Genomic DNA, 576,716 nt, shown 5'->3' with positions numbered 1-576,716 from the left:
TTTGTTTGTTTGTTTTTGTTTTGTTCTGGTTTTTTTTGGTATGGGAGAACTTTTTCATAATTCAAATTTTTCTCTCTAGTTGAAGCTTCCAGTAGGTCTTAGATGGGAGATTGCAAACACAACATAGTGAAAATTACTTCTAAAATTAGAAAGAATAATGTGAAATCTTAGTTATATAGAATGTTGTAGATTTTTCCAAAATAGAAATTTTTTTTCTTCAGCTTAATATTGCATGTTTATTCAGAAAAAGAGGACATTTTTATTTAGAAGGTAAGTCCCTGTACACTCTTATTCTGTAGAGAAAAGGAATGGAAACAGATATATGTTTTACTTACAGTGCAGTTCAAATATTTAAATGAGGTCCAGCCTTTTAAACTATGTGTCACATCATATGTACACATGTATTACTACATGTGAATACATGAAAAAGTCCACAGTTAGATCAAGGAGATGGCTCAGTGGTTAATAATATGTACTTCTGTTACAAAAACATAAGTTCGATTCCCAGAACTCACATTAGGTGACACACAACTGCTTGTAACTCCAGTTCCAGGGAATAAAACATTTTTTTTTGCCTCCATGCGTGCCTGCACAGGTGACGTGCACATAAACTCATGCAGATCCACAGATATTCACAAATAAAATATGCATTTTTGGATTTCTTTTGGTTTTGTTTTCACTGTTTTTTTTTCACTCTTACAATTCATCCGGACAGTAACCTCCCCTCCCTGAACTCAGTCACCCCCTCACCTCTCCCCACATTTACACAATGGAGCATTATTCAAATCTTAGAAAATTCACACCCTAAAATTTGGAGACAAATGGATAGAACTAGAAAAAATCGTCCTGAGTGAGGCAATCCATACTCAAAAAGACAAACATGATATGTACTCACTTATAAATGTTCAGATTATCTCTCCCCACCTTTAATTATTCCTTCAGAGCCAGTACAAAATGGGAGCACATCTTGTATTCATAGACATCAATTAAGTGTTTGGTGATATATGTACATAAACCCCGCAGAAGAGTTCACTCATTAAATTAGCAAAGATTATCTGTTTTTCTTGTTTGATTTTCACAGTGTTGAGGGATGAACTTGAGGCTTGTACCCATTAGGCAAATGCACTATTACTGAGCTATATCTCTAGTTATAAATTATAAAAGATATGACTAGAATATCATGTGAAAAAAGACACGATACACACTAACAGCAGGAACTAAAATTACATGAATCTTCCACAGAGAATGCATCCATAAATAATGTTTGAAAGACCCACATGTTAATACTTATAGATTTCTTTTCAGTATACCTTAAGGAAATAATGATGTGATGGGCAAAACTTGAAATGTAAGGATATTCAAAAAAGACCTGAAAGGCATCATAACATGAAAAAAGAATATTCACCTCCAGAATATTAAAAAGAAGAAAATTGGGAACAAAAATGCCAAATTGTAAAAAAAAAATCTTGTTTATATAACAAGTATTCAATATAATTCTATGTAAAGAAAGCATTCCTTTTAATCAGTGAAAACTACTCTATTAATACAACTTAAACTATATTAAAGGCTAAATGTTTTAAATTTAATAAATATCCTTTCAGTTTAAAATGTTACATGTTTTAAAAATATAGAATTTAAAAATATGTGTAGAATTGTTTCTATTGTGGGGGAGTGTTGTGGATGAAATGTAATGTGATAGCACAAATCAAATGGACTGTTTAAGTAATGTCTTCTCCCATCCCGTTCTTAACCCACCTTCTGTCTGGACTGAACCAAATCCTTCTAAGAAAAAGGCTTTCTAGAGTTAACAAAGAGTAGCTTGAATTCCTAGCATCCCTGTATGTGCTCCGGGATGCATCTGAACAGCAACAGGTGTTAGCAAGGTAATGGGTGATGAAGAAGATCCTGTGAAAGGATTTGATGGGCATCTGACTGCACTGCAAAGACACAAAAGACAGAAGATAATGACATACCAGAACATAAATAGGCTCTGTCCCTATGTTGCTATATCAAGGGAAATAACAAAACGAAATGTAATTAAAATGAAGTTTTCATTTTACTGTTACTATATACTGCTTCCCCTTCTGAGTGCTCTGCCTAAGAAGGTTCTGAAGGGTAAATGATGAATTGTACAGTCATGTGGCATTTAATGACAGGTGTGGTCTGAGAAATCTACATTAGATGGTTCTGTCTTTGTGTGAGCACCACTGAGTGTATGCATCACAGAATAAGATGAAATGACCTCACTAAAAGAGATGACCTTATGGGACCACACCTATATGGAATCACTACATGGTACATGGCTACACTCAAGGCATATGTGGCCATTGTACAACCCCAAAGTGTTATTTAAGTCATGGCCAAATTGTGTACTGGGTATTGATGAAAAAGAATACAGAACTCAAAATAAAGCAGCAAACACTAAAGATCGGAACAAATAAGCCCCAAATGCTGCTGATGAAGAAAGTATAAAGTTTTCAATAACCTACAACATTGAGGTTATTCATACATGGGTACAAAGCATGTGAGCAGCTGAGTGGTCTAGGAGCAAGGTACATGAAGAGCAGAGAGATTTGACCACATCAACACTGTACACAGTAGATGGGAAGCCACTCCCGGGAAATACAGTGAAAATTCCTACTCCATTTTGTCAAGACTGTCTCTCTTCAAACCATGAGGGTGCTCAAGACTGTCCTACTGAAAGGGAACCAGAAAATGTGAATTCTCTAAAACAATGTATGTGTGCATATTTTGAAAGTGAATCCTCTTACATAGAACATACTAAAACACATTGTGCTGTGGTAACATTTATTTTATATACGGATATGGAAAGGTATATACTTAGCTTCTTAAACAGTTACTTATTTATGCATTTGTTTATTTATTTGTTTATTGTGGCATGGATGTGTGTGCATGCATGTGGATCTGTCCCCAGAGTATATGTGGAAGTCAAAGGACAACTTGTACAGTAGATTTTGTGGTCTGGGGACTGAAATAGGTTTTCAGGCTTGACAGCAAGCACTTTTACCCACTGAACCATATCGTCCACATTTTCCATTAATATCCGAAGCACATAGCAGGACATTCATTCTCTCAAGACATTAGCTCTCTCTCTCTCTCTCTCTCTCTCTCTCTCTCTCTCTCTCTCTCTCTCTCTCTCTCAGTTTTTTTTGGGGGGTGTAGCCCTGGCTATCCTAAATCTCAACTCTGTAGATCAGGCTACCTTGAACTCACAGAGATCTGCCTGTCTCCGCCTGCCTCCCCAAATGCTGGACTTAAAGGCATGAGCCACCATGCATGCCCCAGCCATTTTCCTCATTTTTATTACTATAGTAAAGTGAATTTTGTAACACATCTGAAAACAAAAACCAAGACTTCACCCTAAGTGATGCATTACAAAATGTTTTCTCTGTCATATCATTAAATACTTTCTATCTTTGATTGCCCCACAGGTCTGAGCTTTTGGTTCTGAACAAAGCCTTTGCATAGGAAAATGAGAAGCAACAAGACATGGGTCACAGAGGTCACTCTACTGGGCTTCCAAGCCGATCCAGCTGTGAACTGTTTCCTCTTTGTGCTGTTCTCTCTCTTTTATTCCTTTACCCTTCTTGGGAATGGGGTCATCCTTGGAATAATATGCCTGGACCACAGACTGCACACACCTATGTACTTCTTCCTCTCACATCTGGCCATTGTTGACATGTCTTATGCTTCCAACAATGTCCCCAAGATGCTGGCAAATCTTGTGACTCAAAGAAAAACTATCTCTTTCATTCCATGCATAATGCAAATATTCTTGTATCTGGCTTTTGCACACATAGAGTGCCTGATTTTAGTGGTGATGTCCTATGATAGATTTGTGGCCATCTGTCACCCCCTACACTACACTGTCATCATGAGCTGGAGACTGTGTACCATTCTGGCTGCTATTTGCTGGATATTTAGCTTTCTTCTGGCTCTGGTCCATTTAGTCCTCATCCTGAGGCTGCCATTCTGTGGGCCTCATGAAGTCAATCACTTCTTCTGTGAAATCCTGTCTGTCCTAAAGCTGGCTTGTGCCGACACAACACTCAATCAAGTCGTCATCTTTGCAGCCTGTGTGTTTATATTAGTGGGGCCGCTCTGCTTGGTGCTGGTCTCCTATACACGCATTCTGGTGGCCATCCTGAAGATCCAGTCAGGGGAGGGCCGCCGAAAGGCCTTCTCCACCTGCTCCTCCCACCTCTGTGTGGTTGGGCTCTTCTTTGGCAGCGCCATCGTCATGTACATGGCCCCCAAGTCACAGCACCCTGAAACACAGCAGAAGATCCTTTCCCTGTTTTACAGCCTTTTCAACCCCATGCTGAACCCGCTGATCTACAGCCTGAGGAACGCTGAGGTCAAGGGTGCCATGAGAAGAGCACTATGGAAGCAGAGAGCAGCATGAGAGATATCAAAGAACAATCTAGATGGATGATTTTGCTTTCTGTCAATTATAACCATTGGCATTCTTTTGCCCTTTCTATTATAAACACCCCCAAAACCACAATATTATAGACTAATAGACATAGACCAAAAAAAAAACCATGTCTACCTAGAGTCCTGAGTCCCTTGCTTCTGAAGTCCATGGTAATAGGCCCAACCTCATATTTAGGTACCAGAAATAGCTGGATACATACTATAGGTCTTAAACACGCGAGGGTTAAGACTGGGATATTGGGGGAGTCCCTTTATTCCTACCCACAATTCTTATCTGAGTGGAGGCAGTTGATTAATAACTGAAGTGCTATGAGATGAAATGGAACTGTGAATAGGACATAAAATGAACTCCTTTAGAAACAACAGTAAAGCCAGGCATGGTGGTACACACCTCAAATCCCAGCACTGGAGGTGGGGTAGAGGCAGGTGGATCTCTGTGAGTTCAAGGCCAGCCTGGTCTACAAAGTGGGTCCATGGCAGCTGAGGCTACACAGAGAAACCCTGTCTCAAAAAAAAAAAGTAAAATTATAAAGCCAGCACATTTTTCTATAATTAGCAAAGTGGCTACATGGCCATTTGCACCAAAACAAAAATGAAAACAAAAAAATCTATACATAACAGATAAACAAGCAAAGTTCTATATGATAAGTCATAGGTCAACAAGAAATGGGATATTACTGAAATGACTAAAAAATATAAGAAATAATCACTGGAATCTGGCGACATCTAATAAAAATCATTGGAAAACAGCCAAAGTTGGCAAAGTTTGAATGCAGCCTAGCCAAGTCGGGTTGAGCTAATAAATGCATGCCAGACACCCACTAGATGAATTATTAGTGGCTTTTTCTTTGACAAGGATGGAATAAGGGACTTATGACTTCAAAGCCATCTTTTCTGTCCTAATAACTCAATTCGGAGAGAAGTGACTATAAGTGACACATGGTTATAATCCAGTAAAGCTTTCTTTACAAAAACAAGTCACTGGTCAAATAGTTCCCAGGTACTTGAATACCTTTGCCATAGAGATGTATAGCTGGTCCGGTTCCTTGGGATTCAGTCAGAAGCCCTCACTATGGATTAGGGAACCAGATTGTAAGAAAAAATTTAAAGCAAGACTGTGTAGCATCTACCTTGGCTGGGGCCTTTGCTCCTTTAACAGTTTGTAAAAAACTAATATCGCTATCACTTAGCAGCCAGTGGACCATAAATACCTGTGACTTCTCTGATATATTTTGAAACTCAGAAAGATCCTCATGTTGTCAGTTACAAATTTGAACCCAAAAGCAAGGCATAATAGCTTAAGAGTCACATCAGTTATTTCAAGTTATGACCAAAATATCTAACTGAAACAAGGAAGGAAAGGTTATTTATTTTTATTTGTATATGTATGTATGTATGTATGTATGTGTGGGTATGTGCGCATATGTGCAATCCTCCAGCATATATGTGGAAGCCAGAAGACAACTTGCAATCATCAGTACTCTCCTTCTACCAAGTGGGTCCCAGGAATCAAGGCGTCAGTCTTAGCAACAACTACCTTTATCCAGTAATCTGTCCTGACAGCTTGAAAAAGCTTACTTGGGCTTATAGGTTCAGAGAGTCTCAGTCCATCTCGGCAGGAAGGGCATGGCAGATGCAACTCAGTTCACAGTAAGGGCACTGTGTGGTGGAAGACAGCTGTTCACATTATGGTGGACCTAGAAGCAGAGAGAACAGAACTAAGGGTCAAGCTATAACCTTCTAAACCCTGGTGACCTGCTTCTACCAGTTAGGTGCCTTCCACAGCCTCCAAGTTACCTCAAAACAGCACAGCCTGTTGGGGACTAAGTGCTCAGAACATGAGACTCTTATGATACTTCAAACTCAAAGGACAATACAACTGATGAACCGTAGCACAGAAATCCAACAACAACTACAGCAGCAACAACAACAGTAAGTACAGTAAAACTGGCTGCTTAATCAAAAGTGGAATTAGTGGGACTTAGTTTTTTTTTAACCTGTTTTCCTTTAAATTTTAGACATTTTGGGCAAAAAGGGGCACTTCAAATCTTTGTTGTTGTTGTTCCCTTTTTCACGCGTGAGAGATGCCTTTGATTTTTGTTCAGGTTGTTTTCCTTTCATTTATTTGAGTATGATTTTTTTAAATTATAATTTATTCACATTACATCCCAAATGTAATCCTTTCACTCTTACCTTCCTGTTCACACCCTCCTCCCTATTCCCCTCCTCTAGACCACTGACAGGTAGACCTCCTCCTCCCCCACCATCTGACCACAGCCTATCAGGTCTCATCTGAATAGCCTCCATCCCCTTCCTCCGTGTTCCCACAAGGCCTCTTCATCAAGGGCAGTGATCTAATCACGGGCACCGGAGTTCATGCCAGAGGAAGTGCTCCACTCTCCCTGGCCCCTTCCCCATGTGGAGAATGAACTGCCCATCAGCTACATCTGAACAGGGTGTCTAGGTTTTCTGCTTGCAATGTCCTTGGTGCATCAGTTGTGCAGGCCCCCTCCAGGTCCACTGGCTTGGATAGTCCCCTTGTGGAGCCCCTGACAACCCACACACACACAGTACTTCTGTCCCCCAACTCTTCCATACAGCTCGCAGTGCTTTGCCCAGAGTCTAGCTGCAAGTCCCAGGAGCACTTCAGATCTTTAGGTTAAGATAGTCTTAGTTGTTGTTATAGATTCTGAGAGTTGCTCGTATTCTAACCTTGATTACAGGATGTATAAATTTTGGCTTTTATCTTTTATATCATAAACTTTTTTCATGAATGAAAGCAGGAGCCTGAAAATGAGTAGGAGGAAAACCAGAAGCAATTAAATTCTTACAGTAATTAAGTGGAAACTGCTTTGGACAGGGGACTCTTTATCATTATTATTATTGTTGTGATTATTATTATTATTGTTGTTGTTGTTATTATTATTAATTTAATTTATGTATTTATTCAGATTACAACTCAATTGTTTCCACTCACGTGTATCCTCCCTTTCCTCCCTCCCCCATCCATCCTTTACCCTATTCCCCTCCCCTAGGTCTGTGACAGAAGGGGACCTCCTCCCCCACTATATGGTCACAGCCTATCAAGTCTCATCCTGGTTGCCTGCTTATCCTTTCTCTGAGTGCCACCAGACCTCCCCACCAAGGGGAAGTGGTCAAATACAGGGCACCAGAGTTCATGTCAGAGTTAGTCCCCTCATTCCACACAACTGTGGAGAATGTCCTGTCCATTGACTAGATCTGAATAGGGGTTCAATGTTTACTGCATGTATTGTCCTTGGTTGGTGCAGTAGTTTGAGCAGAGCCCCCTGGGTTGGACAGGGGCTTCTAGGTGTGAGGATTATTATGACATTCATGCCCTTAGTTATCTTTCTTTAAATGTTTTAGAGCATTTTAAGTCTATCTGGTTTTGTTTTGTTTTGAAGTGTGTGTGTGTGTGTGTGTGTGTGTGTGTGTGTGTGTGTGTGTGTGTGTGTACACATGCATGTGTGTGAGAGAGAGAAAGAGAGAGAGAGAGAGAGAGAGAGAGAGAGAGAGAGAGAGAGAGAGAAGAAGAAGAAGAAGAAGAAGGAGGAGGAGGAGGAAGAGGAGGAGCGAGAGGGAGAGAGAAGGAATGGGGACATAGAAACAGAGGCAGAGAGATAGAGAAGAGTAGAGGGAGAGCAGGACTGAGGGAGGAAGGAGGGAGGGAAGGAAGCAACTCTTTAGTTGCTGAATTAAATGCCCTGAGGAAACAAACAATGGATGGAATAAAAAGAGTATTTGGACCTATACTAGAGAGATATACTCCTTCATGGAAGAGAAGAGAGACAGAGGTTTATGACAACAAAAAGACCGTGCTTGGTCACACTGCATCCACATTTGAAACAGAATGTGAACAGGAAGTGTGGCCAGGCTATAAAGCCTCAAGGCCTATGTCAATCAACCATTTCCTCCAGCAAGGCTTCACCTCCTAAATATTCTTCAGCTTTCTTAAACAGCAGTACTGACTGTACACCAAGTATTCAAACATGTGACCCTTGGAAAGACAATCACGTTTATACCACAACAATATGTGTTACGGCATTCTTCCTTCTTTGGGCTCTGTGACCAATGTTCAAGTCAATGTGCCAATTTCTAGACTTTGTATGACTGCACACAAGTTTTCTTCTCACTATTCACCATTTTGGAAGCAATGCCTTCCGTGATAAATTGTACGATAACATTTACTTTGAAATATCTTTTTTTGCTATCTTCTCAAAATAGCAAGTCATTTCTAACTACCGTCCATCTTGTTCAAAACATGCATTTAAGAAGAAACATAAGGACCAGGAGTACAGCTCAGTTAAAATATTTTTTCGAGTAGATTCTTCATTTTAATCATATTGATCTTTATGTATATGTTGAACTCTTTCAATACCTCTGTGAACTGAGCCTGACTTAGAAAGGTTTATGATGGAAGCAGACCATTACGTGTCTCTTAGCCACTTCTAAAAATTTTACTTCATTTGTTGGACATCCTGAAAACTTTCAAGCCAAGTGATGGCACAAAATAGAGGTGACTACAAAAGAGAGGTAGGGAAAGTTTAGTACATCAACTGGGAAGGCAGGCTGAGCGGTAGGTTGGCTACTTTGGAAGAACAAACTAGAGAAATAAACAGCTTGGAGGACCCTTGAATCAAACACCCCAAACACTGAATTAGGCCTTCAATGGAGCCCAATTTGACTGGTCCATGCCCTAAAACACTGTAGCATGCCATAAGTCAATCAGCCCACAGCTAGTGGAGTTCACTAATAGAATGCAGTGGGGGAAAGTAGCTGGCTAAGATCCCTGCTTCATCTTCCCATCCATGACAACTGGTGTGCACCCTGAAGAGCAAAGTCCTTGGAGGCCAAGACTGAAATAGTAGGAGAGGAGGTTATAGATCACCTAAATAATCCCATGACTAAATAAATGTACAAGTCCCCAATTAACAAAGCCTTAGATCAACAGCCAGAAGATCAATATGCAGAGTTTTACCTAGAGTAGTTGTTCTCAACCTTCCTGATACTGCAGCCTTTTAACACAGTTCCTCATGCTGTGGTGACCCCCAACCATAAAATCATTTCATTGCTACTTCATAACTGTAATTTTGTTACTGTTATGAATTGTAATATAAATATATGATATTCAGAATATCTGATAGGCAATCACCAAAGGGCTCACTACCAACAAGTTGGAAGCCACTGTTCTAAGGCATTCAGTTTCAAAAGAAAGAAAGATGCTTGCAAAGTATGCTCCCTATTCTCATAGATGAAACTACAAAGCAGTCCCTACAAAGATGTTTAAAACTAAACAATGCTATGATTAAAGAAGTAAAGATCTTCTTGAAAAAACCCATTGCATTTCTTCAGACCAAAAAAAAATTAACTTCACATCAACAATAAACAGTGACACCAAATATCAATGTTATATGTCACATACCATGCTCAGAGGAATGGTTTGAGGGAAATTATTTATCACCCAACACAGCAGGCATGAAGGGCTAGTTTGTCTGTTTTCGCTACCACAGTCATCACAGAAGGGCCATGAGAGACCCTCCACTCAAGCTCCTCCATTTTGTAAAGGGACTTGGGAAATGGGTTAGGCAGGTATCCTGACCTTCAAGCAATACAGTGAAAAAGAAATTCCAGGGGCTGTGGGAAGAGGAATTTGGGGTCTGGTTTGCATTTCTTACAGGTGTAATCAAGAAACAATTTAAACATCCTCTAGAATGAACCAACTAACCACCACGAAGACTACTGAAAGAGACCCATTTTCTTAGAGAGATCTCAGCCAGAGTATTAACACAGAAAATAGATTTTGCTTTGAGCCAAAACACCTTTGAGTTTAACATTACTGGCCCTCTTTTTCAACCTATAAACCTACACCGTACACCTCGTAAACCGTCTTATAAAAAGCAATAAGTAAAACAATGAATATTTAAAACTTTATTTTAAAATTTGCCTCATCTCCAAACTTGATTGCAAATTATCTGAACAATGTAACTCCCAGTCATAAAATCAAATATGTAGCTGTTATTTAATATGTACAATATATAATGTCTATACTCGAGTCTAAGTGTGCGCTACCTCTTTCCCTCATATTTATTTAATAACCCAACTTTGGTTTATACTAACACAGCATGACATTCTTTTCTGTGGTGTTAGTCAATATTCCAGACACACCTCAGTGAAGGTCATTAGTTGGGAGTCCCTTGGAGTATATCCAGAAGCTTCAGGCTACATTTCCCTCCAACTATGAGTGGGAGTCTCTCTCTCTCTCTCTCTCTCTCTCTCTCTCTCTCTCTCTCTCTCTCTCTCTCTCTCTCTCTCTCTCTCTCTCTCCCCTGTGGATTTTTGAGACAAGGTTTCTCTGTGTAACAGCTTTGGCTGTCCTGGAACTCGCTGTAGGCCAAGCTGGCTTCGAACTCACAGAGATCCACCTGCCTCTGCCTCCAGAGTGTTGGGATTAAAGGCATGTGCTACAGTGCCCAACTTGGAGTTTCGTTGTATAATTCTTCCTCAATTATCTCAACTTTCCTTTTACCTTAGACAGTTGTCCCAGGGTTAACATTGGAGCAGGGATAATCTGTATCTTTCAGGATGGCATCAGGATTCTCATAAAATACTGAGTGGTTTTGGCCCCTCTGGCAAAACTGTGTTGATGGAGGATGTCACAATGTGACATAAAAATAACCATGAGGATAACTACATCCTTATGGTTGAGAGGAGAGCCCAGTGACTTTGGACTTGTGTCCCTGTGCTCAATGAATGGGAAAGCCACATTCTCAAATGACATTACTGCCAGTATTTTAACCTAGCATGCCTCCCAAGTGTGGAAAACTGAGTTTAAATATACAAAATAATGTAATAAGTAAAAGTAAACTAACTAAACCACACATTGCTTCTTAGAGAAATATTTGCATGTATGCTATGATAATAAAACAGGCCAGATATTAATAACTGAACAGGAGAAAACTAATGGATCTGTAACTGTGATTCCTGTTCTTTAAGGGACATATATTATAAAGACTGCCATTTAGGAAAAACTTTCATAGAATTTGGCCACACCAGGTAATATATATACAGTTCTCAGTTGACTCATCACTCTCTATGCCTATGCTTAATGATAAGATGTTCAATGTTCAGAAAAGTCCTTGATTATAAATAAAGAAAATATTTTAAAGGTGGGGTGGTGGGGCACACCTTTAATCCTAGTACTCAGGAGGCAGAGGCAGGCAGATCATTGTGAGTTCAAGGCCAGCTTGGTCTACAAAGTGAGTCCAGGACAGCCAAGGTTATACAGAGAGACCCTGTCTTGAAAAAAGAAAATATTTCAGCTGTTACAATACACCATCAAATACTGTACAGTTACAGTTATCCTTGTTGAGTCATGCAATATGGTAAAGAGCGGGTACCATCTGGTGGCCATGAATACCATAGAAATAACCTCACACAGACTTACAGGGAGTACTATCTCATAAACTGAGTTATATCTTGGCAGGCTGCCACTTATCAAACCTTAATACAAAGTATCACAGTATTTTCTGGCAGCTAACTTACATCCTAATTGTACTAGTGCCATTAGTTTACAATAACAACAAAAAGAAAGTGATTGTCCCTTAAGACAAATAAAAAGGGGCTGGGAAAAACAGTTACCTATTGAGGCATCATGAGACAAGCTGAATTTACTTTTAATGAAGAGTGAGACTCAAAGGAAAAAGTGTCAATTAAAATTAGCAAATTATAATAATTGTCTCCTGAGATGGGGAGAATGAGACCTAGTCTAAAAATATGATGACACTTTAGTGAAATGTGCCCTGCAACTCAAGACAGGATTTTATTTAGTGATGGGGCTTAGAGACCCAGAGCTTTTACCCTAACCCAACAGGACTGCTTGGCAGCCTTGACTCAGGTGGAAGACAAAGTTACCTCATGCAATTTGTTCATTCTATGTCAGTAAGCAAAAGAGAAACACTTGGGGGATCTTGCAGTGGATTGGAGTTTTCCAGGCCCTGGTAATCCTCACCGATGAACTGTGATGCCCACATCCTAAGAATATGTCAGAATAAAATGTAACACAGCTGGGGAACCATTCTGAATTACACCATACCCCTACCACAGGACAAATGCTGTGGAAGACGCTATTATCATTTCATTATACTGAGGCAGGATGATTGGCTTTGTTCCGAACCGATGTAGAATGCAGAGGGAAAAAATGTCATCCCAAACTCTAATGATTTCTGTAATAACATCAACTTGACCTATGTTAAATCATATTTAATGGGAAGTCAAAGCTGATATTTCTCTGATTCTATATATTTTCTAATGAAACTGATTGTGTTCTAGTCATACTATAAAAATGATGTGATACTGGTATTGTTGGAAATATTAATCTACACTGTGCCTGCAAGTCATGTGATACTATTGAAAGTTAGAATCTAGTTCACTGTGAGGGCTAGCAGAGTTTTCCAAGAATGTAATACCCACAGGAAATGTCTAGTCTATAGAAGAACTTGATTTAGCCATAAAGTAATTTGTATGCTAAACTATTTATTATGAGAGAAAAATTAAATACAAAGGAGTATAGAATCAACTAACAAGATTAATGCAAAAATATGAAAATGTATCATGACCTTATAGGAGAGATTAATGGCTTCCTCAGATCTAGCCTTGACCTACATTTAATTTTTCGTCTTTGGGGCATGGCATGCTGACATGACTGCTGCATTGTTCCATAAGCATGCCTCTAAATTATGATACTATTTTGATACTCAAAAGGGAGCCAGGGTCAAAGGGTAGTAAACAGAATGCCCAATAAATGTTAACTCAGTTAAAGTTATATAAATATGGAATCCAAAGAAATTTTGCTATATTCTAAGTATCACACCATAGAGTAAAACACGGAAATGTATGATTATCTTCTGGACTGAATGTTTAATCATTGCTGTTATATTGTTGCTGCTTTCATAACATCAGGACCTCAATAGCACAGACAGCTTGAGCATGGTGGTGTCCACTGCACTAATCAGGATAGTGGATAGGTAACTTGGCAAATCGGTTGCTGTTATTATGTGGAGGTTGTCTAGTAATAAGCAGATGAGCCTTGTAACTTCCAGATGTTTTTTATTTTATTTTATTTTTACTTATTTTTATTTTTATTTATTTATTTAGGTTTTTTGATGCAGGGTTCCTCTGTGTAGCCTTGGCTGTCCTGGACTCACTTTGTAGAGCAGGCCGGCTTCAGACTCACAGCAATCCACTTGCCAGGGTCCAGCCCTGGGGTGAGAGGGTCAGGGCCTGAAGAAGGGTAGATGTAGAGGGTCAAGGGAGGAAAGGAAGGAAAGGGAATAGAGGGAGGAATGAGTCAGGCATGGGGATCAGGTGGAGTTTTACAGCCTGACTGATCGACGATAGAGTGCTTCTTTATTTATACAGAACTCAGGAGGTGGGGATACACGCGTGTTGTTCCACAACAGAGATCAGATCATTTTTGTGCCCAGACATGTGTTTTAACTTCCACTTGGTCATAAGTCTAGTCATCACTGATAAACCATGGCAGAACAGAATTATCTTTTACAATCATTTTTTCTCATCAACCCCATAACCCAACTTTTAACAATATTCAAGTTTCAAGGGCATATTTTGCCAAAGCATGACAGCCTATTCTCAGGCTGGTAACTCTTACGGTTTCAAGAGCACTAGACAGAAAGCAAATCTCCAAGCCAGCCTGGGCAGATTGCTATGTCTCATGCAGTATATTATCAACTTCTAATACTCAGAGTGCTAATTGGGCCCTCGAAAAAAAATCTTCAGGCCAAAGTCGCTGCAGGTATTATTAAATTTCTGCCATAACACATTGTTTATATTTTATATATTTGTAGAATTTATTTATATGTCTAATCTTGGTTTTTTGTTTTTTGGTGGGATTTTTTTGTTCCTCGGACATACAACACCATAGTGGTCCTGTACGAGTTTACTTTTTCTAAGAAAGGGAGATTTTAATATTTTATCCTTTTATCATTTATCCGCACCATTCTTTGTCCATTAGTATGAAGAGGAGGCTTTTAATTTGATCTGCTGCCAACTTCTCAAAACTTTGTTCTGATTATCTTGTTCCTGAGTAAGGAACATCCAGGGGCAGATGTGCCAAGAGTATCTTTGAGTCAGAGCCTCATTAGGAAGTCTCTGGCATGACTATTGGAGTCACAACTTGCAGGGCATAAAGAAGACTTTCCAGTGGGGCCAGGTAAGGATATCTCCCTGAAAGTGGGAGATAGTATGGTCAGGACATTCCTGAGGAAGCTTAGAAGTATTGTTCCTAGAAAAGGATGTAAATGAATCATAAGAAAATTTCCATCAATCCAACATGCCCAAGTTGTACAAATAATAAAAGCCACCCCCCCTCGAGCGTGCAACACCTAGAGATCAAGGCCAAAAAGTAGGGGACCATACCACAGCTGATCACTCAGCTCAGCTTTGCTGGAGCTTTGTCAACGTCTGTGCTGGCTTTATGACTTTCACTTCTCACTAGATATGGCTCTGCCAGCTTTGGAAATGACCACCCTTCTTATTTCTAGCCTAGTTCCTTCTTCTTCCTCTACTGCACACTCATGAACTCAGCCATGACTTCCTTCCCTGCCATAACAGAGTGCGTCTTCTCAAATCATGGGCCAAAATAAATCTTTTGTCTCTTAAGTTGTCTATGTCTGGTGTTTGGTCACAGCAACACAAAAGTACTTAGCGCAAGTGGAGTGATATGTAAGGAAAGAGTGGCTACAAAGAGCTTGGAGTGATCTCAGACTGACTTCAACCCTATAACCACAAGGCTCCATTACATTTGGAGTTAAACCTCAGACCTCCAATGAATACATAAGCCTAACGTGATTCTGAGTTAGTCTTGAAGGTTTGAGGGTAGGATCCATCGAGCTAATGTCACGGCTTGTGACCAATAAGACTGTGGGATAAAAGGTGTGGTTTTGTCTATTGTTTATAGCAGCAATACAAAAGGAATGCAGGGGTGTGTGTCATACTTTCTTTTCCTCTGCTTTCTTTTATTTTGTTGAGATGGGATTTCATGTATTCCAGTCCGGCCTCAAGCTCTCTTTGTAGATGAAGATGACTTCTGACCCTCCTGCCTCCACCTCCTGAGGGCTGTAATTACAAGCCTGTGTCAACACTTCAGGTTTTATGTGGTACTGGGAATTCAGCACAGAGCTTTATGACTGATAAGCAATCATTCTGCCAGCTGGGCCATAACCCTAGCCTTGTATCTAGTAATAACTGAAGATCCTATGTTTCTAACTCTAATCCTTACAAAAGTGGGGATTTATCATTTGCCGCAATTATGTTCCAATGCTTTGATCTTAGAAAATCTTTATACTCTTAAAAGTTACCAAGGAGCTAATTTTTAAAAACGGTATAGGTATTGATATTTATGATAGAAATTGAAACTGTGTTTATTGGGAAAATTACATTTAATTCATCTTTACTTAGACATTGCATAAACATATATTGAATGTGTTTGGACCCAGCAGCTGATAGTACGTGTTTCATGTTAAATACAGGGTGTTGAAAGTTTCTTTTATTTTTAAAAGACTTCTATAATAGCTCAACAGAAATGTCTTCTATGACATTTTTATTTTATTAAAAGTTAAATTTTAAAGTTTGGCTTTAGCAATTGACGACCCTGATTCATGCCTTCTGCCTCCCATGTGTTGTAGTAGCACATACAGATAACTTCCACAAAATATCAATGTGCACACATGAAAGAATGACACAAGAAAACCAAAGCTTGTCAAAACATCACTATGGAAGTGTTTTAATTGTGTTGATCTTTTGGAGCTTCTCAGATGTTCTCAGAGTCCTGAAATCACACTGAGAAATAGTTGTGAGTGTCAGTTCTCATGGCTACAAATACAATGGGAACTCGGTGCTGCAAAAGAGATAAACTTGGCATCTTCATATCAGGAAGAACAGGTTCTAGCAGTGCATAAAGCCATAAAACCATAACAACCGCAAAAGAGTGGATATTGTAGTTTGCTTTTCCTCAGCTTCACTGCTCTCTAAAGACATGAAGGTTTGTGCCAAAGTAACTGGCTGGCCTAAAAGTTTGCCTTCAAGCTCACCTGGTACTAAATGTTTTGTCTTCTAAACAAAATCTGCTGGCCTGCCCAGGACCTCAGGGAGAAGGCACATCTGTGTGATGTTGCACAGTCCCTCTGAGAATTTGAACTCTCGCTAGAGACTGAAAAGTGTTTTGTCCTCTGATAGTGAAATAAAAAAACTATGCTCCTGGGGTTCTTTGGAGCCATTTCAGTGAGTCCTTTGAAGTCCCCAAATCTGATTTCATCTGATGAAGGCTGTCAGGAGAAGTAGGATTCTACACATTTTTTAGAGGTATGGGTCTATCTGTAGGGTTTATTCTAACTCAAAGGATCTGCCTCAGAGAAAATCCAACACTGACATCTTTTTACCTAAAGAGATTCATTTGAACTGGAAAGTGGCTTTTGGTGTGGGTAGTTGAAACAGAACAGTACAGCAGTAGAAATCACCTTAACAGTGTCAAAAAAGATGCCATTCCGGGGTGATCGTGTGCCCTGGCTCAGAATGCATTGCAAGAAGTTAGGAAAGATGCCAGTTCCCATTGCTGTCATGCAGAGCTGTAGATAGACAGTGATCCCCAAAACTCCCTGGCATCTTATCCCCATTTCCATCTACTATGATGTGATGGTAGCAGCCAGACCAATGCAGGTGTCTTAAAAAGAGGAAGCCTGAGAAGGGGGCACCTCCATACCCTGAAATAGTCAGACTAATTACAACTTTATTTTTAACTGTCTAAAAGAAGATATTAATGTCTTGGAAAAGGAACATTGAATATATGTTGTAGTCATTTGTTTTCTGAATCAGTTTGATAAATGAATTTGTCATGTGATTACTTAATTTTTAAGTATTTCAATTTATCATATTATACTAAGTATTACTCTTAAATTGGTTTTTAAAAACCTTCTATGGGTGAGAGAGAGAGACAGAGACACACACACACACACACAGAGAGAGAGAGAGAGAGAGAGAGAGAGAGAGAGAGAGAGAGAGAGAGAGAGAATGAGCCATCAACCCACTCTAGATAAAGAAAACTCAAACTCTAAGGTGGATAAACACTCTTGGTGTCAGGTCTGTCTAAGACAGTGGTTCTCAGCCTTCCTAATTCTGGGACCCTTTAATATACCTCTTCATGTTGTGGTGACCCCCAACCATAAAATTATTTTGCTGCTACTTCATAACTGTAAAATTGCTACTGTTATGAATAATAATGTAAACTATCTGTGTTTTCTGATGGTCTCTGGTGGGGGAGGTGGGTGTCTCAAGGCACCAGTTGAGAACCGTTGGTGTCGAGGAAAAGCTACTCAAAACAACCATGAAAACCGTTTCTTTTGTGAGCTGCTGTGGTTTTATTGTGAATATAAAAATTTAGGCATCAACATTGTAATAGTTTCCTTTCCATTCCCATCATGAGACTTTCCTTTTATTTAAGGTTAACTTTATTTTATATTGTCTTCAGTTTATGTTTTAAAAGCAAGCTAGAAATGATAGTTAAGATTTGAAAAGTTATTAATCCAGGCACAAAACTATAGAGACTAAATCATCAGAACATAAATATTTCTATGAAATAGCAATAACTTAAATAATTTTCAATATTATTGTTTTCCTTTATGCTGAGAAAGTAAATTTAAGTCAGTAATTATAAGTAAAATCTTCAGTGCAGATGTTACTATTCCTTACTTAGCATATTATAAGATTTTTTCACGTGTCCCAAAAATAATTTTACACATATTTAAATATTTTCATTTACGGTAAATTCAATATACTTATAGAAATTTTTTAAATCTCTTTTATCTTTCTGCCTCATTGAGATTGTGTTTCTCAAAGAAATTCATGCAACTGATTCCTTTTCTGAATTCAGCAGTTGAAAAAGTCTGTAAATCTACAATACATGTATCCTTAAATCTACCGCTCATGGAGTTACAAAGTACTTCCTCCGAAAGCTCCAAAATTCTTCCTATGAAACCATCTTCTGAAAGCATCAATTCAAAGCCAATATAAGATGTTATTTAACCTCTTTAAAATTCATATTTTTTAAAAGTACAAGAAATCATATCTGCAAAGATAGTCTACTGTAATAGGGTGTGAAATTGAATATCTAATCCATAACAGATCTCAGTGTGTTTAAATATGACCCTTAGTTGATGTGTGTAATATAATATACTTCATTGACATATGTAATACACTTCATACTAGATTTAATTCATAACTGGAAATGCATTGTCTGCTTTATGATAAAAAAAACTTGATGAAACTACATATGATAGAATAAAATCATATCCATTCAGTGTTTCAAATGCTATGGAATTGATTGTTCAAAAATATTGTTAATTTGTAGTTTCTGTACTGGTACAGACTCTCTATTTAATGTGAATGGTGAGTCTAATTGTTCTAAATATTATTCATTCTTGAAGCAGAATTTCCTCCAAAACCAGAAGCTGCAATTGAAAAGAAAACGTTAGACTAGAGTTGGCACGACAATCTGTATCTCTTGTTCTTACTAATCAAGGTAGAATGACATCTAGGAAGGAAATGTAAAGAGTGGCATTGAGACAGTTCTTTCACATGTAACCACGTGGGCCTAAAGAGTAAGAAGCTCAGAGGTGGCATAAAACTTGTCACTTCCCATGACTTAGAGGATAAGTTAAAGTTAGAGCAGGAGAGAATGTTATTCTAGTAACCAATGACTACACATCACAAACCAGGTTGCATTCCAACTTTGCAAAGAATGGTGTTTCAGGAAAAAAAAATTTTTTTTTTCTTAGCATCTAGTATCATGACAATGTAAGAATCATTCTGAGGTTGATTTTAGGTGTGTTTCATCAAAGTATGAAGATCTATTGGCTCCCTGAGATTCACTATGAAAATTAGACAACAAGCTCTCATTATAAGACAATGAATGCTAGATTAAACACCCTTCTGCCTGGCCAGCTCCTTATTGTAATAATTCTTAAATATGCCTAGATATTTTCAGCTGTCCTGATTTTTATATGACTTGAGATAGATGCTTTCATATAGAGAGAAAGAGACTGAGTTGATTGAGGGCTTAATATTCTCTAAATTTACAATAAGATTTCATGAAAGAAGGCAACCCCTCTATCATAGATGTGTATGTATATGTGTGTATATATGTACATATATATATATACATTTTTAATTACTGAGGCACTAAATTGCACAATCTAGTGATTAGATAATATATGATATAAGTAACAACTTTTTTATGTTGTAAAGGAGTTTATTAAATGAGGTTGGGGAGAGAAGGAAAGGGGGCAGGGGATACCCTAGAGAGAGGCAGAGACAGAGACAGGAAGAGTGAGGAGAGAGAGAGAGAGAGAGAGAGAGAGAGAGAGAGAGAGAGAGAGGGCATAAGCAACAACTTTTAAAGAATAATGATTCAGTTCAATTCGTATTACAGGCAAATATTTTTTATGTAGGAAATGTTTCATCATATATCTACAAATAATAGGATTGAGCAATATTGTGTTACGATTTTAAAATCCATAGTATAAGTATACAATAGAAAGTAAGAATTACCAAAGGTTATCACTTTTGTTTGTTAAAACTAACTTTTTGATCTAAATTATTCAAGAGTATATAACTTTAGAGTACTGACTGAAAGGTAGATGGTAAGGAAAACACAATTATTAATGTTTCTAGAATTACAAACATGTATTTTCATTAAAAAAATAAAATAGCAAATCACATCACAAACTTTTTTAACGCTAAGGTTAATTTATTAAGGAGATTTGACTTTGTGAATAAAAACAGTTCTTCACACAGAGCTTTCAAAGGTAATCTTGAGAATGTATATTTCTGTTATCCTTTCATCTATTTATATAGATGGACACTAAAAACAGATACTACACTCGATATAAAACTGAAATTACTGGTCTAAGAGTATAGTTTCAGAGAACAGAACTTCCATAGATACAGAAGCTCTGCGTTCATCTTCAGTACCAAACAGAAAAGAATTAAGAGTTCAGTTAAAGTGGCTAAAGAGGTGGCTCGGTGGGTACAAGCATTTGCTGCTCCTGCAGAGGACTTGGGCTTGATTCTCAACACACATATCAGCTCACAACCATCTGTAACTGTAGATTCTGGCGATCTGATACTTTCCTTTGCACACCTAGGCACCAGGCCTCCATTTGATGAACATACATGTATGTAAGCAAACATTCATGTGTGTAAAATAATAAAAAATTAATCATTTAAAAAAGAGTTTAACGATATCTAGATGTTGGTTGATTAAGTGAATTATGAACTATGAATAATTGAGCCTGAAACTCGTGTTCTTGTCAAAAGTAATAGAGAGTTCAAAACAAAAGCAGGCTAAAGAGACAACAGAACAAGCCTTGAGAGTTCACATGCAGAAAAAAAAAACATAAAACATGATAATAATAAAATATCACCCATTGGCTAACAAAGTCCAGGCAGAAAGAGATGGATCAAAAGAACATTTTTCTACATAATTGCCAACTAATCATGATGCAATAGCCACATATTTTCATCACTATTACCAATAATTGAGTCAGAAAGATAATACATGGTAGTTAAAAAAGAAATTGAAAGATCTATATGTATAGATACATAAATATAGATATAGATAGATAGATAGACATATAAAGTTATAATATATATATATGTGTATGATATCCTGGAAATTGATTGGAAAAAATAATAGGCATGCAATGAAAATATCAGAGAATGACAGTATTTATTAAGTGATCCAACTTAACTTTGTCCCAACAAGGGAGCATATTAGCATCCTGCATCCTAACATAATGAATAATCTGAATCAGAACATAAGAAATAAAAATTAAAAAATAAATTTTTTTAAAAACATGAGAAATATATTTTCAACTTGAAGGACATACTACTAAAAATCTACTATTTACTCTTTAAAATGTCAAATTTTAAAAACACATAAATGCCAAGGATGCATTTGAATTACAAAGATACTAAGAAGAGATTATATTAAGCATAATATGAAATCTTAGATTAGATCTTGTGTGAGTAGAGATAGAGAAAACAAACATGTAAGCATTCCTTTTCTTATCCTTTATAATTATAATGTGGCAGTAACTTCAAATGTTTCAAAACCAAATGTATAGACGAAGAATGTAAAATACCCAACAAAGCCATCAATGTATACTGAATCTGAGTAAAAGTGTAGAATTTGCATAATTCTTAATATACTATTTACCAATTGAACTTAAGTGTGAAATAAGAGGAGGCATTGAACTCTTCTCTGCACTTGTGTTGTGATGAATAAATCCAGTTTTCACTGATTGTCCAGCTCTGGGCTTTTCATCTCACACCACTGCTGTACCAGCTGTCATAAAGGAATGAAAGGCAACCACACATGGGTCACAGACTTCATCCTGGTGGGACTCCGGCTCGGTGCGGGCATGGAGATGTTGCTCTTCTGGATCTTCTCCCTGTTGTACATCCTTAGCATGCTGGCCAACAGCATAATCTTGGGGCTCATCTGCGTGGACCAGAGGCTACACACCCCGATGTACTTCTTTCTTTCACACCTGGCCATCCTTGACATGTCTTATGCTTCCAACAACGTCCCCAAGATGCTGGCCAACTTGGTCAACCAGAAAAAAACCATCTCGTTTGGTCCATGCATCACACAGACATTCCTGTACTTGGCCTTTGCTGCTTCAGAGTGCTTGATTTTGGCAGCCATGTCCTATGATAGGTTCGTGGCCATCTGCCACCCCTTACACTATACTGTCATCATGAGTTGGAAAGTTTGCGTGGCTCTGGCTGCCACTTCCTGGTCATGTGGATTTATCCTCTCTCTGGTTCACACAGTTCTTCTGCTAAGGCTGCCCTTCTGTGGGCCCTGGGAGGTGAACCACCTCTTTTGTGAAATCCTAGCTGTTCTCAAGCTGGCTTGTGCTGACACCTTGATCAACCAACTTGTCATCCTTGCTGCATGCATGTTTGTCTTAGTTGGACCCCTTTGCTCAATGCTTGTCTCTTACACACACATCCTCCGGGCAGTCCTAAGGATGCAGTCAAAGGAGGGCCGCAGGAAGGCCTTCTCTACCTGCTCTTCCCATCTCTGTGTGGTGGGGCTCTTCTTTGGAATAGCCATGTTGGTTTATATGGTCCCTGATTCTGATCAGCGAGAGGAGCAGGAGAAAATTTTGTCACTGTTCCACAGTCTGTTTAACCCACTGCTGAATCCGCTCATCTACAGCCTGAGGAATGCCCAGATGAAAGAAGCCTTCCACAGAGCACTGCAGAAGAAGAGATCTGTTTGACGGGCACAGAAAATGTGAGTTAGGTAGGGCTATGCTCCTGAAACTTGTGGTGAGCTGAAGCAAAATTCAAGGAAATTTTATTGGTTACTATTTACTTGTTGCTTTGTTTGTTTAGTTTTGAGATAGTGATCACTATGTGGCTCTGTCTTCCCTGGAACTCACTATGTAGATCAGGCTGGACTCGGACTCACAGAGATACATATGCTTCTATTGCCCAAGTGCTTGGATTAAAGGTGTACACCACCAACCATGTCTGGCTAGAAGTCTGATTTTAAAATAGTGTAATCGCTCAAATTTTGGCTCTGAACATGGGACATAATAACATGGAAAGTGATGTACTCATAATTGGCTCAATGTTGAAAGCCATTTCCTTTTTGTTGAGCAAGAGAGAATAGAACACTATTTCTCACTCTTATTTGCATCAATAATTCAAATTTTATCTCCGAACACTTACTTTAAAGTAAAGCTAATGAAGCAACAGAGAAAACAGAATAAGATAATATAGATCAGAACATATATTAAATGAAATAAAAAATAGAAAAAAACTGTAGAATTAATGGTCACTAGTGTTACTATTTTTCTTTTTTTGTGTGTGTAATCAACAAAATTACCACACTTTAGTATGCTTGACCAGCAGCAGGTGTTCAGAAGAGATCATGGTGAAGGCCTGGACAAGCATGAGGACCAGTGTTTGAACTCTCATGACACATGTGAGCAGCTGGATATAGCTGCATATACTCTTGTACCCCAGGGATGTAGGTGTCAGAAACAGGAGATCTGCTGAAGTTTGATGGCTGACAGTGAACCTCCTGTTTCAATAAAGGACTCTGTCTTAGCGGAATAAAGCAGAGAATGATAAAGCAGGACACCTGATATTCACTTCTACAGATACTACACACACTCACACACAAGCTTATAAACACATACACAAGGGAGGAAATACTCCAATAACTAAAATTATCACTGGAAAGGAATATCATCACCAATTTATCAGATATGTAAAGAACTGAGAGAGAATTCTATAGGCAACTGTATTACAACTAGGGAAATTTTTTTCGATGAATACTGAATCTACCAACACATTAAAATGATCTAAATGGATTTACAGCACATAAAAATAAATTAGTATATTTAAATCTTATTAAAGATATCTACAGACCACATTGTAATTTTAGTACACTATACCAGAGTTTTAAAAGAAGAATTAATATTATTTCTTCATAGGAAATTTTAAAAATAGAAACAAAGAAAAAAGTTCCTAGGTCCTTCTATGAGGTCAGTATCATTAATGTAAAAGACATCACAGGAACTACAAATTATAGGCCATTTTATCCTTCTGTACAAAAGTGTACAATCTCAACAAATATCAAAAATCAGAACCTGAAAATAGGCAGCATCAAATACTATGACCAAGTGAGATTTATTCCAGGGGAACAGTAGTTCAAACATAGAAAACTCAATCAATGTACTACAGTATATTAAATAAATAAAGGAAAATATAAACTCTTTTTACATTAATCTAAAGCAAGTGAAAAGTCTAATACTTTATCATCAGAAACACACAGTCAACAATCTAGAAACACAAGGTAACTTTGATCTGAAGAGGAATACATAGGAACGCATAGCTAAAATAGTAACTGTTAAAGATCAGACGCTTTCCCTTCCTCTTCTTTTATTCATCACATGAAAAGAAAGGCAATTAAATGATGGCATGAAAACCAAACTACATTAAGGTTCCATCTCACAGGGGCTACAGAAATGGTTCAGTGGTTAAGAACACTGTCTGATCCTCCAGGGGAGCTGGGTTCAGTTCCCCGTACCACATGGCAGCTCACAACTGTGTAACTCCAGTTCCAGGGAATATGACACCCTCACAGAGACATACATGCAGGCAAATGACTGAAGAACATGAAATAATAATAAATTAATAATTTTTAAAAAGATTCCATCTCACTCAACATAGAATGTCAGTGATTACAAATATCATTGGCATGACATCTCAAAAAGAACTATGACAGCCAAGCAGCTTTGGGCTTGGCTCTCTCTGCCCACTGATTAGCGGCCTCACCCATCTGGGACACAGGAAGCAAACAAGCAGAGCTGACTTGGGTGCTAGCCACAACCTACTTTAGCTGCCATCCTCAAGAGGCCTGTGGAACACCTTAGCAACTTTGGGACTGAATCTCATTGTGGCCGCTCCTCTCTGGCCTGACCCATCCAGGACACAGCCAGAAAACCAGCTTAGGAGGCCTGTGGGATACCCAAGCAGCTTTGGGCTTGGATCTCTCTCCTCCTACTCCTTTCTGGAATTGCCCATCTGGGTCTCAGACAGCAGAGTCTGATTAACAGAGGTGAGTCTGGCACAGGCCCTAACCCACATTGTCCACCATACCAAGAAGACCTGAGGGGCACCTATGCAGCTTTTGGCTTGTCTCTCTCTCTCAGCCTGTTCCTTTCCTGCCTGACCCAACTAGGACACAGACAGAAAACCCAGCAGAACTGAGCAGGACACAGGCTCCAACAAACACTGTCCACCATTCTGAGTAGGCCTCACAGCAGCCCTAGCAAACAGCCTTTCCATGGGAGCTCTCTTTGCATGATCCTGACTGACTTGGACAACCTAGGACACAGGCAGCAACCCTATCAGAAGAATATCCAGGCCTGCTGACACCAAAGACAACCAAATAGATAGAGGCCAGTGCAAGAACACAAGCAACAAAACTTAGAGCCATATGACACCACTGGAAACCAGTGGCCTTACCACAGCAAGCCCTGGAGATACTAACACCCCTGAAGAGCAAGAAGAATATATTAAATCTGAGGTGATGAAAATGATAGAAGCCTTAAAGGAGGAAAATAAATATCTCAAAGAAAGACAGGAAAATACACTCTAACAGATGAGGGAACTGAATAAATCCTATAAAGAATTACAGGGAAATACAATCAAATGAGAGAAAAAAATGAGTAAAGTTATTCAAGACCTAAGAAGGGAATTAGAAGCAACAAACAAAACACAACCTGAGACAACCTTGGAGTTGGAAAAACCTAAGGAAGAGAACAGGAACTGAAGACACAAACAACACCATCAGAATACAAGAGATGGAAGAGAGAAGCTCAAGTGTAGAAGATATGTTTGAAGTTATCGACACATCAATCAAAGAAAATGTTAAACTGAGAAAGTTCCTGACATAAAACATCCATGAAATCTGGGATACTATAAAAAAGACCAAACCTAAGAATAATGTGAATACAAGAAGGAAAAGACTTCAAACTCCACTGCCTAGAAAAAAAATCAAAATAATCATAGAAGAAAACTTCCCCAACCCAAAGAAAGAAATGTCCATAAACATACAGGAGCCTTACCTGAACTCCAAATACATTGGACCAGTAAAGAAAATCTTCCTGCCACATAATAACCAAAACACTAATGTACAGAACAAAGAAAGAGTATTGAAAGCTGAAAGAGGAAAAGACTAAGTCAATATAAAGGCAAACCCATGAGATTTACACCTGACTTCTCAACAGAGACTATGAAAGCCAGAAGGCCCTAGACAGATGTCATGCAGACATTAAGAGATCACAGATGCCAACCCAGACTACTATATCAAGCAAAATTTTCAATCACCATACATGAAGAAAACAAGACATTATACTACAAAACCAAGTTTAAACAGTACCTAGCCACAAATCCAGTCCTATGGAATATACTAGATGGAAAACTCCAACCCAAAGAGACTAACTACACCCAAGAAAACACACAGAATAAGGAACCACACATCCAAAAAACCAAAACAGAGAAATACACATACTCTCTACCACCTCAAACATCAAAAACAAAAAGCAAAAGAAACAAACAAAAAAACAGGAACAACCACTGGTCATTAATATCTCTCAACATCAATGGCCTCAACTCCCAAATAAAAAAGCATAGGCTGACAGAATGGGTGCTCAAATAGGACCCATCATTCTGCTGCATACAAGAAACACACCTCAGCAAAAAAGAGACATTACCTTAGAGTAAAGGGCTGGAAAAAGGTTTTCCAAACAAATGGACCTAAGAAAAAAGTTGGAGTAGACATTGTAGTATCTAATAAAATATACTTTCAACCAAATTTAATCAAATAAGATGGGAAAGCACACTTCATACTCATAAAAGGAAAAATACACCAAGAGAATGTCCTAATTCTGAACATCTATGCCCCAATACCAGGAACACCCATGTTCCTAAAAGAAACATTACTAAAGCTTAAATCACACATCGAACCACACACAAAAATAGGAGGAGACTTCAACACCCCACTATCCCCAATATATAGATCATGGAGACAGAAACTAAGTGGATAAATAATGAAACTAATAGACATCATGACCTAACAGATGAACCTAACAGATATCTACAGAACATTCCACCCAAACACAAAAGAATATACATTATTTTTAGCACCTCATGGAACCTTCTCCAAAATTGACCATATACATAGTCACAAAGCAAACTTCAAAAGATACAAGAAGATCAAAATAATCCCTTGCATTTTATCAGACCACCATGCATTAAATCTGGAACTCAAAAACAACAGAAAGCCTACAAACTCATGGAAAATGAACAGCTCTATACTCAATGGTCTTTGAATGAAAAAAAAAAGAATTAAAGCCTTCCTAGAATTCAGTGAAAATGAAGGCACAACATATCCAAACTTATAAGATACAATGAAAGCTGCTAAGAGGAAGTTCATAGCACTAAGCACCTTCATAAAGAAATTGGAGAGATGAGATCCCATACTAGCAACTTAACAGCACACCTGAAAGCTCCAAGACAAAAAGAAGCAGACACATCCAAGAGGAGTAGACAGCTCGAAATCATCAAACTCGGGGCAGAAATCAATAAATTAGAAACAAAGAGAACAGTTCAAAAAAATCAACAAAACCAAGCACTGGTTCTTTGAGAAAATAAATGAGACAGACAAACCCTTAGCCAAACTAACTAAAAGTCAGAGAGAGAGTATTCATATCAACAAAATCAGAGAGGAAAAAGGAAACATAACAACAGACACCAAGGAAATCCAAAGAATCATTAGGTCTTCCTTCAAAAGCCTATATGCCACAAAATTTGAAAACCTAGATGAAATGGACAATTTTTTGATAGCTACCAATTACCAAATTGAATCAAGATAGGTAAACAAATTAAATAGTGCAAACTGAATCCAAGAACACATCAAAAATATCTTCCACTATAACCAATTAGGCTTCAGCCCAGGCATACAGACATGGTTCAATATATGGAAATCCATTATATAAGTAAACTGAAAGAAAAAAACACGTGTTCATCTCCTTAGATTCTGAAAAAATCATTAGACAAAATCCAACACCCATCCATGTTAAAAGTCTTGGAGAGATTGGAGGTACAAGGCACTCACCTAAACATAATAAAGACAATATACAGTAAGCCGATAGCCAACATCAAACTAAATGGAGAGAAACTTAAATCAATTCCACTGAAATCAGAGACAAGACAAGACTATCCACTCTCTCCAAATCTCCTCAAAGATGTGGATGCAGAGAATTCTATACTCGGCTGGTGGAAACATAAACAAGACCAGGCACTGTGGAAGTCATTAAGGAAGTTTATCAAAAACTCTAACAGTATAGATGGCCCATTGACAGCTCAGCACTCGTCTGTACTAACCCTTCCTAGCCCCAAGGCTCAGGGAACACTTCAGAAGAGGGGCAGAAGAATGTGAGGGCTGATGAACGGGGAGGAGTACTAGAAGATGCTGTCCGCTAAACACAACACACTCATTGCACACATGAGCACACAAAAGCTATGGCTACCTATACAGGATCAAGCCACTTAAAAATCCCTGCATACTGTGTGTGGTGGTGCATGCCTTTAATTCAAGCCCTAGAGGCAGAGGCAGAGGCATCTCTATGAGTTTGAGGTCAGTCTGGTCTACAAAGCAAGTCCAGGACAGCCAGGGCTCTGTTATACAGAGAAATTCTGTCTCAAAAAAAAATCCCAGCATAATTTTGTAAAGCTATGACAGAGTCTGAAAACCATAAAAGATCTGTAATCGGAAGAGTAACAGTAGCTCCCATAATTCAACAGGGTCACCTAAGATCCTAAACTGAGTTAAACTGAAGAGGCTCTTGAAAAGGCACCGATGATGGAAGAAGGTGACAGTGACAGTGGTAGCAATAATAGGGACTAGAAATAGTCAGATTCTAAATCATTTGAAAAGCAGAGCCAATCTGCTGATGAACTGGGTAGATGTAAATTAGTCCAGATACTACATATATATTTTTAAAATATCTACCATATGGGTGTTTGTCTGAAAGACATTAGTACATCACAGAGCCACTTGCACATTAATGACATCAATGTTTATTACAACACTGTTCATGATAGCTAAGTAATAGAACCAATTAAGGTCTCCAATAGCAGAGAAATGGACAAGAAAGGACTGTCCAGGTAAAAAGAGATTTTTTTTTCCAAACAAAAAGAACAAAGTTGTCATCTGTAAGGAAATATATGTAACTGGAGACACTTATATTATGTAGCTTTAGGAAGTTTCAAAAAGGCTTTTCTCTCATTTGTGGTTCTTAGGTTCTCTTTAGTCACATAAAAATCATGAATGTGTCTACAAAATGGCATTAGGAGTGAACAAAAGGGAATAAATGAATGGAAATAAAGAAAGCGAACGGGAAAGGGGAAATGGTAAAAGGTGGGAAGGAGGGGAAGGACCAGGGAGGCAGGGCATATGTTTAGTATGCAAAGCATACCTGTAAAAATGACATTAAACGGATACATAAATAAAATATTTAAAAAATCCAGCATAAAGAGTTAAGGGATCCCAAGGCCTCACTTTTACCTGAGGAGATTTGGACATAGCTGCTGAGGACCTGAGACTCCTTCTCTTCCCATGCTCTGGGGGATGAGCCCATCCCCATGCACATCCAGGCAGCACTAACTGGATTAGGTGTGTAGAGAAAAAAAAAAGAAAGACATGAAAGTGGGAGGAAGATGTGATAGAGAGTCCTGGGGAGAGTTAAATGAAAGAGCAGAAGGTGTATATAATTGAGATTATATTGTATACACATATGAAATTGTAAAATATAAAAGAAGAAACATTATTTTTTAAAATAAGAATAGAAGAAGTAGAATATTAACTTTCTGGCTGTGTTTTATTATTTCCTAAATAAGTGGTAAGCAAGTCCTCAATAGCTCCTGCCCTGAGAACAAGTCTGGCAGAGATATTGGGCCAGAAAGCTGAAGTTGAGGCTCCAACGCTATAAAGTGTTTTGGGTGACTGGTGTCTTAAGCCAATTTATGCATTTTGGAAGCTGCTAACCCACACTGCTGGTTCACTCAGGAATTTAAGTTTTATTCCTTCTCAAGTCTCTGAGGGGCATTGAAGAGAAGATAGTATAGTTTTACAACCAAGCTTAGTTGGTTAGGGGACAAGATCGTTTCAGATCAAGATAAAGAAGTTAAGCTATTAGAGTTGAGATAGGATAAATATTGAATCTCATTCGGAAATTTAGACCCAACAAGACAGGAAAAACACTTGCTTTAAACAAGACAAATGCAGATGGCCAAGTCACTATGAATATAACATGTATAGAACTCGTTATTCTCATGATTGTCACATGGTTCTCCCTGCTGTGTGTAGTTTGTCTTATACATGTGTAATAAAATTTTAAAAATCAAAACAAACAAAAGAAGGGACTCATTAACTTAAAAAAAACATTTATTGCAGTACTGTTCACAGTGATAATTAAGTTAGTGGACCAACCTGGTGTCCAAGAACATATGGATCAATACGTTCCAGGGCCTCTACATCCCTAAGATGATGTCTGAACATCTCTACATCTGTGATTAGGCGTAAAAGGTCTAGGTTTCTAGATAATATCCTAGAATTTAGACCTTGACATTCAAGTTTGTTTGTTTGTTTTTAAGATTTGTTTATTTATTGTTACATATGCAGTACTCTGCCAGCATGTACACCTGAAGGTCAGAAGAGGACATCAGATCACATTATAAATGATTGTGAGTCACCATGGGGTTGTTCACCATGTGGTGAATTCAGGTCCTCTGGAAGAGCAGTCAGTGCTCTTAACCTCTGAGGCATCTCTCCAGCCCTCATGTTCATTCTCCTGTTACGTTTTGAGTAGCTGGGATATCAGGGCTGATTTGTGGCTGAAGGGTTTAAGGTCAAGATTGTACCCACAAACAATAACTGGGAACAATCTTTTCATCTTGAATGTTTGAAGACTGAAGCAAAAATGAAAATTTATAAAGCAATCACAATCTAGGTATTGATGTAGCTGTGGTCCTGGGTATTACTTTATATAAGCATATCTTATTACTTATGAAAGTACTACCTATTCTTCCTTAACATCTGAAGTTCTTATTATGATTATTATTATGTATATGACTTCCTCAGGCACAGAAATAGAAAGAAAGTCAAATCTCTGTGGGCTAAAAATCACAGTGGGTGGATTCTTCCTGTCTCTATTGGAACCATTATTTTTTTCAGGCACTGCACAAGGTTCTCATGACAATTGAAAAGGTGGCCTGTGGAGGTGATGAATCTATAAAGCCTTCTCTTCTAAATGACAAACTGAAGAGCTGTGCCCTTCCTTGTCAGCTCCAAGAGGAGCAACAGGGCTTCCAATGTAATCTCAGAACTGCAGAAAGGTTTGCATTTTTCTGAATGAAAGTTTACCAGACTCTTTGTACAATAGCCTTCTCTAAATACCCGGGCTTCCTCAATATTTTGGTAAGTTCTGATGAACTATAATGCTATTTCCATCATCTGTTTGCTTTTACTGTCACAAAGTTTCAGTTCTCCTTTCTTAATATTTAAATTCTTCCCATTGTGAATTACAATAATAAGATAAACTGAGTAAGACATACAGATGTTTATTCATATATTACACATTTATATGCTAATGTAGTAGTATAATCAGTGTGTCAGTGGTTAATTTTGTCTCGTAGGTTTTTTTTTATGAAAAAGAGGCATGTACGTGCTAGTAATTTCCTGAAAATATTATGAACAAATTAAGTTTATACTTTTTAATGGGCTTAAAGTGCCATTTATATGAACTTGTCAAATAAGTATACAAATATATGTTTATTATGTATAACCTTACTATGATATCATACAAAGTCTGAGCAATGAGGAGGTAATTGTTTAATTATTGATACCTCTATACCAAGAATAAAGTTATACAAATAGTGATAAATCAATAGGTCCCATGTGTATGATTTTATTTTCACCTGCCTAAGCATGCTATTTACCTCTCTGATAGTAGTAATATATATACATCCAATATAAATATATATTTATAGTACACAAAATATTATATATAATATATATCCAATATAAATATTTATATAAAATATCCAATGTAAATTGGATATTTTCATGATGAGATCTTCCAAGCTTAGATATAGAATTTCATGGTTATTTAAATGAAGGCTTATTGCTCATTCCTGTAAGCCACGATAAATGAAATTCACATAAAATAAGAGAATAAAATACATGCAGCAGGGAGGAAAATTATGTTTGTATTCACATTTTTACTATGGCGTTATAGAGTTAGAGAAGTGATGTGGTTTCTTCAGGCAATAGCAACCGTTTATGAAACATTTTCCAGAGAAAGTGGGTCACTGCAAGCCACCCACCAATATGACACCTAGACTATGTTTAGAGGGTCTGTCAATATAGAGCCAAAAGAGAAAGTTACTAATCCTGTTGTCATGCCTGAAGAACAGCACAGTACAAATCTGATCAGTCACAAAAAAATTGCTCATCTAAATGTTAGTCATGAAGCACTAAATGGCAAAGGTTTCTGGCTGAATCTAAGCCTTTCCATGTAAATAGAAAAACACTTTGTGAGGTATTTGTTGTAGAGTGGGAAATGCCTACGGGGATGATGGTGAATGACACTTTTTGTATAAATATAAACATTGGAATGCTCCACCCTACTGAATCTTTTCAAAATGCAATATGGGCTTGAAACCTTGATCCATCGTTGTTTCTGAGTACAAGTAATTAGACAATAACTGAATAATGTGAGGCAGGACAAGTAGAATTTATTTGAAAATTATGGTGTAGCCCATAGTATCCAACAAAACTTTGACTAACATTCAAATGGGTATAGCATTAAGAAATTTTAGATCCATCAAAAATGTTACAATCATGCAGCAAGATGGCTTGGTGCCCTGAGTTAGAGTTGCAGAAGGGAACTGAGGAGTTAGTTAATCAGCTCCACGAAGTTCTCCATCTGTGTGTAATGACAAGCTCACCCTCACTAGCATACCATATAGACCCACACAATAATGATGGTTTCAAATGTCTAAATGTTAAGGAAAATATGCATGCGCACATATCAAACTGAATCTTTCAAATTCCATTTAAAACAAAAGTGTATTTCAGCTATCCTTACTTAACTAAGCTACAAAGAGCACTGAGTTAAGTTAGCACAAATCTATACATGAGTCTCCTCTTAAACCAGTCATTAACTCGGTTTCCTCTGCCATAAGGAATATGGGAAACAATATGACACTGATCACGGAGTTCATCCTCCAGGGATTTCCGCTCAGCCCAAGGATGCAGATGCTCCTCTTTGTCCTCTTCTCTCTGTTCTATGCCTTCACCTTGTTGGGGAATGGGACCATCGTGGGGCTTATCTGCTTGGACTCCAGGCTCCACACTCCCATGTACTTCTTTCTCTCCCACCTGGCCATTGTTGACATTGCCTATGCCTGCACCACAGTGCCCCAGATGCTGATGAACCTGCTATCTCCGGCCATGCCTATCTCCTTTGGTGGTTGCATGGCACAGACCTTTCTCTTTTTGACATTTGCTATCACAGAATGCCTCGTCCTGGTGGTGATGTCCTATGATCGATATGTGGCCATCTGCCACCCACTCCGATACTCTGCCATCATGAGCTGGAGGGTGTGCAGCACCGTGGCAATGATGTCCTGGATCATTGGGGTTCTCCTGTCCTTGATTCATCTGTCATTACTTCTACCTCTACCCTTCTGTGTGTCTCAGAAAGTGAACCACTTTTTCTGTGAAATTACAGCTATTCTCAAGCTTGCCTGTGCAGACACACACCTCAATGAGACTATGGTCCTAGCTGGAGCCGTGTCTGTGCTTGTAGGACCGTTCTCCTCAATTGTGGTGTCTTATGCGTGTATTCTTGGTGCTATCATGAAGATCCAGTCAGGGGAAGGTCAAAGAAAAGCCTTTTCCACCTGCTCCTCACACCTCTGTGTGGTTGGATTGTTTTATGGTACCGCCATTGTCATGTACGTTGGACCCAGACAAGGGAGCCCGAAGGAGCAGAAAAAATATCTCTTGCTATTTCACAGCCTTTTCAACCCCATGCTCAACCCTCTTATCTATAGTCTCAGGAATTCTGATGTGAAGAATAGTTTGAAGAGAATTTTGGGACTAGAGAGAGCTTTGTGACAAGTTCACAGCATCGGGTTTAACAGGGACAAATTATCCAGAGTACGTGCATTCTCTTTATTTATCGTTGAACTGTTTCATGCCCTCCGTTGGATGACTGATTCAGTAGTTGTGGGAGGAACTGTAGAAATCTATAATTTCAAATGCTGACAAGAACAGACAGTTTCAATAGAATTCCTTTCAGGGGCCCTGCCAGTCACGATGCAGGGGTTTATCTCCCCAAAATACTCACGACTGCAACAAGAAGCCTTTCAGAGACTGAAATGCCTTCTGTGATGGAAGAGTGTGAATGCTGAATCTAGTGTTTCTCTTTAAAGTTCACATCTCTATTCATATAGCGAAGGCTATAAGATTTATTTCAACTGAGGAAAAAAAAAAGGAATCCTACTGCACTTTTTAAAGCCTTGACTTCAGCCAAAATTGATTGTTGTTATGCCACTTTTTTCAGACACTTACGTTTTTGGGAACAGGGAAGCTTGCTTGGCTACTGTGGATGCTTTTCAAAATACCTTCTAGGATAAATAAGTTTATTTCCCCTTCCTCTTTTTCCTGCAAGGAAGCTTCATAAGAGGATATAAGTTTGAGCACAGTAGCTCACATCAGTGCATGTCAGAATCTATTTGGTTATGGAAAGTGGAGCCACTGACTGTCTCTATTGTTCAGTGTGAACCTTTGGAGATAATGACTCCAAGCATCTCCTGTTTCTTTGTCCAGGATGCCATAATAAACCTTGCAGAATAAGCCTATTCAATTTCACAATCTTCTAAATTTGTGATGCAACCTACAGGTGAGATGAAACAAACTATATATATGTATCCACACACACGTGTGTGTGTATGTGTGTGTGTGTGTGTGTGTAGTGTGTGTATGCTGGGGTATGTGGTTTAATAGAAGGTGTTTGCTTAGTATGTATGAATCTCTAGCTTCAATTTCTACCTTCTCAAAAAGAAAAAGTGTGTGTGTGTGTGAGAAAGAGAGAGAGAGAGAGAAAGAGAAAGAGAGAGAGACAGACAGACAGACAGACAGACAGACAGACAGAGACAGAGACTGAAATTTATATTCTGAGTGAAATAAAAATAAAATTTGGCTTCAAGTTTTAAAATACAATTGATTTTCTTACAGAAACCTGAGAAACGTCAAAACCCACAGTTAAAACCAATGCCACTTGCTATGCTGTAGGTAACATACGTTTTAAATGATTCATTTTTGGGCTTAAATTTCATGACACATGCATCTATATTTAATTTCTTAACATATTCAAACATTTTACTCTTATACCTTAAGATAACTTTACAGTGACCAAGCAGTGTTGGATATTGAACCAATGTCCTAAAATAATTGCTTCCACAAATATGCCTTTTCTCTTAAATGTTAATTGCTTGATTCCCACAGTTTGCAGATGCCATGAAACATAACAAGAGAAAGTTGCATTATGTATGAATGACCTGTAAAGCACAAAGATTTTTATGTAACCCAAAGCTAGTATTTGTCATCTTTGTGTATGCTTGCTATCACAGAAGAGAGCAAAATTGGAACTTGAACTGGCATGCCCTCAAAACTGGAGAATTGTGATAAATTTCCCTGCACAGTCACGTTATAAGGAGCTAGTTTGTAAATTTCATAATTGGCTGACATAAATTTTTAAGATAACGCTGACACTTCTATATCCAATAAAAATAATAAAATGTGACTGATATGGCAGTATCTTAGATAGTATCTTATGCAAGAGCCTTCCATAGATAAAAGGTACTTTTCCAGGGGAAAGTACCACAGAGAGAGTCTTTTCCTCCCTCCTTTGAGGGCCCCAACTCAGAATCTCTTCAGTTCTCAGCAAACTATCTCTATGGGAGGTTTGTGCCCTAGAAGAAAGTCCCTAAAGTCAGGTCCCCAAAGGCCCTTCTGGTATACCTTCGCTCCTTCGCAGGCTCCCCACTCCCCCCATGCCTTCCTTACAAGCTCCTGCAGCACCTCTTCACCTTGAAAGGTAACCTGGATCTTATCTTCTCACTTTTCCTCTACTCCAAGGAACCCAGGCACCAACAAAAAGAAGCAAAACTGCACAGTGGATTCAACGAACTCAGCAGCTGGCCCTGCCTCCTGACCGGTTTCCCAGAACCATCTGAAGATTGGGAACAGTGCAATTCTGAGAACCTTTAGGACCGTAATAAGATTTAGAATTTCAAGTGTGTGCTGGACAGCAGTCTATGTGTCCTGCTGGGGATGAGAACAGAGATAGAAATAACACAATGGTTTGTTTCAGAAAGGGACAATAGTGAGGATTCTGTAGCTAGACAGGAGCTCTGAGGAGACAGGACGTGCGTCAGCCTTCTGCAGCTTCGCCTTCTGAAATTCTTGGGTCCTAATGTGTAAGATATTAAGGTTACCTGAGTTTACTCTCCCTTTAATTCCTCCCAGACAAGGTGCAGCATTGAGCCTTCACTCAACTGTCACTAATGCTGTCACTCTTTATCCAAAAGAGATACAATTTCATTGCATGTGGTGTGTGTGTGTGTATGTGTGTGTGTGTGTGTTGTATAGCAGAGTACAATGTGTGCACACACATACTCATCATTCACATTCTATGAATAATTAGGAATTTTCACTTTATGGGTTGAAATGAAATATGTGGAATAATGATCTCATTTAAAAATTATACTAGACTGCCATATGGAATGATGCTCTCCTCCTGTGAAGTTAATATGTGGTGGTTGTTTTTAAATGTTGCATCTAATTCTTGTCAACACTGTCAAAGCATGTGCTTATATTTATAATGATACATTTACTGCAATGGAATATAAAGCCAAATGATTATTAATTATATGTATGTTTTATACTAACCTTCCATTGAATATAGCTTTATATGCATACTCAGACACCTAGAATGTACTTAGTAAATAAATAGATTTTCTGTAGTGCTGAGGAAGAGTCTTTGAGGCAGGGATAGAAAAAGGTGCAAAAGTTACTGTGTGTCCATGGTAACTCAATAGAGTGAGAGAAAGATAAGGTACCCAGCTACACCTGAGTTTTCTTCTCAGAAGAATTTTATATCTAATGTTTGTATCTAAAGTTTCTTGTTTTTCTTTCCCCCTTCTCCTCTTCCTATTTTCATGATAAAATCTTCACAATCTCAGACTTATTAATATCTTGGACTTCGTACTCCTATAGTACTTGGCACATAGGAGGCACTCAACAGATAATACCAGCCTTCAACAAATTATGGAATGCACTGTAATTACATGAGAGTGGTTTTCTAGTTCTTGCTTATCCTTGAGACTCTCTGACCCTAGAAAAACTATTTGAAGCAAGTGGTACACTCATAATTCCATCACTTGGGGAGGCCGAGGCAGGCATGTCTCTGTGAGTTCCAGGCCAGCCTAGTATACAAAGAGCATCAGGACAGCCAAGGCTATACAGAGAAACCTTATCTTGGAAAAGAAATTTGCTGCATCAGTTCTCACTTCCTAAGATAACCTATTAAAGTCTATGTAGTTAATTATTCAAGAAAGTCTTCACTTACCAGGAAACTGGGACAGAGGGGAGGACATCCTATTGGGACTCTAGATGAGAGAAGCATGGGAGAATAGCAAAGTAGAAGGATCCAGAGTGTCCTAGAAACCTACAAGAAGAACATTATGATAGGCAGAGTTGGGTCCAGGGGTCCTGCTCAAACTATGGCACCAGCCAAGGACAATACAGGCCATAAACTTCAAACCCCTACCCAGATCTAGCCAATGGACAGGACATTCTCCACAATTGAGTGGAGAGTGGGGTATGACTTTCAAACGTACTCTGGTGCTTCATATTTGACCATGTCCTCTGGAGGGGGAGACCTGGTGGCACTCAGAGGAAGGACAGCAGGCTACGAAGAAGAGACTTGATACCCTATGAGCATATAAAGGTGGAGGAAGTCCCTCTCAGGAACAGTCATAGGGGAGGGGAATAAGGGGAAAATGGGAGGGAGGGAGAAATGGGAGGATACAAGGGATGGGATAACCACTGAGATGTAACAAGAATAAATTAATAAAATAAAATTAAAAATAAAAGAAATCTATTTTTCAGTTCTTCCTTATTACTTGCAAATAAGAAGCCTTCATCTGATCTGAACAATTGATTAGCTGTGTGGGCCTGTTTTATGAATTCTGCTATCCCCGTGCATAGTACTGTGGAAAAGACTGATAATTCAATAAACTTAGAGATTTAATTATGTATTAATTAAGCTTGATTTTTGACAACATTGTTTATGTACCTGACACATTCCGGTTACTCTTTCCTTCTCTACTCTCCTACTCCCCTTTCACCTCTGTTGAACCCCTTCCTCCTCCCTATTCATCCCAATCCCAGATTCCTGAATTTGCGTTTGTCTAGTGGCCAATTTGATTTGAGAAGGACCATGTTGTGAGCACTAGATGGTCACTAACCATGGGAGCCTGCAGCTCCCAGCAGATTCACAAATCAAAGTACGGCCTCTCCCTATCCCTGAATCTAGCAATGACCCAGCAGTGAAGAGCAGGGGCCTCTGAGCTCCTCAACTCATGCCTGACTGCTAACACTCCCACAGTTTGGAGTCCCTGCAGGCTGTATGAAAAATAATCGGAGTCTGGGTTACCTCACTCAGGATGATTGTCTCTAGTTCCATCCATTTGCCTACAAATTTGAAGATTTCCTTTTTTTTTTTTTTTGATAGCTGAGTATTATTCCATCATATAAATGTACCAGAGTTTCTTTATCCATTCTTCAGTTGAGGACCATCTAGGTTGTTTTCAGATTCTGGCTATTACAAATAAGGCTGTTTGGATATTAATATTTTAAAGATTCTTTGACAACAAGACAGGTTAACTCCTGGCAATACCGAGCCTGCCTCAAGAAGATGATAAGCATGGAGCCAGGATGCACTGTGCTTGCTGCAGGTCCTCGTCATGGATACAAAATGTCTGGAGATTCCCGGCAGTGTCCTGGATGATCTCTGCAGCCGATGTATTTTGCATATTCCCAGCAAGGAGAGAGACAAGGCCATCCGCATTTGCCTCCAGATGAACTGGCTCACTGATCTTACTTGGATTTCTACATGCAACACACACCAGGACTACCTCAGTGCGGCATAAGAGACTGCCAAAGCCGGTTTCAGTCATTGTCCATTCCTGCTGCCAAAAGGTGAAGATGTGGAAAAATTTTTGGATGGATGGATGGAGTATAAAATGAGAGTACCAACAAATGATGTGATTACTCTTCATGAGACACTTGAGAATGTACCACTGGTTCAAGGTTACCTGGCAAAGTCAGGCTAGGGGGTTCCAAAAGGAAAGGTAAATAAAGAAGTGCCCCACAACTATGCTGCCAGAGAGGTCTTCGAGGAAACTGGTTTTGATATAAAAGACTATATTTGTAAGGATGATTTCATTGAACTTCGAATCAATGACCAACTCCCTTGCTTGTACATCATTCCAGGAAGTTCCAAAAGACACAAAACCAGAAGAGAAATTAGGAATACTAAGTGGCTCTCCATTGAGAAATTGCCCTGTCATAGAAATGATGTGACTCCCAAGTCCAAGCTTGGCCTGGCACCTAATAAGTTTTTCATGGCCTTTCCCTTTATCAGGCCATTAAGGGACTGGCTGTCTCAAAGATTTGGAGATTCCTCAGACACTGACAATGGTTTTTCCTCAGCTATTATCACAACAGCTAAACCCAAGGTAGAAAAATTGATCTGGACAAAATTCCACCACAGCCAGCAGCTGTTTCCTGAGGGTTCTTCTAGTGACCAGTGCTTAAAGCACGGGCAGCTGCTGCAGCAGAAGCCACAGTAACCATACGGAAGTGTCCAAACTTTTCAAAGCAAAGAATCAAAACCCAAGAGGGAATGGCAGGAAACAGTACCAAGACTCACCTAATCAGAAGAACTGAACAAACAGAGTTCACAGCCAGCCAGCAAAGCTGCAGAGTCCCTTGATGAAATGTGAAAAGAAGCTCCATCCACAAAAGCTTCATGACAACTTTGAGACAGATGCCGCCTATGATGACTTGTCTTGTTCTGGTGAAGAGTCATTGGTAGAACATGCTGAGGGACATGCTGTGGTAATGGACATTGCAAGGTCCCATTTTCATCTAGAACATTTCTGAGTTTCAAGTTTGACCAAAATGCTATAATGAAAACCTTGAGCCTTTGATAACAGTGAGTATACTGCAGAAGGCCAGGGACTGTGCATTTGAGTGGGCACCTCCTCAAGCCTTACCTCTCTCAGCACCAACTGCTTCAATTGCAGTTCCTCATCAGAACAAGACAGCTCCCAGGACACTTTCACAGAAAGTTTCCAATCCCAATTGGTCCAGCATTTCAGACTGTCCCACGCAGGTCTCTAATTAAGCCTGGAATTTCTCAACATTCAGAAACTGGACCGCAAATGCTATTCTTAGCTTATTTAACCATTTCCCCAATTTTATTTGGGCCCCTACAAAGGTATTATTCATCCCAAATCAGCCACAAAAAAACCATAGGAGAACAATGCCCCTTTTCCTTTAAGAGGGGTCAGAATAGAAACCTCGTTTTTTGGATACTATTACCCTGGACATTGTAAAGGTTTCAAGCCCTTATGAGATAGGTGTCAAATATGAGGAGTAAAAACAAAACCAAACCTAGGTCAAATATAAGAGGTCACCACTAAGCACTAAGAAAAGAGAGAAGTGAGTCAAGAGGAAACAGAAGAATCAACATTTACAAGTGAACCTTGAAACCTAGATACAAAGTAGTAAGCCAAGACAGGCAGCCACAGAGATGCAATGGCTATTGTCCTGAACAACAGTTTTCACAATCAAAATTGCATACTCAACTTATTCATTAAATGTTGACATAAAGAATATGACAGTGGCTTTGAGTGACAAAAAAGAAATCAATATGAACATAGCACAGGACAGCCATTGCAGTATACTGAGATCCATAGAGACAACTGGGGCAAGAGAAAGCCAGATGGGCACTGGGTGACCGGGTGGCAAAGGAGATCCAAATAAGCCAAGAGGCAAAATGTCTTCATCTGCATTCTTTGTGCAAACTTGCCAGGAGGAGCACAAGAAGAAGCACTTGGATGCTTCTTTCAACTTCTCAGGTTTCTCCAATAAGTGCTCAGGGTGGTGGAAGACCATGTCTGCTAAAGAAAAGGGGAAATCTGAAGACATGACAAAGACTGACAAGGCTCCTTATGAAAGAGAAATGAAAACTTACATCCTCCTAAGAGGGAGACCAAAAAGAAGTTCAAGGACCCCAATGCACCCAAGAGGCCCTCATCAGCCTCCTTATTCTGTTCTGAGTACTGCCCCAAAATCAAAGGAAAATAACCTGGTCTATCCATTGGTGATGTTGAAGAAAAAACACTAGGAGTATTGTGGAACACCACTGCTGCAGATGACAAGCAGCCTTATGAGAAGAAGGCTGTCAAACTGAAGGAGAAGCACAAAAGGGATATTGCTGCCTACAGAGCTAAAGGAAAGCCCTGTGCGAGGGTGGCCAAGGATGACAAGAACAAGGAAAAGAACAATGAGGAGGAGGAGGAAGAGAAGGGGGAAGAGGAGGAGAAGGAGGAGGAGGAGAAGAAGAAGAAGGTGGTGGTGGTAGTGGTTCTAGAGCAGTTTTTTCTTGTTTCTAAAGCAGTTAACCACCTCTACACAACCCTGTTGCCTCCAATTCCTTAACAATTCTATTTTATTAGGGATCTTTTAAAGTCATGTACCTCCCTTACAACCCAGCTACCTTAAATAGGAGCGAAAGGAGATTAAGGAGAACAAGAATGAAACCTTCCAGGTGTTAGGAGTCTAGGAGATCATCTTTGCAACAGAAGAAGCCACATTATCCGTGGACCAAACCTGGAGGTCTCCACTGAGCTCATTGCTGCTGCTAAATGCTCCAACCCCTGCGCCATGGACTGTAATCTTATCTCCTCTCCTCCTCCTCTTCCTCCTCCTCCTCCTCTTCCTCCTCCTCCTCCTCCTACTCCACCTTCTCCTCCTCCTCCTCCTCCTTCTCTTCTTCTTCTTCTTCTTCTTCTTTCTCTCTCTCTCTCTCTCTCTCTCTCTCTCTCTCTCTCTCTCTCTCTCTCTCTCTCTCTCTCTCTCTCCCTCCTCCCAGCTTCCTCCTCCTAATCAATGATCCTTTTGGTAATACAATATCCTGCCCAGAATCGCCTGTCTTTTGTCTTGGGCTGATCCTTCCTCTTTCTCTGAGTCTAAGATCTTTATCAGTTTGTAGAGACAAAGTCTCAGTGGTATTAAGCATCCCAAGACTGTTTTCACCTTGGGCCTAGACTAAGGCAAGGTTACGTTCTCTTCACACAACTCATTCCTTTTAAAGAGAAATATTAAAATGTATGGCTGTGTAAGATTTGTTTATTTGTTTTTAAAGCTGCTATTTCATAATTTCCTTTGGGTAGAGTTACAAAATCAGTCTTTAGTTAGTTAGGATAAATATTCATAGTAATAACTGTAACTTTTACCAAAGCAATTCAAGTTCGGGTTTTTTCCTCATGTTATTCTCATTTTGAGAACTCTATTTGAGATTCAGCAATTCCCCAGCAGCTTTGTAAATATAAAGGTCTGAAATGATCAGAGCTTCCTGGTTACTTTATTTGTGTGAATTTGCTCGTTCCTGACCACCTCAGGATCAATGGTTCCAAGTAAACAATCATTGGTGGCACGTTTCTCCTCTAAAAGTAGAGTATCAGACTAGTTATTTTGTTTGTGGGTAGTTTGGTTTTTTATAAGTATGTATTTATTTACTCTTAATTAGTTAAGTTTCTATGAGAGAATAATAATAGTATTCCAAGCCTTAGGCAAGTAAACAATAGCTGTTTCCAAATACATCTGTGGATGACAGAGTCATGTTACTACGTCAAAAAATTGACACCTTTCTTAGAAATAGTTGTGTCACAGTTCTCTGCATCTCTGTGTCATAGTGAAATGGAGAAAAATCAAACAATGGTCACAGAGTTTGTCCTGCTTGGATTCTGCCTTGGCCCAAGGATTCACCAAGCTCTCTTTGCATCTATTCCTCTGTTATGCCTTCATCTTGCTGATGGATGGGGTCATCCTTGGAATAATCTGTCAAGACTCCAGACTCCACAACACATGTAGTCTGTCCTCTCCCACCTGGCCATCACTGACATCGCCTATACCTGCAACACATTGTGCCAGATGCTAGTCAAGCTCCTACATGCATCTACTGCCAGATGCATGACACACAACTTTCTCTCTCTCTCTCTCTTTTTTTTTTTTTTTTGACATTCATGCACAAACTGCCCCTCCTAGTGGTGATGTCCTATGACAAGTATGTAGCCATCTACCACCCACTCCGATATTCTTTTATCATGGGCTAAAGAGACTGTGCTGCTCTTATTGTCACATCCTGGGCATGTGGCTCACTCCTTGGCATGGTTCATCTGAGCCTCGTGCTGAGGCTGCTCTTCTAGCGATCAAATGAAACCAATCAATTCTCCTGTGAAATCCTGTTTGTCCTTAGGCTGGCCTCTGTTGATACTACACTCCACCATACTCTACATCATCTTTGATGCTTCAATGTTCATCTTAGACCTTATGCTTTGGCGCTGGTCTCCCACAGACACATCCTGGTGTCTGCTTTGAGGATGCAGTCATGGGAGGGTCTCAGAAAGGCCTTCTCTACCTGCTCTACCCATCTGTGTGTAGCTGGGCTCTTCTTTAGCAACACCATCTTTATGTACTTGGCCCCCAAGTCCCAGCACCCTGAGGAGTAGCAGAAGATCTGGTTCATGTTTTACAGTTTAATTAACCTCATGCTGAACCCCCTGATCTACAGTCTGAGATGCTGAGGTCAAGGATGCTCTCAAGAGGTCACTGTGCAAAGAAAGTCATCCTCAGTTGGTGTGGTGTTTGAAACACAAGCCTCAGTAGTTTCCTCTGATCTTAGCCTCCAGTTGTGACCTAAATACGGAAACATTCACCCGGTCTTTATCTGATGATAACAACACAGCCACACATTCTTGTGCTCACACAGCCAACATTTCACCACCCATACTGGATATGTAAGGACTTTTCCTCAAATCAAGCAATCTGTTCTCTGGTGAGCACTAGCTGCATGTCCTCCAACTGAACCCTAGCAACTATCTCACACTGTATAGTGTCAGATCTCATGAGTTAGGGGCTCTTTCTCACAAGACTAGCCCACTTCAGATGGCAGTAGCATGCTCCATTTATGAGCTATGCTTCTGATTGATTAGCACTAATCCAGGATTCCAATTTCACCTCCACTACACCCTCAGGAGTTTCTCAAAGTTGTTCCGATTATATCCCTGTTGGGAAAACAAGACCCATACTAAATGTAAAAGGGCAGGGTAATGTAGCCCCGCGTGGGTAGTTATGAGCAACCGCAGCTGCATGTCGTGCAGAGGGGCACTTATCTTTGCCCTGTGTCTCAGTTAAAGTGACACTGGCAGCCGAGAAAAAGGAACCCTAACGTAAACACTGCCTCCTATGTTCCCAGGGCCTATGCATACCAAATAAACGCCTGCAGTTAGAAACCAACATCAGTCAGGAAACACACCAGCAGAACACTAGTTTCAGAACTGCACCAGCACTCTTTGCCCAGGCGCTTCTGCCATGCTACCCTGGAGATACAGCCTCCCATATCTTAGTCCTTCCCCCCATACTAGTGAGATGCCCCTTTACAAATCTCCCTGATGATGTTTTACCTGGAGCACTGATCACATTCTCCTGCTTCAGTCAGGTTGTATGTGTATTACTCTCAGTTAAATACTATGATTAAATTCTAGAAGTACTTTAAGCATAAGGTCTTTGAATGTCCGTAAAAAACAAATAGTGTTAGCATATAATACAACGTTTTTATTATTTTTCAATGATTTATTTATTTAATCAATTTACAGCCTGATCACAGCCCCCTCCCTCCTCTTTTCCCACTCCCCCCATCACAATCAATCCCCCAACGCTCCCTCCCCTTCTTCTCAGAGAAGCGGAGCCCCCCCCCCCCCCCCCGATACGTACCAACCCACCACGGTAAATCAAGTCATAGCTGGACTAAGTGTTTCCTCTCCCACTGAGGCCAGACAAGGTAGTCCATCTATGGGAAAGGGATCCAAAGGAAGGCAACAGAGGCAGAGACAGCCCCTGCTACAACTGTTAGGGGACCTACATGAAGACTGCCACATATGTGTAGGAGGCTTGAGTCCAGTGCATGTATGCTTTTAGTTGATGGTTCAATCTCTGTGAGCTCCTATGGATCCAGGTTAGTTGATTATGTAGATCTTCTAGGAGTGTCCTTGACCCCACTAGCTCCCTCAATCCTTCATCTCACTTTTTGACAAGAATCCTCAAGCTCAGCCTATTGTTTGACTGTGGGGCTCTACATCTGTTTTCATTAGCTTCTAGATGAAGCCTTTCAGAAGATAGTTTATTCTAGGCTGCTTTCTGCATGCATAGTGGAATATCATTAATAGCATTATGGGTTGGCTATTCCCTTGAATTCTGCTCCATCTTTATCCCTATACATTTTGTAGGCAAGACAAGCTCTGGGTTGAAAGTTTTATGGGTGTCTTGGTGTCCCCCCTTCCTCCACTGGAAATCTCATGTAGCTACAGGAAGTGGTGACTTTAGGCTACTTGTCCCCTCTTGCAAGGAGTCTCATCTAGGATCACCCCTATGACTCATGGAAGCCTCCCTCACCCAGAGATGCCACACACACCAATTTCTATGCTGTCTTCCAGTCCTCACCACCTGTCTGCTCTCCCCATTCATGATCCCCAATTCTGTTCCCCTCTTACACCCAGATCCCTCCCTCCATCTACTTCAGATGTCTATTTTATTTTCCCTTATGAGTGAGAGTCAAGAATCCTCCCTTGGACCCTCCTTGTTACTTAGCTTCTTTGGGTCTATGAATTATAGTATAATTATTCTCTACCACACAGCTAATATCCACTTATGAGTGATTACGTATGGTGTGTGTCTTTCTGGGTCTTGGTTACCTCACTCCGGATGATATTTTCTAGTTTCATCTATTTACCTGCAAATTTCATGATATCCTTGTTTTTAATAGATATGGAATATTCCATTGTGTAAATTCACCACATTTTCTTTATCCACTCTTTGGTTGAGGGACATTAAAGTTGTTTTTAGTTTCTGGCTACTACAAATAAAGCTTCTATGAACATAACTGAGCAAATGTTCTTGTGATATGATGGAGCATCTTTTAGGTATATGCCCAGGAATGATATAGCTGGGTCTTGAGGTATCACTCTTCCCAATTTTCAGAGAAACCAACAGATTGATTTCCAAAGTGGTTGTACAAGTTTGCACTCCTACCAGCAATGGAGAAGTGTTCCTCTTTCTCCACATTCTCACCAGCATATGCTGTCACTTGAATTTTTTATCTTAGCCATTCGAACAGGAGTAAGATGGAATCTCGGAGTCTTTTTGATTTACATTTTCCTGATGACTAAGGATGTTGAACATTTTTTACATGCTTCTTGGCCATTATATATTGTTCTATTGAGAATTCTCTGTTTAGCTCTGTACCACATTTTTTAAATTGGGTTATTTGGTTTGTTGGTGATTAATTTCTTGAATTCTTTATATATTTTGGATATCAGGCCTCTGTCAGATATAGGGTTGGTAAAGATATTTTTTCATTCTGTAGGCTGCCATTTTGTCCTATTGACAGTATCCTTTGCCTTACAGAAGCGTTTCAGTTTCAAGAGGTCCCATTTATTAATTGTTGATCTTAGTACCTAAGCTGTTGGTGTTCTGTTCAGAAAGTTGTCTCCTTTACCAGTGACTTCAAGGCTACTCCCCACTTTCTCTTCTGATAGATTTAGTGTATGCGGTTTTATGTTGAGGTCTTTGATACATTTGGGCTTGAGTTTTGTTCAGAGTGATAAATACTGATCTATTTGCATTCTTCTACATGCAGACCTTCTCTTAGACCAGCAGCATTTGTTGAAGATGTTTTCTTTTTTTTCCACTGTATGGTTTTGGCTTCTTTGTCAAAAATCAAGTGTTCATATGTATGTGGGTTTATTTCTGAGTCTTCAATTTGATTCTATTGATCAACTTATTTGGTTTGATTGTTAATTGTTTGTTTTTAGTTTTCTTTTAGCTTTTTCAGAATGATTTCTCTGTGTTATCTTGGCTGTCCTGGACTCACTTTGTAGACCAGGCTGGCACTGAACTCACTGTTATAGGCTTGCCTTTGCCTCATAAGTGCTAGGATTACAGGAGTGTGCCACCATGCCTAGCTTCAATGTGTTTTAATGGCAATACCATGTAATTTTTAACTACTGTTGCTCTGTAGTACAGCTTGAAATCAGGGATGGTGATACCTCCAGATGTTCTTTTATTCTACAGCATTGTTTGTTTGTTTGTTTGTTTTTTCAAGACAGGGTTTCTCTGTGTAGCCTTGGTTGTCCTGGGCTCACTTTGTAGACCAGGCTGGCCTTGAACTCACATCGATCCACCTGCCTCTGCCTCCCAAGTGAGGATTGTTTTTATCTATCCTGGGTTTTTTATTTTTCCATATGAAGTTGAGAATTGCTCTTTCAAGATCTGTTTTTTAAGTGTTATAATTTTGATGGGAATTGCACTGAATCTGGAGATTGCCTTTGGTAAAATGGCCATTTTTTTCTATGTTAATCCTACTAATCCATGAGCATAGAAGATCTTCCCATTATCTGATATCTTCTTCAATTTCTTTCTTCAGACACTTGAAGTTCTTGTCATACAGTTTTTTCACTTGCTTGGTTAGAGTTACACCAAGATACTTTATATTATTTGTGGCTATTGTGAGAGGTGTTGTTTCCATTATTTCTTTCTCTTCCCAATTATCACTTGTGTAAAAAGGTGGGCTACTTTTTTAAATTAAGTTTGCATCCAGCTACTTTGCTGAAGGTGTTTATCAGCTCTAGGAGTTCTCTGGTAGAATATTGAGGGTCATTTATGTATACTATCATATCTTCTGCAAATAGTGATATTTTTGCCTTCTTCCTTTCTGATTTGTATCACCTTGATCTCCTTTAGCTGTCTTACTGCTCTAGCTAGAACTGAAAGTACTGTAGTGAGGAGATATGAAGAGTGTAGACAGACTTGTCTTGTCCCTGATTTTAGAGGGATTATTTTACTTTTCTCTCCATCTAATTTATTATTGGCTATAGGCTTGCTGTATATTGCCTTTATTTTGTTCAGATATGTGGCTTGTATCCCTGATATATCCAAGACTTTGAAGATGAAGGAGTGTTGGATTTTGTCAAAGGCTTTTTCAGCATCTAATGATATGATCATGTGGTATTTTTTTTCTCTTTGAGTTATTTTATAGGGTAGATTACATTTCTGGACTTTCATATATTGAATCACATCTGCAACTCTGGGATGAAGCCTACAGGATCACAGTGGGTGATGATATTGATGTGTTCTTGGATTCGGTTTGCAAGCATTTTATTGAGTATTTTTGCACCAATGTTCACAGGGGAAATCGGTCTAAAATTCTCTTTTTTTTTTTTGTTGGATCTTTGTGTGGTTTAGGTATCAGGGTGACTGTGGGCTCATAGAATGAGTTTGTCAATGTTCCTTCTGTTTCTATTTGTGGAAAACTTTGACGAGCGTTGGTATTAACTCTTCTTTAAAAGTCTGGTAGAACTGTGAACTAAAACTATCTGGGTGAGAGTGGTATGAAAGAATGAGGAGGACTGAAAGACCCAGAGGGTTCAGGAGCCCCACACAGAGACCATCAAGATGAGCAGATTGGACCCAGGGGTCCTTCACAATCTGTTGCACCAATAAAGACAACGCATGCAGTAAACCTAGAACTCTGTCCAGATCTAGTCAATGGATAGCTCATTCTCCATAGTTGTGGGGAGAGGAGGGACTGCCTCTGACATGAACTCTGGTGCCCTCAGTTTGATCTCTTTCCCTTGGTGGGGAGACAGGGCGGCATACAGAGGAAGGGAAAAGACTTGATAGGCTATTGTCATATGGTGGGGGAAGAGATCCCCTTCTGTCAGAGGTCTAGGAGAGAGGAACATGGCAGAAGACGGAAGGAAGGTGGGAATGGGAAGATACAAGTGAAGGAATAACAATTGGGATATAATCTGAATAAATTACCATAAATTAAATTTTTTTTAAGTATCTGGCTTTTTTTTTTCTTTTTTGGTAAGGAGACTTTTAATGACTGCTTCTATTCCCTTAGGGATTATATGTCTATTTAAATTGTTTATCTGATCTTGATTTAACTTTGGTAAATGCTATCTATCAAGATAATTGTCCAGGGCTGGAGAGATGCTTCAGTGGTTAAAGAGCCCTTGTTCTTCTTGCAGAAGACCTGAGTTCAATTCCCAGTGCTCACATTGGTGGCTCACACCCACCTAGCTCCCAGGCACTCCTATGTTGTCCATTGATATCAAATAAATATAAAGAAACCTAATTATTTAAAAATTTGTCCATTTATTTTAGATTTTTCAATTTTGTGGTGTACAAGGTTTTGAAGTAAGACCTAATGACTCTTTGGATGTCCTTGGTATCTGTTGTCATGCCCCCCCCTTTTCATTTCTGATTTTGTTAATTTTAATACTGTATCTGTGCCTTTTAGTTAGATCGGCCAAGGGTTTGTCTATCTTAATGGTTTTCTCAAAGAACCAGCGCTTGGTTTTGTTGATTCTTTGTATTGTTCTCCTTGTTTCTAACTATTGACTTCATCCCTGAGTTTGATTATTTTCTGCTGTCTACTCCTCTTGGGTGTGTTGACTTCTTTTTGTTCTAGCGCTTTCAGGTATGTCTTTACATTGCTAGTATGAGATCTCTCCAATTTCTTTATGAAGTGCTGTGAACTTTCCTCTCTTAACACTGCCTTCATTGCATCACATGAGTTTGGGTATGTTGTGACTTCATTTTCATTGTATTATAGAAAGTCTTTAATTTTTTTTTTTATTTCTTCCATTGCCCAGTGGTCATTGAGTAGAGAGTTATTCAGTTTCCATAAGATTGTAGGCTTTCTGCTGTTTCCATTGTTATTGAGTGCCAGCTTTAATCCATGGTGGTCTGGTAAGATACAAGTAGTTATTTCCATTTTTGTATCTGTTTTTTTTTTACTTTTTTTTCCTCCTTTATTAATTTATTCTTGTTACATCTCAATGGTTATCCCATCCCTTGTATCCTCCCATTCTTCCCTCCCTCCCATTTTCCCCTTATTCCCCTCCCCTATGACTGTTCCTGAGGGGGATTACCTCCCCCTGTATATGTTCATCTGTTAAGGCTTGCTTTGTGACTGACTGCACGGTTAGTTTTGGAGAATATTGCAAGAGATGCTAAGGAGAAGGTACATTCTTTTCTTTTTGGGTGAAATGTTCTTGTTCTGTATTTGTCTTTTAGGACAATTTGATTCAAAATGTTGGTTGGTTTCATTACTTATCTGGTTAGTTTCTGCCTGGGTGGCCTGTCTATTGGTGAGAGTGGGCTGTTGAAGTCTCCCAGTAGTAATGTGTGGGGTTCAATGTGTGATTTATGCTTTAGTGGTGTTTCTTTTACAAATGTGTGTGCCCTTGAATTGGAATCATAGATGTTCAAAACTGAAACATCATCTTGATAGGTTTTTTTCCTTTGACGAATATGAAGTGTCCTTCTTCATCTCTTTTAATTAATTTGGTTGAAAGTCTATTGTATTAGATATTAGAATGGGTACTCCAGCTTGCTTCTTGGGCCCATTTGCTGGGCAAACCTTTTCCCAACAGTTTCTTCTCAGGTAATGTCTATCATTGTTGCTGAGGTATGTTTCTTTTTTATTTTTTCTTTTAGATTTTTTTAAAATTATGTATATGCTAGTCTGCCTACATGTGCACCTGCACACCAGAAGAGGGCATCAGATAACATTATAGATGGTTCTGAGCCACCATGTGGTTGCTGAGAATTGAACCTAGGACCTCTGGAAAAGCAGTCCATGCTCTTAATCACTGAGCCATATCTCCATCCCCTGCGGTGTGTTTCTTCTATGCAGAAGAATGATGGATCTTGTTTTCACATGCATTCTGTCAGCCTGTGTCTTCTTATTGGGAATTGAATCTATTGATGTTGAGAGATACTAATGACCAATAATTTTATATTCCTGTTATTTTGATGCTGCTGGTGGTGGTGGTGGTGGTGGTGGTGGTGGTGGTGGTGTGTGTGCGTGTGTGTGTGTGTGTGTGTGTGTTTCTCTTCTTTTAGTTTTGCTTGTGTGGGGTTTTATATTTCAGGTGTTTTCTTATGTGTAGTTAGCTTCCTTGGGTTGAAATTTTCTTGCTAATATCTTCTATTGGGCTGGATTTATGGATTGATATTGCTTTAGTTGGTTTGTTTGTTTTTTTCATGGAACATCTTGTTTTCTCCTTCTAAGGTGATTAAATTTTGCTGGGTATAGTAGTCTGGGCTTAAATCTGTAGTCTTTTAGAGTATGCAATATGTTGGCCCAGGCCCCTCTGGTCTCTGTTGAGTCTCTATTGAAAAGTCAGGTGTAATTCTGATAGTTCTGCCCTTATATTTTACTTGACATTTTTCTCTTACATCTTTTAATATTCTTTCTTTGTTCTGTACATTTAATGTTCTGATTATTATGTTCCAGGAGTAATTGTTTTCTGAGCCAATCTATTTGGTGTTCTGTAAGCTTCTTATATGTTTGTAGGCATATCTTTCTTTAGGTTGGAGAAGTTTTCTGCTATGATTTTGTTGAAAATATTTTCTGCGTATTTAACTGAGGGTCTTTCCTTCTATTCCTTTTATTTTTAGGTTTGTTTTTTCCATAGTGTCTGAAATTTCTTGGATGTTTTGTGTCAAGAAATTTTTTGATTTAACATATTTTTTTTTAACCAATGTATGGATTTCTTCAATTGTATCTTCTATACCTATGATTCTCTCTTACACCTTATATTCTGTTGGTGATGCCTGCATCTGTGGTTCCTGTTCTCCTCCATAGGTTTTTCCATCTCCAGAATTCCCTCAGTTGTGGGTTTTTTATTATTGCTTCTTTTTCCACTTTCATGTCTTAAACAATTTTATTCCTTTCCTTCACCTGTTAAATTGTATCTTCCTGTATTTCTTCAAAGGATTTATTCATTTCCCCTTTAAAGGCCTCTGTCATCTTGATAAGATTGGATTTAAGGTCATCTTCTTGTTCTTCAGCCATGTTAGAATGTCCAGTGCATGCTGTACCCAGGATAACTGGGTAATAGCAGTGCCATATTGCCTTGTCTTTTGTTGATTGTGTTCTTAGGCTGACCTTTAGCCATCTGGTGTTAGCCGGATGTTCCTGATGCCAGCAAGACTCTTCAGGGAGGCAGGCTGAGCTCAAAAACAGCCTGCTACTCACCTCTGCTGGCTGTGCCCAGGTAGACCAGGTCGCTAAATGCTTTTACTTCAATTAATATTCACTGTGCTGTCAGCTTAGTCCATCCCTACGCTTATGTGGCATTTTTATTCTTTAAAATAAGAAATACTAGCCAGAAGTTGAATTGCTCCTTTTTTTAAAATTTAAATATTTTCTCCTGGAATGAGTGACCTTAAGTCTTAGGAAGCGCATTAAACTTATGAAGCTCTGGAAGAAAACACAGTTCACAAGTCTCAAAATGGTCCTGAAATTTACAAAATGCAAAAAAAAAAATCGCTCTCCAGAATTGCATAAGTAGTGACAACTGCTATAAAGAAAGACCTACTGTCCACTCATTCTGCCTGCAAGTTGTGTAGGCAATTTCAGAAATGCAGCCTTCACCTATATTTAAGTAGGCTCTTCAGACATGGGAAATCTGCACTCAGGTAAGAAACTCTCCAAAGTTCACTGGTTCATTAAGCTAGACTTGGGTGGGTCTGTCTTGTTGGCCTGTTATCTGTGCCTTATCTGGCATAAATGCTTGTTTGTCTCCATCTTCCTGGGAAAGTCCACACAAGCTAAAAGCTATCTCAGTTTACTATCAGTACTCCACAGGAAATTTGAATGACAGTGATAGCTGTTGCTGTTACGTTTTTGAAGAAAAATTTTAAGTTTTAGTTTTTGTTGGAGTCCCAAATGTAAAGCTTAATTACTATCCCCTAATTTTCTAGGTTTATATCATCAAATGTGTGTTGATCATACAGAAATGTTTTCAATAAGACTCTGTCCATCAATATTTTCAGACTACTACTCCATAGAAGCAATTTTCTGATTTCTCTAGTTAAAAATAATGCAAACATTTGTAAGCATTTTTTTCAGTTTTACTTTGTTTCCTGTGTTATTCTCATCTACATATGTTTTCCATGTGTCTATGTTTCACAGTGACAGCTTGTGGAAACAGAGACTATCCTGTCTTGCTTATACACTAGAAGATGTGACTGGGGTAATGTGTTTCCTAAATTTCTATTTGTTTACGATTATGAAATGTTATGTTTCACTTGACCCGACTCAAACTTTCAGTCTGTTGGACTAGAATGACTCCTTGCAGCTGGTGTTTACATTGTGATGATTTCTGATGGTTGCCATGGGAATTTTATTGACATTAGTTGCAGTTCTCCTGGATGCAAAAAAAGAGAAGATAAATATTTATGTCAGGTCTTCCATGCATAAGGCTTTTTATATAAGAAAGTGTTTGTTTGGTTTCCCTGAAGACAGTATCGTTTTTTTTCTCATCATGGCTGCATACTCATAATTGTGGGAAAGATCCGAGAATCTCCCTTTAATCCCCAAAGATTGGGTCACAAGGTAAAAGACTCACTGCCATATAAAATTCAGTGTGGCTTCAACTACAATTATAATTTTTTCCCAATGTCCAATATCAGAAAGAAATGAAAATGCCTTTAGCATCTCCAGCTGCCTGGGAGACACAGTAACTCGTAAGGGAATCCACCTCGTAGAGTCTCCCATCTTGCCGGGAAGTCTCAGTCTCTGAAGCAGGGCAGCCCCACCTTTCAGTAGGTGATGCATAAGCACTGACAAGTGGTGAGCTACATTTGTGATTCCTACCTTAGAAAGCGCTGCCTTAAAAGCAAGTCCCCCAAAGCCTCTCTAGAATACTTTAGCCTCTCCTTGGACTCCCCAATCTTCTTATGACTCTCAAGCAGCTTTCACAATACTGCCCCACCTTAGAATGCAGCGTGCAAATCAGATGAGTTTGAGTCTTTTGTTGTTGTTGTTGTTCTCTCCTGGTGTGATTCAGCCCAAGGCACCCAAGGTCCATCTAAAGCAGGATGATTTGCAGACTGGATTCCAGGAGCACCTCCAGTAGTTCAGCTTGCTGGAATCCTCCAGAGACTGGGGGACAATACTATTTGGGAAATTGTGAGCTTGAATAATGAGAAGAATTTAGAGACTCTAATAATAGTTGTAGTCTCAGAGGTCTGCTCAGTAGTTATGTTTCCTAATTGTGTGCTGGGGATAATAACAGAGACACAAAAGCAGAATTGCCTCATCACTGCTTCCACCAGAGGTAGGCATGCAGGGTATTTTATTGCACAGTCCTTCCTGCGACCCTGCTCAAGAGCTGCCAACTAGACTGGGGCCTGAGAGAATGCTACCACCTGTCCTGAGTATGCAGCTGCATTTCAGTCAGGAAGGTTTCTGAAGCTCCATGAAAGATCTGAGGTGACGGGATCTGTACCAACCTCCAGTTGTTTCCTCTTCTGAAACCCTTGGGTTTGATGTTCAGATAAGAAGGTTGCCTGGCTTTCCTTAACTACCTAAGTCCTCCCGGCATTGTTAAAGCATCTAGGTTTTGGTCAGCTATTTCTATTTTTAGCATGCTTTATTAATCAGGAAGAGAAATTATTGTCTTTATGGACGCCGAATTTACATGCTCATTATTCTATATAAATAGTAAGTAATTTCTACACTGTGAGTTTGCATGAAGTAAATGAATCATTTTTCTACTTAACAAAACTATAGAAAAGTAAAATACGTTAAAGAATGATGTTCCATTTCAGTCAATAAATATATATGTGAGTGTGTGTGTGTGTGTGTGTGTGTGTGTGTGTGTGTGTGTGTGGTGTTGGCTATTTCATAAGGGTTACATTTAATTCTTGTCAACACTACCAAAATACATTGCTAAAATTATGAAAAAAATTATTTCAATGGAATATGAAGCCAAATAAATGTCAAGTCTATGTCCTATACATACCTTTTTTTGAACACAACTTTGAAATTGTATTCAGACAACTAGAATATGATGAGAAAACTAAGTACATGTTAGATTTTCCGTAGCCTGGAGGGTGCATTTTTGGTGTAGGTATGGAAAAGGACACAGGAGTCTGTGATCATGTGGCAAAGGAAGAAAAGGACGAAATATCAAAAAACTAAGTTTTCTGCTTAGAAGGTTTTTTCTTTTTCTTTCTTTCTTTCTTTCTTTCTTTTTTGTTTTGTTTTTGTTTTTGTTTTTGTTTTTGTTTTTTTGAGACAGGGTTTCTCTGTGTTATCTTGGCAGTGCTAGACTAGCTTTGTAGACCAGGCTGGCCTGGAACTCACAGCCATCCGCCAGCCTCTGCCTCCCAAGTGCTGGGATTGAAGGCGTTGTGCAACCAGGCCCAGCTAAGACTGGGAACTGAACTCAGGATGTCTGGAAAAATAGACAGTTTTGCTAACCATTGAGCCATCTCTCCACTTAGAGGGCTGTGATGTTTAAAGTTCATCTTTATATGAATCACTTCATCCCGAAGATATTTTTACAATAAATTCTTCATAATACTGGGTTCATCAACCTGGCCTACTTTGTATTCTCACATTGCTTGGTGCATAAGATGCCACTTAATAGACACATTAGCCGGTGGTGGTGGCAGCACACGACTTTAATTCCAGCACTTGGGAGGCAGGGGCAGGCAGGTCTCTGTGAGTTTAAGGCCAGCCTGGTGTACAAAGTGAGTCCAGGACAGTCAAGGCTACTCAGAGAGACTCGATCTCAAAAAACAAACAAACAAACAACAACAACAACAACAACAACAACAACAACAACAACAAAATAGAGCCATCAGTAAGATGACCTGGAAAAGCCTCTCTTTACAGCTGGATGGTTCTTGCTCTTTCATACATGTAATCAGGATTCTATTCAAGTTGCATAACTGGTCAACAGCAGGGAGTTATATTCTAATTCTGTCTGGTCCATGTCTTCTTCTACAGACGGCCATTGAACTTTGAGATTTGCTTCTCTAAATATGGAGTGTTGAAGTGTTGAGGTTTTGTATATACAGAAAAAAAAACCATCTTTCTTACTTAGATATTTATTCTAGAAAGTTAAAGCCAACAGAAGACTTTTTATCTGGATAAAAGTTTGTACACTCATAAATTTTGAATCCCACATTTTTACATCAATGTACATCACAATACCTGAATTTTATAGTTGCGACTGAAATATATATCAGTGGGAAGTCCTTGTAGACATCTTGGTAATTAGCTTCCATTGGTTGTTTTAATCAGTACTAGATATGTCAAAAAAGTTATCAATTAAAGATGTAAGAGAAATAAATATTAAATTTGCATGCTTAACATATTGCAAACTCTTTAGTTGGTCTCATCAAATGTCGAAGATCTTACTTAAACACACTTCACAAGAAAGAAGTTCTTGTGGGTTTTAGGGATTGTTTCCTATAAAAAGAAAGAGCTGATTTAGCATAATTGTTAGAGACTGTATCTTTAAGAAACTATATCTCAGCTGGGCATATTGACTCATGCCTTTAATCCCAGCACTTGGGAGGCAGAGGCAGGCAGATCACTGTGAGTTCGAGGCCAGCCAGGCTACAAAGTGAAGTCCAGGACAGCTAAGGCTACATAGAAAGACTCTGTCTCAAAAAAACAAAAAACAAACAAAAAACAAAAGAAGAAGAAGAAGAAGAAGAAGAAGAAGAAGAAGAAGAAGAAGAAGAAGAAGAAGAAGAAGAAGAAGAAGAAGAAGAAAAAGAAAGAAAGAAACTATATCTTATAAGATGACAAAAGTTAGCTGGTTTCTATGTACTTATGTATTTGTCACACAACAAACATCTGGGATACAAAACATTTGCCCCCACTGGTGTAGAATGAATCAAAACCGAAACAATACTTCTAATAGAATGCTCTAAGTTTTTTGTTTTTTCAAGACAGGATTTCTATATGTAACCTTGGCTATCCAGCCTTGTAGATCAGGCTGGCCTCAAACTCAATAGAGACCCATCTGCCTCTGTCTCTGCCTCTCTGAGTGCTGGCATTACAGGCATATGCCACCAATCCCAGCTCCAGAATCCTAATAAATCTGGATATACAATCTAATATTTTTCTATACCTTATGTACTTAATAATTAAATTTAGACAGCATTTCAGTCTAAAAATTTTAACATTAACCTAATGATAAATAGGCCTGCCATGCATGGAGTTTATTATATTTACCTTAGATTGTTAGATTATATGTATATATTAGATTATTATATATAAATTAGATAATTTTCAGTCAATGTAAGTTTCCCATGTATCGGTAATGCTTCTTTAAAGGTAGGGACAGCATCTGTCGTCATTAAAGGAACTATTTCTTTGCAAGGTATGGTATTGAAAGAGTTATATTGGTCTAAAGTCTGTTCCATGTTTTCTAGATCTACCTTTATGAATTTACATCAGGAAATTTTTTTCATGCTACATCAAAGTACAAGTACATAAAGCATGAGCTATAGAATCTAAATATTCTTTATTTCAAATTCAAGATGTAACTGAAACACAAGCAGAGAATTTTGTCAATCGTGTTCCTTCTTTGTAGGGTCACTTGCTCAAGTAAAGGGATCATTACCCAAACGCTAAATATAATGTGAAATGACAACATGAAGAACTAGTCAGAAATCCTTCTTATGATAGTTTATGTAAGAACGGTGTCTTTATTGTGTAAAAAAGAGCATTGCTTTTCCAAGGTTACCCAGTAATAAAAACGTAGAACTGAAAAAAAAGAAAAAAAGAAATCCTTCAAGGTACGGTGGTAAATGACCAGTCACCAACCCATCCATGTGGAACGCAGACGTCTCATCTTCTTGCTGCACTAGCCTGAAGGTCTTTTTGTATGAACCGTCAAATGCTGCTTTATAGGCATGGAGGTATCCACTCCACACCCATCTCCTCCCTTATTTTTACCCTTTCTCCAGGCAAGTATTTCATGAAAGTAACTACATTTGAACTCACTGGTTGGTCAAATCCTCCAGCTCAGCCTCTAAGAGATTACATCCAATAATTGGAATGACCTTTCCACTTCCAGGTCATTGTTCTCATCACTTGTATGTGACTTTACAATTGTTTCTTTAAGGACTCAATTCTTTCTTGTATGCCAATTCCTCAGGAAACACTTCTTAAACTATCCCTTGTTACAGACTACACTTAAAGTAGGAATGAGCCAAACTCAGTGTCATTCCTATCATTGATTGTTTGAAAATTAGCTCAGCTTCGCATTATTTTGCCCAGGTAATGGAGCGGACAAAGTTCTCACTAGAAACCATGTAGAATTTCAATAAGGCTTAGTGAAGAAAACGTGGTCCAAAACCAAAATTAAAAAAAAAAGTTTTGTAGCCTATTTTATCCCTAATTTGTTCATTCAGATTTCTGTAAAGTGATAAACTGCCTTATTTTCATTTTAGGCTTTTTTTTATAAAACAAAGAAAGGGAGGTCAAAACAGTGCAAGGAAAATTCCAAATCATGGCCACTGTCCAAGTCCCCAGAAGTTTATAGGAACATAAATCAGGGCTACTTCCCAGTGTCAACACTTGTAAGACTGTTCCACCCAACACTAGCTGCTCTACTTTGTAAGTGTAGAACAGAGTATATGGTGGGTTAATAATTTTTTCGTGACCCAGTTGCCAAATTATCAAATATTGATTTGTGCTTATTTATCAAAATGATACACAATTTAGATTCATTTATACATATGTATACTCTATGTTTTAGAAAAATAAAAATATAGAGATACATAACTCCATATAAAACTATCATTAGATATTATTTATACTACCTACTTATGTTTCATAGCATCACAAGTTCTGTGCATGTGTTAAACTTTACTATCTAATCCAAAAAGTACGAAATTATTTTTCCCTTCAAAAAACAGCCTCTGTAGCTCAGTTACAATTTACATATTTGTAAATAACTATTTAAAATTTGTAACAACAATCTGATTTCTACCAAAGCAATCTACATTCTCTATTTTCTTTCCTGACACTGTTCTTCTAAAAGTTCCAATATTCTTTCTATGATCCAGTTACTCAGTAACAGATCAGCACACATGAAACTCTGAACACTCTATTCTGGGATACTTTAGTTCATATAGGTTCAGGAGTCCTTAATTATATAATTGCCAATAGTTTCAGGTTAGTAACTGCTGACATGTTTCCCTTCTGAAAACTGGATGCCAACATTAAAACAAAAGCTATTTGATAGCTGAAATTTAATTAATTAATTTACTTGAATTTTTTTTCTGAGAGTATATTTGAAAAGTATTCTGCACCAAAAAATACTGATTAAAAATTTTAAACTAAGACATATGTTGTAATATAATTACATCTTCTAGTACTTTCTATCTCTCCTTCATAGAGAAATGGAAGAAAATCAGACAACGGTCACAGAGTTCATCCTGCTGGGATTCTGTCTTGGCCCAAAGATTCATCTAGTACTTTTTGCATTGTTCTCTTTCTGTTATACCTTTACCCTGTTGGGGAATGGGTTTACCCTTGGATTAATCTGCCTGGAGACCAAGCTCCACACTCCTATGTACTTTTTCCTGTCCAATCTGTCCATTGTTGACATCGCCTATGCTTGCAACACAGTGCCCCAGACACTCGTTAACCTCTTGCATCCAGCCAAACCCATTTCCTTTGCCGACTGCATGATGCAGACATATCTCTTTTTGACATTTGCTGCCACAGAATGTCTCCTCCTTGTGATGATGTCCTATGATCGATATGTTGCCATCTGCCACCCTCTACTCTACACTGTCATCATGAACTGGAGAGTATGTACCATCCTGGCTTCCGTTTCCTGGATATTGAGCTTCCTCCTGGCTCTGGTCCATTTAGTCCTCATCCTGAGGCTGCCCTTCTGTGGGCCTCATGAAGTCAACCACTTCTTCTGTGAAATACTGTCTGTCCTCAAGCTGGCCTGCGCCGACACAACACTCAATCAAGTCGTCATCTTCACAGGTTCTGTGTTCTTCTTAGTGGGGCCCCTGAGCTTGGTGCTGGTCTCCTATACATGCATCCTGGCGGCCATCCTGAGGATCCAGTCAGGGGAGGGCCGCAGAAAGGCCTTCTCCACCTGCTCCTCCCACCTCTGTGTGGTTGGGCTCTTCTTTGGCAGCGCCATCGTCATGTATGTAGCCCCCAAGTCCCAGCACCCTGAGGAGCAGCAGAAGATCCTGTCTCTGTTTTACAGCCTTTTCAACCCCATGCTGAACCCCCTGATCTACAGCCTGAGGAACGCTGAGGTCAAGGGTGCTCTCAGGAGGGCCCTGTGCAAAGAAAGTCATTCGCAGTTGCTGTGATGTTTGGACGCAAGCCTCAGTAGTTTCCGCTAATCTTGATCCCCAATTATTTCCTACATCTAAGAATGTTCACTCTTGTCTTCTTATCTGTGACTAATAGCATAAGACTGCCCTTTCTCTTAACTTGTAGAAAAAAATACTGCATGTGGTGCATCCATTGGCTTTCTATAAAAAGAGGTTTATCAGACATAACTGTTTTTATTTTCTTGAATTTATTACCTATGAAATTAAGTACTATTTTAATTCATTTTCTGGGTCCCAAGTTTGAATAAATTCAATCAAAATTCTAAGTATATACCTCACAAATTACAAATATCATAATATTAAGAAGAAACAAGCTACATCCCAAGGCAGCATCCTCCCAAAAAAACCCATACAGAACTCTCCCTCTCAGCCTCTTACAGTTGCCATTGTCCAGTCTAAGAATTACTTGGAAGTTTCTTCAGCCCTGCAGCTGAAGAGTGTTTATAGATTTGATACTCCATGGTCCATCAGTAGCTACTAAATAGGTAGGCATGAGGACTGCCTTTTGCAGTGAGCTGAAAGTGGAAATCAGATGAGACAATGCAGGTAGCTTAAGGATTCTGTGGGTGATGAGCTATGATTTATACATATGTACAGACCTTCTCTACTTATGGTTTCCCGGCATCTTTCCATCACCATTTCTATCCCTACCGGTCCAGATGCATATCACCTTCTTCTAAGGCATCTCTCGCCCCTGACAGTAAGCTTTACAGGGAGGTGCCAGTATCTAGCTAGCTCTGCAGCCTGGTAGTGGGTAGAGGTTTGCTATTTGACCTAGTTAACCAATGTCAGGAGACTAGAAATCGGCCCCAAGAACTCAAGTGTATTCTCAAGGAGCTTCCTACAATTTACTTGTCTATAGACTTGATGTGGAATAGATTTTCATGTCTAGAGTCTTTCCTGATGTCACCATGAGGGCAAATGTCTAATGTGTTCAAACGACTGTGTCTTCTTTTTTTTTTATATAGTCAAGTAATACTTCACCCACTTTTAATAAAGGTGTATAAATGGAGACTCACAGAGTCAATCACTCATTAAGTGGCAAATGCTACTCATTGATATAATTTTACATAGACTATTTCATTAACCCATCATAAAAAACTGATGAGAGAGATAATATCATCACTGTTCTTGGATGGATACATTCCACACAGTGGCACAGATTTGACTCTTCCTTGACTTGTAGGCCCTCTCTACTTAACCACACATATCCATCAGTGTATCAGTAGCGGTACATTCAAACATAGAAGGCTAGATATCCAAAGATAGGATATTGTGAGTAAAGCCAGATTCTCCACAGTTGGTTATGTTTCATGGTGAGCTTACCTGAGCTCCCAAGTCGGCTACACTAAGAGTCAGGCACAAGGGGCTGGATGCCCTGCATAACAACAGTGGTAGTCACAGAATCACCACACTTCTAGAGAAAGATGCAACACCAACAAGTTGAGGATTCTCATTGAACATGGAGATTTAGGCCAGCTATGGCCAGGAATTAGGATACCAAGATATCATGTTGTGTCATCCGCCCCCCTCTCTCCCTCCCTCCCTCCCCCTCCTTCCCTCCTTCTACCCCTTTCTCTTTCCTCTTCTTTCCTCCCACTTCCCTCTCCCCTTTTGACTTAAATCTGTTCATGAAAGCATTTTGGCTCCACACTGAAATGTGAACAGAATCACTCTAAGAACGAGGAAGCACTGTCAGAAGACAGCAGCAGTGAGCTGTACAGTGACACAGAACACAGTGGAAGGAAGGAGAGATGATGTAATTTCTTACCAAACCTAATAGCAGAGTGGAATGAGATGGATGATTCGTAGACTTTTTCTGAAAGTAGCCCTAATCAAGACAAAGGAATTCAGACTTAATTTTTGTCTTCAAAATTATCATCCCCCAGGTAGTTTTTCCAGTATAAATAACACCTGAAAGACTGGTGGCCTCTGCTCAGCCTAAGCATAGAGGTACTTAGACATCTTCCTATCCACTAGTCACATCCAAGTCTAGGTTTATTAGTCCTTGGAATGTTTATTGTGGATGTTAATATTACTGATTAGTCCCATTTCCCAGAGTGGTTACAGAGAAATTGCAAAACTATTGGGAAAGTAGATTGTTATTTTAAGGTTATTAATTATTACAAATTATTATGTATATTACTATTACTCATGTGGAAGGCAGAAGTTATGAGTATTTCAAATGGAGTGTCCCCAGTAGCAAGGCCCTGTACTATGAAGTACCATAAATAATGTTGAGATGTTACTTTTCATATCTAAAAATGATCAAATGCGGTCTCTAGATAAAGTCAATTCCTGAACCATGTGCCATTGGCCCCCAGGATGTCACTAGCATATGGACTTGATGCTCTGGTGATAGATGACTTGTAAGACTGTTGCTTGTTATTTGCTAGGGACTATCATCCAGTATTTTTCATTGCATGATGTTTTGTGCCTTCAGATCACCTGGCACAAGTATAGATTCAGATTTGGTGTATCTGAATAATATGGGCAGATTTTTTAATCATCTCTTCTGCCCTGCTGATGGGCGGACCCAGAGACCACACCTTGACTATTTCTACTGTAGACTATTTACACTTGACTTGCTATTATGCTTGGGAGAAGTGGGAGGAAAATGAGAGTTCACATGTGTTCTCACTGGGCTTACCAGCTGAGCTGTGTCACAAGACCACAGAAGCCTTGCTGCCTTGCTTCTCTGTGAGTGTTGATATCAATAGCTCTGTTTAATTTACCATTTTCTTTGTTTTATGTGGGCTGTTTTGTTTTCATGAGGAGTTGTTTGTTTCATCTGTTGTCTCTGTGTAGTGGCAGTACACCAGAAGAACACTGATGAGTGCAATCTGTTTGGACCTCAGAACAATCTGAGAGCTAGATGCTGAGGTCTTATCGAACAATAAAGAAAATCAGATGATATTTTTCACTTTTATGTTATTATGCTCAATACTTCATACCGAAACACAGGGAGTTGAAGAGATCCCCAGAAATTTATCAATCTGTTCTTCAGTGGACACCCAAAAGGTGTTCTCTGACATAATTCTGACTTTATCTATTGGGAGTGTCTGATTGCACAAGTTGAATGCTCAGTCCCACAAGATGCTTCCACTTTGTGGGACAATACTTAGTCACCATTGTGGGACCTATGCTGCATACTGACCAACTACAATTCAGGATTTAGATCTCATATCTACATTCAGCCTTAAGCCAATGCCCACATTTCTTCTGCCTTTAGGGTAAAAGCATTAACCCTGATAAAGGAAAGAAGGCTGGGTACCTCATATCACCTACTGTACCCATCCATATTCAGCACTAATGGAAGAGGCTCTTTGGCCTGTGTCTTGGTTAAAGCAACACTAACAGGTGAAATAAATATACCTTATCACAAACACTGCCTTCTTTATTCTCCGATTCTATACATTTCAAACAAACACCTTCCCTTTGAAACCAAAAGCATTCAGGATATACAGTGAAGAACTCTACTACCATTCTGCACCCAGAATACTTCTCTCATGCTGTCCTGAAGATACACCCTCAACATCTTAGGTGTTCCTCCCTCAGTGAGGAGAGTTTCCTTTACAAATCCCCTGGTGGGAGACCATGACATTGGATGGATAGAGGTGAGGGAAGGTCTGGGAGGAGGTGAGAGAGGGGAAAGAATGTTATCAAAATAATTGAGGGAAATTCTAAAAAAAATATTTCAAAAAATCTCTTTAGTGATAATTTATTTTGTGGTCACAAGTGGTCACACCCCCTCTTATGTTTTCATATTATGCATTATTATTTTATATTATTGTACACTGTCACTCTCAATAAAATACTAGGTTCACGTCTAGATGCATAAAAGTTTTAAATATTTACAAAAATAAAATAAGCAGTGTTCTCAAATAATATAAATATTTTACTTAAACTAATGCTGACTGCACTGTTGGCTCTGTACGTTCAAATATTTATGTGCCACCTTACCTCTATTCCAATAATAAACACCATTAAGATGTGTATAGCTACTTTCTCACAGTTGAAATTCTCCCTTCTATAAGGAGACTCAGAAAGTAAATGAAACTGAAAGGACTCGGGAAGTACATAAAACTCACAAGTCTCAGGAAGTTCCTGACACTTAAGAGATTCACAGGGCCTCTCCTAAGGTTTTATAAATATTAAGGATTGCTGCTTATACATTCCAACTGCTCAAACTCCCAACACATTGTCTAGAGAGCTTAGGGAAACAACATGACCCATGCTGATGTGTGCTTTGGGGGAAGGAGCTGCATTTGAATAATCCAGGTTCTTGTAAGTAACCCTCACCTATATTCATGTAGGCAATTTCAACAATTCATTGGTTCTCTAAGGCAGACTTCGATACAATCATTTGTTTGGTCTGTCACCAATGCCCTATTTGGGGTGAAGCAACATTGTTCTTGTCCCCTTAGGAAAAGTCACACATCACAGCGGTACTTGCCTAGGGGCCAACAGTTCAAAGAGAGTTGGGCAAGAGGAATTGCGTGGTTGCTACAGTGAGTATGAAACTTGTAACTACTTGCTTGTGTACTGTAAAACAAATAGTTGAAGTTCTGCATTTCTTGAAACTGTTTAGAATTATGAAATTTTTAATGTGCCTTACTTTGCCTCAAATATTTTTTGTCTTTCTGGGTAAAATAACTTTCGTGTAACTGATGCATAACTAGTGCGGAACTTTTTTCCTTTTTTATTTTATTGAAACTGATTTTTTTTCATATACAATATTCTAACTAAAGTTTCCTCTTCGTCTGCTTCTCCAAGTTTCTCTCCACCTTCCCTCCCATCTGAATCCACTCCTTTTGTGCCTTTCATCAGAAAACAAACAGGCAGCTGGGAGGCGGTGGTGCACACCTTTAATCTCAGAGCTGGGGAAGCAGAGGCAGGCAGAGCTCTGTGAGTTTGAGGCCAGCCTAGTCTACAGAATGACCTCCTGGATAGCCAAGGCTACACCAAGAAACCCTGTCTTGAAAAAAGAAATGAAGACACAAACAAACAAACAAACAGACAAACAGAACCAAGAGGATGAAGGAGAAAAAAATAAAAACAAAGATATAAAATAAAAAAGGATGGAGCTGGAGAGATGGCTCAGAGGTTAAGAGCACCAGTTGCTCTCCCTAGTGGTCCTGAATTTAATTCCCAGCAACCTCGTGGTGGCTTATAACCATCTGGTATGAGATCTGGTGCCCTCTCTTGGCATGCAGGCATACATGCAAACAGAATACTGTATACATAATAAATTTAAAAAATTTTAAAGTCTTATTTAAAAAGATTAAATTTAGAAGAGAGAAAGCCTGCTGGGAGGTGGTGGCACAAGGCTTTAATCCCAGCACTCGGGAGGCAGAAGCAGGTGGATCGCTGTGAGTTCCAGGCCAGCCTGGTCTACAAAGGGAGTTCAGGACAGCCAAGGCTACACAGAGAACCCCTGTCTCAAAAAACAAAACAAAACAAAACAAAAAAGAAAAAGCCCTAACCATGACATTACGAGACAAGAACTTTCAAATATGCTGTTGGGTTCATCTTTTGTTGGCTATCTACTGCTGGACATATGATCTATGCTTATGAGTACTTTGTTCCACCAGTGAAAGTTCCTTGGAGAGAATTAAGTTTTTCTTTGCAAGTGTTTGTTAACTGGAGATAGCTTCTGGGTTAGAAGCATCTCCTTTAAGCTCTAGGCCCCCATCTTGTGTGTGCTTCCTCTGACTGTGTGAGTTCATATGTGCATCTGTTCTGTATGTTTATAGGGCAGTGTCTTCTTGGTGCCCTCCATTCCCACTGGGTCTTGTACTCTTTCCAATTCCTCTTTTGCAGATTTCCCTAAACCCTAAGGAGAGAGCTTTCATGGATGTCATTTATGGATTAGTGTTTCAGGGTCTTTTGTTCTCTGTATAGTATCTGGCTGTGGGTCTCTGTGTTTGTTCACATCTGCTGCAGGATAAAGCTCCTCTGATGATAGTTGAGCAAAGCACTGATCTATGAGTAGAGCAGAACGTCATTAGGAGTCATTTATTGCTACATATACACATAAAACAGCTACATTCACAAAAAAAAGCAAATATATTCTAGTAACATTTACATTTATGGGTCGGTGATACCTCACTCAGGAAGATTTTTTTTTCTAGTTCCGTCCTTTGACCTATGAATTTCATGATTTCATTTTTTTTAAAAAATGTGTAAATGTATCACATTTTTCTCTATCCATTTATCTGTTGAGGAACATCTAGGTTGTTTCCAGTTTTGGGCTATGAGGGACATCTAGGTTGTTTCCAATTCCTAGTTATTTTGAATAGAGCAGCAATCAATACAGTTGAGGGAGTGTTCCTGTGGTGTGATGAAACACATTTGGGGCACATCATAAAGAGTGGTATAGCTGAATGTTGAGGTAGTTCTATTCCCAGCTTCCTCAGGAACTGCCACACTGAATTCCTTTTTTTTTTTTTTTTTTTTTGAGACAGCGATTCTCTGTGTAGCCTTGGCTGCCCTGGTACTAGCTCCCTGGATCAGGCTGGCCTCGAACTCACAGAGATTCATCTGCCTCTGTCTCTCCAGTACTAAGACCACCACCTAGCTGATTCTTTTCTTTTCTTTTTTTTTAACATTGAGACAGGTGTCTCTCTCTCTCTCTCTCTCTTTTTAACTTTTTTAAATTTTATTTTAGCCATTTTCAGGGTTTGCATCCATTTTTAAAATCATGCATATACTTGTTTTTCATTTAAATTCTTTTATATATATTTTTTCCTTTATTAATTTATTCTTATTACATCTCAATGGTTATCCCATCCCTTGTATCTTCCCATTCTTCCCTCCCTCCCATTTTCCCCTTACTCCCCTCCCCTATGACTGTTCCTGAGGGGAATTACCTCCCCCTGTATATGTTCATAGTGTATCAAGTCTCTTCTTGGTAACCTGCTGTCCTTCCTCTGAGTGCCACCAGGTCTCCCCCTCCAGGGGACATGGTCAAAGGTGAGGCACCAGAGTATGTGAGAAAGTAATATCACACTCTCCACTCTACTATGGAGAGTGTTCTGTCCATTGTCTAGATCTGGGTAGGGGGTTAAGGTTTACCGCCTGTATTGTCCTTGGCTGGTGCCTTAGTTTGAGCGGGACCCCTGTGCCCAAATCTGCCTATCATAATGATCTACTTGTAGGCTTCTAGGACCCTCTGGATCCTTCTACTTTGCTATTCTCCCATGATTCTCTCATCTATAGTCCCACTAGAATGTCCTCCCCTCTGTCTCAGTTTCCCGGTAAGTGAAAGCTTTCGTGGGACATGCCCCTTGGGCTAATATGCAGATATAAGTGAGTATATACCATTTGAGTCTTTCCGCTTCTGGGTTAACTCACTCATTATGATCATTTCTAGCTCAATCCATATTTATTATTATATATACAGTGCTTTGCATATACACCTGCAGGCCAGAAGAGGGCATCAGATCACATTATAAATGGTTGTGAGCCACCGTGTGGTTGCTGGGAATTGGACTCAGGACCTCTGGATGAGGAGCAGTCAGTGCCCTTAACCTCTGAGCCATCTCTCCAATCCCTAATTTCCAATTTTTCCAAGTGCTCTAAAATTTATAATTTTCAATGTTTTGTTTACATTAATTGTAGTTAATATGGACACAAAAGCAGAAAAAAAGTTACAGAGACTGTATCTTACACACATATGTTTTACAAAAAGAACAGTACTTTGGGCTTCCTCTTTAAAATATGTTTATTTTCAGAGGTGCAGTGGTGGTATATGCCTTTAATACCAACACTTAGGAGGCAGAGACAGATGTGTTTCTGAGCTCAAAGCTAGCGTAGTCTACAGAGTGAGTTCCAGGACAACCAAGGCTACACAGAGAAATCTTGTCTTGGAAAACAAACAAAAAATTATGTTTATTTTTATCACAAATGCATACTCATAGCAGATGTGAACATGTCTGGCAAATGTGGGAAACACAAAAATTATCCCTTGGATTTATGCTTTTACTCTAGACAATCAGTATTATAATGTAATAAATTCATTGATTTATACATTTTGGAATGGCTTCAAATGACTCTCTCTCTCTCTCTCTCTCTCTCTCTCTCTCTCTCTCTCTCTCTCTCTCTCCTCTCCTCTCCTCTCCTCTCCTCTCCTCTCCAGTGTCTAGTATAAGAAGAAATATAAATAAAAGTGAGAATTATTTTATATAATAACTCATAAGGAAAGCCACCTTGTAGATACTACAGTATTCCCAGGCAGTCTCTGAATCCATGTGCAGCCCTGGCTTCCTAGAACTTACTCTGTAACTGGGTGTGGTGGCACACAGCTTTAATCCCAGCACTTGGGAGGCGGAGGCAGCCAGATTGCTGTGAGTTCAAGGCCAGCCTGGTCCACAAAGTGAGTCCAGGATAGCCAAGACTACACAGAGAAACACTGTCTCGAAAAGCCAAAAAAGAAAAAAGAAAAAAAGAACTCACTCTGTAGATCATGGCCTCAAACTCAGAGATGCTCCTGGCTCTACTTCCCACTTCCCACATGCTGGAACTAAAGGCATGCCCTGCAGCGGGAGTACCTCTAATTATTGACCTTCATTGGTTTGTACCCTAGAAGACACTGCCTAGAGTTCCAACCTTGGCCTCTCCTTGAACTCTGCAGTCCTCTCTCTGCCTTCCTCTGCAGTACCCACAATGTATCTACAACTTGGAGTGTGACCTTTAATCACAAGAGTCTTTAGGATCCTAACTTCTCATTTCTACTACAGAGCCAGGAATCCAGAACCATCCAGGAGAGGCTGAGCTTCAGAGTAGATCCCAAGAGAGTTCACTCACTGATTCTACTTCTGGGCAAACTCCCCCAGAACCATCCTAGAATAAGACTATGCAACGGGGATTATGACATAAAATAATGTCGGTCAGTATTCAGGGATTCTGACGGTAGTTGTCTCAGAATTGTTCTCTCTGTCTGTGAGTCTAAATTGCTTGCCCCGTTGAGGATGAGACGAGCAATAATAAGAGGTAATTTCTTTGTCTCTGCTTCTCACAGAAGTGGGCATGCATGATGTCTCATGGTCCTGCCCCTCCTTGGAGACTTACGAGCAGCCAACTAGGCTAAGCCCTCAGAGAATACGGTCTCCTTTCCTGAGAATTCTTCTACGTTTCAAGAAGGAGCAAGCTCGAGTGTTCTACGGTTCCCCAGAAACTCTGCAGAAAGACGAGCCTGTGCCAGCCTACAGCTGCCTCCTCTTCTGATATCCCTGGGTGTTAATGTATGAGTCAGCAAGGTTGTATAAATTTACTACAGTAGTTATTTTATGTCGTCTGTTTAGTAAATTCCTTCTAGACAGCTGGAAGCATCCTGTCTTTGCTTTACCCTCTGTTATTGTCGCTCTTTATTTACGTACCATGATGAGAAGTAGATTGTCTCTGTGAATGTTAAATATGCACGCTCATTCACGTTCTATGCAAATAGCGAGTAATTTCCCAATCGTGGGTTTAGATGAAACATGTGGAATAATTTTCCTACTTAACAAGAATTATACTAGGATGTGTCACATGATGTTGTTCCATTTCATTAAAATTAACACATATTGGTCGTCTTACGAAGGTTTCATTTAATTCCTGTCAGTACTGCCAAAATATGAAAATTTGTTTATTGTATTAAACTATAAAGTCAGATGCATATTAAGTTTATGGCTCATACTTATCTCTCATATAACTTTAGAGATATACCCAGGTACCTAGAATGTAGTCAATAAGCGAGCATGTATGTCATATTTTTCTGGAGCCCAGAGGATAAATTTTGGGGAGTGAAGGGTCAGTGGTGTTGGTAGTGTGTAGGAAAACAGGAGAAGGATGAGATCCTCAATAATTTTTAAGTCTTCTGTTTAACAAATTGTTACATTTTTAATTTTTAATTTTTAATTTTAATTGTTACATATTTAATTTTTATGGAACTCTTGGCTCAGAGGCACATTTTTAAAAATAATTTATTTATTTTAATTTATTCATTTTATATTCTTATTATAGGCCCTCCCTTGTCTCTTCCCATTCTCACCCTCTCTCCCCTTCCTCTAGTCCTGAGAAATGGGGAGCCCTCCTTACATACCATCTGACCGCAGCCTATCAAGTCTCATCAGGACTGCCTGCATCCTCTTCCTCTTTGGCCTGGCAAGGCCGTCCCATCAGGCAGAAATGAACAATAAGTGGGCAACAGAGTCCACATCAGAGGCATCCTGTGCTCCCATATTATGGGACCCACAAGGAGATTTTTCTGCCTATTGACTACAATTGAACAGGGAGGGAGTCTATGTCCTTTCCATGCATGGTCCTTGGTTGGTGCATCAGTCTCCACCAGCCCCCCTGAGCCCAGATTTGTTGGCACTGTTGGTCCTCTTGTGGAGCTCCTGTCTCCCGTGGGCCTTTCTATCCCCCAACTCTTTTATAAGGCTCCCTGTGCTCTGCACCAAAGTTTGGCTGTGATTCTCAGCATCTCCTTCGATCCCCTGCTGGGTGGAGTCTTTCAGAGGACATCTGTGGTGGGTACCAGAGGCACATTTTTACAACAACATCTTTTTAGCATTACTATCACCAGTCTGCGGTACTGTGTACTCCTACAGTGCTGGGCACACACAATGCATGAACCAGATGATTAACTAGTATTCAAAGATTAATGAAAAGATGATCCTGAAAGACTGACTTTCAGTACTTTCTGGCCCGTAATAGTCTCTGTACTTAGAAAAAAATCATTTACCTCATCAATCGTCATCCCATAACATAACTTGGCAAAGTCTCTACCTTATTAATATTTCAGAAAGAAAAGTAATTACTTTTTTAGTAATTAAAAGTAAGCAGCCTTCACTTAAGATGAGCAACTAACTAACAATGGGAATGGTGTGGTTTTCTAGCTGTTGCTTGATCCATGCCTGTGACTATAGAAAAGAAATAGTTCATCAAACTTGAGATTTACTTTTAAAAATATTATATATACCAAGTTATAATATTTTGTTTATATATAAGGTAATGCCTTCCTTCTAAGATATTTCCTTTAGTGCTTTAGAAAACTGTATCATTTATTAACCATAGTAGTTTGACAATTTTTAATTTCTGAAGTTACACATACATAGATTAATGTATATTATAATAATAACTCCTTAATTTACAATGGTAACTGTGACATATTTCAAAGTGAAGCCTCTGAAGCCCCTGACATTTTAATGTCTTGTTTCTACTTGATTGTTCTAATTAACTTTAGATACATTCTATATCTATCAAATGAAAAGGATTATAATGATTAGCATATACTAAATTCACGTGCTTAACACTTTGTAAACCCTTCACATGATCTTATCCTATTTTAAAGAGTTTAATATAGATCACAGCAATGATTTTTTTCTGCACTGTAGGAGTCATTTCCTGTGGGAGGAGCACTGAACTTAGAATAACTAGAGGAGACTAGTGGTTTATTCATTTGGTTGCAAATAAACATTTATTTGTCAAGCAAATAAATGAATAAACTTAACAAATATATCAATTGCAAGATATAGAAAACAAGCAAACTTGCTTCCCAGCTTTATACACATCATCTGTTTAGTATTTGCTATAAAAATTACAACCTACTGTTTTTCTATGCCTCGTGTATAAAATTTATTTATATGCCGCATGTGTTAAAATTTAATCCAGATATTTGTCAACTACAGACAAATGCACTATCATAATATTAAATCATTGTGTGCAGTTTTAAACATATAATATTTAGATTACTTTTCTGTCAAAATGATTTGACCATTTGATTATAAGAAAATAGATGAGTCATCTATTGCCATCACCAAATCATATCTTTCCAGAGGTCTTGCGTAAATGGTTTTCATTGGTCCAGTGTCTCGTCCCCAGATTCAACTGTGGAAATTTCTGTCAACAACAACATCATGCTATGCCAAACCACAAGAGGACAAGGCATAAACCATAATGTTTAAATCCTACGTAACTGAAATGTCTGCAAGGAATTTTGCTAATTGTATATTCCATCTTTACAGAGATACCTGCTCAAAGAAAGGAGTTATTACTTGACAATTGAAGAAGAACATGAAATGAGAGTAGATAGAGTAAGGCTAGCTAATCAGAGATCATTTTTAGTAAAGTTATCAATAAGCAGTCACTCAAAGCCATCCTTGTGAACTACAGACATCCATCAAGTGGCTAGGTTCTTTCTTCCAACTGGCTCCCTTCCCCAGGCATCACTTCTCGTGCACTGACAAATTTTGCCTCTCTACATTCCAAATACATTTTCTGCTTTCATTTTATACTCTGAGTCCACAAAGTATCTCCTGAAACTGACTACCTATGAATCCTGGTTGTTTAAATCCACCTTCCACACTGCTAGGAGAACACATGAAACAGGCTTTCTGACGGCCCCTCTCTACCTTGTTACTCTCATCAGCTGCATGTCTATTTTATGAATGTCTTTCTCAAAATTAAATTCTGTCTGTCATGCTAGTCTCCTTGGGAAACACTCAACATCTCCCTTAGTATCTGTGTTAATTAAACTATAAATTACCTCAAAGCAATATCCTTCCTCTTGCTATTTATGTAAAAGTTGCAACATGTATAATTATTGATGCCAAGATCAGTCAATGTTTTCCCAGTTTAATTGCAAGTCTTTGTGCTTTGATTTTCAAATATAGTATGTGTTACAAAAACGAGGGATTGGGTTAACAACAAAACCCACTTATCTCTTCCTTATTTTTATTCTACGCCAATTTTCTTCAGGAAAAACCTAGAAAGAGTGGTATGAATAAATAATAGATGGGAAATTTACCTGCAAGAGCATTCATATAAATGCTCACCAAGCCACCTTCCAAATCCTTGAATGATCATAAGAACCCACATACACTGTGTCTGGGTGCGAATAGCCACATTTTTCTGTAATATATTGATAATTGTGTGAATGCCCCACATGAGTAGCCACCAAACTATCAAACATTGGTTCTTGTCTAATTTTCAAGGAAATGATACATATTTTGGATGGATACACACAAATAAATATGTAGGTATGCAACATTATATATTACTGTTATTAGATATAATTTCCACCACCTTTGTCCTCATGACTAACAATATTTCAATTCTTATTTATGCATCCAAACATCACGTTGTATTCCACAAAGACCCTGGATTTTCTTACCCATCAAATGTATACTTTCTGATCATACAACCGAATCATTTTCAAGTTATTTTATTATTTTCTTTGAGTGAAGTTATATAAGCACCCTGTAGATTTTAGCTATGACTTAGACACTTAGAGTAACAAATATAAAGTTTTTCAAAATAATTATTTTGTCTTTTATGTTATTAGTGCCATTTTTAAAACTTTTGTACTATTTCCTTTGGGTTCACTCCAAGTTGGTATGACGCTTCAAACACAAGCATCAATAAGTCTTCTGTATCCTTACACATATAGAACTCTGAGACAAACTATGTTTCACAATTGCTTTCTGTGGAGGGTTTACTAGTACTTAATTGCTTCAATGCCAATGGTTCTAAAGAAGTAAATGTTGGTGACATATTTCTTTTCCAAAAGTTGGGTGTCAGTTAAAACTTTAGTTTATGCACAACTTTTTAATAATACATCATCAATTTAATGAACTGAATGTGTCCTGTTTATGTTTACTAATAGTTTTTCCATTTTGGTAAAAATCTAAGAGATAATTGATTTTTTAAAAAAACACACATTTGAAAGGAATTGAGTCTCAGTTCTCTGCATCCTCTTTCATAGTAAAATGGAGAAAAATCAGACAATGGTCACAGAGTTCATCCTGCTGGGATTCTGTCTTGGTCCAAGGATTCAACTAGTTCTTTTTCTACTTTTCTCTCTCTTCTATACTCTCACCATGCTGGGGAATGGAACTATCCTTGGAATAATCTTTTTGGACTCCAGACTCCACACTCCCATGTATTTCTTCCTTTCCCACCTGGCCATTGTCGATATGGCCTATGCCTGCAACACGGTGCCCCAGACACTGGTGAACCTCTTGGATGAGACCAAACCCATCTCTTTTGCTGGATGCATGACACAGACCTTTTTCTTCTTGGCTTTTGCACTCACAGAATGTCTCCTCCTTGTGATGATGTCCTATGATCGATATGTTGCCATCTGCCACCCCCTACTCTACACTGTCATCATGAACTGGAGAGTGTGTGCCATCCTGGCTTCTGTTTCCTGGATACTTAGCTTCCTCCTGGCTCTGGTCCATTTAGTGCTCATCCTGAGGCTACCCTTCTGTGGGCCTCATGAAATCAATCACTTCTTCTGTGAAATCCTGTCTGTCCTCAAGCTGGCCTGCGCCGACACAACACTCAATCTAGTTGTCATCTTTGCAGCTTGTGTGTTCATATTAGTGGGGCCACTCTGCTTTGTACTAGTCTCTTATATACGCATCCTGGCAGCCATCCTGAGGATCCAGTCAGGGGAGGGCCGCAGAAAGGCCTTCTCCACCTGCTCCTCCCACCTCTGTGTGGTTGGGCTCTTCTTTGGCAGCGCCATCGTCATGTACATGGCCCCCAAATCCCAGCACCCTGAGGAGCAGCAGAAGATCCTTTCCCTGTTTTACAGTTTTTTCAACCCTATGCTGAACCCCCTAATCTACAGCCTGAGGAACGCTGAGGTCAAGGGTGCTCTCAGGAGGGCACTGTGCAAAGAAAGTCATTCGCAGTTGGTGTGATGTTTAGATTTAATCCTTAGTAGTTTTTTCTAATCTTGATCCCCAATTACTTCCTACATCCAGGAATGTTCACTGTCATTTGTTATCTGAGTCTAATGTAGCATAAGATCATAACCTCCCCCTAACGTGCAGCATTAATAATATCATATTCCTTGGCTTTTTAAGAAATGAGGTTGTGTCAGACATAATTCTCCTTTCTAGTTGAACTGATTAGATACAAAATTAAATAATAGTTTAATTCATTCTCTGGGTCTCTTTAGTTGAATCTATTCATCAATCTCTTTAATATAATTAAATGACTTGACAAACTGCATACGATTCAGAAGAAAAACAAACTATATCCAAAAACAACGACTACTCTCCCACCCCCATCCCATCATACACCTTGTGGTTCCCCCAGTTACATTCAACTAATCCCAGAATTATTTGGAGGTTTCTATCTATTATCTATGGCCCGTATTACTTTCAAATGAGAATTATAGACATAATATAGAGTTAATTTGTTGGGCTGAATGAGAAACAGATTTAAAATAAGAATTATAAGAATAAGGAATGAGGAGAATTTTTAAATCCCATAGACATCTGGAACATGCCTTTAATCCCAAAATTTGGGAAGCAAAGGCAAGGGGATATCGGTGAGTTCAAGGCCAACCTGAGTTATATAGTAAGTTCCAAAAAGTCAAGATTTCAGTGAGACCATAGAATGAAAAACAAAAAAAACAAAAACAGCCAAACAAACAAACAAAAACCAGAAGACACCGAAAATGCCATAACATCACTTATAAATTAAGAGTTTCACCTGATTATTTTTGTAACTAGTGTATAACAGAGCATCAGTCTCTTTAACGAGCTGAAAATGAACAACCAATAAAGGTTTAGAAAGATTTAGAATTATGAGCTATTACATATTTTTAATCTGCCTACAGATAGAATAGATTCTCCTGTCTAGAGCATTTCTAAGCACCACCATTTTGGTGAACATAAGACTTGTTCAAAAAAAAATGTGTGTGTTCTTCATTTTTATGTTAACAGATAATAATTACTATGTATAAAAAAGATGTGGAAACATAATAATCGACCATCTTTATTGCTTAGTAAGTGGCTTTTGTTACATATTGGTAGAACTTTATATGGATCATTTTGCTTAGTCATCAATAAAAAATACATGAAGGTCATTTTACTGTTAGTCTTTCTTAGAAATGTACACTCTAGAAAGCAGTACATTCTTGACCCGTCCTCCGTTTGTCTCCAAAGCCCTCTCTTCTCAACCGTAACATAGTAGTACAATCTTATAGTGCTATATCAGTATCGCTGCTATCCAATAAACTAGTTCTCCTAAGGAAGGACCTGCTAAGTGAAGGGCAATATCTTTGTAGTTTAGTGTGTGTGATGCTGAGCTGATTTGTGCTACAGGGTCTGGGGGAAAGGGGATGCTTTCCCTAAGTGATGACTCCTATGCACAGTTTAAAAAAAATAAAAGCATTGGACTTTTAGAGGAATGTGGGCATCTTTAAATAAAATATAAAGGCGTTTCTCTTGCAATACGTAAGAACTAAGATACCTCTTACCAATCCTATCTCTCTCTTCAGAGTTAAAAAGACCTCCGCTGAGCCGGGCGTGGTGGCATGCGTTTTTAATCCCAGCACTCGGGAGGCTGAGGCAGGTGAATCTCTGTGAGTTCAAGGCCAGCCTGGTCTATAAAGCCAGTCGAGGACAGCCAAGGCTACACAGAGAAACCCTGTCTCATAAAAAAAAACAAACAAAAAAATATATATAAAGACCTCCACTGGCTGCTCTATATATTTTGTCTCTAGCCAAACTGTGAAAATGAGGCTGTGCTAATAAGGAAGAACCGCAGTGACACAGGAAGCGCTGTCAGAGGACAGTAGCAATGAGCAGACAGTAGAAACAGATTATGAGCAGCGTTGAGAGATGGTACCACTCATCACTGTATCTTACCTCTGAGTTCACTGAGAATCTCATAGAGCCTTTGGGAACGCAGTCCACTACCATGGCAAAGGCATTCATTCCGCATTGCATATTCAAAATTATTATAACCTGCCAGGTGATAATCGCAGAACAAACACCACCTGACCGGTGGCTTTCATCCAATTTAAACACAGCAGCACCTAAACACTCTGTTGTATGGTACTCATTTCTACTTCTAAATGTAATTAGTTCTTGAAAAAATTTTCTTCCTATGTGAATGTTGTGGTTTATTGCACCTCACTTAAAGTGACTGCAGAGCAACGTAAAACTTTTGGCGAAAGATATTTAGTCCTTGATAGAATCAACGTACAGCTGTGTGAAATGCTGCAATGGTTTTTCTGTTCACAAGGTGGCCCTGTGGAGGTGTGGGTTCTGCTATCTCCTGCAAGAGGCTGGGAATATTAGAGGCTGTAATTACTGAAAATGATAGGTGTGGCACTCCGTGGGTGAAGTTGGTTCTTGAGCCACATGACAATTGCCCCTTGGTATCTCTGGCATGTGGGATGGACACTCCATCACTGAATTATAGGACTATTGTTTACTCTTTGCTAGGGACTGTAGAGTCCAATGTTTCTCAGTGAGTGATGTTTTGTGCCTTCCAATCACCCGAGGAACTTGCAAAACTATAGTTCCTGATTTGGAAGATCTGAAAGAGATGGACAGGCACTCAAATTTTTAATTATGCTCCTTCTCTTCTTGATTGGCTGTTCCACAGAAGGGGCTATAGTGAGCACTGTTAAATCTGTAGTGCATGGAAAAGCGGAAGACAAGTGAGAACTGTCATGTGTTACCACAGGACCTGACAGACATCATGTCTTATCAGACCACAGGGTAGCCTCATTTCCTTTGCCTTCTGGGTAAATTTTGATAGCAATGGCTCAGTTTGATTTATGATTGACTGTAGTTTGTTGGTGGTCATTTATTTCATTCATTCATTCATTCATTCATTCATCCAGCCACCCATTTGTTTGATTCTTTCTGTTGTCTTGGTATGTTTTCTTTGTTTTTGTTTTTAGTACTATGAGGCCAGGAAGAAAAAAAAAAACAAACACTACTGTGCACAATTTGCTTTGTTCCTTCCAGAAATGTCTGAGAGATACATGGTCAGATTTACTCAGCCTTTAACCATGGATGCTGAATGTGTGATGGTTTCTCCAATAAATCAAGCAAGCCAATCTTCAGAGGACACCAGGTGGATGAGCTTCGGTTCATTCTAACGCTTTCTACCAGGAGGTGGAGTCTGACTACATGGGTTAGAGGATCAGTTCACAGACTGGGCAGCTGCAGTGTGCAGTGACAAAGCCCAAGTTGTGGTCTGGGCTTCTGATTGGCCACCAATGATTCAAGATTCTAATCTCAACATCCATGTCTCGGCTTTCTTCGTCACTCATATTTCTTTGGCTCACAACTTCTCAATGAAAATGTCATCTCTGTTAAATGACAGAGGGATGAGAATATCTTCATGTTGGCCTCAGTGGGGACCTGCACTCAGGTTCACATCCCCGAACACAGACATCTATGCATCCACACGACTGAAGGTAATTGAATTTTTCAAGGCAGTATCTGGATTTCCGCATTCTGACTTGTACTCATTTGGAAACACACTAATCTCAGTTAAGATTGCTTGTTTTTTGTTTTACTCCTTTTTTACATGTTTATATTTTGTATAGTTTTATGGCTTTCTCTGATAACTTTTATAAACTTACATTGCTTCATTTTGCTTACATAGCAGAAAACATGTAATTTAGATGACATACTTTGTAAATTTTAATTTATTATGACATCCTATACTTTATACCTTGATTTTTATCCAAACATTTTATGCTTTCCCTAAAAAAAAAATAAAAATCTTTTGCAGAGCATGGTGACACACGTCTTTAATCCCAGCCCTCAGGAGGCAGAGGCTGGTGGATCACTGTGAGTTCGAGGTCAGCCTGGTCTACAAAGTGAGTCCAAGACAGAAAAAGCTACAAAGTGAAACTCTGTCTAAAAAAACAAACAAACAAACAAACAAAAACTTTTATGCATATGTTATAAATGTGAAACATCTTTCCTGCCCCCAAATCACAGATTTCATATAATTTCACAGGAGTTTTGCCTACATTAGCAGTATCACACGTGACCTTGAAAAGAGATGAAGTGTTTATTAACTGCCTTCTATGCACTATTTCTGGTGGGGGATGGGGGGCTGGAGAGATGGTCCAAAGGTTAAGAGCACTGTCTGTTTTTCCAGAGATCCTGAGTTCAATTCCCGGCAACTGCATGGCGGCTCACAACCATCTATAACGTGATCTAATCCCCTCTTCTGGCATGCAGGTGTACATACAGATAGAACACTCATATACATTAAATAAATAAATTTTTAAAAAAAAAAAGACTATTTTTGGCTTCCCTAAAATACTGTGTCTCTTGTTATAAAGACAGAGATGAACATGTTCTTCACATCTGATGTGAAATTATGAGCTTCCTTCAGGGTTAGCCAATGACCCCAGAAGCCTAGAATCACAGTGTAATAAACATATTAGCTTACAAATCATACTGTGGCTAGATGTGGACTTTCTAACCCTCTCGTGTCTGATATAAAAAGTAAATATAATTGAAAATGAGACTATCTTTAACACCAGGCATCTCCATCGTCCTTGGGTGTGGGGGGATAGCAACTGTAAGGACAGCCACCTTGCAGAAGCTCCCATTTTTCCAGAAAAGAATGGTCTCTGAACTCAGCAGTAATTGCCTTCCAGAGTGAAGGCTAGAGAGCATTTCTAACAGAAGACCTACATAAGTGGTTTCTGCTCTGGAAGATTCTCTCCTAGGAAAGATACTTCTCCAAACACCCACTCTGAAATGTTCTGGCCTCCTTTTTTGTGGTCCCAGGATCATTCTTACTCATCCTTAGCCAACATCCACAATTTCTCTACACCTTGAAATATCACACACATTGTCTGTCTGTGGATATTAGCTGTGTATCCTACTGGGAATGAGAAAAGAAATAGAAATAGATAATGATGGGTTGGTTTTATTTTTCCTGCTTCTCTACAAAAGTAGAGAAGTGTATATCATAGTCCAGCCCTTCCATTAAGCCCTCAGTAGCTGCCAGCTATGCTGAGCCCTTTGAGAATATTGCTTCCTTTTTTGAAGATGCTGCTATGTATTAGGCAAGCCACAGAAGCTAAAAGGAAACAAGATCAGTGTCGGCATCCCAGTTTCTTCCCTCTGAGATCCTTCCGCCTTAATATGGAAGCCAACAAGATTGCCTGGCTATAATTTGTCACTACTCCTCCCAGACAACTTGTAGCTTTTAGTCTACGTTAATACTCTTACAACACTTGTGTTGAACTACGTGAGGAAAGTTAATGCTAACTTGCGTAAACATATGATTCACAATAGCATAAGTGTTTGCTTCACTTCTTTTCCTCCTTCTTTCCTTCCTTCCTTCCTTCCTTCCTTTCTCTTTTTTTGTTCTTTGAGACAGACAGGGTCTCTTTGTATATCCCTGGATGTCCTGGAACTTGCTCTTTAGACCAGGCTGGCTTCAAGCTCAGAGATCTGCTTGTCTCTGCCTCCCAAGTGCTGGAATTAAAGCTGAGTGTCTCCACTCCATGGCAATGTGTACTTCTTTTCCTGAAATCCACATGGTCTGATTCCAGAGTTCTATGGAAACATCAAAATCCATGGATGATCTAGCACTATATAAAATTGTTGTTTACTTGCATACAACCTGTATAAATCCTCTTGTATATTTGAAATAAGTACTAGATACTCATAACACCTAATATGTTATAAATGATATGTACAATCATTAAGGCACAAGATATATATATTATGCTATATAAATAGCCTATTTCCATGTCTTATTCATATAGATGTATATAAATATACATATATGTACATACATGTAGAGAAATTTTAATTCAGAGTGTGGATTTTCTGGCAAGAAATCGCACCCAAAGACCTTCTATATCTGTACAATCCAGATGGAATACAGACCTGCCTTTAATCCCATGAACTCAAGGCCATCCTGGTACAGAGCAATTCCAGGTAACGCAGATCTCTGAATTCTAGTTAGTTCTGTTCAGGAAGTTTGGTTGAGTCAGTGAGAAGAGAGTCACTACAGGGGAGCTGAGTTCACGGCAGTTCAGTTCATGGAATTTAAAGGCAGTTTTACTGAGAGAGGTTTACAGAGACAGATTGAAGAGAGAACAAGCCAGACACAGGTAAAGACTGAATGAGCCAGAGGATAAGAAGGAGCCAAAAGATTAAAACATATTGCTAGAGTTAATTTGATGTCAAGCAGAGTAATTCAATCAGAAGCTTAGAGAAGCTTGTTGGAACAAATCAGCTTGGTGAGGAGTTTGAGCCACAACAGCTGGGTTGAACCAGTCAAATAAAATTCAGAAAGAACTAGAAAGGGTGAGCTTATTCAGCAGTAATTTTCATAGGCTGAAAACATTCTAGGCATAGATTAGATCGTAGAGAGGCTAGAAGCTGTTTAATTTTTTTTTTTTCCGTAAAAGGAGGAAACTGAGGCTTGAAAGGCTAAGAAATACATTCAAGGTCATAGAAACAGTAACTGCATGTCTTAACCTTAGTCTATTCTTTTTCTTTACTGTTCTGTGATGTTTTATTTTAAAAGAAAATCCTAATCATTCTATTTTACCATTAAAGACTCAGCATGAAAACCTGGTAGCTCAGAGAGGCAGAGAAAGCACTTACCCAGCCTTCCTACTCAGCTCACATCCCAATGGAAGGGGTCCAAAAGGCTCACTAAGTCAGCTGACAGCCCAGGAGGAAAAGGTAAAAACAAAACAAAACAAAACAAAACAAAACAAAACAAAAACCAAGGCCAAAGTCTTGCTAGCTCAAAGTTCAAAAATCCAAATGGCAAGGAGCTCAAGAGCTAAAAGCTAAAAACCCCTTCTACTTCTACACCTGTCTTAAATCATGCTCAATTCAAAGTCCCTCCCCCTCTTTAATCCCTGTCAGCTGGTTTCTTGCTCCACCTCTTGACCTAGGGTTAACTTTATTAAATCCTGAATACAGAAAGCTCTTGGATTAAAGATGAATGCTAGGGCTGGCTAAGCCACACAGTAATCACCTGTTTATTGATTAAAGGTCTTAGGGCTTCACCACAAGAAACACGGATTTACAGCTCAATCTCAGAGATCATAATGGGACAAAATATCCTGCAACAGTAATGCATTTCAGTCCTCTGCTTGAGAATTTGACATGAGGCAGGGGGAAGAATGTGGATAGCTTCATGTTTTATTTTCTCATATTTGATCAAATTCAGATAATATGAAATCAGCTGCCATGTTCTAGGCACAATGAGTGACCAAATATAATCATTATTTCATCATATTAGGTCAAAAATATTTCTTCAGTGCAAGGACATCTTTTTTTTTTTACATTTTAAAAATATTTTATTCATTTGTATTTTATGTGTATGAGTATTTTCCCTGCTGTTAAGGGCATCATATGTATGTAGTGCCCTGGGAGGCCAGAAGAGGGCAGTGGATCACTCGAAGCTGAAGTTAGGTCTGTTTGTGAGCTGCCATGTGGGTGCTGGGGACCAAACCCAGATGCTGTGCACAAGCTGCAAGTGCTCTTCGCAGCTGAGCTATGCAGACACCTCAAGGATATCTTTTAAGTGCAAATTCTGAAGAAATTAATTTTGGGGCATATGCAGTCCTTATTTATATTAGAGAACTGAGGGGAAAAATGCATTAACATGGACACGTGGAATGTCAGAGTGTTGCTATTATAAATTATAGCACTTCTAAGGTTGTTTAAGACATTTAATAATATGTGTAGACTTCCTAAGTAGTTGAAGCCCTCTATGTGACCACATAAATAGTGTAACTATTGGCAGTTCTTAGGCATACTGTGCAGATGCATTCTGGGGAACATAAGAAAGACTATTTGAGGATGAGAGGTTGTAAGAAAAATATATGGAAAAATGAGAAATGGGAAAGTCATAAAAAATAAAAACAGTTTCCGAAGATCCATCTAGATCAGTGATTCTCAACCTGTGGATCTCGAGCCCCTTGGCAAACCTCTATCCCCAAAAACATTTACATAAGAGTAGCAAAAGTACAGTTATGAAGTAGCAATAAAAACAATTTTATAGGCAGGAGGATCTCTGCGAGTTCTAGGCCAGTCTGGTCTACAGAGAGATTTCCAGGACAGCTAGAGCTGTTAGACAGAGAAACACTGTCTCGGAAATTATTATTATTATCATTATTATTATATTATTATTATTTATCATTGAGGATTGCCATAATATGAGGACCTATATTAAAGGTTCTCTGCATTAGGGAGGCTGAGAAGCACTGATCTAGATACAGACAACAATAGAGGGGCACTAAAGAGGGACACAAAACGGGCATTGGTAGAGATGGAGAGCTTATATCAAGGGCATTAGTTGTAACGAATATTTATTACTTTGTGGAAGTGAATCATTCCATACTTCAGCTGAACAAAAGACTTAAAAATAGATGTTATTCTAGTAACACTGCATGACTCACTTCCCAAATATTAAAACTGAGTTCATCAGCCCATCGCACTCAAGCTTACTCCTTAAAACAGGCTTCATCTAGTACTGACAAGTTTGTTTAGGCATTAAAAAAAAAGAATTTTTTTCCAGTCTCAGATATTTAGTTAGGAACCATGGAGACGCTGCATTGCCTATTAGTCATCCGGTGCCCAGGATTTTAAGCATGCAACTTGAACAAAAATATGACATGTATAATTTCAAGCATAAAAGAAGGTCTGTATGTTGCATTTTGGAAATAGTTATACATTTTATTCTTTAGGTTCCCCTATTGCTTTTTAATTTCTGTCAAGTCCTTGGAAATCTTGATTACTTTGCATTCAGGTAAGATAGTTTCTGTATCATGGAAAATGAAATAAAAATGAGTAAAAATTAATTGTCTTGGTTAAATGCTTTCTTGGAGCCCTCTATTGTCATTAATATAGAACTTCAGAAAATCCATCCCTTTTCATTTAAGAGGAATGGCTTGGGTCTGATATAATTATAGCAAGCAAGGTATAAGCACCACTGCCACTTCAGATTCGATCCAAGCATGACCATTTCAATGCTGTGAAATAATTCTTTATCTACAGTGACTATTCTATAGAGTGGGTTTGTTTGGTTGTTTGTATAATCACGTGTTCTGAGATTCATTCCTCCATATCATCACAGCCACTTTCCTCGTTGATGCTGGTAAGTTGCCATCACCAGGTTCCTCTGATGCATTTCTGTCTCTGGAACAGCAACTGCATCAACGCTCCCACGACCAGTGGCAACTTCTACAACTCTGTCGACAATTGATCACTAGCAGAGTTGCCAGAGTTGTCGAAGCTCATTTGGTTGAATGCGCATGTTCATTTTTATAAGCCGATTCTTTTCAGTGATCACTTATGAAAAAAATTATACAGTTGACAGGGGAATCGCAGATCATATAAGTGAATTAAATAGTAAATAGTGGATTAAATAGTAAACGTACAGAGATCAATAATTGACAGAATGTAAAAGAGGCTAAGGTGACTGGTACAGGGGCTATTTTCCTCTACCACTTTGTTGTGGTTGATAACCATCCATGCCTGAGTGGAAATGCTTCACTCAACCAACAGGCTACAGTTCCAGGTTTTTTCAGCATCTGAAAGCAGGAAGCGGGTCAACAGCAGCTCACTGGGGGGTGTTGATGCCTTTGGTCTCCAACTGATTTGTCCAGGTCTACGTTATCAACCTCCTGTTCTGAGGCTTTTAGCTTCTCACCCTGAGTAGCTACCAACTCATCTTGCTCTCTGTCCAGCTCGTTAAGAGTCATGGGATAGAATTCAGACTTGGACTATCTCAGTCAATCTAATAAAGCTTCTCTTATAATATTATATCTTTTATTAGATTTTCTTCTCTGGAGAAATCTGACAACTATGTAGGGTAAAGATTGAAAGGCCCAAGCAGAGGTAATTAGATGAATAAGGTGTCTTAATAAAAATACTAGTAGATAGAATTATTATTAAATACACTGTACCTTCTATTGCATGTTTCTGGGTGCTTTATAGAACAAATTCATTTACCATCCTAACAAGTTTACTTTTTTTGTTGTTCTTTTGTTTTGTTTTTAAGACAGGATTTTTCTTATAGTCCTGGCTGTCCTGGACTGGCTTTGTAGATCAGGCTGTCCTCGAACTCACAGAGATCCGCCTGCCTCTACCTCCCAAGTACTTGGATTAAAGGTTTGCGCCACCACATCCGGCTATAAATTCACTTCTTATTACCATCTCCCTTTATTAAAGAAAAATCAGGAAAATAGGAGGCACTTGCCCTCATATATAATCTGATTACAAGTGCTCTTTACTTACTAGGATGATGTAATGCATTATTATGAGGATGATTAAATTAACAATAAGTCTACATTAACTGAATGTAGAGCATGTAAACGAATATGGGTTTCTTTTCACTTTAATTCAGGACATGATACCCAAGACTCAGGGATTATGGATGAAGGCTCCTTCCTTGTACTGGTCCTTAAGTTAGATTGCCAAGGAATTCAGAGATTTGGAGAGGCAGAAAACACTCAAAACATAGAAATAAACCATGTTCTCAGTGTCAGTAGAGACTATTTAAAACAAAGCATCATGATAAAATGTTGAACCAAGACACATCTATTTTCAATTTTCAAGTACACTGCTTACATGTCACACGCACGTGTATACACACACACACACACACACACACACACACACAGAGAGAGAGAGAGAGAGAGAGAGAGAGAGAGAGAGAGAGAGAGAGCGAGCTCTACTGAGTAACTGTTATAAGTATTTGACAGCATTAGCTATTCAAATTCTCATAATAACCTTCCAAATTAGGGACTAACATTAATCACGTTTATATCCACAAATAGATGAACACAGACAGGAAGCAATGTAAAGGATGCCTCTAGCTAACTGGCCTAGTCTCAGATCAAATTTAAGTGGGAAACAATAAAAGAGACCATCCAGCCAACATGCCCCGGGACTTGGGATATTCTTTCTCTAATAGTTAGCACTCTCTGCTCTCTCCTCCTCTCTGGTTTTTCAAGACAGGGTTTCTCTGTGTAACCCTGGTTGTCTTGAAACTTGAACTACAGACAAAGCTGGCCTTGAACCTGCCTGCCATTGCCTCCAAAGTGCTGAGATTAAAGGCATGCACCACCATGCCTGGCCTTAGATTTTTTCTTTTAATTAAAAAAAAAAAAAACAATTTGTTTTACTTCACCTTTAATTTTGTGTGCATGCGTGTGTTTGTGTGTGCATATGCCAACATGGGTGCTGGGATTTGAACCAGATGGACTTTCTACTTCTCAGCCATCTCTCCAGCCTCAAAAGCAGTACCAAAGTTCTCCTCCTCCTCCTCCTCCTCCTCCTCCTCCTCCTCCTCTTCCTCCTCCTCCTCCTCTTCTTCCTCCTCCTCCTCCTCCTCCTCCTTCTTTTAGCAAAAAGAAAATTTGATTTGGGCAATCATGAATATTTTTATTTGGTTTTAAAACAGAAACCCACTCGTTCATAGATAAATAAAAAAATACAACTAAAATTCAAGATTATATTCTCAGTGTAACAAATTTTGATCAGGTAGATGAGAGGGAGGGGGGAGGGGAGGGAATTATGCGTCAGAAGAAAAAGGAGAGAAGAAAATAAATGGTTTTTTTTTTATTTTTACTTTTAGGCAAAAATTGCCACTGTGTTCTAGAAAGAAACACAGATTGCTTTTTTTAAAAATCTAGCATGATGTTAAATTAGTAGGGAGAACTAAGGATAAGGTAGTTTAAAAAAAAAAGTTGTCTCTAAGACTTTCCTGAATGACAGGACAGTGAAACAGAAAGCAATAAAAGACACTGATATCACAATTTAAACCAATGATCTGCTAACTGAAATGTACTCATTAAAAGTCATCCTGTAATTCATCAAAATTGGGAATGTAGTTTATGATTCCTGTATCTTCTAACAGTCTCTGAATGAGGGTTTGTTTCCTGGCAGATGCTGCGTGTGACTGCAGCACTAGTAGAGATGTGTCTAAACGGCCAACAAGAAGGAAGAATTGTAATTCCAGGGATCGGCCACTAGGGGAGTTAGCTCCCCTGTCACAATGAGAGTAGATAACATTCTGATGTAATCAAACTATGCTGCCAGTACCATCTGTGTTCTCTGTTATGGCTGCCCTGGGTACCAAGAAGCCACGAGGCTGCACAGTCCACAAGCATCAGAGATTTGCTGGCCTTGCCCTTCTCCCCCATTGCTGGCACCTTGCTAAAAAAAAAAAAAAAAAAAAAAAAAAATTTACATTCCTAAAGCTACCCACAAAGATCCATTCCCTTATTTGGCCACATCCTCTTCTGAGGCTGACTACCAAGGTCTCCATATAAAGGTATCAAATAAATTCCACCAATCAAAAGTCCCCTTTGGCTCACCTAATTAACATGCCCAATCAAAATATACCACTGCATTATAAGACAGAGATTCCCCCTTTTCTGTTCTTTAAAATTACACCTGCATGGCCATTTGCTGCTGTTTTTCTGCCTGAGTCAGAAAGCAGCCACTTTAGCCCCCATCCCACCCCCAGTAAATGATCTCTCTGTGGAAACAGGTTTTTGGGTGTGGCTGGTGCCTATTCCAGGGTCTGGGAGGAAACACCCTATATGCAGCGGTGGGATATCTGCTTCATTGTATATCAGTTCTATTTTTGTTTTGTTCTGTTTTGTTTTTTTGAGACAGGGTTTCTCTATGGTAGCCCTGGTTGTCCTGGACTCCTTTGCAGACCAGGCTGGCCTCGAACTTCCAGAGATCTGCCTGCCTCTGCCTCTGCCTCCCGAATGCTGGGATTAAAGGCGTGCACCACAACCACTAGGGTTGTATGTCAATTCTAAATGAGATATTTTCATTAAACTCCTTCCTGAGGGCTCAGGGATCTTTGTAGAAGAGGAAGACGAAATTTGTAAGAACCAGAGAGGATGGATGAAAACAATGTCTTCCAGACGCATAGGCAATGTGACCTTCCAGATGCACATCTGAACTCAGAAGTAACAAGATCCTCACAAGTTTCAGTCACATGGGCAGGGCTCCATTGCTAGGAGGGGAAAGTGCATATCCTGCCCTCAACCAAACAACTATCTGCCATTAATACTGGCTAGCAAAAAGAAAATCAGTTTTCTCTAATGGAATTTCACCGGTTTACCAACCAGGGCAGGCTCCATGCCCAGGAGTAGTTGGTCAACACAAAATGAACTTATTGGTATTTTGTGTGCACTTTTTGTTTCATTTTGCTTTGTTTGAACTTTTTTTTTTGTCTTATTGGTCTTTTGTTTGTTTTGGTTTTCATTTTTGTGGGCATCTTTATTACATTTCTTGCCATTTTGTTTGTTGTTTCTTTTGTTTGTTTGCTTTCTTGTTTTTTTAAGACAGAGGAAAAACACAAAGTTGGGTGGGTAGGGAGGACCCATGAGGAATAGGAGGAGGGGAAAAACATGAAGACAATATATTGTATAAAAGAATTTCAATTAAAAAAATATTTTAAGCACAATGCCATAGGAGGAGGAGGAGGAAAAGGAGCTGCTTAGGCTGCTTCAGGAAGCAATTGGAAACCTCAGTCATATGAGAAAGAAGCAGACACCACTGGGCAAGATAAAACACCATGCAAACATAGGTATTGATGTTATTACCACTATGTGAGAAGTTATCTTAATCCTGCCAAGCTAGACCTTTTGAGCTTGGACCACAGTTGCCCATGAAGCAGAAACAGTATCCGCACCAAAAGATTGCTTTATCCTGTGCCATGTGGCTTCAACATGTCCGCAGGAAAGATGTAGAGGTCATGGAGCCTCTGAGAAGCAGCCCAGCCAGGAGCCAGAGTTGTGCCCAGACTCATTACCCCACAGTGAGTCACCTAGGCATGGCCCCTGGGGAATTCCTTCCCCTTACAAGCTTTCCCAGCCCAACCACCAGGAAAACATAGGGGATTCCTCCAGGAGGCAAAAGATTCTGAGTTCCAATCTTTCATAATCCTTAACCTAGGATTCACAGTACATTCCTTAATTGTGTGTCAAACATCCACAGAGAGGAAAACAAATTAGTTCATTTTTTTATTCCAATCCTAAGACATTCCTAGGACACAGTGAAAGCTCTTCAGAAGCATCTTGAGTAGGGTTAGGGGGCTGTCTTCATTGATAAATTGTTTGCCATGTATCTGTGGGAGAGGAAGTTCACACATCCAGCATCTAAAGTCTCAAAAAGCAAAAGTGTTTGTTTGCTTGTTTCAATTTAAATGCAGGTGAGAATGGCAGCACATCCATAACCCAGCACTCAAAAGGTAGAGACAGGGTGTGGAAACTGGGATTCAGGAGGGGAAGAGGAAGATAGAGGCACCAACCTGGGAAACAGACTTCAGAAGCTAACATCAAGTGCAGATCTATCTTTATTGTGCAGCAGCAAGCATTTGTATACAGCCTTTGGACCACTGGGGAGTCAACACGAATTCCGTATGTGGCATCCAACCATCCCACTGTTACTATGGGAAGGTTCCAGGTCTGCCAGCACCTAAGGGAACTTGCATGCAGATAGGAAAAGCAGCCACTATCCTGTTCCGGACCCATTCTGTGGCTCTACCAGTTTGCTGGGATCCTCTGTTGTGTGATCCTCTGCTTTGCCATCAGATATGGCCACTGGTACCACAGAGCAGTATTGAAGCCTCCTTTACCATCCGCCAGGCCCTATCTGGGGGGCCATAGCACCCACAATAAGGGCTCCTTCTTGCAAGATGGTTGGCTAACAGGATCACTGAGCTCTGTATTCAGGTGAAAGACCCTGCCTCAACATGTAGGTTGGATAGCAATGGAGAAAGACATCAAATGCTCACCTGTGACCTCCACATACACATGCATATATGCACCCACATACATGCAAGCATGTATACATGCATGCAATTCCACACATGTGCACACACACACATACATACACACATGTAAACAAAAACAGGAAAAAATAAGAACCTTCTAACTATCCATTGAGCCAATATCTAAGTTTTCAGTGTTATGCTTTCATCTAACATCTAGTTAACATCAATTTTCAACCTGTACAATATAGTACATAAATTATAGTTGGTCATAATGGAGCTTTTCTGTGTGCTAAGCACTGAATAAAATGTTTACTATGGCTGGGCAAGTTGGCGCACGCCTTTAATCCCAGCACTCGTCAGGCAGAGGCAGGTAGATCTCTATGAGTTCAAAGCCAGCCAGGTCTACAAAGCGAGTCCAGGACATCCAGGACTACAAGAGAAACCCTATCTCAGAAAACAAACAACAACAACAAAAAGTTTAATATCATGCTTGCATCAAGTTTCTAGAAGAGGTACCAATATTATTCTTACAAAAAGATGTTGAGAAAATAATTAGTTTATCCAAGGATTAACTAAAAACTCTACAATGGTAGCAAGATACTTCAAGTCCAAGCACTCTAGCCTTAGATGAACTCGTCCTGAAACTTCCGTAAAGGATCTATGTACACTCATATCCTGATGGCTGGCAGCTGCCCTGTCTCTGGTAGACACTGAAAACAAAACAAAGCAAAACAAACCAAACAAACAAAAAACATTGCCTAAGTGTACAGAGAATAAGAGACTGTCTAATGCTCAGCCCTCAATGGAACATCCCTGGCACACTCTTCCTCCCAAAGCTCAGGGACCTTAGCAGAAGATTGGAAGAAGCAGACCTGGTAGACAACTTCAAGACAAACTGTTTTCTGGCACAACAGGACAATTGAAAATAGGAATGGAAAAGATTGTGTGGCAGCGTACACAAGACCTGTGCAAGCAGGAGACGTCCAAATTCCAGCATGATGTCAAGCAGGTGGGCATGGAATCCCACCACTAGCTGAAGAGATATTGGCACTTAAGAGTTGCTGAAAGGCCAGGCATGGTGGTGCACGCCTTTAGTGCCAGCACTCAGGAGGCAGAGGCAGAGGCAGAGGCAGGTGGATCGCTGAGAGATTAAGTCTAGGACAGCCAAGGCTACACAGAGAAACCCTGTCTCAAAAAAAAAAAAGTTGCTGAAAGAGGTGATGTACACCTTTAATCCCAGCACTCAGGAGGCAGAAGCAGGTAGATTGCTGTGAGTTCGAGGCCAGCCTGGTCTACAAAGTGAGTCTAGGATAGCCAAGGCTAAACAGAGATCCTGTCTCAAACAAACAAACAAACAAACAAAGCGATTTGTGTTCAGGAGATAGCTCACCTGCAGCCTGAAATAGGCACCTGCTGTGTCTGTGGTATGCAGAAACCTGCTTGGTGGCTCTCCATGCTTAAAGGAAGGGCATGGTCTTACAAATCAGCAAACAAAGAAGGGGAGGGTGGTATGTCTCCCACCCAACAGCAAAATGATTCAGAGCTTTCTTTCCGCACTTTGCAGAGCTGGGCTCATTTTTGTCTAGTTTTTTGTTGTTGTTAATTCTGGATTTCTGTTTCTGCCTTTACACTCATATTGTGTAAAAAGAACATTTAAATTTTTACCATATGTTTATAAAATGTCTTTATTAATATATGATCTTGATAAATAAAGAATATTCTTTCTATGTATTTATTTGTCTTCATTTTCAGATTATAACTGTGAGATCATACAGTATTTTTTGTGTGACATGTCCATTTCTTTACTTCAGAAAGTTTATGTTTCTCATCATTGTCAACTTAAAACATCTATCTAGACCTAAAAACATCTTAACCCCTAAACAACTAAGCTTAATTGTAAAACTAAACTATCTGGTCTTCAATCCCATCAGAGACTTGAGAAGGAATAAAATTAATTACCTGAGTCTACAGGGAGTGCAGGTTAGCATTAAGTTGATAATGATGAGATATGATAGATATTGATTGGCATTCAGAATTTTAGACTCAGCAGAATAGAAATGATGTTTTTCTTCAAGGCTGTCAAATACAAATAGCCAAAATACTGTGAATATAACATTAATATAATTCCTGGTTGTTCATGGTTCTTCTTGCTGAAGGTAGTTTATTGTATATATGTATAATAATGTAAATGTATATGTAAAATATTTAATAAAAAAGAAAATTTATGCTTTATTTATTTGCTTTAAGGCCTTTTAGACTCATTCATGTTGTTATAAATGATAACATTTCCTCATTGGTTTTTTTTGTTTTGTTTTGTGTTGTTTTTGTTTTTTCAGCAGGGCATGGTGGCGCATGTCTTTAATCCCAGCACTTCGAAGGCAGAGGCAAGTGGATCACTGTGAGTTTGAGGCCAGCCTGGTCTACAATGTGAGTCCAGGACAGCCAAGGCTACACAGAGAAACCTTGTCTTGAAAAACTTAAAAAAAAAAAAAACAGACAAGGTTTCAGGGTTTCTCTGTTATACAGAGCCCTGGTAGTTCCTGGACTCTCTTTGTAGACCAGGCTGGACTTGAACTCACAGACATCTGCCTGCCTCTGCCTCCAAGTTCTGAGATCACAGGCGTGGGCCACCACTTTCCAACTCCGTCATTGTTTTGATACTAAGTAACATTCCATTGTAAAAGTGCACCACATTTTTATTCCTTCATCCATTGATTGATATTTAGATTATTCCTATATTTTTCCTACTGTAAATAGTGATGTGATGAATTTGGGAGTAAAGTATCTTTATGACACAGTGGGTAGACTCCATTTCCTTCAAGTGTATGCAAGGAAAGGACTTTAAAGTTATGTTGCGGATACCACATAAAAATTTTTCATGGATAGCATTAATTAAGAACTAACTATGTGCCAGATGTGTTGGCACATGTCTTTAATCCCAGCAGAGGCAGAGACAGACAGGTCTCTGTGAGTTCCAGGCCAGCCTGGTCTACAGTGGGAGTCCAGGACAGCCAAGGCTACAGGGAGAAACCTTGTCTCAACAAAACAAAACAAACAAACAAACAAAAAGAAGTAACTATGCAACTGGGCATAGAACCTGTAATCCCAGCACTCTGGGCAGGCAGATCTTTGTGAGTTCAAGGCCAGCCTAGTCTACAAATGAGTCCAGGACAGCCAAGGCTACACAGAGAAACCCTGTCTCAAACAACCAAAATCAAACAAACGTAAAAATAACTATCTATTGACCAGGTGCTCTTAATCCCAACACTTGGGAGGCAGAGGCAGGCAGATCTTTATGAGTTTTAGGCCAGCCTGGTCTACAAACTGAGTTCCAAAACAACCAAGGCAGTTTTACAGAGAAACTCTATCGGAGAAGAAGAAGAAGAAGCAGAAGAAGAGGAGGAGGAGGAGGAGGAGGAGGAGAAAGAAGAGGAGGAGAAGGAAGAGGAGAAGGAGGAGGAGAAGGAAGAGCAAGAGGAAGAACTAACTACACATCATGCATTATGTTGAGTTACACACATTGCTATCCTTTCTAAACTTCCTGGGACTGGAGAGATGGTTCAGTCATTAAAAGGACTAGCTGCTCTTACAGAGACCCTATGTTCAGCTCTCAGCACCCACATGTGGCTGACAACTTCCTGCAACTCCAGTTCCATAGGCTCTGGATGATGTCAAGATACTGTTTAATTTCGGGAGTCTTTTCTATTCACCCAAAATATGAGACAGAGACCTATTAGATTTATTAATAAACTTTAGGCTCTATAATTGGGCAGACGTTGATCTAGTCTAACCCTCTATGCTAGAGTCTGGCTACTTCTCAGCCACATGCCCTGAGTTACTTGCCATATTGGTCCTGCCTTGGCAGCTTCCGCTCCATCAGGTCAGGCCTCATGGCCATGTCCTCTCTCTACCTCTTCTTTCTTCATGACCACCTTGTGGTCCCTACCTAAGACCCAAAGACGGGGAATGGGAGTCCTGCCTGTTCTCCTCTCTCTCCCAGCTATAGGTTCTCCAGCTTCCTTATTAACAGATCAGAGATAACTGGGGAACAAAGTTTATACAACATTGATATAAGAGATTCTTCATAGACATGACAATGCCCTTGTCTGCACTGTAATCAGATCTCCGGGCACAGAAATCAGCATCTGAACACACAGTGCACACCAGACCAACCCCAAAGATCTGACACCTTTTTCTGACCTCCACAGTCCTTTGCACAAGCTTGGTGCACAGGCACGCACTCAGCTACAGAAAAATACACACAAAATTTAAAAAATAATGAATACTTAAACTTTCTGATAACTCTATGAGTGTACTACTTTTTGCCACACTCATTTTATAAAAGAAGCTAGAAGCAGGGAGAATGTGGAAGCTTTTCTGTTGTCACACAGCAACTGTGTGACGTGACTGGGGTTAGCCTGACTCTCTCTCTAACCCTTGGCCACAAACCCCATACACAAAGCCCCCTGATGGCTTGTCGCTGGACAATCTTCCTCTATCAGTTGTAAGAATCAAGACTATCAATCCAGGGATCTATTGTACAACATGGTGACATAGTAAAAACAGCATATTGCATTCCCTAAACTCCAAAGCGATTACAGAGAGAGTTCTCACTGCAAACTAGTTAAACCCGCAGAGGCCGTTCAAATGCTAATCAGCTCAATTTAGCCATCCCACAATATGATTTCTTTTTTTTTTTTTTTAATCACACTGACACACAGTGGTTTCTCACATCTTAAATCCCAGCACTCAAGAGGCAGAGGAAGGTGGATTTGTATAAATCCAAGGCCAGCCTGGTCTACAGGACAGCCAGACCAGAGAGGTCAGGAAAGCAACATAGAGAAACATTGTCTCAAAAAACTAGCAAACTAACTAACTAAATAGATAAATAAATAAATCATACTGCACATAATAAATATGTACAATTTTATGTGTTAACTAAACAAAAACATTTTTTAAATGTTCAAAGTCTTTGTTAAATATAAACACAAAAATACCAACAACCTTACATCTGTTTTCTGGGCTGTTCAACCCTCCCCCATCAGATACAGCACCCTAAAATGTTAGTTAGCATATGCACAGTGGCATAACCACCACACTGTGTTATAAGCCTCACAATTAAGGCCTTCCAAACATCAGAAATCCTTCAGCAAGGTAAGCCTTTGCTTCCCAATTCCAGATAACCTTAACTTGGCTGCTGTATCTACATATTGATGCTAGACTCAGACAGCAGGTCTTCAGGACCTGTTTTGATAAGAGCCCTAGATACCTGAGGAGGGTGGGGAGCAAGCCAGGCTGGGATTCCCCCAAGCCAGTTTCACCTATTTTAATCTTCACCTTTTGAAACCAGTGGCTTCCCTGGGTCCAGAGAGGTCAGTAGGTCTATGGAAACTGCTGAGATTCTTAGCAAAATGGGGAAAATGAAGCAAAAATACACTAGGTTCCCCCAATAGGGAGCTGATAGAATAAAGGCGTATATCATCAGACAATGCTTAGCCATGCAAATATTGTTAAAGGCATAATAAAAACAAGACTGTGCCTTTCAAGCTTACACAGGGAAGAATCCGTGATACGTGGAGAAAAGCAAGCATACGGGGAAGAAGAACATTATTCTACACCTGCATGTGCTCATCTCGGCATAAAAATCGTGTATATGAGAAGCTAGAAACTAAAGAGACAGGGACAGGCCTGGCACGTGTGCTACCACTGGCAAGTGCTGGGGATGGAACTCACACTTGCTAGGCACGTGTTGTACCACTGAGCTGCCGAGAAGCCAGGTTCTTAGCCTCTGTGACAACTTCATTAAGAAGAGTGGGAATTTACTAATTTAGTTCAAGAAATAGAAGAGACTCTGAAGTTTGTGTGTCTCTTATTCATGGGAAATTCAAGACCAGAGATAAACAGAGAAACAACAGCAGTGACTGAGTGTTTTGGAAATTGATTTGAAGTTCAATCCATTTTTCAAAAAATGTATTTATCTATTATCTATACAGTGTTCTGCCTGCAGGCCAGAAGAGGGCATCTGATCTTGTTATAGATGGTTGTGAGCCACCATGGGGTTGCTAGGAATTGAACTCAGGACCTTTGGAAGAGCAGCCAAAGCTCTTAACCCCTGAGCCATTGCTCCAGCCCTTGATATTTAATCCATTTTTAAAGCTATTTTAAAAAGGCTAATTTACAAATCATCAGCCATCAATCTCCCAAAGTAGCTTTAGAGAGAAAGAATTACCTTGGGTATCCAAGCCTCATGAACAATTTTATGTTCATATAAACAAATTTATAACAGTAAATTACGTTGAAATACACTTCATCTGTCACATCAGCAAAGAAATGAAGATCTTTTGAAAGTACAGCTAGCGGGCTGGGGAGACGGCTCATGAGCAAGCAGATCCCCAAATAGTCCCATAGGAATGTGGAGCACAGCATTACACACTGGGGGAGTCAGGGACAGGTTAACATCGAGCTGAATTGGTGAGCGCCATGTTCAATGAGAGACCCTGTCTTACAAAATCAGTTGGACAGTAATTGCAGATACCTGGAACCACCTTCTGGGCACATGCCTATGAACATGCATGTACACGCACCTAAACATATATGTGCACACATTCACAAGCACACACACACAGAGTTAATGATGATTTATGGAGTGCCATACATTGCTGAAACTTGGTCGAAAACTGCATGGAAAATGGTCTGCCCGTGTCAACATTCCAAATGTATGTGTCATTTGACCTAGAAATTCCGCCTCCAGGAACGTATCTTACAGGTGGACTAGCATGTACAGGATACTCATTAAAGCACTGTTTGTATATCAAACTATTGGAAACAACAACTACAGGAGAGTGGGTACGTACTTCATTGCTAAAAAATAAGCCAGGGAGTGCTTGGTACAATGATAAACATCAATCTACATTTCCAAGCAAATAGCTATGAACTCACAATACTTGTCGGACTGTCTTTGATGCAAGCATGTCCTAAAAGCACAGAATAGTTTCCAAAATATTCTACAAGCGGCTTGCAGGGGCCAGGGAAAGAAACAACCTGCGCTGTGAGGAATGTATTTCCACAAGATGGTGCTATAGCTCCCCCCCAAGCAGAAAACCCATATTTTCTTCAGAATATGTTTATGATTGAAGACACAGTGTGTTTGGTAAGCCCATCAGTGGGCCAACACAGCCTTATGGAGGTTGCCATCAGCCTGAGGAGTGAAGGCTGTCTCTGGTAAATGCTTTCCACCACCCCCATGCATACTTGCACTATTGTAGAGGCTTCATTGTGTGAGGTAACCCCAGGCTTCTGTATGCTCCTCTTCCAATTGCTGCCCTCACAGGCCAGGGCTTATGTGAGGCAGGGTGGGACCCGTACAGAGGAGTGGATGGAGTGAGTGCTCCTGGAAATGCAAGCAATGGAAACACAGCCCCCATACACACCCACACTATGCACCCAGCACAGCCCAAGAACCTCTAATAAAGTATTTCCTTGCCATCCCAGCCCATGCTCATCATACTTTACTCAGACGTTCTGGGGGCTTTAAAGGTTTTGCCCTCTTTGGGTTCATTAAGTGTTGCTTTAGCATATTTCAACATTTCCATTTAAATGTTCCAAGTTCTTTTCAGACAAGGACCCTATGATAATGATCTATTATACATGCTACAGCAACAAGCATCCTAGCACCAATTTATGCATAGTAATGAGACCAGCAATGCCCACAGTCTGAAATAGGAGTTTCTTATTCTGTGGTAGCGGGGTGACTGGGAAGATGCTAGCCCCAGTTGGTCACTTTCTAGGCCTGGGAACGTGATCTTATAGATCATAGCCTCTTTGGACTGTTTGGTTATCTCTAGACAACCAAAATTGAACTGTCTTGATTTTGTGGTTATTGAATTTGCTTTCGCATTTTGATAGCTTGCCTCTATCAGTATCTTTTGGAATTTCTTCTTTGAGAGAGCCCTGAAGGCAAGACTATTTGTATCATAGGGGAGACTGGAGAATGTTTCCTTTGAAGAATACGGGATCATCCTCTCTGGTCTTCTTCATTCTTGGCTCTACTTTTCTCTCCTCTGTCTCATGCCTAGACAGTCATCACCATTGACATAGATGCCTGTGGCTAACAGCCTTTCCACATCTTCCCTACTCCCCCAGGGCAGGAAAAAACAAAGAGCAAAGAGGCCCCAGGGTACAGTGACTACAGGCTATTCTGGGCTCAGTCCCAGGCATAGTAGAACCTACAATGTTTTGGAAAAAAGAGTAGAAGAACAGGAATTGGTGTGAAAAAGAGGTCTTTTGTACCAAGGTGCAAGCCCTGGGGCTTTGGCAGAGAAAGTCCTCCAGGTATAGACAGCAGGCCCTGGAGATAAGAAATAAAGCAAGCAATTTTTGTACAGGTAAAAGGGCAAGGCCAGTTTAGAACAATAGGAAAAGAAACCAAGATTGTCTTTATTTACAAAATAAAGAGCATCTAATTAACAATATGTGTTCCATATTACATCCTAAGGGAAGAAGGGACAGAAAGCGGACCCAATTTATTCTTTAAGTGATACGATGAGATGGATAAAACAAAAGACGGAGGGGCTGGAGAGATGGCTCGGCGGTTAAGAGCACTGCCTGCTCTTCCAGAGGTCCTGAGTTCAATTCCCAGCAACTCCATGATGGCTCACAACCATTTATAATGAAATCTGGTGCCCTCTTTTGGTCTGCAGGTGTACATGCAAGCAGAACACTCTATACATAATAATAAACAAATAAATCTTAACAAAAACAAAAGACAGGATTCCAGCTTATCCCAACTAGAAGGAAAAGGAGAATCATATATAAAAATGGCATTTGACTTTATATCACTACAAATAAAACTTCTGGAACCCTCCCCCTTCTATCAGTTTAAGTTACTATAAATCTCTCTCTCTCTCTCTCTCTCTCTCTCTCTCTATATATATATATATATATATATATATATATACATATATATATATGTATGTATGTATATGTATATCCTTCTACTTATGACTCACAAAAATATATACAAAACTACATATACATTTGATAAGATAAAATTAAAGGCAAATAATAGGGGAAGGGGGAAATAAGACTTGAAACTAGTTCACAAAACACGTGACAGGCCCCTTGGGAGATGAAATCCAGGAACCTCTGGATACCAAGTTCCTCAGACCCTTAAATCCTTTATACACACAGTATTACTTAGTTACATATAACCTACAGACATCTTTTTAATACTTTGAATCATCTTCAGATTACCTGTTATACTAACTACAATGTAGTGTGTGATACTAAATACAATGCCTTATACTCTGTGGAATACAAATTCTTAAGGGTTTTGGGTTTTTTTGTTTGTTTGTTTGTTGAGGTGGGGTCTCACTACGTTCCTCCCTGGTCTCCTGCTTCTTCCCTTTCCCTTCTCTGTCTTCTATTTTCATGTCATATATGTACACATACGTACATAAGAACAGACAATGCTTTGTGTAACACAATTCTCCTTAAGTGCACAAGTGAAGGCTCCCCACCTCCCCGAACAGATGTTGAGCTTAGTGGTTGAGAGCATTGGCTGTTCTTCCAGATGACCCAATATTCGATTCTCAGCACCCACGTGGCAGCTCATGACTGTCCGTAACCCCTGCACCTGCAACAGGGTTTCTCTGTGTAGCTCTGGCTCTCCTGTAACTAGGTCTGTAGATCAGGCTGGCCTCAACTGCAGAGATCCACCTGCCTCTGCCTCCGAGTGCTGGGATTAAAAGTGTATGCCCCTCCCCGACCAGGCTCAAATAAAGTCTTAAAGTCAGTGCGAAGGCTTTAGGTGGGGTACTGAGGAAATAAGTGAATTTCGGTGATGTCATGAGAGTGGGGCCTTCATGAGGGGAAGAGAGAGACAAAAGAGCCTGTTCTCTACAGAATATAAGAAGCTAGCCAACTGCTAGCTGGAAGAAAGTCCTCACATGACCCAAATCTTTTGCACCTGATCTTGGACATACTAGAATCCAGAACTGTGAAAAGTAAACATCAGCTGTTGTATTCTTTATTTTATATTTTATGTATATTGTGGTTTTCCCTGCATATATATATGCATACATATATATATATGTAGCAGAGTGTTGGATCCCCTGGTGCGTGGCAGTTGTGAGCTGCCATGTGGGTGCTGAGAATCGAATTGTGGGTCATCTGGAAGAACAGCCAATACTGTCAACCACTAAGCTCAATATTTGTTATTTAAATTATCTCATTTGTTACAGTAGCCAAGGGTGACTAACTGAGATGAATTTTCAAAGCACTATGATAACTAAATAAGTATAGATATATATTGCTTAGGTTTTTTTTATATATACATGAACAGAAGTATCAGTGCCTCATCTAGAATCACGTGATCAATAATAGATCAAAACTTAATTCTTTCTATGGTGAATTTACTCATTTATTTATCAGGCATTAATTGATCATCTACTTTAATACTGAATTCACACTGAACTTTTATGTCATGAAGTCAGAGAAAACATGATTGCATTTTAAAAAATTTTTGAGATTATAACTACATTATTTCCCCCTCATTTCCTCCCTTTAATCCCTCGCATGTACCATGTTCCTTGTTCTATTTTAAATTCAAAATCTTTTTCTTTAATTGTTGGCACATATATTTATGTGTGTGTGTGTGTGTGTGTTTATTCCTATATATACAAATACAACCTGCTTAGTTCATATAAATATGTGTGTGTGTGTGTGTGTGTGTGTGTGTGTGTGTGTGTGTGTGTGTTTTATTTTTATTTTTCAGGGATCACCACTTAATATTGGATAAATAATTGGTGTGCTCTTCCCTAGGGAAGACTATTTCTGCTGTTCTCAGCATTCCTTCATTGCCTGTACTTCTTTTTCTAGGGTTGGAGCCACCTGAATTTCCTTCCTTCCACATTAGCATGTCTATTCATGTCTTTGTTCAGGTCACTTTTAGGCGGCCATGTTGATGAGGTTTCATGGGTGGAGCTTCTGACATTAACAGAAGACACAATCTCATAGCAAACTCCCTGATCCTCCAGCTCCTACATAATCTTCTTGCCCCCTCTTCCTCAATGCTTCCTGGGACTTAGGTACAACAATTATGTGTTAGATACATCACCTGAGACTGGGCCCCACACCTCTGCATTTTGACCTGATGGATCTAATGTATTGTTCTGCAAAGGTCTCAGTCTGTTGCAAAGAGAAGTCTCCTTGATGAGGAGTGAGAAATGTGCTTCTCTGTGGGTCTAAGGATAAATGTGTTAAATGTAGATAGGGATTATGCTGGTTTAGTAAAGTCAGGTTGTAAGTTCTCCTTGAAGATCCAAGGCTTGACTAGCCCTGGGTAGTTGGCTAGGTTTCCAGTGCCAGGTATGACTTCCCCTTTTGGGGGTTGGTCTTAAGACCCAATTAGAGAGTTGTTGGTTACTGCCAAGATATGTGTGCCCTTACTGAACCATTGGGTTATCTTGCCATGTTGGTCATTGTGGTTTTGGGGCACTATATCTGGCTAGGACTGTTGACTGCTTCCCTCCTTTGGAAGCTTGCAAGGTGTTTCTGGGTACCATAAAAGCTAGTTCTTTAAGAGGAAGCATTCAGGTAAGTTCTGGCCCTCAGATCCTGTGTCTAAGTGCATGGCGTGGTGCATTTAGAAATAGGGACTTACAGCTGGGCACAGTGGTGCACTCCTTTAATCCCAGCACTTGGGAGGCAGAGGCAGGCAGATGCTTTTGAGTTTGAGGCCAGCCTGGTCTGCAAAGCGAGTCCAGGATAGCTAAGATGACACAGAGAAACCCTTTCTCAAAGAAAGAAAGAAAGAAAGAAAGAAAGAAAGAAAGAAAGAAAGAAAGAAAGAAAGAAAGAAAACAAAGAAAACAGAAATAGGGACTTATTTTACATCCCTGGGGGCTACTAAGGGCAATAACATAACCACAGCCTATAATGTTTGAGGAGTCTCTTGGACAACCCTGACCAACAACTCAAAAAAAGGGCTTCTTATACTTGGTGTTGGGGTCTTTGTTAGACAGTGTATAGCTCATGGGAGGAACACTGTTAAAACTATATGAGAGCCAGGCGTGTTGGAGTATGCCTTTAATCCCAGCACTTGGGAGGCAGAGGCAGACAGATCGCTGGGAGTTTGAGGCCAGCCTGCTCTATGAAGGGAATCTGGGACAGTCAAGGCACAGAGAAACTCTGTCCCAAATCAAAACAAATAAACAAAGACTATATGAGAAGATTTTACTTATCTATGCATATATATTTACATATATGTATATTTCTATATCAATTTACATAGACTATAGGCATTTTTAGGTAGACAGTCAATTACATAGTTCTATATGACTTTTTCTTTTCTTTTTTGTTTTTGTTTTGAGACAGGGTTTCTCTGTGTAGCCTTGGCTGTCTTAGACTCGCTTAGTAGACCAGGCTGGCCTCGAACTCACAGAGACCTGCCTGCCTTTGCATCCCAAGTGCTGGGATAAAGGGCATGTGCCACCACCGCCTGGCCTGTATAACTTTTTCAAACTCTCCTCCCTCCTGTATTTATCTCCCCTCCCCTTCCTGAATTAAAGCTGTTCTCCATTGGTCATATATCTTCACCATAACTATGACATTTAAAGAAGTTAGGAAAGGTTTCAAAGAAATACACGTTACTTCATCCTGCAAATTACTAAGAGCCTGACAGATAGAAAGAGGCAGGAAGAATAGTTCAGGCATCACCATTACTGCCTTGGAAGGTCATGGAGTGGAAATACTGCACAGCATTGATGGTTTGGCCAACATATGGCTAGGACTGAGAGCACGTGGAGCCATAGAAAAGACAATCTCAGAGGGAGACTGGGAATAAAGTCAGGAGCTAGGCTGAGGAAGCTTCTACCACGTACTCGGCACCATTTCTCATAGGTAGATGATCGTGTATTCACACGAGCTTGCCCTTCTGTGCTGTCTCTGAATTTGTCTAAGGCTGATAAAAATACCTCCCGCTACACCCAACCCCACTCCAGTCCTAAATGTAGCTAGGATTCCAATTCCCCTTTCACTCTTAGTGATTCAAAGCTGGCCCATCATCAGGTAATAACACTAAAGATTTGCTCCACTGTTAGGGGAAAGTGGAGCTCATGACAACAAGCAATCCAACAGTCACGTCAGGAGGCTCTGCACTGTGAGGACAAGCTTTCAGTGTCCGACACTATTCTAATAGCAAGGCACTCCAAAATGCGTGTGTGTGTGTGTGTGCGCGTGTATGTGTATGTGTGTGCGCGCGCGCGCGCGTGTGCCAGAGATGTGTTCCTGGAGAAGTCAACAGTGATTAGTAAACAGCTGTATTCAAGAGAATTGCTAAAGGAACCCAGGCAGAGGTGCCAGCTTAAGACTATTGAACCATCTGGAAGAATTAAATATACCCAAGAAGACCATTATGTGAAGGAGTAGGCGGCCCCTTTGATTTTGTGTTTCTGCAACTGCTGAATGTGGTCATGAAGCTCTTGTGGACCAAAGGAGACACTGTAGTCTATGCACCTAATTATTTTGTGTATTCATTCAACAAACATTCACTAGTTGACTTCCTATGTGATTCTTTTCAGACACTGGAAACATGGAGCTACAAGATACAGCGCCTGCTCTTCAGAACCTTAATTCCTCGGTGCAGCAGTGTGGGGGATGCAGCCTAAGGCATGTTTGATTTCTGAAGACAGGGCCCTTCTGCATATATCAAGACCTTTCTTGCTTGTCACGAAGGCACCTGAGTCTCCACTCCTTTCCACGTACGGACACAGCATAAGGCCCTTCGTTGGTTTTGACACCTGGGATGCCTCTGGGTTTGGAAGCCAAATTAAACCTCTTTTCTTTACAACTCAGCAGAGGGAAACAGAGCAAGACATATTTCCCAGAGCATATTACAAGAAGCACAGGCCTCTCCAGACAAAGGGAGCATGGCAGTTAATTTCCTTACCACCCTAGCAATGTCACAGGAAGACACCGTCAGTTGGAGCTTGCTTTGCAAACACATTTAGAGTGAGCCATCTCCATACCTTCTCTAAGTTCTCTGTACACACCTCTGCCACAAACTATATTGTTGTCCCCCTCGGTGTCTGAGCGAGTGGGCTCCAGGGTCCTTCATGGGGACCACATCTGCCGATGCTCAAGGATCTTATATAAAACAGTCTTGGTTCTTCATATTATCTAGGCAACCTTCCAAAAGACTTGAAACCATCTTTAAAAAAAAAAAAGAAAGGAAGGAAGACAGAAAAGAAAAAGAAAAAAGGCTGGGTGTGGTGGCACACACCTTTAATCCCAGCACTCAGGAGGCAAAGGCTGGCAGATCGCTGTGAGTTTGAGGCCAGCCTGTCCTAAAAAGTGAGTCCAGGACAGCCAGTCTTGAAAGAAAAAAAGAAAAGAAAAGAGAGAGAGAGAGAGAGAGAGAGAGAGAGAGAGAGAGAGAGAGAAAGCAACCATCTCTAGATCACCTCTATTACCAAGCACCATGAAAGCGTTAGGCAAATAGCATCACACTGTATTGTTTAGGAAATATTGATTTTTAAAAATCAGTATATGTGGAATATAAATACAGGATTTTGCCAAATGTTTCATCCTTGGTTGCTTACAACCTCCAGTATGGATCCCCTGAACAGACGGAGTCAAATGCATACATGCCTCCATGCCTCCGTTGTTCATGTGTTCCCTCCATTAGACATCAGGGCCAGCGGCCTGGTTAACTCCCAGGGCCAGGACAGGTAGGAAAATACTGCTTATTTTTAAGGTAAAGGCACCTTTCTCTTTCTGTCTTCTGTCTAGTCCATCTACACCTCTGATAGACACAAACAATGAACAAAATCAATTGCTTTCATTTTGGCTAAATTGGTTCTTTCAAATGAGAAGTCCATTAAAGAATCTGAACAAATACTTTAGATAGAGTCTTTATTGACACCATATTAGACTCTTTATCTCTTGGGAAAGCATCAAACTATAAGACTATACAAGATAAGGAATACACAAGATAAAAATATCTTTATGAAAAGAAAGACCCCAGATGACTTCTGTGTGAGCTAATACTCTCTCTTTTAATTCAGCTCTGAAGGGAGTGAATAGATCCCAGCCGGAGAAATTAGCTCCATGTAGCAACTGAATTCTATGTACCAGGCTTTATCAATCATTCATGATATGCCTGAAACAAAAGACAGCATATGGCTTCATAACCTTAAAACTGACTTCACACATGCAGTCAGTGAGCATGGCCGCAAGTGACCACATTTATGTCCAAACACAACTTTGAAAGATGTCTCTGTCCCATTGCTCCCCCTCCCAGTTAGTCTGAAATTCCCTGATATCATCCTAACCTCACACTTCAGCATAAGAAAGCCTCTCTTGGGCTGAGAGGTGTCTCCGTGTTTAAGGGTGTTTACTGCTATTGCAGAGGACCCAGGTTTAGTTTCCAGCACACATATCAGACATCTCACAACCGCATGTAACTACAGCTCCAGGGGATTCAATGCTGTCTTCTGGCCTTCACAGGTGCCTGCATGCAAGTGGGACACATAAACTCATGTAAACACATACACACACACACACATTTTTGTTGTTGTTTGGTTTGGTTTTGGGTTTGGGTTTTTGTTGTTGTTGTTGTTGTTGTTGTTTTTGTTCTTTTAGACAGGGTTTCTCTGTGTATCCTTGGCTGTCCTGGACTCTTCTATAGACCCAGATTGACCTTGAACTCACATTGATCTACCTGCCTCTACCTCCCAAATGCTGGGATTAAAGGCATGTGCCACCACACCTGGCACATTTTTTTAAAAGTACATCATTTTTCAAAGTCTCTTTTCCCTGATACTCGTAATATTCTTAGAACAGATGTTGCAATCAACCCTATTTCCTCCCTCTTTCTCTATACACTTGAAGTCCATGAATCCCACACTTTAAACCTTTAAAAATGACCCACAAATCTCAGTAAAAGGACTCTGGTACAGGCATCCTGCAAAGTGCACTTTGAGACACTCTGCACAGCTGGTTAGTATGAACATTATTAGCAATTCACAAATTGACACGATGTCAGTGTGTGTGTAAGTTTGTGGTGGTGGTCTATTTAGCTTTCTTAACACATAAAATTACTTATTTCTACTTATTTAGCTGACTTGGAATTTCCAAGACTGCCTGTGTTAAAACATTTGAACTAGTACACATATTTCTTTCGTAGAAAGCACACCATTTCCTTCAGTAACTCCCTAAAGTACTGCCCATTTTTTTTTATCAGTAATGAATAAAGTAATATATGATGTCAACTACCTCAGGCAAACTAAAGCTCTGGCTCTAGCACACAAATGACAAGAGGAGCTGAGCTCCAGGGAAGGCTTGTTAGTGTGTCAGTGGCTTCTAAAGCCTGAATCAAAGTATCCACCTGGAGGAAAAAAAAAAAAAACCAGCCCCATGAATGAAAATCCAAAGTAAGCAGCAAGTTAGCTTGTCTTCCTGTGAGTAGAATATAGTCTTGGATGTCATCACTGCAGAAGCAAGACTCCGGCACTCTGGCACAGTCTATGGAGCATCATGGAGAGGTTGTCTCCCACAGTCAGAGCAAATACTCCAGAAAGAAAAAAAAATCTTTTTTTTTTTAAATTTTGTAAACATATTTATAACAGCTTCCACTGTGCTGGTTTCATGCACGTATCCCATTATGCTCTGTTCTTTCTCTGTCCCCCTTGGCTACCAGCCTCCCTATTCCTTGCCCTCTGGCTGATTTCTTCTCCACCTAAATTGCAACCCCCCCCCATCTGCTTTCATGTCACATGTTGCCTTCTCTTTTTACACCTTCTTCCCTTCCTTAAGATGCCCTCCTCCCCTGTCATGTGCCCTAACCCTCACCCCAACACACAAATGTACATCTGGATTCCGCATATGAAAAAAAAAATGCCTTTCTAGGTCTGACTTATCTTACTTAACATGATCTGCAGTTCTATCTATTTTCCTGCAAACGCCATCCTTTCATTTTTTTAATGACAGTATAACTCTAGTATGTATATGTACATTTTCTCTATCCATCCATCCTTTTAAAAAATTTTTATTTTTACTTATTTTTATGTGTATATGTGTTTTGCCTGCATGTATGTCTTAGAAGCAGCACATGCATGCCTGGAATATGTGGAGGCCAGAAAGTATCTAATTCACTGGAACTGGAGTTCCAGGATTAAACTCAGACCCTCTGGAAAAGAATCCCGTGTTCTTAAACACCTAGCCATCTCCCCAAGGATTTCTTGATGGGCATCTAGGCTAGCTCTATTTTTAGCAACTGTGATTAGTGCAGAAGAAAACATGAGTATGTAAATCTGTCTGTGGTATATTGCCCTTTAGTCCTGCAGGTGTATGTCTGGAAGTATGCAGTCATACAGATATGTACAGCTAGGTCATAGGGTAGTTTCGCTTTTAGTTTTATAAGACGTCTCCATGCTGATATCCATAGCAGCTGTACTAACACTATATAAGGGTTCCATAGTTCCCACATCCTTGCCAGCACTGTTGTCCTTTCTTGTCTCGATGACAGCCATTCCTGGAAGTCACTTGGAATCTCAAAGCAGTCTTAACTAGCATTTCTCTGAGGGTAAAGGATGACCAACACTTTTTCAAATATTTACCAGATATTTGTGTGTAATCCTTTTGAGAATGTCCTATTCAGTTAAACAGCCCATTTACTGATAGGATGATTTGGCATATGAGAGCTTAATCTTTGCAGTTCATTACATATTCTTGATATTAATTCTTTGTCTGGCCAAGAATCTTTGCAGTTCAATAGTTCTCTCTTTGATTTGGTGACCATTTCCCTTGCAGTGCAAACCCTTTTTAACGTCTTGTCGGCCCATGTGTAAATTCTGAGAAGGACTTCCTGTGCTACCAGTCATTTGTAGAAAGTCCACTCTGACCATATCTTCATTTGCTTCATCTTGGTTTTCTCCAGCAAGATTCAGTTTGGGGTCTCACACTGAGGCCTTTGATCCCATGTTGAATTAGCTTTTGTACAAGATGAGGGGACGAGACCTACTTGCACTCTTCCACATGTGGCTATCCAGTTTGCCCAACCTTATATGTTGAACAGGCTCTCTCTGTCTCTGTCTTCAATCTACTTCTGACAATTTTTATAAAACACTAACTGGCTGTAATTGGTGTGGGTTTCCTTTGGAGTCTTCCATTTTAATCCCATCCATTTACAAGTGAGCAAGCTATTTTATTTCCCCCCTAGTCAGTTTTTCAGTTCTGAATTTATTACTTACCTTCAAGAAGCAGTCATCCTGACTCTTAACTCCACTGCCTCCCTGGCTTGCCCCTCCCTCGAGCCATTGGCTGAGTGTGTCATCTGCCTTCCCTGCAGAGTATAGTGTGCAACACGTTACCAACCACACCCACAAAACAGGCTTCCTCCCTGTGCCTACACTTCACTACCTACTTCAGGCTAGTCCCCACATTCCAACAGGAGTGGCTTTCTCTTGACCTCTCATCTGATCACATCATGGCCTTTCTCACAGTCCTCAGAGGCCCATCTCCAGAGATTACGATCTAAACTCAGTAGAATTGCATGGCCACAGGCGTTCCTTAATATGGTTGTCTGACCATCATTCCCAAACATTCTCTGTTATTTCACCGCTCCTTTAGCAAGACCTACACTGTGTGCACTTCCCTGATGAGAAGACACTCAGACTTCTCTAGGTATATGTCTTATTTCCAATGCCCATCTGCCTTTGCTGTATCTTCCTTTACAAATGAATCACTTTCCATAACACCTATTATAAAATATCCTTTCTCACTAGGTCACCTCTGCTCCCAAAACAGTGACCGTTGCTCTCTTTTATGCACCCATTGTGATCCTTGCAGCACAACACTTGCTACACCTGCCTATGGTCTGTTACTTTGAGGTACTGCTCTTTGTATCCTTGTTGTCTATGGATATATATGAAGCAAAGGATGATGGGAAAATGGGAAGGTGTTAATTTGTACACATGCCTTGGACAGCAGGAAGTTGAGTAAGTGCCAGTAGGGAGAGGTTGAGAAAACAAATATGTGGAAACCGAAATGTAGAAAAGAATGCCAGCCAGATGCAGTGGCACACCTGTAATCCCAGCACTCGGGGAGGCAGAGGCAGGCGGATCTCTGTGAGTTCGAGGCCAGCTTCGTTTGTTTTCCGAGACACGGTTTCTCTGAGTAGTCCTGCCTGTCCTTGACTCGCTTTGTAGACCAGGCTAGTCTCAAACTCACAGCAAATTACCTGCCTCTGCCTCTCAAGTGCTGGAATTAAAGGCTTGCGCCACCACCACCACCGCCCCCCCATCCCCCCCACCCCCCCCACCCCCCCACCCCCCTACCCCCCACCCCCCACCCCCCGGTGAAACCGTGTCTCTTAAAAAAAATAAAAGTCAATTAAGTTATTAAAAAAATAGTTAAGAACCATAGTGGCCAAATCAGAGTGGATTTAAAGGACAGAGAGATGAAGAGAGCACAGACACCCAAGTTAAAAAAAAGAAGTCCAAAGAAAAGACTTGATACCCTATGAGCATATACAAGGGGAGGAGGTCCCCCTCAGTCACAGTCATAGGGGAAGGGAGTAAGGGGAAAGCAGGAGGGAGGGAGAAATGGGAGGATACAAGGGAGGGGATAACAATTGAGATGTGATATGAATAAATTAATAAAATATATTTTAAAAAAAAGAAGTCCACTCAAACTCAAGTCCAAGATGTTTAAGGTTGGGACACTAGAGCAGGCAAGAAGCAGAGGCAGGAAGGTCTAAGCAGTATTCAAACAAGTGGCATAGCTTTGGCAGGAGTCATAGTTGCACAAGTGGGAGCAGCGACCAGGACACCAGGTGAATGTCTTCAAGACAGTGGCAGCTGCAGGCCTAAGGCTAGCGCATTCCTATTGCCAAACAATTTAGTCTTAGTATCTAGAACTACTCGGGGACTTTTCTTGTTCCTCCGGTCACTCCTAGGTGCATTTCAGGGCCACTTTTGTCTGACTGAAGTGACCTCAAACTCCAGAGCCTGTGTTTATTCCTCTTCAACCACATACAGCTCTCATTTAAAAATAACTTTATTCTGAACCTATTTTCCTCTTATGTTGTTATTATAAACTCATTTCACATGCATAACTGTCAGGCCCTCTTAGAAAAGGAAAATAGCCCATATTCAGCACCTTCTGAGTATAGTATGCTTACGTAAACAATTTCTTTATACGCCCCCTCTGGAGTCTCTGGAGCAACCCAGTGAGGTGCGACCGTTAAGGACAGCAGGAAACAATGCATAGAAACATTGAAGTAAAGCATCAGAAAGTTAACACCAATCATTTTTTTTCTCTTATCAGGAGTTTAAAAGAAATATGGGCCCAAATAAAGTTTCTTAATCTCAGGATAACAACCCTGTCATTCTTGGCACCGAAGTCTAGGTGCCAAGAGATGTTGACAGAAATGATGAATTAACTAATGAGACTCAGTCTGCAAGGTGAGGGGCTAGACTGGTCTCATACCCACGAATACTCTGAAGACGGGAGCAGGCTCAAGGAGAAGTAAACTCCCTAAGGGGTCAGTTCAACCACATCTCATCACCAGTTGGAAAGCCAGGTAGACATTCCCCTGCGGAACCTGGGACAGCAGCAGATCAGGAAAAAAAAAAATGAGAGAAGCAAGCTGCTTAAAGAGCTACAATGCTGCCAGCTCAGAATCAGCTGATTCTGAACTGGCGCTTCAGGCTGTGAGAGTCAGGCGAAGAGAGAAAAAACTGGGGAAAGTGATCTGATGTTAAAGAGAGCCAAAGGCAGGAAAATGAATGACCAGCTCCCTGTCCACACTGGCTGTACCCAAGATGCAGTGCAGAAGCTGTCCTGAGACCAGCAACCTCTGGATCAGAAGTTGAGGAAAGACATGAGAGAGCCGGACCTTCTGATTCCTTGTGGTTTCTTTGCCAGTTTAGGAAGAGTTCTAACTTTTGAGCAGCTTTAACCTTCTGATTCGCTTCCCTCCTTGTCCTTGTGCCTTAGCTGGGTCTATGAAGCATGCCGGCCTGGCCTTATATGGCTCGGTCCTAGTTTTGGCATTTCCCATTCTTTCCTGTATATTTCATGGCAATTGAGAGTGTGTCTAATCTAGCTAAACTGTTTAAAGTTTAATCCTTCAAAGGAGCATGATGGAACTAGGGCATCTTTTTTTTTTTTTAACACAGCATTGCTTCAAGACTACCAGAAGAGGAGGCCGTTCTTCCTCAGTCACGTTTTAGTCCACAGGGCCTTCCAAACAACTGCATGGCCTCTTCTCTCAGGATCAGTACAGCAGCCCGGGGTCACAGAGATGAGGAACAGTCTACCCACGAAGCTGTTTGGAGTGTCGAGCCACAGCATTCCTGAAAGAAAAATAGCCAAAGAGACTGTTAAGATTCTCCTGGACACATGTTACTATGGAACCTCCCAGAGCAAGGAGTGAGTTTGGGGAGGAAGCCTATGGGCAGAACATCCAAAGTTCCTGTCCCTATGTAAGGGTGGTGGTGGTGGTGGTGGTGGTGGTGGTGGTTGCAGTGCGTGCGTGCGTGTGTGTGTGTGTGTGTGTGTGTGTGTGTGTGTGTGTGCGCGCGCGCGCGCGGGGGTGGGGGGCGCTAATGAATTAAGCATAAACAAACACACTCAGAATACTGGAAAGAATAGAGAAGTATAAAAACTAAGACATAAGCTTTTAAAATGAACTCAGGAATATGGACTCAAACAGGCTATCTACAGAAAAGACATAGGCAAGTTTAGGCACTCAATGAAGAGAGCAAGGGAGGGAGAGAAGGAGGGGGGAGGGAAGGAAGGAAGGAGGGAGGGAGGGAGAGAGAGACAGAGACAGAGACACAGAGAGAGACAGAGACACAGAGAAAGAGAGAGAGAGAGAGAGAGAGAGAGAGAGAGAGAGAGAGAGAGAGAGAGAGAGAGAGAGAGAGAAGCAGAGAGGGAAAGGCAGAGATAGACAGAGCTGCACAGAACCTGAGTAAGAGACACCCTTTACCCTATGGCAAACACCAAGAAAGAGAAAACTGCATTGCGCCCAGAAGGGAAAGACACACTCAAGCAATCACAAATCTCAGACGTTCCGCAAAACACTAGCAAGCCAAAGACAAACTCGAAGGGCAGAAAGTCAGCCAGGTCGGATGAGACCCGCAGGGGCGTCCAGGGGAACGCCGACACCGGGGAGTCCCGAGGCCGGTTCTCTCCTGCGGCTCCCCAGCGTTGGGTTGCTCCTACCGGGGATCTGGCCCTGGACGGCCGAGGCCTGTGGGTGCCGTCTGCACAGCCTAACCCCAGAGAGCTCGCACTTCCCAGCTCTGCCCTGAGCTGCCCCTCCCCCGGGAAGGTGTGTCCCTGTTTCCTCACCTGAAACTTCCTTAGGAGAAGCCGGTCCCTCCCTCCCGTCCGGCGGCAGGGGCGGGCCGCGGGTGGGGCGCCGGGCGGCCTGGCCTGGCTGGGGACCGCGGCGGGCTCCGGGACCTGGAGGGGGACTCTTGGGCCGGCCCGGGGCAGCATGTGACTCCGACCAGGTAGGTGCTCTCCTCCCTACTCAGTCCCGGGCTCTGGGTGGCCGTGGCGCCGGGAGGAGGGAAAGGCAGGGGCGGGAAAGAAGAGAGAACTAGGCCTCCCCGGGGACCTGGTCTCGGGGCGCAGGCTCCGGAAATGGGGGGCTGGGCCAGTGGGCCGGGCTCGGAGTGAGGGGCTGAGTACCTGGTCGGGAAGAGGAAGGGAGCCGGAAGGAATGGCCTCTTGGAAAAAAGTTTGCTTTCCAGCCAAGTCTGAGCTTTGGAAATGGGCACCCTGCCCCGCGATGTGCCCGGGCCAATAATCAGAACTTTTTTTTCCACGCCCAAAGTCGGGGCCCTGGGGAAAGCTAACTCCTATGATATGGAATTTTCGAGATTCAAGTTCTAGGCTGCTCCTTACCTGGACGTATCTCCTTTTGTAAACAGGCCTGGGCCTTGCTTCGTTATCTTCACTGCATTTACATGCGTACGTTTGTGTGAATCTGTACACACCTCTCTCCGCTGTTAACTAAGGCTCCGGAATATGAAACAGGGATCCTTGCCCTGAGTCCCCTCTCTCCCATTTACCTGTATATAGGGAGCTTCTTGTTGGCCTCGGCACAAGATTCTTAGCAAAGCGTAAAAGATTCTTAGCAAAGCTGGCTGTTTGGAGCAGCCAGCCAGAGAACGCGGGTGCAGGAGCCCATTTTCAAAGCCCTAGTTCTGAGCATCTTTTCCAAGTGCCTTTCAGCAGAAATGGTCCGGGAGAGCTAATTCTGGGGCCTCAGTTTTCAAGTCTTAGTCCCCTCCCCCCCTTCCTGGATCTTGGGTTCCCAGGACGGTCTTGCCCTCCTGTCGCTATAGCAGTGAACTCTGGCCAGCACTCTGTCCGACTGAAGGGGAAGGGCACACCAAACACAGGGAGGATGAGATAGGGTGGTTTTCCTTTCAACTTCCTTCCTCCCTTGCTCCCCCACTGTGCGCTCAGCTTTACTTCAAAAAAAGCATCAAGTCCCAGAGAAACAGCCCCCAATGTGGCCTCTTCCCAGACTTCCTGCTTTATCTGCACCTGGGTAGGGAAGGTCCGGGTTCTTATCAAAACAGTCATCATTTTTTTAACCAATCCTCAGGCCGAAGACTGAAACCATAAACATTGAAAGAACATGCGGGTCCGGGGGGGGGGGGGCGGCGGGAAGGGGGCTGCGGCACGCGGGGGGGGGGCGGGGAGCTGGGGACAGACTTGTAAATTCTAAGTCTGTGTTAAAAGGAATGTAAGCATTGGGAGGGAAGTCAGAAGGAACGAAAAGGTATCCCTCTTTTCAAAAGAATACAGAAATTGCCGATATCTTTAAAGTTCAAATATCGGTCTTCCTAGGCGATATGGCTGCCCATAATATGATCTGTCTGAGGTCGTTTGTGGTCACATAATGCACTTGGCTGTCTTTGGGGTCGGCAAGAAGACGTCACTTGTGGTGTCTGGACTAGTCACTTACTCTGGTGTGGACAGGAATGGAATCTCTCACGGGATGGTGTTGAACACAATGGTATTGACACAAGCCGGTTTTGAACAGCCTCTCATGTAAACAGGACCCTCTACTCTCAGTGCATGGTAGAGTGAGCTGGCCGCTTAGAGCGCCTGTAAAGGACACAGAAACAATGTGATCTTGTATGCCAATGACAAGCATGACACGCCTTAGCTGAGTGGATGGCCCCATGGCCACAGGTGGGCCTGAGACATAAGCATCCTCACTTTGAATGTTCTTACAGAAGACCATCTGGTCTCTAAGGCAATCGATATTTAAGGCATTAGAGAGTAGATAAAAGTTTTTTATTCCAATTGTCACTGGTTTAGTCGGACAGGCCATAGTAGTGATGTCATCCTACCCTTATTTGGTTTCTTTGCAATACTGAGGGGTCAAATACTGAAGGTATTATCTGTGTAGTGATCGTCTAAGCTAAACAAAACTAAGAGGGTATCTTTTGGATTGATGGTGGAAGATTTGCTTTCCTACTGTAGGCAGGAGTATAGATACCATTTGTTGTAAATGCAGAAGCAATCCCAAGAGGTAAGGGTATCTTTGAAATAATTTTCTACCTGGTGATTAGAAATGGACATGAGCTAAAGTGTTGATTGGGGAGTGTCACTGTGGTAGTTGGCTGTGTTCTGTACTGTTCTGTTAATGTGCTAACTTGGAGCTTTGTCTCCTAAAAAATTAGACACTGTGGGGTCCTAGAGACGAGATATGTCTCTGCTCTGGAGAGAAGCCAGTTTCCTGTGATGCTGTGCCCTGTCTCTGCCCGTGTGCAGATAAATAGTGATTAGTCACCCCAGTTGAGAAGGATCTGAAGATGTTTCAACTCTTAACGGAACGGGTAGTTTAAAAAAAAAAAATTCCATTCTAATGCCTTTATATGAGTAAGACCAGGCTTTACAGATTTCCTTTAGTTTTCTCCACATTCTAGCCTGGTCATGTCTGTCTGCATATGATTATTAAGATAAAATTAAGTATAGGAACAAAGGGTATATGCCATCTTTGGGATGAATGGTATATAAAGAGGTGACTTCCTTCCTTCCTTCCTTCCTTCCTTCCTTCCTTCCTTCCTCTTTTGCGTTTTCAAGACAGAGTTTCTCTGTGTAGCCCTCAGTGTCCTGGAACTCTTTGTAGACCAAGCTAGCTTCAAACTTAATGATTCCCCCTGCCTCTGCCTCCACAGTGCTGAGATTAAAGGGGTAAGCGACCACCTCCCAGCCACTGCTATATTTCTAAATAGATAAAGATGTAGTTGTAAGATTGCAGAAACATCCATGCATTGGGTCCCTAGGTCAGAATTGGAAATATCCACACAGCATATAGTGTGTGTAGATGAAGTCTAGCTATGGCAGAAGCTCGTGTACAAATCCAGGGAGTTGTGTGTGGTGAGAGGGGAACCAGACAATAAGATACTGGTGAGAAGAGATAACAGGGTTTGTCACATAGTTTTCTGAGGCAGGTAGGAGCAAGTTTCTGAAGGTATCAGTGAACAAATGTTATTTAATGTGTGGCTGAGAGAATAAGGACACATTATACATCATTTGTATTTAAGGGCTGGATAGAGCATCTCACACACTGCTAGTAAACTGGAAAAGGACCTGAAAGTTTTTCAACCCAGGTGCATTTATGTTAATCACATCTACTTGTCCTATATAGATAATATCTGCATCTGTGAGGTGACCAGGAACTTGTCACATACCACATCTGCAAGGTGCCTAGGGACCTGCCTGTTTAGTTATGTCAGATTCTATTGCATAGAGACTACAAGGGTAGGTACGTGGCTGTGGTGCGTATGTGTGTGTTTGTGTGTGTGTGTGTGATGTGTATGATGTGTGTGGTGTGTGTGTGTATGATATATGTGGGGTGTGTGTGTGTGTTTGTGTGTGTGAAGTATATGGTGTGTGTATGGAGTGTGTGTGTGATGTGTATGTGTGTGTGGTGTGTGTTTTTGTGTGTGTGTGTGTATGTATGTGTGTGTATACATAGCAACTCAGTGTGACAACAAAAGGCATTCTTACAGATGGGTTTCCATGTTAAACCTGGAGTAGACCAGAGAGTTGCACAGCGGGGTGCAGTGAGGGCCCACAGGCCCGTAGGTCCTGTCTTGTGTTCTATGTGGATGACTGGGTGCTAACAATAGGCACACATCAGGAATCTTTGTTTCAGGTCTACGTGTATCATTTGCTCAGGAAATGGGAGTCTTTGAGCGTTAGTTTTGCTGTCTGTCTGAAAACTGGGCAACGTTTTGTGTTTCTAGAAAGCTCTCTACAGCTTGCCATCTTCTATTTCTTTCCTACATATGTTCAGTCTCTCAGATCAGCAGTATCTGCAGTTTCTATGACTTTTAAGGATAACAGTGAGCTTTTTGTATTGTAATAGTTAGTCTTCATTAGAACTGTGAAGGCAACGATTTCCCCATCTCTTACAGATAAGAAACAGGGTACTCAAATAGATTAAATGATTCCTAGAGTTGACTTAAACAGTAGCAAGGAATCAAAAAGGCAGAACTGAACCTTGAAACTTACTCTTTTCATTGTACATCTTTCTCAGGAACCATACACGTTTAGGTAGAGAGGACCGCACCATTAACACGGCAGAGAGAGTGTGCTCACGGAGGTCCTGAGGTAGTTGGAAAATGCTACCATACCCTATGAGCATATACAGGGAGAGGAAGTCCCCCTCAGTCACAGTCATAGGGGAGGGGAGTAAGGGGAAAATGGGAGGGAGGAAGGAATGGGAGGATACAAACGGGGGGATAACCATTGAGATGTAATATGAATAAATTAATAAAAAAAATAAAATAAAACATTGGGTAGTGAGGACTGCACCGTTAACACCATTAACAGCTGGGAGATTCCAGGCATGTTCTAGGTGTGTTTGAGGAGAGGCAGAGACTCCTACCAGTGGGCTACCACATACGAAGGCCTATACCTGAGAGAGAAGGGTAGATAGCTGAGGGCAGAGGCAGGTGCTGGAAAAGGAAGGCAAAGGCCACATTGCACGGTGTGCATGGCCTTTGCTGAATGTTTCGGATTTATCTCAAGGCTAGTCAGAGGATACCAGGGAATTTAAAGTGCAAGTGGTATTTTGTGTGGAGACTGAACTGTCTGTGTGGCGGCTGAGGCTAGGCTGTGCTCCAGGTACAAAGAAATGTGAGCATGATAATGGAAAATCTTGGCCAGGAAGGAAAAAAGAGATTATTCTTTATGTTTAAAATAATTATTGAGCAATTATTATGGGTCTAGTGTTTGGCTCAGTGTAGGGAATTGAACAAAACACGTCTCACACAGTTTGTCAGTTTTGCTTGCAATTGAGGTTCAATCAGAACGCATAATTTATAACTGAACTGGTATAAAAATGCAAGGGAGGAGTGAAGTGAGTTATGATTTTTTTTTTTAAATTACTAGAAGTAGAAATGTAGTTTAAACCCTTTGAGGAATTAGAAACTCAGAGCATAAGTCAAAACTGCACCGTGGCGTAAATACGAAGAAGGAAAGGCCTGGTGTTAGTAGTGCTAGTCACAACCGGCACCGACTGTGATGTAGGGGAGTCTGGCAGAATGTCCCCTCCTGAGCTGCTGGAGCGGGTGCGAAGTGCGGCTGTGAGGACAGCACATAGGCAGAACTTGTTTTAGGTCTCCAGAGAATAAATGGTGCTGGGGATGCTTAAACACTGTTTGCTTAGAACAGCCGTCCTCCACCTGTGGGTTGCAACCCCTTTGGTGGGGGCAGGTCGATCGACCCTATCTCCGACCATTGGAAAATACTGATATTATGTCTCATAACAGTAGCAAAATTACAGTTATGAACTAGCAATAAAAACAATGGTGTGGTTTGGGGGTCAGTGTGAGGTATTGCATTCAAAAGTCTCAGCATTAGGAAGGTTGAGAACCGAGAGATAATCATGGCCTAGAGGACACAGGGTAGCAAGGATGAACGTGGAAAAGAAGAAGGTCCAGGAGTGGACATTGCAGGCTGCTTTGAATTGTAATAAACTGAAGCAGCATCCTCCATTGTTTTCTGAAAAAAAAAATTTTTTTTTTTCTCAAAATAGGATAAGAGGTGTTCTGTTGGAAGAGGGGAGGCAGGGTAAAAGGTCACAGTTTTGGGAAGTAGTGAGAACGGTTAGCCAGGGGAGAAGGTGGGTGTCATCATGAAGGTGTCACAGCTTTACGGGCCATGTTGAATAGAGTAAGTGGGGTTATCTTTCTGTCTTACAACAGCCGTGTCTATAATTTAAGACAACATTGTTCAGTAGTTATGGAGCACAGCTAGACTCTGTAAAATCATAGGAAGATGAGTAAAATCCGGACTCGGTGTAAAGGACTCATCTGTTACACGTTGGCTGTAATGTAGCTTGACCTACTTTAGTCCCATGCCAGCAGCTCGGGAGGACAGTTCCACTCCTGACACTAGTCCTCTGGGCTGTTAGGTATAGGGTGTGTCAGCCATCATGTCTGGAAGTTATTTGAGGCTGAGTCACACGAGAGTCCAGGGAGTTGAGGGGGAGACGTAGACAATGGCATAATAGAATTTAGAGGCCAGTGACCACTGGCAGTTCCTGGAACCCTTTGAAAATGGCCTTTAATGCTAACCAAATTGTTTATATTCAGTTTCTCCCACAAAACGACTATATCCACCAGGAGCTTTGTCTTGGTCACTGCTTATTGTCCTATATATATATTTTTTTTATTTTTAAAGATTTATTTTTTTATTATGTATACAGTGCTCTGCCTGCATGTACACCTGCATGACAGGAGAGGACATCAGATCACATTATAGATGGCTGTGAGCCACCATGTGGTTGCTGGGAATTGAACTCAGGACCTCTGGAAGAGCAGTCAGTGCTCTTAACTGCTGAGCCATCTCTCCAGCCCTGTCTTATACTTAAAGGGTCCCTAGGTAAATGTGTGTGTGTGTGTGTGTGTGTGTGTTGCAAAGGCATATATTTTTTGTGTATGTTGTAGAGGCCAGAAGTTGACATAAAATATCTTCCTTGAAAGTTCTCATTATTATTATTATTATTATTATTATTATTATTATTATTATTATTATCACTATTTTTTTTTGTTTTTTTGAGACAGGGTTTCTCTGTGTAGCCTTGGCTGTCCTGGACTCATTTTGTAGACCAGGCTGGCCTCGAACTCACAGCAATCCGCCTGTCTCTGCCTCCTGAGTGCTGGGATTAAAGGCATGCGCCACCATGCCTGGCATCCATCTTACTTTTTGAGACTAGCTCTCACTGAACTGGTGCTCATTGGCTGACTAGACTGGCTGATGAAGATGCTCTGGAGATCCACCTGTCCCTGACCACCCCCATACAGGTTAGGGTTATAGACGCACATGACTATTCCTGGAATTTGATTGATTGATTAGTTGATTTTATTTATTTATTTATTTATTTATTTATTTATTTTTTGAGATAGGATTTCTCTGTGTAGCCTTGTCTGTCCTGGACTTGCTTTATAGACCAGGCTGGCCTCGAACTCACAGAGATCCACTTGCCTCTGCCTCCTGTATTCCTGGAATTTTCATGTGTATGCTAGGGTCCATACACATGTACACCAGGCCACCCAAACCATCCTCCATTCCCTCTAGGTAAATCTTTATTACACTTGCCAACTGAACCATCTTCCCAGTCCCTCTAAGTAAGTCCATAACGACTGCAGAGATGGCTTAGCAGCTAAGAACACTTGCTGCTCTTTCAGAGAACTAGCGTTCAGTCCCTAGCACCTCTATAACTCCAGTGCCAGGGGATCTGTTGCCCTTTTCTGCATTCTTCAGGTGCTGCAAGCACATACAGATGATGTATAAAGAAAAATACATTTTAACAAACTTTAAGAAGAAAAGAGAATCTATAGCTCAGTTTGATTTAAAAAAAATAACGATAAATAAAACATAATAAAGCTGGTGTTTATTTCATTGAATACCTATCTTGTAGCATAGAACCCAAGGCGCTTCCTATTCGTCTTCTTCATGATCTCTCCCTGTGTACACAGACACAGAAGAGGCATTAGAAACTCTTGTTTTTTATTCCTTAGGATTCAGCCCTAATGGAGGCTGAGGAGCCTGAACATGAAGCATCTACACCCATTCTTGCCGTAGAACAGTTTAGAGCTATCCCTGAAGCTGTCATGAGGAGCAGTCAGATCCCTGCCTTGAATCCTGAAGCTCAAGAAGGCCAAGACCCAGCCTACAAGTGGACTGATGGACACAGACCCTTGATGAAGCAACCAAGCACGTTAAGGGACATGAGTGACCATGCATCTGGTAGTCTGACACTTTTCTTCCATAAAGGTTCTTCAGATGTGGAGACAAGCCAGGAAAACCTTACATCTAAGGCCTGTGACATTCCAGACCAGCAGGGAGTGATACCCCAGAGCCATAAGGACGGAGTGTCAAGAGCTGCCCCTGAGCTCTTGGCCTGTGATGTCCAGGAAGAATGGCAAGACAGCAGAGTGGCGGTAGAAGTGCAGCCAGAACTCATGGCTTTGACTAACAAAGGCAAAGACGAGGAAGAAACCTTCCCAGACACCTCAACCTGCAGAGGACGTTGGCCTCTCTGTGAAAAGCACTCTGGTGACACCCACCAGTCGGAGGGCCATGGAAGCGAACTCCCCATGCAGGGGAAACAGCTGCGGTTGGAGGACACACAAGAACACCAAGGGCAAGAAAGCCTCCTCCAACCTCGAGAGGCCCTGGGACTGGAGGAGCAGGAAAGACAGGAAGTAGAAATTCAGGAGGAAGTAACTCTGAGGGAAGACGCGTGTTTTGATGGGCGTCTGGGGGAGCAGGAGGAAGCAGGGGAGGAAGTTAATGGTGAGGAGGAAGAAGGGAAGCAGGAACAGGTCCAAAACCAGGTGCTGCTTGGAGGACAAAGGGAAAGTGAGGGGCTCAGTGGGGCCTTAGGAGGCCTGGATGGTGGGGAGTGGGATCAAGCAGACAGGGAAAGGAGGAGTCGCGCTCAGAGAGATTCTGAAGAGGAAGGGCAGGACTGGGAATTAAGGAAGATGGAAGAGAGCAGGGTAGACTGTCAGTATGCAGAAAATCAGAGGTCAGTGGAGACATCGGAGGATGAAAGTAGAAAGCAGGAAGATCATGACCAAACAGGGAAAGTGATGCCACCAGAGGACCAGCAGGGGGTTGTAGACTCAGGTGATGGGGAGCAGGGGACCGGGTATAGGGGTAGGCAGGCAACAGAGGAAGGGAGGAAGACAGGAGAGGACAGCAAGCTTTGTCCTCCAATGGCTCTAGTGGCCCCTGAGGTTCACTCTTTAGGTACATTGTTTCCAGGGTCCTCTCACTCTATGGCTGATGCTATTCCTGGGATTCAGCGGGAGCCTGCGCCTGAGGAACCGACCCCCCCAGCTCTGCCTCCTGCCCTGGAGTCAAGAGAGTGCTCCCCCCAACCCGTTTCTTCACCTGCCTCTTTTGCTACTGAAGAATCCCTTGGTAATCGGACTCACAGCAGCCAGCAAGAAGGATTCAGGCCGAGGAAGGGGACATTGTCTACCCAGGAGACTGAGGTTGTCTCTGCTGGAACATCAGTGAGTCCTCCAGGGACACCATGTTCACCCCCTCTCATCCCTGCCAGGGACTTCCTTATCACTGACACCTTGTCACCTGTTAGCTCTCCAGTTGTCCTTCCTGGGAAGGACACCCTAGCAGCCTCCCTCTCAACTGACACTCCACCTCATTGCGGGGCGTGTGAGACTCCTCCAGTACCTGCCACACTCACCAAGGACCCCCGCTTCACCTCTGACAAGGCCAACCCCCTCAGCCCTCTCAGCAGCTCCAATGCAGTGAGCCAACATCTAAGAAGCAACTCATTACCAGGCTCTCACAGGACAGAGCAGACTCCAGACTTTGAGTGCATGCCACTTGCTCTCTCCCATTCGGAACTACCGCAGCGGCCCCCCAAACCCGCCATCTATGCCTCTGTGATTCCAAGAAGGGACAGAAGAAGTCGGGATGGCATCGTCTTTTCAGAATCCTCCACTGCTTTTTCCCCTTGGAGGCGGCAAGACTCTGAAGAGTTCACTCCAGATACAGAGCGGTCCAGCAGTCCTCATGGTAGTCAGCCACAGGGCTCCCCACAGAACTCAGCCTTTGCTGTAGGCTCTTCTGTGAATGTTTCCTCTCCACACACTGTCTCCATGGACACGAGGGTACATGAAGCTTCTCCTCCTCCTCCCCCACAAAAGAGACATAGCTACAGTTCCACAGGAGAGAGAGACGGCCTTCTTCATGCCGAAGCCCCCACGCTGAAGCGGCATAGTCATCCTCCATTGGCCCCAAGTTCAGGGGGCCATGGATCTGCTACAGGCACACTTCCCGTAGTTCTTGACTCTGTTGTGGCAAGGCAGCACCGCCCTCTGCCATCCACCCCAGAAAGCCCCCACCATGCACAGACCTACACCCTTTCCAGGCTGAGATACAACAAACCGTTACCCCCAACTCCTGATACGCCTGAGCCCGGGCCATCTCCCATCCCTTCCGCTAATATCTCAAGGATGTACAGGCCTCTACCCCCAGTCCCTATCTTAGACCCCTCCTCTGAACCACCCCCATTACCCCCAAAGTCCAGGGGGAGAAGCCGGAGTATCCAGGGAGGAATAATACATTCAAGGGGTCAGGGCACTCTGAGACCCACTGGCCAAGAATGGATAGCCTCCACTCTCTCTGCTGGACGGACCTCCTGGCCTCCAGCCACAAGCAGATCAACAGAATCTTTGGCTTCCACCAGTAAGAGTAATAGTGAAGGGTCCCCTGGCCTGGCTTTCAGCAACATGACAAACCTTCTAAGTCCCTCATCTCCGACCACTCCCTGGATCCCGGAACTTCAGAGACCCATCAGTAAGGATGAGTCAGGGCTCACTGAAGTGTCTGAGACTCCAATGAGAGGATCGTTTAGAAGAGCAGCCCCTCAGGAGGGATGTAATGACCCAAGGAGGTCAGCTCTAGGACCAGGAAAGCAGTCAGAAAAGCCTATCCATCACCAACTCGAGAAGGCATCCAGCTGGCCCCACAGACGGGACCCAGCGAGAACATCAGAGAATAGCAGTGCACAGATTGTCCTGGGCCAGCCACCCAACAAGCACAAAGGCTGGAGCCGGCAAGGCCTGCGTAGACCTTCTATTCTGCCTGAGAGCTCTTCAGGTAAGTACGGAACAGAGACTACAGAACCAGCTTTGTTAAGCAAAGCTGCTGCTTGTGCTTCTTCTTCTTCTTCTTCTTCTTCTTCTTCTTCTTCTTCTTCTTCTTCTTCTTCTTCTTCTTCTTCTTCTTCTTCTTCTTCTTCTTTTCTAGTTCTTCTGCCTCAGGGTCTCTATTGCTGTCTCTGCAGCTCCACTCACCTGCACACTTACCATCGACTCAGAAACTCATGCCCCTGTGATCCCACGAGACTATTCCTCTTTTTTCCTCTCTATCTCTTACTTCCCCCAAAGCCCACCTCTTCCGGACGTTGCCAGACTCCCTCCATTGAGACTTCTTCTTGCTCTCCCCTTGAAACACTTAAGGGGCCCTCCTTTCTTTGTGCATTTCCCGCCTTGCACGAAGCCGGGGCACATAGCTGATCTGTCCCCAGGAATTCCTACCCTGACATGAGGCCCAGGATACAGTGGGTACCAGGCTTCAGTGTATGGCTGGCTTTGCTCCTGCTTTCTCTTTCGGATCCCAGAACAGTCTTCCTTCTGCCTGCCTGTGCTTCGTGCTCATCCCTTCCCTTCTCTAAATGTTACTGTTGTGTCACCCGCTTCACTTTTCAGATTTAAGAAGTCCAGGTGTGGGAAGACCTTCAGATTCTGTTGTTTTCCGGTGAGTTGCCCTGTCTCTTCACGAGCTCAATGGTACTGCCTTCACTTAAGACACTAAGATTTCCTTAGTAGGACTTCAGTTGGATAAGGGTCTTGGGACACAGAATTGCTGGTGTTTCTATGTCCAGAACGTAAGGAGAGAAAGAGAAAGGCATCAGGACTGCAGAGAAGGCAGGTATTTGTACGTACCTAGTTCTGCCTGCTGTGTCTGAGTCACCTGTCCTCCTAAGGCACATGGCTGCCAACCAATCTCCTTCCACATGATACCCAAAAGATGTGCGTTACAAAGTCGGGCTGTTGTTTGACACACCCCACTGACCTCACTACGTCCTCAGGATCTTCCCTGGTCTGTGAGATAAGGGAGAGAGGCTGACATGGAGGGACCCATGAGGAGGCAGGCTGAAGCAACTGTTGCCTTGGTCCTGACATCCCGGCATGTGTAGGAAAGTTAGAGATTCTTCATCTAACCTCACCTAAGGGTCTGCTGTCTCGTAGTCAGTAAGCAGCACCTCAAAGCCTGCCCGCCTACTCCACAGGGAGAAGAAACTAAAGGACGGAATGGGAGGTTTTTCAAGACGTGGCTCCAAGCTCATCTACCACTGTGAGTACTTTGAACCAGACCTCTAGGCTCAGGTGTGCTCTCTGCCTAAAGTGTGAGAGGGAGGACTCACGACTGCCAACAATAGAGCGGTCCAGAAGAAAGGGTTGCCAGAGGTCAACTGGGATGGCAGTTTCTGGCTGGGAGGTTCCACTCACCTCATTCTCTCAGGATTTTCTCTTTCTCCCGTGCATCCTCATCCACAGGCCAGGTACTATATCAGGAGTACAGCGATGACGTGCTCAACAAGGAGATCCAGAGCCAGCAGCGCCTAGACAGCCTGCCTGAGGCACCTGGGATCTTTTCCCCGCAGCAGCGTCGAAAGGCACTGGTGTCTTCAGACTCCTACCTCCAGCGCCTCTCCATGGCCTCCAGCAGCTCCCTCTGGCAAGAAATCCCCGTGGTGCGCAATAGCACGGTGCTGCTCTCCATGACCCACGAAGATCAAAAACTGCAAGAGGTACCCACCCAGGACGGGGCAGGGGACCGGAGGGGGCACAAAGTTGTGTTTGCTAATGTTTTGTCTCCTCGCCTCTGCCACCAAGAGCGGGCGGTCCCCACCCCTCACTCACCTGTAAACACAGTGACTGCGAACTGCCGTGCTGAAGGGTGCGAACTGTTCTCAGAGTTTCAGCACCTTTCCTGAGTTCCATCATTCATGAGTGTGCATGTATTTTTTTTTTTTTTTTTTTTTTTTTTTTTTTTTTTTTGGTGCTACTGGCTTGGGCTCAGAGTGGCCACGCCTCTGAGTCTATTGAGACGTTACCTTCATCCTGACCCTTCAGTGTGAACTCTGAACTCCTCTTCTACCTCCACAGGTGTTTCAGACACGTCACATGCTCAGTGAGTGTGTCCTTTGGTTCTTTGATCTCACTGAGACTTTACTATGTCCCTGCTTGGTCATCACCCTCACTATCAATACTGCTAGAGACACTGCTTGTCTGGGTCTATGCCGCTGTGACCGTTAGTACGTTTTCCATGGGCAGTTTCTGCTCTCAGGTCTGTCTGAAATAGGAGGCGGAACATTTCTTCCCATGGAGAACAGACTGCACAGTGGGATAGAGTAATATCTAAATCTATAGGCTCTATAAGAAATGTTTTAGATATGATGCCTTCTTTAATATGAGGTCCCAAAGCCATTGTTTCCCATTTGTAGAACGGATACAAAGACTTACTGGGAGAACAAGAACGATAGATGGTTACTACAGAAATGTCAGTCACAAAGTGTCAAGTATTTGAATTTAGATGATGCAGGCCTGGCTTCGACTAGTGGGATAATCTTGGACGAGTCATACAGTTTCAATGCAAGCTTTATTTTTATTTTTTTATTTTTTTTATTTTTTTGGTTTTTCGAGACAGGGTTTCTCTGTGTAGCCTTGACCATCCTGGACTCACTTTGTAGACCAGGCTGGCCTCGAACTCACAGAGATCCTCCTGTCTCTGCCTCCCGAGTGCTGGGATTAAAGGCGTGCGCCACCACCGCCCGGCTATCAATGCAAGTTTTAAAACGAGGACATTTAGAAAGTCACTAACCTGTCCTGTTTTTATGGATCAAATAATGGGAAGATGAAGTGAACTCTCCAAGTCTTCAGCCAGCTTGGAAGCCACAGGGACCTGATTCCAGCCCTGATCCCCTTTAACTGTGCCAAGAGAAAAACCTCTGCATCACTACCCCATACATACATATTCCTGTCCTAAAATAACATCTCGGAAGTCTGCAGAGTTCCTTCACAGGTTAAGCCGTGTGGTCTTTGAACTTAGGTTGAGAGTAAATCTGCAGTGTCAGGGTTCGGTTGGGTGACTGGCTATCTCAGTGATAAGAGGCCTTACTGAAGGCCCATGCTGAGAAGGGAAAAGGAGTCCACAGGTTGCCTATGGTCATCGCGCCCCCTGCTGGAGCTCCCAAGCATAGTCTTAAGTGCTGGGTTTCCCTCTTAAACTGCACCATCTTTTCTTACACACCCTGCTTTCTTTTACTCCCATTTTCCCCTCGGGCCTCAAATTGAGTTTGTCTCTTTCCTCCCTAAGTCGGTTCCTAGTTCAGAGCCCTCAGTGATTCCATCATCCAGCCCGTTACCCAACTCAAAAGCAGGGTGTTGGCTTGGTCTCTTCCTCTGGATGCTGCCCCACCCCCACCCCCAGGAGAGTCCTCTGACACTGCTCTCTTGGTGATTAGAGCAGATAACTTTCTCCCCATGCCCATGCCAGACAGGCCTTAACCTCCCTTCGGGGGATGCTACCCCATTTCCCAACATGGCTCTTACCTCTTCTAGTCTTTTCCACACTTTGCTAAAAGTTGCACTCATTTAAAAAAAAAATGCTCCGTTAATTCCTGTACTTAGGACCTTTGTACCGTTTCACATCTCTTTAAGGTCATGATACATTGTTTGCATAACCCGCCAGGCCTCATGTCTCATTCCTGCTTGTCCTTCTGGCTTCATTTCTTTCTTTTTAAATAAAAGTCTGAGAAATGCTCAACTTATCTATTTCTTTTCTTTTCTTTGACAATTTTTTTAAAAAGATTTATTTATTATTATTTTGTACATGTACACCCGCAAGCCAGGAGACGGCATCAGATCACATTATAGATGGTTGTGAGCCACCATGTGGTTGCTGGGAATTGAACCCAGGATCTCTGGAAGAGCAGTCAGTGCTCTTAACCACTGAGCCACATCTCCAGCCCTCTGTTTCTTTTCTAAAAGTAAATTTCATTGTATTTAAAGAATTAACCACCTTATTATGACATACATCACAGTTTACTTTGTTGGTAAAATTGCTACTAACATGTAGGAAATTACCATACCTGTTGTATACCAGAGTTATTTGTGTATGTGTGTGAAAGTCTCTTTAAGTTTCTTGAAAACGTAGAGGCCCTGTTCACACGTTATTCAGTGAATCGTGCACACTCCCCGAATACTCCTCACGCCCTGCTAGGCTGAGTTAGGTTTTATGACTGTGCATGATGGGAAGATACGCCTAGTTCAGTGCTCAACGCCAAAACTCCATTCAGCCACTTAATAAAAGCGTTCGCTACTCTTCCCCTTTCCAACCCTCTAGGCCAAGTTCGAGCTGATTGTGTCCGAGGCATCTTACCTGCGCAGCCTAAACATAGCTGTGGATCATTTCCAGCACTCAGGCCAACTGCGGGCTACCATGTCTGCCCAGGATCACCAGTGGCTCTTCTCTCGTTTGCAGGATGTACGAGATGTCAGCACCACGTGAGACTTCTTCCAAACTCCATTCTCTCAACCTTGCTGTTCTTAGCCATTGAGGAATCAGCAGCTTTTTCTCCCTCTTAGAAGCCCTCTCTGTGTCAGAGTCTCTGGATAAAAGTGGGCCTGGGCACCCTCCATGATTGCCTCAGGGTTCGGAAGGGACATAGGAAGAGCGAAGAAGAGAAAAGAGCGTGGGATTTCACAGGTCTATTACTATAGATGAGTGAGCAGTGCTTCCTGGATTGAGATTTTTGTGTATATCCTGGGTGTGCACTGCGGTGGCCATCAGGCATAAGAATCCCTGAAAGACTGGCAAACAGGGATAGAATACAAAAAGAATAAGAACCAGAATATTAGAGTTCTATTTACGTCAAATCAGAAGCTAGCAACAGCCTTGGGGAGTCCGCTATTGCATAGCAAGGGCACAGAGCTAAGGAGGGTCAGTAGAAATTAGGAAATCATGGGGGAAAAAAAATTATATGCTCAGAACACGCAGGGCTGAGACAGATTGGGGACTGAGGGCCCAGTACCTGATGAGACTGTTTAAATACTACACAGGTTCCTTTCAGACCTAGAAGAAAACTTTGAGAACAACATCTTCTCCTTCCAAGTGTGTGATGTTGTCTCGAGTCATGCCCCGGCCTTCCGCCGCGTCTACCTGCCTTACGTCACCAACCAGACCTATCAGGAGCGCACCTTCCAAAGCCTAATGTGAGAATGGTCCCTCTCCGTCCCCTCAGTGAACATTGCAGTGACCTCGACTCAATCCGCAGGCTCAGAGCTCTCTCCCATGAGTATATGTCATCTGAAGTCTCAGCCCACTCCCCGGATCAGATCCTCTCTGCAGTTGTATCTGGGCCATGCACATGGGCTCTTAACCGTTCTTTTAGTCCCACATCGTCCACTCAACTCCCCTTCCCCATGGCTTCACTGAGCCTGCTTTACTCCCCGGCTCCCTCCTTACCCAAGGCTTGCTACTCATATAGGAATAGCAACAGCAGTTTCCGTGATGTCTTGGAGAAGCTGGAGAGTGACCCCATCTGCCAGCGCCTCTCTCTCAAGTCCTTCCTGATACTGCCCTTCCAGCGCATCACCCGTCTCAAGCTGCTGCTCCAGGTACGGCAGGTATTTCTTTGGTCCCATCCTCTTGACTCAAAGACACGATCTTGAAAAGTTTGGAGACAAGAGATCATCCATTCTTCTGTAACGGTTTCCACATCCTGAGGGGGAATGTGAGCCGTTTCCAAACTGCCCATGTCTTTCTTTCTCAGAAATCTTTGCTTTTGGAACTATGTCCCTGACTTCTGCATCAAATATTCCCTAGGCATCTTTTCCCTTTTTATCCATCATTCCTCCCATCTGGCTCTTGTCCTCTATTTGTTCTACAGAACATTCTGAAGAGAACCCAGCCTGGCTCCTCAGAAGAGGCAGAGGCCACAAAGGCACACCATGCCCTGGAGAAGGTAGGCAGCCATCGTATCCAATAACCCATGCTACTCATTCAGGGCTAAGCCTTCCGCATCCCCTGATACTCATAACTAAAGACAGCAAGGGAGCTGGGACCCTGTTTACATGAGAGCTCAGCCACCTCCTTGCATCAACCAAACTTATTTCTAAACATTAAACATCTAGCAACTATGTTTCCAGTACCGTAGTCCCTCATCCCAATATGTTCTCTCAGGTCACGTAAAGGACCCGGCATCTTTGCACATGACTTTGATGCTGCCTCAGTCATCTCCAGCCTTGTAGAGAAGACTGATATTTGCAGGCATCTTTCCAGATTGCCTTTAAGGATATGTAAAGCTCAAGACTCTAACACAGTCATCTTCCCTTCCTTTATCCTGCTCCATCCTCAGCTGATCCGAGACTGCAACAGCAATGTGCAGAGCATGCGGCGGACAGAGGAGCTCATTTATTTGAGCCAGAAGATCGAGTTTGAGTGCAAAGTGAGCTGTCCCTGGCACACCTTCCTGCCTAGGAATCTCTTTAGCATGTCCCACAGACCATCCTCTGACCTTGCTTACATCATCTCCAGCCTCTAAGGGCTCTAGCTGTCCTTCTGTCCATTTCTGGAATATGCAAATGATAATTTCAGCCTATAAGATACATTGATGGGTGGTGGCATAGAACTCTTTGTGGATTTTATTATGTTGGTGTAAAAGCAGAGGATGCAAATCTATACATACATAAGGAAACAGCATAATCAGAAAAGGGGGAGGAGCAGAACTTAATGGAGGAGAGAGAGCACCCAGTAAATGGGCAGAAGGAATTTTCCAGAATGAGGCTATTTAAGAGCTTAGGGGTGAGGAATGCTTGACTCACTTATCAGATCACCTTTGCCTTAACCAAAGCGACATACCAAAACCCTCAAAATCGCTTGTCCAAACAAATATAAAATTGATGTTCAGCAATGAAATCCCAATGCATTACAAGTACCTAAAAGAGAAGGGAAGTCCTCCTCCAAGTTCTACTGGAGCTCTTTATCGAGGCCCCAACTCCGGGCAGAGCCCATCTTTATCTCCTTATCCTCAATTCCATTCTAATTCTGACTCTGCCTTTGTTGGCTCTGATCATCATCAAGGATAGAGCAGATAGTATAACTCCTTTATCTTTTGGCTTTTATGATGCTGTGTTGTGCCCTGCCTGTTCATTGGCATGTTCTGCTCGGGCTCACAGACTTCTGCTCCCACGTCATCACTTGTTAAGTCACAGTTACCTTCCTTTGAGCATGCAAACACAGGGTCCACACCAGTGCAGTGAAGTTAGTGGGTTCCGAGAGAAACAGAACCTGGAAGGGTTGGTTTGCAGTGGTTCTCAACCTGTGGGTTGCAGCCCTTCTGAGGTCACAGATCAGATAGCCTGCATATCAGATGCTTATAATTCATAACAGTAGGCAAATTATAGTATGAAGTAGCAAGAAATTCACTTTATAGCTGGGGTTCACCACAGCACGAGAAACTGTATTAAAGGTCCGCAGCATTAACAGGGTTGAGAACCACTACTTTAAGGTAAGAAGGAAGATGTAGAATTGGAGATCGGTTGGTTGGGCAGAACTAAGAGGAAGTCCCTGACCTGCCTTTTCTCGATTCCTACTCTAGATTTTCCCACTTATTTCACAATCTCGATGGCTGGTGAAGAGTGGGGAGCTGACGGCCCTTGAGTTCAGTGTCTCCCCAGGGCTGAGAAGGAAGCTGACCACTCGTCCCGTCCACCTTCATCTCTTCAATGACTGCCTCTTGCTGTCCCGGCCCCGAGAGTCAGTGGCTGGGATGGGAAGCCGGGGCATACAAAAGAATGGGATAGAGCTAGGAAGCCATTAAATAACTTGCTGCCAATGAATCCCTTTTCAGTTAGACAATTCACAGTCTAGAGTCATGAATCAGCTTAGCGAACAGAAGTGGGGGTTAGGGTTAACAAACCCATTCTATGTTATATATGAGTAAACTACAGCAAAGAAACACCATCTTCTTAAATAAGTTTATTTGTGGCTTCTTTGGGTAGCACCCAGCATATTAGCCAATATTGCCACTTGGCGAATTTCAGAGCTGAAATTCTGGTCATTAGGACCTTAATATTGGCTCTTATCTCTTTGAGTCCTTAAAGTAGTGAATATCACTCCTGCAGTAAATAGTTGAGTGAGACACGAGATTATTGTATCGGGAGCAAGTTGAAGCCCTCGTGTTATTTTTGTATGGATACAGTCCGTAAAAGCTAAGGGCAGGGCTGGGTGTGGTGGCGCATGCCTTTAATCCCAGCACTTGGGAAGCAGAGGCAGCCAGATCTCTGAGTTCAAGGCCAGCCTTGTCTAGAAAGTGAGTCCAGGATAGCCAGGACTACAAGGGAAAAAAAAAACCCCCTGGCTCAACCAAAACAAACAAACAAACTAAGGGCAGGGAGTTAGAATCCAAGAGTAGAGGCTGAGGGTGGATGAAGTACAAACACCATAGCATCAGATTTAAAAGACCTGTATCTTGCAGGGGCAGCCGGTTCCTGGTATTTGACCATGCTCCATTCTCCTCCATCCGAGGGGAAAAGTGTGAAATGAAGCTGCACGGACCTCACAAAAACCTCTTCCGTCTCTTTCTCCTGCACAACGCACAGGGCACCCAAGCTGAGTTCCTCTTCAGCACCGAGACTCAGTGAGATGGGGCTGGGCGCAAGAGAGGGGAATGGATGTCCCTGGGCGGAAACACTTCTGGAGTGGGGATCATTGATAGAGAAACGCAAGGCCCTGGCACTTAGTGATAACTTAAAAAAGATTCAGTGTAGGGTGACGATGTGCAGTTGCCACCGGGGCTGAACAACCTGTACTCAAAAAGCACAAGATTTGAAGCATCATCAGGGAGATGGGTTGGCATGGGATGGACAGCCAATTGGATTGCTGGATCTATTAGTGGTCCAGCTCACCTGTCCGGCCTAGCATCTAGGCCGGCGGGCATTTATACGAACCACAACCAGCTTGTATGTGTTCTGCTTTTTCCCCTCAGTCTCCTAGCTTCATCCTCTATTGAGCAGAAATCTATAGTGTTTAAGTTGTAATCTTTCCAGTGATAATAACAAATGAACACATTCATATATACATACAGTTTTGAGAGTTGAAACGATAACTGTAGAATGTGGAATTCAATACAGCAAGCTAAAGAGCACGCAGTAGCTCTCCTGGTGCTATACGAGACACAGGAAGAGCCTCCCTGTAAGATTATTAAGCACATCTGTGGCTCAAGGCTGCATGTGGTATGGATGCTTCTCAGATTGATCCCTTGGAAGACATTTTGAGTGGGATCAATAGTTCCTGTCTCCAACCTTGGAACACAGAAGTCAGTACATGGGTCTATATGGTGGATTTTGCCCAAGACAACTAACAAGAAGTAGATTTGTGTTCTTTAGAGCATTGGGAAGCATCCTTTTGGAAAAATGAAAATGTCATTCTCAATAACCTAGGTGCATTGGGCAACAAAGAATAATATACAGACCTTCAGATGATCTCACATTAGCCTGAGATTACATTCTACAACAACAATGAAATGGATATTAGCTCCTTGGCTGCTTTGTCACTAAATAGTAATTTTCAGCTTAGATATTTAATTGAAGGGAGGTGAGTGAGGATCAAGAGTCATGCAACGTGATCATGTGTACAGATGAGTGTTTTGCCTGGCGTGATTTCCCGACTGGAAAATGTTCGTGTGTATGATTGACAGGTCACCTTATGACTCTTTTTGAAAGGTATGCCTGGGCGGAGAAAGGAAGGATAAACAAGATTGGCCAACATACAATGCAAAGGCATACGGTGGTGTTTGCAACCAGGCAAGATGTGTTGGACTAGACAAATCTTTCCCATCGCCACTTGCCTTCCCCACCGTTGGCCCTCATCCTATGTGGCCCTGGACTCTTAACTGATGCTATGGCTTTCCTTTGTCTTTTCAGAAGTGAAAAGCTTCGGTGGATCTCAGCTTTGGCCATGCCGAGAGAAGAGCTGGACCTGCTTGAGTGTTACGGTGAGTAAGGGTATGACAGAGAAAGTGACGGTGTCTGTTTGTGGTCTCCTTTGGGTGAAGTGTTCAGTGTGCTGGGGTGCTCTCTCAAGGCTTCTGTTTATTGCTTTCCTTCAGAGTTCCATGGTAGATTGGTGGAGGAAGGAGCTTAAACACTTGCAATACATGTACTTAAAATCTCATTCTCTGTGGCACTGCCTTTCCCCCTGCATTCACTGCCTTAGGCAAATGTTTGTTCTTTGTAAAACACATATTCCTTTAAGTCTTACCTGCTAGGATTTTGACTTAATTTTCGGAAACAAGGGGAGATAGTGTAGCTATGCAGGGGACGACAGGGGACGATGACAAGAGGGGAGCATCGCAGATTTGGTCTGACTGCAGCTGCATAGCTGAGTCCGCTTAGCTTAGCCAGAGCACATGGGAGTAGCCGGAGTGAGAGCATATCAAAGGATCACCAGATGTCTACAACCGGCCAGAGATGGTTCCTCTGTGCTATAACTGCCTGCCTGAGGACCCCACTAGTGCACTGACACACACACTGATTCATGGCTGGCTTTCGTTCTGCGCCATAGGAGTAACCTCTTCCACAGTGGAGTGCGTCGTTCATGGCAACTTGAGCCTGTGATTACATGACATGGGCAATTGTATTTGGCTCAGAACTTACTGTCTCTTGCTCCCTTTGAAAGACAATCTGTGCTTTGTATTAGCAAAGTAAAATGTGCATAAAACAGTTTGCTATGGGACACATGCATGGTTCATCTCCAACAGTCGGTTCTAAGGAGGTCAAACTCCACTGAAGACTGCAGGGTCAGGGGACACTCAGAGGGAAGTTGGCTCTTCAGCAGAGCCTCAAGTATTTGTCATGATGACTAATTCCATGTGGTCACAAGGTATTTTCCAGTCATCTTCCCCAGAGAAGTAGAAGTTTTAAAAATCAGATCCCATACTCATATTTCTATTTCTTTATTGACTTGTTTGATCTCTGGTAGATGATGAAGATTTTTCCAATTGCCTCGTTTTTTGTTTGTATGTTTGTTTGTTTGGTTTTTGTTTTGTTTTGTTTTTTTTGGCTTTAATTTTGTTTGTTTATTTGCTTGTTTGTTTGGTAGACAATATCTCACACAAAATCCCCTAAGTCTTCCTCCTGAGTGTTGGGATTAAAGGTGTGCACCAATGGCTTCTTTTGTCTATAATCCCACACTTGTGTCTATCTCAAGTCCTCCACACTTGGATCACAGCTCCTCCCCTGTGTCCTCATCTGTGTCACTGCTCCTAACCTTCACTCTTCTCTTCTGAAGACTCCGCACAGGTTCAGTGCCTGCGCGCCTACAAGCCCCGGGAGAACGATGAGTTGGCATTGGAGAAGGCGGATGTGGTGATGGTGACTCAGCAAAGCAGTGATGGTGAGAGGGCGAATCCATGTGCAGGAGGTTGGCCAGCAGAGGCAGGACAGAGGGGGCCCAGGTTTCTAGGGCTGCCGTAACAGAGTATTAAGAGCTTAGCGATGAGTAACAACCATAATGTATTCTCTCGTGGTTCTGGAGGTGAGACGTCTCAAATCAAGGTTTTAGCTGGCTCCTCTGAAGCTTCTAAGAAGGGTCTTCTTTACCTTGTCCCAATGAGACAGGCTCCAGTCTCTGCACACACATCCTTGTGCCTCTCTTCTTTTGTGTGCATCTAAATTACCCTTTCCATAAGGAGACCAATTCTGATTGATTGACGGACTCCAGGGTGGCCTCAGTGTAACTTTAGTGATGTATTTGCAGCAGTTTCATTCCTAAGGGTGTTTTTAGTTTTTTGGTTTTTTGTTTGTTTTTTTCTGCTGTGAAGACACCATGACCACATCGACTCTGATAAAGCAAAGCATTTAATTGGGACTGGCTTACAGTTCCAAAGATTTAGGTCACTATCATGGCAGAAAACATGATGCCATTGCAGGCAGACATGGTGCTGGAGAAGGAGCTTAGGGTTCTACATCTGCATCCACAGGCAGCAGGAGAAAATGCCACACTAGGCCTAGCTTGAGCTTCTACCCACTAGTGACATACTTCTTCCAACAGAGCTGCGCTTGCTAACAGTGCTACTCCCTATGGACCTATGGGGACCATTATGTTCAAACCACCACACCAAATAAGAGCAGATTTTGAGGTACAGGGACTAGGTTATAAGTAAGTACTTTGACAGACCCAGCTCAGCCGATAGCAGTGGAGAAGACGGCAGACGGCAGCAGACCTCAGGCAGCCGTTTCCATACTGTGCAAAGCGAGGCTTCTCATGCTCGAGGATCCTAGTTCGCTCAGCCTCGGGACATAGATTAGTAATCACCCAGAAGGTCCAAGAAGTTGGCATGGGGCCCTCAGCGGCTAATTCTTTCCTCTTCCTGTGTACTGCAGGCTGGCTGGAGGGTGTGAGACTCTCAGACGGGGAGCAGGGCTGGTTCCCTGTGCAACAAGTAGAGTTCATTTCAAACCCAGAGGTCCGTGCTCAGAACCTCAAGGAAGCCCATCGAGTCAAGACTGCCAAACTACAGCTGGTAGAACAGCCAGTCTAAGTGTCCTTGGTGAGGAGTCTTCTGAGCTCATGAGCAGGCATTCCTGGAGACAGCTGGCCCCAGAAACCTGCTGCAGAGGCCTGTGGACCAGGAACGCTATCTTCTGAAAGCCCTGGACCAGCTCGGGCACTTGTTCCAGAACTTCTGCGCATTTTGTGTTCGGTAGGGAATATGGGGTGACTTCACACTGGATTCTGGGATCTTTTCTTCATAGGAAAAGGGACTGTGGGGCTTGAGCCTAGGCGCTGTTCTTCCCACCACCAGATGGGACTTGTGCATCGTCTGCTGCTGCAGTGCACAGTGCACAGTGCAGATTCAGAGCTGGCCGGATGTGAGGCTGCGGACACGTGTTACCAGATAGACCTCAACCCACTCACTGGAGGGAGGTGTTTAGCGGGGATTAGTGCATCAGGTGGAAAGGTGACCCTGATGCCCTCCTAGGGTGTCTTCCAGTCTAGAGAGTCTCCTCGGTGCATGCGCCCCTGAGGTCTTTGTCTCTTGGTGGCAATGTGAGGGTGGTGTTCTCTCACTCTAATAAACTTGGCACTTCTCTGAGTGTTTTCTTCTCAGACTATTTCAGCACTCAACTGAACAAGATTCACAATGCACAATCTCACAGGAACTCCACCCTATTTTACGTGTCATGGAAGACCAAACTGGTGCATACAGTTTATCAGCAACCGGAGTCTTCTAATAGGCGTGGAGCTTGGGCAGTGGCTCTGCTTGTAGTGGCTTCAGATCTTATAGAAGGAACGAGAAGGCTGTGGTGGGTAATGAGAGCCCGTTCAAATAATTCGCCACATCCATAGGCACAAATAGGCTAATGTGGGAGGATCGGGCAGGTTCTATTCAGACCACTTATGACTTTCTGTTGTGGCTTGAATTGCAATGAGGTTGTCACCCTAGGTGTTCTGTCTTCTTTGTGAAAGTGAGTGGAAAGAGTCCTAAAATCCAGTTACCATGATGCCATGAGTCAATCAGGCCAAATCCTTAAGCAGTACCCACTCAACATGCTGCAGAGTCCAAGCCAAAAAAATGATGGATCATGCTACGTGTCCTTTCACATTGCCTATCTCAGTTGAAAGAGTGTCATCATCATTGTTTTTCTTGTTAGCATCCTCACGTGACAATTGTTAATGATAATATAACATAGTAATATTAACTCTTGGCAACACACTGCCTTTTTAATCCATTCTAAAGTACAAGGAAGCTTGCCTACCTTTAACGAATAAACTAATATTTAATTTGAGGCAGAATGAGTACTAAATCTAAAATAGTGATAGTTTTATGGGAGGCCACTTGATAGTTCACAATTTCATAGTCTATTCTATAAAAATGACTTTTAATATGTGATATATTTTGCATATGTGTGCTAATTTGTAATTTAATGACAGATTCCTATTAATGTCTGTGGTAATTACATTCTGAACTATTTTTTGTTTGGTTTTGTTTTTTGTTTGTTTGTTTGCTTGCTTGCTTGATTTTTGAGACATGGCTTCTCTGTGTAGTCATGGCTGCCCTGGAACTTACTCTATAGACCAGGCTGGCCTGGAACTCAGAGACCCTCCTGTCTCTGCCTCCTGAGTGCTGGGACTACAGGTGTATACCACCACTACCACCACCACCACTGCCAGGCTACATTCCAAACCATTTGTGTAAGTAACATTTGAGTACTGGCCATACAACACAAAGAGTTATATGCAACCTTGCCATTTTCAGGCAAGTTCTCTAGTAATTTTTCAGTGGTAAAAATCACCCATTTCTTTATGGTAGATGTGCAGGTAGCTGTTGCATTATTGACTGTTTCATTGGTTGAAGTTACTGAGGGCTGTGGATACTGTTTGTGAGTACTTAATACATTTCTTTAGATATTCAATATGTATGCTTTGGATTATTCTAATAGAATATGAAAAACAAAAAGACATTTGGCTTCTGCATATTAGATGGCCCCTCCTTTTTTTAAAGATTTATTTATTTATCATGTTCACAGTGTTCTGCTTGCATGGATGCTTGCCCACCAGAAGAGGGCACCAGATCTTAATTTAAATGGTTGTGAGCCACCATGTGGTGGCTGGGAATTGAACTCAGGACCTCTGGAAGAGCAACCAGTGCTCCTAACCTCTGAGCTATCTCTCTACCCCAAAGATCCTTAATTTTAAAAAGAGGAAAAATATAAATATTTGGTTAAAAAAGAAAAGAAAACCTAGACATGGATAATCTCTCTTCAGTTGAGTTACTAAATTTACTTTGGGTTTGGCAAAATAATGTATGTGTAACCTTCTCCAGATTTCAAGAATTTATATCAAAGTATGTTTTGGCCCCCCACTGATGTCAGCGGCTTTGAAACCCTGCAGTTGCTCATGAGAAAGTGTGAAATAACCACACTGAAACATCTACGCCATTCAGCTTTTTGTTGCTTTTCTAAGTAGAGCAATGCACAGGAGACATCATCATCAATAGGCCTGTTTACAGATCTGAACTGGAATGTGCATGGAGCCTGGAATCAAGTAAACGTATACAGAATTGGTTCTTTTATGTAGCTGTGCACACTGAACTGGGTCTTTTTTTTTTTTTTTTTAAACTGATTCCTGTTGTGTAGTGAGCTGTATGGTAAACGTTTATGTTCACCACCCACTTTTTTCTTAAGGTTAATTGAGCTTAGGAATTTTATTGCGTATTGCTTAGTGACTTAGTACCTATCCCGCCCTTTTTTTTCTTTCATTTCTGGGGTGTAAATTCACAGCATTGATTGATAGGACAATCTTCTTTTTTTTTAAATTTTATTTAATTAATTTATTCAGACTACAACTCAATTGTTACCCCATCACTTGTATCTTCCCATTCCTCCCTCCCTCCCGCTTTTACCCTATTCCCCTCCCCTAGGTCCATGACTAAGGGGAACCTCCTCCCCCACTATATGGTCATAGGCTATCAAGTCTCATCTTGGTAGCCTGCTTATTCTTTCTTTGAGTGCCACCAGGCCTCCCCACCAAGGGGAGGTGGTCACGTATGGAGCACCAGAGTTCATGTCAGAGTCAGGGTAGGACAATCTTCTACTACTGAGCTCCTCCCCATGGTATTTTTTTTTAAATTAACCTTTGGGATAGATATTATTTAAAAGACTTCAAAAATCTAAATAGATTACATGTACTGACTTCCTATGACACTTATCGCCTAGAAGTAAACTTGATTGCAGTTTGAATACTTTTGAGATACCCACATAGTTTGTGGTTTTTTTGTTTTCGTTTTTTAGTGGTATTTCCTTATTATGTATTTAATTATGTAAGTAACTATGTAGCAGTATTTCCCTTATTATGAATTGTTTTGTGGATCAAATTGTAAAAATCCAGTGTTTTGGTGTAGTAGAATCTTTCAGACAGCTGTTCCTTGCTTAAATCATTTCCACACGATGCAGCTAACACACTTGCTCATGTTTGGACTTGGCTTTGAGACCTCAGTGTGAATATCTAATGTGGTGATGACTTGGCTTTATCACTAGCACAGACCAGTGACCCTAAAGCCACATTAGCTGTAAACATGACTCAGGAGCTGCATGACTGTAGGGACTGGAGCCAGCAACTTCGTGTAATCTTCTCACTCTGAAACTAGGTGTGTGGAAAGGCCGAAGGTTCCAAGAAAATGAGCAGGATGGATGGGCCAGACTCAGCTGGGATTCAAATAAACGTCTTGCTTAGCTTTAGAACATTCTCTATGCTCTATAGCCTTTGACCCATTTTCCCAAACCCGCCCATTTTTAAAATGACAGTCAGGAGTGGAAATTTCCCTAGCTCCTTCCTTGTGAGAGTGCTCAGCCTGCAGTTGCCACAGAATGTTACAAAAAGAGTGCTCAGGGAATGCTGATGCTGGGTGGGCAGTGGGTAGTGAACTGAGAATTTGGAGGAGGAAAGGAGATATAAGCTGTTTTTCCCAGCTGGTGAGGGTGGAGGTGACTACTGCTCCCTGCTGCCTGGTGAGTGAGTCACCCGCCTGAGGGCAGAACTTGCAAAAGGGAAGGGCCAAGTCTGGCCACAAATGAGGCACCAATGAGCAGATAAATATTTTCCTGGCGCTTCACCTGAGCCTTTCAGAGAGGCAGCTATCCCTGAACAATGCAAATGGAAACTCAGGGGTAAGAGCCAGTTTGTGTGTGTGTGTGCACTAATATGGAAATTCTAAATCTGCTCACAGACCCGAGGGGCTCCCAAACACTGAAGAGAAAGTTCAGACTGTTGGGGGGCAGGGGGGGCGGGGGGAAGGTAGCCAAAGTCAACAGACCATCAGCTATGGCAGAGCAGAGTCACAGAGAAACTTTAGAACACCATAGGAGTAAGCAGTCCTGGGAGACAAGGAAAATAAGATGGGACTCATCCAGCCAGTTCTTGGGTGTTTTCTTAAGATCAAATTGTGATGGGAGTGAGATTATTCTCTGCTGGTACTGAAAGACTGCTGAAGACCTTTGTATTTTAATACCCTTAGTCCTGCCCTTAGACACTTAGTGGAAGTGGAGGCGGAAAGTGACTTGCTGAATGTCACATAGCCAATTAATTAGGAGATACAGGTGCAAACAGCTCCCTGCTCTCATTGAGATTTCAGCAAGCAGCCAGTGGAGTTTGCTGTTTTCAGAAAGGGTTGAAGGTGATTCGCCTTAAGATAGAAAGGCCGAACAGACAAATGAGCAGCCAGGGTGTTTCTGAGAGAGCAGGAAGAGTTGGCACTTACCTGTAAGGTGTTAATAAGCAGGTGCGGGGGATGGTGTTTAACTGGGTTGGGCAACAGATTGGAAACAAGGGTCAAGGTGTGGTCTCCAAGTAATTTACTATCCTTGCACAGTGGGCCTTAAGATACTGGAGAGAGCCAAGCGTGGTGGCACACGCCTTTAATCACAGTGCTCAGAGGACAGAGGCAGGTGGATCACTGTGAGTTCGAGGCCAGCCTAGTCTACAAAGTGAGTCCAGGACAGGCAAGGCTACACAGAAAAACCCTGTCTCAAAAACAAAAACAAAAACAAAAACAAACAACAACAACAACAAAAAAGATACTAGAGAGAACTTTGATGTGACGTGTGTGTGTGTGTGTGTGTGTGTGTGTGTGTGTGTGTGTGTATGTGTGTGTGTGTGTCTGTTTGTCTGTCTGTCTGTCTGTGTCTGTGTATGTGTTTAAATTTGGAGGACGACATGAAAAAAATCTTTGGGGCTGGAGAGATGGCCCAGCGGTTAAGAGCACTGACTACTCTTCCAGAGGTCATGAGTTCAATTCCCAGCAACCACATGGTGGCTCACAACCATCTATAATGTGATCTGATGCATACTGTATACATAATAAATAAATCTTTTTTTAAAAAAAAGAAAGAAAGAATCTTTGGACAAGATGGATTTGATGCAGAAGACTGGGTTTCCTCTCTGGAATAAATACTGTTGGAATTAACTAACAAAAGTCGTCCATTTGAGAATTAGAAAGCAAACTGCAGGTGTTTTTAGACATTTGGCAGTTGGACAGGTGCTCCTGTGAGTACATGGAGGCCGGAGGTTAACAGCAGCTGCCTCCTCACTTTCTCTCCACCCAATTCTTTGAGGCAGGGTCTCTCATCAAGCGTGGAGCTTGCTGATTGGCTGGACTGGCTGGCCAGTGAGCCGCAGGTGTTCTTCTGTCTCTGCCCTCCCACCGCGGGGGTCAGGGTCCACAACACCGTGCCCAGGTTTTGATATGGGATCAAATCCAGGGAGTTGTTTTTTTTGTTTGTTTGTTTTGTTTTGTTTTGTTTTAATCTGTTAGGAGGTGTCTCCCGCACCAAAACAAACATGATGTCATGGTAATTAATTGTGGGACACCAGAATGACGTCACTGCTCAGTGGACTGTCAGTCCTGTCACGCATCGTTCTTCTGGAGTGTGTTCTAGATTGATGTCACATTTGAAGTGTTCTCCCATACCCTCTCCTAGTGCTACGAAGGCTTGCCGCTGATGGGCCCAGACAAGTGTCACCCATTCCACAAGGGCCCCCTAGATCTCTCTGCTTCTCCCCAGTCCCCACACCTTGCATCTGTGCTCACTTTCTTCTCTGCCTGTGATTTTCTTCTGGTTTGGAAGTGTGCAGCCTTCCTACCCCCTGGTAGCTCCCTCTTCTTTATCCAAACAGTCTTGTTTCTTATTGAAGACAAGTGCAGCAGTAACTGAGTGTTTACATTCTCTTAGAGACACGATATGAGCCTTACTGAAAGACTTGATTCTCCTTCTGGTGTAGGCCTCTCATTTTTACATTCCCCACCTAAGCTCTGAGGAGGCTTGTTTATTGACGTGCGTATCTCGTGATGTGGAAATCCTGTCTGAAGCCTTTTTTTTTTTTCTCTCTCTCAACTTTGGGCAAGTACTTCACTCTGTCTAAGTTTCGTGTTTTCGCATGTCACATACATATTTCTTTATAAGGTTGCTTTACAATGAAGCTACTCATCAGAGAGCTACTTACGCAATGAATACAAAATGCACTGTTATCATTACCATTAATATTTCATTTGAGAACCAATTTCTGGTTAAAGAAAGAGAGCCATTTCAGCTCTCCACAGTCTCATAAAACACAGAAACACACAAAGCAGGGCAGGTTGTGATTGATGGTCTTTTATCTAAGAAAGCCCTCTCAGAGCCTAAAAGTGCTTGGCATACGTGAAGCAAGACCCTGCTATCTGCGTTTGGAGATAAAAACAAAATGAACTGATATTCATGCAGGTTTGGCTAAGGACATGTTTGGAAATAACTTAGATGTCATGATTTTTCTTCTGTAAAATGGGATACTTACATCATTTTTTTGTGTATTTACGCATCTGGCTTCTCTGTGAACTACAGCATTCACTGCACTCTAGGTCATTTTCTTTTTTTAAAATGTAATTTACTTATTTTTATTTTATGTGCATTGGTGATTTGCCTTCATGAATGTCTGTGAGAGGATGTTGGATCCCCTGGACCTGGAGTTACAGACAGTTGTGAGCTGCCTGGTGGGTGCAGGGTATTGAACCAGGGTCCTCTGCCAGCGCAGCAAGTGCTCCCAACCTCTGAGCCATCCATCTCTCCAGCCCCTTCTAGATCATCTCTTTCAGCTCTTTCCACCTCTGCCTCTGAACTGCCTGTTACTAAACAATCACAGTACAGTCCACTTCCCCACTCTCCTCCGGTGTGTTTCCAGAGTAAGCAGTATGTCCATCCTAGGATGGACTTTTCTTCTCACTACGTGCTATGATGGACAGTTTTATGTGGTATCCTGACCTCAACACCACACACACACACACACACACACACACACACACACACACACACACGCCCACAAACTGTCTTTGGTTTTCATCTCTCTACTACATCCCATAGCCTTAGCAAACACAAAGTATCTTCATTCATGCAAACTTGTTGTATCTCCATTCCCCCCTTTTATTACAGCATTTATTACTTATAAAGCTATTTAGGTTTTCCCTTTCTTCTCACTCCTTTTCGTTCATTTCCTACCATGTTGCAATGATGCTAACCTTAGCGTTCCCCAGGTCTGCTCCCTCTTTAGCCTCTCGCCTCGCCTGCCCTGGGTATCTCTGACGCTAGTTCAATCACTGTGAATCGAATCCTTATATCTCCTCATTTAAACATTTCTTTTTTTCTTTTTTAGTTTTTGGTTTTTGAGACAGGGTTCCTCTGAGCAGTCCTGGCTGTCCTGGACTCACCTTCTTGACCAGGCAGGCCTTGAACTCAAAAAGATCTGCCTGCCTCTGCCTCCCGAGTGCTGGGACTAAAGGCGTGCACCACCACACCCAGTCATAGCTCCCCTTTTTAAAACCGTCCGTCTCACTGTCTCTTTCTCTTTTGAAGTCACAGATCTGAGACTGGCATCCCACAAGTTAAAACAGCTGGTGCCTGTGTTTGTGCAAAGAGCACAGTCTGAATGCCTAGGTTGTTGCCTCTTCCTATTCCCCCCTGACCAGCTTCAACTTTCTTCACAGCCTCCCACCAGCGGTTCCAACACATAGCAGCACCCTGAGCTCCCTAGCCATCGCCCAGTCTCCGTGGTCTCGCACTTGCTTGTGCTGAGACAACTGCACTTCCTTGCTTGCTTATCTAAAGCCTGCCTTTCCTGCTGTGGCCAGTTCTATAAGTAGGCTCAAAGCTTCCTCAAGGGCTGCCCCAGCAGACAGACAGAACTGCTCATCATCTGTGCTTCTGCTTCCTTTGTTCTCATGGCCAGCTCCACACAGCCCTGCTCAGCGTGGCCCCCAGCCTTGTAACTGGTCCTTTGTGTTGCCCAGTGAGACTAGCAGTTCCCAGAAAGCTAGGAATCATTTTAGTCATCTTTGTATCCATCAAGTACATTTGGTGCCCATAAATCTCTCTTAACTGCTGGAACAAATGCCTGCCCTTATTTCTCAGGGCTTTGCTATGAAATCCAAATGGAAAGGTATTTATGACAGCAGTGCACAGTGAGCTTCAAATGTAAGAACTAAATCTCCTTCCATGTCCCCCTAGAGTCAAGCAAGCACTACTTCTGGATATGCAGAGAAAAGCTTCCCTTCAGAGGAATCAAATTTATCCCTAAGTAACCATAACCATTTAGGGCTCCAGCTAAATTGTCTTGTGTAGACTCTTTCCATCCTATGTTCCATTGATGCACATGATATTTAAGTAGACATTTAGATTCCGTTCTGTGTCATAAAGTTACATAAGCAACATAAACTATTTAGCTGACAATAAAAGGTAGGAGCCAAATGACTTTAAAACTTCCAGAAGAACACACACACACACACACACACACACACACACACACACACACACACACACATGAAAACAGGAGCCTGGATGGAGGTGATCCAAGGCTACAAAACCCTGTAGGAGGAGAGCTCAGGGAGGAGCAGAGAGCTGGCTGGGACAGGTTAGCAGTAGACATGGGACTGCTTAGAAGCCTGGCATGCAAGAGACCAGGGAGATACAGAGGCAGACTGTGGTCTCTGAATCACAGGGTTTTCCTGGGCTCACATATCCTTAGCTAAGTGCTATGGGGCTGCCAGGCTGAGTAGATAGATAAAAAATACCGGAGACGCTAAAATACAGCTTGTCTTTACTTAAACAACAACAAAATCAGTTGTTGCTTATCTGTATTTGCCTGAAAATTTATTTACCTGAAAATACAAACTGAAACCCAACTACCTTTAATAACTAAATCTTTGATAGGATGGGGTCCTGGGGCATTGAGGAGAAAAGGACTGACTGAGCAATGATCCCCCACAGCTTCTGACTAAACAACAAAAATTTCTAGGATTACAAAGAAACTGGTGGTACATTGCCATCTAGTGGGGAAAAGCTGTAAGGAAATTAAACAACTGGCTTACTCGCTTGCTTACTTAATTTATTTATTTAAAATTTTCTAACCTTTGCAAGGAAAGGTGATTCCCTGGATAGCAGCAAAGTACTGAGGAGCCGAAATCGCACTGCTAGAAGGTGATGTCAATCAGGGAATGATTGGTCAGATGGTGTTGAAGTGAAGCTGGGATGTGTTTACCTAGAGGTCTAGGTGAGGGAGCAGTGAACTCTCAGGCAACCAGAAACTAAGCTTCCACCCATGAAAAAACACAGCAAAGCAAAGACAAGAGTTACCTAGAAGTGCAAGAACCTCCCAAAGGAGGATGTTCAGGGGTCTAACTACAGGAGATAGGGAAAACAAAAACAAAAACAAAAAACCCAGGGTTGAGATAAATGTAGCTCTTGAGGTGGTCACCATGGCAACCAATGACGGCTAAAAGCCTTGGTTTGGATTTCATCCTTTTTACTCTAGGAAAGTGGTCTAGAAGTTAGGTTTAAGCCAGTAGTTCTCAACCTGTAAGTTGTGACCACTTTGGCAAACCTCTGTTTCAAAAAAAATATTTACATTATGATTCATAACAGTAGCAAAATAGTGATTATGAAGTAACAACAGAAATAATTGTACGGTTGGAGTCACCACAGAAGGAGGAACTGTATTAACAGGCCACAGCATTAGGGAGGTTGAAAACCACCAGTTTACGTGAAATGTATAATGAATAAAAGGTGACTTTGGAACCCAAACCAGAGCATCACAGTTGCTTTCATTGATTCCATCATTTCTCTAGCACAGAACAGGAGAGGGTCTCTGGCTTAATAAAGCCATAGGCACTAATTTCTACAGAGCTGATATCCAAGAGCTTCTTGCAAGTAAATTTAATGTAAAGTTATTATAGACTTCTATATGAGACTTTTGAAATGTAATTCATAAATGGTTTTTAAAAATTCTAAAGCCAAGCCATCAGATAACCACAAATGATAGTGAGGGCGTGAAGAAAGACAGATCCCTATCCACCGCCGATGGGAGTGTCAACTAGTGCAGCCATCGTGGAAATCAGCATGGAAATTTCTAAAAAAAAAATCACAAAATAAATATCGCTCCCATAATCTCAACTGTAATACTTTCAGCTCATAGCCTAAAGATTCTCTATATTACCACAGAGACACCAATACATCCATGCTTATCGCTACATTGTTCCCAACAACAAGGAAATGGTTGTCCATCGACTGAGGAAGGGAGAATGAAGACGTGGTATGTATACATAATGGCATTTTTTCATGTGTAAAACAAAATTGAAACTTACATTAAAAAATTTTTTTAAATGACTAGAACTAGAAAGTACCCTATTATGTGAGGTAATACAACCTCAAATGACAAAAATGACTTCTCCTTCATATAAAAATCCTAGCTAAGAATGTTGCATACATATATCTGAATATGTAAGTGTGTGTGTGTGTGTGTGTGTGTAAGTGGTTGAAACTTGGGTAAAAGCTATGGCACTGAAAAAGAAACCCTGAGAGGGAAAAACAAGATGTTGAGGGAGTGGGGAAGGCAATAGGATACATGAGTCAAGAAAAAAGAAACAAGGTTATGGAGTTAGAGAGGTAGGAGGGGGTCAAGGAAATGAGACAGAGGAGGGAGTAAAAATAAGTAAAATTGTGTTTCAAAATGCCACAATGAAACATAATACTCTGTATGTCAATTAAAATAATAATGTATTTGTCTTAGTTACTTTGTATTGTTATGATAAGACACCATGGCCAAGGAAACTTGTAAAAGAAAATATTTATTGAGGTTTACAGTTTCAGAGGGTGAGTCTATGACCTCCATAATGGGGAGCATGGCAGCAGCCAGGTAGGCATGGTGCTGGAGCAGTAGCTGAGAGCTCACATCTTGATCCACAAGCATGAGGCAGATAGAGCTAAATGGATACAGCAGGGACACACCTCTACCAACAAAGCCACACCTCATAATCCTTCCCAAGTTGTTCCATCAACTGGGAACAAAACATACAAATATATGAACCTATGAGATCCATTCAAACTACCACAGTCTTCTTATGAGGCATAAAAGACAGTAGTGTCTGCTCAGTATAGAGCACTCGTTATGTAGTTAGGTTGACTGGAGTAATTACTTATCTGGAGAAAATATGTTGATTTTATTGGATCATAAAAGCAGGTTCTCCCTCACCCCCAATTTTTTTTCTCAGGAGATGGCAAAGGATAGATTTTGATGACAGTACAGTTGAGGATTCATGGCTAGCTTAACTATCAACTACATGCCATTAAAAGATTGTTTTTCAGGGAGTGCAAAAAAAAAAAAAACTTACACACCCCTATTGTCCTGCTTACTAATGTAGCAATAGTTGAAATGTAAAATACCCAAAACATACTGATCCAATTTTCAAATAGAAATAATATCTCCAAGATAGGTAATATTCTGTAAGGGCTCCAAAACATTTTAACAAGGCCATAAAGAACTAAAACTAACCAAATGAAGTTGAACAGGTGACATAAATTTCCACATATTTAGATTTAAAATGTTATTTCTCCAAGTACAAACTGAGAGTGAATTGGACTCAAAGCATCATTTCCTCCCTTCACTTAATTATTTATTTAGTCCATTTACATCCTATCCCAGCCCCCATACTCCCTGTCCTACCCCCACCCCTCCTTCCTCCCAGAGAAAGGGACGCCCCCAATTGGTACCAATGCACCCTGGTATCTCAAGTCACTGCAGGTGTAAGCACACCCTCTCCCACCAGAGAATGACAAGGCAGCCCAGCTATGGGAAAGTGGCCCAGCTGTAGGTAGCAGATTCAGAGACAACCCCTACTCCTATGTTAGGGGACCCATGTGATGACCAAGTTGCACATTTGCTACCTATGTATAGGAGGTCTAGGTTCTGCCTATGCAAGCTCTTTGGCTGGTGGTTCAGCTTCTATGTGCCCCCGTGGGCCCAGGTTAGATTACTCAGTAGGTCTTCTTGTGGTGTCCTTGACCCCTCTGGCCCTCCTATTCTTCATCCCATGCCTCCACAGCACTCCCTGAGCTTGCCCCATTGCTTGGGCCTTGGGTCTCTGCATCTGTCTCCTGATGGACAAAGCCTCTCAGAAGACAGTTATGCTAGACTCCTGGCTGCAAGCTTAGCCGAGTATCATTAGTAGTGACTCTCCAGTGGGGTGGGTCTCAAGCTGGGCCAGTCACTGGTTTGCCTTTTTTTTTTTTTTTTCAATCTCTGTTCCATCTTTGCCTCTGTGGGAAATGCAAATCAAAACAACTCTGAGATTCCATTTTACACCCATCAGAATGGCTAAGATAAAAACAAAACAAAACAAAACAAAAAACTCCAGTGACAACATATGTTGTCAAGGATGTGGAGAAAGGGGAACACTCCTCTATTGCTGGTGGGGGTGCACAATTGTACAACCACTGTGGAAATCAGTCTGGAGGTTTCTCAGAAAATTGAAAATAGATCTACCTTAAGACCCAACTATACCACTCCTGGGTATGTATGTACCCAAAAGTTGCTCTACCTTACCATAAGGATACTTGCTCAACTATGTTCATTGTAGCCCTACTCATAATAGCCAGAAATTGGAAACACCCTAGGTGTCCCTCAACCAAAGACTGGATAAAGAAAATGTGGTTCATTTACACAACAGAATACTACTGAGCCTCCAGTGCAATTTAATAAAAGGAAATTATGAAATTTTCAGGCAAATGAATGGACTAGAAAAGATCACCCTGAGTGAGGTAAGCCAGACTGAGAAAGACATATTTGGTGTGTGCTTACTTATAAGCAGATATTAGCCATATAGTACAGGATAACCATACTACAATCCACAGACCCAAAGAAGCCAAGGAGGGACCAAGGGAAGATGCTTGAATCTCACTCAGAACAGAAAATACAATATATATTCAAAGTAGATAGAGGGAGGAAAGTGGGTAGGAGATGGCGTGTCCAGGATAATGGGGGTAGGGATCAGGTGGACAGAAAGAAAAGAAGGGGGTGAGAACTGAGAGAGAGAAACTGGGGACCATCTCTGGGACAGAGGAGGCTCCTGGGAATTTATGGGGGTGAACCTAGCTGAGACTCCAAGCAACGGATGTTAAGGAACATAATGTAGACACCTTCTGTAACCAGGTGGGACTCCCAGCAGAGGATCGGGGACACCAACTCACAATAAACCCTTTAACCCAAGTGTCTTGTCTACAAGAAGTGTAGGGGCAAGGATGGATCAAAGCATCTTTTATTAAAATGCACTGGAGGCTGTAGTTTACAAAAATAAAAATGTGCTACGGGGCCAAAGAAAACACCACACTAATGTTTTGTTGTTTGGGGTGGGGGGAGGTGGTTTTTTGTTTTCCTAGAGAGTCCATTGGCAGGGATCCTGTTAGATGGAGGTGTTAGTCTTCAATAAGCACCGCTGGTCCAGACCTGGTATCACTATCATTCCTCAGGAATGTTAGGAACTCTGTCACCTGACAAGAGACAAGGAATCTGGAGCCCTAGCCATGTGAGGGCTGAGCAATGTGGGTCCTGCGTACCTGCAGGATGCAGGGCTCTCTGGGATGACACACAGTCCCCAGTGCTCACAGCTTTAGTATCTTCTCTGTGGTACCCTGCTTGGAAAACAAAACTCCACTCTATCCAGGGAGACTAGATAATTGTTTTCTCCCAGAGTCAAGAACTTGAGAGGAAATCTCTTCAAACCATTTGTGGAATAGAACTGACCAGGGCCCAGACTATTAGAACACCGCAGAGCCACTGATGACGGGGTGGGAGTGCTTCTAGAGTGTCGGCAGCTCGGGCTTGACAGCCTGTGAAGTTTCTTTAGTTTCTTGGTTCTAAGGCTGTAAAATATGCCCATCAAGGTTTCAGGCCACCTTTCAGCTTTCATTCTCAATACCCAAGTTTCCTTTGGGTAAAAGGACGTATGCTTAGATTGTCTAGTGGGTTGTCTAAGAGTTGCAGGTAAGGACACATCTAGATGCTCAGCACATTTTTAACCTGCACACACACACACACACACACACACACACACACACACACACACACACACACATATGTATGTATGTTCACACACTCACATTTGCTATATACACAGTCCTACCAATCATTGGGTGTTGGGATCCCAAACCAACTCTAAGCTGTAGAAAAACACCCAGAGTTGGATGCTAAATATAGCTTCAGTTTACAGGGAGGCCAAGCCATGGCTGGAAAACAGTAGGAAGAAAAAAAGAAACCAGACTAAAATTCGTCACGTGCTTCCTGGGTATCAGATACCTCCTTAAAAGCTTTCCAGAGTCTCAGCTGTTTTAATCTGATAGCAACTCAGCCCTGAGGAATAGCAAATACAGACGATCTTAACAGAATCACTGAAGTTTCCCTATCCTTAGACTACTATAGATCTGTCACTGACTAGACAAATGCCTGGTCATATGCTAGCACACAGCACTGCCTCCCGAACAGCCAGCTCTTTTCTGTTTCCCCTTCCCATCCCATAAAGTCTCGGCCTTCTTTGAATAACATTTGAACCACCCGCACCCTAGTTCCTCACGAGGGATGCCCTTCACATTTCAGGGGCACAATCTACCATCTGCTACAGCCATAGCAACCCTTTCGTTGTCATTAGAGCCACCTGCTTCTTGCTTGGGTGGCATTCATAGCCCACCTCCCACAACGTAGACTTGACAGTGCCCATCCATCTCCATATGGTCACAGATGTCACTATGCTCCTTACAGGCCAGAGCCTCCCTCTTCATCCTGCCTGTGACCTTTTCCCCAGAGGTCCTTGGTGCTTTCTCTTGATTCATTATCCTGAAAGCCCTCTCATGAGTTCTTCCTGAATTCGTTCTCTCTCCTTTCCAGTATGTCCCTCACTTAGCCAGTATCCACACAAATCCTTCCCACACATTTCTTTCACTCTCTTTATAAGCTTTCCTACCACATACAAGTCAGATCATCCGCCTTGTTTCTTCATTTGTCCCCATCGAGTGCATTCCTCCTGTTCATTCGCATTTCTCCCCATCCTCTGTATTTCTCTGGTGGATTTCTGCATCCTTTGAATGACAACTTTGCACTCATCTTCCCTAACTCATTTTCTTTTTCTTGAAGCTTCCTCCTGTGTGACAATATTGATCTTTAGATTGCCTTCCGTTTCCCCTTTTTAGATAGTGAAGCCCCAGTTTTATCTGCACATTTCCACTTTGACTACTTTTCACGTGGAATCTCTGTGCTCTACCCCACTGTTTTCTCTTGGGTCTCCTTGTGACTTAGTCTTTCTTGCCTTGGACCTTTAGGTCCGTTTACTGCACTGTCTCTATATCTGGGCTTTACTCTTCTTCTTTGATAAAGCTTATTTGAGGACGGAAGAGAAAAGTTCCAGAATGAAAGTTCTCAGTCACTCCCCGTCTTGTTATTTCCTACAGTCTCTACTCTCCTTGTCTTTCTCACTTGGGGCCAGCAGAGAAAGAAGCTATTTAGGATTCATGCAGATATGAAGCTTGTCTGCCATAGGCTGGAGGCTGTGCTGCCCATGCTCTCTCCACCCCTTCCTGAGCTCTTGCCTATTGTTTAGGCTTTGAGAGAACATTTCTTTTTCTTTTATCAACCTGTTATTTTTCTTCCTCTTCCCATACCTCAAACCATCACCGCAGCTGACTAGACTATCTCCCAACCCCAAATAGTAGCCATAAATAAACAAAGCCTTCAAAACTTCAGCTCATGGCTATGTAAGAAATGATAGTCACTTTAGCACAGGTATTCTCTCTAGGGACCTAGTAATATGACTTTTTGTTCCTTTTCCATCTACTGTGTAAGAGACAGATCACCGGATCCTTTCTCCCAACCCAGTGAGAGGTCTATTCCTTTAGAGATTAGAGGTACCATGACATCATCCTAACCAAGGAAGAACAGCCATTCTGTTTTGGTTCCTATCACTCCTTATTCTTCCTATTATCCCCACCTTTCACATACACACACATACACACACATACACACACACACACACACACACACACACAAAATAATTTTGGGAAAGATAAGTTAGGATTTGCAGTAATAGATAGCTGGCCTCTAATAGTGTCCCTGCCACTCACATTTCTCTCATGGTACTATCTATACAAGGCTCAAATTTGAGAGAGGGGTCCAAACTCACTTTCACTGCTGGGTTTGGGAATGGATTACTTTAGTGAAAGAACTAAAGGAAAAGCATAAGGTGCCCAAATCCCCCTTTAGTGGAGAAATAGTCCCAAGAAAATGCCAGGCTAAATATAGGGATGCCCAGTGGGGTCTTCCCTTGAGGGTTACATCAACAAGTGCAGTAAGTAAGCCCAGTAAACAGGAACACAGTTATTCATTCACAAAAAAACACCCAATAGTTGCTGTTTTATTGCACACAGTGGACACCAACTCAGTGTCTAGGAAGGAAATAAACTGATGTAACATTTGGAGTAACATGGTCCTTCTCTCTTCAGAACTCCCAAGGGGTAAAAGGGGGAAAATGTGGTGCTAGCTCCCTTCCTTTTCTAAGCCCGGGCTACAAAGACCTTGGATGCCCACTCCAGGCCAGGCCACAGCCTTTCAAATCTTTCAGTCTTGCTTTTTGCATGAGTGCCTCAATCCTGTTCTTCCCCTGCCAGCCTGTTTTCTCTTCACTCTTTGGCCCCAGTGGCATGGTTATTCTCGTTGTTGTCTCTGACCTCCTCTGGTATGGGTTGCTCAAGGGAAAAGGTTGTCTGCTCCTCTGGCCCTTTGCTTAGTGAGGACCCTGACTCTGGTCTAGTGCCTTCAAGAAGCCCATTGAGGCCTAAGGAAGGCTGTTTGCTCATAGTGTGAGCACTTGGAGCCAGAAGCAGGTCAGGAAAGTAGCCCTCTGACTCTAGGGGGTGCCCCAGAGCCTGTGGGCAGAGTGGATAAGGGAAGGGAGGTTCTGGTAAACAATGGCCATTCCAAGGTCCTGGACCTGTGGAGTCAAAGAACAAGGAAATTATTAGACATGACTAAGAGCATCGAATGCCACTGAATAAATTACAGAAGAATCCCTTTGTCCTTCATTGGGACCATGGCTGAGGTCCCTAGTGCAACATTAATATCAGCTTTCCTCCCAGGATCAGAAAGGCTCCTGGACTCCGGCTCCTATGGTTTAGCAACTGTGACTTAGTAGGTCAAGGCCAAGTGCTGACTTATATAGGCACCAAGGAGACAGGAGCCACTTGGGCATCTCTTTATAGAACTCTTGTCATGCACAAGATGGAGGGCTTTAGGGTTCTGGAAGTCCAAGTAAGTTAGTCATAATAGCTGCTACCAATTCTGTACCAGGGCATTTTGTTCATTATTTCTAATGGTCACCAAATCCCTCTGCAAGATAAAACTAGTGCTCTAATAACAGGCCAACAGAACAGGGGCAAGCAAAAGGTTTGCTCACCACCCATGATCTACCTCAGCCTCATTCTGCCTTCCAGATAAAGAGGGATTTTGGTCTTTCTCACGTTCAAACAAAAGGAGAGACTTTCCTTTCCAGCCCAACCAAACTCACCCATATTTCCAGCAGGTGGCTGTAGCAAGAACTGTCCTGGTGGGGGTCCTGGGCAATAATCCTGTGAGAAGTCCCCACCAAGGCCAAAAGGAAATGAAAAAAGAGAGTCTTCTGGTGGTAGAAATGTCAGCGAGCTTGGAATGGGGAAAGAAAAAGGGGGCAGATATGGAAACTGGGGCTGAAGGGATGTGAAAGGAGGGGTCTCCGGAGCCTGGGAGAACCGGAATGAACCCAACTGGCTGCTTGCTTGGTAATCCTGAGGCCCCAGGTCTTCCAAATGTGAGTAGGTAGGTGGTGAGGTGACACTGTGGAGGACAGAGGAGCAGTTAATGAGGTGTCCTAGAGACCTCCTCATTTCCACACACACAGTAAAGAGACCACTTTCTCCATCTCTGTGGCAACAGCAAACTTTGGACACCACTCTTCTGCCTCCTCATCTTCACAGCCTCTGTTCACTGCTTCCTCTTGTTTCTCTTTTATTGCTACAAAAAATACTAGATCATTTCTTTTCCAAACACTCACATCTTTTTACTCCCCATGACAGAAGCCATTCATTGACCCACTCCGTCCTTTCCTCTCCCTACTACCTTTTTCTTTCCTTTCCTTTCCTTTCCTTTCCTTTCCTTTTCTACAAATGGACTCAGGCTCCATACCTGGTACCCCACGACCCATAGGGGATGTCCTTGTATGTGCTGTCACTCCCGGGAGCATCCCACAGTGGAGGCATCACTTGAGGAGTCTGGGTAGGACCCAGAGGGAGAGGAAGGTTGCTCCTCCGAATAGGTGGGGGGCTGAGGAGTGGTGGAGTCATTGCTACCCTCTGAGAACCCTCACTGTGCTCAGAGGGTGTCAGAATCGGGTCAGAATTCAGCAGCTTGGGGGGCTCTAGGGAAAGAGGACAAATAGGAGCATTAGAAAATTAGAAGATGGGGATAGGGAGGTAGGTTTGTTATTTTTGTTTTTGTTTTGTTCTGGTTTTTCGAGACAGGGTTTCTCCGTGTAGCCTTGGCTGTCCTGGACTCACTTTGTAGACCAGGCTGACCTTGAACTCACAACCATTCATCTGCCTCTGCCTCCTGAGTGCTGGAATTAAAGGCGTGCGCCACCACGCCTGGCTCAGGGAGGTAGTTTTGACATGGCTGAACAGTGGATATTGCCACTTGCACAGAGCAAAGGCTTTGGGTTTCAGTTTTCTTCTTAGCTTCCATTCCTACCCACCCCCCAAAAAAAACTTTCTGAAGGTGGGTGCTCACCAGTAAAGGCATCCAGAATATGCTCTGGAGGAACAGGGCCAGGTTCTAGGTCTGTAGGCATAGGAGCTAGGAGCTCAGGCACAGATCTGGAGGCAGAGAGAAGGAAGACTAGCTCTTATGGCTTCCAAATTTAGAACTCAGATTTGGGGCAAGGCACCACTCACTGCTTGTCTCCAGCCCAGCCCAGCCCAGCCCAATTCCCTTGAAGGATTAGCCAGTACCCCCCCAGCACTCACTCCCAACTTCCAACATTCTCCTTGAAGACCCCATGACTCCTGCGTGGACTCCACTTCTGCTTGGTGTGGACAACCAAAGACCGGGCACCATGCTCACCTGCACTGGCTGCTGTCCACACTGGGGACTGCAGGACCGTTCTTATTTTCCTTCTCGCTCAGTTTCTCCACTTTTCGCCACTTTGCCCTGCGATTCTGAAACCACACCTATGGATAGGGGAAGGGGCACCTGAACTTGAGAATGCTGGCAGAGAGACAAAGGCTTGGGCATGACTATGGACTACACTTTACTGGGTTTCAGCTGCCTATTAGCTTAGATGTATAAAAAGATCTCCGTAGTGCCTTCCTTCCTCTTTTAATTGGTTAAAGCTGTGGCCCGTGGAAGAGTTGGGGCACCCTCGCATCTGAGCCTGACGTCAGTCTCTATCCCAGCTGATGCTGAGCACATGCCCTTTCCTACATAGTTCTAACCAGAAGCTTCCACAGTATTCAATCCCCTTTACCATGATGCGTTGGGGGGTGACCCCCACCATCTGGGCAATCTCATGACGCTTGTCACTGTCAGGATAGTGGTCTTCCTGGAATATCCGCTCCAGGTCCTCCAGCTGGTCTGTAGAAAGGGGACATGTAAAGGGGAGGCTAGACACCATAGCAGGAGAGACAAAAAAAGAAGATGCTCGCTTCCGAGCGGTGGTGGCACACGCCTTTAATCCCGGCACTTGGGAGGCAGAGGCAAGCAAATCGCTGTGAGTTCAAGGCCGGCCTGGTCTACAAAGTGAGTCCAGGACAGCCAAGGCTACATGGAGAAACCCTGTTTTGAAAAACCAAAATAAATAAATAAAGATAAAAAAAGAAGATGCTCGCCGTGCACCCATAGCCGATAAGGCCATTGTCCCCAAGCCTCGAGCCAAGCCTCTTCTCATGCAGTGTGATTTATCCATTTCTGATCAGGTTTAAGAAGACAAGCCCGCCTGTCTGGCCTTCCCCTCAGGGGTCAAAAGTGTTGGCACAGTCACAGACAAAAGAGAAACACGCAGGACAAAGTGACTAGCCATACCCCAACATCTCCTGAGGCCGTATTCTTTGCACAGATCATCTAGTTTCCTCCATCTTCAGAGACTAACCTGAGCGGTACAGGGTTCGAGTCTTTTTCCGCAATGGACAGGTCACTTCTAGAGATTTTTTCTTCAGGTCCTCCTCTTGACTCTTCCGGGCCAATGTGTTGTGGCTGGGGGCTTGGCCTGACTCAGAAAGCACAGGATTTTGAGTAGCCCGTGGTGAGGAACATCTTAAAAGATGATGCTAGCACGAAAAGCATGCTTTCCCACTCTGTGGGCTTACCAGGGACTGCAGAAATAGATGGCTTCACTTTCTTCGCCTTCTTTTCTGGGAGAGGAGAGGAAACTTCTTCTGGGGGTTGGGGACTATCTGAGGCTGACGCTGGGTCTTTGTACACTCCGCACACGTCAGTGCCCGTCAACTCCCCAGAGGTCTTTGACAGCGGCCTCTTTCCTGAGCTGGCTCTGGGGAGTCCGGACTGCTTGCTTTGGTCATCATCAGTAGGTAGGGCAGAGTCCTGCATTGGTCCCTCTGTCTCCTGCTCAGCAGTCCTGAGCTTGCCACCAGCTTCCTGGCCTGTGGAGAACACCGGCCACTGGGCTTGTCACTAAGGGTTAAAGGCCCCTTTACTTTGCCTGTCTTACCAAATGAGGCCTGGATGCCAGGCTTACTTTCCTAATTGGACAGTCAGGGGGATGGGTCAGATCAGTGGCTCTCAACCTTCCTCCTAATGATGTGACATTTTAACACAGTCCCTCATGCTGTGGTGACCCCCCCCCAACATAAAATTATTCTGGTTGCTACTTCATACCTATAATTTTGCTATAGTTACGAGTTGTAATATAAATATCTAAATTTTCCCGTAGTGGTCATTCAACACCCCCAAAGGGGTCACAAGCCACTGGTTGTGAACCACTGGGTTAGATGATCCCACGGCAACTCTAGGTGGTCTTAATGTGAGAAAAGTGGAAATCTGGGTACACCTTTTCTCAATCTTCCTCAGACATCAGGGGTGCAAGCTCAGGGAGACAGGCACCAGTTTGATCTGCCTAATGGACAGCTGTTGTGTGTGTGTGTTGTGGGGGGAGGGTGGGGAGGATGAGTAGGAGGTGAGAAGCAGGCAAGCAGCTATTTTAGCTTTCCTCAGACTAGCCCCTGGCCCAGAAGGGAAGCCAGGCACTGTGGCCTGCAGAGAAAACACAGCAGGCTCCTTGGGTCTCCACAGCACAGGCACAGGAAGAGGCCATCACAGGGGACCACAGGAAAGATACCTTTACCTTCCCTACTCCCTCTCTCCTGCTAACTCTCCTCAATCTATGTGTTCTGGTTCCTTTCCTTTTTTTTTTTTTTTTTTTTTAAAGATGTTTCTAGGCCTCCTTTCCTTCTACGCCATGCTGACTCTTCTACAGGTGAGGGAAAGTACCTATCTGGAAGGAAACCCAGTCACACAGCGGTAAGCTCACCCTCCCAACTCTGAGGCAACCCTTACAGACGGGGCTCCCTGTGGGTGTTAAAACTGAGCACAGCACCCACTTGATCACTCCACCCAAAGGCAGGCGCACACACCCCCACCCCCACCCCGGGGAGAAATGAGGGCGAGCTTGCTGAATAATCAAGCCAAGATCACACAGGGATGGGGAACAGGAGCACAGGCAGTCCTCAGCCACCGCCTGGAACTTTTCCCAGGATGCCAAACACTTCCCTTCCTTTTTTTCATGGACTCATAATGAAAGAAAATGCACCTCAGGGAGTGGCTATCATTTCCAATGGAACCAGGAAACGTGTAAATAAATGCTTACTAAAGCCTTTGATGTTGCCTCCAATGAAAACCTTTTTTTAACAATATATAAAGCTAGGGGCAAGGCTGGGCTCAGGAGTCTCTTCCAGCTGATTCTAAATGCATCCTGGAACCACTTCTGAGAGGGAGAGGGGGCGCCATCCAGGGGTGAGGGGCTAATGTCCCTGGATCAAGGGACAATGGGACAAATATGCTTTACAACCCTTTAGGAGAGCTTGTATCACAGTAATAAACACGGTACAGAGTAGGTGCTCAAAAAGCGAGGACCTCGTTGGACCAATGTACTGTAATGAGAAAGGTGAAGGGTGTCAGAACCTAGATTAGAGCTGTGCTGGAGACAGAGGACCAACTTTATCCCCAACACTTCGGGATGATCCCTAAATGGAAGGATGTGGTGAGGTCGCCTCCCTTTCCCGCTACCACCCAGAGCCCTAAGTAGGCTCCTAAGACTGGCGGAGTGGCCAGAAGACTCACGGAGAGGCTCCGCAAGCCTTCACCAAGGCAGACGCCGATGTGTGCTTACCCCGTATTTTCCTGCAGAGCTTCTCCGTGGGTTCCATGGCCCAGACTCCCACTGCTCAGCCCTCCCTGGCATCACAGGCGCAGACTTAATGAAATCCGTGGGGTGGCCAGGTGTGTGGAGTCTGCACAGGCCAGGGAGCTTGCGCCCCCAACCCCACCCCCAGGGCGAGGCACCGCACACCTGGGGTGGGGGTGGGGGACTGAGAGGTCCATCCTCCAGCTCCCTGGGTGCCTCTACGCAGTCCCAAGGGTACCAGATGCAGCAGCAGTGTTGTGCGTGCTTGTGTGGCTGTGAAGGTGAGGTTCCCAGGCTCACCTGCTCACCTACTTCCTAGCACTCAGTGAGTGGGCATGGCTGTGGCTCCCTCTTGACCTTTGTGGAAAGCGACCTCTAGAACCACTCTTGAAGAGAGCCCCTGAATACAAGGCTGCCCTATCTACTGCTTGCCCCAAAGTTCGAACTGACTTGAGTATTCTTTTGTTTTGTTTTGTTTTGTTTTGTTTTGTTTTGTTTTGTTTGAGATAGGGTTTCTCTGTGTATATCCTTGGCTGTCCTGGACTCGCTTGTAGACCAGGCTGGCCTTGAACTCTCAGCGATCCGCCTGCCTCTGCCTACTGAGTGCTAAGATCCAGGGGCAAAGACAGGAAAGGAGCTGAAAGCACCTCAGGCGGGGAGGAGCTTATAGGTCTTGGAACCGGCACAACTTGGCGAGTACAGACGATGTACAAGCTGGTCCAGGTTTTCTTATTCGGATGGTCCATTTAATATCAGCTTCCTAACCTAAGAAAGAGACTCTTGGTTCAGTGAATGTTTCTTATTTCTTTAGGAAAAAGATATCAAAATTAGAAAATTCTTATTGCTTATCACAGGAGCGGGAGGGAGTGAGGAATGTAAGAGCTGGTCAGATTGAAACAGCTGATGGGAGCTGGGGGAGGAAGAGCGCCTGCGGACCAGAGCACAGGTGTTTTGATTTTAGTATTTCAAAGCCTCTGGACGCCAGGCGGTTTCCTGTAGTACTAAACAATCAGCTACCGGGACGTTTTCCTGCGCCCTAAGATCGTCGTCTTTGAGAGGTTTCCGAGTACGCCCATATGGACCCCGAAAGGCTGAGGGCGTCTTTGTTTTTTCTGCAAGATAAAAATGTAAATTAATTAAGGGTAAAGGTGCCTGTTTCACAAACCTGATAACCTGAGTTCAGACCCAAATGAAAAGCAGGAGGAGGGAACCAATTCCTAAAAGTGCCCTCTGACCTCCGTAGTCTTGCGTTGTTGACATGAGCCCTGACACATCACACACAAATGAAAGCGGGAGAGAGAAAGAATTTGAAAGATTAAAATGCAAACTAGATAACTTCATAGTAACATACCCGAACTTCATTCCTATTCCCCCATGCAATGGACAACTCAGCTGAAAGAGAATTTTAGACCCCTCATCCAGCTTCTATTCTAGAACATCTGCAGCATTCTAGGTCAGGCAAGCAAGAAATGGGTGCAGTGAATGCGCGCTCTCTAGGAACGTTCAGCATCATTTTGTGGTGTGGTCGTAGCTGGAACACTATGGGTTGCTTGACTATACATTTAAAGTTAGGGACTGTGGGGAAATGTCTGCCTTGCCCACAGAGGCTTATTGGTAGACACAGATGAAGAGAGCAGCTCAGTGAATGGGTCATGTCATTACTCCATGGTCCCTATCCATTGAGTAGAAGGCAGACTAGGGAACCCTCAACAGCAGAGTCTCCCTTGGACCAGGAACCACTTCTTAGAAGCACTGACCACATGGCTGTGAGTTGTGTGGCTCACCATGTCACAGCCTATGAGTCCACATAGCAAGCAAGCCCTCTGCTACAGTGTAAGGGCCATCCAAAGGATGAGTGCCCCTCATCCAGGTGTTCCGAGCAGTTTTTAAATTACTCTGGAAGCCAGCCGTAAACCAGGATTTCTTAATGAATTTGGTTAAAATGTGCCTCGCAGGCCCCATCCTCTGAAATCTTAATTATTACAAGGTCCAAGGAGGGACCCTCAAACATGTGCTTTAACAAGAACCTTGGGGTATTTTTCACTGCCTCGTCATTTGAGACACTTTTAGATTTTTTGAAAAGTAAAGTCAATTAAAACCTCCCCGAAAGGCCTTGAGGTACAGCTCCGCAGTACAGTGTTGAGCACGTTCAAGGCTCTGGGGTGAGTTTCTTATTACTGTGCAGCAAAACAAAACCATACTTCTGGGGAGGAAATGTGTAGGCTCTAGGTGACAGTGGCCCATATGATGAAAGGAAACGACCTTTTCCCCTCCCCAAGGATGCCTCCTTGCAGTGAGAAGCAGGATACAATTTCTGAAATCGATAAACCTTATCACATTAAACAAACAATACGTCATCCTTCTGAGGCCTTGTTGCTGGTTTTGTCTTTTTCTCCTGGACTGCCCACCACCAGGGTGAAGGGAAGAAAAACAAGGCCTAATTATGTTTCCTGGAAATGACACAGTTCAACATTCTCTTTAGTTACGTGAAGGATGGCTTGTGCCTGGTGGCTACGGGTGGGTTTTGTGTTGGTTGTACAACACGGCCCGCTTGATGGGACGGTATGGTGCTGACAATATGTACCATTAAGTCCTACTTCTGATGGAACAACTGGAAGTGAAAGGATTGTGTCATAGCAGTTAGCACTCCTCCCAGACAAGAAAGACATCTTTATGACATGGGAGACCACAAGATGTTGTTTTAGGGGCCTCTCAAGGATGTTTATTTCCAAGGCTTGTTAGGCTACATTTCATCTTCGTAATTTCTGACTACTTGATATACTCAACTGTGTTTGGAAGGAAGGCACGTGCTTTTTATGTTTTTATTATTTGCTTTCTTAGTTTTCAGATCCACACCATAAACCACACTACCACCCACCATGCAAGACCTGTTTGTTTCAAGATCTTTTTTTTTTCTTTCTTTCTTTCTTTTTTATGGATATATCACAAAGGAGCAAATGAAATGTGTCAGCTGCTACTAGAAAATATAATTTCTTCCCCCCTCAGCCTGTGTAGAGCTAACCTTATAACTGGGGTGAGCGAATGTGATAAGCTCTCTTTGTCCTTCCCCTTTCTTTCTTTCTTTCTTTTTTTTAATCTAATGAGAACCACAAATGATCGATGGCGGAAAACATGTTTCAAAGCAGTTGTGTCTTGGTGCCACACTCAAGGTCACTTGGAGGCCTGAGACCAGAAATGCAGGAGTCAGTTGTAAAAGGCAGCTGGAGGTCCACCCAGGCCTAGGCTAGTGAGGCCAAAGTCTCAGCAAACATGGGGGTGGGGTGTGGCGCAAGAAGAAGCACTTTGGAGTGAAGCAGGAAAACTGAGAAAGCGTGAGGTAGGCTGAAGGTTAGAGATGACCACTTCAGAGCCAAGAAGGCAAGTAGCCAGGTGACCCAGGTGACAGGCAGAGAAAGGAGGAATCAGCTATCTCTAGCCAGAGGCTGCTTTGGAAAGCCCAGGACAGGATGGTTTCAGATGTTGGTGAAAGGGATTGAGGACACCTGGCTGAAGTGGGAACTGGCCTGGGAGGGCCAGATTAGATGGGGGTGTGTGAAACCACAAAGCAAACTTGTCATTCCTTTGCTTAGTATGCTCCAGATTGGGATGTCTGCCATAAGAATGTGAAGTGTGTGTGACATGTGACTGCTTTTGTTTGTATCTGACCGCCACTGTCTGCGAAAATGCTTCTACGTCTACTCTATTATCATGGGTCTGTTTGCGGGCTTTCTCCTTTCTGTTATCTTCTAGGCTTCACCAGGATTGCAAAGCTGGGGTGCCCATTACAGCACAGCCTGCAAGTTACCACTCCGCCTCCACCCCCCCCACCCCCCCACCCCTTGACCTCCTATCCCCCACCCCCCTACCCCCCCACCCCCTGACCCCCTACCCCCCTAAGCCCCCACCCCCGCAATCCCCCCCACCCCCCACCCCCACCCCCACCCCCGGCAGCCTTTGTTGTTGCTTTTCAGTTGCCTTTCAGTCTTCAGCGTAGCTGTAGCTGTAGCTGTGCTCTCTCATGCCTCAGGTCACAAAAAAGGCGGTTATCAGCCTGGAACATCTTTCCTTCCCTTCTATTTCAGTCAAAGCCTTACTCATACTTCAAAGCCCAGCACAAGTATTCAGTTTTCTGAGTGGGGCCTGACTCAGCTGGAGTTCATTGCTCCTCCTTTGTACTGTCCTTGAATTATACTGTGTATATTTACATAGCATTATTTCACCCAGGCTAACCTAATTAGAATTTTGCCCATCTTCCACAAGATTGGGCTCTCCGATGGAAACGTCCATCGATTGTATGACAGATATTTCCACTCGCATAAAAAAAATCACCCTCATATTTATTTACAATTCTATTATTAGCGCCGTGTTATTGAAGAACTAACTGTGTTGTGATGCGTTTAAATATTTTCCCAAAGTCACAGTGGCCAGTCAAGAATTGGAACCCGGTCAGTCAGGTTCCCTCCTAAGCTCCTAAGCGTCAGGTTATACTGTTTACCCTACTATCAGTCATCGGGATTGGTAGATTGATTTGCATATGGCAGAATAATAACTAGCCATCGGATCAAAAGGTGGTGACCGGTGCAAGGAGTCAGGCTGTAGGACAGGAAAGATGGCTGTGGCTATAAAAGGGTCCCACGGCTCCGTCGCATACGGTGAAGGGTGAATGAGGCCTCTATATTGCTTCTGACAACCACATGTGAGTCTAACCATCTCTGAATAAAAAGCAGGAGAAAAATCCCTCATTTTTGACCATAAGTTCAGACCATTTGAGCTTATGCAAGTTTAATTCATAAAATAATTAAACACTGTATTTCATAGGTAGTAATATTGCCAACTTTGTTGACAATTTAAAGTAATTTATTATTGCTCATTTTTAAAGGATTTGCTTATTTATTCTTTCTGTCTCTCTATCTCTCTCTGTCTCTCGGTCTCTGTCTCTGTCTCTCTCTAACTCTCTCTCTATCTATCTCTCTCTCTCTCCCTGAGTGTGTGTGTGTGTGTGTGTGTGTGTGTGTGTGTGTGTGTGTGTGTGTATGCATGCTTGTGTGGGTGTGGACTGCCACAGCTCACTTAGAGGGAAGGTCAGAGGACAACCTGAAGGAGGGAGCTGGCTCTATTCTTCTGCCATGTATGTGCCAGGGATTGAATTCAAGCCATCAGGTTTGGTGACAAGTGCTTCTTCCAACTGAGCCATCTTCCTGGTCCCATTTTTTTGCTTTCTGTGTATAGTTTGAGTATCATGGTGCTGTGTGGAGGTAAAAGGACAACAGTATGGAATTAATTCTATCCCTACACCGATACAAGGATTAAAGGAACAAATTCTAGCTCTCAAGCTTATGTAGCAGGTGTCTTGATCTGCTTGCCCATTTCACTTGCCCTATTGACAATAATTCCTAAATAGAAATTTAAATTATATTCATTTCCTTAACAGGGTTGTGGACAGCCAACCATAAATATTTATATCTCATCCATTTTAAAAGTAAAACAAAGAATACATCTTGCAGTGGGAATTTATTAGGAAAATATGGTAAACATATATCAAACTGACATGGAAACATATTTCTGTTAGAACAACAGTATCAGTTATTAACATGTTGATGTGTTTCCTTGCTTGTCTTCCCTTTGTGATACCTTTTAGTATTCTTCCATATTGTAATTACTGTCTTTGTGTAATTTCAGGCTTTTCTCTTTGGAAAGACACCATGGAAACCACACTTCTGTAACACAGCGGAGCCCGCAGACACTAGAGTGGCAGCACAGCAATGCAACTGCTCTGCAAATATTAGGAGAAAAATACTCTAACTCAATACCTACATTTTAAAATGTATTTACTACAAAATCATTTATTCATTTAATTATTTAATGTCTTATAGTGTTTTGTTAGCATTTATGTCGGAGACTCATGTGTTTACAGTGCCCATGGAGGCCAGAGAGAGTATTGGATCTCGTAGGCTTTTGAGCCCTGACATGGGTTCTGAGACTTGAACCCAGGCCTTCTGGAAAAGCAGTCAGTGCTCTTAACTGCTGAGCCATCCAGGTCTTACTTTTTTTTTTTTTTTTTAGAAAGGCAGATTTGCAATAAAGCTTCTGTTTCTTTTTTCTTTCTTTCTGTCTTTCTTTCTTTCTTTCTTTTTTTTTTTTTTTTTTTGAGGGCTTCCCACCCATGGCCTTGCAATGCTATTGATCTCTATCGCTTTGTTTCTTATTCTCAAGTCCACGGGGATTTTGAATTTGTCAGAATGGTCTGGCTGGTTGGCAGGGGTAGTCCCAGAATGCAGCGTCTGAGAGGGATCACGGAACCGCGGCCATGTGCTTTGCAGTCTAGTGGGGCAGAGGTGAGCAGGGGTGTCTCTGAGTGGGTCTTTGGTCTTCCTTTGGCATGCTGGGGATGCTCTCTGCTGGGGGCTGCAGAGACCTTTCTCCAGGCCAGGCCTAGTGGTTCCCATCAGGGTGTGCTTTGTGAGATCTCAACGCCTAGGAGGAAACATCCCTCTCCCCAGAGCACTCCCACCCCAGTTCTGCTGGTGGTCTTTACACCTGAGCCCCTACACCTCTATATTTGACACCTCTCTTGTCCCTGTGCCCCAGGTACCTGTATAAAAGGTAAGGCCATGTCACAGGCTCCTCTGGCTTTTCACAGCAACAAACATTAGCCTTGGAGTATTTTATTTATTTTAAAGATTTATTTATTTCATTTATCGCATATGAGTGCTTTATCTGCAGAAGAGGGTATCAGGTCACATTATAGATGGTTGTGAGCCACCATGTGGTTGCTGGGAATTGGACTCCGGATCTCTGGAAGAGCAGGCGGTGCTCTTAACCACTGAGCCACCTCTCCAGCCCAAGCCTATGAGTATTATGTGAACTATTCTAGCCACTTCCAGTTGACGGTGCCCAGACTATGTCTTTAAATGTATACTTTGCTTGCTATTGATCAAGGACAAGATCACTAATATGGGTTAGAAGTGAGGAGTAACTTCCTTTGCTGCGTAGAGTGATGGTGAAATGAGAGGCTTGCCTTTGGTGGGGGAGGAAAATTAAACAATAGCAGACTAGATTGATTACCTGGGAAACAAGTCAGCCTGCCAAACCTGTCATTCAGTTTGTTAGCAGGAAGTAATAGGACTGGATAGGCTGCTAGACCTGGTCTTAATTTTGCAAAAGGCTTCTGCTTGACTGTTTTTCCAGCTAGGCTGCTGAAGGTGTTAGTATTAATTGGTGCAGGGCTGGGTGGGGATTTGCCTGGCCACTCTGGAATTTAGCCATGGGGTCATTCAGAGCAGGCCTTGTGGTGGGAAAAGAGATCGTGAGAGACAGATAAAAAGACACATTTGGAATTTCTACTTTACTTACTTGGTTTTTTATTTTATCGTTTAAAGAAGTCTCACTCTACATTCCAGGTCGGCCTGGAAGTCACAATTGCCCTGCTGCATCCTCACGAGGGCTGGGATGACAAGGCATGAGCCAGCAGCCAGGCTCACACACAGACCTTCTAACCTGAGTCGGGAAGGCTGGTTTGCTCATTTATTTGGTTAGTTGGGCTTAATAGGGGTATTTTGCCAAGAAGGCAGTGGGCTGAGCAGTGACTAGAGGGCCAACTGCCAGCTTCCTTTTGGACTCTTGAGATACCGGATTCACTCTGGAGTCCGGGATGGGCTTGAACTCTAACTCTGGCAGTGTCCTTCCAATGGCAGGTTTGAGCCAAACCTCCCAGTTAATTTGTTAGCTTCTCTGTTGATTTTGTTGAACAAAGATAGTTCTCCAACTTTGATGCCCCACTCCAAATCTTTTCTGTGTCATCGAACCTGCTGGGTTACCTTCGATTCTGTCTTCCCCACAGTGTACGAACACGCTGTTGTAACAGTCTTAAATCTTGCTCTCCTTCCATCCCATGTGCCATTCCCCTCTGTATATCATTTAATTAGGTCTCATTGTGCTTAGAGGAAAATGGAAACCTTTCCCCATCTGCTGCCTGGCCTTCCGCAGCTGATCTCTGCTACGCCATCTCTGCTCATTAATGGTCAAGTCCTCAGATAGCCACAGATTTTTGCCTTGAGGCCTTTACATAGAGCCTTCCTGTGCTGAGAAGCTTCTCCCTGATCTCTTGGTGGGCTTGCTTGTGCTCAAGCATCCTCCTCTTCCTCCTCATTAATTAACAACAACAATAATAACAACAATAATAAAACCATTACTCTGCAGTGAGGACCCCTTTGGCTGGATTAGGCTAGTTAAAACTGCTGCCTAATATTTTCTTTTTGTTCATATTATAACACTTTACACAAGATATACTTAGAGTTTTATTTACCCCTCTCTCATATACTATTTTAAGTCTCATTTCTATAAAAATGATGCATTTTATTGATGCAAATCCATGTGTGTCATAGTGGCTGGAACACAGTGTTATCTACTTGTTGAATGGATTCATGAATGAATACGAAAATGGCTTCTTAGTTGGGAGAAAGCGTGGCCACATCTGTAGCACAATTTGCAGTTTCTAATGATTCACAGATATGTTAGAGATACTCAACAATCTCCCTTTTATGGCTTATTTTGTGTAATTGAAATTGCATTTTCTGTTTTATTAAGTACACTATCATTTGTTTAACTTATCACAGTCCACCCCCAAATAACATTGTACTGCCTTTAATAAGCATAGGAACCTCCCTGGAACCTCTCAGCACACATACCTATGTGCATATATATTCCAGCACACATACTTATGTACATATGTACTCCAGCACACACACCTATGTATGTATGTATGTATGTATGTATGTATGTATATATATGTGCATATATATATTGGAGCACATATATACTCCAGCAGGATATACCTATACACATATATACTCCAGCAGGATATACCTATGCGCATATATACTCCAGCAGGATATACCTATGCACATATATACTCCAGCAGGATATACCTATGTGCATATATACTCCAGCAGGATATATCTTTGTGCATATATACTCCAGCAGGATATACCTATGTGCATATATACTCCAGCAGGATATACCTATGTGCATATATACTCCCGCAGGATATACCTATGTGCATATATACTCCAACAGGATATATCTTTGTGCATATATACTCCAGCAGGATATACCTATGTGCATATATACTCTAGCAGGATATACCTATGTGCGTAAATACTCCAGCAGGATATACCTATGTGCATATATACTCCAGCAGGATATACCTATGTGCATATATACTCCAGCAGGATATACCTATGTGCATATATACTCCCGCAGGATATACCTATGTGCATATATACTCCAACAGGATATATCTTTGTGCATATATACTCCAGCAGGATATACCTATGTGCATATATACTCTAGCAGGATATAACTATGTGCGTATATACTCCAGCAGGATATAACTATGTGCATATATACTCTAGCAGGATATACCTATGTGCGTATATACTCCAGCAGGATATACCTATGCGCATATATACTCCAACAGGATATACCTATGTGGCCCACTCCACTCTAGTACTCTGGGATGTTGCTGGAATACACGTTCCTTTTGCACCTGTCACAATCATCACACTGCAATGTTATTATTTTGGCTTTCAAAAGTCTATTACCTTATAAGATATTTTCAGAATGAGAAACATCAGTATTAAATTTTCTCATCACATGTTTAGAATTTTTCAGTTCTCAACAGTCCTGAAGGTGGATCCAGATTTCCAGGAAGCACAATTTTCCACATAAAAGGAAACATTTTTGACTTTTCTTTCAGTAAAAATTTTGTAATGGATTCATCCAGCACTTATGTGTCAGCATAGCTCTAAAGCTATAGACACTTTGTTCCTTGGATTTTTTTTTAATGTCAGTCTCCTGTCTTCTACCCACATTGTTCCTGAAGAAAAATCTGCCATTCTTACCTCTGTTGGCCTGTCCATATGTTGTTTGTCTTTAGTCTGTTTTCAGACTTTTTTCTTTCATTTGTCTTAAGTGGTTTGATTACATTGTTTCTTAATGCGGCCCTTTTTGTTCACCTCCTGGAGTTTATTAGTACCTTGACTTTATAACCTTTAATCCTCATCAGATTGGAAGATGTTGTGAGCTATTTTTCTTTAAATGTTTTTATTGCCTCCCCCTTCTTCCTATTCTTCAAGGACTCCAATATTATATAAACCTTCCAAAATTGTCTCACTTTTTTTTTTTTCATGTGTTACTTTCAGGGCTTTTATCTCTATGTGTTCCATTTGGAGATCATCTATCTTATATTTTAAGTTTTATAATCTTTTTTTTTCTTAAGCACTGAAGTTAGTTGTATCTAATTATTTGTAATCTCAGTCATTGATTTTTTTAATCAATAGAAGTTTGATTTTCATCTTCTATATAGTAAAACTATATGATTCTAATGATATTATTTCCTTTGAGTGTACTTCCATCAATGTATTTTCATCTTTTTTTTATTTTTGGTTTTTCAAGATAGGGTTTCTTTGTGTATGTAACCTTGGCTGTCCTAGACTCAGTTTGTATACCGGGCTGACCTTGAACTCTGCCTCCCGAGTGCTAGGATTAAAGGTGTGTGCCACCATGCCTGGCATATTTTCATCTTAGTTGTGAATCAACATTCTCTGCTTCTTTAATTTTGCTTTGTTCAACATAGTGATTTACGTGCAGGCTCATGTACGTGTGTGTGTGCGCACAGACACTTTTGTTGGTCTCTTATTTCAAGTTTAACTTAAGATTTCCAACTTTATGATGGTATGAAAGTAGCTCATATTAAGTATAAGCTATGCATTTAATTTTGATCTTTTCATAGGCCAGCAATACAAGATTGTTTATAGTTGTTGGTGACTCATTATCACCTGGTACTCTATAGTTTACTGTGTTGCTAAGCATGTATGTATGTATGTATGTATGTATGTATGTATGTTTCTTTTATATCAATGAATTCTTTAGCAACAGGTTTTACAGATTTCAATAAAATTATTTTTAATATGCAATGATTTCTGTACTGTTTATGTACAGAGAAACATTCTATTATTTCCAAAACAATATAGGGTAACAACAACTTACATACATCCATCATATTTGGTGTTATAGCAACATAGAAGTGGTTTAAAGCATACATGTGTGAGAGGAGGTGTGGGGGTAACATGGAGACACTGTGCTGTTATATCTAGTAGCCTTGAGTATGTACAGACTTTAGGATATAGGCTACTAGAAGCCAGCTCCCATTGATACTGAGGGACAAATCTGTACATGTATGTGTGTTGAGTTTTATTTCTGAAAGTACTTTCATTGTTTTGAAGCTCATTTTAAGCTTATTAAAACCAAAGATACTCCAAGTATGAGGTAATTTTTACCTATTATGAGATATTATCTCGATGAATAGACTATGTGATGCCAATGAATGGTACAGTACATCTTCTCCAGTTGATAGGAATCCAAATTATTCTTAACCTCAAGTGCCCTTTACTTGTAATTTTATGTTTTCTTTTCCATGGTTCTTTTACTGGCCAAAGTAATTCACTCGCGAATTACACACACACACACACACACACACACACACACACACACACACACACACAGAGGCATTTTCAGAGCAAGCTGCTCCTTGAAAACAAAGGCTCACATGTTTTTTTTCTAAAGTGTAAAGACTATTAAAGGGTTTATTTGATGGGGAGAAGACAGGTACATATGTGACTCTTAGGGCAGAGCAAGCAGAGAAATATCCCAATGAGGAAGAGACTGTGGTAGGGAACCTAGGCTCTGGAAACTTCCCAGGGAGATGAGTGAACCACACAGACACTGGTATCAGGAAGTTCATGAAAACCACTGTTGCATTCCCGCCTCTTCAGGGACCAGTTTTCCATGCCTCTTACTGCCTTTCTCACACATTTATGAGGAATCCATCTTTGATGCACTTGGATGAGCCCTTTGGAAAAAAAGATACTCCTTTTCCCTGCATCATGGTCTACTGGGGAAACATGCATGGTTAGTGCACAAGGGGTGTCTCCATGGCTCTGAAGGCAAAGTGCTTCTAATGCAAATGTGGGTTCAATCTCCAGAACCCACATAAAGGTGGAAGAAGAGAACTGACTCCACAGAGTTTGTCTCTGGCCTACATCCTCCCTGCCAGCCCCACCACACACACACTGTTTGATCCACATACCTGCATTTACGCATCATATACACATATACTAATGATAATAAATGCATTTTAATTGTCACACAAAGTAATGGTTTTGTTATTGCATTTTTACACATATTTTTTGTTGATTCTGCTCTCTACTCTCATCTCCTCCCTGCAGCCTACTAGGCTTTTTGTTCTTCTTAGTAGCACCCCTTCAGTAGCCTATTCTATTCTGTAGAACTTTAATTCAGAAACATGGTTGATGTGGCAAGGGAAAACATCGAAGACCTAGGTCTACGTGATCCAGATAGAACGCAGACATCCTACATACCTTTTGTCCCTCTGGCAGGAATACAGACACACCCTTAGTATACACCTCTAATCCAAAAACAATGAAGGTAAAGCTAGTTTGTAGAAAGTGTTTGAAAATGATGTCCAATTGAGGGGCAGACAAAATGACAAATCAAAGAAAGATTTGACAGAATGAGCCAGGGATAAGAGACACCGAACTCTCACTAGAAGAGACAGGAAAAACAGGATTTAGGAAAGCAGCATAGAGGAAGAAAGGGAGGAGGCCATTTTACCAGGACATTTGTACAGTAACAGTTTGAGGAGCGAGGGGGGCGGGGAGAGAGAGAGAGACAGAAAGAGAGACAGAGAGAGAGAGAGAGAGAGAGAGAGAGAGAGAGGAGAGAGAGAGAGAGAGAGAGAGAGAGAGAGAGAGAGAGAGAGAGAGACACCTTTAAGGGATATTCTGAGAGAAAGAGATGCTTTATTTTTTTATTTTAATTTTATTTATTTATTTATTTATTTATTTATTTATTTATTGAGACAGGGTTTTTCTGTGTAGCCTTGGTTGTCCTGGACTAACTTTGTAGACCAGGCTGGCCTCTAACTCAGAGCGATCTGCCTGCCTCTGTATCCCGAATACTGGGATTAAAGGCGTGCACCACCACACCTGGTTGAAAGAGATGCTTTGAGGAGACAGATGGAGAAAGAAGAAGGCTGCTGGTTCTGCTGGTTCTGCTGGTTCTGCTGGTTCTGCTGGATATTCCTTTGACCAAGATTGGTATTTTCCGAAAGAATCGACAGCACTATCAGCCGGAAGTAGCTAAAGAGAACTCCACCCCCTCTGCCCACTAACCATCTTTCTCTCCTACCTAGGGTTGGGGGGAGGGGGAGGGGTTGTAGGAAGGGAGATAGAGGCATTGAGAAACCCATTTAAAATAGGTTAAAAGGGCATCACACGCCCCAATCTATAGTTCCAGTTTTGATCTTAAGACTACTTGCAGGCTGGGTGTGGTGGCACACACCTTTAATCCCAGCCCTCAGGAGCCAGAGGCAGGTGGATCACTGTGAGTTCGAGGCCAGCCTGGTTTACAAAAAGAATCCAGGACAGCCAAGGCTACACAGAGAAACCCTGTCTCAAAATAAAACAAACAAACAAACAACAACAACAACCCCCAAAAAAAACAAAACCAAAACAAAACAAAAAAACCACTGCTTGTAAGCTTTGTTACATTGTGTTCCTCATGCTCATAGGATAAAGACTGGGCACATTATCTTCCGTTCTCTCCCGAAAGCATTTCTTTATTAATGACTAGAGGAGCTGAGTGTACTGGGTCTTGCTTGTGATTACAACACTTCGAAGGTTAAACACACTTTGGCCAAACAGTGAGTTCCAGGCTAGTCTGTGCTTTAATGTGAGACATTGTATATAAAAAAAAATCTAAACAACAACAATCCAAAACTGCCCCAGAACTAGTTAAAATGCAGCTTCATTCTGTCTCTAAGTTGAGACTTTTGGGCTGGAGCCGAGCCTAGGAATCTTCCATCTTTGCTGGTGGTCCAGGAGCATCTCTAAAAATAATTCTGTTTGAGAAACAAGCTTTCCATCTACTGTGAATGCCTGCCAAATCTTCTCTGCTACATCCTCAAGTTTTTCCTTTCTCTTCCATAAAGCAAGGTGCCTCCATTATCACAAAGGCTGTTTTCAAGCTGGCTTTGTCCATTGTTGGTTTTTATAGTTTATGTGTTACGTTTTATCATTTAATCTGTCATGGGTACAGAATCTCCCACCAGCATCCCTGCTTAGTCTATGGAGATAACATGAGAGAGAGAGAGAGAGAGAGAGAGAGAGAGAGAGAGAGAGAGAGAGAGAGAGAGAGAGAGCAGGGAAACTGCCTGCTGTGTTCTGCTTCCTTTGAGGCCTGGCTGTACTTTCAGAAACTGGGCTTTCTGTGGCTGTCCCTGGGTGGTGGGGTTTGAGATCACTGCCAATTAGAGTGGACACTAACTGTGACTAACAGGTGCCTCATGCAGAATTGGCCTGAATCCTGGTCACAGAGAATGGTGACTGTTTAGACTTCCATTTCTGTCGCCTCACAGGCTTTTCCACAGGCGGCTCAGATGGCTGAGGTCATGCTACAAGCCAATCCAATCAGCAGTGGCATCCTGCCTCAGTTTAGGAGCTATTGTACAGAAGTGAGTAGGACTGACACTCAGCACAGGCTCATGAAGGCTTTATGATCCTTCTTCTAGGGTCTCCCCACACACACACCAAATTTAATTTCACAAATGGTTGCTTAGCGCCTGGAGTCTTTCTATAAAAATGATTCTTCCACTCTTCCTTTCTCTGGTTCACACCAGGCAGTTGCATTTTCTGTCTGGTAAATAGGATTAAGGGGGCTGGCTTTCCACATGGGGGCTGCCTTCCTCCACAGGGACAGATTTTTTTTTTAAAAGAGTACAGTAGCACATTATTGTCTTATATTTTATATGTTGGTGTAGTTTTATGTCTTTTCTCACCTTGAAATTTTCTTTGTAGATTTTCATTTAAGAACCAAGGTGGGAGGCCCAGTTTTCCTTGCCTTTCTGACCTCTGGGTTAGTCAGAAGCATCGGAGGCTCAGGGGTGAGAACACACCATTCAGTCTGGGAGAAATCTCCATCGTGAATCTGTCGCTAGATGTACAAGAATGTTAAAGACCAAAAAAGAAGCCACTGGAGCTTTACTTCTGAAATAGCCATCTGCAGGGCACATGCAATGCCCAGTCCCCTTGAGGCTGGCTGGCTAACTAGCTCAGTGCAAATGCTTAAGAAAAATGAGGATTTACTCTGAGTGCCTCCCATTATTCAACCGCTATGGCAGACATCCATCTAGACCCACACACTCAGGGAATGTGAGAGACACCTTCACGTTCACTGAGCCACTCTACTCTGGACTCTGGTCTGTATCGTCCTAGGCTGGCTGAACATTCCACAAGCTATTCTGAGAGCTGCTCTGTGTAGTAGGTTTACAATTTTGTGTTGAACTGTGTTTATACATAGCTGTTCTGGGGTTATGTAGCCTGTGGCCACAGGATAGACTCCCCGAGCTGCCATTGCCTTTTTGTATTGTTTGCTGTTTTACACCTTTCTTCATGGCCGAGAGAATATTGTAACAAGCAGCATTTCAACTCATCTAGTTTATTTGTGACTGTGTCCCCCATCTGTTCATATCAGCTGTGTTATGGAGAAATCTATTCTCACTGTCCATTAAAGGTGGGGATAATGCATTCCCATGAATCAACATACTCAGTCACATGTACACTACAGTACAGCTGACAGCAAACTTACCTCTTCTGTTGTTGTTTACAGGCTAACTGACCAATGGAGAACATTGAAAAAGACAAAAAAAAAAAAAAAAAAAAAAAAAAGCATGGAGCATGGTAGCACACGCCTTTAATCCCAGCACTACTCGGGAGGCAGGCAGATCGCTGTGAGTTCGAGGCCAGCCTGGTCTATAAAGTGAGTCTAGGACAGCCAAGATAGCACAGAGAAACCCTGTCTCAAACAAACAAATAAACAAACAAACAAAAGCATGGGGCCTGGGGGCTGGAGAGATGGCTCAATGGTTAAGAGCACTGGCTGCTCTTCCTGCAGATCTAGTTCAATTCCCAGCACCACATCGCACCTCACAACTATCTGTAACTCCAGTTCCAGGGTATCTGACACCCTCAAACCAATGCACATAAAATAAAACTAAATAAAGTATATAAAAAAAGAAAGAAAGCATACTGTTCTTACAGAGGCCGGGTTTAGTTCCCAGCACCCATGTTGGGCAGCTCCCAATAACATTAGCTCCCAGGGACTCTGATGCTAACTTCTGGACTCTGTGGGCATCTTTGCTCACATGTGTACAAACCTATATGCAGATTCACAAACATACATATAATTAAAAAGTGAACTAAATCTTAAAAAAAAAAGATAGTAAACAGGGAAGCAAAGAGCTTCCTTTCTTTCCTTTTTGTTCTTTCAGATTTTCTTTGCTTCCCCAACTAGGAGCAAGGCTACCAGCTCATGTAGAATTATGACCCACTGATTGATTATCCTCCTAAATTTGCTTTTATTGGGTCCATGAGATGGCTCATCTAGATATCATATACTATGGCTTTTAGAAAGATTAAATATGCCGGCCTCATGCTATTTCTATTTCTTTTGCTCACTCAAGGACTTTGTCTGGGGAAGGAGAGAAGAGATGTCCATAGGGACAGTTTCTTTTGCTTTATTTTCATATTGTGTCTGAGTCTATCTTTTTCCATTATTTATGGGAGCTCACAGCCAAGGACAGTGTTTTGTATGTGTGTAGTATATAGTGGCAGGGAAAGCCCAGATGCCACGTATGATTTATTGCTCTGAGGTTCCTGGAGTATAGCTGGACCAGTTGTATTCAGGGCCGCCTCAGTGCTCCACTCTTGGAGTTTCCAAACACCAGCACTGCAGTGAGCATCATCTGGCAAGGCAGCTTGATCCGGGCTGACTGTCCGCAGCTACCCTGTCACCCTGTCAAAGCCGCTTGCTCCAATTTCCATTTTCTCATTACACCATTCTGAACCGAGTTTGAACGGAGTGGACAATATGGTAGCAATTTTTACTGTTAGCTGGTCAGGTGACAAGTGTAGTATGTGTATTTTTTTGGTAAGGTTTCGCTGCCACCTGGTGGAAGAAATTCTATGTGTGTCTTAGTTTTAACTATTAGTTAACTCTGGGTTTGAATGTCTGAGAATATCCTGAAATGGTTTTGTTGCCTTAGGCTGATTTAAATGTGATGTTTTTATTTTGTTTTGTTTTGTTTTGCATGTAAAGCCTTGATACTTATAAATTGATTTCAAATTAACAAAAGACTTAAGCACTGGAGTCATGGCCTTTTTGGCTTGCTCCCAGCTCTGTGTACATCTGTATGTAGTTCAGGAGAACAACTCTAGGACAGAGTGACAAGGATCCTTACTGTTAGTGGGACCTAGAATGCAGATGTAGAGCCTTAATAAACATCCCACTCTTGGGACAGATTTGCTGGGACTAACTCAGATGCGATGGGATCCTCATTCTCCACCATCAACTGTGAGAAGCATGTGATAAAAGTAGAGCAGAAGGCTAGACGTCAGCAATGCAAAGCTCCTAAGTTCTGTGGAATCAGATATATAACTGTCCTCCTTCTTTGTCTTTAGTTGCTCAGTAAAGTCCATGATCTTTCTGTCACCAGATCACCTTCTGTGAGAGAGTCTCACCACTCAGAATCCTCACCAATACTGCTATCCACTTGTGAAGACTGGCTTCATGGATATAGGTAGGTCAGTGGTCAGTGCCACTGCAGACTGCACTCTAGAGGCACAGTCAGGGCCATAGTGGCATACTCTTTCTCCCAGGGAGAAGTCAAAGGAGACATCAGGGAAGTCCCTGAGACTCAATTTTCTCATTAGCTGCCTTGAAACGCCAGTAACAACCCCAGTGAAACTGCCAAGGGATTAGCATGAGGAAAGACTCAGAGAAGCAATTAAAAAACCCAGAGGGTATCCCAGTAGCCTGACACATGGTGCAGGACCTAGTAGGACAGCTGTGCCTCTGAGCCCAAGTGAGGCAGAGAGAGGTGAGAGAGATGAAGCAAGGAAGGAGATAGTATTTGGAAACAGTGATGGCAGCAGAGGTGTAGGAGGTAGGTTAGGGTCAGGTGTCACAGCAGCCTGTTCTGGCTCTGTCACTAACTTGATGTCATTTATTAAAGCCTCTCTGTGTTCTGTATTCATAACTATAAGGCAGAGTTAAAACTATCTGGCTCCTAGTCTTAATTAGAGTTGTAAAGAAGGTCATACAAACATGCTTGCTAAGTGGTGGTGGCTTCACAAATTCTATTTGGGTGTGAAGGGCACGAGGAGGTATGCAGCTTCCCATGAACCAGCACAGCTGTCATGTTAATTAAGCATGGCAACCAGAGCTCTTCTCCTGTCCATTGGCACAGGGGACCAGTCTGCATGGAAGGACGCTTATCATTAATTACTATCTCCCCTGGGTAAACAATGGAGGCAGTGCAGTACTGTTTCTGGCTATAGAAATGTCAACACCCCATGGCTTGCAGGCCACTTCAAACAGTAGGGTAGAGGCATGCCACCTGGCACAGGTTGCCCACTGTGCCACGTACGTAAGAAAACACAGGCAGATAAACACTGTAATTAACAGTCCTGGAGTGATGGTATGTTCGTACAGTAAAAACAGGTGATGGATTTGAAATGCAATCTGAACTTAATCGTTTGGGTGAGGTGATTTCATAGTTTACTAATTTAGCAAACCATCTTTAACAGGCAGCTAATTAAAAAAATGCCTGAGGTTATCAATTTGTTGCCAGAACTATAGAAAAACCGGGCACGGAAAGATTTTAGTCCAGATAATTATTGAATAAGGACTTGATTCCCATGTTAGGGGAATGAACTAAATGGAGGTCCTTTTAGTTGGAACTTCTATTGATGTAGAGGAGGGACTGTTGAGGGACCATGGAGTGTCACCGTATCATATTTAATTTATTTTGTTAATCATAAATTATGTTTTTTTTCATGCTAGTTTAAGAATGCTTGCGATCCTTAACTTGTGGCCGAAGCCCTTAGGAAGAGTGACAATGGGTAACAGGATGAGCGAAGAGGCTGGGGAATCTTTAACACAGTGTGCAGGGGAGAATAGAAAATGAGGTTAGGGAAGGACAGACACAGTTTAGTTGATGGTCGACACTTGTATTGACATCGCTGAGTTTCAAGCGGAGAAATGGCTTGATTGGACATGATTGAAGTTGTGGAAGAAAGCAAGGTAGAAGCCAAGGCCACTGAGAAGTGATGGGAGACCACGTTGGCGTGGGACATGGGAAAGTGGAGCAGACGAAGGTAGTTGGTAAGAGTCCAAGCATACTTTGAATATGAGAGAAAGAGTGCACAGTATGTTTGAACGATTTAGGCTAGAAAAGGTGGAAGGATGCTTACAGATCGGGATGTGAACCCTCTGCTCCTGCTTCCCACCATGCCGGTCACGGAACCCTCTGAAACTGTGAGCAAGCGCTCCACTGAATGCTTTCTTTTAAAGGCTGCCTTGTTCATGGTGTCACCCCATAACAATAAAGCAGAATTGACTAAAAAATGGGTTCTTAAAGCAGCTTAGAGACTGGACAAAAAGAATAGCTAAGTTGGATGGTAGTTGAGAATGTAAGGATGCACTTTAGAAAGTATTTGTATGCTAATGAAAATGATTTGGACTAATGATGTAGGAACGTCGGCCTGCAGGAGGACCTTTCTAGGGTAGCATGGTGGAGAGGCCAGTTTGATGAGGATGCGGATAGTTCTTCTCTAGTCACAGGAAGGAAGGATGGGGTGCGTAGGAGGAGGAGCCAGGTGTTAGTGGGTGGGAAGGCATGGGATCTCTATAGAGTTCATTTCGGCAGCCATGATTTTTCATGGCGAAGCTAGGCTATAAACTGAAAATGGGGAACATCAGGGGAGGAGTCGGAGTAACCAGAAGACAGGCAGCCCTTTCTGATCTGTTTTCCACTCACTGTCTGTCAGCTAAGCCACGCAAAGGCATTGTTTACCCCAGTGTCTGCCTTACAGCTTGGCACTCAACCTTGTATTTAAGAACTGGATGTCAATCTGGACATTTGCATTTTACTGTATTTTCTCCCTTATTAAAAGTGAACTCATTGTTACAATGAAATGACACAGGATTAGTGTCTGTGGAATTTGTGTGTAATGAGGGAAGTTTATTTTAGCTATATTCCTTCATAGCCAAATATCAAATCAAGTCCATCATCACATAAGAGACCGGACTAGAATATGAAACATCAGTAATATTTTAACTTGGCCATAAGAAAATAACTGCAAAGGATATAAGGTTAAAATGACTCTTGATGATTTTAATGAAAGCAACACACACACTAGAAAGTGGAGTACATAGGTGTCTTTTCACTCAGACTTCATATTGGTAAAGAAAAAAAAATCATATATTTCCTGGGGAGTCAATCACCGTAGGTCCATGTAGATGCTCTAGGCTACATCCTCATCTAGAGAGTTGGTCCAGGAGCAGACTAGAGACTGCTAGTTCAGGGGATGTGTCCTGCTTCCTGCCCTCCCCCACCCCCCCTACCCCCCCACCCCCCGTGGAGTAACTTCTTCCTGTCATAGGTAGATAGCGATCAGAACACACCTCCTGAGAGTCTGCAAAGGCCCTGCTGCTCTGGGGATATTTTTTGAGTCACTAGAACATGAATTGGATCTTTCTAGTCACTTGAGGCCTCTGTAGCTTTTAATTCACTACAGTCAACTCACTTATTCATTGCCCCACGAATAAGAGAATCAAGATTTTAGTACTGTTGGAGCTCAGCACTTATGATATCAGCCCAAGGAGAAGGCAGAGCCTTAAAGCTACTAACCCCTGAACTGCGAGTGTGTAACGGCAGCACCTATATAAATAGCATTTATACACTTACAGTAGCATGTACCACTCCTATACATGCTGTAGACAAGAAGTTAGAAGAACAATTTACATAAAATTTTTTTCATATTTATGGCAATTTTTCCAAAGGGCATTTTGTATGTGTGTGTGTGTGTGTGTGTGTGTGATGTAAAAAAAGCTTAGCTTCTTTGTTTAAAAAATCCTGCTTTTCTACTTGCTGTTAAAAAAAAAAAAGAATCTATTGGCTTTTTACCAATTTAATTATTTTTTTAAATTCATGAATCTTTGTTCATTGCCACTGGCATACAAATATTCACAGTGACCTTGCTGCTAAATTTCTTGCATTGGAATTGAATAAAAACTTGGACTAAAAGGTCAATTTAAAAATATGCATAATAAATTCCCTGACTAAAAGTGATTCCAGCAACTTTCTGCACCATTTCTCTTTGCCTCATTATTCATATAGGTTTCCCTGAATTTTAAGGAGTAAAAATAAAAGATCATTCTGTGGACCATTGGGACCAAGGAAAGTTTTTCATGAATAGGAAACTAGTGGCAGAATGAATGGGATTTCGAAAATAGGGTAGCTGTGGTGGAGAATGTCATTGGGTACTTAAGTCTTTCCTATAGAGTGAAAAATGGAAGCTTTTTATATTATTCTAAGAAATTCCTCATTTTTAGGCTTTTTCCTATGTTTGATCATAAAGACAGTACTGAAAGTCCCATTTTGTTGGAGATAACTGGCTTTTAAATTTCATAAGATGACACTAAAATTATTAGGTCTCTCTAGTAAGATGTGGTGGAACAAGAAGGGAAAATTGGCCAAAAAGGGCAGGTGAAAGGATGGCTACAAATACAGAAGTCTGCATACATTTTGAATATATTTACTATTATTATTATTATTATTATTATTATTATTATTATTATTATTATTATTATAAGTATACTGATTTTTTTAATAAGACAGGCTTTTTGTTGTTGTTACTTTTTTGTTTTGTTTTGTTTTTTGAAAATAGAGCCTCATGTAGCTCCGTTTTCCTTGATCTGGCCATATAGCTGAGGATGACTTTGAATTTCTGATGCTGCTGTCTCCATTCTCAAGTAGGGAGACAGGTGTACACCTAGCTTCAATAAAGTAGGAGTTTTCTTTGTAAGTAGATTAATCATTGGAGAACTATGAATCAAAATCACAAATAATGAATTCAAGACAATATATACTGTTTGATGATCTTAGAATGCTCAAACTAATTTCATAGGCTTAATTTGGGGGAACAAGTAGATTTAAATACAAAAAAATATAAGAGAATCAAACGGCATATCTGTAAGTTGTTAGGAGCAGCATGCGCTCTTGTCTTAGTCTACCTTAGCTGATGACAGCCACCATTCTGCCTTGAACTTCAACCTTAGCTGATGACAGCCACCATCCTGTCTTGAGCCTCTGACTGAGAACTGTTTCTGCTTCAAGATTTCTAACTCAGAGCAATTTCTCTTTTAATTTCCCTGTTGTTCTGCTTTGCTTTCCCACCATCAGGGACAGTCTTAACCCTTATGTCCTCGGTTCTTCAAACCACTTGTCCCAAGCTCTCGTCATATTGTGCTTTGTGTCTCTTCCTGTTCTTTATTCACACGGTTCAGGCAACCTCGTAGTCCTTGGTTGCCCCCTCTTCTTTTCCCCCCCCTTTTTTTGATCAAAATATTTGCCCTGAATTAGTGCTTGGAGCCTGGCCTTGGCCTTGTTGAAATTCCTATCTGGAGAAGATAGGAAAATGAACAGTGATTTTTACCAGATCTGTCTAATGCATAATTAAGACATGAGTCTTTAGGACTGAGAAATGTATGCAAGAGAAATGTTAGCATATCTGAAATGTAGACAGCTCCGGGGCCTGGAAGAAAAATAACAATAGTTGCTAGAGGCTGGGGAATGCATGTGTTCTCCCAGTGTGGTGCAGGGGGAGGCTTGCTAGCACAGCAGCAGGTGCCATGCCTCCCTGGAACTCCTGCAGCACACACGTCCTATTCTAGGAGTAGGAGATGGCAGATGACAAGGGAGACTGATGTGCATGTCCTCAGGGGTTTACAGTCTAGGAAGGATTCATAATGTTCCACAACTTGAAATGAAATTAACCATTCCAGTGGAACAATGTTTGATTACAGAAATTTATACTTATAATTTTTCATTTTTGTCCCCTCCCACAAGCCCTGTCTAGTAAATATTCACCCAGTCTTTAGATTTTGACATTTCTAAAACAAATAGTTGCTAAGGCAAGAGTTATAGTTCTTTTTAGCTCTTTAACTATTAAACTCCTTTTCAATATCTGGACTTAGTATCATATCTTAGAGGTTTGGTTCTCAAGGAGAAGCTATGGGTCTCTTCTGAAGACTCCTCCTTCTCAACTGTGAATAAGCTGAGGCTTCAGTTTATGTTTTCAAAGTTACTTTCAGGAGCGGACCTGGTTTTGATTTTTGCTGTGCACAAAGCCCTTGCTGTGTGCACACAGGGAACACGTCCTTGGATGTGTTTATTTACCCATTAGCTCTGAGCAAGAGGGATGCTTGCACGGGCTCTTTCCTGGGCTGTCAGCAGAGTAGTTTTGTATACAGTGGGAAAATAACACATTAGCTCTGAGCCAGTGGAGCGTCGTCCATCACATCTGCTTGAATAACTGTTTTGAGATGGATTTTGAGGCTTTGGCTGGGGCTCACCAGAAAAGAAAATTATGACTGATGAGTGAAGTCTGCTATGGGCAAGAAAGGGCAAACTGTGCTATGTACACATGGCAGAAACTATCCAGCCCTTATACAGGAACTTCCTAGGAAGGAACTGGCTTGTGGCTTAAATTTTAGTCTGTATGCAGAAATATATTTTTAAAATGACATCATTATCATAAATTAAATAAGTTAGTTTATCCTCAGTATAGGACTCCTATATTCTTTATGGATTATTGTTTGTTTCCGAGGTATGCTTTTTCTATGTACTTCAGAGTGCCTTTTAACCTCAGGTAAAGCTAAAACATACTGCAGGGTTCAGTGTGTGTGTTTCCCTACAGACTAGGCTAGAAGGTAAATATATTCTTTGTGGGTCATAGTAGACACAGTTTGAAAGTCACCATTGAGATCATAATAACCACAGAGCCTTTGGGGAGTGAAGAGTCTCTTCCCCTTCACTGACTTGGCACACGGTATCAGTCTCAATCACATCCAATCTCTGGTTGGGTTGCTGCATGTCAACACTCCAGATCCTTCTCAGACAGGCATGACTGTGAGCAGGAGTAGTCTGCAAGGCTGGCTCCACACATGGGCAGGCGATGAGAGGTGCATGGCATTCATACAGAAGCATGAGGTAGAGCTAGCATTATAGCTTCACAGACACCCAAGCAACGTCCACCTTTTCTTGGTTGTCTGAGCAAAAGTGCAAGTTTTCAACCCCAGTGAAAACTGTTCTGCCTTTCCCCCCAGAAACTAAGGATCAAACCATATTCCTGTTGGACCCACATCTGATTCCATCCCAACCCCCTATAACACTTCTCATGGTCACGTGCGACTCTGGTTGTTGAAAAGGTGATCGCTGTCAGCTTATACCAAGCTGGTGCTTTGGGCATCTCAATGCCACTTTAGGGAACAGTCACTAGATGACAGAAGCTACAAGCTGATCAAGGAAGGAAAGAACTGATCTAAGTCAAGGTTCACCCTGAGTTAGGTAATCCAGACTCAGAAAGACACTCACTTTTAAGTGGATATTAGCCCAACATAGATGTCCTCTAAGAGACTCCACCCAACAGGGAATCAGGACAGATGGGACTTGTAGCCAGATTCTGGGTGGAGCTCTGAGAGTGGTATGGAAGAGTGGGGGGGATGGAAGGACCCATAGGTTCAGGAGCTCCATAGGGAGATCATCAAGGCCAGTGGATCTGGACCCAGGGTGGCCTGCACAAACTGACGCATCAACCAAGGACAATGCATGCAGAGAACCTAGACCCCCTATCCAGATCTAGCCAATGGATAACTCATTCTTCACAGTTGTGTGGGGGGGGACCAGGGACTGCCTCTGACATGAACTCTGGTCTCCTCCTCTCCCCATATGATCACTTTTCCTTGGTGGGCAGGCCCGGCTGCACACAGAGAAAGGGGAAGCAGGTTATCTGGATGAGACCTGATAGGCTGTGGTCAGATGGTGGGGGAGCAGCCCCCACATCAGAAGAAGTCTAGGGAAGGCTACGGGAGGGGAATAGGGTAGAAGTGGGATGGAGAGTGGGAAGGGGAAGATAAAAGGGAGGGGATAGCAATCAGGATGTAATCTGAATAAATTATAATAAATAAATAAATAAATAAATAAGTTAATTTCAAAAAGCATAAGTGGTTTTCCTAGCAGGCCCAGTTTGCATTTTCCCATTATAGCTACAGGGACTAAGGGACTTTCTTGGAAGGTTGACTTTCCCCCATGCTCCTGAGCCCTCACGATTTGCAGGCTCATATTGTTGCTGTTAAAAAAAAAAATAGGTGAGAATTTGTTCAGATGGCAGAGCCAGACAGCACACAGAAAGGGGAACTACCCTTCTGCAGTTTCAAGGACAGGCGCAGGTGGTTATACCACTAGCAGACGGTTCTTCAGCTGTCAGCAGGGACTGGGAATGGTGGCCTTTGCTTTGAGATAATCCCTGAGGTGGTCACCCAATGTTTCTAGCATGATTCACAGGTGATGGTCTAGGATAAGTATTATCCAAACCCACCCATGTCAGCATTTACATGTTTACCAAGCTTCATGAAAACACAGACAGCAGACACCCCCCCCCCATGCCTCCCCACAGATGCTTTCAGGTTAAATAACACATGCATTTTTTTATAGTACATTTTAAAATGATGAACATATGTCTTTTGCATGTAATGAATATACTTTTACTTACGAGCGTATCGGCAGTCTAGAAACTGGAAGTCAGAGACATGGCTGAGCCTCTATTTGCAAAGTATAGAGTGGCCGGAAAAGAAGAGGCTGCTCAGCCCAGCTTCGGCCCTGTCTCCTCCTTTCCCCTTCTAATTCCATTTGTGGCATGCCTTGTTTGAGGCAGCAACTGGTGGTATTGCTCAAGCTTCCCTGCTGGAGGTTCTGAGTTAAATGAACCAGTGAAAGAGCTTGGCTGCTCCCCTGTACCAGCAGACTAGCCTCTGTCTGCTGAGCATCGAAGGGGCGCACCGAGCCTCTGCACTCTGCATTCGTACTGAGAAGATGCGGAACGTCCTAGTCAAGGGCCTGTCACCTTCGCATCAGTGTGATCCTCAACTGTCTGATCCCATCTCTTCCTGCTCCTCAGAGGTCATCCTCTACCAGTCCTCTTTAGTTTCTCTATCACAGAAGATATGGAGCTCTCTACTGGCTCTTTGTCTCCAGCAACTAGATACTCAGGATGCAAATTATCCTTAATTTTGCCTTTTCTAATTCCTACAAAGTGAGGAATGGTAAGGGAAGACATGCAGTTCTTATTTTTATAGATAGAGCAAGAAGAGTCCAAAACAATGAAATATAAATCATTGGTCCAGGATGCCTAGAGAGTAACGTCCACGGGAAAAGATTAGAGAAAGAACTTAATACTAAGTCAGACATGGTGGCGCACGCCTGTAATGACAGTATTCAGGAAGGCAGAGGTAGGTGGATCTCTGTGAGTTCGAGGCCAGTCTGGTCTACAAAGAGTCCACGACAGCCAAGGCTACACAGTGAAACTCTGCCTTAAACAAACAAACAAACAAACAATCAAACAAACAAACAAGCGAACAAGCAAACAAAAAAACTTAATACTGCAACATTGTTAAAGTCAGATGTGAGATTTTAATTATGAATTACCCATCTTTAGTCACCCTTCGAGCAGAAACACTGATTCTAAGAGATTAGTCATAATGACCACATAAGTCAAGTGATAACATCGAACATTTTCCTAGAAGCTCATTATAGACATGCGCATTAATAACTGCTTTTTATTTCACACCCAGATTTCAGTATATTTGCATAAAATAATAACAATGATTCTAACGATTTCTATTCAGAACTTGGTGTTGGTTCAATTGATCCCCTTTCATCCTCTATTTATGCCTTAAGCTTCCTAACTGTTGTAGCACCAAGGAGACAGCGACACAGTCATTGGATACATGTAACATGGTGGGCAGGTTGCCCTTAAGTCATGGTCCGTTTGGCAAGATGTGGTTTAACAGTGGGGTAGGAGAGGGCAGGAAGATGAATAGCGGAGCTCATTGACAGATGCATGAATACATTTTAATGCCCCAGCAAGCTTCTGCCCGGTCAGCAGCTGTATCGTTATGTTGCAGCGGCTGCAACATGTTAGCATTCAGAGTTGCATCTGTTCCTTCACACTCAAGGATTATAGCCCCTTCCACTGCCCAGGTAGGAGCAGGGGCCCAGCACCCAGGCACATGGTGGACATGGCTTCAGGTGTCCATTCCTCTCTATTGGCACTCGACTTTTCTGGTGATGTCAGTGAATATGACCCAGGAATTAATATTTCATTTTTTTTAGTGTGAGGTATGTTAAAACTGACTAACATTTTAGGCTTAAGATTCCTTTGCACAAAACTTTTGGGTTTGTCATGATTTTCATAAGGGCCTCTGCATTTCTTTGTTTGTTTGTTTGTTTTTTCTTTTTCGAGACAGGGTTTCTCTGTGTAGCCCTGTCTGTCCTGGAACTCACTCTGTAGACCATGCTGGCCTCAAACTTAGAGATCCACCTGTCTTTGCTTCCCGAGTGCTAGGATTATAGACAGGTCATGGCCAGGCAGATCTCTGCATTTCTAAGGCTCAGAGTATTCCCTGTCAGATTCTGAAGGGTTAAAATATGAGCGAATCCTGAATCACCATTTCTCATTTACCCACTGCCTATGAACCTGCTTGCTTTCAAATCTAATGATTATGTCAATGGTTCTTATCTTTTAAAAGATGATATCAAAGTGAAATGGAGCCATTCTCTCACAGCGCTCTGGAAGATAATATACATTATAGAGATGAATCCGATGTTGGTGGATTCTCAGAGCTAGGGAGCTCTTGTTGTCAGGCACTCAAGGAAGTGCTGGACTCCAAGGCAACATTGATAGAAGTTTTTGGTGCTTCAAGATTAAAAAGGAATTTTTAGGTAAATAGACTGATTAATCAAATAAAAATGATCAAAACCAAATTATATAATGTAATGATCACCATTAGCTTTTTCAAAAGAGTATAATAAAGCTTATCAATTGTGAGAGAACATAATTTTCTCCTTAGTATAACACTGAGACACCATTTATGCATAACCTGGAATCTTGAAACACCAACATTTTTTATTTTTTGGTGTTGAGGGTTGAACCCAAGGCCTTCACATGTGTGACAAGCACTGTGCTGCTCAGGTATACCTTAATCCCTAACATCCTGAAAGCCCATGGTTTCCTATGGCAAAGTATAGGTCTCTGCCCTCCTAGGTGAGTGTTCATGTTGAGCAATGAAGCACTGGGCAGATAAGGGAAGGCATAGGCACAAGATGTGTCCACACTGCAGGTTAGCTCCTGATGGCCATGGTCCAGAGGAGCGGGTGGTCAGTTTCCACAGTGACGAGGCCAGACCCATCGTAGGTGTTAGAAGTACTGACCAGTGTTCCAAAGCCAAGCACATCATTTGCTGTGGGAAAAAGAGAAACAAATCAGTGAAAAGAGACTTTTCTCAGCATAGACCAGGTCTGTAAACAGCTACAATAACATATACTTTGAGAGAAGTTATTCAAAAGTGGAATGGAGGAAACACATACTACAGGGTTTTAAAGCCAATAATTTCTACAGTGTTCTCTACTCATTCTTCTCAGAACTTGACATTGTATTATTCAAATTTTGGACTATGCATTATTATTATTATTATTATTATTATTATTATTATTATTAATAAATTTCATTCAGTCTCCCCTACCCTTTATTTTCTTTACTAAATTCTAAGCTCACATCTCTCTCATGTGCCATTTACTTTCTTGCTTGCCTGGGTAAGTTTTATTTATTTTTTGATGGTGCCAAAATAACATTTTATAAAACCATTAAACTCTATAAGGCACAGTACAAGTCATGGGGGACAGAAAACTAGATACCTAAAAAAGCATGGAGTTTGGGTCATTATTTTCGTCTCATAAAGGAATGCCACGGTGAGCATGGCTTATGTTCTGGAAAGTTAATGGGAACACAACGGTCAAAGCTGACTTTCAGATGTGCGGTAGTGTACAAGTTACAGACTCAGCTCAAGACAAAGGCAAGAGATCAGACTGTCCTTCAAGCTACTTAGCTACGGGAGGGAAGGTGTAGGCTTGAGTCATGCAATGAGCGTTTGCACATTTTCCAACATCACAGACACACACATGTCAGCATGTCTTTTATTTCCTAACAAGTCAGCACCTTCTGCCTTGCTTATTCACAGCACTTCATCTCACCACTGGGACTTCAAACAGGTCTGTTGCAAATATCCCTGATTAACGGGATTTTCTTGGTTAAAATGTGAAGAGAAACATGACCAGAAACAGAAACTGCCTTTTTCTTCAAAATATAACTATGCAGTTCTGTGCTTGAAGGGAATGGTCCAGCCACAAGGCTCACTCTCCACTAGAGGGGGCCTGCTGTCTTCCTAAGGACACCTTGGAAATGCAGTTTACATCTCCTGTAACAGCACTGCAAGTCATCATGTAGTCAGCATTACCACTGCACTTGACTTTTTTAAGATTAAAGTTTGTTATTTGGTTTTTTTTTTTTTTTGGTAGATGTCAATGTCTCTCCTAATGCAAATGAAAAGCCACAAAGTAGAACTCTGCAGGAATGCAGAGCGACCTTTCTGTGACCACTACAGTAACATGCAATGCCTTGTGGGAAGCTCTCATCTCCTGAACTGGAGCTTTATAGTTTCTAAATGGTGGGGACACACGAGCGTTTGCAGATCCAGACACCGTTACTGCGTGTGGAATGGGGTTTGCGCGGAGGTCGTGCTGGGGCTGCGAGAGTCAACTTGCTAAATCTCAATGGTAATCAGACTTGCTTTCTCTCAAACTGCTCTGTTAGACTCCTCCCAGGACCAGTGATACACGTTTTCACAAACTGTTTTGGGGCAGTGTGAACTTTTGATATCATTTAATTAATCACAAGGGCAAAAGAGAGTGTTTTAGAAGCCCTGCTAATTTCAAAGAGGAATCTCTATGGTGAAGAATCAAGTACACACAGTCACCTGAAATTGGTAAAATGTGTTTTAACTTTAGAAACCAATTAGATGAAAATCCTAGTTTTAACTGAGCTTAAAGGATGACAGCTTACAATTGTTGCTACAGTTGACAGCTATGTAGTAACTCCTGTCTGGTTTTCTCCTCTCCTCCCCTCCCCTCTCCTCTTCTCTCCTCCCCTCTCCTTCTCCTCTCTTCTCTCTCCTTCCTTCTTCCCTTCCTTCCTTCCTTTCTTTCTTTCAAGATTTATTTATTTATTATGTATACACTGCTCTGCCTGCACATGATCCTGTGTGCCAGAAGAGGTCATCAGATCTCATTACAGACGGCTGTGAGCAACCATGTGGTTGCTGGGAATTGAACTCAGGATCTCTGGAAGAGCGGATAGTGTTCTTAACCTTTAAAATATCTCTCCAGCCCTCCTGTCTGGCTTTCTGACAGCTAAGAATTCCAGGCTTTCAGAGGTAGGAAACCATATCATGTACCTTTACTTTTCTAAGACATGATGCATCCTAATTCATTTTCAAATGAGGAAAGAATTGAAATGGCTGTGTTAGGAATGAGGTCTTTTCAGAAGACAGGATAGTGAGCAAGGCAGCCATTCAGAAGTTAGGTTTCACTCTATAACATTTGTGGTTCCTCCAACAGCTAACTAATGACAGCAAGTGTGTGTAATACCATCCCAGTTTACAGAAGGTGACCTGAAAGCAGCATCAATGAATAAGCCAAAATGAATAAGCTGAAACAGGACAATCCATTTAAACTTACGGTGTCGCAGGCCTGAGTGGGAGCTACTGCTGTTATCTTGCTAAATGGACATGCTCTGTATGTCAACTTGCCTTCCTAATACTGAGTCTGAGCCATGGATTAGTGTTGCTGTCTTTTTTTTTTGGTTACAGAAGCTTTCTTCTGTAATGGGTGGTAGTTACTGTAGTGGCTCATAATTGGTCCAAGTGCTGAGAATGAGTCACTGGTTGAATGCTCAGCCCACAACAGGGCACCTGTGTTAGCGCCCCGTCAGACTTCCTGGAGGAAGGGGTAGAAAAAAAGGAGGAGCTGGAGGAACAGGGGGGCTGTGGGACTGTCTTTTGGGCATGATGTGGCCACTGCTCTCTTGAACACATTACTTGCAAAGACTGCATTATTTTGGATCCATCAACAATTACAACATGGACAGGGAGGGGCTCATGAGGCCCTGCCTCTTCCTGATGATTTATCCTTGGTAAGGGAGAGGGATACATTTTTTTCAATAGCACAGTTTTGGAGCCTAGCCTTCTATCTTATCATGCTTATGAAAGCAACCTAATTAAACTCAGACACACACACACACACACACACACACACACACACACACACACACACACACATTTCAGAATATTTGAATATATGTTACCTTGAGCATAGAGTGTAAGTCATTAACACCGTGTACACAAAAAACTAATGTTAACGTTATTTAGTGAGTGCATTTTGACTGTTGCCTGTCACGCGTGGGCAGTTGTGGGACTGTCCACTGGTGATGTCCTGTGTGTATACAAGTTTTATGTTATTGAGCAATTTGGACTTTGAGATTAGGAACGCTCATCCTGAAAAAAAAAAAAACTGTCAGGGGTGAGTGGGCTCCATGTATACTGGGGAAAAGCCACCTTCTTATTTTGACATTAGACAATTTGCTTAGAACAGGGCTGAGTTTTTAGACAGTAGAGATACTCTTCTCTCTGGACTGCAGAGCACAGTGAGGCACACACACTGCTGTAATCAACCAGTCATTCAGATGAAGTCCTGCTTCCAAGAAAGGACAGGAAACACACAACGAGGTTACAAGCAACCACAGGACCTGGGCTCGATCTTTCTCCTGCACCTCCTTTATTCCTTTTAAGCCATCTTCCTCATTGTGAGTGCTCAATTAGGTTGTTGGGCAGGCCTGACGGTTGCAAGGACTGGCTGAGCTCCCCTTCTAATAAAAATTCACAGGCTACATAGAGTTGGGTGTTGGCAGAGGCTCAACTTAACTTTTGGGTTTCGAATTGTAGAGAGCTGGACCTCAGAAATATAAGAGACATTTTCATAGACATTTCACTTTTCACCTTCTGTCCCAGGTTCTCCCAGGGGTAAGGGAGAGAACCAGGGGATTGTAGAAAAAAAATCATCTCTCTGTCAAAACAGTGCAGACCCCTTCATGGGGAGGGCAGAAGTGTAGACCCAAGTTCAAAGCCCAGCTCTTCCATTCACTAACTCAATGAGTTATTTACTGCGCTCCCAGTTTCCTTAAAGGCTGAACATGATTAAATAATCCCTGCTTCCCAGGTGTGGTATATAAAATACAGCATCAGATTTCTAACATAAAGTAAATACTCAAGAAATTTTCATCTCATTTTAATTTCTCTAGCTACTCTGCTGAAAGAAAAGTTTAGAGTTGCCTCTTACAATGAGAGGAGAGAGACGCAAATGCCTTCATGCAAATCATTAGCATACAGCTGGCTGCTGCGTAGGGGGGGGGGGAGTAAACTCACACCTTTTCTGTGTGTGGCTTCTGTGAAACACTGAAATCATTTTGGGTGACTCCTCCCTCATGTATGTGTATGCCTTTGTGTGTTTTCCAGATTCAGCTGGCCCTCTTAGTATGTGAGGTCTACATCTATGGATTCAAGCAACCATGGTTTGAATATTTGGGGAAAGACATCTGTGCTATTCTAACACACACACACACACACACACACACACACACACACACACACACACACTGTTTTTCTTGGAATCATTTCTTGAACAGTACAATCCAGAAACTACTTACATTGTATTTATATTATAAAAGATACAACAAGCAATCTATACCTTGTTGTGAAGACCCTTAGCTTATTTAATGTATATGAAGGGTATTTATGGATTGTGTGCAAATGCTGTGCAGTTTTATAGAAGAGGCTTGAGAACCTTTACCTTATGGTACTCATAAGTGTCCTGGGACCAGCCAGCATGGATATGGAGGGATCATGACATTTATTAGAACTTGAATGCAGCAGGGAGCAGAGATAAAAGGTGAGTGTCTCTGCTCCTAATGGTCTCATGCTTTAGTGAAAGTGACAAGATAGGACAGACTCTGTCAGCTGTCATTCCAGGAGAATAGTGTCTCTTGGTTTGATTACGCAGAATCTGCTTACGTTCTACACATGGGGTATTTTATGAAAGACATGTGGCAAGTGATGTAAGTTATTTCAGATGATTAAGCCTTATGAGTAGGTCAACAGATGCTTGTGTTCTCACCATGCTCATTCCAAGGGTTGAGCTCACTGCCCTTTAGGCAGAGGAATACCTAGAAGAAGCCGTGGGAAGACTTCAGAAGAGGAAAATTTAAAACAGACCAAACTTAAAAGTATCAAGAAAACATAGCCTGCATCTGATAAGGCTAAGAAAAGAGTAGAGTACTGCCTGAGCTTTGGGCAGGTAATCCACCTGTGCTCCTTTTAAGGCACCACCTTTTCCCTACTCGTGCCTGATCATGCCATTCCTGTTGGAAAGAATAGCTGAGGATGGACCCTAATTGCAAGTGAGATAACTGTCAAATGAAAAAAAAAAAAAGCCAAATGCCTCCCTTGACCTATCCATACATCCTGGCCCAGCAGTCAGGACCCCTGCGACCTGCCTAACCTCACCTACCTGCCAGCCATTCCCTGATCAGTTCCTTGAATAAGTCACGAATTTCCCATTTTCATGGAAAATTTTGTGTCCCTTCCAGGAACTCTGCAAACTGAATCCACACAGTCTAAATTCACAGGATAGCTTGTATCACACTTCCATTTTTCACTTTCCAGCGACTGAGTTAATATAGTTCTTTGTCTGGTTTGAACATGATGTGGTTCCCTCTCTAAACACTCTTGGCATTAGATGGTGAGTGTTTAGCATTCTTGTTTAGGGCAGAAAAAGTACCTGGTGAGCCCGAAACATCCTGTTCCAAAAAAAGGAAAATGATCCAAAAACATGTTTAGACATGTCAAAAGGACACAGCAACTGGGAAAATAAATACCGAGGGAAATGCATTACAACGCATTTAACAACAACAACAACAACAAGAACAACAACAACAACAACAACAACAACAAAAAAAACAACACCCAAAGACAGAAGGAGTGAAGAAAACCAACTCTAAGGAAGGAATGACAGAAAGTCACGATTTTTTGCAGCAAGCAGTGTAATAACTGGGTCAGGCAGAAGCCATTAGTGCTAAATCACCAGCTGAAATGATGCTGGGAAGCGGGGATCGCACAGCATCAAAGTGCCACTCCCATGTTGTTTTCAATTTCAGAAGAGCAAAGGGAACAGCCAGATCCCGGCAACTTCAGATCTTAGCCCGATGATTAATGATCAAGCAGCATCAGTAATAAGAGGACAAACAGTGATCACGTGCCTCCTGAGCGGATGCTAAGGAGGATGCAGTACCATGCAGGTATTAGTTTTTGCTCCAAACTGCTTGACCTGAATCTAGAATCAGATAACGAAACATATACATATTGATGGTGAGGGTGGTGAAGAAATTAGCTGTCAGGATGCCTCAAATTAGTCAGTGTCCTGAACCCCCAAATTAGTGGAGAGACTTCTTTGCTTTGACAGAGTAAATAGGCACATCAATTAAAGACAATGCATGGCTTTTTACAAGTAGGTCTAGTGTTTCAAAAACTTGAAGAAAAGCAATTGGACAACTTTGATAATGTATGCAGATCATCTGAGTACCATTGCCTTCTCGGGGCTATACTTTTTAGTAGTGGGTGATGGAACTTTAGTCATGTGGGAAGATGTGCTGGTCCTCAGGAGAAGGCTAGAGAGAAGGTCAGTGGGATCCAAGGGAAGCCTTGCCCTCCCGGCATCTGTTTCCTCATAAGCTCAGTCAGCGCCGTGGCTAGGAAATGCAGACTGATTTACATTTAGACCACTCTGAACTGAGGAAAATTTGTCACATCCAGGAGAGGTTGTGCACCTGGGATTCAGCTTCCGAGAGAAGAGCGAGCACACAGCCTGCGAAGAGGCAGAAAATCCTGTTGTCGGCACACTGCAGCTGTCCAAGGACAGCCTTCCCTTTCTCTTTGATATAAAAGAGCCTGGACATTAAGGCACATTGTCCAAGAGAATGCCCAACTGGGACAGTGGCGAATGACACTTGCTCTTATGCTTGCCTCTGATAATAGTCACACTGGACTTATCCTCTGAAGTTTATCTCCCCAAACCCTGCGCACTGGACACTCCTTGAGGTGAGCACTTAGCCACTTGGTAGCCTAACAAGAAATCATCAAATGAAAGCAAGGAAGACACTTCCTGCATTCATGGATGCACTCAGCAGTCACACATGCGTGTGCCCTTGGCTGAAGCTTGGAAGATGCTCATTAATTGATTAATTTGTATTTTTACGTCAACTCAGCCTGCTATCCGAAACCAAAATTTGACCAGCAGAGTTCTGTGACTTGGAGGAATCAGAACTAATCATTCCAGTTTGAGACTGTTTTCCAAGATTAGTACTTTCAAATTCAAACATTTAGGTCTGACTGAAATAAGCAAAACCCACATTTCTTTATTAAAACACATTCTCCATTGTCACCTCAATAGTGTATTTTACTCAGGGCAGGCTCTCTGGAAGTTAAAGAGACAATCAGAACTCCTTGAAGAAATAAAGAAAAGACCATTGGGTTTATGGGACAAAAAGGGCCATGTTCATGTCCATTAAAAAAAGGCAAACAGTTTGTATTAGTTATTTGGGCTAAATTGTATAAAACTGGCTGGGATGTTTCATTGTGGACAGGTAGTCTGAGATCTACATGTGTGCGCCCATACTGCACTGATGGATTATACAAGGGCTGCTCTCCTGCACTTGGTATGTGGACACTGGCCTGCTGGAAACTACCCACACAGCTATGAGAAGAATGACAGCATGCACTGAAGATGACATCCGGGGCCAGAGCCAGGGCCAGGGCCAGGGCCAGGTTCTCATCTCGGGATGCCCGGCTGGAGAACAGCACAAGTCATTCACTGCAGCTGGGCCTTTGTACCACCCTGGAGAACAGTTGCCTGAACTTTCCCTACTACCAATCTAATATCCCATGATTTTGAGGAAAATATTTCTCCGGCGCCCTCAGCATCCATTTAGAAGATGCCAATATTGCCTGTCGCAGTTATTGCTCATACTGGTAAGGTGAAAATGAAAGTGTCAGTGCCTGCAAAGAGCTCGGACTTCTCCAGAAAAGCAACGAAAGTCTGTATTATATCGTCATTTCATTTGCACCGTAGAGGCTTCGAAGTCACATTTGCTTCCATCCTTCAAATGTCAACTGAGATTATTGTGAGTATATCAAAAAATGCAAATGGCATAGAAAAGTGAAGAAAGATGAAAGGTGTGGGGGGAGTACAGGATTAATGCATAATGTCAAGTCTGCAACTGCTACCTAACACCAATAAGCGAAAGAGACATAATCCTTGCCTTTAGAACTCAATAACCAAGCTAACTAACCACAAACAGGCAAACAAAAAACAACCAGCATCAATATGTGGGTGAAGAAAGAATTTCAGAGGGCTATTAGTGCAAGATGCTAAACTCCCTCAGATGAGAGCAGTGAGAGAAAAGCAAGAAGGGAAAAACTGAGACTTTCTTGTGAAAAACCAACACAGAACTGTCGGGAAATAGCTGACTATGATTCCATTGAGCCAGTCTGTTTCCCTGGCTCCACAGCGGCCTCTTTATGCCTCATGCTGTGATGACTTGCCTCCATCAGAAGGCTCAGGTGCTGATAGCACCTGCTACCAATTGCTACTCATGGGTAATCAGGGTATTTTATGTTGTGGGCAGAATTTGGATTAAGTTTTCCTGTGGGGAGCAGATATGATGAAAACATGGAAGCTATGAAAGCCACTGCTCTAGTCTGGCTCGAGACATGGCAAGAAGTGAACAATGTCCTGTGGTCTTAGGAAGACAGGGAGGGAGATCTTGTAAGCCTACTCTCTAGCCAGAGTTGCCACCCTTGGAGGTCATATAAAGATAGACTGTCTCACACACTTAAAATTTTATTTCCTGGAGCTTCTAACTCTCCATGTGGCTGGCATTCATGACCTCATAGTGACACTAGCATGCAAAATACTACCACCTGCATTCACTGCTCACTTATCCTAGTCTTCCAATTAGGTTATAACCTCCTGTGGGCATACGATGTGACATGTTCTACATTACCATAGGGTGTGTGATCTGGAAGGACATTATCTATTAGCTTCATGGGTACCGAATGCAAAGATATGGCTGCTCCTACTTGCACCCATCGCAGTAGCTGGCTCAAGTCTGTACTTACCTCCTAAATCTAATGGATCTTAGGCAACATCCAGGACTTCAAGGAATGAAGTTTGAGAGCTATTTGTCTAAACCCATATACTTTATATCAAGGCGAGGAAATAACTCCAGAGACCTAACTGATTTTGGACACAGCTCTGGAATTCACGCCCCCAGATTCTGATGTCATGCACTTTTTACCATGGCACAGTCTGTCCTCAACACACCAGGAGGACCTGGGGATATGCTCATTAAAATTAAATGGCTGGTGCTACTTATTTAGTATTTAAATTAGTTGAAAATATAACTGTGTTCTTTTCTTCTTTCTTTCTTTCTTCTTCTTCTTTTTTTTTTTTCAGTGCTTGTAGGTTGACTTAACTTCGTAGGTTTGATGCCTGGACAAACTCTGATTCATGGGTGTCCCATCCCTGACTTATTAATAAGGTAGAGACTGTGTGATTTACAGAAAGATCTGAACTAACGGACTTTATACTGAATATCTTGTTTTGTTTAAAGGCTCAGTTCTGCTGTAAAATGCTGTAGGAGTGTCTTATTTCAGTGCTAGCCAAAGTTGAATAAAGCAGTCTTAGTCACTGTCGTAAGTGAGAAAGAACAGATAATCACATGGGCATAGCTGCTTCATTTAGGCTCAATATTCAGATTTAAGTAAATGTACTTTGCTACATATGTCATATATGCATGGCATAAGAATTAAAGGGACTAGAGATGGCTCTGCAGTTAAGAGCACTGGCTGTTATTCCAGAGGACATGGGTTCAATTCCAAGCACCCACAACGCAGCCCATAATTGTGTGTTACTCAAGTACTAAGGGTATCCAATACCGTCACAGGCAAAACACCAATGCACATAAAATAAAAATAAATAAGTTATCAAAAAGAATAAAAGGTGAAATTCAGTAATTTATCTTCACTTTTCAATATGGGAAAAGCATTTCACGGCATAAAAAGATTAAAACGTCTGCATGCTAGGGACATAGATGTTGTTATTAGAAAAGGTGTACAAAAATCATTGAAACTGAAAGAATGAGAATTAAGGTTTTTCAAGAAATTTCTCACTAATAACAACAAAATAAATCAGAATTTGGAGAAAGAAATGAAGAAAGACAATTTTAATATTGAAAAAAATTCCATAAAAGCTGTCATGGTGATCAACCATCAGAGCCGAGGCTCAGGGGTGCTGCTGATTGCATTTGATAGCTCCTGCCCTGTATGTCTGTCAAGGGGAACATATGTCTGCAGGATTAACACATTCCTTTTCATCTAAGAGCCTAGATAACGCGCCTGGGAACAGATGAGGGCCCCGCAGATGCTACTCCCGCGTTCAGGCATCTGACACACCGTGCTTCCGCTGTGCCTTGCTATACTTTCTTCCTGCAGTCCCTTCTCACTCTGCCGCATGGCCAGAGGGGGTGGGTCTAATCTTGCTTCAATATTTTATTTATTTATTTTGTTCAGTATTTACATACACATCAACAGAGTCAGGAAGGTTTATTTACTATATTTGTCATTTCAGTGGGTCATTATTTTCTGAATAGTTTAAATTTCTGGACCATAAAAATATTTCCCAGAAATTCAGACTTCTTTTCTAAATAGTAATTATCCTTGTGTTTATAAAGATTTGCCTGCCTTTGCCTCCCAAGTGTGTGCCACTACTGCCCAGGTAACCTAGTGATTTCACATGTCACAAAAAAGCACAAAGTCAAGGTGAAAAGCACTTTTCTTTTTTAAGTGTTAGCTATTAAACATATTGAACCCTATCAGATACTCATCAGGCTTGAGGACTCTTGCGCAGTCTCATGACCCTCACATGCAGAACTTTAGTGCATTGGATCAGCACTGCCAAGCTTTGCAGCTAACGACGAGTTTATAGCGGCGCAGTTGGCTGCACTTAGTCCAACCACTAGTAAGTGGGTTGTGAAAACTGCCAGCCTTGCTGTGGTAAGTGATATATACTGCTGGCTCCTAAGGTGCAAAAGAGAAGGATGGATCTTCTGTTTTGGTTTTGCCACAAATCTAGTGAACAGAAGGATGTATTCAGTTCCCAGTTAAGAGGCCACTGCAATTAACAGGAAAATATGAAAGTAACCAATTAACTTCTGTCCAATCTCATTCACCTTAGTTAGTTTTATGGCATTTCAGGGTTAAGAGATGACAACTAAGCCAGGCGCACACCTGCAATTCCAACATTCTGGAGGCAGGGGCAGGTAGAATCTCTGTGAACTCTGTGAAGGCCAGCCGGGTCTACAAAGCTGGTCCAGGAAAGCCAAGGCTAGACAGATATACCCTGTCTCGAAAAACAGAGAGAGAGAGAGAGAGAGAGAGAGAGAGAGAGAGAGAGAGAGAGAGAAAGACAGAGAGAGACAGAGAGAGACAGAGAGAGAGAGACAGAGAGAGAGAGAGAGAGACAGAGAGAGAGAGAGAGAGAGAGAGAGAGAGAGAGAGAGAGAGAGAGAGAGAGAGAGAGAGAGAGCGAGCGCAACTACAATGAGGAAGAAAATACTCCACCTTGGCATGCTGTCCCTCCTTAAAAAGAGTAAAGAACATTCTCATTGGGTGCATTCATTTGTCATTTAGGATTTTTTTTCCTAGTCCTTCTACTTTCTTGAAACACATTTTGTGACAATATTAACATTGTCCACACAGATTGTCATATAGTTTCTTATATATGAGAATAACCCATAAGGACAGAGTAGGGAATTGTATATATACTTGCAAAGGGTTTTAAATTATAAGTGTGTTCATCTTCTTCAAGTGCAAAGTTTATGGTGAAAATTTTCACAGTACTGTGCTGAATTTTGTTATATTCATTAATAAAAGAATGCACTGATTGCTTAAAACTGCAGTGCCGTGGAGAGGTTGCCATGGCACAGGTCTAGAGGCTGCTTACCTAATCTCAGGTTAGCTTTAGCCCCTAAATAGTCAGTTTCTGCCCAACATCCTGTGACTAAGATAGAAATAACCTTTTGGAATTTGTTTACCTAGCAGACCACTAGCTTCTACCAGCCCCAAAGCAAACAGTGCCACCAGAGAGCATCTGAGATCTACAGAAAGGCTTCCTGCATCTCGCTGTAACTGCCTCTTTGATGTTCCTATGAGTGCATTTTAAACTTTCCTTGATTTATGACTTCCTTTGCTCTGTAAAAACATAAAACTTCATGAAACTGCTCTCATGTGGTCTCATGGAACTTGAGGTAAGCTACATCTTTGTTCCCAGGCCATAGTCACTCAAAATGGATCCAGAATGACCTCTTATCCCCTCTAAGATGAGTGCTGTGCTTTTCGCATCACTGACTGTTTTATGCTCACACTGGAGCTGTTCTTGATCACTGTAATCTGACAGCTCTAGAAATCCCACTTCATCGGGAACTCCCCAAAGTCTCTCTTTCTCTGGGTCACATTCGTACAAAGTATGAACATGATCAGATACTTCTTCATCCACTCACTCCTGCGAAACACGAACCCAGGCAGCCAGCTGGCATCCCTGGGTACCCGCGTAATTAACAACGGGCTTAATATCAACTACACTTGGCATATTTATTGAATGGATAACTGATTGGTAAGACCAAGACTGATTGGTGTCTGTAATAAATTGAACTTGAACTTTCAAGTCTGTTTACTCAGAAATCCAATGGCCTTGATCATACCACACTCCTTTGGTATTAATTTGCTCTGGGCTTTCAGGCCAATGGTTTTTAACTGATGCCACAGGTTTCCTTCTCAGAGCTTTGCATTTCCTTTAAAGTCCTGGGTTTTCCTGAGTTTATTTAAAGTTGCATCCAAGCCAGGTGAGGTGGCGCATTGCCTTTAATCCCAGCATTTGGGAGGCAGAGGCAGGTGGATCGCCGTGAGTTCAAAGCCAGCCTAGTCTATAAAGTGAGTCCAGGACAGATAGCCAAAGCCACACAGAGAAACCCTGTCTTGAAAAACAAAACAAAACAAAACAAAAACAATAACAACAAAAAGTTGCATCCAGGTTATCTTACACGGACATGGCCAGGGCACAGGGGAAAAAAGAACCACAGAGTGTCTTCCTGGAAGGCCAGGCTTGCTTTGCATCCTGGGCTGTGCATGCTGCATTTGTTGTGTGAACCGCTTTAGATCTTTCCCCACCAGCTGGCTTCTTTTGTATGTTAATCTCGATGGTGGTTTTCTTTAGCTTTTACTCTCCTACCACACTGCAGGCCTTCAATTTAGCATAACATTAATGGCGAAGTCACAACTCTCCCAGTTGACAAAAGGTGCCTTCTCTCTTTAGATATAAAAAGCATTTTCTACATGGTTCAGTGGATTTACCACTGGTGGAAACACCCCATTAAAATTTCTCATCAGGCTGAGATGAAAAGAGAAATGTATTATGTGAAGAGAGACAGAGTGAAGGTTTACCATATGATCAATCAATGGTAATACACCCTTGTTTCTCTTATCTGCTAGGAGCAAGGGAATTTCAGAAATAGTAACCATCCCCAAATATGCACCCTCTGACAAACCATTAATCATAACATTTATCATGCCGTAGAGTATACATTTATACGGTGAAATTCTTCAACTCCATGAAGCTGAAATAACTAGTATGAATAAAAGGTAGGTTCTTGACAGTTCTGAAGGATAATTCATTTTAATACTCAGTTTAATATGCCATTATTTGAACTCTGCAATTCCAGATGTGAGAAAGAAATTTGCAGCAGGACTGATATAGTGGCCATGAGATCCATGAAAGCGAAAGAGCAGTGGATTCACTACATATATAAGCAGAGTTGTCAAATGAGGTTAACCAGCGATAAAGAGAAACACATTAAAAAAAAAATCTAGCCCTGAGTAGCTGTGAAGGCTTAGATAAAAACTGTTAGAATCCACTGACTTGGCAGGACCTCTAGCTTCTTCTTAGAGTGTCTGGGCCGAGCTAAAACTATATAGATATAAAAACAAAATAAGGTGATTTTCAAGTTTCCCTCCTTTAGTCACTGGTCTGAAGGAGAGACTGGCTTGAAGCCAGAGTTTGTCTCTTCTAAGGCTCAGAAGAACACTGTAGCTATGTCTTCTTCAGAGCTCTGGTGGGAATCCGTGCGACATACACTACCGCTGAAGTAGATGCTCAGTGTTGTGATGCATGCATTACCATTTCTCTTTTACCTCCTGATACCTCTTTTGCTGCAACAGTAAAGCCAATACCCCGTCTCTGTGCCCTGGATGTCTGTTGGTCCAGCCTCCTTGTGACTTTGATTGTTGGTACCTCTTTGTTATACCTCAGGTCTACTCCTCTTTCACTGCATTCTATGAGCAGTTAGATAGATTTAGCTTAATTTTATTTTATTTTATTTTTTATTTTTTTTATTTTTTGGCTTTTCAAGACAGGGTTTCTCTGTATAGCCTTGGCTGTCCTGGACTCACTTTGTAGACCAAGCTGGCCTCAAACTCACAGAGATCCACCTGCCTCTGCCTGCCGAGTGCTGGGATTAAAGGCGTGCACCACCACCGCCCAGCTGTTTAGCTTAATTTTAATATCTTATATTATTTACATAAATCTCTTATCTCTGTAGCATTATTAGTGACTGCTGAGTCCCTTCTGTATCCCAGGTTCCACATTCCTTTGACTAAATTAGCAACATTGGATTCTGGATGTAAAATCACTACATGTTTCAATCAGAGCAAGGTGTGAGCACTGAGCATGTGCACAGACAAAGCTTGGATCATACGACTGGAGGACTATCACTCATAGTCTGCAGAAACAAATGCCCTCTAGCCTACCAGAGCTAGCCCAGGAAGTTAGGCTTCCGTCAGTCAGGCAGTCAGGCATGTTGAAGGTTAGACCACTATATCTATTAATACTCCAGGAAGCAAAACAATAATTTCTCTCTTCATCAGCTTCAACTGGCTAGGGCTTGATTAATGAATCCTAATTTTTGCCCTGGCTTCCTACTTTACAATACTATTCTACTTCTATCAACAGTAGAAGTGCAATGTGCTCCCGGGACCCAGCACGGCCTGCTCTCCACCTAAAGAGCCTCTGCCTGTCAGCAGATTTCCCATTAGAAGGCTCTCCCACTCCTCTTTCTCCTTTGAGTCTGCGAAAGTGGCTCTGAATATGGCCTCTGACTGTTTTGATGGTTGTGGTGGTGATCTTTATGTATCTCTGCAGGAGCAGTAAATGAGAAAAAGAGAAAGCGTTCAATTTCAATCACTATGCTTGTTTATTTTTAAGTTCCCGGTGGTAGCTATTTCAAAGCTTCCAACAGGCCTCCTAGGCTTCGACATGCCTGATACCTCTTTACAACAGCAGTGTAGACACCTCTTCTCTTCGATGCTCTGGGTGCCTGCTCCCCAGTCTTCATGTCCCCATGATTACTGCTCACTCTATGCTTTAAGCTTCATGTCTGCTCTCTCTCTCTGCTTTCTGCGAGCAGTTAGATGTGCTCCTAGCTCTCACAGCCTAAACTCTTTAACGCAGTGCCCTGCACCAAGGCCTCTGCTATCAGTCCGTCCCTTCCTCATTTCAGAAACTAGCTACTAGAATTCCTTCTCTACTCTTCACTCCCCACCACTATTCCCAGTCTGCTGTAATGCAAGTCCTACCTTTATTACTCAATTAAACTGTACTAAGATCACCAAGGGTTTTGTTTTCCCCAGATATCATGTGTGAATTCTAAGTGTCCAATATTGTGACTGAGCATGTAGGAGAATCTGGTATGTCTGGGCTTCTTTTTTTATTTTTAATTTTTGTTATTTTATTTTATTAAGAAGTTGGACTTCTTAATCTCAGAAATGGCTGAGCTAAGAACTGGCTTGTAGCTTTACTAGAATTACCCACACTGCAAGCTGGTGAAACAGTGATGCAGAGTCATTCCTGTTTTGCAAACCCACAGTCACAGAGGGTCTCTTGAAAAACACACAGCTGTTCTTCCTCCTCCCTCTGAGACAGCATCAGTGCCCTGCAGCAAAATACCCTGATTGTCCGTCCATTCTTAGCATGAATCCCCAAGTATAAACAACTGTGTTGTATGCTGGGTACCACTATTTGCTACCTCCTAAAGCAGGGCCTGACACATGGAATAAAACCTAATGAGTAAGATAATAAAAACACTCATCTCTTTCTGTTGGGAGATGGGGTCTGCTTTAAAAGCAAGCAGGGCCTTTAAAAGTGTTCTGGCCTTCAAGGCCTCCAGAGGATTTTACTTGGTTACACTGAATTCAGTGAGGAATGAGACAAGCTTCATCTCCCGCTTTTCCACCAAGGCCACTCATCTATTTGAGAAGGAAGACTTCCAGTGTTACTTGGTAACCTTTATCCTTTGCCTTTATCAGAGTTGGATGGTATCAGTCTGTGGTATGAATTAAGGGGCAGAGCAGTTAAGTCCTCTGTTTCCTATTATTTATGTATATAAGTATTGAAATTCCTGGCACTTAAATTTGAAATCTGCTACTCTGGGAAAGTAAAGTATAATTACAGAGTTGAACAAAACAACGAGGGAAATAGGAATGCAGATTTACTGTAGTGTTTTCCTCTCACTGAGTCTATTTATGTTGGACAGAGACATCTGGAGGAACAACAGGTGTGAACACAAATGATAAGGAGAGCAACTCCTCAAATTCCAGCAACCGAGCCAGAGGAGAGGACCACAGTGAAAGCCGGAGTTCATTCTCGGCCCCAACAGAGCACCTAAGAAATGCCTACTACACTAGGAGCCCGAGCGTCTCTTTATCATTCCACTTATTGTTAAGTACATATAGGAAGCAGCCCAGAAACGAGTCACTATCAGGCCAAGACATCCTATTAAAACTTGCTTAGCAATAAGAAGACGTTTCTCCTGAATGGAAGGGTAACAGGATGGGACAGTAGTCCACATTGTCTTAGTGGCATGAAGGATTTCTACAGAAGTCCAATAAGGAAGCAAACACACTCAGTCAAATATCTGGTTTAAAATGCAATATAGGCAAAATACATAGTATTAAAACTATAATTTAGGTAAAGAAGATTTAAATTTAGGTTTTGAGGGGGGAAGATAAAGTACCAAAAGTTGTTCATACAGACGAGTGGTTCTTAGCCTGTGTGTTCAACCCCTTTGCCGGTCAAATGACCCCTTTCACAGGGGTCATCTAAGACTATCTACATATAAGATATTTACACTATGATTAAGAACAACAGCAAAAACCACAGTTGTGAAGTAGCAGAGGAGCTAATTTTATGACTCGGCGGGGGGGTCACCAGAACATGAAGAACTGTGGTAAAGGTTCACAGCATTAGGAAGGTTGAGAGCCCTTCACATAGAAGGAAGTTGCACACTTCTGGGTGCCATACTGAGAGAGGTCAGGAGTGTGCTGAAGCTTACCTGACAGCTCACTGGGCACTCTTTCCAGTTGAGGTCCTACATACAAATGCACAGGGAACATGTTCACAAGTCTACAGAGCAGAGGAAAGTACCAAAACATAGAAGTGGAAGTGTGGGCACTTTCAAAGAAGGGAAAATGGAAATGCTGAAGTTTGGGAAGTTCACATCAACAGAAAATGCTAAATTCAATAATCACAAGGACTTACCGGCTCTATATGAGGCAAAAAGGGCAGAGTTATTTCTGCCTGGAGAATATGCTTTGATATCTGTGACCTGAGTCCAGCCTGGCTTCCACAGTTTCCAAAAAGGAAAGAGTGGTATTGCATGTTACAAAAACAAGGAAACAGCTCCAGGCGCAGATAACACTGAAGTCCTTTGCTGGACTAACTTAACAAGAGAATGTCCAGCCAATTATCCTCAAGAGGCAAGGCCTTCTTTTCAAAGACGAGAGCTTTACTCTGTATGTTAACTTGGTGACGTGTGTACTATACAGTGAACCATGAGCTGTTGAATATTTTTCCCAATGGATATCAGTCAGCACATCCTTGAGACAGCCTGGAGTGATGTGAGATTTTGTCCTTGGGCAGTTTCATTCAACTTCATTCATCTTATCTGTACACAACAAAATACTAGGGGAGGAAAATGAAAGAAACAAGAGCAAGACTCAAAAGGATCTTCAAGTGAATCAGTTATAAGCCACAGGACTGTACAAGGTGAGCTTTATGCTGTGTTAGTTATACTATCATAAAGCTGTATGTATGCACACACAAAAATACATTAAGACAAATACAAATACGTAAGATAAAAGTAACATGAGAATGTTTAATTCAAAATTGTAAATAAAGTCATATGTGAGGGTGAAAAGCTCACACCTGGTCCGAGAACAGCTTAATTAGTGACATCATTAGCACAGGCGTAGGTGAGTTCGACACACGCCAACAGCACAGTCCATGGGTTGCAGTTTCCTAAGTCCTTCACCCTCCACATCTAATGTAAAAGTTGCTACAGAGCAGGTACATAAAAGTAGTCCAATACATTACATCAGGTAACATGACAGAAAAGCCCCAGATCTCATGATCTTCAAGTAGATGGTACTGAATATAGGAGCTTCTTTTCCAATTTCAGAACCCAGTCTATCTACCAACAGACCAACCAACCAACCAACCAACCGACCAGCCAACCAATTAAAAAGCCAAAATAAGCAACATTAAAAGTCAGCAATTGTCTTTGGGTTAGTGAATTATGTGGAAATTGTGATCCTTTTACTTTATTAATTTTCTGAATAATATCCTTGTCCTTCATTGTTGTAGGTTGGAGGGAAAAAAAAAACCACCAAAACCCAAAAACCAAACCCATGCTGTTCCCTTTCTACTCCAAGGCAGTTTGAAAGACACAAAGTATGTTCAAACACACCCATTTGGTATGTACATTTTAAATATGCTATTCTCAATAATTTGTATTGGTACATATTTTTAAATACATGCCCTTTCTGTCCACATAGATTACTTTAGACATCCAGATTAGATGAATGGTGTTTTATTAGCCTGTCATAGTCTGACACTCAGAACAGCAGAAAATCCAGCCACTGTCTCTCTAGGACAATTGAACCAAAGGAAATTGAATTGTAATCTACACAGCTACTCTAGCAATGTTCTGACATGATAAAAGTCTATGAAAAGATGCCTTACACGACTAAAAACAAGTTATCAGTGTTACTCGGTGTTTAGATTAGACACCAATTTTGGAGGTCCCTCCTTTATTATTTCTTTGGTGGTGGTAAACGAAAAGAAATCTCAGGGGAGTAGCTTTTCTTAGAGTGCATGTCGTTGGTAATATGTCTGACATGACCCCAATACTGCTACTTCTCCAATTTCTATTTCACAGAAAGATTTCATCACTCTCTCAGTCAATTACAAGATGCTTTAGAGCCATGCAGAGAAGAAAACAAGGGCCTTTCCCACAAGAGAGTGGAGGCCTTTATTTATGGGCAACTCAGAAGGGAGTCGGCTGCCTTCATTACCTTTGGGGGCTTGACCCTGGGCCGAAGGCTATCTTGGCAAAGCATGTTTCCTGGGACTCAGGAATTAGGACTGTGCAGGGTTGTATTCTATCAGTGGTTCTGAAAGGAACTCGGAACTAGCAATGACTGTCTCTAGCCACGAACACCTCATTTAGACTATCACTAACACACTGTCACAAATTAGAGCAAGTACATAGCCAACCGACCAAGCAAACACCATTTTCCAAGCCACCATGTACCTCTCGTTTTCTTTCCTTCTATGACTACCCTGACCTAGGAAGAATATGCTACCCCCAGTCCAAGAGAGATCCTAGCAGCATGGCCAGCGTGGATGCCTACCACACTGTGTTAGGTGGCACAGCAGCCGCACACCAGGTGCTGAGGAAACAGGTCCAGCTTCAGATCAGCCAAATCGTCCCTCAGCTGTAACTCTACAGGGGATGTTTTATAGCACCAAGTTAGCACCTTTGATATTTATGAAATACATGCAATGTGATACTTAGATACATATTTACATTGTAGACTAAAGCAAACTAAAAACAAATCAACTGCCTCACATATTTTCTTGTGAAAATATAAAGCTCTTGGCAATTCTGAAATGTACAGCATTAGCAATTGTTATAGGCCCTGTTCTGTGTGAACACATCAAGGTGCAGCCCAAATACAACTCTGTACCCCTGAATTGGTATTTTCCCTTTGTCTGTGCACCCCTTCCCCCAGCCAGCAGGGCTAATCACCACTGCCCATTCGTCTTCTATGGCCTCAACTCTGTCAATTCTATACAGTTATTGTTTACTACTCTGCAGGTATGATAAAATACCATGACCAAAAGAAGCTTACAGGAAGGGTTTATTGTAGCTTGGAGTTACGGAGGGAGCCATGACAGGAGATGACCAGGACAGACGGTTGAGCTATTATATTTGGACCACATACAGGACAGGACTCAGAGAACTGGAAGCGGATGACACTATTAACGCTCAAGTCAACCCTTTCCAGCAAAGGTCCCATAGTAACAGTTCACATTTCCATGAACAGCACCACCAACTGGAAACCAAGTGCCTAAATTCATGAGCCAAAGGGGGAAACATTTCTCATCCAAAGCACCATACACACAGCTGTTTTACATAGCATTCTTCCCATCTTCTACCAAGATTGAGTTATATTTATAGTCCCTGAAATATTAAAATAAATGTGTGTGGGATTAATAAAAAGAAGAGTTACATTTTGGTCTAACACGATCTGTCTAAAAAAAAAAAGTTCTGTATATGTTTCAGAGCAACATGTGTTCTACATTGTTGGCTGGTATGGTCCATGCATGTCTCTTAGGTCCTTTGGCTTAATGTTCAAATTCACTGTTTCCATTTTGATGTTCTCCTCTCTGCTGTATTTATAGAAAATATGACAATACATCTGTTACCACCTTATTCCGGTCTATATGTCTTGAGACCTAAGAAATGCTGCAATTTGTTTTAAATCTTTCAGCCACTCTGCCATCATTTCAAGTAACTACTGACAGGTAGGACTTAACTATAGATGTTTTATTTTTTTTTAACTGATTGTTTTACAACCTGTTGTACTTTTCTTCCAGTTATATCAGTTTCTTTGTGAAACTGTATTCATAAAATACTATGCTTCAATTCTTTTGTCCATTTGCCTTTTACATATCTACCAGAGTGTTTTTTTGCTTTTGTTTTTTGTTCCTTTGTTTGTTTTTGAGACAGGGTTTCTCTGTGTAGCCTTGGCTGTCCTGGACTTGCTTTGTAGACCAGGCTAGCCTTGAACTCACAGAGACCCACCTGCCTCTGCCTCCCAAGTGCTGGGATTAAAGGTGTGCGCCACCATGCCTGGCTACCAGAATGCTTTTATCTTTGGGTAACTCACTGAATCTTGAAGCAAAATTCCTTGTGGGAATAGCAGATGTGTAGAGAAGGAAACTAAGAGTTAGAGCCAGTGTTTGTAGGCTGTGGACATAGTTTTACCCGTTACTTTTTGTTATGCTAGTCATGCTACTGTCCAGTGCATGACCCAGTCCTTGTGACTGTGTGGCTACTCCACTGTAGTGTTCCATATACTGCAGTTATGAGTGTTAACACCATGTTTTCACACCACTTTCCCACACTTTTGCTAATATGTACTTTCTTATGCTTTGGAACTCCTTTTTCATTTTTGCTATTAAAAAAAAACTTAGTTTGTTAAAATAATGGTGTATTTTTCTCACATTTTGTTCTACCTAAGACTGATAGAGATGATTTAGTGTAGAAGCATAAAGCCACAGTATCATCATTCAGGAGGTTGAGGCAGGAAGATGCTAAGTTTGAGGACAGCCTGAGCTACATGGTGATAACCTGTCTAAAAAAGCAAAACAAAACAAAAGCTGCATATACATTTGGGGGGAAAAGTTAAACATGTAGGAGTAGCTACAATCTTATTTTCATCCTTGATTTGGTTTAACATTACTCAGGCTAAGCTGTAGCAATTTAGGGAACATCTCCAAATACTTGGTGCTTTTTTTTTTCAAACAGAAGTTCACACATGAACACACACAAGTGAGAAATGCAAAGTTAGTGACATATCCCAAGAAGTGCAGTGGACACCCTGACAGCTGCAATTTATCAACATAAATTTTTTGCTTAGCTGCAAAGCTTTTGTCACAGGGAGATAGGGCACTTCTCAAATTGCCTCCTGCCTTCTTGAATAGTAATCTTAGTTTTTTACAATCCAGATCTCTCAGAACAAAAAAGACACCTTAGTGCACAAAGAGAGAGAAAAAAACTCAGATTCAAGTGGATTAGCAGGAGTGGCAGTGTGGTACGGTATTTATCTCACATTAGAGCCCTTCCCCCTCTGTCAGGTGTGTCAGTGGATCACCTTTGCACGAAAAGAGAAGAAGAAGAGGATGCTTAGCATCAGGCAAGCCAGCCTGTGAGCCATTTCACTCTCCTTTGTTCCCAAGAGAAGACATAACTGAATTCACTGCCATTAACTTTGTGGTGGTTTCTAACAGCACTAAGTATGGAGAACAACCTTATTGCTAGCATCACACCAACAAATTGATTGAAAGTGCAGGCATTTAACATGTTCCCAAAACTGTTATCACTCGGCAAACCATACATATATACTTGTCTCTTTAAGCAACTTTGGGCACATTAAGCACCATTTTCTCACTTAAACTATAGTATTTATTTGCATTGTAGGTATAGTTGAGATATTCTATCACACAGTTTTTTAAAACTACTCACAGAAATCTAATTTGGGGATGTAGGTGAATTCCAGCGCATAATAAAGTAGATCAGCTGAAACCTGGGCTTAGATCCCCTTAATATTAGAGCCCAAGCTTGCCTTCCTGCCAACTGGCTATCCTCACTGAAATTACCTGCCTACAACTCTTATTTTTAGAAAGCCAGTTTTGAGACTGCTATTCATGATGCCCAAGTCCTGAGTTATTTTCCTCTACTATTATAAGCAATATTGGCTTAGCTGTCATAGAACTGAGTCAATAAGAATCAATGATCTGCAATTTTGTTAAGCTCCCTGTGATTATCAGCTGGACTTCCACTATCCAAAGACATGGAGATAAGACCAAAGTTGTCTAATAATTTTTCCTAATATTTGCAAATTTATCTGTCAGTAAATGTGTAGCTGTAGTAAACATGCTGCTACTATGGTCACCTCTGCTGTAAAGACCAGTAGCTGCCTATAGAAGTCACCTTCTGGTTCCCAGAACTAGGACACATGGAGAATTAATGTAGCAAATGAAGTTAATTTTCTAAACAACTGACCTGAAAATAGTGGGACTAACTTGTGTTATGTGAGTGGACTCAAGATGGTCAGATATGTCCTTGCAAAGGAAGCAGAAAAGGTCAAAATGATGACAAAGAAGGAAGTGACCCGATGCTGCTGGCTGGTTTGGAAGGCAGAGAAGAGAAGCCACCATACCACCTTAAATTTGAAGGAGAGCTTCCAAAGCAACATTCAAAACAAGATTTCACTTCTTTCTCATAGCAACTATAGGAAGTGAGAAGAAAATGTTACTGTCACTGTGTCATAAACAAGGAAACCGAGGCAGAGAAAGTCTAACTGATTTACTATTGGCTAGGAGCCAAGAGCAGATCTGTGTCCAGAATTCAGGACATCTTACTAAATCAACATGTATTTACTTAATGTCTATTGCCTAAAAACCACTGCACTGCAACTTATATCGTAGTGCGCTAGTACTAGAAAAGATTGCACAGGAAGATGTAGAATGCGTAACTGTCATGTGGGGGCGGGTTTCCAAAGCAAACGATGCACGACGGAACGGCAAAATCCAGGAGATTACTATCCGACTGGAGCTAGAATATCTGCAATATATTCCCTCCCCATCTTAAGGTCTTTCTTCTTTTTTATCTAGAGCTGGTACTAGAAGGTAAGAGTATCGCCTTTCTGTCCTTTACATCCTTCACAAATTTCTGTCTTTTAACCTTGCAGACACAGCAGGATGACATACCAGGTTCTTGACCAGAGCATCAGCCTCTTTCCATGTTACGGTTCTCTTTGTCCTTTAACTCTGGGCCTCGCTACCCACACTATGTCAGTGGACCAACAGCTTTAGCAACTGAGGGAGCCTACTAGGAAGGCAGGGTCCCAAGTCTCACCCCACTTCTCAACCAGAACCTGTGTTTTTAACGAGACACATTAAGATGTGAGAACTACTGTGCTAGGCCATTGCTTCATGAATTAAATCTTCCATTCTCCACCATTTTTTTTACAGCCTTTCTTCTTTCCTTTTCTTCTTCAAACAACCCAGATCCACTATTAGGAAACAGGTAAGAAAACACACTGACTCCTTTAATGCCTAGTATCTTTTTAGCTCAGATCACCACACTTGGTTCCCTGCTTACCATGTTCTTGAAATTAATGCTATGTCCCTGGTCTCGTAACTCTTTATTCGCTTGTTTCTTTATTAAAACTCTGAAGCTCCACTTACATGCCAATGTAATGGGACCACATGAACAGTATATACATGCACCTGTGTGTATTTATGTATACTCTCACTCACAAGTGAAGATACCAGTAGTTTACTTTGGCGAGGTTGGATCAACTCTTGAGAATTCCAGTCCCTACACTGACTGGAAATGATTGCTCTTTGCAGGCATGTGGTGCCTGACCATTTCTGAGTGCCCACTATTATCACATACTTAGTTGTTGGATAACCCTGCTGTTTGAGGCTGCAGTCCTCCCCGCCGGCATAGCCACTCTGAGCTCAGCTTTAGGTGCAGGACTCCCTCTCCCCAGCAGGGCCTCCTTGAAGGCATCCACCCACTCCCCAAAGGGTACATAGCCTTTGTTCTCCCTGGTTGAAGTTGAATTATCTCCTGAAATGGTTCCCAGAATGTTCAATCTCCATCGCGGTTATGGCCTTCCAGGCCCAGTGTCTCATCTTCTGCTACTGTTGCCTTGGTAGGCTGGTGGCCAACAGCTCCCAAGGAAAGAGGAGAACCACACCTATTCAAGGTCACTCACACGTGTATGTTCCTGCTTAATGGCTGAGTTGACCTTTTCCAGGCCAAAGCACAGAGTGCCTCCCAGGCATTGCACTTACCTTGAAAGATAGAACCATTGCATAAGTGCACAGACACAAAATTCATAAGAAAGATGGTACCTAAATCCTTCAGTCAACTGAATCTCAAAATGTCTATCCCATGTTCGGTGGTATAGTAAAAGTGAAGAAAAGGACCAAATAGTCAATAGAAGCCAAGGGATTCATCACCATCCAATGTCACAAATAAGCTTGTGACAGAGAGAAGCCAGAAGTCAAAATAGAACCAGATCCTTCTCTTTGCACAATGACTCCCTGAGGACATTTTGTACAGCAAGGCATGAGGACAGTGATGCTTTGAAATTCACTGGGCATCCCAGCCCGCTCACCTCTACAGCATCTGAGCAACCCGCTCACTTGTGATTGGATGCTGTGCTACTCATCAGGTCTGCCTCTTATGAAGAAAAATGGTGAGCATAAAAGAAAAGAAAAGAACCTCGGTGCAAATGGGTGTGTACCAAAAGGTTAATGTGCTCTTCAGCCCACTTCTGACAGATCATCCAGCGGCCATACAATCTGTTTATCTGATGCATGCTGAAAGAACTGTCATGCTTCACCTTTGGAAACGCACCATTACTCCTGGTGACATGTTATGAATTGTGGAATATGGCCGGCACCTGGCCAGACAAGGAAGAGTTCATAAATCAGACACAAAAAGAAATACCTTACTGACATCCTTTCCTTGAGTTCTATGGTGTGTGTGTGTGTGTGTGTGTGTGTGTGTGTGTGTGTGTGTGTGTGTGTGTGTGTAAGACATGTAAGTAGGGAATTGGTTTAGTCCATATGAGTGAGAATATGTATATTGATATATTGATGTGTTGGACATGATGTGAAGGCTACTGGTTTTCAAAATATCTTTGTTAAAGTTCTACAAAAGAACTACTTATTTTGTTTAATTTTTAAAAATCTTGCTAAGGAGTATTATTTTCCCATATATCTCTCTGAGCCTTCTAATGAAAATGAGGTTAGATAAACAATTCAACAAAAAGTGTAAATGTTTAATTCTCTGGAATTGGTTTTTATTTTACAAATAGTCAAGGAAACAACTTCAGCATGGCAGATAATACTACATAAATTGCTCAATGGGTAGGAATCAGTGAACATAAGTATTTAGGAGCACGTGAAAATAGCCAGACAAAAGTCCACTAAAGTGAAATAGTGACATATAAGTATCCACAAATAATCAGAACCCTTCAGAAGACAATGGGCTCTAAATTTTTGCTTTGTGAAGTTGGCATGAAACACTCAAATGCTATTTTAAAAATTATTATCCAAAAATACGTTCCAGCGCACACAAAAGGCCAGAAAATGGTATTTTGTAGAGAGATAATAGTAACGAAGAAAAGACTGTTCTTTTCCCAGTTCTGCCCAGGACCATCACATACACATTGCAAAAGAGCTGTGAGTTCCATTCTAACCTTTCCACGCCCAGCATTACTCTGCAGAGTGGACATCGTGCCGTTAGCACTTTTCCCCCAGAGCAGCAGGGAAGATTCTATATGGCTCAGAAATGATAAATAAGACTAAATAAATGTATAAATCATTATTGTGGTGATTATTGCTATCATAAATCCATTATATTGTTAAAATATCTGTCTAGCTATGTTTTGATTATAACATAAGGCACAGAAAGCAGAGAAAGCTTTTATAATAATAAAAGATATGCCAGAAGATTGTCTTTCTGATGAAGTCTTATTTCTAATAATATAGTCTGTTTATCCAATGGCTGCCTCAGGGCTTTCTGGAGAATAGGAAATACTGTATTCTTCCTATTAATTATGAATATTAATGACTTAAGCTATCAAGACAAATCAGGTTCTCCTGTTCAGTGGTACAAAATACTGTAGAAATCTTTTTTATTTTAGTGCATTTGTGGCCTTCACCAGCCTCTTATCCACTAGTGGGCAAAGATATCCCTGGACTCTGAGTCTCCCATTTCAGGCTAAGAAGTACATCTTCTCAGGGCTGGCTCTGACTATCCAAGTAAGGGTTTACAGTCTAACTGGCCCAGAAAGATGCTCTTACTGAGTCCGGCAAGGACAGGAAGCTCCTGTGGAGATGGTCCATTACATCCCCAATTACCTCTACTTTCTCTTGCCTCAGTCTCTCCTTCAGATGAGTTCTTCAGTGTGGACATTTATTGGTAAGGCCACAAACCTCAACTGTGTGCTTTCTGACCCCTCTGTATTTTTGTATCTAGATCCAGACCTGCACAACCCATGCATCTGCAGGTGTGCGTTGCAGTCCAGCATGTCCCTGGGGATGCTCCAGCCACCCAGCCACCATGCTCACTTTTAAGTCCTTAGGCTAAATGCCCCATTCCATGAGATTATTTTTAATGGTGCGATTTATATTTGTTAAGATATTTTCTCTAGGTCTATTTTGTTTTTGCTTTTATATTCTTTTAGAACAGAGTTTTGGCATCTAATCCTCTCAGTAGTAATATCCATTCCAGTATAAAACACACCCAAACTAATTGTGTGGGCCAACTTTCTCGCACATAGATCATCTACGTGAAGTTAATAATACAAATATGCTTTATTTAATCAGACGTGGCGCAAGGTTAGTATTTGAAAGTAAGCTCAAAGCAACTTTAAACAAGATACTACTGTGTGGTGCTCTTTCTGGAAGTTGCAGACCTTTAGGAGGACACAGCCTGGGTAGAGAAAGTCCACTACTGGAGGCGGGTAGGGTTATGGTGTCACATCATTTCCTGCTTGCTCTCTCTTGCTTCCTGTGTATGGATAAAGTATGATCAGCCAGTGTCCTGCACCTGCCACCTGCTGCCATGCCTTCTGCATTACTATGAGCTGTGACCCTCTGGAATATAAGACAAAATAAACCATCTTCTATAACTTGCTTTTGGTCATGCTGTTTACACAGCAACAGAAACCAAAGGAATACACATGTATACAACAAAACAATCCCCCCCCCCCCAGTGATTCAATAGTTCAGTGAGTTTTCAGATTCTTAAGCTAGTCAGGACTATAGCTATAAGCAATGTTTATTATGAAAACTAATTTCTCTACCTCAGGAAAAATAACTTAAGGCTGATTATAAACACCATTTTTAGTCAGGTATTCTTTACCGAATTATTTATTTATTTATTTTTATTTTGGTTTTTTCGAGACAGGGTTTTTCTGTGTAGTCATGGCTATCCTAGACTAACTTTGTAGACCAGGCTGGCCTCGAATTCACAGCAATCCGCCTGCCTCTGCCTCCCAAGTGCTGGGATTAAAGGTGTGCGCCACCACCGCCTGGCTCTTGACTGAATTCTTTACCCCACATATAAAGCATGTTGAATTCTATACAAACAACTTCAAGATGTAAGATATGTGAAAAGTGAGATATACTTAAGTTCACAGTAAGCTTAACAACTTTTAATAAATAATGATATTTAATAAATAGATGTTAGAAGTCTGTATGTTTGTCAAATTAATTGTATGGAAGTAACTGCTTCATAATTCCCTACACTAGAACTGCATAGAAAAGTTCATATAGAAAGACAGAGACAAGCTGCCTATCAAATGGTGAGCAGAATTTGATTAGGAAGTCAATAGAGAGTATTAGCAGCACAATGGCTCCACTTATTAATTTCTGTACATCTTCAACAAACAGAAGAATGGAAGAAAACACTCACTAATTACACTATATATGTGATATAGTATTAACAACAAAACTTGAGGAATTAATTTGCGATAACATGATTAGTCATGTGCCAGGCACAGTGCTGGTTCCATGCCTGTAAAGCTAGCACCCAGGAGGAAGGTGACAAAGCATTACTGAATGTGAGGTTCTCATGGGTTCCATGCCAAGTTCAAGGTCATTCTGGGGTACAGAGTGAGACTCTATGTGAAAAACACAAAGTGAGCCAGGGAGTGGTGGCATACATCTTTAATCCAGCATTCGGGTGGCAGAGGTAGGCGGATCTCTAAGTTTGAGGCCAGCCTGGTCTACAAAAAGAGAGTTCCAGGACAACTGAGGCTACACAGAGAAACTGTGTCTTAAAAAAATCCACAACCAAACCAAACCAAACACCCCACCATCCCAAGTTCTGGGGATGTAGTTTAGTCAGAGCTAGAGTACTTGTCTATGGAAGCCAAAAACAAACAAACAAAAAAACAAACAAAAAACACCACATACATTTGATAGATATGCAAGAACCATAAAGTAAAGGTGATAAAAGTGACAGAACCCTGAGGAAAGAAGTTAAGTAATTCCCAGCAAAAAAAAAGAGACAAGTGCTCATGGGTCACAGGGTACAGTATAGTTAGAAGATCACTGGGTTTTGCATTTTCTGATTTCTAAGCTTACAAGGCTACAGTAACTCGGACATGTGGTACAGGAGTAGAGACAGGCATTGAGAACAGTGAATCACAATAGAAAATTCAGAAATAGACATAGGAATAAGTGGATGACTGATTTCAACCAGGACTGTTAGGAAGCCATAGGCTAGTCATATGGAAAACATACATATTTCAACCTTTGAATGCATCATTTATAAAATCCAAATGAAATATACCATAGATTTAAGTATAATAGCAAAACCTGTAAAACTTCTAGAATGTAAGAAAGTAAAAGAGCTCCTGGGTTAGACAAACATTCCTCAATCAGACAATTGGCACGAATAAGGAAAACTTCAATAACTCAAACTTCATTAGGCTGTTTGCTCCTTAAAAGAAAACATTAAGCACATGAAAAAGAAGTCATAGACTGGGGAGTGTAAAGAATCCTTTCTTCTAAAAAGATCTTATATACAGAAAGCACAGCTCATTAATAAGAAGGCACACAATTCAATTAAAAATTGGGCAAAACATTTGGACCATGTTTTTCAAGTACAGTATGGCTGAGAGTCAGGGCAACATGTACATTTCTGTCACTGTAGACGACACTCCTGTGTGGAAACAGCAGCTGTACATCTATGGGCACATGGAGACAGAATGACATCCAAGGATGTCCTCCAGGCATTGGGAAAGGTCCCACAGGATGGAGTTATAGCTCATTATGCTAAGGCAGATTCAGTAACGCAGGGATTGTATGTTCTGTCTTATGTCTTCTCCCTCTGATCTTCCCTTCCCCATCTTCTTTTTCTTTCTTTACACACACACACACACACACACACACACACACACACACACACACACACAAAATCACACATGAATGTTGAATGGAAACTTTGAGAGGAAAGGAAAAGTAATAAAGGGCTAAAGGTGGAATAAGAGAGGAGACTAGAATATGTGTGGGGGGAAAGCAAGAGGAAGTAACTGGGGGAAAGAAGGGGGTGGGTGGAAGGGAAGGACATGAATAAGAACTAGAACGACATTTATGGATGACAAATGCTACACTGAAACTTTCTAGGATGTCTAGAAAATTAATATAAAATGATAAGACCGTGCACATTATCAGTACATTGTATTGGAACTAGTTAACTCTCATTGGTTGGCTGTCTATAACACAGTTCGCTCTGTGAGAGCTGTGTATTTGAGATAAGGTAATATTTTTAATGATGCCAGTAAAATATCTTTTTTCAAATTTTTATTATATTCATTTTTTTACATATCCATTTATATTATTACACATAAATAAAATAAACTACATACAGCAAGAAGAACATGAAGAACCATGAAACAATCAGGAATTATATTAATGTTACATTCATAGTGTTTTGGCTATTAGTATTTGTCAATGTTGAAGAAAACATCTTTTCTATCTTGATGAATCTAAAAATCTTAGTGCAAACCAATATCTATCATATCATATATCAACTTAAAACATCTACCTAGACCTAAAAACATCTTAACTCCTAAAGAACTAAGCTTAATTGTAAGACTAAACTATCTGTTCTAGAAAAATATCTCTGAGTAGAAAAAGTAACTGTAGAAAAAGCATTCATTACTGTCACTTTTTGGCTAAAAATACATATACAGAGACATGCAAAACGACAGAAGATGTTTTAAAGAGATAAATACCGTAATTCTAGAAATAGTTATACATAAAAGATTGATTGTAATGAGATGTCAATGTTTGTTCTGTTTTAGTTCTTCTATTTAAAGGTAGTGAGAAAGTAATAGAATAGTATCAGTGCTTCTTTAGGTGGCCAACTATAGCACTTCCACCTGACAGCAACTCTGTAGTGATTACTAATATGAAGTAGAACAGAGTTAGTTACCTCCTACTGGAGCTAGGTCTTCTACGAAGGGACTACAAAGACACAAGAGAAACAGTTCCTGTACTTTTTACTTAAATAAATTATTTTAAATATTTGTATATATGTTGAGATCATATTTTATCAAATTCTCATCAATTCATTGAATCCTTGACATGATAAATAGTTTTTAATGATGTGCAAAAACATTCTGGAAGGATTCTTTTCAAAATATTCTAAGCATTACCAAAACTCAGAGTTAGAATGGACATGAAATATAACTAAAAGCTGGGAAAACTTTTCCCCCTTCGTATCTTAACACAGATAGCAGTAGCTTACACAATACAGTATGGAAAGCAACTGAGAATTTTTCATGATATCTCTTGATATATGGTACCACTGCCAACATCAATAAATTTCTAAGTCATCTGAAGATGGCAATTTGTTTGCCTGTTTCAAAACAAATAGATCTATTTATGCAAAGGCACAGTCTCAGTATGTGATAGAAAGTTTCCTCGCTTTCTCTCTGTTCCGGAGTGGCAAGCATCTCAAGCCATCCATCCCTCTTGGACATCCAAGGTCAGAGTCACTCCAGCATCTATGTCTCTAGCATAGTAGCTGCAGTGCTATTGGTCTGCTCTATTTAAATGAATTCAAGGGACCTGGTTGGGACCTCCCAACCCCAGTTGGTTTTGGTTCTGTCAATTAACCAGTAAATGTCTGACAGAACCTGTAAACTCATTTTGAGCGGCAGGTTTCTCAATGGGTTTCCTTTCTGTGAAGGCAACCACAGAGTGTATGATTCACAAAGGAAAACAGGCCACTTTAGGTAGGAAATGAAAAAATACGTTCATCACAGTTGACATTTCACACCTGGCAGGAATTGGTAGGATTAGTTCTTTCTATCAGTTATACCCATTACTGAGCCCCTTCACTGAAAGGAAACAAGACTTTAGAACTGTTGACATTTTGGCTCCCAAGCAGGGAACAATATGTAGATGATTTGAATGAGAACGGCCTCAGAGACTCATATGTTTAGATATTTGGTCCCTAGTTGGCAGAGCTGTTTGGGAAGGATGAGGAAGTGTGGCCTTGTTGGGTGAGCTGTGTCACTAGATGTGGGATTTGAGGTTAAAGAAAGCCTACACTATGCACAGTCTGTGTCTTCAACTTGTCCATCAGGACACAAACTCTTAACTACTGCTCCAGCAGCATGCCTGCCTGCCTGCCATGTGGCTTCCAGCCATGACGGTCACGAATTCAGCCTCTGAGACTGCAAGCAAGCCTCCCATTAGATGCTTTCTTTTGTAAGTTGTCCTGGTCATGGTGTCCCTTCACAGCAACAGAAAAGTAACAGAGACAAGTATTTTCTACATTCTATTATCATACAAATACAATTCTAGTCAGATGGAAAGTAAGAAAACCTACCCACAATCTTATTACTTAAATATATTTTCCTATACTCATTTTTCTTGCATATAATTGATTTTTTTTGGTATATTCAACCAAAGCAATACACTTTTATATCTGGTTTTTAGGTCCATTTTTCAAATTTTTAAGGACATATCCCTGAGAAGCTTTCTTTCTCAATGTGGCAATGGGCTATTTTATGAGGGCCTGGGCAGAGAGACCGTATAGCTCTGTGTTTTTAACATTCTTTCCTGATTCTGTTATCGAGTGACTGAGTCAAATGGTCAGGTCAGCATCTATTCCATGTTGAGACATTCCTGCCAAAGTGCTTACAGCCGCAGAGCTGTGCCAGGCAACTGAAAATGACTACGGCCAGCCGCTGCCTCTAACAGGACCGTGCTGCTTGCCTTTTTCATGTTTAATTCTGTCTTCATGCATTTCTCCTTTTCTGCTTCTGATGGGAAAGACTGCTGATTTCTCTCTTTTCTTAGGAAGGAGATTTTTCTCACAGAATGAATTAACACAAAGCAGAGTGAATTCTAAGGCTGGCTGTAGTTGGTAAGTGAGGAAGGTGTGCTAGCCTGTTTAATTTACCTGCTATAGATGTACAGCTCTTGTGAGGACACTGACAGTTGGTGACCTAGATAGGGGTGGTATATGGGAACTCTCTGTCTTGTTTTGTTTGTTTAAGTTTTCTTTCTTCCTTTTTTTTTTTTTTTTTTGAGACAGGGTTTCTCTGTGTAGCCTTGGCTGTCCTGGACTCACATTGTAGACCAGGCTGGCCTCGAACTCACAGGGATCCACCTGCCTCTGCCTCCTGAGTACTGGGATTAAAGGTATGCGCCAATACTGCCTAGTTTGTTTAAGTTTTCAATCACTTTACTGGCAATTCTTTTTATTTTTTAAGTAACTGATTTTTTTGTTTGTTTGTTTTTTGACTGATTAGTGAGTCCGTAGTTTTAAGTTCTCCTTGGATCTTTACTCTTTGACATTCTATGCTTACTATCTAACTCCTTTTTTCTCTTCTTGTGTTATAACTTTATTCAGAAAGGGGCTGGGAAGATTGTTCAGTTTGTAAAGTGTACAAGTCTTAGGATTTGAGTTAGGGTTTTTTTTTTTTTTTTTTTGGTTTTTCAAGGGTCTCTGTGTAGCCTTGGCTGTCCTGGACTCACTTTGTAGACCAGGCTGGCCTCGAACTCACAGCAATCCGCCTGCCTCTGCCTCCCGAGTGCTGGGATTAAAGGCATGCGCCACCACGCCCGGCTTTGAGTTAGGTTTTAATTTGACCATTTAGGAAGCTTTGATCTAGGTTGTAGTGGACACATTTTGTGTGTAAAAGATGTGTACTGTGTTTTTCTTCAAACAAGAAAGAACTAAAAACAAGTACATGTATAAAGCAAAACTAATTTAAAAATAAAAAATCAGGCAAAAATACCTCTGTCAAGTCCACAAGAGATACATTTGGAGAGAAGTGATACTGGAAGGCTACATAGTACTGAGAATTTTATGCTATGAGTTTAAGTTACAGTATTCATAGGAAAAGCCACAGTGCTTGCTTGAGTGTGTACGCCTAGTGCCAGGGAGAAAGAGACGGAAAGAGCTGCTCTAAGAGAATAGGTGAGTTCTAGGCCACAGTGAGAGAGCCTGTCTCAAAACCGAGGCGAATGATGTCTAACTACAGAAGGCCTAGAACTGACCATTGATCTCCACACATAGAGAGATATATCTGCATTGGTGCCCCCAACCCACATCACACACACACACACACACACACACACACACACACACACACACGCACACACGCACACACACACACACATACACACACACATACACACACACACATATACACACACACACACACACACACGCACACGCACACACACACACACATACACACACACACACACACACACACACACACACACACGCACACACACACACACAGGAATGCACACACGGGTGTGTTTGGGAGGGATGGAGAGGGAGAGATAAGCATAAAACAATGTGGGTGAACAAGACTCTCTAGCAACTGTGTCCCCATGTAAATATCTACTGCTACAACCAGGACACTCTTTAGTATCCATTTCTAATTTTTTTTTGGATGAAGTTTATCAGGAATTTAGCACTGCATAATAAAGATCACAACAGATAGCTTTGTTCATATGTTTTTATTATGTAACCTTCTGGTATCAATTCTCTTCAAGTGTATCTCTTGTGGACTTGACATAGATGTTTTCACCCAGTGGTTTATTTTTAAATTAGTTTTCTTTTATTCATATGTTTGTTTTTTTAGTTATTTCTTGCTTGAAGAATAACTTACAATACATATCTTTTACGCACAAAATACGCCCACCACAATCTAGATCAAAAGTTTCTAAATATTCCTCTATTTATTAATCTTGCATTCCCTTCCAATTCCTGGAGCTGTGCACAAGGACTGGCTTCCTGATTTGAGTGGAAATGTGGGGATAGTTAATGTCTAGAGCCCAGGAATCAGTCAGAAGTCAGTGGTGATAATCTGGGGTAGGAGTCTCCCTGGCTCCATAGAAGCACAAAGCGTCCGTTGTTACACTGCTCAGCAATGTGCACCTGCTGTCCCTGTACTCAGCATAGACTAATTGGACAAACACACTCCTGGTCAATAAGAAATAAACAGAGTCTCTTCCTCTTCGGCCATCTTGCCATTACTACCAATCAATCCAGAGGTCGTTCCAATTTGGGATGGGATTTTAACTGCCCCATTTGCTTTTCTTAGATCAATGTGATGGCTGCAAACAGCAATAAAGGAATAACTCAAAGAAGTTTAACATCCAAAGGAACACAGACAATGCATTCAGTGTTAGATTTTCAACCCCTTCATCCTTCGTTTGCAGTTTCTTATATCTGCTTCCTTTCCAAGGCATTCTTTATTTGCTTTACATTATGTTAGCCTTCTAAGTATCTGTTGATTTGTTGGCCTCTTCCTGCCCTCAGGGGACAGAATTTTCCATTAAGTATCCTGAATGTAGTATGGCAAGGAAATGCAGGTAGGTGGTTTAAAAGTAATATTGAAGCAGAAAGGAGTTATATGTCTTTACAGGCAGGTGTGCTTACAAACTAATTCATGAGATGATATATTATGATGCAGAATTCCTGAGGACAGTCACTAAGGGGTAAACTTCCTGTACTACAGGGGAAAGCTGTATGAAATGTAGGTGGAACAAGAGAGGGAGAGGCGGATATGTGACTAAATATATGAAAGAGAAACAATCTAGGACAGTGGCTCTCTCTTTCCCCTCCTTATGTGGAAAGTGAATTCTGAAAGGTCATGGAAATTGGATTTAGTGAAGATCATCTATAATAGTTTTCAGGATAATGGGCAAATTTGTTGACAGAAGATTAAACCAATGACATTGTTTGTGATGTTCTGCTGGTTAGGTCGAAGTCTACCACCTCCAGATAGCCCCGAGCTTGGTAAAGGGCAAAGACTCCCTTTCTCAGAAGGCTCCCCTCTCTGAACCCTAGAAACTCTAAGAAGCATCACGTAGCCAGCATGGAAGATTACAGGTCTTCCCTTTTCCCATAGAACTTGTTCAGCAAGCACCTGAGGATTCCTGGAAATACCCCACCCTATGCTAAGGAGAACCTAGCCTTCATCAAATGACCTGGAAGCTCTTCCCCCACCCACAGGTTAATTAAGTACAGTGTTCTCCTTCTTATGATAGGACCCCATTATACTCCATGTAAATCAAGTGTCCTGGCACCCCTACCCTAGCAAATCAGACAAATTCACCCTCAAACTCTTTCCGACTGCCCAAGGTTTATAAATCCCTGATTCACAAATAAAGGTTTGCTTGCTAAAGAGTGGCTTGCTCTCTCACTCTGCCACAACCATCTGGGGTTTGTTTTTTATTATGAGGAAGGAAGGGCTGCCTGTTCCATCTCGGCAATATCTGTGCTGATTTGCATATTTCTGGTGACTAAGGACTTTGAGCATTTCTTTCAGTGCTTCTTGGCCATTTGCAAATCAAAACAGCTCTGAGATTCCATCTTACATCTTTCAGAATGGCTAAGACCAAAAACTAAAGCGACCGCACATGTTGGGGAGGATGTGGAGAAAAGGGACCACTCCTCCATTGCTGGTGTGAGTGCAAACTTGGACAACCACTTTGGAAATCAATCTGTCATTTTCTTATAAAATTGGGAATAGTGCTACTTCAAGACCCAGCCATACCACTCCTGGACATACACCCAAAAGATACTCCTTCATACAACAAGGAAAGTTGCTCAACTATGTTCATAGCAGCCTTATTCGTGATAGCCAGAATCTGGAGACAACCTAAATGCCCTTTAACTGAAGAATGAATAAAGAAATTGTGGTAAATTTACACAATGGAATATTACTCAGGTATTAAAAAGATGGAAATCATGAAATTTGCAGACAAATGGATGGAAATAGAGAAGATCATTGCGAGTGAGGTAACCCAGACCCAGGAAGACACACATTGTATATACTCACTTATAAGCGGATAAATATTAGCCATATAACACAGGATAACCATACTACATTCCACAGACAAAAAGAAGCTAAATAACAAGGAAGACCCTAGGCAGGATGCTTAATTCTCTTTCAGAAGGGCAAATACATTAGACACCAGAAGAGGTTGAAGAGAGGGAACAGGACTGGAGCTTACTATAGATGTCCTCTGAAAGACTCCACCCAGCAGAGGATCCAAGCAGATGCTGAGACACACAGCCAAACGCTGGGCAGAATGCAGGAAGTCTCATGGAAGAGTTGGGGGATAGAAGGACCTGGAGGGGACAGCAGTGCCACAAGGAGACCAACAGAGCCAACAAATCTGGGCCCGGGGTGGGTGGTGGTGGTGCAGAGATTTTGATGCACCAACCAAGGACCATGCATGGAAAGGACCTAGACCCCCTGCTCAGATGTAGTCCATAGGCAGCTCAGTCTCCATATGGGTCCCCTAAAATTGGGAGCAGGGGCTGTCTCTAACATGGACTCTGTTGCCCACTAACTGATCACTTCCCCCTGGCAAGGCAGCCTTACCAGGCTGCAGAGGAAGAGGATGCAGGCAGTCCTGATGAGATTTTATAGGTTGGGGTCAGATGGTAGAGGAAGCGGGCTCCCTCTGAGGACTTAAAGGAGGGGTGTTGGGGAGAAGAGGGATTGAGGGTGGGATTGGAAGGAGATGAGGGAGGTGGCTACAGTCAGGATATAAAGTGAATAAATTAAAAGAAAACAATGAAGATTGGTGCTGACTGCCCTGAGTCTCACCTGACCTGTCTTCTAGGGGCTTCTGCCACATCCCCTGCCAAGCTTACCATAGCAGCTTAACCAAAGAGCTGAAACACTTTTGGTATCATCACAGCCTTTGGAATGCCACTGCCATCGGATACAGGCAATTTCATTCTAAAAGAGCCCTAAGGTGTTCCTGAGAGAGAAGCAGGACCTTGACCTTAAGGGCCATCTGTTCTTGTCTGGAAGCAAGCAGAGCCTGGACCGGCCTCTCTGAAGCGGAACCCAGGCCACCGCCACCCATATGACGGTGAAGCGATACATAATACCGCACCACGTAATTATGATAATAAGGCAAAACATAAGAGTGAAAACCACAGTAAAGAGGGGGAAACAGAAAAACTATTGGTGGGAGCCAAGTAAACCATAAAACAGGCAAGCCCACAATCTCTTAACTCTCCGACTCCACGGCTTTATCAATGACAAGCAGAGGAGAACGTATCTCTGGACCCTGATTAGGATCCTCGGTTTTGCTGGAAAAGCTTTCAAATAAATTCTTTGAAGGAACTGAGCAGGGTGGAGCTCAGACAAGGGAGCCATGAAGGGGAATGAACAGCTGAGAAGGAGCGAAGCAGGCTGGTCTCTGAATTCTTTATTCATATCTTCCTAGGATGAAACTGACTTTGACACACCCAGGGCCCTGGATGCATATGGTGAAACTGAGAGCGTTCACATTTCTGAGAAACTGACATTTTGATTCAAAGGAGAAGAGGCTCCTAACTACTGTCTTCTCTTCAGATGATAAGGGAGGGGCACACCTGCTCTTTGGAATGTCAGAACTGGCATCTGACAAAGACTCCTGTCTCTAAGTAATGAACAGTTGATTTAAAATGCCTACCTGGATTATTAGCTCTGTTATTTTGAATGAATCAACTTCATCTTACCCTTTGTTTGAAAAACCATGAATTTAAAGGGTGGATTTGTAAATAAATGGTCCAAGCAGAACAATAAAAGATGTGACCTGTAGAAAAATTACTTCCTCTGTAGGCAGGCAAATCTGCCAGAGAAAGGTCAAGAAAAAAATGTGTATGAGCAGAAGTTGTTTAGTTCCTTTAGACACACAGCTGACAGGGTCCTATCCCACCTGCTCCCAGGGTTCCTGGAGGGCTGCACCTCCAGCTGTTGCCTCTGAGCAGAGGCCATGCAGGAACTGGAGCAACAAGGAGAAGCAGCAGGTCTCTTAAGCTCAGCCCATCCCTTGACTGAGTCCAGTGCACATTCCTTTGTGAAAGAAACTTTTCCTGCACCAGAGCTGCTGCTCTTCTGGGCCAGCTTCCAGTGGAATGAATTCTGGTGGATATGCTCCTAGGGAAGGCATCTTCAAGGAAGTAATTACATGTGTAATGAAAAGAGACTTAAAGAGTGTTACAGGAGCCTGGGGGCCGGGATATTGCCTATCCATTGTCTTTTTGTCTCTGCACTTATTTTCTAATTAAATGGTGAAAATCACATCTGCAGAATTCATTATCTTTGGCTCAGTAGTTTCTCTTCTGAAGATTTATCTTAAAATAAAAACACACGAGATCAAACATCATGCACATGTGTCTGTCACACCATTATTCATAACAGCAAAAGCATCTAGGTGTCTAAGAGACATAAATGTGAGCTCATACTCCACTGAATATTACTCAGGGAATATTACTGAGCACCACTGACCAGTATATGGTATGTGTGCCTTATATCCACTTAAGGACAGTATGGAAATGCTGTGTACACAGCATCATTATGCACACTGGAAGCATGAGAAGAAATTCATGAAACTTGCTGTTACGTGCAGGTGGTATATGACATTATATTGTAATTCTGAATACAGGATTTCTCTCATTTTTTCTGGCTATCTCAAATTTTCTCTAATGACCATGTACTAATTATCATAAACACTCACACACACAGACATACGCACACACATGCACACAGACACACAGACACACACACAGACACAGAGACATGGAGACACAGACACACACACACAGACACACACAGACACACACACATAGACACACACACAGACACACACACACACCAAAACCAACAACCAAAAATAACAAAAACAAAACAAAAAGCAAATGCCAACAAAACAAAACTTCACGATTTTCTCTCAGTCTAGGACACCTGACCAGGATGAAATGAAATAAAGGCCGAGTGAATTAAAAAGATCAATAACATGACTTCAGAGTTACAGAGGCCTGTTTAGTATCTCACTGGAAACAAAAAAAGTTTTAGTTTAATGTGAGTTCAGTAAAATTGTTTCTTATGTGGCTGTTGAAGGAGAATCTACGCTGAGTTCCATATAATTACTGTATTCTAAAAAGGGCAGCAGCAAACCACGTACATATGAGCCATTCAGTCCAGTTTAGAGTACCTTGTCTAGCTCTTGGCTGGATATTTTAAGATGGTCATTGCTGACCTATGACACCTGTACGGAACATGCATTGTCAGGAAATAGTATGTTGGGGTCACTAATGGAATAGGGGAAGCTATTTTATAAGATAAGAACATCACTGAAGCAATTTGTTCAGCACCCTCCATGAATGAATAACACTTCTCTCAGAAGCCAGAGGTTACCAGATGGAATCTGAGCATCAGAAGGGCTGTATTTCTTTAACAATGTTGGTAAGGGAGTCCCAGAGGTCCCCAGAACAGCACAGGCTACTGACATCGTGCTTAGCTGACTACCAGAATTTGGGGATAAGACCTTTTACTGAAGATAGCACATACTTTGGTCATATGACATGAAAAATAAAGCTAGAATTGAGCTGGAAGCTTCTTTGCTGGCTATCCTTCATAGTGTGAGAGGAGGCCACAGGCTGCTAGGGAAGGAAGGTCAATATTTCTACCAGTCTGTGAATTCTGTGAGTTACAGTAATAACCTGCCAAGCAAGCAAGGAGTGCCCTCTGGTGCAACAGTGGTGTGAACATTTCTGTGGCAAACCATCACTTTCTTTTGAATTGGATTTGGGGTCAGCTCTGCAGGAAGAAACAAATGCCTGGTTCCATAAACCTGGACAAAAGCTCCTGGCTATAGAAGTCATGACCCTAGAGGGAAACCTACTATTGATGGGCATTAGGAAAACTGCCTTCTACACACTCATGTGCACATCCTTATCTTAGTGCTGTGCTTTGCTTTGTTCAGAGGAGCTTCTTATTAAACCAGATTTGTGGTAATGCAGAGACTTAGAAGTGATCCAAGTGCCAAAAAGGAGACAGTAGAGAGTTTTGTCCCAAAATGGAAGAACAAAATAACCTCCTCCAACACTCAAGGATCATGGGGGAGAGGAGCCAGAAAGAATATAAAATCCAGAAATGGTAAGATGCCCACTAGATGTGACACAGCCATTGAGCTCCTGAACTCACTGCAATTGTAGTTACCTGAGTTCAAGAGACAATAAGGGTTTTCTGTCCTGGTCTTGCCATTCTGTCATTTTTTTTTTTTTTGACAATCTTTTGGGCATGTGTTCACTACTTCCCTACTTCCCTATTAAGGAGCACTTTTATTTATTCTAAAATCAAATAAATAAAATAGACAATAAATAAAATTTAAAATTGCTATCTTAAAAGCATTAAAAAAAAACAAAGTTTTTAATAGTAACTACTCGAAGTTTTGCCAGTGGATCTGTGATTATCTGCAATTCTGTCCACTTAAAGTAGAAAGTACTATCAATATATCATCTGTTATTAAATTTTATAATTCTGTACTTTAAAAATTACCTACTTTACTGGGTGTGGTGGCACACTGTAATCCAAGCACTTGAGGAGGCAGAGGCAGGAGGATCTCTGTGATTTTGAGGCCAGCCTGGTCTACAAAGCGAGTCCAGGACAGTTAAGGCTAAAACAGAGAAACCCTGTCTTGAAAAAAAAAAAAAAAACCCAAATCAAGCCAAAGTTACCTGGTTCTTGTCCTAAATGTTTGTGGTTAATTTCTTCCGTGATTGTTTTGTTTTGTTTTTCTATTTGGTTGCTTTATTTTGATGGCCTATTACAAGTGCCACCAGACTTATATTAGTGAATCAGGTAACGTAATTTACCTACAGGAGGAGGTGTGACTAGATCTCAGGTCCACATCTGCTGTGCCTCACTGCTTCTTCTGGCTGTTTCCTTCTACTAGGACGGCACAGCACACACGTCAGGATCTCATTTAGCAATTCATGTTCTCAGCACTGAGTTCATATTTCCTTATGTGCATGTTTAGCATATGGATGTGATGCTCTCAGATGACCTGCAAAGTGGGAACAGTGTGAAGAAGATGTTCCACACAGTATTATGTGCTTTGGGATCAAAAGGAAACGGAAGTGCCAGATACTGGCCATGAAACTCTGTTCTACCACCTGCATATCAGAAGCTTAAAAGTTTTTTTTTCTTTTTATGTTTCAGTTTTTTCCCACTGTGGTACAGATGTTGCTTATGTCCTAAAGTTAAAAATATTTTATGGGTATAAGTGTTTCTTGCATGTATGCCAATATGCCATGTATATGAAGTATCCACAAAGGTCAGCAGAGGGCACTGGATCACCTGGAACTTGAGTTGTAGCCGGCTGTCAGCTGCCCTGTGGGTGTGGGAAGCAAATCCAGGTTTTCTGTAAGAACAGTCATTGCTCTTAGCTGCGGAGCCACTTCTCCAGCCCTTGTTGTTTATGTGTTTTAATCAGAAAGTCAGACAACTTACAGAACCAAAGTACACGATGCCCAAACCTACATGCACACATGTGTCACTTTATAGAAATGCCTAGAAAGCATATTAATTGCCGCACTTTGGATAATCTGGTGCATCAGTTGTAACCTTTAAGAAATATATAATACCACTATAGTTTTTAAATATGAGTGTTCAGGCTAAAGCAAAGGCTCCACATGCGTCCCTTGGTGGCCTCCCCTTAGAGCACGGTCCTTTTACTTGTGACATCAATTATCAGTCCTGAAGTATCATTTGTTTAGCTTCTCTAATTTACCATTGAATGAAAAAAATAATAAAATAAAATAAAGAGGAAGGCATGACTACCCCTAATATATGGAGAAGGTTTTTTATAGATATGTGGGAAAGCCTAAGAGGAAGAGGTGTCTGGAAAAGTCTGGCCTTGACCTTGCCAGCAGACTGTGCAGGCAGGGCAGGTGAGGAGGGTTGGGAGGTGAAAGGGAGGAGGATGAGAGAAGAACCAGGAGCAGGCAGCAGCCAAGAGGGCAAGAAGCACAAAAGGCCACCAAGGACCAGCATAGCCAAAATGGCTGGATTATGTAGGGAAGAGCAGCTGGGGGAAGGGCAAGCCCAGCCTGGTCCCTGAACTGGAGAAGTTTAGGGTAGGGGGCAAGGTATGCCAGCCAAAAGGACCCTGTATCAGCTAGGGAGTGAGAGATGCTGAGAGAAACTGGTGGCCAGAGTATCAAAGCCAGCACTGACATTACAGGGTAAACTGAGGCATGGCACAGAGTTGGTGACTGATCACAAAGCGGACTTTGCTCTGAGGGTAAAGCATGATTCTCTAGGCCAGAAGTGCTTGCTCTGGGGGCGGGGGTGTGTGGTGTGTGTGCTGGCTTGTGGCCTTCAAAGGGCTTCTCTGGGCTGGAAGTGCTTGTACCAGGTGTCTGGGAGCCTTGTGGCCCCCAAAGGGAAAAAGGAAAGAAAGAGTGGTGGGGCTCGCCTTTAATCTCAGCACAGGGGAGCAGATGCAGGTGGATCTCTGTGAGTTTGAGGCCAGGCAGGGCTACACAGAGAAACACTATCTTGAAAAACAAATCAAAACAAAAGAAACACAGACACACACAGACACAGACACACACACACACACACACACACACACACACACACACACACACACACACACACACACACTGGGTGGCTGGAGCAAACTCCAGAGAGCTCCAGCCATTTCCAAACATACACATATACACACATACATATTTTTTTTCTCCCACAGCTTATATATCCCAGAAATATCTTTCAATCAGTACAAAAATCACAATGTTGTTTCATTCTATTTTTCATTAAGTGAATGATTACAAGGAATATGTGTAGAAAAAATATTCCCTAATACCCTCTTGATCAAATATTTTACATGTTATGGTTAAAAAACCAAATTATTTCTAAGAACCCACATACATTTGTAACTAAGCAACTTGGTATAGATAAACAAAGTGTAAGCAAGCAAGGTAATTTTTTCAGCCAGTTTCTTATTGGCAGGGTGCAATCTGCAGTTAAAAAAAAGTCAATCATTTTATTATTTATCTTAAAAAGTAATCATAAAAATCTTAAAACAATCTAAACTTTTATATGAAAATGATCAATCATTTCTACTTTAAATCCTCAAGGTGCACAGCTACTCATTAAAATTTTTTATTAAATGATATCAGGAAGCTGAAAGCAAAAATGGGTACAAGAAATTAATCACCTTGTGATCACCAGCCAAGCTTCAGCAAGAGAGTCACATCAGCCATTGCTAATTTGGGCTATTCTTTCTTCCTAACCTCAAAGAGCCCCTTGCTCAACTATTAAGAGTGTGTCTTTCTGAACTTTTAATTGTTCCTCAAGATTTTCTACATCAGAGACACTGACAGAAACATCTTAACTTTCTAAAACTATCTAAATCAAATCAGGAATTCTGTAAAATCACTAATTCATCTAAAATATTATTTTATGAGTGTCCATCTTTATATTGATCTGCAGGAAATTTGCCCAATAGAGCAGGCTTTCTTCTAAGAGGCAATCATATCAGACTACAGGCAGTGGGGGTCTCCCAACGTCCAGTCACACCACGCAGATATATGAGGAATGTAGCAATGACAATCATGAAAAGACACCGCAGCAGCAAGGAGCTGGAGATGAAGCCCACAGGGCTGTGCCATGCCGAGCTACAGCCACAGCAGTGCTGCAAAATGGTGGATGGTCTCCAGACAGCTCACTTGGCCACTGCTGCTCTTCCTGCATGGTGTCTGACACCAGAGTCTTCTTTGGTATGTTAACAGACACCCCAATTAACCATCTGTCCAGGGTTTGAGTCCTAACAATCATGCTGCAGGATTTTTTTTTTTTACTTGTATTTGTTTTTAAACTTTAGCAATACTTGTCTTCCTCAGAGTGAAAAACAAAACAAAAGAGCAATAACAAAAAGCAAACAAGCAAACAATCAAACAGACCAGCTGGGAAAAGAAGAGGCCAGAAAGGCTGGACTATTCAGAACATGTTGTCTTTCTCATCCCATCCAGTCACTCCAAGAAAGTGGGTAGGCACCCCACTTTTAAACTGACCCTAATTCATTGCTTAGCAGTTCCATTTCCGGCTGGCCACAGGCTGTTTCCCAGGGTGCAGAGTGAAGCCATCATCAATCATTCATCAGTTACAATCACCATTTGCATCTGTTTATCTAATCACAGCCCGAAGAAACTACCACTAACTAACAGTTCAAAATCAGTTTAACACAGACACATCGGGGTGATCAGAACACCCTGCCATTATCTAATACCCATGGCCGCCCTGTTCATGAACAATGCATGCTCTGTCTTGCTCACATCACATATACTGAGGGAAACGAGCGCAGAATATTCTACGGAAACAGGACTGCTATGCTTCTTCAAACCATCAAAGGCATAACGCCCCTGAGCTTCTAATGTCAGGACTGCAGTTTAACAAATCTTCCTTCCTCCCTCCCTCCCTTTCTTTTTTGGTAAATAACCACAGAAATTGCATCCTTAAAGCGACACTGTTAGCATGGCTAGTCTACGTGTATCTCTCCAGCCAGGTTTTTACTTCTGTTTGTTGCTTTTCTTCGTTCATAGTTTCTATGTCTGGTTCTTTTCATATTTAGAAATTACTTTGACTGTTTTACATTTTTTTTGTATTTATTAACTCTTTTAGAATTCCATACATTGTACTTTGATAATATTTATCCTCCTCCCCCCATGTCCTTCCAGAGCTGACCTACTCAATTTTGTGTCGTTGTGCTGCATAGTTTTATGTGCACTTGACACAAGCTACAGTCATCTGAGAGGAGGGTGTGGTTCTGCACTCTACTTCCTCTCCTGGGGTGTCCAGGCTCTGCCACACACCAGCAGGGAAGACTGAAGCCATCAGAGTCCTGTAGGATCATGGTCTAGCTGGGAGTGGGGAGGGGAGGGAGAAGACTTTCTCCCCAGTTTTTAGAGTTACAGCTCTTCTTTGACAAGAGGGATGAGAAGAAAAAGGAGGAGTGAAGTAGTGTGTGTGTGTGTGTGTGTGTGTGTGTGTGTGTGTGTGTGTGTGTGTGTATAGGGGGAGCCATATTTTGGCAAGCAGTGAAGGCAGGAAGGAGCAGCTGCCAAGCAAGGCTACAGCGGGAGCTCGGCCCTGGCAGCAAGGCCACTGGGCAGTTAGGTCCAAAGGTCCATCCATGAATGTATGGGCAGACAAAGCTCATTCTGAAACAGTTCTTAAAGTGTGACAGTCCAGTGAAACAGACACTCTTAGATGAGCTTTGGTGAAACAGCTTGTGCCCCTTTATTAACAGCTTATATGCATTTATTTGAGATGGACAAGACCTGTATAACCTTGGAGAGTAGAAAGGATTCCAGGGTGGGTGCAAATCTTTGGTAGCAGCTGGGTTGCTGGTGAAGCTCTATTTGCATCCAGGAGCCAGGTTACATGGGTACCTGTGACTACCTTGAGAATTGTGGGGTGGGGGATCATCAGGCTACAGGCCCTGGGGCATGCAGGCACAGAAGCAGGGATGGAGTGGTCCTACCCTTACTGGTCTTACATTTGAGATTTTCAAGGTTTGGTTAGGTCTCTGACCTCACTCTAGCCCCATGCCTGTATTCCCCAGTCACCCAGCCAATGTGCCCCACAGGAGGGAACCTCAATTAAGAAAATGTCTTCATAAGATTGGGGTTGTGGACAAGCTTGTAAGGCATTTTTTTCAATTAATGATTAATGGGGAGGGCCAGCCCATGGTGGGTGGTTCCTTTCTTGGGATGATGGTCCTGAGTCTTAAAAGAAAGCAGGCTGAGCAAGCACTTAGGAGCAAGTCAGTAGGCAGCACTCCTCCATTGTCTTTGCATCAGCTTCTGCCTTCAAGTTCTGGCTTTGCTCCTGTCCTGATTTCCTTCAATGATGGGCTCTCATTATTACACAATGTGGAAGTGTATGCCAAATAAACCCTTCTCTCCCCAACTTGCTTTTTTTTGGTCATGGTGTTCCATCACAGCAATAGAAACCCTAACTAAGACAGTCTTTATTCTTTTCTTTTAAACCCACCGAACGCCATTAGTGTTGCTTATGTGCCCCAGGTGTATAGTCATCTACTGGAACATGTTAGAGCTACCAGGGGTGAAAAGAACACTAACCCTCCTTGTTCAGGAAAGCTCTCAACTACTAGTAGCTTCCCAGCCAGTGCTGAGACTTTGCTCTGTGCTCATTTCCTGTCTTCCATGCTGGGGTACTGTCTGTCTGAGCTTGTGCAGGTTCTGTGCACGCTGTCACAATCACTGTGAATCTATATGTGCAACTGCTCTATTGCGTTCAGAAGAGACTGTGTCCTCATGTCATTCATCACCCGTGGGTCTTATAGACTTTCTGCTCTACTCTTCCGCAATGATCCTTGAGTCTTAGGAGATGGTGATGCTGCAATAGATTTCCCATTTAGGACCGAACACATCACACTCTCTTATTCTTTGCACCTCGACCAGTTAGTTGTGCATCTTTGTTAGTAGCTATTTGCTTCAAGAAGAAGTTTCTCTGAGTTTCGTGACATGGAACCCACACCCGGTACCATTCTCAAAGCCACAAACTCGAGGCTAGATAACGTATAGGCCCTAGGGGAGAAGCTATTACTACCACTCCGGTCACAGCATTAAACAGACTACAAATGACTACTCATTACACCCATAGATTAATGCATCTTTCAAACCTCATACATATTCACTTATAATCGCCGCTCGCTGAGGATTATACCCACCACCAAAAGCAGCTCCCAACAGAGGACTAACAACCTTCCATTTTGCTACTCTTTGGGAGTGCCTGATGCCCCCCCCACCTTTTCACACTGTTCAACATGCAGACTCACACTTCACACTGGCCATGCACTGAGCTGGTTTCCTTTTATCTCTCATCATATATTTAACCTGCTCACTTGCCTTCTAGTCTACATAACATGGCTTACAGTACTTAAAGTCTCTATGTTTCTTCTCCCATCTTTAATGTGAAGATGTTGTTATGTATTTCATGTGGGTTTTTTTATGTCCCGTGGAAGCAAGTAGAATAGTTCACCAATGCCAAGGTCATTTACGTTAGCCTGATTATTATTATTGGATTGTATTACATAGAATTACAGGTTTTGTGGAGGAATTTAGCATTTTGTTGTTGTGTGTGCTGGCAAGTTTATAATTTTATAGGCTTAACTAAGCTCATGAAGCTGAAGGACAGCATGAGGAAGAGAACGGGAATGCGAGCCTGCTAGCTGCCAGGTTACACTGAATGAAACAACTGCATTCTTTTTGTTCTTGAGGTAAATGTATAGTTGCTATTTCCAGTCCACTGTTTCCTCACTAGTTTGTACTCACACCTGATCCTCTCTGTGAGGGATGCTGAGACCTCTGTCCTCCTCAGGACTGTGGCATAGAAACACCAGCAAGATGGCCGCTGCCGGAATGTCTGCGAGGGTTGTCCTTAACCTGATAGTGTGATAATTAGGTTCCAAGATGTTTCATGGAAAAGGAGAAGGCGAGCTGCAATAAGCTCCCATGCTCATGCCGACATACCCTGCCAGGGGTTCCCGTTTTCTCTTTCTTGCATTCGTCTACTGATACAGTCCTGCTCATCTCAAACTGGAACCATGACATCCTCTCAAATGACAGTGATTTCCCCGATACATACACCATGCTGCGTATTTCCTTGACTATTCACGTCCTCTTCCTCACAAACGGAAAGAATCTCACTTCTTCCAAGGGGCTTTGGTGCTCTTCAGATGAAACAGCACGCACAAGCACTGTGACTGTTCATCCAAACAAACACTACGAAACATGGTTCTTGAGCTTGGATTTAAAGAAGTTCCTTGTCTGGAAGGAGTTGCTCCTTATAATTTGAATATTTGGCAAGTGGATTTTTTTTAGATGGTTGGCAGACCACACAGTGACCATTAATGCTCAAGGCAATTTGCAAAGAACTGCGATGTCTATGTACAAAGTCCAACTTGAACGGATTTTACAATTGTATAATTTAAAATAATTTTTGTAAACATTATGTTTATAGGTTGTCAAATGCTTTTACCATAGATTTATTTTGAAAGTGGACTCCATTTCAAAATATTTTACAGCAATGAAAATGGGTTAATACTTTCATCTACAATTAAGCATTATTATATAAAGAGATAATAAGATTTATGGAATATCAATTAATCTATATTTATATCTATATCTATAATTTCTTGGAGGTAGTATAGAAAATGAAGCATGTAGAAGAAATTAAAAAGCATTTTTTGTTCACACATTTTTGAATGTGACATTCAAGTTATTTATTCATGAGAATTTCCTAATACATTAGTAAGCATGCTGCAGGATATTTTGGAAAAGTAATGAAGGCTTAGTAATGCAAAATATTTTTTCCAGTCTTTTCTCCTCTAAGAAACAAATGAGGCGAGACTTTCTTTTCAGCTGATGACTTCAGCGCTTCCTCTTCATCACCTCATTTATCACTCTACTCTGTGTATTCATAATGTTGCCTACACTGCTATGAACTGGCCCCAGCTCCTCGGACTAGATGCTAGGACCTCTAGAGGCAGATCTGCGATTTGCCATATTTTATTTTTATTTTATTTAAGTAATTTATTCAGATTACATCTAAACTGTTATCCCTTCACTTGTATCCTCCCATTCCATCCCCCTCCCCTCTTTCACCCTATTTTCTTTCTCTAGGTCTGTGACAGAAGGGGACTTTTGTACAACCCAAGAGCAGTATTTCCATTTTATAGTATGTGGACATGATGAACATGTAAGAGTTTTCCAAAGAGAAATGAAGAAGGAAGAGAAACAAGAATGTGACTGACAGCCCAGTTACCATCTACGGACTGCTCAAACCACTATGCTAACTTGGCACTCAACTCACGAGACTGCAATCATCCATACAACTAGCTTTATCCAAAATATTCATCCATTGCAGTTTAAAAGTTTCTTGGCTCTGAGGTACTTTTTTATCCAAGTCCTCAGAGAGACTCACAAACATAAAAGAACATTAAATATACATGATAGTATGTGTTCGGAATTGTTGGAGTTGGTAGTGAGAAGCACTCTTAGGAAATGTGACGTTGTTCTAAAGCGGGAGAGCACACTGGCAGCCTGGGCAGCAGTCTTATGCTGTCTCTTTGAAGGACCCAGGCAGTTAAATGCTATGCCTCAAAAGGGCTATCAAAGGAAGCCATGAAAAAGTAGGTAATTATCCTAATACAGAATAAAATGTAATGCAATACTCATTCCTTTAGCAGTCTTATTAACAGAGAGATGTTTAACTATGAAAACCCAACAGTTTGCAAGCATGCACATATTTAAAAGTAACAAAGTCTTACTGCATGCACAAGGAACTCTAAACGCATACACATCTCAATTCTTTGGAGCAATGGCGCTTGGAGAGCACATGAGAGCTGGAGTCTACAGTATTCTGTGGATTCTGTAGATGGCACTACAGGTCCAGCAATGATCCCCTGCTCGTAGGTTGTGCCTTCACTGTCTAGCTCAGTTAAGCATCATGCTGTACTTCATGAAAGCCGCATCTGCTCTGAGAGCAGAAATCACTTGCAGTGGTAGCCTTCCCCCCCCCCACAAGTGCAGGACTCAACTCTAGTCTGCAATGTAATTAAACATTTCCTGAGAATGTGTTGTGGCCCACAAAGGCTGGGCTGCCGGAATGATTCCATTTATTCTGCGGTATCTCTTTCAGTCTCTTTTAAAGTGTAGTTTGATGCTGGTTCCCAAGGTGGAAAAAAGTTTCATTGATAGAATAAAAGATAATGAAGCATCACTGTGGGTACTTGATATCACTGTGCCAAATAAACAATTTTTATCGGTATTTAAATTGCACTTTCTGGCCCACAAAGGTAAGCAACACTCTACAGGGAGGCAAGTGTCATGTCTGCTGGAGGTGACGGATGAGGGGTAAAGATAGAGTTGTTTTGCATCAGGCCGCGATGCCAAGGGAGGATGGGGAACTGGCTACAGAGCAGCAGCATGCTCACACAAGCACTGAGGAAAAAAAAAAAGGTCAATACTTCCAGTCTCAGAACCTGTATTTTTTATTTCATTTCATATTGATGATTATTTAACATTTCTGCAGAGGTCACTAATAGTTACATAAGAAGAAAAACATCACACAAGCAGTCCCATAGAACCAGTGTGTTACCTTTCCCCACATTCTTGATGTTTTCTTTCTCTAGCGAAACTCGAGTGAAGAAAATATGTCACTGTTGAGTAGCATTATGTTCTTTGACTAGCTTTTCTTTGTAGGGAAACCATTTACATACAGTTGGGGTGGCCAGACTAATAGTTACTCATAATGACCATCAAGCAAGGGTTGCTCAATGAAGGGCATTCTTATCCTAGGTGCAACTGCCAAAAGGAGACAGTTCATACAGCGCTTGCACTCTCTTTGTACTCTGCACTGAACATGAGGCTTTGTTGAACTTTTGTAGCTGACAGCCATCCAGACCGTGGGAGACAGTTAATTTCTCCTGACCTTTGTCTGAGCCACTTACTAGAAGAAGCCGACTGGGAAGTGATGAGATGCCCTCTTTCTAACACCTCCTTAGAGCTTATTGCTTCAAGCTGCCTCTCATGCTCACTGCCCATGTGGCCCAGAGAGGCACAGTGCAGAAATCAAGAGTGGGGGACAAGGCAGAGTCAGATGTTTCTTATCCAGAAGCACCGAGGGGCTAGCATGATGAGAAAGCAGAGTGGTGCTTTCGACAAAAATACTGGGAGGCTGTAATGTATCAGTTCTGACCCTCAATACCTCAAGCTGACTGCTGACTTTCTACTTTTCAATTACCTAGAGGTTGAGATGCTGAAAGGAATACAACAAGAGCCTCAGAGCTTTCAATGACCAAGCATATAATAGCAAGAATCAGAAAACTCACAATCAAGTTGTCAACAAAATGCAGTTTCTCTCCTCCTTGTCTCCGGTTTGAGTGTGCATCTTAAAACTATCTGCAGATGGGGATAGTGAATCATCCAACAATCTGACTATAGATCATCCTTGCCACATTTCAACTAAGAAATTTCCAATTAACTCTTTAAATGCAAACTGTCCTATCAGTTCCTAGCCAGCAGTTCTGGGGTGAGGGTGTTGTGGTTGTTTAAGGAGGAAGGCTCCCATAGACTCATGTGTTAGAATGCTTGGTAAAAAGGAGCAGCACCAATAGGAGATGTGCTCTTGTTGGAGGAGGTGTGTCACTGTGGGTGGGGTCTTTAAGGACTCTTATGCTTAAGCTCAACTCAAGTGTGGCATACAGTCTCCTTCTGTTGCCTTCGGATCAAGAACTTTCAGTTCCTTCTCCAGCGCCCGTCTGCCCATATGCTGCCATGCTTCTCACCCTGACAATAATAGACCAAATCCCTGAAACTGTATGTCAGCCCCAATGCTTTTCTGTGGTCATGGTGTCTACTCACAGCAATGCAATCCTAAGACAGGTATAGAACTTCTGACCAAGAAACACTTCTACCGTCTGCCTTCTAGCTAGAATAGGCTTGTTGTAGACTACCCACGGAAGCAAACAGTTATGACTTTCCTCCATTTGTGACCCTGTAGGCATTATTTGTCCTCATGAGCACAGAGATTCTGTCAGTCTACGCTCTAACACTAGGGCCAGGGTAGATGACATTTCTATAGGATAAGTATAATTATGTGAAAAAAAGTCATAATTGCATTCTGGATGTAGAAAGGGGGAAATATCGAGTTAGCAACCACATAAATTTTAATTTGCAACATAGAAATGAATTTATCAGAACAAAACAATCCTGATTCTTAAAACAACATAAGCTATCAAAATTTGGGGAGGAGGAATTTAAGTATAAGTCTGTGTGTGTGTGTGTGTGTGTGTGTGTGTGTGTGTGTGTGTGTGTGTTTGTGAGCACATGCAGATTTACGCCCCTAAATGGTCACTTCTTTTCTAAAATGAAAAATTGCTTGATGACATAATCTGTTTTGTTTTCTAGAAAACAAGTGAACACATTTAATTATTGTAGATGGAAACATAATTGCACCTGCATGTAATCACAGAAAAGAGCTAATCAACTTGTCCACTCCTTGGCAAGTAATAACCAGTGATGGGCACGGAAATCATTACCATGTTTACTTGCTTATGTTTGCCAGGGCTGAGTTCCTCCATGGACACTCACCACTTAGCTCTGTCAAAGTCTACAGAGGGGCTGCATGTGACATAGGTGCAACAGCTGGCTAGTACAGAAATGGGAGGGCCGTTCCTTCAGCTCGTGGGCTCAATAACATAAGCAGATGCTTTCCTCTCTAATGGAGACTTCAGTTCCAGGCTTGCAGCTAAGCAGTGGCTTCCCAAACATACAGCCCTTACCATTTTTCACATCATCAGCAAGGCAGTAAGCTAGGGGTCAGGTGCAGTGCATGAGATACCCTAGGCCGATTTACAAGGATCCATCTGAAACATTTTGGTGCCTTATTTCGTTTCGGAAAGTATATGCGATGAAGATATTAAAGGCTCAAGATTACTCAGTGATCCCATTACTGGAAGGCTTAGGGTGCTTTTATGTTAGTGGCCTGTCCCACGTATCCAGTGCTCCTGTGTCCCCTGTGTGAACATACAGGCAAGCACAGGACAGTTTGGCTTTTGCTGCAGTGCCCCTCACCTCAGCAGCAAAGGAAGCTCCCAAACAGCTCTGAAAATCAAGACAGCACTGAGATCACTAATTAAGCTGTTCTGTGCATGTGACAGCAGGATCTGTTACATATTCCAAGTGACTGTACTTTGCACCTAGGTTTGAGAACCATGTTCTAGTAGCTGACTTTACTTTAAAAATACTTCTTCAAGAGGCAGGGAAAGAAGAAGGGTAAGTAACAAAAAGTATTAATTTGTTAGAAAGTCAGAGCTAGTTCTTTGGCAAATTTTCTTCATGTACATTTAAAAAAAGAAAATCTCAGGTGGGTTTTCTTTACTGTAGACAGGCAACGACGTACCTAGTAAGTACATGGGGTTTGGAGTCAAATGGCCAGGAAAACAAAATACCAGCTCCATTGTAACACTGAAAGTCTTTGTGGACCGGGATATATTAATTAAAATTTTGGTACAGTGACAAATTACTTGAGAAAAACAACTTGAAGGGGTAAAAGTTGACTGTTGGCTCCTGAGTTTAAAGATTTTAGTTCACAGTGAATGGGTTTATTGCTGTGAGCCTGAGATGAGGCAGAATTTCATGATGGAACGTTTGACAAAGGAGGTTTATCTTATGGCAATAATGAAGGAAGAAAAGAGTAAGGGAGAAAGAGAGATGAAGACAGAGAAGTTTGTGGATTTAGTTATTAGCTCTATTGTAATTCAGTCACCTCCTTACAGTGTCATCAACTGGGGACTAAACCTTCAACAGAAGCTTTTGGTGCCATTTTATATCCAAACCATAACATCAGGTAATAAGTCATCTCAACACCTCATTTCTACCCATGCAAAGCAGGATGTGACATTGTGGAATGCAGGAGACATTTCACAGAAAATGCCTAGAGAGTGTCTGAACTAATAGTACTGACCTCTCACTGTGTGTACTTTTGTAATACTTATTAGTTATTACTTCCTGAAGAAAAATGCAGAAGCTCATATAGTTAGAAATATATGGACGGTGTCAGGAACTCACTGTGGTAGCTGATATCAGTGTACCAGCACTTGCGTTGACTTACTTTAAACAACCCTTAGTTACCTTTATGCTGGAAGGCTCCAGAAATGTTTGCTGAGGAAAGTGTTTTACAACTTAAGAAAATGTGAAAAAACTTTTGCTAAGCTTGCTATTTACTCCTGCTACACATATTTGAAAAACATCAGTGGAGATATACTAGGGCACTGGAATCTTCTCTTGGAGGCCTCTTTGGTCATGTAGGTAGTAGATGGGTACTGTAAATGTGGGGAAATATATCTAGCCAAGTTGTGGGCTTTTCTGTTTGTTTGTCTCTCAAGAACCTTTGCTGGCAGTAGTGATGCCACTGATGAGGGTCCCACAGACAGAGGGGGGAACTTGAGTAAAAACACCAACGCTCATGAATAGGCCTTGACTAGCACAGTGCTAAGCATGGCAACGAATCTTCAGAAACTTCAACGACTTTGATACTCAGGGGAAAGTTTGATATTCTATTCTTCAGCTGTCTATCACAATCTCAGTGAGGATAGGAGTGTAATTTATTATTGTTGTTACATTGCCTGGTGATTGAAAACACATTACTAATGTACAAATTAGAGCCTCTAATTCTGCAGTAATTATCAGCCAATTTTGAAGTTGTTAACAGGATTAAAAGTATGAATTTATTAGCTGATTCACTGTCACAAATCAAACTTTGATTAGATAATACTACGTACTAATATGTATACTATTCAAATTTCTTAAAAGGATAATTTTTAGTACAAAAACTTTGATCAAAAATTTCAATAATATATGCAGAGCTAGGGTGAGAGACGAATGATTGATGGTTTTTCCTTATAATAACCTTATTAAAGGTCCTGATTTGCTTGGTCTCCAACTGTTTTGGCTCAGAATTAGGAATTCTACTTTTGATGACAGCTCATGTACATTGATTAGAGAAACATTTCACAGAGTTAAGAAAGCAAATAACCAGAAATGTCGCAATGGTTGTGACAATATTTCATCCCAGAAGTTCTTAAAGATCCAGATTTTCAATTTGTGATAAATACACTCTTTAAGGAAGTAGCCATATTTAGTAATCCTGTAAGGAAATATAAATTATCCATTCCTGAGGCCACACTTGAATAGTATCTGTACTCCTTCCATCAATGGTGCTAAGTACAGCAGCTGGGTATGGTGGTGGCGCATGCCTTTAATCCCAGCACTTGGGAGGCAGAGGAAGGTGGATCGCTGTGAGTTCGAGGCCAGCTTGGTCTACAGAAGGAGTCCAGGACAATCAAGGCTACACAGAGAAGCCCTGTCTTGAAAAACAAAACTTAAGAATGGTTGGGGTGGGGTGGGGGTGGAGGGTTGGAGAGATGGATCAGTGGTTAAAACCACTGATTTCTCTTCCAGAGGTCCTAATTCAATCCACAGCAACCACATGGTGACTCACAACCATCTATGATGTGATCTGATGCCCTCTTCTGGCCTGCAAGTGTACATGCAGGCAGAGCATTGTATATAATAAAACAAACAAACAAAGAAATCCTTTAACAAAGAGCCTATAGGCAAAAAAAAAAAAAATAGTTCTAAGTGCTATGACATACACAGAGATAAGGGAAGGGGGTGGGGAGGCAGCAGGATGTCTAAAGAACTAACTGTAATAGTACTTTAAGTCATACCACTTCTTAACAAAGGTGGTTGGCGTTACACTGAGTCATCAGGTTTGGACCTAAGAGGATAAATTAGATTACAGAACGGAATGTTTGAGGCCATGAATAGCTTAGACCTATAACCCTGGCCCTTTGGAGGCTGAAGTGGGAGGCTCTCTGCTAGTCTGAGGATGGCCTGGACTAAACAGTGAGAAAGGAATAGTGACACTTTTAGTGCTGTGCTGGTGGCGATAGGTCGGATCAAATAATACTCTAAATAAGAACTGAAGCAGAAATACTCTTTACATATACAGAGACACAGAGGATGAAGGTATATGTTGAAGGCAAAACACATAGTAAAAAGAATGATTTGTAAAAGTGATTGAGAGATGCTCTTTAAAAAAAATCTTCCAAACATATCATTCTGTTTTGATAATGAGTGATAATCACTTCTTCTGAGGCTTTATTCAAGTAGTAGGCAGCACTGAGAATGAGTGTTACTCAGATAAATGCAGAACTGAGCTGGAAAAATATGGACTCTACCTCTTTCTCGAATCTAGCACATACCATCGATCCAGAGTCAGATTTGTTAAAGTACAAATCTGATCACCTCACCTTAGAAATTCCTTCCACTGCCTGTGGAGCCAACCGTGACTTCTGTCACAAAAAAGCCTCCATGAGTGGATCCCACCTATGGTTCTAGCAGCTTTCTCCTTTACCCCCTCCTCTACTGCAGGAGTCAGCCATGCAAATACCTGAGACCATTTCAAATGATGTCCCTGGCTCGGGGAATGGGCTTCAGTTTCTGTCTACAGCTGCTCAAAGTGGGTCATCTCTGTAGGCTGTCTGTGTACAGGATAGGCAAGATCTCTACAAAGGAAAAAGCTACAGAGCTTACAAATGAATCTTTTGCATTAGAGGAAATATTTGACTATAGAAACACACCTACACACACACAGATACACACCTACACACACACACACACACACATTACACGTTATTTAGACTTCACGTGAGTATTCACATGAGTAGCTATATCTTAAAACACAATAAGAAAATTTGCCCAACTTGATCCTCATCACAGAATCAAGGCAAAAATAGAAATTATTAAAATAATAGAGACCAAAAGCATCACAACAGACAGAACAGATTTATTTATTTTTCCATGTTCAAAGCAAATCAAGTTTATATTTTTGCTCTCCTCGTTTGATGGCTCTTGGCAATCGCTCTGGCTATTTTTGTGCTCAGGTTGCCAATTTCTTTCCTAAGCCTTATCCGCCCATAGTGTATGTGTCCTTAGTTCCAGCCCTGGCTCTGCTGCCAAGCTCTCCTTCACTGCTTTGGCATCAAAATGAAATGCTGCCATAAAGGAAAGTGACCCCAAGAATCAGTGTGTGCCATGCAGAAGCCATTTCCTTGAATTGCTCTTCTCTAAGCACGTACACAGAGCACAGCTTGGAGTCGCATCATCCTTTTTGTTGACAATTTGCTCCTGATTCTGCTTCTTGTATCTCTGCCTCCTCCCCTTGGCCCCTTTCTCTTTATTTATTCAATTACATAGCCATAAAATTTGCTTTTAAGATGCAAGGGCATAAAATACCAAGATTTTACTGTCTGTGGTTCCCATAACGAAAATTAAAAGATCTGACGAGGACTGGAAATAATTGAGTAATAATTCTGATAAACATTCTAAACACACCCTGTAGTCTAAGCTGGAGCACAAGGAATCTTAGACCTTAAACTGCTGTTCTACACTGCATGAGAGAACTTGGCAAAATCATATTTCGAGGAAAATTGATGCTAAGTTTCTAACTTGGAAGAAGTTTCTGCAAAGTTATGTCAGCCGCTGCGAAACTCTACTCTAACAATGTAATCAGAGCCGTTTTCCATTCCCCCAGGATCCTAACTATGATAAACCCACTCTCTACATTTTCAAATCAATGAGACCAATGTGTTCTTTCAGTAGAATTTCCCAAGTTATAATGTAAGTTACTTGAGAAACAATTTAAGAAGCCAAAAGACTCTGGGATTTGTTATACTCAAAAGTATACAGCAGAAATGGGAATATTCTTAATACCTCTGAATACACATAACAAAAGAAACCACTCAGCGCCATTTCAGTACCTTCTCTACTTAGGAGCTTCATGCATATTTAAGAGAATTAATTTATTTTCTGCAATTTGCTCTTAAGAGCTTAAGTGGCCATTTGCTGTTGCTTATTTCAGGATTGTATGCCCTTGTTCTCTGAGTCACCGACTTACAGCTCAAGTGCTCCAGGTGTATTTATGCTCCCAAAGTATTTTAAATTACCCATCAGGAAATCCAATTTCCCATGTATAAGACTCAGAAGTGATTTTCCACTGTTAACTTTTCTTAATTAAGGATATAGGACTGAATTCACCGCAGACTTCTAGGTACTACATTTATTCATTGGCTCCTGACAGTCCATGCTTAAGAAATGTCATCAACATTAGAATATTAGATAGTCATTTAGATTAAGCCACTCTTAGATTAGCTGCAGAATGACATTTTGAGTAACCAAGTAGTCATCACCATAACAATATGTACTTTTCACTCTCTGCATCATGCACACAGAAACCAGCTCACTGAACTCTTGCAAAGTCCTGCCATACTAACTTCCCTTTCATTTCGATTCCGGAGATGTGAGAATTTCAGCTGAAGGGAAGTGAATGAATGCCTACCAATTAATAAAACATGGAAACCACCTACTTCTCCCTTCAAAACTTGGCACGTAGTGAGAAAAAAGGGACTAAGGCAACTAGACAGAATAGTACAATTTAAAGATGCATGACCCATAAAGAGACTTAAGATGTACTTGAAAAGTCAGAGAAATGAAAGTTTATATTTTGTTGGAGGAACAAAGGAAAACTTTAAGACTCAAAGAGCTCAGAAAACGTGGCATGTAGACTTTAAGACATGAGACAGACTCCTTATTCCTCGGCACTGGCCATGACACTGGATGACTCAAGACAATGAATCTAAGAGCATGAAGGATATGACTTTATTGAACTAAGGAACTAATGCTATCTCCTGATGATAGACTTTTTAGATATGTGAAGGTCTTAGATTTAAAGGAAAATATTTTAGGACATATAGAATTGTGCTACCATGATGAACAGATTGCTCTCAAGACATTTGCTGTGTCAGCTCTCTGAGGAACATAACACTAGTCACTATTCCATAGGAAGGATATCATTTCTGTCTGATTCCATGCCAGGAGCTCCCTGCTTGCAGCCTCTCTGGGTTGGGTCTAAGTTCCCCAGTGATGCCTTGGTACCATTCCTCCCCAACTCTCGTGAAGCAGAGGGCTTTGGTTTCTGTTTCTCGGCAGGATAATGTAGTTGAGCCTTTTATTCTCCTTGCATGTTTCTAGCAAGGCATTCATTCATTCACAAGGCCATGCTTTGAATGATTCCTCCTTTCCTGCTAATGTCTGGCTTAGGAATAGTCTTTGCCATCAGGCCCAAATCTCGAATATTAAGTTATCTCTTAGGATGGGCTCTTCTAGAGCTCACATCTTTTCCCGATGAGGGATTCTTTGTAGGTGATTCCTTTACTACTCAGAAGACATTTTCTCAGTGCTTACACATTCAGGTTCTACATGCCCAGCTCCTGCTACTGTAGACCACCAAGTGCTGCTGCTCTAGTAAACTTTACCTTTTGGTAGGAGGGGAAGACAAGACACTCCTCTGTAATTTCATATGATACTTTCAAATATGAATGATTAAAGCAATGAAAACAGACCAAGGAGATGGGATGGAGAGTACTCTACAGGGAAGGGCTCCATGCCAAATCAGACTTAAGGTAGACAGGCTCTCACAGCCCTTGAAGCAGTATCAACTAGAACATGTAATAGTATAAACCAGAGGACTCTAGGCATAGGATTCTAGACAGAGTCTAAGGTCTTAGGCAGGGCCTGAAAGGTGGGTAAGACCAGAGTTCAGAAACTGATGGGGGTTTGCAACCAGTGTGGATGAGTGAGACATAGACAACAGTGTGCCTCTGCTTCTAAGTATGAGGGAATACACTGGAGGGCTTCAAACTGGGAATGGTCTGCCATTCCTTTAGGTTTAGAACGAGTTGTACTGCTTTATAAAGCATGACTAAACAAGTATTTGAGGAGAAACTTGGATCAGGCTAAGGTCATGAAAGAGGAGAGAGGGAGAAGAAATTTGAAGCTCTTGACATTAACAATTATCTTGAACAGTGGTTCTCAATCTGTGGGCTGTGACCACATATCTATGTACATGGGAGCAGTTAAGAGGGCAAAGATGGGAAGGTATGCTTGACAATCGGTGATATTCATACATTCTTAAAGGTATAATGAGTTGCAAGAACACAGAAGAAAAGAAAAGAAAAGAAAAAAAAATAGGCTCAGACAAGGCCAAGTGAAGATGGACATTTTCTTGTTGACAAGAATGTGGGAAAATATATATTTGTTTTCAACTTGCTAGAGAATACTGACTAATATGGCAAAGTTATCCCACTCTATTTACTGATAAATATTCATTCCATTTACTGAGTTATCATCTATGCCTTTAAAAACGAAATTAAATATATATGTATAAACATGTCTGTGTGTGTGTGTGTGTATGTGTGTATGTGTGTATGTGTGTGTAGGCACACCGCATTGCTGCACACATGTGTAGGCCAGAGAACAACTTCGGCTGTTGGTCCTCATCTTCCACCTTGCATATGTCAGGATATTTGTGCCCATGAGCTTTGGGGGACTGCCGTGGATCTACCTCTTGTTGTGTTGTAGAAATGCTGGGATTACAGACTCGTGCTCCCATCAGATTTATGTGGGCTCTAGGATCCAAGTTCACATCCTCATGCTTCTGTTGCCTTTGTTACCCACAGAAGCACAGCTCTAGGTCTCAACAGCCCTCCCCATGTGCATACATCTTATAGCCAAGATGGCTCTATTAAAAGGCTTAATATTACTGTCAGTGTGCCCTCAGCCTCTGTGAAACACACGTCAACCGTTCTAAGTGATAGAAACTGGATCTGTGCCTTTTACAAAAGAATATTTTTATTTCTTCTTTGAAAATACCATGCTTGCATGCAATGCGCTTTGATCATTTCATCTCCCAGCTTTTTTATTTTTAAACAACCCACTGAATGCAATTACAGATGCCCCTGTACACGTGGTTGCAGTGCCACCCACTAGAGCATGCAACCTACTAGTGGCTGTATCCCCAAAAGATTAAAAAAAAAAAAAGATTCTCTCTCTTCAGCCATTATCAACTGCCAATAGCTCCTCAGCCAGCACTGCTGGGACTCTGACTGGCTTGCTCTTATGTGCACACTGCCTTCTGTTCTTAAATGCCACTACTTCTCTGTGCTATCAAGAGTGACTAAAATACCTCTTTAGTAAAAACCACTTCCTCTAATCTCTTGCTCATCTCATTTAAATCCTAAGCCCCTCCCCCTGTGATGGCTTCCTCCTAGGAAACCTGTGTGCTTTCCCTGTTTCTGCCCAGATTCATATCCGTCTTTTCTTTTACCCGAGATCTACTCTTTCTTATTTACCCGTCAATCTGACAGTTTCCCAAGGATAAATACCACATCATTAGGTATTTTCCTCTAGATGACTGACTGTGCTAGGAAAATGGGTAAGGTGCAAATATGAAAAGCAAGGGCAACTTTGATAAGCAGCGCCACTATCAATCACTGTCAGCTAGGGATCAGTACTAGGGGATTTTGTTAAGTAGGACTGAGAGCAAAGTCTAAAGGTCTGTAAACAATGTAAACCAGCCTTGTCTGCTGGACAAATAAACACAATGATGGGAATGAAGGTAAAGCCAATGTGTACACTGATGATGCAGCTAATAAGATGAGGGGATAAAAACAGGGCAGCAAGGGCCAGAACCCCAACTAGCAGTTCTGAGCTCTGTTCCCTTGTTACCTCTTACCCCAAATAAGCACCTCTGCCTTGAGCTGAATGTGAGGACCCAACTGGAACGGAGAGTGGGCAGCTAGACACGTCCTTGCTGGGTGCAGTGTGTAGACCAACTCACCCCTACCTGTGAATCACCAGTCTCCAGCTAAGTGCCGTAAAAAGGCCCTAGACTAGCAGCTCCATGGCTCCCCGTGTCCTTGGTACAAGCCATGACCAGCAACAGAGAAGTTCCGACTGACCTCTGCCTGCTTCCATCTTTCTTAGCTTCTTACCTATGGATCTGTAGAAATTGTCTCTCTAAAACTCACCAGTTGTGTTCCATTCATTTCATTCTGCAAATACAAGAGACAAGAACATGAAAGCCACTGGCTCAGGGATCTTTTGGTGGATGAATTTTCTATGACCACAGCCCTGTGAACCAAGCTCACCAAGAGCTGAGAAATCCTCCCTTACTCTCAAACACACTTCAATATCTCCATGTCATTAACATAACAACAGTAAAGTATGTTGAAAGAACCACTAATGAAAAAATTGATTCCATTGTCCTTTATTTTATGATGATACATGCTCTCCTCTGTGTGTGTGTGTGTGTGTGTGTGTGTGTGTGTGTGTGTGTGTGTGTGTGTGTGTATGTATGTATGTATGTGTGTGTGTGTTATTTTTAACATCTGAAAGTGGAAGTTAATGGACACACACACACACACACACACACACACACACACACACACACACACACACACGTGCGCACATATGCACCTTACTTTAAACTCTATCACCTCCTGGCCGGGTATGTTAGCATTTTAAATTCAACATATCCCTCATTATCCTAATTGCTTTCGTGGTTTTTGGTAATGAATTCCTGCTTCATTACCTTTTGCCATAGTGCCATTGCCTCTGTCTCATTACAGAATTCATGTAGGTAAAATGCACTTGCTCATTTAAAAATGTTGTTAATTACTTAAGTTACACATGGCACTAATGTAGAAAACTAGGAGATGTCAATACTGGCATCTGCTCCAAGGAAAATGCACTGCAGTAAAGGAATAGGAAGGATGCAAGGAGGACGACGCTCACAGATTCTGAAAAGTTTCATGGACTGAAAAGTCAAAGGAAAGAACATGTTTCATTTGATAAGGAGCAGCATGATTTGTGCACAGTGTGATTTTAAATGGCCTTTGAACCTGGTGGAGATGTTAAAGGGAAAACATATTCTAGCAACACCAGGGTCTGAGTCATGTGATATGGGATGTGTGTGTGTGTGTGTGTGTGTGTGTATGTGTGTGTGTGTATGTATGTGTGTGTGTGTGACATAATGCTGAATCTCAAATGCTATAACAGGCTCTTGAGAGAACAGACTAAAATAGTGTAATTATACCATTAGGATAAAATACAAGGAATAGTGTGAGAGAAAAAAAAAAACGATTTTGAAATGACTCAGTCAGTCTACTTACTCATTTCAGACAGCAGTAGATGGTGAGGAAGGTGATGAGGGCTTATATTCACATTATAATTACGGTGGCATCAAATAAGGATGAGATAGATGGCTGCCAGTGCCAGCTCAGTCTTTATTTTCTTAGCCCTAAAGCAAAAAGCCAAACCTCCTACCATATAAGTTTGGTAGTGTGTTTGTCCTTAGAGATAAGCTCTATGCACTCAATTCCCATTGTAATCAATGCAGTTGAAACACAAACACCTTTGTCCTTACAGAGGATCTGCCTTTGGTAAGATACAAGTCAGTGTAGCTAGGATAGGTTTCATATTTTACTTTTCTTAATTATATGACAAATTTAAATTGCCCACAACACAGTTCTCTTTCCAAGAAGATGTGCCACGTATACTCTGTAAGTTAGTAATTTTTCAAATAGGTAAAGTAAAATTGCTTATCTGATTAAAACAAAACAAAATAAAACAAAACAACTAAACCCCAGGAAGTCAGTTAGATGGCTTAGGGGATAAAGGCTCTTGGCTGTATTTGAGTTCCGTTCCCCAAATCCACACCGTGGAAGGTGAGAATGCTACCACAAGATTGTCCTTGGACCTTTACATAAACACACAAAATTAAAAAAAAAAATCACAATGCCTCTTGCTTTGTTAATTTTGTATAAGTATATTCCTTAAGATCAACCAATCAATCTATCTATCATTTCTCTATCTACTTCTCTTTCTATTTATCATTTATCTATTTATCTACTTACCCATCTATCTGTCTATCTATCTATCTATCTATCTATCTTACCTAAATTACACATGGCATTAATGTAGATAACTAGGAGATGCGAATATAGGCATATCACACACACACACACACACACACACACACACAAAACACAAATGTTAGGGATGGCTAAAGAGACAATTTATGACTTCAAGATGAATAGTCAGATGTAAGGATAATTAGGGCATCCTAGACTGCAGTGTTCAAAGCATCACCATGCAATGAATTAAATCACAAACAATTTACATGGAAAAGAAAAAGACAGGGCAGTGTGAACCCCCAGTAGCTCCCACAGAGCTGCCTAACTCTTATCTTGTCTCGGGTTCTTTGCAACTCTTCACTGCTACTACCCAGGGCACTGGAGAGACAGGTGTCTTCTTAGAAAATCAAGGACAGGCCAAGTGGATTAAAGACCTAAACATAAAACCAGAGACATTAAATCTGTTTAGAGGAAAAAGTAGGGAAGAGTCTGGGACTCATTGGCACAGGAGAGAACTTCCTGAATAGAGAACTCCAACAGCCCAGGCCTTAAGGTCAACAATTAATAAATGGGACCTCATGAGGAAGAGAAGCTTCTGTAAGGCAGGAGACACTGTCAACAGAACAAAGTGACAGCCTACAGACTAGGAAAAGATCTTCACCAACCCTACATCTGACAAAGGTCTAATATCCAAAATATATAAAGAGCTCAAGAAATTAAACACCACCAAACCAAAGAACCCAATCCGGAAATGGGGCTCAGAACTAAAAAGAGAATTCTCCATAGAGGAATACTGAATGGCTGAGAAACACTTAAAGAAATGCTCAACGCTCTTAATCATCAGAGAAATGCAAATCAAGACGACTCTGAGATTCCATCTTACACTCATCAGAATGGCCAAGATAAAAAACTCATGTGACAGCACATGCTGGCGAGGATGTGGAGAAAGGGAAACAATCCTTCATTACTGGTGGGAGTGCAAACTTGTACAACCACTTTGGAAATCTATCTGGTGTTTTCTCAGAATACTGGGAATAGGGCTACCTCAAGACGCAACTATACCACTCCTTGGAATATACCCAGAATGTGCTCCACCACACAACAAGGAAATATGCTCAACCATGTTTACAGCAGCCTTATTCGTAATAGCCAGGACCTGGTAACAACCTAAATGTCCTTCAGTCGAAGAATGGATAAAGAAACTGTGGTACATTTACACTATAGAATACTACTCAGCTATTAAAAACAAGGAAATCCTTAAATTTGTGGGCGAATGGATGGAATTAGAAATGATCATATTGAGTGAGTTAACTCAGACTCAGAAAGACTCACATAGTATATCCTCATTTATAATTGGACACTAGGCCAACAGAGATGTCCCCTGAAAGTCTTCACTTACCAGGAGATTGGGATAGATGTGGGGACCTCCTGTTGGGACTCTAGGTGAGAGAAGTACAGGAGTAGGGAAATAGAAAGATCCAAAGGGTCCTAGAAACCTACAAGAAAAACATGATAGGTGGATCTGGACTCAGGGGGGCTCTGCTCAAGCTTCTGCACCAACCGAAGGCAATACATGCAGTAAATATTGAACCCCTACTCAGATCTAGCCAAGGCACAGGACATTATCCACAGTCATGTGGAGAGCAGGGACTGACTCTGACATAAACTGTGGTCCCCCATATTTGACCACTTCCCCTTGGTGGGGAGGCCTGGTAGCACTCAAAGAATAGGAAGGTTACCAAGACGAAACTTGATAGGCTGTGACCATATAGTGGGGGAAGAGGTCCCCTTCTGCCACAGAGCTACGGGATGGGAATAGGGTGAAAGATGAAGGGAAGGAGGAATGGGAGGAGACAAGCAAGGGGATAATAATTTAGATGTAATCTGAATAAATTAATAAAAAAAGAAAAAAAAAAGAAAATCAATTACATGGCTTTTATTATCTGGGTGTATCCCTTCTCTGTGGGTTCACCAGTTCTCAAAATGAAGGAAGCCCCGGTCATCCACTGGTTCTCTGTGTGATTAGAATCCATGTGACTTCCTGGTATTGTCCAACTCACTGGTCAGAATGCGAGCCCTGTTGCCATCTTCATTCATATCAGTAACTGAAGAAACAGCTATGTATTTCCTTTCTTTCTGTTCATTTCAAGGAAAACTCAAGGCAGGAATAACAGAGATGGCAAGTCATTTTAAACACTGATCTCTAGACATGTATTTTGTCAGCATGTTTGAAGCATTGAAACCTGCCATTTTGCCTGCTTTACAATCTCAAAGTCAGAGATCGTCACCTTCTGTAGGTGGTTTAATAGACTCTTGCCTGGAGAGGGAAGAGAGCTCTGTGCAATTTTTTGCTCTTTTCCATTAGCTTGGGAATTTATCTGCTTTGTATGTAATCATTCATTACCTTGATTACTCTTTGAAATACAGCAAAATACATTTTATAATTATAAAAATGTTTACTTCCTAACAAACCTTAGGAGCATGCATGCACACACATTTTTTCTCTTTTATAAGATTTTATTTATTTTATGTATACGAGCGTTCTATCTGTATACATGCCAGAGGAGAGCATTATAGGGTACAGATGGTTGTGAGCCACCATGTGGTTGCTGCGAATTGAACTCAGGACCTCTGGAAGAGCAGACGGTATTGCTCACTTTTCTTTTCTTTCTTTCTTTCTTTCTTTCTTTCTTTCTTTCTTTCTTTCTTTCTTTCTTTCTTTCTCTTTTTTTGTAAAGAAGCTTCTACTTGGGCTTGCAGGGCTGGCAAGCACCGCCACTTTAGATCTTTTATTTGAGCCTAGTGTTCTCCAAATGTCTTCAGATATCCATTTTAAAGCAACTTGACCTGCAAACAATATAGATAACCTAGTAGCAGCTCCCTGCTGAGACAGCCACCTGCAGAAGACTACACAGCCAAACCATCCTAGCTACCAACCCCTCTTTGAACAGGAGAGTTTCCATCATGAATGCTGGATTCATCTTTTTCCCCTTGGATTCTTGCTGCAGTTTCCTTGAGAAGCATGATAAATGACAACATTTGGTTCATAATCATTCCATGAATGAGCTGTCACAGTGAGCTTAAGTTACATGTAAATTAGAGTGTAACCCACCAAATGACGGCTGATGTGTTAGTAGTTCAGCCAGTACAATGAATACCCTAGGTGATGCTTACATGGTTTTAATTACTAAAGTGTTTGTTCTTGATCTTCTTTGCTTTGAGTATCCTAATGTGGGGGAAAACTCATCTTGAGAAAGGACCTTGAGGTAGGTTCTTTCATATGTTCAAAACTTAAGGAAACAGGCAAGCTAACGACGTGATTAATTAGTTTTATGTATACAAAGGATAAAGTTAGGAAATATGAACTTGAACAATCCATTCAGTATTGTCTGTCTTAATTTTTCATCTATAAAATGGTGATAATGATATTCTTCCCACATTAATATGAGGTTTGACTTAAGTGATTGAGTTTAGAGAAAGTATGAGCTGGGACATATGAAAGAGCTATTCAGAATATAAAGTATTATTATTTGGGCCCAGAAGAAAATTATACCCACCGTGCTGTTCCACAGTAAGAGTTTATTCACAACACTTCTTGATTCTTTCTCTACAATTCCTGTAATCACCAAAGTTATTGCTTTCTTGTCTGGATATATTAACTTGACGGCTGAGTGCACAAGGCCCACATCTGAATCAGTGCAAAAATGAAACGTGGAGGAGGGAAAATGGAAAGGGACTCTTGAGCTTCTACCGAAGCCATACCCATCAGTCAACCTGCCCACATAAATACCGGGGAATCAACTCAGTTAAACAAGAGGGGAGGCGAACTTGAGTTATAACACTGTTCCTGAACACAGGTCAATGAAAACCTGGCACACACACAAACGCCCATCTATCATACTCTCTACAAATGCCCACTAATTGTTTTCATATTTAAATGGCTAGAATCAACCACAGCAAATGTTGTCAGACCACTGGGTATTTTCTAAATATAAAACAGGATGGCTATGGCATATAGTAAATTATTGTTGGTTCTTTGTGATTTCAGCAGAATCAGAAAAAGGTAAGCTCTTAAAAAAGAAAAATCATTCATGTCTGGTTCAAATTCTAAAACACAGAAGACAGTACTGGAACCAAGTCAGTGAAGTGTGTGTGTGTGTGTGTGTGTGTGTGTGTGTGTGTGTGTGTGTGTACATGTGCATATCTTTGTATACTTAGTTTGATTTGTCGTATTTTGTATTATTTTGCATATTACAAAGATATTTATAATATATTGCATGTTATTAATCTTATGTGCTTGAAAAGGTAATTTGGTTATAAACACAGTATTGTAGAACTTTTCAGAATGATTCAGTTTAAAAACTAACAGAATTTGTAAAATTTGTAAAATCAATTATATTAATTTATTTTTGACAATAGTATACAAAGTATACAAAAATGGTTATTTCCATGAGTATAATCCTCCTACAATGCCAATTACAGAGCTCATCAAAAGTGGACATTTTATTATCTATAGCCCCTGGCAGACAAAAATCTGTGTACTTAATAAGAAAATCCAAACTTGTATCGTGGCACAAGCACATCCATGTGGAGGTGGCAGAAATCAAGTGACATTTGCATAGGCAGCTCACAGGTAGTCTCATGATGTGCACGGAATTCATGAAGCAAACGACAGCTGGTGGACTGGTATTCAAACATCTTCTATTTCCTGAGATTCTAGAGATATGTGTCTATCAGATTAACACAGAAAGTCAAGCCTTCTGCTTTTTTGTCTAATCACCCATCACTTGGTTGCCCATCTGAGTAGGCAGCACCAGCCTCTCCCATAACACACGTGGGTGGAGCTTTAGTTTTGGTCTAAGGGATTTCTTATTCAGTTCAAGAATTAGACTATACATTTAGCTAAACCTGAATATAGATGTTACGTTAGAGCACTGTAAAGTCTACTGATTATAAACCTAATACTGCAGGTATGTTTAGGTAAATGTATAGTCTAATTCTTGAACTGAAGTGTCACATGTTCATTTAGGCCTATGCTACTTGTATGATAAAAGTGCGATTGAGGTAACAGCTTCGAGGTGATATTCACCTGGGTTACCTAGGTGAGTCTCCTATCATCAAAGATCCCTGAGGAGACGGAGACGGAAGAGTCAGCGTCAGAGGAAAAATGACCTGAGCACCATGTTGTCCACACCTCTAGACTGTCTCTATCATCTCTGCAGGGCTGAAGGGAAACTTTTCCTTTTCAGTGGACAGTTGTGCTGCTAAGGGTAAGTGGCTGTTGCTTAGTGGCCCATTGTCCAGCCACAAATACGAGAAAATAATTAGATAGCCACACCACTTTCTCTAAGGCCCAGGGAACACCATACGGGAGAAGCAGAATGCCTCCTAAGGAACGAATCAAGGGGTGAAATATAGTGTAGCTATTTCTTTCAAAATGAAATGTTCTCCCCTGAAGTGGGTTGGAAAGTACCTAATGTTCAAGGTGCGCAGCAAACAGGAAGATCAGGAAACTCACAAAACACAAGTTATGAGGTTCTCTCTGCCCACTTGACAGGAGTAGGCCTGATAGCTAAGAGCCCTCTAGTGATACAGCTTCTGTGAGTTATCATCCACCGTGGGGGTTGGCTCTTTAGTGAGGCAGCTGCCCTTGAGCTAACTGTGCTCCTCTAATAACCCCTCACTCCTATCCCTATGCACAACCCTCGCTAAGCTCATTGGCTTGCCATCTTAGAATTGGAGTCGTTTCTCTGGTCGGCTGTCACCGTACTATCAGGAATAAGCACACATTCATGCAAACCTGTGACACTGGATGCTTTTTCTCCAAAGACTGGGACCAAGCCAATGATGTCCATTTGTACGTGTGTTCAAAATTGTACTGGTGTTCTAGCCTTCATGTTTGGGAAGTCAAATAGATCAGATACTTCCAGGTTTCAAGAAAATAAGTGAAACCATATTTCCAGAAATATTCTTATATGATGAAAATGCTAACGAACCCACTGAAAAGCCCCCACAGGCACTGCTCAGCAAGGCCACTGGGAAGGCAATTTTGGTTCTCAACTTGACTACATCTGGAGTTAACTAGAACCCCAAAACAGCTGGACACACCTGTGAGAGATTTTGCTTAATTAAACCATTTGAAGTGGGAAGTTCCACTTTCTAATCTGGATCTAATCTGGAAGACCTCCACCTCTACTCTGGGCTAAACTTGCTGGAAGCCTATATAAAAGATATAGAAGAAGGAATCAGGCTCTTTGCCTGGTTGCTCTTGCCCCAGCTGGCAAGCCCCATTCCTTCACTGGTGTTCGAACCTACTTCTTTGAGATTCTAACACATACTGAAAACCAGCTGAGACATCCAGCCTCATGGACCGAATGACCACTGCATCCTTGGATCTTCTACTCATAGGTAGCTATTACTGAGCTAGGTGGGCCACAGCCTGTAAGCCACTCTAATAAATCTCATACAGAGAAGTATGAATAAATAGAGAGGTTCATTCTATAAGTTCTGTTATAGAGAACCCTGACTAACACAGCCGAGGAACGTGAAATCTACTGATATACGTTTGATACATGGGAAAATGAAATCAGAATAATTCTGTCATAACAGCGTAAAAACACAGTACTTAGGAACTAATGGGAAAAAAAGGGCTGCAAAACTAATGCAGTGATGTCATCAGAGTGTGGACCAAAACGTTAGAAGGCTTGAATAAATGAAAAGGAGTCTGTGTTCACAGATCGGAAAAGTCAACCCTGTTGAGATGGTGACCCGCAACAGTGTGATTTACAGGGCCCAGACAATCTATATGGGAACCCCAGCTGAGTTTGTTTTTTAAAGTAGGAACCAACATACTGTCTTTGTTACCTCATATCATTTCAAAAAATTAATATAAAGTTGACATCCAGAACCCAAAGATAAGATCAATAACCTGTAAACACCAATATAGGAATGAATACTCATGACACCGGGCTTAGCACAAATATTCTTCCACAGACTGTGCGCAGTTTCTACTTGTGTGCAGGGGTCATCCATATGTGTAGTTACATGGATGTATGAGCATATTTGCGTGTGCACAGGTGGATAGATATGTGAGCATGTATTTGGAGGCCTGCAGTCAAACTCACGTCTTGTTTTTCAGCCTTGTTCACTGGCTTGTCAATTAGACGAGGCAGGCTGGCTGGTCAACCCAGGATCTGGCTGCCATCACCTCTGCCAAACTGTTACAAGCAGGAACCACCACACTTGGCTTTTTACCTGGGTTCTGGCGCCATGCCTGTGTGGCACTTTTCTAAATGAGGTAACTCCCCAGTCCTAGCATGAAATTGTTTGTTTGTTTTTGTTTTTAAATAAGAGACCATAACAGCTTCTGATGCTTTAAATATCATAACTGGTAATGGTTATATCCTGTACTATGGAATAATTTTAGGAGTGAAAAAAATAAAATAGGAAACAGATACATGAAGTGTTTTAGTTCTGTTATTAATGAGCAAACTAGTAAATAAAACCACTAGTCCAATATATCCATGGTCAGGGCTGCTGAAATAAATCTGCTAACAGACAGAACACTGTCCAGTTCCATCCAGGGATAACCCATTTTGTGTGCACAGAACGAGAAGATATGTGGTTTGTCTGAATAGGGACCATATGCAATCCAACCAGCAGTTAAAACACAAGGTTCCCAGTGCTGCGAAACAACCAAATGAGGAACAGGCTCAATGTGCTACAGAGTCAGGCCATTGTGCTACAGAGTCAGGCCATGCAGACCAGGCTCCGTCATCCACTGAGGGAGGGCTACCCAGGCATGTTTCTGTCTCTTTCAAAGACTTGGGAAAGGTTTCATGCCAGTGAGTGCTATGCCTGCATGAGGTTTGCTAAGTGAAATTTCTGTTTTTTGATCTAACTTTGACCCATTCTAACATGTATAATTTCATCACAATTTCTTTTCTTTTCTTTTTAAGTTGTTCCTTCATTTATTAAAATTAGATTTTCATACAATATCATCTGATTATGGTCCCCTTCCTCCAACTCCTCTGAGTGGTTCCCCGTAAGAGTTCACACCCTTTCTGTCTCTCCTTAGAAAATAAATGGAATCTAAGAATTAACAACAACAAACAAAAAACAGAAGAAAAAGGTCCAAAGAAAAAGCAAGATATACACATCTAGGTGCAGACTCACAGTGTTGGAACACAGGCCAAGAATGGAGTGTGTGAGATTGGTCAGTGTTTGTGAGAAACCTCAAAGAAGACAAGAGTCTTGCGACCTTGGTTTCTTCAAAATGCAGAATTGTTCTTGGAATGTGTTTATTTTTATTTTTATTATTTTATTATTTTATTTATTTATTTATTTTGCTCCTCCAGGTGGAGTGGATGTCTCTGTAGAAAAACATGTTTTTGCCATGTGGGGCTTGTCCTAACTCAGGGGATGAGTCTTAATCCTCTGAGTACATACTATCCGATGCTCTGGATAAAGAGGCCCCACTCTCCCAGGATCATGCCAGCAACTAGAGTGGCAACAGCTTATATTTTCCAAACACACAGTGACCCTTAAAAATACAAATCTTGAATTATGTATGTGTGTGTGTGTGTACGTGTGCGTGCGTGTGTGTGTGTGCGCACTCACTCATGCAAAGGACCTATAAGGTTAAAAAAAAATAAGCCCTTTCAAACCCTTATGAGATAAAAACCTCCAAGGATGCCACTGAGTTTGATTTGTCTTGGTCATCTACTACTGAGCATAAGGACTGGCATTAGGAGTAGTTGGTATCCCCAGTGAGACTCCACTGGAGAGAACTGACTTTTCGTTTGTGAGTGTTTATTAACTGGACATATCTACTAGGTTAGCGATGGGGCAGCTGTGTTCCTTTCAGTGCTGGGACTCCATCTGGGGCAGGGCCCTGCAGGCTCTCTGCATGCTGCCACAGTCCCTGAGACACAGTGTCGGTGTCAGTCCTGCTGTGCTTGCAGGGCCTTGTTTCCTGATTGTCCTCCATCCCTTCTGGATCTTAAATATTCTACTTTATCTTCTGCAGGGTTCCCTGAGCCCTGAGGGAGGGATTTGATGGAGACATCCACTGAGGACTGAGTGTTCCCAGCACCCCCACCACACTTTCTGGCTGTGGGTCTCTGTCTTTCTTCTCATTTACTGCAGGAGGAAGCTTCTCTGATGCTGGCTGAGCAAAAATTGCTCTATGAGTACAGTAGCATGCCATTAGGAGTCATGCTCCTGTAGTAGAACAGTTGTATTGGGTTTTCTCCTAATTCCATGCCCTAATAGGTCTCTGGTTCTTGCCTACTCATGCATTGTTGGGGACATGTCTTAAATCCAATCAATTAATGGTGGGTTACTCCCGCAAGCTTTATGCCATTATTGTAATAATACATCTTGCGGGAAGCCCATCATTGTTCATCTAAGGGTTTGTAGGTGGGTTGGTGTTTACTGTTCTACTTTGGTGGTGTGCAGAGCACCGTCAAGATCACAAACACTAGTCCATAGGGATAAAGGCTAGAGGTAGGCACTAGCTTGACTTCTTCAGTGTTCAGTGAGTTGTACGGGTATTGTCTTTAGCAACAAGGCATTGCTGTCATTGTGTGTGTGTGTGTGTGTGTGTGTGTGTGTGTGTGTGTGTGTGTGTGTACAACTAATATTCTTGGCAACAGCCTGGGTTGTTTGGGGGTTCCCATGAGGTCCCTTTGGACAATAGTTCTATTGGACAGAGCCCATATCTGGCACTGGAAGCTTCATTTGGTAATAATGAGAGATGTCCAGTTGGGCTCCATCTCTTCCATCATTTGGCAATTTCACTTAAATCCCTTTCATACATTTCTAGATTTTAGGGAGCTTGGATTTTGTTTTCCATACAGCCCTTCAAATGGCCCTTAGTACTAGCTACCTCTCTCTGTATTCGGTCCCTCTCCCCAGTCTTCCCTCTCCCTCCACATTGGATCCTCCTGTTCCTATTCCCACCTTGTCTATCCATAACTATCTATTCTATTTCCCTTTGCTAGGGAGATATTTGTCACCTCCTATTCCTGTACTCTACACGTAATATCTGTGGTGCTATAGATTGTAGTGTGGTTATCGCTGACTTAACAGCTAATAATCACATATGAGTGAATAAAACTGTGTTTGTCATTCTGTGTCTGGGTTACCTCATTCAGGATTTTTTTTCTAGTTCTATCCATTTACGTACAGATTTCATGATTTCATTTTTCTTCAATGGCTGAGCAATACTCTTTTGTTTAAATGTACCACATTCTTCTTAATCCACTCAACTACTAATCTATGGTGTTTCCAATATCTGGATATTTTGATGAGAGTACTGATGAACATGGTTAAAGAAATGTTTCTGTGGTGGGATTAGACATCCTTTAGGCATATGCCCAAGAATGATATAGGTAGATCTTGAGGTAAATTGATTTCCAGCATCCTGAAGAAATGCCACACTGATTTCCATACTGGCTGTACAAGTTTGTAGTCCCACTAGCAATGAACAAGTGTTCCCCTTACCTTACGTCCTTGCCAGCATAAGCTGTCATTTGTTTTATAGGTCTTGGGCATTCTGATAGGTGTAATATAAAATCTTAAAGTAGTTTTGATTCGCATTTCCCTGAATTATAGATGTGCCCCATCATTCATTTTTTATTTATTATCATAAAGATGTAGAGAAAAACAATTATTTTAAAACTCAAAGCAACATGTAACCACACAAATGAATATTGACATATTGCATTTAGGCAAGAGCCAACATTATATCCTTTGTAGAGGATACTGTCCTTCAAAGTCAGGATGTGCACAGTGCAGTGGGAACTGGAGGATGAAGAGTGCTTTAAAGAGCCCAGGGGACTATACTTGGATTCGTGGTTCCCATTGCCATCAGGACTCGGATGCTGGGCCACAGACTCTGTCCCCATCTATCTTCTGGCCTGGTACTTTATCCTTCCTGGCATCAATGCTGAAAAATGTGGTCACCACTAGATCTAGGAGACAGTCTACTGCTGTGTACCTTGGATCCTTGTAAGCAATGAGGAATGTGGTACTTAAGACAGTTGACTTAGGTTGCAATGTTTTCAAAACACTTCTAATGGGAGCTCATGTCAGCTTCAACTGAACAGCTTCAAAGCCCATCACACACTTATGTGTGGGGAGGAGACCTTTGAAACTGACAAGTGTCTAGACGTGTTTCAAAGGAGTTCCAGTTTTCCTAATTGTTTCAGCACTGACTCATAGAAAGGACTTAAAAATAATCTTTTTATCTTCAGACTATTTCAATGGTGAGCATGTTGGAAAAGAATGACATGGTTGTACAATGTCTCATACAGCCTCTGACAGATCATGGCTAATCATGGCTTACTGATTCCATGTTGGAAAGTTTTTCTTTTCTCTTTGAAGGCTACATCAATATTTATTTAATAAACCGATCCCACATTCTTCTTTTATCAAGTCATGAAGTTTTGCATAGCTTAGTTCAGCTCATAATTTTTGGAAAACATTTTAATATTTAATAACAGAAGCTAATCTGTGAGAGCTCAAAGGTTTGACTATGAAAGACTCTTGCAAGTTCAGAACTTCTGCTACTTCTGAAAAGTAAAGCGTGGCTCTTGTACACAAGTCAAGAGAGAAGTTGGACAACATAGACATGGGATCAAGAAGCATAAAAAAGAAGACAAACTGACTTTATCAGAATGAATTTCATTAATTAAGTTTTAGGAAATAAAAAAACAAGCAAAGCATTTTAAGAAAATACCTGTAAGCCATATACCTAATAAAGGTATAACTAGAACTTGTAAAGGACTTACACCATAGGCCAAAGGAGAAAATTCAATTAGAAGATGAGCAAAGACTCTGATGCTTTTTATGGCTCCAAGTAACATAACAGAACAGAAAAGGACAAGCGCAACTGAGGGTGTAGAAATTTAAACACTCAGACGGTGGTGGCAGGAATTTGCAATAGTGCAAGGACTACAGAATTCAGCCTCTTAGTCCATCCTTAGATTAGCCATGTAAACCCCAAAGACATTAAGGACGATAATTTCTAGGTGTGGTACACCTGCCTGTGAAAAGGAGGTTTACCCAGAGGCTCATGTTTTCAAAGCATCTCTGATCAAAACAAATAAACATCCTCTCCCCAACACGAAGACAAAACCTTCCCTTTGTAAAAGGGTTTCACTCACAGAGGTTCCATTTCAGGCCCGTTGTCGTCACATGGTTACAATGCTGTCCAACAGGAATAAGGCCACACCAGCTGCCTTCCATCCCAGTGTCTACATGGAGCCTGTGCTTTCCCTGAAGAAGAAGAGAGAGTATAAAGAAGGGGAAGAAAGGACAACCTGCAGCATGCTGGCACCACTCAGTGTGGCTCTTCATAATGCTAACCACAAATTAACTTAACACATTCTTTCAGCCAATTTAGACCTTCTTTTCTATATCAGCTTATTATTAATTATAATTTTTACATTTAATAAATTGATTAAATATGTCCAGAATCACATAGGGTATTATTCTTGATACTTGCCAATTTTAAAGAGACCATCCATCGCACTTGCTGGAGATGCAACCTTTTGTGATACTTAATTTTAAGCTCACAACCAAATATAGATAATTATATAAAAAAGACTGTTTCTCAAGTAAAATCTTTACTTATCTGAGAGTCAGGTTTCTAATTTTAGAAATTAACAGAAGCACTATAAATAGTTAGCGTGTCTCCTGTGGCCATTGCTGAGATACTCACAATGTATACATAGGTGTACTGGTTATTTACTGTCAACTTGACACAAACTAGAGTCACTTGGGAAAAGGAACATCAACTGATTAACTATCTCCACTAGATTTCCCTGTGGGCACATTTCTGTGGGCATTGTCTTGATTAATGAATAAGTGGGAGGGCTCAGCCAACTATGGGCAGTGCCATCCCTGGGCAAGTGATTCTTGGTTGTATGAGAACTAAGCTGAGCAAGCAAGGAGAGCAAGCTATTAGCAGCTTTCTCTGATGGCCTCTGCTTCAGTTCCTCCCTTCAGGTTCCTGCCTTGGCTTCCCCTCAATAATGTTCTGTAAACTGTAAGCTAAACAAACCCTTTCTGTCCCACGTTGGCTTAGTTTAGTGTTCTATCACATGCACAGAAAGCATGAAAACAATAGGAAACATTTTATTTGAATATTCAATCAGAAAAGGTCTAAATATAATGAAACAAAAAAATTTTTTAAAAATCAATACAGTTTGTACTTGGTCTTGAGAGAGAATATGGGCAACCAGGGTAGCTATGCCATGCAGGAGATAATATGTATACAGAAACATGGGCAAATTGTGGTACAGATAATATACCTGAGTGGCAGAAATGAGTCTGCAGGATGAGACGTAAAGAACCCTTGTATCAATGATTAAGTGGAAGGGCTCAGCCTGCTTGGGTAGTGCCACCCCTGGGCAGGTGGTCCTGGGTGGTATAAGAGCACAATTTGTTCACTCATGGACCTGCATGTAGATAGCATCAGACATGTCTCCACATTAACAGGTCAAATAACAACAATGAGACAACACTTGTTCCTCACTCATTGAAAATGAACCATATCAAGGCATGGTACAGAGCATACTGCAGGCTGTATAGGTGTGTGCATGGGGCCTAGGGACTGCATGTAATCTGCTTAATGTGCTTAAGTGGACGTCCTCTCTAAAACTAAGACTGTGTAAGTTTTAAAAATGCCTCACAGCTAACTCTTATTCAGAAGGCCAAATAGAATAGACACTGGAAGCTGATGAAGAGAGGGAACAGGACGGGAGCCTACCATAGAGGTCCTTTGAAAGACTCCACCCAGCAGGGGATCAAAGCAGAGGCTGAACTTTGTGCAGATGCAGTTTAGGCAGATGGCAGGAAATCTTATGGAAGTGTGGGGGAATAGAAGGACCTGGAGGTGACAGGAGTGCCACAGGAAGACCAACAGAGCCAACAAATCTGGGCTGAGAGGGGCCAGCAGGGACTGATGCACCAAATAAGGACCATGCATTCAGAGGACCCAGGCTCCCTGCTCAGAGGTAGTCCATAGGCAGCTCAGTCTCGGTAGGGGTCCCCTAGTAAGGGAAACAGGGGCTGCCCCTGCCTTGGACTCTGTTGCTTTCTCTCTGGTCACTTCCCCCTGGCGAGCTGCCTTGCCAGGCCACAGAGGAAGAGAAGGCGGGCAGTCCAGATGAGAATTGGTAGGCTGGAATCAGTAGGTAGAGGGGAAGGGCTCCCCCTTTCTGAGGGCTAGGGGGGAGTGGCATGGGGGGGGGGGAGAGGGAGGGTGAGGCTGGGAGGGGATGAGGGAGGGGGTTACAATTGGGATGTAAAGTGAATAAATTAAAAAATTAAAAACAAAAATCTTCATAGCAAGCCTTCAGTTTTCCCCTCACAGGGCTGATGGCAGTAAGAGTGTGTGTGTGTGTGTGTGTGTGGCTGGGGGGCGGGGGGGGGGCGGGGAGTGGTGTGTGTGTCTGAAACTTTCCTAGATGAGCAGGGTTTCCCAAAAGGAACAGGAGTCACTTCTCAGCAGCCAGTACAACTGGTCTGACTTTCCCTCTAAAAGTCATTAGTTTTCTTCAAGGCAGGTATGTCTTTATTGCTCTGTATTCTTTTTCCTCAAAGGGACTGAGATTGGCTGGTTTACCACACACTCGTTTTTTTCCCCCCCTCCCACCTATTCTCCAAAGCAAAGTAATTCTCTCTGAAGAGAGATATTCAGAATGCAATACAAACAGACATCATGAATGCTGCACACTGCACATTTCAACAAATCCTGAAAGAGGTGAAGTTGTTTCACTTGTAATAGTAGTCATTGTTGGCAGAAGGGGTGGCGGAAACTCTCAGTTCTTTACAAATATTTTGGCTTCTGAAGGAACGATGCAATAGCATTTCATGAAGGTAGAGCCTGGCCCAGTTTCCTGTTTCAGGCTGCATTTCTAGGGCCCTTGGGAGAAATGACACACTACTGGAGGGGGTGACATCTACGTTGCAACCTTCTGGCATGGATGCAGGCTCAAGAGGGCTGGAAGAGGGAGGGTTGGAGGCTGCTCAGAGGCCCAGACCTTTGCTCCTCTGGTGTTTCTGACAGTGAGGGTGACTTCCTACTGCTTATCAAGGAGGGCTCTCCATGTTATGGGTGTATCTTATTTTCACTGTGTTCATATTCACCCTTGCTTTTAAATGAATCTTCTTTCTTGCACCATTTTATGTTTTGGTAGAAGCCAGCTCCATACACGGTATGTTTGGTGTTCTAGAGAACTCTGGTGAAGAATGATGAGCAAAAGACAACACTTTTTCAACTGGTGGATATTAACTCCCTGTGAGAAGATTCTTCAGCTTCCCGCATAACGCTAAGGAAGCAGCATGTATCCATGGTGAGCTTTATTGTGCTGGAGAGAGCAGCAGCGTGGTGAAATCACCTATTTCAGCAGCACAGCGGGAAGCCTCCTTACTCAGCTTTGCTAACTTATTCATGGCCTTTCTCGTTATTCTAAGAACACACCTTAACATTTTCATTCTGGGAATAAACTAGTTTGGAGACTTGAGAAGTCACAGATAGGCCTTAGACTCTCACCGATTAGCATTTTGTCTCTTGCTTTAAATGTGTGTTTTTGCCGTATGTGAAGGGGTCTCTGTTTATAAATATGCAAATTTAGCTTTTATGGCTAAAAGAGAGCAGTATTATGCTTTTATCCTCTATCGGCATGTCAGTGTGACATCTTTAAAAAAATGAATGACTGGGTGAAGGAATTTTTGTTCATTCCCTAGATTTCTCAATTTATAATATATGCTAGTCTATATGAGATTTGACAGGAGCAGGCATCCAGCCTGACGTTAAAGAACTCCTGCAGGATTTATGGCATCACTGAAGACCAGAGGCACATGAGCTAATCATTCACTTCCATATTCTCCCATGAATCACTGCACAGGTTCCTGCTCCATCCTCTGTTCTCAGCTGAGATAACTCTTTGAAGTGAAAAGCAGTTTTATACAGGAAAGAAAGAACAAGACTCAATCAGGGTTTGCCTCTTTGGCTGTGGTTATTGGAACATAGGCAGCAACCTAAATGTGCTAGGATGCTACAGTCCAGGGAAAAGGCAGCAAAGGTGTAGCACGGTCTGTGTACTGGAAATCCCACTCAAGAGCACACTAAGGCCAGAGGTATCATGCAGTCAGTTCCCTAGAACTATAGTTCTAAACTAGAGCAAAACATATACACATAGATATGTATTTAGGGTGAAGAGGTCATTCCCATCACATTTTTTACTGTACTTCTTTACTGCAAGGGATGAAGACATATTTGAAAAAAAAATGTCATTTAAAAATACAAACTATGAAGACATCATAATTCAGTTTATATTACTAAGTCCTTAAATTTAGCAACTATGCCAATATTTGCACAAAAGTGTTTTACAGTGCTTTGGAATGATTCTCACAAAATGCACACCAAACACAGAACACGGGAAGAGCATAATGACCTTTCTACTTTATATAAAAGATTCAAGATACTGCAGGTTCACAAGGCAGTCTGTCATTAAATTGCCATGTTAACTTCTATATACCATGCAAGTACACAACTTGACCTAGTACGAATGGAACACTCTTTCACCCTTATTCAACACAAGGCCAATCTCTAGCACATCATCCTTTGCCACTCAGTCCAGGTAACTTTAAAATGCATTTAGCAAATGCTGTAAGAAAGTAAACAGCCTGTGGGAAAAAATTAGATGAAGGAGATAAAAGGATCCATGCTATGTGCAGCAGACGAAGCTGTTAGTTTTGCACACAGAGGCTCGGCTTGGTAAATGTGCATGCTGGTACTGATCACACAATGGAAAACAGCCACACAACAAATGGTCTCCCCAAAGAACTTGCATTTGCAAAATTTCACAGCTGGAAGACTCATGAGACTGTTTGATTTTCCTTAATAGGTAGAGAATTCAAAACATAAGAGTAGTAGGTTAGATTAAATGGCTTGCATTAAATCAGTGTTCAAATGTTACACATACACTCTCAAGTCAAATAAGATTGGAAAAAAGGCTTCATAGATTATCCTCTTAGAAGTCACAATACCTCCATATTCCAGAATCTAGTCTTGCAGAAAAAAAAAGAAGAAAAGAAAAACAACAACAAAAACCATAGACAGAAGAATAGTTTTTCTGAATGATTTGAAAATTATTATGAATAATAATGTAATCTCTCTTTTTCATTGAAGTAATACCCCATTTCATATGGAAGCTTTATTTTTGGAAAGCTTAGTGTCAGGAAATACACATAATAATGATGACTTGAGAAGTCACAGACAGACAGAAAGACACACACACACACACACACACACACACACACACACACACACAGAGCCAAGTACACTGTATATAACTTTGACATTTTGGTTTATTATTTCCACAGCCAGAACATTTCAGAGATATGTTTCAAAACTGACAAATTACAGTTGACTTTTGTTCTAGGTATTATTTGGTAAAGTCATGCTTAAATCAAATGCCCTCTGACATGGGTTAACCTTATTCTCTAGTAGAAAAGTTAATATTAAATTATTAACAAGAGAGAACCTTCTTACTGCTAATAAGCTACTTTGCTTATTCAAGATTTTAAAATATTTTGAAATTATTTTTATAATAATTAGAATTCTACAAGGATAGGCTTCTTCTACTAGCCTCCTAAATCTAGACTATCTCAAAATTCAAACTGATGAATTCACCATGCCTTTAGTTTTCCCCTCACACCTGCATTTATTCATATAAAACATTATTTTTTACATGCCCTACCTTATCTTTATGTTTTGTTCTTATTGGAATTAGAGGAAAGAATCTGCTAAATGCTGCCACACTAAAGTGTTGAAAGCTTATTTTTCACGATTCCAATGGTGCTGTGTTTTCAGCAATGACTTCTAAGAATACTTATTCTAGGAGTAGTCCATGCTCACAGTGGAGACAGGATGAGCTACAGAGAAGGGCATTATAAGACAGAGTGATGGCTAAGTTTCAAAATGGTCCTCATCCTGTGGTCAGGACACCCTCTTTCTTCTGCTCTTCCACTATTCCCCAAACCTTAATAGGAGAAGCCAGAAAGGAAGGATGCTTTGTAAGTGGTCTCCTTATGTCTCTTATTTAGCACAGACAGATGATTTCCTTTCAGCTGCTACAAACTTTATCTGTGTCACAAAACGCAGCATTTTGCATCTGGCAAATATTGTTGCTCTAAAAATGACAAAGAGCTTGCTTTTATTTTGCTGGCTGAATTAGCAGCACAGGGGGAGAATGTCTTTATGTTTAATAAATATCTGACTGGGAAATTCTTTAGAGTAAACAGAAATTATTGATGAAAATGTCAATCATTTTGAAAAAATACTTAAAATTTGAGTAGAATAGATGGGTGGGGAACATCTTAAAGCATAAGGAGGGAGGTCCAGTTGAACATAAAGGGCTCAAAAGAGGCTCAGCAGTACTTAGACATGTGCATTTAACTAAATACTAGGACAAAACTGCACTCACTAATATTTATGAATACGTAGTCAAGAGTGTTCAAACCACACTTTAAAATATATGCCACGTAGACATCTGTTATGTAAAATGGAAACTACATGGCTCCCTTATTACATCATTTCAGTACTTAATTATGGCATAATGAGTGTTCCAAGAGCAGATTTAGGCATTTAAATAATGAATACTGATTTATCTATTCTCTTTTGTTTGAGGTTCATTTCATGCATAGGTTTACATTCAGTAGTAAGTTTTAAAAGAAAGTACGTGATTACTCCTCATGAGATTAATGAAAACTATTAGCAAAGGAAAATACTCAAAACATTTGTGTTCGAGTGCTTCCATTACGGTATCTAAAGAAGATCACTTGGCCACTCTGTAGAGCATCCAGATACTTAGTAAATTACTGTTTTGTACATTATTCTTTGCTCATCATTTAGAAAAGTCCCAAGAATTGGTGATATTTCATAACTGATACCATGCCAGCAATACCTCTTCTTTTCTGCAATTCTCAATATGAGCTGAGTCTAGGACTATTTTATACAAAAAAAATCTGATCACACTCACTTCCCAGTCCTTCCAAGGTCTGCCTCAGACCTCTGGGACCTTCTCCAGAAGGAGGAGGAGAAGGAGAAGAAGGAGGAGGAGGAGGAGAAGAAGGAGGAGGAGGAGGAGGAGGAAGAGGAGGAGGAGGAGGAGGAGACAATAAAACAAAACAAAGCATAAGTCCAATTTATTTTGTCCATACACTCACTGGAGCATGGCCAAGCTCCTAGTAGCCAGCCCCTAACAGAATTCCAAGTCCTGACCCACCTGCACCCTGGCCGGAAGCCATCAGCTGTGGAGAGCTATAATTTAGCATCCTTATCACATATTTTTTTTTTTAAGGAGGAAAGGTTTTATTTCACTTGCAGCTTATACTCCATCATGAATGGAATTGAGAGCAGGAAACTGGAAGCGGGAACTGAAGCAAACGCTATGGAATAACACTGTTTACTGATTGCTTTCCATGGCTCACTCAATTTGCTTTTTTAAATATACCCAGAAGCATCCCACCCAAGGGAGCCACCACCCTTGAGGAGGCCCTCCCAAATCAACTGTGAATTATGAAAATGTTTCTGTTTTTGGTTAATTTTTGTATGTGCTAGTTTTATATTTGCAATATGTTTTACTGATAAAATTTAAAATTAAGAAAGTTAAGCCGGGCGTAGTGGTGCACGTCTTTAATCCCAGCACTCGGGAGGCAGAGGCAGGCGAATCGCTATGAGTTAGAGGCCAGCCTGGTCTACAAAGTGAGTCCAGGACAGTCAAGGCTACACAGAGAAACCCTGTCTTGAAAAAAAAACCAAACCAACCAAACAAACAAACAAACAAAACTCAAAAAAACAAAAACAAAAAAAATTAAGAAAGTGAGTATATACCATATGTGTCGTTCTGAGTCTGGGTTATGTCACTCAGGATGATCATTTATTCTCACACAGACGCAGATATTAGCCACATAATATAGGATAACTACAATACAGAGACTGATGCACCAACAAAGGACCATGTATGATGTGGACCTAGCCCCTCTTCTCAGATGTAGTAGATAGGCAGGCAGCACAGTCTCCTTGTGGGTCCCACAATATGGGGAGTAGGGACTACTTCTAACATGGACTCTACACCCCCCACCCCCCTTGGTCACTTCCCCCTGGCAAGGTAACCCTGTCAGACCACAGAGGAAGAGGATACAGGTAGTACACATGAGACTGAGGTCAGATGTTAGGGAGGAGGGCTGCCTTTTCTGAGGAATAGGGGAGCAGGGGAGAGGGTACGAGGGAGGGAGGATGGGATCGGGAGGCGGTGAGGGAGGGGGCTACAATCGGGATATAAAATGAACAAATTAAAAATGGAAAAATTTTAAAAAGAGAGAGAAAATGCCTCCATACACTTGCTTCTAGGCTAATTTATTAGAGGTATTTTCTTAATCATGGTTTCCTCTACTCAGATAACTGGCTCTTGTTGACAAAATTTACTAGTACAGTTACTCTCTAGACATTAACAGTAAGACCCTATTGCTGAAGACACCAAATACTTGAGTCATAGAACGTGGAGAAATCAGACATGACATGAAAATATCATCCCTACCTGTTCATTGGCTTTCATATATCTCAAAGGTGCTATGCAATCATCAGCTAGCAAGTGGGTCACATGACAACATCCATTTCTTTCTTCTCTTGACTGTGTATTTAGCATGACAAGTTGCCTCAGGTTTTTGCATCTGCTTATCACAATTTTTAAGAGTCCTCTTCAATGGCTTCCTGTCTTAGCTGTTACTTTTGGGGGAGGGGTAGGGTATAGGTTGTCATCCATTCTATGTCTCTCTGTTTCCACTGTAGCATCCTTGTCCTTTACAGTTAGCTGGAACATGGATCATGTGCTTTCACACAGTGTCTGGCGACAGCACATACCATGAACACCCACATGGTCTCTGGAGCGAGCACATACATGGTCTCTTGTAGCAGTACAGATGATGCACATCAACGTGGTCCTCTGCCACATCATAGGCCATGGACACCAATATGGTCCCCAGTGATAGCCTGGCACATGGACATCAACATGGCTTCGGGTGGCAGCACAGACCATGAATGGTCATACACATGGCCTTTGCTGGTAACACGAGCCATCAACACCAAAGCCACCTGCTGCAGTAGGAGTAACATGACTGCAGCATGTACCAGAGACATTAACATGGCTTCAAGTGGCAGTATAGGCCACTCACATCAAAATGGCTTCAGGTGGCAACTAGGACCACAGACACTAAAATGGCCTCCTCTGAAAGCACAGACTACAGATATCCACATGAACTCAGGATTCAACACGGCCTGGGGCAGCAACAAGGACCATGGGATTCCAACATGGCATCTAGGGGCAGCTAGAGTTGTGGAGGTCTTCAAGGAGGTCCAATTCAGGAAGTGAGCCATTTTGCATCTCAAACACCCTGCTGTTGCCCATGCTTGTGGGATGAGTAGACACAGGCTTCAGGTTACTGCGTACCACTCTGCCATCCCTACTCAGTGGCGATGGCATGTTATCCCGTCCTCCACAGCCCACTCTCACACCTGTCACCACAGTCACATCTCTAGTTCCACTTCTCTCCAGCAAGCACTCACTGCTTCATTCCTCCACCTTTCTTATAGTGGCATTGCATATTTGCTTGTCGTAGTAGCATTGGAAACTGCAGTGTGGCACACAGTGCATCCTTTTGTCCTAACAGCCTTACATGCAAATGTTCATTGCAGTGAGTCAAGGTCTGGTTTAAGGTTTCTGGGTTTTGAAGCACCATAAATATGGACCATTGTTGAGAATCATCTTGGATATCCTGCTGTTGCCAGGAGTCAGAGTGACCTTGGGCTAGGTAGGGTTTCCCAGGGTAAGTTCTATGCCAGCTCCAGGCTGCACCTATCTCTCCACCCCTGAGGCTTGCTAAGCGCGACCTCTGTGCTTGTAGCCTGCAGGCAGCATCGCTGTCCTCATGCTCCCCATCTCTCAGCAAGGCAAGCATAGCAGGTTGCAGCTACAGCAGTGGCTCCATGCTGGGGCCTGGCCCTAAATGACCTCTGCACATCTCCCTGCCACTGAGCTTTCTCTCCAGTCCTTCACTGCATCTTACTAAACATGAGACTGAACTACCAAGTTGTTTTTTTTCAGTTTCCCTTGAGTAGCTGGACATCTGAGGTAGAACTGTTTATTAGGCATGTATCTTCTACAACGGCCTCTACTGAAAGAATTACAGAGTGGGCCAGGATGGTGGCTTAGTCATAGAGATCTGCTGTCCAGGCATACACTGCAAGGATGGCACTGGGTAGAGGCAGGGGGTCAGCCCAGTAGGTCTGGTGAGCTCCAGGTTCAGTGAGACATTGTCTCAACAAACAGGGTACACAGTGATGGAAGAAGATACCTGATGTCTGCTGTTAGTGTGTACACACCTACACTTACGTTTATACATACCCGCATGAGTAAATACATACTGGCCACACTCATATACAAAATGTAATTTAAGAAAAAGAGTTGAAGGATGAATTATTTTCTATAAAGTATTGAGCCCTATTATCTTTAAAAAACCATATATTTAACCTATCTTTTTGCCTGTCTTTCTACATGCCTGCCTGTCTATGTCTGTCTGTCTGTATTGCCAGGCTGTACTCCAGGGTCTAGCACAGGCTAGGGAAGAGCCGCCTCACATCTCTTCAGGTACAACTTTTGTGCTTGCAGCCTTCGGTCTGAGATGCAGTGGTGAAGCATATGGTGTTGCCATTCACTGCTGTAAGAGGCCCAGTTCTGTCATCTTTCTTTGCAGTTTTGGGAGTCCACTTTTTAAAAGCAACTTCCCATAAGACCCCCTCTTATTTATTTATTTATTTATTTATTTCTGGAGATACTGTGGGCTCTGCAGATTCCTTTTCCACTACCATGTTGCCCTTCAGAGCCTCCATGGGTCTCTCCTGATATAGGCAGCTGCTGACATCTTTGTTTTTCCTTCACTCACTTGCTCACTCTATCTATCTATCTATCTATCTATCTATCTATCTATTATCCATCCATCTATTTGGATTTTCAAGACAAGATTTCTCTGTGTGGCATTGGCTGTCCTGGAACTCACACTGTAGATGAGGCTGGCCACAAACTCACAAAGATCTGCCTGCTTCTGCCTCCCGAGTACTGAGATTAAGGGGTGTGCCACCACCTGGCTGGCTCTTTTTGTTTTTTGAAATTTATTTTTAAATATATCTCTGGAAGAGCAGTCAGTGTTCTTAACTGCTGATCCATCTTTCCAGCCACCAAGTCTCTTTTCTTTTTAATGGCAGCAATAATTTAGCCCATTCTCAGCTGTTAAAACACACTGAATCTGTTTCTCAACTTTTATAACAATAAAAACGGCAGTGATAGGATGTCAGCACTGAGTTCTGCATTTCCATTTTCCTCCTCATGCTCACTGTCCCACCTTTCTCACTATTCAGGGTATACGAGGTCTTCCCACAATGACTCTAAAAACAAACATGCTCCCTTGGAATCTTCCTTTTCATCAATCTGTATTTACCAGCACTCCACAGCACTATATATACATATACATATACATATACATATACATATACATACATACATACATACATACATACATACATACATACATATCCTTAACACTAGAAGGGGATGGAGAATAAGGACAACAGAAGGTGATAGTGAAGGGAACTGTTTTCACATATGAAAATTCCCAGGCAGTGTCTTTTCTAGATGAGGACAAAGTAGGACTGATGTTCAACATGTCTAATCCAACTTGCTCTTTTAATGTTTTCTTTTCATGTATGTTAGTAATACCCACGGTTATTGTTAGTACCATTGAAGAGTAATAAAAAGAAAACTTTATTAAAAAATTAGCATACCTACCAAACATACTTGGGAAGCACAAGAATGCTCTAATTAAAGAAAAAGAATGACCTGTCCTAGTTTCCAGAGTAAAACAGTCTAAGCTTGTGATTTACTGCTAGTAATAAGATAATTTTCATGGCTGACGCAGGCTGCTGGGACTCACTATCTAGCTCACATGTGGCAGCTTCTCAGTGTCCTCAGGTGTAGAAGGAGCAAGGAGTGTTTCAGGACTCTCCTTATAAAACCCTAATTCTATTCATGAAGCCTCTGTTCTTATGACCTTGCTATTTCTGTATGTGTTACTTCTGTTGCTGTGAAGAAAAAAAAAACATTGTGAGGGAAAAGAAAACAAATTTTGGAAAATTGTTTATTTTTGTTCACAGCCCCAGAAGAAAACAGCCTTTCATGGCGAGGATGGCTCGACAGCAGGAGATGAGGCTGGACCGAGTTAGGAAGTAGCTGCATCAGCATAGGAAGCAGAGAGAACTAGAAGAGGCGCCAGGACAGAAGCCCCCAAAGCCTTTCCCGCAGTGATGTACTTCCTAAAGCACCATGAGTTGGGGGACCAAGTCTTTGAACACACGATGCCTATGGTGTATTTCACATTCAAGCAAAAGCAGTGTACTAAACATTAGGACTTTGGGGTAAAGATAGAAGGGGCACAAATTTTCCAAGCATATTAGCTAGCATACAAGGTTTGACTTTCCTACATTTATTTATTTAGTGTCGTTAATGACCAAATACAAGACATTATAGATGTGACCTAATGTGGTACTCATTCACGTTTTCAAAACATATTTGTTTCATTTTTCATAAGCTCATAAAATACTTGCATTAGTTAACTAGGTATGATCCAGAAAACAAATATCAAAAGCATAAAAAACTATAAATATTATTTTTGAAAGAAAACATAAAAATTTTGTTTCTCCCAAAGATTTCATAAAGTACTACTGAAAAATGCAAAGGTTCAGTTCTAATACCACCTTACCCAGCTCCTTTTCCAAATGCTCCCCTGAACCTATAGCCTGGGTACCTGTACACCTTTTATACGATATATTGCAGAGTCCATTGTTTTACATTTAAATTCCTTATTCAGGGTGATAATGCTTTTTAAGTGTTATGGCTATATGCAGTGTAGTCACACAATAAGAATGTAACAAATATTTATAAAAACCTGTCATTAAACTTGGAAGTATCCATACAAACTACGCATCTCAACTGCCCCTTGTTCCTTTATATTGAAATTCCTAGAAATGGTTGTATTTCTTTGCCGTCTTCAACTTACTTCTTTAATTCCAATTAAGCACCCCTCTCCTCTGCAAAAGTAGCTTTCATCAGGCAACTGATGGCCTCTGAATATCTAAATCCAATGTCAGTTATTCATTCTCCCATGACTTGATCTCTTGATAGGATTTGTCATGGATTTTCAATCTCTCTTTGAACTATCAGCTTTCTTTGGCTCCCAGAACATAGGACTCTCTGGGTTTTCATCTTAACTCACACCTTACTGACAAGCCCCCCTTCCTCTCTCCAAAGTCCTTGATCGGCAGCGGTTGGGACTGAGCTCTTGAGTTTTAACTAGATCCTTATCTATTGCCCACCAAGCTTTCTACAGCCTGAGTGACCCAGAGGACATCAATCCCTGGATTAGATTACCAGCCCATATTTTCCCCAAGTTATGGTTTTCAATGACCAAGAACCTATTTTCTACATCCCGATCGTCCTTCTCAAGCCTACCCTATCCAACGGCCTTTGTTCTCTGTTAGTGATTGCTTCGTCCTTCCAGCTGCTGCCAAATATTTAACTTTTCACACACAACCTATAACCCACAAGAAAATCCCCTCAACGATACTCTGCACAGGACCAGATGCCTGTCATTCCCACCTGAGTCAGAACCTCCAACCGTTTTTGCTCACGTCTCTCACTAAGATCTCTGTATCCATCGTCTTTTCTTGATTGGCCAGTTGCCATGAACCTTATGAGAAATAAGCCAGACCTACCTGCCTCACACTGGCACCTTGATTAAGAGAAATATACTTAGGTTTTGAAATGTGTTTGGTTTCCTTTTCTAGAACTTTGGTGTGAAGAATCTAAGTCACTGTTAATGAACCCTAGTTTTGAGATAGCTGGAGCTGATATTTACACAGTGGTTAACAGCACAGGTGCTAAAGGATGTTGTGATCTAAATCCCTTTCCACCCAGGACAAGTTTTCTTTTAAATCAATAAAACTAGAATAAAAGGATGGTTGGTTGTAGGGCACAAATTTGTAAGAGAGTAACAATTGTATCTGACTCAGAACAAATGTGAAAGAAACATCTTTTCTGCCTTTTATTTTCAAAACAAAACAGAGACACCACAAAGCTGGACACTTTTAAGTTTAGAAACTCTACCCGCTTTTCATGTTTTGTCAAGAAGGTTAGCATAACATATTCGGGAAGCAATTTGAGAAGTAGTACTTAATAACATTGTCCTAGACAGCGTTAACAGTTAACCTGACACAACCTACAGTTAGGAGAAGAAGAGCTACAGCTAAGGAATCGCCTAGATCAACCTAGCTTGTGGGCATGTTTCTGGGTGATTGCCCTGACTGTTAGTGAGGTAGGAGGGGCAAGCCCACTGCAGACAGTAGCATTCTATCAAGAGGTAGATCTGAGCTGCGTATGAACACTAGCTAAATATGAGTGTATAAGCCAGCATTCAGTGTCTTCCGTGGTTCATGTTGTACTTCTGTGGCTGTGAATTGAGTGCTTGGTTGTAGGTAATTCTGTGTGGAAGAGTAAACAGGCTGCAGCTATGTTCCTGCCTTGACTTCTCTCAATGAAGGACTGTAATCTGGAACGGTAAGATGGAACAAACCTGTTCTTTCCCCAAGCTGTGCATGGATGGAATGTTTTCATACAGCAGTAGAAATGAAACTAGGACAAACATACAACATATTGTCACATGGGCAAAATGCTGGAACACACGTATCTCTTAAGTTGTGCAAATCAAGTTTCCATGGTATAGTACTTGCATTTTCACACCTCTTCTAGACGTCGTGGGAACATTTGAAAGCAGAATATAAATGCACTGACAGTATTTGCACAGTGTTTCTGGAGGAATGAAGGAAAGTAAGTTCTGATTCACTGAGGCAAAAATCACACTAAAATTTCTGAAAGAAATATACCTTAACATAATTGACTTCCATTTCTGTACTGCAAAAGAAATTATTCCAATGGAGGCACAAGTGAAAGCCAGAGTTGTGTTGTGTTTAAGTAGTGTGCGACATGTTGCCACCCTTCATGTCTGTCTTACAGCAGGTCCACTCAGGATGACCTGTTCACACTTAACCTATACTTGACTGAAGATATACTCCCTGCTATTACAAAGACATGAGTGAGGCCACCTCTTTCTTTGACACATTCCCCTGTGGTAGTGTCTCCAACATGATACTCACTGAACAGTGCCATCTGGTAATTTTTTTCTTTATATTCCACAGAGCTAATGAGACCTATCTATGTGAGGGATGTACGGAATGTTGCTCTGTCAGTTCTGAGGCTGAACTCATAAGGCAGAAAAAGAAGGAAAGGACAGCTGCTCTCTTGCTTGAAGATTACTTTCTTTGAGGAAGGCTACTCACTATGTCACAAGGACCTCAAGGGCTTTTTTTGGGGAGACCAATTCGTTACTGCCACATATGGACAGCCAGTGCCAGCTTGCCTGCTGTGTGGGTGGGCCGCAAGCCATCAGTGAACCAATGCCAGGACAAACAAGTCTCCTGAGACTCTTTGCTTGAAGTAGCAGCCAATCTCCAGATCCTGATCATAGAGAAACTGCAAGATAAAACATGCTTACTGTTGTTTGAGCCACGGATTCCAAGACACAGCAACAGTCAGCTATGTCTTTCTACTCCCAGACCTTTCCAGAAGCCCTAGCCTGTACTGTTTCATCTGCCTTCTGGCTGCCATTTTTTTCCCCTCCTTTTATGTCCTTGCTGTTTTAAGTGACCATGCGATAGCAAACTAAATTTTTTGAGCTTTTGTTCAAAATAGTGTTAAAAAGTGAAGTATTGCCAAGTCTATTCATTTATTTTTCTTTGTGAGTGTGTTTCCTAAAGGGGAAGAAAAACAAACAAACAAACAATAAACAAACAAACCCAAGCCAAACCAAACCAAACCCCATAAAACCTCCCAGTTTTTTCCCCAGTACCTAGAGCGATTCTTCCCTGTTAATCTTTATTTTCTTTTACCCAGTACTGCTAAAGTTAGAAACAAAATGATCCCAATGAATTATTAAATTAAGACAGATACCACAAAGCAGAGCACTTTGCACTGGGTGTTGCCTGTGTGTTGTATGCTTTGTGCAATTATTTAAAACGCTACATCTAAGCAAGAATGATCCATATTTTAAAATATATTCTGCATAATGGGAAGAAAGCATTAAAAACATCACATACTCCTCTACTTTCTATCCAGTAGTCAAAATGTCTTTATTTAAATAAACAGTAAAATGTGATCAACTTGATATTTTAAATTTGATTAGGATGGTATTGTTTTAAATGTGAATAGTCTAATTCCAGACATATTTCAAAAGCAACATAAAAGTGGCTGTGTCCTTTATACTATATAATAGATTATTTCCATTTCTATTTTCTTTCATAAAATAATTTGTTTTAGTTTGCTGTTACTGACTGTTGGTACCCTGGAAGCCCACAGTGATGGAAAGAATAGTACTCACACCACAGTGGAGTTGCCCACATATTTACAGCCTTATCATTTGACAGGTAAGGTCAGAACTTTGCTGAGTTTATTCATAACCTGGCACCAGCTTTCAATTCTTCGAAAATGGTTCCTTGATACCCAGCTTCCCGGAAAGCACAGAGTGGCAGCCACTCTCTTCAGGTATAAATCAGATTCTAAATAACGGATAGCATTTCGCGCTCTGCACCTCCGCGGGAAGCACACTGTGTTTTCACTGGTGAATGCAGGCACCTGGGAAACGCTGCACAAAGGATGTCTTGGGGCTTAATTTCCAGATCATTGGTAGGAAAGCAGACTCTGAGGCGATGAAAGTAAAGGTCCTGTTCTTGAATGATGCTGGCATTTCAATAACCAGTAGACTTTACCCTCTGAATCTAAATTAATCAAATATAGTATCTGTGTGTCAGAATAAATCCAATCACAACATAGTTATTCTATACCTAAAATGACCAAAACATGAATGACTTTGGCATGCTCTAAATAAAAGCCAGTGCCACACTGGCAAGTGAAATAGATACACTACCGTATAGAAAGAGAAAGAAAAACTCAAAACTAGAAAAATTACAAAGAGAGATAAATCTCTTGAAATTTCCCCATAAAAGATCACTGTTGCTTTGTTGTAGAGGACATTACAGAGAATGCCCTAGGATGTCTTGGTTCTAACTGTTGGTGACGCTATTTAAAATATTTAGCATTACAGTCATGGCTATCAAACACTTCTGAGATATGCTGGTGTACTCAAGGAAAGAAAAAAAAATAGCTGGGCAAAACAGCAATCTTTAATTTTAAGCCATCTTTTTCAATCTATGAGTTAGGAATATACTTATCTATATGAAAAATTAGATACTGTTTTTCCATTTAGTTTTGTATACTAGGGATAATATAATATCATTAGGGGTCACAAAGTGACAATTTTGTTAACAATATTGCGATTCTACTTCAGTTGCCTTATTAATCTATCTATCTTTTTGTTGGCATCACACAGTATCAAGAGATTCGGCTTCTGTACTCAGAACCCATATAAACGGGCTATTCTGCTGCTTTGGGCTGTGTGACTTTGCACAATAAACTCCTTCTATCAATTTCTTTATTTTTAAGATGGATCTTATCTAATACCGCAGAGTGACTGGAATAAATAAGTAGCTTACACAAAGCACCTATCCATACTATTTTATTCTTTACAATAATAACAGAGGCAGCTCTAGTAGGGGAAGATACAGCAATACCAAGTCAACAGCGATTGTTGACATATCCTGCCACACGACTGCAGCTTCATAGTAAGGGACTGGGAGGTCTTTCTTTGTTTCTTTGTTTCTTTTTTTCTTTCTTTTCTTTCCCTTTAGAAAAAAAGTACCTGTGCCACTATAAGGCTCATGTAGTGAGGAACCCTAGTGAACTGTTTTGAGTAGTATAGACTTTATGGGCCTCCTTAGAAGTATAAGTAATCCCCTCATTTCTTCAAGGGTACAAAAGCATTATACATCACTATAGTGGACAGAGTTCCCACTAAGGGTATGTCCTCAGCCTCCTCCCAAGGCTTTGCAAGGTCAGGACTCTGTTGGGAAAGAGTAATAACCAGAAAAACATAACAGGAATAGTTGAACTAATGAGCTAAAAACTTTGATCTCTTCCAGTTCATCCTAAATGTACAGGCTGTGAGGCCATCCTGTCATTCTATTAAAGACTAAACTCTGTCATCCTGGAAATGACTATGAATATGGTACCTTGCAAGGCAATATATTATCTGTCTATTTACTACTCCTCCCCCTCATGGCTACAACCACAGCAACTAGGGCAAAGGCTGAAGTCTATCCTCAAAGGATAGTCACTGATGAGAGAAGAGAGAGAGGGTCAGAGAGCAGGCAAGTGTGGGAGCCATATATCTGCATATTAGCCCAAGGGGCATGTCCCACGAAAGCCTTCACTTACCAGGAAACTGAGACAGAGGGGAGGACATTCTAGTGAGACTCTAGATGAGAGAAGCATGGGAGAATGGCAAAGTAGAAGGATCCAGAGGGTCCTAGAAGTCTACAAGTAGAACATTATGATAGGCAGATTTGGGCTCAGGGGTCCCGCTCAAACTAAGGCACCAGCCAAGGCCAATACAGGCGGTAAACCTTAAACCCCTACCCAGATCTAGACAATGGACAGAACATTCTCCACAGTAGAGTGGAGAGTGGGATATGACTTTCTCACATACTCTGGTGCCTCACCTTTGACCATGTCCCCTGGAGGGGGAGACCTGGTGGCACTCAGAGGAAGGACAGCAGGTTACCAAGAAGAGACTTGATACCCTATGAGCACATACAGGGGGAGGTTATCCCCCTCAGGAACAGTCATAGGGGAGGGGAATAAGGGGAAAATGGGAGGGAGGGAAGAATGGGAGGAGACAAGGGATGGGATAACCATTGAGATGTAACGAGAATAAATTAATAAAGGAGAGAAAAAAAAAAAAAGAAAAAGACTGGGTCCCAAAGACACTAGTTCAAAGATGGAACCTAAGGACAGAGAACAGAGAGCATGCACCTATTGCAATGCTTTGTTGGCACAGGGTGGGTGGGGCTTCTTTCCAAGGATTCTGGTAAATGGTATAGAAGACCTATCCAATCGTCTCTGTGGAGATGGGTCAAAGTGGCTCATTCTTAGTGAGGTTTACACCAAGAATGGGCAGCATAGGTTTGAAGACCTGTCAGTATGCATCCAAGGGACCAAGTCCCTCATTTAACCTTGGCGGTGAGAAGCCCAGAGGGGGAAGAATAACAGAGAAGAGGCAGGGAATGGGTGACGGAATCAAGAGGAAGCCTTGCAGAAGCGACCTCTTCTAGACTCAGGCTGCTCAGAAAAGGCTCAGGCGAGAGGAGGAGTGCTATGCATACCTGGGCTCCTCAGAGTACTTGGGCATTGCAATATTCTAACACAAGCACTATAAGGAAATATGTATAGTTCAGTTCTTTAGATTTTGGTGTGTGTTGTGTATATGTGTACCCATGCCTTTGTGCATGCACATGAAAGTCAGTAGTTCACTTCAGGTGTCTTTTGTCTCTCACTACCTTATACCCTGATGCAGGAATCTCTCACCTCTCATTGAATTAAAGATTGATGATTCAGACAGGTGAGGCGGCCAGTGAGGCCCTGCTACCTGCCTATTTCTGTCCCTCTAGTCCTTATAGTCACAGTCCAGGTTGTATTTACATAAGAGTTGTGGACCTAGCTTAGGTCCTCATGCGTGTACAGAAGGTACTTTGCCAACTGAGCTACCCTGACTGGCCTGCAATTCAGGATTATTGGATTAATAGTGAGGTAGGCTCAACTATCACTCATACACACACACACACACACACACACACACACACACACACACACACAAGCAACAAGACTGGAGCTGCAGCCATGAGACACTTGAACCTTCCAGATGGTTAGCAGTAATTACTATAATAAGGACGTGTGTTCACAGGAGCAAGATAAAAATGGTTATTATCAAGGTGCTGTTTAATTTATATAATAAAAAGAAACTAGCCAATAGAAGGTCACAATTTATTGCTCATTCTATGGCTATAAGCCAATTCTTAATATTGGAAACTGGTCTCTGAGAGGATGGGTCTTTAGGAGGAAGAACCTTGCAGTAGTTCCTTAAGAATATAATTGTCTAGACTGGCTCCAAATAGGGTAGGCTGGCTTAGTAAGGTAGCCACGGGGAACATCGCTTAAGAAGTGAAAGAGGTCCTAGATATTTTATATGTATGAACAATGAAGACCTTGGAACCTGCAACAATATTTTAGCCTCGTTGTCAGATTGTAGTTGTAGGTAGAGATAAATGAAAAATAGAGCCTTAGGCTTGGTCCACCTCTCAGTAGTTTCACGATTCCAGGGGACACGTGTCCGTGTTCAGTGTGGGAATGCTTCAGTGTGTAACTGAAATGGTCACATTTGATGGTTAGAAGGCCTCTCATTTGTTCCTTACATATGCGGTAAAAACCATGATAGGAAGGACAAATATCTTGAACTGTTTAGATATTGCAGAGATTTATGAGAATCCTTGTAGATGGTCACAAACAGAACAGAGAGGCTCCAAACACAGCTGCTGGGCCAGATGTGGGATCTGCTAGAGGAGACAGATAAAGCTTTTTGGCCAAGGCGGCATTGTCTATTTCCCAGACTCCCCAGCAACAGCCTGCAGCAGCTAAAGGGGTTGGCAATACATAATCCTTATAGGTCATCTGTTCACATTTCTCCATTTATTTAGAACTACATGAAGAAGACTTGGCCCTTAGGCGATCTTCAAAAATTTATGCAGAAAATAGTAAGGCTGACATCCCATGGTACTGAAGTGACTGTGAGGCTATTCCACAGCTTCCTTCAGTGGCCTGGAATTGTTACACGAACATAGAGGAGTCTGTGGCACTTGAATAAGCAAAAGGGAAGCCTAAAGATATGCATCTCAAGAATTGAGGGATGGCAACAGGTTCTACAGAAAAGAACAGGGTCCCAGTTGTTGAAGGATCAAAACTGATTTTCATTCCATTATTCTGACTTGTGAGACACTTATCAAGGGAAATGTGACATGGCACTATGAATCTTTGATATATTTAATAGCTTTATTCTCTCCAATCTTATCAATTCCTTTTAAAAAGGAAAGTATTGTGATTTTTTGAGGTTCATGCCATATTTTGTAAATAAGACTTATTTGGCAGAGACCTCAAAATGTTAGTGTGCATGCCAATGAGCATAGTAAATGCAGATGTTGAAAGCAGAATCACCAGACTCACTCTATAATGAGGATCAGACTATAGGTGAGAATAGCAACAGAAAAACAACAAAGGCTTGGACCAAGGTGCATGTGTTAGCAGAAGGGTCTGGAGGGAACAAGTTGTGAGCTGGATACTCTAGCTTGATAAGTGAACATACAGACATGGTACCACACACTGAGACATAGTCTGTATGAATTGGCAGTGTCACCAGAGCAGCTTGTGGTATGTATACCCGTTGGGGGAGGGCACCGTCTTCTATAACACAGGACGATTGGTTTCATGTTGCAAAGACTGCTTATTTGTAAATCCAAGACAAATTTTTTCTAACAGAAATTATTTCTGTTTATGAGACTAGTTGTGAGACCAGTCCCACAACGAGTCTCTTAAGATGTTGTTTTAGCCAGCATAAGGCAATTTACTAGGACATAACTGCCTTAGTTATAAATAGCTTAATATTTTTGGAAAGAATGCAGATTTCCTCCAACTAAGAAATACAGGCTACTATACCTTCCTTTCTTTTCAAACATATTTTCAAGTAAGATAATTAAAAGGTAACTTCATAATCCAAGGAAGTATCTTAAAGAAGTCAAATTTTAACTTTGATTTGTCACATTTACCTTTTATTTATAAATATGAACATTACAAAACTATAGGACACTAAAATGCTGAAATAGTCAGATTTGCTGAACCTCCTTGTCCTCCAATCAAAATGTTTTACAAGGTAGCTCTACCTCAGAGTTAAACACTTTGGAATGGAAACGCACACTCACTACTAAGACATGGAGATAAATATGTCAGCCATTGCCCTTTTAAGTATTATTGTTGGATTTGGTGAGGCAGCATTCTGAATAGAAGAATTTCTTCAGTCCAGGAGAAATTATTCTCCATGCCCCCCTTTTTTATAAAGCATTTCTTACCATAGGCGGAAGACAGGCAAAATAAGGTTGTTCTCCTCACTGCTGAATTGTGGCACTATTGGAAGAAGGCTTACGGGAATGTGACCAGATATGGGTAGAATAATTTTATAACTCCCCTAGTTATAATCATAAATAAAAGGTGTTCATTGTCCCCTTCCATCCCTTCTAGCCAGTAACACAACTTTGGGAGAAAATTGGACATTTACATGTTTGGGGTGGGCACAGGACTGAAAACATAGTTAACATGGGCCTCAAATGTTCTTATTGCCGGGACAGCATTTCTTGTCAAGCAACAAGTAGCTATGAGAACACGATTTCCCCACACTGCAGTTATTACTACAAATACAGTTTTCACTTTAGGGGCTGAAACCAGTTTTACACGTTTAAGTGGTATTTTATGAGTAGAAGTGCTCTGTTCTTCTACAGGGTATTTCACTACCCTGTTTAATTCTGTCAGATAAGCCAATGGAGAATAGGAGAAGCCGAAGGTGGGTGACAGTGGACATCAAGAGCTTTTATGTGCGCCTCTGTCTACCTCACACAGACACGGCCTCAATTCCCACGCCTTGGTCACCTGACACTGCAACATCAGGTTACTTTGAGTATCACATTGCTATAAAAACTCACTCAATAAATAGTACAGGGGGGCTCTTTCAGGAAAAAAGAATGAGCGACAAATATTTCCAATCCTGTCCGACTTAAAAATCCCATTGTTCTGTATGTCAGCACATCTTGCAGTACTACTCTTTGGCCACAGTGCCTGTAGCAGCCACACTGGAACGGACTTGCCACCTTCTGACCATAACTCAACATCACAGCTGAGAGAAGATACTGGGGAAATATAACTTGGGAATAATTATACAGGAATTATTTTAAATAATACTCATTAAAAAATTAGCTGACCAACTGTTAGTAAGCATTGCACACTGTGGAGGTAGGAGCTTGGCTGGCATATGCAGAGGTAAATAAGGCCTCATCTGCAGGGTGGTAACCACAATATAGTTATATCATTTCTTCCTTCCCTTCCCTCCCTCCAAGTCCTCCCAGATAACTCTCCTTGCTCTTTCAGAACTATGCCTTTTTTCATTAACTGCTGTTACATGCATGTGTGTATGTGTGTATACCTATGTATTTCTAAATATAACCTGCTATATTTGTTATCTGTATGTTGTTATTTGTAATGTATGTTATGTTTTCAGGATTGATTATTTGGTATTGGATAACCAATTGGTATGATCTTCTCTGGGGAAGATTACTTCTCCTCCTCCCAGCATTCCTTAGTTGCTTGTAGCTCTTTGTGTAAGAGTAAGGCAAGTATGTATGCTTCTGAGAAGTGGCCGATGGCAATGCCCCTTTAAATGCAGACTATCGCTCTTTCAGAATGTATTTCTAACTTGAATGAGGCAATTTATTAATAAATAAAACTAGTGAATACTCTTACACAAATAACTACCAGCAGGGTAGAAAAGGCAAACATGAAGGTGGCTGTGATGCTCTCTGACCTCGTTGGGATCTTTTCCCCCAGCATCTTGTGGATAAGAAATTCTTCTCTCATCTCTTGCTATTCAAAGCGCCAATGTGTACCCACGTGCCCGGTGTGTTCATCTGCGGTCTCTTACTGAACAGGGAACTTGCAAACTGGTTTTAAAATGATAAAAAGTAGCAGCTACACTAGGTGTGCGGGCGGCGGGTGGAGGGATGGTGGAGCTGCAAAAGCATCAGGGTTCTTCAGCATACACTGCCCCTTCACCAGGAGCATGCAAGGTTTTATTGCTGAGAGACAAGCTGCCGAAATTGAGTTCTATTAGGATTTACCACAGCAGAGACAGGGTTGACGCAATGACAAGTCCTCTGAGCACTTAAAACTAAAATGAATATATAAATATGGGGCAGATAATGAGATTTTCCCCCTATAAAAGTAAGCCCAAGGAATAGTGCTTGATCGCACCTAGACATTCTTGAGTTCTCCGCAAAGCAGCAGGGACGTTCTTTATTTTTAGCACTGAAGGGGAAATTGCTTCAAGGATAGCTGCTTCTCCTGATGGAGGAAATACTCCTTCTCTGAGCACTGATGGACAACACATTTAATCCCTAATCCTAAAAATTAAATGGACACAGCTTAGGACACGAAACCACGAATGTACCTTATCAATTACATCGTTATTAGAAATCTATCAATTACAACCAAACAGACTTACTCCACATTTTAAAGTATATGCATGTGTCATAATTAGTTGTTATGGCTTACAAAAAGGCAAATTACAGATAGGTCTAAATAACAAAAGTGGAAATGTCTCTTCATTTGTATGAAAACAGAAATAAAACTTGTGAAAACCTACAGCCCTAGATAAGCCTAAAATCAGCTATGTTTATAAGGCATAAAAAAGAGGAAGAAAAACTATGTTAATATTAATGTTTAGCTCAAAATTTTATTATTTGAAACCCCACTTGTGATCGAAACATGTGAAAAACTAAAGAACTGCCTTTTAATTAAAAATCAGTAATTACAGCATTTTATTAATAATTATACCAAATTAAAATATTTTCATGTTAAAATGGAAACAGTTACATGTTGATATACATTTTCTTCATAAGGAACATAGTTCAATACTAAATATTCAGTAGGTGATAGCTTAGTCCATTAACACAGTACAGTGCGACCAAAGCTACCTATTTTCATACTCAATTTGAAGACGCGAATCACCTTGACTTGTTTCTTAGAGTTCAAATAATGTGGAGGAACATCACTATTTATAAAGGGAACGATATACCTTCCATGAAATACTTGGCAGATTTCAGGAACATTCCACGAGGTGGAGGAAAAGAGACTGAATGAGTTTTGAACTGTGCATTTTTTGGGTTACCATGACCACAGATTAAATATTTGGAATAAGAAAAATTTAACACTGAAACAAAACAAAACAAAGTCCTACACACAGAAACCTCAGTATAATATACTTCAAAGTTTCTTTAATTCCATTTCCTTTAATTTTTTCAGGAATTTAAAGTATCGATAATACAGATTCAAAAAACATGAACAAAGGGACAATCTGACCAAAGAGCAAAAACAGTTGGAAAGACTGAGACGGAGGGACTGTAGTTCTTACGGCAGGCCTCCACCTGCAGTGGCTGATCTAGGGCCCACACTGGATGCTTCAGCAGTGCTCTGACTGCACACAGCCAGAAGAACCTCCCGGGCAACACAACCATAGCTCAACAATCAGAGACGAAAGCAGTAAATCTGCCCAACAGCAGTCACAGACACATGGTCGAGGAAGAAGAAATATTTCACAATATTCAAAGGTGACAAGGGATTGACATTTAAAATATGCAATGGACAGCTTCCAAGCGGCAAAAGACATGGCCTTGTCTGTGGCAGAGATGCCTGAAGAACAGGAGGATGCATGCAGAATCAATAGTATTTCTGAAACTAGAAGCTAACAGACACCACTCCAAGTGGTCCTATAATTATATGCAGAAGTTTGTGACAAATGCTGGGAAATGAGTAGCTACATTGTAGGTTATGTACTACTTTGTTTGACCAGGTGAAATTTTGTTTTATGTATCCAGCTGCAGGTGCATAAAGATGATTTTTAAAAATTTGAGTTGATAAAGTTTATCTTTATTTCTCTATAAATATACACATTATCTTAAAAAAAAAAAGGGCCCATAAAGATATGTACAAAAAGCTGTCCATTAGGAAGTAAATTTGTGAAAGTATCCAATGCTTGAAAAGTTAAAAATTAGGTGTACAGAGAAGAATACAGATCAGTCTTAAAAATATAATATCAAGTGAAAATGCAGAGATGATGCCACAGGATCTTTGTGCACATTGCTAAGCACAGTCAGCCAGACTCTGAAAAGCTGTGTGCCGTAATACTCATGTTACATGGCATTCAGAATAGGAGCACTCCACAGATCAGGACCCCTGGGGCAAGGAGAGCATGAGGAACACCTGTAACCTGAGGCGATACTGTGTGGTACTATATCTTTATCTCTATCCTATCTATCTCAAAGGTCTGTCTAAACTCACACATTTGTTGCATATTATTTTATGTAATAAAATTCGTTTGCAAGGCTAAAAGATTCTAGGAAAGAATACAGGAGACTCTGTCTGTATGAAAAAATATGAAACAATCTCACTGAAGAGAATAAGGGAAAGGGTACCAACCCAAATTGGAAAGGAATAACAGTTATAATGTTGATGATGAGCCCAAGACATACAAATATATGAGATTTCTAGCTGGCAAAGCTGTTTCCTATTTGGGTAGTATTAACAATTTTCTCTCTGTGTCTCTCTCTGTGTCTCTCTGTGTCTCTGTGTCTGTCTCTGTCTGTCTGTCTGTCTGTCTCCCTCCTCTCTACCTATCATCTATGTATGTATGTATGTATGTATGTATCTATCTATCTATCTATCTATCTATCTTTATACTTAACAAATTTAGCAGCCCTGTATACACATTTTGGAATTAAATGAATGGCAGGTGGTAAGAGCCAGGTTGGACACTATTGAAGTAGAACTTATAGAACGTATAGACAGCCAAGGGGAACCACCCAGAAGGATGCACATAAGGGAGTAGCTTTGGAGATAATAATGATAAGTCATGTCTTCAGTAATGCAGATGCAGGTGCACATCCAATATATAGAGAGATTTATAAACATGTGCACAGTCATAGATAAACAGTTACCTATACACTTTTTTCCTAGCATGATTACAGTAATGCAATCATAATAAACACCCAGGTCTTGGTTTCTAATACCATGCTCCAATGAAAAGAAGAGAGCTCTAAGGAGAAAGGACTAATTCTAAGATGCTGGTATGGAGTATAAAAATGAGCTTAGATCATTTTGTAGCAGAAAGCAAGACCAAACACATGTGTATGCACATGTACACATAGTTAGTTCTGAGGTTATGACAAAAGCTAAGTATAATTTCAACAGGGAAGTAAAGTAGTGTTGGGTTACAGTCAAAATATAAAATAAATATCAGACTTATAAGAGCATAACGCTACATGTCACATGAAGAAAAGGAGCAAAAATCCAAGTTATGTAATTACCTGAAATAAACCCCTCTCCTTCAGTATGGAGTGTACATAAAAACTTCCTTTCAAAGAGTAGAGTAAGATAAAGAGAGGAGAGGAAAGAAAGGAGAAGGAAAGAAAAATAGGTAATAAAGGATGGAAAGAGGGAGGGAAAAGAGGTGCTTCATGGTGGATAAATAGCTTTTATAGCTTTTATGACTTTGTGGATAAAGCATTTTCTGTATAAGTCTGAAGACTGATGTCAGATCCATGGACCCAAAGTAAAAGCAGAGCAGGTGTGGTGGCTACCTGTAAACCTAGGATTCAGGGGCAGAGATAGGAGAGATCCCTGGTAGTTGTTTAGCTAGACTAACTGGAATTGGTGTGCTCTAGAACCAGCTAGAGACACTGTCACAATACATAAAGTGGAACACAAGTGAGGAAGACAGTAGATATCAACATCAGATCTCAACACGCACACAAATGTACCTGCACATGCACATGCGGTCACATATATGTGAACATGTATGTCTACATATATTCATACCATATGCACACAAACAGGTCACGAGGGTAAGAGCATATGAATGAACCATGTACTTCTGTAGAATAAATAAGCATAGGATAATTGAATAGGAAATATACAAAATTAATGTAAGGTGTTAATAATTAAAGGGGAGCCAGGTGGCGGGAGTGGGGCCATAAGTGAAAATTATTACTATCAGCTCAAGATAATCTGTAAATTAAAACTTCTAAAAATAGGTCCAGTAAAGAATATAATTAGACAGAAGTTCATTAGGATAAAGGCAATAGCATCTATACAAAATATACATAATTTTTTTTTTTTTTTAGAAATTGGAAATAAGTGAGCAGAGAAAAGTTTATACAAATCACAATAAGGATAATGGACTGTTACTAACTGGTAAACAGTTTCTACCAACACTGAAGAATATAGGCCAACTCCTTGAGATTAAAGACAGGAAGTTAACAAAACAAGGAACAGGAGCAGCTTTCGGTTTGCTCAGCCTTATGAATAATACGATGAATGCACATTAAAACTACATTGCAATAAATGCTCTCACTTATTTCGTTGTTGATACCCAGGGTCAAGAGTTACCTCATGGCAGCCTACCCTTCTCTTTGCCTAACACTTACTGTGGGGCATTTGGACATCAGCCTGACTCTTCAATCACTTCTAGGAAAATAAAACTGGCTGCTCATTAGAGCTGCAAAGGTCCCTTCGCTGAACACTGGCAAAGATACACAAGGACAAATGCAAGACTATTCACTGCAGGCAGAGGATCACAGCGCTGAGCCAAACCTGAGAGACTCAGGATCCATGGGGTGTATGAAAGAGAGCAGAAATATGCCACGCTCAGATGGATGACGAATTTTAACTAACCTGACAACAAAACATATTACAGAGGGAAAGACTTTCCAAAAAGCTGTCACAAAATAATTGAAACTCTGCAGGCAAATAAACGAATTTTAATTTGTACTCCATGTAGTGACAAAATTAAGTCAAAATTACAATACAAAATATGAGACCATTAAATGTAGAAAGCAAACCTAAGTAGAAACTCTGAGACACGGGACTACACAAGAGTTTCTCAGTGCAATGTTGCAACTGGGGCCCACTGTAGAACAGATGGGGAAATCAAGCTTTATAAAAATTAAAGATTCTGTCCACCAAGATGTCATTTCTTCCTAGTCATGACTCTGAACTGGAAGTACACACAAAGAAAAATTAGCCTTTTCTATTAAATCAAATTATTAGCAACAATGATCTCTCTTAGTGCCTTGATTATGGACTATTTCTTTTTTAAAGTTTTTTTTTTAAGTTTTGAGAATTACATACATTAGTGCCTTTTAATTTTTTATATCATTTTCACTGTTCCATTTCTCCACTCTCCTCCTGTGTTCCCTGCCACACACCCTTTCAAATTCAAGGCTTTTTCTTTTTTAATTGTTATTGTATAAAACCTACTAAGGACTCAATTTATTAAGGACAGTTTCAGTTATTTTCCTGAAGTTATGATAAAGTGTCATGGCCAAAAGCAACTTGGGAAGGAAAGGGTTTATTTCTTCTTAAGATTTTCATGTCATGCTCCATCAGCAAGGGAAGTCAAGGCAGGAGTGCAAGGCAAAATCCAGGAAGCGGAATCCATGGAGGAGAGCTGCTCACTGGGCTGCTCAGCTTTTGTTCTGTCTCTCTCTCTCTCTCTCTCTCTCTCTCTCTCTCTCTCTCTCTCTCTCTCTCTCTCTTCCTTCCTTCCTTTTTTTTTTTTTACTACCAGTAAGTTTATTTTACATTTCTAGGTGTTTTATTTCTTCCCGTTTTCAGAATTAAAACCATTCAGATACAAAAGATACAAACATTTCTAGAAAATGTATCCCAGGAAAATTGCAGATGTCCACTTTTGTTAAAACTGGGTTATAGTAATGCAGCTTTTCTATACCCCAGAGCCACCTGCCACAGAAATGGTGCTGCCCATGGTGTACAGGGCCCTCCCACATCAATTCTTAACCAGAACAGGACCTCACAGATTTACCTACAGGGCAGTCTTCTAGAGGTATTTCTCTACTGAGGTTCCCTCTTTCCAGATATTTCTACATTTGTGTCAAGTTGACAAAAATGAACAAGCAATGATCCTTGAGCTTCAGCTGGGGATTTGAAAATTGATCCTGATACGTGTACAGCAAACACTTCACCTCTTGAGTAATCTTCTGGCTACAGAATGTCTTCTTTTAAAAAATACTTTATTTTCAATTATGTTTACACCCGTGTGTCTGTGTATTGGCAAGTGTACATGAGAGCAGTGGCATGGAGGCCAGAGGAGGACGTGGGGTGCCCTGGGACTGCGTTATATGTAGTTGGGTCCAGGTGGCTGTGAGCTGCCTAACCTTTGTCCTGAGATTCTAACTAGCCTCTAGAAGGACAGAATGTTCTTATGTGTCCTTAACCTTTGCATTATCTCTCTAGCACCTCTACATGTTTTCCTATGCAAAGAGTGAAAGAAATCCAAGTGGTAAATGGCAAATAGCAGTGATGATGATTACGGTGATGACAAAGCTGATCCAAACTGAATAGATAACCAAACAAACTGGCCATTAATGACATATGTGAATCAGGACAGCTATTAACCTGCCCACCCCACAGGAAGCTAAAAGGAAGGAAAAATATACACACAACACAATGCTACACATGTAGCTTCAAGCACTTTAGTTACCGTGGACTTTTGAGTTTTAGAACCAATAGTCAGTAAATACTACAATGCTCAAACTTCCCACTTAGAACCAGAATCCGTGACATAGCACAGAAACTGCTATTAAATAATTGAGAAGTCTCCAGACTAACATGGTATAAGACCATATACACCACAATGCTTCCTATATCAATTCAATAATTCCATACTATAATTTCCTATGTCCATGTTTCTTTTGAGATGGGTTCTTTTTTTTTTTTTTTTTTGGTATACTTACTGAAGTTTATTCATCTTTTTTCTTTTTTAACAATATTTTTATTTCTTTACATATATGTTTATAGTATTACACACATGTAAAATAAACTATCTACAGCAAGAAGAACCATGAAATAATCAGAAATTATATTAATGTTACATTCATAGTGTTTTGACTATTTGTATTTGGCAACCTAAAAAAAATTTTCCTGTCTTGGTGCATCTAAAATTCTAAATGTAAATCAATATCTATCACATCTCATCTCTATCAACTTAAAACATTTATCTACCCCTAATCAACTAAGCTTAATTGCGAAACTGAACTATTTGGTCTTCAACTCCATCAGAGACTTGAGAAGGAATAAAATGAAGCAAGTCCTCAATAGTTCCTGCTGCACAAATACGTATGTCAGATACCCTGCCCTAGAAAGGCTAAAGATGATGCTCCAACATTATAGAGAGTTTCAGGTGACTGTTCAGGCAGCAAACTGGATTTGTCCTTGCTTTCAATTTGGAAACTGCTAACCTGCACTTCCTTTTTACTCAGGTAATTAATTTTATTCCTTCCCAAACCTCTGAGATGGGTTCTTACTCTGTACCTACTTCAAACTCACTGGGGATTCTGCTTCATCCTCTGAAGTGCTGGGTTGAACCACCACACCCAGCTTCACTAATGGTTCTCAACGGCTTCTCGCTTTTGATGGCAATTCCTTTCCAACTCCTTTTTCACACACACACACACACACACACACACACACACACACACACACACATAATGTTTTCATATATACACATATGTTTCCAAATATATATAAAGATTTACTTTTTATTTTTAATTCTGTATATGTGTGTGGGAATGTGCATTTGAGAGGAGACAAGATGAAGGTATTGGATCCCCTGAAGCTGAAATTACAGGGAGCTGTAGGTAGTCCAACTTGGGTGTTAGAAATCAAACTTAGGTCCTCTGCAAGAACAGTACATTTAACTGTAGAGTCATCTTTCCACTCACTATAGGTTTTTTGAGTCATGAATGAATGTTGATTTTTTTTCCTATGCTGTTTCTCTATCAGCTGTGCTGGCTATGTAGCTTCTTAAGGATATTAATTCAATTTTAAGATAAAAGCATCATCATTAAAATGAGTAGAGGGCAAATCTCTAGTATTATTAATACTTTTTATTATTTAAATAAATATTTATCTATCAAGCCTAAGTTAAAGTTCAGTACACAAAATTGTTTTAAAGGAAGTGTATATTAAAGATAAAGAGATTTTAGAAATGACGTTCCCCATGTAGCCTGCTTGATGACATGAGACCCTATGCTGCTCTCAATGTCCTGTGGCCATATTTAACAACACTCAAAATGTACTAGGAATGGGGCGGCTGAGCACTGATGCTTCCCAGGGCAGAACTATTTATATCCTAGCTGTTAGCTCAATGAACTGAACAAGGATCTTCACATTGACTTCTGTGTCTGTCCAATCCCTCTGGGCGTCCATCATGTAAAGCAGATTCTAGTGTGGCTGTTTTGTCAGAGCAGGGTAGTGAAATAACTAAGACGACAGAAGAATCCATGAGCAGCCATGTCTACTCTATCTCATATATGCATATTACAAGCTATATATACGTTCCTGTGTTTCAGTTTTTCAGCAGAGAAACTGGTACAATCGTATCTACATCATGGGTCTGTAGGGTCTTGCTTAAAGTGAAAATGCTAATGATAGTAGTAAAGGAAACAAGGTGAGGTAATCAGCAGAATCACTCAACATGCACGGCACAGGTAGAATCTCAGTCAGCTGGAGACACTGTCATCTTTCTGTCTTTTAAAATACTTTTAAAAAAAATTTTATTCAGATTACAACTCAATTGTTATCCCATCACTTGTATCCTCCCATTCCTGCCTCCCTCCCACTTTCACCCTATTCCCTTCCCTTAGGTCTATGATCGAGGGGGACCTCCTCCCCCACCATATGGTCATAGGCTATCAAGTCTCATCTTGGTAGCCTGCTTATTCTTTCTTTGAGTGCCCTCAGGCCTCCCCACCAAGAGGAGGAGTTCAAATATGGGGCACCATTCATGTCAAGGTCAGTCCCTGCTCTCCACATAACTGTGGACAATGTCCTGTCCATTGGGTAGATCAGAGTAGGGGTTCAATGTTTACTATTTGTATTGTCCTTGCTTAGTGTAATAGTTTGAGCAGACCCCCCTGGGCCCCGATCCACCCGTCACGATGTTCTTCTTGTAGATGTCTAGGACCCTCTGGCTCCTTCTATTTCCCCATCTCCTATATTTCTCTTACCTAGAGTCCCAATGGGATGTCCTCACATCTGTCCCAGTCTCCTGGTAAGTGAATAGCCTCCCGCCTCTCTGTTTAATGACTGAATTGTTTTTATCTGATAACATTGATCTAGTTAATGAAGAAAGTTTTAATTCTTTTAGGACAACTCATTCCTGATCAGTCCAATAAAACACTTGATAGGAAAGAGGCCCCAACTTACATGTTGGTTGAATGTGTACATGAAAATGCTCATTTTTCACTTTTGATCGGCTTGTTGTTCTTGACAAACTTTGCAATATGAAATGTTAAAAAAATACGAAGGTCCACTCACAACTTTTTAATTATTATTATCAAAATTTTATAGCCCCCACTTGTTAGTAAAAAATCAACCCTTTTCTACTGTCCCCTGAACAACATTTTCTGTGCTAAATTTGCTTGATAAAATAAGACCCATGTTCTACACTCTCTGCCGTTTACTCTGTCACTTTTTGAGGGTGTTTGGTGGGACTGAAATTGTCTTCTTGTGCATGTAATAGACTAGTTTTGGTTCCTCCATGTCTATGACTCTGTCCTGACGGAATCTGATTCATCACTACCACTGTGTGAGTTATAAGAGAAAGCAGCTCCCTAATGATAAGAAAACAGATTACATCTACCCGACCCCAGTTCAGCACATATTTATAAAGCACAGATGCTGGAGGGGAAGCCTCCTCTTATGATAGCAAAGCACCAGATGGCCTAATAGGTCATGTTTGCTTCATGCAGTTGTCTGATTAAACTGTTTCTCCTAAAGTGAATGACATCATACAAACTCCATATATTGTGCTATTGGACAGAGAAGTGGCATGGAGAAAGGCAAAGAGTGTCCCTGACACAGTGACATGTCCTTTAGCACAACTGAAGGGTCCCAAGTGGCTCATCTTTGAAGTGACATTGTGTCTTTTATGTAAGATTGATTGGAGAGTAAATTAATCATTTAGAAGAAAATGTATATAGAAGCACAGAAAAATATTTTTAAAACCTTCACACTAAGAATCCAAAGCATTATCTAGTCTGAATTTCTATCACGTTATTTCAAAAAGCTATTTCAACACATGGCTAGAATGTGATACAGCGGGAGCTGCCACACCGTAGAGTACTAAGCAGCCGTAAGAAAGGAGTCACAGTGATCGTTACTGCTGATCACACAGTAGTCTCTAAGCTATATTAAGCAAAGAGAGGATGAACTAGGCAGACTGGATTTTATATATTCTTAGACATATGCATATACAAAATCTCTTTTGGTTTTGTTTGTAATTTTTATAAGAGTCTGGAAGATTCTGAAGAAAAAGATACTGGTCATGAGACCAAGAAAGAAAGCTATCTTCTGAAAATATGACTCTAACCAATCTCTGCCTGTGAACAATAGAATTATTTAAAAATAAAAACTGAAGCAAAGCCTTGGAAAGCTAAATAAACTGCAACAAATGAACCTATTTATATATATTACTAGCTAAGCCTAGTTATATATTAATAACAAAAATTATTCCAGTTGGAAAGTTCTTGACACAGTACTCCCGTACAGGTGTTAAATTCAGGAAGATTTCCTGTTGTAGCAATACCAGGTAACACCTGTGAAAACAGCTGCTATTAATTATGGTAAACCATGGACATGTCATTTCAAACCAGAAGGATTTTTGGTTAAAGAAATAAGAATATAAAATAAAAATAAATTTAAACAGTGGCCTCAAGTCAAAAAGCTCATGACTTACCTATGCATTCTTGTACACACACACACACACACACACACACACACACACACACACACACACACACGTGTAGGTATATGGACACATGCAAATTGTTCTCTTTTTCTTTTTGTTGTTGTCATTGTCATTTTAGCTCTGAAAGTCCAGGGGCAATGCTAACATAGTAATATTGCTTATGTTGAAGAATTTAGTATAGCGAGGGCTACACTTATTTTCAAAAATTAAAAAAGAAATACATCAAACCATACAAATAAGAGGAAAGGACAGTCTTCTACCTGACTAAGGATGCTTTAACCTCATGGCAGGGTGAAAGAAACTCCCACTTAATACAAACTGCTCTGTAAATTTTGGACTATGACTTTTTCCTGGGCTGTCAAAGGTGGCAGGCATCATGCTGTAATGCCATCTATGTAATGGAATGCAGAGTCCGGGATTCACAGCTTGTAGGTCGTCAAGAAATCACAAGGGGAAAAACAGTGATATTCTTTGGTGCACTGTGTGCTTAACTACAAAGTTCAGTGTCTTGGGAGTTGTAAACACACTTTCAAATATTTCCAACTTACAGTAAGCTTTTGGGGTCAGACCTCATTCTAGGCCAGGAAGCCTTTTCACATAATAAAATTATTAAGATATTAAAGTAGCACATTGGCAAATATTAATCTATCTATCTATCTATCTATCTATCTATCTATCTATCTATCCACCACATATACAATTTTTCAAATGAAAATTTTGATTGTCGGGAGTAAAGCAACACAAGTGACTTCAATTCATCTTCCCCTTGTTAGTAATTCAACATGCAGAACACACTTAAAGTATCTATTTTATTTTAGTCTTTCCAATAAGGCTTTCAGCACTGAGTACTAGGGTTAGGGCTAAACCTTCTGGTACACTTCCGAAGAGCTCACAGTGTTCTTCTGTGCAGAGTTCCCACGCAAGAAAGAGCAAAAACTCCTGTGTGCTCAGTCAAAGAAGGCTGCTTAGGGCAGCCTAGGACAATGATAACGCTACTTTATAAATTGAAAGTGTTGTACAATTCTGAGAACACTATTATTCACTTTCTACCTTTTTGGCTATAGATGCTACTTTGTAATTTGTGCATGAGAGTCAAGAGCTTTCAGTAGTCTGCTATTCATTCCATCTTCAGTGTTCAGGCTACGCTTAAGACTGAATGTGAGAGAAGCATATTTACAATCTGCTTCAGGAGACCAGCTGGACATGGGGCATCTTTAAGGTCATTCTTCAGCAGTCCATTTCCCTCTCACACATTCCCAAGTGGGTGCGGCTCTCCTGTACAACTTGCTTGTTGACCTTGAATCATTTAATGAAAGCTCATCACTGAGTGGGCAAGATGTCTCAACAGTTGAAAGCCTTTACTATACAGGCTTGACAATTCCATGTTTGACCCTCCAGGAACCATGGTAGAAGTAGCAAGCTGACTCTTGGAAATTGTCCTCTGACTTTGATGTGTGCATCATGGGATGCATGCACCTGCCCTGGACTTCACATATGCACCATGGGATGCATGCGCCTGCAGCCATTTATTTGAGACACACACACACACACACAATTATATATATATAATTATACAATATTAACCTATTCTCTACATATTTTCCCCAAATATTGTAAATTCAAGTAATATTTTTCCTCTTTTTAGCCAATGACCTTGTCTTTTCCCCTTTTATTGAAAATTGATTTTTTTCACATAATATACCTTGATTAACGTTTCTTTCTCACTAGTACTTCCAATTCCTCTCTTCCTCCCTTCCCATCCTGATCTACTCTCATTCTGTCTCTCATTAGAAAGCCAACAGGCTTCTAGGGATAATTAAATAAAATATAGCAAGATAAAACAAGCTTGAAGACATAGGAATTGGACAAAATAAGCAAGCAGCAGAAGAAGCACAAGTAAAAGAGACCCACTCATTTGTATACTCAGAAATACCATAAAATATTAAACTGGAAGCCATATGCAAAGAATCTGTAAGGTTAAAACAAAGAAGAAAATAAGATAAAATTAGAGAGAGAGAGAGAGAGAGAGAGAGAGAGAGAGAGAGAGAGAGAGAGAGAGAGAGAGAGGGAGCGCCTGACATGACATGAGGCAAGGAACCTGCTGGGCTTGCAGATTACACTGGAGAGGAGTTTTTTCCCCACTGAGACTCTCTTGGAGAAAACTAACGTTTCATTTGCAAGTGATTATCAGTTGGAGATAGCTTCTGGGTTAGGGATGGGGGCATGTGTCCACTTCTCTCAACTCTAGGGCCCCTTCAGGTCATATGTGCTTCCATCCTGTTAATTTAGAGGGCCTTGTTTCCTTGGTGTCCCCCATCCTCTGTGGCTCTTAAACTCTGCCTCCTCTTCCGCAGAGTTCCCTAAGCCCTGAGGGCGGAGATCTGATGCAGACATCCTACTTGGGGCTGAGTGTTCCACGGTCTCTTACTCTCTGCATAATGTCTGGCTGGGGGTCTCTGTATTTGTTCTCATCTGCTGGAGTAGGAAGCTTCTCTAATAATAGCTGAGCAAGGTACTGATCAACGAATATAGTGGAACATCACTAAGAGCAGTTTTATTGCTATAGCTTTTTTGTTTTGTTTTTTTAGAAAAATAGTATTCGTAGTATTTGGCTTGTTGTCAGTTATGGAGGGCAGCTTATGGTCTCAGCAATTGCCTGGGTTAGTTGGGGGTTCTAATGGCATTCCTTTAGCCAACCCAGATGTGATACAATCTGGAAGCTTCATTTGGTGACAAGAGGTGGCAAGTTGGGGCTCTGCCTGGCCCTCTCTCATTCTATCGCCTTGCTCATCCTCCTCTTCCATCCTCAGCACCACTTGATCCTCTCATTACAGTCCTCATCCACCCACTATGTATTCTATTTCCCTTCCCTGGGGTATCTATCTGACCCCGTTCCCCCTCGGTCCCTTACTCTACACCTATACTCTATGGATTGTAGCTTGGTTATAACTGACTTAGCAGATAATATCCACATATAAACAAATATATAACATGTATGTCTTTCTGGATGTGGGTTACTTCATCAGGATGATTTTTTTCTAGTTCCATTCATTTATCTTTGGATTTCATATTTTAAATGGCTGATTAATATTCCACTGTGTAAAAAAAACCTCCAGTTGAGGGATATCTAAGCTGTTCTAAATTTCTGGCTGTTATGACTAGAGCAGCAGTGAACACACAGCAAGAATTTCTATGGTAGAACATTATGATGGGCAGATTTGGGCCCAGGGGTCCCGCTCAAACTAAGGCACCAGCCAAGGACAATACAGGGGGTAAACCTTAAACCCCTACCCAGATCTAGACAATGGACAGAACATTCTCCACAGTAGAGTGGAGAGTGGGATATTACTTTCTCACATACTCTGGTGCCTCACCTTTGACCATGTCCCCTGGAGGGGGAGACCTGGTGGCACTCAGAGGAAGGACAGCAGGTTACCAAGAAGAGACTTGATACCCTATGAGCATATACAGGGGGAGGAAGTCCCCCTCAGTCACAGTCATAGGGGAGGGGAATAAGGGGAAAATGGGAGGGAGGGAAGAATGGGAGGAGACAAGGGATGAGATAATCATTGAGATGTAACAAGAACAAATTAATAAAACAATATATACCTTGGAAAAAAAGATTCGTGAAGAATTGCATTGGAATTTTGATGGGGATTGCATTGACTTCATAGATTCTTTTGTAGGATGGCCATTTTTACTATATTAATTCTACCAATATATGAACATGGGAGATCTTTCCATCCTCAGATATGTTCCTCAGTTTCTTTCTTTAATGCATTAAGGTATTTATAATACAAAACCTTGGTTAGATTTACCTCAAGATACATTGTATTAGTTGAGGCTATTGTGGAAAGTGTTGTTCCCCTGCTTTCTTTCTCGGCCAATTTGTTATTTGGATATAAGAAGGCTACTGGCTTTTGTGAGTTAATTTTGTGTCCTGTTACTTTGCTGAAAGTATTTATCAGCTGTATGAAAAAAAAATATAAAGGCTTAAACAGTACTTCTCAAAGGCAGGCACAATAGAGATTTTCTTTTCTTTTTTTGAGATTTTTTTCATTTCTTTAATTTATTATAATTTATTTAGATTACATCCCGAATATTATCCCCTCATGTGCATCTCCCCGCTCCCACTCTCCCTCCCTCTTCTGCCCTATTCCCCTCCCCTAGACCTCTGATAGAAGGGGCCCTCTTCCCTCACCATATGACCTGAGATGTGATATGTTTCCTTTTTCGTCCATTAAAACAGCATTAGAGGAACTGAGTTTCTTGAGGGAGTGCATGTGTGCTTTTATGCTACCTGTATTATGCATTGGGGGGTGGGGTGGGGCGGAGTCACCTTCCCCCAGACTGAATGCTGAGTTTGAATGAGTACCTTTCTTTCTTCTCCATCACAGTTTATTTGTCTCCATTTCCCCCCATATTCTTCACTTTGTGTTTTGGTCATTTTTGGAGTAAATGAGATAAAAATGCTTCCAAATTCGGAGGTGCAAACACTTAATTGGCCGAGAAGCAGAACGGCCCAGCGGGAGCTGCATGGGGGCTTTTTATACAGAAACTTTCTCTTCTGCCAATCTTCCTTCCAGAGGCTCATTTCATTCTCCTGTTGGTAACACTCAAATCCCTTCACAGTTCATTGATACTGCATTGGCAACCTTTTGTTTTCAATCAAAGAAAGATGCTGAGGCAATGCTCAATTGAGCTAAGTATACATGACACAGTGTACTTATGTCCTTGCCAGCAAGGACTGTGGCTGTGTGTGTGTGTGGGGGGGGGGATGACATCTCACATCCAATATCCCTGTACTTTATTCAGAATTGGATTATGATAAATTATGATGACAGCACTCAGATAGATGCTGACACCATCTTTTTCTATTGTTTCACCTGCACAAAGCCTCTCATGGGTTGCATCAAGTATCCAAAACCGATTCTCAGTCACTCATGGTTGAAAATCATGGGCCAATATTCAAATAAGTTTTTATACAGTTTCCATGGAGATAGAATTTTGTCTTTCCTCACTTACTGCTTCACAATTGCCGAGGGATTGCCATAAGGTTTTGCTGATGGGCATCTTTCTATAAACCTTTTTAGTAAAAGACTTCTTAAAGTCCAAAGAACTTTTACACTGTGTAGGTAAGTGGCAGGAACCAGGAGTGTGTTTCACTCTTTGCCCCAGGACACTCTATAGCCACACTGCTTTAAAGCCTCCGACTGCTACCACTACTACCCACACGGTAGCCATGATCTCCCAACAAATTAGAAGACGGCAGAAGGCAAGCGGAAAACTAGCTGAATTAATTGAAGTTTGCCTCCCAAACTGAGGGCCCAGGCAACCTGCCTATTGAGTCAATAACAAACACCTTGAGTGAGATCAATCTATTTAAGATCACCTAAGTCTTTCATTGAATTTTGCCAACATCAGGTAAGTCAATTCTGATAACTATTATTTCAGCTTTGATAAAAATATAGGTAATTTTATGTTTTTAAAGAGTTGGGATTTAAAAAGGTTATCAGAGTATTTTTCTTTTGGAACTAGATTATTGGAAACCCAGAAGAGCAAATATCTGAAAAGTGCTTGGTCTCAGGACCTTTATTTTTAAAAAATTGCGTATCGAAAATTAGCCCTTGATGTGACATTACATCACGAGGTCTCTTCCCGGATGGATGGGTGTGAAAACAACTCCAGGAGTTCAGATATGCCTTCTAATACGTGAGGACATGATACCAAACCCATCCATGACATTAAATTTGCCAACACCCTGGTCTTCAGCTGTCTAGGCCCCCTAGCTGTAAGAAGTAAGCCAAGAAGAGACTTGATACCCTATGAGCATATACAGGGGGAGATAATCCCCCTCAGGAACAGTCATAGGGGAGGGAAATAAGGGGAAAATGGGAGGGAGGGAAGAATGGGAGGATACAAGGGATGGGATAACCATTGAGATGTAACAAGAATAAATTAATAATAAAAATTTAAAAAAAGAAGTAAGTTTTGCTATTTATAAGGCCACCTACTTTTTGGTATTATGTAACAGAGCCAGAGTAGATTATGATATAAAATTATAAAAATAATACAGATGAACGAGGTCTAGCAGGGTTTGTTTGCAGGTGTGGTCTAGTAGTTTCAAATTTTCAGCAGAGCTTAAAATGAGTGATATATAGAACTTTTTCCCTAAGTTAAAACTAAGTTCACACAGAGAAAAAGATTAGCAAGGGTCATTTTGAAGGATAATCAATGAAGCGGCTTCCCCCAACCTTCTTGAAAAGGGCATTAAAAGATCTGATTCAGAGCCGAAGGGTGGTCAGGGAACAGAAGTGGGAAGGAACCTCACTGGGTGTGTAGAGTGAGAGGTGGTTAAAAAATAGCATAAGAGAAATCTATTTTACTCTACTTCCATTTCATACCCAGCCTGGAGTAACCAAACTGAGACTCGAAATCTGTGCTACTTTAGGTACTCCTTTAAGGTACTCTGTAGGCTCCTCTGTCCGCCATTGCTCATTCCACTCTGTATCTTTTAGAGTTCTCTAATAAGACTTCAGGTACTATGTGCATCACACACACACACACACACACACACACACACACACACACACACACAGACACACACACACACACGACCCTTATGGAATAGATCCAGGCTAGATCAGATACCCTTCTACTTTTTTTGGTTCCATAAATGTATTAGTGACTTGACACACACCAGAATCAACAATGTCCCATTTTGATCTGTTTCCAGAGTCTGTCCCAAAGGGCACACTCAGTAACCAAGCCTGTAGTGTAGGCATCACACTGAGTCTTTCCTGTCTCTACAATGACTTTCCATCCCATGTCCCAAAAGAACACTGCTATATTTTATTCATAGTCATGCTTACTTCTGAAAGTTAGTTGCCATTTCTTTCTGGGATTTTTAAAAGTGACTCTCAACTATTTAAAATTAATATCAAATGTGATTTTTTTTTCTGATAAAATTCTTACTGCTAGACCTTGGCCTACAACATGAATATCTTTGTGGGATTGCAAACACACCTGGCTGCTCTTGCCCTCACCCACCCCACTGTGGCTCCGAATGCTCTGTTTTCCAATGCATCATGTTCTCCAAAGCACAGCATTAACCATCCATTTCTTCCTTTATATACTCTCATATTACTCTGCAGTTCTGCTAGCATTTCATCTGAGACACTAGCCATGCAGCACTACCACCTTCATATCCAGTCTGGGGTAGATCTTTTCTCTAAGTGATCTTTGTTTTGTTCTGTGCTTTCTCACAGAGTTTCTGAATTTCAATATGTACTCCCCTGTTCCATCTGCTCTGAAGACAGTGTGGGTACCACCTCTGCTTTCTGTACTTAATTCCTTAGTAGAGCCTATGGCATAACAGGTATTTAAAGAATGTTGTTGGTGTTTCATGCTACTAATAATCAAAACAACACCTACAAAATAAATGCTTCGAGTGTGTGGCTTTATTCTGAATTGAAGAAAAATAGTTTAGTTAAGCATAGATAAAACAATACAGACAAAATTTCTCTATTAACTTAAAGGAGTCACTGAAATGCCTAGAGAAATGAGAATTCTATAGCTCTGGAGTGTGACTGCCTCACTTCACATTAAAATACAAGGACTGCAACTAACATAGTTGAAAACTAGCACACAAAACAGCAGGGTAGACAATTGTGTTAATTTGTAAGCATCTTAGAGAAGAAAAAGAACCCAGGAAGAGAGAGGAATGAGGAAAAGAAGAGAAGAATGGGCACTGAGGATTTCCTGGAAAGCCCAGAGATCTTTTACAGAGGTAAATAAGCTGGTATCCTCATCTTCCAGTGGGCAAGTAAGCAAAGAAGCCACAGGAGTGAAGGGCAATGTATAGGCCACGCACAGAGCTCCCAAGGTAAAGCTGCACCAGAGAATAAAACATGGGCAGATGTAGTGAAGTGTCAACATGGACTGTAGTAGATTCCTTCTGGAAGAGAAAGGAATGCTGGGAAGGCTCAATGAATTTGCCCATCTGTAGGTAAAAAGGGATCAGAAGCCCTTTTACAGTCACTATCAGAGAGATAATACATGTCTTGGTTAGTTGTCAACATGACACATTTAGGAAGAGGGAACCTCAGAGAAAAGTCCATCATCAGATTGGCACATAGGCAATTGTATAGGACATTTTCTTAATTAGTGATTGATGTAGGACGGTCCACACCACTGTGGATGGTGCGACCCATGGCCTCTGCATGAGCTCCTGGCTTGATTTCCCGGATAATGGACCATATAAGCCACAAGACAAATTAAACCCTTTCCTCCCAAAGTTGGTTTTGGTCATGGTATTTTATCACAGCAATAAACAACTTAACTAAGACACTAGATTTTGGCATCAATTTATATATTTGTTTTAAAAAATTACTTTAACTGTATAAACTTATGAGGAATATGATGATAATTTATAACTTCTCTATGTCTTCAGTGCAATGGAAAACTCATCATGGAAGCTAACAATTGCTACTTCTCAGGTATTTTTAGAAGTGTTCCGATTAACATGAACTAATTGCCATACATATGGAGTACACTGTGATGTTTCAGTGTGTGCGTAAGCTGTGTGCTAATGACACAAGGATAATCAGCATTCCCATCTCTTCGTCATGACCTTTTGTTTGAAGCCTCCAGACTCCTCTTTCCTAGTTACTTATAAAACATATGGGCTACTGTGAAGCTGCACTCACGTACTGTTCTGCAGAACACCACGATCTACCACTTTTGTCTATGTTTAAGTTCCTCCTATGCCATCTTTGCTACCCACAGATAACCTCCAGCAATCACTACTATACATTTCATTCCACATTTTTAAAATATCTTCATGAGATGGACGTGTGAGATTTGTTTTCCTGCATTTGTCCTTTCACTCAGCATACCATACTCTGGGTCCATGCAGTTTGCTGCAGGTGATGAGATCCTATGCTTTGGCGGAAAGATATTAGTCACATATATTACATTTCCTATAGTTGGTATTTAGTACTCTGTGTACATAACACATCTTCTGTGGTCACACTTTTGCTTACGGATCTTGTTAATGTGAATACCATGGCAACAAACCTGTGCAGGTGGATGCCTACCTGATATCCGTATCATTCTTATTTCACAAAATACTGCAAATAACTCTGGTGAATTATATAGACATCTGTTCAGTGCCCATCTAAGGCCTGGCTAGCATTTTCACTTACGGTGAACTGTATTTTCACATATGGTAAAATTTCACTAATGCATAATTTGTACTAGATCCTAAAAATCTAGGCAAAACTCAATAACATGAGCATATAGAGGGAAAAATGTGATTATTCTTAAAAAATGAATTAAAGTTTGGTAATAAATAATAATAAGGCTTTCAGAATTGTCTAGAATTGAAAGCCTCCTTTCCTCCACCCCAAATATTCTTTACTTCTTTGATGTTGTCACAGATGAGACACTGCGGAGGATCTGTGTACATAGGAACACAGACCTGAGCCCTCAGTTGGCATCAGAAACCTTCACACATGCCAAATTTACCTCATAAATATTCATCTTCTCTTGATCAGACCATTAACATCTTTTTATCATATTCATTACTAGCACTGCAAATGTATACTGCACAAAGTGTGAGGACTTCATACAGTAAGTAATTAATCTAGACAGAGGGAGAAAGAGAGAAAGAAGCCAAACAGCAGTAAAGCAGAATTAAGATCACGAGAAAGCCATATTTACAACACATTGAGAAGTTTGCTTTGGTAAGATACGAGCTGGCAGAAGCCAGCACTATAATACCATTCCACATCAGATGTGGGAACCCTAAAGAGGAATCAATGTACAGTTAGAATAATGTAAAAGGCACACTTTATTAACTCCTGGACATCTCATTTCCTGTCCATAAATCCTATTAACCTATAAACTGTCATCAAACTTGGAGATAATGGATAAATTCATACCCAGTGTATGGAGCTAATATCTCTGTCCACTGGGAAGCGTGGGGCCAGAAAATGAGGAAGCTGCTTACATGTGAAACCTGGAACCATTCTGTTCACACGCACTGTGTAGTAAACAAAGGAATGTGTTGCCAGCAAGAATTCAGCCCAGCTTGGGTGTCAGTCACTAGGGCTCAGACCTAAAATACCTATGGTCTGTCACAGGAAGAATCCTGCTCACAGCCTGAGCAGATTTTATTAAGAAAATATTTTTGAGCCAAAAGTGGAAATTCATTTCTCAGGGAAGAATTATTATGTATCCCATTTTTAATTTTCCTTCTTCAAATGATAGATCAAACAGACCCATTAAAGCAAATACGACTTTGGGGTTTTCATTCACCATGAGATTTGCCCTACACTAAGTGAAATATGCCAACATGCAATATAAAACAGCGAGTGCTGGGAACAGAGCCTCATTCATATGCACTGGGGTCTCTACTAGTGAACCTATATTTTGATAGCCAGCTTATGGGTAACAAAAACACAGAAAGGAGACTAGAAAGGGGCTGTGACCTGAAATATACTAAAGGACTTTTAAGTGAGCTTCTCATACAGCTCAGCCCCAAATGGCTAAAATAAAAATAACCTTAACCAATCACAAAATATCATGTATTTATACAAGCTAGTTCCATGAGAATCTCATGTGCGTACTCTGAAAGGAAGAACACCACAGACCCCATGACTGCTTGACACAGAAGCTTCTTATTTTTATTTATTTATTATTATTATTTTTTTTTGCTAAAGACAACATAGAACGAATTCTTTTATGGTCCTGATGCAGGCAGGAAGACCCAGTTAGTCTTTTCTAGGGTTCCTTATTCATAGCCTTTTCTCCTATTTTGAAAGTTAGCTTTCCAGAACCATCAAGTTTCTCTCTCTGACATTCCTGAGCCCCTCTGCTATTCAGACAGCCCTGTGACTGCATTGGGAACGCCTGGATAATGCAGGACATACCACTCCTCTTAGTCATATCTGCCAAGTCCCTTCCACCATGTAAAAACATATTCACAGGGTTTGGGGCATAAAGACATGGAGATATCCTTTTAAATTTAAGTATTTTATTCAGATTACATCTCAATTGTTGTCCCTTCACTTATATCTTCCCGTTGCCCCTCCCTCCCTCTTTCAACCTATTCCCCTCCCCTAGGCCCGTGACAGAAAGGGACCTCCTCTCCCACATATGATCATGGCCTATCAGGTCTCATCTAGGTAGCAGGCTTCCCCTTCCTCTGAGTGCCACCAGGCCTCCTCACCAAGGGGAAGTGGTCAAATAGAATGGCTAAGATAAAAACTTGAGTGACAGTACATGGCGGCAAGGATGTGGAGAAAGGGAAACAATCCTTCATTGCTGGTGGGAGTGCAAACTTGTACAACCACTTTGGAAATCTATCTGGCGCTTTCTCAGAAAACTGGGAATAGTGCTACCTCAAGACCCACTATTCCACTCCTTGGAATATACCCAAAAGATGCTCCATCACACAACAAGGAGATTTGCTGAACTAAGTTCATAGCAGCCTTATTTGTAATAGCTAGAATCTGGAAACAACCTAGATGTCCCTCAGTCAAAGAATGAATAAAGAAACTGTGGTACATTTATACTATGGAATACTACTCAGCTATTAAAAACAAGGAAATCTTGAAATTTTCAAGTAAATGAATGGAACTAGAAACAATCATTCTGAGTGAATTAATCCAGACCCAGAAAGATATACATGGTATATACTCACTTATAATTGGACACTAGCCCAACAGTGATGTACTCTGAGAGTCTTCACTTAGCTGGGACTTCCTATTGGGACTCCAGGTGAGAGAAGTATTGGAGAATGGAGAAACGGAAGGATTCAGGGGGTCCTGGAACCCTACAAGAAGACCATCAAGTCTGGTGGATCTGGACCCGTGGGTCTGCCCAAACTACTGTACCAACAAAGGACAAGGCATGCAGTAAACCTAGACCCCTATTCAGATCTAGCTGATGGACAGCACATTCTCCACAGCTGTGTGGAGAGTGGGGACTGACACAGAAGCTTTTTCAAAAGATCAAAATAAGTAAATTTTAGCCCCAAGGATTAGATGTGTGCTTGGCCAGTTAACATTTATATAGCAGACATAACTTATAATAAGCTGTGTTGTAAGTTTTATTTTCAAAAACCAAGCAGCTCTCATATTACTGTTTACTCTTTTGTTAGCTATCTCATATGTCAAACAATTTATAATTATAGAGGAATTTCAAGAAGACACCTGCTCCCAAACTTAACACTCAGAATAATTAACATTTATGTTGATTTTTACTAGTTTTTAATGTAAATGTATTTTATTGGTAATCTCATTGGATCTGTTTATATGATAAAGATTATTGCTTTATTTAGACTTTCTCATAGTTTAGAAAAATCCAGAGACTAAAACTTGGGACCTATAGTAGCAGAAAAGACTTGGCTTTAAAATGTACTCACAGCTAAGGTGGAGCTGTAGACCTGTGGTGTGTATAGGATCCTGGATTTGATCCCTAGCACTGCCAAAAAACAACCACTGCACCTAATACTTACATTATTTGAAATCAGTGTTGTAGGTGAAACTGTCACTATCAGATAGAACTTTATATGTATATATAAAATAAAAGTGTATGCATGTTTTATATATATATATAAATATATGAACATATTTTCATGTATATAAATATATATATATATATGAACAAATAGTTGAACTTACACACACATCCAGCAACTGGCCATTCTGTTACACATTGCTTATGGATAATTACCTGCCTATGGGCTGTGACTTGTTTTAAGTGCTTGTCATATCTTTCTTAGTCCATTAATTCCATGAGAGAGGAAATGTACAGCTGTGGAAAAAGTGTTGAGTCAGAACTCTTACTGTGTAACTGTATTATTGGCCTTGCTTTTTTTTTTTATAGAACTACTATGAAGGTTAAGTGATGCTTCATATTAAAGCATCAAAATTATCACCCTATCTGAGAGTTGACTATTAATATTAATTTCAATAACTTAAGTCATTTCCATTTGATGTCAAGGCATAATGATCTTAGATTTCTTGAGCCTAATACTATAATATTTGAAAATGTTTTCAATTGGAATTGATAGTGTTTCTTTTTGCACTAAAATCATGATTATAATCCTAATAACAGTGAACAGTATCCTATGGGACATCTCTTCTGCAAATTGCTCTCAAGTATGCATATTAGCTAGTGTATCAACATATAATAATGCACATATTGCACATAATATGTTCTTAACAGGAAAAAAACCAGGTCAAACAGTTCAACGTCAAGAATTCCAGCTTGAGTTGACTAATTCTACATTTTCATTATTTATTTATTTCTGAGAATTATTTCTGACAAACAGTTTTAGCCTACACTGTATCAAATTTGTCTTTAGGTAATTCACATTTCATACACACACAAGAAAAACCTGCTTAAGTGCATGAAGATCACATGGAACCATTCAGGGATCAAAGTCCCCACACTGTCATTCTGCCGTTTACATTTCTGTCAGTAAAATTTTCTTGCCATTCCTTTACTAAGCATGTTGTAGAAAAGCAAGGGAGTGTCTGTTCCTAAAGTTGTTGCAGGTGTGGCTGCTGTGTCACACATGTGTCAGGAGGTGGCAGAGAGGGAGAAGCTATGCCTTCTCTCAGTGTTCTGACCTGTGACCACCTGAATGATGTGTAGCCTGACACTCCCTGGAAAAAGCAAGCCTGAGAAGACTGTCAGTCCTGAGCCAAGGGGGCTGGACACAGAGCTAGCCTGAGACAACTGACCGTCAGGCTGGGGTGCGGGTTGAGTGAGAAGCAAGTGGAAACTAGAAGAAACCGGCCTGGGTCCATAGCCTGGGCACGAGCGAGACTGAGGAAGATGACCCTTGCACGGGGCCACTTTGGTAGGCTGGGCCAAGAGCGAGTCTGAGAGAACCACCAGACCAGTGAGTGCCATGGGGCCTGGAAGGGGATCTAGCCTGAAATGACCACCATTCCGGTGCCACGAAGGCCTGGACGGACAGACCATGCCCGAGATGACCCCTGTCCTGTGTCATAATGCACAAGTGGGCAATGCACTCCTGAGACCACACTAGACACTCTGGGCTCCACGAAGAGGAATAAGTAAGTAGTAGAGAAATGGAAGAGAAAGAAGAACAAGGATGTGGGCACAATAAAGAGAGGCAGAGGTGGAGACTTGAGGGTAGTGAAGAATAATCTGAAGTCAGTAGTGGGCGATGCCACCTGGGACCATGGTGGGGTCTTGGCCTGTGCTGCCACTGGGGGCCATGTCTGGGTCCATGGCCCAGCAGCATTAAGGCTTTTTTACTGACAAAGGCCAAGTGAATGTCCCTGTCTGGGATACCAAGTGGACGTCCCTGTCTGGTATACCAAGTGGCTGTCCCTGTCTGGGATGCCACCTGGGCACATGTTGATGTCTGAGGGTTATGCAGAATTGGCCCCACCTCTCACCTGGACATAGTGGAATAGCTGGCCCTGGAGGGTGACATGGGTGAGGAAGAGATGCTCCCTTCAATGCCTTGCTTCCTACAGTAGTCAGGAGAGCTGGCCCCAAGGTCATCAGATAGGGAGAGCTGTTACTGCCTCTCACCTGAGAAGCACAGTAGAGCTAACACTGATGGTGAGGGCATGGGTGAGCTAGCTCTGAGGGTATGAGTGCAGGAAAGCCAGCCCTGCCTCTTGTCTTCTGGGCAGTGGCAGCTAAGATGAGGGACAAATGCCCTTCTCCCTTCCCTTATCATTGACCATCTATGACAAAAGGAAAAGCTAACTCCCCGGGGGTCGTGGGAAGAACTTGCAATGTCCCTCACCAGCTGCAACACTCAGGAGAACAGGCTTTGCACCTCACATGGGCAGCAGGGTAGAGCTGGCCCTGGTTGCAGGTTGCGTGGGGTGGGTGTTTGGGGTAGGAAGGATGAAGGGTGGCTTTGCTGGTGAGCCAGCCCTGAGGACATGACAGCAGGAGAGCTAGCAGGCTGGCTAGCTCAGATATCTCTCAGGTGCAGATCCAGGGCTTTGTATTGGTCCACCTCAACATCTACCCCATCAATAAACTGCCAGAGTGCATGAAGGGGCTAATACTGCAGATCCAGACACAGGGCAAAAAAAAGGAGATCTGAGAGGAGGCCCACTGAGCTTCCCATATTAAGAGAGTAGCAGAAGCAAGAGGCCCCATGCCAGATCAATAACTCATTGCAGTAAACATTTGCAAGCAAAGAAGTGTGGACAAAAGGGTATACTGACAACACACTGCGTCACAATATAGCTTCCATAATGAGATTTTTTCTCTGTTTGGTGGAGTTGCAAGGGTGGAGGGTTGGTATGAGGTGAGGGGAAGATGAATGGGATTCAGGTACCTGATGTAAAATTCACAAGAACCAATAAAATGTTTTTTTTTTTAAAGTCAGTGGGCTAGGGTTGGTCTCTAAAAATCTCTCTCTAGAACAGTGATAAGGACTGCAGTGCTAGTCCACCAGTGGAAGCTGGAGCCAGGACTTGACCCCTTTCAAAGGGTCATTGTGTGTAATCCAATATGAACTTGTGCCCCCACTCTATGTAATAGTTATGTCTTGATGATAAGAAATTTTGCAATTATTTTAAGTATGAAAATATACTAGATAATTGCTCTGGCACAATCACCCCATGCTACCATGTGCTCTACTTGTCTGCATGGTAAAATGGAAAAACCTACCAAACTACACTAAATTCTCCATTAATAAGAAAATATTCAGCTCCAGAAAAGCCTGTCAGATCTGGGGCTAATTATTAATGATGACTTATAGAGAATGTGTAATTTGTTATATTCTACCTGACAGAAAATACTAGAGATACTAGAAAAATATTAGAAAGATTCTTTTTAAAATGCACCAGATCTGTTTAAAAATAACAATACTTAGAAATAAAGCAAGTTTCATTTAAAAGACCAAATGTAACTTTCATCTTGACAGTGCTTTCTAAATCAGTAAGCCTCAGTGAAAGCTGGAGGTCTAGAGGGCTAGCATATAAAGCAGAGACCTACATATCAAAATGAATATAAACACTCCCATTGGATGCTGGGAAAATGGCCCAGCCAAACCTTGCTATTATAAAGCTGAGAAGAAGGACATTTTATCATCAGACATCAAAGGCACAGAGGTATTATAATCATGAGTCACACTAATGGATGCTGCAAAGCAGTCTCAGACAGAATGTCCATGTTGTTAATGGTCCTGTGAACATGGATAGGTGTCCGCTCAGTAGCTTGACGAAAGCAAATGTATGTTCTCCTTGGGCTTGCTTTTAACCCATGCCTCAGATGACTCCCTCAGGTAGAGATTTCAGAGACATAATAATCACAGCCTCAAACTACACAACGAAGAAACTGAAGTTGCAAAATATAAAAGCCAAATAGTATGGCACATAAGAATAATTCTAGAATATCAAAAAAGTCGGGTGCTTATGTCACAATGTGAGTATAGGGCGAGCACATGAGAAGCTGAGGTCAAGGCAGTCTCAGTGGATGGGCTGAGCAGCCAGCTGCTGCTGTACAGAATGAAGAGAAGTGAAGGGAGGCAGAGGACTTCAGGATGAAGGCCAGAGAGACCAAGACATAAAAGTTAGCAAGAGAAGTTAGCGATACATGTAACACAACCAGAGGATCTTACAAATACCAAGTTGGAGTGGCAGCAGAGGGAGGAAGGAATAGAGCAGTATATGAAATCACAATGGTTGAGAGTCTTTAGAAGTGTTGGCAGACAGCAGTGTCGTGATGGGGGAGTTCCGAGAATCCCAAACTGCATGCTTCAGAAAGACCAGAACATACCAATTACACTGAAGGTGCAGGACATTCAAAAGCCAAACCAAAACCAAAACCATTAAGAACCATTCTTCTGACCCTTTTCCAGGTAACATTCCCATAATACTTCATGAGACTCCCTAAATGTCCATGGTTCCTTACGTACAAGCTCCTGTGTGTAATGTCTTTCCCATCATTGCCCACATCAAACTTTGACTCTTGATGAGTGTGAGAATACAAGATCAGTAAAATGCCTACAGAAGACAGAACTCTTTTTTTCTTATTTGGGTTGCTTTAGTGATAGGAAAAAAAAAAGGTTTTCATCAGTGGTAGTTCTAAGTAATTCTTAAACTGAGTGAATACAATGTTGGGCGTTTCTATGACTCTTTCCCTTATTCCACAATGGCCAAATTAATTCTTCTCTCAACATCTTTATCTACTTAACTTTAACTGTTGATTGACTGCTATGCCCTGGACCTTAAGTGTCCCCAATGGGCCATGTAACAAAACTTGATGTCCAGGATGGTACTGTTGAGATGCAGTGGGAATGTGGAGGTGGAATCTAGTGGATTATGGACATGGAGTTTTGAGGGAGGCCTTCGCACCACTTAGGGTGTGACCTGGAAGGGGGTCTGTGACCACAGGAACATAATCTGTCTTTCTTCTCTTGTGTCCCAGACAGAAAGTGGCTTTTATATCACCACAGGTTATTGTCACGATGTCCACTGATGTACAAATCAATATGGCCAGTGAACCTTGGGCTGAAACTGCTAAGACCATGAGCTGGAACAACCCTTTCTGTTTACTGTTGATGATCTCAGAGATTTTACTACAACAGCAGAAACCTGACTGGCACAACGATGACTCTGTTTTCGTAACCGTCTCTTTCACTGCACATGAACTGGAAGGAAAAGATGAGATGCGACCACTCCTCTTCATCCTCATTGCCAGGCACTGCAGCAGAAAGGCAACCAGGGCTTCAAGCCTGATAGCCGACTAAGATGAGGACGAAAGGAACTAGAAATCTGAAGTCTGTTTTCTTCACTCATACTTTGAGGGAAGAACAAAGCCAGGCTATGAAAAGAGCCAACACCCCAAACCAAGCCAGCCAAACAAAGCAGAACGTGATGAACAAAGGTGAGCATATAGGAGATCTGACACCTTAGCCAGAGAACAGTTTTTGATGCTGGCGTGGTATGGGGAGCATGCAACAGATGAGTCAGATGCAACGTTATGAATGCCACAATGCAATGAGAGGCAGAAAGGAGTGGTCCACCATCCTTAAAAATGCTCATGCAGAGTAAGGTAACCTGCAGTCCCCCATGCAACCTTATAAAGTTTGGTTCTATAATAAGAATTCTATTCTGTGCATTGAACTGTCAGAAAGCTTCTTGATGCTTACCATTGGAAATGAGTGACATCATCTTTAGAAAATTACTCGAGGGAGTAAAATTAATAAGCAAGCAACTTATTTAAAGTAAAAGCTAAAGATTTCCTTTTAAGTGCTGAACAAAATCCAATCCAGTTTCCAATTATAATGACAACACTCCAAATACACGAGGATCCCATCTGAAATATTTGCAAAGCCTGTGTTTCCCTGTTGAGGCTTTTCTTGAGTGTCATTCACACTCAGCTGCTCAAAATGCAAAAGTGCTAAATTTAACTCTTAGGCAATTTAATTAAAAGTTACAAGATTTTCTTTCTCTCTGTCTGAAAAAAAAAAAAAAAACCAAAGGAAAAAAAAAAAAAAAAAAAAAAAAAGAATGAACCCACAGATTCTGAGTTTTCACTACCTTTGTACAGTAGATAAAACAAAGCAACACAAGCACGTGAGCCTTGCTGAAAGGCTTGAGACAGGCCGAGGACGCTCCTTCTACAGAGATGCTGGCTCTGTGAACAGAGTCCTGGTGAGGCTTACTGTTTACTCACCGGTTGGAGGAGGTAGATGAGAGATTCCTCTTGAATTATTATAATCGGCAAAGGAGTGATGTGAGTGGCTTGGAAGAGGGTATTCACAGATGCCATGATCTGGTCAAAACGCCCACCGAGGCCTCCCAAGGTCACGATCACGTCAACCTGAGCAAGGGAAGTAAAAATAGATGTCATCTATTTGGGTGGGTGTGGTGCAGCATGCCTGTAATCCCAGCAGTCAGGGAGGGAGAGACAGGTAGATCTCTGTGAGTTCTAGGGCAGCCTGGTCTACAAAGAGTCCAGGACAGCCAACACTACATAGAGAAACTCTTTCTTGAAAAAAATCATATATTTGAACAATGCAAAATCATGAAACAGTATCAAATACCCAAACAGTGGTTTAATTACTGCAATATTTGATAAGCAAAAAGGAAAGCATGCATCACATCTGCTGACGAAAGGAGAAAACAAGTTGCTTATTCAAGTCACTGAGCTGGAAAGTGGCAGAGATAGATGTCAAGATCTACTTCTTTAAGAGCAAGTTTAGCTGTTACTGTCTGCCTGTTGATCTAGCAAATCAGCAGTTCTCACTTCAGCTATCCATTCACACGGTCCTCCCAGGGAGATGGCCTCTCTGACTTATAACACGTCCATAAAGTCAGAGCTCACAGACCGGTCATGAAGCAGAAAGGAAGGAAACATTTAATTATAATATTGTGTACAAGTTTTACATTCATTTTAAAACTTGCAGTAATAATCAAGCTATATAATAGCAGCTACTTAAAGGGGAGTATGTTGGTTGTATATTTTAAAATATATTAAAACTTAGATAACGTTAAGTCTATAAAGATGACAGGATTTCAGCAAAAGAATCTATGGCATAAGCACCAATAGAGCATGTTCAATTCCGAGAAGAATTATAAATGACATCAGCTTGAAAGGCTGCTGGGTGTTTTTCATTTATTTCATTAATTTATTTACGTATTTAATTTACTGTATTTAGGCTCTAGTAACTAACACCTATAATTTACTCAAGGCTCTGATAACTAAATAAAAATATTTACACACAAATGAGAGAGGAATGAGGGATGGAAGGAGAGAGGGAGGGAGGGAGGGAGAGAGAGAGAGAGAGAGAGAGAGAGAGAGAGAGGGAGAGAGAGAGAGAGAGAGAGAGTTGTCACTGAAAGAATAGATGCATCATCATTATGTGAAGATATAAAAATAGAGGGAATGCTATCAAATCATCCAAATATAAACTACAAAGAAGAAATTTGGGGTGGGTTTTTCCCATTTCTGACCTTGTCAGTGCTGGGAGAATGGATATTTATATTTGTTTAAGATACTTCATGTTATAGCTTGAGTAGTTTAAGACAGACAACCCACACATCTACAGGACCCAGGAGTAGCTTGAGAGCGAGGCGAGTCATCTCTAACAGTTAGATTTGATTCATAGAGAAAGAGTAGGAAGTAGGTACCACTTGGAATGAAGCTTTGAGTTCATCTTTTGTGGAAAGTGTGAACTCACTGCAAGTAATACATATAGGCAGAGTCAGCTTCTATGCTGGCATCAGTTAAGAAAACATTCTACTTGTGCACTACAGCTCTCACTGTGAAGCCCATTCCAGTCCAGCTGAGTCAGGACTATTTATGACCCCAGGAAAACGAAAATCAGTTTGTTTTAAACTGAAGAGAAATGCACTGTCATATTCCCACCGTTTGCCTAAATTAACATGAGAAGCTAGTCTTGATGGGAGATTATTCACTATGCAGATTCTTGAATCTTTTTCAGGTTCTCAACTTTTCACTAATACACTCTAGGCCTTGAGGGAATCCCATAACCTTTAAGGCTAGAATTTAATTCCCATCTTCCACAATGGGATAGCACGATGAATAAGTAATATCTGTAAATCAGTCGCTGAAATTTTCAGAAGCAGCAGCAAGATTGCTCCTCATCACTACTCATTTTCCCTACAGGAAGCATTTAGCAAGGCTGATTAAACACACCAGCGGATCTGTCCAAGCTGCAGGTGGGTACAGGGGGTCAGCTTTGAACTACTTCTATTCTTCTAGCTGTGAATGGAACACGATATTGAGATGGACGGAGACAGATGCCACCCTGACCTGGGTTTATAAGATTTGCAAGGTCAGATGCATATCTCTCTGTGACAGTGCCAATGGGGCATGGAGGTCAACCTATAACAGGCCGTATGTGGTCCATGAGAACAGCTTCATTTTTGGCCTCCAAAGCCCCATGCACTTCTAATACTACCCACTCATGTTTTGTGAGAACCTTTGATACGTATGTATGTCCCTCGGTTCTGAGGCTCATAAACCATAGGCAATAACAGTTTATGCAATGGAGTAGTCCATAGGTGTTTACTGAGGGGAGGAGCCAAAGGTACAAGAACTCAGGGAAAAGCTAATGGTAAAAAACTGCAGAAAAAGGTAACAAGCTGGTCGAGCTAACATAATTGAATTCCTAGACAACTGTGTTCCCTGCTTGACAAGGGCTTTCAGCTTATTTGTAATTACCAAGTGTGTGTGTGTGTGTGTGTGTGTGTGTGTGTGTGTGTGTGTGTGTGTGTGTGTGTGTGTCTGTGTGTGTACACATGTATACGTGTGTGGGCATATAGACAAGCACATAGATGGCAGAAGTAGATGTCAGGTGTCTTTCTCAATCATTCTCCACCTTATGCTTTTTAATTTTCAAAAGATTTATGTTTTTTATATGTATCAATGTTTCTCCTGCATGTCTGGCACTCACAGAGGTCATAGAGGGTGTGGCTCCCCTGGGACTGGAGTGTGGATGGTTGTGAGCCACCATGTGGGAACTGAAAATGAAATCTGGGTCTTTTGAAAGAGCAAGTACTTTAAACTGCTGAAAAATCTTGCCAGCCCTTCTCCATTATGTTTTGAGTGAGGGTCTCTCACTGAACTCGTAATTCATAAATTTCGGTGAGGCTGGTTGGCCAAAGAGCCATGGGTGTCTATCTCTTTCTGCAAGCTCCCAGCCCTGCTCAGGGCTGGGGTTACTACACCACTGGGCCTACTTTCTCTATGGATAGTGCTGACCCAAAATCAGTTCTTTATGCTTAACAGTAACCGTTTTGCACAATGAACTCTCCAGCATAATATTTAGTGGTATCTGAAAAACATTAACATGTCAGTTTTATTACCTCACATATACAATTCGTAAATTTATAAGTTTCATTAATAAGCAAATGGCAAACAGGAAAGACACAAATATTTATTGGTCATCTAACATTTGTTAGGAACTTATTCCAGGCACCCAAGAATGTCAATTAAGAAGACAAAAGCTCCTTCCTTTATTGGGGCAACAGTGAATTGGAAGACAAAATGCAGTGCACATATTTTGAAGTGATTTAGCTGCGATGTGAAAGGTGGTGAGTGGTAAGGGATAGAGAACTGTATCTAAAACCACCAAGCCGGAGCTGCTTTACACAGGGGAGCTGGGGCAACCACACTCAAAATGAGCAGCCAAGACCGAGTGCAGCGGGAGGAGACTTGAAAGGTGGGAAGTGCTTCTGAGAACAGCCTGCAGTGACTCCAGAGGATACATTAACCAAAGCATTTTCAAAAAGCTTCTAGTGTCCATTTGCTAGACCTGAATGAGAAAATAGCAAAGAGCAGTAAAGAAAACCACTACAGTCTGAGGGTCACACCTGGGTATCTCTCCCCTTAACTGCAGGTTCCTGGATCCAGCTGCTTACTTATCCACATCTCTATGTCCATTGCATAGCAACTGCTCCCGCCCAAACCCACAGAATAAAGATAGACGTCTACCTCGCATTTCTTCATTTATTTTCCCTATAGATTCTCCTGGCTTTCCTTCGAAAGCATGCTCAGAACCTCTCAAATCACTGCATACAGCTTTATTAGAGCCAGCACCAAGCCCCCAACATTTGAGAGGGAATGTGAGCCACCTTTATATCTCGCATGAGTTGCAACAGCCTCTAATAGTTCCTGCTTCTATCTGCATTGTCCACAGTCTATCTTAATATAGTAATAAAGACTCTAGCTAAAATGCCAAGTTTATCATGGCATTCTTCTGCTCAGATCTACCTAACAGATTTACATAGATTTTCAGAAGGATTTACAAATGCCTGCAGGCCACTTCGGTGAACTTACCTCCCGACTCTTTCACCTTTTCTTCTCAACTCCAGTCTCATTTTCTTTGTCTCTCTTACTGCTTAAACACACCACACCCTCCTATTTCAAATACTCTGCACTTGCTGCTCTTTCTTGCTAGAGCTCAATATCCCAAGATATTTATTTCATGGCTTTACTTACTTTGCTTCATATTTCTATAACTCCCACACTGCTCATGATACAATGCAGTGCTAAACAGTATAATGACATAGTATGTCCAGTGATGTCTGCCAGAAGTAGACTACACTTAACACTAAGACAGAGTCTGCCTACCTCTGGTACTTAGTGTGGCACATAAGCAGCCAGCAAGTCCATGCTGGACAAATGGATGAGTGAAGCAAGAACAGAACAGCAGTAGAAGAGAATGGCCAAGAGATGTAAGTGTTGGAGGGAAGGAAGAATGGGACCAGGGCACAAGTGGAGATGGATAAAATAGGGATGAACGGGAGTCTTAAATTATGATGTACAGGTGGACAAAACTGAGTCAACAAGGTAAAAAGATAAAGGAGAGTTCAAAGAAACCAGATGTAGGTATAACAGAAGGAGCACTTGAAGTAGATGGAAATTACCATGAATTACACAGTGTTGTTGACAAAAGGGTTGGTAATTAAGAAATTAACATCACTAACACATAAACATAAGGACTATAGCAATGGGCAGTAGAGAGACCATCTAGTAATATTTCTCTATGTCCTCAAATTTCAGTTTCTTATTAGTTTGTGTGTTTGTTTCATACAATTATATGTTTATAAACACACATATAAATGTGGCAGCAAGCATCTACTACACTCTCCTTTTTAACATAGTAAATATGAAAAAAATAAATCTTGATTGATTTACAAATATCTCCTGCTCTCAGGTCAAGATAATTTACAAAGATCTTAGTAGTTAGCAAGACATGTGATGGTAATAAAAATTATCTTTGGCTTTACATCGGTCCTTATAATTAGCACAAATCTATCTCAAAACCCTGTGTCACATCAGTTGACCCAATACAGTATCTACACCTCCCAGCCAGCTGGCTGCAGGTATGTCACATGAGTTCTTTGGGCTTTAGTTGAGGGTCTGAATGAAATTTACTAGTATGTTTTTGAAGATTCTTTTCACTTTTTTTCTCTTGTAAGGTTATCTTTTCTACGATTATAAGCCATATAGTAATCGAAGCTATTTTGTTTTGAAGAATAAGTGTAAAGCTGGGCTCTCCATTAAATGTCTTAACAGAGCCATGGCAAGGCTAGCTGAGGGGTGCATAACACCAAGGAAAGAAGCTACTTTACTTTTCTATTAAAGCAGTAAAAACCTTTCTGTAACCAAATGACAAGATTTTCTCTCTTTGACCTCAAAAAGACTTAGATACAGCATGCATCATCTCCTGTAAGAACAGTGGCTGTCAGCGTATTTTAATTACATTTACTTTCTAGAAATTGAATTCTGGGGATGCATAAATGGGCAGTTTCCTTGTGGTTCTCCCTGATAGGGTGATCATATAATTTAATGTACAAAGTGAGAGGTTTATGGAAGTAAAAGTGGATATTATAAATAGTTACTGCAAGAATAGAGAGAGACTTTGCTATATAAACCAAGAAATGCCTTCCCTGCCTCTACACAGGAAGAACTAGTCTTAGCATAGTCAACTTAATAAAACCAGAAATAAGGGTTAAAATCAGCTTACTTGGCACACTTACCAGCCCTTCAGTTTCAAAGATCTACACTGTACAATGATGAATCTTTAATAAACTTTAGAAAAATTTGCTTCATTCTATTGCATGTTGTAATTTGAAGATGGAAGTGCAAATAGCCACAGACAAAAGAATGGGGTCAAGAGAGAGCAAACAAATTAATTAGAGCCAGGAATATGCGATCATTACATAGAAATAAAAAGCAAAAAAAAAAAAAAATTAAAGAAAAACAAAATAGTCAAAACACATGTTTTAGTAAGCATATAAAATAATTCTAGTGATTGATACGAACAAAATGAGAAGCTAGAGAAAGTGAAGGTTTCCGCTTTTATGGCCACAGCACAGGCTACACTGATACGTGTAGGCACTGGCAGCCTGAGGTGTCAGTGCTACAAGGATCTCATTGTATTTCACCCATCTCAGGGCAAGGCACAGTTAGGGTATGAAATAAACAATTCTCTCTCTCTCTCTCTCTCTCTCTCTCTCTCTCTCTCTCTCTCTCTCTCTCTTTCTCTCCCATTCCCCTCTCTACTTCCTTCCTTCCTTCCTTTCTTCCTTCTTTCCTTCCCAGTTTTTCAAGACTTGCTTTGTAGAACAGGCTGGTCTCAAACTGACAGAGCTCTGCCTGAGTCTGGCTCTCAGAGTTCTGGGATTATAAGGGTGTGCCACCATCCCAGGCTAACAATACTTTCAATGTCAAGCTAATGTGGCTTCTCCTCAAATACATTCAGAATTCATGAATTTTCCCAAATACTTCTTATCCTGTCCTCCAACCCATAACTTTGATGACTGCATCGACACTTTTACATAGTCAATGATCTTTATAAAAGCTAAACAACTGTCGACTTAGTAAAGATAGTTACTTCTACCATCTCAAGTTTGATCTCACTAATTTAAGTTTTGGCCTTCTAGAGCCTGTCAGATAAAGAATGCTCTACAGCGCTGCACCTTAAACAAAGTCCTCAACGCACACCCGACACTGACATTCCACATAGGTTTTAGTTCTTGGAAAACCCCACACAACTGTCATTCTCTAGGTCGTTACTTTTCACCTCCTTTCTTGGAAAGGGTGTGATTAGTAATTACCAAGTATGACCTCTTCACTACCTTACTGTGAAAAGTCAGCTTCTTCAGACAGGTATTTTGTAGGGAACTTCCCGCAGTTCAGGTCGCTGCACAAGGGTAAGTGCCCCAGTTTTTGTGAGGAGCTGGCATTGGTTCACAGATGGGTACTCTGCATCTCCCGATGACAGGGAGCAGAGAGCAGGGCGAGGAGACATCATCCCATCACCCATTCTACCAGACTTCCGCTGTGGCACGGGTGACAGCACATTAGATAATACAAACACAACTGCATTTACTCCAACAGACAGCAAAGTCTCAAATCAGAACTAGAGCGCATTCAGTTTGCTTTTCTCAATCAAGAACAACTACCAGATGTCAGGGGTTTATCATCTGAATAGTATTTTTGAGGATGAAAGGCAAAAACAAACAACAAATTCAATTCAACACTAAAGGAATGTTGGACTGTAATGGCCCAGGGATACAGAGGAAGGGTCAAGGGACCTGCAACTTCAGATACCTCAAACAAGAGGACAGCAGGAGTTGGCTACCTCCTTCCTCCCAACCTGGCACCATAAAGGTGGCTCCCCGACCATCAACCCTAGTAAGAATTTACTACCCTGACAGCTGTCAGGATTCGCTCCTTGTTTGACCTCATAACGTGTGTTCTGCCACCCCTAACAGCCCCTGAGTGTGTAGATGAAACATCATACAACACCCCGACCTGGACAATGGTATATGGCCACAAAAAGCTTGCCCCAGAGTACCACTTTTGCCCCCCCCCCCCCGCAATGAAACAGTTCTCCCAAATGGTTCATGGCTGTGTTCTTTGCCCAAGCACTCACCACCAGCTGAGACCCTGGGCTGCATGCACCTGATCTGAGCTAAGCTTCCCTCCCTCCCGCCCAGCTCAGTGTGCAAAAGGCCTGGCTACCCCGAGGGGGAAAGCGAACATGGGCAGCAAGTGTATCCTTTAATGCTAATTCTTTCCCTACTCTAAGTTCCCTATTCTTTCCTAAAACCCTTGATGGAAAAAACAAATTTAGACTTCAAATAACTTTGCAATTAAATCACTACTTAATGTCATTACATTTTTTTCAGTCCAATCTGAAAAATGATTTTTTTAATTTTTAAATTATCTTGTGGTGTTCTTTAGTGCCGCACCATTACCCAGAGATGCAAATCCTTTACCACAGATTCTCAATAAGCAGATCTGACAAATTGGTTCTGATCACTTCTGTGACCTTTGCCCTTCCTTGAACTCTACATAGACTGTGTAGAAATGGATGAGTTTTCCTACTCGCCTTGACTCTTCCCACTCTGTGCAGATATAGATTGACGGCCTTTCCATCTGCTCATGCGGCTTGCAAACACACACGGCGCACTTTAGTTTTAGGTTCAGTACTCGATAGTGTGTAGCCTGATGACGGAGTTCCCTCCCACAGTGTTCAAATGCTTTTGAAAACTCATGCTGCAAAGGTTCCCAAACTTATAGTCAAACATATCAAAGTCAGTTGTTGTAATGATGCTGTTTTTCCTCAGAGGGTCCTTGCACACTCCTATTTCCTTGACTGAGTGGACAATAGGTTCTCAAGCAATAGCAAGGAGGTCTCTAGAGATACAATGGTTTTCAGTATAAACACACCAAATATATTTTGAAAGATGCAGGAGTGCATTACTTTGTCTCCTTAATGTAAAAATTCTAATGAATTCCAGAAGCAAATCTGCATGGATTTACATTTCCACTATCTGGAAGTGAGTGGCAAAGAGAGCTATAAAACAACTTCTCATGAGTCTTTAAATATATTTTCACATAATCCTATTCAATTTAACTCTGTTGAAAATTAAAAGTTTTATGGAGAGAAAAGTCAATCATATATATGCTTGTGAGTAAACTTGCAGAAAATAAGAGTGTGTATGAATAAATAGCGTGAATATTATAAAGCCTGTTGGAGATAATTATAGTCTCCAAACCTCTCAATGTCAGCATGTGAAAGTATTTCTAGGTAAAAAGAATTCCAAAGTATTCTCATGAATTACACCCCTGATGAAATAAGAAGCTCTATCACTCACGGTTTGAAATACTCACATCATAGCCATTTTCTCATGGTAGTTACTCAGATGAAATTGAAACCATAGGACTTATGACACATTCCTAAGTTTTCATTGACTGGGAGTAGACTTAGAAAGGTTATTACAATTGATGTTATATAGATAATGCCCATTGAGGCTAAATTACTTACTGGTAGGCAAATGAAACATTGAAAAACTTGTTTTTGAAATCCTAAGACAAAAATACTGAGAATTTTCCACAGTGGCTAAAAATTCTCTAACATGCATGCTGCTCTACTCAAGAAAAATGTCTGAAAGGACTCTCAGTGTATACAGTCTCTTTCCCTTTCTGTGGAAAATGAGTTGCGGGTTCCAGAAAATAAAACCTTTGCTATCTTTCTTCATTTTCATAGCTGTGCAGGTAAAGAGATGGCATATAGTTTGCCAAACCATTTTGGAAGTGTGCTGATTCTGGCCCGGAAGATTAGCGTTTCTGCACATGAGATCCTTTTTAATAGCAACAAGACCACCTTGTACGATGGTCACTCATTCTCACCTCACACTATTTCTTGTTTTGCCTCAGCCATAAAATAATACTTAGTTGCATATCCTTTTCTAACATGATGCCTCAAATGCCTGATTTTCACTTCTGGATAAGGAAAAATGGGCTATTTGCAATGTTTTTTCACGCATTATTTCCTCAATGCTTACTAGTATAAAATTCTCTCCAGTTTTGCTGTGTAATTTATAAAGGGTAGCTATCAGACTTGCTGTAGCAGAAACATTTGATATTGCAGCATGGTAGAATATAAATAGCTTATGTTAATTAATCCCTTTCTACCATTAAGAAGAACAGAATGTTTTGGCAGCAAACTTTGCACTCGGTGTTAGCACTTGGATTTCTAGATACGAGTTGCACCATTTTGTAATGTCAAACCAAAATGTTATCTGCACTGCAGTGACACTAATTACTTAATGCGTACTTCTTGCAATGCAGTAAGTGTGCACACATATTAACCTGTGTGAATACAATATTTATCATGTCAACATGCTTAGATTTACAGGGAAGATATTCACCCAATTCTATTTGCCATTTTGCTAAATATTCTTCATGTGAGCATCATGGAGAATTTATAACCTAGACTAATATATGTGCTCGATGATAATTTTCTTCTGAAATATTCTTATGTCTATACATGCTTTAAAACATCAGAAACATTCAGGTCCATTTTGGCATCTGAAACAGATAAGAAGGTAATCAGTGTAATTTGCGTTCGGAGAGTGCTGTTTCCTAAGGCACTGCAGAGTATCTGGGTACAGCAGCTTACGTTAGGAAAGATGTGCATTCTCAAGTGTGTAGAGGGGAAGGTCAGGACACGCGCAGGAGTGCTCTTGCTTCTACTTCACACATGTAGATTTGAACATGGCACTTGCTGTTATGGAACCGCACATGAATGCTATGTAGAAGTGCTCTTAGCAAACAAGAGCACCAGGGGCGCCTGAAATCATTTCCTGCTTCTTGTATCTCCAGAGCCAAGGGCGGAACTGACCACACCAGAGCCCATCTTCTCTTACTTAGAAGGAACTTTCTGATACACTAATGCTCATCAGATGACACAGAGAGAATATATGTAGAAGAGGGAAAGAGATACAGATCTCCTCCTGGTCACTATGAAACACCACGGAGGATACACTGATCTGTGTCTGCACCTTTGTGACCCTCAGAAACATCACTTCAGGATTTTCAGTCATAACTTAATCACTGTAAGAAAATCCTTTTTTAAGAATATGTAACATTGTCATCGTGGATGTCTGATCTTAGTTGTTGATATAGGTGCTACTGAATTTAATGTCTTCCCAAAAGAAACAAAAACAACAAAAGAGGGGGTGGGGCTTCTACCTACTAAGCAGCAGCTAGTGCCTTCTATTGCAGGAGCACTCATGCTGCGGAAGGCCTCAAGGTGCAGCCTCTTTTTCCAGCTCTAGTTTCTCAATCTTCATAATGCTATAAAGCACTCTTTCCCATGTAAGGCCCTATGTCCTCTGCAGAGGATCTTCACAACCACCAAAGATGTCACTCTATACATTAATAGGAAACTCCATCTGGCAAGTGAGCCATCAAGCTGAGATTCCTAGTGATCAGATAAACATAACCTTTGTCCTGGGGCCTATAAACACACACTGCTCTTCTTGAGACAATGAATTACACTGCCACCGCCTCCAAGGTAGGACACTTTTTATGTCCCTAGCAACGTCTCCCAAACCCCTTCAAAGCAGTAGGTTTATCTATTTTCTCTTGTTTCACAGTACTATAAAACAGATTTCTGTTCTCTCTGAGGGAGAAACAGATGTGCGTGCCTCTTTGGAAAGCCTCTGCAAAATGATGTAGGAAACAATCTGCTAGTACCTGATGGCCAGGAACCTTCTCCTTGAATCCTTGTCTGTCACTCACCATGTACAGCATTTGTCCCAATTATTGTGGCACTCGGCAGAGAAAACCATGCTGTTTCTGTACAAAAGGGTGAGGCGTGGTATATATAGACATATTTATATATTGCTGATAATGTGTGGATAGATACAGAATACGTTTCATATTCCTTTCTAGAAATTCATTTTAAAAAGTCTGTTTAAGCGCATAACATCCCTTTGAGGTAGACAGGCCCAAAACTGCTGCCACGCCCCCAAACGATGGTGAGGCTTGTAGCTCTTGTCTTACAAACCCTGGCTTAGTTACAGAGTTGGTGTTGGGAGTACAGGGCGTTCTATCACTTCTACAAGACATATTTATTATCACTAAGTTCACAATGGCAATGCCTTATAAAACAATCAGTGTATTTTTTTCTCTTGACACGGGCAAGTAACTAAGCAGAAAAGAGATGGAAGTTCCAGAAGTAACAACTTACGCATTACAGAACAAAAAAAATGTAAGAACTTAATATTTTAAATTATACAACACATATCTTTAATACTAATATCTTTAATACAAATAACATCAGATAAAACAATCACTGTGTTTTATCATATATATCTATATATGTATATATATATATATATATATATATATGCAGAACCATATATAATACCTTAGCACATAAAAACAAAATATGTGGACTAATATAATAGTGAATATATTAGCGACCCATGGATATCCCTGTGTATTTCTAAAACAGAAGCATTTTCAGTTGTAATGGGACAGGATCTGTGGCAACAGAATGGGCTTTTAAAATTAAACCTGGGAATAATGTTTAATAACATTTTAAGAACAAGGCTGACTAAATAGGATTCCTCCAAATTTAAATATGTTCCCTTATTTCAGAAATATTTATAGAGCTCCTACATGTTCCAGGTATAGTTTGGGTGTGACAGATATAACAGGGACTGGTATGCATGTGTACCTGCTCATGTTAAACTTGCATTCTACCATTTAAAGTATATATACATATCCCCAAATGCCCTAAAGTACGCCAGATGCCATTGTGCACATGGAAGAGTATAAAGACAACTCAGTCAATAGACTGGAAAGGAGGGGTAACAATTTCTGCTTAAGTAGAGAGGCCAAGGAAGGCCTTATCACTGTGAGCTACATTCTCATTACAAAGAATATCAGTCATTGCATTTTTTTTTTCCTCAATGACAAGTGAAAGGATGAAACAGACATAAGTTACACACAAATGATGGAGGGAAATCTATCAAATATCGAAGTCAGTTCTTTTAAGGCAGTGTGCAACATCTACTATAGACCTGAGATGCTGTGTGCTGCCTGCCTTTCTCCTGCATTAGACTGGAGAGTATTAGAGGTCATGAGGTACCATTTGACTCTGTTACGAGGTAAATTAATTGTCATATTTTTTAAGCAATAAAATTGAGACTTAAATAGCTGTTTACTATCATGTGGCTAAAAAGAGAGCCAAGTGTTGCCCAAGACCCCGAACACATAGTTACAAGGCTTTGAGTACTAATAGCTTAGAAAACTTTAAATTAGCATTACTGCTTTTATAATAACAACACTCATTATTACTAAGGATGGATATGCGGAAGACGTGAGGGATTCTAGCCATATGTTTGGGGAGAATGAAAGCACTAGCATGAATCAGAGTGTGTGTGCAAAGGAAGGTCATAGAATCCTCTAGCATGTGTACGCATGCTACCAGAAACACATTTAGTCACTGGCCAAGTGTTTACCACATACATAACATTGGGAGACAATTATTGATTTAAAGCTGATGCACAATTAATATGTAGTGTGTCTTTTCAGTAAGAGGATGGACGAAAGCTGCTGAACAAAAACTAATAAATAACACAGCTAATGCAGTAACAGTAAGATTGAAAAAAAAAACAAATAAATTTTCTCAGTTATTCTGCACTGTCGTCTTATAATCATGGAGCTGAAGCTATTCAATACTACTTGTCCACATTCTACCATCTGCCTATCAGTGCCATTTTCCCATTCCAGGATACACTATAACACTACATTCTTTGTCATACATCCTTAGTCTTTTCTGGTTTAGGATAATTTCTCCACAGACAGACAGACATGATGACAGAGAATATTATATTTTCTTTCAGATCTGGCCAAAGATACTGGCTCATTAGAAAAAGCCACATGGAGACAGTTGGATAACTATGAAGCTCTCAGGGACCATGGGTCCTCCTATATCCTAATGAATAAGTCTTAAACTTGATTTTCAAATGACATGGTTTTTCAAACAAGACATTCAAAGTATATGATTTCCACATACAAAACAAAACCATCATAAAAAATAACATATACCTAAACCCAGTATGGGTAATTAATGGCTATAACTAGTCAAAAATATTGAGCACTTGCTGATGTGCTAATGGTAGTGTTCCTATATGTATGAAGAAGTCTAAAAGAAGAACTTCCTTTTTCATGGGAAGCAGAACTCCAATCCACACATAAATAAGTACATAAAAATTATCATACTGGGAGTGGTGGTACACGCCTCTAATCCCAGCACTTGGGAGGCAGAGGCAGGTTTGAGGCCAGCCTGATCTACAAAGTGAGTCCAGGACAGCCAAGGCTAAAACAGAGAGAGACCCTGTGTTGAAAAACCAACCAACCAACCAACCAACCAAACAACCAAAAAACAAAAAAACCAAAACAAAAACCAAAAAAAAAAAAAAAAACCAACCAAAAACAAAACAAAAAAACCAAAAACAAACAACAATAACAACAACAAAACCACAACCAAAAAAACCCCCACCCAAAACAAAAAAAACCTATCTTACCAAATATATATACATATATATTCATATATATATATATATATATATATATACATATATTTATTTATTATCAACCCAGTATTTACTCAGGGTATTGAAAGAATAAAACTTTATTTTAATAATATATAAGTATATTTTTACAAAATAGTTATTTGTAGTAATTAATATTTATATATAACTGAACAGAACAAAGACATTCTCAATACCTGCTCATATCCTTCATTATTTTATTATAAATAACTTAGAGTAATGTGCCAAAGACAGGATAATATGTTCGCACTTGGTTTCATTATTGTTAATACAAATTCTATAGTTAAAATATCAGCAATTGTTTTCTGGCAAATTTGGGCTACAGAGTAAAAACTTGTCTCAAAAAACATGCCAAAAAACAAAAACAAAAACAACAAAAAAGAGGAGGATGGAGGAAAGAGGAGGAAGGAAGAGAGAACAGGTGGAAAGAGAGAAGAAGTAGGACAAGAAGAGAGAGAGAAGGAAAAGGGTGAGAAGAAAATGTTCGGTAGAGAGGTTCACACATAGAATTCAGTAGTCAGGGGCTAACATAAGGCAACTGGCCTGGATTCGAGACTAGCCTGTAATACTCACTGAGTTACAGGTCACCCTAGGCCACAGAGTAATGGCATAGCTCAGGAAAGCAGAAGAAATTTATGTGTGTGTAGATATAAAAATATACCAACAATTGAAGTAATCAAATCTACTGTCCTGCAACAGCAGTAAATACCTTAAGGAGGCTTATCCTGTCATTCTTACGGTCTTATACGCTAGACGCATTCCTGCATCTTCCTACAAATGCGCACATCATCTTTTTTGGTGCTTGGAGTCACGACTTTTAATGTTTTCCTACTGAATAGCATGGTTTAGTGCTTAAGTGTTTAATCACTTGAGCAGCAGAAAGTAAGCATTGTTTAAAGATCATTCATACAAGATGTCATCATGATAATGAATTATTCATGGCTCCATTACAGATAAGGGACACTGCACCAGGAGAGCAAGCATTAGAGTCAGAGGCATCAGAGAAACCTTCTGTGCAAGAATGGGACTTGGGGGCAGATGGGTTCAAAACAAAGATAATTTGTGGGATTCTTCTTCATTCATCTCATATTCTAGATTGTAAACTTTGCGAAGATCAGAATTGAATCCAAACTCTGCACAGTTCAATGTCACATGGTACAACCCAAAGTTCAAATGTACTGGCCACCTCACTTATCTACACTAGAATTAAAATTTTATTTTGTAGTACGACCTTGTACCTTTTGTTATGATTTGGTAACACATTTATCTTTATAAATTAATAAGAAGAAAATCAAATAGAAAAACTGTGTTTTATTAGAAGAGAAGCATAAAGGATTATTTGTTATAGTTTATATATATTATATGTATATATACATATATATAAGGAAGAAATTTTTAAAAGCTGTCATGATCTCATGCTGGGATAGAAAAATGGACAGGGGGAATATTGTATTATTTTCCTTTCTAATGTTTACCTCTTGCTATTTCATCAAATATAAAAAATGCTATACTTTCAGGTTCAAAAAAATCCAACAGAAACTCATAGAAACTGTATTTCCTCAAATTTAATACATGGTAATATAATAGTACCGACAATGAAATAGGACAACCACAGCAATATGCTGGAGGGAAGGTTACGTGAATGTGGTTTCTGCCTCAAAATACATTATTGTACAGAGCCAACCCCTTTTCTTCTTATGCAATGTGAAATAATATGCCTATGTGAAGAGATGAAGGGAAATGAATGATGGAGGCCAGGCGTTTGATGACTGATAGCACCACTCAAACAGAACTGTGATCCTGTGTGCATTAATCTAATACTCAAAAATAAATGACTGAAGAGAAAGTAGCAAATACAACATACATACCCTGGACAGAGGGATAATTCACAATTCCAAAGGGAATGACTAAATATTGTTTCGCCCAAGTACCCACAAAGGTCCAAGGTGTAAAAAGCCATCAACTATTCATTTGTGCAGTTCTGACTTCAGTATTTTCAGATTGCCCTTGGCCACAAGTAGCTGAAAGTGCAGACAATGAGAGTGCTCTACAGCCTGAACGGCAGCTACCGCAAGAAGGTTTTATTGTGAGCAACATAGTCTCCTGCTCACACAACCATGCTTTGCGCATGTGTTTGTACAGTTGAAGCTAGGTGTTTTCCTCAATCACAATCTACCTTATTTTCTGTAACAAGGACCCTTTCCTGACCCTGGAGCTTACTACTCAGCTAGGCTGTCTGGCCTGCATTCTCCTGTCTGCCTCCTCGGTGCTGGGATTATAGATGCATGCCAACATACCTTGCATTTACATGGTGTTAGGGATCTAACCTAGGTCCTGATTATTGTGAGCTGGGTGAGCTATCTCCCCATACTCTCTAACTATACTATTTAAAATACTATAATAGCCACAAACAGAATCAGCCTAAAAATAGGCTACTTAGATGTAGGCAGAGTTGACGGCTGCATTCTGCCAAGTCAGGGTAAGCAAATCCTCAATAGTTCCTGCCCTGCGAACAAGTCTGGCAGAGATATTAGGCCAGAAAGCTGAAGATGAGGCTCCAAAGTTATAAAGTGTTTTAGGTGACTGGTAAGGCAGTAAACTGTCTTAAGTCAACTTATATATTTTGGAAGCTGCTAACCCACACTGCTGTTTCACTCGGTTAGGGGACAAGATAGTTTTAGATCAAAATAAAGAAGTTAAGCTATTAGAGTTGAGATAGGATAAATATTGAATCTCATTCGGAAATTTAGACCTGACAAGACAAGAAAAACACTTACGTCAAACGAGACGAATGCAGATGGCCAAGTCACTATGAATGTAACATGTATAGAACTCATTATTCTCATGATTGTCACATGGTTCTCCCTGCTGTATGTAGTTTGTCTTATACATGTGTAATAAAATAAAAAATAAAAAATAAAAAATAAAGTTAAAAAATACTATAATAAGTGCCTCCTTCATCATAAGCTTTCAGCCTTTCTGACATTGGCTCTCAGAGACTGAGGAAGCTCATGAGAAGTCATCCCAACTTATACACACCACTCTAGCATGCTGATTACTTAAATTATAAACACATGCAAATATTGGTACAAAAAGATGTCTCTGATCTTCACAATTTCTCTTAATAGCAGACATGTAGTCCCTGTGTGCAAGAGCTAACAGCTTATCCTCAAAGAGAAGACCAAGCGAACCCTGAGTGATGCTGGTTGAAATAGTAATAAAATATGTCCATGTGCAGAATTTAGTGCTTTTCCACAACTAATATTCCATGGCCAAGAAAGCAGATCCATGCTTTGCTCAGCCATCCTCAGAGAAGCATCCTCCTGCAGTAGTTAGCAACAAATAACGAGATTCAAAGCAAAATATTATGGAGAGAGAGAGAGAGAGAGAGAGAGAGAGAGAGAGAGAGAGAGAGAGAGAGAATGCAAAAAAAAAAAAAAAAGATTAAGAGCCGAAGGAGATGGAAGACACAAGAAAACAAGGTCCTCTAAATCAACAGCATCAAAACACATATGACCTCACAAAGACAGAGGCAGAAGGCACAGCAGCTGCATCAATGATTTCCTAGAGATGAAAGGAAAAGGGACACGTGCCTCCAACCCTAATTAGAAGCTATGTCCAATTGGCAGGTGCTTGCAAGGGAAAAATCTGTTTTATCCAGGGTTGTATCACTTGGGAAACAAGCTACTCTCAGGGGCCGACAGCCAACACAAAACAAACTCAATAGCATCTTCATCTCATAATGTTAAGTCAGGGTATTTTTTTTTAAACCTTATGGGTCTGTCGCATATATACTATGGTTTCCAGTTTTGTGTTTTTAAGGGATTCCTGTGTGTGCGAACATGTGTGTCTCTTCATCTATAAGTGTTTCTTGTGCTTTTTCTTTGGCTCCTTTTCTTGCCTGGTTGTTTTGTCATATTCTGTTTGGCTTGTTTTGTTTTACCTTATTGTACTTTACCGTTACTCAGGAGATGCTTGTATGTTTTTTAATGAGAGACAGAGGGGTGTGGATCTGGATGGAAGGGGAGGTGGGGAGGAACTAAGAGGGGCAGAGGGAGGGGAAACCTCAGAATATATTATATGAAAAAAACATTTTTAATAAAAATATTCTTTGTATAGCCCATTATTTAAATAACTGTTTCTAAATGCTACACTGGTATTTCATATCTCAACCATGACTCTCACACTATGCAAAATCTGTAGTAAATAAATGAGTATGCTTTTCTCCTATTGATCCACCTTATGTTAATTTAATTCTCTGTCCTCCTGGGAATCCTGAAGAATGGATATAGTGTTTTCCTACCTTGCCCAAGCTATCTGTCCTTGCTGCATGGTGCGGGGATTTTTAAAACTTGCTTCCCTCCTTTGCTGCTTACTTCCTTTTAGCTCATCACAACCTCTATGAAAAGCCTTTTCATAGAGCATTAACTGTGCTCTTGCTTATGTTCATAAAACATCAAACTGACCAAATACTCACAGTGTCTCTTTATGCAAAGCACTTCCATTAAGTCTTTAGTACCTGCACCTGACCTCAGCTTCCTGCAATGGATTGTAAAGATGGGAAGAAAAACTTCATGCAAATAATTACAAATAAGTAACAGAATCCTTTAAAGTGTTCAGAGTGCCCTAAAGGAGAAACAAAGAATAGATGAAAACGAGGGGCAGACTCTGACCTACATTATCACTAAGGAAAGCCTGGCAAATCAGTCAGGTATGGTTGAGGCAAGAAAAGACAAAACAAAACAGGATTTCAAGCAAAGGGATAGCCATGTAGAATCACCTGGGGGCAGGGGAGGAAGGAAGATGGTAGACTTCCGGAGCTACAACAAAGACCCATGAAGTATAGGACTCAGGATACTGGTGTGGAGCATGACAAAGGCCATGACCACTGGGGCAGGCGTGACTGCATTTTCCTCTGCACAAATGCTCATGCATGCCACCTCCCAGCTACAACCCCTTCAGCACACAGGACAAGGAGTTCAGGCTCTTTCCTGTAAACCCCGAGGCAAGGCTCCATCCCACCCAGCAGCAGTAGACCTAGGACCAGCAGAACTGGAAGACAAGGTCATTGCTACGTGGACATGCTGTTGGTCCTCTATCATATGCCTCATTCAAAAGACTGACTGGACTTCATATTTAATACTAATAATTGTTATTATTTGCTTATTTCTATGTTTTCTCTTTTTTTTTTCCAGATAATTTCCTTTAGCCTAGTCTGGGAATTTTCTGTATGTGGAAATCTTGTTGAGTGGAGACATAACTGTTTCTTTTGAGACACAATAACTATATTATAGAAAGTATCAAATATGTGTGGTTACAGCAGTCAATTCCAATTGACTATTTTTTTTTTACTAAACAAATAATAAATAATAGCAATATACTGGTAGAAGTAGCATGAAATATTTGGTATAGTTCAGCAAAACCACACCAGGGATGATAAATGTTCACTGAATTATTTTTGTTGCATCTGCACATTGAACTAGTTGCCAATTATGACAGTTAACAAGGCTTTTCTTCGAGGAAAGCAAAGGATTTATTCCTCAACTCAAAACACATCTGTTGGAGTAAATCGCTGAGGGACCTCACTACTAGGGAATAAGTGCTGATTAGAGTTGCTTCTCCTAAAGCCATACCATCCTAACAGACGGATATCACTATGTTCTTCGGCTAAATGATCTAGTAGACCAAGCCCACTCCTCACTCTTGAAAGTAGACAAGAGACCCTCATCTTTTGCTGGCCATGAGTGGTGTAACAGAGAGATTCCGGGAGTGAGGTCAGCTGATGGTGGAAAGAAATCCTTCACAACTTTACCTTCTTTGCTTAAAAGGGTAAAAGATGCTGGTGGCGAGTGAGCTATCAAGGAAGCCTTGTGAAGAGAAAGCCACACAGTAATGTGGATAGATATCAGGTAAACTGAGGACGGATCCATCAGAGGTGTGATTGCAGGCTTCCCTATTGCAGTGGACTATTGATACCAGATTGGCATGTATTCGCCAAGAGCTGTGCTATCAAAAGCATTACAGTATACAATGATGTTCCCTTGGTGTAAAATTATACAATGGATAACACATATTGACTTAAATTATTGCTCTTGCTAGAGCAAAAAATAAAAAGTTATCATTCAGTGCTTCAGCTACATTTCTAGATGTTCATTGAAACAGAGATGGAAAACAAATTTCGTACTACTTCAACAGGTTCTGTAGGTATAAGAAATACAGGCTGTGTAGTAACTAATTTAACTGAACATTTGGGCAACAGATAAAAATCATTAAGGGATACACAAATGCAAACAGTAGATACCTTCTCTGGCTAAAAAAATAATAAAAGCGGTATTTTATTTCTTTCCTTATACTTTACAATGATGGTTCATGAGCCAAATAGGGCCCTATCATTTCTCATACACAACACATAACAGTTAAACAGAAATATTTCAAAACCATGCTGGCAACAGTATATGAAAATGACTCATTGATCACTTTATGCTGATAAGAACAAAAACCAAAACCAAACCAAACTAAACCAAACCAAACAAAACCAAAACAAAAACCCAAACCTTGTTTTGATTACTTTACACACGATTCATTTCACTGAGCATACCATGCCCTTCTAAGTCATCTTGTGATTGATCCTTTATCCATGCACCCTCATCAATGACGCTGCAGCTCGGTACAGATTTATATGATATGCAAAAAACTCCCAGAAATTCAAAAATAACAACACAGCAGTAATTAACTACATATGATTGTTTGTATCTTGTGACTGTCAGACCCCCGTTTTGGTAGGCACACCTTCTTACCTGGAGCTCTTTTTCTTCTAGCTTTCTTTGGAGAACTTTAAGACACTTGGTAAAGTCTGTGTGGTCTTGGTCAGGAGTTGAAATAAGATCACAGCCCTATATGTTGAAGACAGGAAGTTGAGACAGTAAAGATTTCAGTGTATGATCAAAAGGACACACTCTAAAAGTAGAGACAGCCTATCATTAGAGAAATCCTAGGAGGCCAGTTCTACCCCCTCATTAAATCAGCATCATTATCTTTGTATCTTTTTTCTTTCACATAAAGGGACACATCAGGAATAAAGTTACAATTATGAGATGATTCTGTCAATCATTTTCCCTAAGGAAAGTACATATTTTGCCATGTAATCAGTCCTTCAGAGAGAGGGATGTGATAACAGTCAAGATTAACATAAGGACTTTATACAAGTGTAATATATTATACTCACAATGAAATCACCTGGTGTAAAATGAAAGCATTTAAAAAAAATCCTCTAATTTCTTTAAGCAGACTTTATCACTTCAGTTACATGAATGGAAAAACTAACACTAATATTGAAGCTGTGATAACATTTTATACTTTAGGTAAAATCTGGTTCACTGTCTTATAAGACTCCTTCATAGTCCTGCTTCCTCATCGGGGCAGCAGCAGAAAGAACGTCCCCTGTGCACACATGAGACTTGAACTATCTTTGAGATGTAATGAAGTTATAACTTCTTTGCCTTCTCTATATCATCTCACCGTCTGCAAGACACCGGAGCCTATTCAAAAGGACAAAACCAGGACACTGCACATCATCCTCCCTATCCCCCCAGAGGGATAAGGGAGCTGTGTTTTTGAAAAGATGTTTTGGTTGCCAATGTCAAATAAAGGCAAAGGTGCATAAAATCAAACCAGGAAGGGACTCCACACTCCTTAATTCAGGAAGAGAACAATTCCTGGACTCTGCCAAGCATCTCTGTAAGGACAGGTTAAACATTACCTAGCATATAGAGCTGCCATTCAAAGAGTTCTCAAGGATACAAAACACCCACCCGGACTCCTAAATTATTCCAAGAACCATCCTCAGTAGATTTAAGGCTTCTTCTTTTACCTCAAGGTCTCTTTAAATGTGTCAAGCTCAACCTGTGCTTCATTCATTTATGACTTCCACACAGTGGAGTGACCAGTGAAAAAATTAATTCTCACCATTCAGAAATAGATGATGCTCTAAAAGATATATATGTCATCTTTACAAGATCAGAGACATAATTTCCTGACCCTAAAAGAACATTGAAATTTTGTATAATCACCAAGCAAGGGCATGGAGAATTGACTAATTTAAAGCTAGATGTCTTAAAGAGAAAGGCATATGCAAGTCATTTAGGGATATTGATAAAGTGACGGATAAGGATGTTACCAACTGCCACTATGTGGAGAGCTCCCTGAGGGGAGGAACTGTTTCTCTCTGTCCCGCTTCCCATTCTGGCACATGTCTACTACCTAGTAACTGTCTAATAAATATTTCCATGATGATTTTGCAGCATAGGAATATATTATACTAAATATGTTAGATATACAATAATTTATAGATTTTTATTAGAAATGTGTATTGGCCATAGGCTGGTGCAATGTCTTCTTGCTAAACATACCACATTCATCAGCTGAGATTTATCTATCTTTTTAAAAATTTGACCAGAGAACAACCACACAAAAGGAAATAAGCTAGAATAGGAAAATACAAACAGCAATAGATGATTCATAGATGAGTCCACCTTCCCAGTTATTGTCACACAATCAGCAGAAAGCCATAGAGAAAATGCCAGTTAGGCAGAGCAGAATCTGGAACCACTGAAACATTTTACAGGTGAAAAGAGACCAGAATTGACCTGATGATTCTTTGCCAGCTACGCAGTAATATTCAACAATGGTCTGGATAGAGACAGTACGGTTGTTCCCATGAAGAAGGACATCTTTTTACCTATGCAGAATGTCTTGTGACATTTCTTGAATCAGCTCACTGAGAATGATACTTAAATAAAAAAAAAGTATCTCTGCAAGTTGGATACACAGTAATTACTCAGGGCAATTGAAGTCATGCATCTTGAAGATAAACCATTTCAATAATGCAGAATAATTCCTAGCTCCATACTAAACATTTATCCTTATACAGATAGATAATTCTCACCTCACATCAAAGAAACTTAGCTTAGCAACAGATGGAGGCCATTAAAGAGACCACAACTGATCAAAATGCAGAGAACAATAGGTCCCACTGTGCTTAGTACCAACTGATTCATATACAACACAACTCCTGCACAGCTTCTGTTCAGTAATCACTGCAGGAGTGGAGGGAAAATCTTGTAAGACGGGGAGGAATAGAAAGTTTGCTGTGACGTGTGTCTACTAGAAATGTCAGCAAAGCTACACCCATCAAATCTCATTAACATGGCTGCCTCAAGGGACCTCAACCTCAGACAAAAACTGTGAGGAATACTGAGAGGAATCAAAATAGTCTTCCCCAGGGGAGAGACCCCCAGTTATCCAATACCAGGTGGCCAGCTCTGAAATCATATACATATAAGTAACACTTGATATAACTGGACAGGTAATATTTATATAGTTAGGAATATATATGTACACATATTCATATATATATATAAAATAAACATAAGAACAATTTATTTAAAAAGAGAACATGAAGTTGAGAGAGAGGGGGCAGAGAGAGAGAGAGAGAGAGAGAGAGAGAGAGAGAGAGAGAGAGAGAGAGAGGCATATGTGTATAAGAATAAGGCAGAGAAAAAAAGGGGAAATGATATCATTCTTTTATGATTTCAAAAAAGTATTAAAAAAAGAAAGCTACCTGATCAAAATGAGAAGGGCTTGGATCTGACTGTACCTCATCACTTGAGATGAAACCACAGTAAATTCCAGATCAAGATGAGGACAGAGACTACTAACACTGAAAAGTCAGAGGAGAATGAAACCAAGAATTTCTAGAAATCCTGCCTAAGGTGCTTAACAGCGATCACACCTTGGAAATTTCATGAGTATAAAATACTAACAATGAAGTCGGTGGAAGTAGAAACAGGTCCACCATCCCTTCAAGGAATCTTCAACTTCAGAGGGAGACCTGCGAAATGAAATGCAGCCCAAGTGCAGTAACAGCTAAAAATGACTTCCCTGTGATTCACCGACTTAGGACACAAGACTTGGATGATTTGAGCTGTATCTAACATGAAAGCCTCCTTCCTGCAGTCTAGCTTCCAAAGTATTAGAAAGTCTGACTCAAGCTGCAAAGGGAGAGAAACAATCAATATATTTCCAGCTGCGATTACTATGAATAGCAACACAGCCCAACAAGGCAAATATTCATAAAGGTACAATAGTGGCATTCGTATCTTGCTGAAAATGGAGACCATTACAGAAAACCACACCTGGACACAATGTAGAGATCAACAGATCATGGAGAGTCCAGCCCCAGTGGATGCATCTACAACATATCACTTGTAGCTAGGGAAGGCTCACACAATGTAGTGGGAGAAGGGATTTTAAAAAGTTGTAAGATCCAGAGAATCATGGAATCTGCCGTGAGATTGTATGTCCTAGAAATGTCTGAATAAAGAAGACCTGGACAATGATGATAACAACAGACGTGTGGAAAGGAGGAAAATATCAAAATATTAATCTGTAAACAAAGAGCAACAGAGAACTTAACAACTACTGAGAGGGAGAAATACCCTCTTCCAGGACTGAGATCCCTAACTGGCTATATAATACAAAATGGTCAGCCCTAAAATCATAACATACTAACAACAATAACAACAACATGAACTTAGCAGATTGCTTTATATATTTGCATGCAAGACACACACACACACACACACACACACACACACACTGAATTCTTTCTCAAGTCCTGTAATAACAAACTTAGTCTAAGAGATAGGAGGCAGCAAAGAATAAGATGGTACTTATGTCAGCTACCCACCAGTGCATACATGTCTACGTTAGACAGGGAGACACCATACTACACAAAACTAACTGGACAGAATCAGAATCACTAGAACATTGAACACTTTTCACTGATTTTTTTAAAATTTATTTTTTTGTTAAAAAGGTAAAGCTCTCATAATACTCAATACCACCAATCATAGAAGGAAAGTCCATTGGAGCTTAGCATTATAAGGGCTTGAGTTTCTAACTGGTGGTTTGCAAAATCAGTTTTCTGGTAGTAATACATACATTCAATCTAGAAACACACTGAAAACCCCACAGGGTTAAAAGTACAATGACCTTAAATAGTCTTAAGGTGCTTCTGCTTGGTGAAAATTGAATTATTGCAGATCTTTCTTAGTTTCATAAAATACAGGTTATTTTAAAGCTAGAAAAATTACTATTTTATAAACCAGCAGGTGGCTCCAATTTCACACCACATATAATTGTATTTAATTTTTGTCATTTAACAAGTAGATGGTTACATGACTTAATTCTACTAAGGGCCCTATATACTACTTTCTCAACTTGACTCAGATTTTTAATATTATATTTCATTAACTCTAACTTACAGTGACTTAAAACGAGAAAAACAAAACAAAACAAGAAACCAAAAAACATCTGGATTGATGCCACAAAGTTCTATAGTGTATGTTGGTGCCAAAGTTACTCTGATTTTGTTCTAATGTAAAAGTAATCTTTTGAAAATGTGGAACCACAGTACCCATGTGAACTTTTCTGAAGTATCCAAGCACTAGAGGAAATACAAGTTAGAGCAACCATGTTAAACATTCTGTCAGCTTGAGTTGACAATAATCTGATTTATCAAACATCTAATAAACACAAGCAAGGAATATGTCATATGCCTACAGCTCTGTTAAATAATGTGAAGTGCTTGAGGTGGTGGTAAGGTTAATTAGCTCACTTCTAGAATGCTTGTCTGACAGGCCTGAATCACAGTGTTTTATCCTAAATACTGAAAAATAAAGCCTACAACTGTCATTATCATATGAAGAAGGGGTTTACTAGATACCAAGCACACAGTCTAGCAGAAATGAAATATGAACACTACAAATAATAGCATATAAAACATAAATTATATTTGATTACAGATATATAGAAAGAAAAACAGAAAGACAGTCAGGCTCCTTATCTTTCTTTTGTCATTCAGGAAAAATCCTAGATATACTGGCCTATATTTAATATGTGCCTGAAAAAAATCATCTTTAGTTCATTCCTAAATCACATTTTTCCTTTTGGCAGGTAGTATGGACATCTAAATTAATATTTTAGCTTTTGTGCTAAGCCATAGTCTTCATAAATTTACTTTATCAGGAAGTCCTGAACTTGGGGAATAAACATGCCTCCATTAATACCTACACAGCCCTCTCTGCAGGCTGGGATCTGTTCTGTGTGATAGGCTTCAAAGCCAAGAAAACACTGAAAAATTCTTCAAAAAAGTACCTTACATTTCATAGTATATTACATATAGATATATATCACAATATATATTATTTTGTAATTCATACATAGTTATGCATAAATGATACAAGCAAAAACTACCTTAAAGGCCCCCACATTGTTTACAATCTCCGTCTCTTTCTCTCTTTGTGTGTACGTACACATGTGTTTATATATATAGAGAGAGACAGAAAGAGACAAAGACATGGAAAGTGACACAGAGAGAAACAAAGATCCTCAAGCTTAGGAAATTAAGAAATCCTACCCATCAAGTCAATGATATTCTACATGAAATTTGATAATAGCATCATAAAACTCATCTAAAACAATGAGCCAGGATAATCAAAGAGAATTTTTGAAGCAAGATGACTGAACTTTCCTTCCTCAGATTTAAAGATACTAAAAACCAAAAATGCTGATGAACTCAAAAACTAGAAGCCCAGCAGGGCAGAGGCAGCTGTCTGTATGGTACAAAACTGCCTTCTAGGAACATGACTGTAACTCATGAACATGCAATGTGCAGCTATCTGCAGGATGAACAGCCCAGAAGTACTGGGGGGGGGGTAGATATATACACGTGTATGTTTGGAAACTGAACATCAGATAAAAATTAGAGTTAGAAAAAAAAAAGGTCAGACTTTGATATATGTGATCTCTTAAAGTTAAATGAAACCAAAATTTACACATTCTACTCGGAACTAATAACCAAGAAACAACTAAACATAAGAAAGAAAACTTCCAAACAGTAGGAGACATTCTGCCTACAAGTTCTACAATCCATAAGAAAGAACTTCTAAGAACTGACGAAGAGGACTTCCGGCTTCCAAGATGGTGGCGACTAGGATGCTCAGTGCCTGATTTGCAGGGTAAGAGACAGCAGAAGCCACCAGGAGCCATGGACCACTGCAGGAGCTGGAGATCACTGGGTGAGAGACAATTGCACAGTGTGGACCATGGGTCCACAGGAGGGTCTGATCTCCTGCCATCCAGTGGCACATGGAAGGCAGACCAGTCCACAGAGTCTGGTCCGGAGTCTGGCTGCAAGCTGGGAGCTGTGGAGTTGCTCAGCAGCAGGAATTCGGTAACTGGGACTGAAATCCTGCCCGCAGTGAAACATCAGAGCTCCTGACCTAGGGAAATCTTGGGGAAATGGGTGGATCTGTCCTCAAACTCCCTCCACCTGACACTAGAAGCTACCTCCCAATATCAGAGATGGAAAGATGACTAAAGGCCAGTGTAAAAACATAAACATCAAAAAGCAAAACAACTTGGCATCTACAGATCCCAGCTATAGCAAAGAAAGCAACCCTAAGAACTCAAACACAATTGAAATATAAGAAAATGACCTCAAACCCTTAGTAAGGAAGATGATAATGGGGAAAATGAATAAAATCAGTAATCAAGTGCAGAAAGATGCAGCCAAACAGGTGGAAGACATAAAAGAGGCCTACAGAGAGGCACTGCAAAAAATTCAGGAAAATACAATCAGACAAAGGAAATAATAAAACAGTTCAAGATCTGAAGATAAAAATGGATACAATGATAAAGACACAGACAGAAGAAAAGTGGGAATGAGAGAACTTAGAGAGGAAAGCAAGCAAAACAGAGGCGACCTTCTCTAACAGAATCCAAGAAATGGAGGAACGAATCCTGGGAGTAGAAGATACAATTGTAGAACTCAAAGCAACCATCAAAGAAGATGCTAAATCTGAAAAATTCCTGACACAAAGCATCCAATAAATCAAGGACACCATGAAAAGAAGAAACCTGAGGATAATAGGCATTGTGGAAAGAGAAGATGCCAGACTGCAAGGCCCAGAAAATATTTTGAACAAAATCATAGAAGAAAATTTCTCCAGTTTAAAGGAGATGCCTACAAACATACAATAGGCCTATAGAACACCAAATATAATAAACCAGAAAAGAAAAACTTTCTGCCACATAATAATCAAAACACAAAATATACAGAACACAGAAAAAAATATAAAAAGTGGCGTGGGAAAACGGCCAAGTAACATATAACGGCAAACTATCAGAATTATACCCAACATCTCAGCAGAGACCATAAAAGCCAGAAGGGCATGGACAGAAGTCTAGCAAACCCTAAGAGACCACAGATGCCAAGCCAGACTACTATACCCCGTGAAACTATCAATAACCATTAATGGAGAAATCAAAATATTCCATGACAAAAACAAATGTAAACATTACCTCTCCACAAATCCGGCTTTACAGAAGTTACTAGAAGGAAAATTCCCCCACAAAGGGACAAGCTACAACTAAAACTACACAAAAAACAGAAAACTATACCATCGCAATAACACAACCACACAATCTCTACTGTTAACAACATCAAAACTAAGGGACTTAACAGTCAGTAGTCATTAATATCTCTCAACATCAATGGTCTCGATTCTCCAATAAAAAGACACAGACTAGCTGAATGGATGCATAAACAAGATCCAACATTCTTCTGCATTCAGGAAGCACATCTAAGGGCTGGAGAGATGGCTCAGAGATTAAGAGCACCATCTGTTCTTCCAAAGGTCCTGAGTTCAATTCCCAGTAACCATGTGGTGGCTCACAACCATCTATAATGAGATCTGGTGCCCTCTTCTGGCATGCAGACACACATACAGGCAGACCATCATTTAAATAATAAATAAATAAATGTTAAAAAAAAAAAAAAAGAACACATCTCAGCCACAAAAATAGACATTACCTCAGGGTAAAGGTTGGAAAAAATATTCCAAGCAAATAATGTTCACAAGAAACAAGCTGGTGTAGACATTTTAATATCTAATAAAATGGACTTTCAAACAAAATTAATCAAATGGGATGAGGAAGGACACTTCATACTCATCAAAGGTAAAGTCAACCAAGATGACATCGCAATTCTGAACATCTATGCTCCAAATACAAATGTACCCGCATTTGTAAAAGAACTATTAACGAAGCTTAAACCACACATCCATCTACAGACATTAATAGTAGGAGACTTCAACATCCCACTTTCAATGAATGATAGGTCATTGAAACAAAAACTAAGCTGAGAAATAACAATATTAACCAATTTCATGAAGCAAATGGATCTAACAGATATCTACAGAACTTTTAACCCAAACACAAAGGTTTATACCTTCTTCTCAGTTCCCCATGGAACCTTCTTCAAAATTGATCACTAGTAGGTCACAAAGAAAGCCTCAACAGATACAAGAAGATTGAAATAATACCTTGAATCCTATCAGATCACCACAGTCTAAGGCATGATGACTTCAACAAAAACAGAACTAACAAAAAGCTTATACACATATGGAAACTAAACAACTCTCTACTTAACAACACCTCAGCCAGGGAAGAAATAAAAAAAGAAATTAAGGCTTGCTGAAATTAAATGAAAATGAAGGAGCAACATACCCAAATTTGTGGGATACATTGAAAGCAGTGCTAAGAGGAAAATTCATAGCACTAAGTGCCTTCATAAAGAAACTGAAAACATCCCACATAAGAAACTTAAGACACATCTGGAAGCCCTAGGAAAAAAAGAAGCAGAAAAGCTCAAGAGGAGTAGACTTCTGGAAATAATCAAACTCAGGGCTGAAATCAATAAGTAAGAAACAAAGAGAACAATTCAAAGAATCAATAAAACCAGGAGCTGGTTCTTTGAGAAAATCAACAAGATAGACAAACTGTTAACCAAACTAACTAAAAGGGACATTCTCCAAATCAACAAAATCAGAAATGAAAAGGGAGACATAACAAAAGACACTGAAGAAATACAAAGAATCATAAGATCCTATTTCAAAGGCATCTATGCCACAAAATTTGAAAATCTAAGGGAAATGGACAATTTTCTTGATCAATTCCTCTTGCCAAAATTGAATCAAGAACAGATTAAACAAACTAAATAGTCCCATTCCCCCTACAGAAATAGAAGGAATCATTAATAGTCTCCCAACCCAAAATAGCTCAGGGACAGATAGTTCCACAGCAGAATTCTACCAGAGCTTCAAAGATGAGCTAATACCGATAATTTTCAAGCTACTTCAAAGGATAGAATGGATGGAACATTACCAAATTCATTCTACGAGCCCACAGTTACTTTGATACCTAAACCTCACAAAGACCCAACAAAGAAAATTTCTGACCAATTTCTCTTATGAACATTGATGCAAAAATACTCAGTAGAACACTTGTAAACCGAATACAAGAACACATCAAAGATATCATTCACCAAGATCAGGTAGGCTTCATTCTAGGAATGCAGAGATGGTTTAATATATGGAAATCCATCAATGTAATCCATCATATAAACAAACTGAAAGAAAAAAACACAAGATCATCTACTTAGACACAGAAAAAGCATTTGGTAAAATCCACCCATTCATGTTGAAAGTTATGGAGAGATCAGGGATACAAGGCATATACCTAAACATAATAAAGGCTATATACAGCAAGCCAATAGCCAAAATAAAATTAAATTGTGAGATACTCAAGGAAACCTCTCTAAAATCGGGAACAAGGTAAGGCTGCTCACTCTCTCCATATCTCTTCAATATAGTTCTTGAAGTTCTAGTTAGAGCAATAATTCAACAAAAGGAGATCAAGGGGATCCAAATGGGAAAGAAGGAAGTCAAAGTATTCCTATTTGCATATGATATAATATGTGACCCCCAAAATTCCACCAGAGAACTCCTACAGCTGATAAACACCTTCAGCAAAATGGCTGGATACAAAATTAACTAAAAAAAGTCAGTAGTCTTCCTATATACAAAGCCCAATCATGCAGAGGAAGAAATTAGGAAAACTACACCCTACACAATAGCCACAAGCAATATATAATTCTAGGAGTAACTCTAACCAAGCAAGTGAAGGACCTGGTTGAAAAAAATCTTCAAATATCTGAAGAAAGGGATTGAAGATGACATAAGAAGATGGAGGGATCTCCCTTGTTTGTGGATTGGGAGAATTAACATAGCAAAAATGGCCATCTTACCAAAAGCAATGTACAGATTCAATGCAACCCCTATCAAATTACCTACAAAAAATTTAAAGACATTGAAAGATCAATTTTCAACTTCTTATGGAAAAACAAAAAACCCAGAGTAGCTAAAACAATCCTATACAATAAAAGATCCTCTGGAGGAATCTCCATACCTGACCTCAAGCTATACTATAGAGCAACAGTAATTAAAACAGTATGGTACTGGCACAGCAATAGGCTAGTTGATCAATGGAATAGAATAGAAGACCCAGAAAGGCACACACACACACACATATGGTCACTTGATTTGTGTCAAAGAAGTCAAATCTATTCAATAGAAAAAGGATAGCATCTTCAACAAATGGTGCTGGTCTACTGGATGTCTATGCAATTAGATCCATAGTTATCACCATGCACAAAACTCAAGTCCAAATGGACTAAGACCTCAACATAAAACAAGAGACACTATATCAGTTACGAGAAAAAGTGGGCAAGAGCCTGGAACAAATTGGCAAAGGAGAGAACTTCCTGAACAGAACACCAACAGCCCAGGCTTTAAGGTCAACAATTAGTAAATGGGACCTCATGAGGCTGAGAAGCTTCTGTAAGGCAGGAGACACTGTCAGCAGAACAAAGTGAAAGCCCACAGACTGGGAAAAGATCTTCACCAACCCAACATCTGACAAAGACCTAATATCCAAAATATATAAAGAACTCAAGAAATTAAACACCATCAAACCAAACAACTCAATTAAGAAATGGAGCTCAGAACTAAACAGGATTCTCAACACAGAAATATCGAGTGGCTGAGAAACACTTAAAGAAATGTTCAACATCTTTAGTCGTCAGAGAAACGCAAATCAAGATGACTTTGAGATTCCATCTTACACCCATCAGAATGACTAAGATCAAAAACTCAAGTGACACCACATGTTGGCAAGGATTTGGAGAAAGGGGAACACACCTTTGTTGCTGGTGGGGGTGCAAACTTGTACAACTACTTTGGAAATCTATCTGGTGCTATCTCAGAAAACTGAGAATAGGGCTTCCTCAAGGCCCAGCTATTCCACTCCTTGGAATATACCCAGAAGACGCTCCAGCACACAACAAGGACATATGCTCAACTATGTTCATAGCAGCCTTACTCATAATAGCCAGAACCTGGAAATAGCCTAAATGTCCCTCAGTCAAAGAATGGATAAAGAAATTCTGCTACATTTACACTATGGAATACTACTCAGCTATTAAAAACAAGGAAATCCCGAAATTTGTGGACAAATGGATGGAACTAGAAAGGATCATACCCAGATGCAGAAATATATACTGATTTATAATTGGACACTAACCCAAGAAGCATGTCTCATGAAAGTCTTCACTTACCAGGACATTGGGATAGATGTGAGGACATCCTATTGCAACTCTAGGTGAGAGAAGTATGGGAGATGGGGGAAATAGAAGGATCCAGAGGGTCCTAGAAATCTACAAGAAGAACATCATGATTGGTGGATCTGGACTCAGGGGGGAAGGGGTCTGCTCAAACTATTGCACCAACCAAGGATAATAAATGTAGTAAACATCAAATCCCTACTCAGAGCTAGCCAATGGACATGACATTCTCCACAGTTAAGTGGAGAGTAGGGACTGACTCTGACACGAACCCTGGTGCCCCATGTTTGACCACTTCCCCTTGGTGGGGAGGCCTGCTAACATTCAGAGAAAGGATAAGCAGGCTACCAAGATGAGACTTGATAGCCTATGATCATATAGTGGGGGTGGAGTTACCCCTCAGTCACAGATACAGGGGAGAGGAATAGGGTGAAGGTGGGAGGGAGGGAGGAATGGTATAATACAAGGGATGGGATAACAACTAAGATGTAATCTGAATAAATTAGTTAAATAAATTAAGAAAACAAATTGACAAAGAGTAAATAATGACTAAAAAATGAAAAACCATTTTGGTGAATGTGTTAGAGAACAGGAAATATGTCAAATAATTCATTAATATAAAAAGATCCTGATTTTTATCAATCAGAAAAATTCAAGCAAAAATCACATTAATATACATCTCCCACATGACACAAGTACAAAAGTAAAGTGGTGGCACAATCAAAATATTGCAACAACATGACAGGTGAAAAGAATGAATGTGAAACACATGCAGAAACACAGATGTGGCATATGTTCTGTGGTACAGAACCACTAACATGTAACTGCATACAGTCCTTCAATGAACTGTTCTGGAACATTGTGGACACCAAGCTCCACAAGGTTCATGTCGCATAGGTAAAATGGAGGTGCATTAGAATATAGCCTATGCATTCCCTCCCACACACATGAGACCATGTCTATTTCCCACAATGCTTCATACAACTTAAATCCTACAAAAGTGACTCCTATGCACAATAATTTAATGTAAGATAAGGTCAGAGTCTCTATCTGTTCTTTATGGATGTGATTCTTTTCTTCTGCACTAATTTCAATTCTTGATTGTTTGAACCCTGAATGCAGAACCCACCCATGGTTATGGTAATCATTTGGGTTGATTATGGTCATGTACAATTAACGATTATTGTTAAGGCATAAAGAAATGTAAAACGTTAAAAATATTAGATTTAGTAATGAAACAAAACTACCTTGAATTTTATAGGCAAATCTACTTAAGTTTGGTAGTAATTACATTATAGTCGATATTTTTATATATTTATACATCTTATATATCACATACAAGTGTTTGGAAGTTACCTATCATTTCTTAGTAAGAGTAGAAGAATTGGTTAACTTTTGTGGCGCCAGTGGCTAAAACAATCAACACTGGTCAAACTCAGCGTTCTCCCAACCTTCCTATTAAAACAGTTCAATCCTACAGTGACAGAAAATTTATTTATTTTTATTTCTTTTAATTGAAAAGAGATTCTTCTCTTATACTGTTTCCCCTCCCTCCACTCCTCACAACCTACCTCCCACCTCCCCTCTCCCCCAGATCTATTCCTCCCATTTCCTCTTTAGAAAAGAGTAAGACTCCAAGAGGGGACAGTCAAACAGGATGAAACAATGAGATACAACATGAAAAGGCAAAGCCTGGAGTCTCACAAAACACCTAGCTTACAGCCATAACAGACGCAAAGGACCTTGTGGGCCCCATATAGGCCCCCAAGCCTGCGATTTCAGTCTCTGTGAGCCCATGTGAGCCCTGTTTAGTTGATTTGGTGGAGTATGCTCTCTTGGTATTCTCCATCCCCTCCGACTCCTACAATCGTTCCTCCCCCTCTTCTAGTTGACTTCCCAGTCTCCTAGGGGAGGGACACAATGGAGACCTCCAGTTTAGTCTCTCTCTCCTCACAACATCTGGCTGTGGGTCTCGGCACTTGCTGCCAGAGGTGGCTTCTCTAACTGGACAAGGCACTGATCTACGAATATAGCATTGTATCATTAGGAGTCATTTCAGTGACTGTTTCTCCTCCTCCTCCTCTGGCCTAGACTAGGTAACTCTGGTTCTTGGCTATCCAGGCAGTGTAGCGCAAGGACTCCCTCTACTGGCTGGGCTGGGTATCAAGTTAAACCAAACATGGACAAGTTCTGCTCACCACTGTCCCAGCGTATGTTGCAGGGATGACAGATTATAAGTGGAACGCTTTGTGGCTGGGTTGGTGACCAGGTTTCTTTTTCCGTGACCTGTGGAGTATCTTCTCACTCAAAGAGACAAAGAAGTGAAGACTCCCTGCAGGCCCCAGCTTGACCTCTCTATGTTGGAGGACCTGTGGGCATGCTGTCCTTGGCAATCCCCACTTTCCTCCAACAGCTGTCAGTTTTCCGAGAGTGGCCTTCCATTCTAGCACCAGCCCAGGTTGTTTAGGGATCTACATGGGACCTGCCTCAATCAACAACTCAAGCAAGTGGAACCCAGTACTATGTAGTTAGTACTCGCCTGGCTACAAAAGATGGCTAGATCAGATTCTGTATCCTTCATTATGAGGAATCTTGGCTAGGATTATCCTCAGAGATTTCAGGAAGTTTCCTCTGCACAAGGTTTCCATACCAGCCCAGAAATGCTTTTCAATTCCAGCTGTCTCTCCTTGCACTCTCTCCTTCTTTCCCTGACCCCTCCCATCCCTATCAACCAGCAAACTTAACTCTATTTCACCTTCCAGGGAGATCCATGCACGTTACCCCCCCTCCCCCCGCCCCATTACGCCTTCTTCTTAACCAACCTCTCTAGGCCTGTGGATTATAGCTTGGTTATCATTTACTTAAGAGCTAATATCAGCTTATAAGTGCATACATACTATACTTGTCTTTCTGGGTCTCGGTTACCTAACTTGGGATGATTTTTTCCCAATTACATCCATTTGCCTGTAAATTTCAGGATGTCATTATTTTTAACATCTGTGTAATACTCCATTGTATAAAAGAACCACATCTTCTTAACCCATTCTTTGGTTGAGTGATACCTAGGTTGTTTCCAGTTATTGGCTATTGTGAATAAAGCCACAATGTATATAGTTGAGCAAGTGTCTTTGTGGTAGCATGGAGCATTTAGTATAGCTGCGGTTTGAGGTAAATCAACTCCCAATTTTCTGAGGAACTGCCATATTGACTTCCAGAGTGGCTATTCAATTTTGTACTCCCACCAGCAATGAAGGAGTGTTCCCCTTGCTCCAGATTCTCACAAGCATAAATGTGACAGGAAATCAGAAAAACTCTATTAAAAGTCTACTACATTATTTATCAAGTTGGAATTTACTAGCTTTCATTGTCTTATAACTGGTCTTAGTTATACTCTATGGGATCATATAAAATTAAGAACATTTGCTTAGAGTTTTATTTTCCCATATGTTTTCCTCTAATTCTGATTTTTAGATCATTTAAGTCAGAGTATATATATATATATACACACACACACATACACAATACACACATCCTCTTTCAGTTTCAGGAGGTACTCAGATGTGATAAGATGTGTTCCCTGGCTGCATCCCCAGCTTAAGGAAACTGTGATGAGGACAGGTAAAGGCAACACCCTTTCTGAGAACTTCAGTATTTTCACTGGGCCACAGTATCTGAAATCTGCTCAGTCATTCCCTGTTACAAAACACACAGTCAGTGCCTGAAACCATGGATAATACCAAGTGCAATACACTGTGTGTTCCTGTGCACACAGTTGCTAAAATTCCTTCCTTGGAGGACTCAAAAAACAATGTCTAAACCTCCTCCCAAACTCCTGCCAAATTTCACTATGGTGAATCAATGAAGTTGTTGGGCTTTCTTACAGATCATAGGTGAGGGGTTACTTCCAGGGGTGTGAGCAGCACCCCCTCAAGTGACTGTACCTAGAAAGTGGTATAGCATCTGGATCTGCTGGGTGTTGGCCATAAATCATCCCTTTCCAGATGTATGCACACCTCCTGTCAGTGGTGACCTGGTTGCCCTCTCAGTTAACACGTTCTGCCGAGGATGCAGCAGCGTAGATAGAGCACCTGCTCCTTCCTGTCTTCCCAGAGTCTACGCACTCCAGCCATCTGCCCAGGTCACACACAGCATTACAGGTGGTAGGGAGCCTCTGCATAGGCATAGGATCTTGTGCGGCACTCTAAGCCTCCAGGCAGGGGTGTAAAATCATAGTCACTAGCCAGGTAGGGTGAGCTTATACAAGGGGACACAGATGAACTCCCCAAGACAGGGGCTACCTGGCTCACAGGACAGTCACTTTGATACCCATACATATCTACAATAGTGTTCAATAATTTAAGCATCAGGTAAATGAAGATTACGGCCAATGACAAACAAATTTTAACAGAATTCAATTTCTGTCTTTCTCAGCATTTCACTGTAGTGGATTCACATTTCTTACTGGGACACTGAAAAGTGGCAATGTCTATCTGCCGCCAGAATGGTAAGAGATGATGAGATGAAGGAAGGTGAATGGCACAGGTATAGTCACCAAATATTAGGCTCCTGTTAAAGTGTTGCTTGCATATGACACCTTGGAAGCTGACATGTTAGCTGAGACAGAAACCAGGTCACCAGTGGCAGGCACGATATATAGTGTGGATGCACTGCAAAGCGGGATGAATCACTGCCCACACAACAGATCCAGATGGTTTAAGACTTGGTAATGCTACTCATAATGGTACATACCTTAAAACTTTGGCTTTTAAAAGAAAATCTAGGGATTTTCACTAAATATGTTGGGACTTTAGTTGCCTTTTACTAACTGAATCTATAGAAAATGGGACCACAGGGAAAGGAGATCCACTGTATTCTACAAAGTACATTCTCAACAACAACAACAACAACAACAACAACAACAACAACAACAACAGCAACAAAACCCAGGTAAAATAAAACTATATTTGAAATATAACATTCTGCCTAAGTTAAGACATTTTATTAAGAAAGTGCCATAGACAATTAAGTATTATAAATGGTTTTGAATAGGAGACTGCAATAGCTGCAAAAAGAAAATAATTCCTCAAGATGATTGTGTCAAAGTGACAAAGAACTTACCAATACAAAACATTTTTTTTTATTTTTGTCATTCAAATAACATGGATCCTAGTCTAATGAGCAAAGCAGTTGTTCTAAAATGTTTACATAAGAAATCGTATGTAGACACACTCAAAGAGACTTATACAACATCCTATGAGTGATGAGGTTTCAGGAAATAGACAAATCACGGCATGAAAGCAATAGTTTAGGGTGCATTGCAATTGAAGACAAACAAGAACTTAGAAAAACGGCAACAATGACTATAAATATTCCATGAGGTTTCTACACAAGAGATCATTCACATAAAATTATAGGTAAACCTATGCAATGAGGTATGAAGTATTAAATAAATGTAAAACATTAAATCATCAATAACAGTAATCACTAGAACATATTACTTATCTAAATCTTCTGAATTAATAAGCTAACAAATATGTAAAGAAATATGCAAATTAAGGGCTAAATAGAGAAGTTGCTCAAACCCAAAAAAAAAAAAAAAAAAAATCCAGAGGTAGCTGGAGATTCTTCACTCTTATGATTCCCCTGCAAACCATCACCTCCAACAGCTCTAGAATCACTACTTATAAGAATAACATCCCAACGGAATGTACCACCATGACTTCCCTATCCTCCCTCCCCACACCACAACCACCATCATCACCTCTTCTAACACCATTCCCATTATTACTACCATTGCATTAAAGTTACTTTCACAGCCATCGCCACCTCTACCCTCAGCCTCACCGGTGTCAGCCACGTGATCCTACCACTATCTTCAGTATCGTGTCAGAGCTACCACTTCACCATGGCAAGACGGACAAACATGGAGTACATGTTTCTATGAACGAGCGCTTCCTATGTATTTGTTATGCAGAAACAAAGTGAATACAATTTATTCCACCTTGAACTATACGCCCCACCCTCTTAGCAGTTTCACAGTCCTCCAATTGCCAAAGGCACTCTCAAGCTGCCATATATCTCAACACCAAGGAAGCCACAGATTGGGCTCTAAGGTGTCTATCAAACATACCATTAAAGGTACTTACTCCTTTTCTACAAATTCTTACTTTACAAATCTAACCCAACCTTATAATGTTCCAGGTTGTTCTCATTTTAAACTGGCTCAATTCTAGGCTCCCTCTGTGAACTATGCAGGGAATGGTGTTCATGTCAGAACACGGTGCCTAAAACAGGACATTTAACACAGAAAAGCTCTTCATAACTTACTTCTTTCCTTCCTTGGACTCTTTATTAACGTTTCACCTTCAAGAGGCCTCGTACCACACCATGCTATTTAATAATATGACTTCTTAGGTTTCCCTTAGTCAATCAGGCAGACCTTATCGTGACACCTCTAGAATGTCCTCACCCTGCTCAAAATCCCCAGATTGTATAGCAGGCCTATCATCTCTTAACGTTCTGTATGCACGTCACACTAAGAAGTACTTTTTGTTGAGGAGGGTGATTCTTAGCTGTGCTCACTGCTGCTTCCTACGCACCTTGAGCAGCACAAAGCAAGGACACCGCATCCCAACAGTGCATATGCTTTTGCACAGATTGGGAGAATGTTGCTAGAGGATTTGGTTTTCCTCCAAATACGTGTTTTGTACTGGTGTTTAAAAAATTTGTAACAACAGAATATTCAATGATCTTCAGGCAGGCAGGCAACAATCTCCTGGAAGGCTCATTCAGTAGATAGCATGCCAATCCAAAAGAATGTTACATAGATTATTATGATTTATGTTCTTGAAACAGACTAAAGCTTATCAGCAAAAGCAGTTTCTAGTTTAAAATGAAATAGGCTGCATTTTATTCTCAGATAGATTAGCCTTTTTTTTTTCCCAAGACGGTTTCTTCTCTGAGGCTGTGCGGGAGCTCACTCTGTAGACCAGCCCGTCTCTGCCTCCAGAGTGCTGGGATTAGAAGAGTGTGCCGTGACTCAGACTAAAGGAGCCAGGAACTGCCCTATGTGAACAAGACCCAGTGAGAAGCCCTCTGCTCCACAGCAGAGCACGAGCCACTCCACAGCCTAAGTGCCATAGTCCACTCTGTGGTCCCTGAGCACTAAGCTCCCCTGGGAACAGAGACTTAGAAGCAGAAGCACATGGCTCCTGGAATCATCTGTCTGTCTGTCTGTCTATCTATCTATCTATCTATCTATCTATCTATCTATCTATCTATGTATGTATCTATCTATCATCTATCTATCTCTCTATCATCTGTTTATCTGTCTCATTCCTGACCAGCACAATAGTAGTCCATTTCTCCTCAGATCCAAAGCTACAGATCCAGCTGACTGTGGTCTGAAATCAGAAGCCAAAAAGCTAATGTACCGATGCACTGTTAAGGAAGTAGTAAGGACTAAACAATGAACACAGTCACTAACAAGTCCAGCCTCTGAGCGACAGTATCCCTTTGGCCAGAAATCAGTAAACTTTAGGGTTTACCCTATTGCTTAGGGTACCACAGGGCCTCTGTCCCAATTACTAGACTCTGTCTTTAGATAAACCAACGGGGGATAGCTGTGTTCAACTAAACCTGAAACTTCAATGTCATATGGTTCTCATGTGTCATAAAGTATTATTTTTCTCTGAAAAATTTCAACTGCTAAAAACTGTCATGCCACCTTTGGCTTGCCAACAGTAGAAAAGCAGGCAGCAGGCAAAGTTCGCCCTATGGACTGTCATTTACCAACTGACTCCTGGCTGAGCCTACAATTGGTTCTTGTGACCACGCCACTAGATCTTAAGTATGTGCAAAACAATTTCTAGGAGAAAGAAGGTTCAATACTAACACCTCTTTGAGCCACACACCTTATTTTTCTGTAGAGAACTTTACAAGAAAAGCCAAATTTCTGATCTGCTGTATCTGGCCGTGTGTGGTGACTGACACATGGTTGCATTGAAGAGTCTTACCACAGTGGGAGAAGGAGCTGTAGACATCAAGTATTACAGGCATCCCAGTTCACCCTGCCCACCGAATTATTGTTAATACTTTCTGAAGAACATTCTGTAGATGTTTACAAAAATACTTTTGAATTTACTGACAACTAAAATAAATTATTACAAGGCAATGAGTATCAATAATAAGCTTAATTTCAAAAGACCAATGCTAAAGTCATTAGACTGCCATTCTTGATTACTTAATTTATGGTTTGCCAATAATTTTGCTAATGTAGGTTAATGAGTTTTACATTTTGCAGTTATAAAACCTATCAGGTTAGATGATGCTGACTCCTCTAAAACTCCTTAATGGGAAATAAAGCAGATCTTTAAAAAAATGTAATAGGATATTAATTGTGATTTCATGCAGTATATCTAAGAAGAGCCTTGGCCTCATAAACTAGGAATTGAGTCTAGTGAAATCATTCCCAAGTCTGCTATTAGCTCTTTCATTTTAGGTCAAGTCATTTAGGGCCCATCCATCTACCCAAGATAGGAAATAATTGTAGAAATTAACCTACAACCATTTTAAGGGGCTCTGAGACAGGCATGGTAACCTCATGGACTGTGTTTATAAGGTTACAGATTCAGAGCTTGTAGTTCCTCTTGGTAGAGAGCATACTCACTGTGAAAATGTATTCTCATAGATTTGACAAAGACATACAAAGTACATGAAGTTTATAAATACAATAAACTATTTTCAATAAACTTTAAGATTTCTTTTCAATAAAATATAGTTTAATTTTATGAAGGATTCAGATAATCATTAAAATTATCTAATTTTAAACCGTCTTCCTCAAAAATTAACAATAAAAGTCAGCCATTAGGTATACTCTGTGCTAAATACTAGGTACTATGTAAATTATATTCTTGACTCCCACAATAATTTATTAAGGGAAATGTAATTATCACGCTTTAGGCAACTCATATGAAAAATGTGAGAGATAAGGTACCTTGTCCAAGGCTACAGAGCTGATGACAACAAGACATTGAGTGACCTGAAGTCCACATTATTAGGCAACAAAGCTTTGGAGTCAACCATGTTACTTTGTGTATTTTGGAAAGTATAAGCAGAAACATGACTTTAAGCTTCACCCTCATTTAGTTTGCTTTCAAATGGCTGGACATCCCTTAGCATCAGGGATACCATGAGTGCACCCAGCTTCCACATAAACAGAGATTTTAAAAGTGTCATGGCTCTTGTTGCCATTTTGTGAAGTTAGGATTTCCCTTAAAAAGACAATAGACCAAAACCTCTTACTGATTTTTAACTTACTAACTTATGTAGATTTATTATTCACTGATACATAAAAACAAAAAGATTGTACATATTAATGTGGTGATATAAATAAATACATGTCATAACATTTCAGTACAGTTACTGCTTAAGTCAGGGCTCTTGGTTCCACCTTCTTGAAGAAAACATTATTGCTGCTTGGAGTCACTATTCTATGGAATAGCACAGCAACACTAGCTGCCCATCTCTAGCTAAAACACAGCATCCATCATTAATCTTTCTCCAGCCTCTGAGAACCGTCATCCTACTCTGCCCTGTAAGGAGACAAATGTTTTTAGATTCCATATATGAAAGAGACAATGCAGGTCTTGGCTTTCCAGGTCTGGCTTATTTCACTTAACACAACAATTTCTCTTCTGTCAGTGCTGCCACAAATGACTGTATTTCACTCGTGCTTGTGGCCAAATGGACTTCCACTATATGTACGTACATTGCTTTCTTCCTCTGCCTATCAGTGATTATATACTCAGGATGTATTCATTAAGTTTTGTTTTGTGTTTTCATTTTTTTATATGAATTATGTTCTAGAGTCAAAGTTACTGGGAAATTATTACAACACCTTTTAAGATCCCTATTTATGTCTCTACAGCATTTTAAAAGAAATGTTCTAAGAGTCTACATCCAGTTAGAAAGACATATATGAAAATGCTTTTAAAATAGTCATAGAAAAGACAGTTCATGAAGTATATATCGAGGGAATTAGCTAGTTGTTATATTTAATTTTTTATTTAATTTCCTATCAACAATCAAATTATTTAAGGGCAGGATGACATCAAGTAGATTGGACCTAAAAAGAAAATCCTTTCACAACATAATAATCAAAACACACACTATGTGTGCAGAACAAAGAGTGAATATTAAAAGTTGCAAGGGGAAGAGGCCAAGTCCCATATAAAGGCAGACCTATCAGAATTACACCCAAATTCTAAGAGACTCTATAAGCAAAAGGGCCTGGGCAGAAATCTTACAGAAACTAAGAGACCACAGATGCCAGCCCAGACTACTATCCCCAACAAAACTTTCAATCACCATAGATGGGGAAAATAGGATATTCCATGACAAAAACAAATTTAAACAATATCTATCCACAACTCCAGCCATACAGAAGATATTAGAAGGAAAACCATAACCTAAGAAGGCTAACTACACCCAGGATAACACAGGAAATAAAAACTCCACAATAGCAAAACCAAAAAAAGGGAAATGTGCACACACCATACACATATACTCTACCACCACTAACATCAAAATAATAAGAATTAACAACCACTGGTCATTAATATCTCTAAACATCAATTGACTCAAATCCTCAATAAAAAGACACAGGTGAACAGAATGGGTGTGAAAACAAGATCCATCATTATGCTATGTACAAGAAACACACTTCAGCAACAAAGATGGGCATTATCTCAGAGTAAAGGGCCAAAAAAAAAAAAAACCGGTTTTCCCTGCAAATGGACCCCAGAAGGAAGGTAGAGCAGCCATTTTAGTGCCTAATAAAATAGATTTTTCCAAAAAAAATTAATCAAAAGAGATGGGGAAAGACACTTCATACTCATCAAAGGAAAAATACACCAAGATGACTTCTTCATTCTGAACATCTATGTCTCAAACTCAAGGGCACCCACATTCATCAAAGAAATATTACTAAAGCTTAAATGCCAAATTGAACCTAACACATTAATAATGGGAGACTTCAAGATCCCATTGTCACCAATGGACAGATCATCCAGACAGAAACCAAACAGAGAAATAGTACCGCGAACAGACATCATGAATCAAATTGAACAGATATATACAGAACATTTTACCCAAACACACACACACACACACACACACACACACACACACACACACACACAACTACATTTTTCTGAGCACCTCTTGTAACCTTCTCCAAAATTGACCATATACTAGGTTTCAAAGCAAGCCTCAACAGATTGAAGAAAACTGAAATAGTGCCTTGTGTAAGCTCAGTTTTCTTAGCAAATATATTTTATTACACACTTATTAACCGAGAGCATCTCACTTATAAGCCTACTAACCTAGAAAATAGGAAGAGATGATTAAAGAATATAATAATGAAACTGTAAGGATATCAGTTCCGAGGAATGATGCTCCTGGCTTAATCAGCAGGATTTCTTCTGCCAGTACCTGGAACAACCAGAACCCAGACAAAGCCTTCTCTTGAGCAGTTCTCTCTAGGAGAATCTGGAAGTGGAGCGATGAGCAGCCAAAACTATCCCAAGTCTCCAAAGGCCACGCCTCCTGTTTCTGGCTCACATTTATATCTCCTCTCAGAATTTGCTCAAGGATGTTTTTCAGCTGGTTAACAACCAATCTCCCCCACACAGTAGTTCAACTTCTAAGGGGATAAACATCACCTGCTTTCTCAGAAGTTTTTTTCTCATCCCCCACTTGTGATCTAAACAAAAACTATGTTTATCTCTCCTTCACCCCTTGTATCTATCAGATCACCACGAATTAAAGCTGGATTTCAACAACAGAAACAAGACAAAACCTATAAACTCATAGAAACTGAATAACTCTCCACTCAATGACGACTGGGTAGGGAAGAAATAAATAGGGAAATTAAAGGCTTCCTAGAAGTCAATAAAAGTGAAGGCACAACATACCCAAACTTATGGGACTCAATGAAAAGAGTGCTGAGGGGAAAGGTCATAGCACTTCATAAAGAAATTGGAGAGTTCTTACACTAGCAATTTCAAATTTAAAAGCATACCTAAATGCTCTACAACAGTAAGAAGAAAAAAATGTAGACAGCAGGAAATGATTAAACTCAGGGCAGCATTAAAAGCTTAGAAGAGAGCAATACGAAGAATCAATGAAACCAAGAGCTAGTTCTTTGAGAAAATCAACAAGATATAGAAACTCCTAGCCAAACTAACTAAAATGCACAGCAACAGTATCCAAAGTAACAAAGTTAGAAATGAAAAGGAGGACATTGCAGACAGGGAGGAAACCCAAAGAATCATTAGGTCTTACTTCAAGAGCGCATATTCCACAAAACCGGAAAGGAAATAGATGATTTTCTTGATAGATTTCACTCACCAAAGTCAAACCAATATCAGGTAAACAATTTAAACAGTCTTATAACCCCCAAAGAAATAGACGCAGGGTTCAAGTACATCAAAGACCTCAACATAAACCTGGGTACACTAAATCTAATAGAAGAGAAAGTGGGTAATAGTCTTGAAGACATTGGTATAGGAGATAACTTCCTGAACAGCACACTAACAGCCCAGGCACTAAGAACAGCAATTAATAAATGGGATCGCATATGGACTGGACCTAGAATGTCTACAAAGATATAGCCAATGGGCAGCTCACGCTTCCTGTGGGTTCTCAAGTAAGAGGAGTGGGGGCTATCTCTGATATGGACTCTCTTTATAGCTTTTTAGTTACTTCCCCCTGAGGGGACCGCCTTGCCAGGCCACAGGGGAAGAGGACTCACTCAATCCGGATACACCTTGATGAGCTGGCATGAATGGGAAGGGAAGCTCTCTTCTTCTAAAGATAGGGGAGGAGAGAGGGGGTAGTGGGAAGGAGGGTGGGACTGAGAGGTAAGGAAGGATGGGAAGATGACCAGGATGAAAACTGAACAAATTAATAAAGGATTAATAGAAAATAAGTGAGACATCCTGAAACTGAAAAGTTTCTGTAAGCAAAGGACACCATCAATAGGACAAAACAGCAGCCTACAGATAGGGAAAAGATATTCACCAATCCTTCACCCGACAGTGAGATAATATCCAAAATATGTAAAGAACTCAAGAAACTAAACACCAATAAACCACATGATCCAAATAAGAAATGGGTACAGAGCTAAACTGAGAATTCTCAATAGAGGAATCTCTAATGGCTGAGAGGGACTTAAAGAAATGCTCAATATGCTTAGTCATCAGGGAAATGCAAATCAAAATGACTCTGAGATTCCATGCTGTGCCTGTCAGAATGGCTAAGGTTAAAAACTCAAGTGACAGCATATGCTGGTGTAGATGTGGAACAAAGGGAACACTTCTGGTGGTAGTGACACCAACTTGTACAACCACTTTGGAAATCAATCTGGCAGTTTCTCAGAAAAATTGGAATAGATCTACCACAAGACCCAGCTATACCACTGCTGGGCATATACCAAAAATATGTTTCACCAAACCACAAGGACCTTTGTTCAACTATGTTCATAGCAGCTTTATTGGCCATAGCCAGAAACTGAAAGCAACACATATGTCTCTCAACCAAAGAATGGATTAAGAAACTGTGGTACATTAGCACGATGGAATAGTGTTTAGCAATTAAAAACAAGAACACCATGAAATTTGCAGGCAAATGGATGGAACTAGAAAAAAAAAATCCTGTGTGAGGTAACCCAGACCCGGAAGAACACACATGGTAATGTACTCACTCGTAAGTGAATATTAGTCATATAGTACAGGATAGCCATGCTACAATCTACAATCCCAAAGAAACTAGACGACAAGGAGGGCTCAAAGGATGATGCTAGATTCTTACTTAGAAGGGGAAATAAAATAGACATCATAGACATTGGAAGTGGAGGGAGAGTAGGAACTGGGTGAGAATGGGAGCCCAGAGGGGAACAGGGTCGGAGGTGGAATCCAGTGTAGGGAGATTAGGGATTGGGTAAGAGAATGCTGGGAAAGGAAAGGGAAACTAATGTTGGAGCATCTCTGGGATAAGCTGGAGACCTGGGTTGGGGGAGGCTCCTAGGAAGATATGGGGGTGTCCTAGCTGAGATTCCTAACAGAGGGGATCCTGAGACTGAGTTGGCCACACCTGTAGCCCAAAGAACTTCCAGTGGAGGGAGAGGACAGCAACCCACCCACAAATCCCTCAACCTAAAATCTGTCCTTCCTACAAGATGTGCAGGAATAAATGATGGAACAGAGATTAAGCAAATGGCTATCCAACGGCTGGCCCAACTTGAGACCATGGACCACGGAAGAGACCCAACCCCTAACACCATTAGAGACACTCTGCTATTCTTGCAGGCAGGAGTCTATCATAACTGTCATCTGAGAAACTTTACCCAGCAGATAACAGAAACATGCAGAGAGCCACAGCCAAACATTAAGCAGAACCTGGAAAGCCTTGTGGAAGAGTTAAAGGAAGGATTGAGGGAGCTGGAGGTGTCAAGAACACCACAAGAGAACCTTAGCCAACTAAGCTGGATCCATGGAGGTTCACAGAGACTGAACCACCAACCAAAGAACATGCATGGAATGCTCCTAGGCCTCCTACACATATGAAGCAGATGGGCTCTTTTGTCCTCAAGTGACTCCTCTCTAACAGTTGGAGCAGGGGCTGTCTCTGACTTGGAATTGGTTGCCTCCCTCTGGATCCTGTTTCTCTAGTAGGGCTGCATTGTCTCAGTGGAAGAGGAGGAACTTAGTCCTCATGCAATTGATGTGTCAGGGTGGGTTGGCACCTTGTAGGGAAGAAAGGGGTATGAGGTAAGTGGGTGGTAGGGTAGGACTGGAAGGAGAAGAAAAAGTGGGGTTCAAATTGGGATGTAAAATAAACAACTTAATAAATTAATAAGGGTTAGTGAAGATCTTTTCCCAGTCTGTAGACTGTCGCTTTGTACTCTTTACGGTGTCCTCTGCCTTACAGAAGCTTTTCAGCCTCATGAGGTCCCATTTATTAATTGTTGACATTAATGCCTGGGCTGTTGGTGTTCTGTTCAGGAAGTTGTCTCCTGTGCCAATATGTTCCAGGCTCTTCCCCACTTTTTCTTCTAAGTGATTTAGTGTTTCTGGTTTTATGTTGAGGTCTTTAATCCACTTGGATTTGAGTTTTGTACAAGGTGACAGATAGGGGTCCAGTTGCATTTTTTTACACATAGACATCCAGTTAGACCAGCACCATTTGTTGAAGATGCTATCCCTTTTCCATCGAATGGATTTGGCTTCTTTGTCAAAAATCAAATGACCATATGTGTGTGGATTCATATCTGGGTCTTCGATTCGATTCCACTGATCAACCAGCCTGTTGCTGTGCCAGTACCATGCAGTTTTAATTACTATTGCTTTATAGTACAATTTGAGATCAGGTATGGAGACTCCTCCAGGAATGGGCCAACTGTGCCGGACTTGATACAAATCATGTGGTTTATAGTGAGCACTCATTTCTTTCCTCTTAGTCTGGTTTAAAGTACATGCTACATAGAGAGCCTGAGCATATACACATATATATCATCTGGTAAATTTCCCAGTAGAATCTCAAATGAGCTTTCTAGAAACAATATCATTTGTCAGGAAAATGATTAATTACATCCTAAATGACCACATGAGAAAAGATTCAGAGGTGGCAACTTTCCTGACCATGACCTATGTTCCTTTTCCCTTTTTAAATTTTTTATGTAACCTTTCTAGTGTTAAATCATAGCTGTGAAATCAACTATAAGCCAAGGTTTCTAACTGCTCTTTGAGAATCCCTGGACTATGGTGGCGGCTGAGAACCTTGAAAATGATGCAGACAAATTCTGTTTCAGTGAGACTGCCTGAATGATATTATTTGTCCCTAGACATATCAAGACCTGGGACGTGGTATTGGTCTAGGTACCATTCCATTACAGCCACTGTGCACATGAAAAGAGAATTTAATCTATCCATTAGGACTCTTCCCTCCTTCTCTCTATAAAGTCTAGAATGTAGGTGAGAAAGGAGATGAAATACTGAAGATACTCATAGCCTTTGATGCTCAGCACTCCACCCATCAAGGTGTTCTTTCAACTGCTTCCAGGAAACTAGGATGTAGACAGGGGAGGAAGTGGAATACTGAAGATATTCATGGGTGATGATGCCTACTTACCCAGACAGCAAGACTTAAATAACAGAAAATACAAATCCTATGCAAACAAAAGGTGATGATGGTACTTCTGGGTCAGGAGACGCACTGCTTTATTTTGAGAAACTTCTCATAATTAAACTAGATGAATGAACAGTGACTAGACAAAAGCATGGACTCCAGGGGCAGACAGCTCCTCTATCAAGTCCTCCTTCAACCGATCCCTAGTCATGCTGCCTTGTACAAGCCAGGCAGCATCTTTTCATTTTCAATTATCATATGATACAGGTAATACAATCTTTCTATTACGTTTTTGTAAAACTAAATGAGTTTATAAATGGAAGTCTATATAAATTTGTATATTGTAAGTCCTTAAAATGTGTTGTCACTACCTTAGTTAGCTGTATCAGTCAGTGTATTACAGAGCAGTCCCACCTACATTCTTGACTATTTTTAGAGTAAGTTAGATTCATAGTGAAATTAAAAATTACTCCCTCAGTGTCTGCCACTGGTCACGCACAGCATTCCTCATCATTAGCATCCTCGCACAGTGGCCTACATGTTACAACTGAACCTAGACATACATATCCTTTTCGCCCAAAGTCCACAGTTTCACTAGCATATATTGCCAGTGTTGTGCACTCTATGAGTTTGGACCTATGTACATATAACTGTGTTCGTCATCATATCACGTGGTGCATTTTCAATTCCATAAAATTGTTTTTTAGGGATGCTAGAGCTTTAAACAGAAGAGAAAGTTTGAGTAATTTTCTTTAGAAGTTTCTGAAATAGTGAAACAAGCTTAGCAGGTACATTTGAGCTTAGCTTAGCTGAAAACCAATACAGAAGATTAGGTACTGCATAGTAAAAGGTAGGCATTCTGGGGTGAGATGCATTTGAGAAACAGTAAGGTAAATTTCTACTTCTTTCGGACTTATTTAAGATGGCACTGTTTACTGTGGCTTTCCAGACGAGATATATCGAATGTCAAATTTCAAAAACTCACATAATCCCATGTCTCTTTTATGTGAATATCGTTTAAGACCTGTGTCTTGTCATTCTAGTGCTAGTGGACGGCTAATAACCTGCTTCTGCACTGAGAACCTTATAGTGACTAGGGATGTTGAATGGCCCTAGATGTGAGGTTTCACTGGGTCTGCCAGCAGGAATAAGGAGAAATCCTGATAAAACTGTTTATAGCAAGCTCTGCAAACAAGCTCAAAGGAAGAAATAAACAACACCTCTGGTGGTGAACAGACAGAGAAGACAAATGAGTGGTGCCCTCTGCCAAGGGACTGAGGAAAGGGAGACAGTGTCAGAGAACCATGAGAACAGCATGTGCAATACAGGAGGACTGAGGAGGGTAGGCATGCACCCAGGGGCCATGTGGATCCCACTTGGGAGTATTTATGGTTAAAAGGCAAAGGCTCTTCTTTCCTAAATAGCTTAAGGGTATTAAATCACTTTAAGCAAACAGGTTTCAAAAAATATACATGGAATCAATTCAAGCTGAAGAGCCATGATTGAGGCAAAGGCATGAATTAAGGTACATCCAGGAGACAGTTTCACAGGATGTTCCCCTGGCAGTCTCCTCATCCCCCTCGGTGAGATGCTAATAAAGGTTAGGCAGCCAGTTCAGAGAATGTAAAGTAAAGAACCTGCCAGTCACTGTCAACAGAAACTGCCTTGCCTATAATTCCCTCAGTAACAGCTTTATATCACATCATATGCTAATTAGCCTTCATGCCTAAGTCTACAGATTTGCTGTCCTTAGAATTTGTTTGCTTCACTTTGTTTCTGTTTTTTAAAAAAAATATCCAAGCAAATGAGTTGGCCTCTTATAGCTTACTGTGTTTATATAATAATCAATTATGCTAACGTTAAAATTTCTAAGTGTCCAGTTTGTTATGTTCTCTGAATTACTTAATTTTTGTCATATCTAAATTTTATTGGCATATGGATTGGAGACCCAGGAGAAAAAAAAAAGACAACAGTAAGAGTGAAAAATCATAATATTCATGAGATTAAATAAATCAATGCAGATATTTTTAACAGAAGACATTAAATGAAATTTAAATAGAACTGAACCCATGGCTTTGTCAAAAGATATTATAAAGGTTCTTAACTGTGAATTAAAAATAAATTTATAAATTGCATATGTAGAGAAATGAACTGATATTTTTAAAGCTGCATTAATGAGAAACATCAGACATTATGATGCTCACAGGACAATAATTTTTTTAAAGTAAAAGAAAATACTACTATATTACACTAGAGTGTTAGTGTTTCTAGAACATTCTTGCACCTATAGCATTGTTTGATAATTACTTTAAGCATATAAGGGAACCAGAGCCAGGAAGCATGATTTTTTTTTCTCACATGTGTTAGTAAGACATTTACTTAAAATAATGTTCACATTTCAAGAAAACACTCTATTGTTTACAAAAATAAATGTATGCTATTAAGATCCAAGATTACTTCTTTGACACACATTGTACCCATCCACCCATTTTACTTCCTCTTTTCCCCACTTTAATACTTGGGATCAGTTCTCTCATTCTTAAATTGCAATTAAAACTCAAAGCATTACTTAATATCATAAGGCATCTATGAAAGTAGGTTTCCAATGATTCTCGAAGAGAAAGTTATATGTAAGCTGAAATCCTGTTTTTAACTGTAACAGAAACATGCCAAGGTAGTGACTGGGATGTGCTGTAATACAAAGAACCATTTTCTGTTCCTCTGGGTAATTGAACAACTATTGAAAGGAAAATTTGCTTTAAAAAAAATGGATCTTCTTTGATCTTCTTTGTTGAAAGCAGGCTTTAAAATCTGGCATATGGCTTCAAGTAATGTTATGTGACAATAAGAAGATTTAATCAGGAAACGTTTGTTTCATAAAAGTCCTTCCTACATAATTCATGCAATTTGCTCACATTTATCAAGTTTCCAACTTAGAAAAAGGTCACAACACAATGGATAGCAGGAGGAACCAAGGGCCTGGGTCTATTTCTGTGACCACCAGGTGGCCTGTATCCTCATCATACACAGAAGAGAACTGGTGGTCCACAGCGCAGCCTTTCTGCTACTGAGCTGCACTCTGGGACTGGAACACTTCCTCAGTTACCTCTTTGCCTCTGCAACCATAGCTCTGCAGGGTCCATGGGTAGTATGTCCCAGTTGTGCAATGCTATTTTCTGGACAATAAAATTAGAGACTAGATTTCAAGTCCCATATTTGACCAATAACTAGTGATTTTACCATTCTGTCTAGAAGATGGGGTTGTGTTCTTTATAACTTTCTCAAAAACCCAAATACTCTTTACAGTGGAAAGAGACATTTGATCACCAGTGTCCTCGCTAACTTTCTGTTACAAGTCACCCCAATTCATCAGTGATCAATGATAGCTCAATTCTATTTTGGTAACTGAGTAATTTATCAGACGCTTAGGTGTTATTCATGTTGACATTGGCCCAGCCCTTGTACTCCATCCCCTACTGTCCCTGAACTGAGGAGTGGAGGAACGGGCATGGTGGGAAGTGTGAAGGTAAAGTCACACACCAGACTCATCACATTGCTGGTGAAGATGTAAGCAATCTATTCCCAGTGATGCTAAGTGACCTCAGCAAGAAACAGCCAAGGAGGTGTTGTTGAGAAGCAGTGGCAGCAACTCCCTCCACATGAGTCACACACAGGGAGCCATTTTACTGAGGCCACTGAACTCTGTAATTACATTTGCAGAATCTTTTTTACCTCCGATCCTAAATACCAATATTGATATAAAAATCCCGTTATTCTATAACATCTTCAGACATAAGTCAAATGCTCCAACCAGCTCTTCAATCACCTAAGAATCAAGTAAGTGTGGTTTAAGTCACTTCTGTAACCAATAAAGATCCCAGACTATTCTAGTAATGAGGGGGTGTACTTTCTTCCAAAGTTCTTGGGAGACTGAAACGTATGAGCTCACGATGGTAGAAAAATAATGAACACTGAAACTGATCATTTTTGCCATGAATCAAAGAAGCTCTAAATTGCCCAGAAAGGGAAATCAAAACAAATAAATAAACAAAACAACAAAACCTTAAAAAAAAAACCAGAACAATGTGAACACTGTTAAGAGACATTGCTCACTGAATTAACAATAGTTAATAGAACTAAGGCAAACAGAGATTTTATAGTTACATGGAAGAAAGGTGAAATAGAGAGTAAACACAGGCTTGTATCTTTTCAAAGTCCAACCACATATCGGTCAATGCTGCCTTTATGATTATTCGATGATTGCAACAATATTTCAGCACTCTAAATTTCATTTCTTTCCTAGAGCCCATGTTTTAGCTCACTGAAATCTCAGACCAGCCTGGGGGCCAGATGGAAGTGAACGTGGAGATAATGTCCTTTCACTTGTGAAAGAGAAGCTTAAAGACTGTTGAAGTCGGAGATAATGGCTTACAGAAATTGTGTGTAATGTTGCATTAACTTGTAATTATCGTCATTATTAAACCCACAGCCAAACACTCAGGGTGCACTCTGCAGGGCACAGAAACTGCATGAAGGGCATCACCTGCACCCTCTAGGAGCATGCCCGGTAACTTCAAAAGTAGAGACTTTAACACTCAGGACACAGGGAAAAATTGGATTCCGCTATGCAGCTTAGAAATGAAAAGAAATGACTAGACTGTAACTTGAGGGAGAGAGAGAGGCAGAGAGAGAGAGAGAGAGAGAGAGAGAGAGAGAGAGAGAGAGAGAGAGAGAGAGAGGAGAGAGACTTTTCAGGTTTAAAAACAAGCAAAGCAAGAAATACAAGAAAAATTCAACAAGAGTAGTAACTGAAATTTTTCCTTTATTACTAAACACTGATTTAAAACATCCAGAAATTTCTTAGAAGCTCGTTCCCCTCATTTCCTCATCCTAGACAGTAACGATCAGACTGGCACTTCTGATTTTGGCAAGTGGTCAGCATTAAGAGACAGGAGCTAAGTCGGCTCTGACCATATATTCAGCCTATTTTTGAGTATGCTTGTCCCTGCCCCTCCCTCTGTTTCCTCTGCTCCTGAAAATATGATTAATCCCTGTGTGTTAGCACAGCTCTGCATTGTAAGCAAGGCCAGAACTCCTTCCCAGCAAGGCTGCAGCATGGAGTTAATGAGAAGTGAGGCTGTGGGGAATGAATAGGAACACGCCAATGCTGAGGTAATTGAGCATGAATATCAAACCCTGACTTGGGAACGGTCTTCATTTGCTGAAGGAAGGTCTGATGATGAGCTGGTGGGCAGGTGGGACTTGCACAAATCTGCATTCCGGCCAATCCCGGATTCTGCGTTCACAACAGCCTTGGTTCACTTCCTTTGTCTTTCTTTTTCTTTCCCTATCCTCCTTGCCTTTCTTATCTAAAACAATCTTTTTTTTTTTTTTTTTGAGAATTTTATACATGAGTATTGGCTTTTACATAATCTCCAGGTCGGTCTTCTCCTATTCCATCCCTCTTTTTCTTTAAATATGTACACACACACACACACACACACACACACACACACACACACACACGTACTTAGGTAAGTAGGCACACATGAGGAGTTGGGGAGATGTTGCTACTTTCAGGAGATGCTGGGGCCTTGTCCCAGGAGAAAACTCTTTAAATTTTTTTTTGAGATTTTGTTTATTTGTTTGTATATTATATAATATAGGTTATTATTCCTATAGGTATGAATGTTTGTCCAAATGTACGGTTGTGCAAGGTCACCCTGGGAGAGCAGTCACAGATCACTGTGAGCTGCCAGGTGGGTGCTAGGCATTAAACTGGATCCTCTGGAAGAACAGACAGTGCTCCTAACTACTGAGCCATCTCTCTAGCCCCCTCTCCCTCTTTCTGTAGCCATTACTTGATTGCAGCTATTTATCCAATGTTTCTTGTGCATTTAAAACTTATTTTTATCACTCCCACAGACTTAAAGGGAATTTGCTTTATGAACACAGTCACTGTACTTTCTTCAAAAAGATACACATGTGATTTGATTGAACCAGTTTACAATAATACACACAAGGAGGCTGTAGTTGAAATTATCAATGCTACAACTTTTCCTTTAAAATCTCTGTATTGTCTTTTAAACATCGTGAAACCTTTAACCAGTACCCACTACAATTAACTACTGTGCAACACCATCATCCCCAGTTAAATCCTTTATACAGCTTTTAAGTGTCAATGATCTGAGGAAGATTTGCACAATAATGAAGAAGTGTGGCTACTCTTTTTTAAAAAAAAAAATAATTTATTTATTATGTATACAGTGTTCAGCCTGCATATATGCCTGCAGGCCAGAAGAGGGCATTAGATCACATTCTGGATGGTTGTAAGCCACCATGTGGTTGCTGGGAATTGAACTCAGGACTTCTGGAAGAGCAGTCAGTGCTCTTAACCTCTGAGCCATCTCTCCAGCAGTGTGGCTATTCTTAATCTCAACTTGTAATTAGTAGTTTAGTCAGAAAAAACCCAAATATTGTAGAAAAATTGATTCTGTAATTCTAGGAGTACATCAATATGCACATTTATAAACGCTCATTTCTTTTTTTCTTTTTAATTGTTTATTAATTTATTCTTGTTACATCTCAATGGTTATCCCATCCCTTGTATCCTCCCATTCTTCCCTCCCTCCCATTTTCCCCTTATTCCCCTCCCCTATGACTGTGACTGAGCGGGACTTCCTCCCCCTGTATATGCTCATAGGGTATCAAGTCTCTTCTTGGTAACCTGCTGTCCTTCCTCTGAGTGCCACCAGGTCTCCCCATCCAGGGGACATGGTCAAATATGAGGCACCAGAGTATGTGAGAAAGTAATATCCCACTCTCCACTCAACTGTGGAGAATGTTCTGCTCATTTCTAAAGACATTTTTAGTAGAGTTTACAATGAGAGAAAATAGATACAGTTTAAGTACATTAATTGACCATTGCTTAAGTAAAATATTAATATAACCGATTCATCAAATAAGATTAGAACATTTGTAAAAATGTACAATAACCAGTGAAAGTATAAATAGCAAAAAGTTATTAAATATGCCCTGGTAAACTACGAGTACATATAAAACTTGCATGATTAATATGCTGATTAATGCATATATGATAGTGATAGAATTTCTTCAATACTAAGTTTCCATTCATCATTTTTTAAAGTTTTTATTTTAATATATATTCAAACTTCTTAAGCAAACACTACAAAATAAACCAAACGGTGACATGTTACAGTCTGTCCAGACCATCCAAAGACAGTCAGACACAGCAGTACTATGAGCAAGAGTTTGGGTATAAACAGGGATGTGCTTTACCTTCTCGGTGTAGTAATCTCTGACTTCAGGCCTAATAGAATCAAAGTCCCCACTGATGAATTCAGGCAAAAAGCTGAAAGAAACAGTTCCGTGTAAGTCAACTAGACTGATCCATTTATTTATGAACTTTAACAGTACGGTTGTAAGGGCCAGAGAGGAAATTAAGATACTTAAAACACAAGGGAACCTAGACCTTTTCAGAGTAAATGGGCTGTCCTGTCACGCACTCCTGGTTTCAGCAGAGTGGACTGAGGCAACAACAAATAGCAACAAACTCAACTCAAACCATGAAGATTTATTGTTTCAAACAAATAGACACTGATGTAGGCAAATGGACAGATGCTGGGGCTCACAAGCAAACACTGGGCAAAGCATAGGGAGTCTAGTGGAATAGTGGGGCAAGGAGAAAAGGACCTGGAGGTGATATTTCTAGAAATGAGTCTTCTAGGAAGGCTTAAAACAATCATATGAAGTCTGACTTGCTTGGTTCCGTAGATGGATCAGCAGATAAAAATGTCATCATGCTTGAGGGTCTGATTTCCATTTCCAGGACACAGGGGAAAGGAGGAGAACTGCCATGACGTGTTTGCCCTCCCCCAAAGCAGCCAGTCAGCCAATTAAAGCGCTTTATGATGAACTCTACATTTTATTCAGGAGGAGGCTCTCAAATGTGGAATTTCTTGTGATACTGAAAATTACTCTAATTCACTTTCCTGTTACTTCTTTCAACTCATTTTTTTAAAAAAAAATCCCATTTAACTATCTTCATAAATCATCACTTATTTTGCACAAAGCACCTACAAGACTTGGTAGAACTCCTCTGTCCCACTTAACACTCCCAATGCAGGGGTGGGGAGGAAATGATCCTGGAATGCTCAGTGCTCTAGCAGAGAACAACACCGGAGTCTTCCACAGCTGAGGAATGCATAGGAAAGGTAATCTGAATTTTCGGTTCCTACAAAAACAACTCTACTGCAGCTGGCATTTGGTACTCTATGTGTTCCTTTCTCTCTTTCACCCTTTCAGCCCCCTAACATCAGACGGGAGAGGAAAAAGGATAAAGGAGAAAGAGGGCAAAGTTGTCATTAGACTACTTCCTGCTGATTAGAGAGGGGCATCAGTTCCTTGGGGCAAGTTTAATCTTCGATGTCAAGATATCTGATTTCTTCTCATTTTCTTGACCAGGACTACTTGATGAACCACAACCAGCAGCCAACAACATCCAACTACCAAGCAGCCAACAACAGCAACAGTAACCCCACCTCTCGGGTTTTTAGCATCTGAAAATTTCTCATAATTTCAAACATCACACACTGGCAGAAACTATCTGCAGCTGGCAAAGCCTTGCCTTTGCTAGAGCACGAGGCAAATCATAGTTACCTGCTGTGAAGCAGTCTCATATCCCCATACTTAGGATTAAAAGGAAAACATGTTCCTATAATATTCCTCTTTAAAAAAAAAAAGCCAACCCAGTCACACAATTCTCAGTACACTCTACTACTCACATGACAGGAGAATTACATTAGTTCACACGCTTAGTCATCAAATTAAAAGAAAAAATTTAACAGGTGTGTAGCACTGGCTTACCACTATAGATACTGCATGTGAGGGAGATCAGTCTAGGTCACAATACGAAAGACCTTTGTGGTCTTCTTCTGGCTCTGGGCAGGTCCATAAGATCTCCAAGGAGACCATCTCCAGAGGCAAGGGATACAGCTGCCATTTTTCACTTAATGGGCAGAAAAATAAAACCATATTTTCTTTTCTTTACCCATGTGCACATAATTACCAGCAGTAGACAACTGGCCTGGCTCTTAGCACACAGGCAGAGGTTTAAAACAGGGGCAATTTTCTATAGTAAGAAATATGATTCAGAACACCTCAGGTGTGCATTTAAGATAAAATTAGTAAAGATGGATTGAGAAAATAAGCCAACTTTGTCTCATAATATTTTGTAGCTCTAAATTAAACTAGAAACATTGTTTCTTAGGTCAAGCCCATTATGACTGGGGTGGTTTGGGCCAATTTTCCCTTGTCACACAACTTTCTCTGATGACATGGTTAAGAGGAAAGTGTATGACAAAGATGTGGTCCACACAGTGCCACACATGGTGGGACATGCCTGGATCTCAGTACCGGGAGCCTGAGGCAGGAAGACTGGAGCACAGTGGGATATAGAAGGAGATGCTGTCACAAATCCAACAGCTACAGCTCTGGCTCAATGGTAGGGCACGTGCCCAGCATGCTGGAGAGCCTGCTTTCAACTCTCAGTATCAGTAAACAAATAAAAAACAATAACTTGCACCATATGCATAATGGGGGTACATGCATGAGAATCAATAATCTCTGCTTATTATTCATTCATGAACTATTCACTGCATTACTGAGAACAGCAGACTTTAGGTTGCTTCAGGATGAGGCGGGATTCTAAAGGAAGCCAACTTGGATTTTAAGTGGCCTTGTCTCCTTTCAAATGTTTCCAATAATCTCTCTTTCTCAAAAGTTCCTTGCACATTGTATCTGTTATTTCACTGTTTTCTTTACTTCTTTCCTGGTTAAATAAATTCACACACTTACAAAGTTTCTTTAAAAACCCTCCATTGGACACTGTTTTGCCATATGTAATTTTTTTTTTTTTTTTGACCACAGCGTATTAGTTCTGGAAGGGGTAAAGGAATCATTTCTCCAGTTTCCCCATTATCTCTGCAAAGCTGAAATCAAACCAAGTGAATGTCTGACCACTGTCCAGCACGCTTCACTGTGAGGAAAGCCGCTTCCAGTAAGGGCTTCCATCCTTACCATCTGGTTCAAGCAAACTTCCTAATGAGACTCACTCTGTGTGACTCTCCAAATTGTAGTCCCTTGGATATCTAGAAACAATTTGGCAGTTTCCAAATAGCATATTGATTTTGATAATAAATAAAAACGAAAACTAAGAGCTAATACACGAGGCAGCTGAGCATCTGTCTCATAGGATAGATCATCTTCAAAAGACAATTAATTAGATTTCCTTTTATCTTTCACAAAGAATAATATAAGAAAGCAATAACTTAAACTTATTTATATTTTATATAAAATATTAACAGGAAAGCAAAATTAAATAGATAAATGATAACCAACTTTAGTTACCTTTTACTATAATTTCCTTCATGTAACATACACAACCCATTCCTACTAAACCAATATGATTACTTCTAAAAAGTCTCATGCCAAAAATAACCAGGCATTCATGCTTAAAAAGACTAAGATTATTATAAGTTTTCAGCATAAAATACAGTATATCGAACTTCATGAATTGTATTTTTTTATGCTGCAATTAAAAGCCCATTGCATATATCTTCAGTGCCTGTTACCATGGCACCTGGGCACTCTGAAGGCACTCATAGGAATGACACTTCACAGATGTAGAGGAGTTACATTATGATATAAATGACAGTTGACAAAGAAAGATTATTTTTAGATGGCCTACACATAGCTGATGACTCCAGGGAACAAGACTTGGGCAGCCTGACCCCTACTGCCTACCCTGGACATGGATCCAAACAACACACTTGCTATTATTTTCACTCTACAGCAGATGACTTAGTAGTATTAAAAGAAGGTCCAAAGTTTAACACAAGTGGCCCAATCGAACTAAGAGGACTCTTTTGATTCTTACATTTTAAATGATCATACAACACATATCAGTGACAAAGAGGAGCCCAAAAATGACTGAGAGTAATTAATGGGCTAATGGCCCAGCACGTGTAATCACCAGGGAGGCTGATACATGTAGGAAGCATAATTTAACATGACATGGGAAAACATTATCTTTCTTTCTTTTTTTAGTTTTTTGTTTTATTTTATTTTGTTTATTCATATTACATCTTAATGGTTATCCCATCCCTTGTATCCTCCCATTCCTCCCTCCCTCCCATTTTCCCCTCATTCCCCTCCCCTATGACTGTGACTGAGCGGGACTTCCTCCCCCTGTATATGCTCATAGAGTATCAAGTCTCTTCTTGGAAACCTGCTATCCTTCCTCTGAGTGCCACCAGGTCTCCCCCTCCAGGGGACATGGTCAAATATGAGGCACCAGAGTATGTGTGAAAGTCATACCCCACTCTCCACTCAACAGTGGAGAATGTCCTGTCCATTGGCTAGATCTGGGTAGGGGTTTGAAGTTTATGGCCAGCATCCTTGGCTGGTGCTATAGTTTGAGCGGGACCCCTGGGCCCAAATCTGCCTATCATAATGTTCTACTTGTAGGTTTCTAGGACCCTCTGGATCCTTCTACTTTGCCATTCTCCCATGCTTCTCTCATCTAGAGTCCCATTAAGATGTCCTCCCCTCTGTCCCAGTTTCCTGGTAAGTGAAGACTTTCATGGGACATGCCCCTTGGGCTAGTATGCAGATATAAGTGAGTATATACCATTTGACTCTCTGCTTCTGGGTTAACTCACTCATTATGATCATTTCTAGCTCAATCCATTTGTCTACAAATTTCAGGAATTCCTTGTTTTTAATAGCTGAGTAGTATTCCATAGTGTAAATATACCACAGTTTCTTTATCCATTCTTCTATTGAGGGACACTTAGGCTGTTTCCATGATCTGGCTATTATGAATAAGGCTGCTATGAACATGTTTGAGCAAATTTTCTTGTTGTGTGCTGGAGCATCTTCTGGGTATATTCCAAGGAGTGGAATATCTGGGTCTTGAGGAAGCCCTATTCCCAGTTTTCTGAGATAGCACCAGATAGATTTCCAAATGGCTGAGAAACACTTAAAGAAATGCTCAACCTCCTTAATCATCAGGGAAATGCAAATCAAAACAACTCTGAGATTCCATCTAACACCCATCAGAATGGCTAAGATCAAAAATTCAAGCGACACCACATGCTGGCGAGGATGTGGGGAGAGAGGAACACTCCTTCATTGCTGGTGGGAATGCAAACTAGTACAGCCACTTTGGAAAACACTATCTTTCAAAATTCCTTTCCTGACAACTATACAGGGAACAGGGAGAAATCTCTCCACCAAGACCTCCATGATTTCTCCCTTACAGGAAAATGCTCAAATAGCATGAAGTGTATCACTTAGTGTCTCTACAGGTAACAATTCTCTATGTGTCTTTTATCTTCTGCTAGAGAATAAGTCTTTGAAGTGGGAGTGACTAACCAACCTCGGTGTTCTTCCAGGCGGCAAGAACATGGATGCTGCCAATGATACAATAAAGTGAAGATGAGGGGAAGAAAACAGTGGGGGAGAGGAGCAGATGCATAAGAAAAAGAAAGAGAGAAAGGGAGGGAGAGGAGACAGTAAGAAAAATCAGATCCAGACTCCTTTCTGCTGAGATGTCTTATCTGGGTGTCTATGTGGCCCTGCTGCTTAACAGTGTCTTTGCAGGGTGGGCTATTCCACTTCGCACAGGCCACTTGTGTAAGGAGTCACAGGGTACTAGGGGCAAGGTTCGGTAGTCTGTGGTAGATATCTCAGGTCAGGCTCTACGTGCTCACAGCCTGACTCTTAAAATGTGGGACTATTTCATTTATTTTTGGCCTTTAGTATCCACTTTTTCCACATGGAAGATCAGGATGGTCAGTTTATTGACGAGGGAAATGGTCCACCCTCTGCATCTGCTTCCTGGTAGAGTAGGGGACATCAGGAAGCCTTAGCTTATTTTGCTGGCTGCTGTATGGTGAAAGGGACATAAGCAGAGGAGGTAAGGGCACTTTGCAGAGAGAAGGAAGTGGCTCCTCCAAGAACTTAAAGGCTAGAATGACAATTGGACACACATAGATGTTCAGTGCTCGAGGCAGGTATAGATGGCAACAGCCGTGTTGATATCCTTGACGTAGTACCGTGGGGACTTAATGACCTATAATCTGTGTTCTAATGTTCTTCAGTGGTTTCCTCCTGGGCAGGTGTGGCAGGACTTCGCTTCGTCACACAGGATATTGGAACAGGGTCTCTCCTCCAGGTGGGGAGCTACACTGTCAGAAGAGCTGCGTAGGAGAACACTCTTAGCATGGCATGTCTCTTCCCTCTTCCAGCCAACACAGCATTTAGGAAGCAGGGTTCTCAGCTCCCTGTCCTAGGGCTGCCAAGCCTCCGCCCCGCCTCACAGCTAGGAGCACAAGTTCCTTTTTAATGGAATAGGGAATTAATAAACCTAGACCACATGCTAAACTCTGGACCGGCCATTATTTTTCTCAGAATGAGAGAGTTTTTAGGTTCTGAGGGATATATGGTTTCTGTCACAACTACTTACCTCTTCCTGAAGTAGCATGAAAGCAGCTAGAAAACAGGGAAACAACAAGCATGGCGGGGTTCCAGAAAAACTATTAGAGACAGCTGGCCTGTCAGCTAGTTTGCCAACCCTTGTGCTCCTCCGTAAAAGAAAACTGAGTAGCCTGGATGGGATGGAAACCATAATTCAGCACATATGTTTCCTTCCTTTCTTCACAGTAGTCACCTGTAATAGTACTCCCTGGGTCAGTCTACGACTACCAAGAGGACACATTAGTTGAAATGTTAACTCGTCCATTTATATACCTAATAAAATAGATGTTAGTCACACTCACTCACATCATTAATGTAAGTCAGGAATTTCAATTTTACCATGTTTAGTTTTATATACATGGCATGTTTGTGTACACATCTATTTGTGTGCACTTGTGTGAGAATGTATGTATGTATGTATGCACATGTACGTGTGTCCCACACAAGTAATGTGCACATGAAGACCAGGAATGGATGTCAGTTGTCCTTTATCACTGCATATGTAACTTTTAAAAGACAGGTTCTCTTCTTGAACCCAGAGCTCATAATGAGGTGAGGCTACAGGGATTTGTCTATTTCAAACCTTCCTCAGAGCAAGGGTTATGAATACATATTGCCAGGCCTAACATTTTTCATGGATGATGGGGACAAAATGAAGGTCCTCATGCTTGTACAGCGAACATTTTACCAACAGAGACAAGCCCCTTAACTGTCTTAGTTATATATTATTCATAAGGTATATTTAATAGTGAACATAGAAGTAATTTTTAAATATTATATACTGTGGACACAACATAAGCTTTGAAAAGAAGATGCTTCCCTCCATACTTGTTTAAAAACAGAATGTCTATCCATAGCCAGAACTGACCTTGAACTTTGTTTCCCACCTCAGACTCCTCACTGATGCCATTACATCCTATACCCAGTTAAAAGCAGACATTTTAGAAGCACTTCATGATGGGTTTAGATTATAATTCAAAATACAAGGCAGCACCCTTGTTACAAATGATCAATTATTCACTGAAATTATATTTAATATTGATTTCCTAATCATGTGCTTAATTAAATATTTTAATATTCAGCATGGTGTACACTAGTACACCAAGCATGCTGTTCTGTCAGAAGCGGTTTCTGCCTTCCCGGGGCTGGCAGGTGACTATTAAATGGGTCGTGTAACGTGCTGTTGCTGCCCTTCATGGCACATGAGAACGGATTTTCCAGGCATGAAGGAAAAGGCAAAGCCTGCTTACAGCTCTGCCAGGATGTCAGTGGTAGGTGGTATCTGGGGATAAGATCACATTTACTCAGGATAATCAGGCTTTCTGCTGCTGATTCTCCTGGCTGGAGCAAGAATGATGGCACAGAAGAAAGAAAAGATAATTCAACAGAAAACATTAGGCAAAGAGTTCTGCAAGAAAAGCAATTTTTAAATTTAATATCAACTCTGCTTAAAATGTATCATGGCTGCAGAAACAGTGAACGAGGAAGGAAAGGCATGAAGCAGACACAGGAAGGAAATCTGCAGCGTAAACCCCAGAAGTGGACAGGAAAGGTGGGGTACACATAGATTATATATTATACATAAGATACTAATAATGCATTTAGGCAAGTTCTTATATATTATACACAACCTAGCAAGTTTTTTTGAAGGCATAAACTGTGATTCCAGTATTCAATGTATTTCTAAAAACAGATTTCATTGGTTGTACCACTTAAGCACACAGACTGCATGATCTTATCATGTCAACATTCCTACTCGAGACTGTTTGTAGCAGCGATTCTCATGTTCTCAGATGTGGATGCATTTTGTCAAAAATTAGGGTAAGAGGTAAATAGAGGAGGCTGCTAATTATTTAAGAGGCACCCTTATTTATACACAAAGTAAAATGATTCACTAAAAACATACCAATAAGGCAGCACTGGCTACTTACATTAGATAGACTATGTACCGAGCATCCTACTGGCTGCGAAACTGCCTTTCAAATAATCTTCTTTACATTTTCCACAAAAGGAATACACAATTTTAACTTTACCTAGCTGACAATATTCGCAATAATAGATCTTACAGCTTAGACCATCTTGCTAACACTGGACTAAGGAGCCTTAGATAGTTGGGGCCTAAGGTTATGCAACATGTCAGTGCTCAATTTCTGCAGAAAAGTCTTAAATACAGATTTAAATGTGAGGAGAAATCAGACATAAAACACCTTTTCCAGAGAAGACACTTAATTCCACTTATCAGATATTTATCAATTATACGTTGTATATGCCAGAATATGGATACAGCGGTTATTACAGTCATGAAAGGAGCAAAGTTTAATGGTGAACACATCTGATAAAGGCCAGGCTTGGGGGAACCCTGGAAAAGTGAGGGATTTGTGAGAACTGACACTGCACAAAATGTTAAATAAGTGAGGTTTGGACAAGAGAGTATGATATTTAAAAACACACAAACATGACCTATATGTTCCCAATGAAGATTACAGAAATATGAAGAGAGAGGGGTGATTAGAAAACAAGATGAAGGGGCTGGAGAGATGGCTCAGAGGTTAAGAACACTGACTGCTCTTCCAGAGGTCCTGAGTTCAATTCCCGGCAACCACATGGTGGCTCACAGCCATTTATGATGTAACCTTATGCCCTCTTCTGGCCTGAGGTGTACACATGTAGACCACTGTATAAATAATCAATAAATCTTAAAAAAAAAAATAGAAAGAAAGAAAGAAAACAAGATGAAGAAGGCAGGAAGGGTAGACATATAAACTGCTGAGACCATAGTGGTTATAGTCTAAATGCTGATGTTCCTTCAAAATTCCTACGTCAAAACCTAATCATTGGTGGGTGTGCTGATATTCAAAGGTGGGGTGCGGCTGTACGGAGGTGATTAGGTAAACAGGGCACAGCCCCATGAATGCACTTATGGCCCTTACAAGAGAGGCCTAGGAAGACTGACTGTTCTTTTCACTGTAAAAGGCACACCAAGAAGGCAGACTATATACTAGAAAATATCCCTCAACACGTAAGGAATCCGCTGGAGTCTTGGCCTGAACTTCCCCTTCTGGGAACATATGAGAAATCAAAGCCTATTGTTTAGAAGCCACCTGGCTTGTGACATCTGCTATAGCACTCAGGAATGGGCTAACGCTCTGATTTCTCAGTCACCCACTTATGTGCACATACAGATCTCCAAGGAGGCGGAGAAGCTTCCAGGCCTCTCCCAGAGAGGAGTTCTGCACACTTCACACAATGCAAGCTCTGCTGGTAAATCACTCCTCTTCAATATTAGGTCATTTTCCCCTTTTTTACTCTGCCTGAAGCACTTACTTCCCAAATGAAACTGGTGAAAGTGAGGAGAGAATGATAGCCGTTGATGGGATGGAAAGTAAACTGCAGGGTTATTTCTTGGCAGGAAGTGGCCTTGGGAATAGAGAAGGGTAGTATGGCGCAAGAAAGCACCACGTGATCAGAAAAGTTGAGAGGAGCCCAACAATACAGCAAGGAAGGTTCCATCTCTTATTTATGAACGTGAAAGAGCCGGAAGCATACATACAGGTTAATGCCAAATCCTCACCTTAGCAAATATAAAAGACTGGCTCGCGGACAGCGAATTACTTTGCGTAATTTATTTGCTTTATGCATCCCTCTGTGATTCAGCTGAGACATAATGCACAGAATTCAGTAACTACAGCCAGTGATATATGCCATTAGGGCCACTAATAGGTGCTTTTGCTCCTCCCAACTTTTCTGGAACAAAGCGCAGCAATCTGCCCAGCTGCAGTGTCTGCTAGCAGAATTTTTAATTTCACATCTGCCTTTTCCCTCCACAGCTTTCCTGAAGGAAAGCATCCAAACCTTAGCATATCCTACAAGGCAAAAGCACAGCATTATCACTACAGGCAGTGAGAAGCTTCTGTCGCTGCCAGCTTTGTGTTACACCACTGCCTCCAGCCCTAACAGAGAGATGCCGACAGTGGGCAGAGCTCTAGAGTACTGCATAAAGAGCCATAGTAGAGGGGTCCCAAGGAATGTAGTCAGATGACAAGGGTTTAGGCACAGACCCATGAAACCCCATGATCACTGTATGGTTAACTATTACTGATGATTATTTATAAGGCTATTTGGCTATTTGGAAGACACTTAAGTAAAGATAAAAGACAAACAGTGAGTAACCTTGTTCAAACAACACCTCAAAGAGACCTAAAATCAAACAGGAAAATAAAAAAGTATAAGTGATATGACAAAGGCCTGGAGAGACTGCTCAGTAATTAAGAGTATGGCTGGTCTTCCAGAAGTACCGAGTTCAATAACCAGCAACCACACCATGGCTCACAACCACCTATAATGGGGTCTGATGCCCCTCTTCTGGCAAGCAGCCGTATATGCAGATAGAACACTCATACAATACATTTCAAACATTAAAAAAAAAAGTTATGATAGAATGCCATGGAATTTAAGTATCTCAATACATAAAAACCCTATATACACAGTGTACTTAACATCTCCAAAGAGCTCTATGTTGGTCAATCTAATGCCCCATGTAACTTTATCCACTGAAAGCAGATAGCATAACTGCCAATTCCTTGGTTCTCTTTTATTCGTTTAAAGACCCCTAGTTTCGGGTTCATGATTTATTCTCACTGTCTCTTTGCTGTCTTGTAATTCTCTCAGAATCTGAACACGTGCCCACCACCCCAGCTCAGTCACTGGCTGTTTTTCCTTCTTTCTGGACTTTTACTGGTTGCAGAACTAAGTTCCATTGCCTTATATGCCAAGTATTCAAGGCTCAATCTTGAGCTCATAACCAAGTACCCAGCAACCCACTCATGGTTATACCCATCCTGTGGCAGAGTTCTGCTCCGATCCAAACTCTCCCTTTTTGGCCTGACTAATGTCATCTAACGAAAATTCATTTTTTTTTCTAGTTGTTCAGTTCAAAATCTTTATGGTCATCCTTGGTTTTCTTCCTTTTCATAATTGATTATTCCACCAGTTCTATGGGCTCCTTTTCAACATCTGCCGCCCCTTAGCTCTTCTAATATGCTCCACTGTACAACCCTGCTAAGACAGCTGATGCCATCCTACAGCCCCAAATCCTTGGGTGTTTTTCCACTCAGACCCACAGTGAATCATTAGTATTACCTTTAAAGGTCTTTCAAAATCAACCCACCGGTACTACCTTTCCCATTCTAATTAAGTTCCCATATTTCCATCTGGATATAGATTACTGGCAAAGCTATCCATTATTTCTCCCTCCCTAACATACCCTATTATAAAGTGACTTCACGCTTTTAAAATTTTTAATTTGTTATACTTTATCCCCTCACTTGTAGCTTCCAGTTTCTACCCTCCCTCCCTCTTTTGCCCTATTCTCCTCCCCTAGACCCTGACAGTATGGGGCCTCCTCCTCTATGATATGACCAAAGCCTATCATGTCTCATCCTGATAGCCTGCTTCCCCCTTCCTCTGTGTGCCCACTGGGCCTTCCCCCACAAGGGGAAGTGATCAAATTGAGGGCATAAGAGTCCATGTGAGAGGCAGTCCCCGCTCCCCCTACAACTTTGGAAAATGAGCTGACCGTTGGCTATGGGGTTTGAGTTTTCTGCATGTACTGTCCTTGGTTGGTGGGACAGTTTCTGCAGGACCCCCTGGGTCCAGATCCATCAGCCTTGATGGTCTCCTTGTGGTGAACCTGAACCCTCTGCGTCCATCCATCCCCAGACCCTTCCATACCACTCTCAGCTGCACTAGGCCCAGAGTCCTGCAGAGAGTCTGAGAATCTGTCCTGATCCCCTGCTGGGTCCAGTCTCCCAGAGGACATCTATGTTGGGCTAATATATACACAGTCTAGAACACACTTTTTTTTCTTTATCTTCAAAGGATCTATGTGAGCTGATTTCTGAACCACTCAAATTCATATTTCCCTTGTGGCTGTGACAAGAGGATGCAGCAGCAGCGGTGGCATGAGAGGCATGGGGTGCCTGAGGGCTCCCATGGAGGCAGGGGCTTCCCTTTACGCCTGGACCAACTCTCTAACACTGAGAACAACTTGGGCAAGCCTGCTGGAGGTTTAGGATGAGAAAGAAGAGATGCCCCTTGGGCTAGTATGCAGATATAAGTGAGTATATACCATTTGAGTCTTTCTACTTCTGGGTTAACTTACTCATTATGATCATTTCTAGCTCAATCCATTTATCCACAAATTTCGGGAATTCCTTGTTTTTAATAGCTGAGTAGTATTCCATAGTGTATATGTACCACGGTTTCTTTATCCATTCTTCTACTGAGGGACACTTAGGCTGTTTCCATGTTCTGGCTATTATGAATAAGGCTGCTATGAACATAGCTGAGCAAATTTTCTTGTTGTGTGCTGGAGCATATTCTGGGTATATCCCAAGGGAAGGACAGCAGGTTACCGAGAAGAGACTTGATACCCTATGAGCATATACAGGGGGAGGCAATCCCCCTCAGGAACAGTCATAGGGGAGGGGAATAAGGGGAAAATGGGAGGGAGAGAAGAATGGGAGGATACAAGGGATGGGATAACCATTGAGATGTAACAAGAATAAATTAATAATAAAAAATTTAAAAAAGAAAGAAAGAAGAGTCAGACTCTAACTGTACAGTCATTTCAGCTGTAAATGTGTAAGACCTACTTGCATGACCAAAACATTTGTAAAACTCTCACCAAACTACAATACTGTGATATAATAATGTATATTTCGAGGGGTTTTTTTCTTTCTTTTTTTTTTTTTTTCAAATTTCTGACAATAGGGCCTGCAAGACGCCGGGAATCTCTGGGTAATAGAATTCTCCTTGATGAGATGACTGGTTGAGGCAGGTTCCTAAGGCCAGACTCAGGTTGGAAGATGGTCACCAGCAAGAAGACATAAGCATACAGATAATTCTTCATGGAGGATCCGTCTTCCCCTTGTGAGTTTAGGCTATGTTAAGTGGATCCTAAAAACTAACCAGGCCATCTATGCACGGGGACTCTAAGAGAAGATCCTAAATAAAGAGAGCCATTCAGAGAGCTTCCAGCTCAGAGAACAGTCTAGTTAAGTCTTTGGTCATGTGACTTGGCTTGGTTACCTTTGCTACCAGGTGTGTTAACTTGACTTTTTTCTAAGAAAAGCATCAGGACATTAGTACAATGGACAGCCACCCCCTGTCCTGCAAACAAAGCTTCAGAGTGTAATGCCACAGGAAGAAATCTCGCTGAAAGCCTGATTACTGTTAACAGGAATCATCAGGCCACAGTATTATGTGAGAATGTTCTCTTTGCTGACTGATAAAATGCTAAGATGACAGAAACTGTAGTTGTTATTCTTGTTCCTAACGGAGAGAACTGCTCTCCAGTCACTAATAACCAACTAATGTACAGCCAAGCAGGAAGAAATTGAATACACACTGGAGGCCACAGTGATAAATAAGTGGATTTCACAGGAAGCGAAAGAGTGATGATCACACGCAGCAAACTGCACTGGCGCTGCCAAGCTCAGCGGCTGCTCTAGTCACGGTGCCAGAAGTCAGAGAACTTCTTCTCTATGCTTTTTGTTTATAAGGCTGATTGTTAGCTTGTTTCTTAAATGAAAATTTAAAATTCTGTGGAAGTCTCATCTTAAGTTTCTGTACAAAAAAGATTTGTCATTGTATGATTAAACCAAACCTCTGGTTTATATGCATAAATTATTTTTAAATATGAAAATAGAAAATAGGTGCTGAAGAGATGGTTGAGTGGTTAACGGCACTTGCTTTTCTCGCAGAGGACCTGGGTTCTGTTCCCAGCACCTACATGGCAGCAGCTTAGAACCATCTGTAACTCCAGGAGATCTGATACTCTCTTCTGACCTCTGACAATACCAGGCACATATATGATGCACAAACACATTTGCAAGTAAACACTCGTATGCAGAAAAAGATAATTATTAAGAAATGGTAGAAATATTTGTATTTTCTTAATTCTGATAAGATTTATGCTGAGTAATTCATACTATATAAGTCTGTCTTAGTATTATTTCATTAAAAGAAAATAATTTAAATCAAAAGATTTTTTTTAACAAAGCAAAATAACAATACAGCTGCTTTTCTGATTAACAATACATGTTTACAAAGTTAGGGCAGCATTACACCTCTAGTAGACTTTTAAAATAGTTCTTTGAGAATTGTCTACAGTGTGTTTTGTTCATATAGCCTTACTTCCTCAACTCTTCCCAATCAAATTTCTGTCTTTCTGTGCCCATTCATCAAGGCCAATTTGTCCTAAAATCGTAGAAGGCTCATTTGCCAAGGGGCAGGAGAATTATTTTTATTACTTATATGAATGGTAGGTGGCCACTTCATTCCCTTTCACTGTCATTAAAGCAAAGAATGTCTCCAGCACTGAAGAAGTTTCTCCTTCCATATCTTTCCAGCATTGTTGTCACTTGCTTTCTTGATCACAGCCATTGACTGGGGTGAGATGGAACTTCAAAGCAGCTTGAATTTGTACTTTATTCATGGCTAGGATGCTGAACAACTTTTTACATATTTATTGTCCATTTGTATTTCTTAAGATCTACCAATTTCTTACTCGTACAACAAAATGGAAAGCAATGTGGACGTTACATTAGAACTGAAAATAGAACTACCATACGATCCAGCTATAAGCTCCTAGGTATGTACCCAAGGGACTCTAGGAGAAGTCTCAGAGATAGATCTGCACGTCCATGTTGTACTTAAAATAGACTGTTAACAGAACCAGCTCATATGCCCATCAGCAGATGAAAAGATACAGAACATATGCTGAATTTACACAATGGAATTCTGATCAGCCATAAAGAAAATGAAATGATGACGTTTCATGAAAATAGATGAAACTGGAAATGTTTCAGGGCAATAAGCAAGATGCAGAAAAAATGCTATGTAATATCTCATATGCAGAACATAAACTTAAAATCATGTGTACACTTACTTGTTTGTGGGTCCCAGAAATAGCATAAAGATCATGAGAGGGTAGTAAGGGATTTTGACAGAGGTGAGAAATAGAGAGTAGTGGAATGCATATAATAACAAAGATGAAAGGAGGCAGCCTGAGGGAAGGAGAAAGAAAATCAATTGAAGGAAGGCAGTGGAAGAGAGGAATGAATGCAAACATTGTATGATGATGCAGATGTACGAAGATGTCATGACGAACCCCATCACTTTCTATGTGTATTAGTTACATATAGACAAAATATCTGGCAGAAGCAACTTAAGAAAGGAGGGGTTTAATTTAGCTCAAAGTTTGATGGTATAGTCCACCATGGTAGGAGAAGTCATGAGATTGAGGGAACTGGGCTTCCTGTGATTGTAATCAAGAAATAGAGAGCAACTGATGCTTATCCATAGCTTTCTTCCTTCTTTTATTCATCTTAGGAATCCAGCACATGGAATGCTACCACTTCAACAGAGATTTTTCTACAATTAACCTAATCTAGGGAATTACTCGCAGGCATGCCTAGATATTTATTTCTATGGTGAATCTAAACCCATGAAGTTGACAATCAAGATTAATGTCACAATATGATAACTTCAAGAGTAGCTTAAAAAATAAAAAGATGGATGGATAGATATGGAAAATACAATATTGAGCAAAATGACCTAAAACAGAAAGACAGAACCACATGGTCTCTCTTACATTTAGATCTATCCTCTAATATGTACATGTGTGTACATATATGGATGTAAATATGGATAAAACCTGAATGTACTGAGAGGAGAGTAAAAGGGGGGCCAAGGAAGGATGGTAATAAGGCTAAACAATGCACTAAGTGCCTTTATAAAGAAACTGGAGAGATCCCATACTCGCAACTTAACAGCACACCAGAAAGCTCTAGAACAAAAAGAAACAGATACACCCAAGAGGAGTACATGAGTGGTAATCATGAAATTCAGGGTTTGAAACCAATAAACTGAAAACAAAGAAAACAATTTAAGAAATCAATGAAACCAAGACAAACCTTTAGTCAAACTAACTAAAAGGCAGAGGGAGAATATTTAAGTCAACAAATGAGAAATGAAAAGGGAGACATAATGACACTAAGGAAATCCAAAGAAATCATCAGCTCTTATTTCAAATGCCACAAAATTTGAAAACCTAAATGAAATGGACAATTTTGGGAATAACTCTAATTCATGACCCAGCTATACCACTTCTGGGCATATACCCGAGAGATACAACTATGTTTATAGTAGCTTTATTTGTAATAGCCAGAATCTGGAAACAACCTAGATGTCCCTCAACTGAAGGATGGATAAAGAAACTGTGGTACATTTACCCAATGGAATACTACTCAGCTATTAAAAAGGATATCTGGAAATTTGCAGACAAATGGATAGAACTTGAAAAGATCCTCCTGAGTGAGGTAATCCAGACTAGAAAGACATGCCTGGTATATACTCACTCATAAGTGGATATTAGCCACACAACACAGGATAACCACACTACAATACAGAGACTGATGCACCAACCAAGAACCATGTATGATGTTGACCTAAACCCTCTGGTCAGATGTAGTAGATAGGCAGCCTACTCTCCTTGTCAATCCCACAATATGGGGAATAATGATTACTTCTGACATGGACTCTGGCCCCACAATGTTGATCACTTCCCCCTGGCAGGGAGGCCTTATCAAGACACAGAGGAAGAGGATACAGGTATTAGAGATGAGACTTCATAGGCTAAGGTCAGGTGTTAGGGGAGGAGGGCTCCCCTTTCTGAGGACTAGGGGAGGAATGGAGAGGGTATGAGAGAGGGAGGGGGATCAGGAGGCAATGAGGGAGTGGGCTACAATCAGGATGTGAAGAATTCAAACTTCAGAACAAGCAGGTAACTTATATCGCTAATCCCACTACATGGGAATAGCTCTGAGACTGGCTGAGACATGAAAATCTATGCATAGACAAGGCTTCGTGTTGGTTACAAAATCCCTGGGATTTATTATTAGACACCATTCTCCATATAGCATGAATGAAGATTTACATATGTCTTTCTTCTGCTCATACAAAGAACAGGGAACCAGCCTTAATTGTTCTGTGCATCCCACACACCTCATACATTTACACTTTTAGGACTGTGTGATTTTTGTGAGAAACTAACGTTATCAGAACAAAGTCCCAGATACTGATGCTGGCTCAGACATGACAGGATTCACTCCTCTTAGCATACTGGACACTGACATGCTGCATCTTTCATTTTCCATCACCAAGCGCTTCAGTTGCTGTTCTTCATCAGAACAGGACAGCTTGTAAGACAGCTTCTGTTCCCAATTCAGACTGTCCCACATAGGACTTTAATTTAACCTGGAATGTCTCAACATTTAGAAACTGGACGACAAATGCTATTCCTGGTTGGTTTAACCATTTTCCTGATTTTTATTTGTGCCCCTACCAAGGTATTGTTCATCTCAAATCAGCTGGAAGACACCATAAGAGAATGATGCCTGATTTCCCTTAAAGGGATTTGTGCAGATTTTTGGATGCTTTCTTGGGCTATAAAAGTTTATTTTCATTGCAGTTGGTTATAAACTATTATTGGTCTTATTTAGAGAGAGTACAAGGTTGGACTCAGATGTCTTTCTTTTCCTTGATCTTTCTTTCTTAGGATTGGATATAGGAGTTGAAAAGAAAGAAAGGGGAATATAGAAATACATAGGGACGATAGGACAAAAAGTAGATTAGTGAATCTACTCCTCAACTTAGTGCCTTAATTGTCACTCACCAGATGTTTTTGTAATTGACTGGTATAGAATTTTGTATATTGATGCAAAATAGCTCAATTTTGATACACTGGTATAGAATTCAAATTTAAGATTATTCTTTACACATATTATATGAATTTCTACTCTAATATGAAGTATTGTACCTATAAAACTCAATTATAATACAACGTTTACTTCCAATACTTTGAAAATGCTATTGCAGGCTACTTAGGATAAATAAGTAATGCAAGTTAATTGTTAGTTGATAAAATCATGGTCATGTCAATTACTAGTCTATTTTTATCACAAGAATACATCCTAGGATTTACAGATAGATATGATTCTATGGATAGATAAGGTAAAATAGTTAGATAAGGTCTTCAGAAACTGCAGAGACCTACAGAATATTGACGTTAAAGATGTTTTTTTATTATTTTAAAGATTCTTTGACAGTAAGACAAGTTAATTCCTGGCAACATTCAGCCTACCTCAAAGAAAATGACAAGCATCAATGAACCTCCCTAGGCAGATGGCTTCAAATGTGGCAAGCCAGCCAGTGGGCAAAATGTCCTTGTTTCATCCACAGAGAGAATTCTGCCTAAAAATAGGCAATCTTGGATACTGGCAGAGTTGATGGCTAAATTCTGCCAAGACAGTGTAAGCAAGTCCTCAATAGTGTCCCTCACAAATATGTCTGTCAGATATATTGGGACAGAAGACTGAAGATGATGCTCCAACGTTATAGAGAGTTTAGTTTTACAATTAAGCTTAGTTTTTTAGGGGATAAGATGTTTTTAGGTCTAGAGAGATGTTTTAAGTTGATAAAGATGAGGTATGATAGATATCGATTTACATTGAGGATTTTAGACAAACCAAGATAGGAAAGATGTTTTCTTCTAGGTTGCCAAATACAAATAACCAAAACACTATGAATGGAACATTTATATAATTCCTTATTGTTTCATGGTTCTGCATACTGTAGGTAGTTTATTGTACATATGTGTTAATGATATAAAAGTATATATAACATGAAATTTTAAAAATTAAAAAACAAAAGAAAAATTCAGCCTGGAATATTATGGTAGTATGTAATTGCTCATAATAAACATTTTTCAAGAAGTAAAATTAAAAGAGCCATATGTTATTCCAAACTTTTGACAAATGATACCATATTTTTTGAACAATCACCAGAAGGTAATTTATTTCCGAGGATTCCATTCACAGAGCAGGAAGGGAAAAAGGTTCTGTCAGGAACATACTTTATGAAATAGAATAGCCATAAAGAACAATGGCTCTGATTAAATTTAGTTGTAAACTGACTTCCTGCAGCTGCTAAAAGTGATCTCACTCTATGAATTTATTCCGAGTTCAGGCATGAGCTGACAAACGCAGCCCTTTGCATACACATCTGTACCCCCCCCCCCAAATGATTCAAAGCCATGCACGGATAATTCTCAGATCTGTGATTTACAGCATTTGATAACCAACCGACTAAAATGTATGACTAAACTAATCTAATCAATAATTCAAGATAAATATACCCTCACAGTCTGTTGTGTAAGGTTCTTTAATACCAGATTTCTGCTGTATAGTCTTTTAAACGTGTTCATTATTTCTCCAGCCAATCATGTTGAGTCACAGATCCACAAATGCTGGCCTGTGCAAGCACGTGACTGAACGAGTACTTTAAAATAGGAACTTACGGTAGCAAATGACTAAGCACTGCTCAGGGTACTTTTTAAGAAGTAAGTGGAACGAAATACTTGCTCTTCCCAAATCATGGCTTGTGCAGGTCTCCTTCCCATGTATGCTAAAGCACAGTGAAAACTGTACTTCCTGGCTGAGCCTAAAGTACTTGAAAATACTGAAAACAAATTTTATCACTAAGGAAACTTGTCACAAGGAGGTGGAAGTAACTTACTTCATATAGTAAAGATTTTTGACTTCACAGTTTAGGCTCAAATGCTTGACACAAATTTATTCCATAAAAAGCTGTATATAATTCTCTCTTGTCTTATAAAAGCATTTAACAGTATTGACCTAGAATATGCATTAAAAAAAAAACTGATACAGCAAATGTAGGCCTTTTATATGAGTCTTTTCAATCAGTTCTATAACCTGCAGTGTTGACAACTTCAAGGATTTCCATCAGTTCCAATTAGAATAACTAACAAACTTCCAAAGAAGCTCTTGGAGAAACAGTGACAGGTGCCAACGAAAAGATAAATGGAGGAATAGGATGTTTTGTAGTTGGTTTTCTTTCTTTCTTTCTTTCTTTTTTTTTTTTTTTTTTTTTTTTTTTTTTTTTTTTTTGGTTTTTCGAGACAGGGTTTCTCTGTGGAGCCTTGGCCATCCTGGACTCACTTTGTAGACCAGGCTGGCCTCGAACTCACAGCGATCCGCTTGCCTCTGCCTCCTGAGTGCTGGGATTAAAGGCGTGCGCCATCACGCCTGGCCTTGTAGTTGGTTTTCATTGCTGTGGTGAACACCATCATCATAGGCGACTTGGGGAGGAAAGAGCTGATTTGGGGTACATGCCTAGACCACAGTCTGTAAGTGAGGGAAGCCAAAGCGGGAACTCAAGGGCAGGAACCTGGAGGCAGGATTTGATGCACAGGCTGTGGAAGAATGTTGTTTACTGGCTTGTCCTCTATGGTTTCCTCAACCTGATGTCTAATATACCCCAGGACCACCTATCCAGAGGTAGTACAGCCCACAACGGCACAGTCTTTTTTTTTTTTTTTTTTTTTTTTTTTTAGCCCTAGACAGGGTTTCTCTGTGTAGTCTTGGCTATCCTGGACTCACTTTGTAGGACAGGCTGACCTGGAAGTCACAGAGATCTGCCTACCTCTGTCTCCCTGGGTTCTGGAATTAGAATCATGCACCCCTGTGCCTGGCTACAGTGGGATATATTCTTAATTCAAGAAAATACCCAAAACAGAGTTGCGTATAGACCAGTCTTCTTCTTTTCTTCTTCTTCTTCTTCTTCTTCTTCTTCTTCTTCTTCTTCTTCTTCTTCTTCTTCTTCTTCTTCTTCCTTTACTTTTATTGAATGTCTATGATTTACACATCACGCACCAAAATCTCTCTCCTCTCAGTAAAATAAAACAAACAGACAAACAAAAAATCTTGTCACAGAAGCTGTAGTTTATCATGCAGTATAGCCTTTTGTCCACATATGTTTATTTTCGAATGCCCATTGTTACTAGTCATGGGTCTGGTTTGAGGCCTACACCAGTCTTATTGAGACATTTTCTCACTAAAGTTCCCTTTTCCCAAATGACTCTAGCTTATGTCAAGTTGAGAAAAATTAGCCAAGAGAGCTATGCTAATTGTGTTTAATACACACACAAATGTATGTGTCCGATTCATTAGAAGACTACACACCAGTAAACCCAGCAAACTACTGATACACATTAATATAGGAGAAGGCACAAGTATTTGGTAAGGGAGAAGAATCTGACCCAACGAACTACAAAGCAAAAGACTTTGTTATATGACACCCAGAGCAGTGAGAATGCCAGAGTTCACTTGGAAAGGGTGCAACTTCTGGGGATAATAAACATTCTGAATTTTCTTGGCTTATTCAGTATTTTATTAGTAGCAAATGCAATATGGCTCGTCAAAATTTCTCTAAATACTCCACAGACAATGATGTCTTCCTGAGCAACAGCAGCCCAAGTCCTCCAAGTGGCCATAAATGTTACACTAGGGTAGCAGCACATTCGGACTGAATCCGATGCATCCCGAACCTGAAATAGCTGCTCTCTGCCGTAAAATAGACAGGAGGGAAATGGCTGGCTTACTTATGGCATGTCACTCCTTCCTCTGGAGCCATAGGGGACACTTGCTACTAGATGCCTGGGTTAGTTATCCTGGTAAAGGCTTCAACACTGCTTTAGGAAGTGGCTCCTTTGTACATCTGTTTACTTACTTACTGATGTTGTTTTTTTGTTTTGTTTTGTTTTGCTTTTTTGTAGGTGTAGGTACACATGCAAGTACACGCATGTGGAGCCCTGAGGTCTCTTTTTACTGTCTTCCTTCACTTTTTTCATTTGTTTGCTTGGAGCACTTATTTGTTTGGCGACACCAAGGCCTGTCATTGTGTCATGGTGTATGTGCACAAGTTAAAGAACAACTTTCAGGAGTTAGTTCTCACCAGCTACCATGTGGGATCTGGGGTTCTAACTCTAGTTGTCATGTGGGCACTAGGGACCTGAACTCGGACCCTCCATACTGGTGGTTAAGCTGCCACCCAGGCCCCATTATTGCATTTGTATTTTCATCCTTGTTTAGCTAGAAACAGTTTTATAGGGACAAATGGAGCTACAAGAATCATCCTCTGGAAAGTGTAGCCAATCTACTCACAGGAGACATGTGAGCACAGAAAACACTGAAAGTTTGAAATGGGAATGTTTTCCATCTCTGGGTCTTGTGCATTCTAGAGAATCACTTCTCATCTGAGAATAGTCTCTTCTCTTGAAATATTTTATTTTATTTTTATATATACATTTATATTATTACACACATATAAACAATAAAGTACCTATAGCAAGAACCATGACATGATCAGAAATTATATAAATGTTATATTCTTAGTGTTTTGGCTATTTATATTTGACAGCCTTGAAGAAAACATCTTTTCTATCTTGGTGCATCTAAAATTCTGAGTGTAAATCAATCTCCCATCACATCTTGTCCTCATCAACTTAAAACATCTATCTATACATCTTAGGTGCAGCAGAGAGATATGATTCTATAGAAAGATAAGGTGGGATTGTTAGGTAAGGTCTTTAAAAACCTCAGAGACATACAGAATATGGCATTTTAAAATGCTTTTATTTATTTAAAGATTCACTGACAATGAGACAGGTTAACTCCTGGCAACACCAGCCTAACTCAAAGAGGATGATTAGCATCAAAGAACCTCCTTATGGAGATGGCTTCAAATGTGGGAAACAAGCCACTGGGCAAAACGTCCTTGTTTCTACCACAGAGAGAATTCTTCCTAGAAAAAGGACAACCTTGGATGTAGGCAGAGTCGATGGCCAAACTCTACCAAGACAGGGTAAGCAAGCCTTCAATAGTTCCTGCCTCACAAATATGTCTGTCAGATATACTGAGCCAAAAGGCTGAAGAAGATGCTCCAATGTTATAGAGAGTTTTGGGTGACTATTCAGGTAGCAAACTGTCTCTGTCATCTTCTCATTTGGAAAGCTACTAACCTGCACTCCCAGCATACTCAAGTAATCAAGTTTATTCCTTCTCAAGTCTCTGATGGGGCTGAAGACCAGGTGGATTATTTTTACAATGAAGCTTAGTTGTTTAGGGGTTAAGATGCTCCTGAAATCTTAACAGTAAGAAAATTAAGGGGGTGACAGAAAAAAGACCAAGATGTGTTTTGCTTTTCTTTCTAGGCTTTTCTTTCTGGTCTTCTTCATCCTACCAGTGTTTAAGCGTGCTTAGCAGAGAGCCTTTTGTGTGAACACAAAGACATCCTTGAGATGCTTGTCCTTTAAATTACAGCATTCGTTCCTACGCCTCTCAGCTGCCTAAAATAATGTTTACACAAAATTAACCTGGAAGACTTCCTATTCCGGTTTCCGTATGCATCATTTACTCTGAGAAATGAAGATGAAAACAATTCTTACCACTCAAATGTCTTTACGCAGCACAGTATCAAGTCATCCCTGTTTTTTAGACTGTTCTGAAAATGAGCCTAAAAACCTCTAATTCCCTGTCACAAATCACACACACACACACACACACACACACACACACACACACGCATGCACCTTCTACACTTAGCCCTGATGTCTCAAACTTTCAATGAATTCAAACTCGAAAACCTTGCTCAGAATAAGATGCACATGATAGGAATTAGAATGCAAAATAATGTCACAGTCTATAATAAGTGAAACATACGCCAAGTAATTCTAAGGAAAATTACATGTTATTTTTAGATATAAAACATTTATATTATGTGTAGTGTATTATAGTATAAAATTATATACAATTATGAAATATTCTTCAGCATTAACATGCTTAAAATATCTGATTTTATATGTGAGAAATCTCTTGCTAAAGGCTATCTTAGCCTTAGTGACATCACTGTTGAGATATCAATGACAATCATTAATTCAATACATTTTCAGATGCTCATTAGTATACTGGATATTAGAGGCATAAAACGGTGATTAACCGTGATTGCCAAATTCGAGCAGTTCCCACCCAGCGAAAGGTATAAGGTGCATCTTCACAAGAAAAATGAGAGAGTAAATAATTAAAAACCATTATGCAAAGTGAAGGAGCAATAGATCACTAGAAATTTATAATCTAGTAAAGGACATCAGTTCTTACAACTCTAAATCAAGGTAAAATAGGAATGGGGCAATGTGATTTATGGGCAGGATCACAGTGAATGAGGCAAGCTGCAGCAGGCTGGAAGGAGAGGGTGCCCAGGTGCATCAGGAACGCTGGTATACAGACAGCACTGCCATGACAAGTTTTGGTGTTCTCAGCTAACACTACCAAAAAGCAGCACAGTATGGAATTTGCAAGCACTGATTAGGCTGTTCAGAGTAGAACCTGCATAGCTCCAACATGTACAAGGTAAGCCATGAGACAAGGCCCAAGCAAAATCAGAGTACAAGTGCATGGCATGCTTAGGACAGGTCTGTTTGTGTAAAAACAAAAGAAAAATTAGACATGTCTGAAAAGGTAACCATGACTTAAAGTAGGGAGTTTGGCTTTCACCCAGGAGACAAAGGAAAATTTCCTTCAACAACCAACCATATAGGCACACAAATATATGTACCATATACACACCCCCATTAAGCGACAATGATCTCTTTATATCTCATAATTTATTATACCAAATATTTTCCCTTTGTACAACTCTACAACATAATGTATTTATTTTTCAAAATGTTAGTCTAGCATACAAACATCTTCACATAGCATCTTCACACAAACATGTTATTGGACTTTGTTTCATTGCTTCTCCTCCCATTACACTCACCTTCTTCCTACCCACTCCTTTCTCTATCTGGCTCCCTTTCTCCTCACAATTAAACCCAACTTCTACTTACCCCACTCATTTAATTTTATGTGTATGTGTAATTGCTTGTGTGTGTACATATGTATACTCTGTGTGTCCCTGATGCCCACAGGATCCCCTGAAACTGCAGATACAGAATGCTGCAAGCCACAGGATACAAGTGCTGGCAAACAAACTTGGGTCCTCTCCAAGAATGGCAGGTGCTCTTAAGCACCGAGTACTCTCTCCAGCCCTAGCAACTATTTTTTTAACTGCATATATGTCACCAAGCCTAAATACCTGACTTAAATTCCTAGAGCCATAATGGTGACAAGAAACAACTGACTCCCATAAACTGTTCTCTGACCTCCACACTCACACTGAGACCACACCCAGTGTGCACACATACATTAAATAAGTAAGTACATGTTCATACGTATATTTTAACAATTCTCCAAGAAGTTAGGAGACTACTGTGAGTTTATTTCTGCATCCTCTATTTTACTACACTGGTCCACTTGTTTGTTTTAATGTCAGTACCAAGTTGCTTTTGTTACTGTAGCTCCGTAGTACAATTTGAGGTTGGTTATTTTGCTATCTCTGTCATTACCCTTTCTGCTATGGGTAGCTTTAGCTGTTCATTGCTCTGTATTTCCATATAATTGATGAGATTCACTTTCCTAGCCTTGTGTTGTACACCATTAATTTTTTTCATAAGGATTTCATTGAATCTACAGAATCCTCTCAGTGTCGAGAAAACAAGAATCTTCTAAACCCAATAATAAGTAGAATCTGTCAAGAGTTGGTTAAAAAAAAAAAGACAATATACACAAAGAGTCAAAGAAAGAAGGAGATAACTCGAGTTAATGAGATGAGAGCTAAAGAAGGGTTAGTTGACAGAGTCCAGTGAAACAGAGCATGCCATTAGAAGCGCTTCGAAAGCTTATATTCTAAATGCCTGAACTATCTAGAATAGATTGATAAATGCCTACATGTATATGATTTGGCCAAAATTAAGTCAAGAAGATATAAACATCTAAAGTAGATCAATAGAGTTAAGAAGAGTGAAGTCGTATTTAAAAATCTGCTAGGAAGAGAAGTTCAGGAACAAATTGAAGTTTTTGCCAAATGGTATAAAACCTTTAAAGAAAAGTTAAGACCAAAGGTCCTCAGATTGCTCCATAATGCAGGAAAGGCAGGGTTACTACCAATCTCATCCAATGAAGTCTGTTGTTCTCATAGCTAAAGTGGATAGGCACACACAAATTATAGACCATTTTCTTTGTTTAGGGCGTTATGTTTGGTTGACACTGAGCTGTATTTTTAGGTTTTTAATTTGAGATCTGTCTGAAATCAAATTCAAAACCATTCTAAATCTCATGGAATGTTAAAACTGAACACCAACTCAAATATTCACTCATTTGAAAACTCATTATGTAATTTACTGGGTAGCTTTCAAAGAAATAGAGCTTTTGTGTATCAAGCTCACACTCATTTGAACAAGTAAACTGTAGGCAAGTGAATAAGATGCTCTATTGTCTCAAGGGTACCACAGATTCAACAAATACTGCTCCCCAGGAAGAAATAAGTAATAGGCACTTTCTTTCTTTTTGTTTCTTTCTACCCACTATCTTACTGATTATCATTTTTTTGCTTACAAATAAGAAAACTTTGTTTGTTTTTTTACTTTTCATAAAAACAAAACCTTATAATTGAAGATAAGCTGCTTCTTGGATTGAAGCAAAGGCTGTTAAATACCGCAGGACTTTTAGTGAGTGGAGGAAGTAATACACAAAACCACAAATACTGTGTAACTGCAGTGCATGCAGCCTCTGAAGTATACTTCCAGAGTGGGAATGGAAGCTTCCAGAACTGAAAGAATAGAAGAGGAGCTCAAGACAGAGCGGTGACAATGACATGGCAGTGAGATAAGACAAGTAAGCTCAGAAGCTGGAACTATGGTGTGTTGATGCATCTCTGTACCCTAAGATCAGCAGTGTGCTGACCTGTCTTATATGTTTACTGCTCTGATGACAACAAAAAGTAATCACAATCCTGTGGAAAGATATGGATCCAGTGCAGAACTGGAAGTACCAGTGGGATGATTTCCAGGTTTAACACCAGCCTGGGCTATATAATGCATCCAGCTCAACAAAGGCTGCCTAGAGTCTCCCTCTGTCTGTGAATCAAAATGTACCTTTCAAGGTTTTAGCCCAACATTCTAAGATTACATAGCGAGAGAATATTAGACATACTCTTTGCTTATAAGATGTATTCCTAGTGCCTAACTATGTATTTTTCTGTACTCCATAATAACTAGTCATTGCATTTCTACCAATTGAAAACAGCTAAAGCCAGCAGCCACTTCTGAGCCTTCTTAGTGTATCTCAGAGGCTCCAAAACCAGCAGCCTCTGTCTTCCCTTGGTGTTCAGACTTCACTTCCTCCTGTTCTCCTTCCAGTCTGTCACCTCTCCTATGCTCTGGTGCTCCACAAGGGATAGATTTAGCCTAGACTGATGTTGAGAGGCAGAGTGACAAGCAGCCTGGGGCAACAGCTCAGGCTTTGCCCCTCAACAGAAAGGAGAAGGGCCCAGAAGTGCCTCCCTTAGCTCTGGCCCTGGGTAAACCTGCTGCCCCAGCTTCCACCTCATCATCAGCCTTCCCTTCTTCTACCTCAAATATATCAATGTTTCATGTTGACTTCAACGGGAGATTATTCTTAAAAAAACAAACAAACTTTTTTTGGTTAAATAATTACAGGGCTCTATAGTGTAGATGTGGTTGTTAATGAATAAACACATGAAAACAAGGCCAGCCTCTCAGCCCACAGACTGCAATTTGGACTTTTAAAGCTCCAGGTTTTGTTTGTTGTTTTGTTTTGTTTTGTTTTTCATTGTGTGGGCTTTTTGTTAAAAAGTTCTATTAAGAGGAATCATGTGTAGTCACCTGTATCCAATTAGTTTCCTTGGTTAGGGCTCAGAAGTAATAAGACTTATTCCAAGGATTTAATTCGCATGCAAGGCTGTTAGTTTCATTTCTAGGGACTCTACAAGCCACATCCCAAGGCGTTACACCTAAAAATCAATGAGAATTATCTACATTGCTTCACTAAACATCCTCATGTGTAGCCAAACATTTGTAAGATAAATTACATACATTTTTTAATGCCTTCAATAAGATTATTTGTAGATTTGGCTTAGCAAAAAAACTGTAAACAGAGCACTTGATAGGCAGAGGCAGGTAGATCTCTGTGAGTTTGATGCCAGTATGGTCTACATATTGAGTTCTAGGATAGCCAGCGCCATATAGAGACATTCTGTCTCAAAAAGCAAAACAAAAAAACAAAAACAGACAAACAATAGAGTATATTCATAATATAATTAGAAATGCTTGATTTGATTATTAACTAAAGTAATAGCAAAAATAATGGTACTTGCTTCTAAAATCTACTAATCTTTTGCTTTCAAATATATGACTAAAATGTTCAGTTATTTTTGGCATAGTGCCTGGCTCAATCAAATAAAATAACATACATATATATGTTATATATGTGTCTATGCATATATGTATATATATGTGTGTGTGTTTGCATGCATACCTATATGTGTAAATCTTCATAAGCAATCTAGATGGCTTTCATAATCAAGGAACAGGTGGAAAGCAGTGGGTTAATAACTTCCCAAGTACTGCGTTTAATTATGTTCCTGGTCTGTGTCTACCACTAGCGAAATAGTGCTTAACTGCCAACTACTTAGTAGCAACCAGGCAAAAGGCACGAGACAAGCAGTGCCCAGTTTATAATCTGAGTCCCCATAACATGACACCATATTCTGAACGATGTGCCAAGCACTATTTAAAACAACTTGGAAGGTTTTTCAGACATTGTCCATGCCATCAGATATTAGGAGATACTGTCAGAGAAACTTGCAGAGTTGTGCAGTAAATGAGGAAAGGAAATTTAACTCTCCAAAGCTGTCACGATTACTGTTTGTTTTTTTTATAACAGCATCCCGTTTCCAGATGATAGCAATAACATCTCATCTCAGAGGAAACAGGGCTTCTCCACAGTAAGAACCAGCTGCTTTCAACAGCAGCTCCAGTTTCAGGAAACTGAAGTTAAACATTCTGATGTCATAAAGAAAAATACATGGCTTCAAACCACATATGTTTAATGCCCACAAAGGGCCTGTTATGCCATAATATTCTTATTTTTGTTTTGGAAGCAAGTAGGCAATTTCTCAAATGCCAACCATTTCAATACATCTCAATACCATTCCACAGCGCACTCTCATCTACGCCATGAATCTTGTGCCTCCAAGTGAGTTAGGCCAACACATCCATCCACAACCGAGCTAGTCTGAAAATCTGTTTCTATCAATCATTTTCTCTCATCAAAAAATATCTCACCATACCAATCAGGGAACCTAGACAATGCAGAGAACAATTCATTAACTAAACTCTCTCCAGAAAATGTGTGTAACTCGGAAGTAATTAAGAAGAGCTAAGCCCTACTGAGATTTACTCAACACTACTCTAAAGCCTCACATTTTCTACAGCAGACTACTTCTTTTCCAGAAGTCCAGCTTTTATTTATTTAAAGTGCTCTAATACCAACATAAATAGCCATCTGAGGTTTTATTTTAGCCAATCTTCAAAGTCCTCACAAATTTCAATACTTGATAAAGTGACTTAACAAGGCTTTTAAAGTAATAGAATAGGATTTTTAAAAAGAATAGAGATGATCCTAATTCGAAGAGATCCCATTGAAAGAAAGAATACATCCTAGTTACACAGCTCAGCCCCTCTCACAGAGGCGCATTCCTCTGATGAATAAATATGCAGGAAACGAAACAGTCGCCATAGAAGGACTAAAAGCGGGCAGCAGCTGACGTGAGGAGCACGCAGGCACGGTCTTGCCAGGGGCGTACCTTTCTCTCTCTCCTTCGGTGATATCGTATAACCGGTTGGCACCTCCATCAGCACAGGCTCTGAAGAGAGCTTCAAACAAAAAGAACACATATTATTTCGGTACAGATGACACAGCACTGCCTCTCCCATGAAGACCACCGTACAGCGAGCACATAGAACACACCAGCGCACTACCCCCTGGACTTTGATGTCCACCTTATGACACATGTTGTTACGGCAAGAGATCTACATAAGAGGGCAGAACCACCACAGACCCTCTGCATCTTCTTCAGTCCCTCCGGGCAGCGGTGGGAAATGTGTGGTGCTAGCCCATCCTACAACTTGTTTTTCCTCTTTTATAACAGAAGGTAGGTTCCGGCTCATGACAGGATACAGCTTCTGATAGTTGCTCTGACACATGAACCCTGTGGCTTAGTACTGCCACTGGGAACAGTGGTGCTCTCAGGTGTCAGCATGTCTCACTGTCCTGTGGCTCACTCGTCTTCTCTCTGGAAACACTGAAGACCTTCCTTTTCTCTGAGATGTTTGAACTTCAAAACTATCCCTATGTGAAACAAGCTTCCCAAAGCTGAGGACGCATCTTTCTCAAGTTCTGGAGGAATCATGGTCATTTTAACTCAATTACTTCCATCCTGTTTACTTTCTGTCTCTGAGAACTCCACTGAAACATCCCTGAGGACAGTCTTACCTGGCCTCAAACATTCTCCAGAGTTTCATTCTTGCCTTCCTTGTGTACATGACCAGCTCTCTTTCAACTTATAATTGAATTTCTCCATTATGTCAAATATCAGTATTATATATTGTTAGTAATTGTATGCTAATTAGTTATGATTACTAATTTTTAAACTATTAAATTTTCAATAAAGGGCTTTTATGTTTTGTTTCAAATTTTTAAATATTTTTTTTAGTAAAATAAAATAAAATGAGCTAAAACAAAAGCTAACACATCAGAGTTGGACAAAACAAAGAGAAGGAAAAGAGCGCTAGAGAAGGCCCAGAAACAAAGGCCCACTCCTTTTCACACTCAGGAATACCATTAAAAACAGTACACTGGAAGCCATAATATCTACGTAAAAGGCATCTCTCTGGGCAGGCCCTGTGCATTCTGCCTATGTCTCTGAGAGTTCATATGAGCCTTGATCATGTTGATTTAGAAAGCCTTGCCTTCATTTACTTATTTAAAAAAAATCTTTGCCGTACGGGGTTCAGTTCAAACTATTTTTCTGCTATGGAATAGGAGTGGATGCAAGATACTGGTTATTTAACAGGATATTGTAGCAATTTCTTTATCTTTAATAGATCAAAGTCTTAAAAAATAGATCAAAGTCTTGCCTTCTGGCCCTAAGCAACTAGTGAAATCAAAGCCACTAAGTATATGAGTTACTTTTTCACTGTGATCCGTATAAGAGTAATCAGTAGTAATGGTGTCACAGACTCAAATTTATGCAATGTTGAAATTTCCTCCACCAAAAAAATTAGTCCGTTACTTTATTTCATCTCAGGCAAGTGACATGGTGTAGCCAGATTATTTTTCAAAGTCTTATATGACCAGCCTGCACCCAGTGGCTACTGGAGTCCTCTTTATTCCTCTCTGCAGGTTCTACTCTTTGCTTTACTCTTCGCAGCACTGTCTTCCAGGCTCCCAATAAAATAGCCTGTTGAGTTCTGCTCAAAGCATTCAACTGCTTTCCCAGTCCAAAGTTCTAGAGTCTTTCTCACTGAGTCATCATTCTGAGCAAATGCCCAAGACAGGGATGGCTTCAGATGAAACAAACTACTCTGTTGACCTACCTCTTCATTTTAAAATCATCCTGTCCTCCTTTTGTGTGCAAAATTACCTATATTTTTAAGAAGATTTAGAATATTTTACTGTAACTTTTCATATGTTAAAAAGCAGGGAAGATAATGCAATGGACATCTAACCAACACTATGAACAGATTCAAAAGCCCCATCAAAGTCTAACTATTTTTTCTGTGATCCCTGTTACACATGAAGTAAAACACGCTAAGTGGGTAAAACACATGCAGTTTTAGCTTGAGCTTCTTCACCTATGAAGAAGGGTCACTAAACAATAAATAATTTAATAATTATATGTGGTCTTTCTCACCCGTACATGAACATACTGGGCATTCCGCAAATGGTTTTCTCTCCTTTTGTTAGAATTAAAAAAAAAAAAAAAAAAAATATATATATATATATATATATATATATATATATATATATGAGGACCTTACATTCTTAGAAAGGAACAACACAAGCTACTACAAAATACTAAACAAAAGCAAGAATTTTTATAGACACAACTAAGAGAGATGGCTAATTTCATTAACCACCCAACATAATTTATAAGAGCTGAGACCTAGGTTCATACTATGCCATGAATATAACTGACAGAAGTTCATATAATTTATGGCACTTTTTTTTTTACATATCAAAATCATTAGAAGTGAAGAGGGAGCAATGCACTCATATAAAATACAGCATAATATCACTGATTGGAGGGATAAAAAGACTGATTAATAGAAACAGATGGTAAACGATCAGTAATTACCCTCAGAGTATAAAAAGTAATTCTCCATAAACAAAATTAACAAGTATATGGGATCGTTTATGTAAAAATTTATTTACTAAAGCAATATAAAATGTAAGAAATAGGGTTTAATTGGTGAAGATTAACATGTAGAATGAGATCAATTCTCCACACTGTATTACAAAGCAAAGATCAGCTGAATTCAACAATTACGTGTTTTAAAGAGCCAGGGTTGTACCTCAGTGATATAGTGATGACCTAGCATGTGGGAAGCATGGTTTTGTCCCCAGTGACATAATTTTTTTTTAAAAAGCACAGTTACATTTGGTAGGCATCCAAGCTACTGGAAGAAAATAGAGTGAGAAACAAATGTAATGTCCACTGGACTAACAAAAACATCAAATGCAATGAGCAGACAGGGGTCATTATCAAAGGATGAGACAGAAAGGAACTCAACACATGCCGGTCAGCTAAAATTTCCCAGATATTTTTAAAATTAAAAAGTTATTGTTATTTTTAACATGTATATATTATTTGATAGATTTAGAGAAGTTTATGAAAAGAGAGGCACCTAGTAACTAAAGTATCTGTTTATCAATGCTTTAAGTGTAAAACTGAGTTAGAATATTCATGAGAAAATGCCCAGACTATCCTCTCATTACATGCAAAATATAGGAGATGGGGAAATAGAAGGACCCAGAGGGTCCTAGAAACCTACAAGAAGAACATCGTGATAGGTAGATTGGGGCCCGGGGGGGGGGGGTCTGCTCAAATTATTGTACTAACCAAGGACAATACAATTGTAAACATCAAACCCCTACTCTGATCTACCCAATGGACAGGGCATTCTCCACAGTTATGTGGAGAGCAGGGACTGACTTTGACATGAACTCTGGTGCCCCATATTTGAATACCTTCCCTTGGTGGGGAGGCCTGGTGGCACTCAAAGAAAGAATAAGCAGGCTACCAAGATGAGACTTGATAGTCTAAGACCATCTAGTGGGGGAGGAGGTCCATAGACCTAGGGGAGGGAAATAAAGTGAAAGCGGGAGGGAGGGAGGAATGGAAGGATACAAGTGATAGGATAACAATTGAGTTGTAATCTGAATAAATTAATAAAATAAAAAAAACAAGTTAAGAATGGGGATTTATTTCTTTTGAAGAGAAGAAGAAATCCATTTGTGAAGCAATTTGATTATCATAAGGTACCATAAAACTGGTCTTTTCTTCTTTTAAGTTTTATTCACAAAAATGTTTTCAAATTTAACAAGTATATAAATAAAATTGCATTTGAAAAGAAAATACTTGAAGAATATAACAACCAATGCTGGCATGGGTTCACACACAGCAGTTTGGGAAATGTGCAATTTGCATAGTCAACAAGGGGAATGACTACCTAACAGGACCAGAAGCAGAGGGCACTCTAAAGGAGGAGTCAGATAAATCACAATAAATCGGACTAAAAATGTTCATTCGTCATAATTTAAATTGTCCTAAGCATTACTGCATGAGTTATCTCTTAATGTAAAATGTCCGCTAGCTTATACAGCAAAATTTTTGCAGATTTGCCAAGTAATGATTGAACAATTACTTACTATGCTTCCGGTGGATAAACATCTGAAAACTAAAATACACTGAAAGTCACGGGAGTGACTTTTCTGCTTCAGCAACTCTAGCATGTTCAAGAGATCTTTAAGGTTTATTTTTTTTCCTCAGCATTTAGCAGTATTAACAGAAGAACGCTACATTCACAATTACACGTAAATTGACTATTCCAAAGCATCTGTTGAATAAAATTGAGCAGACATAATTTGACTTACTGCAAAGTACACTATATTAAAGTAATTTCAAGCATTTATATGAGGAAAAAGAGAGAGAAAAGAGGAGAAGAAAAGAAAAATCTTGGCATTTCAGTTACTTAAAAGATCCATGGAGTTCTATTTTGATCCCAGTATCTGTGAATACAAGCTAGCCCAGTGATTTAAAGCAAATCCCAACAACTCTGATTTTAATGCAAAATCATCAAAATTACTCCGGTGTATTCTACCAAATTAACAAAAAATGAAAAAAAATGACAGAAATACAATGTAGATAAAGCAAGGAGGGGGTGAAGAAGAAGATGCGCTATTGCAGACAGTGCTACAATTTATAATACTTTTAAATGTGTTTCCGCTTTGATGCAGAAATCCTATATAGCCAACCTGAATACGTGTAGATTGACAATATCGTAGGCTTAAGGACCCTTGCTGCTACATACATGAAATAATGGTAAAAACTGCAACAGATACACATGGCTATCACGTGAATAGTGGCAGCTATATAATAGTCTAAATATCAAACCATCAACAAAGTTGTTTTTATATGTATTAGTATAAATTTGTCATCTTCCAGCCTCAGCCTCCTACACTATAGGATTACATGAATGTGTCACTACCTTTGCCTTTAGTATATTATTTTTTAAAGAAAATTGCATTTTTATTATTTGTATTGTATGAACGTTTGCTTTCATGTATGTCTCTTTGCCAAGTAAGTGCCTGGACCCTGTGGGAGTCAGAAAAGGCATCAAGTCCTCTGGAACATGAGTGACAAGCGGCTGTGAGCTGCTGTGTGGGTGCTGACACTTGAATCTCAGTTCTCTACAGGAATAGCGAGGGCTTCGGTAAGCTACAGTACGCCTGGTGACAGCGGTGCCCTGAGTTTGTTGGTTGATTTGTGAATATACACGGAAATATGAAATAAGAGAGAGGGGCTGGAGAGATGGCTCAGAGGTTAAGAGCACTGACTGCTCTTCCAGAGGTCCTGAGTTCCTGAGTTCAATTCCCAGCAAGCACATGGTGGCTCACAACCACCTATAATGAGATCTGGTGCCCTCTTCTGGCCTGCAGGTGTACATGTAGGAAGAACACTGCATATATAATAAATTAATAAATCTTTAAAAAATAAATAAATAAGAGAGATAGAAAATAGATCATACCTTTCAATGTCTTTAAAAAATTGTGTAGGTATTTTGATAGGGATTGCATTGAATCTGTAGATTGCTTTTGGTAAAATGGCCGTTTTTACTATGTTGATTCTCCCGATCCACGAACAGGGGAGATCCCTCCATCTTCTCAAGTCACCTTCAATCTCTTTCTTTAGGGACTTAAAGATTTTTTCAAACAAGTCTTTCACTTGTTTGGTTAGAGTTACTCCTAGATATTTTAACTTGCTTGTGGCTAATGTGAAGTGTGTAGATTTCCTAATTTCTTCCTCTGTATGATTGTCATTTGTATATTGGAAGGCTACTGATTTTTTTGAGTTAATTTTGTACCCAGCCAGTTTGCTGAACGTGCTTATCAACTGAAGGAGTTCTCTGGTGGAATTTTGGGGGTCACTTATGTACACTATCATATCATCTGCAAATAGGGATAGTTTGACTTCTTCCTTTCCCATTTGGATGCCCTTGATCTTCTTGTGTTGTCTTATTGCTCTGGCTAGGACTTCAAAAACTATATTGAAGAGATATGGAGAGAGTGGGCAGCCTTGTCTGGTCCCTGATTTTAGAGGAATTTCCTTGAGTATCTCTCCATTTAATTTGATTCTGGCTATTGGCTTGTTGTATATCGCCTTTATTATGTTTAGGAATGTACCTTGTATCCCCGATCTCTCCAATACTTTAAACATGAATAGGTGTTGGATTTTGTCAAATGCTTTTTCTGCATCTAAGGAGATGATCATGTGTATGGAAAAACAAAAAACCCAGAATAGCTAAAACAGTCTTATACAATAAAAGATCCTCAGGAGGAATCTCCATACCTGATCTCAAGCTGTACTATAGAGCAATAGTACTTAAAACAGCATGGTACTGGCACAGCAATAGGCTGGTTGATCAATGGAATCGAATTGAAGACCCAGATATGAATCCACACACATATAGTCACCTGATTTTTGACAAAGAAGCCACATCTATTCAATGGAAAAAGGATAGCATCTTCAACAAATGGGTGCTGGTCTAACTGGATTTCTACATGTAGAAAAATGCAATTGGACCCATACTTGTCACTATGCACAAAACTCAAGTCCAAATGGATTAAAGACCTCAATATAAAACCAGAGACACTAAATCAGTTAGAAGAAAAAGTGGGGAAGAGCCTGGAACACATCGGCACAGGAGACAACTTCCTGAACAGAACACCAACAGCCCAGGCCTTAAGGTCAACAATTAGTAAATGGGACCTCATGAGGCTGAGAAGCTTCTGTAAGGCAGGAGACACTGTCAAAAGAACAAAGCGACAGCCTATAAACTGGGAAATAATCTTCAACAACCCTGCATCTGACAAAGGTCTAATATCCAAAATATATAAAGAACTCAAGAAATTAAATGCCACCAAACCAAATAACCCAATCGAGAAATGGGGCTCAGAATTAAACAGAGAATTCTCAACAGAGGAATATTAAAGGGCTGAGACACACTTAAAGAAATGCTCAACATCTCTAGTCATCAGAGAAATGCAAATCAAAACAACTCTGAGATTCCATCTTACACCCATCAGAATGGCTAAAATCAAACATTCAAGTGACAACACATGCTGGCGAGGATGTGGAGAGAGAGGAACACTCCTTCATTGCTGGTGGGAATGCAAACTAGTACAACCACTTTGGAAATCTATCTGGTGCTATCTCAGAAAAATGGGAATAGGGCTTCCTCAAGACCCAGCTATTCCACTCCTAGGAGTATACCCAGAAGATGCTCCAGCACACAACAAGAAAATTTGCTCAACCATGTTCATAGCAGCCTTATTCATAATCACCAGAACATGGAAACAGCCTAAGTGCCCCTCAGTAGAAGAATGGATAAAGAAACTGTGGTACATATACACTATGGAATACTACTCAGCTATTAAAAACAAGGATTTTCCAAAATTTGTGGACAAATGGATTGAGCTAGAAATGATCATAATGAGTGAGCTAACCCAGAAGCAGAAAGAGTCAAATGGTATATACTCACTTATTACTGGACACTAGCCCAAGGGACAGGTCCCATGAAAGTCTGCACCTACCATGAAACTGGGATAGAGGTGAGGACATCCTATTGAGACTCTAGGTGAGAAAAATATAGGGAATAGGCAAGTAGGTGGATCCAGAGGGTCCTAGAAACCTACAAGAAGAACATTATGATGGCTAGATCTGAGCCCAGGGATTCTGCTTGATCTAAGGCACCAACCATGGACAAAACGGGCAGTCATCATCAAACCCCTACCCAGATCTAGCCAAGGGACAGAACATTCTCCACAGCTAAGTGGAGACTGGGGACTGACTTTCACAGGATCTCTGGTGCCCCATATTTGGCCATGTCCCTTTGTTGGGGAGGCCCAATGGCACTCGGAGGAAGGATAGCAGACTACCAAGAAAAGACTTGATACCCTAGCACCATATTCAGGGGGAGGAGGTCCCCCACAGCCACAGTCATAGGGAAGGGGGATTGGGGTGAAAGTGGGAGGGAGGGAGGAATGGGAGGATGCATGGGATGGGATAGAAAATGAGATGTAATAGGAATTATTTTTAATTTTCAATAAAAATGTGTTATTATTAAAAAAAAAGAAAATAGATCATACGCGCGTGCGCGTGCGTGCACACACACACACACAGAGAGAGAGAGAGAGAGACAGAGAAAGAGAGAGAGAGACAGAGAGACAGAGAGAGACAGAGAGAGAGAGACAGAGAGACAGAGAGAGACAGACAGAGAGAGACAGACAGAGAGAGAGGGAGAAAATCATTCAAGAGGAAAAGGTGGATGAAGTTAAAAACTTCAATGCTGTTTCTTGTCTGGTCATAAATTTTTATACTTTTGAGGCAAAGCTCTCTACATCAGAAAAGGAATTACCTCATAGTCAAAAAGGCAATTAATCACAGGAAACAGATGAATTTGAAAATACAACAGGTTACATGTTTTTTCATTAAAACTAACCATTTCTTATCTACGTATCCATTACATAAGTTCACAGTGAGTTCAGAATGACAAAGGTTGACAAGGCCTAAAGGTTAACAAGGTCTAAGAAGTTACAAGAATATATGTCTTTTCTATTGGGAATGACCTGGCTACACATTTTCCAGCTATCTCTTAGTTTATAGTGAGTTCAGGACAATAATTTTATCTGTCTTTCATCCCAAGATACAAAGTAAACTTAGAATGATCATATATTATACCAAAGCTGACACAGTATAAGAAATTACAATGAGAGCTGGGCTTGGTGGAACACGCCTTTAATCCCAGCACTCGGGAGGCAGAGGCAGGCGGATCGCTGTGAGTTCAAGGCCAGTCTGGTCTACAAAGCAAGTCTAGGACAGCCAAGGCTACAGAGAGAAACCCTGTCTCAAAAAAACCAAAACAACAACAACAAATTACAATGAAACAGTTTATATTTATTGACAGTAAGATTTGTATTTAGACATTTCTTGGTAGCCCCATTATATTTTGGGTTCCTAGGAAGTTTAAACCAACTTGCCTATATTTATAGCACATACCAGGACTCATCTTGTGTTAAAGCTTATCTGAAGACACTAATCTGTGCAAGTGAAAAATCACAGAATTCCTAGCATTTTTAGTTATTCTGCAGGAGGGGGGCTGAGAAAGCCACTTGAATCAATTTAGGAGTCATTATCAAGAATTATAAAATCATCCTCATGATTCTGGAATCTGCCTGACAGAGAAAAGCAGTTATTAGAGCATAAACAATTATATATGCAGAGACGAGGTCCCTATGGACTTTGCCTACTAGGGCACACCCTTACAGATATTACAGATGTGGGCACCTCCAGGAAGCTCCCTTGCTTTCCTTGCTTGCCTGAAGTCCATTCCTGCATGAATGGCATCTGACATTTCCTTAATATATGTAAACTCCTGGGATCAATCCCCAATACATGGGGGTGGTAGGATCATGCACACACACATAGGCGAGCAAAAGAAAACAGACATATATATATATATTTATGATAGAAATAAATAAGAATAATCCCTATTTGGGAGGAAGGATAAAATACTTCATCAGGCAGAGTCAAGGGGAGTTTGTAGGTTTCCTCCTTTCCTGCCACGCAGCTTGCGATTGGGGCTGTGGAACTATGAAGGCTGTCATTCTGACCCCAAGCAAGAAAGCAAGGAGACAAGTGTGAACACACCGAGTTCCCACTGTCATAGCTAAAGCCAGGCACCAGTCTTAGTTGTGTGACTTAATAGATTTTCTTTCTGGCTGAAGCAAGTTTGAGTTGGGTTCTACACCATTTAAAATAAGAAAGCACAGACTAGGACAAATATTAAGTTCTAATTTAGAGGCAGAGTCCTCAAACCTCTATCAAAACAAGCTCTTAAAGAGGAGGTACCATGCCTACGGCTGGTATGTAAATCACCAGGAAAGCCTCAGATGCAGCTCAGTCACTTAGTTCCTGGACTTGGTAAAGAGAGACAGATTAGTGTGCTTTCTCTTCCAGGGCTTTATTTCATGTAGAAAAAAAAAAGTGCTTTTACTCAGAAACGCATGGAAATATATTCTCTCCTGAAGAAATAACGATTTACTTTTCTTAGAGGAGTGCTGAAATGCACACAAAATTAACTGCTGCTTGGAGATCTTTTTCAGGGTGTTAGACGGAAGATTTTACTTATAGTATATTTATGTGCAATTATTAAGAAAGCTCACATTATTTGTAATATTCTTCCGATAGTAAGTGGGATACTCATTAAATTTTAGTCAAGTCCCTAGAACAAAATTATCCTATTTCAAATGAAAATCAAGCAGTATTTACACGGAGCATCAACATGCATAGTCCTGCACCAGCCCTAATGACCTGCTTCATGCCAAGTAATGGAGATTTTTATTACCTTTTAGTAAATACTGCTGTGTAGATTCTATTATCCTTTCTCTCTTCTAATGTACTGCAGAGATGAAGTATGACATCTAGTCTTCCATGATCCTATTTATAGAGTCTATAATAAAATACCTCTTTAATTCTGGGTGTCACCAACTATCTAATTACTAAGAAATCTCAGGTAAACCGCCTTCCACCAAGCTGCTTTATATCACCTAGCACAGAGAAAATTTTCTTTAAAATGTGCAAAGCTCGTAAGCGCCAAACCCCTACCCAGATCTAGCCAACGGACAGGACATTCTCCACACTTAAGTGGACAGTGGGGACTGACTTTCACACGAACTCTGGTGCTCCATATTGGACCACGTCCCCTGGATGGGGAGACCTGGTGGCACTCAGAGGAAGGATAGCAGGCTACCAAGAAGAGACTTGATACCCTATGAGCATATACAGGGGGAGGAAATCCCCCTCAGCCACAGTCATAGGGGAGGGGAATACGGTGAAAGCGGGAGGGAGGGAGGAATGGGAGGATACAAGGGATGGGATAACAATTGAGATGTAATATGAATGAATTAATAAAAAATAAATAAATAAAAATGTGCAAATCTCATCTGTATAAAAACAGCTAAGTAATATAGATAAATAAAATTATCTTGTGTGTATAAAAACATGTATTTATTAAACTGAATATGGATTGTTAGAAATGAGTAAGATCTCACGAGCTGTCAATCCTTACACACATTTTCACTGGTAGTCAGCTACTCTTTAGGGATAGGATAGCAAATATGAACTCAATCCACAGTGAGTATAGCAAAGATGGAAGAAGTCAGAGTTGGCATCATAAGACTTGGCATGATGCACATTTGGAGTCTTTTCTGAGTGCTTCTCTGGAGCACTGAAGGATAGTCAGTATTCCTGCCCTGTACATATTACATGCCAACAGCAACATGCTGTTGCGGTTATGGCAACTGAGTATCTGCCAAGGCCAATGTCCACTCATGGTCTTGGCAAAGTGGAAAAGCAGGGCTCCAAGAGGAGCACACCCGCTGCTCAGCAGGCTGACCAGGTCCACAGCACATAGCTGGAAGGAAGACCGCTCACTGCGATCGTGGAAGTTTCCCAATCTAAACTCAAGATTACCACCTAGAAGCTACACTACCTAGCTGCTAAAGTCAGGCTAATTATATGCTAGCTAAACTGTATTCACATCTATTTCATGCGCACCTCCTATTTACTTAAGGCTCCATAACTAAATTACTCACAGCAGCGAGAGCTGAAGACAAGCCCTTCTGACTGCCCTCCGGGAACGGCTAAGTGTTCACATCTTTTCCCAAGCTGATTAAGTTCAGCTCTCCCATTCTCCTTCCATGAACAGTGGCCTGTGAAATGGTAGTTTCCGTTGACCAGTTAGTTCACTGCATGGTGTACAATTATCCATAAGACTAAGTGATAACATGGAGACAAAAATCACATATCCACGCACATAGCAGAGACAAATGCTTGTAACCAGCAAGAGGAGCATGTACAGAAGAGTCAAAGAGGGGAGCTCTTCACCTGGAAAAAAATGTAACAGTTTTTAAATAAAGCTTCGAAATCACTTTGCTGATGAAAATACGTTACAGAATAAATATGAGACTGTGGAGTGAGTGGAGCTCTGAGTACACTGACCCTTCCTTTCGCACCAGATCTCGTCAACCTTTTCCTAAGGCAACAGGAAAGTTCCAGTAGCAACAAGTCCCAGAGACACGAGACATCATCCAAAAGGCAGATACACTGTAGCATACCTCAAAAGTAAAAACACTGATACACACACACACAAAGATAATAGCTATATTTATTTTATTTTGTACAAGTAGAAGAAACAGGACCTATCTAGCTTAAAATTCTTCCTTTCCTAATACCTTTAATATTAATATAAAATAGTTTAGGTCAATGAGATGGCTCAGCAAGTCAAATTACTTACTACACAAACCTGAAGACGTGAGTTTAATCCTCAGAACCCAGAGTGGAAAGCAAGAGTCAACTCCTCACCTGGCATGGTGGCACACGCCTCTAATCTCAGGACTCGGGAGGCAGAGGCAGGCGGATCGCTGTGAGTTCGAGGCCAGCCTGGTCTACAAAGTGAGTCCAGGACAGCCAAGGCTACATAGAGAGACCATGCCTCAAAAGACCAAAAAAGAAAAAAAAGAAAAGAATCAACTCCCAAATTTGTCCTTTGACCTCCACAAATGCATCATCACTGTTGTTTTTGTTTTTCTCTCTCTCTCCAATAAATTGGAAACTAAGGTATGTATATTTTAATACAGTTTACTGAGTGAGAGTTCCCAGCAAATACATCTGTTCTCTTGGTCAAAGAATGGCCCTTAGATCTAAAAGGTAATAAAAGGTTAACACTAACAGATAGAGCTCATGGATGAAAAATTAGGAACTGAAAATCAATTAATATTTATATTTTCAACTTACTCAGAATTTCACATATAATCTGACTATCTTTTTTTTCCTAATGGGAATAGCCATGAGCTATTTCTTCCTGATTAAAAAGAAAAAAAAAAAAAAACAAATAAGAAAACGGAGTGGAGGGATGAGTACATAAAGGTTATGAGTAGAAGAACGAGTACTATATCTAGAAAAGCAGGAGTAACTGGCAACAAATCAAACCCTACAGATGATGACACATGGGCCATCTGTAGACCGACATTAACAGTCTTAATAACAAGGAAACAGCAAAGAGCTTAAAGAGGCAAAACCACCTCTACTACCATCATTTTACACTTGTAGAGCACGGGATGGCTTTTGGTGCATGGGCTATCTCAGGGAAGTCTTAGACACACTTTTTCTCTACCTCTCTCCCTCCCTCCCCACATTCCCCTCCTTCCTGTGTTTGTGTTACGCATGTCATTAGAAAGAGTATGTCTACGTCAGAGGAGGATGTCAGGTTTCTTCCCCTGTAGTACTCTCCTTTTTAAAATTTTTTATTAATTATTCATATTACATCTCAATTGTTAGCCCATCCCTTGTATCCTCCCATTCCTCCCTCCCTCCCACTTTCCCCCTACTTCCCTACCCTATGTCTGTGACTGAGGGGGACCTCCTCCCCCACTATATGGTCATAGGGTACCAAGCCTCATCTTGGCACCTGCTATCCTTCCTCTGAGTGCCCCCGGGCCTCCCCATCCAGGGGACATGGTCAAAAATGGGGCACCAGAGTTTACATGCAAGTCAGACTCCACTCTCCACTTAACAGTGGAAAATGTCCTGTCCATCGGCTAGATCTGGGTAGGGGTTCAAAGTTTACTGCCTATATTGTCCTTGGCTGGTGCCATAGTTTGAGCAGGACCCCTGGACCCAGATCCGCGTATCATAATGTTCTTCTTGTAGGTTGCTAGGACCCTCTGGATCCTTCTATTTCCCCATTCTCCCATGCTTCTCTCATCTAAAGTCCCAACAGGATGTCCTCACCTCTGTCCCAGTTTCCAGGTTAGTGGAGACTTTCATGGGACATGCCCCTTGGGCTAGTGTCTTGATATAAATGAATATATACCATTTGACTCTTTTTGCTTCTGGTGAACTCACTCATTATGATCATTTCTAGTTCAATCCATTTGTCCACAAATTTTGGGAATTCTTTGTTTTTAATAACTGAGTAGTATTCCATAGTGTAAATGCACCACAGTTTCTTTATCCATTCTTCTACTGAGGGACACTTAGGCTGTTTCCATGCTCTGGCTGTTATGAATAAAGCTGCTATGAACATAGTTGAGCATATATCCCAGTATTCTTATTCCCTTAAGGCTGTGCTCTTACTGAACTTGAAGCTCACCATATGGCAGTGGCAGAGTGAGCTGGTCCAGGAGCTCCATGGATCCACGCTGCAATGAGGGATTACAAACATATGTGGCCATGTCCAGTTCTTTTGTTTGTTAGTTTTTTACAGAGGTGCTGTGCTGGGATTTTGAACTCAGATCATCATATATTTTATAGCAAGAGCTCTTACACACTCAGCCATCTCCTTGGCTCTGAGAAATTACCCGTAATCCTAAATTTAACAAATCAGGAGAAAAGCCTTGCTTTAACAAATCAGGGAAAAACTTCTATGAATATTTAAAAATATTTGACTTTAGATCATCATTTAGTTAGACAATACTTGCAAAAGGTAAGTTGAGAAGTAAATAAAAGCATTAAAATCACAGTAAAAAGAGGTTTAGTATATAAGGAAGACATATTTAATTTAAAGACATGCTCATTTATTCAATAAAGATATTTGGACATTTTAAGAAAATTACAGGAAATAATAGCCAAATGAAAATACTCAAAAATCTTCAACACAAGCTTACAAAATTTAACTACATTTAAATGCATCATCTAACCATCATTCATTTAGACTTGTCCTGAGGCAACAGGGTAGTTCAGGTATGCAAATCAGCACATATGAAAAGCAGTGTGAAAAGACAAAGGGCAATACTCTATGCAATCCTTTGGAGACGGAGAAAGAACATTTAAAAACAACCAAAGCCCTATGTAAAAAACTCTAAAGTAAAAGGCATACAGGATTGTAGCCCAACACAGTAACAGTCACACATGAAAAGCCACAATCAACATTACTTAAACTCAACAGTTAAGCCATTTAAGTTTTCCTATAAAGCCAGACACAAGACAAGGATATCCACACTCACTACTTCCCTTCGACATACTATTGAAGGCTTTAGCCAGAATACGAAGGAAATTAGAGCTAGCACATTATAGACAACCAAATTACTCTCTAGCTCCAGTGGGTTATAGAGTATACTATGTTACACCTGCAAGCATTTAAGATTGCTTAGTGACGGATGAGGGATGAGGCAACTCCAGCTTAAGGTGTGAGAATCATAAAGGTCAATTTTACTGCTAACTACAAGGAACATGGCTTTTCCAATTCAACAAAATACTTGATAGAAGCCAGAGATAACCACACACACACACAATATATATATATATATATATTGTCAGGTGCTTTCAGTACTCACTGCAATGGGCCTGTGATAGTGCTAGGAAAACCAACAGTTCACATTATTAAAAATGATATACATATACATCCATACATAACACACATACACACACACACACACACACACACACACACACACACAAACACACACACACATTCTGAGCTAGTTCAGTGTTCTCCTAGAAGAGAAGAGATAAAGCTTGAAGACATCAAATATCAAGGTCACTTTTATTGACACTGGCATGCTTAAAGGAACAAGTTTGCCTCTGCATCCACTGGTGTATAATCCATTAAGGCATGGCATGTAGTGTTTGAAATGAGGGAAGTAATTTGTGAAAGTAACTGGACCATGAAAGCAGATCTACGAAAAGAGCAGCCACTGCCTCTATGGATTGCTGGAAAGGGCTCACACTTCACAAAATACTATACTGAAGGCACCAGACGAGACAAGGGTACACAGACGGAAGGAAATGTCTCTTCTAGTAACGCTACTCCTCTTTATGCCTCTGTGGGCACCGCGTGATGTTGTATTTGCTGCAATGGACAAAATCCTCCAGTGGGATGGCTCAGCCAAAACGGCAAAGGTGAAAGCTTCATAGGTCCAGATCCATCCCTAGAGTCTAAGTAATTAAGGCCTGGTTTGGAGCTAAGATAAAGCTAACAGATAACTCACAAGACACATAGAACATTTTTTATTGTATTATATATTCCCACTCCAAGGTGAGTATGTGTCCATTGAATTGGTCATCTTTTAACCGTTTCTATGTCCTGAGAACCCTAACTGGTCTCTCCTTGCCTCACTGTTACTCTCTCTCTCTCTCCTAACACCTCTCAAGCCTGATGCAATATCCTACACAGGGCAGTTGGTATCCCATAAGTGCTTGAACTTGAACTCAATACTGCATGGCCTAAATCTCTTTCAAACAATAAGGCCAGTGCAGAGCTTTAAAAAAATACCAAAACTTCTTAACCCCTAACCAACTAAGCTTAATTGCAAGACTAAACTATCTGGTCTTCATCCCATCAGAGACTTGAGAAGGAATAAAACGTAAATACCTGAGTGAACCAGAAGTACAGGTTAGCAGCTTCCAAAATGAAAAAATGACTGAGGCAATTTATTGCCTGAACAGTCACCCAACACTCTCTACAACGCTGGATCATGTTTTAAGTTAATAGAGATGAGATATGATAGATATTGATTTTCATTCAGAAATTTAGACCCAACAAGAGAGGAAAGATGTTTACTTCAAATGTGACATATACAAATAGCCAAATCACTATGAATGTAACATTTATATAAGTCATGATTGTTTCATGGTTCTTCCTGCTGTATGTAGTTTATTTCATTCATATATAATACTACAAATGTATTGTTAAAAGAGAAACATAACAAAAAATGAAAATAAAAAGAAACAGAAAAAGAAAGCCACAGCAACTGTGAAATTAGAGAAAGAAAGAAAGAAAGAAAGAAAGAAAGAAAGAAAGAAAGAAAGAAAGGAAGGAAGGAAGCAGAGGCAACAAGCCAATAAGCAGCATCCCTCCATTGCCTCTGCATCAGCTCCTGCCTCCAGGTTCCTGCCCTGTTTGAGTTCCTGTCCTCACTGCTTGATGATGGACTGTTACATGGAACTGTGAGTGAAATAAACCCTTTCCTCACCTCCCCCCCCAAATATAAACCTTTTCATCTTCACTCATAAGGATACAAAAGGCCCCACTGGGGCATTAAGTTTAGTAAGCATTTCCACTTTGGGATTAGTACTAAAATTCTATTCTGGAGTACAGAACAAAGGAGATTTGATTGTAAATGTCCCTGTGAACTTGTATACCCCCAAAGAGATGTGTTTCTCCATCTGTGCCTCCCTTTCCAGAAAATAAGTGAAATAATTCATATGAGGGGAAACCAAGAAGAAAAAAACATCCATTGTGGTTTAATCCTAAAATTTCAGAGTTACATAGCATGTGTGTGTGTGTGTGTGTGTGTGTGTGTGTGTGCGCGCGCGCGCACGCGCGCGCGCACGCCACCATTCAATACTTGGGAATGCCATAACCCACAATGCCCTCTGTTCCCTGGATTCCCATCCCACCCCAACATAGCCCATTTCCTAATCAGCAGTTCACTCTCTTCTGGACCTAAGCTTCACGTTCAAAGCCTGTGGTCAGTGTGTTGCATTGTTTTATATGGTGTGTGCTCATAACCATGAGCAATATGTGACACTGTGTCACAAGTGTCTAAATTTTTAAACAAGGTGTTCAAATATTTTCTTTTATCATTGAATATTAAAATACAAGAGATTTCAACTTAAAATATAAATCCAGTTCACTAGGTTCATTGGACTCATACAGATTAATGAATTCATCAAAAGATTTATATTTTAACAACCCTGCAATTAGCATCTATATGCATGATTATACACATATGAAATATCTTCTGTCCAGATGTCAACTACCTAAATGGATTGTCACCAGGTCCTAGAATATGCACATTACTAATTTTACTACATCATACCAGATCATTGCCCACAATGACCACACAAATCTACACCAAGTGAAATTTTATTCAATAGTAAAAAGCTGAACCATGGCTTCTGTTTGATTAAAGGGGACATGCTTATAAATTAGATCACAGTTACTATGGAAGGTGCCTCTCAGTGTAATAGTACACATGAAGGGTCTGACTGCCAAATACTCTAGATGAAGTGTTGGCTGGAAATGGAACTGGTAACCTCTTAATTTCCTTTATTTGAAGTTTCTAACAACAAACCTTTGATATTTTATCTCTTCAAAGCCTGTCCTCCCTGCTCTGACTTGAATGCCCGTGCAGAATCTTCTGGTAAGGGTTCTATTTGTAGCTAATGTGCCTCAGTTCTCTTTACAAGAGGCACTAATATTATTCACGTCTTATGCCAGTTATATTTTTTCCTTTTTATTATTTAAATAATTTATTCAGATTGCAACTCAATTGTTATCCCATCACTTGTATCCTCCCGTTCCTCCCTCCTCCCGCTACCTTAATGCCCTCCTTGTACACTACAGGCACTTACTGCATGTGTTTTTAACTTCACACCGAAAGTCAGCTAAGTATTGTGAGGAGCGAATACACAAAAACCAAACACAGTTCCAACCCTTCAGGCATCCACAGTCTCCAACTCAGCTGTGTAACAGTGGACACACGCCAAGTATTGTTTTGAGTATCTGAGATGCAACTGTGTCATTTTGAAGCGTGAACTACACACCAGACCCTGAGGGGGGAAAAATGTACACTACACTGCACCATTAATAGGAGTTTACCTTGGCTGTATTCTCAAATGGGGATTGCTCAAATGATGCTTATTTAAAGAGACTTAAACTTATATTTTCCTTTGTTTTGTTTTCCTCTAACACTCCAAGATTTAAATTTATCTATCTGTGTGGCTCACCTTATTTTAAGCAAGTATAACCAGTGAGAGGGGAGACAGACATAACAACTAGGCAAGGTGACTACGGAGATGGGTGGACATGAAGCTGTGTGGAAGCATGCCAGCATCAAGAGGACTTTTCAAACTTGCAGGTTACCTGAGAATCATGCAAAATTGGGAGATCTTAGTCACTCTTACCACGCACATACTAAAACAGTTAACTATGGATAGATGAATATACTAGCTTGGTTCACTGCACCACTCTTCTTACTATCTAACAGTAAGGAGTGTCAGACGCCACAAAAGCGTTTGAATGTCTTGAATACACAGAATAAAATAAAGTAAATTAAGCTCTCTGTGTGCATGGGGATGGAACTTAGCTCAGTAGAAACTATGGCCATACTCAATCCTAAGAGCAGGGCTTTACTCTTACCTTCCAAGTAAAAATTAGCTAAATGGGAAAAAGTCAGGGAGTGAGTGCAACAACCCAAGCAGAAACCGAGGAGGTAGAGACAGCAACCATGGGCAGCATCATCAAAAAGTAGGAAAAACCTGTCACCTCAATTCTGATAACCTTATGCTAACAACACTCTGCCATTTCTTTATTTTAGACAGATAAAAAGAGAACTGTACAGAATATGCAGGAAATAATATTCTATCTACCTCTTTGATATAATCAATGCTGCTATCAGAATTGCCAAAACTAAATAATAAGCATCTAACATTCACTGTAGACTTGAGCCACTGCAATCCCAAGAGATCAAAAAGATATTTGAATACCTGTGCTTTTTGACTCAAAATCGGTACAAAATGGTGTCTCATATTTCAGTAACATTAAAAAGGTATACAAACAACACAGCTAGTTTTTTTTTTCTGCATTAGAGCCGTAGGCTCTTTAAAAACAAGGTCTCCCTGTGTAATCCAGGATAGCTAGAATTATCTAACCAGGTTTGCCTTAAACACATGATGACTTCCCTGCTTTGTTTTCCTGGGTGCTAGGATTAAAGCTCTGAGCAGTGACTGGCTGCTTTTTTGAGCTTTTGCTTCATACTTTTTAAGTTGTGGAATTAAAAGGATATGAGTTTAAAATTTCAGTCAAGATCATGCAAATGATCCTTTAAATGATGCAAAGACAGAATGCCTTTTTTTGTTCTTATTCTATGACTGTCTCAGGCACCAACCATCTCTGAAAGCTTCCATGAATATAAATAAAATTCAGAAAAAAATAGTTGGTGGAAGAGTAAAAAAAAAGCAAGAGGATTTGCTGTTGGATGATAGATTTTTAATAAGATTTAAAAAACAGAATTAACTTCAACAGCTGGAAGTTATATTGGGCTTGCACCAAAGGAATGTTGCGGCTGCTGTTTGCAAACATGACGGATGAGAGCAGCTTGCAATGGTGATGGATATAAATAAATATTTCATTACAAAAAATGTGTTCTATTGTTGTGTTTGTAAATTTCAAACAATTATAAAGGCTGCACAGCAGCACAGGCTGTTAGTCATTCTCAGTCACATGTAGTCATTTTTGCTTTTCTTTTCTCCTTTTGTGCAATTACTTCAGTCATTTTTGTTTTTCCTTTCTCCTCCTGTGTAACTATTCCACTCACTGGGCAGTAGTGAACAGAAAACAGCTTTACTGGTAATAAAACAAAAACAGCTACCTTCTCCACAACGAATAGATTTATATATGTCTTTTTAATTGTGTTTTGACCCTTAGAACTTAAAAACAATAAGCTGTTAATATTAAGAAAGATTCAATAGAAAAACGTAGTAGCAGACAAGGGAACCTCATCCGTTTAAAGATGCATTCCAGCTTGTTTTAATAATTCATAAAATATACAACCTCATAAATACACAAAGTACAATATAGCCCACAGAAATGAGCTGAGTTGGAAATATTGATCCTACAATAGTGTTAATAAATACACTAACAAGGGGTGCCCTCACAGGACAGCAATGCCCTGGTGGCTCATCACAGCCCATGGGGAACCAGAGGCTGGACTATGAGATTAAAACCACAGCAGGAAGAATTATCAGAGGCACTGAAAGGATCAGCGTGGAGATGGACAAGAAGCCGCATGCTAGGTCTACTCTGCGGGAACCTCTGGGGCTTGGACGCACCCAATGAGGGACAGGAAGAGATCAGAATCTTGTTTTAAGACTCAGAGAAAAACTTGTCTTTTCCCTACCTCAAATGAGTTAATGGGGAAAATATCCCAAAATGAAAAAAAAAAAAAAAACAAAAAAACAGAAAAACAAGAGATGGACATTTGATTTCATATAAAACGTACACAAAGTCACATTACTTATGAAAGAACTGCCAAAGGCAGTGGTGAAGCTCAACGGAGCATAAGCAGATGCCAAGAGCACTGGCTGTAGATCCACATCCAAGAGCAATGCAGAAGACCCTGGGTCTGAGGTGGGACGAAAGAGGCTGAACTGCAAACCACACCAGGGCTGCCAGGCCTTGGCCACAGCAATGAAGCCTCCACAGCCCTCCCCCTTCCCTTCCTGCCCTTCCCAGTGGTGAGTCCTGGAACTCAGGGAGACATGCTGCCATCTCTCCCGCCCTCGCTGCCCAGGGAACTTAGAGGACAATGAACAGGGAATAAGGCAGTATCTAGAGTATACAGGTTAACAGAGAAAAGGCGGGAAGAAAAGAAAGGAGGGCGATGATGGGAAACAGTAAGTGTTGGCATAATGTTCTTGTGGAGCATGTACCGTTTACCCTTGTTCATCCCAATGCTGATTTCTCTACCCCTCTACCTGGATCAATCCAGACATGACATTGTTATGTTTATTCTAAGTATCTCCTGTCTCAAGTTTGTGCAAACTTCACTATTTTCTCTCTGTATTGCCAATAAAAGCCAACTATCCACTGCTGAGCAGTAACAGAGCATAGGGTGGGACATCCTGGCCCAGTGAGGGGAGGAGAAAAAGCAGAAAGAAAAGGAGGGACACAAGTGAGAGGATTGGGAAACATTAGGAGGAAGAAACCGGACCTAGGATAAGAGTGAAAAGCAAGTATAACGTGGGAAATCTGAATGGGAGGGAACTATGCTAACTTGGAGGTTTAGGATGGAGTAATTACTGCACAACATTTTTCTATAGGCTAATTAAATAGATCCTTGTCTGTTTGTGTGGTTGTTTAAGTATAAAGCTGGTTAGGAAGTAACCACTGGTTATACTAAAATTTTAAATCAATATTAAATATTAATAATCATTTCAGCCAATTAAAAAATAACAAGAGGAAGAAACCAGAAAAATGATGCTTCCAAGTCAATGACAATCATGAGTAAAAATGTTACTAAAACATCAAGCACTTCAAGAAAATCTATATCCACTCAAACATAAGAGCTCTTGAAAGGAATACGAAAACCTTAGAAAATGAGTCATGAGCTTAAAGTTTAAAAAAAAACTGAATCACAACAAGACATTACTTAATCACTAAAACCTATTAAAGGACAAGGAAAACAAAAACAGAGAGCAGAACTAAAGCAAATAAAAATGAAGAATTAACTACAAATGATTAAAGAGACAAAAATTGTTGTTACACTGGAGATAAACTGAGGCCCTCACTATGGTGATCAAGCGCTCTGATATGTCCTCAGTGTCTCAAAAGTTGAGTTACATATGTACAACTTCTTTGCAAGAGCACTGCAGAACTAATTAAAAGTAAACTTTCCACTAGTAGCAGAAGAGTTAAACTTACAGGGGAGGAGGTCGGAACCCTACGGAACACACCACTAAAGAGTGATAAGGCGCTGAAAAAATTAAATGTTTGAAAGCATCCTCTGGTGGAAAAAATACCAACCTGTCCTTAGACTTCTATACAGAAACAGCATACTTAAGGAACATGGGTGACACTGAAGGCCACTATGACCAATGAGGTAAGCTAGACGCCGAAACCAACTCACTGATAGAGTGAAAACAAGCACAGAGATAGTGGTCACAGGAATGGCAGAGAGGGGGATAAGGCAGAAATCGAGTACCGAACACAGGACGCAGAAATTAGTTTGGATTTCCTATAGCCTAGTGGGGCAACTCCTGGTACAAGTGAGATAGAATACAAAACAAGAGGGGAAAAAAAAAACCCTGTGAAATCCAAACCAAAAATAAACTGAAGCTATGAAGTACATACTGCCTCGAGTTGATTAACAAATACTGAAAACATGTCATGAAATATAATACACCCAATACAGATACACAGATATTATTATTAAACAACCTATACAATAACTACTTAAATGTCCATTAGGAGGTGGCTGGAGAGATGACCTGGTGGTTAACATCAGAATTCCATTTTTAAAACTCACACCACAACTACCTGTAATTCCACCTGCAAGAGACCTGGCATCTTCTCCATATGACCAAGGACTGACTGATTGACTCTCTCTGTCTCTGTCTCTGTCTCTCTCTCTCTCTCTCACACACACACACAAAATGCAGAGGGGACAGAGAGGGAAAGAGAAAGACACCTAAATATATTGATTAGATGATAGATAGATTAGATAGATAAGATAGATAAAGAGATAGACAGACAGAGCCACAGGACAGACAGAAAAGAGTAAAAACCCATTAGGGCAGCTGGGGATGTGGCTTAGTGACAGAATTCTTTCTAGGGTGCATGGAGCTCTAATTAGTACACACACACACAGACACAAAAATCTCTTAGGATCTTAGGCAATAAAAATGCAACCAAACTGCTGCTCTTCAGCTTAAAAGAAAAATTATCTTAGAAAGTTTTAAAGACTGTGAAATTTCATTCTCATAGTTTCTTTAAAAAACACTACCAGGAAAAACAAAAAACAAAACACAATACACACACACACACACACACACACACACACACACACACACACTTCTGCCTGAACCTTCCTCTTACATCTTATAGACTTTCTCCTAAGCAGTCATTCTGATAGCCACAGCAGTCCACACACTCCTCTCCCACAGGCTCTCCTCACTCCCTCAGCACTACCCTCCTGCCCTCAGGGCATCACCATTGCATCCCTCAAGACTCTGCTCAAGCATCAGTTCCCTTAAGCTGCTCTGTTGTCCCTTTTCTGGACTTGGTTTCCTTTTTCTAAGTATCATAAGAGGTGAGTGCATCTAAAGCAAACAATTCCACCAGGCTGAAAGCGCGCAAGGACATATGCTATAAGTGGAAAGAAGGAAAGAAAGAAAGAAAGAAAGAAAGAAAGAAAGAAAGAAAGAAAGAAAGGGAAAATGAAATAACACATTACTAAGGAAAGGTCCTTTTCCCACTTTCTTAATCCAATAAGATGGCAAAGAAAGGAAAAAAATTATTGTGGCAAGATTAAATGAAGCAGATCAAATGCGGCAATCCGCAAACAGTGGTCTATGTGTATATTGAAGCTTCACAAAAAACCAAGTGTATATTCAAACCACAGGAAACATCCCAAAAACCCCAGATAGGATACATGAGTCAGATAATGTTCTCTCATATTGGAATAAAACTGAAAACATAAACTGATCCTAAAATAGAAATAAGGAGAACCCTTAAGTACTGAACGACTTCTTCCTTTTCCTCCTCCTCCTCCTCCTCTTCCTCTTCTTCTTCTCCTTCTAACATTTTTAGGCAGAAGGGGAAAATCTCATAGGTTGGACAGATTTTACTTAATAAAGTGTTTACTTGGAAGAAAACTAGAAACTTTGTTAGTGTCACATGGACATGAAAGTGATCGTTTAAAAGATACAATGCTGAAAAGCAAACTTAAATTATAAATAATGTCATCATAGTAACCCCAATGGTAGCATTTATTCTTTTAAACTCAACTTTATTTGGGGTGTTTAGGCCTCAACCTCCCTTCTAACCTCTCAACCCTATGCAGGAGAGAGAAGGTTAGTGGGGAGAGGGGGGCCCTTTACTTCTCCTGGCTGTTTAGGGTTGAAGGGTCTTTGGGTCTATACCTGTCTTCCCCAACAGCACATAAAGCCAGCAGCCTCCTCCAAGCTGCTGCTCCCCAAAGCATTTCTCTCTGTCTGTCTGCTCCAAACCTTGACACCGTGTATCTCTGGTCTCTTCAAACTGTTACACACCACACACCAATACCACAGGCCCTGTCCTGCCATGCCATGCCCTCCCTGTGCTTTTATTCATGTCCTCAGAGCCCTAGACCACAACCCTCTCGCTGCTGCACTAGGAAGGCCATTACCAGGTGGCAAACACCACCCCTCACGAGACAATTAACAGGTGTGGACAAGATAAAGCTTAAACTAAAATCCCACATTTGGGATTAGAACAAAAACATATCTACATAACACAACTGACTTTACAAAGTAACCAAAACTTCCATTGCACCCTAAGTCGTCATCCAGGTCTAACAAGGGCATCCATGAAAATGCCCAAAATGATAAAAGTGGGGTTATTTTTTTCTATACAACACATACATGTAGAAAGGGAATTAAGAGAACTAGAGAAACAGTGGGATGTAGGGGTATGAGAGCTTCCTACATTCAAGGACCACCAAAATGCACAAATAAAAGAAAACACTGAAAATCAACATGGCAGAAAGAATCACTGAGGAGCACTAAGGGTCCATGGCAGGACAGCGGTGACGGAGTACTTGGACACAGGTAACTAACAAAAGATCTGGGGTGAAATATCACCTCTAACACATGAATAAGACATTGTGAACATGGAAGAGCCAAGGACTTCCATCAGCTGCTGTTGGACAAGGGGCACAAATGGAGAACAGAACAGCATTCTCCTTCACCCCCCCACCGGAACTGACTCAAGGCTACCACAGAGAAAATTAAATACAACAATCTAAGATGCCGCAGCATTATAAATGATGAAGGCTTTCCTGATGGTATCGGGGTAGGATTGGCACATAAAAGGCAACTATAACTTGAATTATCGTACTCATCACCTCACACAGGTGAACATCCTCGATGGGTTATGAGAAGCCTGTACGTATGAATGGTCCCCGTACACACAGCTCAAGAAGAGCTTATCCACCTTATGGCAATGGAGCCTCAGGGTGGAATGCACTGGGTAAAGGGGGAATGGTGGAAACAGCCACACCTTGACTGGAGTGACTATTGATGTATTTACACAATTTATAAACATTCATCACGTTGCACACTTAACACATCAATACCACATATACAGATCTTATCTCAACTTTAAAAAACAAAATGCCAGGATCCTCATGAGTGGGTGGTGTGGACATTTTTAGCCCACAAGTTCTTCCAGGTCAGAATAATGACTATTCATAGATAAAAATCATTAAATTAGACTTACTATTATAATTAATGTCTAAAATTCAAGGCTTAAAAAAACATGAATTCGCTATTTTAAGATACTGCAAACCGGGGACCCATTCCTATATTTCACGCCATACCCAGGACACTTTGTTCCCTAACTAAAATAACTCAAATACATATTGGTCATACCTAAGGCATCAACATAAAAAGACATATCAAGTAGTACCACTAAGAAAGAATTTTTTTAAAAAAGATACAACTGTCAATTTAACATTGATATCATGAGGTGTTTTTTTTCCTCTAGAAAGTCACATATGTATGTGTGTGTATACATACACACACACATGCACACACACATTATATATATAGTAAAAATATAAAAAGTCAAACGAATAGGGCAAGACTTTGCAACAATAAAACAACAAAAGTCCTGGGACTAGAGGCATTCATTCTTTAGAGTCAATATTTGCTTCACAAATAATTGGAACAACACCAAACCGACCTTATTGCAGGCCATGTCCTTCCAACTTCAGTTATGTGAGAACTCTTATTTGAGACTCTCTGCTCTTCAAAAGTCCTACAGATACACGCATGCACACAGTGTTCTGCAGCTTTGTAATGGAATCTGCTGTGGCTTGACAATGGCTGGTAATGTACAGATGTAAAACCTTGTTTCATTATTAGGTGTATAATATTTTTCTCCATCCAATTTTACAACAATGTCATGATCCAGACTACTGGAAAAGGTGTGAACATTCTCTGCCAGCTAAACCCTGACTTCTGCTGAAGTGCTGCGGGTTAGTGTCTCTCTGCAGACAATGCAGTGTTCTGAATAAGGGTCTTGGCACCTCAGGCCATGGAAGAAACTTATCAGTGGTCAAAAATGGGAACAGTGTACAAGTACATGTAAAATATCAAATATGTAATTATAGAAAACATTTCACTACCTATGAGACTGTACAAAGACTTTATAGATTTTTGTTTTCTTATGCCTGATATTGTGTTCATAAGTCAAAGCAAAGGCGATGCACATGCATGTTGAGAGTGCGCTGGTAGACTCTTAGAAACCCAAGAACACTGTCCAGGAAAAAAACAAACAACACAATTTTTGCAACAGAAAGAAAGAAGGATTTCACACATTCTTTCAATGAACTTACTGCAAACTTGGATATATTCTTTATAAACAGCTTGAACTGTCAATGTTGCAATAGGTTGCATACTTAATATATTCTGACTTTATTTTATTCACAAAAGCATTTTTCTTACTTAATATTATTTATAAAATGTATAGTTTCTTCTAATAAATTTTATGTTCTAAACTTCACTAACATTTTGTGAAGAAGAAAATAGTTCATAACCTCTGCCGCTGACCTGGAAACCTCTATCAAGGGATGCCAGTAAGCACCAGCAAGGTAATGAGGAAGAATAAAGACTAAGTCTCAGTATGTGCTTATGTTAACTAACCTAAGTTGAACTGCCATCACTGTCTGAACAGTACAACCCCAGAAGTGTCATGGCTACATGCTCAGAAGCTTTGTCACTCATCACCTTTCCTCAGCTCACCTGACAGCCCAGTGACTGGACTATATAAATATGGAGTATGACCTGACAGCAATGCAAAACAGACCAACAAATCACAAAAGAGAAGCAGCTTGGGACTATCAATATGTGTTTGTGTGTGTGTGTGTGTGTGTGTGTGTGTGTGTGTGTGTGTGTGTGTGTGTGTGTATTCCAAGAGTTACTTCTAGTAACAATCTTTTAAGGTTTTTAATTCATTTTACCCTCTAACATCAACATCTCTGAACAACAAAAGTCATAATGTATTTTTTTTTAATATTCCTAGCAAAACTAGCTACACCCTTCAGCCTAGAAACTGGAGCATCAGCCCTGAATCTCTCTTCTCCTTTAAGGTTTCCCGCATACCATCTCCTCTCTTTCTCATAACTTAGAAACCTATTCCCTCAGGACTCCTCTTCCTACTCAGAAATGCTCTGGAGAATCATTTTTGCATCTCTTTCTCTATTCATAATTCACTAGTGTTTTCTTTCGTCTGGCTCTCCTCGAAGCTGATTCATATTTCTCAGATCCTCTCTTTCCTCTTGCACTAATGGCACATTATCCTGCCAAAGAAGATCCGAAGCTTTGCTCTTTATTTAACAGCTCTGCTAGTTTAAAGAACCTTTTGGAATGGGTGTAGCAACCCTCAGTGTCCCCTTCTGCCCTGCTTCTTTAGCCATCACTGATATGCATTCATCTGTAGAAGAGACAGGAAAAAGACTACGATGAAGACAACGACTGTTTGGACTGTATTTACACAAGCAGTAGCAAGGGCCAAGTAGTTCACATTTATAAAAAGTGAAAAGCCTAACATTTTAAAGAAGAATAGAATCAAATATACTGTGAGGAGAAGATAGGGTGGGGGCCATTGTAATAAAGCCTAGACAGGCGGTCTGCTATTCTGAATATACACCAAATTTAAGTTATTAAGAAAAGAGAGTAGTAGCCACTGGCTACATGTAAAGAACATACTATGTATCCGGGATTGTTCCATTTTAGATACACACACACACACAAAAAAAATCTACAAGGAATTTATAAGATAGCTCAAGAAAAGCACAGCTAAGAACCCAATTTATGGCATCAACTCTTAGGACACTTTTTAAGTATCAGCAGACTGAAAGGAGCTGGACTCCTCCTAAACAACCAGCATAGTGTAAAGCCAAGCAGAGAAAGTGCAGGACCCAAGTTACTGGTCAGAGGAATGAGACTAGAGTCCTATCTCTAGCCCTGGGGGAAGGCGGGTAGTGACTTCCTAAACTGCCTGGGAAGTCATTCATGATAGCTGCATAAGCCATGGTCCCTAAGGCCTAAAACCTTATAGGATTACTGCTTAGCAGGGGACTTCATGCAATATTGTCCCTTTCTGTAGGAGTCTATCTAAACAGGCTTGTCAATCACCTGCAAAGGAAAGCTGTCTGATGCAGAAACTTTGGAAAAGTATCAAACCTGTACAAAGCGCAGAAGGGCAGTTGTGCCTTTGGCCACTGTCTCCTGCCATCTTTTGGGAATGCTGCACCTTAGTCTGAAGTACACCTTCCTTAAATTTACATTATATTCTGTGGGTCTCCTCTGAATTCTTTCAATGGAGATGACAAGAACAGAGGGATGAAAGGGAGGCCAGAGCAAGATCCCTATAACATCAACTATTCTCACTTCTGAAAATCTTGAAAACAAAGATGAGTGCTGGCCTGGTGTCATCAAGAAGGAATTATAAAAATGATCTGGGCTCTACTGAGAAAGCAGCAAACCCACCAAAGGAAGAGAGATTTGCAAATTGAGCAGTGTGTAAGCAAACACAGAGTGGCCAGAGCATAAAGGGTAGAACACTTGTGAAGGGTACCCAGGACAGCAGCAAAAAAATGCACAAGAAAAAAAGAAAAAGAAAGAAAGAAAGAAAAGAAGAGAAGAGAAGAGAAAAAAAGAGAAGGTGAGAGAGTGGCAGGCAGCTTGGGTGAGAAACTGATGATCAGGAAAAAGAAACTAAATGTGGTAGAAGCAGGACAGGAGACGGGAGACACTGCAGAAAGAGTTATCAATTGCCATGAGCAGTCCATTCCACTTTCCTCTCTATGGTGTGATAAAGACCATAACCAAAAGCAACACCATGGCTTACGGATTTCAGTCCACCATGGAAGGAAGCCCAGACGGGACCCTAGAGTCAGCAGCATGCTGCTTGCTGGCTTCCTCAAATGGCTCACAGTCTTAAATAGGGTAGACCCTCCTGTCTAGGGATGGTACTGACCACGCTGGGATGGGCCTTCCCACACCAATTAGCAATTATGTTAAAATATCCCACAAATACGTCTACAGGCCAGGCAAATGGAGGGAATTCCTAAGTTGAAAGGCCCTCTTCCCAGGTGTATCTAGGTTTGTGTCAAGTTGATCACAATTACTGCGTGGTGTGACAGATGACACGCAGCAGGAAGGAAAGCACAATGGGGAAGAATAGGTTATGGGACTTATAGTCGTGAGTGAGGCAGCAGCAGTAAGACACAAAACACTGAAATAATGAAAAACCAGTCAGTTACGTTGAAGACATACCAAGAAAGGGGCACAGGGAAAGAGAAAGCGTCAAAGATGATTCAGTGTTTCTATCAGAAACGCAGAAAGACTGGTGACACATTTGATCACAACATCTAAAACACATAAAATCCCATCTGTTTGCACATCTTTGCCGGGCATCTGGCTTAATTCATGCATGCCAGATGAGGCCCTCCAGCATCTTTCAAGGGAAGATGCTGAGGTATGCTCTGCTAATAAAAAGCATAACCACATAAGGCCTAGAAAGCATTTTAAAAATAATGTCTCTTTTATGGGTGAAAACTGTATGGTATCTCATATTTGCCTGCAAACAAACCTCTGGGAAAGAGTGTGTTCTAGGCAATCCTAGCTCTAGTTAGCAGCTGAAGACTCATGGCGCATGTGTACAGGTAAGAAGGGAAACCCCCTCAGCACATTCATCCATTTAAATGAACCTAATGACGTACCCAGGTATACTTTTTAAAGAATAATGCTGTAAAACGTGAGAGTGACATTTGTAAGTAATTCTTACTAAAAAGGAAAAATTTGACATATTATAGCTATTTTTACATATAAATGCAAAAAGGCAAAAGCAACAAACTGATAGAAACCCTGCTTTGTTCAACATTGCCTTCCCATAAGGCTGTAAACTTTAACTAGAGCCAGAAAGAATTAATCAACAGGCAACCATTACTCCCATGCTAAGATTTTGCAAGACAAGGTTAGATCAGTAAGACATATGAACAGCACACACTGTGCTGCACCCAACCACACATGACACATCCCATGTACATTTTATTTTATTTCATCTCATGTACATTACTGCACTAGGGAAAACCGACAGCATTAGCAGCTGCTAATAAATCTCTAGATGTTAGATAAACTATTTTACCTTTTATAATTGCATTCCGATGTAAAATGTACAGACAACTGTGTTTATGAAAGTCTGGCATTAAAGTTCACTTTAAAGTTTGAATTTAGGATTTTTTTTAATAAAGTGTAAATGATGAGATACTGAGATAATCTGAACCATTTGTTTTGTGTCACTCCTTTTTGGATGTAGGCATTAATGCTAAACACACTGGATCCCAAGCACAGCAATTTTAACCATGAGAGGATCCAAAGCCTTATGCCTGATAGCTTTCCACCACTTGAAAAAGAGTGGTGAAGGAATTTACAGTCTTACTTTTAGTCTACTCAGCTTTGTTATGTGCCTGAAACCAAGTTGTGTTCACTAGCAATGAAGAACAAGAACTAAATCCCTTATTGTTTCATAGGCTTTTCGAATGAAGATGCATTGTATATATATGTGAAATCTTCAAAGAATAAAATATACAGGGACATGCTTCTACCAAAATGGAGCAAAAAAGATTTATTCAACCTGGAATTGGCATCCTAAAATAGTTATACATGGCTTCATATTTTGTAGTGGAATACTGAACATTTGCCCGCTATGCTCGGATGAGTTTTGGGATACAGTGTGCCTATAACTCCTTAGATGCCACAATTTGCAATTCTCTTAGCAGCTCTGTAAATCACTGTAATCACCATGAATATCTTCTAATAGAACATATAAATATAGCCTAGATGCTGTTTTGCATATAAAGCTCTGGCATATTTATAATAAACATTCATTTAATTAGTTTCAAAATCTAAAGGAAATCATTTGCTAAAGGCCTCACAGTGTTATTTGGAGAAGACAAATTACGGCTGAATCCCAGATCTGCCAGGTATCCTATGTTGCTGTGTGACACTGAGCCAGTCAGTTAACTACTCTTAACCTCAGTTCCCTCATCTGTCACATCGGACTCATGAAAACACCATTTCTTAGCCTAAGAGTTAAACGAACCAGTCTACAGAACAACCTCAGAGCCAAATGACACAAGGATGCCATGATGAATTGCCACCATCCATGACACTGCACCATCACAGCCATGATCCTTATCCAATACAAGATTCTGCGATCTCTGCTTCTACACAATTGTGGACGCACAGGCTTCTCAATGCTTCCCTTTGTAGTTTTAGACATGCAGTCTTTCACAGTCTCCATCAACGAAAGCAGCCATGTGAACTCTAAAGCACTAAAGGGAACTCTAAAATTTATACCAGTTCAAATTTGGGAAAGCGAGTAACTGCGTGCATACACAACGGCTTAGAGCGATTCCATAAACACACACGACACGTGCAAAGAGGCTTTCTTCTTTCTGTGACTTGACCAAGAAACATGTATGTGCATTATTCTCTGTTGTCTCAGTTGTATTCTACCGCTGTGAAGAGACACCAAGACCAAGGTAACTCTTATAGAGAAAGCATTTAACTGGAGGCGTGTTTACCGTTTTTGAGGGTTGGTTCCTTCATTATCATCACGGTGGGAATCATGGCAGCAAGCACAAGGCTGGAGAAGTAGCTTTGCATTCTGATCTGCAGGCAGCAGGCAGAGAACTTGGGCCTGGCATAGGCTTTTGAACCCTAAAAGCTCCCCCACCCCTTCCCAGTGCCACACCTCCTGCAAGGATTCACCTTCTAATCCTTGCAAACAGCTGGGGACTGCACATGTAAAAACATACGCCTCTGTGGGCATTCTCATTCAAAGCACCCCAACTCTTAAGCCTCTTGTTTGTCAGATAAGCAAAGCTCACTGCCTGCTGCCTTTGCTCCCATGAATCTCATGGCAAGGGAGGCCTTGTTTTCTAGATTCCTCCAATGTACAGACCGTAACTTGAACGTGATCTCTTCAGAAAGCACACCCTAATCACCTGGTATTTCACTTAATCTTGCCGTCTCTAGATATGCCCTTTCAGCTCTTTTAATGACCTCTCTTCATCTTCTCCATTACCCACCAATAAACCAGAGGTCCCATGACAGTACAAGGATTTCATTAGTGTGTAGATTAGTGTGTAGCTAATACTATCTATGTCTAACAAGGGTACTCAGGACAGTGGTGGCTAAATTTCTTTACTACAACACTTAAAGCCCTCTGAACTCAGAACAGAAGCTTTACTCAAATAATGTCTGAAAATCACGTATTAGTAACACAGTGTATCAGCATGCTTCAATGATGCTCTGAGTGGCCCTTGACAAGGATAATGGGCTGACTGAGAACCAGTTGTCTGGCTGCTGGAGCTGTGGAAGAGCAAAGCCCACCAGGCACGTGACCACGCTGAACACGGTCAGCCACACTAGCTGTCAAAGGGCTAGTGGTCAGTCGTAATTGTATGTATCTAAAACCAATTCAAAACCTTTCATCAGTGAATACTAGTTTACACCTACTGAAAAGGAATATATTTCTATTTGTGCTTGAGTTTAAACTATTGTTATTGCGTTTTAGATAAAGGCTATCAGCAGAATCATATGTAAATCATTATCATTAAATTTAAATGAGCACTTTTTCTTTTCTTTTCTTTTCCTTCGAGCTATATAGGTAATATAGAGAAACTTGTTACCAAAGGCCAAAATTGCAGTTATAAGAGAAATCTGTATATCTGCTTTGGATAGATTTCATTTCCAGTGAATATGGTATAGTTTCATTTCCTTAAAAATAATCTTTTAAAACGAAAAACCCCAAACACAGAAAATACATTTATTCAGCAATGCTTTGAAACGGAGCCAAGACCTTTCCTTGGCATGTGGGCTCACTGGAGTTTGGAGTCATCCTTGCTCCAAAACCACACCAATAAAGGGACATTTAGGATGTCCAGTTACAGCTCTTTTAAGATATGGTTTGAGGACTTGATGAATAATGTTCTTGCATTTAAAAACCGTGTTCTATCCAATATATTAAGAGCTGTTTTATCTGTCTTCTGCTCCCAGTCTCTTCTTCTAACCTACCCCGACTCCCAATCCACTCCTCAGTTTCTCTACAGAAAAGGGCAGGCCTACCATGAATATCAAACAGCCATGGCATATCCTTGCCTCTCCTGTTAAGATCAGCCACTTGCTCTCCCATTAAGCCAACCCAGTAGGAGGAAAGGGTCCTTGCTTACAGTAGTATGACCTCATAAGTTACCTAAAATGAAGCGGTTACAGGTTTATTCCACCTGAACAGGTTAGAGGACATCGCTGGACCTCTTTATAATGTCAACGTTGACTGGCTTTCCATGTGCACAAGAAACAAGCCTAAGGAGCAGCAGGGGATCAGCCAGGAGGGACGCTCTGCATGAAACACATGACAGGTGAGAGGGATGCTCCTGAGCAGAGAGAAGGCTTGGAAATCAGAGCGACACACACACTCCGCCTCATCTGAAGGGGCACTGTCTTCTCCTGCATCTATCCAGGATTTCTGAGATTTCTCATATTTGATGGGTCTTGAAAGATGAGATTTCCCAAATAAAACAAAATTAAAGTACTATAAAAAGAGGTACTGAATAAAATACATGCTTTATATAATCCAATCTGTTTGCATTTGTCATCCTCAAAATATGCACGCGAAATGAAACTGGACAGAGACTCAAATAAACACACTGCAAGGAACAAATATCACATGCCATACAAGGTTTGGATCAGACTGAAGATGTTGTCAATTTAGCTCCATCCCTTCATCTAAAGTATCAAACACATCCTCTGCGCAGCATCAGTCAGTGTCTCTCACCCTTGTCAAACTGTTGGCAACTCAGAAGGATTAAACAAACAACTTTCCCAAGCTCAACATTCAAGCTTCAATGATAAAAAAAAAATCATTATTGAATCATCATTATTATCAACCAAATGTGATGTAACCACAAAACACAACACAGAGGAAGTAACTGCACAGATTTTTCTTTAAACTTGTTAAGGATGACCATTAAATTCCACTTTCCTCTGGCAGCAGTGATTTACTTGATAGCTAAAAATGCATGAAAATAAACCATGCACTCTATCTTCTTTCCTCTGTGCCTCCTTATTTATGATGCCGTAACTCTGCGACCTGTGAGCAACGGTCCTGAATATCGTGGATGGCAGCAAAGTCAACACTAGCCAATAAATGCAGGCCTTATCAGAGAATAACAAAGTTACCAGTGAGCCTTAGGTTCCGGGAGAACAACATATAAATCTGCTGAAAGTCATCAGATAGGAATGTCCATGTCTTAACTATTTAAGATGGCTAATGTGTATGTTAAATAGATAGCTGGATAAGTCAGCATGTATAATTCATTCTAATGCCATTAACTGGATGTTCAAGTTATTATGTTGAATATGTCTTCTTAGAAGTAGGACCTTTAAATAATATTAGAGGCAAAACAGACCAAGAGGAATTTTCAAAACCAAGTGAATAATCTAACCATATTTATTCTAAATACGTAGCAGAGGAAAAAAACTAAACTTAAATTATTTGTCCTACCTGTATTATAGCAAAAATCTGTAAACAAATATGTATCCTGGATCAACTTATTTCCCTAGAGAATCATTTTCTGTAGATTAATATATTTTTGTAAAAGTTTCTCCAAAATAAAATTATTCTTTAAATGATTCATGTGTGCTTGAACATTATATAAAATCTTTTAAAACCCACAAGAAAATTGAAGATCTTGTCTAAATAAGAACTTCTGTATAGTTTATTATTCAGCATAGAATGAGCATCACTTTTCAAATCAGGGTATCTTCATCCACAGAAAAATTAATCATAATTCTACTTGTTAAATGTGAACATGTGACTATAGTATTTAAAACAGAGCATCATTTAAATTCATTTCAAAGAAAATGAAGTATAAAGACAAGAACCTTAAAAATAAATGTATAGGATCAAAACGCTAAAAACAAATCAAAGCAAGTAAAATAAAAGGTACATTTTCAGTAATGTATAGTTATTGGTATTTTGGTAAAATGCAGATAAATATTGCCAATAAAAATTTACATCTAAATTGCCTATTCTCCCGAGCAAATCTTGTTAGCGGCATGAGGCTTGCTGTAAAAAATGTCTTGTGTGCAAAATGAACTGCTCATAACTTCATTTTTTTGTTACTGTTGAGACTTCACTTTTCCTCATTCAAAATAACATTTCTTCTCAACAGGTAAACTATATGAACTCCTAGGCAGTCCCAAAGTCTTACACATCTTACTGAACACTAATTTAAAATTCCTAGTAATTTCACAATGGTAGTGATTTTTAGAAGCTATATATCAAAATTCACTAATTGACCCAAGAAATAATTTCTTTCCCTAAGTGTAAGGGAAATGTTCTTGGAAACCACAGAGAAAAAAAAATTCACTTCAAATTACAAGAGGGTGTAAGAAACAGTGCTGGTTACGACAAAAGCAAAACTCCTCTCAGCCCTCATGGATGATGAGATTTCTGTGCAAAGATTTCATACTGAAGACAGGATACCAAGAGGCTGAAATTATATTTTAAACTTTAATGGGCTAGAGAAGAATCCTTTTGAAATACCTTTGGCAACTTGAAATACCTTAGGCAAAGTAGGCAGATTTGTTTACAAATACCCTTTAATAATTTCACAGCTTTCTGCTACAGCCTCTGGCCCTAAGATTGCAAGCATGAACTGTGGCTGGAAGGTCTCTGTCAGCTTTCCTATGCAGAGATAATGGTAGAAAGGAGGTGACTTAGATACTTGCCATTTAAAACCATAATCCAAGGAATGCTGATTAAGCCAGTAATCCCAGAAAATAACAGGTTGAAGCGCGAGGACTGATGCAAGTTCAAAGCTGGTATGGAATGTAGAGTGAGTTTCAGGCCACTCTTTTAAAAAGAGGGATAGATAGATAGATAGATAGATAGATAGATAGATAGATATACAGACAGACAGAGAGACAGACAGACAGACAAATAACCAAAGAAAAACAAAGAATAGTAATATGCCCATCCCTGAGCCCATCACAGTAGTCAGGGATGACATTCAGCTATACCTAGAAGAATTTACCACCTCAGGAACCAGAGCTAAATCACAATGCTTGGTATTTTCTACCAAAATTAAATGGCAGGAGGGATAAAGAACCAGCTCTTCCTCACAAAATCAGTAGTCATTACCAAACAGTAAGAGAGTACACCCCGTCCAGGAGGGGAACCCTGGGCCAGCACAAATAATACCTTTTTCCATCACAGGGTTAAGAACAAGAATATTTGTTGACATTTGCTAATCTGGAGTTAGATTATCCTGCTGACAAACCTGAATCAGGACAAGTGTTCATTGAGGAACCTTTCTCACAAGTGTCTTGAATCACTGACTCTAGGGGAAGGCAATCCAAGTGTCGTGCAGACGTGAGCATCTCTGTGGGAGTGTCTCCTGCCAGTGTGTAGGTGGTCTCAATTCAACTCAGCGGAAACCTTTACTGATCGCAGCTGTAGACAACATGTTGAGTACATCTTTGAAAAAGGCTACCACACAGGACTACCACAGTGAAACGCTCTTAAATCTTGACCCAGAGAAAGCATGAAATTAAACAAATAAACAAACAAATCTGCTGGAACTTCTTTTGCTACTGATTAAGAGGCTTATTCTATTATGGTCAGATTAAAATACATAGACTTATTTTAATTTTTCTAAATTGGTTGAGAGTCTTTTGTGTCCCTACATGTGATATATTTAGAGGAATTTACACAAACTGCTGAGAAGAGTAATTATTCTGTAGCCATTTGTAGGTGCACTCTGGTCCATTGTGTCATTTAACACTATTGTTTTGTTGGGTTTTTTTTTTTTTTTTTGGTTTGGTTAGGTTTCTATTAATTTTTGTCCACACAACCTAAACTGGTGAAAGCAGGGAGTCGAACTCACATACTTCAACTGTGTTGCATTTTCTGTGGCATACTGCCTCCTAGTGTTTGTTTTAGGAAACTGAGTGCACTTGCGTTTTGTACCTATGCTTAGGATTGCAATAGTGTCTACCTGGTCGCTGAGTCATTGATCAGAATGAAGTGACTTATATCTTTTCTAATGAGTTTGGCGAGAAGTAATGCCTGCTTGTTTTCAGTACAGTTTATGTAAATGTATTAAGGCATTTATAAATCTGTTTGTATTACAAATACTTTTAAATATGCTACATTTTCACTCTCTTTTCTTTCTTGCCTTCTCACCTCTCTATGCTCACAAACAGTTCATTTCTTTCCAATAAACCTTTTCCAAAAAAAAAAATTGCTAAGATGCATGCTGCCCCTGGTTACATGCATGCATAAATTTTCACATGCACGGAACACTAACAAATTCATAGAGACTTATGCCTTAGTGTTTTTGTTTTAGAAAAGGTGAATAAACTAAACAGAATGCTTTTGTATCTTATTTCCTAATAAACAACCTCACTGATAATCCATAGTACCATTATATATGGTACTATTAAGTAACATGTAGGCATTTACATTGCTTTCCAATATTCTGTCTTTATTAAGAAGCCACAGTGAATGTCCACATCTGTACACATGTGTCTATATGCAACATGAAGATACATGTTTTTCTTTTTCCCATATATTGATTCATATTTCAATTAAGTCAGAAAAATCATACCATCTGGTACTATAGAATTAAAGACTGGTTTTCATGTTAAAAGAAGTCCAAGAAGAGAGTATATTCATTTGCATCTGCCAACAGCTATCCAATGAGCCTGTGTCATGTGCTGCCAGAAATAGTCACTTATTCTCCCATGTCTATCAATATAATAAAAAAAAATAACATCTCATGTGGCATTAACTTGCAATTGCACAATTACGGTGAATTTATTATCCTTTCCTATCTTTGGAGTTCATTTGAATCACATATTCTCTTAACTGCCTATGTGTATCCTCTGTGTGAACGTGTGTATGCACATGAGGTATTTGCATGTATTCAGGTAGATATGTGCCTCTGCATGTAGAGGCTAGAGGTCAATATCTGGTGTCTTCACACCTCTCTCTCTCTCTCTCTCTCTCTCTCTCTCTCTCTCTCTCTCTCTCTCTCTCTCTCTCTCCCCCCCCCCCGTCTGATGTTTTGAGACAGGGTGCCTGACTGAACCTGGACGCCCCTGATTCAGCATCCCTGGCCAGCAAGCTCCGGGGATCTCCCAGCCTCCTTAGCACTGGGGTTGTCGACATGGCTGCTGTCCATGGTTTCTACATGAACTCTGGGGATTCAATGCCCTAATGCTTGCACAGCAGGTACTGTACTTAATGAGGTATTGTCGTAAAGGCCCCCACACTTCTTACCTAATAGCTATTTATACATGATTTTTATACTAGTACTGCTTATATCTTGTGTCATTCCAGATCTTGAGGCAGGAAGTCAACATGCCCTCAATCCAGATCTTGAGGCAAGAAGAACACATTCAATATGGGCCACACCTTCTGTAAGATGTCTATATAAGGACAACCGAAAGAGGAAGGTTATCTTTGCCAGCTTGCCCTCACCTTGCCAGTACATCCATTCCTTCATGGGCACTGGAGCTTCTACTTTGGGATTCCAACATATACAGGAGATCAGCTGAGGCTTCCAGCCCTAAGGGACCAAGTAACTACTAGATTCTTGGACTTACAATTCTCAGCTAGTGATTCTTGGATTAGTTGGACTACAAATGTGTGTGTGTGTGTGTGTGTGTGTGTGTGTGTTTGTGAGAGAGAGAGAGAGAGAGAGAGAGAGAGAGAGAGAGAGAGAGAGAGAGAGAGAGACCCTGACTAATACAGTAGGGCAATCATGCCATGGCACCTACATGCACATCAGAAGGCAACTGTAGGAACTGGTTTTCTCCTTCAGCCATGTGATTCTCAGGGACAGAACTAAGGTCATCAGGCTTGGCAGCAAGCACCCTTATCCTCTGTGAAAGATCTCTCAAGACCTTTTCTGGTTTTTCAAATTTGTAATTAAAACATAGTTATTGTTTTCCCCTCCCTCTCCTTCTATCCTGCCCATGTCCGTCCTCCCCTTCTTCCAAAGTGGATGGCCTCCTTTTCTTTAACCATTGCTATACATCCATATAAAGGCTGTTCAGGGCTGCCTGCCAGTGTATGTTTCTACAGATGACAGCTGTGTATCAGACAGCCATCCCACGAAATACTAACTACTTTGGGATAGCAACTGCAGGTGGAATTGATCAGGTCTCATTTAGGCAGCCACGTAGAGATTTTGTGAGTACCATTTCCCTGCCCTAGCTAGAAAGAATAATTTCATAGAAGGATTTTGGCCCTCTGGCTCTTAAAAATGCCCACCCCTTCTTCTGAAAATTTACGTATTCCTGGATTTCTGAAATGGTGTCCTTCTGCTTCAAAAAGGCGCTTCATTGGTGATGGGTGAAATCTACAATTATCTCTGGGTATAATGTTAAGCACTTATAATATGGTTAGGACCTACAGATGCTTAGTACAGTGCAGGTAGTAAGTTCTTCTCTAAGATCCACGATGCTACATATAGTTGGCTAATAGAGGAATTGAAACAAGGGAAGTAGGAAGGACACGGAAGGGAGTGCTGGGGTGGATCTAGCTAGGGAAGTAGTTGACTATCGGTGATATGAAGAGAAAAGTAAAAAAGCAAGAAGGGGATTTAGTTGGGTCAGAAGGACAACATACGAAGAGACAAAGGGAAGAGAGATTAAAAAAAAACATTAAGATGCTTGATAAAGGCATACAGAATCATTATTCTGTATTTACCTAAAATTACATGTGCACATGCTTATATTGACATAATATAGATCTAAATGGAGCCACATTGCCCTGGATGATAATCTGACCCCGCCCACAAGAGGCACAGACTATCTAACAGCCCCAGTGCCAGGCACGAGAAACCTCCTCTCAAGATGTTGGTCAGGGAAGTCTGAGAGACTCCTCAAACAATATAAACTATTACTGTTACCCTTGGTTCTCTCCCTGATGGTAAAGGTAAGTTCCTATTACGGAAGAAACTGAAGAAATTTGGACACAGAACTCAGAATATTTGAGCTGAAGCTGACCAGAACACCTCCTCCCTGGGACTAGTTTTCACAGTACAGGAAGGTGATATGCAAGCTCTGGTTGAGAAATCAGTCAACAGTCCTACTTAGCTGTTATGCCTATGAACCACCACAGTGACCAGCATGACAAGATGTCCCTAAAGGTCCAGTAGTGGCATTCATATCTTAGCAGTAGCCAGCAGCTGTTTAATTGGAACTTTACTGATTTTTATCTGATCAATTATATCTGTTTATTTAAATGACTGTTTCCTGTCCCCCATTTTCAAAAAAACATTTCCTACATTTTATTTCTGTCAGCCTATGAATTGTATCTATTTGGTGTCATGTTATATCTGGTCTTATAATTATCTGTAATCTTTTGAATGCCAAATGTCATTCATGAGGCTAGACATTTAAAGTTAACCTATTATAACTTTATGATTTCCTAATTTTTAATTCTGCTTTGAATGTCTTGAGCTATGCTAAGTCATTAAGTTAGTTTCCTATAACGCTAACAAAGCATCTACGTTTCTAGTTTTTACTTAAACCTGCCACCCAGTTGATGCTGAGATTCAGATTCTTCTTAGTAGTTTCATTTTGGGTAGGGTTAGAGGAGGACACAGCCCCCTCTCTCTCTCCCTCCTCCCCCTCTATGGATATGTGTGTGTGTGTGTGTGTGTGTGTGTGTGTGTGTGTGTGTGTGTGTCCCTCCTTCTCTCCCTCCTTCTCTCTCCCTCCCCCTCCTGTACATCAGGATGTAACTGTTAGCTACTGTGCCAGTACCATGTATGCCAGTACGTTCCCCACTATGATGAAAATGGACTACAACTCTAAAACTGTAAGCAAGGCCTCAATTAAATGGGAAACTCTTAGGAGTTTCCTTGGTCGATGTCTTCACAGCAAGAGTATTGACTAAGACAGTTTCCTCAGTAAATTACTGTAAATAAGACATATATCTATCTAATCTATCTATCAACGTATACAGTCAACAAATTCATTTTTAGAAACACACACACACACACACACACACACACACACACACACACACACACACACATATTGAGAGGTGGTGGGACGTGCCTTTAATCCAGCATTCAGGAAGGCACAGGCAGGTGACTTCTGCAAGTTTGAGCTTGGCCTGATCTACAGAGTGAATTGAAGAACAGCCATGACTATGTAGAGAAACCCTGTCTCAACAAACAAACAAACAAACAAAATAAAAAAACAGACAAAAAGAAACATCTATCCTTAAAGTTTTATTCCTCTCTCTCTCTCTCTCTCTCTCTCTCTCTCTCTCTCTCTCTCTCTCTGTGTGTGTGTGTGTGTGTGTGTGTGTGTGTGTGTGTGTTTTCAAAGAAAAAGGAAAAAGGCCATGAGTGGGAGTGGGATGGGAGGAGCTGGAAGGAGAGAGGGACAAAATGATGTACATACAGTGTATATGTAACAAAATTTATTTTGATCCAGCTACATTGTGCTGGCAAGATGGTTCTGTGGGGAGGGTATTTGCCACTATTCCTGACAGTCTAAGTTTGATCCCAGAAACCCACATAGTGGAAGGAGTATATACCGAGTCATTCAAGCTGTCCTCTGACCTCCACCTGTACTGCCACGTAAATAAATAAATTGGCTGAGTCAGGGTCACATTTTTATGCAGTAAATGTCTCAAGAGCCAGCTAAAACCATTTGCAGTAGCATAGTAAAATGCTCACAGAGACCTGACTGTGGTTTCATGCACTGCATGAACCAGTGTACTGTGTAAGGCAGTATACAGCAAACACAAAGTGTTTTCATCAGAGAATAGCCAGGGTGCTAAGCAGACTCTTCCACACAGGCCATCTCTATTACCCATGCAAGGAGAGGAAATGCATGTTTGGCTAAGAACAGTCATTCCAAACAGAATTTGCTCAGGTTGTTGCGATTCGGAGCTATTCTTTTGCTCAAATGTGGCAGACAAGTCTGTGGTTGTGGGTTGCTTCTAATAATCTCTGACTTAAAATATTTTATTACCATTTCATTGTATTTCTACCTCTCTTCATAAAATAGACTTCTTAATCCCAGGGGATTACTTACGTCACTATTATAAAATACTGTTTTTATAACCTGTCTGGGTTATTGTTTTGTTTTGTTGTGGTTTATAGGCTTTTCTGGTCTTCCAAACAAGTCCCCAAACAAGACCATCCAAAGGCAAACGTGAAGAGCCCTTTATAATTCAACAGGCAAGCGAGGGCACTACTGTGGGCAGTATCAGTCAGGATTCCTAACTCTGGTATGTAATAGCTGCTACCTTCCATGCAGCATAATAAAATAAAGAACACTACATCTCACTGGTGTTTTCTTTGTTTGTTTTCTTCTTATTTTGAAACATCACTTTTGATTTCCTTACAACTCATTATCAGAGATGGCATTTCTGCCTGCAGCAGTTTTCTAATGGGCGCCTGATCTGTGTGTGTATCCACATAGGTCTCCATCCCCAAAGTCTCTCACAGGGGATTATTTGCTGTGTTGGGGCCCATTTGCTCATGGGTGGAGCCTTCTTTTCCTGCTTCTCAAACTCCCTTCAAGCATCCTCACCAATTCACTGGTAAAGTCTCATGTGCTGTGTAAATCTTTATGGACTGATTCCAGAGACAACCAGACTGCAAATCTCTTCAAGGAAAGGATCTTGTCTTTCTGCATGTATAATCCCAGATCTGTAAGACGCATAGCTTGTTTATTTCGTGACTTTGAATGATCACTCATTCGCAGCATAATGTTGGACAAGAGGCTTAAGGACTGCACTGGCAGGCTCCTAAGGATATATCCTTTTCTTGAAACATTTTGCTTGCTTGTTTAAATCAAGAAGATAAATTCTCTCAGAATTCAGCTTCTTTAATTAAGAACTTAATGCTGATAATGAATGCCTCCCACACTCTTCATGGGAAGCTCACCCTTAGTAAAAAGTATTGGAAACAAGGATCTTCTAATTAAAGCCAACCTAAGTCACTCTTTGATCTGAGAATTAAAACAATAAATATTAAGAAGTACCCAAAAAACAATAACAATGGGCATTTCTACCCAGCTTCTTAAATCTATCATGCTATGAAAAAATAATCAGCTCTGTGCTTTCTCTGTTTCAAGTATTTTATTTCATGCAGCACTAGAGTTTCTCGTATTCCAAGACAATATTCACAAAAAAGTTATTGGTTACTATATATGTTAAAGAGAACCAAGCTTTGACCATCAGATAGTAAATAAAATCTGCCACTTAAACACCAAATTTTATATGCAGATGGGGTGAAGAAATTATTCAGAAAAAGAAAGAGAACATTTCAACTATAGCATTGCAAATATTATTTTCTCTGGTATAAGCGACAGATAAGAACTGGTGTTCCATGGAATTTTGTTGAGCTATAATCTAAACCAACCAAGACCATTATCTTAGCAGCTAGTTAAAAGCTGTACTTAAAATCATAATTATAACATAAAGTGATATCCTCCTAAAATCTGAACCACTAGTTCTTTTTTTTATTTTTAAAATATATTTTATTAACTTATTCATATTACATCTCAATCGTTATCCCATCCTGATAGATGCATTTCACGTGAAGGTAATTTCATTAACTCAAATTTGTCTTTTTTTCTTTGTTGATTATAATTTCGGTGTCAAAACTAAGTAAACACTGACTGATCCTTAGTTAGCAAATGTTAATGACCATGTTTCTTTTTTAATTTCATTTCCATCTTTAGATATTCATCAGTTTTTTTAAATTTTGTATTAATTTATTCTTGTTACATCTCAATGGTTATCCCATCCCTTGTATCCGTTCTTAAAGTATACTAGAATAGTACTATTTAATGAATAAATAACTCGACAAACAAATCTGTTAGAAATATGGATTTGTGATCTCTACTCCATATCCGCTGTGTCCAAAATGCTATGCTAGGACAACATGGTAGATTTGAGACACTTACTACATTTCCAAAAGTGGAAATGGAGTCTTCAAACCTTGATATGTTAAATCTCATAAGGAAGTGGTCATCTCATTGTTAAGAATGACTAGAAAACATTGCAGCATGCTTTAGTGTCTACTGCTGTTGCAATGCCCTCTGAAATATAACTCATATAACAAAAACAGCACACTTAGGCATACAAGCCAGGATTTTAGTGAATTCACCAAATTGCACAACTATCATTACATTAACTCAAGAACATTTCATCACCATGAGAGTAACGTGGATAAGTTCTGCGTCCCCACCCCACAGTATTAAGCATGCGTGAATGTATTTCTTACTGCTGTAGATTCGACAGCTTGGGGCATTTAATTTCAGTTGAATTGTACGACAGTTGGCTTTTGTACCTGAACCCCTCACTTAGATCACTGCGTTCGAGGTTCATCAAGGTTGTTACATACTAGTGCCTCATTCTTTGGTGTAATTAAACAATATGCCTATGGACGTTAATGTGAACACGTACTTTCATTTCTCCTGTGCTTGAATCTAGGAGTAGAAGTGTGGCAAGTGATGACTCAGTTAGAGGAAGCTTCAAGTGGCTTTCAAAAGTTATTCCTCTATTGGCATTCCTGTCACCAGTGTATCTGAACTGTGACTTCTCCACAGTCTCCCAACTCTTGTTCTCAACAGAATTTAGTGGGTGTGACAGGCATCTCACTGTCATTCAGACTTCTATGATGGTGAGCATCTTTTCATCTGTGTGTACATGTTGGTCATTTGCATATTTTTCATAGAAAATGTCTATTCAGATTTTTTGGTCTGTTTTTTTTTTAATTGGATCCCTCCTTCTTTCATTACTCAGCTGTAAGAGTTCTTCATATGCTCTAGGCAAATGTCCATCTGTGGTAGTTTGCTCATATTTGAATATGTGGTCCCGAGTTGGTAGAACTGCTTTGGAAGGATTACTAAGTATGCCCTGGTTGGAGGAGGTGTATCACTGGGGGTAGGTACTGAGGTCTTAAAAGCCCACGCCATTCCCAGTTAGCGTTCTCTGTCTCTCTCTCTGTCTCTGGTTCCTGTTTCAAGGTATGAGCTCCTAACTATCTACTGCTGCTCCAGTGCCATGTCTACCGCCTACTGCAATGTTCTCTGTGATAATGGTCATGAACTTACGTTCTGAAACTCTAAGTCCAACATAAACTCTTTCTTCTCTAAGTTGCCTGTGTCATGGTGCCTTTATAGCAACAGAAAAGTAACTAAGACACTGTCTCACTCATATACAAAGTTAGCAAGTAATTCCTCCTGTATGTGGGATATCTTTTTACTTTCTTAATAGTAACCTTTGAAACACACACCGTTTTTAAAAATGTATGTTCCTTTTAAATATTTTTTTTTAATTTTTGAGACTTTTCTATATACATGAGTATACTATATTTATATGCTGAGTGTTTGGTACTTAGTACATATGTGTAATTATGTTTAGGCTGACCACTTGGGACTGTATAATCTACCAGGGAACTTGTTTCTGGAGAAAACTGATACTTGTTCCCTCAGTGGCCATTAATTGCTTATTTTCTCATTATATGTAGGAGATGCATGTCACGGTACGCATGGGAAGGTCAGAGTACAACTCTGTGGAGTCAGTTCTTTCTTAATATCCTCTTTTTTTCCCTGAATATGCAAATAAAAAATCAGCTTTCTAATAATATATTTATTCCTTTAAAAAGGTCAGCTTTTAATTTCCTTATATAATGCTAAGTATACTTCTTATTAAGACATTAGCTCTTGGCCTATGGATTTACATGGTTTAAGTTTTATTGGATTAGTATAATATTACAGAACTATGGCATAGACCATGATTTGGTAGCAATTAAATTAAGTGTGAAATATTATTTGGAATAGGTGGCTTAATGAAAACAGTAATGATTCTGGACACCATGTCATTTCCTGGGATAAGTCACTACTTCCACTGCACTGATAGTCAGAAACACAAAGATACACAAAAGCAAGGAATGACACACACAGAGAAGCAGACAGATGTGGTGACAGATGACTTGAGGCAGGTATGCATGATTGAAAAGGGGTAAGTACCAGAGAACTAACTCCATGGGATAGTCCACCACACACACTATGCAGCACCAAGTTCTAATGCAACGAACTCAGGGACTGAGGCTTCAGGAAGTGCCGAGCTGTGCACATCTGAGCTAAGAAGATGCATGGCTACCAGCCCACCTCCTCCCATGGCTGAAGGCACCAACTGAGAGAGAGGGGACTGGGTGTGTGGCAGCTCCCAGGGAGGTTCCTCTGAGATATACCCAGACTGATATCCCAAGGCTCCTCTGATGACCCTTGCCAGTAAATCCTGAGAGAAAGATGCACCTGGACAGAAGAAGCTTGGGTGTCTAGACACCCTTGGAGAGTCTCAGAATGGAGAGAGGTCAAGCTACTGGGATCTAATATAATGGCCATTGCTGCAGCTGTTTCCATGGAAATGCATCCTTATAAGTATGGACTTATATATGGGCTCATTCCCATGGTAACAGCTGTGGCAATGGCCCAAGGGCAGCACAGTGTCTACCAGAGTGGGCTTAGATTCAATATGTAACAGTAAAGAGAAAATGGCCATGAATTTGAGAGGAAACAGTCTTGAGAATGGTTGAAGGGAGAAAAAAATGGAAGAAATAATATATCTATATTTTAATTCTTTACATTGAAAACAAACAAAGAAAAGAAAGCATGCACAGGGCCTGCATAGGTTTAAGCCAGATGGGGTCCCAACACTGAAAGAGGAAAGTAGGCATGAGCTCCCATCCCTAATCATGACACTATCTCCAACTGGCATCTGCCCACACAGGAAAACTAAGCTTTTGTCAATGGAGTCTCACTGCATATGTTAACCACTCTCAAATACATTCCCACACCCAGCAGTAGATGGCTACCACAAAACAAACTCGATCCTTATGTAGACTTCTTGTCTCATATTGTTTTGCTTTGACTTTTTTTTTTTTTTTAGTGATTGGTCTGAGGTTTAAATAGTGTTGGGTGTTAACCATACTTTAGATTTATATTTACCTGCCTAAATATTAATTTTAATCACCAGATTAAATTAAATCTATAAAATTCTCAGATAAGCAGGAACTTCTTTTGAAAATATTCATCAAGACCTCATTAGGTAAAACTTCCTTAGGTAAAATGAACATTTTTAAAAAGGAAAATTCATTTTTTAAAGTATCTAAAAGTTTTCAATATTCCTTAGCCTTTTCCTTGGGTCTTTAAAGTAAATTTCATAAATATTATGAACTAAATCTTTAAGGAGCAGAAGAAAAAACAAATTTTTAAAATAGACTTCTCTCTAAAATGTAGTTAGGAGCTATGTAATGGAGCCTTGGGCATGGCATAGATACCTTATCGTAAGATGTGCCAGTGAAACAAATTCCACACGTTTCGGCCATAGTTTAACAGCCCTACTTCCAACCTTAGATCTGTTCTCACAGGCTTGACAATCACAAGTGTTACAAAGCTGCTGGGCATGAGAAATTTGCAGCAACAGAGACGGCCATCGGAAGCGCTTACCAACGAGCTGGTATTCCAGACTATGAAACTCTCTCCACTCCATACTCTTTCTCACCCACACTCCCCGAACCCCCTCATATTAACTCTACTACGTTCCTTTCATTTGGAAGAACAGCAATGTGGAAGGGAAGGCTACACACACATTCAGCTCTTTATTAAACCAGCAGAGCCCTGCTGTAGGTTTTGGACTTTTTGAAACTTACTTTATTTGGAGTTCTTTAATGGTTACACCTCCCTTCCAACCCACCTACCCTAGATGGGTAAGAAAAGAGGTTAATAGAAACAGAAGACATAGGCCTTTTTTTATACTCAGTTCCTTGGAGCGATTCCCCTGGTGTAAATGGCAGGATTCCAATAGACAAGCTAAAGAATAAACCAGCAATACAGCGAAGGTGACTGTTACTGCAGCAGCTAGAGCCCAGAGACTCAAAGCAAAAGAATTGGAGCAGTTCTCTCTAGGAGCATCTTGAAAAAAGTAGAATGATGAACAGCCAAGACCAAAAACAAACAAACAAACAAAAAAACAAACAAAAACAAAACAAACAAACAAACAAACAAACAAAAGACCCGCTTTTGTTTTGGGCATATATGGATGGATATATATATCCTCTCAGAGTCTGTATTAGGATGTTTATCAGTTGACAAAGACCATGCCCTGGCAAGAGGTCGTTCTTCTTCCAGGGGACAAACATCACCTGTTTAGTGGAAAAAACAACCCCACACAAGTCTATTTCACTTTCTACACTTGGGATCAAAACAAAAACATGTTTACATCTACTACATCCTGGTCTGCCTTTTGTTTCTGATTTATAAAGGTACCTGAATCATACAGTAGTCAGATGCCAGAAAACTAAGAATTGTCTTATAAATACATGACAACATATATATTTTCATTTTCTATAAATAAGTTTTTACTTTTATATAAATGAGTAGCTGGTTCACGTCAGACATGAAACTTTTGATATCTAATTTACTGTAAAAAACAAATCCCAATAAAATGAGATACTCTGGCTAGGTCAAAGAATATATATTTTTACAGTATGTGCAAACTAGGACCTTTTCTGTTTCAGTTAGGTTCCCAGGTCCATGCCAGTCACATTACGGAGTCTGAAAGACAATTATATGTTAAGATTACCTTTTTCCCAAAGATGATGAAAGCGTGTGTCCAAAGGCTGATTAAGAATCACAAGGCAGTATTTCAGGTTTCCTAAAGGAAAAGAAAAAGGGTGAAACACACAGGCAGACAAACTGAGGTCCTCCCTATCATCTGGGTCTGTGTCATAAGCTCCGCGTACATAGAGCTAGGCCGCAATGGTAGTTACTCTCAGGTACCTTCCTTTTTAAAGAGATTATGCATCAACAGGATTATGCATCAGAATGTTTATGTCTCTCACACACAGACATTTCCCTGAGAAAAGTACCATGGAAAGAGGTCAGAGTAAAACAAAACTGAACTTTATTTTTGGCATGAGATAAAATATGAATTCTCAACCATAAACATTTCTACCACTGATATGATGGACCTGGCTAGCGGCTGGTTTTGTACCATCCTGCCATGTTTAGATGCTGGTGTGACTCAGGGGTGAGGGGGTAATACATCACACTCGTTCCCACTCATCTAGGTGATTGTTTTTCATTACATCACACCTTACTTTGAACTTTCTAATATAAAACCATGTGTGCGTGCGCTCTCACAAAGCCGAGAAGTATGTTCATGACTCTTTCAGACAGGGCTATATGAAGATCTTGGGAATGTTATTTTCTGGGCTGTTTTTGGAGGAGAAAACAAACAAAGTTCAAGAAGAAACAGATCTCTGAAGCTGAGATGGGACTCAAAAATGAATCGCCTCTGAACACTCTATGATAAACTTGATATAGTACAAAGAAAATGCAATCAGGCTGTTGGCAATCTGTCAGTTTAGTTCAAGCACTCTTGGAAATAAGCGTCAGGCTTGGAACTAAGAAAAACCATTCTGTAAACCTTCTCACTATTAAAAACAGGAAAAGACAAGGTAAGGAAAAGGATATTTCATGTGAAACAAGTCTTATTACTAATTACATGCATTTACTCGGGGATTAAAGAAGAGTAAGTCTACAAGCTACACGTGCAATAAGATGTTGATAATATTAAGACTGTGTATTCAACAGAGGCCATGAATTTGAAAGAAAGCCAGGAGTGGGATATAGCAGGGTCTACAGGGAGGAAAGGGAGGGAGGAAATGATGTGATTGTACTACAATCTCAAAAAAAAATTTAAGACGCTAAAAAAAGAACGTGTCCTAATGACTGTAGGATAATAACAATAATGTTACAAATTTTAAAAAGTAACATTTAACACGTCATTGAAACTGAACTTGTGCCTACGATGTGTGGGTCAAGAATGAGTCGAGATGGCAGAATGAGTTGAGATGGCTTACGGTTAAGAGCACTTGCTATCTTTGCAAAGAACCTGACTGTAGTTCCTAGCACTCACTAAGGCGGCTGACAAGCACCATAAATAATGACATTGGTTTATGTCAGTGATTTCTTTTAAAAATTATATTTTTTTAGTTGCATAGTTACTTGTTTGTTTATTTCGGAAGGGAAGGGTTGGTGTCCCCTGGAGGTCAAAGGATAATTGAGGGGGTGAGCTCTCTCCTAGCTGTGGGTCTTTAGGCTTGAACTTGGTCACTGGGCTTGACCACAAGTGCCCTACACACTGAGCCATCTGCTGGCAAAACAACGCTATGTTCTAACATTTATTTCATTGTTGTATTTTTAACTTCTGATTTCTCAAATATTTTGTATATAATTTTTAAAAAATCAAAATAAAACCAAATGTGGTAGCACATATCTTTAATCCCAGCTTCAAGACACGGATCCAAGAAGATGTCTGTGAGTTCAAGAGCAGTCTAGTCTACATAGTAAATTCCAAGCCAGAGAGAGGTACAGAGTGAGACCTGTCTGAGAACAAAAACAAAGACAGCAATTGTGGACCAAAGCTGGAAGAACTGTCCTCACTGGGGCTGGAGAGACGGCTCAACACTGAGGAGCACTTGCTGATCTTAGGAGGGCCAGGGTTTATTTCCCAGGACCTACATGGGTGTTCATAACTGTCCTTACCTCCAATTCCAAGTCATCAGGGACTCTGACGACTTTAGTAGGCAAAACATGCATACACATAAATTAAAAAATATAGGAATATATATGGGAATGCAGACCTTAATTGTAATCCTGGGGACAGGTGCCAAGACAGCTTCAAGGTAAATCAACCAGTTATGCATTAGCATCAAACTGCTGAGGCTTGCCAATCAAATTATACTGACAGATGAAGACAGAAACATAATTAGTCAGGGGAGAGGAGGGAACTGGAAGAGAGGAGAGGAGGAGAGGGGGGGGCAGGGGAGGAATTGATTTTGCTGTAATACTTGGGATAGAACCTAGGAATTTACTGGAGTTGGTAAATGATATACTGACCTACATCCCCAGGCCTATGGCATATTTTTAATGTGAATTATTACATGAAGGATGACTTAAGATTAAACTACTATAATAAAGGAAAAATATTGATTGCCTATGAAAAGTAAAAATGATAAATAAAAAAGCTAATGAACAAAATACACCTGATTGGAAATGGCATCAAACAATAATTTGTAGCATATATAGAGAAGGTATACATTACCTTTTCTGTGTGTGTGGCTTCTGTGTGTATGTGTACATATGTATGTGTGTTCACATTTGTATGTGCAGGTAATTGCACGCTTGTCATGATGTACATTTAGAGGTCAGAAGACAGCCTTAGGCATTAGCCTTCAGTTTCTACGTTCTTCAAATCAGTCTCTTTGCACTTGAAGCTTCTAAGGGTTTTACTGTCTTGTTCTCCTATCTCTTGGGAGTACTGGGACTGCAGATGTGCACTGCTGTGTCCCACTCTTACAAGGGTTCTGCAGATCTGAATTCAGGTCCTCATGCTTCCATGGCAACCGATTTACACACAGAGGATCTTCTGAGCCCTTCAGATCACCTCTTAGCGCATAAAATGATATGGGATTAAAAGAATGTATGTATATATATATGTCATAATAGAAAAAGTATTATTCAAATGAATTGTGAAGTCATCAAGTTTGTATATGTTATACTTAAAAATATTGGAGGAAAAAATTAATCTTAGTCAAAACACATGCCAATCATTACATACATAACTGTCACTTTGTCAGAGAGCTAAAAAACATTATTATGACTTTCTCATTCCTAGAATACATTGCAATTAAATAATAAAAACTTTGGGGCACTAGTCTCATAGCTATATTGCATTAACATCTACTTTCAAACAGACTATTTTTTGTATGTGTGCACAGGGAAATCAACACTGTCAAATCAATCTGTTGTCTGAGGAAATAAATTATATGTGGATGAAGTATAGCTATTAAAAAGCTCTGAACAAATATTCCATACCAAAGTCTATTAAAATAATTGAATTACCAGTAGACTATGAAGAATTGAGAAGTCGAATATAAGAAAAGATGAAAAGAGGAACAAAGATTAGGAATAGACACACTGGAGAAATCCTTGCTGCCCGCCCCCAAGTGTGACCCCAAGGCTCGCCTTACATAATGAAAGTAGTCACCCTTGTATTACTAAGGTGCCTTGGTTTTGATAAGAAATGATAAAGTCACTCTACCCTCTATCATCGCCAGCTTCTACCCCATTTCTGTTTCTTCAGCAAAAGTGATTTTAAAAGGCTTTTTTATCTTCCAATATCTGAAACATTCACTGCCAAGGCCAACAGTGGCCTTATATTAAAAAACCTGAGAGCTAATAACCCCTCCTCATCTTGCCGCAGCCATCCTGGTCTCACAGGAGAGTCCATAACTGGTTTATCCCACTTAGTCTTTCATGCTATCCCCTACAGTCCTGTATGTGAATCACCACAGAAGCTTCTTGTCCTTCTGTATAAAATGGCAACGTTTCCGCCATGGACTTGCCTGCACTCTGAACCTGCCTTGTTCCTCCTAACAGAGTCCATGTTCTGGCTATTCTGTATGAGGCGGCTATGAACATGGCTGAGCATGTTGTGAGGTGGAGCGTTTTCTTCATCAACAATACATTCATTCACTGTTTTTCATAATATCTCCAGATATTCTCCATATTCCAGAACAGAAGCTGTGGAATCCACTGCCTATAACAAGGGCACGGACACGGTAAACACTCAATAGACAGCAGATGAGTAGCTCTTCCAACACAGACTTTACATCCACTTGTAATCCATTGGTTCCAGACACTTCCTTTTATGAACAAATGATGCCTCCAATGTGGCCACGTTCTTCCCTTTGGATGCCTCCCTAATAATTCCTTACAGGATGAAACTACTCCCTGCTAAAAGCCGATAGCTCTGTCCACATCTTGAGCATCCCTACTAAATGAATAGTGCATAAAGTGTTTCTGAGAGGACATCAGGAAGAGCAACAAGCACTCCTTTCGCTTTCACGCAGCTAAGTGGTACTTTGTTCACCACATCTCAGGACTGTCTGACAGAACTAGAGATAAGGCACAGAAGAGCAGCTATTCGGCAAGAGCAAGAAAATTCTTTGAGAATAGATTGACTCTTTAAGCTAAATATATGCTTATCTTTAACACCTACTTAAGGAATCAAAGAATCCAAATAACATGCATTGAGTCCCCCAGATTTGACCATATATCTCGTTACTATCATTCAAGTTTTCAGGTTGAAAGTGTAAACAGATCTGAAAAGATTTAAACCAATTTCCATTTGAAATCATTATCTCTCATGATGCAACAGTAATGGCCCTGACTGTGTTTAGCTATTCTAAATTCCAGGCCACTATAGACAAAATGACGGAATACATTGTCACAGGAATTCATATATGTTATGAATGTACGCAATGTTTTACAACCAGTAAGATTCTATTTTGTAGGAGATAGAAGGATGAGGACATAAGCTGGCCAAGTATTAAATCTTTCTTGCTATGAAGGTAGAAGGCTGCCCCACAGAACATTTTCTTTCTCGCTTTTGTAAAGGTTAGTGATGCTCTTATTCCCAGTAAACACTCTCATTGTATAACACAACTAAATGAAGCTTAATTCTTCATCTAGGCATACTGGCATCTCCTGAGTACTGACAGAGCTCAAAGTTCCTTCAGCTGTCCTTTGCCCTGATGATCTGGAAGACTTGGACCACAATAAACCATGCTTCCTGTCAATCAAGAAAATCAATCACTTCCCAGCAAACTGTGGACAAAATGCCATAACCCTAAGGGTTCGTCATAAAGTGCAGAAATTATAGTCTGTCACATCAGTTTTGACGTGCTGACAGCTGGGCCCAAAATATTCTTCACACTTGAAAAGTCAGTTCTGAGCATTTCCTAAAGACAGAGCTATATGAGATTATCAAATAAACATAGAGCTACTCCTGTATTCCAAATCCATTTCTAACCACACTAAAAAACACAGAACCCCAACCACAAACAGTAGTAAGAAGGAAGGCAAACCAGACTCACAGGTCAAAGGCAACCCTTCCAGTGCCTTTTCTAGGCACTCTATTTGGTGTTGGTAAGCTTTGGTGAGGAGAGTTTAATAGATAGATAGCCAGCCTTCAAAGCGTCAATCGCTCCACATGCCACACCACAGAAAACAAGCATGTATTAAATGGAGAAGGTTTTTTTTTTTCATTTAAAATATTTCTTAAAAACTATTTTACTCAATAGTCATCTCCATATTTGTAATTAAAATAAGGTCAAATGAAGCTAAGTTGGAAATAATTGTGACCCATGGAGACGTTCAGTTTGAGGGACCGAAAGAAACAAGAAATAGGACTAGTTTCAGAGTTTTTCCGCTAGTCCTTTAATTGGCATGGATTGTTTTCCACACTATCATGCTCTAAGTTCTTCTAAACAAAATCAAAGTGTTTGTCATCCAATTTCTCTAATCAAGAAAATGTAGAGGTGAAAATTCAGAAGACGGAACGGTGGGTGGGTTCTGGTTACACAGTCCATGGGATAAAGAGTCAAGTGCATAACGCAGGAAGTCCAAAACCAAAGTGGGTTCTGTTAATGTCACAGCCATCATAGGCTTCTGAGCTGACCTGCAGCTAGAAGAATACAGAGCAAGATGCCCTCATCCGGAGTGTGGTTTCCGGGTTCCCTGCAGGGTGAAAGGAATAGGAGTGAGAGAGAAACACCATCATGTTACATGGCAGAAGGGGGCAAGGTCCCTCCAGCAGGCCATTACTGTAGTGGAACCAGTCCTCACCAGAACACAGACAGCTCCTCAGATGCTCTCCCCTCAAAGCTAGGTGCCCAAGGATCAGGCTATCATGAGTATTCACAGACATAATTGGACCAGACTGCATACATTTAAATACACTTATGAAACTAAAGATAAATATAAGAAAGTTTGCATAAAGACTGGCTAAAGAAGTACCTTCTAAGTAAACATACAAAGCAGAAAATTGCAACAACAAAAAAAATGCCAGCATCATTAATTAGAGTTAGCATTCAAATGCAAGTGGATGTGCTCAGTTCTCATTCCCTCGCACCCAGCACACCGCCTGGTACACAGCAGATGCTCCATAATACAGAACAAAAGCTAAGGTGCATACTGAGCGGAACGCCCTCTTTGACAGGGACCACATCAGGTCCTAGGCTTCCAGACTACTTCAGCCCCACCCCAGCAGCTGCCTACCATTTTACAAACACACTAAATATCTTTACTCTTTTCATGTCCTCACTCGTGGTTTCACTTCCGTCTTGAATATACTTCAGAACACTTCACTGTAAGCATACAGGGCTGCCCAGGTGCCATGGTGTACAATCTCAATCTCAGCACTTGTGAGGCAGGGGCAGACAGATCTCTAAGTTCAGGGCTAGCCTGGTCTCTACAAAGAGAGTTCCAGGACAGCCAGAGTTACACAAAGAAACCCTGTCCTGAAAAGCAAACAAACAAAAAGAACTGCAATCAGTTAAACCTTTGCTGCGTCACTTACTAGCTGTATGACTTTGAGATACTTGGGGGTTGTGTTTAACATCTCTGAACTTATAACACTGTGGGACATCATAATGGGGGAGTGGGAGGGGTAATTAAACGCACATAGAAAAAGCTCCACCAACACCGAGGAAGCAAAGTCTCTGCAGATGGAGTTCCTATCTAGCACAGTCATAGGTAGGTACCAAACCTAAAGAAAACATCTTACTCCCCTTGAACCACTAGATCCTCTTCTATGTTAATGAGTTACTTCTCTGTCAACATTTTATAAACTTTAGACATAAGAAAACATAAGTTGGCAATTCCTGTTATCTTCAAAAAGCAGCCTAAGACCTGGGAAAAGATGAACTGTTTTCTAGCATGAACCTGAAGTGTGACTTGTTCCCGGTGCTATTAACTGTGCTGCTAAAACTCTAACCCACAAGACTGAAAATGTACATGTATACACAAACAAGACTGTCATAATCTTAGGGTGTTCTTAACTCATTTCTAATGAAGCTTTAAGGCTTCTGTCCCTTACAGACTTGGCTATGCTAACACTGTACCTTGTAAGAATAGGAACACAACCTTTGACTAGTGAGTGAGGTCAACAGGGAAGGAAGATGAATGGCAAGCTACGACAGGTTCATTTGGGCATCTCTCCCTCAGAGAATCAAATAGTCCAGTTTAATTCAGCTGTAGACTGCATTCTATTTCTGTCATGACATTCTTATAAAGTCACATGCTGAATCTCAAGAGGGAAGAATAAAGTACTCTTAAGACTTTTAGGGAAAGTTAATTACGAAAAATACCAATTGTTGCCAGTGCCTGGAAGGCTTCCTTCCATCTGAACTGTCTCACCACCATCCCTCCATCCGCACACACCTGGAAATGATCCAAGCCCAAGGGAAGGACAACACAAAGACACTAGGTTTTTCAGTAAGATGAGCAAATCACTTATAATTCTTATGAATAATATGGTTCACTAATTTTCAACATATCTCTGCTTTGTTTGTCTATTCTCTATGTAATCTGTTATGTGCTCAGGATCATTGTGAGTATGTGTATCATCCTGCTGTATGACAGCTTGTACTATCACTACTCAATAGCATACCTGCCCCCCCCCAAAAAAAAACATATAAAGAAGGGAAAACAAATACAGACCGAGCCTTCATTTTGTTCCTCAGAGTTATTAGAAGACATGACATGACTCTGTTCATCAACCTGCAAGTGAATATTTTTGCACCTTTACCATCTCCAGAACACATCCTGGAGCATTCTGAATGTCCTTGTCACCTCAGCACTGATGGCTTAGGTAAGTTACATTCTTTCTTGTGCAGCATAAACTAATGGGGCAACCTACATTAGCGGCACCACAGATACAGTTACAACCAGTATTTAAGTTACACACATTACTAGGCTACACCAGAATCTTGAGTATTTATGAGTTGTAGTAAGGTTTATACATAATTTGAAGTTTGTGGGATAAAGGCGCCCAGTAAAAACATCAGCTATTAGCAAGGAATGATTATGCCCTGGTACGCTACGATTTTGTAGGCTACGATTTTTCTCAATGATATCATAACAAGGCTAGTGATATAAAGATATTTTGGATCCAATGAAATACAAAGATTCAATGTGACTAAACATAATATACTCAATGTGCCAATTGTAATGAGACCACACAGAGGGGAAATCATAACCCTCCACAGAAGAGTAGTACCAGAAAAACTTATTTCACTGTCTAATACATGGTGAGAGTACTAAGATGAGGAAGGATAGCATACAAAATGGCACACACACACACACACACACACACACACACACACACACACACACCAAAATACCTTGAATGGTGCCCAGAATTACATGGTGGTAGAAAAATTTAGTGAGAAGGATGTTAACCGCACAGAAAAGATGCAGTTCATTCACTTTATAGTCACCAGGCAACTCCTGCCCTCATTTCAGCTGGAAGACTCAAATAATTTATTTTGTTTTAAATCTCTGTTTTGTCTACTACTGGCCTCACTGTTTAGGATAAGGTCAAGGCGTTCCACATAAATTTAAGGCTGTGAATGTCCTAAAATGAGACAGTTCTTAACATCTAGTTAATCAACTCACATTCTTTAGCAACATTATGACTCAGCACAGGAGCTCCTGAAATTATAAATACGTAAGACAAGCTTATAATCCTTTGAATGAAGTCTAAAGAAGACAGCTATGTCTGTTCAGGAGAATACAAAGCCCAGGGATTTATCTGTTAGCATCAGAATCCAGTGCCAACACAGTAAGCTGGCATCTACTCTGGGCACTTACGTCCTCTGGGCTCTGATGCAGAGAAGCCACAAGGCAGGGGCCAGTGAGGATGTAATTAGAACTGTTTCCTCATTGACAGCCTCCAGAAATCAAGAAAACAAGTGCTGCTTTATTACACAGTCACGCACTGTTACATAAACCGTTTGCCATACATTAGTTACTTATACAGTACTATGCGTCCAGTAATAAGATCCTCCATAGAAGAAACTCGATGGAAAAAGCTGTCCATTCTCTGATGTATCCCTAGTACCTGGAGCCGAGCAGAGGATCAGCCAGTCATCCGTAAACACAAGAACAAATACAAAAACCTGGACACCAAAGTACTGTAGAGGCACTCTTCCATCTGGCTCCTACAAACCGTACAGGAATCCTAGTATTTTTCCTACTTGGCCACAGAGAAGACTGAGGCTTGAAAAGAAGATGTATTTGCCTGAGGTAGCATCAGCAAGCTGCTGTACAAAGCCAGATTGTTTCCTATCAAAGTCTTTCTGTACAGCCTGTAAGCTGTCCTTTCATAACTCTGCTGACATCTTCTTTCAGGACATCTCTGAAATTTCACTTGGAAACACATAGAAAAGCTAAATGAGAGACTCTCAGGACCAACCCTACCCCCTCCATTTTGGACTGCCTATCGTTGGCTTATACCCATGGCTGCCTGTCTACCTACCTGCCAACGTACATTGCCCCATAAACATAATCCACCTCAGTCCCTCCTTCAAGCCCATCATCCCCTTTGGACTCACTACCACCTATAGCTATAGCCAGAATAGCTCTAGTTCTACTTCTGATGCCCATGATGGTGTTGACCCTTAAATCCCACTGGAGAGAACTCTAGAATCTGCTCCCTTCCCCTGCCTGAGAACCTCTTACCCACCCCTACCCACTGAACCAATATAAGATTTATGAAAGAGTCTAAAACTACAGTTACAGCAAGAACACCAGACATGGAACAATTTAGATTCTGCACCAGACTGACCCCAAGACTGAAAACCAGTCATTATCCATCCCTCTCGTCCATAACCTATCAGGCTGGGACAAAAGCAACTAACCAACTGAACAGGTACCCAAGAAAAGTGAGACCAGGTAATTATGAGGCCACTATTTCCTAAGTATCAAAACCATACAAGGATACAACAAAAAATGAAAACTAGAGATCAATATCCCTTATAAATAAGATGTGATAATTCCCAATAAAATATCAGCAAACTGAATCCAAGAACACATCAATATATTATCCACCTTGATTAAGTTGGCTTCATACTGAAGATGTGGGAATGGTTCAACAAACACAAGTCAATAAACATATTCCAACACAGGAACAGAACAGGCAAAAAACAATGAAAATCTTATGAGGTGCAGAAAAGGCCTTAGACAAAATATAACATCCTTCCATGCTAAAAGTACTAGAAAGACTAGGAAGTAAGAGACATACCTCACCATAATAAAGGTAATTTACAACAAACCTACAACCAACACCATCCTAAGTAAAGAGAAACTCAAAGCATTTCCACTAAGATTGGGAACAAGACAAGGATGTCTCCTCTCCCCATACAGTACTTAAAATCTTAGCTAGAACAAAAAGAGAGTTGAAGAAGAACAAGAGGATACAATGAGGATGGAAAAAGACAAAGTATCTTTATTTGCACATGATATGACTTCATATATGTGAGGCCAAAAAGACTCTACCGAGAAACTTCTACAGGCAATAAACACTTTCAGCGAAATAGCAGGACACAAAATTAGAAGCCTTCCTATATATAAACTTCAGGCATACTGAGAAATTAGGGAAACAATACCTTTTATAACACCCCTCCCACAAATATCTTAGATAAACAGAAAACTTACATAATAAAAACTTTAAAAGGTTAAAGAATGAAATTAGGGAATACATCACAAGATAGATCTCACATACTGAGGGATTAATATAGTAGATATAATTTAGTAAAAATTTTCCATTCTACCAAAAGCAAATGATAGATCAATGCAACCCCCCATGAAAATCAACATAATTCTTCACAGAAACTGACAAAACAATTTTAAACCACACACACACACACATACACACACACACACACACACACACACACACACCCCTTAAACAATTCTGAGCAAAAAAAAAAAAAAAATTAAAAAACAAAGCTCTGGGGGGTATCACTATCCTAGATTTCAAGTTGTACTGCAGAGCTATAGTAATAAAAGTCGTAATGGTGGTACTCCATTTCTGGCCTACAGCACTACCTGCGTTCCCAGAGTCCTGGAGGTCTGCTGGCACCAGGAACATCCAGATCAGACCCCTCTTCCCACAATCCCTTGCTGGCCCAGTCTCCCTGGGGCACGCCCAGCCAAGGTGACCTGTACCCTATCCATTGAGCTCCACTGTCCAGCCCAGGGCTCTGCATGCATTTTAGGAGGACAGCCAACACGAAGAAAGAGGAAACAGGATGTAGCATCATCATAATGAGATAAAGGGGAAATCAGACTAGGAGGATTAAATAGGGGATGGTATGAGGAAGAAGGGTAAGAGGGGAACATAGGGTGGGACAACTAATATCAAAGGCCTTTTGAAAAGCCATGTTGAAACATGATAATCTAGAAACTTCGTAAAATAAATATATATGAAAGGACTTTAAGTAGTCACCAGATAATTCAGAAAATAATGCTCCAGCTAGACATCTTAGGCTACCAAAACAAACTCAGTACCAGAAATGGGTAACATTATGTTGAGTCATTGGCCAAAGCGGGCCCCATAGAAACCCTTGAACTTTACAAGCTATTGTTGAGCTAATGGCTACCCTCCACAACCTGCTGCTGAAGATTATGTCACCAACATGGAGAGATTGAGCTACTGCCTAGCTAGGAGCTTTATCCCTCCAGACAAACATGTGTGGTGCTGGAATGACCTCTGCTTGCTTCTGGAGGGGGAGGGTAATCATCAATATCTACCAGCTATGAGCTTGTGACCTACAATAGCAACCTGACTACAAGATACACGGTATAGTAGTGGCACAAAAGTTATGAGAGGAACCAACTCCCTTTCGATTGAATTGAATTAAAGGCCCCACCTTCACGAGACACAGACCACGTCTCATACTTCTAAAGTAGTCAAGAACCTGAGTCTAGGGAGAGCAGGGACCAAGGGGAAAACCATGGTGATCTTTCTGTACTTTGTGCATATTCAATTGTTAATTCTTTACCTCAAATAGGTGAGTGCTGGCTGACTTTGGTTTTGTTATTCTAATTGCTCAGCACCTGCACCTTATCTTGTAAACACACATTTCCCTCACCTTCTGGTTGGTTTAATAGGGAGCTGTTTGGCCTATAGCAGAGGCAAGAGAGGACAGGTAGGACTTCTGGCAGAGATAGAAGCTGGGAAGGAGTCTGAGGCCAGAAGACATGACAGTCAGATGTGAAGGAAGAAACAGGTGAGCCACATGGTAGAACATAGATTAATATAAAGGATTTAATTTAAATTATAAGAGCCAGTTGGGAACAAGCCGAAGCCAAGGCCAAGCTTTCATAATTAATAAAGTCTCTGTATCATTACTCAAAAGCTGGAGGTCAAGAAAGTCCCATTATAATTGGCACCCCCCCATTATAATTCTGCTAAAGGAACATAGTAATAAAACTCCTAATGACATACTGCTATACCCACAGATCTGCACCTCACTTGAGCCTTATCAAAGAAGATTCCTACAGTGGATGGGAATTACTCAAGACCCAAAACTGGTCAATATGTCGAAAGTGGGTGACTTCTGGGCACTTGGTCCTATATGGGATGTCTTCACCAACCTCCCCCCTCCAGGGCTCAGGGGTCTATGAGGAAGAGGAAGCAGAAAGATTCTAAGAGCAAGAGTTTGTGGGTGACTCCAAGAAAAAGTGTCTTCTAGACACAATAGGGCTGATGCACATATGACATCAAAGAGACTGTGACAGCTTGTATATGTTCAATCCAGATACAATCCCAGCAGGAAGAACACAAGAGGACAAAAAGCCCCACGTTTAGCCAAGAAGCTATTTAAAATTGATCTTTGCTAGAAGAGGGAAAATCATTTTTCTCCAATAGAATAATAGAGTGACACTGAATATATCAACCACTCAACAGGGCAGGATTATGCTCAGTAGTACTGAGACAGGTGTGTGTGTGTGTGTGTGTGTGTGTGTGTGTGTGTGTGTTGGTATTTTTTTAATCCATTTACACATCATGATTATTTTGAGAGAGAATTTGAAGTTAGGTGGAGAGGGAGGAAAAAGAGCATGATCAAAATTATATACATATATATATGATATGTATATATGATCAATCAAATATATAAAAGAATAAAAACCAAGATTCTCATAGCCATCAGCACATACTGATGTGCCAGCAGTACAACAAGCTGCCTACGAACCTTTAAAGATGCAGAAAAGACATAGGGCCATTATCCACTCCAAAAATCCTGCACTATAGAACAAGGACTGTTTGAGCTGGCCACGAGAAGACAGAGATTCCTTAAACACTCTCTGCACTCCTCATGTTTCCCAAAATAGGACACTAATTCATAAACATGAAAAGAAGCTCTCCTTCCCTCTGAAAGGGAAAGGGCAGTACATTAAACATCCAACATGACCATGGGTCTTTATCAGCCGGGAGGTGGCACCTGAGAAATATACCTAACAGGCTTCACTAAGCTGCTCATAAGAACACCAGTTTCCCTTTCTGCCTTCCCGCAGTTTGCATCCCTAGAGATGGGAGGCCTTTTTCTATTATAAAAGTTATCTCTGAAGCCTACTGTTCTTGGTGGAAGATGAAATATAAGCCTAAGGGCTAAGCCCAAGTTACTTTCCTTGAGTTTTCTTCAGTGTTCATAAGATACAAGTCCATAGACTTCTGCTTGTTCCTTTCTCTGTCTCTTGTTATAAGGGTCCTAGTAAGAAGTAAAAAAAAAAAAAAAAAAAAAAAAAAAATAGTAGGCAAGCTACTTCTTTCCTTCTCTCAGAAACCTCAGAGAGAAAGACGAATTTGAGTAATATTTTAGCATTCAAAGATCTTATTATTTGAATATCTAAATTTACCCTGATTGCTAAATTATTTGTCACAGTATTATTTAACATTATTTAGTATTTCCAAGCTGGGGTATGTATACACACACACACATATACCTGAGTTCATGGAAAAGTAGCACTTTTAGGAAAGTGGATTCTTAGTTTTTTCAGCAGAATTGATATTAACCCATTGAGTGAAATAACTCCCATTTCTCAGTGTATAACTACCACCAACTGTTTTGAATGATTTAGAATAAATTTGAATAAAATTAATTATAAAACTGATTTGTTCAACTTTTCAAGTTATTTTCAAAGACTATGGCAAAATGCTAGGTAGCTGGATCCTGGCTCTTGATACTAGGGAGCTTCTCAAATACCTCACTGTTAGTAATAAAAGCCATGCATCCTGTCAAAGGCACTAATACTAACTATGTGGCAAGAATTTGTGAGGATAGATTTTAGGGGAAAATGTCTATGGATATACAAGGCCACATAAGCATAGAGCAAAGCCATACCAGTCTGAGCCAATCAATGAAACCTTTCATTGCTAAATGTAAAAAAGACAACTAAGGCCAATAAATATACAAGTCGAAGCAAGGGTATGAGAAATACTGGTTAACTGCAGAACAGCCACCTCGCAGGGATCCGCAGGGGCTCAGCAAGAGCCATGTTAATGAGTGCTCCGGTAGAGTGAGGGCATTATAATTGCAAAGTAATGATGAAGAAAGCAAGGAGGGACTACACAGATAGTGACTGCATTAGTTACTCTCCTATTGCTGGGATAAAACTCCATGACCAAGGCATATAGGATGAAGAGTTTATTTCGGCCTACAGCTCAGAGGAAGACACAGCAACAGAGGCCAAACATGGCGGCAGGAGTCGGGGAGCTGAGTGCTCACATCTTGGACCCCTAACCATAAGGCAAAGAGTGGGAATTGGAAGCAGGAGGATTTTTGCTTTGAAATCCTGACCGCATTGACATATGTCCCTCCGAAACTTCCCAAGAGCACCACCAAATAGGTGTCCAAGTATTCAAATGTCAGGGCTGATAAGGGGCCCTGTTCAAACTTCTACAAGGATTAACTTAAAAGTAAACAAACTCAATAAAGGCAATAACCAGCAAGAGTCTGTAATAGAGATCTAGGTACAGAAAAAGGAAAATAATTCCAGGAAATATCCTAAAATGAAAATGAAATAGGATGTAAAAACTACAGAAGAAAAAAGAAATTTTTAATTACAAGCAATATAATACTATGGAAAGCCAAAGATAATGTGAGTAAAATGTTTTAAAATATTAATAAAACATCTAACCTCAAAGCAGAAATGAAGATTTAGTTCCCACGAGGCTCTGGTAACAGGTTTTTAAATCGTCTCTTTGGAAGCAGAAACATTCAATTATTTGTTACTACTTGTTCCATATCAAATGCCAATTGTTTAATGAACTTTGGACAGAAGGATAAGTGGGGTTGAAAGGCAGCTCAAGAGTCCAACAGTTGCAAACTGTGTACTGTGGCATTCTCTCACCTCTGGCCTCCACAGCTTTAACAATGTGTTCATGCTACAAGTCCACCAATAGGAGTATTGTCCAGCAGGAAGTAATCTCTAAGCAGAGGTATCCTTGGGGTCTTAGACTCTTCCTGTCACGTGGGGTTATCAGTACACACTTTTTGAAAACTGATTATGAGTTTGTTTTTGGGACTCCTGAAACTAACTGCCTTGTGACTCTCTGGTTCAACTCTTCCCAGGGAGGTAATTATTGTGAAGGATCCAATAAGGCTAACTTGTTAAACAGAAATGATTCATGCAAAGACCAGCTGGTCTGAGAGCGGGGGACATCTCAGCTTTTCATAAGAAATGTAGGCTGCCCGAGAGACAGAGAGAGAGAGAGAGAGAGAGAGAGAGAGAGAGAGAGAGAGAGAGAGAAAGAGAGAGAGACAGACAGAGAGAGAGACAGAGAGAGAGAGACAGAGAGAGAGAGACAGAGAGAGAGAGAGACAGAGAGAGAGAACCCCTTATCAACCACCCCAGCACTTTAAGCAAATCCACAGACTGCTGCAGGCCTCAGTTTTGAGAACTCTTTTACAGGTGCCTGCTCCTGGTTTGCTGATTGCTCAACCCCTGCCACCCCATGTCCATAGGGCTGCCGCAGCCATTCAGTCTCTAAAAAAAGCACAGAAGTGAAAATGGATGTGGCATCTCTCAGTAGGCAAAGCCCGCTGACACTCCATCCCAGAGATCTGGCCAGCATCAGTCTTGCTAAGTCTTCCTGAGGTCCACTACCTTTCAGATATTATGAGCATCCTTTCCCAAACGGGCCTTTGCTTCCTGGCTGGAATATTTCTGATACTGCCTTCAGATCCATTTTTTTTTTAAAGACAAACTGAATAGATTGGAAGAGTCTCTTGTCATCATCTGGTTAATCGGTGTAGCTGACAGAGTGGGATTTTCAAGAGATAATTCATCAGGAGCCACAGCAAGTGTTGGTGCTGCTGGGATTTAGTTTTTCAAGAGTCTCTCCTGTCCTCTGCACGTCTTGTGAGGTATCTGCTGCTCTTGCTGCAGATCATCTTTCTAGGGACTTTTGTGAGATGGAAGTGTCATATGTGAAGAAAGAGCCTCGTAAGGTGATATGTTCCGAGTGGGCTCCTTTCACTATAAAAATTTGAGACTCTTAAGCCCTAGGTTCTTCTCATGCTCCCTCAAAGTGTCCTTAGAAGATAACATCTAGAAAAACAGGCCCAAATGTTTACCCTCGGGCTATAACTGCTGCAGTAATAAACTAACCCATCTGCGATTCAGGTGTCTCAGCCCTCTAATAACAGCCATGAAACTATAGCTGAGAAACTATTAGCTGGCAAGTGCTGTTAAATTCACCCATACTTCGTAAAATATACAGCATCACAACACACACACACACACACACACACACACACACACACACACATACACGCACACATGCATGTACACACATCACCACCATACTTTTAGGCAAAAGACTGAGCTCCAAAAACCTCTTTAGAAAGGGCAAATACAGGTAGGAGAGGGACCACAGAGAGAAAACAGGGTGGAGATTAGACTTGAGGAGAACAGAGGCAGGAGGACAAAAGGCTTATAGAGAAAAAAGAAACTGTGAGCCTGGGCACCTGAGTGACAAGCTAGAGACCTAAGTCAGGGTAGGCTCCTGGGGGATATGATAGGGACTCTAGCAGAGACTTGTAGTAGCAGGGGCCATAGAGACTGAAGATGACACCCTCTAACTAGACAAGTCTCCTAGCAGAGGAAGGAGAACACCAACCCACCCACAAAAACTTCAGCTCATAATTCACCCTGCCTACAAGGTATGCAGAGACAAGGACAGAGCAGATAGAGCAGAGACTGAGGGAATGTCTGATTGATGTCTGGCCCATCTCAAGACCCACCCCATGGAGAGAACCAACTATTAATGATATTCTTCTATGCTTCCAGACAGAAGCCCAGCAGTGTCGTCCTCTAAGAGGCCCCACCCAGCAGCGCATCAGAACAGGTGCTGAGACTCACAGCCAAACACCGAGGGAAGCACAGGGAGTCTAATGGGAAAGAGAGGTGGCGGGGAGAAAAGGACCTGGAGGTGACAGGTGGCTCACAAGAAGACCAACAGAGGGGCCTGGTGAGACTGAGGCACCAGCCAAGGACTTTGCATGGACTTGGCCCCCTACACAGATGTAGCCAATGGGTAGCTCAGGCTTCATGCGGGTCCTATATTGAGGGGAATGGGGCTCTCTCTGGCATGGACTCTCTTGCCAGCTTTTTGATTACTAGCCCCTTGAGGGGCTGCCTTGCCAAGCTACAGGGGAAGAGGACATGCTTAGTCCTGATGCGAGTTGCTGAGCTGGGGTGGGTGTGTGGGAGGGCACCCCTTTTCTGAGGAACAGGGAAAGGGGAATGGGAAGAAGGAAGGAGGGTGGGACTGGGAGGTGAGAAGCGATGGGGCTACCACCAGGATGTAAAATACATACATACATACATACATACATACATACACACATACACACATACACACACACACACACACACATACATACATATATACATACATACATACATACATACATACATACACACACACATACATACATACACACACACACATACATACATACATACACACACATACATACATACATACATACATACACACACATACATACATATATACATACATATATACATACATACACACACACATACATACATACACACACATACATACATATATACATACATACATACACACACACACATACATACATACACACACACACACATACATACATACATACATATATACATACATACACACACACATACATACACACACACACACATACATACATACATACATACACACACACATACATACATACATATATACATACATATATACATACATACATATGAATGAGGAAGACAGGCCCCTTTTTCTGGAGTGTTCTACTAACTTCAGACAAAATCACATGTTTAGACAGCTCACGGGGGAAATAGCTACTAAACCACGTACCCTATTTTCATCTTCTCAGCCACTCCCGCCCACAACTATTATAAATACTTGTTAAATATCCACTTTTACCTTTGTCAAGTCATTTGAACTTTCTACGTTTTTAAAATATTACTATGCAAGAGTATGAATTTGAGCAAGAGTAAATGAATGCACAGCTAAGGGGCAATAGAAAACTATCCATGAAAGACTTTTGTTTCAAAACTCTATAGGAATTAGGAAAGGCACTAACTGACAGTTTCGCATGTTGATGACTAACATGAATTTTTCTTAGGCTCTATGCCTCCAGTTTATGTTATAAATATGCATCGACATAAGATAAATATTACAGAAGTCACATTTCTGCAATGTTTAGGAATACGATGGTTTACAGATATTGTAAACATGTCAGAGGAATACATATTCAGGCTTGGGAGTAGAAAACATATATCTATGTCAGAAAGACTGCTGAGACTCACAGCACACTTGCTTTTCTGCTATGAGGCTATCCCAACCACTCCATAAAGCACAAGCCACTTTTGTTCACATCATAAACTACCAAGTCAAAACATGTGCATATGAGTGTAGCCATGGAATATGTCTCAGTTAATGCCAGTTATCACCATCATAAATTCCTAACAGCTCTTTATAAACAAAACCAAACAACATGATTCACAATTACATTATTTTAAAGACAGGTCATTGTTCGTGATTGATAACTTCTGTACACAGCAGAGATAGGGGCTACTTCATAACTTTCAAGATTCAAAAAAAGCCTTAGTCCATGAGGTTTTTAAAAAATACATAAATGTAACAAAAGCATTATTGAGACAAATCCTAGAAATTACAATATTTAATCTATAAATATTTTAACGTGGCTTTTCAAGAGTTCTTTAAAATATCTCAACATTATATCTGTGTGTGTGTATATATATATATATATATATATACATATATCACAGTATCATTATTAAATCCAGAAATAAAAGTGACTTTTTCATATCTAGTACCCACTGTACTCAAATGTCCTCTGTTTAAAAAAAAATATATTTTCATGATTGCTTAACTCAAGTAGGAATCAGAACATTCACACCTGCCTCTTCAGACTTGCCTTGTTTCTTTTAATTTTTTTATTTGCAAGTTCCTTATTGAAGGAGCTAAATTGTGTGTGCCACATTCTACATTCTGTGCGAGTTATCTAGCTGCATGCTGGGTACTGCAGAGGGGTGCACTCTTCCCTTGCCTCGATCTCTCAGGACTGGGATCTTTTGTCAATTTTCAGTGCTCTGGCTGTTAATTCTAAGTTCCCTCTTCCTCACATACACCCTGGTAATAGAACAAAACTTATTCAGATTTTCCCAGTAAGCTCCCCAGCCTGGCCTGGGCCTTGGTGTAGCATGTAGTGCTTTCTTCTAGCAACAAGCAGGACCGGCCATCCATCCATCCACAGAGGCTCGAATACAGAGGCCACAGCAGATTCCCCAACACACTGACCTCAGCAGGCTTCACAGCAAATGGAGGTCATAGAACACCTGTGAACTGCTTTCCACTGATACCATAGCATCTAGTCTTCTCAGAGCAACAAAAGTAGGAATCTCAAGCTGGGCGTGGTGGCGCACGCCTTTAATCCCAGCACTCCGGAGGCAGAGGCAGGTGGATCACTATGAGTTTGAAGCCAGCTTGATCTTCAAAGCAAGTCTAGCACAGTCAAGGCTACACAGAGAAACCTTGTCCTGAAAAAAAAAAAGTAGGAATCTCCACTTCAACAAACTTTGCTACCCCTTCCCAATAAGTAGGTACCTTCCAGTAAATTCTGTGCCATAGTTTCTTCCTGTAGGTACTTTCCCCAGTACTTGGGATTCCCTGACAAACACAGGATTTCAAATTCTCCTCCGTTAACCTAAGTTGAATTTGGCACACTGTACCTTAACTTATTATGCAAATAAACTGCAATCAAATTCGAGACCAACCTGGTTATTTCTTTATGCTACTTTCTCCTGCTATCTGTAAACATTGTCTGCTCTTGGCTCCTGGGTTGCGCCCTCTGAACCTTAGAGATTAATAGTCTCGTTTAACTCATGAGTCACTTTTTGGCTGAAATAAGTGCTACTAAATGCAATTCGTGTAGTTTTTGTTCTCTCAAACAGCATCAGGAACTACAGGTGTACAATCTCCTACAAACTGTGCATGTCAGCACTGGGAGCAGGCAGATAATTCCTTGAGCACTTCACTCAGACAGGTTCAGAGAATACTGTGGTTTGGATAGATGTCTGCTCAAAGCCCACATATTACAAAAATCTTCATATATGGTGACACTGAGGAGTGATAGAAGCATGAAAGAGGGGCCAGGTGGAAGTGTACTGGTTATCCCTTAGAGTGTTTTCAAGAGTCTACTAGATCCCGAGACTTCCCTTTGACCTTTCTCCTTACTCTCTAGAAACTATCTGTGAGCAGCTTGCTCTACCATGCACTCCCATCCAGAATCACTGCCTGGCTACAATGGGCAAAGCCTCCCCACAATGGCAATGGGCCCAACAGAGCAGAGGCAGAAACGTCCATAACTACAAGCCTTCGCTCTTTCTGGGTTGACTGCTTTAGGTATTTTGTTTTACACCAATTATATGATGATGAACTTTATACTTCAATCCAAATACAACTTAGGAACTATGCAGTGATGAAAAGAATACATAGAGAAACTATGTGATAAAAATAAAAGATACACCCATAGGGTATACGTTCTCTCAGCTTCAAAGAGAAGATTAAAGATGGTAACAACAAAGTCTCAAAAATGAAGGAATGGAGAGGCCTTTGTTAACTAATGGTTACATGAGTAAGCTCAGGAGGCCTCAACCCTAGACACAGAACAACAGGAAACTAAAGAATGTTGAGAACAGGACAGGGTTTCTCAGGGTTATGCCACACCAAGTGATGAGCCCTAAAATCATAGGCAAACAAGTAACATTGTACAGGCTGAGTATTTATATCTTTAGGAGTGTGTATGTGTGTGTGTGTGTGTGTGTGTGTGTGTGTGTGTGTGTGTGTGTGTGTCTTTAACAATAATTAAAAGATTAAAATCAGAGGCCATTAATTTGAGAGGGGTACATAGGAGGGGTTAGAGGGAAATGGGGGTAAGTTAGAGAAATGATGAAATTACACTAAAATTGCCAAACTAAACAATTATTACAAAAGCCCTCTAGATTGATATCCAATACATATTAGATAAGATATGCAGTAAACTGGGCCTTACAAAGAGTTACAACTCTCCTGAGGAAACCCTCTTGTTTCGGAGGATGGAAAGACAAGCTGCTGACTTGTACAAGACATCTGAAAACTATATACGTAACAAAGAAAAAAGGAAATTAGCTTTCAAAAAGCTATAGTGATAAAGCAAGTAATCTAATTAGAAAGTGACAAAACATGAACATACATTTCCCTAGAAAACACAAGGATGACAAGGAAGAGCACAAGAAGATGCCGTCATTGGTTAATAGGAAGTGCAAATCAAACCCACCTGTTATCACTTTTCAAAATGTCTAGAATGAACGTGATGATAATACCAAATGATAGGCAAGCACAGAGTAACTGAGCATTCAGCACTGAGAATGGCCACTACAGAGAAATATGACAGACGCTTCAACAATTAACCATGTGGCTACACTACAACCCAGAAACTGGACTTCCGGGCACTTACTTAGGGAAATGAAGACTTATCCACACAAAGCAAGTGTACAACATTTACATCAGCTCTAGTTCTGGAAAAAAACAACAACAACAACAAAAAAAAACCCAAACTGGAAAAAGCATAGTGTTGGTGCAGCACCTGAGCAGCTTTGGGCTTGGATCTCTCTCTACCCACTCCTCACCAGCCTGGCCCATCCAGGACACAGCCAGGGAACCAGTAGAGGAGGCCTGTGGGACACCTGAACAGCATTGGGCTTGGATCTCTCTCTCTCTCTGCCCACTCTTCACCAGCATTGCCCATCAGGGGCACAGACAGCAAACCACCAGAGGTGAGTCAGGCACCAGCCACAACCTAAAATATCCAACATACCAAGGAAGACTGTGGGGCACCCAAGCTACTTTGAGCTTGGAGCTCTCTCAGCCTGCTCCTGACCTGCTTGGCTCTGATGGCTAGCTCACAACCACCTATAAACCCAGCTCCATGGGATTCAATGCCTTTGGCTCAACAGTTACCTTCACATACATGCAGCCTCACACACACAGAGAATTCAAAATATAATAAAATTCCTTAGAACTGGGTATCATATAAATACATGCCAAGTGGTGACATTTCCACAATCCTTAAAATGTGTCCCAGGGTTTGGGTCCAATATAAAGTATTTGGATACTGCTTTGGACTGAGAGATGGAGGTAGCCCTAGAATGTTCTCACAATGCACACCTCTGATAATGGCTACATTTAGTACCCTTGCCAAACATTTATCACCAGGATCCCATCAGAGCCTTAAGGTAAAAGTTTGCTATCCACATATCCCTTTCACACACACACACAAAAAATGCAAACCAACAGAAAAGAAGTATTTTATAGAGACACCCAAACTCATTTTAAATAAAAATAGGCTGGGGATTCATCATGGCTATAATCAAGAGAACAAATCCTGAGAAGAATATGGGAAAAGAAAATCACTCAGTGCAGTGAGAAGGAAAACTGTTAAACCACCATGGAATCGGAGCAGAAACTTCTACAAAGCAACTTATTCAAGCTCACACTAATTTCCTTGAAGAAATAAAATTCACTTGCAAGCAAGTACAAGACACGAAATTCACCACTCGAGTTTTACGATCTTGTCAATAGAATTATAGTCCTTAAAAGGAAGTTCCAAAGTAGATGACTGATACTACTTTAGAACGGGAACTAAAACTTGATGTGGCCCACAAGCATATATAAAAACACCAGCTAGAAGATAAAGCTCTAAAAAAAAACCACAGCCTGCACACAGCATGCTCTGAATTTATCACACGTCCTCCCACAAAACAGAGCTCCTAGGTTGATGGAATATTCCGTAACTTGCAAATTCAATTACGTGCTAATGGCTCTGTAAGGAGCCAATCACACGCTGGCTAGCGCGCTGATTCCGCTTGCAGCTCGATGTAGATGCGGTTCTTGTTAGAACTCTACCTACAGTTCGCTGCACATTTCACAGTTGTCAGACAGTCAGAAGCCAAATACGAGAACACTGACAGCACAAATGAGGACAACACACTAACTTGTTTTGTTTTGTTTTTGACAAATACTAAATTTTGAAGCCATATCTCCCCCCCCCCGGGCCTCACAGGAGATCCCTTTCTCTCTCCTATAGCACACTGAATTGGTGCCTGGACAGTGCTCTGCCTTCAACAGGTACATGCCTGCTGACTAAAACAGCCCAGAAAGACCTCAGTATGCCCTGACTTCAGCACTTAACACAAAGGATTTCTATTAGCTCCCGTGTCATGGCCCCATGGTTCACTGAAACCCAATTACAGTTTTACAAAAACGTCTCATTTTAACAAGCTGGTCTCTACTGTTCTCAATAAAGCAGTCATTTTTGCACACTGTAGTTTTAATTTTCTGGTACTTCTGAATTCTTCCAGTTCATGGGCACATCAAACACATCCTTACAGTAAATGAGCACCCAACAATGTGCCATGTCCTGTGTGTCGATAAATTCTTTAAGTGCGCAGAAAACTAATAAATCATTATTTTAGAAGTTCTAGTGTATGATAAATAGATTACAAGCCTCTTTTGTTCTCAATAAATCGTTTTCTAGTTATGATAACGAGACTCACGATCTTGTTTCCAGCTCCTCTCTACCTTGCTGAATTAGAAACATCCAAGTTAGGAACTTCCAAGAGGAACAATGTCACAAGCTCTCCCATATGCCAAAAGTGGTTAAGAGGGCTGCCTGCTTTTCCAAGTTCAATTCTTCAGCTCCCACATCAGGCAGCCCACAGGAACTCAACACCTTCCTCTGGCTTCACCGTTCCAGCACACAATACCAACCAACGCCACCGCCTAAACTGCCTCAGCTCACATTTGAAGCTCCTGTATGACATGTGTTGCAGTGACTTTACTACACAAAGTGTTATACAAAGTGATATAATAACTGAAAATAGGACTTAAAAAAATTTTTTTAAAGATTTATTTATTTATTATATTGTATACAGTGCTCTGCTTGCATGCACACTTGCATGCCAGAAGAGGGCATCCGATCCCATCATAGATGGGTTTGAGCCACTATGTGGTTGCTGGGAATTGAACTCAGGATCTCTGGAAGAGCAGCCAGTGCTCTTAACCTCTGAGGCATCTCTCCAGCCCCAAAAATAGGACTTTTGTTATTTTTCTACTGTCAATCCTTGGAGGGCAGGCACACATGCAGGCAAAACATTGTATACATAATAAATAAATAAATCTTTGAAAATAAATTTAAAAATGGTGTAATGACAGAAAACAGGACTTTTAATGTTTTTCTACTGTCAATCCTTGGCAACTACATGTCAAATTAGTACATCTTTCGATGGTATTAAAATAGAATGTTTGGTTTTAAAATCTGCTGTTTTGAGTTGCTGACTTCAGTTTCATAAAAAGTCATGCTGAAGCTGGACACTGCAGTGCACACCTTTAATTCTAGCACTTGGGGAGGCGGAGGCAGAGGCAGGCAATCTCTGGGAGTTCAAGGCCAACCTGTTCTACAGAGAAAGTTCAGGATAGCCAAGGCTACACAGAGAAACCCTGTATCAAAAAAACAAAACAAAGCAAGTCTGACAGCAATCACCTTGTTCACTCATTAGTATTCTGTCTGGGAGCAGGAAGGATGGACACTGGCTCAATATCATACCAACCAATACTCATATGGAACCTGGTACAAATTAGGAGCTTTTGAAAAGCACACAAATAAACAACAAAACAATTTGTTGCCTGTCCAGAGGAACTGAGCTCTAGTCCCAGCACCTACATGGCAGGTTGTGACTCCAGTTCTAGAAGATCCGATACCTTCTTCTGGGTGCCTTGGCACTGCAAGTAGTACACAGACTTATATACAGGCCAAAACCAAACAAACCTCAAAAAACAACCAATCAAACAGCCAAAAAAAAAAAAAAAAAACCCAAAAAACAAAAAACAAACAAACAAAAGAAACCCCCCACACACATAAAATAAAATTTTAATTAAAAAATCCAAATTCAATGACCTCACCTAAATTTTAGGGAGCGGATGGGATGAGGTGACACATCAGAGAGAGATGTTCTCTAAGTGCTCGCCTGTCACTGGGGAGTGGGATGGAAACTACTCATGTTTAAAGTTACATTAAGAGTCCTCTACAGGTAAGCCCTTTTACCACGTAGACTTAGAAAATAAGGTGATTTTTAAAATTTTGCTAAGTTAGCTCCTATAGAAATAGCTTAGAAAACTGCACACTTCTACACATCGCTAAAGAGCTTCACTGAACGCCAGCACCGGATGTCAGTCCCCAGAGCTGACCGCGAGGGCTCCTGCAACGTGTGGACAGACGAAGCTAACTGATCTTCTGGGCTTATACCTTGAAGCTTTGTGGATTCTTAATAATCCATATACAGATCCAGAATAAATCACAGAACATTTGGGAAAATGTTATGGCTCATTTGGCACAATCATTTTAACTGGCAAACTTTCTCTAGTTTTGAACAAACATTTGTAGACTGAACATGTCCATAATGGGTACCTGGGGTAAAGGATACACCTTAAAACATGAGCCATTTGTTCTGGCTGATAAATTAGACAGCTGTTCCACATCACATTTCATGCTGTTTTCACAAGTAGCTAGTTCCCTGCTGCCAGTATGAAAGCGTCCTGTGGCTACATACAGCGCCATTTGCCACCTTCTCCTCGTCGTCACGGAAAGATGGCACACGGACTCAGTAAGTTAGGCTTGCTCATCTCAGCAAACACTCTCCCCTCTTCACACACGTTACCAGCCTCTGCAGTAACCTCACATTTAAGACCGAAATCTTATTACACAAAATCATTGTGTTACGATATGCACATTTCAAAAATGCTAGTCTCCCTTACGAAAGTCTCCTCAAACTAATATATTCATTTCCCAACCATTCACAGATCAAACTATATATCTAAGTTAAGGGGGGAAAAAACACCACCAAGTTGTACCAGCCGTGTTAATCACAAAGCCCCATTTCCGTTTTACTACGATCTTTACCAATCAGCACTACATAAAATGTGACATAACTGAATGCGGCTTTAAAAAAAAATCTCAATTATTTCTAATAAAATGTTACGGAAAAGACCGCTTCAAACTTCATTTTTCACTAACAAGATTATTGCACTTTAGCTTAATAAAAAGGAAATACTTTTAAACGAATTCCCACAGCACGAGTTGTATATATTGAGTACTACTATAATATTCCTAAATTACCATCAAATTCAAGAAATGGATAACTGCCCAGATTCTATTGCCTCAACATGTTGTTGAGCAAGTCCATGCTTCTGGATGCGTTTGTTAATAAACAACCAATTACATTTATGCCGGACTCGTTTTCAGGCAGCAATGGGAAGCCTGACTAGGGAGATAAACGGGAGGCTGCGATTTACCCGTGTGGTTATGACAGCCTATTACAGCCATCTATCCTCCTGCAATTTAAGCTTCACCTCCACACTTCTTAGTTAAGTATGCAACCAAATGCAAACTAGATTCCACAGAAATACATATAAATACTCAGTGGAAGTTCCAAATAAAAGTATTTTCCTACCAAATTACACTCATTTATTTATATTTAGTCTGCAGTAGCAGTAGAAAAGTACTTACTTTCCCCCTTGTACATTTCCATAAAGTTTCACATTATAAAAATAAGACTTCCATTTGGACTCTGAAATCACTGAAAATCATCCGACCTGCATGCAAGTCTTTTTCTCTAATAATACACTCTTTGCATATAATTTTAGAGGGTGTGAAGGCTCTTTGGTGGGTTGCAAAGATTTCTGTCACTTTTCACATTCTCTTACTGTTGTTCTTCCAGAAGCTTCCTTGGTGCTGAATGCTCAGAAGTTCTTCCGCATCTGTAATTATATCTAAGTGAAGCACTCAGCACTGTGGCTCTAAAAATCACAGCCGCCATCTACTGGAACCACTGAGGCATGGAGCACCTCTGTGACCCACAGCCTGACTTCCTCAGCTGACAACCCCGCAAGGACCTGTTTTATCATTCTTCCTTCACTGCCCATCAGAAAAACAAAAAAACCAAAAAAAAAAAAACCAAAAACAAAAAAACAAAAACAAAAAAAACACATTCGATTTCTTCATTAACCACAAGCTAAACTCCCCAGCCTCCCCAACCAGTCCCCATCAACAGTAGACAGCCACACGTTTTGTTAGCCAGCATGTGGCTCCTGACCTCTACCCCATGGAACAGAGCTAGGCAGAGTCACAGGCATCTCGCATAGAAATCAGTATCATCTAATTCAGTCTTCCATGAACTTCGACTTGGTGGTTTCTTTCAAGGAGAGGTAATGGAAGACTAAGCATGAAAATTCATCAGGAAAAACGTAGGATGGAAGACTAGCAAGACGAGCATCCTCCTATAAAGACACAGGTATGCAAAAAGGATCTAGATGAAAGGGATAGTTCTTAATCTAGTGACAGTTTTGATCTGAAACTAATGTCATAGCCCCTGGAGCCCAATAACACTCAGAATAAACCAGGATGGCCTCTAGGTTCGGCTAGAGTTCCTTAGACAATACAACCGGAGGCACTGCTCTGTTTACAACACCTTGCGCTCCGAGGGCCAGCCATGGCATAATCAGAACACCCATATTGCAAGGCAGAAACACTCTACCACCATTCCTTTAGAAGGCAGAAAACCTGTCACATGGAAAACCACCAAAGCATTCATTTAGGAAGCACTCAAACCTTTAGAAACTTCTACATTTCTTTCTTTTTTTTTTTTTAAAGGGTTTTGGTTTATATTTATTATGATCTTTTTTTCATAAATATATACTTTATTATAAGTTATTCACATATTACATCCTGATTGTTATCCCTCGCTCTTATCTTTTGCCATTTCCACCCTCTGACAGAGGCCAGGGCTGAATTCCTACCCCACTAATTGGCCAAACTAGAAACAGTCATCCTGAGTAAGGTAACCCAGAGCCAGAAAGACACACATGGTAAATACTCACTTATAAGTGGATATTAGCCCAACATAGATGTCCTCTGAGAGACTCCACCCAGCCAGGGATCAGGACAGTTATGGGGACTTGCAGATAGACTCTGGGCTGAGCACTGAGAGTTTTAGGGAAGAGGTGGGGGCATGGAAGGACCCAGAGGGGTCAGGAGCTCCACAGGGAGACCATTAAGGCTGGTGGATCTGGGCACAGGGGGGCCTGCATAAACTGATGCACCAGCCAAGGACAATGCATGCAGAGAGCCCAGACCCCCTGTGCAGATGTAGCTGAGTCTCCAAGTGGTGGTGGTGGAAAGGGAGAACTGCCCCTGAGCCTGACATGGAACTTGTGCATTTCTATGAAGACTTCATGGACATCGGCTCCAAGGACACTCACACTTAAAACTATCCCAATTTTCAAGCCAACTCTAAACACAAAACGTTCAGTAAAAATACAATAAGCTTTAAAATCTTGGCATGTGCAAAGTTATCAGGTGCCTAGAATTCAAGCTTGCATAAAGATTGACAATGCCTGAAATTACATGTTTAGGATAGTAACAGTTCTAGCCCACGAGACTTATTTGCATCATTCTGCCATGGGCTTGACAGCTGCTATTTTAAAAAGGAAAAAAAAAATTACTTTCAAACTTTGGTGAAATTTTAACATGCTATCACCATGCAAGATTCTAACACTGTGGAAAAGAACAGCTTTGGAAAATTAGTTCATATTCTAAAAGCTTGTGTTAAGATGCTGAATGGAGATAAAAGAAATTAAAGTAATTTTCAAAAAGGAAAAAAAAAGAACCTGTCAATATACTCCAAGCTTCTTCAAGAATGCTCAGATTTCAGTTCCACATTATAATTAGCTTTCACCATTGAAAGTTACAATTGCTCATGTACAATCACTACGTAAAGGAAAATAGTATTAGAACGCAGCCTGTGATTTATTGTACAATTAAACCTGTAATATATAAAATGAGGCCCGAAGAAGAAAGCTGAGTTGGAGTACATAAAAGGCAATCACCCTGATTTAGATCCCACCTATGTAAAGGCCATCTCTTCTCTTGTTTTTTCTCCCCTTTTTGAATGTGCTGGGGTACTGCCCATGTTTTATGCATGCCAGGCAGGCAAGGACCCTTAGTGCAGAGCTACACTCTCAAGCCAGGATAGAAGCTGGGATTTTTCCTCCTGTGTTCCAGTGTGCTCTCTCATACTTCCTAACAAAAACTCAGAAGCCAGGAGCAACAGCTTCTCATTAGAAATTACATTTCTGCTACACTGTGCATTAAGCTGGTGTTTATGGGATTCTCTGAAACTTTAACAGCACTGGAGCCCCACTTCCAAGAGAAGAAATGCAATATGAAATCAGAAGCACAGACTTTGAGGTAAAGCTCACCACCTTAAGTTTAAACTTTCTGTTTGTTATAGCTAATTGCTGCAGCTCATCAATTTCTTTACAGAGGCCAATCTGGCATTTTCCAAGTTCAATAGCACTCCACTGACTTTCTAAAAGATAAAGCATGGCCTCAGCTATGTACCAACACTAAAGAAACTGACTTAAAGTTTGCGAGTCCTGCTTCCAACAGTTACGGAGTGAACGCGCTTGCCCAGATGCTGCCCTGGGGCAGAAGACTCCACACACAATCGTCACGCTGCCTTACAACGGGAATGTCATGAAACTTGGTTTAGGTTTTGATTAATATGTTTTCAAGCACCTTAATTAAAAAAAGAAACAACAACAACCAAAGCTCTAAATGTTTTTGTATAAACACTGACAGAATTCTAATTTTATAAAGACATATTATCAAAGAGTCTATGATGAGATGGGGCTAAAAATAGTATATGCTGGTTTAGACAAAAAGACAACTTGTTTGAAATACAATTTTGAGAATGTGCTGTGTGTGCTTGTAACATTAGTTATTTCTATTTAGTGGGCACCATTATATGTATGCAGTACAATACACAATCCTATTGGATATAAAAACTTGGGATGTTACAAAATTCTATGGAACCTGAATCCAGCACTACTAAGCTATGATAGCAGATGTGGAATGAGATGGCTTCAGGCTGACTGGCACAGGGGAAGGTATGCACAGAATCATCTTACCCCAAAGCCCTTGAAATTCTGGAATTAAAATTGATAGTAATGATATTGGTCTCTAAAAATATAACTGATCTAACAAAAGTAAAAGGGGCATGGAAGCTACCAAAAGAACCGCAAAGTCATGGGAAGGCGCTGCTAAGGCCCTGGGCTAACTGGAGAGTAGAGAAGTCTACTGAAAAGCTGAGCTATATTTATGGAAGTAATTTCTGAGATTACAGTTGTAGCGATTTCCCCGTTCCCTTTCATCCTACCAATCCTACCCAGGTACCACCCTCCTTTCTCATCTATTTTCATGGCTGTTTTTCTTAGTCGTTGTTACATATTATCATAGAGCTACAATCTGCTCATCGTTCTGTATGATATTACTTGTATATGAGTGACTTTGGGACTGACCATTCAGTATTGGATAGCCAACTGGTATGCTCTTCCCGCTCTCAGCATCCCTGAGTGGCCTGTGGTTCTTTGTCTGGGGTTACAGCCTCCTAAACTCTCCACCTTCCACATTAGCATGTCTGTTGGTATCCTCTTTGTTCAGGTCATGCTAGGGAACACTGTTAGGGAGATTTTTATGGGTGTAGCTTCTGATATTTCTAGAAGACACAATCTCACAGCAAATGTCCTGATCCTCTTGTTCCTAAAACCTTCTGCCTCCTATTCTGCCATGACTCCTGAGTGTTAGGTTCAGGCGTTGTGTTAGCGATGTATCAGTTGGGTCTGGGTTCCACAACTCTGCATTCTGATTGACTGGTGGTGGTTTTCGGTATTGGCCTCCATCTGTTGCAAAGAGGCATTTCCTGGGTGATGAGTACACGTATCTGTGCGTATAAGGACAAATATTTAGAATGTAATTAGAGGTTATGCCGGCTTAACAAAGCAGGAGCTGAAGGTTGCTCGCCAAGATCCATGACTGCACTAGCCCTGAGTGGTTGCTTAAGTTTCTAGAACCAGTCACGATTTCCTTCTTGCTGAGCAGGTCTTAAATGTCCAATTCGAAAGCTACTGGTTACCACCAATGTACGCGTGCCACTAGTGCAACCTTAGGGCTTTCCTGACATGATGGCCATTGTTGTGGGTCATAGGCATTACAGCTGAGGAGGACTACTGTGGCTTCCCTCTTTTGGAAGCTTACATGACACCTTATGGAATCATGAAAGCTAGTCCTCAGGGAGGAGGACTTCACACGAGATCCACCTTGCGTCCTCAGGCTCCTGTGTCAGGAATGCATGGTGTCTTCAGCATCAGGGCCGTATCTTCTACCTCTAGGAAACAAAGCGGGTAACAGTAATACCTGTATTTTGAAAGCCTCATGGATAATCCTGACCAACAACTCGGGCTTATGCCTGGTGTTGGGGGTTTTGTTAGACAGCTTATGGCTTACGAAGAGAGGATTGTCAGCCCAGGTAGGATTTTTCATTTTAACTATGTATGTATATTTGTAAACCAACTTAAATGTACGAGGGATATTTTTAGGTAAATAGGTAGTAACGTAATTCCTTATGAATTTTTCAGACATCCTTTCTGTTCTTTTATTACCCCTCCTTCCTCCTTTAATTTAACTGCCCTGCCTCTTCCTAGTTAGAGTCACCCCACACATTTTCCCCATTCCTCCCTTCAGATCATTTGTACCTTGCTATTCCCTTCTCTACGGCAAAACACACACTTACCCCCCTGTATTTTCCTGTTTCTACAGTTACTCTGGGTTATACACTCACATTTGAAGATTTGGACCTAGGTACCTCAGGTGAGAGAGAACATGAGATAATTGAGTCACGCTGCCTCCCTCAATATGATGTTCTCTAGTTCAATCCATTACCTCACTAGACCAGGAGAAGGATGTGTTAGTTACTGTTTGAACACCAAGTAAGGACACAAGTCACAAGTCCACCTATGGTGGTCGGTGACGTCGGTCTCCAGCTATCCAGACTACAGCACTTAGCACAGGAAATATAAGCACGCATGAGAGTTACCATCACTATTCTTGAAGCATAAGCAAGTACTTGGACAGATCAGATACAGCACAGATTAGCAAACACACTTTGCGCCTTTCCTGAGTGTTAGAATTTCGCAGTGTTATCTCTGAAGATGCAAAGGACAAATGTAAAAAATATTGAGATGAACGAAAACACTGGGTCCTACAAACACCAGGCCCAAAAAGTAAAACGTCACAAAATTACAAAAGTAATACAAAAGTGAGGTATAGCAGTAAGTGCCTGCAATTCTAGCTCCCAAGGAGACTGAGGTGGAGAAACACGTTAGGCCAAGTCTGCTAGCCAACATAAGGAACAGAGCAAGATCTTGACTCAAAATACATGAATAAGTCCCCAAAAGGGTACCATTTCCCAGAAAAGATGGTGCTCATCTGACTGACCAGGAAGACACTGTTTAATTTGGAAAGTAGAAAGGGTTGGGAGAAAGAAAAATGTTCAATAGAGAAATATAATCATATCCAGCTGTCTGTTTCTTGTCTCTGTCTCTCTGTCTCTGTCTGTCTCTGTCTGTCTCTGTCTGTCTGTCTGTCTGTCTGTCTATCTGTCTCTCTCTCTCTCTCTCTCTCTCTCTCTCTCTCTCTCTCACACACACACACACACACACACACACACACACACACATGCGAAAAGCTTGGCAGTAACTCATCGAACTATGTTGTCAGATTAAATATATATAAACCTTACACTACCACTTACTAGACCTTGGGCAAGACAATCAACATCTCTGTACCTCACTAGTCTCATCTCTGAAATCCTAATAATGAATTAGATATATAGACAATACTCGGGTGTGGCCTCTGTATCCATTACTATCACTGGGGAAAAAAACCACACAGACAAAAAAGCAAGTTACATAAGAATGAGTTTATTTTGGCTTACATTTCCAGAGAGAGAGTCCATCTCTGCAAGGAAGGCATGGCAGCGGGACCATGAGGCTGGCCTGGTAGTAGGACACACACTGCTCACATGAGGGAGAGATAACAGGAAGTGGAACCAGGTTATAAACCTTCAAAGCCCACCCCAGTAACACTCTTAGAACAAGCCTCCATAACCTTCCCAAACTGCACCAAGTGTTCAAATACATGAGCATATGCCAGCCGTTGCACACTCAAACCACCACAGCCTCAAAAACCCTAAGAGCACAGTACAGACTTGACATCATCTTTGTTACCCAAGCATAAACGAACTGAAATTAGTATCCATTTACTGAAATTAGTATCCATTTGCACAACTGACACGTGATTCAATGCAGTGTGGGGGCTGAAAATTCCTTGCATAACTCAGTCACCACTGAAGTGTTCTCCTCTCTACTGTGTAGTGCTGCTGCGTCTGTTAACAGCTACATCAGCAGCTCTGACTCTAACATGCCATAAAAACGACTCAATTTCACAACAAGATTGACTAAACATAAGCCATTTACTCTTTAAAATACAACGGAACGGCAGAAGTGCACTGTCGAACTCTATCTCATGCAGTGTTCCTACCTGGCAAGTGGAAATGACAACTCATCTCCTAACAGTAATAGAAAGGTTAAATTTATGATAGGTTTCAAGTATCCATGCTGCCATATACATAATCCTTCCACAGCTATCTAATGTCACAGTCGAGAGCACACTTCAGAGTGAGCAGTGGCTCCTATGAATGTCATTAGTTTTGCCAGTCAGCACACAGAGTCTCTTCCTTCCATGTTTTAATCAACAGGAATTATTGCAGGCTTACTTAAGTCATCTACGGAAACCAATAACATGATTTCAAGTGAGTTGTTAACAGGCAAGGGAGGACTTTCAGGCACCAACTGTTCCTAGGAATGATAGCCATCGTGGATCAAGACAGCAAAAACCAAAGAATTAAATTATCTTACAGTTAAAGTTCCCACCAGGCTTAAATTACTCCAGTACTGAAAAGTCCATTAGAACCTTGGGCACTGGACACCTGGAAGTCCTCCTCCTCCTCCTCTTCCTCCTCCTCCTCCTCTCATCTTCTCCAGCCCTTGGGAATTCCTGAGGTTCCCATGTCAGGGCTCCACTCTGAGCTCTATCTATGTTAGCTTGTTACTCTCCAATCCTTGGAGACCCACCAAGTAACATTCTTGTTCTTATTTCCAAAATTCAGACAAAGTTTTTTTTTTTTAATTTGAAAAAGGGAGGGCAAATTTCAATACAGTACTTGGTGCCTGGTTGGGGGGGGTATAGTCATTTCTATAGTTAGAAAGTAATACTTAGCACATGGGATCAAGCTTAGGGGAATTAAGGTGCAAACAGCTATGCAACCGTTGCCCAAAGTATCAATGCTTTACATTGGCTGTGTCCACCCCATTGTCAGAGAACAGGTGGGAAAACAACTCATCCAGAGAGTACTCCAGGGTGTGTCCCTGACTCTCCCTCACCCCTTTCCAGGAGCTAAAGAAGAAGCTGAGACTGGCGGCTGAGAAATTAAGACTCCCCCTCTCCCCATCTTTGCAGTGCTACAGGCAGTTGCTGGGCTGTTACAGCAAATCAGTAGAGCGTTACTGGAGTACAGCTCCTCTTGGGACTCTTCCGGGGTACTCTGCAATGTAGCCCTGCCTGGTCTGCATACCTTCCTGTACTAAGTGCCGTCTGCTGCTTCCGCACAGGTGTGCTTCTCCAGAAGCCCTAAGGGCGGCAGGAAGCAGAACTCACTCTCTGTGCTCATGCGGAGTTTGCACTGTGCTGTAAAAGGCTATAGTCTGCACTTTTGGGGTGCATGTTCTCTTTTTATACAGTTTGTTATACATCAGTTATAGAAAAATCAAATTCAAAACAGTTAGTTAACAATGAAACCAGCAAGATTTAGCTGATATTAAAGCATAGTTTCCAGATTTGTGAGCTGAATAAATTAACTAAATAAAAATTTTTTAAAAAATTGCTCACTGGAAAAAAAGAAAAAGCATAGTTTCCAGAAACTAACCTTGTGGTTTCCTACAATTACAAAATGATCCCATGCCAGAGACATTCAACAGTTAATGAGGACGTTAGTGTAAACTGCAAGGTGTGGTTATGGCCAGCGGTATTATGGAAACCTATTTCCTGACTCTATAGAAATGGCACACCTGCTGTAACAAGGGCTAAGCAACAAGACAGCCAGTCCTCTGGAAAGTAACGGGGACACTATTCCACTGAGTATTCAGGGGTGGAATATTGGGCCCCAAGATCTGGTTGCAGTCTGGACGTGGGCACTGTCACATTCGTTGGTCAACGTTGTGTAAACTTTGCTCCCCAGTTACCCTTGATTGGTTAGTAAAGAAGCTGAAGAGCCAATGACTGGGCAGAGACGATAGTGGGAAGGACTTCTGTTTCCAGCCTGGGCTTTTCAGGCAGAGAGAGGAAGAGAGACAGAGACAGACAGAGACTAGACAGTGGACAGTTAGGAGGGGAGGGAAAGGGGGGAGAGGGGAGGGAAGGGCAGGGGAGGGGACTGAAGGGACTGGAGAGGAGGAGAGAGGAGGGGAGGCGAGGGGAGGAGAATAAGAAGGTTACTGGGTCGACATGTGGTATAGGTCACCACAGGACAAGGATGGAGCAGAGGCAGCCAGGGCGACTAGAGGACAGGTAACAGGGAACGTTGCTGGGAGGTGGTCAGGCTGGTATAGGTGGGTTAGAATAGGTGAGATTCTGCACAGTTACGGTGCTTGAAGCTTACAAATAAATCTAATAAGTCTATGTATCAATTATTTGGGAGCTAGAGTGGATGTAGGAAAAAAAAACATTAATTCAACATTCCTGTGTGGTTGAGACTAGCTACTTGATAAAAGGACTTCTTAGGTTTTGTTTTCTTGTTTTGTTTTGATCATGGTAGAACCATGAAAAACATTACTGAGATAGAATCCCATAAACTGGTGTCTTCATATTTCTTCTGTACACCAATTAGCTACAGTATCTTGGAACATCTGTTCACCAGGGTAGAAATCAATTACAAGCCCCCTGCACAAAAACTGTTTGCAACATTGTAAATAAGAGTCATGTATGTGGTTATTAATTAACTTCTACTACCACAGCATTATAAAACAGTCTATCTAAAGAAAGAAAGGGAGTGCACTCTATACAGTCATTGAGGGATCCTCAAGACAAAGCCGGGGTTACACAGAAGGGACATTTAGCAGCTCTTCTGTTCATTTTCAACTCCTACTAATTTTCCCAACTTGGGTTACGGCTAGTGCTAGTGTGAGCAAAGAAAAAGTCTTATGAGGTAGGATTTGGGAAGCAGAAACATTTGCATGGATTCCTCCATCAAAATTTGCAAAGGTGGACTAGGAATAACACACATTTGACAGACTGCTTGTCTGGGTTTGCCTAGCATGCATGAAGCCCTGGGTTCAGGACCTAGCACTGCATAAAAGATGGGTGGTACTACACACCTTTAGTCCCACACTTAGAAGGTAGAATCAGAAAGATCATGGGTCTGAAGAGATGGCTCCATCATCAGTAAAGTGCCCGCTGCTATAATAAGCATGAGGGCCCCAGGTCAGACCCCTAGCACACAGAAAAACCAAAGGGTGGCTACACTAACCCTAGTTGGTTAGTTCCAGAGTCAGTGAGATATGCTGTCTCAAAAAGTCAGATGAAGTACAACACCAGAGGCCACTGCTGACATCTGGCTCCCTTTGCACGTGCCACACATACAAACAGGTATACATGCATATACCCCCCACAAACACACACACAAAAACTAACACTGTCTAGAAAAAAATTCCAGTGCATTCTAGCAAGGCCAAGCTAAAAGGACACTGATATACTGTTACTGAGCTCTCAACCGATTCATCCTTTCTGGGAAGCCATCTAGAAATATGTACCAGAGACACTCAGGTGTTATATACCATAATCCTATTCCCAAGAAAACATACTCCATTGCATGCATTAAGGTATACAAATTTACTGTACTCTAAAGTTCTAACATGTATCTAGATGCCCATCTAGCCTATATGCTCTATGAAGGTGTACGGCCTTTTTTCTTCTGCCAAGGACCGGATATGTGAATATGCCAGTGCATGCATAAGAGACTCAAAGTACTGACTCAACAAATACACACACATACGAGGGGGGGGGGAGGAGAAGAAGAAGAAGAGAAGGAGGAGGGGGAGCTAGAGGGAGGAAAGGAAGGAGGGACTGATAAGGACGGAAGGAGGGAGAGAGGGAGAAATGAGTCAGAGACAGAGACACACAGTCACAGCGAGAGAGAGTCAGAGACAGACAGACCGACCGACAGGAGCATCCTCCCTCTTACAATGATCACGAGATGTAGTATGAGCATGCTCTCAGGTAGCCTGGATCTGTTCTGCCTCAGAGCAAACAACTTTATAGAGTCCTCAGTCTCTGGAAAATAAGAAGAAAAGCAGAAGGAAGAACCAGGAAAAGTCTACTGATTTCTAACTTCATTAATCTTCAAAGCCCAGTCCTAAAAACTAGCATCATGGATTCATTCACCAGCACCGTGTCATCAAAGAAAGGACTGTGACAATGTGACTGCTTTACTGAATCCATCTGAGAAAAAGTACTCATTCTCAGATGCCTCTTGCCTATGGGGACAATCTAGAGTGTATCATTCAGATGAGCTGTCCTCTCAGGGAACTACTCCTGACTCTAACTCTTTTGTATTAGTTACACTTGGCACTGCTGTGAGCACAGAACCTGACAAAGGTAACATTTGCAGGGAAAGATTTAGTTTTCTCATTTCCAGAAATGTCGGGAAGAGCTTGTTGAAGCAGAGCAGTTCACACTGTGGCAGACCACTGAGCAAAGGGAGAGGATGCCAGCCGATTGTCTCCTTCCCCATACTCCACCTGATCTCCTATGGGATGCTGCTGCACAGTCAGTAATGTTTCTAAAGACACACCCACATCTGTTTCATTAACCTACTAAGTGGTTCTAAATCAGACACTGTGGCCTGTAAAGATTGCCATTATAACATTCAATTTTTAGAGTGTATTTCCTAACACATAAAATTTTGAGGTTTACTTCCCCAACACTTAAAGAACCACTGAATCAAAAGCAACTGGAAAGGTTCACATTATATCTGGACAAAATCAAAATCATACACAGTTATTCCGAGAAGTACACCAAGTACCCCAAAGAAGATAGTCCCCCGAGATGCTGCTGCAACAGAGGAGATTAGCACACCACTCTCAAATGAATTGTCCTCTGCACTAAGGACTTATCCCCATGCACTGCCACCCTGACAATAGCAAAGCTCAAGGGAAATACACCGACCACTACTAGATTAGAAGGAAAACTGTATAGCAATAGACATTAGCACTCAACATGAGGTTTTGGAATCATCTCATATATAAGCCACTTTTCTCTATTTCAAATTCACAGACTCCTGTGTCAATGGAATATTCTGAGAATATCTCTTGCATCCTAAGAGACTAGAACTTTTGTTGGGGCTCACTGCAAAAGTTACAAATACACCTTGAGGGTATTTAGGACTGAGGGCCACTACTTTACTGTGCACTCATGTAGTTTGTTTAAGCTGTCGGTAAGAGAACAATGTAAAGATAATCTTGCTTTGGAATTCCCATGTAATAGAAATGCTCAGCTTCGGCCTCAAGTTCTGTACCTTTCCAGGACTCTGCCCGAGATGAGCGTGCCTGTATAATTTCCTTGAAGCATCAAATCATACACTGAAAGTAATTATTTTTTTTTAAATAAGGTTTTGCTTGTTTTTGCTATTTTTGAAAAGTGTGGGGTATGACTCTTACGCCAGTTCTTCCCAAATTTTAGGGTGCTTAAGTCTGACTTGGCGATATTGCTGAAAGGCAGCCTTTTATTCAGTCAGTCTGGAGTGGGGCCTGTGATGCTGTTTTTTATATACGCCTAGAACTTCAGTTGAGGAGCACGGTTTGAGTATGAGACACAAAAATTTCATAAATATATGCAAGGTTGTGGAAAGATTTATATTTTAGTTTCTGTTGTTACTTTATTTACTGAAAATTAAGTTCTATTTCATCTGATGATAAATTACAAGCCATAGTTAGTGTTATAAATATCCTGTGGTTGCTATAACTTAAAATAATGGGAATCAAAGTCTCGTGAGCTTCTGAGTGGTTCTAAGCTTTCAGGAAGGGACGGCAAGACTGAAGAGTTGAAAGCCTACGGAGATTCCTGGGATGCTTTCCCATGCCAACAACTGTTCTTGGCACAAGTGATAGTTTCAACAAATGACGTCAATATTAGCCTGGCAAGTAGTCTAGTTCAGCTCTTTCAACATTTGAAGAGTAAATAAACAAAAACAAATAAAAGTTATCTTTGTTACTTACATTTCAAACTAAGAAAAGTAAAACAAGCTTCCATTATTTAATACATATTTGTATATTTGATCTTAGCCAAAATGCTACATGACGAAACACATAGTTTTAATAACCAGCTGTTTGTCCAAAATGAAGGGAAGTGCCAAAGAAAAAGTATATCTGAATTAAACCTTCTATGAGACTCATCACAACTCCAGTCACTATAGAGAGATAGGCTATTGAAAGCACAGAACCAAATCATCACATGCTACCTTAGCACCTAGTCATTTATTGACCACTTCTATGCATGATTATTAGGTTTTTGGAATGTAGAAATGGACTCCAAGGTTCTACCTGCCCAAAGGCTAAGAATGCCTCTACTCACCCTCAGCCTAGAATAAATCTCTTTTTTCTTTTGAGGTGAAAGCTGGGTGACTACCGCATCAACACTGGTGTATCTTTTCTCAAAAAGACAGAGCTGCCTGGCTGTGTTCCAAGAGATAAGCTATCTTACCTAGGAAAACACAAGGGAAGCATGTGCTAGACACGATGGGGTGCTGTGTAGATTTCTGCAAACATGGGCCTCACTGCTCAAAGCACTAGACTGGGTGAGGAAGAAAATGCAAGCCCAGTGTTCCTACTTGGTAGAGAAAGCTTCTCAGTAGCAATTTTGACTACTGGGCTTTTGGAATGAAGAAAGGCACCCCAAGCTTCCACCAGCCCAAAGGCTAAGAGTACCTTTCCTTGTTGGCCTTGAATACGTTCTCCTTTTCCTTTTGACGTGACAGATGGATTACTGCATCAACACTACCAAAGGTGTCAATGCAGTACTCACACACAACCCAAGAGTACATCAAAAGTTTAAAGTTTCTGGAAGTCATACAAACTAATGAAGCTATTCCTGGTGACAGATGAGTAGCTTCAAGAGCCGTTGTGTGATAAAGGCAGGGTTACCCATTTGTTGGGCATCTGTTTGCCACCTACAAAGAATAACAGTTTTCAGTGGTTTTAACCAAGGGGGAAAATCCCCTTGTTAGGAAATTAGTGCAGAAACACATTGTTATTCTGGAAGACCTCAAAAGCCATCTGCTGTTAAAGTACCAGAACCTACAGATTTTATTTTTTCCTTTTTAATTCATGGGAGGCGGTGTGATTAACAGTATTAAAAGTATCCTCAAAGGTTTGCTTTATGTTTTCAGTTATTAAATCTAAGTTAATCAGATTCCCTTAGTTTCCAAACTATCAAAATACTACAGAACAATTAAGAGAGGAGTGTATAGAGACTGAGTACCACTAAACCCAAGGAGACTGGTGCTCCGCATGGTATGGTTTGGTTTGGTTTGATTTTGTTTTTGTTTTGTTTTTAGTTTTTCGAGACAGGGTTTCTCTGTGTAGCCTTTGGCTGTCCTGGAACTCACTTTGTAGGCCAGGCTGGCCTCAAACTCACAGTGATCATGGTATGAAGAAGACATTCACTGGCACCGATAGTGCTTAAAATGAGGGAAATAATTTGGCCATTAACAATAGATGGACTGAAAGTTGTCATGAAGCATAATAAAATGTAAGTAAAAGTACAACAGAAAATGAGGCAAATAAAAAACCCCACCAAACCAAATTTGGGGGAAAATCATCCTCGTTAGGCATCAGAGAAATGCAAATCAAAACGACACTGAGATTCCATCTTACACCCATCAGAATGGCTAAGATCAAAAACTCAAATGACACCACATGTTGGCGAGGATGTGGAGAGAGAGGAACACTCCTTCACTGCTGGTGGGAATGCAAACTAGTACAACCACTTTGGAAAGCTATCTGGCGTTTTCTCAGAAAAATGGGAATAGGGCTTCCTCAAGACCCAGCTATCCCACTCCTTGGAATATACCCAGAAAATGCCCTAACACACAACAGGGACATATGCTCAACCATGTTCATAGCTGCTTTATACACAATAGCCAGAACATGGAAACAGCCTAAATGTCCCTCAGTAGAAGAATGGACTAAGAAACTATGGTACATTTACACTATGGAGTATTACTCAGCTATTAAAAATGAGGAATTCCCGAAATTTGTGGACAAATGGATTGACCTAGAAATTATCATAATGAGTGAGTTCACCCAGAAGCAAAAAGAGACAAACGGTATATACTCACTTATATCAAAACACTAGTCCAAGGTATACGTCCCATGAAAAACCTTACTTACCAAGAAAGTGGGTCAGAGGAGAGGACATCCTATTGAGTCTTTAGGCGAGAGTAGCATGGAAGAATGGGGAAATAATAGGACCCACAGGGTCCTGGAAACCTACAAGAAGAACTTTATGACAGGCAGATCTGGGTCCTGGGGTCCTCCTCAAACTAAGGCACCAGCCAAGGAGAAATAGGCAGTAAACTTTGAACCCCTACCAAGACCTAGCCGACGAACACGATATTCTCCACTGTTGAGTGGAGAGTGAGATCTGATTCTCACGTGAACTCTGGTGCCCCTTTTCTGACCATGTCCCCTGGATGGGGAGGCCTGGTGGCACTCAGAAGAAGGATAGCAAGTTACCAAGAAGAGACTCGATAATCTTAGAGCATACATAGGGGGAAGAAGTCTCCCTCAATCACAGACATAGGGGAGGGGAGAAGGGGGGAAGTGGGAGGGAGGGAGGAATGGGAGGAAACAGGGGAAGGGCTAACAATCAAGATGTAATATGAATAAATTAATTGAAAAAAAAATTGAAAAAAAAAAGATATCTTGGCTCCTTGGTTTTTTATAGTAAGGATATTTTTTTTATAGTAAGGATATTTTTTATTATCCCTCAGTAATACTTCTTTGTGTTAAACGGCAAGAGATAAACAATTTGTTAATAAATAATTCCACTCAATTTATGCAAAGAAAAAAAAATTTACAGCACACATACAAAGTGAAGTGGGATGGTGGCGAAAAGTGTTGGTATGCTAAACATACACTTTAGGCCAACATTTTGAGTTACACATCAAGGAAAACACTGCAGTCAAAGCAGCAACTTGCCAAGGAAGGCTCCATAGAGCTGAAGAATTCCTGAGAAGGACTTGAGTTTTTGTAGAGGGGTGAAACAGGTTAACATAACCATAAAGACCACAACACTGCAGCACTGGCCTTGTCATTTACCATTCCACAAAGAGATGAGAATCTCCCCTCCCCCATTTTTTTTTCTAAAAAGTTATTTTTTAGAAATTAGTAAGTTAGTTCTAAGTTTCAACATGACTTATTTTTAGAAATTGGTAAGTCAATTCTAAGTTTCAGCATGACTAATAACAGGAGACACACTTGTCAGGGTAACTCAGATACCTGTGTTGGGCCAGACGCTGGAAATGCCCTTCGCTCAGCCTTGGTTCTGGTCCGCGTTCTTGTCATCTTTCTATCCCTCTTCCACAACCTAGATGAACACTCCTTCGGTGTGAAGGTGACATAAACTGAAAGACACCAGGAACCACTGTGGACTGACCAGCTCACTCCCCACCCCCACCCCTACCCTAGTTTCTGTCATTTTCTTACAAAAATATACACACACAAAAAAAAATGCTGCGAGTCTAGCAGGCTGATGGAACCCATTTTCTAGTACCCACTCCTCCACAGATGTCTTCTGCTCCCACCTATAATGCCATCGTAAAACTCCTTTTTAAACTCACCCTCCCACTGTCCTAAATTTCATTCATTGAGGTCACAAGACAAAGGACCTGGAAGCCACTGCTCTGGAGTGGCTCAGATGGACATTGATTTTGTGTGACAGCTTCGCTCTCTGAGATATGTACTCTTGAGATGAGAAAACCCCCATTGTACTCAAGGACCACCCCTTGCTAGACATCAAAGGCAAGCACACTACTTCAATGCAAACAACAAAGCCGTATTGACACAAAGAAGCACAGAAGCAGAACACCCAGGTTTCACCCCTCAATCTATCTCTATCAACACCTTTATCCAGGGCCGACCTTGGAGAAGGAATATTCTTTTCATTGTTGGTGAAGTTAATTGCAAAGTTATGAGGCTATCCGTGGGTCGATGAAGGAAATGTTAGGATTAACTCCTGAAACTCTGAAGTCTAGCTGTCTTTTAGATTTTCCTAGCTAGACCCTGAGTAAAATACCACAACCCTGAGCAGCCGTCTTAACAAGAGGCTTATCTGCCATTCGTGATAAATTACATTACAATCTAAATACATACCAAGTATATCCAATGAAAATTTATCAACCAAGATGTAACAGAGTGTAGCCACCCCTTGAAGCCAGGAAACTTTGAACAAGAAATGTAAACCATAACGTCTATAACTTTTATACTGATTACAATATAAAGCAACATTTTACAGATACTAGTTTAGTTAAATTGTAAAGTTGTCCCCTTTGAAGAGGCTATTTGGAAATTTTTTGTTGGCTTGCTTGTTTGTTTATTTGAGACAGGGTTTCTCTGTGTAGCTTTGGCTGTCCTGGAATCTGCTTTGTAGACCAGGCTAGCCCCAAACTCAAGAGATTTGCCTGCCTCTGCCTCACAAATGCTAGGATTAAAGGCACGTGCCACCACCCCCATCTGGGAAAAAGTTTTAATTACTTACAAAATGATGTTCATTACCTTAAGCCACCTGCTGTAGGCTGAATCTTTTCCAAATGTTTTAGGTTGAAACTTAATTCCTTTCTGTGTCTTAATAAATACTAGAGAACAATGTTTAACAGTGGATAGTCAAAAAGTGTTGCCTAAACAAACAAATGTACAGATACACATAAAATACCTAAGAAAGACAAAAAGTGACTTTCTACATAGGAGCTATATTCTATTACAGTGAGAGTAAAACTTACTTATTTGGTAATTATTGGACTACAGGACCCACTCCAACTACAATTGGTTTATGTCCTGATAAAATTACCAGAAACTGAAAATACTGTAAGTCAAAAATCACATTTCACAAAGCTATGAACTAGCTAGCTATAACAGCTCAGCAACAATTTTCACTACAGAATGGCAAATGTATAACTTTATGTCTACATGGCCGACTTAGGAACTGTGGTTAATGATGGTTGGTCCTATCACATGAGCATCATGTAGACCACTAAAGCATAAATCAAAATTCAAACTCAAATCACAGCTGAATTCCTAGCAATCAACACTTCAGAATTCAACTATATTTGGAGGAAAGTCATATGGGTCAGTATTGATGCAAACGTGGCTGGTATTTTCATAAGAATGAAAATTTACACATAGAGGAACTGCTTAATCATGGGTGCACACAGCTACTGAGTATCACCTGCAAGGCAAAGAGATAGGCCACAGAAGACACCGAAACAAATCAAGATACCTTGATTTTGGACTTCCGGCATTCACAGCTGTGGGAAAATAAAGTTCTGATGTTTAAAACATTTTTTTAAATTTATTTTTTAAATTATGTGTATGTACTGTGCCTGTGAGAACTGGGCCTCAGCAAAAACAGTACATGCTCTTAACCACTGACCCGATCTCTCTCCAGCCTCTCAAAATTTATTCCTAAAGCAACCAACTTTGGCTCAGTTAAGACTGCCAGAGTAACTTAGTATATTGTTACAAAACACTGAATGTGTGCTAGTAATGGAGTGGGGGCTTCTAGTCTTTTTACTCCAGTTACAATCAGCTACAGAAGTAGGAGGGCTCAGATGCTCAAGAGCCACACGTCGCTAGTGGCCGCACTGCTGCAGTGCATGGCACTAGAGAAGAGACAAAACCAGAGAGGTTGATCAACTGTCCCTAGTTGGTTGGGCAGCATGAACAAGAAACAGCTTCTCTTACTGACACATATTTAATCAATGCAGATTCACAGAAGTCAAATCACTCTGACCCATCAGTTCCTACTCTGTTTTGCTGAGGAGCTTAGAGAAGGAGGTCAGCAAGTACCACACATATGAATGTCATCACTAGGGTTCTTGAAATGTGAACGCTGGGCAAAATACAGAGAATGGAGGCCTGTGGCCAAGATGTGTGTATCGTTTACAGGGGTCAGAATGCCAGGACAGAGTTCCAGGTGTGCCATTAGTAACTGGCGAAGGGTCGTATTTGCCTCAGGTTTTATTATGCTATTTAAATTCGATCGGGCATTTTCAACAGTCATGAAGTACCCAGACACATAAGAAATATCATTAATACTAGATTGAACTAAAGCTTGAAGTCATTAGCAACCGAATCAAAAAAATAAAAAATAAAAACCATGCTGGCCCACAATTCCTGACTGCATTCATATACAAGTTCAACAATCACGGGTGCACGTAACTGAGTACCACAAAGAGCTGTTTGTTTACACTTACCTAGAACTTTCTCACCTAACTGAACCAAACACTCTTACCCAACTAACAGCATCCTCACTTGAGAATTTCTCAGAAAAAAAATGAATGGTAGAGATTTCAGGGTCTGATAATCAGTATGTTGCTTATTTAGTACGAAGTTCTAATAAGGTAAATTTACATTTGAACAGACCTTGCCTTCAATGTACTTTAAAATGTCTAACATTTGCCCGGGGACTAAATGTTTATATTTATTCTTATTTTAACAGATAAAGAAACGAAGGCTCCTAGAAACCAAGTGACATGGGAAGGGCACGAACTGAAATGAGGGCATCTAGAGCTCAAACCTTTTATTTTCACAAGTTTTCCACAGGCACTGCCCTGTTGAGGCACTAGAACCATGCTGAGAACACAACGCCATGTAAACGTTAGTTATTACAAAAGTCTGTAATATAATTATGCTGACTGGATCAGATGTGCATTAATAATACTTAAAATGGTAATTAAGTTTAGAATAAGCCTCAATAACGGCAATTCAATTTAGAAGAAATAACTCCCAAGAGCATCATGCTCAAAGGAGTCTTTTCTAAATTTAAAAGTCTATAATCTTTTTGCAAAGAAATGCAAAGTGATCAATAAAAGGCTTACCAGCATAAAATTTATTTATGAAGATCAAATTATGTGGAGAAACTGAAATGGAATTTTTGACTCAGAAGTTATATTTCTAAAGTGAGTTGTATGACATATCAAATTGCTGTATTTTTTTTATTCCATCAGACCTATTTAAGGCTGATGTAAAAGCTTTATTTAAAATGCCAACAATGTCAAGGAGAATTAAAAATGTGAGGAACAAGCTTGGTAGATTCAATAAGACTGGATTAAATGCACAGGTGGTCCTCACAGGAAGAAAGCAAGTGGGAAAACTCATTCTAGAACAGTAGAAATTTAAATATTGATGGCATTATATACTCTCTAATATCGTAAGTGGAGTCATGATTGAATAAAGCAACTTAAACCACATTCCCATTTTTAAAAAGAGCTTAAGTGCATATTTGCACACAGTAAGTATCTGGAAGGGTGTAAATATAAATCCAGATTAAATGCACACATACATACACTATGGCAACAGTAGCAGCATCTGAGGGGTTGGAGTGTGCTTCTGTTTTGAGCAGTGTTGTAGACGGACCTCTAGGGGCCATATCCACGCTAAAGTCCTCTGCCACCGAGACACATACCCAGCTCATTTCAAGTTTTCTCCCTTTATATAGTGAGTATGCTTCAGTTTGATGACACACCAGTGTAACAGAAGGCTTGGTCCCTGAAGTGGAGCTATTGTCAGGTGGTACAAACCCTTAAGAGGTGACGCGCACTAGGAGGCACTCACATAAACAGGATATATCCTCATCGGAGGCTGAAGGGCCCTGTCTCTCCTTCTGCCCTCTGATGCAGACGGGAATGTTTGCTCCCACATGGTGCCTTGCCACAAAGGCCACTCTCCTCAACCCTCACTAGAGGCTAAATCCATGGTACCACACCTACTCTTTGACTCTGAAGCTCCAAAATTGAAAGTTAAATAAACTATCTTTATGAATCATTCTTGCCGAGTACTTCATTAGTGGCTAAAAGCTAATATGACATAGACTGTAAAATATAATTTGAACTCTTCGTTTGTTTGTTGAGACAGGGCCTTGTGCTGTAGTCTTAGCTGGCCTGAAACTCACTACGCAGACAAGAATGCCCTTAAACAGCAATCCTTCTGCCTCTGTATCTTAAGTTTTATTTCTGTTGCTCAGGCATAGCTGCAGGAGCCTAAAGCAGCAGCTTTAGTCATGGGCAGAAAAGAGCAAATTAGTGCATGCACTCAAGTTGAGAGAAAGGAGCCTTCCACTTTCAAACTGGCTCTTCTCATCTCAGAGTCATCCAGACAAATCCCCGCACACAGGCCCACAGGCCAACCTAACGTAGATAGTTTTCTGTGTGATCCCCTTTCCAAGTGATTGCACATTGCATCAAGGTGAAATAAACTTTACTTTCTTTTAAATGCTTCATACACGCAGAGCTATGAGGCTTTGTGGTAAACTGAAGATGAAGATAAGTGAAAAGTGAAGATTTATAAGGATTCATTGAAAAGCTACCTGTGTTTACAAAGTGTAAAACAGAAATGGAATACCCTACTTGTTAATATTATTAACTAGTTAAATACTATTCTTTATTAATTTTAAAAGCTGAAAAATGAGGTAAAATGCTTCATTTCTTCCTAGGTGTCCATGTGAAATGCTTTCCACACGTACTTTTATCTTCACAACTCTTCTAAAAATTAAAGAAGTAATCACCTTACTTTATTGGTGAAAAATACAAAAAAGTAAAATACTGTTATCTAGGGTGGGCAAAATATCACTGTAGTAAAGGGTGTACCACCCAACTGACAATCTGAGTTCAAATGCCAGGACATACGTGATGGAAGAACTGACTGACACAAGTATGTGTGTGTGCATGCATGTGTGTTGTGGTAGATATACATTAACACATATACGTGTGTGCATGCACATGCATACACACACACACACACACACACACATACACACTTATACACAGAGAGATAATGAGAGAGAAATTATAATTTTAACCAGAACATATAAAGAGGCCTCCTTTGCAGATAATAGAAATGCTTTACAGATATGTAAAGCCCAATAAAATATATTAAAATCCATACATAGGAAATGCAAACTGAAGCACCAGCTGGTGCTGAGTACCTATGGGAATGGGTAAGATTTAAAAATAACAAGTCTAAGAATTAATAAGGAGCCTCCTAGGTGATAAATGCAGTGTGAGCTAAGGGAAACATATGAAAGTTGGAAGGAATGCTCATGTAAGGAAACACTGGTACAGAGAGCGACGGACAGAAGAATCTGGATGGCAGCCAGGAGGCAGATACTGGAGGACCTGCAAAACCGAGATAAGGCTTGAACAATCTCCTCATACAGTGTCATCATGTGGCTCTCAGAGCGTACGTACACAAACTTAGATGGCACACCTTTCGCTCCTGGGTGGCGAGCCCATACAACGTGTCACTGATAATCGCAGGCAACTCTGATTGAGTGTATCTGCACTTGTGTGAAAAGCACCACACAGTGGGGATTTTTCAGCTCCTTTACAACCTTATGGCAACTTCGTGCACAGGTATCTGTGAAAAGCCATGCAGTTAGCAAAGAACCGTGATCCGTTTTCTTTTCTATACCTCCTGCTTCAGTCTCCCAGGTGCGGTGATGGTAACTGTGCGCCTAGCTGAGGGCCACGGGGATTTACTGGAGCTGGAGGGTGGCCTAAAGAGGGGTTTTTTTTTCCAATGGACTATTCCAAGTGCACAAAACCCTTCAACATTTTCTAGCCTGCTCCCTGAAATGGTTCTCAATGCCCCATGTGCTCATTTTACTCACCTCTCTGCCATTTTCAAACACCCACCAATGCCTTCCACCTGCATCTGATCTAACATAGATGCCACCTGTGCTGTCCTGCGTGGGTGCAGCGCCAGCCCTCCCTCAGGCTGGCCCCCACTCTCGATTTCCTAGTGCTGCTCACAAATTAAATGCACGTCCTTTTAGAGATGCAGACAGTGTGCTCAGTCATAACTTCCTGGCCTACTCTGGCCTTCTTATCTCCTTCTCGGAAGACCCTGTCTGTGCTTCCTACAGAACCACTGTGCAGTGTACCATCTAAGAGACTGCATCTTACCACCTCCTACTACACAGTACGCTCCTAGACAGAAAGTACAGACTCTTTTGACTTCTGTACCTCCTACAGCACCCAGTAGGCACAGGAAAGCACTAGTCACCTCATCGCTTTTCCTGACCCTGGAGTTGTACAATACCTTTCACCAGCAATTTCATTCCTGGGAATTTACCCAAACAGTACATGTATATAAAATTTCAAAAACATTTTTCATCAAAGTATGAATTGGAGAGAGGAACCATACAAACTTCAAATAATATGACCCTTTAAAAAGACCAATTTGAATGTAGGTTGTTAATTAGAAAAACGCAAGACTTGGGTTTGCAGATGTAGCCTAGTGGGAAGGTGCTTTCCTGCCATGCAGAGCCCTAGGTTGGATCCCCACCACCTCATAAAATCAGGTGATAAGCATCATCAGGAGGAGATAAGGAGACCAGAAGCTCAGAGGCACTCTCAGCTGGATAGGAAGCCGGAAGCCAGCCTGGAATACAAGTAACAAAAAGGGAAGAAATGGAAGAAGGCAGGGAGAGAAGGAGGAGGAGGAGGAAGAGGGAGGGAGGTAAGGAAGGAGAGACAATTAACAAGCAACTCTATGACCCAGTTTAGTTATTTAAACATCCAAGCCTGCGCGATTCAGAAGACCACATAAAGGTGTTTGATTTTCACGAGAAAGGTGGAGGACAAGCCACATGCATGGAAGCATGTGCCTTCCCACTAAGTCCCCAGGTAGCATATTACGTTTCAGAATGATCTGTCGCTCGATAGAAACACTAGGAGCTCGTATGACACTTGAAGTTAACATACATATACCTTTTGACTCACTGTTCCAAAATAGTCATCTATAAAACAATTTATAAGGTATATCCATTTTGTTTGAAAATAAGCAGTAACAGTTATTTCCAGAAGACTATAGTGAAATATTAGCAGTTTGGGGAAGGCTTTATTTGCTTTACTTAAAAAGAGGAAAAATAAAAAGCCCTCCAATAAAAAATAACCTGCAATGCTTACGTTGCTATGAAGGACTACGGACAGCATTGGTCTCATAGCAACCATTCGGCTGTAGTACATCTTACGTGGCTCTACAGTCAACAGAAACATGCCTGGGGAGCTTGTTTTGAAGGCGAAGGCTAAAAATGAGGCAGGAATCTACAGAGGAAGAAATTCTGAGACCCACCACGGGAGCGCTGGATTCTGTCTCTGCGATTTTTGTACTCGACACGGTATCTATACCTCAGAGTTACAGACCTTGGCCCAGTGTAAACCTAGAAATGCTTGAAATTAAAGGGCCAAGGCTTCTCCACTGAGGCGGTAATAAAATCGAAGGCAAAGCACTTCAATTCTTGCGCGTTATGACTCCCATCTCAGCACTGGCCCTGAACTGCCACTGCCATTTTGTTTTCTCTCAGACGTTGCCACTGAAGCTGATAGCTCCTCGCCACTGCATCCAACTGTTTTACATGAATTAATGAACAGTTCCAATAGCTCCATCATGTAGCTCTGCTCTCAGGATGAAGAAACTAAATCTCAAGGTCTGAGAACTACTACAACGCAAGGCTAACATTTCACCCTGTAGGTTCGAATTCTTCCGCCTCGTCTTTCACCACTCTCTGTACTTCTCTCAGGGCAGGACTGTCAGCAATCTGAAGACAGTAACATCCTTCTTACATTGTAGTGAGCGATCGAAAAGGTCAACAAGCCCACCGAGAGCAAATGTTTATTTCTGAAAATGCTGTTGGTTCTGCCATTATCAGATAAGTAAAAACTGTAAAATTTAATTCACAAGATGGCGTGATGCTTTTATGTCTGAAAAACAATAAACAGGAAATCCCATAACCAAACCAAAAAAAAAACAAAAAACAAAAACAACAACCTTGTTTTAATTCTGATTCTATCACTCTTTCCCTCCATCTATATAAGATAAAAAGGTATGAGAGAGGCGCTAGAGGAATAAAAGGGTGGGGTCCCCAAGAGGACATACACTAGTGCATCGTCACATACCGATGGACTCTAACATGCTCACACAATTGACAGGCACCTGGCCCTGTGTTTCTTAGAAACCATCTCAGGCCTTAAGGGACACATGACTGTACATGAAGACCAATGTCAACTACTGCTATTACTGTTGCTGTTGGCTTTTCCCATCAGTACTCCCAGGATGTATTAGTGATAATACAAGTCAAATTCAAAACTCAGAACAAGACCTCTGAATTCACATGCTTATAAAAACTAAAGAAAAATAAAATAATAATAATAATAATAATAATAATAATAATAATAATGGCAATGGCTGAAAAATGATGCTTCTTCTGAAACTGATGATAAACCCACAGTTCTACATAGTGAAAACACAATAAACACTATTTGGTAAATAGGGGGGGCCAGGGAGTTCAATCAAGAAAGAAGAACTGAATTCCATCTCAGAGGCCACTGTGGCTAGCACTTGTAATCCTAGACCTAGGGAGGTGGCCACAGAAAGATGCCTGGGGTCCCTATCCAATTGCCCAGCCATCTAGCCTAATCAATGATTTCCAGGCCAGTGAGAAATTCAGAAACAAAGTGGATAGCACCTGAAGAATGACACCCGAGGCTGACATCTTGCCTCTTTATGCACATGTACCTACACAAACATTCATAGATACAAAGGCGATTTTGAAAAATGAATACATCTAGCCTTACAACACTGCAGTCAAATTACAGAAGAAGAAATGCTACTAATAAAATTCATTCCACAGATTACCATGTGGAGCGCAATAAATTCAAAGTATGAAAAATAAAAATCCTTGGGGCAGGCAATGCAGTGTACTGATAAGAGTATTTGCCTAGCATTCTCAAGGCTCTTGGTTTGATTCCCAGCACCAAGAAATTTATAATAAAAATTTTAAATCTTGGTGTTAAACCTTTTAAGACATTTTACATAACCATTTACTGGTCTTGTACTTTCCGATGATTAGAAATGCATCCTTGGGCTGGAGAGATGGCTCAGTGGTTAAGAGCACTGTCTGCTCTTCCAGAGGTCCTGAGTTCAATTCCCAGCAACCACATGGTGGCTCATAACCATCTATAGTGTGATCTGATGTGCACTGTATACATAATAAATAAATGAATCTTTAAAAAAAAGAAAAAAAGAAATGCATCCCTGACAGACTGCTTTTGCCATCCCTCACATCCCTAGTGTCCCGCTGTTGGAGATGTGTTCAGTGTCAGATGCTTACTCTTTTAACTTCGGGTAGAGGACACAAATTGTTACCAACTTGCTCAGTCCTTATAAAGTTCTACAGGACAAGGACTGATATTTATGTTCACCTCTCAAACAAGGACACAGAAGCACAGGTGTATGGTTTTGTAACTTGCCCACAGAAAGAGAAAACGGAGATAGAGATTAATACCCAGACAGCAACCCTTCAGGGTCGGGATGTGCTCCCTCTGCGGGGCTCCTGCTGACAAGGTAGCATAGGAAGGCATACGGTACCCTTAGGTAGCAGGGGCTCCAGCGGGGTAAAGGCATGCTCCATAGCGGGCTTTGGGTTCTGCATGGAAAAGAAAAAGTCCCAAGTTAAATTTCCCCAAATCTGAGCCGGCTACAACAATAACCACTGCACTGCTGGCACTTTGGCCTAGGCACAGCGGAAAACCAGAAGGTGTTGCAAGTTGTGGGCGGGGAGAAAAGTCTCTGGAGGACTCAGGAGGACCAGGACGGAGAGCAGAGGCCCGGAGCGAGCTCCCCGCCATCGCTTCGGTTGCCTAGACGCGCCAGCGTCTATCCGGGCACTGGGTACGAGGGGCGGCCGCCCTCCCTCCTTCCCTCCCTCCCGCGCCCCCGCCCCGCCAGCTCGCGCTGGCAGCCGCCGCACTTACACAACGGCGGGTGGAGCCACGAGCGAAGCGAGCGCGCGCGGACTGCCGGAGTGAGGGATCGGCCGCTCGGCGCTCGACTGCGGGGCCTGGGGCGCGCTGCGCGTCCGCGGGAGGAGGCCTCGCGCCCCGCGTGTGCGCGCCGAGCCCTGCCCCTTCCGGAGCAGCCCTAGGCTGTGTGTAACCGGCTCAGCTTCTTGTAGCTGTGCTCAGTTCCTTACTCTGTGGAGGCTTCCTGTCAGCCTCCGCCCATCTGTCACACCCAGTCCGATGAATCCACCTTCTGTTTTTATCTCCTGCTTCCTGTGCTTTGCACAAACAATGCTTTGGAAACGAACCAAAGGAAACCCTTTAAAAGGAGTCGCCACTTTGAAGGAATGCAGCTTTTTTTTTCCCTCCCCCTACACTAAGCAAAACCGAATTTCAAGCAAAGGTAAAGAGCCAAAGTCATCACCTTCACCACCAGCAGCAGCACCCTTGCCCGCATGGAGGAGTCAGAGCTTCTTAGAGCCCTTATTTCTCTCGCTGGCCCAGGAATTACAGAGACCGGACCCTGTGCTTTAAAAGCCAGTTTTATGTATACCAGGCTAGCCTCAACGTTGCTAAAGAAGACGTCATACGTCTGGTCTGGTCTTCTTGTTTCTTCCTCCTAAGTACTGGGATTTCAGTCGTGGCTACCATGTCCTGTTAATGTGGTGCTGGGTATCCACTAGGTAAGCACTCTGCTAACTGATGTACTTCCCCAGACAGGTAATAGGTCTAATTAACTCAAACATTTTTTTTTTTAATTTAAAGATTCAAAACACACTCCCTAAACTCTGGCAACCACTATTCAATTCTCTCCTTTTTTGATATCAACATTTTAGCTTCTATATAACAGTAAAAAATACACTATTTGCCTTTCTTTACCAACCGATAGGCATTGTGTCTTCCAGTCCCGTCTGTAATTTTCTGTAAATGCCATTATTTCGTTATGTTTATAACTGAGGAACATTTAACCATATAAAACATTTTTTATCCATTTCTCTATCACAATATCTTCGCAACTATGAATACTAATTCAATAAACACAAGAGGGCAGAGTGTTTGGCAGCGTGTTTGCCACTCTGTTTGGATTTGTACCCAGTAGTAGGATTACTGGGCCATATGGTAGTTCTGTCTTCTCTTTACTAAAGGAAATTCCACTGTATTTTTCACAGGTCGATGCTAGCTTGAATTCCCACTAACCATGCTTGAGAGTTTTCCTCTCTCTGCACCTTCGCCTCACTTCCTGATTTTCCCTTTTTCCTGTGCCTGTCACTGTCCCTCTTCTCCGTCTCCATCATATTAATATCCGATCGTGGTTTTATTTCAGCTCCCTGAAGATTTATGATGTTGAGCATTCTTGCCTATACTCTTTGGGCATTCATGTCTTCTCCCTTGAGACAAGGATATCCAAGTCTTTGGCCATTTTTTTAATTTGGAGTATTTGTTGGCATGGTTGTTTCACAAAGTTGACTGGAATTCTGTTAGATCTTAGACCTAGGGCCAATGGCTATCTAACGCATCTATTTAGCATATCAAAGTGGAACTGGCCACCAGATTCTCCCAGCATCCCTCAGTCCCTACCTGTTACAGTATATAGCTGGCAAACCCCACCCCCTACCCTAAACTTCTGCAGCCCAGGGCTTGGGCTGCCCTTCCCTATATAATCCAGCCTTTTTGGTTACCTGGCCCTTTTTGTCAACCCTTTGTTTCCTGGCTCTCCCTTCTCCCTCTTCCAGTCTTCCCCTCTTCTATTCTTCCCTCTTGTCTCTCCCTTCTCCTCACATGGCCCAGCTCATGGTCATGTTCACTCTGGGCTCTCACAGGGCTCTCTGGGACCACCATATCTAGGAGCAGTCACCTCCTTTGTTTTCATTCCTTTTTTTAATTCAAGTTTCTTATACTTCTGAAAACTAGTCCCTGGTACAGTAAATGACATAACATAGTAACTCCAGTTCCGTGGCTGTCACTTTAAAATGTTGATTTTTTTCTTTGCTATATCAAAACGTGTTTTGCTCAGTAAAGACCCAATATTTACTTTTGCTTTTGTTACTTATGTTTTCTGGATCATGTCTCCTCTCTCCACCTCTGCCCTCCCCAAAAAAATCTTTGTGCAGATCAATGCTCCAGCATTTTCCTTATATTGTCTTCCGGGATTTTTATATCCTACATTTAAGTCTTGATCCATTTTCCATTGACTTTTATACACAGATAGGTGACTATTTTCTTTCCTTTGCCTATAGATGACGTCCAGTTTCCACAGATAGCACTTTCTCCAAGGTTTGCTTTGACTGCCTTCATTAACATCAACTGGCTGTAAAAACGTAGATTTAAAGCCTGGGTTGTCTTTTGTACTAGTTTGTGCATCTGGTTTTAAGTTGCTGTTTTGATTGCTGCTGCTCTCTAGTGTGCTTTGAAAACAGATATTATTAGACCTACAGATTTGTTCATAATACTTTAGCTATTCGGGATCTTTAGTGGTTCAAACATTTTCTTCCTTTGAAAAGTATTGGTATTTTGACAAATATTCCATTAAATAGAAAAGTTGGGGTAGTGTGTGTTAGACTATTTAAAGAGCAGCTGTAGAGAAAAGAAAAGCAGAAAAAAAAAAAAGGAGAGTTTTAGACTAACCTTAGCTGGGACAATGTTTATTCATGGCAAAGGGACACTTTTGTCATGCAGGTGTGCAGATGGCCCAAATACCTACAGAAAGAGATGAGACCTTATAGTGGTAGAAATGCCTTCCATAGCTCACAGGGACTCTATGAAGTGTAGTCTTTCTTCACGACGTTATCATTCACAATTCTGAAAGGCTAGGGAAAATGCAAGGCGGGGATTTTGGTTGTATCCTTATATTATAGCTGTTTTCGGCTGAGGAAGGTCTTTGTTGATTGGGATAATTCAGGCGCCATTGAAAAGAGGGTCCTCTGGTCCTCCAGCAGGGGGAGAGTATGCCCAAAATCAGCTGCAATGGTTCCTGTGGTTGTCATCCTGTATTCCTAAAGGGAGTTGGAAAACAATTAGTAGATAGTTGTAAGTGGATGGCTTGTTTATGAAGAAAAATGGAAAGATTTTTTTTTTCTGGGAGGGTTGAGGCATAGAGAAGAGGAGGAGAAATAGAGTGGGCCTGTGAGAGGAAGAGGGCATAGAAGTGATTCAGGGTGACGGTGACTGGTACCATTGCCAGGACCATTGCACCAAAAGGAGCTAGCAGAAGTAGCAGGGAGCTACAGCGCATCAAAGGAAGTAAACAGGAGAAAATACAGCACTAATGTAAAGAATTGTGTCTGTCCTGGGGCAACAGGGATGAAGGTTCCTTTTAGCTAGAGTTTCTCCACAGTGTATAAAACAGCAGTTCCCAAGCTGTGGGCCACAACCCTCTCAAGGCTAATGGCCTCTTCACAGGAGTCTCCTAAAACCATTGGAAAACACAGAGACTTGCATTATGATATATATATATATATATATATATATATATATATATATATATATATTACAGTAGCAAAATACAGTTATAAAATAGCGATGAAATATCTTTATGGTTGGGGTCACCACAACATGAGGAACTATATTAAAGGGTTGCAGTGGGGAGAAACCCAAACCCCCTACATAGGAGGAGGCATGGGGTTGAATTCTTTCTGGTCCCGGTTACCAGACCCTAGGTCCCATTGCAACCCAGTGAGTATTTGCTGGAGTGGAAGTAGCATCATCCTCAGCAGGGGGGGTACAAGTGCCATCTTTAGCAGTAGTCAGATCCAGTCCTTTTATATTTTGGAGTACCGCAGCAGTCAAAGAGTTGAGTTGATCCCGAAGTCCAGATTAAACTGATCTGAGATGGTAAGACAGAGAGACCAGTTATGCAAAGAAGGCTTCCGTTCAGCTGTTTTAGTTCTGAGTCCACAAAAGCAATGTCCAGAGTGAGTGGCAAGGAGAGATGAAGTGGATGGCCCGTGGCCTGTTAGTCTACTTTCAGAGGGTACCTAAACTGCTTCTCAGAGCTTCCGGATGTCGATCTGTTGCTGACTGCTTAGAGCTGACATATGATAGATGGGGGTGGGGGTGGGGCAGCAGTTAGAGTGCCTCAGAAGAGGGTCCACTCAGGGAGCCGTGATAAAACTTCACATCTGGCAAAAATACAGAACGTCGGCAAGGAGCTAATAACTGTACAAACTTTGTGGGGAATGTATATTAGGAGACAAAAATTACATGAGGGAAAATTTTACATCAAGAATAACATGAGTCAGTATAAGGTTAAGTAAAAGTTAAGGTTAGATGCTGGCTGGACCATGACCAGAATTCTGCAGAAGACTAAGATAATTGCAGTTAGCTGTTTTATTCTATCAGACTCTTGCATAAGGAACAAGCACATGGAATCTTTCTTTGGGAAGAAAAAAAAAAAAAAAGGACAGTTAAAGTCAGTACCCAAGGAATGAACAGAAAGTGTCTAAGTGATATTCCTTGTTTCCACATAGGATAAACTTAGTATGTTTGTTTCAAATATTAGCAATACCAACATCAATTATTAATGAAGAAAAACAGCATCTTATTTAAACCACAATTTTTGGTTAGAAACAATTTGATCAGGTAAAATTTTAAAAATTTGTGGCTATCTCTTTAAATGACCATAGCTTTCCTATGTACAGTAAACACATTTTATATTGTCAGGCTACATAAAGTGACAATTTAATTGTAACAAAAAGACTTTTTTTTAATTTCCAATTTTAAAATATTACCCAGACACAGAGACTGCCTTGCTTTCTCAACTGGTACTTCTCTAGAACAGTTAAGACTATCCTAAATTACTGCCTAAGCCAGTGACTGCATGTCAAGAATAAATGATTCATTTTACAAAGTTTACAATGAACAACCTGGATGTTTTTCTAAATTTAGCCCTATTAACAGACCTTTTTACAAATCTCTGCGTCCTTCTTCCACACACTCAGCTGACAGATGGAAGATGAAAGCAGTCATTCATGTCAAATCTGTAATAAATAATTTACATCATAAACCGGATTAAAGAGAAGGCTGAAGACAATACTTTATTCCTCCTTTCAAAGGGCAAATCTCTATGCCTGTTAATGGGAAAGTCTTTAGGTAATCACATACCTGTAGCAGTAAGCATATTTCTTTACATTATTCTATTTAAAAATAGATGAATTGGCCGGTCAGTACTAGCAGGTGGATCTCTGTGAGTTCAAAGCTGAGAGTTGAGGACAAAGCGTTTGGCATCTTCCTTTATGAGGGAATATTGGTGGTGAGGGTATGGGTCTTGAATTAGCTTATGTTAAGAAGAAGAATTGAATGTCAGAATAAAAGACAGGACCAATTGAACCAGGACGTGGGTCCCATACCAGTCATAGTAGGCTTATGCACCTGGTCCTTCTGTTCTCAGCCTCCTCATATGTCAGTTCAGGAGACAGGAAGGGCAGAGCAACTGCTATTTGATTTATATGACTGGCAAAAGAGCAGCATGGTTGCTATTTACTCCAACTTAAGCCTAGGTCATTAGCCAAGAATGTTTTGGCTCTTTTTCATTTATTTCTGCTCTAATTTTGGTTTGGTTTGTATTTGAAATAAACATATTTGTGAGCATTGCTTGTCTTATTTACATTGTCTAGATGTAGATGCTTATTACTGGTACTGCCTCATAGAATTGCTTTGAGTATTATTACATAGTGTTTTGTCTCACTGCTTAAATTTCTTTCTTCAAGAAAAATTATCACTTCCATTTAACCCATTGGCCATTCAAACAATGTTTTTGTTTGCTTGTTTGTTTGTTTTGTTTTTTGTTTTTGTTTTTGTTTTTGTTTTTTTTTTACTATATTTGTACATGTTCTAAAGCTTTTCCTGTTGATTTCTAGCTTTTATTTTTCCATTGTTGTTAGGGAAAATGCATGATGAGATTTTAATTTTAAAAACTTTTAATACTTATTTTGAGGTCTAGTATATAGCCTATTGTGTTAATTATCTTATACATTGCTCGGAAAATTTGCCTGACAGAAGCAGCTTTTAGGAAAGTGGTTTGTTTTGACTTAAAGCTCAAAGACACAGGTACATCAAGGCGAGGAAGTTGGAGGCAGCTGCTGACGTCACTGCATCCTCACTCAGGAAGCAGAGAGCTGGATACTAATGTTCAGCTCAATTTCTTCTTTTTATTCAATCTAAGACCCCAGCCAATAAAATGATGTTGCCCTTATTCAGGGCAGGTCTTTCTCCCTCAATTCATTCAGAGAAACTCCCTCACAAAAATGTTTAGAGGTACTTTCATTAGTGATTCTAAATACAATTCAGTTGACACTCAAGATTAGCCATCCCCTGTCTCTTAGAGAACATGTCCATGTGAGTGAGAGAAGTGTGTATTCTGTAGCTACTGGTTAACTTATTCTGAACATATTTTTATGTCCACTTGGTCCTTACATAGTTTAACTCTGATGTGTTTCTTGGTTTTGTTTTGTTACTTTTACATTGTAAGGGAAGCTGGACTATATCCGTTACTGCGAGCAGGGTGGGGGAGCCCAGGGGTCTTTGTGCGCACACATTACTGGGGAAACCAGGAATGGTAAGCGTGCAGGGCTGTCTCCTCAAAGAAGGAAATACATGCCTTTCCCTCAGGAGGCTGGGAGTGGATATTGTTAATGGCATGGTGACCTGCTCTGTCTGTAGAGCCAGACCTCTTGCAAGTGCCCCCTAAATTGTACTGTGCTTAAATATGCTTACAATAAACAACCTGGTGCCTGTCAAAAGTTTGAACCAGCCCTGACTAAGTGAGACTGAACCAAGTTTCCCTTCTTGCCTCTCAAGGTTTTTTCCTCTTTTCTCTGATGGCAGTGACTCTTACAGAGTTCCCCAACAATTATATATTAGTGTCTGTGTCTGAGATCTTGATTTGTATAACTGAGTACATCTATATGTACAATGGCTTTTTCCTCTTCTTTAACTATATACTGACCTTATTATCTCCATGGTCTTTTATTTAAAGTCTATTTCAGCTGCCACAACTCCTTTTGTGCTTTTGCTGTCAATGTATAAATAATACAGAGACTCTGGATAAAGAGTGAGGCTGCTTGGAGCCAGTAGTAAGCGTTACTGTGGGAAACATGCATGCCATCACATCAAAGAGCAAATTGGAAGACACAGAGGAAGGGGATGTGTTAAAGACCAAATGGGAAAGAGTATGTAAGTGCTTTGAAATAGCAATCCTGACTTCAAGGTTCAACAATAAAGATAGTGTCATTACATATACAAACAGGCAGGTGTTGGATACATGTCACTGCAGAGGTGTTTTCTGAGTAGGGCTACAGTGGCTTTCCACGAGTTGTAGCTCTGACGGTCTTTTCTGGCTATTCTCTTTATCAGGCACACACATGTAAGATTCTGTCCTTTATAACACTCCAGCATTATTGATTTGTCTGTCTGTTACTTTTAGGGTTTCCCCCTTTAGGGTTCTGTGTTTGTCTTCAGAACTTTTGCAAAGGAATATACTATGAGTAGATTATATCTGTTTCTTCAGGGTACAAAAAGGCTGCCCTATTTCTCTTTTCTTTTCTCTCCTTTTCTTTCTTTGTTGTTGTTTTGTGGATTATTATTATTATTATTATTATTATTATTATTATTATTATTATTATCATCATTATTATTATCATTATTATTATCATTATCATTATTATTATTAATTTTTATATAGGGTTTCTCTGTGTAGCCTTGACTGTCCTGGTCTTACTCTGTAGACCAGCTTGGCCTCGAACTCACAGAGATCCGCCAGCCTCTGCCTCCCTGAGTGCTTGGATAGCAGGCACGTGCCTCTGTGCCTGGCTCTTATCGGCCTTTTCTGTCAAAAGCAAAAATGCAGTGGGCAGTTAAGGAAGGCCATAATACCTGAGAAGAATGCCTTTGCCTTAGATCTTTACAGAGAAAGCAGAAAAATCTTAGCTGTGGTGATTTGCTGGCAATCAAGAGGCTCAAGGCCAGAAAGCTGAATAGAAAATGTTTACAATTGTGTTTAACTAGTTTAGGACCATGAATACGTTTTAACTTCTTCAACCAAAACAATAACAATAGCAAACATACACACACACAGAGGCACACAAGAGAGAGAGAGAGAGAGAGAGAGAGAGAGAGAGAGAGAGAGAGAGAGACTCAGCATGAATGTCTTTCTAAGGACATAGGGCTGAGGTTAAGCTCAGTACTATAAGAGGCTCCCTACATGTCACATGGCATGACAACTTTTGACATTTTTGTGTAAAGCAGGACTCTGGACAAAAGAACTAGAGACTAAAGCTGCTCTATACTCCTCCGGCAGGTTAAGGAGCAAGGCCTAGAACATGCCCAATATCAGAAGGATGTACATTATGCGCTTTGCTTCTCTGTCTTCTACACACCTTTATACATTTTGTTTATTTGAAACTAATAGACAGTGATGATTAGAGGGAGAACAGAGGTGAGTGGCAACAGGTTGCAGGGGAGATATGAACATTCCTCATATCCACATGAGAAAACTCACCAGCTCTCTCATATGACTGGACTGGACCCTGACCAGCCCTTGATGTTTCCTGTCTTGTTGTCCTTATCCCTCGAGGAACCCTTCATTCCATACCACCACACAACATAGCCTTCTCTAATCCTCACAAGTAGTCAAAATTCTCTTTACAAGTTGAAAACAAGTTCCTGCTGCTTTCTTACATTGTTTTTTTTTTAGAATTGGCTGGTTTTAGAATAAAACTGTGTGTGTGTATGTGTGTGTGTGTGTGTGTGTGTGTGTGTGTGTGTGTGTGTGTATAAAGACACCGAACTGGCCTTTGTTAATCTGTTTTTATTTTCTACCATGTTTCTCTTTACATACTCAAGCCAAGTTTGTGTGTACTCATGTGTGCATTAGAACAGAGCAAGTCCTTCCTGGTTCTCCTTTCTTCCCCAAGAATATATAGCCGCCCTTCTATTCTTCACAAAAGCAGCTTATTCTAAGCTCACACACCACCTCTTCAAAGCTTTCCTCAATTTTACTGTCTGCAATAGTTGCCCTGGCACACTGCCCACGTCTTCAGAATGCTTATCTTGTTGATATATTTATTGACTTTCCAGGACAAGGAAGTCATTTTGTTGACCCATTCAATGCTGCAGTCTCACTGTCAATCAGAGCATATGGTTCACAGTAATGCCTACCAATCTCTCGTCTGTATATTTCTGTGGGGGTGAAAAAAACAAGGCATCTTAGGGACATGTTAGCCACCTGAGATGGTTAATCTGTGTGGTCAACTTGAGAGGATCTAGAATCACCTAGCTGACGGGCTTCTTGGGTCTCTGAGGAATTACCTAGATGAGGTTAATTGAGGAGATGACACACCCTCTGTGACACCATTCCATAGGCCAGGAAGCTACAAGAAATGAAATGAGAAAATGAGCTGAGCATAAACATTTATCAACCTCTGCTTCCTGACTGCAAATGTAACGTAATGGCAGCCCCATGCTCTTAGCCCCAATGAGTAGTAACCTGACGGGTGGTGCCATATTGACCTAGAGGGACTGCCAGACAAATTTATAGTGAAAAGGTTTGACAGGTGTCTTAGTACTCTGTTTCTGTGAAGAGACATCATGACCACAGCAACGCTTATAAAGGAAGTAATTTAATTAGGGCTTGTTTACAGTTTCTGGGGTTTCGTCCATTATCAGCATGGCAGGAAGCAGGCAGACATGGTGTTAGAAAAGCAGCTGAGAATTCTACATCTGGATCTTCAGGCAGCAGGAAGAGAGAGTGTGCCACTAGGCTTAGCTGGGGCTTCTGAAAACTTCAAAGCCACCTCCAGTGACACACTTCTTCTAACAAGACTATCCCTCCTAATCCTTTAAAAATGTGGCACTCCTGAGGATCAAGCATTCAATTCTATGAATCTATGGGGGGGGGGGCGCATCCTTATTCAAACCACAGGAAGATAAAGAAAATGCTGTATGGAGCTTTAACTAGTCTTAAAAATGACTCTTTGGTGGAGGAAGGTGACCAGTGACAGGAAGTGGAAAAGAAGCAACATGCATGACTTGCGTGTACGGTAATGCCACAAAGAAATCTATTATTGTTTGTGCTACTTTAAAAAGCAAAGTACATCTTCTCAGGAAAAAAAATAGGTTTGGGATAAATTAATATGTGAAATCAAAGCCAAGTCATCTTTCTTGGTTATGTATTAGATATGAAGGGTAAAACATTGTCTCTATAATTATGTAGACATTTCATTTAATGAGCTAGAGAAAGAAGAGATTACTTAAGGGTAGAGGAGTGATTTAATATAAACAGATTAGTCTTACTTGATGTATTTGTCTTGATGATGATAAGTTGTTGTTTTTGTATAAATTGTTTACAAAATTTGTGCGGCCTTCAAAAAGCCTTAACTTAAAGACTAGTCCTTGTTTTTTTGTAAATGTGAGTCAGGAGTGGGGGGAGCCCCAATCTAATTAATTGAATGCAACATTTTTTAGTATCCTAATATCATTTTTATGAAATTAGACAAATTGATTGTTAAGTACACCAAGAGAAAAATACATAAGAAGAACCAATAACATATTTTGAAAAAATATCAATAAGAGGATTTATTTCCTTGCTAGATATAAAAAAATCTATTATGACAATTATTAAGACTAGCTAGTATTGTCTTCCAATTGGATATTTTGGCAGACTAAAATAGATTTCAGGAACAAACAAATGCATATAGAATATGCTTCATGATAAACCTGACATTTTGTATTTGTGGAAAAATATAATGGTACATTTAGTTAATTTTCATCATAAAATTGTATATATATGGATATGATTAAAGATTAATACCCATCTCACACTATAAAAGATCATTTTTAAAATATTAAAAACCAAAATACAAAAGTAAAATCTACTAGGTGTCATGGATGGTTCATGTAGTATGTAGTCCCTGTTGAGGCAGGAGAATTGCATCAGACCTTCAAGTAAGCAGCTGTGGAACGCAGTTGTTTGCCCTTTGACAACACACAGAGGCTCAGATCTGCGGGACCCAGGCAGAGATTTGGGCTTTCATCAAGGCCACCAGCGGCCCAATATAATCTCAACCCACTGAGCGCAACAGCCTGCTTTGGCGGGGTAGTAATTGGGCTTAGCAGTGGAGAGACAAGTAGAGAAATGATGATTGTTTATTTATTTCAGCCATTTTTCTTTCCACCTTTCCCACTTTGGCTGCAATATCTAGGAAGAGGTGGAAAGGAAACAGATCTAACTGAACGCTCTAAGGCCCTAACTGAAAACGCTCTAAGGTTTGGGGTTTAACAGCTCTTTCCTGATTGGTTCCAGTTTGCATCTCACTTGCATATATACACACCCCTGCAAATCAGAGCCCATTGGAATCTATAAGCTGGGTGTACAAGCTCTGGATAGACATTTTAGGTGGCGGCTGCAGAGAGAAAGGAAATAGAGGTTCAGAGCCCGACTCCCATACAGATGCCAGCTCTTATCTAGATTTGAGCTCTCAGCTGCTCCCTGGTTCTGAGGAAGGACACGGGGAGGAGACTAACTCCCACTCCAAGACATTCAGGAGGAGGAAATCTGCGCCCAAGATTTGCCAGAGACAGATCCATCGCAGGTTCCCACTGCTTTTACTAACAGAAGCAATGAACCTACTTTATATGCAGGGAGCTTTGCTTCCTCTAGGCCATTGCTTCTCCTTCAAGAGACAATACTACCTCAGCCTTTGAGCTGCACAGCAGGTCGTGAACATCAACACCTCTTCTCCTATTTAGCGTCCTGATCTCTACATACTTGCTGGGCAATGGATGCTCTGTGTTGGCATCCTGAGACTCTCTGAGCACTTAAGAGTTGTACTGCTTGTCAATAATCTCCCAACTGACACTAGGAAGCACAATGGCTTTTGGTTGGCATGTTACTGCCACCCTAGGTCTCAGGGTTTCTACTTTTAGGCATAATGTTATTGTGCATTGTGTAGAGATTCAAATGCTGATATCTGTGCCCTCTCCCATATCTGGTTGCAATCCTTGATCTGAGAGTCCCTGTCTAAACTTTGCTCCTTTACTGTCCCCTGATATGTCAATAAAGAAGCTTAACAGCCAGTCACTGATCGGGGGAGAGAATAGGGCTGGACTTCCTGCCAGGCAGGGGAGCAGAATAGAGGGAGAAGAAATGGGTATTCAGCCATAAGCTGAGGTCCAGGAGGCATGAAGAAAGAGCAGCTGGATCAGAGAAAGGTACCCAGTGCAACTATCTCAGGTATTTACACCGGGAGGAAGCTAGACTAACTTAGAGGGTTAGTATAGACTTATATTGCTCAGTTGTTGTGCCATAAAGCTTATTAAATAAATAACATAGTCCAGTCTCAATTATTTTGGTGCTAGCTGGGTGAGAGAGAAACTGCAACTCACATTTATAATAATAACACTAGCATCTACTTTACATTTTTTTGCCACAGGCTTTTTTAAAAAAAATTATTCATATTACATCTCAATAGTTATCCCATCCCTTGTATCCTCCCTTTCTTCCCTCCCTCCCATTTTCCCCTTATTCCCCTCCCCTATGACAGTTCCTGAGGGGGATTTCCTCCCCCTGTCTATGCTCATAGGGTATCAAGTCTCTTCTTGGTAGCCTGTTATCCTTCCTCTTAGTGTCACCAGGTCTCCCCAGCCAGGGGCCGAGGCACCAGAGTATGTGTGAAATTCAGACCCCACTTTCCACTCAACTGTGGAGAATGTCCTGTCCATTGGCTAGATCTGGGTAGGGATTTGAAGTTTATTGCCTGTATTGTCCTTGGCTGGTGCCTTAGTTTGAGCAGGACCCCTGGACCCAAATCTGCCTATCATAATGTTCTTCTTGTAGGTTTCTAGGACCCTCTGGATCCTTCTACTTTGCCATTTTGATTCTTACTTCCTTCTAGACAAATAAGATTCTACCTATTTTCTGCGATACAGGGGAGGACATCCTATTGGGACTCTAGGTGAGAGAAGCATGGGCGAATGGGGAAATAGAAGGATCCAGAGGGTCCTAGGAACCTATAAGAAGAACACTAAGATGAGCAGATCTGGGCCCAGGTGTCCGGCGCAAGCTATGGCACCAGCCAAGGACAATACATGCAGTAAACTTCTAACCCCTATCCAGATCTACCCAATGGACAGGACATTCTTCCCAGTTGAGTGGAGAGTGGGGTCTGACTTTCACACGAACTCTGTTGCCCATATTTGACCATGTCCCCTGGATGGGGAGGCCTGGTGGCACTAAGAGGAAGGATAACAGGCTACCAAGAAGAGACTTGATACCCTATGAGCATATACAGGGGGAGGAGGTCCCCCTCAGTCACAGTCTTAGGGGAGGGGAGAAAGGGGAAAATGGGAGATAGGGAGGAATGGGAGGATACAAGGGATGGGCTAACAATTGAGATGTAATATGAATAAATTAATAAAATATATTTTTTAAAAAAGATTCTACCCATTTTCAAAAATGTCTGCCTGCTCCATGCTTGAAAGAAGGGCAAGAGAGGAACCTGAAGTGGAACAACGGACTGCCTCACTACCACCACCACAGCTGCCCTTTGTAATTTTGTGCTGTCGCCCATCAGTATGTGAAAATATTTTCCTTCAGCCTGAAGGATGTTGCTAACACTAATTATGAAGCATTTCTGCTGTAAACAAATTCTCCTAGCTTTTATTTTTCTGAAAACATCTTTGTCTCATGGTCAGTTGGAAAGATGTTTTGTTAGCATGGAAAATACTAAATTAATAGGAATTTTCTTTTAGTGCTTTACAGAGTTGTTTACATAGCCTTTTGGTTTAATTTGTTACTGAAACTAGGTCTGTGGTAAGCTTGTTTGCACCTCTCAACACCATGAGCAAGGATGTATATTTGTGTGGCCATGTGCATTTTCAAGTGTTTTCTCGACTGTTGGTCTTCAGCCAGTGGATTGGGATGCGTTTAGAAATAATATTCCTTTTGTTTAGCACAGTTCTACTTTATTGAGCCACTTAAATCTAGAGATTTAAAGTACCAGTTAAATTCATTAAATCTTTAAAATTTGCATTTTCCTGTCTTTGTCTCTTCTTTCTGACTGTTCTGTACACATTTGACTGTATGATATTACCTGAAAGTTGAAGAGTCTATTTTCAGTATTGTTTCTCTTTGTGCTTCTGTTTGCATGGTAACTTTCCGATGAAATTCAATGACTTTTCTCTTGGAAATCATAATCTTCTGATATATCATAGCTGTGAATTGTTTGTTTAAGGTATTACATTTTTCAAAGCTAGACATTTCATCTGTTATTTTGTAAGTTGTCCTTCATGTCTCTTTAAATCCTTGAGCATAATTATAATAGATGCTTTGTGTCTTTATCTGCCAATTCTGCTGTACTTGGCATTTCAGAATCTCCTTATAGCTTTTCCTTTGTGCTATGGAGTAAGTATTTGTGTTTCTTTCAAAGTCTTGTATCAGTTTTTTTTTTTTTTTTTGATACTGGACACTGTGATTTTTTTAAGTTGTTAAGTGTTTACATTCTGTTTACTTCCTTTAAATATTTTTGACATTTACTTAGCAGTTACCTGAGAATCTCTATCCTTGTCTTCAGTGTCTGGGGTGATTTACAACAGTAACCACTCTAGAACTTCTTAGCCTGACTACAAAAGCGTGTCTTTCCTCATGTCTGTCCTAGGTGTCGTGTGAACTTAGTGGATCCCGTTTCTGGCTGATAATTTCAGTTTCTCTCTAACATCTAAAATGGAATTCAGTCAAATCCACATAGAGAACTCTACATATTTCTGGAATTCATTTTCTTCATCATTTCCTGGTGAGCTGCCAGGCAAATGTCAGCCATTTCGGCCTTTCCACATTTTTATCCTTGCTTTTTTTTTTTTCTTCAAATTTCAGTGATGCTGTTGGCTTTATGTGATTTCAACCCCACAGTTGTAGTATGGAAAATACCTCGAGAAAGAAGGCTGGCATGACCGTAGGGCTCATCTAGTTCTATCTTTCAGGGATGTATTATACTGGGTAATTTTTGTCAACCCAACATAAATTTGAGTCACCCAAGCAGAGGGCCTGTCAATGGAGGGGTTGCTCCCATTGACTCTAAGTGGGCTGAGGGAAAGTCTGGGGGGTATTTTCTTGATTGCTGGTGATTGAGGAAGGAACCAGACTACAGTGAGCTATGCCATACCTGGACAGGTGGGGCTCGGCTGTGTAGCAGAAGGAATTGAGCAAGCCAAGGAAGCAAGGTCTCTTCTTCAAAGCCCCTGTCTTCAGTTCCTGTCTTGGGTTCCTTCCATGATGGACTTCAACATGCAAACTAAAATAAACCCTTTCCCCATGTTGATTTTGGTCAGTGTTTTATCACTAAGACATAGAAATGAAGTGGAAAAATTTTTCATATATCTTGTCCACTTTGCGGAGGAGGCCAGAAGTTCTTTCCAGGAAGTTTAAGATCAAAACATAAATCCCCCACAGTTCAACAGAAGCTACCTTTGCATCGTCAGTAGTTTTTGACTGTTGGGCCGATACAAAGGATGGGTGATTGATTTAATTGCCTTTTTCCACTAAAGCCATAACCTGTAGAAGATATATATTTGTCTTGTCACTTTGAAACTCAGCTATTGCTGAGCTCAGTCTTATTTTCTTGTTTGTTTGTGCTTGTTTGTTTGTGGTTGATGTTGTTGTTAATAGTCTATAGAAGGAGAAGCTATTGCTTTCTGTTATAGTGGCCCAACAAGTTCTCCTTTTGATTTTTATCTGAGTGTATTTTTCCATTTATATTGTATTTGTCTATATTATGTTGCTGTCAATTATTTTGTTCCTGTTTTGTTTTGTTTTGTTTTGGTTTGGTTTTTTGATACAAAGTCTCCCTGTGTAGTCATTGATGTCCTGGGACTCACTAAGTAGAGCAGGCAGACCTCAAACACACAGAGATCTGCCTGCTTCTACTTCCCTTATTTTTTTTTTTATGTCTTTAATCACATAAGAATATTTTGAAATTCTTTTCAAACTGCTAGAGTTGAAGATTTTTAGACTGAGTTCCTAATTCTCATGTAGATGATGCTCTGCCATCTTCTACCTTGTACTTGGTTTTATCATGTGGCTTCCATGTATTGATTATAAATCGTGTTTTCTGCTTTTCACTAACCTGATGAATATGCAAGAGAAACATTTTAAGGAAGAAAAGGTTTATTTGACTCATAGTTTCAGAAATTTCAATCCAAGGTCAGCCGGGTCTGTTTTTTTGGGTCTAGTAATAGGCAGAATATCACTACAGCAGAAGTATGTCACAGAAGCTCCCAGCCTCCTGGTGACCAGGAAACAGGAGAGGAAGGCTACTTCAAAGTCACTGCCGCAGGGATCCACTTCTTCCACCAAGGCCTCATCTCCTAAAGTTCCCTTTGCCTCCCATAACAATACCACCGACAGAGACCGAAGCCTTCAGTACAGGAGCCCCCAGAAGGACATTTGAAGTTCAAGCTCCTCACATGCGGAGCGGTGGTGTCCCTGCTTATGACAGTGACTTTTGGATTGTGAGGATTTCCAAATTAGATTTTTACTTGGCAATCTCAGGCAATAGTCTCTGGATCAATTTATGGCAAAAACTTCCCATTGAGCTTATTTCATAGCTGATTTTTCTCCTTTTCAACAGTGCACACTGAGCTCAAAGACAGTGTTAAATTCTCAGGGCTAGTTGTCAGTGTTAGTGGATTAGGCGGGATTACATTTCCAGCATCCACCACATAAATCCCAGAGGATGTCCTTTGCCCTAAGTGTGCTTTACAGTGTTAGCTCTGGAGGGACTGAATTCCTATTAACAGCGGATGAATGCACACTCTCTCCTTTCTCTTACCTATGTGTATGCTGAGCACTGCTCTCAATATTCCAAAATTTTATATGTGCTATTTCAATCAGTCTTAGTAATATGCTAAATGATGTAAGTACTACAGTTAGCACCATTTTTTTTTAAAGTAAAGCAGATCTATAATAATTTTGTTAGGATGTATTGAATAAACGAGCTTATATCACTTAATCCGCCTCTTGCATTTGCTGCAAGTAGCTCCACTCTCATTGCCATGTTTTTCAAGTTCAGATCTACACCCATCCACATAGACAGACACACACATTTATTTGCACACACATCCAGTGTACCCATGTGTATTGTTACACTCATATGTGTAATATTCATCGGCTCATATACATATATTATACTCACAAACTACTCATGTGCGTTTAAATAGCTTTAATAGCATGATGTTTTCAGTGTGCATATTCTAGTTTGCTTTCTGTTGCTCTAAGAAACACCATGACCAACAGTAACTTACGGCAAGATAGGGCTTATTTCAGCTTACACTTTCTGGTCACAGCCCCTCATTGAGGGAAACCACTGAGGAATGCTGCTTCCTGCCTCACTCTCTTGCCTATTCCCAGGCCTGCGTTCCACTAGCCTGCGTACAGAAGCCCAGGGTCACCTGCCGAGGGAAGGTGCTGAGCACAGTCAGTTAAGCCCTCCTGCATCAATCACTAGTGGAGGCGATGCCACCAGAGACATCCTCACAGACCAAGCTGATTTAGGCAATTCCTCAGGTGACATGCCCCCGTCGCAGGTGATGCTAGGTTGTGTCAAGCTGACAGCTAAATCTAACTAGGACAGAAGATGTATATTCACTGTCGGTTGAATTTGGCATGAGCCTGGAATGTGCTAGAATACTGAGTTTTGGGGCCGTCTATGTGGCTTATGTGAGCAGGGCAAAGGAATGAGAACACAGAGGTTGTTTTTTCTGTTGAATTAAGGAGAATACTTACCAGGCGGAATAGTTCACATTCCTCCAGTGCTTTCGTGCTGCTTTTTCCTTGCAGAACAACTCCAGTCTTTCTCGTACACTTTTAAAAAGTACTTGAAAGTGCCTACAGCATTCTCATTCCAAGCCTCCATTGTGTTTAATGGCAGTACACAATGTTCCATAAAAATCTGCCCTCAGCTTGTCCCAACTTAGAGAGCGTAGTGGTCATTCTCAAACAAAAATGTAACTATGACATGCTTGGACTGAGAATAACAGGGTAGTGTCCCCCTGTGGGGACACACACACACACACACACACACACACACACGCACACACGCACACATGCACGCACGCGCATGCGCGCGCACACACACACACACACACGCGCGCGCGCGCGCGCACACACACACACACACACGCACGCGCACACACACACACTCCTAGAGCTTGAGGTAAGATATAAATTTGATATGCCTACTGATTTTGTAGATGAAGACATAATACGAATAAGACAGTTTAGGAAGGAATAAAACTGAAAAGGAAGGGAGCGCCACACATGTCATATTTTCCACAAAAGTGTGATTTGCCACATTCTCTATTCCATCAAATCTTGATTAGGACAAAATGTCACAAAATATGAAAAAGTAAGCGATGAGCTGAAAGCACAAAACTTGCTGGTTTTGACCACTAAAATGGACATTTTGTACAGAAAGAATAATGATTGGGTTTTTACAACTACTTTGGGATGAAGTCCCACATCCGTTCCCAGAAGTATGTGTCCCATTTTGTTCCTGTTAGTGTTTACCCTACTAACCTTTCCTTACCTTGCCTACATCAAATTTCCTTCCTATGAAAATTCTTTATATATGCATTCTACTTATAATATAACTACAAAATCATATCCAATAATTAGTCCTGAAATTGCTGCTGTTAAATGTGTGTGATGTCTCAGACCTCAAGTCCCATGAGAACCTGTCCAGTCCTGGAACTTTACAGGGTATTATGGACAAACAGACTCTCTAAATATTTGTTGGAAGAAAGAAGGACAGATATGAATAAATAAATTGAGCTTTGTGCTTTTGCTGAAAATTAACACGGTGGACCATGAATACAGTCTGGGGCAGAGTACGTGCTGGGAACACCTATCTCAACTTTAGGTTCAGTTCCCAGAAGAGAAAACAAACAAGCAATAACAAATTGTTCTGCATATAACTTGGTTAACACTTGACTGTCTATAAGTTCTGTTAGCTTTGATAAAAGAGGAAAATAGTTGTCTTTTTATCCTTAGCAAAGACAGATGACATTTATAAAGAAAAGATTGAGATTTATTTATTTGCTTATTTATTTATTGGTTTTTTTAAGACAGGATTTCTCTGTTGTAGCCTTGGCTGTCCTGGACTCACTTTGTAGACCAGGCTGGCCTTGAACTCATAGAGATCCGCCTGCTTCTGCCTCCCAAGTGCTGGGATTAAAGGTGTGCACCACCACGCTCAGCTGAATATTGAGATTTTTGACCAATCTTCCCTCAAGCATTTTCTTAGGAACAAAAATATGCCATCTTATGATCTGGAAATAATTCCTTCCATTCATGACACAAACAGCTCTCACTACTTAGCCTGCTGAGCACTGGTTGTGGAACACTGTTTTAATAATGGTTGTTCGAAGTGGCAACTTTGAGCATAGTTTATTAACAATAAATCATAGTTTACTACCTTGAGTGTTTTCCTCTTTCCAGAGTAAAGTTTTTTTGCTCAGTATTCTGCCTTTCAGTTTATAAGTGCACTGTCTCACCTTCGGGCCGTCTTCTACAACTTTTACAGCTACTCACAGTAGAGGGCAGCAAAGGAGCATGCGTCAGGATGGAATTCCTGGCCTGCAGCCTGAGGCTCTTGGCTGGGCTCCCTTTGGCTGCTTGTGGCGTGGGTCTTTCAGAGGAAGACAAGCAAGAAAGAGCTCAGGAGACAGTGTGGAACTAGGTTACTAGGTAGCTCAGAAACTGAAAATTGAGAAATTTTAAACCTGTTGATTTACATTATATCGTATTGTCATGGTCTAGAATACACACAATATTTCTTAACAATAAAAGAATCTGGCTTTATTTTTTAATGATTTATCCTGTTTGGGTTGTTTGTTTTCCTGACTAAAAATGTGACAGTGGTGATTTTTTTTTTTTAAAAACAGACTGCATTCCTTACTTGGATAGGTAGAATGGAAGTATGATGTATAAATCTTTTCCTCTTTTCAAAGATCATCCCTAAGAGTTGATATCAGGTAGCTTAATGTTTTCGTATGTACCTGGAGAGTTAACCCACAGAGAGAAATGAGTTCTGTAGCACTGTGAACTTTGCATCATGAGCCTCTAAACACGACTGGAGTAGATGCAAATGCCTGCTGGACCCAAAAGATGCCTCTATTGACTGGGGAGCAGCTCAGAGCAATGTTTGGCTAGGACAAGGCCATCAGGTTAGGATACGTTAGCTCCATGGAGTTTATACAAAGCTCTAAAGTCTGCAAGGCTTGACAGATGTAGCAATCTGGTTTTTTAAGGTCTCCTGTCACAAGAGTAGGTAGAGGTTGAAAAGAAAGCAAGTAGGATCACACGTGGCTGTGCTTATAGGTCAATCACAAAGACAGTCACTGTTAAACCAGCCTCCTTATTTAGAGGAAAGACCATGCAGGAATGATACTGTTCATACTACCCAGAAGACTTTGATAAATCTAGGAGCAAAAGTGATGGATGCAGGATGATAGTGGCTTGCTGGTAACATCTGTTCAGAGAACCTACCAGGATAATTACTGAAAAAAAGCAGAAAGTAAGAGTTCATTTTTATCAAGGAGGAGCATACTCACACAGGCAAATGATTATTCATGGCAAACATAAACAATCATAGTTGTTTGTATTGATGATGATGCAATTCCATGCTTTGTAGAGTCTAAGGTCCATTTTTGTTCTCTGCTTATCAACACTTTTGACTTGATGAGCACCTCTAATTGATGGCGTGCAAAGTGGTTTTCCAAGCAGAAAGAGCATGGTTCCTATTATATGTGAATTCACGGTCTGGTTATAGCTGTTATTTCACATTGAAAGGAGTTGTTCACATAGACAAGTAATAAAATCAAATGTGTGATTGTGTCTAGAGGAGGGCTAGAAAAACACTTTTAAATAGCTACAAAATAAAAGCTCAAAAGGTTAAGAAAACACTGCATCATAATGGGATTTTTTATGGTACATGAAATGATGTATGTTAAAATTAATGATTTATACATTTGATGAAAATATAAGATTTTGTTCCCATTTTATGAGCGGGAAATCTGAAGCTAGAATGACTAAACATTTTCCAAGAAAACACAAAGAAATATAATTCTCATCTATCATAAGTTGCCTTACATTCAAAATAGAAATACTAAAATTGACTGTCATTCATCTTTCCCACTCATTCTCATTAAAAACAATTAGTGTTTTTGTCTATTCACTTAAAGCGACAATTAGGCCTTTATAAGGTGTATTTTAAGAAAAAGAACTATAATGCCAATTTACAGTTAAGTCCTGCGATGTTCTGTCTTAATATAGACATTACTTTTTAAGATAAAATTATTTTAAAATAAAGAATTAGTCTTTTGAGTTTCATACCATGTTTTGGTCACATTTATCTTCTTCCCCAACTCTTCTCAGATCTACCTACCTCACCCCACTTGTTCCTACCTTCCCAACTTGGGGTTCTTCCTTTTTCCCTTCCTTTCCCACTGCCTCCTCCTCTCGCCTTCCCTCTTTCCCTCCCTCCTCCTCTCTTCCCCGCCTCCCTCTTTTCTCTCTCTCTTTCTTTCTTGTTCCTTCTTTCTTTCTCTCTTTTTCTTTCTTTCTTCTTTCTTTCTTTCTTTCTTTCTTTCTTTCTTTCTTTCTTCTGACCATTTTCTGCTGCCTAGATATTCTTGCATTTGTGACCTTCCACCGGGGAGTGATCTACTCACAGGTATACTCTTGGAGAAATCTGCATCTACCTCTCACATGGGGGAAAATAAAATTTTAAAACCTAAATATGAAAAGGCGTTTTTTTCCTATTAATCATTGAATTAAAAATACTTAGAGTCATATAGCATAACTCGAGGAAGTTGGTAGGAAAAAACCATTAAAAGGTTTTGATTATTTATTTATTCTATCACTTTACAGCCTAATACCAGACTCCTCCCTCCTCTCTTCTCAGTCCAACCCCCTCTCAGAGAAGGGGAAGAACCCAAAGGGCATGTGAACCCTCCCCCAAATCTAATGTCTGGAGCATCCTCAAGCATTCTGTAGTTAAATTTCAAATATACAGATATAAAAGAAACATGTTAATTATTTTATTACAAACAATTCTATGTCTCCTTACTTTCTAGGGTGTGGGCTATAGTTGGAAAGTCAATATACTTAGAAAGCCATCTGGGCCACTTCATAGGATCAACTGATAGTTTTGAAATACAAATGTTGAGTCAGACTCTGCATCCATTTCAAATTCACACGCAGCTTCTAGTTCTGAGGAGAAGTAAGTGTCAGGCACATTCCCACGAAGATGGTGCTTTCAGTTGCTGGAGGCCTGCATCAATCTGAAAACTGAGGTTTTGTTTGCCTCTGAAGAGTGCAAACAGGTGGAGTTCAATTTGAGTACCAGAGGCTGAGGCCCTTTACTCTGTGACCTTGAGGATGACTCCCTGTAGGACAGGCAGAGGCTATGTGTTGTCAGGCTCTGGTGTCTGAGGCAGTGCTTCATATTAGGTGGCCATCTATGCACAGAGAGCCTGTGGCTGTGCGTTGCTGTGCAATGCAGTGGATTTTATTCCCTGGGGGCTTGCTTGGCATAAATGGAGAGAAGAACGTTTTTTTTTTTTTTTTTTTTTTTTTGAGGAGGTAAAAAGCACCCAAGTGTCTACTTTCTATATCTAGCGAATTAGCTATCACTGTTTTTCACAAACATTTCTTCCCACAATCAATGTCATTTGCTTGTGTCAGATGGGAGCTCCGCTGAAACCTCCCCTTGTCATTTCAAGGGAATAATTATGAAAATAAGAGGAGTTGCCATAAAATAAGTGGGAGAGTTTCCACCCATGAGGCCCTCATCTTTCAGCTGCAAGCATTGCCCTCTTCATCTGGATGAAATTTTTAGTGAATATATTTTGGCAACTTCCCAAACTTACATTGGCCATTTAGTTGAACACAACCAAGTTCAAAGCACATTTTCTTGCCTATTTCAGTTGGACCTGGGTTGCCTTCTTCAAGAAGGCAAGTGAGAAGAGGTTTCCAGAAAGCTCTTTTTGGTTCAGCATAAGGAAGACATATTGATCTGGGCCTCCCTATTAAGTCGTGATTTTCCCAACAAAGATACAGTTCCTTGTAAGGACAGGCTAGAGAGACACCTTTATATGGTCAAGTAGGAAAATAGTCCAATTACCAAAATGGGCACATACCCATTGTTTTACAAAGCAGTAACATGATATAGGTATTCTAAACACTAATTTGTTTCATGCAGTTGTCAGCTGCATCTTAAACATTATTATTCCATTTACATAAGAGACCAAATTTGAATAGTTGGCTATATAAACTTTTACTTGCTTGCTTAATATTATCTTAGTTCAGTTTTAAGCATAAAAAGGTTCTTTACAACTTAAATTTTAATGTGCATGCTTCGTGGGCCTTAAAATTGTTCTATTTGAGCTTACTTTCTGCGCTAAGTACTGTAGTGGCTTAGAACAGAAGATGAATTTTGAAAACTTAACAGGATAAAGGAACACAAGAGTTCAGAGGACATACACACACACACACACACACACTCACACACACGCACACATGCACGCACGCGCGCGCGCACACACACACGCACATGGAGTGCAAGGAGAGAAGGTACTTTGAGGGCATAATTGTATCACTTCATGACTTCATGAGCACAATTATATGCTGATGAGAAGCAAAGTTTTTGACACACAACTGAGATTTTAAAAAAATGAACATTTACAAGATTTCTTATTTAACTCATGTTAGTATATTATTATTTATGTATTTTTACTTGTGAAAACATGCAAGAAAATACTGCCTCCATCTCTTTCTACCTATTCAGCTCTTCTTCCCTGTGCGGCTGCCTGTCATTGCTGTGGGCTGTTTCTCAGGTCTTTCCTCTAACCTTATGTACTGGCTTGTTCTAGGTCAACTTCACACAAGCTAGCGTCATCAGAGAGGAAGGAGCCTCAGCTGAGGAAATGCCTCCAGGAGATCCAGCTATAAGGCATTTTCTCAACTTGTGATCAATAAGAGAGGGCCCAGCCCATTGTGGGTGGTGCGATCCCTGCGCTGGTGGTCCTGCGTTCTGTAACAAAGCAGGCTGAGTAATTTCTTTTGGTAATGAACAGCAATATGGAAGTGTAAGCCAAACAAAAACAAAACAAAGCAAAAACAAACAAACAACAACAACAAAAAAACCACCTTTCCTTCCCAACTTGATTTTTGGTTAAGGTGTTTCATTTGAAGATACCTTTCCTATGAGCTGAGGTGCCTTTTATGTACGTATCAGTGTTCTGGATGATTTTGAAGGGTTGTGGTGGTCCATGCATTTTCTGAGGAGATGTGAGAAATTGCAGGTGCTTGGTGATATGGACAGAAACTCATATAGCTTCTTTATTCTTGTGATGCTATGAAAGCAGATGGTGAAGAATTTTGAGTTCCAAACTAAGGAGTAACAACTTTTCTCCCAAAGCCCTGAAGACAAAAGAAAGCTTTCTGATGTGCTTTGTACTACCAAAATAACTGCTGCAATTCTGACCAGAGCAACAAAGAATTAGGTGAAAACGTATAATGTGTCAGACTTAGTAGTTCAACTTTCCTTTCAGATAACTGATTTGGTGGATACATTTAAAAATGCTTCCTTGAGGCACACTTCCTTCACTTATGGTATATTATGAGTAGGTTTTCATACAGTCTTAGACACTTGCAAGCATCACAGTGAATTCAGTACTCTGCAACACATTATAGAGAAACCTCATATCCAGTACTGTGATCCTCCTTTCCCCATTTGTCACTTGAGGGACATTTGGCTTTTTACATTTTCTGGCTGTTTTGAATACTACTTCTATAATAATATTCAATTTTTGTGTGCATATAACTTTTCATTTCTGCATGCTGTGCAACTGGAGGTTAAAATGCTGGGTCATGGAGTAATCTGCAGTTGATTGTCTGAGGCTCTTTAAGGCTGCTATATGGAGCAGCCACCGTGCTTGTCACTGCTGTACAATGCACGAAGGTTCCAAGTTTTCTGCAGTCTTGTTATTGCCTGTTGAGTCTCACCATCTTGAGAGTGTGCAGTGTCCTCTTACTGCAGCTCCCTTGATGACTGATGATTTTGAGAATCTTATTATATGCTTCTTGACCGTTTCAAGAGTTTTCATTTTTGTATATTTGTATGTGTATCTGTGCATGCCATTGTACACAACAACGAGAGGATGGTAGACATTGGCTGCCCCGCTCTACTCTCTCTCTCTCTGCTTTACTTCTCTGAGGCAAGGCATCTCATTTAACTTGGGGCTAGGCTGGCAGCCAGCAACCACCAGCGATTCTCCTGTTTCCACAGCAAAGTAATCACAGGGGTGTACCAGACCACACTTGGCTTCTAAGGCGGGTGCTCGGGATTTGAACTTATGTCCTATGCTTGTATAACTCTTACCCATGGAGTTCTTGGCTATTTTTGTATCTTAACTTCAGAAAGACCTGTTCAGACCTTTCCCCTTTTCCATAGTTTTACTTCATGCTTATTCTTGAGCTGTGAGTTATTTATGTATTAGGGGCATGCATTGCTAATTACAGACAAGGCTTAAAAATGATTTCTCCCTTTCTATGAGCGAGTACTTTCAGTCCCGTACTGTTAACACTTACATTTGGGTTTCAGATAGAATTTGAGTTTTCCTTTCTCTCTTTCTTTTTAAAAGTGCACAGTAAGAAAAGGACCCAGTTTCATTCTTCCTAACAGTGTCCACCTATTCAAGAATCAGTTATATGGGGGATTCTATTTTGATTGTTAACAGATCTAATTTTTGTTGAAAACAGCTTGACCATAAATGTACGATTTTGTTGCCTGGCCTATAGTTCTGTTCCGCTGGTCTGTCTGTCTGTATGGCTGCTCTTGCAGTAGTCATGTGCTGTCTTGATTGTTGTTACTTTGTTAAGCACAGAAACTGAGAGGCACAAATTCTCCTAGTTTGCTCTACTTTTCAAGGTAGCTTGTTTACTCCTGTCTCCCTATAACGCCACGTGGATCTTAGAGTCAAATTGTAAAACTTCTCCTCTCCTCTCCTCTCTTCTTTTTCTTTTCTTCTCTCTCCTCTCTTTCTTTCTCCTTTCTTCCTTGCTTGCTATTTTATTTTTTATTTAATATGTTTAGGCAGGTGTGACTATACTTCTAATAAAAATCAAACCTAATCTGCCTATCAGTGGAGAATAGTCCCATTTTATCACTTGCACTTTTTCTAATTCATGAAGATTTGTTTGTTTCTTTTCAAATATAGTTCATGGTGTTTTGAGTACTGCTATAATTTAATTTATTATAGTGTATTTTATTCTTGTTATGTTATTATAAATGAAGTTTAAAATGTTTACTCTTACACCATTCCTTGCAAGTGCATAGAAATACTATTGGTTTTTGTCTTTTTCTTGTTTCTTGAAATCTTGTCCAATTTATTATAGTTACAGTTGATGTCATAATCTTGACATAAAAAAGAACAGGAAGCTTCTGTATATTTGAAGATGCTTGATTACACGGTGGGAGCAGGCAACTGTACTGTCCTCCGCCTTCCTAGTCAAGTCAGAGTTCTGTGCTGTGTTACTCGGCCAGCCTGCCTAAGTGCCTCTGTGTTTGCTGAGCAGCCTGTACTTCCCATGCCTTCTGCATGTCAGTAAGGGACACACCTTCTACACCACAAAAAGTATGAAGAGTAAACCCATTTCAAACATTTGTGCAACTTTTCCTTCTCTTTTTCTTATGGAAATAACCCAGGTAGGTAGGTAATTTTAATTATCTTATTTATTCTGACTTTAATAGTATTGCATTGATTAGTTTTAAGTAAGAAGATTGAAAACCAAACCTTGAACATTTCCAAGGTTATTAGTGAACTGGCTTTCCAACATCTCTGCCATCCTCTTAGGCATCTACACAGTGTGAACACTTGCCACTGATATGTGCAGTATTTGTTTCTGACTTCAAATTCTGCTTTATACATCTCTTTGTTTGGAGACAAATTTTTGCTCGTATTGTGTTACTTATCAAAGTATCAGCCCTCTATCTTCTCCTAATTAAATATCAAGAGTCCTGTGTCCTTGAGGAGAACTTGCCTTTGCTATTTTGACAAGTAGATACAGCATCAGTCTGCCTTATAAATACTTTCCGTGTACCTATAGATTAGCGCAAATTTCAACCTTCATCAGAGATGCCCCTTATTGCAATGGGCTGCTTTAACACAGACTTACTACTATTCAGAGTACTTAGCATAAGGAACTGTGAAGTTCTCACCCACAGTGAGATAGACATGTTGCCCTCTCGTTGCCCTCTCCTTCTGAAGTGCAGAAAACATTGCAGACCAGGGAGCAGAAAGATTGCAAGAGCCAGTGGTTTGTGAAGACTTAAAGTTGTGTCTTGCAGACATAACCTGACCAATGCACTCGCAGAGACCATGATGCAATACTTGCCAATCAATGTTTCAACATGTTTGGGAAATGGCTCATAGGACCATACCTTCTACAATATCAGAAGGATGCTGGGGGAAGGAGTCTCAGATTCATTCAGGGTTGTGGCCTCTTATAGGTTGCCCATTCTTTAGTGGATGACCATACATCTATGTGAATACAGAATGCTCAAATTGGACCCAGCAAGTCATAAAAATCATTAAAAAATGATTTGATATAAAATTGAAGGGTATGGAAGGAAAGTGGATATTGCTTAAATGCATTTTGTATGGGAGGGTATGAAATTCTCTGAAAGTAAAATTTTAAAAAGGGAAAAAACCACTCTGTATTCAATTTATAAGTAGATAGATATTTTTCATTGCAATATTTTGAAAGTTGCTGGCTTTTGGTAATTAAACTAATGTTTTTTTTTCCTGAATAGCCAGCCTTGAATGTGACCATTTTATTTTTGGAGTCTTGAAAACTTTATGAAATCAATGATGTGTTAAAATACTTATGTTACTCCACCAAGTGTCAGACTCCTCTGCGAGGTTAACTTAAGTGTCAAATTGATAAATTAAAAAAAAAAGCCTTAAATGAAGTTCACCTGTGGGTGTAAACTGATGATGTTTGCAGAGAAGGCTAGATCTTGAGGTCTTTGATCCAATCAATCTGTTTTAATAACATCATGGATTCATAATGTGATAACATTACTTTCAGGTGGTGACAGGTGTGGAGGGGAGTTGGAGGAAGCAGGTCGCTTGAGAAATGCCTTGATTTTTTTTTCTCACTCTGGCCCCATTGCTAGCCCACCATTTTCTGCCACCAACACACCACCAACACATGCTTCTGTTGCTGTGATGTTCTGCCCAACCACACCAGCTGAGTGACCATTGACTGTGTCCTTTGAAGACTTGAGCCAAAAATAAAACTTTTCTTTCTAAAGTTTTTCTGTCAAGAATTTGGTTACATTCTTGAGCTAAATGACTCCACTCATCTCTGTTTTTGTCTTTTAAGAACAACATACAGAGACCTGGGATAAAAAGAAGTTTTGAATTTGGGCCTAATAATCATAAATTATAGAAAACAAATGTTCAAAGTAAATTCTGAAAAGTGAAGGTTATCATTTCCTTCCTTCTCCTTCGTCGAATACTCAGGATTAAAAAAAAAAAACCAGCGGTAGATAAATGATATTTTATTTGTGTCTTTGTTGTACATATAATAAAATGAAAACTAAAGAAATATAATTTCTCATGAGCTAAAAGTAGGCAACAAGTAAAATCTTACTCATGTCTACTTATTTACAACATCAATGTGGCAAGAAAACACTAGGCAATACGAAATCTCTAGAAGCACTAACAAATAATAAAACCATGAACATATGTTCTCCTGGGCTTCTAGGAACTCAAAGCCTTGGGAAAAGAAAGGTTTCTGTGAAGACACACACACACACACACACACACACACACACACACACACACACACAAACACAGACACAATCAAACAGGAAGGAGCATATTTTCTTCTTGGTCCTGGAGTAAACCAGAATCGGACACTCTGTTCTTCCTGTCAGCATAGTCAGCAGTAGCCTCAATAGCTGGGAGGAAGGTAGGGGGGCCGAAGGGCAAGCACATGGCGATCCCTCCCATGCATCAGCTAATTTCAGACTCCGGTGCTAGTCTTGGGAACTTAAGAAATCCCAAACAGATGCTTTTTCTAAGGGTAAGGGAGAAAGTAAAATCTGATCTTGCTGAAAAGGAAATAAAAACAAACAGCACATCTGTGAATTATTTAAACCCAGCATTAGAAAGATGATGCGGAAAGCTTTCACTATGAAATTTAAGCACTTCTGTCTAGGCACCTGGTCTTTTTCTTTTTTCTTTTCTTTTCTATCTATCTATCTATCTATCTATCTATTTATCTATCTATCATCTATCTATCTACTATCTGTCTATTATTTTGCTACTTTGTGCAAGTTTATCCTCAAGCAGTGGTTTTGGTTTATTTTCTGTGTGAATGTATGATTGTGCTTAATTTCTGCCCCAGCATTCAGCCAAGCCTTATTTCCTCACATATGCTACCGTGGAGAGACTTTTGAAGGACGCTGGGCTTGAGTCAAAGTGTGTACATGTTAGAGGTAGATTCCTTTGGGTCGGGCACATGGCTGTACACTGGCTACTTATGTATCCATAGGAAGAAGTTTCATAAACGGATAAAAGGGCTTTGACATAAAGATTTGCTCTTCAGGCAAACACAGAGAAGAACGCTGACATGTAGGCTTCCTCTTAGGTTCTCGGATGGAGGAAGGTTTGTGTAGACCCAGGAAGCAAGAGGATACACTGAGACTAGAGGATGCAATCATGTCATTCCCTAGGCCTGCTTCCGAAGTTGCAGAAAGGTTTGTGACAAACACACGCTATTATTTATTATGTTCGCTTGCTATGGCTGCTGAGCCCATGCGAGGTATACTTAAATAGTGAGTTTGTTTTCTGGTAGTTCTGGGTGCTGTTGTGTTGTTGGCAGGAATGCTTTCTAGTGACACCCTATTTTGGTTTGTATTCTCTCTATTTTCTTGATCTGTCATTCCATGCTTTTCTGTGAGTACTAAATGGTCTCTTTCATCTTTTTTTTTTTAAGGACACAGTCCTATAAATCAATGAAAACCAGTGTTATGACCTCACTTCATTCTAAGACTATCCAGACACATTCGACTTGGAGAATTAGGACTTTAACAGGTGAGGTTTCATGAGGAGACACAATTTAGTCCACAATGCTCAGAAAGCCGTTTTTCTACTTAAGGTGCATTATGAAATGAAACATGTTTCGCCTTCCTCATCTCTCTCCCTCTTTCTTTCTTTTCTTTTATACCGTTTATTTATTCACTTGACATGCCGGATGTAGCCTCCTTCCTCCTCTCCTACCAGTCCTACCTCCCCTCCCCCCTCCCCATTCCCCTATTCCTCAGCAAAGGGGAAGCCCCACCCTGACCCCAGCTCATCAAGACACATGAGGACTGAGTTCATCCTCTTGCCCTGTGGCCTGGCGAGGCAGGAAAGCCAGGAGGAAGTGACCAAAAAGTAGTCAACAGAGTCCATATCAGAGGCAGGCCCTGCTCCCCTTACTAGAGGACCCACATGAAGCCTGAGCTGCCCATCAGCTACATCCACGTAGAGGACATAGGTCCAGTCCATGTGTCATCCTTGGTGTGTGCTTCAGATTCTACCTGGCCCTCTGGGCCCTGGTTAATTGCTTCCGTTGGCACTCTTGTGGCACTCTTGTCACCTTTAGGCCATTTTCTCCTCCCCCCTCCACTTTTCCACTAGACTCCCTATGTTTCTCCCAGTGTTTGTCCATGAGTCTCAGTATCTGGTTCGAACCACTGCTGGGTGGATCCTCTAAGAGGACAGCTCTGCGAGGCTTCTGTCTGCAAGCATAGCAGAGTATCTACAGTGTCAGGGATTGGCTGTCTTCATGGGGTGGGCCTTGGGTTGGGCCAGGCATTGGTTGGACATTCCCTCAATCTCTGCTCTGTCTGCTCTAGATGATACATATAAACACATGTATATAAGCACAGTAATATACATATTGACATCCCCGTGTACCTCACATACATACCGATAACCTTGCCATAGTACTTTGTTGCTTTGAATCTAAAAGTTACTGTTCTTAATAATGCATGAATAGCAACTTATACTGTCCATTGGTATTGCTAATGATGGATGTTTCCTAGGTGGAACTCAAGGTAGACAGTCACAAGAACAGTCATAGTAGTAACAATGTGTTCAGTATTGAGGAAAATGCTTCTTTGTTTATTGCCCCACTTACCTGAGACACATGAGCAATTACCATGCCCATCTTACCCATGGCAGACAGGCCTTGAGAGTTAGTGAGTTGCCAAAGGCTACAAAGCTAGTAAATCCCAGGCTGTTTCCTAACCTTCACAACATGGAAATTTAACACAATGACAAAAGAAACAGAGAACCTTGGTAAATCTCTGTCTTTGTCATGCAACCTGACCATTAGTGGAAGGACAGATTTTGAGTAGGGAGCCCTTGGATAGACATGCTGAGCATCATTACAACATTTGAGGATGCTCGTGTTTATCCATTATTATTGCTCTTCTGTCAAGTTTACATGTTTCCTTTGCTGAACTGTGCCAGAAGGATGACGAAGAGTTACAAACACTGGGGGAAGCACCGAATAGAAACAACTAGTTTAAATGCGTGACGGTAAAGCTGGCACTTTGTGGAGTCTGTTCAAATGATATAATAGCATAGAGAAAAGTGTGGGGTGCCTGAAGAGGTCAAAACATAGTTTATTATGTCATAGTCTGGGGGGAGGAAATGGAAAGTAAGTAAAAGTTTGCCAGGCTGGGCATAAAGTGATCCACACGGAGTTCTGCATCTTGTTCCCCTAGCCAGAATCTATATTTCCTGCCCCACCACTTGTCCTCTGGATAAAAAAGAATGTGCCAACTCTAGGTATCACAATAGTACCACAAGCTCTGGATATGCAAACGGGATGTACAGCAAGAGCAACCCACTAGAAGAATGTTGAAACCCATAGAAACCCACGACTATCACAAAGAACCATGACTATATAATTGGATCAGCAATACGATTTCTAAGACAGATTTCCCTCTCCCACTACTCCATGGAGGGAAGAGGAAATACCCACGCTCACAGCATAACAGCCTCATCACTTCATTGTCTTCCTGACTTTTGATCAGCGTGAAGCTCATCAAAATCCTGCTTTTTCCACATGGGAGGAGTGTTCCTTCAAATCCTCAGTGCCCAGTCATTTGCTAAGTAGCAAATAGCCCTACCATTGAGGTCATTAAATCACACTTCCTAACAGTCGGATGGAAGACCCTTAGTTCCTCTTAGCTCAGTTCAGTATCTACCTCCATCTATTTCTCTCTGTCCTGTCTTTAGTCTTAAATACAAGTTACTGATCTCTGGATAATGGCATCTTTCTGAACTTTGCTCTTGTCCCTCCTGCATTCGTGATCTTACAAACCTTCATTCTATTATCTTCAGTTTTCTTGCTTCCTGCTGCAAAAGCTCCAACTATCAAGAAAGGAGAAGAGTTGCAAGGGAATTACACAAGAGGGGGGACATTCTATGGCTGCTTCTATGCTGCTGTGACTGTTGTTGTGACTGTCTACCTCGATTTCCACTGAGGAAACATTAATCCTTGGTGATACAAATCAACATTATCAGTTGCTAATCATGCATTATGGAGAGCAGAAACTCATAGATTCAAAGCAACGAAGTGCTGTGGCAAGGCTCTCTGTATGTACCTCTGTGAGGTGCACAGGGATGTCAACATGCACATAGTGTGAGTACGCACTTGTGTTTGAATGTGTCATCTGTAAGAGAAAGAGGGAGAGAGGGGAGGAAGGCAAAGAGGTTTCATTTCATAGTGCACCTTAAATAGAATAATGGATTTCTCAATGTTGTAGACTGAATTGTGTGCCACTCATGAAACTTCACATATTAAAGTTCTAATCTTCCATTGCGAGAGTGTCTGGACAGTGTTATAACTCTGGTCCCCTTAATTCTTGTAAGTGTCCAGAGGACAGATAGCATAGACACAATGAAATCAGGGAGGCTTGAAGACCATGAGAGACAGATGTACAGGGTTAGACTAACAGTAGAGAAATAAGAGTCTTGGCTATTTCATGGGGATTAGTATGGAAAACAGACAGAAAGGAAAAGTTCTATGAAAAATCCACTTAAAAAGCAAATAGCATAGGTTAATGAAATATCCAGAGTGGAGGTGATTTGTCTTGTCTTTTTTGGTGGAGTGGATAGAGATGATCCAAGTAAGAATCGTACAAGCTAACATTTGGACAGATGTCCTTAAAATGAAAAGGCATACAATGAAGGGTAATGATGGCTGACCTATAGTGTCCCAAATGGAAACAAGACAAGCAGAAAAGAGGGCTGACATTTCCTCAGTGATAACTGAGCTCGATGCTTTGAGCAGAGGTTGCCCACCAGGCGCGAGGCTGAAAAATATAGTACACTGCCTTTTTGGATGTGTTTAATCTAAACCCTTCGATAAAAGGTCTTGCAAGAGGAAGTATGTATGTATGTATGTATGTATGTATGTATGTATGTATGTGGATCAAACTGTTGTCTTTCCCTCTGCTTAAGATGTTTCTCAAGTGATTCAGATGGCCAGTAAACTGGGCAGTCACATTCTTAGTCCTTCTGGCGGTTCAACGAGACAGGTTTAAGATAACTTTGCAAGCTAATAATAAACTAGACTGGCATAGGAAGCTGCAACTCAGGGCTTCTGGGAACGAAATATGGTTATTTCACAGAATGGGTGTGGTAGCTAATGAAAAAATGCAGTAGAAAAGGCTGAGTAAAGCCAGCCTATGGTGCTGCATCCACTCGCTAGGTGGGATACTTACTGCTCTGCCCGGCTGTCTTCCAGCTCTGTCTGAGTACAGGTCGAGTTGATGAGTTTCTTTACAGTGTCCCATTAGAATGACCATGCTGTATAGTGATACCCTAGGATGGGAGTGTGTCCAAGAAACAGCAAGACTTATTTTCTGTAGGGTATTTCTATTCCAAGGATATGAGTCCTGTAGTAGCTTGAAGTCCTTGGCCACCTTGTGATCTTCTACATCTTTATATATTCTGGGGGTTGTAACCTATAAATTTTTGAAGGCTGTTGTGAGGATTAAATAAAAAAATATTTGTAAAGAGCTCAGAATAGTGCCCAGGACCTTGATATGTATCCAGTATAATAAATGAGTATTTCATGAAGAGGCCTCTCTCATGTTCCTTGTACGATACTAAAGAAAGATCCAGGATGTTTACCTGATGCAAGCCCACATCTTCGAAAAGTGCCAGGTTAGGTTTAAGTGTGAGTCTGACTGACTTTGACCTTGTGTTCTTAATATAGCATGAGAACAACATCCCACCACAAGAAAAAAGCAAGCCTCAATTGGAGGCGGTTAAAACATGAGTTGCCTGTAAACCAAAAGTAGGCCACAGTGCTGCAGTTGACCCTACCCTCTAGGACAAGCCTCAGCCCCAGGGTGATGAAACTATGGTAGCATCAGAACTGAAATAGAAACTATGAAGAGAGTTGGTGGTTGTTGGGAGAATGTGTGTAGTTCTAAATCTAATTTTCATCTCCGTGAACCAAGAATTTGAAAGAGTTGTATGAAATAAAAGCAGACTATAGAACAAAAGATTAAGAATCAACCTGTAATCTGAGGGGAACAAATATTTTTTTAAGAATATAAAAAGAGCCATAATAGTATACCTTGCCTGTAGGAAACAATGCATAACATTCATTGTAATATAATTTAGTTTATCTGAAGAATGGTACTACTAGGTTAGGTGGGTTAGAGGAGGCAATATGACTTTTACCTTCTTTTTTCATAGACTAGAATCATTATATAATGTGTAGAACAAAAAGAATTATTAACATAAACATACTATGTTGAGTGGAGATGTAACTTCAAAAAGAAAAAAAGAGACTAAAGGATGTAAATTGGCTGCTTCTCCAAGAAAGGAGTTAGAGATTAATAAATGTAGGATTAAGAAGGAGTAGATTTTTCTACTCTTTTTTTATATTTTTTTCTTGGGTTTTGCACACACTTTATCACTGATCTATATCCACCTCCGTTCAACTTAAAAATATTTTGGAAAGGTTCTCAGTATGTGGTCAGCCTATCCTTGAGCTTGCAAACTCGGTAACCCAGAGAGGGTGAAATTTTGATTATCCAGCCCCAATCTCCCAAGTAGATAGGATTACCAGCCTTTAAGTGATCTTTAAGTTGCCCTCATTTTTTTTCTAGTAATTTGACTTAAGAAGTTTTCTCTAGGAATTGACTTAACCACAGTTTTAGTGTTTTCTAGAGTCTCTATCTCTCCATATACTTTAAATTGTTCCTTTATTTTTGTCAATATCCTTTACGGCAAGACATTCCTTAAAATATTTGACAGTCTGTTGTCTATGAGTGTTTGAAATGGACCTAAGAAAAAGCCAAGGTGCCTGGGAGTTGGCTATGGTTAGGCAAGTCAGCCTTACAGGAGGGCCTGTTGAGTCAGGGGCGTTCAATGTCAGGATGTATAGGTCTGCTTTTCACCTGTAATATGCCTGGCATATTACAATGATCCCCTTATCACCTGCCTTGGTTGTCGTGGGGTGGGGTGGCTGTCAGGATTTTGCTCCAATCTGCCTACCTGTGACATCATTGCCTACCTGCCATTGGGGTGCGGCTCTGACCAGTATATGAAAGGACAGATCTACCTTGCCCCCCATCTCTCCTGTCCCCTTACCCCCTTCCTTTCTCCCTCTCTCTCTTCCTCTGTCTCTGTCTCTATCCCTCCCTCTCTCCTCTCTCTGGGGGCACCCCTCCCTCCTTCCTTCTCCCCCCATGCTCATTTATAAACCTCATGTAATCTAATATCTGCAGCCTGGTACCTTATATTTTATCATTTTCTTATACTAAACATAAAAGTGGGGATAGGCAGTAAGGCTCCCTGGGTTGCTACGCACAGTTTCATTTAAGTTGTGTGTGAGCACAACCTTCTACTAGTACTGGAACATCCAGTTAGAGAGGTTTACTGACGGAGTCACCCAAAAGAGGCACTAGTCTGGCTCTGGAGGGAAAGGGGTGTCCGCAGAGTCTATGTGGCCCTTTTCTGGGCCTGCCATGGTTGGGAATCCTTCTGCTCCTTTTCACCTGGAATCTACCCCACCCCCACCCCAGCCTACCTCGATCTCAACCTCCACTTCCTGGGTTTGTTTTCCCCACAACTCAGGCGGCAGGCTCTTCTCATTTCTACTGTCTCTGCTCTGGGTAATTCAATACTTGCTTATCCTTGAATTTTCTTTTCCCCAAGGATTCATTGTCCCCTTCTATCCTCGAAGTGGTCTCCCTTTATTTATGCTTGAGGTAGGGAGAGGTAGAATTCTTTGCTGTACTTCTGTGTTCATGTAATTCTTTCTTGTTGTTTTGGCAGCATTTTTTTTTTTCATGACATGGCTGAGATCAGCCCATATTGCCTCCATAATGCTTATTTAGAAGCCTCATTATTCACTTAAAGAAAAGTCTTCAGTCAGTAGATTGAAATTAGGAATTCCATTAGTGTTACTTAAAATTATTAATGTCGCTTCCAGAGGACAGGCCATATTGAACCAGTTTTTTTTTTCCCAAGCAAGTTTCTAGATGACTCAGGCTAAAATTTGAGACCTATAAATTTATTTATCTGAATCATTAAGTATTGAAAGAGAAATCTACTTCCAGATGGTACAGAAAAGAGCAGTTCATTTGAAGGAACAAATGTCTAATTCTAGATTTATCTTTGCCATCTTGGGCAAAACACTTTCTCCCTGGACCTTAGTAAAACAATGGTAATTGGACTGTGTGGCAGCTAAGAGTTTATCTAGGCCTCTGGCTCTAAGCCTTCCTAATGCTGCCACCCTTAATACAGTTCCACTTGTTCTGGTGACCTCCAATCATAAAATTATTTTTGTTGGTATGTCATAATTATGGTTTTGCTACTGCTATAAATCAGATTGTAAATACTTCTGGAGACAGGGTTGCCAAAGGGGTCACAACCACGGGTTGAGAACCACTGATTGGCAGCTCTGCTGAACCCACTACTTGAATTTGCTGCAGAAAATGCACATCACTGGTTTCAGGAGAGGCATTTGTTTTCCTTTGATAACATGTGTTTGCTTGATAAAGATTCTATATTAAACACTTTTATAAATTAGCCTATTTGTTTATCCTGGCCATTCTAGAGATCAAACTGGGGGACTGCATGTTCTGGGCAAATATTCTTAACACTGAGTCACATTGCGAGCCCTTAACAACAGCTTGTTCATTCTTAAATTTTAATTTTTGATCGTTTTCTGTATCCGGGTGTTTTGCCTACCTGTTTGTCTGTGCATCACATGGATGCTGAAGGAGATGAGAAGAAGGGATCTGATTCTGTGGAAGTAGAGTTACAAAGGGCTGTGAGCAGACGCCCTGGGAATTGAACCTCTATAAAAGCAGCAAGTTCTTTTAATAGCCCCACATGAATTTATTTTAATTCTTTAAACAAATTCATTATTGTTATAATTTATTCACATTACATCCAAATTGTAATCCCCTTGCTCTTAGGTTCCTGCTCCCACCTTTCCTCCCTTTTCCATTCTATTCCCTTCCCCACGACCTCTGACATGTATGGTCCTCTTGCCCCATCATCTGACCACAGCGTATCAAGTCTCATCTGGTTAGCCTGCATCCCCTTCCTCTGTGTTCTGACAGGGCCTCTCACCTAAGGAGCAGTGACCAAATCAAGGGCACCAGAGTTCTTGTCAGACTAAGAAAGACACGCATGATATATCCTCACTTATAAGTGGATATTCACCCAACATAGATGTCCTGTGAGAGATTCCACCCAGTGGAGGATTGGGACAGATTATTTTAATTCTTACATAGACCCTCAAAGAACAAGTTTTTAATAGTGCAAGAATCAATGTTTTTATTCAGTACTTGTATTTATATAATTATGAATTCATTTCAAGAGATAAAAATGAATAATTAGTGCGGTGAATTGAATTTTTCTTTGTAAATAGACTTACTTAAGTTCAAAAACGTGAGTTGATTTCGTGAAAACTCTGAGATAACTATGGGATCACAGAATGTGGATGTGATGATGAAAGCTAGGAAGGCCACATGCAGACAGGTGCAGCTTGTGAAACATGCCCTGTTGTGTCACACCCTTCCGTGGCTGGGCCTTTGTACATATATTAGCTTTCCACTTGGCCACATCTGTAAATGTCCAGCTCAAAGGCTGCTTGCCTATTGAACTGTGCAAGGTAGATGAGTTTCATCTTCTCGAACAGTTCAGCGCATCGTGACTGCCCTATTTACACGGGCCACAGGCTGCATCTTATTCATGTCTGTATCTCCAGTACATCACTGTGCTTGCCTTACAATGAGTGTTCAATGAACATTTGCTGAAAGAATAAGCCAAGTCACTGCTTCACTAATCATAATAGGGAAGTGTCTCCTACTGCTGATCTTATTTATTTATTTTTCACTAATTTCATGTCATTGATCTCTGCGTTTATCTCATCAGTTGCAGAATATAATGCCCCAAGTTAGTCACAGCAGGAAAAGCAAGCCTGATATCAGGAATCAGAAACAACAAATAGATAATTAGATAAACAACAACCCCAAACCTGTTTCTGGGAATAAAAATCCAAGCACTGAGCACGTTGGCAAATCCTCATGTTAGATAGGCCCTTTACCACTGAACCACACTAAAACCTTCTTGGAGGCTTGGAGGCTTGGAGGCTAGTGTTAAATTCATACAAATTTTAGGAAGGAAATACTTATTGAAATGGAGAATTCTGAAGTAGCAAAATTCTAGGATTAGTGTTCTTCCACAGAAATGGACACCCCTACCTTCTATTAAAGTAATTCAAAGTTTGTTTTGTACTACAAAATCAAAAGCTTATGTAATTTTAATTTACAGTGCACTTCTATGCACATCATTTAATTTTATCTTCACAAATAATGTTTTGCAATTGGGCTAATATAATAGGAAGGAGAAGTGAGTGTTAGAGGTTCATCAAATGATTTTCCAAGTATCACCAAGCTTGTAGTTAGTTGGTTATACTAGAAGAAGTCATCAAACTATACAGAAAAGCTGGGGCACCAAGTGAGGTCCACTGCTCTTTTATAAATAAGGTTTTATAGCTTGGCACAGTGGCGTACATTTGTAATCCCAGACCTCCACGAGGCAGAGGCAGGCGAATCTCTGAAGTTTGAGGCCAGCCTGGTCTACAGAGTGAGTCCAGGACAGGAAAGGCTATACACAGAGACCCTGTCTCAAATACACACACACACACACACACACACACACACACACACACACACACACACACACCTAGTTTTATTGAAGAAGTGACTAGCTTTTATGATATGGCATCCCATTTCACACAAGAAAAGGAACTGGCAACAAAGAAGTGGCTATTGACTCTGTCACACAGCGAGAGAGAGTGGTGCTGTAGGGAGGAGATTATTGTGCCACACCTCCAAAGCCCTTGTGCTGCTTTAGGTGTCCAAATCTATGCTGGTTCCAGCTCTGTGACAGTGAGGGTTTTGTTGCCTTAATTTCTGGTGAACTACTACTTGTCCAAAGCATAGAGCGAAGCAAATGCTCTAGAGAGCATCTTAATTTATTTTCAAATCTTTTGACATCCTATTTCTTTTCAATGGCAAACAAAACAAAACAAAAAAGAAAAACAAAAGAAAACATCCCCAAAACAAACAAAACCAAACTAAACAAAAACCACACACAGCAACAACAACCACAACAACAAAACCCCCAAAACAAAACAAAACAAAACAGAAACCACTTGAATACTGTGGGTGGACACTCTACATCTGTCTCACTCAGGTTTCTTAGGAATTGATTACTAACCTCATTTGAGAAGAAAAATGGAGATGCTGGACAATGTGCTTTTTCTGGTGCCAACTGCAGGTCTGTCTGACTCTTTAAGCCCACCTTCAGGACAAACTCCTAATCTCATCATTTCCTCAGTAGGAATTTAGCACATGTGAAAAACACAGTGATGACCTCCCACCTGCCGCACATTAAATCAGTCAGCCACTGCCCACAGAAGGTTGTGCTTTCCTGCATCCTGGCCTAGCCTACTTTGACTTCTTTCAGTAAGCTATTTCTGGAATCTGAAATGTGCATCACTGGAGCTTCTTTACTGAAATCTCATTTGTTCTTTGAGACCAGATTCAAGAAGCAGTGGCTCCTTAAAAGACTTCTCAGATCCAAGACACAAGTGGTGTACTCTCAGAACCCAGCAGGGTTTCTGATTGCACCATACTTAATGGGGTTCACATAGTGCCTGCTGACTTTTTTGGGGGTACATGATTAAAGTACCCTCAGAAATTTGTACTTTTAAACTATTTTGTAGGAGACAGTAGGGTGTATATATAAGTATACAAGTGAGTATACACAGTCATAGGGGAGGGGAGTAAGGGGAAAATGGGAGGGAGGGAGGAATGGGAGGATACAAGGGATGGGATAACCACTGAGATGTAATATGAATAAATTAAGAAAAAAGAAATATAAAATACATAAAGGAAAAAATTTAAATGTGAACGATTTTAATCTTAGCAGTAATTGAGGAAAAATGCAAATAAATTACAATTGATAAGAAAAAAAATTAAGCCATCCAACAAAATGTATAAGAATGTTTCTTTCTTTTTAAAAGATATTTTAACTGTGTGTGAGAGTGTGTATGAGTGTCTGTGTGGGAATATCTGTATGTGAGTACAGGTGCCCACAGAGACCAGAAGAGGGTACTAAATCCCCTGGGGCTAGACTTACAGGTGTTTATGCATGCTGGGAACAGAAGACCTCTGAAGGAGCTCATATGCACTTGACCCCTGAGTTATGTCTCCAGCAAGAATGTTTCTGGTTGAAATACTTGAAAATATTATTTTGTAGGCACTTGAGATTCCCCCCTGTGTTCAGGGCTTTGTCTTGTAACATCAAATGTTGAGCACTTCGTAAATATTTACTCATTTTAGGTCTCAAGTTCTCTTATTAATGCTAATTTCATGTTTGCATTTAGCTCAGTACAATTAATTTAAAACCAGCAAATAAAGATAAATAACAGACAGAATAGATAATTTATTCTAACACCTTATCTCTGCTTCTCATTTCACAGTGTCCTTCCTGAACTCATTTTCCATTCTGTGTTAGCAGCTCATGTTTTATGCTACTCAAAAATTACTTGGCAAGCCTTCAATCCACTTCGGAAATGCTTATACGCCGATTAATTCATCATTCAAAGGCTAAGACACCCAATGACATGGCTATTTAGTATTTATTTGTGTCCATACCTCACCAGAAATCATGATACATTTCAACTTTGTTTTGTAACCTTAGCTTTGCATTTGAATTACCTCTTAGGATGAATTGGAAATGGAGAATGCCAGAGAGGTAAACTACCAGCTATCTGAGTTACCACAAGAGGACTGGAAAGGGCAGTGTGAGAGAAAGAATTAGCAGGGATTAGTAAAATCCTGTGCTATAAGAGTTTTTAAAATATAGAAACACATCTTCAAGTAGATTAGCATCCAAGTGCTCGCAGAATATTTTTCAAGTGGATGCCTTAGTAACATTCTCTACGTTCATTTCATTGAAAATGGATTCTTTCCTCACATAATATATCCAGGTTACAGTTTTCCTTCCTCCACACCTTCCAGTTTCTCCACAACTCCCTTCCTATCTGCATCCACTCCCTTTCTGTCTCTCATTTTTAAAAAAATTCAAAGAGATAATAACAAAATATAAACAAAATATAATCATATTTAAAAAACCTATCACATCAAAGTTGAACATGACAGACCAACAGAAAGAAAAGAGCTCCAGAGAAGGCCTAAGAATCAGAGACCTTCTCAGTTACATACTCAGAAATCCTATAAAAACACAATGGCCAAACTCTACCAAGACAGGGTAAGCAAGTCCTCAATAGCTTCTGCTTCACAAATATGTCTGTCAGATATATTGGGCCAGAAGGCTGAAGATGATGCTCCAGCGTTATAAAGAGTTTTTGGTGACTGCTCAGGTAGCAAACTTTCTATGACATCTTCTCATTTGGAAAGCTGCTAACCTGCAACCCCTGTACACTCAGGTAATTAATTTTATTCCTTCTCAAGTCTCTGATGAGGTTGAAGACCAGATAGTTTACTTTTACAGTTAAGGTTAGTTGTTTGGGTGTTAAGATGTTTTTAGGTCTAGATAAATGTTTTAAGTTGATAGTGATGAGATATGGTAGATACTGATTTACATTCAGAATTTTAGATGTATCAAGATAGGAAATATGTTTTCTTTAAGGCTCCCAAATACAAATAGCCAAAACACTAAGAATGTAACATTTATATAATTCCTGATTGTTTCATGGTTCTTCTTGCTCTAGGTAGTTTATTGTATATATGCATAGCAATATAAATTTATACATAAAAAACTTAATAAAAATCACACAAAACCCAACCCAAAACAAAACAGAAAACCACTAAGCTGGAATCCATAACATATACAAAGAGGGCCTGTATAGGCCAGTTTGGGCACTGTGCCTTCAGCTTCAATTTCTGAGAGTGCATGAGAGATTTGATCTTGTTGATTGAGAAGGCCTTATTTTCTTGGTGTCCTTCATCCCCTGTCACTCTTATACAGCCTCTGCCTCTCCTTCTGTGGCTTTCTTGAGCTCTGAGGGAAAGGACTAATGGAGACATCCTATCCCTTATGCGTTTCAAGATCTCTTACAATCTGCGTAGTTGGCTGTAGTTCTCTGTATTTGTTCCAATCTGCTGAAGGAGGAAGCATCTCTGATGATGGCTGAACAAGGTGCTAAGCATAATTGCCTTTCTGGGTATGGGATACCTCACTCCAGATGACTTTCTTTTTCTAATTCTATTCATGTACTTACAAATTTCATGTTGTCATTTTTAAAAAAACAGTTGAGTAATGCTCTATTGTGTAAACATACCACATTTTTTTTTATTCATTGTTCTGTTAGGGGACATCTAGACTGTTTTCAATTTTTGGCTATTATGGATAGAATGCGATGAACACGGCTGAGCAAGTATCTGCAATAGGATGAAGCATCCCTTGTGTATATGCTCAAGAATGGTGTATCTCCCTACGAGCATATACAGGGGGAGGTAATCCCCCTCAGGAACAGTCGTAGGGGAGGGGAAGAAGGGGAAAATGGGAGGGAGGGAAGAATGGGAGGATACAAGGAATGGGATAACCATTGAGATGTAACAAGAATAAATTAATAAAGAAAAAAAAAGAATGATGTATCTGCATCTTGAGGAAGATTGATTCCCAGCTTCCAGAGGAACTGCCACACTGATTTCCATAGTGGCTGTACAAGTTTGCTCTCCTGCCAGCAATAGATGAGTGTTCCCCTTGATCCATATCCACAATGTCACTTGTTTTATTGAGTTTAGCTATTCTTGTAGGTGTAAGGTGGAGTCTCAAAGGTAGTTTTGATTAGCATCTTCTTGATGGCTAAGGATGTGAGTAATTCCTTAAGTGTTTCTTAGTCATTTGAGTTTTCTCTATTTAGAATTTTCTGTTTAGATCTATATCTCATTTTTAATTGTGTTATTTGTTTTCTTGATATATAGTTTTTTAGTTCTTTATATATTTTGAATATTAGCCCTCTATTGAATGTTAACTTGGTAAAAAAATCATTTTTCTTTTATGTAGGGGGTCATTTTTCTGAATAATGGTGTCCTTTGCCTTTCAGAAGTTTCCCAGTTAGATGTGGTCCCATTTATTTGTTGTTGATTTAAGCGCCTGCACTATCAGTGTTCTGTTCAGGAAGTATTTTCCTCTGCCGATGAGTATAAGGCTACTATGAGTCTCTAGTTTTCCTCACTGTTATTAAGACCACATTTTCATTTATATTTTTGTTAACTTGGATATTATTTCTCCATCTTTTAGTTAGTTTGGATAAGAGTCTGCCAATCTTACTTATTTTCTCAAAAGAATCAGTGATTCTTTGTATCACTTTTTCTTCTTTGTTTCTATTTTATTGGTTTCAGCCCTGGTTTGAGTATTAATTGGTGCCTACTCTTTTTGGATGTGATTTCTTTTTCTGTTCCAGAGCTTTCAGATGTACTGTTAAGTTGTTATTAGGAGCTCTGTCCATTAAAAAAAAAAGTATATGCATTTAGTGCTATGAGCTTGCCTTTTAGGTCTGCTGTCATTGTGTCCCATAAATTTGGGTGTGCTGTGTATTCATTTTCATTCAAATGTAGAAAGTCTTCTCTTTGCTTCTTAATTTCTTTCTGTCTAGACACATTTTTCATTTAGTAGAGTTTTCAAGTCTTTATTGTTTCTGTTGCTGTTGAAATTTAGCTTTAATTAATGGTCAGTTAAGATCGGGAGTGTTATTTAAATTTTCTTGAGACTTGTTTTTTGTCTGAGTATGTGGTCAATTTTGGAGAAAGTTCTATGAGATATTGAGAAGAAGATACATTCTCTTGTGGTTGTGTAAAATGTTCTATAAATATCTATTAGGTCTACTTGGTTTATAATGTCAGTTAGTGCCTGCATTTTCCTGTTTAATTTTTGTCTAGATAACTTGTGTATTGGTTAGAGTATTGAAGTTTCCCACTACCAGTGTGAGAGGGTCAATATATAATTTAACCTATTGTAGGATTTCTTTTACAATGGTGAGTATTGTTTGTGTTTGACACATAGATGTTAAGAATTGCAATATCTTCTTGATAGATTTTTACTTTGGTGAGTATGTAGTGTTCTTCCCTATTCTGATTACTTCTGGTTTGAAATCTATTTTATCAGATATTAAAATGGTTATGACAGCTTAGATCTTAGGTCCATTTGCTTTTAATGTCTTCTTCCAATTCTTTACCCATAGGTAACACTATCTTTGATGTTGAGGTATGTTTCATGGATACAGTAGAAAGATGGATCCTGTTTTGTGCATCCATTCTGTCACTCTGTGCCTTTTTATTGGAGAATTGAGACCATTAATATTGAGAGCTATCAATAACCAATGATTGTTGGTTCTTGTTATTTTGCTGTTGTTGTTGATGTGTGTGTGTGTGTGTGTGTGTGTGTGTGTGTGTGTGTGTGTGTGTGCGCGCGCGTGTGTTTCCTTTCCTTTGATTTTTTTTTTTTTTGGTTTAGGATTATTTATTTACTGTGTTTTCTTGTGTGTCATTAACTTCTTTAGTTTGGCGGTTTCTTCCTAAAATCTTCTGTGGGGCTAGATTTATAGATAGACATTACTTAAATTTAGTTTTATCATGCAACATCTTATTTTCTTCATCTATGGTGATTGAAAGTTTGGCCATAGCAGTCCTGGCTGGCAGCTGTGGTCTCTCAAAGTTTGCAACATATCTGTCTAAGAACTTTTTGGCTTTTAGAGTCTCCTTTAAGTCAGGTACAATTCTTTTTTTTTCTCATTAACTTATTAATTAACATCCCAATCATAGCTTCCCATCCTTCCTCTCCTTCCTCTCCTCCCAGCCCCTCCCTGAAACCTCCCTTCCCCCTATTCCTTCCTCCCTTTCTTATCAGAGAAGGGGAGGCCTCTTATGTATATCAATCCACTTGGCATATTCAATTGTAGTAGGACTAGGTGACTCTTCTCTTGAGGCTAGACAAGGAAGCTCAGTTTAGCAAAGGGATCCAAAGGCAAACAACAGAGTCAGAGACAGCCCCTGCTCCAGATGGTAAGGGTCACACATGAAGACCAACTGCACATCTGTTACATATATGTATGGAGCCTAGTTCTATCCCATGCATGGTCTTTGGCTGGTGGTTCAGTTTCTGTGAACTCCTATGGGTCCAGGTTAATTAATTCTGTAGGCTTTCTTGTGCTGTCCTTGACTTCTTTTGTTCCTTCAGTGCTTCTCACTCCTCTCCTACAAGGTTCCACAAGCTCCATTTAATGTTTGGCTATGGGTTTCTGCATCTATTTCCATCAGCTGCTGGATGAAACCTCAGAAGAAGATCCTGGGTGCACTCTCAGAGGACAGTTATACTAGGCAAGTATAACTGAAGTATAGCAGAATATCATTAATATTGTCAAGGGTTGGCTCTCTCTCATGCGATGGGTCTCAAGTTGGGCGAGTTACTGGGTTGGCTATTCTCTCACTTTCTGTTTCATCTTTATCCCTGCACTCTTGTAGATAGGACAAATTTTGGATTGAAGGTTTTGTGAGGGGGCTGGTGTCCCCATTCCTCCATTGGAAGACTTTCTTGTTTGCAGAAGGTGGCCATTTCAGGTTCTCTCTTCCCTGTTGCTATGAGTCTTAGCTAAGGTCACCCTCATAGATTTCTGGGAGTTTCTCTTGTTTTAATTTTCTTGCTTTTCCCAGATATGATTCCCTCCACCACAGATTTCCATTCTCTCTCTCAGTTGTCTCTCCTTCTGTCCTTCTCACACTTAATCCCCCTGTTCCCTACCCCAATCGTGGCTTCCACTCAATTCCCTCCCTCTATCCATCTCCAGTGTCTATATTATTTCCCCTTCTGAGTGAGACTCAAGCATTCTCCCTTGGGCTCTCCTTGTTACTTGATTTCTTCAGGTTTTTTGTTTTATCATATGAAATCAAGAATTGTACAAAGGAGGGTTATTGATTTTTTGAGTTAATTTAGTATCCAGCCATTTTGTTGAAGGTGTTTATCATCTGTAGGCATTCTCTGGTAGAATGTTGGAGTCACTTATGTATACTATCGTACCATCTGCCCTGGAATATCATATCTTCATTAATATTACTTTTGCATGTATATTTAAGACAACTCTTTACTTTCTAGAATTTCTTTTTTATTATTAATTAAGGTATTTATTTACTTTACATCCCAATCTCAGCTTTTCCTCCTTCCTATCCTCCCAGTTCTTCACATTCACCTCCCTTTCTCCCCACAACCCTTTTCCCTTTACTCCTCAGAAAAGGAGAAGCCTTCTATGGATATCAACCAGCCTTGGCCTATCAAGTTGCAGTGAGACTAAGCATATATTTTTAACTGAGGCTACAGAAGGCAGCCCAGTTGGGGAAAGGGATCTAAAGGCAGGCACCAGACTCAGAGACATCCCCTGATCCTACTTTTGGAATCCCTCATGAAGATCCAGAGGTACAACTCTTATATATGTAGAGGGTCTGTATCTTCTCATGCACGCTTTCTGGTTGGCAGTTCAGTCTATGAGACCCCATAGACCAAGGTTCGGTGATTCTGTAGGGATTTTTGTTGTTCATGACCTCTCTGTCTCCTGAAATCCTTCCTCCTCCTCTTCCACAGGATTTCCCAAGCATTGCTTAAGGTTTGGGTCTCTGCATTGGTTTCCATCAGTTGTTGAGTGAAGCCTCTCTGATGATAGGTATGCTAGGATCCTATCTGCAAGTATAGCAGAATATCATTAATATAGTTGGGGTGGTCTCACCCTCATATTATGGGTCACAAGCTGGGCCAGTCATTGGTTAGCTACTCCCTCAAATTCTGCTCCATGTTTTATGCCTGCACATCTTTTTATTTTTTAAGTTTTAAAATGTGTTCATTTTATTTTATTTTATTTTATTTTTAATTTTTTTCTTCTCCTTTATTAATTTATTCTTGTTACATCTCAATGGTTATCCCATCCCTTGTATCCTCCCATTCTTCCCTCCTTCCCATTTCCCCCTTATTCCCCTCCCCTATGACTGTTCCTGAGGGGGATTACCTCCCCCTGTATATGTTCATAGGGTATCAAGTCTTTTCTTGGTAACCTGCTGTCCTTCCTCTGAGTGCCACCAGGTCTCCCCCTCCAGGGGACATGGTCAAAGGTGAGGCACCAGAGTATGTGAGAAAGTAATATCTCACTCTCCACTCTACTGTGGAGAATGTTCTGACCATTGGCTAGATCTGGGTAGGGGTTTAAAGTTTTACAGCCTGTATTGTCCTTGGCTGGTGCCTTAGTTGGAGCGGGACCCCTGTGCCCAAATCTGCCTATCATAATGTTCTACTTGTAGGCTTCTAGGACCCTCTGGATCCTTCTACTTTGCCATTCTCCCATGATTCTCTCATCTAGAGTCCCACTAGAATGTCCTCCCCTCTGTCTCAGTTTCCTGGTAAGTGCACATCTTTATGAAGGACATATTGAGAGTCTAAGGTCCTGTGGCTGTATTGGTGACCCCATCCCTCCATTAGAAATCTTGCCTGATTACAGGGCCTCTCTGCTTTAGGCTCCATATCCACGTTGCCAGCAATCTTAGTCCTAGACTCTTGTGAGTATCCATTGTTCTAGGTTTCTAGCTTGTCCCAGTCATGCACCCCCAGTCCAGTTGTCTCTCCCAGTACTCTCTCACTCTGTCCTCCCCCCCACTTCATCCCTCCTCCAATCCCCACTTCTTCCCCTCCCCAGTTCTCTCCCTGCGTCCACCCTCCAATGTCTAATCTATTTTCCCTTCTCAGTGAGATTCAATCATCCCTCTTGGGCCCCCCTTGTTACTTAGCTCCTTTGGGTCTGTGAATTGTAGCATTGTTATTCTGTACTTTATGGGTAATAACAGATTATAAGTGAGTACATACTATATTTGCTTTTATGTTTTTTTTTTACCTTATTCCACTTATTTTTTAAAATATATTTTATTAATTTATTCTTATTACATCTCAATGGTTATCCCATCCCTTATATCCTCCCGTTCCTCCCTCCCTCCCATTTTAATCCCCTCCCCTATGACTGTGACTGAGGGGGACTTCCTCACCCTTTATCTGGTGGCACTCAGAGGAAGGATAGCATGCTACCAAGAAGAGACTTGATAACCTCATTCCACTTATAAGTGAGTACATACCATATTTGCCTTTATAGGCCTTGACTACTTCACTCAGTATGATCTTTTTAAATTCAATCCATTTGCCTGCAAATTTCAAATTTGATGATATCCTTGTTTTCCTTGTTCTTTCTTTCCCTTTTCTTTTCCTGTTTCTTTCTTTCTTTCTATCTATCTTTCTTTTCATCTTTTGGTTTTTCATGACAAGGTTTCTCTTTGTAGCCTTATCTGTCCTGGACTCAATTTGTAGAGCATCCTGGCCTTGAACTCACAGTGATCCACTTGGCTCTGCCTCCCAAGTGATGGGATTACAGGCCTGTGCCACCACACCAGGATAATATCCTTGTTTTTAATGTCAGAGTGCATTTCATTGTGTAAATGTACCACAGTTTCTTTATCCATTCTTACATTGAGGGATATTTAGGTTGTTTCTAGTTTCTGGCTATTATGAATAAAGCTGCTATGAACATAGTTGAGCAAGTGTTCTTGTGTTATGATGAAAAATGTTTTGGGTATATACCCAGGAATGGCATAGCTGAGTTTTGAGGTAGACCTATTCCCAATTTTTTTTGAGAAACTGTCAATTTGATTTTCAAAATGGTTGTACAAGTTTGCACTTCCACCAGCAAAAGAGGAGTGTTCCTTTGCTCTACATCTTCGCCAGCATGATCAGTTGCTTGAGTTTTAAATTTCAGCCATTCTGAGAAGGGTAAAATGGAATCTCAGAGTCATTTTATACTTTGCCTTTCCCCAATGACTAAGGACATTGACCATTTCTTTAAGTGTTTCTCTGCCACTAGATATTCCTCTGTTAGCAATTCTCAGTTTAGGTATGTGCCTCATTTATTTTTTGTTTGAGACAGAGTTTTCTCTGTGTAGCCTTGGGTGTCCTGGACTTGCTTTGTAGAACAGGATGGCCTTGAACTCACAGAGATCCACCTGCTTCTGCCTCCACAAATGCTGAGATTACAGGCATGTGACACCTTGCTTGGCTCTGTACCCTATTTTGTATTTGGGTTGTTTGGTTTGTTGATGTCTAGCTTCTTGAGTTCTTTATATATTTGGATAGCAGCCCTTTGTCAGATATGGTATTGATGAAGATCTTTCTCATTCTTCAGGCTGCTGTTTTGTCCTTGTGACACTGTCCTTTGGCTTACAAAAGGTTTTAGTTTCATGAGGTTCAATTTATTAATTGTTGGTCTTATACCTTGAGTTGTTGGTGTTCTGTTTAGCAACTGGTCTCTACCAATGCATTCAAGAAGGCTCCTCACTTTCTCTTTTATCAGGTTTAGTGTATCTGATTTTATGGTGAGGTCTTTGAATCACTTATATTTGCATTTTGTGCAGGGTAATAGACATGGATCTATTTGCATTCTTCTACATGCTGACATCCAGTTAGACCAGAGCCATTTACTGAAGATGCTTTCTTTTTCCTATTGCATAGTTTTGGTTTCTTTGTCAAAAATCAAGTGTCTCTATGTGTGTGAGTTTTTTTTTCCTGGGTCTTCAATTTGATTTCATTAATCAACATGTCTGTTTTTGTGCCAATGCCATGCAGTTTTTGTTATTACTGCTTTGTAGTACAGCTTGAAATCAATGATGGTGATACCTCCAGATGTTCTTTTATTGCACAGAATTGCTTTCACTATCCTGGGTTTTTTCTTTTTTCCATATGAAGTTGAGTATTGTTCTTTCAAGGTCTGTAAGGAATTGTGTTGAAATTTTGATAAGAATTGAGTTGAATCTGTAGATTGTGCAACCATAGGCTTTTAAAAAGCCCTCTTTTGCTTTGAATAATGACACAGAGATCTTTATAGTTATTATAAACTTTAGGCACTATAGCTGAGCAGATAGTCAGCTATCCTAACTAGACAGTTCTGGCTTGGCCCATGTCCTGCCATGTAGCCCATTACCTGCTAATCTTAGTCCTCTCTTAGCACTTGTATCTTCATATCTTCATTCTTGTTCTGATGGGTACTCCCCTTCCTCAGTTTCCCCCTGAGACCTTCTCTCTCAGCCCAGAAGTCCTGCCTTTTCTTCTCCTGCTATTTGCAGTTCAGCTCTTTATTTTTTTTAATTAATCAAGCATCATTTTATTATTACCTATTTCTCGTTTTTTATTTATTGTAATTTATTCATATTACAGCCTGATTGTTATTCCCTTGCTCATATCTTCCTGTTCCCACCCTCCCTCACTCTTCCACCGTATCCACCTCACCTAGACCTCTGACCTGGGGGGGGGGTCCTCCCCCACCATGTGACCACAGCCTAACAGGTTTCCTTCTGAGAGTCTGCATGCCCTTCCTATGTGTGCCCTCAGGCTTTCACAAGGGCAAGTGATCAAATCTTAAGATCAGAGTTCATGTCAGAGGCAGTCCCCGCTCCCCCGACCACAACCGTGGAGAATGGGCTGTTCATTGTCAATATCTAATCAGGGTTTCTAGACTCTCTGCATGCATTGTCCTTAGTTAGTCCATCAGTTTGTGCAGGGCCCCCTGGGTCAAGATCCACTGGCCTTGATGATCTATCTGTCTGTGGAGTTCCTAAACACGCTGGGTCCTTTCATCCCCCTGCTCTTCCAAACTATTCTCAGTGTTCTGCCCAGAGTCCCAGCCTCTGTCCAGATCCTTTGCTGGGTGGAGTCTCTCAGAGGAGATCTATGTCTAATATCCAGTATAAGTGTGTGTATACCATGCGTGTCTTTCCGGGCCTGGGATACCTCACTTAGGATGATCTTTGCTAGTTCCATCCATATGCCTGCAAATTTCAAGGTTTCCTTGTTTTTGATAGCTGAATTATATTACACTGTGGAAATGTGCCACATTTTCTTTATCCATTCTTTGGTTGAGGGACAGCTAGGATGTTTCCAATTCTGGCTATTACAAATAAAGCTGCTATGAACATAGTAGAGTAAATGTCCTTCCTGTATGGTGGAGCATCTTTTGGTTATATGCCCAGGAGTGGTATAGCTGGGTGTTGAGGTAGCAGTATTCCCACTTTTCTGAGAAAGCACCAGATTGATCCAAAGTTGAATCAAGATCAGGCAAACAAATTAAATAGTCCTATATCTCCTGTGGAAATAGAAGCAGTCATCAAAAGTCTCCCAAACAAAAAAAGCCCAGGGCCAGATTATTTCAGCACAGAATACTACCAGACCTTCAAGGAAGAGCTAATACCAATTCTCTTCAAACTATTCCACAAAACAGAAACAGAAGGAACATTACAAAACTCATTTTATGAGGCCATAGTCACCTAATACCTAAACCACACAAAGACCCAACAAAGAAAGAATTTTAGATCAATTTACATTATGAACATTGATGCAGAAATATTCAATAGCATACTTGCAAAACATGTCCAAGAACACATCAAAAATATCATCCTCCGTGATCAAGTAGGCTTCATACCAGATCAGTGCATAGAAGTCCATCAGTGTAATTCATCATATAAACAAACTGAAAGAAGAATGCAAGATAATCTCTTTAGATGCTGAAAAAGCATTTGACAAAATCCAACACCCATTCATGTGAAAAGTCTTAGAGAGATTGGAGATGTAAGGCACATACCTAAACATAGTAAAGTCAAGATACAGTAAGCCTATAGCCAACATCAAGCTAAAGGGAAAGAAATTAATATCAACCTCATAAAATTGGGCACACAACAAGGCTCTCCACTCTCTGTATCCCCTCATTATAGTACATGAAGTCCTAGCTAGAGCTATAGGACAACAAAAGGAGATCAAGGGGATCCATATCAAAACAGAAGAAGTCAAAGTATTGCTATCCACAGATGATATGATAGTATACATAAGTGACCCCCAAAATTCCAACAGAGAACTCCTACATCTGATAAACACCTTCAGCAAAATGGCCCGACACAAAAATAAATTAAAATAAATCCATACCCCTCCTTTATACAAAAGACAAACATGCTGAGAAAAGAACATTCTTTGTATAGAGAGCCAAGCTTTTCAAATTACAACTTGAAAAATGTCTACCAGCATGATAATTTTCAGTACTCTTAAACCATCTATTATTCATTTTACAGGCTGACTGAATGTATTTTGATAGGAGGGGACAGATACTGAAGTCCCAGATCCTCTGAGCATATGGAACAAAGCTACTGGAACAAAGCATGTGGAAAGTGTCATCAAATATGAGTCTTGAGTTTTCACCGTTTTGCTGAAGTTGGCTTTGCTTGTTTGAGTATGGTACAGTGTTGAAGAGAGGAAATGGAAAGGACAGATGGGTGTACTCACCTGCCTGGGTCTGGGGCTCCCAATTTCCGGGATAACTGCCATCTCCCATGCCGGGAACCTAACTCTCGTGGTGACTTATTCACCTCACCTCTACAGAGACGCCTCTCTTTCTTCTGCTCTGTCAGAAATTCTGGATGTTCCTCAAACACAATGTCTTTCTTACCTTTGTGACTTCCGGTACATGCTTCCTAGAAAGCCCAGTCCTTCTGATGTGACCTATAAACCGTTTCTCCTTTTCTCTGGGTCAGAGCCCTTGTCTGTTGCTCCAGTGTAAGCAGGCACATTAAGTCTGTGCCTGGTCACCTTCCCAGAGCTTCTTTGACTTAAATAAAATCAACTCTTAGCTTAGAAATGCTGCTCTGAGGAATCTTTATCTTTTATTTCTTTTTGCTCCTTCATTTTGCAGGAGTATGCCTTCATCTGTGAGAGCAACAAATATTAAGATCCTTTTATAGACACTGGGGATGTAGCTGAGTTGGTGGAGTGCTTACCTAGTGCAGTCCTGGCTTCTATCTCCAGCATTGAACTGTGGAGCAAGCCTGTACTAGTAGGATCTGGCAGGTAGAGGCAGGGAGATCAGAAGTTCAGGGTCATTACCTATTATATGGTGAGTTTTTGCCAGCCTGTGGTAAATGAGATCATTTCTCAAAGGAACAAAAAGCATCCCTATTTTTTTGTTTTGTTTTATTCAGATATATTTTAGATTAATGTATAGGTAGTAGATACATATGGAATCTTCCAAAAAGTGTTTCTTAGTAGATTCTCCTTCTCCCTCACCCCCAAACTCTGGGTTCTCCCTCCTTTAAACTCATTGCACTAGTTTCTTTACCTCCTCAGAGCCACATGTGTCCTTTGTACTCCACTCCCCTTATATCTCAAAACCCAGTGCTTTTTCCCACTGAGCAATGTTATCAGTCCTGATTTTGTTTTAAAACAATAATCTTTATTTAAACATCACATTCCCAACTAAGTGATTTGTTTAGCTATTTTTATGGTCCAGACATTGATACAAGAATCACCTAGAAATTTAATTTTCTTGTTTTTGGTCTTTGCCTTAATAACCATTTAAAAATTTTTATCAACTAAACATTTTTTATTTTTTACATACGCATTTATATCATTACACATATATACAATAAACTACCTATAGCAAGAATAACCATGACACAAACAGGAATTATATAATGTTACATTCTTAGTGTTTTGGCTATTTGTATTTGACAACTTTGAAGAAAACAACTTTCCTATCTTGGTGAGTCTAAATTTCTTAATGTAAATCAATCTCCATCACATCTTATCATTATCAGCTTAAAACATCTATCTAGAAGTAAAAACATCTTAACCCCTAAACAACTAAGCTTCATTATAAAACTTAGCTACCTGGTCTTCAACTCCATCAGAGACTTGAGAAGGAATAAACTTGATCTGGAAATAACCTAGATGTCCCTCAACCTAAGACTGCATAAAGAAACTGTGGTACATTTACACAATGGAATGCTATTCAGCTATTAAAATCAAGGAAATCTTGAAATTTGCAGGCAAATGAATGGAACTAGAAAAGATCATCCCGAGTGATGTTACCCAGACCCAGAAAGATATGCATGGTATATACTCATTTATAAGTGGATATTAGTCATATAATACAGGATAACTACACTAAAACACAGAGACAGAAACATCAACCAAGGACCATGTATGATGTGGACCTAGACTCTCTGCTGAGATGTAGTAGCACAGTCTCCTTGTGGATCCCATGTGTGGAGAGTAGGGACTACTTCAGAAATGCATTCTGGCCACCTAACTTAGAATAAGCCTTTTTTTTTTTTTTTTTTTTACTAAATATTTTAACTTAGACTTCTCTTTGTGGTTAGAGGAAAAAGTGGTTTCAATGATTTGGCTTTTTAAAAATTTTTTGTTATACTTTATTGTTCCAAATAAGATAAACATAATAATTAGAACCATACCCACCAAGACTGTCTACTATTTGTAGCAGCTCACCACAATATTCTGTATGTACACTGAGGGACCAACCAGAACAATTTCTCCAGGCAGCTTTCACTTTCCATGTCTATTTGGGGCTTTCTTTGGCCACATTAGTGAGCCTGTAGAACAAATGTGATGCATGGGGGAACCAATATTCTTAGCAGCAACAACCTAATTAAAAAGAAGGGCAGGTGCTTTGACCCTTCAATTCTTTGCCTTCCACCTAGTTTCTATGTATCTCCTATAAGATGGGACCCAATTACCCACAGTGGTAGCTGTATCTTTATTACATATTTTTCTTTCATGTCTCATTTTTTTTACATCATTGTAGTTCCATTCTGTTATTCTTCTCATAAAACACTCTGACCAAAAACAACTTGGAGAGGAAAGTGTTTATGTGGCTTTTACCACTAGGTCATAATGTGTCATGAAAGGAAGTCAGGGTGTGACCGCAAGGAGCTTGAAACATGAACCCTAGAAGGATACTGCTAGTTGGCTCTTTGTCTGTTTGTTTTGCTGGCTCATGCTCAGCCAACTTTCTGAAAGAGCCCAGGACTACCTGCCTATGGATGGTGCCACCCACAGTGGACTGGGTCCTTCCACATCATTTGTCAGTTAAGCCATTCTCTCACGGGAATGGTCACAGGCCAGTCTGATCTGAGAATCCCTCAGATGACTCTAGGTAGCATCAGGTCGATAGACAACAAGCACACACTTCCTTTTGCTGCTACTTGGAAACATTGTCAACATAAACCACTTTCACTAAAAAATCCTGATTTGGGGTACACTAAAAGACAAAAGTACAACAAGCCAGTGATTTGGGGAGATACTCCATCTCCTTTTGGAGTTGGCCAGGAATTGTGTCATCTTTAAAATATTCTCAGCTCCTTCACTGAGAGTCCAGATACCACTGGCTGGTGATGGCCCTTCAATGCTTAACTACATGTGGAATGTCTTCCTGAGTAGGTCACATGCTTATGTTGCCATTGGTGTGAAAGACTGTTGGCTGACTATACATGAAACTCCCCTACCGGGGCTCTTGGGGCTCCAACACTTAGCACCTACGGTTAGTGTTGTAGCAGGCAGGCCATCTCCTGTAGAAGGTCTCTTTGACCCCAGTGTCTATCTCTGAACAAGAGTCTTTAGAATGCTGTTTGTCAGTCAGGTCTACGGCTCTGACAGGTGATGGGACTTTGTGATTTTTAGTAGCATCAGATGGGGTGAGACAGTCAAAGAAAGGAAAAGAGGAATCTTATATTGGTTAGGGAAAGAATGCAAAACAGGGACGTTGAACGGACAACTGATAGATTTTACCTCTTTGGTGTAAACATTCTCATATTTGTAAACTCAAGCATGCTCAGTTTGTGTTAAAACAACTGTCTATCATCTCAAATGTACACACACGTGGGTGGGCAGAGTCTCACCTACCTCTAAGCTTCCTGCTTATCTTCTGTCTGTGAGACAGTTATGGTAGGAGGACAGAACTGACTTCCCTAAATTGTCCTCTGATCTCCACATGAACACTGTATATACATTCTATATATATACACACAAATTCAAATGTATATATACACACATGTATATATATATATATATATACACATACACACATACACACACTCAAATGTATACACATAAAATGAAACAAAAAATTTGAAAAAGATGTCAAGAAGAGGCTGGAGGGAGGAAATGCATATGGTAAGTGATGTGATTCTATACTGATTGAAAACTTATTTAAAAATAGAAGAAAATGAGCTAACTTTCTTAAATTTTTGAATGTTTTATTATTCTTTGTTATATTCCAATCTATTTCCTGTGAATGTAAAGATTCAGGCTAGGTAGTATATGGGGTGTGTGAACTTTCTCTCTCCCTGCCTGGAGGTTTGATATATGGACCTGAAATGTGAACTGGTGATTAGGAGACAAGGAAAGAGGTACTGATGCTGTTTATAAGAACTGTACAGGAACTTGATAAAGTGATGAAAATTGTATGTATCCTTTCTATGGGAGAGAGAGCACAGGGGCTGTCAAGCTGATTAGCCAGCAGCTTGTGAATTCTGTCAGTCAACTTTTCAGCTGATCCATGTAGATCTTGTCTGCTGGACCTGGAATCTGACGACCTGAAAGAACGGGGCAGAGTATAGCCTGATGCAGTAGACACTATTACTTTCACTTCAGTGCACTCTTCTACATGAATGTAAAGAGAGGGCAATGATCAAAGGAAGGTTGTTTGAGTTCACAAGGACATGACCAGAAAAACATGTAAATAAATTCCAGTAATCGCATACTAACTATTAACAGCACAAACCTTTCCTAGAACTTTCTCAGGACAGACCAATATAAACACAACTGCCTGGAACATAGTATAGATTATATCTGGGAAAGCACAAAAGCAAGGGTGAAGGCCATGTCCAGATGCAGTGTGCACTGACCAGCTTCAGTTCTGTATCCATGATCTGACATCCAACAAGAACAAGCTTGTCTTATAATGTAGATGTTTGTCACAGGAAGCACAAAATCGGGTCCAAGAACAGTCTGGGCAACAAAGTGCACCTGAAGTGAAAGGCCCTCTGTCTTCTTTCCAGAGCCTCCCTTACAGTTCCCCAAGGCACTGCTCACCACGGCTCATTCTCTTCACCGCATTCTGACACGGGTCCATCAGATATGACACAGGGGGCTGCTGGGAATTTTAGGAGCACAGCAATAAATGGCTTTCAGGGGAGATGAATAGGTCCAGAGGACAGATGTAAGCCCGGGACAAGGCTGACTTAGGCTCTGCGTGGGATGCCTGTCTCCTCTGTGGCATGACTACAGTCATCCTTGGTTGATGGAGAAAGAGGGACAGAGGATGGATGTGTTCTGTTTGGTAGAGTGTTTCTCATGGTACAGAGAAAGCGTTTATTTGGCTCATACTTCCATTTCACGGTTCATCATTGAGGGATGCCAGGACAGGAACTCAAGCAGGGTAGGGACCTGGAGTCCAGAGCTAATGCAGAGGCCATGGAGGGGTGCTGCTTACCGTCTTGCTCTCTATGCCTTGCTCAGCTTGCTTTCTAACAGAACCCAGGACCACCAGCCCAGGGATGGCACCACCCACAATGGACTAGGCCCTTGCAAATAATCACTAATCAAAAAAAAATTACCTATAGGATCACCTCTAGGCTAGGCTGGTCTACTGGTGTCAATTTTTTTTTTTTTTCATTTGAGTTTCCCTCCTTTCGGATGACTCCAGATTGTGTGAACTTGATATAAAACTAGCCAGCACAGAGGTGTTAGTTTCTGAGCCTCAACAAATACTTAGCTACTCTGATCCATCCAATAAAGAGTATAAAGTGAAGAACAGGAGACTACAAAAATAGACAAGCAAACAAAGCCTTTTGGAAAGAAGAGAAGGGGAAACATGTAAGTGTGGTCACTGTCCCCAGCCAGCACAGCTTTCATCTATGGCAGGGTGCTAGGTCCTTTAGTTAACCTTTCTCTTTCCCCCCACTTCTGTTGCATGGCATCTCCCAAGGCATCAGCTTCCTCGGGGAACATTTCTCTGGCACTTGCCTGTAAATAGCTTTTAAGAGATACTGTTTTCTTACATGTTTGTCTAGTGCGTACTTAAATCCAGAAGCACTAACTCTTGCTAGAATCTGTACGGGTAATCTGCCTGAGCATCTCAGCTTGCTTAGCTTGGACGCCATCTCTGAACTGCAGGAGTAGCCCCAGGGATCACTACAAGGCTGGTTTTTGTGATTCTTGGTTTTATTTTATTTTATTATTTAAGAGAACCTTTCGGAACCAAACTGAGCTAAAAAAAAAAAAATCCCATGCTTGTTCCCTGGGTTGTCAAACATTCTTTTGTGTATTCTGCAATGTATTTGCATGTATTCACGGACAGCTCTCAGCACGGCTGGGACTTGCCAATTAAAGCCCACATTGGAATGTTATAAAATAGAGCCGTTTATTGTAATCACAGATACTGTACATAACATAGCAATTTACGTCTTGAAAGCTAACTACAAAAGTTGTTTGAAATAATCAGGGCCTTATTCAGAAGCTCATGGACGGGGACATCTGTACAAATACTTAGCACCATGGCACTGGCAAGAGGGAAGGGCAGGAAAAAAAAATAGGTTAGTTAAAAGTTCAAACAAAGAGTGCAGCACAAAATGGGAGAGAATTCCCCTGGCTCCATTCAGTGACTGTAGTGAACATTCAAGGGCACACTGCTCCACATTTTCAGGAAAATATTGAAATACACTTTTGACATGAGGACAGATCCTGCTAGAATTATAAAGCGTTGAGTAGCTACTTAATTAATTGCAGCTATGCTTCCTGGGGCTCTTCCAAACTCTAAGTAAACGCTCATTGCCTATTGAATCATAGCGATTTTCTCTAGAGAAAAGGTGTAAAGTATGTACCAGCCAAACAGATGGCTTTTAAACTCTCAAGCATCTCCCTTGATGGGATAAATTGCTACCTGTAATGCTCGTGAATGTTTCTGTTGTGAGCATAGCTCTCCTCAGTGGAATACAGACTCTCTGACCAGTACCTGTCTGTACACACCTTGGAGAAGCCTGCTTCTTGACTGAGCAACAGTTGCATCTGTATTTAGGCACTCTCTTATAGCAAGAGATAAGACCCAGCGGCGTTGTCCTCAAAAGAAATAATTGTCGTTTCCCAAGTTAGCAGAGCACCACAGTCCTGCACATAAGCCTTCAAGGGTTAAGGCCAAGCATGGCGTGCCACTGAGCAAGACACATTTCTCAACTGCAAGGCTGCTAGTCATAAATTTCACATACATAGCAAAAATGCGTTGATTTATAGCCTCTTTTGGCCAACGATAAAACCAGATTTTATGCTTAAAAATAAAAGTCCCTATTGTTCTGGGAAGTTTATATATTTTTCAAAAGATAAAGTTATTTGGGCAACTAAAAAAAAATCAGGTGATTTTGTAGAGCTCAGAAAACCCAGTGGAGTTATAAATACATATACACACTGCATAGATAATCTTTACTGAGCTTCACTGCTTGAAACTTCTTGATGGTTTCTTAAGACTTATAATAAATCCTGCTCGAGCCTAATTAAATTGGGGTTCGGGATCACTAGTGTTTTATCTTTTACTGAACCTTTAACAGCCGCTTCATTATCCACTGGAGTGGGTAGAACATACACACGGATAGCAGTGAGTAATGCAATATTTATTATCTTCTTTCCTGGTAAAATATTTTTAGACAGCAGTAGTTTTTTTTAAATACTAAAGAGTTGCATTTTTAAATATTTAGTACAACATTGTGCTGACTGGATGTCAATAAATGTTTTTTGATAGTTCAAATAAAGTATTTTGACCATATTTTAAAGAAAACTTTTTCCTGATTCGTTGAGTTTATTTTTAATAATATTTTATTATTCTTTGGGAATTTCATGTAATATATTTTAATCATATCATTTTCCACATTGCTACAGGTTATAGTATTGATAGCTTTCTGCTGTCATGTGACAAGGACTTCTCTTATTTTTTTTCATGTTTCAAAAATGTCCTAACCTTATATTTTAACCCATAATATTCTTTAAAAATATATATGAAGTTGTGCATCAATATATCTAGTAATGTATTTCATCTTTTGAATAAGACATGGTTTAAATGAACACGCTAAATAGTTAAAAACACACCAGAAATTGCTAGAACTTATTCACTCAATTTTTAATATGATTATATTTTTACCTCTCTGTAATAATTGCTGACACTATTTCACATACAAAGATATTCATTTGACAAAAAGTATATTTTCTTAGAAAAATGTGAAAATTTCTCTAAGCATATTATTTATTTATCATGTGTATATTAGGGTGGTGTATACACATTTATGTCTGTGTGTGTAGATGTACTCCACCCATGTGAGCACATGTGGATACCAAAAGGTTTTACGACCTTTCATCTATGTCTCATTGACCCTAGAATTTGCTGCTTTGGTCAGAGGAGGAGATCGTATCACTGAAATTTATTCTAGAATTATTTAAGACTTGTAAAAATTCATTTAAAAATGAAACTCTGTTAGAGGCTACCATTTTGCTACACGTAAGGCCTAGAAACAATGCATAATATAGTGCTGTCTTGCAAGCAATAGACCATCAGTATATTTCTTTTATCATTAAGGTGATTCCAATAGTAATATGCAGAAGATGAGTGTAAAGCTTCTTTGAGGCCATTAACATATCTTGAACTTTATCCTCAAATGGAGACATGAAAATGGAAAGAAAAAAATACTTCAGTTGAAAAGGTTTTAGAGTATGGCCAAAGAGCTTACTTGGGGTTCTGCATTATAATGTTGCTCTTATCTGGTGTGGGGGCATAGAGAATATTGATTAACTATTCTAATAATGTTTTATCATCATGAAATAAGAAAAACTGTATAGGGTTTGTAAAAACTAAGGAGATCTCCGTGTAAGCTGTAAGTATCTTCATGGGTTTGTAAGACGCACTTAAGAGCTTGTGACGTGAAATGATCCCCACAGCTCTTGCCTTGATCTTCCTCATCAAAAGCCTCTTTTTAAAGAGCTATTTTCAGAAGCTTGGAAACAATCATTAACATTAAGATCTGTGCTTAAAAAAAAAACAATTCAAAGAGCCTTGGGTCAGAGCAGTTGAACAAATCTCAAAGAAAAGAAAAGTCCCCCCACCCTAGAATAAAAGAGACCATTTACTTCAAAGGAATGGCAGTCTCGCTCTAATTGAGAAATTATATCATTTTCAACATCAGAATAGGCAGTGTGGGTGGAACACTGTTATTCAGAGATTTACATTGCTGTGTTTACTTTCTGGGCAATTTAATAAAGGCTGAGGAATTACAAAATCGGTAGTCCAGAAGCCCGGACTTGGAGGAGCCCAGTCTCCCTCACCATAGCCCTGGGGCCCACTGCTGGTCATTTCAGTTCTTTACATTCCATGACCACCTTATGAAAGTCCTTCTTGGGAGCTGTCAAGGCTGAATAGAGCAGTAAGCAAAAGGAATCATGATCTATATAGCAAAAGACCTCTTTCTAGAATTAGACAGGAATTTCCTCAAGGGGAGAAAAGGTTGGATTGGGGAAAAAAAAAAAAAAAGGTCTGGCAAATCTATTTTGTGTTTTGAATGTCAGTGTCCCTCATAGGCTCAGATATTTGAACAGTGGGCGGTGCTATTTGGGGAATTCTAGGAGGTGGCCTTGGTGGAAGATGTCACAGGGAGCAGGCTTTGAAAGTGTGAAGTCTTGAGTCAATATCGGTTTAATCCCTGCTTCTGGCTTGTGGTTACGAATGTGATCCCTCACTTTCTGCCCTAGCTGCCATCCTCACCCGTTGCCATGACTCCCACCCAAGGTGGACTCATATTTCCCAAATAAACCATTCTTTCTAGAATTTGTCTTTGTCACGGTATTTTATCACAGCAGCAGAATGTGTGTGCGTGCTGTTGCTGTGTGCGTGCATGTATTTTGAGTTTAAAATCCTTATTTGAGTTTAATATTTAAAAGCAAACTTCAACCAGGCAGGATAACTCCAGTCTCAGTAACATGTACTGTGTCGCTAGAGCCTATCCATCCTATGCAACTGAAACTTTTTACTCTTTGGCCACCATCTCCCCATTTCCTTCACCTCTAATTTCTGGTGACCACTAGCCATTTTCCATTTCAGGGTTTCCTTATTTGCTCAGTTGTTAGCCTTTATTTGAGAAATATCTATTCATGGTTTTTTTTTTTAACCTATCCTTAAATAGGCTATCTGTTCAACTCTTATTGAGTTATATACATATATGTACATATTCTTCTATATCAAATATATGATTTGTAAGTACTTTCTCTTATTCCACAGATTATCTCTTCAGTCTGTTGATTGGTTTCTCTTGCTGTGAAGAAATTATTCAATTTCTCCTTGTCTATTTTTATTTTATTTTATTTTTGCGTGTACTTTAGGAGTTAAAAAAAAATCTCTATCAAGACTTGTCAAGATTTTCCCTGTTTCATTTTGCTTTATTTTGTCTGTATTAGATTGTATGCAAACACAGTTCCACCTCTCCTCCGATTTGCATGCTTTTCATTTATTTCTCTTCCCTAATAGCTCTTGTTGGAACATCAAGTAGCACATTAAACAGAATTTGTTAAAGTGGCTGTTTTCCTTTTTCTTGATCTTAGAAGGAAACTCAAAATCTCACCATGTATTATGCTATTAGATATGGCCTTGCTCGCTGTGCCTTTACTGTATTGAAATATATTCTTTACATGTATAAATTCTCGAGAGAGAGAGGGAGAGAGAGAGAGAGAGAGAGAGAGAGAGAGAGAGAGAGAGAGAGAGAGAGAGAGTGTTTGGAGGTCCAATCCGGGCTTTTATAAATGTTTACATAAGTAAGTACTCTATCACTTGGCTATATCCACAGTCCAATCATGATTATATCTTTTTATCTTTCATTTCATTAGTGTGATGTGTCACATTTATTGATTTATATGTATTGAATAGTCCCCATAACCACTATGATGAATTTTTCCTAAGCATCTGTCAAGTAAATAGTTAACTGCTATTACATCACAGAGCACAAAAGAGCCTGCTCCAGCAGCAGGAAACCTTATCCTTTCTTAGAACTTTATGATTTTACAGTAACAGCAGTTAAGCATTTTAAATATTTTTTCCATCCTATTTCTTTCACAAAGCAAGGTATAATCATTTGGAATCTGGAAAGAATTGAAGAAAAGGGGGATGCTGAATACCTGTTCCACTCTTCTCCATGGTCTCCTGATAGTAGACGTATCTTCATACCTTATCAGATAGATGATCACTGCTAGCTTGCGCCCGTGTCTACCTCAGAGGACTAGCCATATTGAAAGGAGAAGTTGCAAAGAAGACCTATAAAGCTAATTCAGCATTCCAGACAGAATGAAAACAATAAAGATAACTTTCTGCTTACTTCTCACGTAAGGAAGCAGAGTGGGGTATAGTCTCAAATTAGTTTACATAATGCTGTACAGAAAAGCAGGCATCAGAATGTACTGTGTGAATAGTTCGCTATTGTGAGTGTACAAAGATTTGAGTAGCAGGGTGAATAAACCTATGGCTGCATTCCCAGAGGCCCATTTTCTAGTATCTGAACTTGTAATAGAAGAGGTAATGCTTGTTCAGGTTCAGATAACTTCCGTCCTAGAGAAGTGTTAGAAAGAAGTTGCCCAAGAGTTCTCAGTTGATATTAGGGAGTAATTAGGATCAGCATCTTAAGCATGTATTGATTTAAGTAGTTAATTAAGACTTGATGGATATAAATAAGCTGTCTAGAACACTGCAGTGACTAGAAACTTCTACCTTGTTTTGAATCACTAAATTTTTCTCACTGTTTTAATTACATCTTTTGCTACTTCTCCACATGTGGGAGAAGTCTCAGTGCTTATCATAAAATAAGATATTTGGAAGAAGACTAGAATTTAGGCATCCAAAACCTGCTATTTTATACACACACACACACCACCACCACCACCACCACCACCACCACCAAAAAAGACTTGAGTTATTTTAAACACATTTTAAAAACTAGATCCAGTGTTGTTTCTACTACAACTGCTTTATACCAAGGACACCACACGGTCATTTCAATAATCACTTGAGTAAAATGTAATAGATCACATAATATTAGCAGTGACATTGCACTGCTCAAAGACTGGGGACCATTGATTAATTTTGATTTTCAACCTCATTGGGTTAATGAATATCCAGGAGATTTGCAAAGTGTATCTGGGTGTGACTGTGATAATATTTATAGGGGATGTTGAACCCTGAGGGTGCTGGCCCTACTCAATGAATCTCTTAATGGATCAATAATCCATGATGTTATTAGAACATAGTGAAAACTAGGAGGCGTGGTCTTGCAGGAGGTAGATCCCTGAAGACACGTTCTTGTGGGTATATCTAGCCTGGTTTCTTCCAAAGTGCTCTCCTTTCCCTATTTCTTGTCCTAAAAAAAAAAAAGCTGCTCTTCCTCACATTCTAGCCATAATGTTTTGATTTCCACTGGCCCAGAAACACAGACATTCAGGTAACTATAGACAAAACCAGTAAAATTATGAGCCCCCAAATAATTCCTATTCTAAGTAATTTCTCTTAGAAATCTGGTGAGAGTGGTGAGACACCATTCCCACTGCTATGTGAACAAAAGCAGATTTGTCCGGATTCTTTCAAAACAGCTGCTGAGTTTCCATTGCGTGATAGGCCCCAGATTGGGAAGATAGAACACGAGGCATGGGAAACAGGCGTCAGGGTGGAAAGATGGTGTTTTACGGAGCACCTGATCCTCACTTCCTATATGCATTTAGTAGATTGGGTGGACAGAGCGAGTGTGCTGTGGGGACTTCACCATAGTTCCTCTAGAAGGGTCATTTGCACATTGCTTGATGAGTAAGGCAGCTGAAGTCATGGGCAACTCAGGAACAAATGTTTTCAAGAACTACATAAAATGTCTTTCTTAGAGCCAGTGGTGATGGTGCATGCCTGCAGTCCCAGCATTTGGGAGGATGAAGCAGAACAAGTGGAGGCCGGAGGGCAAACTGAGCTACATAGTAAGAGCTCGTGCGCCAACCCTACCCCCCACCCCCATAATTAAAAGCAAATGTGAAAAAGAAAGGGTTAGCTTTTAGTTTCAATATTATATTATCCTTAAGCTTAGTAAATATGTAGTAATTAACTGACTTACAAGTTTAAAAAAAAACCACTCCCTTCTTTCTTTTCATGCCCACACATTTTGCCAGGCTAAGTACAGTAATGGAGAGAATCATTGGGAAGACTGGCAATTCTGTGTGCTCATTTACTACTAATAAAGTGTTTTTTTTAATGCCCTATAGAAAGCTAGACTTTATGTGTCATCCTTCTTAAATAGCAGTTCTTGTGCTGAACTGAAATGTTTCTCTGCTTCTTAAGGACTCCCACATCCATAACAGGAACCTAGCATTCAGCTACAGTTTCTGCAGGTCACAGGTTGGTACAGCATTTCTAATTGCAAATGAAAGTTATCCCGCTAATTGTTGAATAAGCCACCCAGTGCTCAAGCGTACAGAAAATAAGGTGTAATTGTATAATTAATGATATAATGATACTTCCTGAACTCTGATCATGAAACAGTATGGGAAAGCTAATCTTTCTAAAGTAAAGGAAACGGAATCAAAGCAAAAAGACTGCATGCTAACACAAGGCTCAGAGCTCTGGATTGCTTTCCTTTTTCACTTTAGTAAATTATCTGCGGCATAAAATTTGTAATGATGATTATTTTCAAGTGTATAGCCAATGTTATTGAGCAAACTCACATTACTGTACAGCCATCACCACCAGATATACCTGAAACTTCTTCGTCACCCTAAAAGGAGGCTCTGGACCTATTAAAAGTAATTCTTTAACACCCCCTCCTAAGACCCTGTGTTGTCCTTTGAATAGGAATGCCCCCATAAGACTCGTGTGTTTGAATGCTTGGTCATGGGGAGTGGCACTCCTAGGAGGGGAGGCCTTGGAGTATGTGGCTTTGTCGGAGGAGGTGTGTCACTAAGGGGTAGGCTCTGAGGTCTCAGAAGCTTAAGCCAGTTCACTTCCTATTGCCTTCAGCTCAGGATGAAGAACTCTCAGCTCCTTCTGGAGCATCATGTCTGCCACGGTTCCCTCCATGATAGCAATGGGCTAAACCTCTGAAACTGTAAGCCAGCCCCAAATAAATGCTTTCCAATATAAGAGCTGCTATGGTCATGGTGTCTCTTCACAGCAATAGAAACCTAATTAAGACACCGTGGCGGCCACCACTCTTACTTTCCATGTGTTGCTATGACTTTAATTACCCCGGGTACCTTATTAAGTGGAATCACACAGAATTTATTTATTTATTTTGTCATTTAATATAATGTCTCCAAACCTCACCTGTGTTGTAATTTGGGCGAGGACTTCATTTTGGTTCAATAGTATTCTGCTTTGAGTATCTATCTGTTCATTTATCAGTAGGCATTTAGTAGTGAATTTTGAAACAATTCAATAATAATTATTTAAAAGGTAACAACAAAGATGTAAAGACATTGTAGTTGAGATAAAAAAAAATAAGTTTCAGCATGATAGTGAACTGGGTATGTGGGTACAAAGCACTCCAGTGTGGACAAGGATTTAGTGTGATAGTGAAATGGTTTATGGGTATGATGCATTTGCAGTGTGGACAATCTTAACTATGGTGAGCTGAACACACAAAACTACACCCTTGTATAAATGACCGTTGAAGGAAAGAAGTTACAGCAGCTTTTAAGTGTTCACTGCAGATTGAAAGAATATCATTTTGGCTATGTATGGTTAAATAAATGACATTGTTCAAATTTATTTTGCCTGTTATTCTCTTTAAATGGAGCTGGCAGCAAGTTAAAACCACAAATGTGGCTCGTGTGATATTACAACTTGCTTTTCTAGGAGATGTAAGAATTCATTGTTAGGAACTCCCTGGAGAACTTTTTTTCCCTGTGTATCTTATTATTTGTACATTATGTTCTTATTGCTGTGTAAAACACTTGAGGTTCTCCTCTGGTTTCCCAAGGATCTATGGCTTGTTTCATAGACTTGTGTTCTGTCTCCGTGTATCATGTTGTTTCTCTTTTTGATTTCTTCTCTTATTATATTTTTGCCAGTGAAGGTAAATTACCCGATTTCAAGCCTTTTGAGGTTGTTGGGGTTTCTTTTATGGCCTAGCATCTGGTCCATGCTGGAGAATGTTCTCCGTGGTGAGAAGAGGAATGTGAACTTTGCAGCCAGTGGAAGAAATGCTCCATAAACTCTAGGTTGACTCATAGCTTAAGCTTGGTGGTTCTTTGTTGGTTATTACTGTCATGATGGTCAGTCCCTTGGTATGGTGGTCTGATGGTCTCATTATTACTGTTTTGGAGGACACATCTCTATTTGGATTTGATGACATTTGATTTAATAGTCCAGTAATCTAATGCTAGAGGCAGAGGAAGTTATAATCATGACATTTTCTTGTTGAATTGATACCTTGAACATTACACGATGGCCTTTGCTTCTCTGTACAGATTTTGTCCTAAACTCTGTTTCATCTGATATAGTATGTAGGCGCTGTGACTTATTTTGCATTTCCATCAGCCCAGGCTAACGTTTGCTGTATCTTCTTTCAGTCTGTGTACTGTTGGTCATATACATTCCTTGAAAGCTGAAAAAAATGAGACTTATTTGTTCACTCAGCCAGTCTATACCTTCTCATTGGGGAATTTAATCTACTTACAGTCCATGTTAATACTGACATGTAAAGTTCTGCTCCTGTCATTGAAAAACTTTCTTATTGTTATGACTATAGTTTTTTACTTCTTAATCTGTTGTATATCTTTGTGGTTTGAGTTTTTACAAAACCATTTGCATGTGATGTGGTGTGGTGTACGGGCACGTAGGAGTCCAGAGGACGCGTGACATGTTCTGCCCTATCATACTCCACATTCTTCCTTTGAGAGAGGGTATTCTCTGAATTTGTAGCTAAGCTCTTATTCATCGAGTCCTAGTGACCCTGCTGCCTCTACCTCTGACAGGGCTAGGTACAGCTATGAGTGCATACTGCCTTTTATGTGAATGATGGAGTTTGAGCTTGAGTCTTTATGCTTATGTAACACGTGTTCTTACTCACTGAGTCATCTATGCAGCCCATAATTTGGTGATTTTCTACAATTGTGGGATTTGATTCTATTATCTTTGAATATTTGTTTTACATGTTTACTCTTTTTCTTTAAACTCTTTTACATGTAGAGAAGTTCATTAAACGTTTCTGTCTTATGACAATGAAAAAAAGCTTTGCTTTTCTTGGAAAAAACATTATCCATTTATTATTTATTTATTTACTTATTTATTGATTATTGTCTTTTCTAAATGATAGCTGTGCTGGGTATAGTACACTTACTTGGCAGCTTTTCAGTTCCTTGTTGTTTCTTGTATTTTTCTTCCTTTTAGCCTTTAGGTAGATCAGTCTATTATTTCCCAGCCTGTAAAATCATATAACTGCTATAAGTTCCTTGACACTTTCTTGAATGCAACTTGGTGTTTGGCTCTTGCTGACTTTACAATTCTAGCTTTGTTGTTTGTCTATACTTTTCTAAGATTTAAGGACAACTTTTGGTAGTTTTCTTCAGTAGTTTTTTTTTTTTTACTTTTTTTCTATTCTTTGCCTTCTGGGACTCTGAGGATTCCAATGTTTATTATTTAAATCATCCTGTAAGTCTTGAAGGCTGACTTAATTTCTTCTAATCTGATTGGAATATTTAGAAAGACATTTGTATACAAGGCATAGTATACAGCTATTGAAGAGGTTAAGATCAGAAGACTGTGCCAACATCTCTGAGCATCCAGAGCAACATAGAATAGATGGCTCTCAGTTCATTAAAAAAGTTGTTTTCAAGTTCATAAAAATTATTCTTCTCATTGGTCTACTCTGTGTTTGATATTTCCAGTTATATACTGTATTTATAGTATTTTTATTGTATTTTCTTAGCTCCCCAAATTTCTGTTTGTTTCCTTCTGTGATCTCTGACTTTCATATATTTTCTCATCCATATCATGAATCATTTTGTTTTAAAAAGACTTTATTATTTATAATGGTGTGTGTGTGTGTATGTATGTATGTGTGTGTGTGTATGTGTGTGTGTGTGTGTGTGTGTGCAAGTACAAGTACCCGTGGACACCAGAAGAGGGAATTGGATCCCCTGGAGTTAGAGTTGGAGGCAAGGTGAATTGCCTAATGTAGGTGCTGGGAACCAAACTTGGGTCCCCTTAGAGAGAAGTACATGCTCTTGCCAGATGAATCATCATTCCATCCTCAGAATTCAGTTTCTTAATTATA

General features: G+C 40.6%; 8 protein-coding genes, 1 long non-coding RNA gene and 2 pseudogenes across 18 annotated transcripts; 8 read left to right on the top strand and 3 right to left on the bottom strand.

The window, feature by feature from the left end:
- Positions 1–3,493: 3,493 nt before the first annotated feature.
- LOC311599651 (olfactory receptor 2A14-like) lies at positions 3,494–4,426 on the top strand (the record flags this gene model as incomplete). Its single annotated transcript, XM_084785671.1, has 1 exon — positions 3,494–4,426. The coding sequence occupies one exon, from the start codon at positions 3,494–3,496 to the stop codon at positions 4,424–4,426; it is 933 nt and encodes a 310-aa protein (XP_084641797.1).
- A 17,482-nt stretch (positions 4,427–21,908) lies between these two features.
- On the top strand, positions 21,909–22,841 carry LOC311600933 (olfactory receptor 2A2-like; the record flags this gene model as incomplete). Its single annotated transcript, XM_084788096.1, has 1 exon — positions 21,909–22,841. The coding sequence occupies one exon, from the start codon at positions 21,909–21,911 to the stop codon at positions 22,839–22,841; it is 933 nt and encodes a 310-aa protein (XP_084644222.1).
- Positions 22,842–33,391: 10,550 nt separating this feature from the next.
- OR2A7 (olfactory receptor family 2 subfamily A member 7) lies at positions 33,392–34,324 on the top strand (the record flags this gene model as incomplete). Its single annotated transcript, XM_084788097.1, has 1 exon — positions 33,392–34,324. One exon carries the CDS (start codon positions 33,392–33,394, stop codon positions 34,322–34,324), a length of 933 nt encoding a protein of 310 aa, XP_084644223.1.
- A 4,916-nt stretch (positions 34,325–39,240) lies between these two features.
- On the top strand, positions 39,241–40,488 carry LOC311600924 (m7GpppN-mRNA hydrolase-like; annotated as a pseudogene). Its single transcript has one exon. The product of its transcript is annotated as a m7GpppN-mRNA hydrolase-like (transcript).
- An 851-nt stretch (positions 40,489–41,339) lies between these two features.
- LOC311599650 (high mobility group protein B1-like) lies at positions 41,340–57,248 on the top strand (annotated as a pseudogene). The gene is made up of 2 exons: positions 41,340–41,815; positions 57,094–57,248. The product of its transcript is annotated as a high mobility group protein B1-like (transcript).
- Positions 57,249–59,854: 2,606 nt separating this feature from the next.
- On the top strand, positions 59,855–60,799 carry LOC311600936 (olfactory receptor 2A1/2A42-like; the record flags this gene model as incomplete). The annotated part of the gene is made up of 1 exon (XM_084788099.1): positions 59,855–60,799. Exon 1 carries the CDS (start codon positions 59,858–59,860, stop codon positions 60,797–60,799), a length of 942 nt encoding a protein of 313 aa, XP_084644225.1. The 5' UTR covers positions 59,855–59,857.
- Positions 60,800–74,577: 13,778 nt separating this feature from the next.
- LOC311600931 (olfactory receptor 2A1/2A42-like) lies at positions 74,578–75,519 on the top strand (the record flags this gene model as incomplete). The annotated part of the gene is made up of 1 exon (XM_084788094.1): positions 74,578–75,519. One exon carries the CDS (start codon positions 74,578–74,580, stop codon positions 75,517–75,519), a length of 942 nt encoding a protein of 313 aa, XP_084644220.1.
- A 29,624-nt stretch (positions 75,520–105,143) lies between these two features.
- LOC311600557 lies at positions 105,144–113,920 on the bottom strand. 3 transcript variants are annotated; one of them, XR_014780276.1, is made up of 3 exons: positions 113,300–113,920; positions 111,576–111,735; positions 105,144–108,719 (listed from the first exon to the last, which is right to left on the bottom strand). It is a non-coding gene; the product is annotated as an uncharacterized lncRNA (long non-coding RNA). The 3 variants fall into 3 exon arrangements; XR_014780277.1 differs by lacking the exon at positions 113,300–113,920 and adding an exon at positions 112,739–112,867; XR_014780278.1 differs by lacking the exon at positions 113,300–113,920 and adding an exon at positions 112,610–112,700.
- On the top strand, positions 112,752–137,516 carry ARHGEF5 (Rho guanine nucleotide exchange factor 5). Its single transcript, XM_084787361.1, has 15 exons — positions 112,752–112,902; positions 120,451–123,568; positions 124,180–124,228; positions 124,764–124,828; positions 125,032–125,285; positions 127,883–128,043; positions 128,599–128,751; positions 129,027–129,156; positions 129,429–129,503; positions 129,897–129,986; positions 131,139–131,296; positions 132,018–132,179; positions 133,465–133,535; positions 134,831–134,935; positions 135,925–137,516. Exons 2-15 carry the CDS (start codon positions 120,463–120,465, stop codon positions 136,080–136,082), a joined length of 4,737 nt encoding a protein of 1,578 aa, XP_084643487.1. The 5' UTR covers positions 112,752–112,902; positions 120,451–120,462; the 3' UTR covers positions 136,083–137,516.
- Positions 137,517–152,796: 15,280 nt separating this feature from the next.
- On the bottom strand, positions 152,797–160,232 carry NOBOX (NOBOX oogenesis homeobox). Of its 2 annotated transcripts, none has more exons than XM_084785721.1 (9): positions 160,177–160,232; positions 156,772–157,065; positions 156,555–156,671; positions 155,934–156,040; positions 155,531–155,637; positions 155,198–155,283; positions 154,598–154,829; positions 153,945–154,249; positions 152,797–153,371 (listed from the first exon to the last, which is right to left on the bottom strand). In XM_084785721.1, exons 2-9 carry the CDS (start codon positions 157,010–157,012, stop codon positions 153,061–153,063), a joined length of 1,506 nt encoding a protein of 501 aa, XP_084641847.1. In that variant the 5' UTR covers positions 157,013–157,065; positions 160,177–160,232; the 3' UTR covers positions 152,797–153,060. The 2 variants fall into 2 exon arrangements, with proteins under 2 accessions (XP_084641847.1, XP_084641846.1); XM_084785720.1 differs by lacking the exon at positions 160,177–160,232 and adding an exon at positions 158,811–159,171.
- A 25,241-nt stretch (positions 160,233–185,473) lies between these two features.
- On the bottom strand, positions 185,474–506,963 carry TPK1 (thiamin pyrophosphokinase 1). 5 transcript variants are annotated; one of them, XM_084785004.1, is made up of 9 exons: positions 506,824–506,962; positions 506,438–506,495; positions 452,819–452,890; positions 403,306–403,375; positions 373,360–373,432; positions 338,087–338,182; positions 317,068–317,214; positions 263,715–263,826; positions 185,474–187,325 (listed from the first exon to the last, which is right to left on the bottom strand). In XM_084785004.1, exons 2-9 carry the CDS (start codon positions 506,478–506,480, stop codon positions 187,207–187,209), a joined length of 732 nt encoding a protein of 243 aa, XP_084641130.1. In that variant the 5' UTR covers positions 506,481–506,495; positions 506,824–506,962; the 3' UTR covers positions 185,474–187,206. The 5 variants fall into 5 exon arrangements, with proteins under 5 accessions (XP_084641130.1, XP_084641128.1, XP_084641129.1 ...); XM_084785002.1 differs by lacking the exons at positions 506,438–506,495; positions 506,824–506,962 and adding exons at positions 458,765–458,823; positions 461,764–461,800; XM_084785003.1 differs by lacking the exon at positions 452,819–452,890 and having other exon boundaries at positions 506,824–506,963.
- Positions 506,964–576,716: the final 69,753 nt, after the last annotated feature.

The sequence above is a fragment of the Acomys minous genome (assembly GCF_964271855.1).
Source record: "Acomys minous genome assembly, chromosome: 6".
In the NCBI taxonomy this organism is placed as follows: Eukaryota; Metazoa; Chordata; class Mammalia; order Rodentia; family Muridae; genus Acomys; species Acomys minous.
The sequence above is the reverse complement of the archived record's forward strand: the minus strand, read 5'-3'. Positions and strand labels throughout refer to the sequence as shown.

Coding starts and splice junctions, on each gene's coding strand:
- ARHGEF5 (XM_084787361.1), top strand. CDS start 120,463: ATGGAGGCTGAGGAGCCTGAACATGAAGCATCTACACCCATTCTTGCC. Junction 124,229..124,763: donor TCAGATTCTGTTGTTTTCCG/GTGAGTTGCCCT, acceptor CCTACTCCACAG/GGAGAAGAAACTAAAGGACG. Junction 129,157..129,428: donor GTCTCAAGCTGCTGCTCCAG/GTACGGCAGGTA, acceptor TTTGTTCTACAG/AACATTCTGAAGAGAACCCA.
- NOBOX (XM_084785720.1), bottom strand. CDS start 158,847: ATGGAACCCACGGAGAAGCTCTGCAGGAAAATACGGG. Junction 157,066..158,810: donor GCTCTGCAGGAAAATACGGG/GTAAGCACACAT, acceptor TGTTCTCCACAG/GCCAGGAAGCTGGTGGCAAG. Junction 154,830..155,197: donor TATTCTGGATGCCTTTACTG/GTGAGCACCCAC, acceptor CTCTTTCCCTAG/AGCCCCCCAAGCTGCTGAAT.
- TPK1 (XM_084785000.1), bottom strand. CDS start 506,430: ATGCCTTCCTATGCTACCTTGTCAGCAGGAGCCCCGCAGAGGGAGCAC. Junction 452,891..506,354: donor CCTGAAGGGTTGCTGTCTGG/GTATTAATCTCT, acceptor CTTTTCCTTTAG/GAAACCTGAAATACTGCCTT. Junction 317,215..338,086: donor TAGAAGAAAAAGAGCTCCAG/GTAAGAAGGTGT, acceptor TCCCTTGCTCAG/GTTGACGTGATCGTGACCTT.